The sequence below is a fragment of the Erithacus rubecula genome (genome assembly GCF_903797595.1).
Source record: "Erithacus rubecula genome assembly, chromosome: 11".
In the NCBI taxonomy this organism is placed as follows: Eukaryota; Metazoa; Chordata; class Aves; order Passeriformes; family Muscicapidae; genus Erithacus; species Erithacus rubecula.
The window spans coordinates 18,613,107-19,187,853 of record NC_136663.1 but is presented as its reverse complement, the minus strand read 5'-3'; the positions used below and the strand labels follow the sequence as shown (position 1 = coordinate 19,187,853).

Genomic DNA, 574,747 nt, shown 5'->3' with positions numbered 1-574,747 from the left:
ATTCCTAGTTGTCTTTTTTTCCTCCTTTTTCCTTTCAGTTTTTCCTTTTTCTCCTCCCTCCCTCTCCTTTCTCTGCTTTGCAGGTTTCCAGAAGACTGAGGCCCCGCGGCCCCCGGGAGCAAAGGACCTCCACGGTAACTATCCCTTAGCCCGAGCAGCGCTCAGCTCCCCAAGCCCTGCCCATTGGGGTGGCAGGGGGAGTGCCTTTTGTCACACCTGCCCAAGGCTCCCTGTCCCGGGAAGGCAACCAGGCACAGCTCACAGGACTGTCCGAGGTGCTGTGGGTCCTGCTCCTGCAGAGAGCTCTGCAGATAAAACCTGATAACAAAACCTGATAACCACACTGAAATAAAAAGACCATCCCCTTACCAAAAAGGCAAAAAGTAATTTTCAGAGCTGCAGAGAGTGGGAACCTTTAAATGTGTAAATCTGCTTTCTCTCTCTTTAGGTCATGTAAAATCTCTTTTCAGGGTAAATGCAGATAAACAAACCAGCCTATTAAGAAATAGGTGCTGTGTGTCTACATGCTGATTTTGGCAGACAGGTGCCTGCCCAGCACAGAGATGCGTCCATCCATTCCCCATAGGAGACAGCAGTGTCAGCTCATTCCAAGACTGTTAAAAAGAAATTCAGTTATCTGGTTAATTAGAGCAAGTTATTAACCCTTTGTTCACACTGAGTAGAACCAGGAGCTCAGAACCTGCAAAGATGCAGAGCGTAGGCACAGCAGGTTCAGTCCAACTGCTCCAGTGTTACATTCCTCATGGGCCTGAATGCCTGCACAATTGTGGCCCTTTACCATGCAAAACTTCTGGAGAAACCCAGCTCTTTATTGCTGGGGTTTTTTAAGAAGTCACGTGTTTTCTAAGGCTTGCACAGTCCATACAGTATCCCAGGATTTTCCATGCTGTAATGCAGTGCCAAAGTTGCAGGGCAGCTCACACTGGAGCACTGCACAAATCCTAGCAGTCTAGACAGGATGGCTCCTGCTCTCCATGCAGCTGGCAGGGCCCTCCTGCGGGTGCCCTCGTGTCCTCTGCTCCCTAAGCACCCGCTGATGGATGGCTCCATGGCCAGGCAGCACTCTGTCCCCTGTTCCACCATACTGCCAGGAAAAACACTCCCTCCCTTCCCAAAACAATGACAACTCCTTTCTTCCCAGTATATCCATGGGACAAATCCTCTTTGAAATCCATGCCAGTAGATTTGGAGAAATTTAAGAAGCTGGATGACTACGCATTAAAAGTAAGTCTTGCTTTTGCCTCTGTCCCCCTCCCAGCTCTCCTGCATTAACTTCCCATGAACCTGACTCCCAGCACCAGCACCAGCTTAGGCTGAGCTATGGGGCAATGGCATCAGAATCTCCCAAACAAGTGAAAAACCTTTTCCCCTTATCTATCAGCAAAGAAATCCCATTCTGGGAACTATAACCAAAAATACATGGACTTGCAGCACTGTAGCTCTGTTTTTAAGGAAGCTGGAGGCAGAGCAGTCTCTGGCAGGTGGGGTCTCACTGACTCCAGAAGAACAAGAGATGGGGAGGACAGGAAATCTAGCACAGGGTTTTCTTCACCATGACCTTGCAATGCTTTCTCCACACACAGGTGAATGTCAAGAACAGCGTGGAGGAGCTGGTCAAAGCCCTGCTGAAACAAGCCCGGACTGACCTGGAAAAGGTCCGAGCCATTTGGATGTGGATATGCCATCACATAGGTAGGCTGAGCTCTCCAGCTGAGGATTAGGCTGTCACTGTCACCCCTGTCCCACTGCCATGGCAGTTTACTCTGTATTTGTGGGTTATTTCCATGTGGGGAGTGGAATGAAGGCTTTCTGGAGGTTTTTATCCAGAAATACATCCAGAGGGTCTCTTGCCACCTCTGTTTCCCAGTCCTCTCCTCACACTGCCAGGCCCCACAAGGTTGGTATGTACATGACAAACCTGTAACTCCATTGGAGGTGTGAACAGACAAGTCCTACCATCCAAGAGCCAGAGCAAAAGCCAGGCTGCCCAACACCAGGGGCCTGCTTGTCACCTTCAGAGCCACCCAACAGCATCAGAGCCCACTTTTGAGGGGGTGAACACAGAGCAGGTGATGATCCAGATTTCAGAAGTAAACTGGTCCAGTGGAAGCTGTCCCTGGCCATGGCAGGCAGGTTGGAATTAGATGATCTTTAAGGTTCCTTGCCACTCAAACCATTCTAAGTTTGATCTCCATCCCCATGCCAAGTCCCCACAGCCTGATACAGCCCCTCCAGCACAGTCTGATGCTGGTTCCTTTGCTCTGGGAGGGTCCCAGTGTCACACAGGTACCACCAGAAACCATCCAGCTGCCTTGCCCAGCTCCATGTCCCACACTGGACCTGTAAGATTGCAGGTCCTGCCTGTACCTGCACCTTTTCAACTGCAACACTCAGGTTCCCCCGCCCTTTTCTACTCAGTCCCAAGGCCAGAGTTACACAATAACCAGGAGATGGAAAGAGGAGGCAGCACTTGTAGCCTCCCCCATCTGGCACATCAAAGGAGGCTTCTTGCCACAGTGCAGGCCAAGTGATGGAAAGGAAAAGAGCAGTTTGGGCAGCACTGGCCTCATCTTACTCCTACTGAGATCAGCAACAACAGGGTTAGCATGGTTAGGTCAGTCCCAAACTGCTTTAGTCTTGCCCTGAAATATGGAGAGTGTTGATTTCACTGCATGTGCTGAAGCCCAGGCTTTGACTCACCCAGCACTGGTTATTCTGTTTTTCCACTGTTAACCCATTTCTGCCCACACTACCTGGGCCAGGCTTGGTTGGAGTCCATCCATAATCCTCAACACTCAGGGGCTGTCTCTGGCCTTAGCAGCTGTGCTGGGGATCTCCTCACAAGATCTTTTACACCACCATGGCCCTGGTTATCATTCCTTCCTGTGAGACTGACCCCTATTTGCGCACACAGAAAAGAAACAGAGTTGGGAATTTAAATCTGCAGGCAAAAATGCAATGTATCTATCCTGGAACTGCACTGATAACATAAACTCCCTCCTTGGATGGATTTTAAGTGAGAGCAGTGCTCTCTGGGCATCTCTTCCCACTCTCTTCAATTCCAGCATGTGATGGGCTGCTATGTCCACGTAGCATCAGCACTAAAGGAAATCATTCTTTTAGCTGTCATTTGTGGCACAAATGGAAAGGCCCATGGAGCCAGCACCCCTCAGAGTGCCCTGTGGCTTTGCTGATGGTCAGTGCACAGCCAGGGTGGAGCAGCCAGCCTTTCCCAGTGCCAACACCATAGAGGCACCAGCCCAGCTCCTCAGATAGAACACAAGCAGTGGCAGCATTTCATCAAAGCACACACACAGCCTGCTGCTGCTTTTCTTCCTCTGCTGCAGCACCAAGGGGAGGGGGAACCAGCTGATGCAGCATTCCTGAGAGCTTTGTCAGAAAAATACATCTGTATTTTAAGAAAGAGGTTGTGGACAGGGCCAAGGTTGTTGGTATTGAATTAACCTTCCCAGACCAGTTGCACAAGCTCTGAAGGGTTTCTGCTGTGCTGCTGTTGTATACTCATTCCAACAAATCAAGATTTCCTGAGCTTCCAGGTATTGATATAAGCAGACTGGACAGGGCTTGGAGCAGCCTGGTCTAATGGAAGGTGTCCCTCCCCTGGCAGGGGATTGGAATGAGATTAGCTTTAATGCCCCCTCCAACCCAAACCATTCTACAATTCTGTGACTCACTTGCAACAAACCACTTCAAGTGTTTCCCAACAATCTGCTTGTCAAGTGTCTTTAACATAAATTGCTTGTAAAGAATGCAGAAGTCTCAGTGGTTTCTTTTGAGGTAACACCAATCCCACTCCTTCAAATGCAGCATGTTCTGGTTTATACAGGGAGCTCTTCAGACTGTAGATCTTCCACTTGAGGGCAATTCCTAAGGACACACTTTTTTTCCAAAAATCAGTTTTCCTCCCACTTGGATTCAGCTGCTGAACCCCAGCCAAGCTTAGAGCACAGGGGGATGCAGGACAGAGCTGTCCCTGTGCCAGCAGAGCCCAGGCCACCCTCCCCAGCACAGCCACACTCATTCCCCTCTGCTCCAGCAACCCGAGTGCTGCTCCTGCTGCCCATCAGTCCCATTGTCTCAGGCTGTTGGATGAACTTCTGCCTCTGTTCCTTCCCCAGAATACGACGTCGTGGGCTACCACAACAAAAGCCAGCTGTCCAGCAAGCCCAGAGATGTGTTTCAGATGGGCAAGAGCATTTGTGAGGGCTATGCCGAGCTCTTTGAACATATGTGCAGGTAAATTAAGTTCAGAAACATTCAATGCCAGGCAGAGATAACATTCTTTGTCATCTCTGTGCCTATCCTGTCTGCCTTTGCATTGACTGATGTGACTTTAAGCAGGACGTGGAACTTGAGCTTTCCAACCATGCTGTGGAAAAACAGCAAGTCCTAGAAAGGTCAATTTTGCTCTCTCCTCCACTCCCTCCCCCCCCTCCCCAGCATAATTTACTTGGTGCCATCTGCTGAGCTTCGCATTGCATTAACATAATGGCAGATGAAAACATGGAGATAATTTGATTAGAAGAAGTAGGATTTTCCTTGGGGTATCTGGATGTGAAGGTTAAAAGCATTGCAAGACTTGAACAAGGAGTGCTGTCTCCAACATGCTCCCTTGCAAGTGGTAGGCAGAGTCCCAGGAGGAACTTTTCCCTAAGCCCTCTGGAGATGCCCTGTCCCCTCCAGGAACACCCCAGGGACACTCCCTGGCACTTACCACTCTGTTCTGTTGAGGCCACTGCAACTCCCATTTTGTAGCTACCATTGGCATTTGATGACTAAAATCCTTTCTTCTCATGGACTTCACTGGGGATGAGTCACCTGAACTTCCCCACAGAGCAGGGCTTTACAGTCACAAAGCCCCTTCCTTGGTAGCAAACACAGGGATGCAGCCCCAGTCCCAGTTTCTAAGGAAAGGAGAACCACCCCCAAAATCCACAGTAAGGAAAACAATGAAGGTGCTTGGAGGTTTGGGGATCAGCCTTAAGCAGAAGGTTTGCCCAGAAGGAGAAAACTGGACCTTACAACTCTGGGACAGGAGATTGGAAGGGACTTCCTAAAATAATCCTCAAACAGTGGGCTTGTAAGATGGTCTTCCCAGGAAGAGGCTTCCATTCCATTGCAAAAATCAAAGACTAGTTATTAATAGCACATGTAAGTAACAATTGGCTTTCCACACCATCCAAAAGGATTAGAGGTTTTCAACATGGAACAGACAAAATCTACAGGGAAAAGGAGAGATTAAAAAAAAAAACCCAGCAGATTGTGCCAGATGCTGAAGTGGTAAATGCTTCCAGCCAGCAACATATCCCACAATAGACATTTGGTCCATTCCAACCCAAACCATTCTATGACATTGGATCTTGTTTTCTAAAGAGTAAAGAAATAGGATGTTGAAGTATGCATTTATAGCTGCATCCTATGGAACAGTTATTAGTAGTGAGAAGGGGGGAATTTGCATCTGTTCATTAAAAAGCATATGCTTAGTTCATTAAAAGCATTAATCTTTCCAAGGATATCTCTGACTATTTAAAGGCTCTGTTGATTTACTCGCAATTCCTCAGTTCCAGGCTGATTAGTCACTATGTGATTCAGGAAACCTCCCAGTCATCAAGACTATTATATTGTCAAATATTAGCAAAATGTTTAGCTCCTGTTGTGAAAAACTGTACTTAAAGACAACTCCCCTTTCTTGCACAGAGATCTCCTCATCCCTTCTCCCTGTGCTCTGTGCTGCTCTTACACTGAGTCTAACAGAAAGGCAGAGTGCTCATCCTATAGAAGGGCTTTTCAGAGCAGGTTTTTGGGGGGAAAGGTGTTTTAAAATGCCTTGTTTTTCTAGCTCCTGTGAGGGAACTTGAACAAACAAACCAATTTTCCAGACACCAGGAGTCACCCCAAAAGTCCTGCTGAAGGCAAGGGCTGACGTTGATTGAGTCCTACTTGTCCCAGTGCCAGAGGGAACAATTCCTGTTGCAGACACAACACTGTCACCTCTGACCACAGCTTTGGCAGCCACACTTCCTCCCATTAGCTGAGATTGCTGTCACAGAGGAAAGGTGGGCACAGATAGTGGGAAGCTGGCCATAAGGCATCACTTTCCAAACATCAGGTGTGATAGCAATGAATGCAAACACAGGTTCCTGACCAATATTTCAGCAGCACTTATCAAGAACTGGCTTCACAGCTGACAAGCAGACTTGAGGAGGTAGCATGGCTGAGTGAAGCTGTGCAAATTATGAATCCAATTTAGGGCAAATCTTGCAGCCTAGAATTTGGGAGACACTCACTCACCAGGGTTAGTGATGAAGGCACTACAATTATTTTCCCAGGAGAGGTTTCAGCAGCTCTAGGAGCAAAGTTGGCCTCAAAGGGGCTCTGACCAGTTAGCTTGCTGCTCCTTCTTCCTAACCAGTCTGTAAATATTCCAGATTTCACATCCTCTTGCTTTCCTGTTTCCTGCAGGCAGTAGCTTTCCTTCTTTTCAGGCACAGAGGCGTACACCTACCTACCACGAGCATAAACCATTCTGTCTCTTTCTGGAGAAGCCAGATTTACTCCTTTTTTAGATGAAATGATCAAAGTCAACCTAAAATCAAAGGGAAGAAGATGCCATTGAATTCCAGTGACGCCTGTAGTAAGAGACAATTTCCTACTGTTTTTGAGGCAGAAAAGCAACTCTGTGTTTAATCTCTTTGCTGCACCAAGCAAATGTTGCCAACTGTTTCTTAATTCAGTTCTTCCAGTCCATTTTGTATCTAGGTCATCTTCAACCTCACACTGCCAATTCAACCAATCCTGGAGATCTTCCCAATCTTCTCTCTGCCTGCTTAATTTATCTGTATGAAGTCATTGACGTGAGACACATGAGCACTCTTTTCACCAATACAGAATTGCTCCTTTACAGGATGTTTTAGCTTGGATTTTTGTCAGTCCATTACTAGACAGGCCAGTTTAAATGCTCTGGTCTTTATTTTGAGAACTTTGAACACATCCAAGCACAAACTCTTCTTCCTGCTTTGCCAACATTGACTGTAATTGAGAGCACTGTGAGAGCAGAACTTGTCCCTTAATGTTCCCTCTGAATATCCCAGCTAACAAGAATGTCTAGAGAAGCCTGGAAGGATTAGATGCCAATCCCCATGAAATTAGTGGGAATTTGGTACTTAGCTCCTTGAAACTCCTAGGATCAAATCTTCACTAAAGCTCCCTGGCCAGCTCCTAGTCTCAGTTACATCATGCAAATCCAAGCTCTCACCAGTCTTGTCAGTGGAGTTGTTCCAGATTTACTGCCCAGCTCCACATTAGAATTTCACTCACAGGGGTCTGTGGGCTGACAAGGGCTTTCCAGACCACCTGCAGCACCAGGTTTCTCCATAGCATTCCTTCCAGCCTGGCCTGTTTGTTCTGGATACTCATGGGACAGGCAGTGCCACTATCACTGCTCCATCCTCTCCTTTGCTGAAGTGCCCACCCCCTCTGGAAACCAGCACCCTCTCCCTGGAAAAGCAGCCCTCCCTACCAGCTCCACTGACTGCCAACTGCCAGCCAGTATCTGTTATCAGGCCTCGACTTCTTAACAACCATGCTAATTATCTTCCCCATAAATATCACTTTTCTCCTGAGCTAAACCCACATTATGCAGACAATCTAGCTCTGGAAGCCTGCACACTTTATTACTTAAGGTAGTTGTTCCATTTAACACACTTCTCAATGAGGAAGAAAAATGTCAATGCTGTCCTACACAAAAGACAACACTCCAAGTGAAGCAATTTTAGATTAATGGTGAAATAAGATGCCAATGTTAGAATCCATCAGCAGAGAGCTTATTAACACAGTGCTTATTTAAATCTTATTTACACATCCACGCAGGTATTCATCATGTTTTAGAAAGAGACTATTTAATCATTTCTACCCTGGGCAAGAACAAGCTCATTCTTTCAGGAAACTAAATCAGCATCCACAATCCCATGAGGTCTGAGATACCTTAGCTGGTGTCAAACACCAGGCCCACTGTCACGGGGAGAGAACAGCCTGTGCTTTTAATTTATAATTACATGGGCTAATTGTGGACAGCAGCAAAGGGATTCCACTGAGTAACAAGACAGAGAGCAATTAAGCACACTTTATCTTGCCATCCTCTAACAGTGCTGAATTGATGATGCATCAGGCAAAAAGACAGAGAATATGCAAAATTGGGAGAGAAAAGGCAGAGAAAAAAGCATCCAGCAGGATGCTGAGTCTCTGTGCAAAGACTACAAAAACAAACAGCCCCACCCATCACCTCAGGCATCATCACCTTTTCTCCTTCCCCAGAAGTACCTGACAGGTTTAAAACACAACTCTCCTGCTACAGCTTATAATTTCCTTTCAGTCTTGCAGGGATTCAGTGCAAGAAGCTTTCAGGACATGCCAAGGGGCACGGGTACAAGACAGGGCAGACCTTCACAGGGGACTCTGACCATGCCTGGAATGCTGTCTACCTTGAGGGAAGGTGGCACTTACTGGACAGCACCTGGGGGAGTGGTTCTGTGGATGATTCCTTCACCAAGTTCACCTACAGGTAAAGGATCCTCTCTATCTTAGTACATAAACCCTCCACAAAGGCAGAAGGAAAGCTGATGGGATTGGCAAACTGAACAGACACATTTGGTGCTACAGGAAGACCCAAAGCCATGAGCAAGGTACCAGGCTGCCTGTGCAAGGCATGGAGCATAGTCTGTAGAGAGGTAGTAGCCATGAGCAGCAAGTCACAAACTGCTAAAAGCCAGCTGGGTTTGTTGTCACATCTTCAGTTTAGGCAATAGCTTGTGGCACTCTAGTCACAGCTTTTGTGAATTGATTGCAGTCAACACCCAGTGCCTCCCTCTGTTTCTAGGAGCCTGTGGGTGCAAGGGAATAGTGCAAATACCCAGGGTTTATATCCCAAAGCTCAGCATTTGCCCTGGAAACAGAAGACCAAAGCTCAGGTTTCTTCTCTGCCTGGGGAATTTCAAACCCACGGATCTCAGTTTATCAGCAGCTCGAACCGCTCCAACATCCTCCTGCTGAAACCACCACCACCGTGTGGGGGAAGAATGCACTATTTGTAATTGCTCATTTTCCCTAATTTCTCCCTTCTCCAGGTACAATGAGTTTTACTTTCTGACTCACCCGGCCCTGTTCATTAACAATCACTTCCCAGATAACAGTAACTGGCAGCTTCTTAAGCCCACGCTGACGCTGAAGGAGTTTGAGAACAACATGCTGCACAACAGCAACTTCTACATGCTGGGGCTGCTGGCCACACACCCAGAGACTCCCATCATCCAAACAGGTAATGGAGAAGCCATGGAGCTCCTTCCCCCATGCATTCCACATCCAACACACACCACTGTGCACCTCTCCAGGCAGTACTGAGTAACATGAGTGAATCCAGCAGCTCTTTTAATGTAAAACCACTCAGGTACCACAACTGAACAAGGTCCACATTTAAGAACCCCTCCCTTGGATTTTCCAAGAGCTGCAGGAACTTAACTGGATGCCTAATTTGTGAATGCTAAGAATAGAGTTAAAACTTATGGCCATCAACATTTTAGGACGTAATGAAGACTTCAAGCTGTTTGGGAACAGGCCCACAAGAGGTAGATTAATCTCATATGTACATACTGGAGAGTTCCTGTACTTTGAAGCTCCTGGGAGCAGCTACTGGGCTGGCAATTTGGTCTAATCACTTCTAATTCAGCCCTTCATGATCACAGAATTACAGAATTCCATAATGGTTTGAGTTGGAAGGGACCTTAAAGGCCCTCTCGTTCCAAACCCCTACCATGGGCAGGGATACCCTCTACTAGACCAGGTTGCCCCAAACCCCATCCAATGTGGCCTGATGGTATTTTCAGTTATATTTCCCACAGGCTTTCACATTCTGTCAGACCACAGCTCCATGTCAGGGTGTATCAGAACAGGATAAATGCACATCTCCCAAGCAAAGGCCACTCTCATTCTTTCTGAGGAGCACTGGTCCAAGCAGACAGCTGACAAGCTGTGACCTGCCAGTTGCAGTTCTTGGCTGTACTTCTAGAGAAGCAGCAACTTATTGGGCCAGATTAGTCCTCCCAGAACGGGAGGTACATGAAAAACTGCACTGACACTCCTATGCAGCCTCTTTTCTTTTGCATTTCCCAGTAAATGGAAAAGCCTCTGTGTCCGTGGACTGCCGTTCCAGCATGTTATTCATGTTTAAGCTGAAGGGAGCAGAAGAGCAGGGTTTGATGACTTTGGAAAAGCACGGAATGAAGCTGGATATCTACCCACAGAAGACAGGGAGCCACAAGCTGGAGATCTTTGCCAAGCCCTCCAAGGCCGAGGCTTCGGATGACGTCTACAAGTGCGTGGTGGAGTACGTGGTGGAGTGCGAGTCGGTGGACAAGGCCATGCGCTTCCCCAAGGAGCTGCACCAGCCCGTGGGGCCCAGCTGGTTCTCGGAGCGCCAGGGCTTCCTGCGGCCCTCGCAGAGCCAGCCCGTGCTGCACACCAACGACGGCCGCTGCTCCTTCACCTTCACCCTGGGCAAGGACATCAGCGTGCTGACCTCGCTGCACGGCGACGGCGCCAGCCTGGCCGAGGACATGGGCCGGCGGCACGTGCTGCAGATCCGGCGCAGGAGCCAGATCGAGCTGAAGGTGCATCTCCCGCACGCGGGGAGCTTCGTCCTCAAAATCTACTCCAGGAAGAGGTCGGACCCTGGTAATTACGACTACGTCTTCAACTACCTCATCAGGTGCCTGAACACGGAGGTGAAGTGGCCGGCCTTCCCCCAGAGCTACAGCAAGTGGCTGCAGGACTACGAGATCCTGGAGCCGCTCTCGGGGCTGCTGCCGGCCAACCGCAACGTCCAGTTCAGACTCAAAATGCACGGCATTGCCAAGGTGCTGGTCCAGGCTGAGAACACCTACCCCCTCACCCAGAAGAAGGGTGTCTGGGAGGGAACCTGCAGCACCTCGGGGTGCAGAGAGGTGTTTGTGATGGTGCACGAGAACGCCAACCACAGCTTCTACTCGCAAGTCCTCAAATATGAAGTTGAGACCCAGTAACACCCACTCCTTGTTCTTTCACTCACCTGCATGAAACCAACCTCCCCGACGTGCCCCAAACCAGCACAGCTTTAGGAGATCGCTCATTCTCTCAATCAAATCTGTTCTTTCAACAAATGCAGGACAACACTTGCAGGCTTTTGCCAGACTGTGGGCTCAAAGATGGTCAAGGAAGCAGAAAATCCTGTTAAAAAAAGGAGCAGAAGTGGAAGACATGAGATAACACCCTCGCCTCCATTTCAGTAACACTGTCCAGACAAATACTTGGAAGAAGACAACTGACTGTCTGCAGGGCATTCTGTGCCAGCATGGATTGCTGGTCTCCAAGTCACGGACCATAAGGAAAGTCTTACGAGGGCTGCTCCAAGAATTCACCTAGTTATGGGGCAGGATGAAGAAAGTGCACTCTGGTTTTGAGCAACAAATCTGGACATGAGGAACTTCAGGATATTTAAATCAAATTGCAAAATACATCTGAGGAGAGAGAAAAGTTAGAAAGAAGATGCAACATGAAGTTTCCTTGTGCACTTCACTGTCTTACAGATATCAATAATACCGGAAAAGTACTTTTTACACTGACTCTTAAATACAATAAACACAATCATTTTTACCTTTTTATATTAGAGTACTGTAGACACTTTTTCTGCTGTAATTATGTCTGAAGCATATAGGTCTTTCCATAACCAAAATTACAGTAAAAATGAGAATAAAGTTCTCAGAAATCACTCCTTCCTCCTACCCGTCTATGCAATACTGCAGCTCTAACCTGACAGGGTTACGTGGGACAGCAGGCTGAGTGACATTATTATCATGTAACAAACCATTTGGTGCTGTACTCTTGGAAAATGCCTCCATGCACAAGGCAAAGGGGGCCTTCTACTGAATCTCACCACAACTGCACATCCTGAGATGGATCGACATTTTCAGAACCGATTCAGATGCCTGTGAGCATTAGCATGACCCAAGAGATATTATGTTTGAGTTTGAAATGAAAATAAACCTGTTATGTTTTTGCACTCTGTTTCATTGACCAAACAATATGAATTTTCTTTCCAAAGCTGCTGTATTTTCCACACAAAAGAGGTGGGTTATTCCTACATTCCCTCCTCAGTGACTGGGTGGTAGGAATTACTCACAGGCCTGCCCACCTGTAGCAGGCTCACTCCTACATTACTCCTCTGAGCCCAGCTCCCAGGGTTGAGTTCCTATTTCAGCAGGTGAAGTACCTGCAGCAGGATTCCAGGATCAGCACTCTCTGTGAGGATGCAGGCTGCTGCAGACAGGAGCTGCAAGCACAAACACAGCATGTAAACTAACAGGGCTTACTCCAGGGTAAGCTGGGAGCACAGCAAAGCTTCAGGGCCTTCTTGTACTTGGTGACAAGAGGTTCCATATGCAACATAAAAGTAGGTTTTAAGTCCTACCTGCAACAGCTCAGTGTCTTTGCCCTCAAAAACTGGTGGCAGCAGCTCCTCCCTGCAGGAACACTAACAAGCCATGGAGCCCAGCAGGCACCCGCTCCCCAGGCATCAACACAGACTGAGCAGAACAGATGCAAGGCAGACTCTGGATCTTTTGTTTGCCTAAGGACCTTGAAGGCTAAAGCAGGTATTGTCTGTCAGCACAGACAGCCCTGGTTTATTTTGGTGCCTGGCAGAAGGACTCTTTTCTCAGATCCCACTTTTCAGATCAAGGAGGACACACTGCAGCAGCTTTCATTTCACAAGTCAAGCTGATCCAGCCAAATACATCACTTCTTACAATGGCAGGATAAGGAAGCATCCCAGGGAGCTTAGTGACTAAAGAAAACTTCTTCCACCCAACAGGGTCAAGGATTCCAAAGTACAGGCACTCTTCATGGAGCCACACATTTGATGTTCACTTACACATACACAAATAGGCACAAGAACACAGACAGACACTTTGGTAAAGCCTCTCCACAGGTGACACTGCTGTGAACACTGTCCCTGCTCCTTGTCTCAAAGACTCATTTCCATAAGCCCTCTCTCTAAGCCCACATGCTCTATTTCTGTCTCAAGATGGCAGGGAGAACAAACACTTACCCCAAGAGAGTATAGAGGACAGTTTATGTACCATTGCCCCCTACTTAGCACAACCTTGGGGAGTATTCCCTGTTCCTGCAACCCAACTCTGCAAAATCCAGGCACCTGCAATTCCACACATCTACAGAGTCCCAGATTCTTTAACCCCTCAAAGTAAAGAGTGACCCCAAGCACTGTCACACCCACAGCAGAGCATCTGTAACACACTGAAGACAGATGAAGCCTGCACAGTTTCCCACTCTACAGATGTGCAAAAGGAAATGCTGGAAATAAAAGTTCCACACTTTTGTCTCAAATGGAAAACAAACATGGGCTGTGCCCTGCAAGTGTGCAAGAAATTTTTTAGTGCTATCAAAGACATACGTTCAAAGACCCAAACCCCCTCTCCAGCTTCATGAATTATAAATCTTCCAGGGCCAGGTGATTATTCCATGGGAGGTTTGACACTGTAAAGGCAGAGAATGCTGGAGAAACCCTGCAGCCACAGATAAAAGCACCTCAGAAAGTCTGCACTTGCTGTGACATCTCCCTCCAGGACAAACACGGCTCCTTCTCCTCCCCCTCATAAAAAATGCACATTCTTCAGCACAGCCAAGGTTCCAACAGCAGGAGAAAAGCTCTGGAACAGACTTCTCAGTTATCTCAAGGCATCTGCAATGAGAGAAGGTGGGAAAGACAGAGCACACACACACACACCAACACAGGGAAGGAACTCAGCAGTTCCCCTGCTGCAGATGCTACTTTCGATTACATTAGTTCAAATTTTCAGTCTAGTCCCTGAATGAAGCTGCTTATTACAGGTATTAGAAATTGATAAAACTGTAGGATTATAGCTGCTAATTAAACAAATGGATCATCTTCAGTCTTACTCTTCCCTTCTGCCAACATGAACTGCCAAATATCTCTGAAGGTATATGGAAGAGCACATCAGAAACAAGGCAAAATGTTTCCTGCACTTCTGAAAACACCAACAGCATGATGCAACACTCAGTAACTTAACAAATCTCCGGGAAATACAATACTACCTGTAAGGTATCATTTCAAAAATTAAATTGGTGGCCTCACTGAAGGCTGTGAGGGATCCCTAAGGGCACATCACACACTCAGTGCATCTATAGGATCATCTGCAAAGAGGAAACAGTTTGGTGTATTATGATGTTCTGATTTTATCAAAATGCCCCACGCCCAACAAGTCCTTACTTGAGATCTGGACAGACAGGGTGGATGCTCCAAAACACCCATGGGCAGCTCTGCAGAGGATCCAAGGCCAGTGCTGACTTTGTGCAGAACATGACCACAGTCCAGCCCCAACTGGGGCAGTTCAGCACCCCATTACAAAGGCTGCACAATGAGAATCCAGAATGGATTTGAAGGTTTTAACCTCCCGCAAAGAACTCCACAAGAAAGTCAAAATACAAGGACTTTTGGATTGGAACGTTTCTAAACTCTGGGATGCAGAGGTGCATGCCCAAGGGCAGCCCCAGTCTGCAGCCAGACATGCCCTTGGCTGAAATCACCTGTCTGACACAATGGTTGGGCTCTGCACATATGTGGTGCTTTTGAATTCCTGTTCCTTGACAGCATTGAGCTGCTCTAACACAAGGTGATGCTGATGAAAAGGAACAGGAAACTTATGGACATGGAATGTCCTCATCTCAAGGTTTGCCTATACAAAAGCTGTGAAGACTCAAGCACAGGAAAACTTCAGAGACCCCAACACAGAACAACTCCATAGGAAATAAGTCCTATTCGCTCATTAACAACTAAGTTCCCTCGAGGCAAGACTGAATATTTTCCCCAAAAGAGTTCACAGATTTGATTTGATGCTGCAGCTCCATTGGACTGTCCAGATTCAACCCAGGCTGGCACCAGCTCACATGGCAGCTGCAAAGATGTGTGGATAAACCTCACCTTCTTGTGGGCTCTCCTCCCATCCAGTGCCATTTCTCATTCCTGTTTCTCTTTTCCAAGAGCCATGACCACATCCAGAATTCAGCCACTCATTTCTCACCTATTCTGCAGGACTTTAAGCACCTTGTATAGCAAGTTAAAGACACCAGATACTACACAAATTGTAAAGGACAGAAGCTGCAAGAACCAGGAAATATTAAGAAATTCCACTAAAGGCAAATTAACTGGAAAAAGTGCAGATAGGCTAAAGAAAAGAGGAATTTTATTCCTTGTTCCTTGAAGAACATAGCTATGCTCTGATGGAGGTGTTGATCCAAGCTCCTTCTCATCAAGTTCCTGATGAGAAGATAAGCCACAAGAGTCACCTTGTGTATTTGTATGAACAAGAAAAGAGGTGTTTGCCATTCTGATTTATTTCAATGCTTTTACATGTATAAAATACTTTAAATAATTTATATAAAAACTAGCAAATGGTTTGCTTTTAAAAAACACCACAATCTTTATGAGTGAGCACATAACTCTTATGCAGGTCTTTGACCAATGGCAAGATGACTAAAATGTTTGTGGTGTAACATCCCACATCAGACCAAGCACGGAGACAGGAGCCCCTTTTCCTCAACTCCCATCCTGCTGATTCAGCTCCAAGTGGGACACGTGGCCTCTCACTGAAGCTCCAATCCCAAATGGATACAGGCACCTTCCCAGTCACAGTTTGGAATCATGTACAGAAACCAGCATTGCAATCCCACAAGAAACATCATTCCTGGAGCTCAAATCGTCTCACTATCTTGGCACTCTCTTTTCTCAGTTCCTCAATGTGAGCATTCAGGCACTCCAGGATGTGCTGGGATCTCACTTCTTCATCTTCCAGGTATCGTGCAGCAATGGATCCAACAGAAGCTGTAGGCAAGGGGCACTAAAGGGAAACAGAGGGATTATCAGGCATTCCTTCAATCCAAATTTGGCCAGAAACACCACTGATCTGCAAACCACACAACTGAACATGCACCTAGGGGCTCATTTCCATCTTGGTGAGCAGCCTAAGCACTCAGGTCTCACACCTGTTTCACAGGTCATGTCCTTCCCAACAGCCTCCAGCCAGCAATGATTGTTGAACCAAGCCAACACTGCCAAAAAATCACTTTTAAAGAAAATCAGGGCTAAAGAAGGTGGCTACACAATACCAAGGAGTTTGCCCTGGGTGTTAGTGCAACTCAAGGTTCACATCCTGCTCCTTGTGTCCATAAAAATCCCAGCGAGTGGGAGCACCTCAGAGTTTGGGTCCAGAGAAGGGAAGGCACTGTCAGACTGGTAATTATTTTACCAGATATTCCACATTGGGAATGTCTCTGCTTTCTTTCCTTCACCTTCTCTTCTTCCCCAAAGTAACTGGCTTCTGGTACAACCCCAGAGGCAAGCACAGGCCAAACTCCCACTGCAGCTCACAGAACAGCACTTCAGCCAGCAATGGTCAACAAACTACTCCAGATTCTTTCCTTTACAGTCAAGAACTATTCCTGCTCCTCACATCACTTACCCACAAGTTATTAACTTACAAAAACAACACTGTAAACCAGGCTTAATGTACAAGTTGATGAAGAGAAGCCTCGTGCACAGGGGCTGGCACGTGAAACATTAAGGTTACTAAGGGGCTGCTTTCCATTACAGACAAGTTGTCCCAGTGCCTTGGCAAGAGAAAATAGCTGGTTATTTCCAAATCCTGGAGTCCTGTGGTTTTCAGGTCTTATCAACAGTCAGGAACAAAGGGAAACAGAAAAGGCTACAACAAGCAAATCTCTCCCATCCCACTACAGCCTACTGATTAGAGTTCTCCTCTCTTAACATAAAGGAATTGATTTAAAGACACTGGAGCCTGACCATGAACAGGGAGACCAACCAACTCCAGGAGAAATATCTGCATTTCCTTAGAAACCTTATTTCTACCTCTCAGAATAAAAAGCAGCCCGTTCTCTTTTATTAAATATCAAACCCTAGAGCTTCTTAGACCCTGAAGTAGAACTGTTCAACTGTTCACTGTTGTTTAGGCCCAGTCTTGCAACCTGAAGAGTTTCCATTTGCAATATTGCAGTTCCCTAAGTTCCCAACACTGTTTTTTGGGTATGTGCACTAGCTAATTTAGTCTTGAAAAATCAAGACCTAGTAAGCTTCATCAAGATCTACAAACCTGACAAGCCTCCACTTATCTGTGCATTAGCCTTAGAGCCTCTTCTCTGAAATCCCACCAAAAAATAGTTAATGGTTTAATAGCTGTCACTACTACCAACACACAGAGGAGAAACTGCTCTGAACATTGCTGGGGCAACATGTCTGGAGCAAGGACCAGTGCTCAGCATTGTCCCCTCTCTAAACATGACAGGAAGAAGTGATTCAGTGCAAATTTTCTGAATCTTGGTCAAGTGCTTCAACAACTGAGCTGAGGTAGGACAGAGAAAGTGCTAACACTGCTCCCTATGAAAAAAGTACAATCAGCAACTGGGGAAAAGAGAGGCTCCCCTTGTGCAGTGAAGCAGGGATTTCAGGCTTTGTCATCAGCAAGCATAAGCAGCTTTAAGTTCAGTGTGCTGACTGCTGCAGTCCCTTTGAAAAGGGGTAAAACTCACCCTGTGCTTTACAGATGTGCAGCAACCAGTCACCCAGAGACTATGAAATACTGACATTCTCAGCACTCCACATCCACTCTGAGCCTCTACCACAGACCCAAGCCAAAAGCTGAAGCAGAATTCTGAGGGGACAGGAGCAGGTCCAGACCAGCATGGAGAGAACCATGAGCTCCTGGAATTTAGCAAGCACACAAACATAAAGCTCTTCCCCAAGGAGTTTTGAAGAGCCACCACATGGATCCCCCTGGCCAAGTCTTAACCATCCAGCAGTGGCTTTCCTTCCCTGCTTAACATTTGATTTATTTACAGGATCACACACAACATGCAGTTAGGTCATGCATTCAAAAGCCTGTCTCCTTTTGTCAGATGAGAACCCAGCTCTATTTTCAGCTGTTGAGCAGCAACTAGCCCCTGTATGACAGCTTACCAAAAATACAGATTCTCTGTGATGATTTGAGGCAGGCTGCTTAGATGCTTTATCTGCAAAATCTTTGTTTTCATCCACTGCATGGAGCACAGACTCTGCTCCCAGCCAGGCACATGACTTCTTGCAGTTCTTGGTGCTGCTCTGGGAGGGTGGGTCACCTGTCTCAGGGGTCACAGTTCCTGTTTCAGCAGCCTCACACCTCTGGGAGTCCCTGTGATGATGCTGAACAGTCCTGTCAGGCTGGAGATGTGTCCTCCCTGTGTGCTCATCCTGCTCATGCTGTGCTTCCTGAGCTGTCCTGGAAAGGAATTTTGAGCACGGAACTGAGTTGGTTTCTTAGCAGCTGAATTCCAGCAAAAACTCACACAGAGGCAACAATTAACATAGATGTTACTAACAGCCCTGGCAATCCAAACTTGTTTCCATAGCACTTCCAGACACACATCCAGTCTCTGTGGAATTCTCTCTCTCTTCTGCTACTGTAGACACCAAAACCCACAGCCTGTGCTGTAACAGAAAGGAGCACAGCTGCCTGGGCCACATCTAATCCTGCCACCAAAAACAGCACACACTGCTGCTCCAGAGGCAAAGGCAGACAAAAGACATACACTGCTGGCTTTGCAGAACACAAACCAGCTGGGACTCAAAGCTACTGCTTAAGGCACAAAGGCAGATTCCCAAGCAGTGCTTGTGCTCTCCCAGACACACGATGCACTGAGAGACACAGCATGCCATTAACACCTGCCATGACCCCACACATGCCCACACCTCCTGCTCTCCTTCCCCCTGAGGAAGAAGCACCCCTGGGGTCACTCACCTGTGCTGTGCATCCCTGGGCTCTTTGCCTTGTCCCTGCTGAGCTGTGCCCTCAGGTTCAGGTGGGCACCCCTGTGCAGTGACCCCCAGTTTTGCCCTGGTCTCTGCAAGGTCCTTTCTCAGCTGCTGGTTCTCAGATATTAATTTGTGGAGCTCAACAGCATAGTCCTCCCTGAGGGCTCTCAGGGTGCCATCATCCCCCTAACAAAGAAGGGCAGAAGTCAGAAGTTCTGGTTTGCAAGACACGGTCACATCCAGAGCAAAGGCCAGCAAGATTCCTTAAGGCATATCCCCTAATCCCATTTTGATTGTCAAAACCTTCAAGACTTTCCTAGAAGAAAATTAATTATATATATGCCTTATTGGGCCTTCATTCAGACTCAAGGTGCTGATCTGCCTGGGAAGGTCAGTCTCTCCCACCACTGGATTCCTTTAAAAAAAGGAGGACATGGATAGAACATAGGATAGTTCAGATGTACCTGCCTCTGGCCTTTCTGAAACTCTGAACAACCTGCTTCTTCTCATCTTCTTTTTACTGGGCCAGGTGGGTATAATTTCCACTGCTTCTACTCCTGTAGAAGCATCCCCACTTGCTTTTTGTCAATTCTAATACATTTAGATGCTTAAATCATTCTCATCACCTCTGTATCTAAGGTCTTTCCAAATGTGCTTTAGGACCACCAGGCCAAGATCCAGCTCCTGTGCCTTAGGGCTGTAGGGCTTTTTTTAAAGGAAGATTTCCTGCTTTGCACACTGCTATCACTTTTTTGGGAACTCACTCCAGCAAAAGCCACCAGGTACTTTTCAAGCAGAAAGTAATGGAAGATCTCAGGTTATTTCAGTTTCAAACCAACCCTCCAGAAAGCTGTGTTTTTAATCCATCTCACCAGCTACAAGATTCTGTTCAGCACTTTCCCAGGAACTTGGCACACTTGACAATCACCCCAAACTAACACTAAGAACTGAGTATTTCCTTCCTACAGATCTAACAGGATAAAAGCTCTGACATACTCTCCTGAGGCTGTCAGCTGTCTGAATCCAGCCCTTGCCCCCTGGGAAGCAACCATTCTGCTCAAGTTTAGACAGAACTTTCAAACCAGCCACTTCTTCTTTCACAAAATGAGTCAACTCATTATTTCTGCCAAGGCTGCATCTCTTCCATGCAGGCTCCTCTTCTCCCCTCTGCCTCAAGAGTTCTGGGGGTTTTGTTCAGCTGCAGGAGCCCATCACAGGGCCCTTTCCAAGAACCTGCCCCAACACATCCAGCCCATATTCCCAGTCTGCATCCCACTCATGGGCACAGGAGAGCCCTGCTGAATGGCTCTTCAGCAGGGCAGAACACATTCTCACCCCAAGAATTTCAAGGGCAGAGCAGTTACAGCTCTAGGACAGGGCAAAAGGATGACACAGGCTGAAAATCAAAGGTTTGAGGTAAACTGGCTTAAAAAGGAAGTGTAATGAAATGTACTAAAATACATGGGCTAAAGCCCACGGAGAAGACATGGAAATGATGGCTGCTTCTGCAGTTATCCTCACCACTCTCTGACTGAACAAATGCTTAATATTTCCTCTCAAACTGCATCTTTTGCTTGGGTTTTAAGCTCACTGAGCTCTATCCCCCATTTTGAGAGGCCTGGGCAAAGACTCTGACTATTCCCAGGCAGGAACACAAGGCTAGCCCCTTCCCAGCTCCTGGTCCTCAATGCATACCTTCAAATTACCATATTCTGTTTTTTCCAGAATCTCTGAGAGATGACGGTTTTCCATCCTCAAGGTTTCCAGCTGGACCAGAATTACCTGAGGAGACAGAGGCAAACAACAAGCTCATTAAAAAAAAAAAAAAACAAAAACCACCATGCATGCCCACAACATCCTCCAAGCATTTTCTACCCACAAACTCAAGTACTAAGCAAGGTTTGGGCTGCTAGTTGTACTAGGACCCTACAGAGAAAGCTACAAAGACAACCATGCACAGTTTTCAAAGATGTTATCCATCCTGGCCTAGTTAGCATGAGTGAGCCCAAAGAATTTTGTGGGGTTATAGGTTGCTGGTTTGAAAAGTTCACAGATACAGTGAACACCATCATTAGAAGACTCCTTCAGAAGGTCTCAGTTTTTGTACGGACACTAAAGAGAAAAGGAAACTACTAATGTAGCTAAAAACCAGGATGGTGTTCCAAGCCTTCAGATCCCTTAAACAGCTAGTGTGAGAGTCTTGTGCCTTTTTTACCCTGTGCTCCACTGCTTTCCTCTCTGCTCTTTCAATCTCTGCTCTCAGCTGCTGCTCCAGGTCTGAGGTGGAGCCGCTCGCTGATGCAATGGTGATGTCCCGCTGCTGCAGCTCCTGGGTCAGCCTGGAGATCTCCCTTCTCATCCCTTCTAGCTCACTGCTGTGCATTTGTTCAGCCTGAGAGAGTTGGTCTTTCAACTGGAGGAAGACATGTACACACCACCCACGAGCTTTAAAACATGTTTCAGCAAAAAAAGCCAAAGTATTGCACGTGGTAATGTGAAATCTCAGTCCAGGAAAAACAAAAAAGCTCTATGTAACAAACCCTCTGCACATGCTTGCACTTCCTGACTGAAAGCCATCTCATCCCAATCCTTTTCCACAGCACACACTGCCAACTGGAGAGAACCTGTATGCCATGAAGTACTTGAGAAGACCCACACTTTAAAAAAAAAAACAACAGCATCTTCAGCTCATCATTCAACCTCTGTAGGCAAAACCAGAGAGCCAAAGATTCCCATGACTGGGGAAGAACAGTAACTCTTGGAAAATAAAACCCTGCATATTGCCACTCTGCCTTCCTGAGGTATTTGAAGATACCATTTAAAGATGGTAACTTTAAATAGCTTGAGCTGGATTTTTCTTCCAGGAATTAATTTGCTCTAAGTCTTTTGAATCGATATTAGACTTGAATCAATGTTAGCTCGTAGCAACTAAAGCTTCCCATGGCAAACTTCCATCAGCCAGCAATGCACAGGGTAAAAATACATCTCTTTGTTTTCATTACTCTGTGTGATGACCACTAGTCCCTGCATTATGAGAGAATAATCATTCCCTATTTACTTTCCACATGACAGGCATGATTTTATTTTTAGTCCATTCAACCTCATTTATCTCTTTTCCAGTTTGCTAAGTCCTATTCCATTCAGCTGTTCCTTGTATAAAAACCACTCAATCCTTTTGGTCATCTTTTTCCATACCTTATGTTGGTTTATTCAATGCCTCTTGAGGTGGCAGGCCTGCACCACATACAATATACCAGTAGGCACACTGTGTATTTATTCAGTGGCACAACAGAACAACAGCAGCATAATTCCTTCCCCAGGACTCCATTCCATTAGTCAGAAATATTAACCACCCAAACACCTAGGATTTTTCTGAGAATTATAAGCATTTTAGAAAATTGAACCAGATGATCTCTGCCTACCCATGTAAATACTGTACACACGGTGATTTATCTCCATGTCACCTCAATGCCTCCCAAGTATATAAAACAGAAACAGCCTTCATAAATCTCTCCCTCCTCCCCAGCAGCCTGTGGGAGATTCATTTACTGTGTGGCTGTTTAGATGTGTAACCAAGCACACATCTCTGGCAAGATCTGCACCCCTGTATGTCCAGAATAAAGGATGAAAGATTTCCACACAAGTGAGGTTTTTCACTCAGGTTCAATGAGGCTTCCACTCTACCAGGCTCCAGTAAAGCTCTCACACTGATGTAGACCATTATGAAGAGCCAAGCTGTAGAGGGTTTGCCCCCTTGTGTGCTCAGAGCTCTGGGGTGAGCCCCTCGTGGCAGGTGAGCTGCTCCACTCCTCCCAGCCCCTGCCCTCATGTCCAGCTGTCAAGCCTGAAACACACTCCCTTATGCACACAGGCACCAGCACACATTTGAATCCTGCCTCAAGTGTGACAGGACATATTACAGCAAATTCCTTCTCTTCATCCTGTTGGGAGCCTGTATTAGGCTTCAGCTCAGGATTTCATACCTTAATTTCTTCGCATTTTTCTCCACAGTGTACAGAAGTACAGGAGATGCTCACAAAGCCAGGTTCAGACACCTGGACACAGGTGTCCTCTCCACCTCCCTCTGCCAGGTGTGCTCCTCACCTCCAGCAGATCCCTGCCTGCACAGCAGCTCTGCCTTGGCCCCACTGCTTGGCACGTGGCACACAGGGATCAGCTCACTCCACCAGTGCCATCCCACTCCCCAGGAACACAGGCATATTACCTTTTTAATCTCTGCCCTTGACTCAGTCTGGTCTTCTTCCAGGGACTGCAGCTCTTTGATATTCTCACCCAGCTTCTCACTCAGCTGCACACACCTGGCATTTGAAGACACCAGGCTGGGTGCCAAATGCAAAAGTATAGATTAGAATAACCCAAGGAGGAGGAAATGGTCAGAGAAACTTTGATCTTCCAGGCAGTCCTTTATGTCTGTTACAACAGAAACTGAACTCAGCCTACAAGCTCCTTACCAATCCTTTGGGTTTGTTTTCCAGAATCATTTTACAAGAGATCAAGAAGCTCATCTAACAGATAATAACTGTTTCTTGCTTGCTTCTTTACAAACTAAGATTACAAAATTTCTATGTAAACACAAGTCTGAAAACCACAGGCTTGGAGAGAAATCACAGAATCACAAAACGCTTTGGGCTGGGAGGGACCCTAAAGTTTAACTTATTCCACCCCTGCCATGAGCAGGGACACCTTCAACTACAGCAGGTCACCTCAACCCCCATCCATCTGGTTGTGAACACTGTATGGGGAATCCACAATCTCTCTGGACAGATTTGTTTATAATCCTCACTTCACAGGAAGGTCTGGATCTGGTTCTTACCACCTGCCTAACAAAGACTCCTGGGCCTGTTATGAGTGAAGGTGCTCAGCCTAAGCAAGCTGGAACACTGAACACCCACTGTGTGCAGCAAAAGGCAGCCAACCAATTACCAGAGCAGTCACTATTACACTGCAGAATGAATAGCACTTGATTTCTTTAGCCCTTTGATATTTAAAACAAGCCCACAAAAATCACTGGTTAACTTGATGAACACAATTAGGTGGTGTATTATTACCCAGGACTAATTGCACTTCCAGAAGGAGGGAGCAGTGGCCTACCTGTTCTCAAGACGAGTCACCTCCGACTGCAAGTGCTGCTCCTTCTTCTGGGCAACATCCAGCTGCAGCAGCACCTGCTGCAGCTCCAGCCCTGCAGAGGACAAGGACTTCCCTTGCAAGCGCTCCTCCAAGGCCCTGCAGAGAAACACCAGCTTTAATCTCAGCACACAAACAACATGTCTGAGCTCACTGGTACAGGGCACATAACTACTCTCTTCTTGGAATTCTCTGAAAAACACATAGCACTCAAAAGCAGGTGACTGCTGTGTGCAGTGTGAGTAAGCAAACAGCAGGTGGATGACAGCCCCTGCTCAAGTTAAGGCTGCTACATTTTATTTTAGTGTTGGCTTCCCTGCCAGAGACTGGTAGATCACCAACATCCAAACCTCATGACACAGCACCAGGACCCAACAGCCTCTGTACATTGCCAGGGCGGAAGGGGAAGACCAAGATGATTTTGCCACATATATAGTTACTCATCAGGCCCCAACAGTTAGAACTTATACCTAGGTTAATAAGCACGTTATCAAACCCTGAAAGGCCTCCATCAATTGTCTGAAAATGCCTGGGAGAAACACCCTCAAAAGCCCTGCAATGTCTCCAGAAACCCAGCTGAGGAACGTGGATTCCTTTCATGCTCTTCACTGATTATGTGCTAATTTCAAAAGCAATGCAAATTGAAAAATGCTGCAAGGAAGCATAGCACTTGTGAGAAACTGCAGTGCACTTTGTTAAATACAACCAATACAGATCCAGCTGCATGAAAATGCTGCTACTGTCCTCAGCAAGAACCTGGAACACAGATTTGGACTGAAGAGCCAAAAGTACCAGCAAGGCACAGATGCTACCTGATGACAAATTCTTTTGTGTGAAGAGTTTCGGTCATCCTAGCCAGCTCTTTCTGTAACTGTTCCTGGTGGAGCTTGGAGCTGCCAATGAAATCTTCCTGAGACTGTAAGGTGGCTCTCAGTTCCATCTTCTCATCCTGCAGCACCTGCACAGGAGGCAGAAGGAATGACTGCTGCAAAATGGAACCAAACCAGTTTGTTGCAATGTGATGAGAAGTTGATCCAATTTTTAGGACTCTTGGAAATACTGCAGAGCAGCACATAGCTACAAAGTCAATTTTGACCAATCAGGAACTTCACAAAGGTTCTAGAAGGATACAAACTCCAGGATGAAAAGCCTTCCCACTGCTTTAGACCCAGTTTCTTAAAAGTTCCTCCACTGACCTCTAACATTTTCTTGGACTGCATTAATTCTTCTTGAACTCTCTGCTGCTCCTCCAGCATGATGCGATTGTCCTCGCTCAGGTCCTCCACCCTGATGCTGAGCCTCTCCACCTCCAGCTCGTGGGCACAGATGGTGTCATTGGCCCTGTCCAGCCTGCTGCTCAAGTGCTGGATTTCCGAGCGGCTCGCCAGCTCCACCGAGTCCAGGACCTGCTTCCGATTGGCCAGCTGGGTCTGCCAACAGCAAGCATCTGCATTGAAGCTAGATTGCAAACACACTGAACTTGTACCAAAGCTAAATTCAACACAGCTACTGATGTCTTGGTGTAATGAGCCACATTCTCAGAGCAAGCAACAATACCTTCCAGCAAATTAGGGAGAGTATTGTTCCAGGGTTACATGATGGATAAAACTTGCAAAGGTAAACAGAATAAGTAAAAAACAAAATGAGAAAAGAAGGGACCCTTTGATTCCAAAAGCAGTTCAAAGAGAATCTGGAAAATGAGGATATCAAATCACTCCAGCTGCCCCAGTATGACTTGTCTAAGAACAAAGCCTCCTGCTATTTTTTGCTCATGAGCCCAAGGTTAGACCAGGACTAATGGCTGCAGGTAAGAAAGTTTGTAAACCAAACAGGGCAGAGATTACCCAGCCATTAATTCCACAGCAGGACAGAAAGCAGCTCTGGGTGCACAATTACAAAACCACAACCACCAAACAGCCCCAAAATAAACCAGGTGTAACAGCCAATTTGCTTTGCTCTCTGCAGTAAATACCTGCTTCCAGCAGCTTGGGGGAATCCATACTTTGAATGTTTCAGTGTTTTAACAGCAGACAAAAAAGTTACAAGGAATGTATGAGTAGCAGACAATACCTGCTCTATAATTTATAGGCACAGTACTTCATTTCATAGCATTTCTTTCTACACAGCTAGCTGATGAAATTTAACAAGCCAGCTCTCACATAAACTTCTAGGAACATCCACTTCATACAGTCCCTTTTGGTATACAATCTTTGAATTTTTAAAGGCTGAAACAAAATATTTGAGCAGTCCTATACTCCCAGTTTCAAAGAGTAGCAATGCCTGCCAGCTTCAGAATCACCACATGCCTTGATTTACACAAACTGTAAGAACTGCTCATTTGCAAGGCTATAGTATAGTTTTGATTACAGCCTTTTATTATTATTTAAATAGTCATGACATAAAAGGTAATCAAGAGGGCTGAGAGTTTAAAGCAGAGCCTTTCTTCACCCAAGAAGAGTATTAGACTGCCTGAATATTTATTTCTGCATCAAGAAAACATTTAAGCTGTCTCTTATTTCCAGCCACACAACACCCAGGCCAGCAAAGAATTCCAGGTTTTTAGGAAAGGCTGACTTTAAAGGCTGCAGGTGGTACAGAATGTGGTCTGTACTGGGAAAGAATTCCAGGCTTCCCTAAGCTGCTCTGGAAGAAATGAGGGGAAGCCAGATGAAAAGAGAGAAGGGGAAGTACTCCATGGATCTCAGCTTGACCTTGGGCTATAAAGACAACTAAGCCACATAAAATGTACAGAAACATCCAAGGCAAAAAAATTAGTGCTTCCATGCTGGGCTATTCAAAGCAACTGAGGATTCAGGCAGCCTGTTCACAGTACCTGTGCACTTCAGGCACCTATGCTGCTTTAGGAAAACCTCCCCAGCCTCCTGGTTTTCTGCTGCACACTAAGACAAGTTCCTCTGCGTCCCAGCCTGAGCTCCAAGGACACATCTGTTCCCAAACAATTGAGCTATCAACGACACACAGACAGCAGAGCAGCAAGACCTTCTGCTCAAGGACTCTGCATTTGTAGATCTCCTGGTGTCAGCCTCTCACAAAGCCCCTGTCAGAGGGGCCCCTTCAATCCTGTCATCACAGCCTCCCTCCTCGCAGGAGCTTCTACTCAAGAGCAACTCAGGAGCCCATTAAGTGTAAAGTCCCCAGCAAGAGCTTCTTATCAGTGTCTGCTGTGATTGTGTCTGTGTGACTTCACAGCTGTGCTCTAGGTCAATTCATCTCACTCTGCTGCAGCACCACTAACTCACTGAGCCATCAGCTTTGCAGAACAGCAGCCCCACTACTTTTTGTCTTTAAGAGACCTAAAAAAAGGGATGGGGGGGCTGAAAACTGCTGTTGCTTCAGTATTTTATGGAAGTCTCTGCTGTAGGGGAAGACTGTTTCCCAGCAGTACCCTCTGAGCTGGACCCACAAGGTACATATTTAGCTGCTGGCAGGTACACAGCTTTCAACTAGACAACATGATGTAACATATTTTAAAGTGTCATATGATGTGGTCTCTCTCCCAGGGAAATCTGCATCCTACTGTCTTCTCTGCTAACCAGAGGGGTGGCAGGGAGAGCTGCACAAGGTTTATCTAATCTCTGATGACAGACTCCAGATCTTTTTTCCATACAGCACTCGTACAAGCAAACCTTATTCCGCCAGAACATTAGAAGTCACTTCAATGGCAATATGAACTGGATAGGAGCCTGAGAGATTTCATCAGCCTCTCCCCCCACCTCCCTCCCACAAACAAAGCAGAAACTTTCAGCAATGTTAATGGTACCTGCACGAGCTCGGAGTGCTCTGCCAGAGCCCTGCGCTGCGCCTCCAGCGATGCCACCTGCTGCTGGTACTGCAGGCGCTGCTTCTCCCAGTCAAGCGATTTCTGACGGAACTCCTGCAGGGACAGCAGGGGGGCTTGGAGCAGCACATCCCCCTCCAGCTCACATCCATGTTTACCTTCTCTCCCCACCATATCCTTACACCTCTCCCCCAGCAGGGAAAGCATTAGCCAGTCACCTGATGCAGCAGCTCAGCAGTGCAGAGCCCTCACACACCGTGCTTGCCACATTCCTTCCCCTCCCGAGGTAAAGCTGCTCAAATATGTTAAGTGCCAACACATTCATGGCTGGTTTCATGGGTTTGCTGTCAGGGGTTTAACAATTCAGAGTGGCTTTAGCTTCCAAAACATGCTGCTATTGAAATCACCAAGATGACATGAATTAAATACAGAATTTGACTGCTAATCTCTGTTCCAGAAATTGGGCACTACATCAGTCAGATATGTGTTGTTACCACATCTTTCAGGAGGAGAAATCTGAGTGGGGTTGAGTTCAGCACAGCAGAAAGATTAGAAGATGAGACAGGGTTGAGAAGAAGTTTGACATGTAGCTCCCTCCTCCTCAAAGAAGCGAGAATACAACCTCCCCACACTGTAATTCATTCCATTCACATAATTAGTTACTCTTCCAGCACCTTCTTCCTATTATTTAGTCTAAGGGTAAGAACAGCATTAACGTTTATGCTGTGCAGTCACAGTCCCCAGCACATGAAACTGCCTTTATTGCACATATAGCTGAGAAGAGCTGCACCTGGAGAGTGGATGGGCAGTGCTCCTTACAACAGGAATCATAATCCACTTCCTAGTGGACTGTTCAGCCACCATGAAGCCCAGTAAGTCAGTTAATACATAGAAGCTGGTCAGCACTTGCTTTTTCCCCACATACCTCCAGCTTCCTGGTCAGTCGGCTCAATTCAAACTTATCCTCCTCTTGTCCCTTGTTAGCTTCTGTTCTGCTTCTTGTTTTTCTCTTTTGCAGCTTCTCATAGCTCCTCCTCAGCCGGGACAACTGCAGGGTACAGTGAAAGAGAGCTTTGCTCAAGGCCCCAAGGCAAGAATTACACAGCCCTTTGAAAGAAGACACACAAAGTGGTTCACACAAACAATGCCCTCATCAAGGCCACACAGCTCCCAAGTGAAGGCTTCCATTTGGATAATGAGTCTTTTATACTCAAAATACATGAGCACTGCAAAATACATGAGGTGTATGAGAGTAGCAAGATGCCACTGAAGTCATGACATCAGCAGCTTTAATTAAAGCTCTGTCTTACCATAATTAAAGCATGACTGAAATATTGATAAGGTGGAGATTTACATGCAGCTGTCAATGCAGCAAGAGCACAGCATTCTCTTCTTACAGGTGGTTCCCAGCCCCAGGAAGAGCCAGCAAGCCAGCAGTGCCTGTGGCTGATCTGCTCACCCACAGGAGCACACTCACCACACCACACACAGGTAATTCTTGTGTGATCAAAATACACTTGTACAGCTCAGGTGGGAACTGGAACTCTCCTGCTTAGTGGGAGAAGGAAGGTTTGAGAATTGCCATTACCCATAATAACAACACCACTTCATCTGTCATTTTCTGCTTAGATACACTGTATATTTCACAATGAGTGGAGAATGCCAACAGAAAATATCACTCCTACGCCTGCTGCTAGGATGCTGAAGTTGTATCAGAAGCAGAAATGAGGAAAAAACTCTTGACATTTAAATGACCCTCCGTGCAAATAATCATTTGCAACTTGCAGAGAATTTTTCATATTATGAGCTCCCCCTACTCAACTATTAAATAAAAGGTTTCCAAACAGCCACATGAATTTGAGAAGCTATCGCTGCCATTTTACTGATCGCCCATGGATAAACAGAAGGACCACGAGAAGAAAAAATATCTGATTCAAAACCTGATGCAGTCAGTACTTTGGTGTGTTCAGTGGGAAGAGACAGATGTTCAGGCTTAGAGTTAACACCAACATCTTTTGCCAAACATATCAGGAGATAAGAGGTTTATTCTTTCAACAGTCTCAGTAAGTTAGACACTGTACATGTAATTGCACTGGAAATGGTGGTAAACAGGGACAGAAATAATTTCCCCAAACACTACTAAGAACAGAAGACTGAGGAATATTTGAGCTCAATGTCATCAGCATTAATACTGTGCAGGTAAAATACCCACAAACTGCAATTCAGGCCACAACACACAGGCTATACTTCAGCCTTTGCAATTTAGGCTGATTTGCCAATGTAACTCTGCTTTGCAGCTTATCCACAATTCCATTGAGAACACCCAGCAAAAGAAGACTGTTACTCATATGGAATAGTGAGGTGTTTTTAAATGAGAAAAGATGCCTTCTGTCATCAGAGCAGAGGTTACCAATTTAATTTCACTTATGGTTTACAGTGAGTAGGAAGTAGGCCTAGCCCTCCAGAGAAAACAGGTCAGTGCTCTATGAGCTGCTCATGCCAGTTCACTCCCTGCTACTGGCAAGTGGAGACAGGCAAAGAGTTCAGGCATAAACCTGGAATGCTGTCATAACACCTGCAGGACAGGTATCCTCTTGCACTGAGCAAGAGGCTTTGAGATGAAAGCTTGGATATTATTGTCAAACAGCATTTTCTATGTACACTTGGTTTTTATCAAGAGTATTAGTACAAACACTCTCTGAGAGCACAAAATCTCTACTAAAGCCATCAGTGTTAACAGAGGCAAAAAAGATGACACAACATAAAACTGTTATTTCCTAATCTCACAAGTCGGGCCAATTACATTTCCACCCTTCTGGAATTTCAGAAATGCTGAAAGAACAAACTGCTGCTATCTGTACTCCAGAACCAGCACTGTGGTGACTGAGATGGGTGAATACAGGACATTCTTGCAGCAATCTTCTGCAGATGTCCAACATACGAAAACATTTCTACACCAACAGTTCTCTGTCTGTCACCAAGTTCCTCCAAATCCCAAAAAAAAGGCCAAGCGAGCCATAAAAATGTCATTTTATCTATCTTATCAAAAAGAGCTCAATGCTCTTTTTGGTAAGCACACAAACACTAACAAAGTGGGGAGTAATAAAACCACAGCACTGAAACAAAAACAATGACACAAAGTAATTGATCCATCATCAGCTGGGAACTAGAAACCAAACTTCTCCTTCTGCAACTCACTTCCTCCTGGAATTTCTTCAGCTGCTGTTCATACTCTCTAACAATGTCCTGCTTGGATTTTTCCACATCTTCAACCTGGCGACGCAACACGCCAACCTGAACAAAGGGATAAAAAGCAAATAAATACAACAGGAGGAGGCTTTATTGCCAGTAGGTACAAGGACATTTCAGCAGAGTCCCTCACTATGAAATAGATGGAGGCTGTGCCTAAATCTTTGCTAGGCTGGGGCCACAACTGTTTCTGTTGTAGCCTCCTGTTTTGAGCCAGTTCCTGTATTTCACTTTTGGGGACAAAGTTGATGTATTTGGTTTGTGCCAAAAACCTATTTCTATCCAGTATTTTCATCAAATTCTTCACAAATATGCATTATGATTTCAAACTATCTACCAAGATAAAAGCCAGCCATGTCATTATCTAACTATGCTCAGACATAGGAGATTGCTAATAGCAAGGAGAAAGAAAGAAATGGGGTTTTGAAGCACACAGAAAAGACTTCCCTGACACTGATTCAACTGCTCCTCTGACTCATTTTTCTCCCTTTTTTTCCCCCCCCTCACATCTTTTTCCCATCTACAACCTGAGCAGTCACAAGCCAACAAATTAAAATTAGAAGAAAACTCACAGAAAATTTGTATGACTAAACTAAAAGCATGAATATACTCCAGCAGTGAATTCAAACATACTTTACAGTTCAGTTTGAAATCCATGTTTGCTTCTGGTGATAAGAAACATTTCAAGTGTCTTGACAAAACATAATTGATGATAACAATAATCTATATGATAAAAATCATCATTCTCGCAAATTAAAATCCTGTGGCTCAACTAGATCTTTTGGTCCACATCCTGTACAAAAATTTCACTTTCTAATAATTTTCCACAAATATAGAATTTTTTTGCACTTCTCAGGCTTTTACTTAATTGACCACAAAATCAGAGCTCTGTGAAACAGCCCATGGAGAGTTTCCCAGCAATATCTGGGTGTAGCTCATGGTAGGAAATGGTTTCTTGGTGCAGTTTACACAGTAGGAAATGGGTTTTTTCTACCAATGCCTTCAGGTTGTCCATTACTGCTGTAGCCAGTACCAGTGTCTCTGGGTTCTCTCTAATAACTATAACAGCTCAATAAATGGACTTCCACCAATCCTAGGGGAGCAGATCACTTGATTTAGATTGAATTATGAACCAGACACCTTGTTTCAACATGTCCTTTAAAAATTCTATTCCTGATTTCCAGATTCTAACAGGTAAAACACACTGCTGACTCCAGCCAAAAAATAGTGTGCAACAAAGGTACCTCCTTTTGTTTTTCCTGCAGAGCTGCCTTGGTAGAGGAAAGTTCCTGCTCCCGGGCACTCAGACAAGCTTCCAAAGCCTGTGTCTGCCCTTCCCATTCGGATTTCTTGTGAGCCACCATGATGTCAATCTGCTTCATCAGCTCCTGCAGCTCCGCCTCACAGGAGGTCAAGAACCCGCCGCTGGAGGGGAGAGAGCCTGGAGTTACAAAGCAGGTCCCACCCAACACTCCAGTGTCCCACACCAGCAGAGGCAGCAGAACACACTGACTGGCACCAAGGCACTAACTCTGTACACACAGTGCTTTGAACTCTCTTCAAACCAGCTCGCACAGAAACAGAATCACAGAATCAGGTCAGGAAAGACCTCCAAGATCATCAAGTCCAACCTTCTACCTAATACCATCCATGGCTGCTAAACCACATCACTTCACACTTAGGCATTCAGCTTTTTGCCTTGGGTACTAGGCATTATGTAAGTAAACCAAAGTGTATTTAAATCATATTTTGTATCACCTTAACTGCTCTCCAGGCAGTGGCATTTTATAGCAGGTTTCAGTCACTAGAGGAATCTTACAGCCAAGCTATGAGCTCCTGAAAGCAGAAGTTTATCACAAATGCAGACAAACCCTGAAGCAGAGGGGGCTGGATGACAACATGATAATGAAGAATCAAACCCTCACAATCCATCGGGGAGCACAAGTTCCCTAGCGATGCCCAGATTTCTAATTTGGTGCAGTAATTATTGAAGCCAATTCAAGTAACTCCTCTAAAACTTCCCAGCTGCCAAGACAGGGACAATATTAAGGTTTGCCAGACACAGCCCTAGAGGGTGTCGAACTCCATAATGATCTCTACCCCTTTAATTTGCCTGTCAAAGGGAAGAACTGAAAAGAAATGGAAATCAATAGGTTAAGGGATGGAAATTTCTCTGTTCCCCCAGGGCATATGCACACTTCACTACTTGGCACTTTTTCTATAGGAAAAGAAATACTTCTTAAAGGAGCCAAAATCAGTCACATTTGAAGTTCACCCTGTCCTGTGAGTTAACCAAAAATTAGCAGCTATTATGCAGAGCAGGAACATTTCCTTCACAGCATCTGCTAATATGTAGCAAATTCTAAACTTGATTTCTGCAACCAGCTCTCTGAAGAAGATACAGTATCAAATAAATTTGTGTCACATTCTCAAGGATGACTAGGAAAATGGCACCGGTGACTTTTGCTTCACGGTTGTTTAACACATAAAACATTTTGTTCTGTTATTGTCACTACAGTCTCTCTCGGGGATTGAAAAGTCTAGAGACTCTCACCTCAGACAGAGCATTAAGGATTCCTCAGAGCTGTGTGGGACTCTGCAGTTTCAACACAAGCAGGAAATAATCAGATGTTTTCAGTGAAATCAGATAACAAAGTCACATCTCATTAACCTTGCAAGGCTGTTACAAAATAAATATTTATTCACAACTCTATTTACTGCTCCTGATGTTGGACAGTAAGAAGAGTTTCCAACAACAATCAGGGAAAAAAAAAAAAAAAAAAAAAAAAAAGAGGCCGAGGTTTTCAGGAAGACATAGAACTAAATTTCTGACAATTAATACTATAAGCAGGGATCAGTGCAAAGCCAGCTCCCCCTGTGACTTTGCTTTTGCAGCAGCTGAAGGCCAATGCACATTGATACCAGAGGATTTATTCTGAATAAGAGGCAAGGTTAGTACTTAAATCATTTGGAATGGCTGCAGTGTACAGTTGCATACGTACCTCCCCTGCCCATTTCTTTGCATTCCTTCCAGCAAAGCCTCCATCGCTGAATCCTGGTGGCTTCAGTACTAGGGAAGTACAGGAAAGCAGTGGTCACCCATGGCAATGCACAAACCAGGCTGTTTCTCCATCCAACTGCAGGACAAGCAGAAGCCCACAAAGCAAAGAAGTTAAAAAACATACAAGGAGCATTCAATTACATGTGAGAAAAACAATGGCACCTTCATGAACTTACAAGCCAAATAGAGGAAAACAGATTTTTCTATCAGAAAAATATACCCAATGCTATCATCCAGCACTACCAAATTGCAGTGATAACATCATGTGATCTAATAAATTCAGAGAGGAGCAATGAGAATCTGCCCTTGAACAACTCTGCATTTGTGTGAACCCAACACAGAGGGACTGGCAGATCTCCTGAGAGCACCAGACTGAACAGGAGTATTTGGGCTTCAGAGGGACCAGCCCAAGATCCACCTCTGACACGGAAGTTTATCACTTCAGAGAGAAAACACAAACAAGTAACACTAAGAATTCATCCATAAATTAAATATTTTCCAGGCCTCTATTACACACTATGTTAAGAGACCATGCAGTTTACCACCACACTCTTAACACACTGGTTGTTAATATGGTTGTGGGAATTTTAAGAAAACACAAACTCCTTAAAAATTCCTTTTAAATTATGCCTTAAATTATGAAAATAAGTTAAACAGCTTTACAGTAGCAGCACATTGCTTCAGTTAAAAATTACACCTTTTAAGTCACAAACATGTGCATAACCCAAAAAAATTCACATCTTAGTGAAAGCAAGAAGGGTTTACATTAAAGCCAAAAATGAGAAATAAAAAGTTGCCATGAAATCACAACCAGGAAACCAAAGTTTATTCCAATGTCTCCTTCATGAAACTGCAGCTAATACAAAATGGTTAAACTCATCCAGAGCTATTAGCATAAACTTATGTTTCCAAATCTGCACACTTTCCAAGTACTGAAGATGGATCCTTCAAACATCTTTCCTCAAAGATTAATATGGCATTATTAAGCAATCAGCAAAAAGAGAGCAGGTCACAGCAAGGCAAGACTTTCACAAAGTCTCAGGCTCAGCTTTGCTCCCTTTCCCAAAGAATCTTCTATTGTGCTCCTACAGCACTTTAAAACACAATTCTGAGATTAAAACCTGTCCTTAGCAGCTGAGTTTTAAACCACAGGCATAGAAAAAGTCGTATCCCTATTCTGACACTGTTTTGTCTGTCTTTGGTTCTGCTTGTGCTTAACAAAAGTCAATCAGTATGCAGAACAACTTTGTGGCTCTGCTGAGGGCAGGGTGCTGAGAAGAGCAGATGAGCAGATCCCCTGAGCTGCTGACAGCATTCCAGAGTCCTCCAGGTGGCAACAGCAGACATCAGACAGCAGCAGCTCTCCTCTTTCATTCTAATCACACCTGCACAGAATCAATTTGCAGTGGGCAGAGAGATGAGGAGACAGGCAGCATAGAATTCCAGAACAGTTTGGGTTGGAAGGGATCTTAAAGCCATGTCATGCCAAACCCCTGCCATAGGCAGGGGCACCTTTCACTATCCCAAGCTGCTCCAAGCCCTGTCCAATCTGGCCTTGGAACTCCCATGGAAGGGACAGCCACAGCTTCTCTGTGCCTCTGCCTTACCACCCTCACAGCCTGCCAGCTCTGCTTACTTTGCCAGCATACTCAGATTCTGGGGAAAAGTCCTAAAGTCACACACCTCTAGCCAGTTTAACACTACATAAGGTTTGGTGACTTAGCATTAAATTTTGGGCTCTCATGCTTGCAAGTTGCAACATGCAAGTTACAGGCACCTAAAGACCCCCAAGAAGAAACAATCTCCTCCATTGACTACAGCTGGAGCAAGGAGAACTGGATGGTCATTTCTGAAAGTGAAGAAAATTGAAGTATTTACAACAACATCAAAAAAAAAAGCCCAAAACAAGGTAACACATTTAAAAATAAACAAAGCCTAGCATCCCAGCTCAAGGCAGAATTGTAGTAGAGTCAAGTGGAGAGAAATTTACAATATGCAGAAGGACTTAAGAATAGTGCCCAGGAGAAAAGCCAGGGATTACTTTGTATTTAAGAATACGGAAAAATGCAATCTTAAAGTGTTGCTGGAAGCATGTTTACAATGAACCCCAAAGGAGCAAAAACCTCCCAAAAGCAGCAGCACAGGCGAGCAGGAATGGCACCTGCGGCAGGAACCCGGAGGGAACCACGCCTGGCCAGGGCAAGAACCCCAGAACCATTGAGCTTGGAAAAGTCCTCTGAGGCCACCAAGCCCAACCTGTGACCGCTCGCCACTTTGTCACCCAGCCCAGGGCACTGAGCGCCGCGTCCAGTCTTTCCTTAAACACCTGCAGGGATGGGGCCCCCACCACGGCCGCCCCTTCCAATATCCGATCACGCGTTCAGTGAAGGAATTCCTCCTGGTGCCCACCCCAAACCTGCCCTGCCGCAGCCCTGTGAGGTGCCCGGGGCCAGCGCTGCCGCTGCAGCCAGCGCAGCCGCCCTCCCTCGGCGGGCACTCGGTGCTCCCGCCGCGCTGCGGCTGCTCCCAGCCGGGGCCCCCGCTCGGAGGCCGAGCCCTCACAGTGTTTATTTACCCCGGGGCCGAACTCCGCTCCGAGCTGCCCGACACCCCGGCTCAGGCAGGCTGGCCGACCCGCCCTCCTGCCTTGTTGCCTGCCTTCCTTCCTTCCTTCCTTCCTTCCCGCTGCCTGCCCTCCTTCCTTCCTCCCTCCCTCCCCTCCTTTCCGCCTTCCCCAGCCCGGCGGCGGGTACGGCGCGGCCCCGCGGCGCATGCGCTGGGAGGGCGCCTGCGCAGTGCCGGCACGGAGATGGGCAGGGTAGGGCGGGCAGGGGACACGGGGGAACAGCGGGGGGACGGCGCGACACGGGGCGGTCACGGAGCGGTCACGGAGCGGTCACGGAGCCGTGCTGGCCGCGAGAGGGGCTGGGATGCGCTCAGGCCCGTGTCCATTGCCGCCCGCATCGCGGCTCCGGCAGCCGGCGGGTGCCAGGCCTGGCTTGGTTTTGGATGTGTCAGTTCTCTCATTGCCCCCGGGATCGAGCTGCCGCTGCTGCCCCGCTGGGTCACAGCGGGGTGAGGGCCTGAGGTGACCCTTCAAGGAGGGCAGAGTACAATGAAACACTCTGGAGTAATTACAGTAGCTGGGGATGAAAGATAGGTCTTGTTTTGCTTCTGTTTCACCGCTTTCCTGGACTTCAGGTTCGGACAGAATTCCGGGTGCCTTGAAGTCCTTTGTTGTGACTCTCCCAGACATGTGAAGGAGTGGGTGAGGCACGGCACCGCTCAGGGGCTGTAACTGGGCAGCTCTAGGTGCTCAAACTCACTCAAATCAGACTTCTGAAAGTCAGTAGATATAAACACATGTAAATATCATTAATAATAACCAGCTGGTTTTATATAGTCACCTCTGATGCATATCAATCTGCAATTCACTTTGACAGAGTTCTTTTCAGATGAAGTTGTTCTCCTGTGGTTATAATCCCTTTTTGAGTGGTTCTCCTTGTAAGTTTAAACTTCATATGGATTGCAGCAAAACTGGAGCAAGCCCATAGCCCAGCCTGCAGCTCCTTGGCTGGGGATGTTAAGCCAGCATCTGCTTTGTGTCACAGGTTTAGCTGCTCCCGCCCGCTGTGACGATGGACAGCGAGGTGCAGAGGGATGGCAGGATCCTGGATCTGATCGATGATGCGTGGAGGGAAGATAAACTGCCCTACGAGGATGTGGCCATCCCTCTGGTAGGTGAATTGCTACTTATCAAGCTGAGTTAAGGCTGCTGTGTTCATCACAGCCCCTTCCAAGAAAAGGCACAGTGTGTTGCTCATGGTGAGGCTAATTTGTGTAGAAGGCTCCTGGATCTGACTCCTTCCTTGCCCTATATGCCAGTCATTCCTGTGTGCATGAGGATAGGGGTGTTTCTGTCCCTTGTCCCCTGAATCTTCTCAGAACTGGAGTGTCCTTCCCATTGCACTGTCCTGGGTTTGGCATTAGGAGAAATAGAATCATTCTTTCTCTCTGCTTCCCTTTCTTGTCCATGGTGTTTGAGGAACTTTCCCAGTTGGTCTGGGGAGCAGAGAATCAGTCTCACACTGACATTTCCAGTCTTGGTTACTGTTTATTTCCACTTCCTGCGATGCCATTAAAAGAAGCTGAGGAGTTTTCATAGGTGTTTCAAAGCAGTCTTTTCCAGATACAGTGTTGCTGTTGGCAGTTCCAGGACAGTAGTGAAGGACTGGCAGGTGAAGCAGGACTCTTGCTGCTGTGCTGTGTCCAATTCATGGCACCTTTGCTTTCATCCAAAGTACAGCTGCAAGGCTGGAGAGGGGCGGCAGGGGAAAAGCTACTGCTGATCCCACAGAACACAGAGCTGAAGCTTTAGATCTCCCACAATGACACCTTTCTTTAGCTATTTTGAAACTTCCAGGGAAGTTAGAGGTAGCTGAGGATTTTCCCTTCCCTTTTTCTCTCTGGTACACAAGCTTTACCCCTGCTAGCACAGATAAAACAGCCACAGGGATTCTGGGGTGCTGGCTTCTTTCAAGGGAAAGACACTTCCAAATGTGTGACATGGCTCAAGCTTTAGCCCTGCCACCACTGGCTTTTCAGAGAGGGTGAGGAGCAGCTGCACAACTCAAAATCCATATGTACAGCACACATTTGCCTGCCAAGAACTGGGCTTGAGGGAAGCATCTTACAGAAGCGTGATTCTCAGCTAGAAGAGCCCAAACCCTCCTTTGCTTGGGATAACCTTTATTAGGCAAGATGAGTATCATAAACAGGCTCCTTCTTGACAATTGCCTTCACCCTGAATCCAAACACTACTGTTTCTTTCCTTGGAGCCATCTTGTGATGGCTTACAGTCACATACAGATGACAGCCTCAGAGAAGGAAGCCTCACCAACTAACAATAGAAAGAAAGGCCTGGCTGTGGATATAAAGATCCTCAGAGATGGGATTGGCTCTCATCACATAGAAAAACCAGCAGGAATTCACAGGGGACTTACTCAGGGACATTGCAGAGGAGCAACCAGAAAAGCTGTGAAAGTGGTATTTGAGCCTGTCCTGAGAATCTGCACCAGTGCTCACTCACTCAGGACATTTCTGGGAACTCAGATGAGTGCAAAACATTCACTGTTTTCAAAACTGAAACATTTTATTTAGCTCATGCTGGGATTTCCAGAGGTCTAGAAGTCAGAATTCTTGCCCAAATGGTATCTGGCAGAATAGCACACACTAAGTGTGATTACACCAATACAGCAAGGCAGAACAAAAAACAGAAGCAAGGAAAATGAAATCTCAGTTAAACTTTCCTCCCCTTACTGTGCTGTGAGCAGCTCTGTGGCACACCTGGCAGGGGGTTCTGGCTTCTGCTGATTGTGTTGATCCAGCACAGCTACACCTGAGTCCAGCACACAGACAATAAGGACTTCTCACCTGCCATAAGAAAGGAACATTTTACAGAGCCAGTTGTCTGCAGTATTTGTATTCTTGGCAACAGCAGAAGCAGCACATTGCAAACAAACAATAGAATAAATGCATTGTACTGTTATTTACTTACTTTGCATTTGCTGTATGTTCTCCCTCACTGTGTGTGCAGTCTGAGTGTATAGCAAGGCCCCAGGGTCCTGGAAAACAATTTACCTTTCAGATTAAGCACTATATTCAAATGAAAATAATACTGTTCATGACAGGGCTCAGCAATATTTTTAAGTGGATCAGTATGTATGATATTTATTGTTCAGATGCACCCTCTGGTCTCGTTTGTGGGTTTTTGTATCTATGCATACAAATCATAACAACCTGCTGCTTGCAGGAAGTGTGTTACATGTGGAATGCATTGTACCTGTGCTTTGTTCTCAGAATGAGCTCCCTGAACCAGAGCAAGACAACGGTGGCACCACTGAGTCTGTGAAAGAGCAAGAAATGAAGTGGACAGATTTGGCTCTCCAGTACCTCCATGAAAATGTTCCACCCACAGGAAACTAATGAATCAGTGGGGTTTCATACAGTGGATCCATGAATGCAACATAAAAATATTTTTCAGCTGACCATTGCTGTCATCAGCTGCCCTAAGGAAGAAACAACATTTCGGAAGCTTTCAGATTCCAACAGTGGTTCTGGTCACAATGAAGTGTTTAAAATGCTTCTTTATTGAATGTGAAATAGCAGAGGCTCTGACATCTCAGAGCCAAATGTTTCATGCTTATAAGATTATTTCATGTTTTCTGTTAAATTGTTCTTAAGTTGGTGCCAATTCTGATCTTAAATGTTTTCTACACATGATTAAAAAAGTTTTTACTGTCTCAAATTGCAATTGACCTCAAAGCTCACTGTGGGATTATTGTCTAGAGTTCAGTGTGCAAAACCCAGATAGCTGTGAGTTGTTGCCATCTTTTACAAGTGTGCAGCTGAGGCAGGATGTGTGAGGCAGGTGTGCAAGGTTGGTCAGCAGAATCAAGAGTGTGGAATAAGCTGTAAGCACTTGAATTCCTGCTCTCAGGATCTGATGATGGACAGCATTTCCAGTGCTGACATCCTGGGAATGTTTGCCAATGTGTACAGTGAACAGAGAGTCTAATTTATGCTGAAATGGTGGTTACTCAAAATCATGGTCTCTGAGGGATGGTTGAGAGTTCCAAGGAAGAACCTGCCAGTCCCAATGTAGGGCCTCTTGAAGTGAGAGCCACTCAGATGAGCAACCTCAGATGGGAAATGAAAACCCAAAAAAAGTGATGGGAAAAAGAAATGAGTAGGGATTAGCTTCAGGCAACAAATTGTTACCTCTTTTTGTATTGAGATGAAAGGCAAGGCCCTCTTGATTTACCTTATTTTATCTCTGATTCTCAGATGTCTTTTGCAACAGGTAAAATCCTTCTGTTCTTCATGTTTCACTGTTGGACCAATTCCGTCTCACTATTGGCAGAACTTCTTGCTAAGGAAAAATATTTTGACAGAGTTTAGGATTACTGGTAGAGGTGAGAAAGGATCTGGAAGGAAAACAATGTTTAAGTTATATTATTTTGCCAGTGCAGCAGAAAAAGCACTGTCCTGGAGCTTGCAGATCCACAGATGTTATTTGGTGTCTTCTTAGTGTTTGTAGTTTTCAAAATAACCAGTCCTAACTTTTGCCTGGGTGATTATCAAATGGGATCACAGCATGGCACACATTCAGTGAGACTCAGATTGCTGAGATGCTTGAAGCTCAAGGTGCTTGTGAAAGAATCATGCTAGGCACATGTTTTGCCTCAAGTGTGATCCATGCCTGCACCAGAGGAGCAGCACACACTTGTCTGAACAAAAAGGAGCTGCAGACAGCAGGAAGAGTTAAGGATTAATCTGAGAATTAGGAAAGTCAAAAAGCTTAATAAGTACAGCCTGGACCAAAGAATCAGCTATGCCACTGGGAGCTGTAATAGTTCAGCTCCTCATTGGATCATCACCAGGGAAAAGAAAGCAGAGCCTGGGCTTAATGAGGTATTTCTAATCCACCCCACATTCCTTTTCCCTGGCCTATGTTAGAAGAATTTGATAAGAAAACACCAGGCAAAATTAACACTCAACTTCTATCCAGCAGCCATCCCTGCTCCTTCCCCTTGTCATCCCTTTACAAACTCCCCACCACCCTCGTTTTCCCAATTTTGCCACTATACCTTTCAGCTCCTATTTCACACCTCCTTTCCTGCCCCTGACAGTTGTCTTTCCTTAGTGATCTCCTTCCTCTCATCCTGCAAGGAAAGAAAAACCTTACTTGAATTAGAGCTGAATTTGTGAGGTTCCAGCAGGTCCATGAAAAATGTGGGAATGCCAGTTATCCAGGTGTTACCCAGGACAGCAGTTGCTTGGTAGCCCAGTGGAGAGCCAGACACCTTGAAGTGGTACCTTCCCTTTGTCACAACACAGTGCTGTGGACCTGTCTCCTGGCTGAGGTGGTGACAGGATTTGGGCCATGGCACTCAGGAGAGAAGGAAGGACATGGCAGATATTAGGGATGATCATGAACTCTCCAAAGGCAGGGCCCTGTGAAACCAAGCACCAGCCCCACCCACATGCTTCTCAGGCTTGCAGTGACATCTACAATCTTCCTGACATTCTTTGCAAAAGACAAATAGACAGGCAATAATTTCCCTAGTTTCCACACGTGTTGAAATTGCCGCTTACAGGGTGATACCAACTATTTGTGTCTTTGATTAGTCATCTCCCAAGGCAAACTATATTTAAATTAAGGAAACCTGCTGGAATAGAAGGTGCCCCACCTTCTTAGGAAGAAGCTTCATTTGACTGGTCTTCATTTCTTGGCTGGTAACTTCCTCCTTTCACCACACCTACTGTTACTGGCAGAAAAAAAAGCAAGCAAACTGCTGTCAGAGCCAGCAGACACATGCCAGAGAAATTGTGGGATCCTTCAAATCTCTTACCCGTAGAAGTTCCATGTGGAAGTCCATATGCTGAGGCTGTGTGTTGTGTTCATCTACCTTTTGTATGGGGTGAAAACAGGTAAGAACTCAACCATTTGTCTTGAATGTTTTTTGCCAAATATAACACATTTTCTTTGCTTTACAGCAACATGAATGTACCTGCTCTCTGCATTTACAGTTACTGCACAGGGTTTCTCACTAGCATTATTTATTTTGGCAAAGCAAATTATACTGGTTACATGAATGTAGTCAATTCTAAGGGTTCCAAATGGAAAACCAGAACTATTTTTTATTATCTTTTCCTCCCTTTGCAAACATTTCTCTTATGTAAGTACTATCCATCGACACTGAAAATGTCATTCAAAATCTTCAGAGGATAATGATTTCTTCTCAGGGGTGTAATGTATGATAGAGGCAAAGGATGAATTACCATTTATGAACAATAAGCTCCATTTGATAGCCTCACAGCCCTACAAGAACAAACCTGTGTAACAATAAACAAATGTACTGCCTTGTGTTAGCATACACATGGGAGCAAAGCAAGTTACAGCTCTCTGCTTTGTAGGGAAAACAAACAGGGTTAAAAAAACCAGCGTTCTTATAAATACTAACTTGTGTCTCATCAGGTCCTCTGGAGTAATCTCAGGGTCTCCTTTTGCTTGGTTTGTTTAATACTCTGTAGGAAATGCAGTCAGAGAAGTGGGAAAAGAGAATGGTGTGAAAAGGCACCTATGGAATGCAGTGAGTTACTGAGGACCAGTTTAGAAGTGGAGAGTACACCCTCTGTGTGGAAAAGTGATGGAAATCTGCATCACTGATGCTCTTGAGATTCATGGTGTGGTAGTGAAGTGTGCTTAAAGGGGGAAAGATGTTGTTGATGGCTAAGACCAGTGTGATGACATACACTGTACAAAGCCCAGACAAGGTGGCAGGGGCTGGAGGGCCAGAGGTCCTGCAGACAGAGAAGCAGCAACACACTCACCTGAGCTCCATGCAGGTGCTCACTGGGTGAGCAGCTCTGTGTCCCAAGGACCACAGCTGGGACAGCCACACATCTGGCCAAGTGACCACTGACCCACTTAGGTAATCTGCTGGAACTTCCCTTTGAAAGAGGACAGGCTGGTAAAAACCTCAGCTGCTACTTTCTTCATGTAGACAGCTCGGTACCATAGCCCCAAAAAGGCACCATGGCAAACCCTGCCTGTCCATAGGATCAACAGCAAAGGAAAAGCCTCCAAACACCATCTCCTGGAAAGGAATGAGAGACACCAGGGGAATGCAGGCCTTAAGAGCACTGACTGCAGCCAGTATCAGGAGTCTGCCTGGGACTGTTCCACTCCCTGAAACACTCCCACCTGGGAGTATTTAACATATATACACACATATATATATTGTATGTATGTGAAACTTCAGAACCAAGTTAGTCTGAAGATGCCTCCACTGCTGCAGTAGCACTTTGGAGGCTGATCTCAGGCTCAAGACCAAACATCTCCAGCTCCCTGGCAGGTACATGGATTTAGCACATCTTTATGCTCCCTGCTACAGGTTCTGGGAGATCAGAGCATCTTTCCCAGCAAACCAGTGTTTACCTCCTCTTTTACATATCAGAAAACAGAGCAGAAGGAGAATTAGGACTGCAGAGGCAGTCTAGCAAGCTAAGGTAGGGCTGGAAATGAGTTACTGGGATGTTGGGTTAATGGCCATGTTCATTCCCCTTCACTGGAGGGGAGTGAGCTGTTGGACATGGGTTAAGTATAGTGCCAGGGGATAAGTTTCTACCTCATTTATTTGCTTGCAGAGTAAATCTCAGTAAGCCACTTGCCCCAGTCATCCTGGAGTTTCAGAGACACTTTCAGCCATTTGGGTAGGAGTCACAGTGCTTAGCAGAAGGAAGAGCAAAGCCAGAATAACTGGCCATCCTCATGTGTCAGTTTTTGAACACATGGTATATGAGGTTGGGATTGGCACCAGCTTGCCAGAAGAGAAGTTGGCAGTTTTTCTCCTTATTAGCACTGATTTGATTTTGTTAATCAAAACAGAACCAATCCAACAGACCTGGTGCAGATATAACAAGGTTCTTTATACAGTCCCTGTGTTAGGTATCAGCAAATGCTGACCAGCTCTTTGGAAGTACTTCTGCACCAGAAGGTTTGGGTTGTTCTGATGATAAACATAGTGCTCCTCTGGGCAAGCCTCAGCACAGTGCAGGAGATACAGAAACAAATTAAGCAATCAGTGCAATCTTGCACCATATAGAAGTAATTCTTGCCTGGCATTTCTGCCTGTATTGCTGCAGCTTCAGTGGCAGTAAAAATAATTAACAACACTATATAGTGCTATTATACAATAACTAAAACAATGCCTTGTTATTAGTAAAACATATAGTTGTATTTTTTTATGCTGCAGTAGCACCTAGAGGACAGTCACTGATTCTCATTGTGTAAGCTGGTGTGTATGAGCAAAATATGTTAATTTTTCTCTGCTAGTTACTTTGGGATCTCCACAAGACCAGCATCACAGAACTCTTGCTGCTGTTTCCCTGGAGCATCTTGGCACTGTAAGAATGAGATGAGAGCAGGCTGATCAGGAGGCAGCTACCCAGGTGACCTTTCCTCTTGGGAGCAGGGCCCAGAGTCACACTGCTCCTGGGAGCTGTGAGTGAAGCATTGCAGAGGCAGAACACCCTCCATTCAAAGGCTCCTGATTTCACTGGGCCTGGCTGAGGGCTCATTTCCCACCACTCCTCTCACACCATTCATATGTTGCCATAGGCTTTATATAGGAAGAACTCCATGGATTTCAGATGTCAAAATTTATTTCTGAATTTATGGTGGCAATTCAAAATATTCAGTTGGATTTAACTGCAACATCCTTTTAGCCTATTAACTTTTATTTCTGGAGCTCCTGGGGCTTCTACAAAGTAATTAGCAGAACTGTGGCAACTGAGTAGATTGTTTTATGTGCTAGGCATATAGCATTTCTATCACTCTTATGCTCCTGATTTCCTGAGGAGGAGAAAAGGGAAAGTTGCTCATAGAAACTGTGAGAGTTTCATCATTCAGAAATTAAAATGCATAGAGCATTGGAGATTTGCTAGAGCATAATTAACTTACAGCTGCAGGTTTTCTAAACCCTGCTACCTACTGCACAGTACTTTAAGCAACAAAAATCAGGAAGATTCCTCTAGGAACTGTAGCCTGAACAATTACTGCAGCCTTGGACATATGTGTGAGAGAAACACTCTCTCCACAAGGTTCTTCAATAAGATTACAAGGATTTGAGGGAAAGGACTGTGAGCCAGGAAAAGGCTACTAAACCTGGGAGGGCCTTCATAAGCAGTGTCTGTTTGAAGACAGTTATTCCATTCCCTGCCAGTGCCCTGTTGGAGATTGCATTGGGCTCTGAAGACTCAGCTGGTGCTCTGCTGGAAAAGCAAAGAACAGAGACAGGCTTTCCAATGGCAGAGGCCATCCCATTGAGCAGTATTTACATCAAATTCAGTTACACTTCAGCTGTGTATAAAGCACAATTACCATCTCACAGACTCAGGGGTGCCCCATTTTGCTGTCTGGAATTCCAGGCTGCATCTGTACACACAAATGAAGCACTGAGCTGACCCTCATCACGGTAATACTCTCTGCAGCTTGGCAGGCTGGAGGTACAACCCAACCCTCAGGTCACCTGTTTAGCTGAGAACCTGTCCAGAACATGTGAGTGTGTTCACAAATACAGCAACCATCTCACCTGTTGGTCTCTAATACCTTCCTCACACCAGTGAGCCTTTTGGACAGAGTCCCTGCCAACTCCCAGCTGCCACAGGAAGCAGGGCTGTGGTGTTTCAGGGAATGCTGCTCCAAAAAGGTGTGATTGCTCTCTTTGTTCCAGCACACCAAGAAAACCTAAGTTCCAAGGTACCTTCAGTCATAAGCATGATAGAGAGGAGAGGGAAAGAGAAGACAGGAGCAGCCCCTGTGCTCAGTCAATGCACAACACACTTTCCTGCCCTGTGCATGGCTGGCAGGTACAATAAGCTAAAGAAAACCCCTTAGTACCAAACTCCAATTGCCACTCTGCTCCTTTCAGATCCTCAGGAGACATGTCCTGCATTTACAGCCCTTGGCTTCTGGAATGCTTTGATAGGGACAGAGCTGAAAGTGAAGCTGCTGCTCTACACACAGCAGAACCCAACCTGTGCTGAGGAGCTCCACTCAACAGCCTCAGAGTACCTGGATGTGACCAAGAAAACAACTTTCATCATCCACGGGTACAGGTTCACAGGCTCTGCCCCTGTCTGGATCCCTGACCTGGTGCATCTCCTACTTTCTGTAGAGGACATGAATGTCATCGTTGTGGACTGGAACCAGGGGGCAACAACTCTCAACTACAGCTCTGCTTCCAGGAAGTGCAAAAGAGTTGCTGAGATTCTGAAGAAACTTATAGATGAAATGTTGGTAAGTTGGAGGCTCACGCTACAATACAGTCATTAAGGCACAGTATGTAAAGGGCACAAGGAAGTGCTTAAACCAGCAGGATGTCTGGGAATAGAAACTCCTAAAAAAGGAATACATTAATTTTTGGAAGTGCATGTATAGTGCAGTGCCAAATCCTACCCTTGGACTTAATGCAATGGTATTTTGGTGCAATATTCAGTTTACACTCTACATCTCTACATTTCTGGGTATAAAACTCTCCAGACGTGTTCCCATATATAGAAACTCTACTTCCACTTTCTGTACATCCAAAGGCAGTTTAAGGGTATCAGCTGTAGTTCACAGCTCCTTTAAGGTGTTGCACAGGCAATGATGATGCTGGATCCTTAGGACCATAATTTCTGCTAATGCCCACATGTGGGCAACTAGAATTTTCCTCCTGGGGCCCATCAGTGGTTCCTGTCCACACTTGTAGTCATTGTCCCAGGAAAATACAACCATTGCCTGAACTGTTCTCTCATCACAGCTCTCTGAGGTATAGGCCTCATAAGGGAATGCTGGCTGCTCTGTGGGACTGTCAAAGGGGAAATATCTACATTGAGTGGAACACTCTGGGAGATCTTCCTATTATTTTTTTTTTCTGAACACACATGACCATGAGTAATCTTAAATCTCAGATTGATGGAGCATCCCTTGACTCCATGCACATGATAGGAGTGAGCCTGGGAGCACACATCTCTGGCTTTGTGGGACAGATGTTTGATGGCAATCTGGGAAGAATCACAGGTAAGCCTTCCTGCAGCAGTCTCCCTGGCTCCAGGAAGGGCAGCCCGGAGGGATGGCACAGCCGTGGCTTTGTGCTGCAGGCCTGGACCCCGCGGGGCCCTGGTACCGGGGGACGGCGCCGAGCGAGAGGCTGGACCCCACGGACGCGCAGTTTGTGGATGTCATTCACTCCGACACCAACAGTACGTGGCACTGCAGCCCTGCCTTGCACGGAGCCCAGAGACTGCCTGGGAGCAGTCTGCCTGGGGAGGGGGCAGCTGGGCAGCAGGGCTGGATCCTGGTCCTTTGGCCCAGGAGCACAGCAGACTGCCTCACTGAGCCTCTGGGGCTCTGTGCTGCCCACGCTGTCCCCAGCACTCCCGCAGGTTTATATGCTGGTTTATTTGCATTTCAAAACATGCTGCTGACACAGCAGTTATAACCTGACCCAGTTACAAGGACTTAGGAAGCAGTGGAGGAGGTCCTGCAGCACAGTCCTGCCACAGCAGGACACACCAACATCCCACCAAGGGGTGAGGCTGCATCTGAGCACACAGCATTTCCAGAGTTGGTCCCACAGCTCAACGCCTTGCACAGCAGATCAGTTATCCCCACCCCGTGGTTCCCTGCATGATGCTTCCAGTCTCCATTCCACCTCCTAAGAGGTAAACCTTTCTCTAGGGCAAATCTGGACTCTCCCTCAGCCCTGCCCTTTTCCAGACCCACCAGCCAGGCCAGCAGTGTGATGCCAAGGCCCCCATGCTGCTACCATGGCCACCCTACCCCTACCACTCGGCTTTCCCACCTAATTGCTGCCTCTCTTCTCCCAGCCCTTCCAGCAAGTCAGATTTCAGCAGCACAGCAACAGCCAGGTTTCACATTCCTTTTACTCTCCTGCACACAAGTGACACAAACCCCCACATTTTGTACTTTTGTATGCACAGACTTATTTTAGGTACTTGATACCATTGTTAAAATGATCCAGCTGGGTCATAACTGCTTGGCCTGCTGCTAAACAGACGGATGACATTAGTATTCCTGTACAAGCAGGCATCTGAGAGCTAAACAATTACTATTTTTTTCCAGTTAGGTTGTGATATTTCCTTCCTGTGCATTTTACAATTTAATATTCCCTCCCTCAGCCCTGGTATTCCCTTTTGTTAGGACTGGGTTACGGAGAAGCTCTGGGCCACATCGACTTCTATCCCAACGGTGGGACCGACCAACCAGGCTGTCCACTGACAATATTTTCTGGTAATTAAATCCTGCCCTGAATTGCACAAAACCTGACAAAATGTTCCCAGTCAGAAAAAGAGGAGAAAGACAGAGAATCATCATCACATGAAATCCATATTCTGGGAAACCCATGGCAGCAACTTCTTCTCAGCACTGGCCTGACAGGGGTTTAGCTGGTGTGCACCAGGCAGAGATGAGAGTCAGGGTAACCTCTGTGTGCTTCTGTCACAGTGCAAATGGGTCTAATCCTCTGTGCAAGAAGTCATCAGGTAGATGTGTGCCTTTGTTTTGTGACTGTCCAGAAAATCTGTGAGATTTTTTTGTTTCTAATTACTTGTAACACACAAAAGCCCAAGAACTAGCAATGGCAAGGACCTGTTCAGAAAACAGGTTTGAGATGAGTGTGGAGCAGGCAGTTATGCCAAAGCAGAGGCACCTTCCTTGGCAGTGACAGACGGTACAGTCTGGAAGGGACAGCCCTAGTCTTGAACAAAAGAAAGCTTTTTTCCTTTCAGCCTGGCAGTAGAACTAGTTTGATGAAAGCTGGGTGAAGAAGATACCTTACAGAAGGAAATGCAGTACTGTGAACTCAACCTTTATCAGGCCCAAGAGAATTGAAACAGCAGAGCAGCCTGAGCCAAAAATCTCTGGGAAATGAGGCTACACTCATTTTGCTGCTCATGCTGTTGCATGAGCAACATTTTATTAGTTATGTCTTTCTAAAGCATTTTTTACATCAGAATGGAAGGTCATGTGCAAAGCTAAAAGCAATGTCCAGCTGTCAGGCCTGAGCTCAGAGAGGAGAAGAGAACACCAGAGACAGAACTTGATCCATAGTTGGATCCTCTGGAACTTCAGCAACTATACAAACGTTTTTCAAACCAAAAAGACAAGAAGAAAAGCAAAGCAGACACAGGCAGAGCTGAGTGCACTCAGAGGGAGAGGCTTCTGGCCTCTTACTGCTCTGCCACAGACCAGTGCTCGCCAGTGCAATTTGTTGGGTTCAGACTGGCCACTGACTGTCCACTGGTGTGTCCTGTGGGCATTAATCCTGTTTCCCTGAGGCATGAAGATTGCTAATGAAATATTTCTCCCCTGTACATGATTAAGGATTGCAGTATTTTAAATGTGACCACCAGAGGTCTGTTTTCCTGTTCCTGTCCTCCCTGGCACAGAGCTGCAATATCACCACATACCCGTGCAACTCGTACAGGAATTTCAGGAATGGCAAATGCACCAGCTGTGAACCCTTCTGGCCCATGCCATGCCCCATCCTAGGTAAGGATCCAGGGAATGTCAATCCATCCTGAATACTGAGCTGCCTGGCCTCACTGTAACTTGGAGGGTGATGTTTTACAGGAGGAATAACATAACATGGTGCTTTGCAAAAGCACCAAAGTTATTTCCACGGAGGTCTTTGAGGTCTCTCAGGCCTGCTCCTTGTGATATCACATCATGCAGTGATCTAGAACAGAAATCCACAGGTAAAGAATGCAGAACTAGAAAAGCCAAAACAAGACTTGGGATCTTTATACTAAAGTCAGAGAAACAGTGAATTTAAAGTCCCTCATTTGCAGAGTTTGAGGGACAGGGGCCTGTTCTTGCTAAAATAAGATTTAAAGGTAAATTCCCAGCACCACAATCCCCTCTGTGCTCTAAAAAGAATGGCAAATGGGTGAACAAAGTGAATTCTGGATTTGTCTGCCCCAGCCTGGGTGTGACAGCCCAACCTCAGGCTGGCAGCTCTGAAATGTTGGTGCTAAAACACCTGACACTTCAGGAAGGAACTGGCAAAGCCAAGGGGATGATTTTCATTCTGCACTGCAAAATGAAATCCTTCTTGACCATGGATAGCAGATGTAGAAAAAGATCAGCTTGAAAAAAGTGCTCAACAGTAACAGTAACCATGCACATTCAGTCCTAAGCCTTTAGAGTACAGGAGGATGTGTGTCACAGTGCTACTTGGCAGCTGGCACACAATGCACTATTTCTTAAATATTTGCTTCTTTTCAGCTATTTAATGGCTCATCTACCTGTGCAGTAACTCGGTTTCATTTTCAAACTGTCACCTGCAGGTTATTATGCCCATGAGTGGAAAAGCTATTTAACACAACAGAGCCATCCAGTGACAAGTATGTTTTTTGACACAGCGGACAAAGAGCCATTTTGCAGTAAGTGACTGAGATTTCTGAGATTATTTTTCTTGTGCATTGCCTCTGTCAGCAGCAGCCAAGCAGAGGTGGTTGTTTGCTGGTGATGTTATAGCCAGCATTTAAGAAACTCCAGTGGCTGCTGGATGGAATTGTGTCCATCTGTGGTTTGTCATGACTTTCCTTATCTGCCTGTCCAGTGCTGGGAAAGCCAACTTGCTTCCAGTTCTAGGAAATTGGTTGAGAACTTTCAAATTAAGCATAAAAGTTCCCAGATCATGTTTCAAAGTAACCATTCCTTTGTGAAAGTAAGAGGTGTGTGGGAATGGCAAGAGAGAAACACAGGCTGTACAGGTGCAAAAGCTGCTTTGGGGGAAAGTGAGAGGCACACGGAGAGGAAGAGAATCACTGGAAAAAAATGTTTCACTAAGCTGAAAGGTTTCATCTCATCCCTGTGATTACCAACATACCAGGGCATGGGCTGGAATTATGGCCTGAGCTCCAGTGCTGGTCAGCCAGTGACTTCAGACTCACAGATCAAAGAACAGACAATTCTGCTCCATGAGAGAGATGACAAATAACAGATACAAAAAACAGGAATGGAGGGGTTCAGAGGGGGACAGAACAAAGAAAAGACAATCTGGAAGAGAAGGGGGAAGGCAGGCAGTAAAAGGCAGTGTGCTGGGAACCATACAGAGAGGCCATCCTGCTTGGATATAAACCTTGCTGCAGTGCTCTCCTTACACCTCCTAGTGTTTCTGGTTGAAATCTCTGCAAAGGGAGATGGAGAGCAGGGAGGAGAGAGGGATTTTCAAGATAAACTGCAGGGGTTGTGTCCATCCTCTGCCCACAGCTTTGCTCCCAGACAGTGCACAGCCTGGACAGCAGTGAGCCCACAGGGTCTAACCCCACTCACTCTCTCCCCTCAGTCTATCACTACTTGGTGGATATTATCACATGGAACAAAGACACCAGGAGAGGCACCTTCAGCATCATGCTAGCTGATGAAGATGGGAGGAAAGCAGAATCAATAGCTAATCCGTAAGTCTTACTGGTCTGAGCATTTCTAAGTGTTAGTGCATCCCTTGGTACAACTGCATCTGGGGGAGGTGACACATCCTCCCCCAGTTTCTCTGCTGATACTTGCTAGTGCACATGACTATGGGATTTCCTGGCCCTGTGGAATGTCCCCAGCCTCTCCCAGCACACAGCCCTGACAGCCCAGCCTTTTGGTTTGGGCACTTCCCTGTCATCTGAAGGACTGGACAATCTTAGCCAGCAGCACAGCTGCCCATGGCTTCTGTAAAGCAGAAGGAAAAACATCTCCCCCTCTTTCCTTCCTCTTTCAGGGAGTGTTCTGTTCTAGTTTCCAGTGCCCAAGACAGCTGGGGATTAACCTGGGCCTGGATATGTCACATCCAAAATCAATTCATTTCACTCAGAGAAACAAATTAATGGTGTTTATGTGACATGCAAATTCCTGATTGATCTTAGCTACACTTCAGCCAAACAAACCTGCACAACTGGTTTTCCCAGGTTTCTCTAGGTGCATATTCCCTCAGACATATCTGGTATCTGCTTGCACTGCAGCAATCAGCATCACTCCCACAACAAGGCCAGTGCAGATTTCATGCATATCTCAAGGTGACTCAGTGTTCAGGCCTGCACAGACAGCAGGGTACAAATATCACTTGGGTCTAGTCTACTTGGGATCAAAGCAGAATCACAGTGAAAATTCTGGCTGGGGGACCAAATGGCATCCAATCTCTGTGTCCCCACTTCCACCTCAAAAACTAAGGGCAGGAGTGGCTGAGCAGGTTGACACCTGGACACCTGAATCCATACCCTGAATCCATACCCATTTCCTGTAAATCAGCAGCTCAGGCCTCCTCCTGCCCCAGCCCTGTTTCTAATATTACAGTGACTACATGAAACCCAGTGCTATTCCCTTGGTGACTGTCTGACACTCTCTTTTGTCTGCTTTACCTTTAGAGAGGCTGCCACCTTCCAGCAGTACAAACAAATCACTTTGCTCATTGGGTTTAACCAGGATCTTGAAAATGTGGAAAGAATTTCCTTGACGTTTTCTACAGGATCAGTCATTGGCCCAAAATTCAAACTCAGGATTCTCCAAATGAGGTTCCGCTCACTGACAAACCCAGAAAGGTGAGCAGATGTTTACAAACAAACCATTTCTCTTGGTGCAGAATGGACTGAAGTAAAGGAATTTCCCAGATTCCTGGCCTGGCTGAGTACGTGCAGAAGAATCAGATTTATTTTACATTTAGTAACTCTCATAGACATATCTTGGGAATAAACTCCTCTTTAATGGAATCCCACAGCCGAATACTCACTTGAACACAAAGGCTGTCTTATTGCACTAGGAACATGTCACATGTGATGTGACCCTGACATGGCCTGGCACCTTAACCTTTGGTCAAGAAAATGACCTTTGAGAAGCTGCCCAGGCCTGAATTCCAGGATGAAGGGAAATGTGGCTCTCTGGGAAGAACAGATGTTCAGCCCCAAACACACATTTTATATCCCAGTCAATTTGTATGGCTAGTGAAGCAGGGAGATTAATTTACCTCTGGAATTCCAGCAAGTGGGAGCTGCTGGCTGCTTTGGCCCAAAGCCTTGACTGGTACCCACAACATCAGGAGGTACCTCCAAGACATTGCTGATGAAATTTCCATAATCTCATTAACCTCTGTCTGCTCTGCTCTCCTACCCTTAAGCTTCCCAGCTCTGGAGGTTGGGAGCTCTGTCTGAGCTCAGCAAGCACAGAATCTCTTATGCTGACCTTATGTGCAAGGACACTGTGGACACCACAGCATGTTTTAAGTCTGGGTTAAAAAATAAGGCTGTAAGATCACAGGGTCAGGAAGGTGAAGCAAAAAGACATACAGAAATGCAGAGCATATTTCTTTGCATTTCATGAGGTCTGCTACCCTTATCCTAGCCTTGGAACAAGGAAAAGATTGTGTACATCTACTAAACAAAGTCCTGCAGCTCTCCCTTGCTGCCAGTCCCTGGCTCCTGCCCCACACCTCCACAGTCACTTCCAGTCCCAGGTACACATTTAGTTTTTTAAAAAGCAGACAAAATGCCCAATATTTAATCAGAGGACGTTGTCTCTCTCCGAGGAGGGGCTGCCACAGGTCATAAGCACAGTTCAGGACTTTCAACACATCAACTGATCAGTCATTGCCCCAAAGAGGGATGTCCTGCCCTCTCCCCTTCCCTGTTGCTCAACCCACTTCACAGGACTAATGCTCATATTTCCCCAGTGAAAGCCCAAGTATTCCCTCAGGATTTTTTTAACTGAACTAGCTCCAGACCAGATCTGTGTTTGAACCCAGGTCAGAGCAGTGGCAGAATTTCTCATCCAGGAGCAGAGAAGAGGCAGGAACAGGCAGGTGAGCTGGAAGGGCCACCTTGTTCAGTGGACACAGGTGTGGATGGGCTTAAAGGGAACCACAGACTCTGCAGGCAGTGCCTGTTTGTTTGCTGGATTTTACCTTCCTTTTTTCTACAAGCAAAAGAAAACATAGAACAGAATAGCAAAATGCTCAAGGTATCCCTGGCTTAAACCAACCTCACTTCAGGTGGACTTGGAGCCAGTTCTCTTGAGATGACGACTTATTTTATGTAGGCCTCCAGCAGATGGGGAGATGAATTAAAAAGCGCCGGTTTTTCACTTTTGGCCGTGTTTCCACACAGACCCCAGCTGTGCCGATATGACCTGGTCCTGACGGAGAACACCCAGAACACCTTCAAGCCCATCCCGTGCTGAGCAGGAGCCGAGTGCCGAGGAGGCTGTGCCCGGACGGGACAGAGACATTTCCCCGAGTGCGGGGACTCATCTGCAGGGCCCCGGGCGCCTTCTGTGGGGACGGAGCAGCGGGACCCGCTCTCCACGCACAGTGTATGAACGGGCTGGGGAGTGACAATAAAACCATGGCGGCACATGGCTTTAAAGCGTGGCTTTCAAAGCGGGGGGCAAAAACAAAGGTTTTGAACAGGGGTTTAAAGTGTGTCCACGGCTGAGCCAGCTTGGAGCCCTCACAAGCACCACGGCCTCAAACACCCCACAGCACACACGGCGCCACTGCCGCCATCACCGCCCTCACGGCGCCCCGCCCCTTGGCCGCCCCGCCCCGCGCCTGCGCACCGGCTCGGGGCGCTGAGGGCGGCAGCGCCGGGCCGGGCCGGGAGCGGCCGGTTCGCTCCGCTCGGGTCGGTCCGGCGGCGGTAGCGGCGGCCCCGAGCCGGAATGTGGCGGCGCCCGGCTGGGCTCCTGCTGGTCTTCGCGGCCGCTACGGCCGCGCTGTGGCTGCTGTCGGTGCGGCTGAGCGCGGGGCAGACGCGCAGGTGGGTGCGGGGGCCGGCGCTGCCCGCGCGTCCCTCCCTTCCCCCGGCGCTGCCCGTGTCTCTCCCCTCGCAGGGCGCTGCGGTTCCCGGCGGACCTGGAGGAGCTGCGGGATCTGGCCGAGGCGCTGCGGGACTACGAGCGGCAGCACCGGGGCGCGGCGCTGGCCCTGTTCTGCGGCGCCTACCTGTACAAGCAGAGTTTCGCCATCCCCGGCTCCAGCCTCCTGGTACGGGGAGGGCCGGGCGGGAGAGGGGCCGCGACTCACGGCTCGGGCAGCAGGAGCCACAGGGACCCGACTGGGCTCGCACTGGGCAATAGTAACCCTTAGTACCGGGACGGGACGGGGCTGAGCTGCAGGAGAGCAGCTCTGCTGGGAAGGATCGGGGAGTGTTGGTGCATAATGCGCCCTGAGCGCCAGGAAGGTCAGTGCTATCCTGGAATGCACCGGGAAGAGCATTGTCAGCAGCTCAGGGAGTGATCCTGCCCCTCTGCTCAGCCCTGGACACAGGAGTCCAGGTCTGGACTCCTCAGGAAAAGAGAGACGAGGAGGAGAGGGTTCAGCGGAGGCCACAAAGAGCTGCAGCTGGAGCATCACTGATGAGGAGAGACTGGGAGCTGGGCCTCCCAGTCGGGAAAATACAGAGAGGGGATCTCATTAATGCATGTAAGTATCTCCAAGGGGTGTCAGAGGATGGTGCCAGACTCTGTTCAGTGGTGCCCAGAAACAGGATAAGGGCAACACAAGAAGTTTCACCTCATTATGGGAAAGAACTTCCCATGGAGGGCAGCAAAGCACTGTGAACCAAGGAAGGCAGAATCTCCTTCTCTGGAGACATCCCAAACCCACCTGTTCCTGTGTCACCTGCTCTGGGTGACCCTGCCTTGGCAGGGTGTTTGGACTGGGCAATCTCCAGAGGTACTTTCCAACCCTAACAATTCTGTGGTTGTGTGAGACACTGTACCCCAGGCCTCACTCCATGTTGTCCCCACAGAATGTCCTGGCTGGAGCACTCTTTGGGCCATGGAAGGGGTTGGTGCTGTGCTCGGTGCTCACGTCTGTGGGAGCCACCCTCTGCTACCTGCTCTCTGCAGCTTTTGGCAAGCAGCTCATTGTCCACTTCTTCCCTGAGAAGGTGGCTCTGCTGCAAGGGAAGGTAAGAACTGGCAGGTGCTCACACCCACTATGGCCTTGGGCCAGGCTGCTCTTGGGGTGACAGTGAAAACCAGCATGTGCAGGGGATGCAGCAGGCTTGCTGAGGGCACAGTGTAGGAGCAGGCTGCTCTCTTGGAGCAAACCTTGTTGGGAAAGGGTCTGCTAGGAGAATCCTGGATCCTAAGGAAAAGCAGATATGAAATAAAGGAGTGTTTGGGCAGCCCCTGTGCTCCAAAACTGCCTCCATCCATCCCTTGCTGTGTTGTACGCTGGAGGTGGTTCTGCTCTTGACTTCTGGTCTTTTGTTCAGGTGAGATCCCATTTCCACCCCTTCTTTGAAGAGGGCTGGCTCACCATTAGGGTCCCATACACATATAATATTGCTCCTTTCCCTCAGTTCTGAACTGCTGTTAGACTTTAGCATGTTAGAAGAAAAATTCACTCCAATGTTGTGGCCATTTGAATGTTACTGCTGTTTGAGGAGCAGGAATGATGTGGAACTTTTCTTTTGGCAGGTAGAAGAGAACAGGAGCTGCTTATTTTTCTTCTTGTTGTTCCTGAGGCTGTTCCCCATGACACCAAACTGGTTTCTGAACCTCTCGGCTCCCATTTTAAACATTCCCATCTCCCAATTCTTTCTCTCCGTCCTCATTGGTAAGGCCTGGGGACACAGCCTGAGGGGACAGTGTGACACTGCTGCTCTTGGTATTACTGAGCCAGGCAGGGCAGAGCTGGGACTCTGACCCTTGGTCTGTTTCCTCTCTGCTGCCCTTGAGCATTCTGTAAACACGTGTCCCCAGTGCTGCAAATTTTGCTTTACACCTGCTTCTTTCTGGTACAAGCACAGACCCCTGTGTCTGTGTAATGGCTGTAAATTAAAACACTGGGTTCCACCTCAGCGTGAGGAAGAATTTTCCATGGAGGGTGGCAGAGCACTGGAACAGCTGCCCAGGGAGGGCAGGGAGTCTCCTCTGGAAACAATCCAAATTCCCCTGAACACATTCTTGTGTCACCTGCTCTGAGTAGCCCTGCCTTAGGCAAGGGGGGTTGGACTGGATGATCTCCAGAGGTCCTTCCAACCCTAACAATTCTCTGATTTCTGTGTCTAGCCTTGGGCATATTTGAGCTAATTTTCCCTAGGGGTTACTAACAGTTTTTTTCTGCTCTGATTCCTTCAGGCCTTACACCATATAATTTCATCTGTGTGCAGACAGGATCCATTCTGTCTCAAATCACCTCTCTGGATGCCATCTTCTCCTGGGACACACTGCTCAAGCTGCTGGCCATGGCTGTGGCAGCACTGATTCCAGGGACCCTCATCAAGAGATACAGCAAGAAACACCTGAAGCTGGATGGGGACAAGCAAGCTCAGACACTCAATGGCAGAAAGAGCTTGTGATGGCTTAGGTGCCCCAGTTTTGGGGTAAAAGCTGCAGGACTCTGTTCCCAGGGGTTATATTCTGCATGCTCTGTGTGACCAAGAACAGTGGCAATTTTTAATAGTCCTTCTCATCTCAGAGGAGGTGTCCGTTCTTATTTTAATGAATGTTTATCTGTGCATGTACCTGCACGGAGAGAGGGTACAGGGGCTTTGTGAACACTCAGTTAATGTGCCTGTTTCATTTAAATCAGTCTCCTGTGTGCCTGAGGCTGTGAAGAATAAAAGGAGGAGTATTGGCATCCTGTGAGGAAGGCAAACCAGCAGCCAGCTGTGGATCAGTGGCCAAGCACAACCCTGTGGGCAGTAGGCAGGCCCTGCTCCCTCCAACTCCAAACACATTTAACATTTTTGGCCTAAAATGATGAGCTATGTGCTCCTGTGCTCCAGTGCAGCTGTACAAGCACCAAGTTGAGAAAATAATGGTATTTCAGGGTGCAGCTGTAGAAGATTCTTCTTTGATTCCCATGTTAAACCAGCACCCCCTGCAGCAAAATGCTCAGGATTTGAGCTGCCTGAATCAGTCATGTCAGAAGATTTGAGATTGCTTCTCTGGTCTGCCCGTGGCTGCTACTCCACTTAAAGACTAAAGGGGAAAAGAATGGGAATGGATGTGCCTGACTGACAGAGATTTGTCCTTGAAAAACACCTTGACACCCAGACAATTGCTCCTGTGTAACTAGGAGGATTCCAAATAAAGAGATGGGCTCTGTCCCAGTTGTGGAGAACATAGGATCCCAGAATGGTTTGGGTTGGAAGGGATTCTAAAGCCCATCCTGTTTCACCTCCTGTGGGCAAGGACACATTCCACTCTCCCAAGTTACTCCAAGTCCTGTCCAGGCTGGCCTTGGACACTTCCAGGGATCCAGGGGCAGCCACAGCTTCTCTGAACAATTATGTGCCAGGGCCTTACCCCTTACCCCCTCCTCCCCTTGGGATGATACTCTGCTCTTGGGGTTTTGGTATTTGCTGTCCATGAGGAGATCCACTTGGAGGATAAAGTCACTTTCCTGGTATGGAAGGGGGCAGAGGGGAGACCCCAGGGCAAGGCTTCATGACATCATTCAAATTCCATGAGAACCCATTCCCAGATCACCAGACCAGCCTGCAGCATTGAAGTACACTGGCTTTTTATTCCATGCATTGTTTGCTTTGATAGTCATTCTTGTTTCCATCACTGTACACTGGTCAATACAAAAAAAAAAAATCAAGTTTGTCTCAGGAATCCACAGAGCAGGGAGGAGGGGATGAACACTACTGGACAGGGCCAAGATGAAATGGGTACTTAACACGACAGTGGGGAGGGCAACATTCAGCTCTGGGAGAAAATCTAGGCTAGTGTTCAGGAGCTGTCAGCAGCCACTAGAACTGGATCAGGGTACTTGGGATGCTGGAAGGGGAACCCACAGTTTACTCTGGCCCTGGAATGCAGTGTTACTACAGAGAGTAAGCAGGTTCACCAACACCTCTCAACCCCAGACCCTGCCAGGACAGGAAGTGCCAGGAACTGTAGTAGAGGTGCCCATACAGTGATGTGGGGCCTGTCTGTGCAATCCCAGGGAGGTGTCACCAAGGAAAATCCTACAGAACCCCCCCAGAACTGACAGCAGTCACCCCGGGACTGTGGGGGTTGAGCCAGCTCTGCCTACACACAGCGAGGCCATGGGAGGTGTGTGCAGGGGAGGCTGGGGTGACACCTCCAGGGGCGGGACAAGGGGCTGCCCCAGTGGCATTCCCAGAGGGATGCAGCGTCAGGGGCAGCGGGTGGGAGCAGCGGCACTGGACTGGAACAGTGCAATCACCCGGGGATGTAAGAATAGAGCTAAATGTGCAGCCTGGAGGGGGCAGCTCTGCTTGCCCTGGCTGCAGAACAGGCCAGTATGTCCCCAGGTAAGGATGGGAAGGGATCAGCACACACCCAAGACAGCTGGCCCAGAAGGGTCTCAAAATCCCAAACACCAAAGTTCCACAAGCCCAGTGGAGCTTCATCCCATGGTGGAGCCTATGCAGAGACCACAGGTACCCAAACCCCTCTAGAATCTGTTTGTCAGGAACTGGATCACTACAGGCTGGAGGCCCTGGGGCAGTGACAGGCCTGAGCTGCAGGCAGCTCTGCTTTGGGGCTGTTTGTAGGACTGCCCAAGGATACCAGTGCTACCCATGGGTCTCCAAGAGCCTGCCAGGTCTGAGCAGTCTCCCCAGGGGCACAGGACTTGGCATCCTCTGCTGGGGACACCCGATGGCAGTTCTCCACCTCTCTTTACACCACAGTGTGTTGTGTGCACTCCACTGCCAAATTCCCACACCTTGACCTCCAGCCCCCTCAGTAACCATCAGCACCAAACCCCCTCTCACACCACAACAGCAAAGCCATCTCTGGCTCTGCCAGCTCCTCCTGCTGCTGGCTGAGAGACAACAATGGGGAGGAGAAACAAACGGTGGGAAGAGAGAGGGAAGGAGTCAGGAAAGAGCTTCACTCCTCACAGGGTTCTGCCTCTGCCCAGAGTACGGTGAGCAGGTCACTCCCTCTCCAAGAGCCTGTTTGGTCCTGCCTGGGTCATCCACTACATGGACCCACTGCCCAGGACAACTGCCCTCTCCCTGATGTCCTTTTGGATGCTCTGGCCAGGGAATCTTGTCACAGTTACTTTATGATCAGTTCAAAAGCCCCTCACTCCCTGACCACCTTTCCCTTCCCACATTCCCACCAGTTCAGCGGCTGCCACCATCAGCAACATGAGCAAACTGCAGCTCTGCCCACAAGGAACCTGAGTGCAGCCATCCACCCCTCTCTGTTCTCTGCCCTGGAGTAACAGCATCCTGGAAATCACCAGAGGCAGCAACTCCTGACAGCCACTGAGCCCAGCTCTGCTCCCACCCCTCTGGCGAGCAGGGAGAAGGTAACATCACACACAGAGATTACAATTGTGCTAGCGGTGAAGCCAACCTTCTGATCTACAGAAATTATAATAAATAATAAAATAACGTCATAACTTAAGATCTGTCTGTAGTCCAGCTACAAAAATTTAAAAATATGGGATAATTTAACTCATACAATACTGCTCTCTGTATAAGTAAGACATTTTCCTTCACTTTGCCATGAGGCTATAAATTACCACAGTTAAGTTCAAACCAATATTTTAACATAAAATGTAAACAAACAAAGCAACAGAAGTACCTGTCCATGGTCCATTCCTGCCGTTCACCTCTGGCTGGCCATGCCAGCCAGCACACTGGGAAGGGCAGAGGGAGAGCTCTTGCAGGGGGACATCAACTAAGGAAGGGGGGGGAACGTGCTCTATCATTTTGTTCTCTTTCAATATTGTTTTAGAAGAGTAGTGTTTGAAGGGAAGGCACTATGAGTTCTATCAGAAAACAAATTTTTCTCATCTGCTAATGCCTCGGCCTGTCACATACCAGTACTATCCTCACTTGCACCTGCAGAGTTTCAGCTTGGAGGAGAAACAGAGGCCTCAGGGACACCCGAGACACAGCCATGACAAGATTTCCTGCACAAGGCCTGCCATGAAGGGCAGGCAGCTGCTAATGCTCCCAAGAATGTACAGTGAATAAGGAGGCAGAGCAGGGCTGATGCTCTTGGCCAGGCCAGTGATTCCCAGTCTTCCCCCTCAACACACAGCCCTCTGCTGGTTCTCAATGCTGCTGTAGGTGAGAGGCTGCTTCTCCCAGTCCAATCCAGGCATCTCCAGTGTCCTCCCCAGAAGTGCTCGGGCTCTGCGGAATGTGCTTTCCACGCTTTGCAAGTCCTTGCTTGGCCAACACTGAGCTGATTGATTTCTCTGACTGACTGAAATAGACAGGAGGTAAGAGGAGGAAGAAAACTGGGAAATGGCACACTGCATCTGAGGGAGGTTTCCCTGCTCAGCTGGAGGTTGACACTCCCAGAGTGAAGCAAGGACGGTGGTAAGAAGTGCTCTGATACCAATTTTCAAGAGGACGAGGTTAGATACATTTGCAGGATCTCACAACAAATGCTGATTAAAAAAAGAAACTAAAAATCCTTAAAATAAAACCCATCATTACATTCCTGGGGATGTATCGACTCAGAAGACCCTGGATGTTAGCACCTCAGTACCAGTTTTCTCCAGGAACATGTCCACCTTCTGATTAAAAATGACCCAGCTGGTTATACTGAAAACACTTTGTTCACAGGTGACCCTACAAGTCAGGTCTTTTTCTGCTTTTCCTCATTTGATAAGACTGAGTGGTTTAGTTTTCTTGATCTGTTCTCCAATCTTCAGGGCCACGAGGCCTGGTCCCCTGTGCAAGCAGCAAGAGAATCCCCCGTGTCTGTACACAAAGCTGTCCAGGCAGGACTCCCAGGATGTTTCTCCATAGTGTGCTTGCTTTCTGAACTATTTTTTTTTTTTTGCAACAAGTCTGTGTATCTATAAATACAATCCACTCTTTACAGTAAAAAGTGTTAAAATGTCAAAAAAATAAATATCCATGTTACAGTAACTAGATTATTCAATAAAATACATCCCTGCCATTCTTGATTGAAATGCTCAAAGAGAATTAATTTCATTTGGACATTTTCCAGAGATTCGGGTTATTGCAAATCACTCCTGGGGTGGGAAGGAGAAGCATCTTCTCTTCCTGTAAAGTGTGATGAAGGGGAATGAAGTGGAATCTCAGGGAAATCAAAATGCCAGTACCAGGAAGCTTTGGGGGAGATCTGTATTACCAAGTAGCAGAGCTGCAGGGCTTATTGGTCCTGACCGTGGCATCAGAACACTCCCCTTCAGAAGAGTCACAGTCTGATTCTCCAAACTGTGGTGGGTTCTGCAAGACAAAAGGAAAGGGGGAGATTAGAGCACCATTCCTGTACTGCACATCACCCACACATCCCAGTCTGTCACTGCAGCCAGGCAAAGGTCACCACCTGCAGAGGAGGAGAGTGGCACACATGGGAGAGGGCACAGCACGCAACTGCCCCACCAAAGGTCACTTGTCTCCCCTAAGAGAGGGGACAGCACAGAAATACCTGGTCAGAGCACTCCCAAACAGGGTTATGAGATCATGCAGCAAGCTCTGCCCTACCCCTCACAAACACTTGAAAGGGAGAGGAAGGATGAAAGTCATCCCGGCTTTGTCAGCAAGGCTGCCAAAGGATATGTCTGAGGCAGTTTATACCCACTCCATTTCATTATGTATTTTTATCCCACTTAATGCAACTGCAAATCTGATGGCCTCCCAAGATCACACTCATCTTGACCAGCACATTATGTTCAGGTCTGTTTGTGCTGCTTTCCCTCACCCACTCTTCTGCCAAGCAGGAGGAAGACTGGGTATTGCAGCAGTTGCTTTGCCATAGTACACCTACCACAGCATTTTCTAGGCAGTGTTCCAACTTTGTGGCCCTTGCATTCCTTTCCATAGCATTTATGTAGTTTTTTTCCACTGAGTGAAAGGACGAGGGGATAACCAACTCACCTCACAGCTGTGTTCATCTGCACAAAGTTTGCCCAGAGACATCTGAGTCTTGACCCTCCGCACAGCGCACTCTTTGTCCGAAAGCCCGTCCGACTGCGTGGAGATTTCAATGGGGATCTCTGGAGTCTGGGACAACATGTCCTCCAGCTTCTCAGCCAGCTCATCCTCCAGCTTGGTGGCCAGTTCATCTGGGCTGTTCGAGTGGTCGCTTGTGTTCCCCTCCTCTCCATCCGACACAGAAAAGTTCTCAGAGCTGAAGGTCGAGTAGGACTGGCAGCTACTGATGCAGCGGTGGGGTCTGCAAATAGGGAGGGAAGTTCAGTGTTCACCTTGGATGACAGTCACAGGGAACTTCCTGGGTGCTGTGTTCACTGCCCTGCTACACCAGGCCTTGTGGAGTGCCTTCCACATCCTGGAACTACAAAATTCTACCTCTTCTGAATTATTTCATTCAAGACCTACATCTTTAAATTCATCTGTTCTTGTTTGGTCCTGTCTGATATGTCCATATTAGCTGATCTGCCCTGGATCATATTTTTCTTTGACAGCACATTTCCCTAAAGGCAGGCAAGGCTGTACTGTGGAGTTCTGTTCAATACTTTTATGGATTACATGGATGAGGGTATTGAGTCTTTCATCATTAAATTTGCAGATGACACCAAGCTGTGAGCCTGAGTCAATCTGTTGGAAGGTAGGAGAGCTCTGCAGAGACCTGGAATGGCTGGATGAATGGACAGAGTCCAGTGGGATGAAGCTTGATAAGTGCAAGTGCTGAGTCCTGCATTTTGGCCACAATAACCCCTGCAATGCTACAGGCTGGGGACGGTGTGGCTGGATAGTGCCCAGGCAGAAAAAGGCCTGGGAGTACTGATGGACAGCACCTGGACATGAGCCAGCAGTGTGCCCTGGTGACTAACAAGGCCAATGGCCCCTGGTTTAGGCCAGGAATAGTGTGGCCAGCAGGAGCAGGGAGGTCATTCTTCCCCTGTACTCAGCACTGGTGAGGCCACACCTTGAGTGCTGTGTCCAGTTCTGGCCCCTCAATTTAGGGAGGACGTTGAGACAATAAAGTGCATCCAGAGGAGGCAACGAGGCTGGTGAGGAGCTTGGGATACAAACCCTGTGAGGAAGGACTGAGGGAGCTGGGGTTGTTCAGCCTGGAGAAAAGGAGACTCAGAGGTGCCCTTATCACTCTCTACAATTCCCTGAAAGGAGGCTTTGGTCAGGTGGGGGTTGGTCTCTTTCTCCAAACAGCAACTGACAGAACAAGAGGATACAGCCTTAAGCTGCACCAAGGGAAATTCAGGTTGGATATTAGGAAAAAGTTTTTTACTGAAAGAGTGATCAAGTACTGGAATTGTCTGCCTGGGGAGGTGGTGAAGTCACCATTCCTGGATGTGTTCAGAAAGAGATTGGATGTGGCACTCAGTGCCCTGGTTTAGGTGAGGTGTTAGGGCATGATCTTAAAGGTCTCTTCCAACCTAGTGATTCTGTGAGTTCAAGCTAACTCACCTGGGAAGACCTGCATGACCTGGCAGCCATCCTGAAAGCCAGGCAGGATTAAGGACCATCCACTCAAGAAATAAGCTCACAGTTACTTGACCATGGAAATGGCCTTGTGCCAGGATTCAATGCCCCTTATACCAGGGGGAAACACATCAGTTAAGGGAATATGCCAGGAGACCCACAACTGGGCATCACATGGAACAGGCAATTTGTCCTCCTAATCTTCCCAATAAGTAAACCACAGAGGAAACAACATCACACAGGAACTATATGAGTCACATAACACAGCCCAGCATTCTGCCTTCAACCCTAGGCAGGAAGGAATAATCTGGGAGAAGGATGAGAACAGGGTATGCAGACAGGGCCTGCTTTTTCCTGGCATCTCTTCCTGGCTTGTACCATTCAGCAAGTGGAAGCTCAAATCCAGATGACAATGCTAACAGTCACTGATGGATCCATACTCCAGAAATCCTGCACTTACAGATCTTCATGGTCTGATTTACACAGCACACCTTTACAATGAGCTCCACATCTGAAAATGTTCTGGATGGAAAAAGCACTTCCTTTTGTTCATTTTTTAAGCCCCATTTGCTTCACTGGCTGCCCCTAACATGAATGTGAAGAACCATTCCTTGTCTATTTTCTCCACATAAATTACAATTTCATGCACCTCCGGTGTTGCCTCTTCTCCTGCTAGAGAAACATTTCACATGGGTTTAATCTCTTCTTCTATGGAAACCATCCCTAACCAGTCTTGTCACACTTCTCAGTGCCTTTCCAAACTTTACTGTGCTCTCTGAGCTGGGGCAATGAAGGAGGCATTAGGATTTAAGCTTCAGGTGTGCTATGGATGCACACAACAGGAGATGATTTTATTTTCTTCTCTGCTCCTTTGAATCAAATCCAGTTTGCCTACTGGAGCACTCCTGTACTTCAAGCAGCCACTTTCATGAAACTACAGCACCAAGCCCATGATGTCTTTCCTAAGCACTGGACTGTAAATCCTCATGTTCCCCAGGCTTATGTAGAAACATTCCTCTAAGTCTTATTTTACAGGCAACACCATCAAATTTGTCTGCTGTTGTAACTTGGCTCTGTGATCTTATCTGAATTCAGCTACAAAGGTGCTGGGCTGGAGTCTTTCCCACTACAACAACAATTAATAAACAACACTGGGAGTAGCCCACAAAGGGTTCCCACATCCACTAAGTCTGATGCTGGTGAAACAGATGTGGCAGCTCATTTATAGAGGCAGAATAACATTATCAAATGTGATCGAGTTATGCTGCAAACAGCCTGCAGCAGGAAAAGTGGGCCAGAAAGAACATCTCAGGATGGGCTGGAACAGCGAGTGGACATGAGGGATCAGCTGAGGGTGGGACACACTGAATGGGATTCTGTTCTTTTGCCAGCACCTTCACCAGTTTCAGTGCTGGTGTGCAGCTGCTATGAGAGCTCTCAGTTTTGTCCCACCAAAAAGAGATTAGAGTGAATTCACCTTTTACCTTTGTCTACGAGGAAACTCCACTTCACTGTCAACTTCGCCTTCCTCCTCTTCTGATGACTCATCCCCACTCTGGCAGAAAACAAGGACAAAAAGGGCATCACCTCTGGGGAAGTGCAAGCACGTTTGACCTTTGGTCCTGCAGGACAAAGTCACTACTAAACAGTAAAAAAATCTACAGGCTGCAAGAATCTAGACCACAAAACAGCCTGTGTGTCAGGAACGCTGACTCAGACATTGTCCACCAGGAGGTTGTTCCAGGCAGCCTGAAGGCTGCTATTCCCAAATCTGGAGGGACTGACTGGGAAATGCACTGGAGTATTTTAGCAGATATGGAGTACAGAACGTTCCAGATGCTCACTGACGTAAATCAAGTAATTAGTATCACATGGAAACCCACATAAATTATGGAGCTGGTTTGGCACTCTTGGCTTTACCCTTTTCTGCCACAGCCCATCAATAGAGCAGGATGAAGGATGACACAGCCTTTGCCAATGGGTTTCACCAACTAGGAGGACTTGGCATTTATTTCATACTTCAGTATGAACACAGAACCTCTTATTCTTCTCCCCTCCAAATCTATCTCCACACAGTTTTTTTACAGCCTCCTTCTATCCTATCCAACCTGTCAGCTGCTCATTCAGATTAAGCCTTTATCTCATCCCATCTCCTTGTCTTACAAGGTCCTACTCCTGTCATGCTGGGGCCAAACCACACTCTTGGTCTGGTAATACTGCTATTTTCCTTGACTTTTCCAGGCAGGCACAGTTTTTCTGCTCTTTGAACTCAGACAGGTTCTTACCTCTCTCATCACCTGGATGGAAGCAGGAGGAACAAAGAGCTGCTTCTGTACAACAGTGCCATAACCTCCTTTTTACTCTTGCAAAATCTTCTCAAAATACAGGAGAACTATGACTTTGAGTGTAGGGGGACAATTTCTGGCTACAAAAGGGATGTCCTCAAGACCATGGCAAATGCTGAATCCTTGCCCCAAGACACAGCAGCACCACAGATCGTCAAAGAAACTCTAACGTGACAGTACAGAACAATTTAAAGAATGAGTTTTATGCAATTATCCCTTCCCTTGGAGAAAAGCTTGAAAGCATTTTGAGACTGTTTCAACATCAGAAATTCAGTGGAACAAGCTGCAACTCAAACCAATTGGCGAAACTGCAGGTAACGGAACCAGGCCCTACCAAAACCACATCTCCAGCGCTCTGTGCTCACCTTTTGGAGGGACCTGGCTTTGCAGGGCAGCCCTGAGGAAGCCAGGTGCTGGGGAGTGCCCAGGGCGGAGGCGGCCGTGCCCTGCTCCTCCAGCCTGTCCATGAAGTGCGCGCTGTCGTAGAGGGAGGCGGGGGACTGGGGGCGGCTCCCCCCCGGCTCAGCAGGCTGCGCCAGGCGCGCCTGCCCACTGTCCTCGTCCCTGCACTGCAGGCAGGGCTCGTAGGGATCGGCCGGGCAGCACTGCCAGCGCTCGGCCGGGCTGTCCCTGCCGTCCCAGCCGCGGCGGCAGTCGGCCTCCACGGCGGTGGAGATGAGGTCGGGGCTGGAGCCGGAGACGCGGCGCTGGGCGTGCTGGCTCAGGGGGCTGCGCAGCGCGGCCGCGGGCCCGAAGTAGCGCAGGTTGTTGGCGCAGGTGGCGATGTCCTGCCCGTGGGACAGCCGCGAGTGCTGCCCCGGCTGCGGCGCGCCGGGCGCCAGGGGAGCCGGGGGCGGCCCGGGCTGGGGGGTGTCCTCTTGCGCCGGCTGGTTTTTCAAGATCCCTGCAAATTCATTGTAGCTGCCTTTGCTGTTCCCCCGGCGGTGCCGGGGCTTGCTGCGGTACCGGCTTTTGCCACTCAGGGTTGACATCTTGGGACTTCCTGAGACTGGGGAGCCATTGGATGCTGCTTCTGTGCTGGGAATGCCCTCTGACTTCAGGAGATCTGGCCTGGGAGACAGGGAGAACTTGGTACATGTCAAGCAACAAACAAAGAAGTGACACCGGTCCAGAGCCAGGATGAAGAGGCAGCTGGAGCCAAAAGCACACTCATCTTCCTAAAATCTGCAGGCTGCCCTCACCTTCAGCTGCTTGACTCCTGCATTTTGGTCTCTGTGATTCTCTCCACTCAATGTCCTTTCCGTTCAGCCCATCCTGCTCTGCACTCCTATCTTGCTTTTTTTTTTCAAGAGCTGTCACATGCTCTCCTTTTCCGCTCTTATTTTGATGTTCTCTCCCAAAATAGCTCCCTCCCAGGACCTTGGGCTAGAGCATGGCTCTCACTCTGTGCCTGTACAATGGTGGTGATCAGGCTGCTCATCTAAGAGCCACGTGGGGATATTAATTCAGAAGTGATTTTTCACTGGTAATCAGGACTAACTCCTGGAAATCCCCAAAAAAGTAAAGACTAAGACAACTCCTCTAGAAAAAAAAAATATCCCTATCTAAAAGTCAAAAGAGAAATAACTGAAAGGACAGTATGAATTCCCAAACTTCAAATCCCAAATTAACTCCTCAGCAATGAATCCATCCTTCCTGAGGCCTGCCTGATTTCCACAATCCCTTGCCCTGCTTATTCCCATCCAAGTCAAGGATGATCTTGGACTGTTAGGAATTTGAGAAAACACAAGAGATACCTCCAGTCCAAGCACCATCATCTACTCAAAAATCCCATTAACAAATAATTCATTCAACCAATACATCCTGTGATTCTGTGGTTCCAGAGAGTTGTCCAGGTTGCAGGGATGGCAGCATTCATCCCTTTCACCTTAAGATAATTAAGCAATTATGGTTCTGAGGACCAGACCAGGCTCAAGTGTGGAACCCCTTTGTTTCACCCTGCATTTCATCAGGCTCAAAGGGAAGGAACTGCCCAGATCTACCACTGGCTCTGGCACAGGACTGGGTTGTTTCTTCTCACCGTTTGGTCTGGCTGCCTGGTTTATGAGAGACCCCTTTCCTCTTCATCAGCTTCTCCACTGTATTGGGGTGGATTATTGGTCTTACTGGGTGGCGTTTGTAAGTCCCAGGGTATTTCTTTTCCACTGCTTGTTCCCGCCTGAAACACCAGGGAAAAGAAAAACAAAAGAAAACCACATCAGTTGTCTCTCTCTCCACCTCCTGCTCCTGCTGGACAGGAACTGGCTCCACAGGGAACACACTGCATGCCTGATTGCTCTGCTGGGAAAGGACACAGACACTTCTAAATTCCTTCTGCAGACAGTAGGGACAGAGCCCTGGCACAGAGTCCAGGAGCAGCACTGCCATTCCCTTTACACTTGGGCCAAAGAATGCCAGCACCAAAGGTGCATTTCTCCAAGCCAGTAATCACTGACAGTGGTCTGCAGGAATTCACTCCAAAGGGACCTCTCCCTGCTCACCAGCAACTCCCTACCCTTTGTAGCTTGTCAGGGGACACTAAACCTGCAAGTGCCACTACCCAGTTTGGAAATGAAGAGCTGTTTGTGCCCTGCTGAGTGCAGACTGCTTCGAGCACCTCACCATCCCAGACACGTACTTGATGAGCTCCTTCTCCCGCACCTCCAGCTGCAGCATGATAGCACTGAGCTCCATGTACAGGTTGTTGGCTCGCTCCAGCTTCCTCTCGTAGTGCTCACGGATATCTAAAGCATGTCTGAAAGGCAGAAAAGGCTTTATTCCAGCCTCACTTCCATGGAGCAAGAGAACAGAATGAGGAAAAGTACAGGTGCTTAAGGAAAAGACCTTTTAAAAGTCAAATTTGCCAGCTGCCCTGCACTGAATCCCAGATACAGCTAATAGTGAATGATGATTGATTAAGAGCCTGACACAGCAATAAATCATGGTACAGTTTAGAAAGTGTTTAATAGCCTTGAAAGAGTGACAACACTTCTCCCTAGAAGAGCTGCAAATGCCTCACATACACCCAAGAGCCCTCTGGCCAAGCCCTGATCATTCTGTTTGCACAGAGAAGGGGCTAAATCAGCCTCTATAGAAACAGGAAAGAAGTCCTGTGTCTGTATTTCATTAACAGCAGGGTGTCCCCACAGCTCCAGTACAGCTGAAAGGTGTGGCCACCCAAAGCTCCCTGGGGACAGGGAACACTGAACAACCACTGCATCAAATTGCCTGGCCAAGGGCCCCTTTGGCTCCTCAGGTTTGACACACAGCTGCTCCTTAAGAGTTTTATGTTTCTCTATTGACTGCATTTGTAAATTTGTATCACAGGAAGAAACTTTCCCCTCTTCATATAAACCTTTTGCTTTCATTTTTAAATTAGTCTAATGTTCAAAATACATTTAAGTGGGCTGTTCATAGCTAACCTCAAGGTGGATATCCCACTGAGATGGATGCATTTGCTTCAGTGCTGTTACCACAAACACCAATTCTCAGGCAGAAATGTTCCCTTGGAAACACACAAGCCTTTGCCACCTTGTCTGGAGCAAACTGCTGAGACTGCCCAAGAGCACTGACAGCTCCCACTGCTTCTCTCCAGCTTCCTCTCCGCTGAGCAGTGCTCACAGCCTAGGCCCTGCCCATGGGAATTTGGGTTTCTGGGTTCACAAGGAATTTGGGCTGCCCAAATTCATACCACCAGGAATACTGGCTCCTGTCCTGTGAGGACAGCTGAGGGCTCATTTAGCTGGGAAGGGAAGGCTGGATGGGAAAAGCAAACAGCAAACACAAGACTGTGAACAGACCTCAGCTCTTCTCTCCGACGGCGAATCAATTCTTCATCCAGCCGGTGGATACAAGTTCCTTCACTTTTAATCTTCTCAAAATGTTTCTTCACTTCTTCTCTCCATTCAGCCTAGGAAAGCAATTTACTTTTAGCTATTTACAAGGAACTGGGATCTGTAGGTGCACCGCAGAAAAAGTCTTGGGCAATGTTCTTTGTGTTCTGCAGAAAATTACAGCTTTGGATTGCAAATGTATTTTTGTTAGCTGCATTATTTTGGGTAACAATACCACAGCACATTTAGTGCCAGCATTTTCAAATGCTATTTATGATTTTGTGCTACAAACAGAGAATTTAAAACACATCTGCATTTTATAAGAAATTTTTTTTCAATTCCTAGAGTTATTTTTGTCCTAAGAGAACATTTTCTTTACTTTTGGCAGTGAGAATAAGCAGAAAGGGCCATGGTTTTGGAAGTTCTACAATGAAGCCTGTCTAGAATGATACTCTATTTTCCCCTTGAAGCCCTTCTTCCTGCAGCAGAAATCTCAGCTTGGGAAAGTTTGGGGAAAAGATTTTCAAACACCCATCAGGTTGCTCCTCCCCAAGAACTGAACTGAAGTAATGGATCCAGGCTTTTTTTACTCAATGAACCCTCCAAAATCTGATCCTTGGAGCTAATTCCAGTACTCAAAGGCTATAGCCTTTCCCTAGTTTGGGATTTGAAGGATCCCCACCTGGGATTTGAAGTAGGTTTCCTGAGGAGTAGCCAGCACATCAGCAGAGGCGATGTCCAGGTGCATCAGCGTCTGCCGGAAGGACGGACGGTTCCGGGGCTTGCTCTGCCTGAAACGAAACAGAAACAGCCAGGGTGAGGTGAGGGATGGGCACTGCCAGCCTCTCCTGCTCTCCTGGGGTGAGGGATGGACACTGCCAGCCTCTCCTGCCCTTCTGAAAGGGTTTCACTAGATCCTATTGTGTGAACCAAGCACTGACAGGTTAGAGAAAAGGAGCTATTCTGGTTTTCTCTTTTGCTGAAAACAATTTAATTGTGCTAGAGGTGGCTTGTAATGACCCAATCTGAAGAAACAAGAGGTGCAAAATGTTTAAGACCAGAAAATGCAACTACAGAGTGAAAGATAGGAACAGTTTCAGTTTCTATCTTAACTTGCTTGTCAAGAAGAAACATACTTTGGTTTGTTGTCCCATCAATTTCCAAATTCTGTAATGGGAAGACTCAACCTAGTAGAAATGAAAATTTACATTCAGGATGCTTCTAAGCACTAAAGGTCTGTGTGTTGTCACACAGCACATGCCTGAATGCAATGCACTGAACAGCCCTAAAGATCACAGAAAAAAAACCACAAAAAAAGCATTTGGATTTTTGAGAAAAAGGACCAGCATTTGAGTTTCAGGATTGAATCCACCTTGCACAGGGCAAGAGCAGCTTCTTGAGCCTCCTCTCCCCTACCAACCACCTTCTTCCACTAGGTGGGGATACAAGTGTTTGTAGGTACTCTGTTGTACCGAGCTGCCACAGCCTGACTGCTGCAGCTCAGGGTGAGCATCTGGGAAAGATCCACACACACTCTGGCCTCTGGTCCCCTCTCTGCCATGGGGAGGATGGCTGCTGAAACCCATGGAGTGGGAAAATGTTGGAAGACCCTTTACATTCTGTCAAGGTGTAATTACAAAGACAAAGCATCAACGTGAAACCCGAGACAAAGAATTTCAATCTAATCCGGTACATGGAGGAAACTGAAAGCATTTTCCATATCAGAACCTGGAAAATTTGTGCTCTAAACAGAAAGTTTGTATTTCTCTTTGTCCAGTCCAGTTGTTTACAAGGGGTTTTCCAAGTGAAAAAATCAATTTACTTCACTCTGGATGTGGTCTCAAGGAATTTTACCCCTACTTTCCTTCCAGCTTCTTTTGTGTTCCACAGAGCCACCTTTTATCCCCTACTTGGCTACAGCAAAGCAATACCCTCTGCAAAGGCTCCTGAAGATGTGGCCTGCTGCCACATCCAGAATGCTAAAACCTATTGATCTCAGGACAAGTGTGAGAGTATCTAAGAGCCCTCTGCTCTGGGCTCCATATTCCCACCCTGACTTCCACAGGTTTTGCTGTGAGCCAGTCCTAGGTCTGTGTTGTGTGGGGTTCAGGCTCTTACCAGGTTTGCTTCATGAGGATTTTGAAGCCATCTGGGCAGGTGGAAGGGACAGGAAGGTGGAGGCTGTTACTGCCCACTCCCCAAATGATGGCTGAGGAGTCCACGTCCTTGTAGGGAATCTCTCCTGTGAGCAGCTCCCACAAAACCACCCCAAATGACCTGATAAAGAAATAAACCAGGATAAATTGAGTTCACACAGAGGCTGTTAAGAGAAAAACCTGGAGCTTGAAAAAAACAGTTTGTTGGGCAAAACAGGGAAATGGGGATGTCTGGTGTGAAACTGCAAGTAGATGCAACAGTGGTTTCTAGCACACCAGGTAACTCCTCTGCTCCAGCCCTGGGCTGAGCACAAAATCATACTGGTTTTCACACACCCTTTCCTGCTTCTTTGTGAAATTTTAAAGATCCTGAAAGAACATTTTCTGTACAGACTTGTGGGAGTCCAGGGTTTTTCCCTGGCTCCTTTGGGGGTGCAAAAACCCCCCTGGCAGACCCCTCAGAGACCCCTGAGTGCTGCCCAGGAGCTGCAGGGGCTGGATTTGGCTCCTTGGGAGAATCTGCCCACATTGAGAGAAGAGACACAGAAAATAATGATGAGTAGAGTGTAAATTAGAATGTTAGAACGTAGATAAATAGGTTTTCTTGAATGTTTATGATAAGGGACACGTGGCCAAGATGGAGAATTTGGGGGGTGGACACCTTTTCCTCCTTCTTCTCCATGTCATCCATGTTGGGTGACACGTTGGCCTCTTGGATTGGTTGGGGTCAGGGCTGGACCATTTAATAAAATTGTATTGTATTGGTAAAATTTTGTAAACATGTAATACATAGTACTAACTATATAAGCCCTGCCTTGACCAGGGAGATTCCACCATGGATGCCAGGCTGAGCAGACCGCTGCTGGCCAGGCAAAGTGTCCCAGAGATAAGAAACAATAAACTGTCCTTGGAAAAAGAGAAAACCGTCTCCAGCAATCTCTCTTCGGCGGCTTCGGGGAAAACCAGGTTTTGAACCACCTTCGTGTCCCTCTGGGGTGATCTCGGGGCAGAGGAGGAACCCCAGACTGGGACACAGACTAAGTCTTGCTCTCGTTAAATGAAAAGACTCCAAAGTCTACTCTCAGATGGACTTTGGACTGTTCATGCTGATAAGAACAGATGATTGACTACTGCCCAGACTGACAAGTGTCTTACAGAAAGACAACATAACAAAGTTTTTGTGGCTTTCTTACATTTCATTTAACTGGTTTTGTTTTCTTTTCCCTAACCAAAGGCTCCCTCTGCTGTTACCTGTAGTCCCAGGTAAAAGTTTCAAGATTTGAAATTCAGCACTACAACTATTGCAGCACAGAAATTAGGAAACAAATGCTACTTTTTAACTGTTGGTACCAAAAGCACATGAGGTCTCATCTGATATTCCTTTTGTTCTGAAGAAAGGGAGGATAAAAAAAAATTAATTAAGGTAACTCAGTAAGGAAAGAACCTCCTACAAGAACTGAGAGTTGTAGGTAAGAAAATTCACTTTGCTTCTTTTCCTTAGTGAAGTTACCAGAAATAACCAAAACCTTACTTTTTAACAGCAAACATTTGTTTTGTATACAATCATCACCTGATAAAACACCAAACCAGCCAATACAGAGATAAACAAAACGCTGCTGAGAACCACCACCACTGTTACTGCATGTCAACAACTGGGCTGTGATACAGGTGAGACACAACCATCTCCATTTCCCAGCCAGATGTGCCACCTTACTCCATGTCCATTCCTCTGTGGGAAGGTAACAAGGGTATTTCTGGCATATACCAATATCCAGTGTTTTTAGTAGGTACAGAAGAACTTCTAAGGGACAAACTACCAGGTCTGAACAACCATCAGTCAGGAAACAACCTCATGTGAAAAAAACTGCACTTTCAAAGCCCACTGGCTTTAAATCAGGTGTTAAAAAAAACAAAAACAGAGAAACATAATTACAAAGCATGTGTTAACAAACAAGCAGAATTTGAATATTCCTCGCCTCAAAATCCATTTTTTGTGGGCTGTAGGAAAGCAGGGATCCAGGAGCCTGGACAAATTACCAGGGAAAGCTCATCTGGTTTCATATATGTCATGACTAAGAACTGACAAAGGATTTCCAAGACTCCTGATAAGATTACAGATTTATTTTTCTGCATGCTGTTTGAGATGAGAGAGAGCAGACATATAAGCAGCTCAGCAACTGTTCTCATTTGTTGGCAGGATTCATGAACATCTATTTTATTCATCTTGAGGGAGGAATGGATGGCAAGGGAGAGTCTGAGCAATCACCACTGCTGTGAACTCCAGAGGAACTGGCACCAAAGAGTGACATCTCCAAGTCACTGAGGGAAGGAGCAAAGGTTTTATTGAACAGGATGTTCTGTGAAATATTCCTGAACATAAACCACTCTAAAGGACAGAAAGTCAAGGGTGGAAATCCAGCACCACTTGTCCTCACAATCCCAAGATTCAAAGGGAGGGTTCAGCAGACAAATGCTGGGTGTGTTCTCTTTCCAGAACAAGCCAAGCGTTCCTCCTGGAGGAGATGGCTGTGCTGTGACCTGGACATCCAAAATAAATACACAGGACACTGTGGGCACAAGAGCAGCTGCACACCACAGGTAAAACCACTTTCCCTGCAGGAAATCTTGCCCTTCAGGTCAAGCCCAAGCCCAAGCCCAAGCTAGAACTCCAGCAGCAGCTCCTGACTCCACTGCACCCTGGACTACCCGTGGCTTTGTCCAGCAGCTCCCTGCCCTGCCAGGGAAGGGACAGCATCTGAAGCTGAAAAACCACAGGAAGCAAAATCCCTCCTGGCGGTAGAGCAGGGAGAAGGGCATTTGTCCTTGCTGCTGACATTTAATATGCTGAAATAATGAGGCAGAAACAGAGATGCAGTTTCCCTGAGGGCTCTGAAACCTGTGGGGAGGCTTCCCAAAGAAACTCAAAGGCCAAGCCCTCTCAGGCATTTCTAATAGCACAGAGACTGAATGGTTCCTTGTGTTCCTTTGGACACAGAGCACATTCCACATCAACGGGAGCAGTTTCCAAAACTCTTACAGCCTATCCTGGCTTCCTCCCTCTTGGATCCAGGATTGGAGTCACTGCACTGTAATCCTGGGGCTGCCCATACAACAACCAGCCTGGTGTGCAGGCAGCACAAGGGGAGGGGAGCAGAACAGGGGTCTCCCCACAGCTCCAGCATGGCCCTGAAGAGGGCCAGAAGTGATGGAAAACCACCCTGGCTGTGGAGGCTGCTGAGGGGGCCCTAAGCACAGCACTGGGAGAAAGCTCTGGGCTGGTAACAACCCAGGGAAGAATTTCTGCAAGACACAGACTGTCTGCACTGAGCCTCAGCTGGAACCTGCAGGTCAGCACCAAGCCAGCACACCTATGTCACTTCCCTTTCCATCAGAGCCCACCAAAGCTCAGGACACCAGACAGGCAGAGAAAGGAACAGGCACCACAGAGCAAACCATGCTCAGGCACAGGATGAGGAAAGCACATGGATAGTGCTGGAAAGCAAGGGACTGAAGGGAAGGTGAAGGTGCTTGACCATGAGCAGGACTCACCAGATGTCCACCTTCTCAGAGACAGGCTCGTTCCGTATCACCTCCGGGGCCATCCACGCCACTGTCCCCGCAAAGGACATTTTGGTACTTTTATCACTGAGCTCTTTAGATGTACCAAAATCTGAAATCTTCACTGCATCTGTGTGTGTAACCAAAACACTGGAGAAGGAGAAAAAAAAAAGCAGCTGTCATAATTTTGTGATTTTTCTTGCACCACAACACCTATTGGAATAAATCCCTTCTTAATCAACAGAACCTGTTGATGAGGCCACACTGCTCACAAGTGCACTACAAAAGAAAAGATTTTTTATTTTCTGCAATAAAAGTTCTCACTCTCTTTTGGGTGGTTGTATTTTATGCCTTAAATGCATTTCTTAATGTTACAAGTCAAAAATCAATCTCAATAAAACTGCAAATTAACAAGTAACTGAGGATCCAGAGGCAACGCTGTGCCTTAAACTGTGCTGTAAATAATCTAAAAGCATTATCTTAATGGACTGTCACGGACTAAAGAAATAATAAACACCTAGGGAATAAGAATATAAAGAAGCCAGAACATTTTAATCAGAAAGCAACAGAGAAATAAGGAAGACACATACCAGAAAACCAGGGAAATAACAGGAGAATAAGAAGGAAAAATAAAAAGGCAGGAGGCATGAGAACATCTCACTTTCCAAAAAGACCAGATACTGTCAAATCATTAAATACTTCCTGACTGCTATTTACCATGGAAGATCATGGTAAAATTTCCACTCTTGCTAAGTGCCAACAAGTTACAATAGTTTCACTCTCATTAATTTTGAGTCAACATGGGGGAAACACAGTAGAGCCTTTTGACTAAATTTAAAACTATTTCTCAAGCAAAGATAGAAACAGCCCCAGCTGGGGGATATTTAGGCAACTGAGACTCACTTTGATAACCTGAAGAACCACAACTGGGGGATGTTTAACTCTGGTGACTTGAACCCAAACTAAGGGATGTTTAAGCAGCTGAGACTCACTTTGGTGACTTGAGGTCTCGGTGGATGATTTTGTGGAGGTGCAGGTAGTTCATGCCACTGGCAATCCCTGTGGACCAGTCCACCAGCAGCCGTGGGGTGACCTTCCTGCCGGCCCGCAGCACCTCGTAGAGCTGCCCGTGGGCACAGTACTCCATGATGATGCAGTAGCACGGGGCCTGGGTGCAAACCCCCCTGTCGAAGAGAACATGCAGTGAGGAGCAGCACACAGACAACTGGACAGGAAGGGGTGAGCACCACTTTGTCCCAGCTTAGCTCCTGGACCGTGAGACCTCGAGCTCTTGGCTGGACAAAGCTCCTGACAGGGGTCACAACCTACTTGAAGGCGATAATGTTGGGATGCTTGAGCTTCCGCAGGTGCTTGATGTCCGTCTCGTTCTGATCCCGCACTTTCTTGATGGCCACCTCCTCGGCGCGGAACTTGCCCAGGAACACGGCTCCCTGTGCCCCGCTGCCCAGCCACTGCAGCTCCGAGATCTCCTCGAACGGCACCTCCCACGTGTCTGGGCACGGAGAAAAACGGCGTCATGCTAAAGGTCAGCAGCATGAGAACTGCCAGAGCACACCAGGGCAGCCCCTGCCACCTCCTGCACCACAGGCCGGGCTCTTCTGCAGGGAGTAGGTGACATCTCCTGGCACAGCTGAGGCACACGCCACACGTGCTCAGCCCCAGCAACCCTTTCAGCCATCCCAGCCACCTCCAGCCTGCTCCTTCCCATCCTTCAGCTGCTTTTTCACCTCCCTGTTAATCAATTGTGTGAGCCACTCCAGCTTGCCAGGCAGCAAGTAACCATACCAGGGACTCTGCACTGGCAATTTTGGGAGGAGATCCTCTACCCCAACACTGAACAAAGTGCAAGGCTCCACTGAAAAGCATACATTATAAGAAACATTTAACATTCACAAGTGATATAAAAATATTGAAGGCCCTTTTCACCCTCTGAAATAAACAAAAATAGGAAATAGAAGTCAGAGGTGGCAGGCTGTAAAACACAGAGCAGCAACCACCAAGATAGCCAACACAAAGCATATCAACCACCAGCAGCAGGCACAGAAACAGGTCCTTCCCACATCAACATTGTGTATATCAATGTCAAACAGACAAAACAAACTTAAACAATCCACACACATTTGTAGGGATAATGCTGGAGTGGTCCAGTGGCACTGTATAAACTGCTTCAAGAGAGCTGTACCCATCAGAACAGAAAGCCCTGTTCCCTGCCAGTCATGTTGAAACTACCTTAAATCTCACAAACAGCAGGATAAAAGGCAGGCAATTGTTTATTTAATGTAATTCAATAAAAATCTAAATTTGAAGAATAAATTATTTAGCAGCAATCCCAACAAGTAACCCACTGATTTCTGAAATAAAAGGAAGTCACAGCTGTAGAGATCTCTGTTCCAGATGACTACAAAGGTGTGTCCTCATCTCATACAGACTGCAAGCCTTTGGGATGGTCCCAGGACTGCAGATGGGATTATGCCCAACTAGATACTGTTATCACTGAAGGGAAACCTGTGTATCCCAACTGTCTGGGAGCTGATCCCAGCTCAAAACTTTCCCTGGGATAATTCCTGCCACAAGCAGGCAGTGGCCATGGAAAAGCTCTTCCCCAGACCCCAGCACTCCTTCTGCTCACTGAACTAAGAACAAAAACACTGCTCATCCACAGCAGAAACTCCCTCTGCCTTGGCAGGGCAGAGTTCAACCCCCAGCACATGTTCCTTCCCAGACACAAGGCTATTTTCCATACTCATGGATTCACTCGCAGATCTGAAATTAAATTGGCATTTAAGTCTTTGGACATTTAAATAAAGAAAATAATTAGATAATTATAAAATTCATTCATTCATTCATTATTAAATCAAGAATATCTGTATTTCTATTTAATTCACATATTCATCACTTCTGAAAGGAGGTGGCAAATAGAGGTGATTTTTGTGCACGTTGATGAACAGTATTTTTATACTGGCAACATAGAAACTATTCTGTTGTACTGAAATAGCTTTTTCTTTCATGGAATCATGAATGGACTGGGGTGGAAGGATTCTTAAAGCCCATCCAGTCCTACCTCCCGCCAGGGCAGGGACACTTTCCACTATCCCAGGTTGCTCCAAGTCCTGTTCAGCCTGGCCTTGGACACTGCCACTGATCCAGGAGCAGCCACAGCTTCCCTGGGCAACCTGTGCCAGGGCCTCAGCACCCTCACAGATAAGAATTTATCCCCAGTATCCCATCTATCCCTGCCCTCTGACAGTGGGAAGCAATTCCCCACTGTCCAAAGTCTCTTTCCATCCTCACCTGTAGGATGTGTGTCTTTCCTGTACAGAACACAGAACATTCATTTCCATGAAGCATCAACAGCTTGTCAGCAATAATGGGCAATGGTATCACCTTGGAACCCTAGTTTGCTCTTAATGTTCCTATCAGGTAATATTACCTTTCTGTAATATTCCCTCTGCAATGGCAAAGCTGAGAGAGGCTGTAAACAAAGTAAGCTAAAGTCCATGTGTTTCTTTCTGCAAAGTCATATTGTGTTTATTTAGAACACAGATGCTCTCCCATTTACATCCTGATTGTCAGGGGCACAATTCAGGGAAGAGGTTTCAGTGTAGTGACAGTGAAATATCCCACATCTTTGGGAATATCAGGAAGAACAAAGAGCCAAACCATAGGTAACATTCAGTGCAGTAGTCATACTCTTCTGGGCCTTAAGAAACCAGTGGGATACTTCCCCTAAATAAATTAAAGTGTAATAGCAGCAGCAATTGCGCAAGAACTTGCGTTTCTGAGGTGATTAAGAACCATTTGAGTAGAATGATGAAAATCTATTTCCCATGGGGAAGAAACGCAGGAGCAGCCTGAGCCATTGAACCAATCTATTTGGAGGAAGTTTTTCCCAGCACTGGCTGCTCTCCAGCACTGGCAGTGTGACAAGAACAATCTCTGGTTTACACAGACCCCCTCAACACAAGCACCCTCCAACGGGCATCTTGCTCTTCAGGTACACACAAACACTCTCACAATGATGGTAAACACAACACTCGTGAAATGGAAGGTGAAAGCAGCTCCTGGAGACAGCTTCTTAATCTAAAGGAAATGGCTGGGAAGTCAAATGAGTCTCTAGGAAACACAAACAAGTTTTGCTTTAAAGTGTTGGAGTCCCCACAATCCCAATTAAATAACTGGTAGATGCAAATTAAAGAACCGAGTGTGTCTCCCTGAAAGCACTCACCAACAGCCTTTAGAAATCAGGGTAAACAACTGGAGAAACATAGGAGGGAGGGATTTTATGGGTCAAATGCCAAGTACTAAAACCTCAGATAATCAGGTGGCACTGAACAATACAAAAGCAAACATTCCCCACAGGAATGACTCCTCACCAAGCAGCAACTGGCACCCCTTGATCAACCAACACAGAGCCTGTGGCAGCTCCCAGCTGACCAACACTCTGCCCAGCCTGTGTTCTGCAGGGAAGAACAGCACACCCCTCTTGTTGACCATTCTGGTGTCAGGAAGGACACTCAAGAAGAAATTTCAACAGGAAGATAATGCAGAATAATGCAAAAACTGCTCTTATCTTTTCCCTTTTTCACCAAGTCACGAGCCAAAGCTCCACAGGCAATATGGGCTCAAGGACATGAAATCTATTTGTCTTTTATTACTTGCAACCACAACACCACCAGCACACCCCAAAGAATGAGCCTGCAGGACAGCCAAAGCAGGTGGGCAGGGATACCAGGGAGCAGCAAAAGTACCACGAAGCAGCTGCAGGCAACATAAAATGGTTTGGGTTGGAAGGGATCCTAAAGCCCATCCCCTTCCACCCCCTGCCACAGGCAGGGACATCTTCTGCTATCCCAAGCTGCTCCAAGTGCCATCCAGCCTGGCCTTGGACACCTCCAGGGATCCAGGGGCAGCCACAGCTTCTCTGGGCACCCTGTGCCTGGGCCTCAGCACCCTCACAGGGAAGGATTTCTTCATAATTTAATCTTAATTTCTCTTCTATTAGTTTAAAACCATTCCCCCTTGCCCTATAGCTACCTCCCCACATAAAAAGTCGCTCTCCCTCTTTTTTATAAGCTCTCTTTAAGTACTGGAAGGCCACATGGCTGCAGATCCAAACTAGACTCCTACCTCTGTTGTCAATTCAGCCCAACACAAAGGATTAACTCCAGGATGAGGCTTTAAGCAGTTGTCTCATAAAGAAGGGGGGAAAAATCATCTGCACAGATCCATGGCACCAGCTCAAAGCTGTAAAGCAGCTCCCAGGGAAATGAAAAGCCACCACAATCCTCTCCCTGCTGCTGAAAGAGCCCCAGACATTTCCTCAGCCACACAGCACTTGCACAAACACAATCCATGCATCCTCTGTGCTCTTGCTAAAAGACAGCAAAAATAAAAATAATCACATACATCAGTTACTGAACTGCTGGCTTGTATGTAGCTGATGAAATGCACACAAAGATGATTTTCTGGTGGCAAGAAGCAAGAATGAGATCATCTGGAAAAGAGAACATGAATATTCTCATAAAATCCTCAAGTTTCAGCACAGAAGCAGTCTGAAAAGGTTTATCCTTGGGTAACAGAAGTGTAGTACTGCCATCAGGGTAACAGATGTCATCAGAGCCAGACAACTGAGCAGCTCCAGGAGAAAAGATAATAATATCTTTTTTTAAATTTTCTTTTCACTCCCCTTTCTAACAGTGAAGACACTGAATATGCAGTTCAAGCACACAGGCCACATATAGCTAATCCAAATTAATCCTCAGCCTTACCACATCTGTAGCCCATTCAAATGTGCCCTTTTAGAAGGGCCTGATGCCAGCAGCAAACAGCAGAGTGCCCCTGGATGTGTGGCTCTGAACATGCTCCCAACACAGAGAACAGCAAGACACCCTGTGCACAGGAATGAGCTCTATGTGCACCCTCCATCCCCAGCACTGCACTCAGCTGCTCCTGTTCATTCCTTACTGCTTCCATCTTTTAGTCTGGTCACTTGTATACAAAAGCCAGTGTCCCCTGTGGGCCACCAAAGCACAGATTGTACAGTGGCCTTCATGCATCTGCTGGCCCAGTTATCTGGGAAATGGGATCTCTGTCTCACAGGGAGCTCTCCCAAAGCCACTGCTCCAAGGTGACAGGGACACACCAGGGACTGCTCGGAGCCAGCAGTGGGGACAGGTGTGGGACACGCAGAGAATTGCTGGGAGTGGCCACTACACTCTCCATCTGTGGCCTTTCCTTGGAAATTCTTAGCTTCACTTACAAACACTGAGCATCCAACCCAAAGCACTGTCACACAGACACTGCCCAATGCCTGCTCTGAATGTCATCCAACTGCTCAGAACCTCCTTTTCCTTCCCAAGGGAGACTCCCCACCCAGACAGGCCCTTCCAAAACTGGTCACCCTGTGTGCAATCACCCCAGTAGCCTTAATCCCCTAGGGAACTTTCTGTCACTGTTTTTATTTATAGTCCGAACCACATGTGACACACCAAATTTACAACATGCAAACAAAACAGAACCAACTGTGCCAGAGAATTTCAAACCAAGCAAACCCTTGCACATGGGGCTGAGTTCAGGAGGCACCTGGAGTGCAGAGGGGCATTTCCTGCTCACTTATGAACTGGAAATGACTGACTCTAGCAAGCTGATTTCAAGGCAAATTCATCCAACATGCTATTTAACAGCTCTGTCCCCTCATATTAGGAGCTGCTCCCCATCCCTCTGGGGTTTTGATTTGAACCACTCAGACAGCTTTCTGATCTCGTATCTTGTAATTTGTCAGTGGCAAAAAGCCATTTGATTACTACTGAGTGATGCTCAAAGGAGGCTTTGCCCCATGGTACTGCAGTGGCCAGGCTGTTCCCATTTTCCATAAGCCTCAACCATTTCAGCTCCTTAATTCTAATGACAGCTTGTTCTTTTCCCATCTGCCACCTCCCTCCCCCTGTGCTAGGGGAGAAATCAGACACCAACAGCAGAGCATACTCTGCTCTTTAACTTTCAGTACCCCCTAAAGATATATATAGAGATAGATACACAGATACATACGTAGTCAACTGGGACATCACTTATTCCAAAGCTACAGATTTTATATGTATTCATACTCACATACGCTTACACATTTATGCTTACACATCCAAATGGAAAAGGTATAAATATCAAAGAACGTATTTCTAGAAAGACAAGTAGTAAATGATATTTTAAAGAGGAAAATTACTCCTGAATAAAAAGAAACAAGAGTCTTTTTAAAAGAGAAGCAATACTACTGCTTTTTGGTGATCAACTGGGGACAGCCTTTACCTGGAGATTCTGAAGTGGAAGAGCCTATGCCAGTGTTTTCCATCTGGCATAAAAACCTCCAGGAATTAGCACAGGGATTGTACCAAGTACCTCAACACAATTCCTCGTGATCCCCACGCTCAGCTCAGAGTCAGGCCTTGTCACAGTGGTCCAAGCCACAGGCTGGACAGGCAGTCCGTTTTAGCACACATGACATCTGCTGGCTCTGTAGTGCAGGATTTATCCCGGAAACCCGTGACAGGGCTGGACAAGACAAAAAGGGCCACAAGGCAAGCCAGGGAAGAGCCCTGTGTTCCTGGCAGCGGGGCGGCTCCCTTACCTTGCTGCTGCAGTTTGTAGTCGGTGGAGTAGGCCTTGCCGATGATGTTCCACACGGGCCGCAGGCACCCGAAGAGCCCCTCCAGGAAGCCGCCGCTGCCGCTGCCCGTGCGGTTGAACTGCACCTTGACATCGTCGCCGGCCCCGTTGGTGTCGCCGTCCCCCGGGCTGCGCGTGCCCTGCGGCAGCCCCGGCTCGGGCTCGTCCTGCTCGCGCAGCTGCAGCACGCTGTTCTCAAAGTGGTCGCGGGCGTCCTCGCTGATGCTGGTCAGCACGGCCGCCGTGCCCGGGCTGCTGACGCCGTCCAGCAGCTCGGCCGGCAGCGCGCCCCGCTCCCGCACGTCCTCCAGCAGCTCCGGGGACGGCTGGCTGCCCGCGGGGAGCTCCTCGGGGAAGCCGCCCGGGGCTTTGTCCTCACAGAACGCTTTGCCGATGGAGCTGGGAGAGGAAGACAGGCTCAGGCGCTCCTGAGTGCTGGCCATGATGCCGTGAGTGTGCATCAAGGAGACGGCCCGAGGGGGTGCTCAGAGCATCTGTAGGACACAACTCACATGTGATGCGTGGGCCCAGTACCTGAAACGAGAGGAAAAAGAGCAACTTTCAATTTTTTATTTAAGTATTTTCACTACGTGCAGTTTCGCTGAGGTGAGCTGATAATTAACTAGACTTTCCAGACAGCCGCTGATACTTGGTAAATAATTACTGCCCTAAAAGAAACAAATAAATGGTTCCAACAGAAACTCCACTCAGGCAATACTCTCGGTAACCTACGGCAGGAATTGCCCAGTAAACAAATACCGCAACTTTAAACAAGCACCTAAAGGTCAAAATCGTGAAAGATTATTTGCAGAATTCCCATAGCATTATCAGACTAAAGCTGGCCCCAGCTATGCTCAGCTATGGTTTGAGTCCCACCACTGCTCCTGGCCTGGCATGGCCTACAAGCTCAGGATCTTTCTGCAAACCCTTGAGACAAGGCAATAGGCAAACAAAGCCTGGTGAATACAGGTACCTTGATTCCACCAAGGGATGGTTTGTGGCTGCTCCCTCAGAGCCCTATCTAGTTATGACCACCCTGGACCTTTAATTGACCCTCCATGTCCATTGTAGCAAGATATGCTCAATTCTCTAACCACGTCCATGTCACCCTCATAATCAAGTAAAACTCTGAGAGTTTCACAGAACAGCAGACCCTCCTTGCTGATCTCCCACCACTGCTCTCCATTCCTCCCCTGCATGAGCTTCTGGGAGGGTGCACATAAAACAAGAGCTGGGATCCCTTTTAAGAAGTGCCCCCATCTCTTGCTCCAAGCTCCACTGAGAGGTCATTTATCCACAGCCCATGGTGGTTTCACCTTCCCACAGAGCCAGGCTGATGGCTGGGTTTATGCTGCCAGAGCTGCCCACTGCAAACACAGTTTGGGCATGGCCCCTTCTGAAACAAGAGACTCTAATGCTGGGCCACAATAATTAAATTAATTCGGCCTGCAACATGGAACAAAGTCCAGTTTTAAATTCCACAGGAAGCTGAGAGTGGGGTAAAAAAAATGGCCTTAACAGAAAGTATTTTGTTAAAAAGTAAGATCAGTTATAGTGGGTGCAAATTTCCAGACTCTGCAAACAGCCATTGGGAGGGAGAAAGAGGTGGCCAGGTAGGACACAGCCAATGGCAAGGGAACAGCTCAGTGCCAAACTCCTCAGGATGAGGTCACTGCAGAGAGCAAAGCCCTGCAGCCCACAGGATGAAAAGCTCCTGCCCTGGGCTTCAGCCCCTCTCCAGCAGCAGACAGGAAAAGCCAGGAACCTGGATTACCTTCCTGTATCCTGCCTCATCACATGGGGTCTGCATTAAAGCTTTATTTAGGTTGTAAACTTTGTTCTTTAAAAGAAAGCAAAACAGCAATTGAGGCAGAGGTTGCAGCACAGCCCAAACTAGTACAGAAGCTGAATCAGACTTCATGAGAAGCTGGAGAGTTGGTTATTCCTGACCTGTTAATGACCAGCATTACAATGAGCAACTTACCAGTGTGGGAAGATGCAGTGTGACCTCACAGTACAGTTACTACTAGCAGCAGTTGTTATATTATCACAGATTCATTGATAAGACAATTATATATATTCATATCAATAATTTCCTTATTAGTTACTGAGATGAAAATGCTTCAGACCTGAACAGAATTTCAGAAAAACACCAGGCCAAGCCCAACTCAAAGTTGGAAAAAACAGAAAAACACCAACTAACAGCTGAAGTGTTCCTGGGCACAGCCCCTGCTCATTACCTAAAGTCAGGGAGTGACAAGTGATTACTTAAACAAGAGCAAAATGTGACCACTGTTCCTACAGAGAAATCTGCTATTAATTACACAGAATATTCAGCAATACAAATAAAACATCAACCAGGTGTTCTGCAAGACAGCTAAATGTAGAGGCTAGAATTTGAGGTAACAGTGACCCAAATATACCTCAAATTTAAGCCTTGTGAAGTACATTAAGGATTAAATCAGACTTGGAGGATAAAATAACTTTGCTGTTATGTGACTCTCAAGAGTACACTACTACAGTGTAAGGTTTTGCTTTCACATTTTTACAGTTTTCTGTCTCTGGAATGTTTCATTGTGGAGGTTTAAAAGGGAATGAACAGCTTTTCACTACAGAGCTCTCCCAAGAACAAAGCCCTAGATTCAGGGATATGAGGTCTGCTCTCCCAGATCAAATTGCCTTCTTCAACATTGAGATGTTTCAACTAAAAAAAGCCTTTAGGCACAGTGTCCTGCCACTTTACATGCCCCTAAAAGTATGTGCTTTATGGTGAGAGAAGACATAAAAGTTATGGAATTATTTGCAAACTGCCATGATACAGCCTTATTTAGGTCCTTACATAAGCAGCCTGATTTTCAGAGGTGTAGCAAACTCATTGTTTGGAGAGCATGAAACAGCAGCACTTTCTAAAAACTGTCTATCAAGCCAACTTGAAGCAAAGTGGTACAGAAACCCTGGGAAGGGGAGAAGGTGGTTTCTGCCACACCATATCAGTGCTGACTTGTTGGGGAACTGAATTTTTAAAATTCTCTTCTATTACAGTAAATTCCACAATGTGCAACCTCTTGCCTTAGCAAAATGTGATTTAATCCAATGAAATTAGGTTGGTTTATATCTTACCATCTCTTCAAACAAGGGAAGAAAAGCATTTTCCAAATTTGTCATGCCACCACTATTCTTTTAGTCAGAGTACCAAAACGCCAAGATTTTTCATGTTGCATTCTTCCCAATAAAAGAAAAGGCAAAGAAAAACATTTTCTTGAAAGTTTTAGGTTTCATTATATCCAGACTGTCCCTTAAGGACATGTAGTGACAGATGACAGCCTTCAGCTGAAGGAGGGCAGATTTAGTTTAGATATTAGGAAGAAATTGTTTCCTGTGAGGGCAGGGAGGCCCTGGCACAGGTTGACTATGGATTCTTGGCAGTGTCCAAGGTCATGCTGGACAGGACTTGGAGCAACCTGGAATTGTGGAAGGTGACCCTGCCCATGGCAGGGGGTAGAACTGGAAGATTTTTCAAGTCCCTTTGAACACAAAGCAGCCTGGGATCCCATGTCTGTGATCTGCATGTGCATCTTTATGCTTTTCCAGGGAAAGGCACAGCCAAGGGCTGTGCTATTCCTATCTGAGCAATGCTCCTGCTGCAGCAGCCTCCCAGTCAAAAGCTGGAAGCTCCATGTGTGGGAGGACTGTGCATATTTAAGAGATTTAGATTTCACAAAATGCTGCTGCACACACAGACTTGAAGGCAGACCCTTGGATTTGAACTGCTTTGATGAGTTCATGCACTCTGCACTAACAAATTTCTCTTCTGTCTGGAAGGAGATTCAAGGCTTGGTGCAATTTTGTACAATCACAGCTTCTCATAAATGACTCCATTTCCATGCAAAGTATTTTTTCCAGGCAAAATCCCACCACCCCCAGTCAAGAGGAGCATGAAATGCACGTCTTCTCAGAGGAGTGAGGCTGCACCTCAACATGTCAGACAGCCCATAATTCAGTTTGAAAAGTGAGAGTTCATCTGAATCACCAAGTGGGTCAATCAGCTACCAAAGCACACCCTCACCTTGCCTGATATTGTGTCTGTCCCTGGAAACAGCTATGCAGGAAGTGTCCTCAACTCCCCCAGAGCCACCAAAGCATGTGGCTGCCTATACAAATTCAATATTCATCAGTGTCAATGCAATGGTCAGGTGTGCAGCTGAGTTAACTCAATGCCTTGGCTAAACCATTTCTGAAGTTTCTCCTTTAAAGAACTGCACTAAAAATTGAGTAGCAAATCAGACACAGCATTCCAGACACAGCACACAAACCAAACCAAACAAAAAGTCAGTGTGCTGGAAAGGTGGTGTAAGCACAGAGGCCACCACTCAGTCTCCTGCCAGCCCAAGTCTCAGTAACACTAAGTTTGTTTCCTTGAATGCTATTTCCATCTTAGCCAGTGAAGCATAATCTCTGCTTGCACTTCCAACATGCAAAGGGAATAAAAGCAATTTTCTGATCCGTGTTCAGGGGCTGAAACAGAGCTGCTGGCAGAAATTATCCAGCTGGTACATGGAACTACCACAGACAGAGGAGATTCCTGCCCAGATCACTACTTACAACCAAGGCCTGTAGTCCCATTGCTTTTTCCTGGTACTCAGTGTGATCTCCTCCTGGCTGCAGTGGGAACAACAAAGCAACTACACATTTCCTCACTGATAACATGACTGGAATGTATTTATGTATCATCTCAACTAGTGACTGTGACAATGCTTTAAAAATGTTCTAAAATCTAACAAAATGACAAAAAGCATGTTTCTAAAGACATGTTCTGCCCCTTGTGACTCTCTCAGATTCTACAGGGAATTTTTACAATAGATTGATGCACACTCCTCTCCCATCCCTGTACAACTCCAGCACAGAAATGACTGAGAGCTGCTGAATTGGCAAGTCCCAGAGCTTTTGTTGCCATTTCTAACCTTTGGGGTTTGAACTATGTGATTTTATTACACAGAATTTCAACAGACTTTCTTCTCCTGGTCGCCTGATGAAGAAAATATTACATGAGTGGATCAGATACTCCTCTTTTGCCACACTTTTTACAATACTTGGAATATAGGCTTGTGTTTAGAATGATTGCTTTTCAAAAAAAAAAAAAAGTAAAAGCAGATTTATTCATAGAGAATGAGTTACACATCACCTCTTTGTTTTCAGGGGGTTGAATTTTTTTAAAGTTACATTACTACATTAATTAATTACATTATATTTTTATAAGTCACATTATCTGTTTTGTTAGGTTGTAAGAAAATAAACTACAATATAAAGCTCCCCCACATTAATTTGGTATAAGCCAGCCCAGGCTATGGGCAAACCTTTAAGCCAACTATGGAGTAGCCCAAGACAAAAGCTTGGGTGTTTTTAAGTCATCAATCTCCTTCTCAAGACACACTACTCCTTCCAGGAAGAACATTTCTTCCCACCTTACACCCACATGAATGCCCAGCCACAATCCAGCCTTATCTTTAAATATTACAACTTTATTGCCAAAAACATAATCAATTGCTGATAAAACAAGTGAGAATTCTTCATCTGAGATTTTCTGTAACTGCAATAGCTCTGTTTATATTTCTGCATACAAACATTTCTCTATAACAAACAGCACGTTTACCTGGGAGAGTGAAGTTTTGCCACACTGACTTTTCTGTGCTTTACACTGCTGCTTCAGGTTATCAGATAAACACTACAGAACTTCTGCACCTCCTGCAGAATCCTTTCTTGAACTCATACTTTTACTTCCTCTCTCCAATAAATATTTGGATGCCACCTCAATCTAAGATGCCTTTCTTTTGCAGACACCATGAGTGATGTGGCGGCAACTGCTTAGGGCTCACAACTATCATAATTTTAAAATGTTAATAGAATATTAACATAGCCACGGGGATTAAGCATGTCTGAGACCACAGACACTTAACTATGTTGTGTGTAGTCTGTGTATCACAACAAAACCCTGACTTCATGATGATTCAATTTAGCCTTTATTCAATATATTCCATCTAACTGAAAACAGAGACACATCATTTTTGGAAAAGCGATTTTAGTTGTGATATCCTTTTGTCTGTGGCTGTACCAGTGAGAAAGGGAACCCTGTCTAGCTCTGTGGCCTGAACCCTTTCTGACAATGACAAAAATAGCACCGTGTACCAGCCAAGAAATATCCATAATGGCAGAATTCTGGCTGTGTGCAGTGGCAGCTGCAGGTTTGCTTGGCACCTTGCACATCCCAAGCAAGCCTGGCTGAGGAGAAAGGAGTGGCACCTGGGCTGCAGCAATGGGATGGAGCCACAGAGGCTGGGGAGGATCATCCATGGCCCCTCCCTGCTGCAAAGCCAAGGGAAGGGTGTGCAGGCAGAGCTGCCCCCAGCAGTGGCACCAGCTGCCCTGCTCACAGCACACTGCTGTTCCTGTGCCACCGTGCCAAGGGATTTTTTTAACCAGAACACCTCAGCAAACACTGGGCTGTGGCAGGGAGTTTAGTAGCTTAACAATGTGTTGTAGAAGGTAACACCAGCTGCTCCTCACTTTGCATGCTTTTAGTTCCTTTCTTCCTTCTATCAGCCACTGCTCCAGTAACACCTGAACATTCCAGCTGTGATTTTAGAAATTATTCCATCCTCCACTCCAACATTTTTGGTCAAGTCTAACAACTCTCACTTGACCTTCTCACTCACCATATGATACTTGCTCTGAGTCTTTGATCACCTCCTTTCCATTTCTCTTGTCTCACCTTAGAGTTATACAATGTAGAATCACAGAACAGTTTAAGTTGAAAAACACTATTAAAACCTTAAAATTCATGGGCAGGGACACCTTCCACTAATCCAGATTGTTCCAAGCCCCACCCAACCTGGCCTTGAACACTTCCAGGAATGGGGCCGTTTCTCTGGGTAGTTGACGAAGTCAGACCATGGCCAGGATTCCCAAAAAGGACAGAATGCCACAGAAATGCACAAAGGCACAATGATCATTCTGGTTCTTCAGGATGCTAGGATTACTTCCATAGGTATCTTACAACCTAAGGTCTCATTCTTGAGCAGAAAAAGCTATGCCAGAGCCTAATTCTGGCTGGATGTTAAGACTGAATTGTGTTTAATTAACATTAAATTGAACTGGTATTTTATCACCCAAGTTCAGTGGAGCCTTCCAGTACTCCCAGCAGGTGGCCTCCATAGTTATTATCCTCAACACCTTCCCTTCTGCAGTCTTACAGCCTAAACAGAATATTTCTAAAATATCTGGATAAGGGAAGAAAAGGTGGGAAGACTATGAGTAGTGCCATCTCCAAAGCAGAGGAAAATGTTTCAACATTATCATTCTTTTACCCCTACTTTTATTTCATATCATTTAACCACTAATCTGTCTGCCAGCCTGGTGTCTCAGTCATTTAATAGCTGTTTAGCCTCTTTAAGAGTCTCTGGTAAGTATTCCTGCCAAAATCCCAACAGATTGTATCAACCAGATCCCCCTTCCTAGCATGCCCTTGTCTCCTAAAAATATATTTAATAGATTTCCAAGGCAGACTTCACCTTAAAAGAACTGGTGACTCCCATCCCCACATGCAATGTGTTCATCTGCCCTTGCTCTCAGCATAGGGATGAATTTCTACCTCCAACACCATGAGAAAAATGTTTCACTAGAACCTCCTTCATCAGCATAAGGTCACAAATTTGTGGGGGGTGGTGAATCAATGCTTGATTTGGAAAGAGAAATCAAGCATCCACTTCTTTTATTTTTTCAGAAGGAACAAAAAAAAAAAAAAGGGCAATAAAAATTCATCTTGGTGAAGAAGAGAGAGAAAGAGCCTGTCCAGCTTCCTGTGAGTGCAGGGGGACCTCTCCAGTGGCAGGGAGAGCACGTCCTGCTTCACCTGCAGCCCAGCCAAGCGCCGGCTGGCAAATAAGCACCTTACATAAGGGCGTATTTTCAGCACTACACACTGAAATGCTGCCTCTATCCTGCAGAAGGTATTTTTGGATCTGCTAAAATGCTACTGTGTTCTTCCAGGGCTTTGCATTCTTCTGCTCAGAAATTGCATAATCTGATGCCAAAGGAAATAAGTGGTGTTGCATAATGACTCGTATTGGCTGCAGGGAGCAGGGACTGCACGTTCCTGCTGGAGAGCAGCCCTGCTCCCAGCCCAGGTGCTTTGGGAGAAAGGGGAACCCAGCAGCCACCTGCCCCTGGGGAGCAGGGGAACAAGCCAAGCACCACACAGGCACTCCACAAAAATCAGTGTCACTAAGTGCCCCGTTTGCTGTGTGTTCCCCTCTCATGGCTGCTGCTTGCCATGAGCTACGTGCACACAGGGAACACCAGGAGCTCCACACAGCACCTCACCACTGAGGCCATTCAGCACAGGCCCATCAATACACTGGAAAACATTCAGCTGGGATAAAGACAGACTAAATGCTGATTAGCCTTTTGTACTACAGAATTACTACTGAAATCTGTCTCTGATTAAAATGCAGAAATGACCTTAAGTTACACTCTTCCCTTTCTCCGTAGCAGGAAACAACTTTTCAAAGCCAGTCACAGGTTTCAGGCTCTGTTTTTTTCTCTTCATCCTTCCCAGTTCTGAACTTTTACCTCATTGACAATCCTCATGTTATTATCAATCCATATTTTATTATATTCCTATATAATTACTATATGTTATGATATAGTAATTATTGCTATAAAACAACAATAGATTTAAGGATTCAAACTAAAATATTTTACAATGACAAACATGGAAAAATTTCCAGTTTAGCTCACAGAGGGCTTACAGCCCCACTGACATTGCCACATGAAGGCACTAAATGTTCCAGTCCTACCAATGGACAACATCTCAGAGATTGCCCCTCCTCCAGAACTGAAACACCCTATTTTCCTCCAAAGAGTAGCATTAAAATTAATTAATGCCTGAAAGATCTTTGAGGATGAAGATCAATATCACAGTGCTGCTTTCAGGAATCCAGTGAATGAATCAAAGTCTCACTTCAATTCACGTGAGGTGTCAGACTGGTCTCAGGTAAACTCGCTCACTCCCACGCTTGTTTTTATTTTTATAGTAGATATGAATTATTCAACATTTGCAAGGCACATTCGACATGTAAATGCTACTCACACAAACTTCCCAGCACTAAGAGCTTCTGTGCTTTACACCAAGTATTAAAGTAACTCAACAGCCCTCCATGAAAGTACAGTCCCTGGGGTAGGTGCAGTGCTGTGCCCCTGTCACCCCACACCAGGTCTATGCCTGGTGCACCTGCTGGGAAGGGGAAGGACACTGGAAATCCAGCTGGCAGATCTCAGATGGGAAATGCCAGCAGTACTAAGTTGTATTTAGCAAGCACCATACAGGAGCAAAGAGGATTACTCCTCAACAGAGGCAGCACAATGCCCCGCTCAGGAGGCTCTGGTAAGCCTGTATTAGTGACAGCACAGGGTTAGAGGTGTGAGCCTGCTCCACTATGGCTCTGTGTGCTGCTAACACACAAACACAGCCCTGGGGTGCATCCCAGAGGAATCCTGAGGCCTGGCATGGCTCCTGCAGAGATCAGCACTCAGCACACCCCAGCTGGGCCACTCTTGGGCTGCAGCTGATGGCTCAACACCTGAGGGTCTCCCCAGGCTCAGAAGGATGGTGAGGCTGGACTTCCTGTGAGAGTCACAGCTGTACAGCCACATTACTGATCCTGGTGTCCTCCAGATGGTGACAGAGATGGGGGACAGGAAAGGACAAGCATCCCTGGAATGAACAGGATGTCAGCACAGAGACCTCCATCCTACCATGCTGGAAAAGGTCCATCCTCTCATTCCTGCTAGGATTTTCTCCTTCCTTCTCTCACAGCACCCCAGTGCCATGTTACCAACAGCTCCAGAGGGAGCAGCACCAACAATCACAGCTTCACCAGAGGGTTATAAACCATAGACTTCACACAGACAAATCCACTCTTCCTCCTGGCCTACACCCAACTGTTGCCAAAGCTTTTGAGCCCCCTCCAACCACTAACTTCTCAGTTGAAGTCATAGTAAGGAGAGAGCACACACACTGAGTATTTATAGGGGTGGGAGTAGCTACACACAGAGCTGCTGCTTCTGGCCCAGCCACAGCTGCCAACTTGGTATTCAACCCTAAGTAGTCTGTGTTTTGGGTGAAATATTTACCCCCCACTCCCCAGGAGATGTGACTGATTTGCTGCAATGTCACACAACAGGAGCCTACAAAAGCCTAAGCCACTGCATGGGATGTATTTGCCAAGGAGGGATAAAAAAAACAAAGTCCCATAGCTGGACAGGGTTTGGTGAAATGCCAAACTCCTGAGAGCTTCAGAGGTAACATTTGCCTCAGTTGACTAATTTGGATTCAGTTATGCCTGAGAACTTACTGGAAGTTGTAGAAGCAGTGAACCTGCTGCTGCCTTCCTCCACTGGGATCTCAGGTCAGAGCTTGGCTAAAAGGCTCAATGCACCTTCCCCTGCCTGCACTGGCCCCAAGGACCAGAGCTGAAGGGCAACCAGCACTGCTTCAAAACACAAGCCATGCCAGATTTCTTTTATTTTTATATTTTAAAAGTTTTATTTAATAACTCTGCCACTTTGAGAAGCCCTATTCTTGAAATCCATTCCCCCCATCATGAATGCAGACAGACTGGAACAGGTACCAGGTGAGAACAATTCAAGCCTAATCAGCCACCCTCTAACATCTGCTATAAAAAAAGTCCTAAGAAAACAGGAAATACTTACAACTTTTCTTATCCTGCCACTGCTTAGAGCAGACTCATGTTTAAATAACTCCTAATTGTGAAAGGTCTTACCTAGGAAGAGATTTTTCAAATAAACCATTGCTCAATTTTCTGATCCACTGGAGATAAGCCACTTACCTAGTCTTTACAATAGGAGATGAAAAAGGGAAGTTAAAAATGCAACCAGAAAAGCCCCAAATATGATTAAACCCGAGTTCACCTATAGCTGGGGAACAGTGGGAGTCCCTACCATATATTCTGTGCTAGAAGTTACTTGCTCATTCCAGGCACAAGGGTCAAAATGAATGCCAGCTATAAATTTAACTGTCAGGCAGCAGGGGACAAAGACAAATCTGAATGACAGGACTGTTCTGGATCAAAGACTCAGACTGGAGGCCCCAAAGACAGGAAACAAAACTGGTGTTAGAGTAAAACAAACAAACAAACAAAACCCCCACTACATCAAAATCTGCATTTATTTGTGTTTCTCAGTGGAAAGCTGTCACAGACAGAGGGTTGAAAGGGCTGCCTCTCTCTAGAAACAAAACCTGTATACATTCAGGAGCATAACAAAAAAGGATAGTGACAAAAACTTTTAAACCTGTGACCACTCTACCTTCCCCATTCTAAGGTATCCCAAGGTGTCTGTGGCAACCCACACAGCAGGTACTGTGGAAAGTGCCCACGTTTCCCCACCAGGCTGACTGCATCTCTCTCCTTTCCAACATTTTCATATTTTCTCCCTCAAAATTATTGATCCAAATACATTCCTTCATCTTCTTCTACTGAACAGATTGCCTACTGCTAAAATCAGTATATCCAAACACATGGGCCTGATGTCATCTTTCTCCAGATCTACTTAAAATATCCCATTTTTCATTTACTTAAGGGAGGCATGTGGTTTGATATGATTAAGCTACTGCAGCACCTAAACCACCCCCCAAAACAAAAATAAAGAGCAGCTCTTCTTTTCATTGGGGGAAAACATGACATCATGCCCATTCAGGTAAGCAGGAATATGACAAATCTTGCCCCAGTGAACAGTATCATTAACTGCAAAGGTACTCCCAGCTCCCTCATTTATTAGGAAAATGAGGGGTGAAAATTGTGTTCAGCACATCAGAGACAACTCAAACTGCTATTTTCAATAACACAGGAGTAAAATCCTACTCAGCTGATTGAAAGGAAAGTGCACCTCCTTCATCTCAGAAATAAGATTAAATTATTTAACACTGTAACCCACAAGAGGAATTGTTGATTAGCCCACAAGGAAAAAAAAAAAATTACAATTCCCCAAAAAGCAAAAATTACAGCTCTGCCCCTTTACACTATCTAGTAATTCTTATGCCATTGCCTGTATATTTCATTTCTATCCATTCTCCATAGCCATTCCCTTCCCCTTTAAAAGGGGGGCACAAGAAGATAACGTGCAAAATTGCAAGTGAAAAATGTCCAGCACACCGACAGGCAAAGGCCAGGCCAGCTCTCGGATTCATATGCAGTGATGGATAAATTAAGGTTTCACGTTTCCTCTTCCCTTCCTCAGCATCATTTTTTCAGCCCTTTCCCATCACAAATGCAACATCCATCTGTCCTTCCGAAATAAATGGCGAAAGGGGAGCGCTGACCATGAAACACCACACACAAACACACACCCCTCACAGAAACACGTTTCTCCCCAAATACTCACAAGCATGAAGACTCCCTATGTGATGCTCCATTTTCTTCCTTTAAAAAGATGGAAGGCACCAAAAAGAAAAAATTAAAAAGGGGAAAGAAGAAAAAAAAAAAAAAAAAAAAAAAGGAAGTGTTGCAAAATAAAAGGAAATTCCACCCACACAATCCTGCAGCCTGCTGCAAAGAAGCACCGAGCGTGCTGACGTCACGGATTCATGAATGGATGGAAATCGGGCTGGACGGACGGACGGAGGGATGGATGGATGGATGGATGCAGGGATGGAGCGCGGCGGGGCCGCGCACCGCCAGCGGCGCCGCCAGTCCCCGCCCGCCCCGGGCACCGGAGCCCCCCGAGCGGCACCGGGCCGGGCACCGCCGCTCCCGGATCAAATAACACCATCTGCCACGGCAAAACGGCGCTCGGCAGGCAGAAAGGGAGCTCATCGCCGCCACGGCTTCTTGCGGGATTACAAACCCCGCGTAGTATTATTAAAATAGCTAAATATAAACATGCACCCGCAGGAAGGAGCGGGGAGGACAATAGGAGGCCTGTGTTTGATTAGCGATGCAAAAGCGGCAGTAAAATAAAAATAGGAGCATTAACAAAATCCCACATTCAGCTCCAGTCAAACGCTGCCGGCAGCGGGCGGACAAGCTCACAGTCTCAGGAAGGTCCAGGAACAAAGATCAGAACAGGCAGAGTTTCACACTCGGGGCTGCCTAAGGAATTGCAGGCACATCACCCACTTCCATTTCCAACCCAGTTCAACCCCAAGCCAATGGAATACACTTCACTGTGCAGGCAAAGACACCCAAATCTTTGGCAGAGTCCTGGTGACTGCCTGCAGGAGCAGCTGTGCTTCACTTGCATATGGACAGGGAAAATGGACAAGTTTTGCCTTCTTTTTGTGTCTTTGAAAAATGGGGGAAGGAATGGAGGGATGATCATGACAAGGAATGAAGGTCAAAGTTTGAAGAGTAACCTGGGCTGCAAGCTCTGCAATTTCACCTCTCAGCATTGACCAGAATTCATAAATTTGGCCTCAGACCCCTTCTGAACAATTTGCAGCCTCAAAATTATTAAGGGACAATTTCCATATTTTCACCACACCTTCTTCTAGCCAGTAGGAAGCAATTATGCCAAAACGGGGTGTCCCAAAACTTACTCTGGTGGGGAACATATGAAAAGAATGTCTGAGAGAATCCTACCTTTCCTTATGCAAAGTGGGCAACATCCCAAAATAAATCGGGACTGGATGTAACAACAATACAGATCTGAGCTGAAAAACCAAGGATTTTGTGCCTATTTGATGTCATGTGAGCAGCATCACTAATACCAGTTTTTACAAAGGGAGGGGAAGGTGTGGATTTTGAACTGTGGTTTCTGAATTGATACTGGCCAGGGAAAATGAAAAGAAATGCAAATTTCTTACAACCTACTTTCAAGATCAAATAAACCACAAATTCAGTTTTGCTTTAGAAATATCTCTTCTTTAAGAGCTAAAGGTCACCAAAGCACAGTATTTCTGCCCAGACAATGCCACTGCTGCTGCCTGAGCACTCCGAACCCAAGGGGAAGCAGGAGTGGAGGGATAGAGATATCTCTTCTCCAAAGGGATCACTTTGTGTCCCCATTTTAAATCCCAGCTGCACCTGCTTTGATTCTCTGCCTTGCCCTCCAGAGCCCAGCACTCAGCTTTATACCACCAAGAGATGGAAACAGCTTCCACATTTCCCTGGCATTTTCAAAACAGACAAAATAGTTAATTTACTCTCTTATCCTAAAGGGATCAATTCAGGAACTAGAAGGGGGAGCCCAGCAGCACATGCAAGAAGCAGAAGAAAAGGAGAAATATTGCTATAGAACAAGAAAAGTCAGAATAAAAATAAAAGGAAAATAATTTCCAGAAGTTTCCAAGGGTTAATTGCAGTGACATCTATGGGGAAAAAAAATACCCAGCAGAGAAAATAAGTGGGAACAAAACCCAGGAAGACTCCAGGAGAAGCAATGAGCTTGTGCATAGAATTTCAGATTTTCTTGTCCATAGTGCCTTGGTTCAGTATCCCAACACTTGATTTCATTTACGCCTCAACAGCTCAGGTTAAATTTTTTAAACACAAAGATCCTGAATTTAATACAAGGTAATATCTTAACTCATTGTGAAGCAAAAAACTAACCCACATTGCCCTAAAATTGATGGCTGCTACATGATTATGTTGTGTGGCAACCAGATAAGTATTTTTATAGTACACATTATACAGCTCCTTTGATCAGTAACTAAATTGATCAATACTAAGAAAGAGAAATTATTCTCCTCCCTCTCACTCAGAAAAAATCACTGGTAAAAGCAGGGAACTCAAGTATCAGATGCCAAATGCAATTTGGCTCAGTATTAACATGAAAATAGAGGAAAAAATTACTATATATTTACAAGGGTGTAAGATATTAAAAAAATCCAAAGCTCTTAAGGAACCACGAGAGTGCCAGTGAAAAGGCAGGCAGCAGGATTTCTGAAAGGAATTATGGGCAACCAAGTAACTAGACCAGTAGGAGAAATAACAGGCCAAATTGATGGCAATGGGTGCAAAAGGAAAGCTAAAAGTATTTTTAAAAACTAACTATTCACCATATCTGAAAAGTAATTAAGTATTTCCAAGCCAATTAATAACTAATAGGAATGTTATACAGCATCTGCTAGGCATAACATTTCTAGTTGGCACATCCTATTGATTTGAGCCCAGTCCTAAAATAATCATTTAACAAGTTCTCCAATCCTGTGACCTTCAGCTTTAATAAACTGGTGAACAACTAAAATTGCAGAAGACTGAGAGTACTAATATTATGCCAATATTCAAAAATAGCATACGTTGTTATTTGTAGGCCTTGGCAACTTGGGAAAAAACCCTAAGCCAACCTTTAGCAAGGAAGGATGGTTCTGCTGCCTTGGAGCAAAGGCTGAGTTATCCCAGGATCCTGCCTCTGACAGTGGCCCACAACAGCCACACAGGGAAGCACAAACCCAAAGCAGATCCTTAATGCTTCCTGTGGCATATTCCACTGACAACAGCAGAAAATTAGCAAAGAGATGGGAGTGACTCAAAGGTTAATTTCGTAATTACACAGCGCTAGGGCTGTTAATAAACCTACTCAGCACACACTCAGAGGTACAAGAGGGGCTGCTCTGTGAAAACTTCCCACCTGGATGAGTAAATAAGTGAAGGGAGACAGCAAATAATTCTCCAACGGGCAAACGTTTGGGTAAATATTTGCATAGATAAGGGTGAGAGGGGCATTTCATTGTCGAGTTCTAAACACCTGGGAAATCTCAAATCCACTCTTCCCAGCCCTAGACACACATCCCTCTTGTGAGTGTCCAGGAAGGAAGGAAGGAAGGAATCAGAATCATAGAATCAGATTCTCATTTGTGCTGTTATTATGTCTAGACCTGATCTGGTGCAACTCACCTTTCTCTTTTGTCAGGAGCAAACCTTCTATTTCACATCCTTCTAAACTATTTGCTATAGAGACTTATGACTAGACCCTATTTGGTACCCCACACATTCCAGAAATATCAGTTACAGGAGACTGGAATATTGTGAAGAAACTGAAAAAATGAACATGTAGCACAGTAGTATAGGCCAATTTATTTTATTCCTTTTCTTTTGGATTTTATATCTCTCTTACACACTCAACAGTACAAATAAAACACAATTTTAAATTAACTGTCTCAATGGTGCTTTACTAAGACCAGAAATGAAATGTATGTATTTACCATCTAGGATTTTATCCAGAATGTGCCCCAATCTGGGACTTTGAGAAGTTCTCCCTGCAGAGGCAAGTGAACAAAAGTGTAATTTGACAGGACCAGCATTGAGACCTGAGAAGCATGACCAGAGGAAAAGAGAAATGCAGCAAGTGAACAACAGCCTCCCCAGACTGACTGACAGTGGTGGTGGCCAGCTGAGCAGAAGCCATGAGAGAAACCCAGATCTATTTGTTCAGAGAAACAGGCACAAAATAATATTGCTCCCAGAGAACAGGCTGAAATCAAGCCTTCTATAATGATAATTAACTCTAATGGGGTTCCCAGCAGAAGAATTTTAAAAATAAATATTCATCATAGCAGCTACATGTGACACTTGTAAAGCCAGCTGAGCCACTGTCACTTCTCCTCTGCCAGGTAAGGAACCTGCAAAAAGCAATGAGACCTGACAATGAAGCCTCACCATTAGTGCCATATAGAAAGAAGTCCTATAATTTATGTTACTGCCACAAAAAGACATGCATAAATGGGAAGCTATTGCAGGGAGAGATTAATGAAACTGAAAAAGTGATTAAAAAATGCAGTCCAATTCCCCAAGGTCAAGTGTTGTTCAGAGAAAAAAAAAATCACCTGCATAAATATAGAAACAACTGCTGAGCAGCTGCACTGTAGATAAGGATTGGGGATGGAGAGGATCAAAGACTGAGCACAAATTATAAATATCCAGTTGTCACAAACAAGGCAACTTCTATCCATTGACAGGAACACAAATTCCTGATCCTCTTAGTTTTGATGAAGCCTTTGGAAAAGTCCACTTTTGGGAAAGGCCTGCTGGGAATGTGAGAAACCACCCCAGAATGACAAGCAAAGGCTGATAGGTCATCAGGTGAGCTCTCAGGGAGCTCAGGTGGTTCAGCCTGCACAGAAAGAAATGAGACACTAAGAATGAGATATGACATGTTTCTACTAAATACAGAAACCTTTGCAGGAGCCTTCTGCAAAGAAAGAAGTCATGCTCCACATCTACAGTGAGCAGGAACAGCAATGGACTCAAAGTACAAGAAGAAAAAATTACTGAGGCTGTGAGAAGAGCTTTTCTAAATGGTAAACAGTGAAGCACCAGCCTAAGGAACTTAAGTTGTTTCCTCTATTAGGAAGGAAACAAAAATCATTTCACAAAAACTGTCCAGTAGTAGGGACATTGCTTTGATGCAAAAGACCAAGGTTAATTTTTGGGACCTCTGAGGGATCTTCTGTGAAGATACTGAAGCACTGAAAGCTTTGCAGCAACAGCAGAAGCTGAAAAATGCCTTTTTTGCAGTGCAAGGTCTCACCAAATTAAATCTTTCTGTCCTTGCTACGGTTATACAACTCCTTCGAGGAGTAATATTCAGATTTTCTACCAAAAAAAACCTACAAAAACTGCTGAAAGCCCATTAAGATAGCAGAACTCAAGTCATGAGACTTTCAGAATAAGGCTCTATATTTAGTACCAACAGTTTTCTCTGTAGTACTGTGATAAAGTTCCTTCAAGAAGAGTGGATCAGCTCTATGTAAATATTCCCAAGGCAAACAAAACCTGCTCAGCATCTTCCTTCCAGACCTGTGTCACTCATGAAGCTTTCAGTTTGCTTCTGAGCTCTCTGCTTTTTTTTCTTCCCTCTCAAGAGACTTTTGCTCCCCCAGTGCTCACTGCAGACCCCAGAAGAGTCCTCTTCATCTGCTGAGGCATCACGATGCAGAATTACTCAGTTCATGAGTTGTGACAGCACTTTAAATAGTCACTGTCATGATGAGCAGAATACTGGAGTTTAGAACACTGAACTTGTCAGCAGTGGAGTTGGGTCCTTGTTTTCAAGCACAACATTGGACACTGCAGTATGGTGGAGAAAGCACCCCAAAGGGGTCACTGCACAGCACCCAAATATTTTCTGAATTAAATCACAGAACTGATCTTAAGGGACAAGCAAAAGTTAAACAGACTTCACTCAAGGGGCCCATCAAACTTCACCAATGTTCTAATACTCCAGCTCAAACCACCAGCTTTGTATTGCACAGGATCTGCCCATCCAGGGAAAAGCAGCACCACATCAGTAAATTCAAGTCATGGCTAAGAGAGGCTGACTGAGAGCCCTGTTCAAGAGCACATCAGCTGAAGCATTAACCCTGGGACCTTCCAGGGCTTCAGAGGAGTGTTTTATAACCTCCAGTCCTCTGTAAATGTCACAGTCCCCCTTAGGGCCAGACCTTCCATCCTCAAACCTCCTCTGCTCACCAGTATCATACTGAGCACTCCCATATAGAGTGCCTTGCCTATTAACCACAAAAAATCAGATAAATTAGAAGCAACAATGTTGATGAAGCAACTGATGGATTGTCACTGATGAAGCAAGGACAGGATGGTTCAAGTGACTAATTGCTTTCACTGAGATGGAACCAGGTTCAAATCAAGGGAGAATTCAATTCTTCAGCAAAATACTTCACCTTAATTATAGCTTGTAACAAGAGACAGCCAGAATCTAAATATATGGATGCTCTGCCTCTACAGCACCCACCACTCCTCACAGAATGGGTAAAAATTGACAGCTTTTATATTAAGAAACAAATCCCAAAATGTAGCTCCATCTCACATCTTCCTGCAATCCCACTCAGAGGTGGCTCAGGCACATCCTAAAATAATGTATCTGTAGCTTTCTCTGCATGAAGCATCTTTGTACAATAAAGATCACAGAAACGTAAAGAAAACAAATGTGTAGAACAAATGCATTTTCAGTATCCTCAAGTGAAACAACTACTTTTTCTTGCATTACATAGATATTCAGCCAGTAACTGAAGAAAACTCTAGATAATTTTATAGACAAGAATAAATGACTTTTCAAACAGCATCTACAAAGAAACAAACAACTAATTTTTACATATTCTTCTAAACTTAATTCCCAAAAGCTTACAGAGTTTTTACAGAATTAGCTCCTTGTCAGTTCTTCATACAGACAGATGTATGTGGTTTGCTAACATACAAGTTTTACCACTAATTTTTAATACATAAAATAGATGTAAAAATTGCATACATGACACAGAATCCAGAGATTATATATTCCTGGGAATAGCAGTATCCAAGACAAATCATGAATTTCTGCATTTCTGGAACTTTGCTGGTGTCTCTATTCCAGCTACAACAGCCTGGATTCCTCTGAGAATCTGCATTGTCCACCCAATAACCAAGGAAATACCATGTAAAAGTACTTATAACAATGGAAAATAATATGCCAAAGTTATCCACTCACAAAATTAACACACCTGAATTTTTAGATTCAAATGCTTTCAGACTCCAAGTTACATTGGAAAAACGTAAACAGCAAGATTAAATTCACCTCCTTCTATGCACCCACCCCTTTGGCACTTATCCCTTCCTGTTGCTTCCATGGGAGCTGGATCCCATCAGGTTCAGCAGGGAAATTGCTTTGGACACAACATGAAACAAGGTGAACTCAGCTCGTCTCTACCTTAGAAAGAGAAGTGAATTTAGAATTTAAGGACAACTGCAGGAGTGAGCATGTTATCATTTGGTATCTTTTTGAGTTTCTGACTAGTTATTCAAATATCAACCTCTTGTCTTCTCAAATATTGACTTCTGGTACCTGATCATTGTTCCAGATGCACTGGAAGCCCATGTCCTCTTGGCTCACTGCACATGTGCCTCCTCTTCAAGTCACAGAAATCAAGCTGTCCTCAGAAGCTGTACCATGGGTAGTGTTAAGGACAGTCCAGCACTGAATTCTTCTCTCTAGAAAGAACAAAAAACCTCAGAATCCTGCTGAAGTGCATTGAAAAAATGCTCCCAAGATCAACCCAACACATCTCCTCAGCACATCGTGATGTTACGTGGCACATTTGAAGGCAGCAGAGAACATCCAAAATTAAGTATGCACTTTTAAAAAGGAGCTGGGAGTAGAAAAATACCTCAACATATTTAGTACATCCTTTCTTAGCACAGGCACACACTCTATAATCCTTTTATGGTACAATTTTAATCTAAATAAAGCAAGCAGCTCCAGTAAAAGGGCTCAGAGCTTTCCACATTACCAAATTACATCAGGATTGGATTAGCCTGTAAAATAACCCACTTCAGGATAATCTATTAATGATACTTAATTTTATACTCAAACTCCAAGCTATTTGTTTTCCTAATTTTAAGCAAATTTTAGGAAAAGCATAACTTACTACATCCTCCTACATACATACAACTCAAAATATCATTATTCCTGTTACTACCAGGAACATGCAAGGAAAGACACAACAATACTGAGACTCCCAGTTCTGAGCTCACTCCCTCTTTTTTCTACCCCCCAGCCCCTCTTGCCTCCAAATTTAACAGGCTGCAAGGTTTAGTCCAGCTCATCATAAAATTAAAGATAAATCACCCTTGAAATTACAGAACTTTAATGCAAACACTAAACTACCTGGTCTTAAAGAGTTTCTCTCTACCCACACATATGGTTTTCCTCACATCCTTCAGCATCCTTCAGACACAACCAAGCCACTGCAACACTGAGGAAGAGGGTTAGAAATACCAGCAGCAGTGTCTTGCCAGAATTAAGAGACTTTAGACAAAAAAAAATCCATGTGGCACCACCTGCCTCACATTCCACACCACAATTCAGCTGCTCTAAAGGCCACCCCTTTGTTTGGGAAGTTAAACACATTCTTAATTTTTTTCTGAAGTAGAAGCAAGGGTCAATTACACTTGAGAAAAACATGAAGTTTTATCACCACTGTCATTTCATTTTATATCTCTCCTTATCTTTGCTGGTTTGCCACAAAAACAGGACAGGTAATTCCATATTCCCAATAAGGAAAAGCTTGTGAGGTCCAGGTTAGGCTACATTCAGAGGCTCTATCTGGGAACTGGAGGATGATGATATAACAATTTTCTTGCAGAGGGAAGTAGCAATTTGCAGCCTTTGTGGCTCTGTACCAGGCCCATATTAACTATCTTAATTACAGAACAATTTCCAAATAAAACCTAGAGTAAACATACATGTATCTTAACAGTATTATTAGACAAACTTTAGAGTTCATACTTTATGTATTAAAAATGTAAATAATTGCCCTTGTTCACAAGAAAATTACACAGTTCTACTCAATCAATGAAAAAAGCCTCAAAAGCCAGTAATTTTAATTTTTCACACTATTTTAAGACAGGAAACAGTACATGTAAACACAAGGTTTATTTTCTTGCTTAAGAAAACAAACCCTGTAAGCAATACTACAGATGAAACAGTAATAAGATTGAAAGAATCAAAACCACACAAAATAGGAAAAAATGCATTGGAATACCTTATCCTTTTAAAAACAAATCATATACATGTACAGGAGACAGCAGAGAAAATTGGAGAGGTGTTCATAAAAGACATGAGACACCAGATGTCCAAAGTTGGCCAAATGCCACTGGAATAAATTACTGCATTTCACATGAAAAAAAAAAGAAAATACAGCTTTTAAGGACAGGTTTGAAACCACCACTTGATAACTGGCAGCCAAGGTGGAATGGTCAGTGCCTAAATGGGAAGGGACTTGTGGGGCTGGAGGACTTTCAGCACCAGACCAGTTCAGCTCTTCCTGCAGTTCCATTTACCACCACCTTTTATAGACTCCAGTTGGCTTTTAACACTTGCTTCCCACATCCAACCTGGAAGATTTCATGCCTCTATAATCCAGTGCAGAAACCAGCATGGTGTGTGGCAGCTTCAAGCTCTTAAGAATGCATAAAAGCACTAACTGGGTAAAAACTGCCAATGTGAACAGGACAGACCCAAAAGCCAAAGGTGTGCAATACCAAAATCACCCCAGCTGGAAACAGGGGTACAAACACACTTGCTGATTGAATTCTCTTTTTCTTCTCTAACAAAATCATCATGGACCCAAAGAATTCTTTCAACCTAGTATTTCTCATCCTACCAAAATACCAGCAGAATTCCAAGTATTTGGATTCAAGTGCAAACCCCTGCAGATGGATTTTTGTTTAAGGAACTGAACAAACAAAACATTATTTGCTTTGAAATTCTTCTACTTGTGGTGAAAGCTGAGCTGTGCTGAAATCAATAAGACTGTTGGCATTGTTTTCAACTGAGCTGGAATTTCATTTCCTGTACCCCACTTTAGATCTGCTAAAAACCACTAGAACAGAGTTTTGACCTTTCACAACAACATCTACAGCTGAAAATAAAGTGTTTTGTGCAAAATAAATACTTACAGGGCAGGTTATGTAAACATCATGAAAGCAGCAGCTGGCTTCTTCAGAGAGAAAACTTTGCCCCCAGCCTGGCTGTTCTGGATTAATGATGTTCCTGTTCCATACCCAGGCTCTGAAGCCCTGGGAAGTCCCTATCCCAGCCCAGCAAGGTGGGAAGGTTTGTTATTTTAACTGTTGGCTGATAACAGCTTATCAGCAAGTTTTCAAAGGTTAAGCCCAATACACATGCATGGCAACAGTGCAAGGACAGGACAAGGGAAATGTTGAATTAGTGCTCCCTCTCCTCCTGCCCCTGCAGCAAGGGACAGAACTCTCTCATATCCCACCACCTGCAGCAATGCCAGCAAAGAAACTTCAAACAAAACTCCTGTTTGAACTGAAAACACGTGAGAACTCAACAAAAGTGCCTTCTTTCAAAGGAGGAGCTTGCTTTGCCTGCTGCATTCCCACTGGCTGCCACACAGGATGGAAAAGTAAACCAAAATCTTTAAGTTTGGTCCTTAAATACAAGGCAGTTTTATGACTGCTGCCAAATTTATCACTGACACCAAGCTCCATGACAACTCACTGGAAAACAAAAACAAAATAAAAATCTTCAATTTAGGGCATGCTATGATTTTTATTTCTATCCCAACCACGTTAGTGAACTGTAAAGGGCTGATGCAACCTTAAACCAGAGGAAAAAAAAGCCCAGTAACAGACTCATTACTAATTCATCCTGGCTGAAGCTGCATACCAGCAGCTGCTGCCTCTCTCAATTAACAGCAAATATTGAACAGTATTGTCATTTAACGGTGTTTACTGCCTGCTGCCCTGTCCACTGCCCCATTTTCAAATGCTCTGGCACAATTTAAAGCATCAACACTAACAAACAGAACTTAGTTTAACCCCTTATGTATCACAGCAGAAGTGTTTTACTCACTTCCTACATTCAGTAGGTGCTTGGCAGAAGCTGAAGCCCAAGGATGCAAGGTACCACCAATATGGGATTTATAATTCAGAGGCCCACAGGGTGCTTGGCTTCCACAGAGGGCTGAGCAGAAGTGTGAAAAATGATGGGAGTAACTTCAGCAGAGCAGCTCTTTAGGAATTATTGCCAAAAAGTTGAAACAAAAGAGGGAAAAAAAGGTGAAGACCATACATTCAGCCTCTACTGTTGAAAATTTAGAAAATAAAACCCCAAAACAAATGGGGTAAAAAAATAAAGATACAGCCACTCTTCAGGGAGAGCACATGAATGCTGTGATTCCTGATGACCCCATCTCTGCACAGGGGAGTCAAAAGAGCCCAAATTTGGACCTCCCTTCCCTCCACTGTGCCCACAGCTGCCTTTTGGCCAGGCTGGGTTTGGAGTAAACGACTATACAGTGTAGCCAGAGCAAGCAACTGGAAGTGCAGCACTTTCACACTGCCTTCACAGGCTCCTCTGTGCCCTACTTGCTCCATGGTGTCAAGTTTGCTGAAAGTTTGCTGTACAAGGGACTGTACAGATTCTACATTTCATTTCCACTGCTGTGTTCCCAGCACATCAGCAGGAGGGAGCATCTCCAGGCTCTCCTATCAGCTCACTGCCAGCTGGGACAGGGCTAGCACGTGGATAGCAAGGACCTGGAGAAGGGAGGGGATGCTGGGCCAGCCCAACTCAACTGCAAGGTGCACACTGGCAATTTAGATACTACAGAAAAAGCAGTTTCTGAACTGCATTTATTACAATAGAAGCTAGGATCATGTCATTCCAGTTGATCTTGAAATTGGGGCAATTCAGTTATTTCTGAGGTACCTGGACCTTTGTTTTATCCCTTCTGCAGAGGGAACAAAGCATGGGAGCCCCAAAGAGTGATGCTTTGAGGGCTTGTCAAATACATGAGGGAATGGCTTGGAAAACTGGGCAGGTGTATGTAGGCCCAGGCTGTGGCCAGGGCTGTCTGTGAAGATACTTCCCTGGAGTAGCACCTGGCTGCAAGTCTCCTCATTCTCTCAGGCCCCTCTGCCTGTGTCCTGTGCAACTCCAACAGCCAGCCTGGCTTGCTGGGAGGATTCCTTGTCTCTAGGTTCCCCCAGCACCTTTGTGCCCATGGGTCTGAGGTGCTCAGATACATCAGGTGATATGACTAATACCTCCACTGCTCATTGTTACCTTCCCTCTCCTTTCCTGAAGGGGAGTCAGCACCAAAGTGCTTGTTCTACTCGATCTATTTTAGGAGCGTGGGCTTTCAGCATCCATGCAGCACTGCTTTCAGCTAGAGAACTTAAATCAAAGAAGTAGACCATGCTCTGGCAGGGAAAATTGAGCACTAGGTCCTGTAAAAGTCTCTGGAAAGGCTCAGGAACAATACTGTTTTTTGCAGAAGTTATCTCCACTCCAGCGTGCCCAAGGAACAGAATTATTGCCCAGGTTTCATTCCAGGCCACAAAGCAGGGGCAGATGAGATCCAGGCCTTGGAAAGGATCCCACTGCTCTCCATGGAGACCAAGTCAGCCAGCACAGCTTGGAGCACCACCAGCCAATGTGCTGCAGCACTGGGTTATTCCCTGCTTCCAGGAGTGAGGAGCTCCTACCCAATCACAGCACCTTGGAACAGACCAGGGAACTGAAACAGGTACCAATAACCAAGGCACATCACTGCCCATCACACTGGGGGGGAACTTCAACTCACAGGGAATATAAAAGCATTGATTCTACCAACAGCTGCTTCCCACATGTCATGATCAAGGGAAAAAAGCAGACTGGATACATAAAGGAAAGATGGGGAGAGATAATTTGATTTCACTGTATTTCTTAGAGGAGTTGTGTCAAAATGCAAAGAGAAAAATCATCATAGTGTAGGAGGCTGAAAGATTTGAGATGGAGCAGTGAGGAGTCTCTGGCCCCATAAATGTTTAATTTGAGCAAAGCAGCAGTTAAGTAGTAAGCACAGTTCTGCTGCTGTTGCTGAACTGCACAGTCCTGCTTTGATTTCTGGATGACACACAGTGAGAATGTAAGAACAAAAATAAAATAGGAGAAAAGCACCAGGGAGATTTTCATACCTGACACTACAGACAGAGCTGCACAAGCCAGCAACACACTCAGCTCCTTCCTTCTCTCTGCTTGGGGCAGCAGTACGAGGGTGAGCAGCACACATGGGGCTCTGGAGTGTTCCCAATCCTCAATTTCACAGCTCTGCCAGCCCAGCTCAGTGCAGGGGATAGCAAGAGCTACTGCATCACACCTGAGGAAGCAGCCAGGGCTGCAGATCACTGACAAAAGGCACCATGCTGCCTGCTAAGAACACTGTGAAACTGAAGAACCACAGAAGGAAGATCCATGTGGAAACACAGAAGAAAATGAATCCCCAGAGCCCTAGGAGTAGAGAAAGGACCCACCTGGAAATGTTCCTCTTGCAAAACTGTCTGGCTTTCTCCCTGTGCTCCTTTCCTAACAAATAACATTTATCAGTAGGGATCATTCCTTCCCAATCACTTCCTTGAGTTATTCCCATCCCACTCAAAACAGTAAGCACAAATTGGTTAAATAAATCCTGATGAAAAAGTTGCTAATTAGTGTTTCTTCCTGCCTAAAATGCAAGAAGAGTCTGAAAAAGAAATTAATGCATTCCATGACCCCTGTAGGACCTCCAGCTCCATCTTCTTCCCTTTCCTGCTCTTTATTTCCCTTAGATTGCCACCCAACCACCATTATCTGCTTCTTTCCCCTTCACCATCAGAGAAAAGCCTATTTCCTTTCCCTATTTATATCTATCTCATCTCAAACATCACTCTTTTTCCTGCATTTATATCCACATGCTGAAATTCAGACAACTCTGCTGCCTCTACCAGCATATCTAGTCTTCCTCCCAGTCTGCAATCCTAAAGAGAAATGTGGTTTTACTAAAACCAAGCATAAAGGTTCAGTTAGACCCAGATTTCTTCCTCACTCCCAGCTGGAGAGCCTCATCCAGCTGCCACAATTCTAAGGTAGAGAATAGTGCACAACAAATGCTACTGAAATCTGCCCAGCCTCTGGAAAACCTCCACACAAGTGAAGGTCATCCATGAATACAAATTTTCTCTTTTAAAAGTACTGATTTAAAAATATATACACTACTATTTTTATATTTTGCAGTCTCCTCAAGGCTAGGAGTGTATCTGAGGAAGTGTCTGTGAAATGCAACTCCAACAAGTAGTTTTCTGCTTGTGAAAAAAATTAGGAGGAAACAGAAAACCACAGCAGAGCCCTGATTAACCCCCAAGGATACAGCTACTCATTGCAAGTACAGACACATCAGAAGTCTCTTTTTCATTGCATTAAGCTGCTGGGGAAAACCTTGCAATGCCAGGATAGCACCCTGGACTCCTCCACACACACCTAACACAGGAAGGTTTCACATCTAATAAAGCAGGACCTCAATTGTCACTGCTGGTTGCTCTGGATTTTCAGCTTCCCAAAAGCTGATGTCATACATTTCTCCTTGCAAAACAATGACCTTTGCAGGCCTCTGGAGAAAGAAGCCAAGTCCAATACTAAAGAGATGCAGATGACAATGAAAAATGCTGGTGTGCACTGCTACTCAAATGACAGAAAGCATTAAACACTTACACTGACACATTATGATATGATTCTACTGTAAATACAATCTCCTGTGACACAACCATGTCATTTTTTCTTCTGAGAAACTCACTCTGAACATACAAGATAGATGGCATGAGTAAGGGAAGCAGTCCCATCTCTTACCAAACACTGGCTGGTGACCTCACCCTCATATTGTACCAAGGCTGCAGAAGGGAGAACACTCCAAGGCAGCAGCTCTTGGACAGACTCACAGAACACCTCAAGAGACTCAGCCAGCCATGCTCTGTGACAGAGAGGTCCCTCCTTACCAGGACCAAGGTGACACAGTTACTCCCCAAACCAGGACCCTCTGCCTCAGAGGAACACACAGACACGTTAAATAGCTTGAGCCATAAAAAAAAAACAACATCAAAACCTTCTTCCAGCCATCACCAGAGCTGCATTTTACATCTTGCTTCTCACTGGACAGCCAGAAGGAAACCTCCCTCATCTCCAGCTGACAGCAGCAGTTCCATCCCTCCAGGACAGAACCAAATATTGGCTGGAAATATGTATTCCCACAACTGTCTGTAATTGCTGGCAGCAGGGGGGGGCAGGGGAATCTTTCTTGTGCCAAACAGCAGACAAAACAGACCAAAGAAAAAAGTAATGCCACATGCATATACTGGAATACCTGAACCTACACAGCATTGATGGGATCACTACATCTGTGTTTAGGCTGAAATGAAAACATCTTAAAACTTAGCTATACTAAACTAAACTACTGCTGCTTATAAGCAAAATGACTGAAAAGATGCTGTATCCTTTATGCTGTAGATCCAAGGTGAGGAAAGGCCACAAGGGTATGTGAGCAGACCCTCAGAGACTGACCACAGACCTGCAGGCCTGGGCATGGACAGTGGACCTAGCAGAGATTTTTCCTTGAGTATTACAACACTGACACAGTTCACCCCATAAATACAATCTCAGCTTGCTAGAAATGCATTTCTGACTGAGCACAGTAAAGAAAATACAATCAATGCTCTGGGTATGTGGTGTGTGTAGTTCAGCCACATCAATATAGACTGCAAGATATTTTTCTCCATTTTCTTCAACCAGAAAGTGTTCAGGAGTTCATTTAAGTTTTTCAAAAGAAATTCTTTATACAAGCTAATCAATAAACCACAGTTTGAGAAAAAAGAGATGACTATTATAATTCTACTGTGGATCAGTATTTTCTACTCCTACCAGAAGTCTGTGCAAGCTGGGTTGCAAACCTGAAGGCCAAAGCTACATGCTGACATAGATTTGTTGACTGATGCCAGAAAAACCAAGAAAATAATAAAAAGAGTACATAGAAAGAAGGCCAAAAGACAACTCAGTATGCCTTGTGAAGACTAGATAACAGTTTATGCAGGAGGAAATTTCTGGCTGGGATACAAATGTGAACTATTCCCTGAGAAACAGCCCAGTTCACCTGCTGAGAGCCTGCCAGCCATTCCATAGGAGCACAGGATGAATTTATAACCTGGTAATTCAAGGCTGAAGAGATGGAGAGCAGTAGCAGGTGGTCTTTGATATAAAGGTCTTTGCTATTGCAGCTTCAGTACCTTCTCTTGCTCCAGGCAATCACTTGATCTCACATGATTCCCAGAAAGACCAAATTCTACTTAAGAGGTTGCAACAAAGCTCAGGAAACATTTTCTCTCAAAAGACATCTTGGGAAACTGAAGCAATCAGAATGATGAGGCTTTTTGCTCCTGCCAAGTGCCCGAGGTAAAAAAGGTAATCAAAATAACTGCACAAAATAAGATTCTGACTGGAGATGGTCAGTGCCTAATACAGGGATGATATTTAAGGGTCGGATTTTGTGAATATAATCATCTGAGATGACAAGAAGAACAATTTCCTTTAGCACATGAGAGAAGCTTGCAGAGAAGAAAAGAACACTTAATGGTCCCTTCTGCCTCCCCTCTGGGTTTGCCTTTACTTTCCTCTGTAACAAACAGGTTGATCAAACTTCTTCCTTCCCACGTTCTCCATGGGGAGGGAGGCACTGCAGACACAGGCTCATTGCTCTCAGTAGTTTAAAAGCAAATGTGTTGTACAGATAATGAATCTCAGCCACACAGCAACATATGTATTTTAACTGAAAACCACAGAAACTAACCCTGATGTTGCAAAATATCGACCTGGGAGAGTGAGAGAAGGGATTGCATTTTTACCCAAGTGTGAGAACAGCTTCTCTTGCTCCAGACACATCCTCAGTTCAGAATGGGTAGAAGTATGTTCTCTAGGCCCTGCAGTATCTCCTGGAAGCCTGAACACACTGGTCCATCTTCTTGTGCTCACCCCAAAGACAGGCAAAAGGCAGGGCAGAACAATCAAATTAACTGCTCAGGAGTATTGCATTCAACACTCCCTTGGCCAAGGGAATAATGGAATGAAGTATGGAGAGTTCTCAAGCCAGACTGCTGATAGGAGAATAAAGATAAAGCACTATCAGAAATTAGTCCTGAAGATCAATCCTCAAGCACAATGCTGAGTTAGCTCCTTGCAAAGAAGAGCAGAGCAGAACATCTTCTCCTTTAGCAAGGAGCCCATTTCTTCTCACAGGTCACTTCCAGTCATTTGGACTAGAAGGCTATCAGCCAGAAAATATAATGGCTCCTGGGTGTGCTACTGGGCACACAGCCTTCACAGCTGCATGTGGGACTGTTGCCTAACACCACAACACCTTCTCTTTCCTCCCAGTTGTCTTGTTACACTCACACTTCCAAAAGAGACTGGAAATTCTTCCTGAGTAATTCCCAGCAAACCACCACAGGGTGCTGCAGAGAGAAGGGTAAAGATTCCTCTCACACAGTCCCTGTCAAGGTCCTGATCCTTCAATATGCTGCTCAGAAATGTTACTTCTACTGCAGTGTCAAAATCCAACATCTCAAGGCATGACAGGAGAGAAATACACCTTAGGAAAAGATGGGAAGGTACATTTAAAAAGTGTTTGATGCCACTCCTCCAAACTTTTAAGTATGAGCTAGATAGTGAAAGGGGTTTACTGGAGCCCCTGAGCTGCTATGCCCTCTCTGCTTCCAGCACCAGGGAAGCAAAGCCATGGGATGAATCAAACCCCTGCATGGCCAGGGGTTTGATGGGACTTAATTTGAGAGAAATTACTCAAAATGGCTCACACATCAGGATTGAAAGCAGAGAAAAAGCCTTTCCTGAGAAACATGCAGGTCAAAGAAAATTCCATATTCCTTTGACCTCCATGTCTTACTGCAAATGTTCATATAGTTTGGGTTTTGGTTTTTTTTTTAAAGCACCAGAAAGAATAAAAATCATTCCTAGTGCACTTACATACAACCTTAGTCTATTTTCACTGGTAACTGCTACTCACCCTTCTTCCATTCCAAATTCTGGTACTCTCCCCTCTCACCACCAAGACTGAGAGCTGACACGTCCCTCACCCTTTCTTCCCCTCTTGCTGAAACCTTATTTCCACCACTCTAATAGTTCTTGACTTAACTGGGACAAGGAAAATTATTCTGGGCTTCTCTGTCCTAACAGTTAGTCTATTCTGTATTAACCATCCAGAGCACTGCAAAATCACACTGAAGCCCCAGGCAACCATTCTAACGCTTCCTTAAATTCTTGCTTTAATCAAATTGCCCATTTTTACTGGACATATCTCTAGCCAGATATATATATTTATATATCTATATATTTATATGAACTTATTGTATAAAAATCCGTCAGTGTTAAGAAAATTCAGAAAAGCTCATTTAACAACATTCATTCCAAGAGCTCACAATAAGCTGAATTTCTCTTCAACCTTAAAACAGAACTATTCCTTATGCAAGATAAATTTTTGCCCATCCTTTTAAGCAAGATGCAAAAGCATTTTCCACACTTAAGGACAGAAACTTCAGTAAATATTACACACTGATGAAATGTATAATTGCATCTACTAGTTTAGGCATGGAACTGAAAGGCCTGGCTTTCAAAGGCTGGCTGCACAATGGCTCCCTTAGCCTGTTTTAATCTAAACTATCACTTTCAGCCACCCAAGCCAAAGGAAAGGAATTTTTAGGTGCACTCATCTCAAACTCTGACCTTTACTTTGCATCATCTGATGTCCAATATCAACACCATGGCAGCATTAATTTTTTTAAGGGATGCAGGTTTGTTTCTGCACAACCCCACTTTTCACAGCAACTTAATTACAAATTTGGTTTGGCTGATGGCAGCAGCAGTTTTGGAACAACACTATGTGCACCTCTGAAAGAATGAGCTCTTTTCAGAGTAAGGCTAAAGGCAAACTGCAGTGTCCTCCACCTTACTGCATTACAGAGCTGTGCCATTTCTGGCAGGGAAACAGCAAAGGGAAATTTTCTGTACTGTACTGTGAGAAAGCAAATCCCTTGCATTTTTCAGATGGCACTTCCCAAAACCTGCCAATCATTTTAACTGCAAGAGACAGCACACTACATAAATGTATTATGACTTTCTAGAGAAGTGCATCCACAAAAGCCTTTACTTGGAGACACTTAATCTGTTAGGAAACTCTTCTATCAGGAAAAAAAATCAGGGCTGGTTTCCATTTCCTGGAGTCTGTGCCTGAGACAATCAACCATAGTCTGAGTTCACCACCAAGTTACACTGTCCAGTTTCTCAGTGAACAACACTCTCCCAGCCATGAGCAAGGCATCAAGCACCAGCTCATTGTGCAGCCTCCACTCTGCCCATCCTGAGGCTGGAAACAGAGGGCTGGCTGCAGACTGGTATCAGCACAGGGCAGAACAAATAAAGATACCACTGTAATCACTTTGCAGATAAGGCAGCCAGTGCAAGCACAGCTGTCTAAGAAATACACAGCAGAGAAGTGGGAATACAAAGTGTAAGCAGGAGTTCTATTAGACCTGAAATTACCTGGACTGAGATAAACATCCAGTGCTACTGCTGCAACATTCTGTCAAGCAAACATGAAGTTTTCCCCTTCTCACCTTCCCTCTCAGGATAGAGCACAACCATTTAAGAGCACACAGCTCTGTTTCTCAAGTACAACAGAAAAGTACAAAATAGCAGCACACAGTCAGGTTTGGGGTGGTAAATTATGCACACTCTTTTCCCTCCTACCCTACAGCTGGAGACATTCTCCTTACAATGGAGAATGCAAGGACAAGGGGGAATGGTTTCCAACTAAAAGACAAGAGATTTAGGTCAGATATAATGAAGAAATCCTTTCCTGTGAGGGTGGGCAGGCCCTGGCACAGGTTGCCCAGAGAAGCTGTGGCTGTCCTTGGACTCTGGAAGTGTGCAAGGCCAGGCTGAACAAGGCTTGGAGCAACCGGAATAGTGGAACGTGCTCCTGGCCATAGCAGGGGCTGGAATTAGATGATTTTTAAAGTATCTTCCAAGCCAAACTATCCTGGAATTCTATGAAAACACCCTGTTTATTGTGAGCCACATCAGTACCAGTGGCAGGGCCCCTGATTTCAGCCAGCCCTGCTCAGACTCCAGCCAGGTGATGCTCTGGCAGTACCAGCAATGCCAGGAGAAAGGCAGGACAGAGCTCACCCAAAGTGTGTGGTACCCACTCAGAGCCACCACCTCAAACCCTGTCACAGGGCACTTCAAAGATGGACAAACCCTTGAAGGTGGATGCAATAGCAGCTGAGACTGCTTGCACTTGCCTTCATAGGCTGGGACTTTAATTGGAGCATACTAGAGTGCATTAATAACAATTTTAGACGAAAACAAACAACTTCATTTACTTTTACAAAGCCTTTGCCCTCATCTTCATTCACTACAAGTGTCAAAGAAAGGTCAAAATAGCTTAATTTTCTTCTGCACTGGACAAAAAGGCACAAAGAACAGAGGGTAAATTTAGCTTTCTTCATTTGCACTAGGGCTTAAGGAAGGAGAGAAGGAATTTATTATCATCAAATTGACCCCAGCATAAACTGGTTGCTTTTATCATGGCTGTGTAAACCAAAAAAGAGAAAACCAGAGAGTAGAGATTTAAAAAGATGCATCACCTCAAAGACAATGGTTAGAATTCAATGCTAAAAAAATTGTGGTAACAGACAGAACACAAAAAACTGAGCAGGTTTCCAAACACAGCTACTGCAAAATAGTAGCCAATGCAATGCTCAGGCACCAGAGAATGGAGACCAAGTCAAGTGGTAAATGAATTAAATAAAAGTAGATTGTGGTCCTTATCAGTAATGCTGAATTCTCCTTTACCTGGTAGCACTGAGCAAATATTATTTTAATAGAAATGTAATTCTACTTCAAGATGGCAAGTGCAATGTGTTTGAGAAACAATATAATCCTATTTGATAAGGGGACCTGCAGACAAGCAATGCTACCTGCCAAATTTACAGTTCATTTATTGCTGCACCTGTATCTACTAATCAGTACCCAAAAGTTACACGTGACCAGAATATATTCAAACTTTTTTTTTTTTTTTAATGCATCCACAGAATATTTAAGTGTAGGAAAAATATATCTTGAAAATAGAATTGTTTGACTCAGGCAGCTAGAAAAACCACCATGGGAATCTGAAATCTCCTTTTCCCTCCAACTGATTACCATTTTTTACAGCTTATTCCATTCACTAAATGTCTGCCTAAAGTGCTCTGCCAAGCAAAAATTATTTTCTTAACAGCAGATCTTAATAAAAGAAAGATGTGCAGTGGTTTTAGTTTTGACACTTTCTAACTAAACTGGGCTGCAGACAACACTTGGCACAGAAAGGTCCCACACCAGGAATTCCTGAAGTTTTGCTCATGGCAAGTTAATTCCAGTGCAGTGGGTGAACAGCTCACCCCAGGCTGATGCTGATGGTACACTGTGCCATTAAGGGGATCCATCAAGCCACAGTGATGATATTTCACATTCAGTTAAAGCAAAACAAATGGTTCCCAACACAGCAGCTGAAACATCCCAGAAAGGCCATGTGCATCCAGCAGCCAGGCTGTCAAACCCCTGCTGAACACTGGCTGTAAATTCAATGGGATGAATCTTATGGCTCTTCCTACAGGAAACTTGGGTGTGTCTCAGGCTGCTCACACTGCTTGGGCTCTCAACTACTGGGCCTGCAGTTTATAACATGGAACCCTCAGGATCCCCAGGAAAGAGAGAGAACCACACACCAGCTGGACTTCTTTAGGTGTCTTTGGAGCTGGGAGGGCCTCCCTTGGCAGAAGGGAATTAGCAAAGCCCTGAAGGAAGCAGCAGTAAAATAAAGATGCAAATAGAAGTTGATGCAGCTCTGCCTCACAGCTCTCACCTCCAATGGCCTGGGCGGATCCCCCAGACAGTCTCAGCCAGGCAGCACTGGAAATATTCCCTCTCCCAGAGAAAATAAGGATGGTAACTGATTCTGGCTGGGCAGCATCATCCAGTTTTTGCCCAAGGTTCAAACTGTCCATATTTTGTCAAGATGCATGTTAAATTGATGGCATATTTTTGTCCTAATGAGACAAGAATTTCATCCACAAGCACCAAGGCATTTTCAGATCCTGTAAGGCCATTAGTGATGACGTACTGGGGCAGACAGGCAAGGCAGAACCTACCAGGGACCTCCACACCTACTCAGGGTTTTACAGTTAGGACAGAAGCCTGATACAGTCAAATCTCCACATGAAAAACAGACAAATCCAAACTCCAGACAAATCCCAGTGGTTATCCAATATCAGAACATGTGCACACTGCAAGTCAGTCTTATGGTGCATGGGTGGGCCAGTGGATAACATGCCCTTGTCCCTTGCTAGTAGAGCTGCCCAGTGAGCACATACACTGGAAGCACCTTGTCCCTGTCCCCATGGAAGCTGCAAATCTCCTCCAGGAGATGCACTGTGTCATCACATGTCACCAGGGAGGTTGTGGCTTCCACCCCTCAGGAATTGTTCAAGGTCAGGCTGGATGGGGCCCTCAGCAACCTGACCTGAGTGGCAGGGGGTGGAACTGGATGAGCTTTAAGGTCCCTTCCGACATAACCCATTCCATAGTTCTAGGATTCTACAACCATTCCTGAGCCACCTCTGGCTGCAGCAGCTGCTGGAGAAGCACAGCTCACAGAGCTCCAGCCCTCCCTGCTGCAGCCCAGTAGGAACAGTCTGCTGAAGGCTCCAGTGACAGCTCTGAACACTGTGTGCTCCAGTGCTCCCATGGGATGCAGCTCCTTCCCATGCCCTGTCCTGCAGGAGGGATGCAGCAGGAGCAGGCACCATATCCAGCCCACAGGCCACTGGCAAGATGCCTCTAATCAAGAGCCAAGAACCAGAACTGTTTTACTGGAAATACCTCCCAGTATTTCCCAGCTACTGTTGAAAACCCCTCCTTGACCAAGGCTGGGACAGCTCCTGGCTCCAGTGCAGGTGCCTCTCCCCAGCTGCACACCGTGAGAAGTCCCTGTGCTGACAAAAGCTGCTGGGGCTGTGATAGCAGCAAAGAAAACAGCCAGTAAACAACACACAAGAAATAAGAACAAGTACTCAGAGCAGGAATACCAGCACAGCCTGATATTTACTTAATGACTCATCCAGAGGAGGATCTATCCCTTTAGGCTTATGGCCAGCATGGGAACAGGTAATAGGAGAGTGTATGAAATCACTGGAGCTCAGCTCCTCCTGACCTCTGGGAACAAAGAAGCCTTAGAACAGCAAAAAATATCCTCTTTTCACTCTCTCTTCACTCTGTTGCACAATCTTTCTTTACAGAGTAAAGTCATACTTTTTACAGACCGAAAAAGGAGAAACCAAAATGCAGAGAAAATATTTCTGCTCATCCACACAACAGCAAAATACAGACTACACCAGAAAAGGTATTACCCAGTGAGATTCCCTAGCTTTATGGGGTTTTTAGCTAAAGACAGACAATATCTGAAGAGGACACTTGGAAAACACAGACACTTAGGAAAGATAAAAGAGCTTTCAGAACTCAGTCACACCTTTGGCTTTGGAGCTTTCAGGTTTCCATCCTGTGCAGATCATACCAGACACCAAAGAGCACCAATGAACATGAACAGCAGTTTTCTCTCCAGCTACAAGACTTCTGTTCCTCAACAAGTAAATTCTGACACTGCATCCTGTTGTAGCTGTCAAGTCCCACATTCCTGAGAGGCATTCTGTGCCACCAAACATACAAGTGTTCAAGGAACTCACATGGCTAATGAGCTTCAAAACCATAAAAGCACATGAAGAGTTCACTCTAGGATGAACTTCTACTGGGATCCTTTCCTCACATGGAAAAGCATTTATGCACAAAAGGACTGTGACACCAGTGCTGAATATTTTCAAGCAATTTCTGTGCAGGCAGAATGACAACTGACAACCACCTATTCTTCACCATTTACACTCTACTACTGTCTTTGAGTTCAGAGCTGCTAGTTGGGTCATGTCAAAAAACAGAAAACAGAGTAATTAACAAAGTAGCTATCAGAATGGCAAATTTATTAGCCTGATTAAAAAAATATAATTAATGCTGCTAAGTGGGCAAACTTAGGCCTACATAGCTCATGGTTTCCTTTCATTTGCAATTTATTAAAGTGAGAGTAAAGTCAAAACCAAGATATTTTAAACCTTAACTGTCTCAGAAATGCTGGTTTTATTTCAATGTTGAGTGCAGGACTTATGTAACATTTCCCATTTTGATTTCTTTTATTAAAGGATTTTAAAACAAAACTGTTCAGTCACTGCCTACAGCCCTGAGGGGCTGAGTACAAAAATAACATAAAAGATATCACAAACTCTACAAAATACAACTCTGATTTAATTTCATTCAAGCATTATGTTCTTTACTTTGGGGAAATTACTTTATCATCTTTGATAGCAAGCACTCTTCTTCAGCTCTTCTGAACATTGAAAACATCATTTGAGGTACGACTGGAACAAAACCTGAAAATGCCTTATGTAATTTAATACACTTGCCAAACTAAACCAGAGTTTGTCTTACAAGCTTAACTTTCTCATTCTGCAAATAAAACACCTACATTTTCTCCATTCATCAGAAAATATCTGCATTCCCAATAGCTCATCTCTTTCACTAAGCACTCCAGCTTTTTCAAAGGCTTCTAAATCAATGGTAATTAATGAGTGGAAAATATTCCCTGCTCCCTGCCTATTTCTCCTGGTGATAAAATACACATTTTCCCAAGCAAGTTTCCATGGGTTGTGCCAGCCCAGAGAGGCAATCTCAGGCCAAGCTGGAATGAGGGTGAATCTGCCTTTGGTCAAGGCCCAAGACATCGGGCAGCTCATCTGTCACATACAAAACCTACTCACCTTCAGGACATGTAATTTTCCAGTAGGAAAGTGTGAAAAGGCTCATTTTGGAAGATGTAATGGTCCATCAGTTTTTGTCCTTAACTCTCTTTGCTCTTCCTCCCAAACTGGTGTTCTGGAGATATAAAAAGAACTTCAATTTAAAATATGGCTCAGATAAACACTAAATTTTTCCTTCTTTTTACCAGGCACACTGAAAGGTCACCTGAAACCCATCTGATGGTCCAGTCACTGAATTACTGCTGTCTTATCTCAAAGGAGGCTGTAAGGAATTATTTCCTCACCCTTGCCACCCTCACAGCTTACACATCTACCATCCACACTAGCATGCTGAGAATTCATCCTGAAGATTGGAAATGGGCAAGGGACTTATTCAAAGTAAGCATAAACACTGAAGTGTTCTGCTGAATTTTGCTACAGTTCCCTTGATGACAGATTACCTTCCTTCTCCTCACCAGAGACACTTGGGTCCAACTGTGCAGCATAACCAGGGCACTTCTTATCCTGCTTGGGACTATGAGGAGTTAGACATCTTTGCAAAATTAGGCTGAAAAGGCAAAGCAAAAGCACTGGGAGTGTAAATGAGCAAATGCCACGTTAGAAGCAATTTCCCTGGCAGACCCATTTCACAGCCAAAATAATTAGATCACTAGCAAGAAACATCCCAAGCAGATAAATGGTGTGTTACAAGATTAACCAAGGTCACTTCCCTTACATCTGGCTTTCTGAAAAGATGCCTCCCCAAAAAACTTAACCCTAGGGCTTCATTCAAATTAAAAATTCACTGTTGATGTACATCAATACAAACCAAATCAAAGTATTCCAGAGCCTGCCAAGTGCTGACTGCCCAAGGAGAGGCCACATGCCTTCTAAGTGAGAGAAATCTCCATTTGAGAGCCACCTAAACTCTGAGACTGCGGCTGCTGGGTGTTCAGAGATAACTGCCAACTCATTAAAATCCCACATTAGAAGTTTATTAAATATGCAAACATTAATGGAATTGGACTAGCAGCTACTTAGGCAGATAAAATTTCAACATGGCGCATCCCGCAGTTCCCGTTATCTATGTTGTGTCCTTTTGGAAGCATCTGTGAGAGAGTCACCAAGTTGCTCAAGGCATTCAGTGAAACCCTTCAACTCTTTCAGATAACTCATGTCACACTCTGAACATTCCCACTAGCCTAGAAAAGACTCCTGCTTCCCAATAATTACAACTCAGTATCTGCTGTCCATTTCCACTTTCACACTTCACTGTTGGAGATGCAAAGCATCCCCAAGTGTTTTTCCCCTTTGGGAATATGTGCAAGACAAGCCCCCCATCTCTTTGCAAGCTCACAGGTATAGAAGTTTTACACATAGCCCAAATTACAATCCTGTCAACTTGTTGCTGGAAGAACCACAAAAGGAAGAGCAGAGTGTCATACAGACAACAGGGATTAAAGAAAAGTGCTTAAAAAGCAGCTCACCTGAAATTCAGGTAACTCCACACATGCACGTGTGTGTAGAACTCTGCTTGGAGCTCCTTCTTTCAGTTCTCTCAAGCACAAGCATAAGTCCCCCCTGCAAACTCCATTCTCAGTATATTTTGCCCACAAAAATGCAGTTTCATCCGTGGGTTATTCTGCAAAGTCCCAGTGCCTGGTGAGTGTTTCAACAAACCTCCAAGTTTTTGCTGTAGAGTGACATCAGACTTGGAATCATTCTTCACTAATGCTATCAGCATAATCTGAGCTAGCCCTAGAGTAAGGAGGACAAGGTATATCTCTCATCACACACAGAATAAACAAGCTCCTAAAAGTCCTTAATGCACCTTCAGGTGACTGACAATAGCCTTGCTCTCTCAGCGGCTTCAAAGAATGTCTGGAAGTTTTAATCCTCTAACTACAGAAAAATAGGTGTGGTTTAGCACCACCTTCTTGGAGATGTGAGGTTTCAGCAAAAGGATGGAAATGAAATCTCAGGGAACAACCTTGGAACAAACATGACTTAGAGAGGAAGAAGGGAAATGAAGGAGCATGAAGTGACCTCCAAAGAAAACAGAGAGCTCATTGAGGACAAAGAGGCTGAGCAGGTTGTTTCCCACCACCTCTCCTGGTTCCACTGACAGTCTGGAGAAGCAAGAGCTGCTGTAATTGTCAACAACTTCCTGGAACCAGCCCAGAAGATGCAACACTGAAGTCTATGTTTCTTTCAGCCCTGCAACCATATGGGCCTCTCAAAATAGCAGGTTCAAGGATACCTTGGCCAAGAGGGAATCAGCAAAATCCCCCATCCATCACCTGATGCAACACCAGGCATCACATGTTGCAGAACCTTGAGCAGCCGCCAGTTTGAGGTCAGGCACACAATAGCTTCCCACTCCAAGAACCAGGAAGCCAGGGTTTAGCTTTTTTAAAGGAGAAATGAAGTATTTTGGAAATTAAGGCAAAGACAGACTTCAAGGTAATCTGCATTCTGGAAGGGGTCTTGACTAAATCTCACATGGATTCTGGGGACTGATCTTTGCTGCTTCAGTGTGTTCAGCAGCCAGCTCACGGCTGGCTCCAAGGTCAGCTATTTGCCAAAGCAAAGGAAAACCCATATAAACCTTTTACCTCTTAAGAACATCAGAATGACTGTTGCAGGTGGTACATTCGGGCCCTAGCCACGGTGAAAAATGACTGTGCAAACATTCCCTAAGGCTCTGAGCACTAGGAGGCTTCTGCACAGGTATGTGCTCTGTCAACTGCCCTCTGGTCAGTCCACAGAGCTCCCCAACTCGACTGCACTACACAGAGTACATCAATAGTTTGGATTATCTCTGCCCAGGGAGCTCCTGCCTGCTCTGCAGGAACGTGCAATGGAAGACTGAACACAAAAATAATACTTGTAGCTTACAGCCAGCACCCTTATTCTGCCCACCAGAGGCTTCTAGAGGAGCCTCTACCCACGAAAACACACTAAATTAGTTATCCAGCACCTGTATTTCCTCCCAATACTGACAGACAAGCACATTGAAACTTCAGAATACTGTGCCTTGGGGAATGCAAATAACCTATTAAAGGAGAGCTCTGTTTGTAAGGGAAGCAGGGAGGTCACAGCGCTCTGTGTCAGGTGTATGACACACTGACCTGTGCCCAGGGACACAAGAGTCCTCCCAGCAACCCTACAGCTAAAGCACCTGCTAAACATTCTTATTCCCAAAGTGCTGTCTCAATGCCATCAAGCAACATGGTGAACTTTAGTGTTCAGGTTGTAAGGAACACAGATAGAAAACAAATGATTCTATGAAAACTCAGTCATGCATCTGCCCCCTGCACCACCAGCATGAGAGCCCAGCATTCTGTTTCCTCCACCAACATGCAGGTGTCAGGCTGACCTGCAGCCAGCAGCAGCACTGGATACACAGCATCAGCAGGAAACTCCTCTTTGAGGGACACCTGAGCAGCCCAGACGCAGGGAAGGATAACATTGCAAGGAAATTTCATCCCCCTTAGCACTGAGCCATCCTGCCACAGACCAAAGGTCACAACTGTAGTGGCACCAGTTATGAGAGCGACAATGCAACCTCACAAGACAGGCTGGCACACTGATCCAGAGATATGGATGCTGGGACAATGCCCTTTATCCATGCAGGGCAAATCTGTTGAGCTAAGACAGGAGCAACCAAAACTCACAAGTCTCTGAAATGTGGACAAGGCGTTTCCTGGCAACAGTAACAAACCAATGGAGTAAAATGAATGTTTTCTCAGCACTTTGCTGAAGGGTAACCTCGCTAACGCCCTCCTGCAGGAGACAGGATCTTCTCTGACAGAACCACCAGCAGCAGCTGACCCAGCACAGTGACCAAGGCTGACACTGCTGCACTCCCCTCTGCTCGGCTCCAAGGTGGTCAGGAGCCCACCTTCTCCCCGAGGGAACTCCAAAAATAGCCTTTGCTCACTCGAGGGAATCCACTGAATAAACCACAGGCTGAGCCCTTTGCTCACAGCCCACACCACAGCAGCTCGCCTGCTCAGAGGTGGATGGAGGAGAAATGTAGGCCACACATGCAGAGAAAAAGAGACATCCAGAGCTCAGACATGCCAGAGATCCCATCGGCAGAGTCGGGAAGTGAATGCCCATTAAAACAGCCTGCAACTGCTGGGGTACAGCTCAACACAAGCCAGGCAGGCTAAGGGCAAAACACATCTCATCAAAAAGTCAAAAACTTGTGGGCTATTTTCCCCACTAAACTGCCTGATGAATCATTAAAGAATATCTTTGTGATGTAACTATTCAGACTTACACAAAGAAGCCTTGTAATTAGCTCTCACAGTAATCCTCTGGCCACCATCTGGAGCTCAGCCTAAACCTTGACCTCAGTCCCTCCAGACAGGCACACATCCGTGACACACACCTGACAGTGAGTCACACTGCTACACTGCATTCACTAAGAGCACAAAGTTGACAGGAATGCTAAAAACTCCAGCTGCTTTTTACTCTACAGGTTCTTCAGTTCACACCCATCACACTTAAGGAAATGGTTTCAAAAATATACATTTAAAAAGCAGGAGTCATCAACCCAATCCTGCATCTAAAATAAAATGTTTCTTCCATTTAAACCTCGGTTTATAAGTAAATAAAATTGACACAAGACATACCCAACCTTCTTCCAATTACACAGGAGAAAAATCTTCCTAGAACCAGATTCTGACAGAAAACAGACTTACCACAGATATAAAGTCACTTATTCCCCTCAGGTATAAATAGCTCAAAATATTTTACTATTAAAGGATGGCAAAATTATTTTACCTAAAGCACCATAGATGACTGGATGTTCTTTTCTTGCTAAAACCTTCTGATGACTTTGAAATTCCTCTTCCCCACAAGCAAATAAAGTCTAAGATGCCTCCCACCTCTTATAAAGCCTCTTAGCTAGAGAAAAACTAGTTTTCTTTAATACACAGCTCTATGTTCCTTACTGAACTCCCCACAGCAAAGCAGTCAACAACGATACATGCCACCAAGAACAAAATTTATCTTGTCAGTCCAAGAAGAATTCTATTTCCAATGAAGTTGAGCAAGCAGATTTTAGACTTTTGTTAAAAAAGCCCACAATGCAAGGAAAGATGGATGGAGCAGGCTGAAAGTGCTGAAACAGTTATTGCTTAGTTCATATCTGAGAGCAAATCTCTGCAAGAATGAGAAATGTTTATTTTTTCTAGGGATCACGTGTCTATAAAGCACAAAGAGCCTTCTGTAGTAGGAGCCATGGTCCCAGAGCAGAGACCTCCTACCAGCTGGGCTCCTGGCACACACAATTCCCTCCAGCTTGAGGGATGGTTAAATACAAATAACAGCAAGATTAGAACAGACCACCAGGCATGAGGCCAGGGAGACCCCAAATTCCACTCATTTCCCTACAGAGAGACAGAGTGGGGCTGTCGCCAGCACCAGGTACAGAAGTGGCTGTCTCCTGACATCATGCAGACTCCCAGCCCTGGATGTGGGGACACTGTGGGGGTTTCTGAGCCTCCTCTGGACCATTCCCCACAGCCAGATTGGCTTCAGTTGGGCAGGGGATGGTTTAAAGTGATTATTTTTGCCACACCACCTTTTCTCCTGGCTGCAGCTTCAGCAGGGATTGCCCAAGACCGAAGTTCCTACACGAGTCAATATTTAACTCGAGCTCTGCACTGCTGAGACCCACCTGGAATATTGGATATAGCTGCTTATTAAAGCTTATGCTGCCATTTCTAACAAAAAAATAATAACAGGCAAGTTATCTTCTTCATGACAACTTGTGAAGAAAAATTCTACAGGGACAGCAGTTAGAGCCAGCATAAGTAATTTTAATAAGGCAACTAAAGAAAAATGCTTCTAGGAAAGGAGATCTAAGCAATGGGATGTGAACACTGCAGAGGAGGTTCTGAGCAGGGGCAAGAGCCACATGGCAAAAAGCATGTAAAAGCAGACCACACCAAGGCCTGGAAATTCAGCATTTGTCCCAGAAGCAGTATTTTAACATTGCAATTAAGCCATTAATCTATGTCACAAAGGCTTATATAAAAGTCTTGCAGATTACAAGGAGAAGCATTTATTCTCCACTAATTATCACTACATATAGACTGCTGTACTAACACAGACACTTTAAAACAACACAATAAACAAAAGTGCTTTTTCCAGGTTAATTGTCTTAGTGAGGGTAAGAAAACTTTACATTTTTTTAAAAATTTCTCTGCATGCACCTGATAGTTTTTGCCAATAGTCTCACCTTTTATATTTTTGGATGGAGAACTTTCTGCTGAATATAATTCAGGCCAAAAGCAAGCAACTGAGAGTAATTCCTTCTTTCCTACATCTGTTTCAATTTTTTATCCACCTGTTCTCTGTGAATTCTTTATTTGTTGTTAGCACTCCCACCTTTCCATTAAGTAAAAACTGTTTTTATTCTCTAAACAAGAACATCTGTTGTAGCAATGATTGCCATGAAATTATGGGTGAAAAGCACTACAGACAGCATACTAAAAATGCCTCAGTTCTGTATTTCTAATCCTTCACAGTTTGGTCAGCACCCAAAAGGAAACTTTTTCAGGAAACAAAAACATTTCTGGGAAAGAGTGGAAAGAAGAGGCTGAGAATATTAGGAACATCTGGAAACAAGGAATAGTGTGTAGCATTCATCCCCAAAAAAAAAAATCCAAAACAAAACAACAAACACCACCAAAAAGCCAAACCACAAACACCAGGACTGTCCAGCAAAGTGTAGCCTTAGGGAAACACTTTCAGGAGCAGCTGAACTGATTTTGATCCCTGCCACTGCCTAGTGGGCAGGCTGCCTCTCCCTGGTGGATGCACAGACACAGACTCACAGCTCCATGGATCCAATTTCCAGACGCAGGTGGGTTTGGCACTTGAATCCCACCACACCACCACTTACACCTGCACTTGAGGAGCAAGGAAAACAGACAAGCAGAGGGATGGAAAAGAGGTGCACAGGGCTCCCCTTTCCAGCAGGAATAAAATACCAAACCCGTTCCTGAAATTCCATGCTTCCAGATCCACACAGTTACCACAATCAGATCACAACTCCACTCCATCTTAAAGTGAATGCAGAAAGTATTTACCTTTATTTTTCTGCTCTACCTTGAGAATGAGATCAGTGTATTAAGAGCAGCCTACCTTTGAAGCAGGTAAAACTTTTAAAGGTTAAAAAAATAATTGCAAGTGAAGTCACAACAAGATCTCAGCACTTTCCAGCAGCAAAATTCCCAATGAGAAAGGAGGCAGGTTCCTGTCTGTTTTATCTAAAGGTTTTATTATCATTGCACTACCCATGCAGGTGTTACTTATACCAAATCACTATTTAGCAAAAATGAGACACAATATGAAATTGTGCCTGGGGAAGTGTCCTTCCCTACAAGGAGAAAAGAGGAATCGTTTGGAATTAAAGGGATTCTAAAATTCACCCCATTCCACCCCCTGCCATGGGCAGGGACATTTTCCATTATCCCAGGCTGCTCCAAGCCCTGTTCAACCTGGCCTTGGACACCTCCAGGGATGGGGCAGCCACAGCTTCTCTGGGTAACTGTGCCAGGGCCCCATCACCCTCACAAGGAGGAATTCCTTCCCAAAATCCCATCAGTCCCTGCCCTTCGGCAGAGAGAAGCCATTCCCCTTGTGCTGGCACTACAGCTCCTGCCTTCCCTCATCAACTTAAGAGCTGCATTTCTCTGGGCTAAGCCACACTGCCCAATTGAAGCATCCACTAAACTTATCCCGTCCACTCTCCCAAACTCCTGCACACGAGAGAAGCATCAAAATTCCTACACTTTTTTTTTTTTTTTTTTTTTTTTTTTTTTTACTGGAGTGGGCACAAAACCAGTGGGGCCTGCGCTGGTCTTTGTTGTTGTCAACAGCCCCCGGACAGGATTAGGACAGACACCAGAGCTTAGCTCCGGCGGGATTTGCTCCAGGTTATCCGGAGACTGACTGGAACGCTTCCTGCTGCCCGGAGAGCAGCGATAACACCCTGGGACTGCTCACCTGCCTCACAGCAGGCACCGCCAGCCGCGGCCACGGCAGCGCCCCGACCGCTCTCTTCAATTGGAAATAGTCCCTTTTTATATCAAATATACACGCGTGAGAGCTCCGCGCCTGCACGCAGGGGCAAAGTTCCCTGAGCACCCCGAAAGCCGGGCACTGCATTCCCCGAGCATCCCGCATCCCTCAGCACCCCATTGCCCGAGCACCCCCGGTACTGCACACCGCGTTCCTGGGGCACATCATTCCCTCAGCACCCCGTCACTGGGGCACTGCGCTCCCTAAGCATCGCGCCGGCTGCGCCCCTCGTTCCCTGCGCACCCCGCACCACTGAGCCCCTCGTTCCCCGCGCAGCCCATACCCCCGAGCTCCCCGTTCCCTGTGCAGCCCGCGCCCCCAGCTCCCCGCTACCTGCGCGTCCCCAGCCGGCCCCGCCGCTCCGCCCCGCGCCGGGCCCGCAACGTCACCTCCGGGCGCGCGCCGGCTGCGGGCGGATTTTTAATGGAGGGCGGGGCTTGCGGGCAGAGGCGGGGCCTGTGGGGTGGGGGCGAGAGCTGGAGGGGTGTGGGCGCGGTCTGAGGGGTGTGGGCGGGGCCTGATGGAGCGCGGGCGGGTCACCGAGGCGTGGGAGGGGTCTTGGGGCATGGGCGGGGCGTTGAGGGGAGTTTGTGCACGTGGGCGCGGTTTAATACGGCGTGGGCGTGGTCTGATGTGTGGGCGAGGCCTGGGGCGGTGCGCGGGCGGGTGTTGGGCGGGAACGCGTGAGGCGGCCCCGGGCGGTGCCCGTGAGGGGCCGGGCACGGCGGGATCGGCCGAACCGCACATCTCAGGCGGTGCCCGTGAGGGGCCGAGCACAGCAGGACCTGCAGCATCTCTGGCCGTGCCCGTGAGGGGCCGGGCACAGCAGGACCTGCAGCATCTCTGGCCGTGCCCGTGAGGGGCGGGCACAACAGGGCCTGCAGCATCTCTGGCCGTGCCCGTGTGGGGCCGGGCACAACAGGACCTGCAGCATCTCTGGCCGTGCCCGTGAGGCGTCTCGAGCCGTCCTGAGATGCTTCCGACGAGCCCTGGGCCGGGCAGGATGTGTGCAGGAATCGCAGCCGGCCCGAGAATTGGGACTGCATCACCTGCGTGGGCCAGCACGGACAGACGAGCACCGGGCTCGTGGCTGAGTGCGATAAGGGCGGCCAAATCACAGCTCGGTATCTGCGGTTTGCCCTGTTTTCGAGTAAGTGGTGACAGCAGCCCCACTATTCTAATATGACCTGCCAGTTCTCTCAACACCAAGTTACGGCCTGGGGTGGCCAAACTAGATACTAAGATGCCAAGCTTTGACAGACACTTTTAACACTCTAGCTTTCTGCTGGATACAAAAGAGTTTCTTTAGTGCTACATCAACCAATCTGCAAGGGAGAACAGAAAACAATAGAGTGTAAGTATCTTTTTGTTCCCTTCATTGACAATGTTACCGTGTCCTTCGGGGAAATGTCCCTCTACAACCACTTGTCTCAGATTTATTATGAGCCTATGAACGTTTATGTCACATCTCAGCCTTCTGCAGCCATCACCTGCTGTTTTTCAGGCCGACTACCTGTGTTGCTGCTGTTGGATTGTTCCATGGGATGCCAGTGCAGCACAACAGCTCCTTGAACCACTTGTAATCCTGTGGGTGAGGACACTGTCACCTTGTTCTTTGTCCTGTAGTATTCTTGTTTGCTCCTAAGGACCCCCAAATTGATTTAGCGCTCAGGGAATGGGATCCTTGGAGCACTAATGAGTTTTTCTGAAGCTGCTCCAAATTTCCATTCATACTTCTGTTTTCTGCTTCTGTAGTGAGTTTTATAGTGGGATAGGGAAAAGAGCAAATTAAGAGGGCAAAGATGAGCACAAACATCCATTCACCACTAACAGGCATGACAGCAAGCATCCTGTGCTGGCTTTGCTCTTTTATGGATAAAGTTCTTCACAGCTTGTAGTGATTTTGTCCATTGCAAACCAGCACCTGTGATATAAATACACACACATACACAAAGGAAAAGCTAAGCAATACCGATCAGGCAGCACTAAGTGTTTATGTATATTCTCATTTTAAAGAATTCTGGACCAAGCTTTCAAATTTTATTTCTCCCCCAGTGGAAGTTGGAACAGCCACATCCCTGATTTGCACACTAAGCAAGGAAAGGTTTTGCTGCAGGTCACTGCTAGTCTAGAAACAGTTTCTCAGAGAAGCTGTGGCTGCCCCATCCCTGAAAATGTCCAAGGCCAGGCTGGATGGGGCTTGGAGCAACCTGGGATAGTGGAAGGTGTTCTTGCCCATGGCAGGAGGCTGGAATAAGTTGAGCTTTAAGGTCCCTTCCAGCTCAAAACATCCTGTGATTCTATAACTCCACAGCATTCCTGGTTTGTCATGTAACATCCCACAAGGAACGACTCTCCCTGCACAAGCAATACCACGGCTTGCCAGGAGGTGTTGCTTTGAAACCACATAAGTATCAAAGCTCAAAAGCCATGAGATAATCCTGTACTATTGAACATACTTTGTTCTGGCAGTGAAAAATCAAAGTCCTACCTCTGAAATGGCAAATTTTGTTTAAGATAATTTAGATCTTAAATGCCCAGCATAGTACAGAGTGAGATGAATGTGGAACAGACAAACCACTCAGTGGGAAATGCTCTAAGTTTGTACATTGCTAACATATGTGTCAGACCAGCTTTATGTGTGCAAAGTTGTCCATGGCTTTGTGTTTGCAGGGCTAAAATATACTTAAATACAAAGCAGCTTGATGCAGTGGGGAGTTTTAGAGGGGTAATCCTGGGTTTCCAGAAGTCAAGGAGCAGAGTAAAGCCTCAGTAAGACCAAAGTCCATGGCCAGGTAGGACAGGGCTTGGAATAACCTGATCTAATGGAAGGTGTCCCTGCCCATGGAATGAGATGAGCTCTAGGGTCCCTTTCAACCCAAACCAGTCTGAGATTCCATGCTAACAACTGTCATGCTCACAGGGCTGTGTCACTGCTCTCCAAACCTGCACACACATTTTAAACAAAAATGAGCTGTTTGTTTCTAAAGGCCAATGCAGAGTTGGATATGCAGCTGTTCTTCACCTGCATACTAGATTTTAAGTTATGAAATGCATTAAAAAGGGCAAAGCTAACTACACATTTAATTATGCCCAGCCTTACTTTACAGACAAAATAGGAAGCAGAGATTCCAAAACATTTTAAATCCCTTTTTACTACAGAAAAAACCTCCTCAAAGGATACCCAATTAGGACAAAAAGGTTTCTAACTAAGTCTTTATCACATCGAGCTGAAACAACCTTTGTTGCTGAAAGAAGCTGTGGTTCTTCAGCAGAAATTTAAACCCTGAAATAGGATGATATTCCATCCAGCCCTGAGGCACTGAACTCCAGCTCACTGAGCCTCTGGGAGGCTGGGTTTTGGAGACAGTTTGGAAAAGAAAGTTATCAGAGGACACCTCCTAAAGGTGTGATATCCAAAACAGACTTTGAAAGCAATTTTATGATCAAATGTTTACCACTATTGGCTTTTGCCACACATGAAGGGGCCAGACAAAGATTACGAAGGCTCAACAGCTCTTTTTACAACAGATAATTTTAAAGGGGGGGAAAAAATTTAAACCCATAGATGTAAAAGGCAAAGCAGAAAACAGTTGTTGGATTTGTCTGGCCCTTCATGCTGTCATGTCAACAGCAAGGTGTAATCCAGGCCTGAAGTTTAGACCAGTTGATGACAAGAACCAGTAGGTTTTCAGAATTCCTGCCTCTCTCAGCACTGTGGCTATGGGCTTTACCACAAATCTCCACTCAGATTGCACAATACAGCTGCTAAAACTGTGTTGCTCAAAGGTTGTTCCCACATAAATACTTTATTCCTCCAGATGGGACATTACTGCACTCACCTTTTCCAGTGTCTCTGGATGCAGAAATGGACAGAGTTGTCCAGCTGCCAAAAAAAAAAAAAAAAAGCATTTTCCAGGAATTTTTATTCTGTGTGAATAAGGTTAGAGCAAATCAAGGTGCTTATTCTGGAGTACCTTGCAGCATTGGTACACTGGAATAAAAATTAAGCTGTGGCTCCTATAAATAAAGCATTTGTTTTTAAAATTCAGTACTTCCTGAACAGGCTGATGATCCCAGGGGGTTGTAGGAGACTTGACACATTTGTGTTGCTCCAGCTTAGAAAGAAGCAGGAATCTTTCTTCTACCATAGCATTTTCTGAGGGGTTCAGAAGACAAAGCACAACATTCACATCCATTAAAATCTGTCCTTTGGTGAATACCCTCATTCCCACTTCCAGCACTGCAGTTTCTAAGGATTTGCTATTCCTGTCTCAGAAGTGTTTTTTCCAGAGCTGGGTGCTAGATGCATTTTCTGAGAATTATCCTCTAATGTGTGGTCAAAAGACCAGTCATCTGAGGGATCTGGACTAGTGAGATCTCTTTTCTTTTGGTAGGCCTAGGGCTAAAGAAAGTGCCATTTTGTCCTGTGGCTCCATAGCCCACAGCTGCTTTCCAGTGAAGCACAAACTGCCAGGCAGCCCCTGCACAGCTTTGGAACAGCAGGGCTGACACAGACCTGCACAAACTCTCAGGGAGCTGCACAAAAGCTACAGGAATAAACTGGATCATCTTGATAACAATTTTGCCAAGATGAAGGGCACTGACAGGCTCTGCAATCTGCACCCCTGCCAGCTCAGATGTAGCAAAGCTGCACAGCTTTGGGTCTGGTTGCTGTGAAAACAGCAACACTGGGAGAGAAAAACACAGCCAGAAGCATAACTGGGGCCTGTGCCATGAACTTATCTTTCCCCATTGGTTTGAGCTTAGACCTTTGCACTTGGCCATTGCACAACTTCCAAGGCTTAAAATTTCTCTGCTGTATACATTGAAATGTATTTCTTCTTCTCACTACCAAACTCCATTCATCTTGAAGGAAAAGGGGAAAAAAAGGCAAGCATAAGGCCTACAACCTTAAATACTACTTGAACTTTTCCATAACAATGTAGGTTTTTATCTTCTATGAGTTCTCTTTTCCTGAGCACTGCTTTCTTCTGTGCTTATTTGGACATAAAATAAGGCTGTTTTATCACAACTACAGCAGTTGTATTATAAAAGGACAAGTAGATCAGACCTGTAAATTATCAACATAAAGTACAACTTAGGGTGATCTTTGGTTTCATTCTGGTTAATAAAAATTCAACAGAGCAGCTAGCCCTCCAAGGCATCATTTACACCACTTTTATAAACTCCCAGAAAATGCTGTTTACAAGCAAATGGCAGAGTATTATCACTAGTTTGGGGGGGTCTTGTAACATTACATAATAAATACCAGAAGAACTGTAGAGATCCACCACAACATCTATGACAATAAAGGTTATATAAAAGCAGCAATGAAGGTTGCTTTGAGAGAAAGACCCTTCTGCACATGTAAACCAATTTCTAAAACTGTGTACATCAGTTCCAGACCAGGGAAGGAGCTGTAGCCATTCTGCCCAAGGACTGACTTTTAAAGGCCAAGAGACATAAAGAGGAGATTTAGAATTATAAATAATAATATATAGATAAGAATCTCCTCTGCCCCTTAAATAATATTTTAGGGGAACAGATACATGCTGTAACATTAGAAACTGTTCCTACCCCCCACCTCTCAGCTCTTTTTACAGTGGTATAACTGCACTGAGCTGAGGGGCTGGTGTGAAGTGATGCCCTAGGGGACCAGGTGGACAGATCTTGACTGGGAGTACAAAATAAATCCCAGTGTTGTCCCAGAATAGGTCCTTTCACCCAGTTTACAAGATGCCAATCCAACCCTGAGTCGAAGTATTTGATTTATTTACATTTCTGCAAAGAAAGAAGGCTGGGTGGCAAACGTACAAAGCCAGCACAACTATCAAAACTCTTCACTATTTATACATTTTAACAAATTAAGGTATTAATGTTCAATGGCTGCAAGTTACATCGTCCTCTTATTTAATAGTCTATCTTCTACTGATTAATTATTCTCTCGTTTCTCATGCTAATTAGCCCAGTCTTTCTGTTGTGTCAGTGGTTTCTTTGCTCAGTGGTCCGTGAGTTGTTGGTCATGATTCCCCTGCTGGAATTACCTTTTACCCATCAGAGCTGATTTCAGCACAATTGCTGAAATTATTTATCAATTTCTTCCTTATTTTGGCCTCTAAATTCTGCATTCAGTGTGCTCAGTGGCACATCACACGCATCCTTCCTCCCAAGCGCTGTCAACCTTCCCCCCGGGACTGAGATCACTGAAACCTGTGCAGCCCTAGACATTAGCAAGGCAATTCTAAGCTAAAAGGAAATTCTCTTTCCAGCACCTGGACATCACTTAGAACTTGTGAACTGCTGCCTCACGGGTGGAATCAACTTTCTCGTTGATTAGGCTTGAAAGTTACCAAGATCAAACATTAGTGAACATCCTTTCTTAGGAGAAACTTGCATACTCCGCATTTGTCAGCCCCGGCAGAGGCAGGCCGGGCCGGGTCCAGCCCCGCGGTGGGGGCGGGCTGCGGGCGGGGCTGCCCCGGGGACAGCGGGGACACGGGGACGCGGCAGGAGCGCTCGGCATGGCGCAGTACGCGAGGAGCTCGGCCGTGGCCGTCATCCGGCTCCGCAACCCGCCTGTCAACGCGCTCAGGTACCGCCGGCAGGGGCTGGGGGCCCCTCGGGGAGCGGGTGGGGATTCTCCGATCTCATTCCCTCTCTCCGTGCCCGAGTGCGGTTCCGCCCAGTGCCGGAGGGAGGGCGGCCCCAGGGAGCCTCAGCCGGGGCTTCTGCACCGCTCAGCACCCGCTGAGGCCCGGGCGGCTCTTTCAGAGGTAGCTTGGATCTCGCTTTGCAAACGTGCTGAACTTTGCCATAGTTTCTGCTCTTTCTTATAATTTCTAGCTGGAGGGTTTCACAGGAGAAGTTTCAGGCTCAGCAAACCATGATTTCTGTCATCTCCCCTGGAGGATATTTAAGAACTTTGCCTATTTCTCATCATCTGCCAGTCTTTAAACATCAAGACACTGCTTCAGCAGGACAGTACAGCAGCGTTAGCTCAGCCTGGAGTGCTTGGTACAAGTCCATCCTTACATTTCCTGGTTTGATTGGGTGCTCCACACACCACTCAGTGCTTGCCTGGCAAATCCCTGCACTATCCAAGTGTGCACACAGGGGAAAGGGCAAAGGGTTCTGTGGATATCAGGCATGGTTCAGCAAGCAGGGCTGGCACCAGGATTAAATCCAGCCAGGGCTATCAGAAAGCAGTTCATTTGGCCTTCAAAAACAAAGAACTGACCTCCAAATATTGGTCTTGGTCAAGAAAGGCCCTGTGCAATCTCAAACACTAGCCAGTGCAAAACAAACACCAATCTGTAGGAGCCTCTGAAATTTTAGTTTTTCATGTGTCTTGAAAAGGCTCTGCATGCTTTTGGTTGACATTAATTGTGGGGTTTAGTTCCTTTAGTCCTGAATAGTACATAAACCCTCTAAGCAGTTGCAGTTGTTCAGTAGCAGTGACCACAGTGTCTATTCAGTCTGTATGCACAAGCCAAAAAACTCACTGCAGTTATGTTTGACTTCTAAATGAGAAAGTTTGTTAAAAAGAAGCTCATAGAGACAAGGAAGAGCAGGAAAAGCAGACAAAACCTGATGCTTTTCTGTAGCAAACCTACATTGTAGCTGGCAGTGCTCACTCTTCTGTTGCAACTTGTTTAGAAGTGCAATATTTCACATGCTTAGGTAATTACCATGAGAAACTTGGGTTGACTTGATGAGTTTAGACAAACCAGCCGTGTAAGACTCCCAGAACTGTACAGGCTAAGAAATCCTTTGGACCTCCTGTGCCCAAGACCAGCCTAAGAAAACTTCCAGGCTGTGCTCACAATAAACAATCAATCCTTACCATGAAAAATACAGACCTAAAGAATCATGGAATCCCTGAGTCCGACCATCAACAGTAACAGATACTTACTCAAGGAATCTGAATTCCCCTCTTTTGAGAAGTCCTGGAGAAAATCCAAAGTCACCTCTGCCTTTGAACGGAACAGCACAACAACTTCTTCAGACAGATATCTGCCTTTACTGCCCTTTCCTCCTGGCCCTGCAGTACCCTCACAGCAAGATGCAGTTCTGATGCACCAAGGGTGACAGCAGTGAGTGTCCCTCAGCCCCACAGAGAAGAAGGAAGACCCTGACAGACTTCAGAGGGATTAAACTAAAATTTGAGATGTATGTGGTCTTTGGTGGTGTGCCAGGATAATATCTGTTTTAAGAGATCCATAATTCCCACACCCTTGCCATCGAGTAGGTATTAGCTGAGATTTGACTGCAGTAGGAAAGGCAAAGCACACTCTGGTCCCTGGGTGCTCCTCCTATTCTGCATATTTCTGTATTGGACCACAGGGAGCAGGTTTGTTAGTGCTGTTGGGAATGTTTGACTGCACAGGTGATAGCAGGCAGTGCAAGTTACAGACAGGACTCATGTCCTACAATCCTAAAAATCTCATTTCACAGTAAGCACAAACACTTTTTAAGACTGGTGAAGTTTTGCTGCTGTGCTCCAGCCTCCCCTACATCTCCCCATTATCCATTTCCCCCTCTTGGGCCACCACACTGGCCATCAGCACTTTAGAAGCCACTGGTGGGCAGGAATTTTTGTTCTCCTGTCTGACACCATTCTCTGCTGTGTACCTGTCGGGCATTACTTTTCTGAGAAATGTGTGCTGACTGAAGAGTCTGGCAGGAAATTTGGTTCCCACACAGAGTCCCCTTTAAGCTAATCATTCTTTCCACCAGCAAAGGTGGTATGTGCCAATTTTGATTTGTTTGGAGGGTTTTTTCCTGGCTTGCAGAAGTTCAGTATTCAGAGATCTGCATTTATGAGACCTTGGCATTAAGAAATGGGATTTAGATATGCAAAGAGCTGGGAGTTTGAGGGAACAGAAAGGCAAGGCTTGAAAAAGGAAGGACTGACTACCCCTTGTCAGCAGAGGCAGGCTGCAGGCATTGGGAATTAAAAGGAGTTTAAGCACTATTTCAACATTTGAGCTGACAAGGACAGAAAAGCTCCAGGGAGGATAGGAGAGGCCATGCAGCAGGGGAGCTTATGTGTGGGATTCTATGAAGTATGACAGCATAACAGGTTTGATTGGGAAAGGCACTCCCTGGCTGCCAAGATTGTCTTTCTGACCCTGATCACCATAAAAATCAGAAAATGTAAAGGAGGTGAGAGAAGCTGCAGTTTCAGACAGGTAGCAACAAGAGGAGGATGCAATTACCCATGGATCAGCACCTCATCAGGATGAGGTACAGAGAGAAAATTCTGGGATGAATAAGCATCTGCTCCCTAAAACAACTACTCTAGAATTCCACCCAAAAGATGCCATTCTGGCTCTGGCCTTAATTTATGTGCAGGACAGTTCAATCTGGATTAGCAACTTGTCACACAACAACATGTGACAGTAGCTATGATGCAGCTGGATCTGGCACTGTAGCAAGGGAAAGCAGAGCAGGTAACTCCAGCACACAAATCCTCATTTTCAAGTAGGGGATTAGGTAATACCCAGCAGTTAATTCAAAGAAAAACACTGCAGGAAGCTATTCAAAGGAAAAGAAGCCTGTGACAATGGGAGAGCCTGGATGGTTTTTGTTCAGATTTGGGTTTCCAGGTTTTTAAAGCATATTAGAAGCTGAGAAAAATACAAAGGGAAAGGACCAGACCAGCATGTTTTCCATAAACAACATTTCCCACTTTGGATTTGAGTCTCACTTCTTTAAACGTGACTAAGTAAATATTCAGGATTCTCTTATGGTTTGTTTTTTTTTAATGAAAGAAATTCACATTCACAAACTCCAGCTAAAATGTGAAAAAAATAAGGTAAATAGTAAAACCCTGTTATAAATTCAGCACATTATAGTCACTGCAATGAGTTCCATAACATAAAAAACCTGGTATGGTAACCTCTAAGACTATTCTCTTGCTTTGATGTGCACCTACTCTTTAACAGCACCTGTTTCAAGTTCCTGAAGCACTGAATCACCTTGGCAGAATCACTTTTCTTGCAGTCAAAATAGCACCCATGGTGGAACTGACTGCATGACATGGGAGGGAATGCAACCTTGGAAAGCATGGAGGGAATTTTTGCATTGTTACTGCTAAATGAATGACTGTGTCACCCTAATGAAATACTTAGCAAAATTACAGTGACTGTTTCTTTAATGCTTTAACAGTTTGAAGCTGGAATTCTCATGAGTATTTTTATACTATATATTGTCATATATTTTACTATGATGCTTTAATTGAAAATTACATCTTTTAGTGTCAGTTATAACATGTGAGTAACAAAGCATGCAGTCTGTGTGTTGGACTGTGAAAAATCTAAGGCAAACTTATCACTCCATCTAAGGAAAGAAATTAATTGCTAAAAGTCTGATTTTTTTCTTCCTTTTTATGCCACAAAAATTCCCATTGGGAAAAAAATTATATGGAAATCAAAGAGATATTTACACAAGTACCAGGTTAAAATATTCACTGCCATCAACAGTCCTGTTGGGTTAAGAAAGGCAAGGCAAGGATCAAACTGGGATTTTGTAGCAGCCTTGATGACTTGTTTTTATTTTGGTAGTAGTATGTTGTAAGTGCTGAGAGCTTGTGACTGATTTCCTCTACAGAACCCTGAACCTTTCCATTTGCTGCAGACAACCCTTTTAGATAGACATCTGCTGGTCACATGCCTGGAACAGACACAGAAATACTGATTGCCTCTTGTCTGTTCCTGATGGAATTGTGCCATTTGTCTGTACAATTCCTACAAATTAGTAACTTCACATTTGTTTGGATCATGGAACATGTTTTTTCTCCCTCTGTGCACCATGGTTTGTAGAGTGTAATGACATTTCCTAATGGCTTTCCCTGCAATCTCCCAGCCCCTGGGTGATTTTGGTATTGCTGTGGCCTGGCTCTTCACTGATGCACAAACAAAACTGAAAGAGCAGCAAGCATTGGGTACAGCCTGTGGGTGCTCATCAAATAGCAGCAACCACAGACATGCCAAGAGCAAGGAGATAAAACAATTTTTAACATATTAAAACACATTTAGTGTATAAAATCTGGAAAGGTTTTAATATTCTGCTATGTGGACTTACATACAGTGGAGACACCTTTCCTGACTCACCTCTTAGTTTTACTTTAGCACAGCCAAATTATTATCATTTTAAGTTTTGGCCTTCAGAACCATTACTAACATCAGACTCCAGAGCTGTCTTTGATGTCTGGATTGGGCAACTGGTACATAACTGACTGTTCTCTCTCCAAAAATAACACTTCTCCCAGTCTCTGGTTACCAGGTGTCAGGGCTCCCACTGACCCTTCTGTGTGGCATGGCCTTACAGGCAGCAGATGCTCTGGAGACCCTCCTAGACAGCTCTCCTCAGCCAACAGCCCTAAATATTAGACTTTGCCAATGGTTCATCTTTAATTTCAGATTTTGAAGGGGGAATATGCAGAGGTTGGCTAGTGTAGTAATTATGTTGAGATGAACATTGCTGGCACCAACATCAGTCTTTTATTAAAAACTTTTCATGGTTTCTCTCAGTGGACTTCTTTCAGACAATTATGACTCCACACAGCACTGACTCCCCTCCTTTCTGCAAGTTCCCTTCTTCCTTCTCCATGACTAGCTAACCCCAACCTGCCCTTTACCTGACTGCCTGATCCTGTCTGTCCCTCACACAGCATCTTCTTACCTTGTCTGTCCCTTGCAGGACCACATGGCCCTTCCTCCCCACAGCACAACCAGCAGACTCCATCCCAAACTGCAGCAGACTCCAGATCTCAAGCTCCAACCACAGTTTGTGGCCAGCTAGCTCACTCTTTTATAACAGCCACCCTCAATGGGCAGGCAAGGCTGTCTCCACTCCTCAGCAATCAGTGCAGCTGTAATTCATTGGGAAGGATTCTGCACTATCCTGCACTGTCCTCACACCTATCTTCCCACAGGCTGCCTTTTACAGAGAGCTCCTTGGGCTCACAGGTTTCCCTTCACAGACTATGGATTCCCACATAAATTCTGCAAGCATTGCTCTGTAAAAATGTCTGTAGATAAGAGTACAATGATGTGTTTTTCATCTACTTGATGACAAGCTTCCTTTTTAGGTGAAATGCCCTCTAATACGTAGAGCAACATGAGTATGCCTTAGGCCTTTTTATTAGTTCTGTGTAATTAACACTGCTCCTCTCCACTGGGCATCAGCAGAGCTCTGCTCCCTTTTCCTCAGCACCAAGCTCACAAGTGGAGCTGAGCTCAGGAGAAGGTCTAGGAGGGAAAGCTGGCTTATAAAGGGCTGGGCAAGTGGATGATACTTCTTGGATATTTGTCCAGCCTCCAACTGAACGTGGCTCACATTATCAGAGGCATCTCTACATATGCACACAGAATAGTCTCTCACAAACTATATCAGTATGTGTATATATCAGTACATTTTAGTATCTGAATTATGTATACATAAAATTTGTATTAATATTTCTATTACTAAAGTATTAATGCTTCTATTTTTACCTACTGTCGCTACTGTTACCACCTTCTAAAACAGACTAGGTTCTCCAAGTCCATCCATACAAACAAATGAATTAGCTTTAAAGAGGCAAATGCAAAGTAGACATACAGTTGGGTCAGACTTTTGAAATATCTGGTTTGAAAAAATAGTATTTATGCTTCTACAGATCCATTTTGAAATTCTTCATTAATTATTTTCTGGCTGCATTTGCTGGTGTCTGCAGAGCTACCTGTTCAGATGAGTCAAGACATGTTCTGTGTAGTGTTTCATGCCCAAATTCCCTTTGACAGGATCCCACACCAGTGTAAGTCTGGACCTATATGAAGATCTTCACAAGGTGAAAGCTTTATTAACATTAGCAGAACCTGTGTCAGGTGTTTGAAAGATAACTTTTTTTATCCCTAGAGCTCCTTTCAAAAAGTTCTTTTATTGTCAGCGGTTTAGCATTAATTACTTCTAAATTATGCTAAACTGTTTTCTTGAAAATCTGAATGTTTAATTCATAAAGACATCTTCAAAAGAACATTTCCCTGTGCTGCTTGTGGAAACAGCAGTGCCATAGCCTGAAGAGGAGTCTCCAGGCAGTGACTGACAGGTCAGCCTGTCGGGTTTGGGTGTTTGTCTTGGAGTAAGAGGAGACTAAGGACAGGATTCCCATGGAGAGGCTGTGGCAGCAGCCAGCCATGGGGACTGCCTGTTGGACATGGTGCTCATCTTCACTGGGCTGCTTGGTGTTCATAGACCTCTTGGAAGGGGGATGTAGTTGATGGCTACTCACTGAATCTCTATTTTATTGCAGTCTGGCAGTTCTCCAGGCTTTGGAGGATGGGCTGAAGAAAGCAGATGCAGATCCCTCAGTGAAAGCTGTTATGATTTGTGGTGAAAATGGGAAATTCAGTGCAGGTAAGACATCAAACGCAGGCTGAGCAAAAGATGAAACACTCTCCAGCCATCCTATCTCTGCCCCATAACACTGCTGACAGAAATCCTGATTTGGCTGGAAATGGCCAGAGGGGTCAGAGGGTGCTTTGTCTATTTTGCTGTGCCACAGCTGACATGGGCATATGATATGCTGGACCTTGAAATAGGCCAGAAGTAAACTGGTCTGTTCATTCTGAAGTTAGGGTCAGCTGCTCAACTCCATAATATCCCAGTGTTCCCCCAGTGTCCATAGCTTTGTTTGTGTAAAATCTCTGGATCATTTACTGGTCTAGTGTATGGAATGTACCAGTGGTGAATAACAGATCAGTTCAAGGAGCAAGAAAAGCTAGGGAATTTCTGTGGAGTTCAACATTGCTTGTTAGTAGTAACTTGCACTTAACTATTCCAGGCTCAATATTACACCAGGAATGTTTGCAAATTTTTGCAGTGACTGCACGATCCTTACAGTCACTCTGTATTTTTGTATTCAGCCTTCCTCGGAGCTCTGTGAACAGGATCAAAGATCCAGGGTTCCTTGAAGGTGGTCCCAAAAGGGGTTGATTCCTGTTAACCACTCTCCTGCCAGCAGCATGCTCTGCAAGGGCTTGGGCATCTGGGAGCAGCTGTGTCCAATGGCACAGAGGGAAGGATTGTTCAGTCACCGCCTCGCCTACTAATTCCTCCTAACCTCTTGGTGCTCCCTCAGGAGCTGACATCCGAGGATTTTCCTCTCCGAAGAGACATGGAATCGGCCTGGCCCCCATCGTGTCTCTCATCGAAAGCTGCGGGAAGCCGGTGGTGGCGGCCATCGAAGGCGTGGCTTTGGGAGGAGGCCTGGAGGTGGCGCTGGGCTGTCACTACCGCATTGCACACGTGAAGGTAACACACCCTGCGGGCCAGAGGGGCTGCCGAAGGCGCGGGCAGCCAGGTACACATGGCACGAGAAGAGGCTCAGGGTGCCTTTCCTGAGACCCTCTGCCCAGAGGAGAGTGGCTTTATAGCTATAGGATACAAGTCCGTGTGCTCATTCTTCACCTGCACCACCACCCTTGACGTCTTTCCTAAGTCTTACTAACTAACTAATTTCAAGTAATTTCTAAATATAGAGTAACTAGTAGGATAAGATGGCTGTATAGAAACTTCAGTAACCAAATGTTAATTTGCCCTAGGTCTCATTATCTATATTCTAATGCAGACAGCTGTATCATACTGACTCATGCAGCGTGACTTTCTCTTATTTATTTTTTTCCCCAGCCCTGTGAATTTTGCACTTCTTTCTGCTCATGGCCTAGTTTCTATAGATGGTTTAAACTTAGCTAGCATGGAGCATTTACAGTTAGATTCCTCATGAATTCTGGGTCCCCAAGGAGCACTTTGACCAAAAGACAGCTTGAAGAGTCTTCAGGAATGATCTGGTTTTTTCTTCAATCTTCTCCTTCAAGGTTCAGGAATGCTGAAACACCTTGAGCCAGTACCTGTCTCCTTGTACAGATTCCTCACAGACAGGGCCATTCTGTCACTTCTGCAGTGAGTCACTTTCTCTGTGGTAGTGTGGGTTGCTGTAATAGCATAAAGTGCTACACCACATCATCCTCTGTGCCACCTAAGGTGAGGGCCATGGAATCACAGAATCATTAAGGTTGGAAAAGACTTCCAGGATCACTAAGTCTGACCTTTGACCAGTTACCACCATGCTCACTAAACCACATCATGAACTGCCATGACTACTGGACTATAGGTAGTAACTCAAAGTCTCTTAAAAGCTCAATAGAAAATGTGCAAATTATTTTTTAAAGGCAACAAAATCTAGGTAATTTTTTTAAGAGAAGACCTTATACACTTTCTGCTGTCCCTGGCTTATCTGCCATGACTCTACCAGATGTCAAATGCACCAGGAGACATTTGAAGGAAGATTAGGGAAGAGTTCAGTGATGTTCAAAGATTAGGTGGGGCTCTGAGCAATCTGGTGTAGTAGAAGGTGTCTCTGTCCATGACAGGTAGTGAAACAAGATGGTTTTAAGGTTCCTTCCGACTCTTTACTAAACTTGCAAAAATTAGAGCAGGGAGATGAAAGTAAAGCCAGCATGGCCTCTGACAGTTGGTAACAGCTGCCTGAAAGCATTATTGACACGTGTCAATCTAGGGAATGCTGTTGGCCCTACAGCTGTCCCACAGTGCTGTACTAGCACAGAAATATTCTGAAAGGTCACATGTTTTTCTTGTGCCTTTGTACAGAAATCCTTCAAATGGTCAAGTGGGGTTTTTTTTTTTTTTTTCTTAAATATTTTATGTTGCAAAAAGCAAGGATGAAGTTTCTATGTAGAAATTCTGGGGCTTCCTAGAGAAGCAATGTGACCCACATCTGCTTGTCTTCCCTCTTTTTTGCTTATTTTGCAATTCCCACTCTTTCTGATCAGATTTTTTATTTTACTTCTTTTTAGGCTCGGATGGGTTTGCCAGAGGTCACCATAGGGTTGCTGCCAGGTGCTGAAGGCACTCAGCGACTCCCCAGACTGATTGGAGTACCAGCTGCTCTGGATATGATCACTACAGGTAAGTTCTATGGCTGTGTACAAGAACATGGCATCGAGTCATACCAGCTTGGTCTAAAAACCAGGAATCTTTTACCTGTGTAGCTGCTGGAATTGTAATTCTACTTGCCTCCACCCAGGAGGGGCTAATTAGCAGCTGCACAAGTCATTTGATCAGGTGGAAAAGAACAAAATTGCCCATCAGGCTCCACTGTAGTCACCTTATTTCTCTTTTTGTGGCAGGAAAACACATTCCAGCAACTGAAGCACTGAAGCTGGGCTTGGTTGATGAAATTGTGGAAGAAAACACCATTGAGGCAGCAATCCGTTTGGCAAACAAAGTGATTGGTGAGGAACAAATTGTAGCAGTTCCAGGAAATAATTGGTGATGTTTCAGGGCTGAAAAGAGTCAGAAAAAGCCCATCAGTTTGTTCCAATTTATATACTCCATTCTTGAGTTTTGGCATCCATATAAGACAGAATTAATTGCAGTATTTGTTTCCTGTTGTCTGAAGTGAAAAAAATCAAATGCTGGAAAGCTGCAGAAATTCAAGTGAGATCCAGAGAAGAGATATCCATCAAGTCCTCCTGCTTTTTAATTGTATAGCCAAACTCACCTGCTCCTCTGGGATGCTGCACTCTGCAGATTTTAGAGAATAAGTGCTCTATCCATATACAGTTCTGGATCCCAGCTGGCATTGCACACATTTTGGTTGCACAATCCATAATGGCTGAGCAAAAATAACTTTTTCCCTGTAGTGGAGGGTCTGGCACATCCTCTGCTCAATTTAATGAACCATGGTCTGCAAGTGACTCTGTCCCTAATCCTTTGGGTGCCATGTAAAAAAATGGCCTGTGCAGATGGGAGGGATGGGGAGAGATTTTTTTTTCCCCCATTTTAGAAATAACAGAATCAAATTCACTGGAGTTAACTTAGGAAGAGGAACATTCCTTGTGCAGCATGAGGAGCATTACCCTGAGAGAAAACAGGACATTTTTTCACTACTGACCTCCTTGTACCTTTGGAACCCCTGGATTTCATGTGGGGCTCTGTCACAATGAGGTGAATGCAGGAAAGCAAAAGACTCTTCCTGCTTTGATCACATGGTCTTTACAGGCAATGCTGTCCAAGCTGGGATGTTGGTTTTGCTCCTCCAGGTCTCTTCACTGCAGACAAGGCCTCTTCTCCATGCTAGATGCTGAGGCAGCCTAAGCTCTGTCCTAGATGACAGTGCACTGTGTTTTAAGATAATTCAAAGAATGGACTGTTCTTAAATATCAGTGTCTTGTACACTTGCCCACACCTTGAGATGTACCAGGCAGGCAGGAAGGTACTCTTTGGTTGGGTTTTCTATAACCCATCCTTCTATTCATCCTACATAGGTTAGGGCTTTGTTTTCTAGTGCAGAATCAATGACCTAAGCAGTTCTCTTTTCTCTTTCCTGTATGTCATCAGACTAAATATAATTCTTTCTCAAGAGATGGGTGATGCACTTCACTGCTGCTTCTAAGAAAAACAAAGGTACTTTGGTTCGCTGAGTTTGTCTGTTTTGAATGAGAATTCTGTTTCTCCATCTGTTGGGAGAGCAGTGAAATATTACCACTCTTCTAGGGAAATTAACCAACAAACAGTGCTCCCTGTGAGGTACCCTCTGGGCTCTGAATAATGCTTTGCACAAGATCTATGCCAGTACTGATGGCAGCAGCAACAGTGTGTCATAAAATGAGTAATGGATACATTGCTGGAACTGGCAAAGCAGGAAACATTCTGGATTTCAACAAATGCTATGGGCATTCGGGTGAAGTTTAGATATTTGCATGCTTGTTTCTTTCATGACAGACATTGTACAGTGTCTGACAGTTGTGAAAACCAGCTTGGCCTTAGAGGAGACCCTCAGGAAGGAAGCACTGACCACACTATTTCTCAGGGTAACTTGCTTTCTGGAATTTATGTCCACTACCAATACTGGCAAAATCCTGTTCTTTAGCTTTATCTTCTTTGGAAATTGTCTAGCTTCATCTTCTTTGGAAATTCTATCTACCAATATTTATTTTAATTTTTTTGAATTGTATAAGCATACAAGGACCTGACTGAATGTCCAGCAGATAGCCTGTCCCAGTCTTACTCATATTAGATTTTCACTCTGTTTATTGCTGATTTGAGCTACCCCAGCAAAAAATGAGTAATGTCATTGACGGTGTTTCACATCACACTATACACCAACTCCCACAGAACTTTGAAAATGCTTTCAGACTCTGTCCAACAGCTTTACTGGCATTTACAGTACCTGTTTTAACAGTGAAAACACTGGTGAGCTAGCTAATCTATTTCTTTCCTGCTTGAAAAATTTCTCATTAGACCCAGCAGAAGACCATGACAAGTTTTGATGCACCATTTACCCTCAGGTTATCTAATAATTTGAAAGATTGGTGCACCCAGGGCCTGCATGTTTCTTTTTTTGCTTTGGCCTTTGCCTAAAGTTAATAAATTTCCTGTCATACAAAGGCAAGGAAGCGCTTTCATTTTTCTCCATCAAGCACTAACAGGGCTGCAGAAGAGATTAGAGTCTTGTATAGCTGGTCTGGAGTTTGCTCACATTGAGTTCTGTTTTCAGTGAATATTTTTCAGATAATCTTACTAAAACCAGAGAGAATGTACCAAAAAAACTGCCATCACAAAATTCCACTGGCTTTGTGTGCATGCAGAATTTTGTTTCTAATGAGGTTTTTTAAAAACATGAAGCTACAACTGCTGACTTTTTACAGAGCAGTCTGGCTAAATAACTGGTTTTGTCACCACTGGAATTTCTGTAGGCTGTACTGTGAGATAACTCTCAAAGAATCAATTCAGAAATAATTTTCTTCTAAAGCTTTCTCAGTGCTGGAGCTGCAGTATCTCATGTCAAGAGATCAGTCTCAAATGACTGCCTTACTGTATCAGGGGTCCTTGATTACTGCTGTGATACACAGCTGACAGAGCTACTTTTATGGCACATTGGGAGAGCATTCTCATCCATACCTTTTTATGGATTGTTTCTAATGAAGAACACCTTCAAAAGATGCTCTGAAACAGTAAGTGGGTGTAGGAATACACAGAGGCAATTACTGATTCTGAGCTAGATTTTTCATTGAAAACCAGTATTTATATATTGCAGATAGGAAGCAAGAATAATTCTCTGACCTCTCCTGGCAAACTGGTTTCTCCAGGCTAAAGAAAATATCTTCACTTCTCAAGGCATTTTTTAAGTGGAATAGACAGGACCTAAATCCTTGGGGACAAGGAGAATGTCCTTTCATTAAATGTGCTTGATGCTCACTGCAGTAATCCAAAGCTGCATTTCAGGCTCTTCCCAGATGATGGCATCACAAAATTGACAAATGGCTGGATCTGCTGGTGGCATGCAGCAGTTTGCAGTTCATTCTGACCACTTTTTTTTTGGCGTACTCTGGTCTTCCTCAGCCAGAGGAGAAATTGTCTCCTGGCCTCCACACAGCAAACTTTGAAACTCTGTTTATACACCCCTTATTTTTCTGACCCCATCTGCTGATTGACCTCAAAGCAAAGCAGTGCCAATGCCTTACACCAGAGTCAAGGAAAACCAGAGCAATTTGGAGTAGCTCAAGTCCCCCAGGTACTAAGCTGTGTGGAAAGATGATGAGTTTCTGCCTGTAAGCTACTGGGAGTTGCTGTGGAGGAAGCAGATGTTCCTTCTGAGGCTCATCAAAGCCAGAGGCAGAACAGATGCAGCTGGTGGGTAATTGCATCCTTGAAATGGAGGCTGGAGGAAAGGCTTTCCTTTAGAGCTGCAAGGGCTTTCTGTGAGCCATCTCTGCCAAGATGCACAATATCAAGACATTTTAATCTCTCCCCAGGGCTCAAGGTTCTGGCTGACACCTTCATTAGACAGAGACCTAGCCAAGTGTCCCTTGGACACAAATAGAGTTTGTGAAAAGTCTGACATGGCCTGGAATTGTCTCTGGCAGCCCGAGAGGTAGAGGTAGGGCTCAGCTTTATTCCTCAAAAATTCACAAGTAATTCCCTGCATGAGGAAGAGCATTAGGTTGGCCCTGTCTCTTGCACATGCCATCTCATAGTGTCCCAAGGGTTTACAACTCTGGGAGGGCATTTCTTCCAATAACATAATATTTGACACTGCATGCATACATGGTGCATCTGCTGATAGAAATTTTACAGACTCCATCTAACCTTTGTGCCACCTGGACTACAAACCTGGTAAACAAAACAGGAGTCTGTGTTAGCTCCTGTGTGTGGATGATGCTTTTCTTGCAGCACTGATGTCTGACCCTGTTCATCATCTCTCTGCTGCTTTACTTTCAGAAATCAAGCTGCAGGTGTGCCACACTGATGTCTTCTTCCCAGATTTGGATTCTGATAATTCTTTCCTGATCATAAACATGTCCTTTATTCTTATTAGCATTGCAGAAGCTGAGATAATGCACAAAAGTGCTGTATAAAATGTATTTAGTTTACAGCTAAAATAAGAGTTTCATTACAGGACCTTGAGGTTTGATTTTTTTAGTCTGAGGAACTGTCTCCTGTTCCCCATCACTATTTGTGCTTACAGTACTATTTGCTGTCTGAAGACCAAGCTTAAAGGCTCCCATTCCTTTTTTACCAGCCCTTTCCACTGGATGTCATATGAAGTCCCTTGATCTGCCCTATCTTCCAGCCATCACATCAACTTTCTGGGACAAGCCTGAGCTTTCCTCTTGTGATGGAATATAACCCACTATTTAAGTCTTAAATAAGGAACTGCAGATAAAGGGCATTTTTGGGTTGAAAACTTAGACTTAGGGGAAAAAATTATTCCAAAATAAAGGAACATTATTCTGACTAAATCCTGCAATACTGACTGATACAACTGATATCCACCATCAATGTGAAAACATTTTTATGAGCTCTAATTACAAGGGAAGCTACTTACACAGTGAGTGTTCATCTTTTTGTGCTCACTAAGAGGCTTAATTAAAAATCTGAGCTCTGAAGACCTTTATTACAAGAAATCAGTATATTAACTCATTCTGGAAACTTTCTGTATTTCTATTTCTCCTAAGCATTGCTCAGTCTTGGAGGAAGAGCTAGAGTCAGGACATATTCCTCAGGCAACCGTGCCTGCAGTGCTGCCATTATTCCTGCTCTTTAGCATACCCTGTAGGATTTTCTGAGTGTTCTGCAGATGCATTGGCACTTCCCTAGCTCAGACAACAGGAAGATAAAGGGGAGTTGGATGCAGTATGCTGCCTTGGAAGGAAGTGTGCCCCCATGGCAGAGCTCATCTAAGAGGTCAGAGCAATGAGACCCTGTCCCCAGAGAGCTTCCCCATGAGGTTCTCAGCCCACCACCTGACTTTGGTGGCAGTCCTGGCTGCTTTTGGGAGCAGCACTAGCAATCCATGCAGTGCCATACTACAGTTAATGGTCTGGATATGGCTGTGATGACAGCAGGGTCTTTGTGAGAATCTTGAGGTATCAAGGGGATACATCCCCAATTGCTGATCTTCCTCCTCCCTGGTCTTTACTGAGCAAGCTGCCTTTAGAGCAGAGTAGCATCTGAGTATGGCCAGGTTATGAAGAGGACAGAAAATTTTGACTTATGAAATGTAACTAAGTTCTCCCAATTAAAATCCTGTCTAGGTATCACCATAGCAACCTCTGTCTGTAATGAACTTTACATATTTGTGTAGCAGCTTGATTCATCCCTTGCTGACATAAACATGAACTCTCCCTTGTTATTCATTTGCTGCCCAACTCGTGCTGAGTGAGATCTCTTTTTGGTTAGTTCCAAAATGGCTTGAGGGGCTCCTTCAGTCAGGGAAGAAGTCAGGGTGTATTTTCCTCTCTCTTGTCAAAGTCTGGGTCAGGCCTCTGGCTTTAATGCCTCTGGCTAGTGTCAACTGGGTCCTGAATACTAAAGAGTACTGGAGGAAAGCTTCATTACTGAAGCCTATAGAAAGATCCATATGAATGTGGCAGCTGGGACTGTAGAGGGAGAGAACTGGAAAGTCAAGCTGGAAAGAAGCTGAGAAAAGGAAGGAGAGAATTACTTCTTTGAAAATAAAGTCTTACTTTTTTTGAAGTGTGAGAAGGGACTTGAAAAATCATAATTGTCAGAGGAAGCAGAAATAAGGAGAAATGTCAGAAGCTTTAGTTGTAGACCCAGCTCACCGTGCCATGCAAGCCCTAATGCAGTGGGAGTTGAAGAAGAGGAGGCAGACTGCCTTCCCAGCCTGTGGAAAACGGTCTGGAAGTCTGGAAAGACTACATCTGAAAAGATCTGAATGCTCTGTTGTGTAACTCCATTTCTCTCCCCAGGTCAGCCGCTGGGACCCCGCAGGCTCAGCCTAAAGGCAGTTCCCAAAGTGCCCAACATGGAAGCGTTTCTGCAAGAAGCGGCTGTGAAGGTGAAGAAGCAGGCGCGGGGGTGCCTGGCGCCGGAGCTGTGCTTCCAGGCCGTGCGCGCCGCCACCGAGACGCCCTTTGCCGAGGGGGTGCGGCGGGAGCGGGAGCTGTTCCAGGTGCTGCTGAGCTCGGGGCAGGCCCGGGCGCTGCAGTACGCCTTCTTCGCAGAGAGAGCCGTGCACCGCTGGGCAACTCCCACAGGAGCCTCCTGGAGCAGCGCTGCCCCGCAGCCCGTGCGCAGCGCCGCTGTCATAGGTAAGGAGCGGGAGCGGCGGGGGCTGAGCGCAGCCACTCGCACCCGCTGATACCCCACACCCATTGGTGAAGCTCTCGCTGCACTGGGAAGCTCCAAATTCAACTCGCGTGCCGCTAGACTAGCACCTGATGTCCTCCTTCCTTTGGAAGAATAGCTTTCTCTCACTTCAGAGACAGCTTCGTGTGTGGACCATAAGCAGTCTGCTCCCTTTTAAACACCGAGACCTGGCTTTGCTTCCTGCTAGAAGCAGGCCTGTAGGAAATTCTCCTCCTCCTGGTCTAGTTCTGTACTGCAAGTGCATGTGCACAGAGTCACTCAGGGATATATTAATGCAAAAATGTTTTGACAGCTGTATTTTAAGAAGATTTCATCTCACTGGGATCCACTCCTGCCATTTTGTAGCCCAGCAAGATAATGCCTTCATTAATTTTTTATAAGAGCAATTTAAATAAAACCTTCAATGCACTGCTGAGATTTAAAAAAAAATATATCTTTCAGCTCTAGCTGTTGATAGTAGCACTCAAAAATGGTTAGACAAGTAATGGAGCACTTGGAAAACATCCATTCTGTTTCAAAGAAATCTCACCAGATCAACACTGGGGTTTTTTTCTAGGTGCTTCTCAGGGCTCTTAAGCTGTCTGACAACTCATTTTAGGCCATAGAGATTTTTTTGGAAGTTCTCTTCATTAGCTGTCATGCTGTATTTTTAATAGAAATGGGTTTTTAAACATCAGTCCACAAACCTGTGAGAAGGATCTGTGGCTGTTAAAACATTCAGGTAAAGAGACATTAATTATTACCACATTTATTCTATGATTTGAAGAGCACAGAAGTTTGGAGATGCACTTTTGTCAGCCCCAGACAGGTCAGTCCTGCAGTGTGTGCTTTGACAGGAGGGCTCATGTTGGAGTTTGGAAGAATGACCAGGTGACCAGGAGGGACATTCTCTGCTCTGTGCTGCTAAACCATGCCAGAACAACACACTTGCAAAGACCTAATCACAGTGACAGTTTTAGCCAGAAGGGCTGTTAGAGCTGAGCTGCCTATTTTGGGGCTGTAACTGAGCTAGAGGGAATTCTGAGGACAAATGCAACCTCTCTTTGAAAGTTTCTAGTAGAAACATAATCTCTACATTATTTCCATGCAGAATTGGCTGTGCTGCATATCTCTTACATTGGATTAAGTATTTGCCACTCTTCTCTGGACAGATTTCTGAATTAGCATCTGAAATTGCCTCAACCTCACCCCCAGGTTTCAATGTTTTCATAGCTGATTACAGGCAATGCCCAAGTTAACTCTTCCTTCTGCAGAGCAACTAAACTAAGTGCTTTGATACTTCTGCTGCAAAGCACAATCTGTCACCCTCTGGTCATTTGATTTACCCTGAACTTTTCCAAATTTTTCAACACTTCATAAAATGTGCAGAGCCAAAGTGGGAACAGCATTCCAGGAGTAATTACACCAAGGTCAGGTACTAAGATATTTCTTCCTTGCTCCTGCTTGGTATGCCCAGGATAACAAGCAACCTTGATATTAGCCATGTTCAACACATCCAGTTAATTATCTACTGGCAGGGAGCAGCAGCACCCCAGGGATGGGGAACCAATGGCAATAATAGGGGTAGAACCACAGAATCCTTGAGGCAAGAAAGCACCTCTGAATGTCACATTGTCCAACATCTCTACTCACATGGGGCCACATTGCTCAGGACCATGTCCAGACAACTTCTCCAAGCATGAAGACTCCACAATTTCTCTGGGCAACCTGTGCCAGTGCCCAGTCAGCTCCACATTGAAAAAAAATTGTTTACTTTTGTTCAGAGGGAACTCCCGTGTTCCAGATTGGGCCTATGACCTCTGATTTTATCACCAGAGGCCACTTGAGTCTGGCTCCATCTCCTTTACCATGTGCCCTTCTCTCAGGTGTTTATACACACATGGGTGAGATCTCCCAAGCCTTCTCTGTGCTGAAGTCACAGCTCACTCAGCCCTTCCTCATGAGACATGCTCCAGTCCCTGAATCATCTTATTTGCCCTTCACTGAACTCACTCCAGTCACTCTTGTACTGGAGCCCGGAAGTAGACCCAGCATTCCAGCTATTGATCTTACCAGTGCCACACAGAGGAGCAGGATCACCTCCCTCAAGCTTCCATCAAGACCCCTCCTGACATAGCTCCATAATACCATTGATCTTCTCTGCCACAAGGTTATTTCTGCTCAGAGTCAACCTGGTGTCCACCAGCACTCCCAGAGCCTTTTCTGGAGGCTGCTTTCCAGCAGTCAGCCTCCACTATGTACCACTCCTCCCCACATACAGGACTTTACACTTGCCCATTCCTGAAGATCCTGCCCACCCATTTCTCCCTCTGGATGGCAGCACAACCTACTGCTGCATCAACATTTGCAGTACCTGGGCAAGGCAGTCAGGGCAGGCCCACAGATTGTGGCCAGGACCTACTGGAAGTACAGGTGATCAAGCAAAGTTCCCAGGATGATACAGGTCCAAAGTAAAGGTGGGAAGCCAGTCTGCAGGCTGAGGTCTGGATCAATAGCAGCCATAGCTACAGTAAGCCACCAGAACTCCTCCAAGAAAGCTTAAGAAAGGAAAATGAGCCCAGGTCTAAGCTTAAATGGGGCTCGGAGGCAATGGGCAGTGCAGGTGGGTGGAGGGTCCAAGTGTGGCTGGTCAGGGACCTTAAATCCCATCAGTGCACTCAGGGCCTTGACACTCACCCAGACTCCAGCCCTTATTGAATCCTCTGCTCCATTACACAGTCCCTCTATCCCACCAGTAGAGCTTGCTTTGCTTCTGCCCTTGTTCATGTCATACTTCATTTCATGTGGCATATCTTACCTTGGAGGTTCTTGATCACCTCCTTCTAACCCTGAATCCCACACCAAAGTGGGATTTCTGCTTTCTATCTGCTCCTTTCTGAATCTTGTGCTTTTTTTTCCTTCTTCTGGAAGGCTTCCCTCCTATTTTGCCTTTTGATATAAGTGAAATTGTAAGTCCATTAGAGACAGGCAGAGAACATGCCAAGACAATTTTTTCTTTCAGGCTACTGTAACAAAAAGTCATTCTCCAGCCAGTACAATGCTCTACAGTGTTTTGTGGCTTCATGTTTTTGATCTGAAGTACATTCCTGCAGCACCACAAATCAAAATCTTAGGGGTGATTTTTGAGGGACTGACACCTTTTAATATAGTGCTCCTCATCCATGCAAGTATTGAGTCTACCTCGGTGACCCAGGGTCTCTCTATTTTTGCTGCAGAGAGGGCAGTCAGAGAAAGATGCTGCCTCAATTTAGGCTCCCCAGAAAACATGCAGAACCCACTTTCCCACAGACAGTGCTGTGCTGCTTCACACACTAAACCCATGTTGCATTATGCTGCTGCTTCCATCTCTTATTACTGCACGGTGAGAAGCAGCTGAGAAGATCATGTTGACTTTTTCATGTTGACTTCTTGTTTCTTTTGCTTTTGTTGTTCTGAACTCTTGGCTCCCACGTCTTTTCACTTTCTCTGGTTCCTCAACACCCAGAAAGAAGGTTCTTTTTTCTCTGTCCCTTGCAGCTGCATCTCCCCACAGTTCCCTGTTTCTCTGGAGTATTACATTATTTCTGCTTGAAACTGATACCCTGAAACAGAGAAAGCAGCAGCTCCAGCCTGCAGCAGCCCATCACTCCCCATTGCTTATTGTTGTTTTTATCAGGAAAACTGGAACAGTCCTTGCATAATTTTACCAATCTATAAAGGATTATTTCAATTGCCAGGCATTTAAACGTCCAAATATTCATTATAGTTCAGAGTGTTTTCCACTGATCAGTATTTCTGTAGTGTGTGACTGTACATGATCTGCCTTGTACGTATTTCAAGTTCTTTTGTTTTGAAATTTGTATTTTAAAGTAGTTCAATTAATTTTGTATGATTTTTCATGTTCTAAGTACCTCACGTGACAGATCAATAATTAACCATCATTATTCACTCAGCTTGCCCAGAAAATGGATTTGTCATACCCATATTTGGTCTGAAATTACATATATACAAGTGTGGTTTAATTATATGTCAAAACTTCATTTCATAATAAAAGACCAGGATGGCTGGGCACTGCTCTTACTTCTAAAGCAGATTTCCAGTCTTTTTAGGAAAGATGTGCCCTGGACATGAAAATAGTCCCCTGCATGGAACATGAGAATATAGGGTTTTTCCTGGTTTGGGGGAGGGAGAACACTATTGAGTAAGAAAATGGAACATACAGCAGAAATTCTGGAGCAGTTCCTCACCATGTTTCAGTTTGTGTGATCTGAGCTGAGCTGAGACATCTCCCTTCCTCTTTCCTCCACAGCCTTCTACACATGTAAAGCCTAATGATCCCTTGCCATTTTTTTCTGCTCTAACATATTCTTCCCCAAGATCACTTGGCTTTCTGAATTGCAAAAGAGGATCCTCAGAAATGTCTCTTTCACTGCTAGATAGCCAAAGGTCTTCTTAGTTTTATAGCCCAATTTTAGAAAATATTTCCAGGGGAATCATGCTGTGCAAGCTGTAATGTAACAAACCCCTTGGGGCTTTCATTACTGTCTCTGCCAGCTTCATTAAACATCATTTCATACAGGCCATTGCAGACTTCTGCAGGAAGTTGAGAGACAGCTTTTCTAGGTCAGAAACAAGCTTGGCAAGCTCATATCTTATCTATAAGCCTGTTCCCGTGGCCTAGAAAGTGTAGTACTACGAGCATGTGTGCCTGTCTCTCTGGGGATGGCTGAAACCTGCATGGAGTATTCATGATGAAAGCATCTGGGGGAATCACCTGGCACCACTGCAGAGCTTCCCTGGGAAAGAAGCTTGGGAAACATCTGCTCACAAAAAAAGGTCTCGATTTAGGAAAAGGCAGTGTGTTCACATGGCAAGAGAAGCACTGGACATGACACTGGAGCTGGGAGGATCAGGAGTGCATAAGACCCAGGATGTATGGACAATTTGGAAATTCTAGATAGAAACCCCAGACCTCCACAGTGGGAAGGAAGAGATTTCAAGAGGGAGTCGTGGAGCTGCAAACACTTCAGCTTGATGTCTAGAGACAGCCTGGCAGACGGAGCTGGGTTTGGGGGGTGAGTTACCCTCCTGCACTGCAGGAAGAAAGCACCTGTGTGACTCACCAAAGCCAGGGAATTCCTGTCCCTAATTGTACCTGCTCCCCCCTCAAAGGCTCTGGAGAATGAGCACAGTGGGAGCAGCTACTCATGTTCAGGTTTTTTCAGCCAGCAAACCACAGACACTGAATTACTAAGAGTTGATTCATGTTATTCTAGTTTATTTTCAAATTAGTTTTCAGCAGAACTTGATTATGAAATAGCAAATCAAATTTCCTAGAAAGGAACCTCAGCACTTGCTTGGGAGTGTAATGATGGTTTGTAAGCAGGCTGCCAGCTAGTGATGCCAGTAAAAACAATCTTCTGGTGGCTAAGCAGGGAATGTTTGAAAAGTCTGGTGTGCACAGAAGCTGAAGGTATACAGAACTAAACCAAGAGTGTGTAGCATGCAGGAAAAACATCCTACCTTGTCTGACCTTAGTTGCTGGAACTTGTTTAAATCATGACGTCATTTCAGCTCTTCTTTACAAAGCTGATTTAGACAAAAAATTTTAATCCCCTTGTTCCTGTTTATTTGTTTAGCTGACTTTCATTTGTAAACCTGAGATTAAAAAAATCATTTTTACAGAATTATAACAAACCCATACTTTGTCTGGTTGCTGCTTTTTTTAGGATATTAATAATCCTCCCATACAGAGGCTTCTCACTTTCAAAGCTGGTAAAATTGTGCTGACCTTCCCTTGCTAGTTTGTATTAATTTAGTCAGAAAAGCCTCCACTGTGGGAGAGCAGGATCAGTGGTGTGGGCTGTGTGTCACAGGAAAGTGCAGCTTCATTTAATGTCACAGAGGACAGAGCTGGTGCAAGGGATCAAGCCAGTAATCTCTACACTGGTATTCTTGGGGGTATGAGCTGGGGGTAGCACATTTATGGATCTTGGAGGGGAAAATTACAGTGTGGATGGATTCTCAGTTACAGGAATTCTGGGCAAGAGCTTTAACTGTGTGGTTGAACAAGGAAGACTGACTTTGAGAATCTCCAGCAGTTAGGAATTGCCTGTTTTGGAGGACTTGAAGAGCTACTGGTAGGCAGAGATACCTGACAGAAAGTGTAGGCAAAAGGCTTCTGAAGTGGCAGCATGATTTAAAAGGAGAGAGAAGATGTTGAAACCTAGATTAAGAACACTGCATTAGTTATATCCCATTTGACCAGGCACTGAGAGATACACAAGACCTTAGAGACAACATTTAGAGAAGATCAGCATCCAAGTCTTTACAGAAATAGCAGCTGATTTTTTTTTTTTTTTTCTTAATGCACATAACAGACATCTCACAGGAACAGGGAGGTACTCATACCCTCAGGGTGAAATCTTGCTTTGAACCTACCTGCAGAAGGTGGTAACAGGATTGCAGCTGTAACTCAGAGCTTCTCTCTTTGATTCCCAGGTTCTCACTCCTCAATGGTCCTGGTTTCCATAGGTATAAAACTTTGCAGAGATAAGACATGAATCACACAGCCTGTGCCCACTGGGTGAATCCCAGTGGCATTTTGTAAGCTTGTGAGGGTACTAACTTGTCTTTGTGCTACCTCTTTTCAAGCATTTAGGCTCACTGAAAGAGCTAATGCATCTTTTTCCTAGTCGTCAATATCTGTTTTCTGTGTGCGTGCAAAATTGTTTTCCAGAGGCCTCCACTTTTTATTCTGGAGATACAAGGAAATACTACTGTCAAGAGATTAATTTTCTATTCCTAGCCTTTGATTCCATCTTGTTTTTATCCTTAGGGCTGGGAACGATGGGCCGAGGCATCGTGACTTCTCTGGTTAAGGCCAACATACCTGTGGTGGCCCTGGAGCAGGACCTGGAGTATCTGAACAAGGGAAGAAAAGCTGTGATGCTCCTTTTGGAACGTGAGGCTATGAAAATGGAAGGGGGTGCCAAGTCCCTGGATTTCCATAACCCTGCACGTCTCCAGTTCACTGTGGACTTTGATCTGTTGCGTGATGTAGACCTAGTCATCGAGGCTGTGTTTGAGAACATGGCACTGAAGAAGGAAATATTCCACAAGCTGTCAAAGATCTGCAATCCGGGAGCCTTGCTGTGTACAAACACATCAGCCCTGAACATCGACGAAATAGCCTCTGCCACCAGCCGCCCACAGCAGGTCATCGGCACCCACTTCTTCTCCCCTGCCCACGTGATGAGGCTGCTGGAAATCATCTACGGCCGCCACACGTCCCCCACCGCCATCGCCACTGCCATGCAGCTGGCCAAAGCCCTGAAAAAAGTTGGAGTGGTGGTAGGGAATTGTTTTGGGTTTGTTGGGAATCGCATGATGTTTCCGTACGTAGAGCAAGCGGTTTTCCTTTTAGAGGAAGGAAGCAGGCCGGAAGCGGTAGATCAGGTTCTTGAAGATTTTGGGTTTAAGATAGGCCCTTTCCGCATGTCCGACCTCGCGGGGCTGGATGTGGGCTGGAGGTCGCGGCAGGGCCAGGGGCTGACGGGGCCGTCGCTGCCCGCGGGCACGGCGGCCCGGCATCGGCAGGGCCAGCGCTACAGCCCCCTGCCGGACCTGCTGTGCGAGCACGGCCGCTTCGGCCAGAAATCCGCCCGCGGCTGGTACCGCTACGAGAGCGCGGGGGGCCGGGCAGCCACGCCAGACCCATGGCTCCACAGCTTCCTGGCCCGCTACAGGGACACCCACGGCATCAAGACCCGCTGCATAGACAGGGAGGAAATCCTGGAGCGCTGCTTGTTTGCCCTCATCAACGAGGGCTTTGCCATCCTGGCTGAGGGAATAGCATCAGGCCCGGAGCACTTGGATGTCATTTATGTCAATGGCTACGGGTGGCCCAAGCACACGGGCGGCCCCATGTTCTATGCCTCCACCGTGGGGCTCCCCCGTGTGCTGGCTAAACTGCAGAAGTACTCCGAGGCCCACCCTGATGTGCCCAGGCTACGGCCCAGTGCCTTTCTGCAAAAGCTGGCGGCTCTGGGGAACCCCCCCCTCAAGGACTGGATGTCCTACACGAGCCGGCAGAGCCCCAAGCTGTGATTCCTCTGATGGAGGCTGATCCCTTGAAACCAATGCTTTAATTGCACTGCCTCTTCCAATAAAACACAAAGTGCTACAGGCCTGTAAACAAAGTCACAGGCCTTCAGAGACCTGTGCAGGGAATAATTTTGGCTGATGATTGATCTCAGTTCCCCAGCTGCTGCAGGTCACCTCTGCCTTCATCCATCCTTCTCTCTCAGCCCCAGCCTCACCCACTGCCTTCACACACTGCTGTGTAAAGGCCCATCTCATTTTGCACTGCCTGCAGATCATCATAGCTGTACTTCTCTTCCAGTCTGTCTTTGGGGAAGGCAGGGAGCAGCATTTATAGCCCACAATGCAAATCATGGCTGGAGCCAAGAAAATTACAATCACACTTCAACAAGACCTGCGGGATCTACCAAATCCTGTCTTCAACCTATTTCCCAGTTTGTTTCAGTTCTTTCCTGTGCAACCACCTCTCCTCAATTTACTGTCTCTTCTGCAGCCAGCCAGCCAGCTGGAACCTGCTCTCCTCCTGCTGCTGGGGGCAGATGGCACGAGGGTGCAGCAGCTTTCAGAGGTTAAGTCAAATGAAGTGGAGAGAGAGGGTCTGGACAGAGAGCAAGGGGCAGTCCCTTGCTGTCCCCTGGTGCTATCTCTCTCCCTGCTGCAGAGGAGGCTCTAATAAATGCCAGGAAAGCCACAAATGCATCAGCCTGACTAAACTGCCCTGTGGTGTTGGCTCATGACTGGCTTTCTGCATCCAGACTCCATCCTCTGTTGCCATTATCCCCACCTGGCTTTGTCCAAGCAGAAACATCTTCTGGCATCTCTTCAGTGTGGAAAAGTGTTGCCATCACTCCCCACATCTTGCTTGCCTGCAGCTACCAGGTCTTGAGGCTCAACAGGCTCTAATTGACCAGCTTGTAACACGGCCTGGCACTGGCCAGGTTTCCACATGATGAGAGGATGCTCTGGGAAGGGCACAGCACAAGAGCTGTGCAGGCAGGGACACTGCTTGCAGGCAGGCAGGGAGGTGGCAGATCTGTAGCAAAGGGCTGAGCAGAGTGAGAGGTAGCCAAACTAGCTCCAGACTTGATGCTTTGGGACAAAGTCTCCCATTTCACATTTCCAGTGTGGTGTGGGGATAGGCTGGTCTGTATTCCTTTCTCAGGGACACCAAATGTTTGTCTTTTGATTTTAATTTAATAAAACTACTTTGATTATCTAATGACAGATTATATGGTGTCACGTGAGATAGTGGGAAAAAAGCAAATGTGATTGGTTTTTGTTTTTTCCCCATCCCTTCTTTACATGGTGGAATTAGGTAATTTTCCTGTTCCTGGGGGAGTTTGTGTCTGAAAAGGCTGCATGCCTCTTGTCAAAATACATTTTATTTTGCCCTTTGTCTACTCCTGTCCACCAGTGGGTGAGGGAGCAAAACTGAGGGCAGAAAACCCATCAGGAGTTACAAGCCAACTCAAGTGCCTGGTTCCAGGGAGGACATTTCTCCAGGATTGGAGAAGGAGCCAGTCTAGACACTCATGTGCCACAGCTGAGAGCAATTCAACTTGGCTTAGAGGTGAAGCACTATTTCCACAAGAGCAGGCTCTGTGTGACATGTTACACAACAGCCCTGGCTGTGCTGGCTGCTCTGTCACCCCCAGGACAGCTCTGGACACCATGCCCTGCCCGGGCCAACCTCCCTTCTCCTGTGCCTCGTGCCCTGGTGTTCACCCGCCCTGGGGATCAGCTGGGAAAGGGCAGTTCCCTGGCAGGGGGAGGCTGCGGAGCAGAGGACGTGCCTTTCCTCTGGAGCAGCAATGTTATCTCAGGATAGCACCAACTCCTACCCTGGGGCTGAAATGCTTCTCGTCACCTGCAGCACCTGTGTGCTGGTGCCTTTGATGAGTCCGTTTCCCTCACCAGGAATTGCTGAGAACAGAGGTTATTCACAGCAGTAATGTCTCTCCTGACAGAAGTTCATTTGTCAATTCGCATCGACCAAAGCCGCGCAGCACGGATCGTTGTGTCTGCCTGACGGGGCCGCAGCAGCGCTGCCGCCGCGAGCTCCGTTCCCGGCTCCGGGAATGGGGGCAGTGCGTGGGAGCCCTGGCCTCGGGCCTGCCCCCTCCCGCGGGCAGAGCGAGCCAAAGGGCAGCCACAGCTCCTTGGCCCCCAGTCCTGCACGCAGCCCGATCCAAAGCCCTTGGTGCCTGCTGACAAGCAGCCCAAGCAGCAACCAGCAGCCTGTTCTGTGAGCTTCTTTGGTAAATTAACAGCCTTGCACAGTTCCCATCAGCTCAAATGTGCAGTGATGCCAGAAATACACCCATGAGTGAAATGTTTCTTCAATTAACAGGAGAGAACACAGCCCTGCACAGAGGAGAACTTGAAAACCACTTGGTACAGGATTAGTTTCCCCACCTGTCTTTTTAAACCAGTTAACCATTTTCACTCAGTAGGAAAATATCTGTTAAAAATGTTTTCCAGGTAAAACCATCCCTACAGGTGAGGAGTGTCCCCAGCTCTGCACACTTGCATGTCTGACTATTCCAAGCTGACATGAGCCAAGGTTATACTGTTCTCTGGCACGGTGAGGCTGTGGTGACACACAATGTGAGCTGGATCCAGTCCATCCTTAATCCTTGGGTCCTGCTTTTGCTTTCATGTGCTGTCTGGCTGCATGTCTGTGCTTTCTGCACAGCAGGGTGCTTGCTTTCATTCCGAGGAGATTCAGTGTCAGTGTTGGCCCTGCGAGCACCCGTGGCCTCTCTCATGCAGCTGCAGGATTGTTAGGTGTCTTTAATTAAGTCAGTGAACTCTGCCAGTGCAGCAGATGCTTCCATTAACTGCTCAGCCACAGGCATTGTGCAAACCAGCGCGAACGGGAGTGCACCAAAGGGGAGGCTTGCCTTAGCTTTGATCAGAGTGCCCTGCGGCACTGGCTCTTCAAAGGGAGGCAGAGAGCTCCCTGCCTTAGGCTGCTCAGAAGTGCTGTCCTGCAGCGCACGCCCAAATTGGATGGGGCTCTTAGGTCTCGCCAGGAACACCTACTCCTTTTCTGTAACCCTCATTTACCTTCTTTATTTCTTTTGAGCAGAAAGTGATCTGACGGCCCAGGCTGGTCTGAGAGCACTTGTGGAGGCGAGACAGTGCTGGAGAGGAAGGACTTTGTGCCAGCAGATAAGTGTCAGTTTTCCTTGAGCCAGGGTTCTCGTGGGAGTGGAGCTGCATCCTTTGTTTGCTGCTAGCGGGCTCAAGGGAGGAGGAGGACATCAGGACAGTGTCAAAGAAACACCTGGATTCACAACCAGTTTCTCTTCTGCTTGCAAACAGCTGAGCAAGGTCCTCAATGTTTTCAGATTTCAGTGGGATTTCAGCAAAACAAAGGCAGATAAGCCTCCAGGGGTGTCAGAATACTCTTTCCAGTGTAATAAACACTGGAGACATTTAAAATGTACAGGCCTGTGAAGGTCTCCCACTCCTGGTGTCCAGTGCCAAGGGAAGCTCAAAGCCCCTGCTCAGTTCAGCTGGGCGCCCATCTCCTTCCAGATAGGCTGAGTTTAATGGTGTAGCCATTCCAGATCCAAGGAGGTGAGGGCACAGCTGGGATACAGTCATGGGGCACTGAGATGCTGCAGGAGAGGACCATGGATGAGCAGGAAGGGCCAGCAGCACTGCAGAGACCAGGTCTGCACTGCAAGTCAGGGATCACAGTCAGAGGTGGTTCAAAGCCTCAGTGCAACTGTGTGCTCAGCAGTTATGACCCATATCCCTTGGTCTGACCCATAAAATGTAGAGATGATCACAGCCACACACCAGCAGCTTGACTGTTCTTAAGCCCTTATTGGCAAGAAGCAAATGCTTCTCTCAGCACACCTTCAGGAGGGTGTACAGGATGGGGACACCTCTGGGATCTATCCAAGGACAGACCCCATATGAACTGTCTGGGAATATTCTGAACACAGGAAACAGAACACAGAAAAATAGGTATGTTTTGACTGTTTCTGACATAGAGCTATTGGGTATTGTACGAAGATAAGGGAGTATGAAAATGACCATTTGATTTCTGTTCTAACAGAGAGCTGACTTCAACTCCCAGTGCGGAGCAGAGCAGCAATAAAACTGCAATTTTCTTTCGTACATAGCAGGAAAACAAGTCCACCACCATACTTAGGAAACAAATAATATGGCTGTGGCTCAAGATAAATCCAAACTTTAATTTTGGCCTTAAGGTATGATTGTTGGAAAATAACAATACACTTTCATATGTTTATTAGCCAAAATTATATCTACTGATTATCTTACAAAATGAAAGACAAAGTTTCTCAGTTTCTTTGTAATCACTGTGTGCTTAGAAAGAAATGGGTTTTTTTAATTAGATTAAGTAGCATGATGAAAAAAACCAACTAAATCCTGCCTGTGCTGCGGGCCACTTTGCAAGCAGCTCACTGTCCCGCTCCATTGGCTCTGTCACCACAGGGGTGATCTGTGTCCACCTGTTTCACAGACTAGGAGAGAGCTGCACGCGTGGGGAGCCCCAGGCCGCTCAGCATCGAGGCTGTTTGCCTGCTGCCCACGCTCTCCGGAGGCTGCTGTCCCGTGCCAGGGTGCCCGGATCCCATTTATCAAGGCCGGTGGTGTCTGGAGAGGAGCTCCACATGGCCAGGGGTGGGCTGGGGGGAGCCTGGCAGCCGGCCCGCAGCCCTGCCGGGAGCCGGGCTCGCTCGCCCGGGGCTGGTGGCCCGAGCGCTCCGGCCGCAAGCGCCGCGGGAAGCAGTAAAAGGTCACAGCGGCCACAGCTGCCGCCAGCGCCCTCGGGCACCGGCCCCGGCTCAGCCCGCCGCGCAGGGCTGTCCACCCAGCAGGGGGACACAGCCCCGGGGACACAGCCACGGGGACACAGCCAACGAGGGGCACGGCCGCCAGGGCACATCCCCATCGAGGGCACGGCCAGCTACGACCTATGAGGGACCACGGTCACCGCAGGGCAATGCCATCGTGGGGCACGGCCATTACGGGACAGAGCCATCGGAAGGTACGGCCATCGGGGGACAGCGCCCCCGGGCGCTGCAGCCTTCGGGAACCGCGGGCGGTGCTGCGGGACCGGGGCGGGACCGGGGCGGGACCGGGGCGGGAGCGGGGCGGGACCGGGGCGGGACCGGGGCGGGCGGCCGGGCCCTGCCCGCGGCGCTGCCCCCGCGGCGCTGGGCGGGCGGGCGGTCCCCGCTGCGGCTCGGCGCCTTCTCCTCCTCCTTCTCCTCCTCCTCGTCCTCAACCTCCTCCTCCTCCTTCTCCTCCTCCTCCTCCTCTGGCCGCTGCGGCGCGGGGGCTGCGGGCGGAGCGGCGGCGCCATGAGCGGGGCGGCGGCGGCGAAGAGCGAGAAGCTGGACGAGGCTCAGGCGCTCGCCCGCAGCTGCGCGGGCAGACCCGACTTCCAGCCCTGCGACGGGCTCTCGCTCTGCGCCACCCACAGCCACGGCCGCTGCTTCCGCCTGCACTGGTGCTGCCACCTGGGATGGTGCCACTGTGAGTGAGGGGGCGAGGGAGCGGGCGGGGGGCGCGATCCCGGCCGTCCCCAATGTCCTGTCATGAAGCGCGCTGCTTCACCGCCCGTCCCGTCCCGTCCCGTCCCGTCCCGTCCCGTCCCGTCCCGTCCCGTACCGTGCCGTGCCGTGCCGCCGCCGGGAGCAGCCCGCTCCCGGAGCTGTCCGTGCCCCAGTGGGACCCTCGCCTCGGGCGCTGCTCCCATAGGGCCGGCAACGGCGATGCCCAGAGAGTTCTCTCGGGGCCTGAAGTCCCAGTGCCCCTCGCCCCCGTGAGCTGGCCGGAGGGTGGGCTGTGCATTGGTTGTGCACCGCTGTCGTTCGCACCCGCCACTTCATTCTCGGTGCTAATGGTTTTCTTTTTACAGGCATAAACCCCTCAGAGCACAGAGGTAACTGCTTTAGGCTATATATAGCAGATAGCTTCAAAATCCAGTATTGAGCCAACTCTGGTGAAAAGGCGCCCAGCGACTTTAATATCAGTATTCAAGATCCTGATGTATCTAATCATGGAGGCTGAGATTGAACTGTGGATGTCCAAACATAGTTTGATGAATAATTAATCATGTAGAGCCTTGAAGAGCCGGCTTTCCCAGCAGTGTGTTGATGCGAGGTCAGGAAATGGTGATGGAGCCATGTACTTGGGTCATGTTGTGTTCTGGAGATCTTAAAGCTGGGATGGTCAAGGTTAACACTGGACCCTTATGTGAGGGTTACTTGGTAACATCCTCAATTCCTATTCTCCCTTTAAATCCATTGCCATCTCCTTGCAATTTAGTCACCCTCACGGATTCCCCTTCACATGCACTTTTTGCAAATTTTGTTTCACAGGGAAAAAGGGCTGCCCTAAGAGCCAGCTTTTGTTTGGATGAAAGCTTCTATATAAATTAAATATGCATTTCAGGAATTTTGCCTTGACTTGGATTCATTTGAACGCAGTTCAGGACAAAAGGTTTCCTTCTGTTTGTTCCCTGTGTAGTGTGTGGCACAACTGGCTGTGTGAGAAGATGCCACAGTCACCTGTTGCACAGGTACAGGGGATGTCTCACTGGTGTTTCATCAATAACACAAAGGCCCTCAAATTATGACCTAGATTCTTCCCAGCATTTTCCTGGTCTCAGTTATTTGTGGCCACCATCAAGACAAAAAGCTTATGAGTGCTCTGGAATACAGGGTCAGAGCTCAAAGTGGTGCTTATAAACTGCAGATGTTACCCAAAATCATCTGGGAATGGGATAGGGAAGTCAAATATGGAACTGGGAACACCTGGAGAAGTGATTGCAGAGAGGGATCTGGGCATTAGGATGGATCACAAACTGCTGTTTGTCAGCACTGGGAGGTCTGTGTGGCAGAAAAGCCAAACCCAGAACCCCAGCCTTCGCTTTGGGATGCATTACCAGGAGCATGGCAAGTGTGCAATTTAATTAGTCTCTTCAGCTCAGTGATGAGGAAACCAGGCTGATGGGCTGAGCTTTGTTTTGCACTTTGTAGAGCTGTAGGAGAATTGAGGAGGAGATCACAGAGATCAGCTTAGAAAAATATGCTTTACAAGGGGGTACAAAAGAAAAGGTTGTTTGGTCTGTAAAAGACAGAGGGAGATAGGAAGGAGGAAGGGATGATGAGCTTTGCAAAGTGTAAGGTAGCCTTGCAGAGAAGCTGTGTTCAAGTCCTCCTCTGGACAGACACAGCAGATAACCAGGTATCTCTTACCTGTGACAAGGAGAGTTTAGGTTTGGATATGAGAAAAATATAATAACTAGAAAGAGAAATGCAGCAGGGGAACAGAGTATTTGAGAAGGTGAGGAGTCATGGTCCTTCAGGGAAGGCTTAGACTGGTATCTCTTAGTCATTACATGGAGCTGCTTCCCTCTTGGAAAGACCACTGGAGATCCCATCTGACCCTTTGCTTCTTTGTGGCAACTATAAGATTTAAAAATAGTTACAGCATTTTCAAGAAGTACAGATTTCCTTCTCAATTCCTCCTTTATGGCTGAGGAAAAGTTAAGATATCTTTGCCTCATGAAACCAGGATTTTAAATGGAAGATTTTAAAGGAAGTCACACACTTCATTGCCTTGTTTAATCTTCTGAAAGCCATGGTGAAGCGTGCTCCCTTCTTGCTCCTCATTTCCTAATGCAAATTTCAGAGCTAAGGATCTCTTTGTATCCTGCTTCTGTGGAATGAGTTGAGTTGGACTTAAAAGGGGTAAGAATGAGGTCTATAATGGGAAATTGTATAGAGGTCAGAGATGTAATTAAACAGCATTGGGAGATACCTTGCATAAACGCACTGCTGTAATACTGACTTGGGATTCCTCAGAGGGTTCTTGAAAATGCTTTTTTGTGACTCTTAAGAGCTGTATTGGGGAACAAGAACAATTAAAAGGGCCATTGAAGTATTATTTTCCATCAGTGGCCAAGGTCCTGGAGCATGTCTACTCAGTTAAAGTGCACTTACACTGAGAAATTACAAAAACTCACCATGCCATGATGAGTAGATTGTCTCCTCATGTGTATTCAGGATCACATCTGCTTACTTCAGTGACAGGAGCAATTTAGCATTGCAGAGCCACTTGGCTATGGAAGGAATAATTGAGAAAGAACCCAGTCTGAATTCCCCAAAGCCATTGTGGTTGGCATGCTCAGAAGTGAGCAGCACTGTAGGCACTCTCTTTAGCTCAGATGTTTCTCTGTCCGTAAAATGGCAATAATAGCTGGCAGGGAGATCAGAGACTGCTTGGTGTATCCAAACAGCTCTGAGAGCCTCAGCTGCCCTGGGTGTCTGTAGGACTTGTGTGTCTAAGCCTGGGGTTTATTTTAGGTTCTTTTCAGTCTGTTTTGGGCTCTGTGGGGAGCAGATTTCCCGTGGTGTTTGTGTGCTGTGCTGCCGTGCGTGGGGAGCTCAGAAGCCAGGTGCAGCCTGTGTAAGAGGTGCATGAAAGTCGTGCGGGACGTGGGGAGGCTGGGAGGGAGGGGCTGCATGCCCCGGGCTCTGCCCAGGAGCGCAGGAACACTGGTCCCTGCTGCCATAGCTGTCCTCAGCCCTGCTCCCCTGGGTGCTGCCAGGAGGCTGTACCACTCCAGTCTCCACATGGGAGCAGGGTGAGGGCTCAGGCCTCAGAGTCCTTTCCTAGCAAGTAAGAAGGTGTTGGCCTAGGAGGTGTTTTTGATTTCAGCCTCTGTGTTTGTCCCACTACACGTTTCCCTTGCTCGCTCTGTGCCCTGCATGCTTTCCCTTTGCCAGGGTGGCAGGCCCCTGTTCACCTTCCTCCCCTCGCCTCTGACAGCCTTGTGAGGTTTTGTTTATTAGATGCAAGCTGAGAGCCTTAAATTACTCTGATCTACTTTTTCCAGAGCCAGAGAAAACATGCTAGAGGCAGGTCTGCAGCAAGGTGCCTGCCTCCCTTTCCTCACCTCGGGATTTCCACTGCAGCTGTGATTTGCACTGATGCTGGCTCTGAGGTGGTACCTGCTTATGTCAGAAAGGATCACATCCTCAGGGTTTCATCTGTCCTGACCTGACAGCAGGACTTTGACTGCATTTTGCTAATTCTTACTTACTAAGAATTAACTGTAAGAGAAGGCATCATGCTTGATATTATTAAGAGCATTCTGTTGTAACTGGGTTCATTTGTAATCTGAATATCTTGCATTCTGTTAAACACCCTGCAAACCCCTCGGTACATTATGCTGCAATTATCAATAATACATGATGAATCGTGGTTCCACAGCAGTTGCATCAATAGACAGTAATTGTGCCACCTTGTATTAGCCTTTCTATGCTTTTTTCCCCCCTGATTCAGCATCAAAAGAGCAGGCTTTTAGCTCTTTAAAGCTTCTTGCATATCTTATATTAAAAATTAAATGTAGCAAATAAATTTCAGTTTCACCACTTTTACAGGTTCAGCTATTTGGAACCTTTACAGAAAAACAAACCAAGCGTGGGGAAAGCTGAGATCTCTGTTGGGTGGCCAGGAAGGAAACACAGTTGCCAGGCTTAGGCAAGGAACAAGATCATGGTGGCAGGAAAGGTTTTGAAAAATACACCTACTCCCCCAGCCCTGCAGTTTGCTGGGTGGTGGATAGCACTTGCAGGTGTGCCTTGGATTAATCTCTCATTCCCTGGCATGCATCACAAATTATGGCACTGTTCAACTGGAGTTTGCAGCCAGACCTGGCAGGTTCTGCATGAGGTCAGGCAAGAGATCCAGGGAACTGTCATTTTTCAGCCAAGAGGAGAGAATGGGTTTGTGTTATGGGTGGCATGCCACAAAGGGCTTGTGTTTTCTGGGTGGCTTTGGGGAGGAGGGTTTCTCTAAATTGTGCCATGCTAGCAATATTCTGGGAATGGAGAACTAGAGTACATTTACATTTGTTGTTCACCTGAACAGGCAGCCCAGGGTTTCTCTTGGCTCTCAGAGCTCCATTGCTTCCTCCCAGTGTCTGAGGGCACCCAGCAGAGGCACAGTCCCTGTGCTTGGGGTCTCATCAGTCCCAACTGTGTGCTGGCCAGGGGAGGGCTTATCCCTTCTCCATTGCCCACAGCTGCAGCCAGGGAACGAGGCAAATCAGCAAAGTCACTGCACCTGGCTGTGCTCTGAGCCAATACTGCACCTCACATTCTTCTCTGCTTCAATCACCAGTGGTTTTCTTTTATAACATTTTAAAATGGAAATATTTGTTGTGAAAAGTTCTCTGTCAAGGCCATCCTCGATTAAACCTCTTCCAGGGAGAAGATGTGGTGTGTGTGCATGGCAGCTCCTGCCTGCTCTCTAGCAGGTACACACCTGGCTCAGGTGCAGGCATTTTCCCCTGCCACACAGTGATGTGTGCAGCATTTCAGTATTTCTGTGCACACCAGCAGCATTTCCACGATGTCTCTCCCCCTCTCCAGTGACAGAAGCCATCAGCAGGGGCTCTGACAATCTCCCAAGCCCATGTAATTATTCAGACCCCAGTCTGCCTGTGGGAACTGTGAGGAGGGAATCTTTGCTGTGACAGAGCTGGTAAGTGAGCTGAGATGGTAGGAGGAAGAATTCAGGTGCATCCTGAATAGGATAGGGCTTGAGGATCTAACTGCTGCTGCCTGCAGCCCTGTGTGTTAGAGGAGCAGCCACAGCCCTGGAGTCTTCTGCAGCACAGCATACACTGTACATCTCCAAAAGCCTTGCTCTCACTCCAGTGAGTTTTCCTTATGCTGGTTTTTGGTGGCTGCAAAACTCATTTCCACATCCAGGATGGAGCATGCAGGAAGGGCAGCAGTGCTCTGTGTCCCTGTCTGCAGATGGTGATGGGGACTGGAAGCAGCCAGCCTAGCAGTGCTAGTGGCAACTTGAATTTCCAGCAGTACTGCTCCACAGGGCAAAACTACATCATGATGACTGATTTGTTAGATAAACAGGGCAAGGGAGTTGTAAGAAGCTTCTCTGAAATTCTGAGTACTTGGAGGAGCTCATACATTTTTCTTCACAGAAAACTCTTGTCTAAAGCAGATGGAGCAGTGGAGCTAGGAGCTCTAAGACTGGGAATTCCCAGAAAACACAGCTCTCCTCTCTAGAGGGAGAATAACCACAAATCCTGGGACAAATAGGCATTTTTAATTTACTTCTGATCTAAAAAGGATTTGAACATTCATCCTGTTAAGTCCATGTATCTGCACAGAGTGTTTGTGCACGGAGCAAGGCATTATGCTGAGTACCAGGCAGGAGCTGCAGAAAGGTGGATGTTGCAGCTTGTAATGGGGAAAGACTTTTAATGAGGATTTGTTGCCTGTGGCTGTGCAAGATCTTCTCTTCACCTGTATTTTGAAGAACTATGATATTCCAGCTTCGTTTCACTAAGCTATAGACAACCAAGGAAAGAATGTCAGCTTAATATATTCTGAAGTGTTACTCTAAGGGAAAACACTGCCAGTTTTTATGGGTGCAGCATCCCTGACCTGGATGAGATTTTGGTCCTCAGGTTTTAGTTATAATCTGGAAATCACAGTATGAATGTACCATTGATAAGAGAACCCACATGTATCGATTCCTTGTACCCTATGGGAATGTCAGCACCTCAGCATTCATTTTGAATCCTTACTATAATGTTTAGAGACATGCATGTTCTGTTATTAACAAAGGACCAGATATCACTTACCAGAATTAGACCACAGGAAAATCTCTGAATTCAGTCTACTTGCTTAATGTGGCTCATAGGACTAACTCTTGTACAGCTCATGTGTGATGGAACAGGAATCACTGCCCTTCTTTTTCCAAGAAAAAGGGACCTGTGTACCAAAACATATCATGCCAGCCAAAAACTCATCATGCATGACTAAGAGGCTGTTTTGTAATCTGTCTGTCCACCTGAGAGGCATAATTCACAAAGAATGTTATCTGCTTGTCCCAAACTCAGTGATCTGCTGGTAAGAGCCCCTGAGAGTGGCAGATAACTGACACCCTTCCTCTGTGGCTGCATGAAGGGTTAAGTGCTGGTTTTGTGAAGCCTGAAAGGACAAGGCTGGGGATGTTTCCTACCAGAAGCAAGTACCTCTGAAGAAAAAGTTCATTAATCTTGTGTTTTGTCAGCTGGTGGGTTTGTCTGTGAATTCAGGGTGTGGTGAGCCCTGCACGGTGAGGGCTGGGCTTGTGCTCCTGCTCAGAGGGTTTCCTGCTGGTGAGAGGCTGCTGGCACTTTTGTCACTGCAGAGGAACAGCCTAAAGATAAAACCTGCTTGGAGCACAGTGCCTGTGGCGAGCGTGTGGCTTCCTTCCTGGACTCTGCAGGTGAGGGAATCTGCTTGCCAGCCTGGATCTGCAAGCCTGCTTAATGCCAGTGCCCACTGCAGAAGTGCCTGCTGTCACATCATCCTTCCTCCTGTGGCTCTTGATGGATATTTCATGGCTCTTAAATGGCCGCCTGTGGTCATGGCCTTACATTGTCCCATGAGACTGAGTCACAAGATTGTTGTCGCTGTGACTTCCATCCTGCAGGTCTGCAGAGCTGGCACTGCTCAGGTCTGCTGGAAGCAGGAAGAGGCCCCTCAGGTGCTTGGCACAGCACCTCCAATTTCCTGGCAGCACCTGTGTGCTCATCAGGAACACATTTTGTCACCGTTTGTGTCGCTGCAACCAGCAGGGCCGGGCTTGTAGAGCAGGGGCATCTTGGGGTGTTTTATGTAATGGCTCTCCATTTAACCAGTGCTGCTGTACACTTCATGACTCACTGCCAGCCTTGTAACTTATTTCTGCACACTGGTGAGGCTCTACTAGAAATTTGTGTTTTTATAAAAGACAAAAAGCAAAATGCTTTACTCACAAACAGTGTAGATGTTCCCAAACTCCCAAGAGCTGTGACAGTGTGGGCTTAGCTGCTGATGGATGGCACAAGCTTATACTAATGCAAAAACTGCTTGACAGTAGATTGGATTCCAGGTAGAGCATCTCTCTCTCTCTGCATATAAAATGACCCCGGTTTAATGTATTGTGGTTTTTCTTCCAGCACCTCCATGAATTTATCTGCCCACAAGATACAGAGTATGTTTTCATAATGACTTTGATTCTTCCACTAATCAATTTTTATGTAGTGACTGATCACAGAACTCAAGAAGTGCAGTTCGTGCAATTTGGAGGTGTTTTTGCCAATAGTTGAGTATATTCACATAGATGGAAATCAAAAACCTACTGGGAAAGTGAAAACTGATTGCTTGGCAACTGGGCCTTGTTTTTAACATAGCCATACTTTAATTTAGGGCATGTAACAGTTGGAATTTATATGTAACCTACGTTGTAAAACAATTTCAGCAAGAGGCATGCATTTGTATTCCTGTTCTCACTGCTGGCTGTGGAGCTCAAGAGCCCACACGTCTGCTCTGGAGGCTGCTTGTTTGGCTGTGTGCTTGCACCCAGCCCTGAAATGACTCCCTGCTGTGCCCAGCTCTGTTCCAGGCTCTCTGTCCCTCTCTGTGCCACACCTGATGCTGATGGACACCTGTAACTGCTGCAGGCAGGGTGCTGGGCTGTTCCAGGCTGCAGACTGCTGGTTGGATTTCAGTGCTTGTTCAAGCCTGAGCTCCACTCCAGGTGTTTGCACTCACTCCCTCCGCTGGTCCTTGGTGAAAGGTTGGGACAGCATCAGGTGTGCCAGGGTGGACTGACAGCTCTTGCTGCAGTTCAGCAGCATTACCCCACCTGTAGGCAGGGCAGGTGGAAGGACACATTCACCTTTTGCTTTGTTTTTCCTCCTTGGGCCACTAGATCTTGATCTGCTGGCACAGGAGCCATTCTCCAGCTGGTCCTGTGGGATCTTGACTCTCTGGATGTGAAGCTGAGGGTGATGCTCTCACCTCTGCCAGCACTGGCTCACCCTGCCACAGCAGAGAGCTGTTTGTGCTCCCAGCTGTGCTGTCCAGGTGCTCCAAGTCACGTGCCTGCGGTGGCTCTGTGTGACACAATGGCTTGATGTGATCTCCACCTGCTCCACCTCCAGTGGACCAGAACACCTCCTGCTCTTTCTCCCTCCTCTGGGCTTCTGTGTGTTGATGCAGAGCCTTGCTGGATCTCACACCCCTCCAAGGAGAGCATTGGTGCCCATGCTTGCACTCCTCAGCTCTGCATGGTGATGTGTTTTGGGCACAGGCAAGGAGAGCAGTCCTTTAAATTCCCCAGAAATGGCTTCTCTAGAGGCTTGTGATAGAAATAACTTGGCTTGAATGGTGTGTGAATGGAGATGTGTGAGGCACCAGGAACAGCTCTGGGACAAGGGTTCAAAGAGTGTGTTGGGAATAAGGACCCTGTTTCCAGCACTGAAGCTGAAGAACATGGTGGTGTCCATCCTGAAGGCTCCTGCTCCCACACAGCCACTGCACAGATGATGTGTCAGCAGGAGGTGCTGGGCTCTGGCCACAGGAACAGACCAGCACAGGTACAGCACATCCCATGGGCCACTGTTTCTCCTGTCAGCCACTGGGAAAACACTGTGGCCACAGAGATGTATCTATTCCAAGCTGTGAAACCCAACCTCCTGCCCCAGCTGTGCCCTGTGGGTGCACAGTGCAGGTCTTTGAGAGAACTTTTCCTCCAAGGAGCTGGTGAACTGTTGTGCTTATTTGAGAATTCCCAAGGAAGCGTTCCATCGTATGCAGAGGCTCAGGGTGCCCCCTGCAGCACATGCCACACACCTGGAAGACAACTAGATCTTGTGTCTCCAGTCCCTTTGATTTCTAGGCAATGCCATAGTTTTCTGGGTAGTTTGACATGTAATTGTGCTTGTGTTGCTTTGTTTCCCTATCAGTACACTGCCTGGCTGCATGGAAACCATGGGCTGCTAAAGCTTGAGCAGATGGTGCACAGGGATGGGGTTGTAGAATAAATATTTAGCACTAAGCCATTTTTTTGCTATTTTCTCTACTGAATTTTAAAAATATCTAGTGTAAATTGGGGGATAAAATTTCTCAGAGGAATTTGTAAGAAGTGGCTGTTCTGGCCTTTGGGGGTGGGTTTGGAAGGTATGTTGGAAGATGAATATCCTCCAACATAAGGATGAATATCCTTGGGTAGTGTTGCCCAGCTGCTGTGCTGGCAGAGGCTGTGCCACGCTTTCCATGCCTGTGCTTCCATGTTTTTGGAACCCAGCATGGACCTGGAGTGAGTAGCACCTGTGCTATGGGTGACATTCTCCAGGTATTGGAAGGAAAAATCTCCTCAAGAACACACACGAGGTGTGTGCTGCTACTCACTGCTTTGTTGGGTGTTGTTATTCTGTTCCCTTACAATGGTTAGTGAGCAAATACAGCCCCTTTAAGAAGCTTTATGGCTGCATCTCTCAAGCCTTCAGGGTTGCTTTTTCTATAAGTCCAGTAAATCCTTGTAAGCAACGAGAGTAAAGAACAGGGCTGATGGAGGAAGCTCCAGGGTCTGTTTGCATTTAAGTCTTACCTGCTCTTAAGCTTATGTGCACAGAAAATCCTCAAAGGCTTAGACAACTCACATCATGTACTGTCATGATCCTTTTTGTATATAAAGCAGATCAAGACAAAAGGACATTAAAATACAAATTTGATGAGGAAAAACTTCCTGAGTGTTTTTGCCCTTCCATGCTGGTTTCCTGTGAAAAGCGTTGAGTCAGGCACTGGCACAGCTGTCTGGGTGTACAGCAGGGAGGGAACACCTCTCCTCCACAGCAGAGAGCTGGCAGCTGTATGAATTGCTCCTAGGCAGCCACTGCCAAAACATTGCTGGGCTGGTTCTCCTCTGTGCTTGGATGGGGTCTGGGATGGATTCATTAGTGCTCTGATGGAGGTGCTGTGAGAAGGAGCTGTTTGCAGTGATACATTTCTGTTGGGGCAGAAGCTGCCAAGCCCTTCCTGCTGCACTTCCAGCCTGCTCAGGTCCTGGTGCGTGGCTACTTTCCCTGTTGTTCCTTTGCTGAGTTGATTTGTGCCCTTGGAGTCTCTTTTGTGATCCCTCATTGGGCCTTCTAGTTCTGCCAGAATTCCTGCAGGTATGCAGAACGTTCTGTTTGCATTCCCCACACTAGAAATTTGTTTGAGTAATCTCAGTGCTTTTTCAAAGTTCTTTGGACAAAGTGCAAGGCAGAAATATCACTTGCATTGAGGTGCTGCATATCTTTATCTAGGAAGCTTCTTCAAGGTGGACAATCATTTCAGTTATGCCTTCATTATAACCACCAATGACCCAGTTCAGCTCTACTTGAGCCTGAAAATCTGGCAGTGCCTCAGTGTCCTGAAATATTTTTCATTTCCTCTGGTGGTTCATTCCACATCTTTTGTTCACCATGCAGCCCATGAGGATTTGCAGGATATGACATGATGTCTATTCCATATATCACAAAGAAGTGCAGACTGGGTGAGTAATGGGGTTTTGCACATGTGCCACCTGTAAACATGCTCCAGGTTTCTCCTTCCATTTGTTCTCACCCCTCTGGAAAAGTTAGTATTGTGCTCTAAGTGTAGTTTGGAGGTGATAATTCTTGGTGAGTATTTGTGGGTAGGACAAGCTTTGTTTGCAAGGGCTCAATGTTCCAAGCTGTGCAGGTGACTGGAGAGAAGAGGAGGAATGCCAGAGCAGTCCTTTTCCCACTGTTCAGCTGGCAGGCTGGAAGGCCATGACCCCAGGTAGGTACTTAGCCCAATATCACACTTCCTGATGGATTTCTACTCTGCTGGGCACTTGGCAACATCTGGTGTGGTGGGCAGCTCCAGCAGGTTAAGGATGCTGAGTGCTCTCCATAAACCTTTCCAGGACATGCAGCAAGCTTGGCCTTAGTCTGTGAAGGAGGAAATTCTTCCTTGCCCCACGGTTCTGCTGTGCCAGTGGTGAATCCCTACCTGGTTCCTTCCTATGCCCTCCAATTGGGCTGGTGAACTTGTGCCATCCATTGCCCCGGGGGCCCTGGGAACCCAGGTGGGTGTGACAACCTTTGTCCTGCCCTGGGGCCACTGTGTAAACGCCAGCAGCAGGGCACCACTCCTGCTCAGAGCTGTCACTGCCTGCCAGGCAGCTTCTGTAGGCAGCAGAGTGCTGCCATCCACACTGTGCCTCCCCAACAGCCAGGCTGGGCTCCCCTGCCACACCCAGGAGATGTGGAACAAGTGCTCTCAGGAGAGTGCTTGGTTATTCTCCATCTCTTGCTGAGAGGAAAGCCAGTGCTCGAGAAGCTCATCCCCAAGGTTTCCACACACAGAACAGCTGTGCAGGGAGCTCTCCTTGGAATAATGCAGAAGCCCTCTGAGGCAGCACTGTCTCCTGTCACACATGCATTATGAATGCTTCCTTTGCCTTCACTCCTTCAGAGCTGTGTGGTATTTAATTAGAGGGCTTTTATGTTCTTCATAGTGGGACCAATTCCCCTCCCATGTGAGCTGAATTTTTTAGCAGGGTTGCAAGTGGCAATAGCAAAATCTGGCAGAGTTGGAGTGAGAATCCCATTGGACTTCACAAGGGAGGGATCACTGGTGCTGTTACACAGGTACATGTTCAGGCAGCACCAAGTCACCAGGATTTGGGGAGCAGCTCCCTGCTGGTGAACAGGACACATCCCTCCACACCATCACTGGGGTCCTGTGGCAGCCATGGACTGTGCCCTGGGGTCACAGCTCCAGCCCTTCTGGGGCATCCATCACAGCTAAAGGCACAGAAATTCCACTGGGATCAGAGCCAGTTCACCTTCAGCCCCCCTCTGCTTGGGACTTCCACAAGTGCTCAACCCACACAGGAGCAGTTCCTAAGCTGAGCCAGGTCACGTTCAATAGCTGCAAGTGGCAGGTCTTCCTTAACCTTGCTGATTTTTTGAGATAGATGAGCTGGCAGATGGGAGGCTGTAGAAATATTTGTTCCAGCAGCTGCAGGGGGAAGAATACATATGAAAAAAAGCTTTTATCTTTCAGTTAATAGATGTCTAAATGCCTTGCATACGAACAAATATCCATGGTATGTATTGCTGACTTAGACTCATAAGATCCACAGCTCTCTCTTACCATTTTCTGAAGTGCAGTGAAATTCATGGTGTTATTTATTAGGACTAAGTCCTCCTTTTGAGAGGGTAAAATTTGAGAATTTGTTATAAGAAACCTCCCTCCTGAAAGCTGGACTTTATTTTTTTCCAATATGTCAAGTGTGTTAATGAGTGGTAGAGGTAAACCAGAAGGCTGGGATGGAGAGAAGTGGAAAAGAATATTTTCCAGCTGCACCTCTGCTTATTTCATGGTTAAGTTATTTTGTATTAGCCACGGAAATTGCTGTCATTTTGTGTCTGTTTGGTGAGGATGCATGCAGACTGCCCAATTAGCAAAATATCAGAGAGAAATGACCTCGTGGCTTGTTTCTCAAGGCTTGATTTGAGTTTTTGGAAGCAGGAGGCTCTATAATACACTTCTAGTCAATCAGCCACATAGTTCTGGTTATTAGTGCCACAAACAAAAAATTTTCCAAGTTGCCTGAGTTTGCTGGAGATGTGCAGGTGATGCTAGAACTCCCTGCTCTGTTGGATCCTGCCTTAGCCTGCTGGCAGGCTCACTAGAGGCATGGAGCCAAGGCTTTGGGGAACAGCATCCATCCGATTTGGCAGTAGAAATCCTATTCCTGTGCACAGAGCAACAGGGAGATGAGCACTGCCCAGCACTCACTTCCTTGGACATAGTTAAATAGTTGTGTGTTGGCTGTAGCGTGTGCCAGGACCCTGAGGATTTGGTTTGTGTGCTGGCACAAGGGCCAGCAGAAGAAATGGAGAAACAATTGTCCCTTTCTTGTTGTGCACAGGCTGCTGTCACTTCAAGGGGTCACACAGAGGAGCAGTGTTGGTGGGGGATAATGCCCCAAGCACAGAGCAGCCTCAGGGGGACAAATGGTTAAGTGTAGCCTATAGACCTGTTTTGGGTCTCTCAATTCATCATGTGACCTGTCAGCCAGTGGCTGTCATGGACAACCAGACTTACCATGGCAGTCATTCTGGCAGAGCCTGATTTCACACAGTTGCTGTTTCCAGGAGAGGAGCAGGCTTTTGTTTCCCCTGAGCCCTTTTGCCACGGTGGTGGAAGTGCAGAGCCAGAATTGTGACACCTCTTCATTCACAGCAGCTCTTAAAGTGCACAAGAACTTCCCAAACTTCTGCAAATGCAGCAAATTTCTTTTGACAGGATTTGGAGTTTGATTTTTGCACACGCGTTTGACACGTGCAGTATTTTTCCTTCACACCTGCATAGGCAGTGCTGGGGAAGCGACCCAGGAAACAAGTTTGGATGCAGTGTCTTGTGTGGCATCTGTATTTGTGCAGAACTGTCATTTACAGGAGTGTTCATCAGCACAGCACAGAGTTCTTCAGTGACTTGGAATAAATAGGCAATAAGTTCTGAGCTAGTGTATTAGATGGGATGGAGCAAAATAGGTGTTTAAAGTACTGTTTTATCACAGACTGTTGCCTGCTGTTCAGAGTCAGCAAAAATATTGCTGTTGATTTCCATGGGTATTTGATCAGATTGAGATGAAGTATAGGAGAACCAGGGGACTTGTGCTTCTAGGGGCATTTCTAGTGAAAAAGCCTGGCAATCCTGCAAGCTGCAGGGCTGGGGGGCAACCTTATTTCTAATTTCTGCATTTACTTTTCATAGACTGCATCCTGGCTGATGTGTTTCTATGTTATGTAGGGTGAGGAGTGGTAACTGAGGCTGTGAGCACAGCGTTGTCCATGATTCAGTCTGACAGTCCCAGTTCTGAGCACCTGGTCATGTTTTGAAACAAGTTTAATCTGTTTAAAATTGCCTCTAAACCCAGCTAAGACTTAACAAATTTGTACCAGAATTCTAAATAAATGTAGGAATCAATTAACATAGAAAATTCTCATTGCTGTGTGTTGGCTGGTTCCTGCTTTTCCCTGGCAGAGCTTGTCCTTGGAACATGAGGGACATTTCAGCCCCTGTGGGGTGACACAGCCAGGCTCTCACATCCTGTGCTGAGGGAATGGCCACTCTTTGTTGCTGCCCTGGAATTAGTGCCAGCAGGGCAGTCCTGAGACACGCAGGAGCTGCTGTGTGCGGCTGCACTGGAGGAACAACCAGCTGAGCTCCCAGCAGCTCCTTGGCTGACCCAGCCACTGCTCTTCTTCTTTTCCCAAAAGGGGAAAAACAAACACCAAACAAGTCAAACTGAGGAGTCTTTGCTTTACCATTCCATGCCCATTCTGAAAGCTTCCTTGGCTTAAATACATTACTTTCTATTCCCAATGTCTCTCAGCCTTCTGCCAGTGCATGGGTCTGTTTTAAGCGGAAAAACAGAGTCCTGTTGTAGAGACACCTTTTTTCTTCATCCTGGTAAAATCTTCACTGGACCCTTCCTTGGACTCTTCAAATAGAGGTGGCACAGAATTGAGTTGAAGAATTGTTTTTCACCAGTATTTGGTTTTATTTTATCATTGGTTGTCAAAGGAGCCCAGAAGCACTCCAAATCTATGGATAAATAGAGCATAGTGGTTTCAGGCAAGGGCAGGCTGCACTTCAGTTTCCATGAGCTGAATTTATCAGACACTATATCCCAGCCAGCAGCACAGTAATCATCAGCTGTGGGGCTTTGCAAGGCAGTGGCATATTTAATGTTCACTAATTTCACAGAAGGCTTTCTGGGAAGCAGCAGATGGCAGGAAGCCGTGGGCTGCTGCTGTGGCTGTGAGGGTGAGGAGCTTCCTTGGGAAATTTTGTCCACAAGATTTGAGAAAGCTCTAAGGGACCCTATCGCTCTGAGACCACCAAGGATCTGTGCTGGAGGAGTGAGAGCTGTGCTCTACCTGTGGCTGCTGGATGCCAGCACTCATTCCTCTGAGTCACAGCAGGTTTAGGAGCTACACCGTGGTAAAGAGATGGCAAGTGGAGAGGATGGCTTTGTATTTCTGTCGTCCAGCCATAAGCAGACAGGAGAAAAGCTTGAGTTGTTGTCACTGAGCTTTCCCCATGGCTCTGTTAACAATTACCATTGCCCAGATCGTAGGGAGAAAACATTGGATGAGGTATTCGCGGGGAGTTGGTCAAAGCTATTCAGGCACTTCCCTCTGCAGCCAGCTCTGGCTGTGCTCTCCTCCCGTGGCACACGGGTGGGCTTTTCCCTCGTGGTGCCTGGAGCCTCTGCCACGCTCCAGAGCTCTTCCTGCGGTTCCGTGGCCTTTCTGCTGTGCTCGCTGTCCTGGGCCTCCGGGGGCTGGAAGTCGCAGCCGCCTTTGGCATGCCCCGTTTCCCTTCCAGCAGCACTGCGGGGTGGGAAAAGCCTGGCCGGTGCTCGAGGTTGCCGGTGACGAGGCGGAGCTGGCAGAGCACAGGCTGTGCGTGGGCCCGGAGCGCAGGCATCGCCGCACAGCTCTTCCCGGGGCTGCCGGGGATTCCCAGCCTCGGGGGGGATCTACTGCGGAGAGGCTTTCAGGGGGAGCGAGCCCTTCCCTGGGGCTTACAGCATCCTGATCTAATGGGTGCCCCTGCCCACAGCGGGGGGATTGGAACTCCGTGATCTTCAAGGTCCTTCCCGACGCGAGCCATTCTGCAATGCTCCAAAGGAATGGGGAATTCATGGGGACAGGCTGCATCTACCTCTGAGCTGGAAACACACCAGCACTGAGCCTTCCTTAATGCAGGAGCTTTCTGTCCCTCTGGAGAGCTCCAAGCACCCGCACAGCCCCTCCGTGCCTCGGTGCATTCGCTGCCTGTGCAAAGCACGACCTGCAGCGCGGGCAGCAGAACTTCCGACAGTCCCAGCACTCACAAGGCTTCTGGAAATATGTGCTTTCCCAGCGGATGAGCCCCTGGGGAGACATGAATCTTTCAGAGGCTTCATGCAAATAAAATGCAGCATTTTCCAGTCTTAGGCATAGCCTCAGGTTTCTCAGTTTTTCCTGACATAGTCCCAATTTTCTGCTCTCTTATTTATTTCTGTTAGTGAAGATGTTCGGTTCACACTTTGTTCTACTCAATAAAACCAACATAATCCTATTTTCTTACTACTTAACCAGATAATCAAGATGCTAAAAGCATTTCTATAGCTTGGAAATTCCCTTATTTTCTGCCTTAAAATTCTAATTGTAGTAATGGATGAACTTCTGGTTTATAATATGGAAAAACACGATTTAGTCCCCAGAAACAAAGGAAATGGAATCAGAAGCAAGGAGACTCACTGGAATAATAATATTATAATAAAATTTTGATCATTGTAGCAAAGATGTAAGCTAGAACTAATATGTTATTTTCAGTGGAGAGAAAAAAAGCCTCTGAGAACCTTGTCAGTTTTCTTTCTCCTGGAAGGTGGAGTGTCCTACAGCTGTCCTCAAGGCAGAGACAGGGAGGGGAGCAGCACTGGGGGTACAGGAGGCTGTGGTTACCTGCAGCATTAGGTGTCAGAGGATCCATACCTGGAGAGGCCACGAGAGAAGCAGCAGCTGCTGCCGGCAGGAAACTGTTGGTGGTGTCGGGCACGTCAAAATCATTGCTTCTGCTCGAACTCAAAGACAACAACCTTCAAACGCTGCTGCTCTTGTCCCCGCAGGTAAATACGTGTACCAGCCCATGACCCCCGTGGAGCAGCTCCCCAGCACCGAGATCCCCGTGCGCCCCCGGGAGCCCCCCAACACCATCCAGATCTCGGTGTCGCTCACCGAGCACTTCCTCAAGTTCGCTCCCGCGTTCCAGCCGCCGCTGCCGCCCGAGGCGCCGCAGTTCTGCACCATCGCCGACCTGTTCATCGACAACTACCGCGTCAAGTGCATCAACGGCAAGATGTGCTACGTGCAGCGCCAGCCGCCCGCCCCGCACAGGGCAAAGCCCGACGACGGCTCCGGCCGCAATGCCTTAATCACAAAGGAGAGCAATACACCAAAAACAGAGCACTGCTCGTCCCCCTCCAGCTCTGAGGACTCCGGCATCAACGCCGTGGGGGTTCACTACATGGAGTCGTGTGACGAGGACACGGAGGGGGTGGCCGAGCTGAGCTCAGAGGAAGATTACAGCCCGGATAGCAGCTGGGAGCCGGACGAATGCCCGCTCCTGTCGCCCTCGCAGTGCGAGATGGAAGTGATTGAGACTATAGAAACCACTGTGTGACCACACAAGTCGGCATTGGCTCAGTCCACTTCTTTCTCAGTAATGTTGCTTTTGTAGTATTTCTATTTTCTGTTTTTTCTGACAATCCCTTTTTTCCGGTGCACTTGATATTTCAGATTCCTGTCATGGGAGCGTGGTCACAGGACTTACATATGGTGAACTAGCAGCAGCCTGAGCAATTTTAACACGTTCTCAGCCTGATCAGCTCTCCCACATCTGCACGTAAGGTAGTGACAAATCTTAAGACTTTTCTAGCAGAAATAGGCCCTTTTGTTGGTCTGGGTTACCCCACACACAACTTCTCACATGAGGACGTGCCACTCGAGATGTTTCCACCTGTCGGGTTGTTGGCAGGGACCTCAGAGCATGGAGGTGCAGGCCTGGAGCAGCAAACTGAGGTGCCCTTAGAGTTTCTCAAACAGCTACACGAGGCTCCTCCCATCTCTCTGTCCTGGCGCCTCTTCCCTAGTGCTGGTGTGACCCTTCTCCAAGGCTGTCAGCACCACGCTTCCAGCAGGGTGAAATGGCAGGCTAGAGAATGCACAAAGTGCCTCCAACTTTTCTCCAGGCTATGCACCAAGCAGCTGCTGAGGGAGTCCAGGCTCTGAAATCTCCTGAGAAGGCAGGTCTTGCTCTGGAGGGGAATGAGTTACCTGGATCCAGCTAGTCCCTTTTCTCTGCCTGGATCTTGGGAAGGGGGTCTGGCTTTTGCAGGTGGGCAGGAGGGGGAGCAGGCAGAGGTGGGGCATGGCCATCTAACCAATACCACACTGGACTGGGGAGTACCAGGACAGGCGAAGGAAGCGACTACCTCCGAACACCTGCGCTCGGCTCCGCCTCTGCCTCCTCCTGGGCTCTTTGGTGCCAGACACTCAGGACCAAATGGCCTCAGGGTCTGCATTTGCCTGAAGATTAACAAAGTTTAAACAAAAAGAATTTTACCAGCCACACCACTGTGTCGGCAGAGCTTGGGGACAGCACAGAGATGCCCCTGGGAGGTGGCATGCGAGCTCAATACAGCCTGAGGTCATCCTAGTGGAGAGAGGAGGCTTTGGCTCCTGCTCTGTCACTCCCAGTCCAGGAGCAGGTTCAGAGCAGGAGTCCCTCACCCAGCTGGCAGTGGAGCTGTCTCACAGGAGGTTCAGTTTCAGCCCTGCTTGAAGGAAGCAAAAATGTCGCTCCAATTCCAGGCAGCTCCACAGAGCTGGAGCCAGTAACTCCTGTGTTCCTGCAGTGTTCCTGCCGTTCTTTGTGTAGTTGCTGTTTGCGTTTCAGAAGTCCCTGGTGAATCCAAGGCTGTATAAACGTGTACAGTTAGTGACTGATCCTAGATTATAGTCTGTGGTAGAGGATGGCTCATCTCTCACTGTATCCTGACAATGTATTCCCAATTTTATACACTTTGTAATCAGTATCTTTAGAAGACATTTAGGCAACAGTGTGTGTCTGTGCACATGCGCGTGTCTAGGAGTTTCCATGGGTGGATATAAAGTAATGCTGTACTTTTTAGACTAAGACTTTCAGACAAAAATAATAGGTTTTATAGTTTTGATGACTTACATAAAAACGTGCAATGCTTGTGAAATGAGGAACTTGGGCCATTGCATGAAGGGATACATTCTCACACGGCACCTGAAAATACTCTGTTTTTCTGAGGGCATTTAAACAAAGGCTGTAGTAAAACTAAATAGGATTAATTTCATTTTTAAGGGTGGGGTTGTCTTTCTTGGATAACTACAGTTTCTAACAATATTTTTGGTGTCTTTGGACCATTCAGACACATTCCATAGGTAGAAGGAACCATTATGTATAAACTTACATACAGCATTTATTCATATTTAACCTTTCAATTGTAACCTGAGTGGAGAGCTGAACTAGCTCACTCTCATGACAGGCCTCTGAGCTTTCCTCCCAGAAAGAGGGAGGCTCTTCCTGCCCTGGGAACGACTTCTCCTTTCCAGGCAGGATGGCTGGGCCTTTCCCAAGGACAGGGAGCTCCTCACCAGTTCTCCCTGGGCACCAAGGGCAGGGAAGGTGAGCAGGACCCCCCTGCCCAGCACAGCTCACCTTGTTTGCAGGCAAGCAGGAGCCACAGCCCTGCCTGGGCACTGGCTGGGAGCACGGTGACCTTGGGGGGTGCTGGTGGCAGAGACTCCACAGGGTCCTGGCCCTGTCAGAATCCATTCTTCCTTAACTGTAAGTAATTAGCAATACCCACAAGCTGTGAGTGTCTCCTACCCAGGATTTGTTCAGATGTCTTAAGCACAATAAGCTGCCTCTTCCTTCTGTTGTTCCTGGAAAATGTCAGGGGCGCTCCGGGGAGCGCTGGGGCTGCTGGAGAGCGCTGGGGCAGGGCCCAGCCGCGGGGATCTCCTGCTCCATCACACACCCGCCTCGGAACACGCCCACCAGAGCGGGGCTCCTTCCTTTGCACAAACGCGGCTCTGGCCGTGTTGTCGCAGCCATGCCCTGAGCTGGCTGCTCCCCTGCCAGGGAGAGGTGTGTGTATATTTCCTCTTGAATAAAATACTGAGCAACTGGCCTCCTGCTTGTCCTCACTGCCTGTGTGCTTTCCATGCTAGAGAGAAGCATTCCGGAACTTCCAGCAAAGGAAGGGCTGCTCACAGCTTCAGATGGCAGCCCCTGACACACCCACAGAGCCAGGCAGACAAAGGGAATAACCAGGGGGAGCATGCCAGGCCTTGGTAAGTGCTGGGGCTGCTGAGCAGCCTCATGGCCCAGCTCTGACTCCCCTGGAAAGAGCTGCCTCAGCTGATGTGTGGCCAAATTCAGCTCCCTGACCTCCTGTGCAGGTATGGTTGCAGGCAGGGCACATCCCATGGTAGTTCAGCTCATGGGCAGAAGGTGAGCACACAGAGCACCTTGGGCCCCAGAGGTACTGGCACTGCTCCTGCCCAGGTGATTCCTGGTGCTTCCATGTTCCTTGGAGGCAGCTGTGCTGCTCCATATTCCTGCCATTCCCTATGAGCTCTGTACATATCAGCCACAGGAGCTCTGTGTGCAGGGAGAGCAACAGCCACCTGGTGCTGTGCTCTGGGAACAGCTGGAACCCCAAGGGCACCCCAAAACACCCAAGTGCCAGGGCTGAAGTGAGCAGGGGGAAGACGAGTGTGCGTGACAGCACAGAAACCCCACCAACACTAGGCTGAGGTGCTGAGAGCAAAATGCTAAAGGTTCTGTGATCATCAGTGCCCATCACATCCACTCTCTATCCCCTTGCAGCCCCTAAGGGCCTGAGGCACCTTTTCTACACACACTCCTCCCACGCCCCACACAGGTACAATGAGATGAGAGGGGAGGCTTGAGCTTCACCCTCAGGCACAAGATATATCTTTCTCTTAGCAGCAGCCAACTCAGAAGTGCAGAAGTCACACAGGGAAGTTGAACCAAGGGCCTCTTTAATGGGTTGGTAGAACACAGCATGTGCAAGCCAGTTTGCTCACACAGGTGTCATTTCCTGCATTCTTAAGCCGCCTCCGGATTTACCCATTCTGTGCCCTCAGACCCTGTGGCTACTACCATGAGACAGCAGGGCCAGACCTTGCCAGAACAGCTGCTTTTAACAGAACACAGAACTCAGGTGTGGCCCCCAGCCACAGAACCAGCACAGCACAGGGACACTGGGCCTCTGGGCACAGGACAGGCTCCTCCAGCAGGCAGAGCTGATTTGGTTACTTGGAAAAGTTCCTGCTGCTGCCACAAGCCCCCAGGTCAGCACAGGCAGCTCTCCGTGTGCCTCAGCATGCTGGGGTTTGTCCCAGAGTTCCAGCTTCCAGCCCAGCTGCCCCACGACTGCCAAAGCAGAGCTGGGGCATCACCCAGCTACAACCCACCAGCACCCAGTGAGGGTCAGCACAGAGGGGTCTGGGAAGGGTGCTGTGGGGGAAAATCCTGTGTTTGGTGGGAAGGCTTCCCAGCAGCACATCCTGGGAGCAAGCAGGGCAGGAGTGCTACTCTTCAGCCAGCGGAGGGGGCGTCAGGTGCAGCTGGAAGTTCTCGTTCTGGAAGACGCTGCTGGTGGCCGGGTCCCCGTGGGAAACGCTGAGCGGCCCGTGCTTGTCACCGCGCGCCAGCTCCGTCAGGAGAGCCAGCTGCAAGGAAACGCCCTGCTCACCCCGGGAACACTCCTGCAGGGCACACAGAGCCCAGGGCCACTGTGCCCCTGCTGCAGAGAGAGAAGCCTTAACCCAGGTAAAGTCGAGGCCATGCATGCCATGGAGGGACCCTACGGAGCTCCGTGCAGGTCACTAGTCTTCAACTGAACAACACTACAGGGGTCTTTAGATTGCTTTGAAGTCACATAATTGAAAAACAAACACAGAAAGAACTGGAAGTGCCAACAGCCACAGCCAGAACAGGCAGGAGGCACAAGGAAAATGCCAGGGACAGAGGGAGCTGCGCTTTCCTTGGGACAGCAGGGGCATAGGAGGAGGTAATGTTCCAAATGACTGCAGTGTCTAGAGGGGAGCTGAGTCACAAATCACAAAGGATTGCCCCAGGGACACTTGTCAGGCCCAGCCCCAGAGCCAGAGGCATTCCCATGCCAGTGACTTCCCCAGCATTGCTGCCTTGCGCCAAGTGCCAGCACTAGACCAAACCCCAGAGAAAAGCAGAGCCCTCACTTGCCAGTGCCAGTGTCTGGCTTGGCAAGGTGAACAGTGCCCATCACCAGTTAACAGCAGAAGGAAAACAGGGGGTACGTACTCGGGACGTGCCTCGGTTGAGTCGGCAGAGCTGGTCAAAAGCTTGGATTTGCTGAGGATCCAACACAGACTCTGAACTCACCTGAGAAAGAAAAGGTTACAGAAACCACACAGAGAAGGCTGTCAGTTCCTACACACAGAAATTAATTCCTGGGTCGGGAGAAGGCAGTCCACAACTTGTTTGGGAAGTCTTTTCAGCCACCTTTCCCTTGGCATGAAGCCACTATGTGCACCCCAGGCTTGGGGAGAAAAAAAAAAAAAGTCCTGTTCTTGCCCAAAGGACAGTTACACCCCTGCATCCACAGTGAGTTATTGCCTGGGCTCTGTCCCTGATGGCACAGAGTGACAATACTGGGATACTCTGAGGAAGGAAAAAAGGCATGGGAAAACCTGCTCACAGCCAGCCGGGAAGAGAAGTAATGGGTTTCTGTGGCCATGCAGCCTCTCCAGGCTCCTTCCGAGGCGGCAGCAGCAGCTCCCCCAGCGCTGTCCCTCGTCCCGGCCCCGCCCAGTCTGACACCGCCCAGCCCGGAACACAGAGAGGAACAGGCTGTGTGTGCCTGCTACCCCACCTCAGCCAATGACCATTAACAACTGGCAGGATACTGCCATTGTATCCTACAATGCCATCATGAGGTCCCAGCTCCTGTCCTCGGAAAGTTGGGAAATGAGGGGTGGCAAACAAAGGGGGAGGCAATGTGAGTCTCACAACAGTGGCAGCCATGTCCCTGAGGCCATGGCCCTGCCCAGCTGTGGGGTACAAGGCCAAGTGTCCTCCAGCAGTGAGAGGCAGCTGCAGGTGAGGGCACAGGGAGGGCCCAGAGATGCACCAAGAGCACTAAGGCAGAGAGGGCTGCACACACTCCAACTGCTGTAAATGGCACCATTTACACGTCCCAGGGAGAGATGACAAAGCATCACAGATTCTTGTAGGTTTGTTCTATTTATCACACCACAGTGTTTCTATTTTGAATGTTTCTGTTCATATTGCAAAGCAAAAGCATCATCAAGAAACCCCAAAAGGAGCCAGGAGCACAGCCTCCCTCATGAGCAGCAGGCTGGCATCTGTTGTCTCTGGGGATCTATTTTTAAGGGAACATTCAAATAATTTTCTCCAAAATACATTTCCCAGGGGTTTCTAACCAAAAATGCTATAATCCTGCCAGTGGGTAGACTGAAGCTGCTTAATTTTAAGCTCTTTGGCAATGGAAATGCACTGAGCTTCCCATGGGTTTCCTGAAGCCTTGATAGTTCTGAGACCATCCCAAAAACCACACACCTCTTGCCTTTGGTCATTAGTCTGGGAAGAGAGGAATGTCCTGAGTGTGGACCACTTATGCTAGAAACATTTACCAAACTCTCTCCTCATCCAGGATGTTCTCTGTAGTGTAAATAACTATTTGCCAGTCAGGGAGCCAGATGTCCCTATTCCCTGCACACCTGGCATAGGCTTTGAGCCTGGGACAGGGATGGTCAGGGACACACAGCCAGCAGGTTGTACCAGTGCTTCCCAGGGACACACAGGTCATCCTCACTTGGAAAACACAAAAAGCAAGGAAAAAGTGCCCTCCACAGTTGCTGTGGCCACAAGCACTCAAGGACAAGGAAAATGTCATATAATTGGCCTCCCCTCTCCTGCTCTCTCCCTACCACGCGTACGTAACTATCAATCAGGCTGTTCCCAGGCTGATGAGCTGAAATATTGCAGGCAATTCTTTCTGTTGTCATGGAAACAACTGCTGTCAGGCCTTTTCCTTTTTCAGCCCTGTCACTAAAGGCATGTTTCCCTTCAGGAGCCACGGGAGGTTCCCGGGGTCCAGCAGCAGCACTCGGGTGTCAGTGGAAGGCACTGGGCTCACCCCACAGCACAGCCTCTGTCTGCAGGGCTGGCCAGCTCCCAGATGGACCCTTCAGCACCTCCAACCCATTTCCAGCCACATCCTCACACCCTCTGAGAAAGGCCTCAGACAAGACACAGAACCCCAGAGAGGCAATTTATCCCCTGAGGATGTCAGCCAGGAGGAAGGAAAAAAGGCTTTTTTCATTTTCCAGCTCTCCTAGATCCCACCACTAATGCTAATCTCTATTGCATGTTTTTCTTGCACATATTCCACCCCCTCTGGTAGTCACCACACAGCCTTCCCAAGCTTGCAATTATCTTTAATTTAACATCTACAAATTCCATCGTCAGCCAGTGCTTAAGCAAAGCAGATCTCAGCAGTTTGAGCAGAGGCACAGAGCCACACCAAAAGACCCATCCCAGAGCTGCCCTTCAGCCATTCCTTCCACACAAGGTATAGCTGCATCAGTTGGAGCTTCAGAGCACCACTGCCCCAGGGGCTGCTCCCTTAACACAGAGAGAAGCAGCAGAAGTCCTGGGGAAGGGTTTGGGATTCCTAGGAACAAAGACAACCTTCTCCACATTCCCATTTACAGAGCTGAGCCCACAGGCAGTGGAAACCAAGCCCACCCTTGGCCTTCCTCTCCTGCTTCACCATGGCTCATCAGCCTTACAAACAGGTACCCAAATTCAGGGCTTTAAGGAGAACACAGCCAATTAATGTTAAACTAAGTAAACCTGCCTCTTTTCTGTCAGGTAAGGCCCTGCTGTTCTCAGGGTGCTCCCAGGAACCTGAGAGCAAGCAAGCAAGGCTGTGACACTACAATGACAGTGACATTACAGAGCTGTTAAGGAACTTCAGGAAAACCTCAGGACACCCCTCTGAGAACAGCAGTGTTCTGCTGCTGCTGCCAAGCTCTGCAGAGCCCCTGGCGAGCGAGACTGGGACAGGCACAGCCCAGCCCATGGCTGCACAGGAACATCCTGGCAGGTGCTGGGCAAACCTGCCCTGGGACAGCCCCAGAGCCCCCAGCAGCTCCCCTGTGGCAGCACAGGCAGTGCCTGGCAGCAGGTGAGCCCTGCCTGCTCCCTGTCAGAGGCAGCCAGGATGCCAGGTCAGCCCCGAGTGCCCAGGGCACAGCAGCCTCCCAGCACAGCCCGTCTGTCACACAGCCTGGCCTCTCCCTCCTCAGAGCACCAGGGCAAAGGCACATGTCTCTTATTTCCAGCTGAACTTAGATGAACTAGAGGAGCAAACCTCCCACTCGGGGCCTGGCAGAGCACAGGTCTGTTAGAGCTCTGACAGAGTCACTGCTGCAGCCACGTGAGACTGCAGTGTCAGGAGAGGAGGGCACTGTCTGTGTCAGACAGGGGAGCACACAGGCACATCCCTGTACTCCCACTCATGCTCTGGGGAGCTGCTCCTGCCTACACCAGGTGCTGCTGGGATATTCCCTTGGACTTCTACTGATGCCTTCAGCCAAAGGAGCAGTAACACTGCTCAGAGTTAATGAGACAAACACAACCCCCACACATCCTCACTGGACACCATGGCCCAGCAGACAGGGTTCATTTGTAATCCAGCAGGCTCTGAGGGAAGCATGGCAGCACATGGATTAAATGTGAAAAATGATGCCCAATAGGCCTGTGCTTGGGCTGAGCTCAGCACCTGCACCTGAGAGTTCAGAGGCCTCATGCAGAGAATTCTTTTTCTAGAGATGAGCCAAGAGGCTGTTGAACAGACCCCACAGGGCCAAGCTGAGGAGGTGCAGTGTTCTCTCAAGGGCAGGAGTTGGGGAGAGAAAGGGAAGGCAATCACACTATGTCCCAAGTTGAAGGAATCCACAAGGATCATCAAATCCAACCCCTGATCCTGCACAGACACCCCAACAAGAGAGCATTGAACACTGAATGTTCCTAGAGCTCTGGCAGCCTTGGGCCTGTGCCCATTCCCCGTGGACCCTGTTCAGTGCCCCAGCACCCTCTGGGGAAGAACCTTTTCCTGATATCCAGCCTAACCCTGCCCTGACACAGCTCCAGCTGTTCCCTCAAGTCTTGTGTAAAAGATACACAGGAGAGGGAAGAAATCCTACTTGGTGTAAGGGTTTGTGACCTCTCCTGCCAGAGGCTCATCAGTAATGCAAACCCAAACCTTACAGAAAACCCATAGGAACACCTCTGTTTCCTGTCCCCTTCATTCCTCCTGACCCCTGGGAGCAGCCTGGCACTGCTGTGTATCCAGAAGGTTCAGAATGTGCCCAGCCCAGCTCTGGCCCCAGGAGCTCAGCTGGTCTGTGTCCAAGTCTCACACAGACCACACTACATTGCTCTCCTTGTGCCACAGCCTCGGGCTGCAAGGAAGTCATGGGAAATGCAGCTTCTGACTGACGGCATTGACCAGACACTGATGCACCCCTGAAAGGTGCTGTCCAGAACAGCTACTGCACCCTCAGCTTCAGCCAGCACCACTGGCACAGTCCCTCTCCTACCCTCCCATCAAGGGACCACAAACAGCCAAAGCCTTGGCTTGCCTTTATTTCGCTCCCCTCCTTCAGAGGAACATCAAAGGCAGGAGTCAACTGCACCCTGAGCCTTAGGCCAGTTGGTTATTTCTCAGCTTGGAAGCACAGAGGGAACAGCCATCCCCCCTCCAGCATCAGCAGGAGCCAGCCCAGCTCGAGGAACAGCTCCCCTGGCACATGTCCCTGCTTCCAGGCCCCTCTGTGAAGGCACAGCAACCTCCTGCCCTTCCCTGGTGCTGTGCTGGATCCTGATGGACACATCCTGGGCTGTGGGGGACCAGCTCAGCTCACAGAACCACTGCCAACAGGGACTGCTGCAGTTTATGGCAACATCCACAGGTGCTGCAGCCCAGCAGCTGCCACTGCATTTCAATGAGTCTGTTCTACACATCCTTCCAGACTGGAATGTTTTATTAAAAGGGAGGAAATGTTCATCAGACTGTAGGAACAGTTTCTTAGAAATTGAGATGTAAAGTCAAGCCGAGATTAACCACTGCAATTTTGCCATTTTTGCTCTTAACCCGGCCATGAGCCTTCCCCAGGTAATCCTGGTCTCACTGCTCCTGGCTCCAGGCAGTTTGGAATCAGCTGTCCCTGCCCACTGTCTGCAGCTCACAGACCCACAGAGCCAGACTTTGGATTGCAGGCAGTGGAAGGAGCATTCTGCAGGCTGCAGATTGCTCTGAAGGAAGGCCAGGGGACACAATTACAATTCACTCTGGTATTTCTCATAAAGCCCCCACAAAACAACAAAACTCACCCAACTCCTGCAGAATGAGAAGCTCAAGAAAAGAGTCAATTTTGATTATCCTGCTACAGGATAATTCTGATTTTCAAATCAGTCTTTTTCAATTTGTATTGTTTGCAGTTTTAGCTTTGGTGCCAGTCCTCCTCTACCAGGCTCACAACAACACCTGCACTCAGTATTTTTCTTACCAGATCACATCTGTTTCCATTACAAGCAATCAGAGATGTTCTGTGTCTCCAGTTCCTTCCTCACATGGATCTCCTGTGCACTGCTGAAGTAAAAGACTCCACCTCCAAAGCCAAAGGATGGGATGTTTGCTCAGTTAATTTCTACATGGGAACATTCTCCACAGAGGAGAGAATATCCATTCTTGTAACTGTGTAAACACTAATTATCTCTATGATAATATTAGGGGGATTGCACCTGGATATTTTCAAAGTTATAAACCCCTTGGAAGCTTTTTATATTGCTGGAGACAAGTTAATACTGGATGGTCACTGTTCCCCTGAAAACCCTAACATTGGCTCTGTCTCCTAATGAATGAAAGTCATGTAACATCTGTCAGGCTCTAAAGTAAGTTTTGGTGAAAAAACCCAGCCTAAACCTTCACTGTTGCCCAACAGAAAGCAAGTGATACAGAGGGATCTTTAAGGTCACATGAGGGATATGGTACCAGCCTCTCACACAGCAGAGCTGTTTCCAAGGCTCAGGAAGGCTGTCACAGGGAGGAACACAGGAAAACTGCAGGACAGAGCCCAAAGGTAGAGCCTGACAAACTAGATTAACTATGGATCAAGTCCATTGTCCGTCCTGGCGTGACTTGACAGGATTAAACTTGTGAATAAAACATATCTGCCATCTGGACAGCTCCAACAACAGCATGCTCAGAACCCCTCGGACACAGAATAACCAGAGCATGGCAGCTCAGGGGCTCATGGCAGGGCTTATGGCCCAGGAGCCAAGGCTCTCCCTGATCCCCAGCACACAGGCTGGCAGAATAAACAGAAAACATTTGCTCATTGAAAAGAGGCAAATGAGTTTTGGGAATCAGTGAGTGGGATACCCGGAGCTTTCCTGCAGGGACTCGGGCAGTGGCCCAGCTGCTGAGCGCTCACCGCCCCGCCTCCCTGAGCTCCACCCACCGCAACACACACACGGCTTTGCAACTGCATTAGAGACCCACCAGAAAAACAAGCTCCCATTTCTTTTAACTCTCATTTAGGGTATGCTCCAAGGTAGGGAGGGTAGGACAGATGATCATCCAGCCCCAGAGGATTACCCTTGGGAAGTCAGTGAGGCTCAGGGGTAACACAGAAAGCACAAACTTTTGGTAGCAGAATCAGAGGAATGAAAATCCCGTGCCCTTCTTTCTGCTCCCCTTGGCTGGGGCAGAGTCTGCCAAGCCCTCATCCCAGCCAGGTTCCACTGAAATCTGTGCTGTTACTGATCCCATAACGGGTCAGTGCTGGCTTGTGGAATCTCTCCACCTCCCCAGTTGCAGGGAATGGCCTCAGCATCACACCCAGAGCACAGGGCAGGGGAAGCACTGTCTGCTGGGCTGTCGTTTCACATGCACATCTCAGCCACGCTGCACAATTCAAACTGACAGCTTTTGCCTGGGCAGGGCAGAATTAGTGCTGTGAAATGCACTCCAGATGCTCAGTGGCATTTCTCAGTATGACTCTACTCCTAATTCAAGGCTTCCTAAGAAAATAAATACCTCAACTGAAGATCACCACATTAGATTTTGCCAAGAGAGGAACTAAGCTTTCAGGGTGTTCAAAGGGGCTACAGGGAAACACCCTCCCCACAGATGTCTGTGCAGAAGGGCCTGAAAGCTCCAGACCTGACACTGGGGAGGGCAGGGCTGGAAACACAATGCTGTTAGCAGGACCTCACTCAGGATTTCCTGCTCACAAACACCAGCTGTGGAGCCAGAGCAGCTTGTCCAGCTCAGAGCTCTGGGTCTGGCTGGGGCCAGCAGAGTCAAGAGAGGACACAGAGAAGCCCCATCTCACCCAGTTTGCATTCCCACTATTGCCCCAGCACAGAAAGTCTACTCTGTAATTTAGCCCACAGCAGGACAGAGGAATCACTACTTCCCAGGGTTAATTAACACTTCTGAGCAGTGACTGTTCAGCCAACAAATTTCCTGCAGGAGCTGGAGATTCTCCAGTTTATTGCCACGTCTAAATATACTCAGCTTTTTTAAGGCATGACTGTGCAACAGTTTGATCACATGCAAGTACAACAGTTAAATATTGTAATTGAGATATGTGAGGAATATCACAGACTTGGAGAGGATGTGGGACACAGGGAGGAGGAGCTGGGGCCTGAGCAGTGCTGGAGCTCTGCTGGGCCAGGCTGTGTGCATGGAGCAGGAAGCCATGACTTCCCTGCCAAGAGCACGTGATGGCAGCAGGGAAGCAGCAGCAGGACACCATCCTGCATGGGGATGGCCTGGGATGGACACTTCCCAGCTAGCACTAGATGATCCATGTAAGTCTTCTTCTCCATCCAGTCTCTCCATATCTCCCTTTAGGCCCTGAGTCCCAGCCAGCCTTTCATTTTCATCAGTTAAATAAAAGAAAACATCTTTTCCTCCTTACCCCAATCACTGTCATGGCATGTGGAGCATTTTCCCCTTCTTTATTTACAGGGTAAGTCAGACTGATGTCAAAGGGGAGCCACAGGGGCTCCCTGACTGACTGCCCAACAGAAACCAGGACCCAATCCTAACACAGTGGAATCAAGTGTCAGACACTTGAATGCTGACTGCAGTTTCAGTAGTTAATTCTGCCCTTAGTTTTTAAACTACACCCCAACCTGTCACCCCCATTGGGGCAGGAGTGTATAGGGTGAGATGTGGGACTGCTGAACTTTCCCAGCCTTACAATGCCCACATCCCACTGCAGCAGGACAGGACACACACACTGCTCAGCCTGGTTGGACCACACTCGATTTCCAAGCTCCTGGGAAAATCTTGCTGCTGTCACCAAATCAAAGACTAACACAGCCTGACTGTAGAGACTGCATGGTGCTCCACACAGGCCTACAAGACTGCCTTTCCCCACATCTCCCCCAAGCAGGAAGCCTCTCCTGTGAGTGCAGCAGCTGACTAAGGCCCTTAGCCGGGGGTTTTGATTGGGATGGGTTTGGCAGGAATTGGAATCATCTGCTAGAACAAAATTAAATACTACTATAAAAACATACTCCAAGACTGAGTTATTTGGGTTCCAGGAGTGCACATCTGTATGGTGACATGCACAAAGTACCCTGAGGCAGCTGGGAACAAACCCTCACCCAGGGGCCAGTGGAATGTAGAGCAGCAGAACTCAGCTGCCCACGTGCAACATCCCCTAAGAGAACCCAACCACCAGCCCAGGGAAAAGACATCTCCATGCATACTTGAGGCTGTACTTCAGTTTGAATTAAGGATGATGAAACTTTCAGTGCACAAATACTGACAATAAAAACAAATTAATTCTCTGTTCTCTCACCCAAATCCAGCTGCCTCAATCTTGGTTACACTCAAGCATCTTAAAAATACTGTGCAAGCACTTAGTGAGTCAAATCAACCCCAGACATTTTATCCAGAGCCAGATTATCTGCTAGGAAGGTGGAACACAGGCTTCACAATCCAGCAACAAGGAATGTACCAATTATAAATCTAATTTTTATATAAAACACACCTAAAAACAATTTGACAGGAATTGTCCACACAAGCATCTGCAAGCATCCAGCTAGCCCTCCCACCAGCTCCTAGACCTTCTGGATGAACAAATTTCCATGACTTCCAGAGTTGTACCCTGACCAAAATAAACTGGCATTCAGAAAAATGGCCAATTAGCTACTGAGAGTGTTTGACAGGTACTGATCAGAGTCTTGTCTGGAAGCACAAACAGAGAAGGAAGTGATGATGAAAGTTTACCTGACAAGAAACCACCTCACAAAACTTACCTGTGCCAGGGATGCTGCAGTCCCTTTTTTCAGTTCTGAGAAGTTCTCACTCAGCTTCCCTCCCTTGTTGCTCGAGTTGCATTTGTAGCACATCCACCTCATGAGGCCCTTGGTGACCACCCCACACTCCTTACTCAGCAGGCACAGTGAGTGGTACAAGTGGCCACAGCTGGGGAGAGAGGAAGGCAGTGCTGGGAGCAGGGCAGCACCTCCTGAGCTCTGCACCGTGGAGAGGAAGGGGCTGCCCAGTGGGAAAAGGCTGTATCTGGGAATCAGCACATGAGTAGTGTATCCTCACCCTCCTTTTGATTTCCAGACTCACAGAATCAACACTGGATGCCCATTTGCTGATAGAGCTACAGACTGTAACACCAAGGTGACAATGATTTCACCTTATTTTACAGACTCCTGGGCACAGACAGGACATGGGACATGCCAGGGCTGTGGCAGATCCTAGATGTACAAATACACAGATGAGCCCAGGGTGATGCAGTGCCAAAGCACACTGCTGGGAGAGGGGACAGCAAACTGACAGCCAGCTCCTGGAACTGGGAGGCAATTCCTCTGAGCCAGGCAGAGCTGGCAGCATGCAAAGCAGGCTCTGATGGGTGTGATTAGCCAGCTCTCTCACAGTGCAAGGCAGCAGGGAGATGTGTTCCAGGAATACAGATCATTACTCAGGCAAGCCAACCAGTAGATTTGTTTCCCCTTTTAAAACTATCAACATGATCACAGCTGCAACCCCATCTTTTAACTTTACCTGAAAACAATGATTTCATCAGCAGTTTCTTGCCTCCTTTTGTACTGCTGAAGACAGATGCAGCAGTAGTCCTGCTTTGGGGTAAGGCCTCTGGTGACAGAGGCTCTCAGGTTACACAGGGACCAGTGGAGATCGTGGTTTAAAAGGCTCGTGGTTGTCTCTAGAAGGGTCTGTGTGGAAGACAACACACAGAGCAAGTCAGTGTCACCTCCAGACTGCAGAAACTCCCTGCTGATCAACTCTTCAGAACAAACAGCATAGCAGCTCACTAAGAGCAGAAACAACCCAATAAAATCACTTCTCCTCCTATGCTTTCTATCCATTGACCACAAAACACTTATCCTTTCATCACCTTTCATCATCCATCATTCATGCTAATGGAGCAATTCCTCTGCACTCTCAAATAGACAAGTCCTTTATTGACTTTTGCCCAAGAGCATTAAGAGAGGCATGGCAGGCTCATTTTGTCATCTTCCACATCAAGCCTCCTTTTTTTTTCCCTCTATCAGGCAAGCTACTGCTTATATCCTCATTTTAAGAGAAATATGCTAATAAAAATCAAAGCTCAAATGCACTATGGCAATTAAAGCCTTTAAAATCACCCCTGAATTGCTAATCTGCTTGTCCTTCCCAATGGATGCTCATTTTCAAAGAACCCAAAGAACCACCCCGAGTTTCCAGCACCAAGTTTCCCCTCAGACACAGGGGCTCTGCTTCCTGATCCATCTGTGCAGAAGGCTTCACCAGAGGATTCCATCCAGACACACAGCCTGTCCCAGAGCTGCCAGGCAGGGACAGGAGCTGCCCAGACCTTCTACAAGAACCCAAACACAGATAAAGGCTCCTAGTGCTCAGCCTCCACAGCAAAACTATTTCCCATTGTGTTTCTGCATTGGCTGCTGGTGCCTGGGGCCTGCTCTGAGCAGCAGCTGGGATGGCACTGCCACATGAGGGGGGAGAGGGGCTTGGAGGAACACTGTGCATCCTGTTTAAGGGGAAAAGTGTTTCACAAAACTGCTGAAGTGCGAAGACTGCCTGGGATTTGGGACTGGACTGAGAAAAGCAGGACTGAGATTAAAAGGAAATCTCACCAGGTTACAAAGGAAGTGCAGCATTATCACTTGGAAGTGTAAAAACAGCCTAGTTTAAAAACCTGTTATTTAAAACTGCATATAAAGACCAAACATATCAGCTTTGTGCCTTTGAATCCCAAACTGCAGGATGAGCTGGAGAAAAAGCAGATGTTTATCCTTCTGGTACATTTAACACAGATCTGAGCTGCAGAGGTGTTCACCATGTACCTGTCAGTGCCTTCACTTGCAACCTGTGAGCAAACTAAACTCCCTTCCCCATCCCCCAATCACACAGAAGTCGCTCACATGTCCATTGACTTTGCCCTGCAGACAGAAATGGCAAATGAGAGAGAGAGCAGTAGGCCAGGCAGCTAAAATCCTGCTGCATGCAAGGGTGGGCAGAACAGAAATACAGGGAACTTACTTGTTCATAGTTAAAAGTGTCCAGCATTCCCAGGATAAGCCCTTGAATTTCTCCAAGTTTCCCTTTTCCATAAACTGGATCCTGTATGAAGAAATGCAAAGCTACAGTTGAATCATAGGATATGACCATTCTGATTCTTTTTAGGTCTTTTTTTCCTCTGGATTGGTACTGCAAATGGAAGCTATGATTGCAGAGTTAAAAATGTTGCACAGGGACAGCAGAATAATCCCACATACTGATGAGAAAAATCAGTAATTAGCAAAACTCAGTAGATAACAACATCAGTATAAATTAGTGTGCCTGGGTCAAAACTGGAAACTGCATTCAGGAGCTGCAGGAGCTGACTGGAGAGTACATTGAGGAATACTGAAGGGAACAGCAGGGCCAGCCAGCTCTCAGCCCCACCACTGCCCCATGCTCTTGCCCAGCCAGGGGTGCCTCATCCCAGGCAGAGGGCAACTAACCCAGAGAGTAGAAAAATGATGGGGACACAGTGGAAACAGGAACAGGAGTGTGATAAACAAGCTCTGGATAAGATGAATGAGAGAAGGAGTAGGAGCAAGGCTGATTCTATGCTGGGACTGGGCAAGAAGAACCAAGAGTGACAAAGCCACTCTAAAGCAGAATGGAAGCTATACTGCAAGACACCCTGAGGGATCACCAAAGCTACAGAAAGCAAGTCAAGGAACTCCTGAACAACAGCCCTCATGGGCAGTGTGACAGGCAGAAACACCAATGTTCACACCTAAATAAAAGCAGCCCTGAGTAACAGCACTGAGTCAAAAGCAGCTGTGGATTTGGAGCATGCTGGATGGAGCATGAAGAGCTGGATGTGCTGCACAGGCTCCTTTTCTGCTGGGTGAACAGCACAGCCTGAACACTCCAAGGTTCCCTTCTGCCTGCACCATTTAGCAGCACAGCACAGGAAAAGCATTTTACTGAGTCACTGCAGGGATTATGGAGGCAAAGGGACTTGCAGACAGCAGGAATGTGATCCAGGCACAGATCAGTTCTGTAGGCAGCCAGCAGCTCCTCTTCTAAAGCCCTCAAGACATGGCCAACAGGTCACTCACAAACTGTCCCAATCCCACAATTTCCATATAGCACCTCAAACTTCCTAAGCTGCAGGTGGAGATTTTCAAAGCCACTGGTTTCCTGTCTGGACACAGAATGGAAGAAGAGGAGATGTGAAGAAGAGAGAAGAAAAGACCCACCTGCAGCTTTGCAGAGGGAGAACACAAGTCTGAGGGCTTTCAGTTACTGTCTTTTCCTCAAGTCATGCTTGATGATCTCTAAAAATAATGGCAGCTGGGAAGGACATGAACTTTCTTCTTTACAGAGGAGGCCCATGGTCTGGCCAAGGCTTACCCTGAGCCTGGCAACCCGGTGCCAGCAGTGAGTCCATGGCCATTCCCTGCTGGAGCCATCAGATGGGATGGGCTGGAGCTGCCTCCTGTCTGCCTCCAGCATCACACCTACAGCTCCCAGGTCACCTCTCCATAAAGCTTCTAAATTGCAGCTTCAGACCCCACAAAATTTCCAGCCACAACAGCCTCATGGGATCAATCAGTTTTATGATGGACTATCTTTCATCAATTCCACCTTATAACGTTGGGTAGGATTTCAGGCATACTCCAGACATGGATGTGCCATCCTATGCAGTGGAACAGGCACTGCACCAACCAGGGACAGAACCCAGCACAAGAAGCCAGAGCCAAGCTGGCTGCCCAGGGCTGCCACCAACAACAGATGGGGAAGAGCTGGCAGGGATCCACACACAGCCCAGAGGTGCTCATGCAGCCCTTTCAGCCAGCTCAGTCTCTTCCATTTCCCATTTCTTCCTGGGTCCAGGAAATAGCACTTACTTTGCTACCAGTGCTAATAAATGCACTCTGCAAACATTCACTTCAGCTTCTCCCCTCTGCAAGGGGCCAGAGCAACCACTCCACACACAATTAATCCCAGTGCTGATCTCCTGGACTAGGAAATAAAAACAGCCAAAATCCTAAACAGGAGTGAAAAAAATATAAGATTTATGGAGCTTTCTGCTTCCACTCTGGAAATAGTTTTCAGAGAATCCTTCCTTCCCCTCTTTGAGGTCCCTTCAGGTAGCTTTTACATTCCTGGCTTCTCTAATTCTCTGTTATGTAGGAGGCATCAGCTGCATCTGCTTACAAAACATTCATGAAGGATTACAGCTTTGTAAGAGAATTAACACTCAACCTCTCAGCCCTCTTCAGAGAGCACTCACATCCTTAATAACATGGAATTTTTCTTAATACTCAAGAGGATTCCTCTAGTATGTCTCCTAATGCATTCAGTTCAGACTTCCCATTTAATAAGCAACTCCCCATCACTATAAAAGATGAGCAGGAGCAAATCTATCGATTATTATTTCACATGACTTTGGTTGACAATGCTGGCACAGGTGCCAGAAGCCTGCTTGTTCTCTGGGAAAGCTGCAGGTCTGGCCCCAGCCCTTGAAAGGTGCCCTTTGGTCAAACACTTTGGTTGCAAAGTTAACATTTGCATAAGGTATAATCTGTAAGCAGTTAAGCCCAGCAGAGAGAGAAAAACAGTCTGCTAAAACTGGAATACTTTAATTCCTTTTCAGAAAAGGCAAGATAATCTACCTCAGTTTACTGACATTATCCACCTTCCAACAAAACCCCCAGTGAATTCCCTGGGCAGCTGTGCCACCTCCCAGCCTGCAGCTCCAGCACATCTATGCTCCATCACAAGCCTTGAGCTCTACAGGAGAAGCATTTGAGGGCCCTGTCAGACAAGCACTACTTGTAATTCTGCATTTCACCAAAATATTTGGAGGGCTTGAGAAAGGCTGTATGCACTCCAGGGCCCAGAAAGGCTGGTTTCAAAATTTCCTCGTGGTCACAGTTAAGGTGGCACATTAACTGTTCTGCAGAGAGCTCAGAGTCAAGACAGAAGGGTTTGCAATTATGCACGGCTTCAAAGAGCAACCACACAGCTCTGCAAAAGAAACACCCAGCCAGGGCTAACAACACAGGATCTTCCTGTCTGGGAAAGCACCACCTGTGTCTGCCATGCTGCAATTCTTTCCTGCAGGGCACTTAAATGGCATTCCCAGATGACTGGAAGGCAAAAAATCCAAGACTCTGCTGCCTCGCTCTGAGGGAGGTTTCTTCCTGATCCCTAGCAGTGCCAGTGTTCAGAATTCCTGAACATTTGAGCTGGGCACTCATGACAAGGCCAAAGAGTTGGTGACTTGCTCATCACCATCCCAACACCAGCTTCCCAGCTGGATTCAATGCAATGTTCTCCCAATGGCCAAGCTGTGCATCCAAATAAACATCACAGAAACCTCCCACAGTCACCCTCTGCCAGCCCTGGCGCTAGAGTTTAACAAAACACAGCCACAAACACACAGACAACAGTGAGCTGGAGTAGGGCAGTGCCAGGAACCCAGGAATAAGGGTTGGTGTGAGGGCAATGAATGGAAAGAGTGAATGGAAATGTGGGGATTAAGGATAAGAGCACAGGGTTCAATGAAGGGTTTGTCTCATAACAAAGGACACTGTTCCCAGAGGAGGTGCCAAGCACTGAAGGCAGCAGACTGGTGAGACCCAGCACAGGCAAGCTCTCAGGAGAAGGGTCCATCTCCTAATGAGGAGGATAAAAAGTTGGGAGAGGCTTAAGTGAGCTTCAGAGGTGAAAATCTTCAGAGGTGAAAACAGCCAGCAATTTCTGCAGGACCCAGCTGAGCTGCTGGCATCTGTCAGAGGATCCCCAGGATGCAGTGAGGGGCTCACACCTTCTCTGCTACCCACAAATAATTCAGGACACATCACTCCACACACCTTGGGGGTTTGCAAATACATGGGTGTGAATGAAATCTATAAAAGAGTAAGAGTTAAGAAATCAAGTCAACCTAGAGATCATGTGTATCAACACCACCTCCTCTTCCATAGGGTCTTCTCTTGATCTTTATGATGCTATTTTTACTACACCTGTTTTTCAGCTACAAGCTATCAATTACCATTTTATGAACTTCTGATACTAATGCTCTTTACCTGGAATTCAGTCCTTTTCTCTGCATTTTAAGAAGTTGTCATTTTTTGCTCTAGTTGTTAAAAAAAGACTGCCTTTCCAAATCTCTCTTTAGTCAGACTGAATTTGTCAGGCTGACCAGGGAGGTGGAATGAGCAGGAGCAGCTCCCCCCTGCCTCCAAACCCAGTGACCAGAGCTGTGCATGCTGCTTTCAGTGATGCCTGACCCATTTATTTCCTTGGTAAAGCACTTCACCTGATGAAGCATCCCCTCAGCCTCCCCAGTACAGCCATCACACCAACCACTTCCCTCTACAATAGACAATGACAATTCACACCCCTGCTGCTTCCAGGACATCAGTGCCAGCCCCTGGAAAAGAGATTTTCTATTGCTGCTAAAAGAGTTCATCAGAACAGAAAAGAGTGAAATATGTTAAGACTGTCATCAACAAGACTCTCCCTTTATCCCAAAGGAGAACAGGATCTTCCTCCACACTGTCACACCTCCCAGCTGTGTTATCTGCACAGTGGTCACTGCTTTGACTCCCACCCCATCATGGCAGTTCTCAGCACAACCCAGGGAAGCCTCCCTTTCCTTGCAGCCTCCCACTCACCCACAGCTTCTCCATCCTTTCCTGCCTACATTAAACATCAAACAAAGCCCAACAGGAAATTATACCAAAACCTCAGCTAAAAGTAGACTAAAGAAGTTATTGAAGAGCCATTAGGTTTGCTTGACACTTCCTTTGACAGAACCACATTTCATTTGAACACACTTTTTATCCACTCTCTTGCAACATGCTATGCTATCTTAGGAGTTTGTTCAAAATCCAAGACTATGTGTAATACTAAGATCAAACCAAGAGGTTGCAAGAGGTGTGTGTTCACCCTGTGAAGCCTGCAAGCTCTTTTCCTCTCTCACCTGGAACAGAAACCCTGAATAGTTTCAACACTGACTCAGCCTTTCAATCATTCCACTCCACAACACAGAAAACTCTTCTGATTCCTTTTCTGCATTTCTCAAGGTTTGTTATTAAATCCCAGCATCAGCTTTCATCTGCTTTGCAATTAAACAAATTATAGTTGCCTGAGATCACTTAACCCAAGGTCCTGCTTAAAATCAGCTCTTCTGGAATTTTGCTGCTAACTGCATCTCTAAAATAACATTGCACCATCAATAATATTTTGGGCTCAATAATGATCTTTCTGCAAAGCCTATACCCTTTCCTGTAGTGTCTTCACAACTGTCCATCCCAGAGCCTTCATTAAAAGGCCTTCAACAAATTTAGTGCCAAGTTGTGGGAAATCCATTGTGGCTTTGTCCTTAAACCTGCCAAGTTTCAGTTCCACGTAACTGCAACCTTTGAGGCACTATTTTATTTGGTTTGCAGGAATTACTTCAATTACCTTCTCACAGGTCTGTGTGTTCCCATATGTCTCCCCACATAATTCTATCAGCTTTACACCTTATGTTTCACCAACAGAACTTTCACTGAAACACTGAACAATTAGCTGATCTGATCTCCAACAACTTGAGAATACCTTTTCCCAATAACCCAGTGGAACAGCCTTCTGAAACCTCCTTCTCCTCAGGAACTCACCTGGAGAATCCTCTGCAGGATTGAGGGAAGAGCAATAAATGCAGCCATGTTGTTCAGCACTTGCATTGTCAAACTCTTCAAAGCTGGAATGTCAAACATAACAGCCACAGCAGTTCATTAGGATTCCAGGAGTAAAGAGAGATCAGTCTTACAGATAAAGAGAGTTTTATTTCAGGTCATGTTTTCTCTCCTGCACTAAACACACAGCTTTTTGCAACACAAAGGGTGTTTACAAGGTTTTGATCCCACAATACCTCTGTATTCCCTTCCACACCCCCTGCATTTTCATTCACTTGGTAACACCACCATTCACTTCTCCCATTGCTACCAAATCCCAGTTTGGTTCCTTGTCTGTGTTACGGCCCACAGACTCCAAAACTTATTCCTAGATCCTCATTAGATCCTCAAAGACATTACTCAGAGAATCCCAGAACAGTTTGGGTTGGAAAGGACTTTAAAGCTCATCCAGTCCCACCCTCTGCCACAGGCACGGATACATTCCACTACCTCAGGTTGCACCAAGCCCCATCCAACCTGAACATAGACACTTCCAGGCATGAGCCAGCCACAGCTGCTCTGGGCACCCTGTGCCAGGGCCTCACCACCTAACAGGGAACAATTTTTTCCCAATATCCCATCTAACCCAACTCCCTCAGCCTTTCCTCACAACAGAGCTGCTCCATCCCTCTGGTCACCCTAGTACCTCCTCCAGGCTCACTCTAGCATCTCCAGGTCCTTTCTGTGCTGGGGACTGCCAAAACCAAAGCAGCTAAGCCCCTTTTTAGCTACTCTTATCTCTCCCACAAAGGGAGGCTGCTGTTCAAGGTGCGCTGCTGACTCAGAAGTGGAGTAGAGAATTTAGCTGGTGTATTCAGGTTCCATTGATTTTATACATGACAGACAGGTGCAGGCAGAGGTGCACAGAAGGCCTGGACATGTACAATTACAGTGTATTACATCAGGAGTTCCCCAAGTGCTGACTACAAACCACAGAGCCTCTGAACACATTGTGCACCTTGGCTCCTTCAGACACCATTCTCAATGCAACCAACTTATTAGCACAGCCTATGGGAGGCTTCCTCTTCCACACAGGACAAAATAAAGTAAGTGATAAAACCCTCTCCACTTAACAGCTGCACCCTACCAAACACTCGACTTGAGCTAAGGGAGCAGAATATTTAGGAATGGAATAAAAAAACTCTTTTTCTTCTATTCATTCATCAGACAAGAGACAGCACACAAGTTTTCCTCTTTGGAGTCACAAATGCCAAAGTACTCACATTCAGAATATGGATACTGTGATGAACCAGAGGATTTCTGTGGGGACATCATGGCCTCAAGCAGGGGAAACCAGAGGGCCTGGAATTATGGAACATGAGGAAAGAACCAGTAAGAACAGGGCAGTGCTAAAAATGAGCTGTGAGCAATGTCAGAGGCCACTGGCCAAGACTCACTTCCAAATTTTGATGACTGCTCTGGAATAGAGCTGAAAGCAACCTGAGAGCAAAGCATTTTACTGGAATTCTGACAATCATTTGTGTTTGCTTCATTCAGTCCCCAACTACTTCCCCATATGAGAGGCAAACTCTGCAGGTTAGAGATAGCTCACAGAGTGGGTAGAACAGTAAATGGATCCCAAATGGAAAGATACTTCTAAATTCTCTTCCTATCTGTTGTACGATGACACCATAGCAGGGAAGAAATGGAGCAGGTCACCTCTCACACTGGGCAGTGCTTGTGAAGAAATTAAGAGTTCTTGACTTATAGCCATGCCACCTCCTCAGACACAGGAACAACATTCTCTGTTCTGGGTTCAGATATTACATAAATTATGCAGAATCTTAGGACTAAAGATGCCTTTGTGTCACTGACACGGGCAAAATGGAAACCTCAGTCTGAGGAGATGGGCAAAGCCAGCTCCCTCTGCAAGAGCTCAAGGCAGCTGCATTGCCTCCCCCCTCAAGAGTTCAGGCTGATACTCAGTTCAGGGGCTGTGAACAGCTCTGCAGCCACACTGACAGCAGCAGCAGCTTTGTGCCACCAGAAGCTGGCTCAGAACTCACAGTGCCTGACTTCCATCTGGAGCTGGAAAGGGGGAAAGGCCATGGTTTAATCCCTTCCTCCCCCTGACCTGAGCTTTGCTTTGTGCTTCACCCTCATGAGGGAGGATTTCACTATTATGGCTCCAAACCCTGAAGCAGCACAGGGAGAACACAAGGAGAGGCACATGGTGACTGCTTGGACATACCAGTACCCAGAGGATGGGGAGAGCAAGAGCCAGATGAGGCAAAGCTCCAGGAGACACAGAGGCCTTGGTTGATTCTGGTGACACATTTTTGACTACCTTACCTCTCGTTGCTGCTGGTCTAAACTATGTGAGTTCCTCTGGCAAAGATCAATTGTTTTCATTAAAGTATCTTCAATATTTTCTAGCAAGGAGGGTTCAGCTGGGCCTAAGTGTCAGGGGGAGGAAAAGCAAATTATATTTATAAAAACTATTAGACAAGTTTACTCCCATTAGGTAAGTTAACTATCAATCCTTCTGCAAAATAAAATCATGCTATTCATCTAAAGTCTGCTCACTACTGTAAGCAACTACATTATAAAGACAAGTCCTGATTTCTGGCACTTTTCCTTAATAGCACAATAAATTGGGCAAGTAAAACATTTCATTTAATCAAATAAGGAACATCTTAGCTGTGGTTTGGGATACAATTAACAAGTATGGACACTGCATTTAATTAGGTGCCCATGAGTCCTTGGGCTAGTGAACAGTACATCTGTGCATACAATCACTTTCTGTGAGCAGAACATTCTTATTTATCTAACTGAGAAATTTGCTTTCAAAAAAGCTACTCCCAGCTGTCTCCCACCGCTGTTCCCATATAATGCCAGCTGAAGCTCAGTAATGAATTTTAATGGATTCTGACATGGGAAATATGTTTGGTAAGCCAGTGAGAGGACCAGCTCCAATGGGAAAAGCTGACAGGGCAGCTGACTACACATTCACAAACCATCCCTCATAGTGTTTGAGGTCTCTACACCAGACTAAGGGAGTGTCATCCAAATAACTACCATAGGAACAGTGTCACTACAATGCCTAGAAACCTGAAAATCTCATTATACCAGGCACTTGAAATTTTTGTGTTTATCTGTCTGTTTTTAATAGAAATTTGAATTTAACTCAGTAAGTCTTACTTTCATCATCTTGAGTAAGCATCAGCAACTTGCTCTGCAATCGCTGAAACAAAAGAGAGGAAACAGAACAGTCAGCTTGGGAATTGCTCCCAAGAATCCTGCTAGAAATGTTTGTCAAAGGTGTGGTTACACAGGCTCGCCCCCATTTTCCTCCCCAGCACGACTAACGTGGCATAAACATTCTTTCCAAATATGGAAAGGAAAGTAGGAGCTGAAAGATGGGTTTTGGCTAAGAAAACCCAATTTCAGTATCTATTATCTTCTAAACGTTTGAAGACTTGTCAGAAAAATATACTGATGTTCTGAATATGCAGACACCTCCATTTACTGGTACTTGACAGAAGGCAAACACTTCCATGGATTCTAGTAGGAAACAAATTGAGGAACAACGACAACATCCAATCTGAGCACAGGCCATGCCACAGTCATGATTTGGGAGTACTGTACCTCAAGCATAACCAAAAAGGCACCATGGATATCTCCCTTCTTCTCTAGTAAATATGAAGAAGCCTCATGGAGCTGATGTTTCTGGGTTATCTGAGTTGAAAGAAAAAAAAAAGGTAAATGTCTGTCTGAAGAAAGCTGCCAGTGTTTGTTTATCCACAAGACAATGCCAAGCAGATGGTCAGGGCTGGGAGTGCCTGTGCTCCCAGGCACCTTACCCAGGCTGAGCAGTTCTCCTGCATCTTCTCTTATTTCTCAGCTTGCACTATTGCTACCATCAGCACTCAAAAATTACTGGTACAATTTCCATACAGAGAAGGAACAGTTGCTCTCCCAGCACAAGGCAGATTTTGGCAGTGTTGCTTTCCAAAAACCCCAGGCCCATAATTTCATATACCCCCAACATGATTAATTATCAGCAACACAGCCACCCTCTACTCTGCAGCTTCTCAGCAGCTTCAGAGCACTAAGGGCCCTTCCTTATTAGCCCTGAGACCCAGCCCAGTGTTAGTCTGTCTATTAAATATATCCAACTGTGCTGCAGAAGCACAGTTTAGCAGCTCAGAGGGACAGAGTGCTAGAAACAGACTGGAAGAGCATCCAGGAACTAATCCAAGCCTAAGGTAAAATCCTTTAAAGCAGTTTAAAGGGGTAGGAGCTGATCTGAATGCATCCCATAACCCCTCCTACCTGGATGGTTTCCTCCAGTCTGCAGTATTCCAGAACTTTGAGTGTCTCCAAAACCTGGCCTGGGCTGTACTGACAGAGCAGCTCAATGAACTGCTCAGTGATACAGGGTGGGAGGTGAAGCAGATCTTGGTTAATTCCTTCTCTGGAATAAAACAGGACAGGAGACTAAAATCAAAACCTAGCCCAGAAATTTGGCCAGGAAGAAGAGTTTCTTACTCAGTTCTACATTGTCTTTTATCCTTAATACAGAAGTTGAATCTGGTTTTAAGAGGAAAATTATGCTCTTTCTACCAGTTACTAGTGCTGGAAGTCTTTCAGCAGCCATTTCATTTGTTCCACAACATATCCTCCTGATGTCTCCATACAAATTAAACTCTCAAAGACCCCTGTGAAGAAGAGACCAGCACAGATCCATCTACAGGAACTCCATGGCAAAGAGGCACAAAGAATTAGCCTCATTTCCTCAGTAAAACCTTATGGTTTGAGTGCTCTGTTCAGATCCTGTCTGTGTCCTACAGACCTGCTCTGCATGTGTTTGAGGAAATGTTTTGTTGCTTTTTGCTTATTGTTCCTGAAATTTTTCTTTGACTTCCTTTACCACATTTTAATGTTTCATCCCTTTGATCTACCTCACTGAGAAAGGAACTCAAACTTCTTTTAGAGAAACATCCTCATTTTCCAATCCCTGGGGCTCATTATTAAGCAAATGGCTCACATGCAGAAACAGAAGAGAGAACAGAATTGTGAGCAGTGCCCATATATCTTTGTCCCAACAGTTTCCTACTGATCTTGTTTTTAAAAAGGACAACATGAAGGAGGAAACTTCAGAGTGAGGAGGGAAAGGATGATGCTTTGCTGGAGTCAGATACAGCACTTGCAACCCTTAAATGAACAGCAGCTCTCTGCCACAGCACATTATGCTTCTCATGGCAGTTCTAGGACTGGTGCATCACACAGAGAAACAGTGGAAGGTTATCCTGGCTACGAAACAGGGGATTCTTCTGAAGCTCCTGCTAGGACAGGAAATGGATCAGGGTGTATATATTGAGTTTTATTACCTTTCTGAACACAAGTTCCTAAGCAGGAGAAGATCTGTTAGTGTGTAAACCCTACAGCCATGGGATGGAAAAGGTCTGATATCCAATATCCTCTATTTCCTGAGAGTTACAAAAGGCATGTTACCATCCAAGAAAGGCCAGGAGAATGCTGTGGCTTGAGCAAGCCAAGAGAGCAGCTTACTGTGATTACAATGATTAGAAATGCAGCGTGCCCAGAAACAAAAGCCTCACCCATATACTGATCACAGTGTGCAAAGTATGAGCACAACTCCACAAAACCTGTGCCCAAACTATTGTGTTCTGACAGTAAAGAATAGACCTTGAAGGACCAAATAAGAACTCCGAATTCTGCACTCATCATCCACTCCTCCCACAACAAATACCTTATAAACTCCCCCAGTGCCTGCAAGGGAGTGAGTGCTCTCCTCTATTTATGAGCAGACTAAAATAAAACACTCTCTATCTAAAATGATCTCTTGCCTGCCAGGATAGGAAAAATGGCAAGCCATGCACCTATAGAACAAGAGCAAACTCCAAGTCTGGAAATAACTCTGGCATCAAGTATCTGTAATTTCATGAGCAAGCTCACCCTACCCTCAGCCATTTATTTCATCAAGAAAAGCAGAGAATAGACAATGGAAAGAAAGCTGGGTTTTGATAATTTCCAAAACTAAATCAACAGTCCTGAGACTTGCAGGTCCTGCACAGCTACATGAGATGGTGTTTACTCTATTATAATCATATTGAATATCTCCCCTGCCATAGCCCTTGCAAAAAGCAAGAGAAGCACTGGTTTATCATACAACCTGGCACAAGGGAGATCTGCAAGTGTCACAGGCAGCTGGGCACAGAGGAGAGCCCTTGGGACAAACCCTCATGGTTAGTCCATTTTATAAACCCAGAATACTGTTGCTAAATAAGTTAATATTGTTGGTATAATACATAAACATATCTGTGGATAAACAGACAATGCTTCACTGTGTTGGGTTTTTTTAGAGGAAAAAACTCAAGAGTTTAAAATGGAAATGTAGCAAAGACTGTGATTAATGAGCTGAGCAATCCCTACTATATTCTCTGTTTCCTGGGGCTGCTTTATGCTACAAACATTCAGACATTTGGTTTTAATTTCCCCAGGCAATTCCTGTTAACCCTGTTTCCTTTCTCCCCCCTTCCACCTCCTTAAAAATAAATCTCTAGCTAAATTAAATGGGCCAAATTAATCCCTAATGCAATTCCACCAACTCGGATAGTTAGACCAGCATGATGAGTCTTGTCCCCATAAGATCAAGCAATCATTTGTATTTTAGACCTTAAAAAACTCATTTACTGCTCTATGAATCTTTATTTTGACAAGAATTTTTCTTGACAAAAGCATATAAACATTTAGATTGGATGAAGAGACTGATGTTGCAGAAGATCCTAATCACTATTTTATGTATAAATATACTACAAAGTGTAGGTGCATCTGCAGTCAGGTCTGCAGAGCAAGATTTCTCCTCCTTCCCCGCCTCTCCCAGAATAGAGTTCAGCTCCTTTCAACAGGTCTTAGAAGAAAACAACCTCACAGCACTAAGAATAGACCTCAGGATCTGAGTGTTATTAGAAAAAGCCATGTGGCCTAGAGCACCACATGGAACATCATCCTTAAGGGAAAAGCAGAGACCTGTGGGATGATCAGATGCAGAACATTGCTTCCCATTGCTGGTTTGAGCACATCATGTGCTGCCTGTGATCAGAAGGTAACTACAGGAGAAATGGGTCTATTTAGCTCTAATTATGGTAGAGTGAAATTAGATATGTTTATTGCTCAGAGATTATGGGAAACACTCTGTGCATAAGATTAGAATCCAGGTTAATTACTACCTTCACTGAGTGCAAGTGATACCACAGCATAAATAAAGTCCTACTTAACATCCAGCTGGGTTTCATTTCTGCTTATCTTTTGTTTTTTTTCTAATTAATCATTGATTAACTAAATAATCTGATTTCTTTCCTATAAAACCTAACCAAGATACATTTTGATTTTGTTTTGACCCCAGAGAAAACAAGAGGTATGGAAATGAACACCTTCCACACAAACATATCTCAGGAAATAACAAAATATATGTTTGGGGTTTTTGCTTTGGTTTGGTTGTTTGGATTGGTTTTTTTTCCTTAATTTACACGCTACCAAAATCCAAGAGGTGATTGATTAATTCCAGGCTCTGGCTTCCAAAGTATGCTTTTTATTTCACTTCAACAAAAACTGAAACATTGACACTTGGATTTAGATAATATTACCTTTTCCTACTCCTCCTCTTCATTAAGCAAAATTAATTTGTAACTAATTGACAAACCAAGATCTCCCCCTCAGTTGCATTAACAATTTCTTGAAAGCAACTGGAGTTGTGAATATATAAATGTCTTGTAGCATTTGATACTAATTTAACAGAAAGAACACTCAGTGCTTTCAGTGAAGAACTGAAAGAACAGCAGCAGATGGAGCAAGCAAGTGGTTAAAAAGAGGAACTTGCAGTGAAATATGGCAGCAGTTCTGAAACAAAATAGAAATTAAAAATGTCAGTTGACCAAAATGCTTTTCTGTTTATGTTAAACTCAGGCAGCACCTCAGTCAAGTAACCAAAGCAGTGGGTTGAGAAGAGAAGCTGCCATTGCTGAGAAGAGAAGTGGAGAAATGGGTGCTCCAGCCCCAGGGTGACCATTCCAGAGCCTGCTGAAGCATCTGGAGCACCAGTGTCCAAGCTCCCCCCACATGCCAGAGGCAGCAAATCCATGCACTGGAGCCCACAGCACTGCCCAGGCAGGGAGCTGGAGCTGGCAGGGACTCCCCTGAAGGATGCTCCCCACAATGCTTCTTTAGGGCTGGCCTTAGCTTGGGGCACCCTGAGGAGCACGCCACCTTTCCTAAGCCTGACTTTGGCCATAGACTAGCTATTGGTGCACTGTTTCAAAGAACTGATTTTAAGCCATGTTTTCAAGTTGTAGTTTGTAAAACAGTCCAATTTTCTCCATACCTCGGATCAAGGAGACTCCTCAGGAACTGGAAGAGCAAGAACTGATCCTGTACAACAGGAGGAGACAGTATTGTTATTTTAAATGATGTGCTGTAAAACACTGATCCTTGAACTATATCCACTGAAGAAAGCACAGCTCCCAGCTGCTGCCTGCTGAAGGACCTGCTTTAGGCATGTCTTGCACAAATACTCTGAGGATGTGTTTGCTGAGAACAGTTATGCTGGGGGGCTCCAAACCATTCTGAACCCCAACTAAAAGCTGCAACCAGCAGCTCTGAGGCTATACATTTTTATGGCCAAATAATTGAGATTCCTATCAGCAATTCCTATCAGTGAGTGGCTAGAGCCTATTTTTCTTCTGTTTCTGACACAGCAATAAGTCACCATAAGTCTTAGCAATCATTTCCTACAGGAATGACACCCCTACTGTACAGAAGCCCCAAACAAATGGAGTTTGACACTTCACCTGCAGGTTTGAGATGATGCTCTCGATCTGCTCACTGAAGTGAATGGCTGCCAGCTCAGCTGCTTTACCTGGGCTCAGCACCAGCAGCTCCTTTGGGGGGGAAACACAACCAAATTAATTTCTCTTGATTTCACAGGCAATATAATTATGCAGCATCACCAAGCCCACCCATACTGTAATTGCACCTTTGCCTAAATGCAAGTGTAAGATAATAAACAGCATTGCACAGAGATGTAAAAATGGAAGGTTAGTTGGTAAAAAGGGATTTTTGAAAGTTGATGTTTTTGCTACATATAAGGCCTTGAAGAAAACAAAACTCCTCAAATCAAGAAGCCATCTCAGTCCTAAGGAGAGGAAGTTATTTATCAAGTTTTCTGACAACTGCCTTTAGCCCTTTGCCAGCAAGAAATTCCCAGTGCCAACTGTGAGCCAGCAGGAAAGGGGAAACAATCAACCCTTGGGAATTTCTCAGTTCAATGAAAATAGTGTTGAACTGGCTTGACCTGAACCAAACTAGAGGTTTAAAAGCCAAGTTTTCTGTAACTGTTCACTGTAACTGATATCTGTCTAGCCATGAAAAAGCAATTTCTTTATTGCAATACAAGGAAACAAAAATTATTTAGATGCCTGTGGGTTTGTTTTCTGTCAAGCTGGAGCTAAAAGGCTTCATATCATACAAGTTTATATAACCTACAATGCAAGCTTTTTGCTTCTAACCCTTCCAAATTCATCCACTCTTCCAAATAAATGAAAAATAACTGCTGCAAAACAATACTGTGCACATGGTAACCCTCTCCAAAAGCCCCTGCTGAACCTAAAACGAGAAAACATTTCTTTACTGAACAAAAACAACTGTTACAGCAGTAAAGAAGGAAAATTTTCAGAAATGTACATCTGGAGAAAAACTCAAACTGAAGAAGTTCCTTAGCAGTACCATGGCCTCCAGACAAACATAGCAGCCACTGAATACAGCCAATGCCAGCAACAGACTGGAGCGAAGGGAACCAAGGAAGAGCCTGGCCATCCCATCAACTCTTCAGGAAGAGCTGTCACAGATGATGCCTTTAGTGATGTTTCCAAAGGAAAACCTGCCTACTCCATAAGAAGCTCTGCAGTGTTTGACCCCTCAGTTTCACTGCACAAGCTCAGCCCTTCATTGCATCCCCACGATACTCTTACCCTACAAACTCAGGAATCCAAAGCAGTGCAAAAGGACACAGAAAGGGTACACTGGGACTGCCTTCATCTGTTTCTCTGGACAAACCCTCCCTGGGAGTCTCCAGGACTGCTGAAGGTAGGACTGCCAGCCTGGAGGGAGCTGGCCCAATCTCCCTGTCTGCAACCAGGGCAACCTTCAGAGCCCATCCCCCAGCAAAACTTTTGGTGCTTGGGTTTCTATCCTCTCCCAGATCTGAACAATCTGCAAACATGGTACTGCTTAGGCAGCTCTTGAGGGAACAGTACTGACACAAGGCATGTGGGTATGAAGGTAGAAAAGAAACAGTACTGTGACTGAAGAAAACAGAGGGTTTTTTTTAAAAGACAAACATCAAGGAACAATGGCTGTGGGATGATGGGGAAAATGAAAAGTGGCATTGATCACAAAGCCCACTTTCTGCCATACAATCACCAGGAAATCCTCTCCAAACACTGCTACTTTTGCCTGAAGAGGCTGGTTTGCTGCATTCCTACCTCAGCAAATGACAGTTGTCCTAAGAGATGAAATCACAGCTTCATCACCCCAGTAAATTATTATTTACTGTTCCAAGTCTTCTGAATGCCTGAGAGCAGGATTAACACAATAGAAAAGGACAAAAGCCCACAGCAGCCACCAGGCTGCTAAGCCACATGGTTTACCAATTCTAGGAAATAAAAGATGCCAAAATGAATCAGGGAGCTGATCTTGGTGACAGCACCTAAGAAAGGTGACCCACAGAGCCCATCACCTGCCCAACAGCTCTCTGGGGGACCACAGAGGCAGGAGAAGAAGGAAGCAAACCAGGAAGCAGCACAGCAGACAGCAGCTTGCCCAACCTGGAACCCCAGTTGCTTTGATGAGGTTGCAGTGAGCCAGGTCTGCTCAATCCCAGCACAACCATCCCCACAGCTCTGCGAGCTCAGTGAGCCACACGTCAGACAGCTGAATTCACAGGGTTTCTTCGTGCATTGCCTTTTGAATCACTCTCCCTCTTGGTCCATTTTCTCATTAGTCATGCACTACTTGCAGATGCTGGTAGAAACTAAAAGTACTCTGGATGTGCCCATTAGCTTTTTGTCTGCCCCACAGGACACAGATTCTGTGGTCATTTTCTGCTAAGGAGTGTGGTCTGCAAGGCTTGTTTTACAGACAGGATTATTTTCCTGGCTTATCTCCAGAAAATCCTGTCAGAGACTGACAGTAACTTATAGGAACCAGAAATACTATAGAATCCCCACATCTGTGACTGGACAATCATTTCAGACATCTTTATTCCCTGAAGCCAAGGGAAACAGAGACTGAAGACATGGGGAAAATTATTAGCTAGAGAAGTTTAGCAGCAGTCTGTGTCTTACAGAGAAGTCATGACCCCATCGTCCAGCAGGTTAACAGTACCAGGGCACCAGGGCTGAATGCACTTAGCAGTGTGAGGAATCAGGATGAGGAGCTGGATCCCACAGCCTGTGAGGTCAGTGATGTCCATATCCTGCCTTGCTGCTGCTGCATGCTCGGGAGATGGAACACTTGCTAATGGATCCCCTCCTGCCCCACAGCACTCACTACCCATCACCCTGAGAGGGCTCCATTATCCAAAGAGCAGCACTTGAAAACAGGAAGCCAAGGAAGCCAGCCTGAACCCAAGAGGCACTTAGATGAACGTGTGAGAGCTCTAAGCTTACGTCAGGGCTGTCTCAACAGCTGTGACTCAGCACCGGACACTCGTGCTCATGGAAAAGCACCCAGCACATCCAAGAGCCATTAGCAGGAGCTGAGGGACCGTGGGTGCAGGATATATTGTACCTACCTCTATATGGTCCAAAGCTTTCTGCCACACCAGCTGCTTCTCCTCAGCACTGTAGCCAGGCATGGACAGGATGTTGTGGATGTAGTTGAAAACTTCTTCCTGTAAGGCACAAACCCATAAAGGCTGCAGTGTGTTCTGCAGCACCACTGACAGCACTGGCTTTTGGAAACAAGAGTGTTTCAAACAGCCTTGGGATGACCTCAGGGTCCTCTCCAAGCAGGTCAGGATGAGTTATCTGCAGGGAGGCTGTATGTCCCTAAAGAGTGAAGAACTGAAAGGAAAAGAGTGCCAAGAGGAACCTGATGCTAATGTGTTAAGCACTGAGGTCAAAGAGAATTGTTTGTCCCCTAACAGAAATGTCTCCCTCTTGCCCACAGGGAAAAAGGACAGGACATCACTTGAGCTAGGAGCACAAGCAGAGAGAACACTCTGCCAGAGGGTAGCTCAGTTTTCCCAGCACATTCCTGAGCTGCTCCTTGACAACAGCCTCTCCCCCAGGCCCTGCTGCACTGTCCCCAGCTCAGGTGTTTTCCTGTGCCATGGTATTCAACCACCTCACTACGAACCTCCTCTTCTGACTCCTTTAACCACACAACGTTCAGCACTGTGGATTTATAAGAACCTGACAAGGTCTCATTTGCCAGACTCTCATCCCAACTTCTGTCAGTGGTAGGGAAGGGAATACTTCAAAAACTGTGGCAGGTATGCAGGCCAAAGATAATGGCAGAGAGATAATAAGGGCAGAGACCCTGTGTCCAGGGGAAGAAATGTGAGAACCAATATCAGAACCAGAAACAAAGTACTGCAGTTAGCCACAGTCTGCAATAAATCCCACCTTGCACTCACGTTTGATGTACTAGCACTACATTTGAAAATAAAGGAAATCTCTGAAACTTAAAAAAAACCAAAACATCAGCTCCTCTCCACTAGACAAACAAACAGCTTTGACTACAACTAAGAAACTTCAACTGTTAAGGGCATTTTTAAGGTAATTATTCTAGAAGAGCAAGGCAGCTGTGCCTAGTCACTGTGGCCAGCAGGACAGGCTGTATGGCCACAGAGCAGAAAGGCCAGGAGGACCAGAGTTACTCACCTTCCTCAGGGGATCCCGCAGGTAACAGCCAATGATTTTGTCATAGCGAAGCTGCCTTTCATACATGAACTCACAAATCTGATAGCTGAAAGGAAGGGAAATTTCCCATGTCAGGAAAATCACTCAGCTGAGCCAGCACAACAGATAGGCAACATTTGGAAGTGGCTTACACTGGGGTTTTCAGCACACAGGCTGGATGGCTCCAGTGTGCCATTTGTACCAGCCTCAGGCCAACCTGCCCATTAACCTCCCTCTTCTGGGAAATTATCACACAGAAGAGAGAAAAGTGGAGTTACAAAGGGGAGAGGCAAGGGACAGAGGACAACAATTCTTAATTGAATCAGCTCTCACAGGTTCTGCTGTCAGAGATGATCTTCCTTGTTTCCACAACATTCTGCTCTAAGCTAGGTCAATCCACAACACTAACTTGAACAAATTCACTGAACGTTGACTCAACAATGTGTTATGACACAGCTTCCTACCCTCACATCTTAACAAACACCTTCAATATTTTGAGATTTTATATAAAATTAGATGTAACTGAGTCAAACCAAATGAAGTCTGATAATTACTATCACACTATAGCTCTTTAAGCTCTGACGGAAGTGGCTGAGCTGGGGGGCCTGGCTGTCAAATCCTCTGAAGCAAGGAGAAAAAATATGCTTATTGAATCTGAAAAATGTGGTTGAGTTACTCCTTTTAGGACACAGGAAAACAGGCATGGGGCACCCCCCCACTGCTCCTTTGCATATGGTGGATTCATTCATGTAACACCCAAACTCAGGGCCTGGATGAAGATGCCCTCCCTGGCTGGCTCTGCTCTGGCATGACAGACCCTTTCTGGAATCCTAAAGCATCTCAAGGAGATGCTGGAAATTTTAAGCCTTTCCAGACACTGTTTTTGTCTCTCCTACTCAATTCTAAAACTAGCACCATGGGGGTGGCTCCAGACCCCTTCAGGCTTTTAAATCCACCTGTGGGTCTCACCCCAACCAGGCATCTCCATCTGCCAGGGGATGTATCTCTGAACACAGCCTCAGTGCTGGGATAGGGAATGGCAAAATCCATCAAGTCCCACGGGATTTCTCCTGAAGGGTTTCCACAGCTCTACCCCTTCTTTACTTGAACAATGCTTTCTCTGAAAACACCCAGGAAAGAAAGTCTGGGACTAAATGTGAACATCTCAAATGAAGCATGATGTGAATGCACAGGGAAAATAACTCCAAACATCATTGCGAAGAAACAAGAAAAGTGAAGCCAAAAAAGAGCTGTGGAAGAGATTTAAAGGTATTTTTTATACATTGTGTCCAGCAACTCACAACTCAGCCTTCTCTGCCATTTGGATAAGGCGGCTCTCTTCAAACTGCACGATCCCTCCTGCTTGGAGCAGCTCTAAAAGGACCTGCAGAGATTGAACACCAGTTACAGGACAGTAACAGCAGCTGAACAGCCAGCACCACTGCAAGTACGCTGCTCCTGCTCCATTAAACATGGTAAGAACACAGGGCTGACTTGACTGATTTTTTAATTGGTTGTCCTTTAACTAGGAAGGTCATGAGCTTATGAGAATTTTCCTGCCTCTGTTCTTGCTCCTGCAGGCAATGCTGGGGTGGGACCCTTCCCTCCTGCTGCGCCCAACATTCGCATGCCCCTGTCTTTGGCATGTGACCCAAGGCCATACTCACTCCCAAGGCCAAATTCTGCTCCACAGCATTCCCTGGAAGGCTCTTACCTGCTGCCTCTCGGAATGCCGGGAGTCATCATCCGGGCTGCACAGGAACTCCAGCACCTGTGCCAGGGGCAGAGGTTGGTGTGAGCCAGGGCTGCCTGGCACAGCTGGGAGCACAAACTGACCAGCACACCCTGAGCACCAGCCATGGCAACAGCAAAGCACCACACAATGGGGCCATCTGAATGCACCTGGTCCTGGGACCAAACTGGGAATACTGGAATAGCAGAGAACTGCTGAACAACCCCTGAGAGGGAAACACAGGATCTAAACCCAAACTTTAGGGAACCCAGGGAATATAGAAGAACTCAGGGAACCCCATGTTTCTGCTTCAGACTACACACCAAACAGCCGGCATAACTACACTGATCCTCTCTCCTGGACTGTGCCATCTCATCAGGAAAACAGGAAATTATGCAATTCATAAAATTTAATATATGTGGAATGAAAGTGTTCAATCCAAATCTGTTTAGCCTCCACAGAGTTCTTCAGTCTCAAATTAGGACCAAGGATATATAGATTCTAATTCATTTTTATTAGTGTTCATGCATCCCTACTATCATTACAGCACAACTGCTGTAGCCAGTGAAGTCTCCTTCCTCCTCAGTACCAGGAATTTCTGGGACTTAAGCTGGGTTAAAGTCAACTCATACAAGCTTCGGGCATATATCGCTGCAAATGCCTTTTTCAAACAGCAGAGAAGGCAGTGGCCACCTGAACTAAAAATTACTAACTACATTTATGTGCTCTATAAGCTCACCAATGTAATTTTAGTTGACATCCCTTATCCCAACTGGCTTGGGTCGGAAGGGACCTTAAAGCCCATCTAGTTCCACCCCTCTGCCACAGGCAGGGATACCTTCCAGCAGACAGATTGCTCAGAGCTTCATCCAGCCTGGCCTTGAACACTTTCTAGGATGCAATGCTGTTTGTCCCACAGTTCCAGCCAAACTGAAACATAGTGTACTGTGCTTCCATGGTCTGTCCAACTCTGCTCCTGGATAACCACAGCAATGGCCCAGCAAGATGCCACCTGGTTATAAGGCACCAGTACCTCCAGACCTGCTTCAGTCTACAGCCCTGGCCACACTTTCTGCAGCAATGCAGCCTGCTTGGAATGTCACACACACTCAGGAATACTTGCCTGGTCAAACAGTGTCCTGTTGACAAACAAGGTGTTGTTGGGCTTGGCAAGCTGCCGGGCAAGGAAGGTAAAGAGACAGCCAACCTGTGATGGGGTGAAGTCAGAATTCTCCACCATGACCTGAGAAATGTTGGAGAGAAAAGGGAAAAATAAGCCCACAAGGGATTGATTCTGCAGCTGCCTTTGGGAAAGTAACTGGGAGAACAAGAAATTCCTGTGAGTCACCATGTCTCCTCCTACTCCAGAAACCTCCTGGTGTTAGTCCATCCTGAAGGTCAAACACAAGTCCCCTTCCCCAGCATTCAGCTGTGTCACCTGAAGACACAGGCAGTGAATGTGTCCTTGCTAAAGCACTTCTGTGCCAAAGCTGAAGAGGCTCCACCTCTCTGCCATAAACCCAAGGGAAGATTATTGCACATCACTTTTTTCAAGTGTGATGAGGCTCCAAACCCACATTCATCTCTGCCTCTGTAGCCTGTGTTGATCATGGGACATGGAGCAGCTTCTGAGCAGAAAAATGTTGTCACATTATTAAAAGTATAATTATTATAGGAAAAAACAATCCCAAACACCTCATTTCAAACCCCAGCACTCACCACTTTCACTGTGGCATGCAAAGAACTACTCTAATAGCTGACAAATGACTGCAGGTTTGGGGAAAAGCTTCTCACATTATATTAGTGTTAGTCTAATAATATTCAGAGAAACTTGTGGCTGTGCTGACTTGAAATTACAGAAAAAAGGAATATTAAAGTCATTACAAAAGGGATTAGAAACCCAAGAAGTGCTTTTCACCTGCCTGGTGTATAAAATACGAGTGTGATGTGTCCTGACTTGGTGTCTCCTGCTTCAAAAAAAAATCCTAAACTTTAAGTGAAATGCCCGTGTTTGGAGAGTCCTCTGTAAGAGCAGTGTGTTTGAGTTGGGAGGAAATCCATCACCTGGACAACTCTGTCAGTTAAGATCTAAGAATTGCTGTAGCAAAGCCTCACCATGGAGCAGCTCACAGTTTATAACTACATTCAGTTGGAGCTGGGGGAAGTCAATTAATTTCTTCAAGTGACCCAGAGTTCCAGACTCCCACAGGATGCTAATGGTTTTGTGACCCAAGTGAGGCAAGCAGGCCAGACACATTAGAGAATCAAGCAGAGCTCTGCTTGAGACACCAGCTAATATAATCATTCTTTCTGAGCTTTCATTTTCTGTCTAAAAAGGTTATTTCTTACAGAAGCCTAGTCAGAACAGCACTACCTGACACCATTTAAAAATTATTCACTATAATATCTGGAGTGCTTTATTAATTTTAGCTTTGTTTTTCACAAACTGGGTCCTTGTCAGTCTATGTAAAGGTGAACATACTGCACCCCCAGAATAGAGCAACTTCCCAGAGGCTGTAGGCCAGTCACACAGATGATACATTTGGCAAAGTTTTGATCAGCATTAGCAGAATGTCTACATTCACCAAGCTACTTTTTTTTTTTGCTAATGACAAACTTTAACTGAAAATTTCAAGAGTTTTTAACAGAACTGACAGTTTTCATACCACCACATTGTTTGCCTGAAGATGCAATACTGCACCTTTCTCAAGCCGCCTTCCTGCTGTTGGAGCCACGACAGGAACACAATCCCAGCAGCTTTGGAACACAGCTGCAGTGTGCCACCTCCTGCTAACAGCAGCTCAGGACACAAACCAGAGTGGCTGGGCCAACACAGGGCTAAAGTACCCCTCAGAGCCACAAAACCCCTCACAGTGGCATTGTCTCAGCCAACTGCAGCAGCACTGCTACCTGAGTCACTCACTGTGCCCTTCATGTGTCTCATGTATCAGTGATGACAGCGACAGGGAAATGCTACTTATGGTATGTTTATATATAAACAGCTTCCAAGTGGAGTCACTCATGATTAATGGTGACAGCTTGGAGGGGAAAGCAAACAGTGCTTGGCACCGAGAGCTTTTAATGGGAACATCCATTGTTTGGAACAGGGGCTGGGAATGACAAGTGATTTCCAGAGCACCAGGCTGATAACTGACATTCCTCTTCTCTCCTAAAGATAGGCCTGTCATCCTGGAAATGCTGCATCCCAAACATAGCATTTACAGGCACAGATTCAGCAGAAAAGCAGTGGCACCCTGCCAAGGACAGGATACCTGGGACCTTTTTACCTGCTTGGAAGGAATCAGGGAATAGATTCAATGAGAATGAAGAAGATCAAAATAAGCTTAATGGTGCAGAGATGAGAAATTTGACAAAGTACCACCCAGGTGAAATCACAGGCAAGGAGACCTCTCCGTCAGCATATTTAAAGTGCATGAATCATCACTTCTGAATATCCAAACAACAGCTTTGGCTGAAGTAAATCCATACTCGTGCCCAGCACCTTCTCAGAGGTGTCAGCCAGGGCAGGACTGGAAACACCTCCTCCAGATTACAGGCTGTACTGCAGAACATTGCATACAATCACTCAGATACAAACACCGCTCATTTTTAGGCACACTCACTTTCAGAAGAATGTCCACAATTCTCTGTTGATACTCCACAGCTTGCTTATCATTCTTAAAGTCTTCAAAAGTCTGCAAGAGACAAAACACTGACATCTTGAGCAGAATCCCTCAGAATAAAGCAGCAGCCACATCACAAAGCAGAAAATGTTGGTTTAAGTCCTTTCTCTGCATATCCCTAAGCAGCAGGTTCCAAGACATAACTTGCTCTTTTGTAGCTACCAAAATGGTTTTCACACATCCAGATAAAAGTAACAGGTCCAAATAGACATAGGAAATTCTTACTTTCTGAATTTCTAGAAAGACAGATTTCCATGCAGGAGCTAGAGATAGGTACTAGAACACTCTTTACAAATACATTATTCTTGTTTTATGTCTATTTTAAAGACAGTCTCTGTTGACAGAACTTTCACTATGTAATGTCACATTCATCACTTTGCATTTAAGGCCACAAAGGACTGTAGCGATTCCTTCTGATATCTTATAGAAAAAGCTCCAGAACTGTTCCTGCCCCAAGTCAGGAACTCTTGTTTTAGCTAAAGCATGGATTTATTGACAGGAAGCTCACTGCTGTGAGAACTGACACTGTATTTTCCTCTCAGAAAGCCAGGGTCTCTTACCAGAGCCAGCACATTGAGGAATTCCCGCGTGTCGAAGTGCAGCAGGGTCCGAACGTAGGGATACACCTCCTCATCCACAGACCCCTCAGCTGAGTGCAGCCGGATCAGGAACTCAAACACCTGCAAGGACAAGGCAAGCAAGGACAGCAGATTTCCTATGGATTTCAGATAACTGGGAGCACAAGTACGTGGGAAAGCAGCACCATTATCTGCTTTGTACTTAAGCTTTAAAGTCCTGTAAGAGTCCATCAGTTCTTATTTGAGTGCTTTCTGTGGCTTGCCAGCCCCTCCTTAGACTTGCCAACCAATTTAAGATCAATCAAAATCTATGATCAAACAAAAATAAAGGCTTATTTATACTTGAAGACAGAAGAGTGTGAAATTAAAGAACTCCCTCCTCTTCCTGGCAGCTTTCCTGGGAAGCTGTGCAACTCTTCCTTATCCAGGGCACAGCTCCTCTCCTTGTCAGCAGTTCACTTGGGAAGAGCCAGTCAATCTGCCCCCTCACTGTGAGGCACAAAGCTTTTGGCACTGCAAAGACTGAGGTGCCTTTCAACTCTTCCACTGACTTTGCAGTTCATGATTTTTGAGGGCATCTTCCAAAATAAACTCCCTTTACTGAGTCCCTGACAGAGGTGCCAAGACAGTCCCAGAGAACCAAGAGGGCAGGGCCAGCTGCAGGTGTCTCACCCAGGCTCACAGCTGAGCTGGCTGCCAGCAGGAAGGGAGCAGGTGGCTCCAGGTTGGAGCAGCACTCAGGAATACGTGTTGGGTACACACTGGGATCCCACGGACAACTGACAGCCCATGTGCTCTCCCAGGCACCCTCTAAAAGTGTCATGTTCCCTCATTTACTCATGCTCTGAGTAATTTTCTGTCAGCACAGTGGCAGTGAATCCAGCAGGAATTAGCAGCTTGCCTTTCAGATCCACACCTTCCCTGCTGGCCTCCTCGATCCCAATCTGGCAGCTAGGAATGCTTAAGAAAACAAACCAAACCCACCAGACAAAAATATGTTACTTAAGCCCAGCTCTCAGGAACACTACCAGGAACCACAGAAAGGAGAGGCTGAAGGCTCTTCCCAGGGCTGCTGCTGCTGACTGGACTCCTGCTTCCCCTCATCCTGAGCAGGGGACAACCCAACAACCTTGGGAGGGCAACAGCCAGTGCTTAGCCCAGCAAAGTGGAGTGGGCTGGTTTGCACAGCTGCTGCCAAAACAGGCAGCAGGAACCCAGAGCTAACACATACAGCTACAAGTTCTGGACTAGGAAACAAAATCCAAACACAGAAAAACCACAAAGAACAGCTGTTCCATTGTACTGCAAAGAGAAAGTGCAAAAGAAAAAGCACATCCTCTCATTGGAACCCTGAAACTGAAGTGAAATGCTACAAACACAACAAAAATATTTGTTGCAAAATCAGTCAGAAACTCAGGAAGAAGTTTTGTGAGCACAAAAAGTGATGATCAGGAACATCCTCTCTTTCAAGAAACTGTCAGATTAGTCCAAAGGAGTCAAAAGTCTTCAAGAAAGCTACAACTAAGAGCTACTTAGAGACATTTCTCCCCAGTGTCCATCCCATGCATTTGAAAATAGGGAAGACCCATATTTGATATGTTAAGTTTACAAAGAAGAAACAGTTACACACTTCTGGTAACTCTGTGATAAAGAATAAGGCAAAAAACCCAATCACTGAGAACTCTGTGTTCCCACATCCCAATTTACAAATGGAAGAAAAACATTATGTTTAAATGTTCAGACTGCAACAACTGTTTGATTTCATGTATTAAAAACTAAATTTGTAATTACAGCTCATATCACAAAGATACAGTCACCAGACTGATAATAGTTTTCCCTCAGAAGCCCATGAAATAAGACATATGCAGCTTCTTCTAAAAACCTCTTATGAGAAAGTTGCCTTCCAAGAGGTTTCTCACCTGATTTTTCACCAAAGGAACCAGATCTTCAGGAATATCACCCAATGGATATGCACGTCCTGCCAAGCAGCAGCTACAGAAAAGGAGGGCAAAGGCATTTTAATATACCTGACATTAAAGAGACTGAGAATTGCTCATTTTCTGACTTATTTTTCAGAATGCTCTTGACACAAGGCAAGCCAATTTATTTTGTAAATCATGAAAGCAAGAAGCATCCACAGCAGCACTGCTGTTAATACACACTGAGCCAAGACACTGCATGAATGTGCAGTCATCCACAGCAGGAAAGTAATGGGAAAACTGAGTATCTCTCACAGTATTTTCTATTTTAGGAAGCTGGAGTAATGCAGAAGCTAGCTTCACAATCTTGCATAGACTCCAGAAAGAGGAATTCACTAATGAATCCCTTCTGTGCAAGCTTCTGCAAATGACAGGGAACCCTGCAAGAAGCAGCTGAGCACAGCTATACCAAAAGACAGAATGTGGCCTGCTACAAAACATGAGCCCTTGGACAAGGAGATGTGTCTCACATGCAACAAAACCAGATTGTGAAACTAAAAATGTACATCAGCAGTAACTTAGACTCTAAGCCTCCAACCTGATCTCTCCTATTCATGCACACCATGTGCAACAGAAAGGAATTATAAATTTAAGTGAGTTGTAGTGAGCACCCACTGCTGTTTCACACAATCTCTCAGAACCTGAAACTCCCAATAAGGAAGTTTAAAATCTGGTGCCACCACTAGGCAATACCTCACACTTTCTGAAGCACCTTACCTTATATACACAAGCAGCTTGTTGCCCATCACCACCTGCTCATCTATAAAACAAAAATTATTTGTCACCTTTTCTTCACGACAAGAGACAGAGATGCAATTCTTCTCCCCCACACACAGAGCTTATCATACAAAGCTGAGCAGCTTTACACACACAGTAAATAGTACTGTTCTGTTCTCCAAGACCCTTATACTGGATATGTATTCCCATTTTGCATCACTTTGTTGGAAGTGAGTAGGGATATTCAAAATATCAAGTACCAAAACTAGAAACCTTAAAAGGGAAAGCACTCTGTACCTGTGAGAGACTTTCCAGCACTCAGTGGAGGAGCAATGACTTTGAACAGCTTCTGTAACAAGAAAAAAGGCAGTGCTCAAGCAGCTGGAAAAGCTCAAAGCAAAGAACCTGTGTGGTTTTAAAGCAGAGATCAGTGGGGTGTCTTCCCACAGAAACTCTTTATCACCATGTCTTCTAATTAAAAAGCACAAAGGACTCCAAACATGGCAAAAGACGCTTTTTACAACTGATTTTATGAAAAAAACAGCTTTCATTCCATCAGCTCTAACCCTAAGCACATGCAACACTAAAGCAAAGCAATATTCAGCAGTCCCAGAGGTCAGTCAGAGCATAACCCACCTGCCCCACAGCCTGTTCCTGTATATCCTGTCACTAAACAAACCTCCACCCATTTAACAGGATCACCAGAGCCTAGTTTGGGCATGTAGAATGAGAACTTATCTAAACACTTGCCTTTAGAAAGCAAAGTTATTTGTACTCATACAGTTATTGCTCAGTTTCCAGAAGTCCTTAAAATTAGGACCACCTAAAATGCCTCCTTCCTTAGAAAAATCAAATGAGACTACAGCTGCTAAAACTTAGGCAGGTGAAATTTTTTCCATTCCCATGGTCCCAGCTCTCTGTTTCAGCATTACTGAGAAAACACCAGCAGCTCCCATGGTGAAACACACTGGGGTCATAGAGCCATTGGCACATCCCCAGAAAAACCAGTAGAATCAACAGGGCCTTCAGAGAGAGCCCTTCCAGTGAGTCCTGTGCTTCCTGATGAGAGATCTCTTCCAAGTGCTCAGAACAAGGCCTGCCTCAAGCAAGGGCTGTTTCTGGCCTTTTGAATGAATTGTGTACATGCAGCCTCCTTAAACAATCACGTTCTTATCTTCTGCTGCTTTTCCTTTTTATTTTATTAACATGACTATATTTCCTGCCCTAACTCTGCAGAGGATTTCGGCCTCAGCAGGGAATTTGGGATTCTAAAGCACAGTAGTTACGAGTTACCTCTGTCCTCTATCGCATCCAGTCAAATAAACTGCACATATCACACATGATTTCCCCCTTGAAATGGAAATGAGCAAGAACACAGAATACAGAAAATAAAATAAGGCTTTGGGTTTGAAATGCTGTTTCTCAGGAAGATAGTGTGCTGAACCCCTCCTACAGGAGCACTTCTCCTACCTCCATGGGACTGATGAAGTCGTTCATCCCGCTGTTGTAGACGTAGATCATGGCATCGTACAGGCGGTTTTCCCAGCACAGGAGAACCACCTGCAAGGCAGCAAAGCACAGGGCAGCTACACAGCTGCTCCTAGCTCACAGGTTTCTCCCTCCCCAGGCCCTGTCCTTGCATTTCCATCACCCAAGAGTGCAACTTAAAGCAGAATGAGAATTTGCACTTTCAGAACCAGTCTCTGTGAAAACCCCAAGCCCCCCAAAGGAGTGTCCAACTTATTGCTCATGCAGCAAGCATAAAATCTAATTGTCTAAATTCTAACACTCATATGAGGCTAAAGAATAAATTTTTAAAACCTAGTTCTTCAAAAACCTTGCTTGCAGTAGTTTGGTTGAATTCACTGTTAGAGAATTATAACATCAAGTTTTCAGCTTCACCCTTGAAATGGAAAGCCATGCTACTAGAAAACAGGACTGCTGAGCAGGAATCCCTCCAGCTTTCTGTGCTCCTGCAGCCTTCAGTGTCAGGTAAAGTATCAAAATGGGAAAGACTGGCAATAATCCTGAAGCATTTTCCAACATGTTCAGCTGCTGGTGCATTAACCTATGCCAGGACAAAAGTTGGAGGAGCAAAACACAGCCACTGTGCAACTCTCAACTCACTGAATGTGACCCCAGGGACACAGGGAAACCCCACAAGCCATGCTATGCTTAGAAGCACAAGATGTTGTAACTGCTGATTTATTCAGAAGAGCTCAATATAGTATGTGACACAACCACTCACCTGCTGTATGTCTAAACTGGTGATATCCATATGCACAATGCAGGCTTCCAAGTTTTCCAACCTGTTCTTGTCTTGGAAGTGAAGCAGCAAGTCTTTCATCACTTGAGCTGTGATTCCCATCAGCTTATCACTCAAGATATATGGTTCCAAGCACTCCAGAAAGATGCCTTTGGCTACAGAGTTCTCACTCATCTTGTCATAAATCTGGTTAAATAATAGATCCCTAGGATGAAGGAAGAGCTTAGTTATCAAATAATTTTATTAAAATCTCCTTGCTTATCTACTTTCCAAGGGCTCCAAAATAAACTCCATTTTCTCTGTATTTCCCAGGCTTAGGAAGTGAATACCCTGTTCAGCTCCTGTACTGGGGCAAGTTACACAGCATAAATCAGCCATGGATGTCACAGCAAAAAAAAAATGCTGCCAGAAGGGAAGCAATAAGTATGACAGGAAAATCTATCAAGGCAGGTTCTTGGTTCAAAGCAACCTTTCTTCCTCAACACATCAATGCAAATTCAAGAAATGATTTTGTGTGAGTACTGAGTTCCTGATTTCAGTACTGGTTTTCAGGCACTCCTCTAAACTGGGATGTGACGTGTTCTGGAATGATGTGATGCAATTCCTCTGCACCACAGGGTGTCACAGGATACAGCACTGGGGGCTGCCCTGGGGGACAGGCCTGCAAGCCCAGACTTACATGCGCTGCAGCAGGAGACAGTAATCCACGATGACAGGCACCACATCCTGGGGAACAAACACAAAAAAGTTGTGGGGACTGGCTGGCAAAAACCTTGCCAAGCAGCACATCCTGCAAAGCATGAAATGCAGCCTGGCCAACACAGAGCAGAAACAATGAGGTATCTGACTCAGCTAGTAGCTGGCACAGTTACAGGTTTTCCATATGCTGATGCATATGGAAAAAAGCTCTGCTGACACTCCTGCAGAGCACAGAGAGCACATAGGTTCTGCTCTGCCACCCACTAAACCCAAGTCCTGATTTCATGAGTGCACACAACAGGTGAGAGTTGAGCTGAACCACATCAAGGTTTTTCAAAAACAGACAAGTAGTGTTTGCAGGAAAACCAAGTTGATTAAAAAATCCAAAAGATTCCTAACAAGAGTCCTCTGGAGCACCATACCTGAAAGTGCTGCTCCATGACCTGGATTTTTCCTTGGTCAGGACATTTCTTCAGAGTCCGATCAGTGTAATGGAGAAGGATTTCAACCATCTGAATTAAATAAGAAAACTCATTCAAATCCTATACTGAACTTCACTTGGTAGCACATTTCAGACTGGCTTGAGGGTTTGCAGCACTGTAAATTCTGATGTCCCATTTTGGGTATAAAGTGCTGTGGGTGGGAAGGAGCAGAGGGAAGAGGCTGCCAAAATATAGTGGTGTGGCAATGGCACAGTAGTGCCCAGAATACTGAAGACCTACACTAATCTTAACTGACCACAGAGCTGGGTAGCTAACCCAACAGCCAGTTTTCAGGCTAGTGAACACATCCTGAAGCACAAGGCTCATCTGGGCTATAACTTTACCCAAAGCTTAAGTATATTAGACAGCAAAACATAGCTACCTGCAAATATAATAATAAGAACACAGCACAGCTAAATAATTATTGCAATAAGTGTGTACTTTAAACACACCCCTCCCAGAAGCCAGTTCCTGTAACAATTGAACTGGACCAGTTGAAGAGTTTGTTCCATGTCCACATAAACACAGAGCACAGTTTCCATCCTGAGCATGTCACGTACTGATGGACACATGTAGGTAACTCCAGAGTTACACAAAAGGTTTCTCTCCACTGTGAGAGGAGCAGATGATAACGTCTCCTTTTGGATTGCTAATGCCACAGATTTTATCCCCACCTCTACCCAAATGGTATTTCCAAGTTTTTCATAAAATTCTGCTCCCAATTTTAGCAAGAGAGGAACAGGTACATATTTTAGAGTTATGGAGGACAGAAGCTGCTCCTTTCAGGAGCACAGCATTGCACCAGCACACATGAAAATCCAGCTGAGAAGAGCTCAGGGACTCACTCTGTCAGCAATGACTGCTTTCCTCTTGCTCGTGTCCCCAGTCAAGCCTAGAAAGAATGAGGGAATGGGGTGAAAAACAAAGCTTTTCTTATCTCAGCTACCAGTAGAAATAAAAAAACTCCCCAGCTCAGATGTCAACATAACTACCCTTGAAATGTACAGGTCAGGATATGTAAGTACACAATTTTGTGTTCTACTTTTAGCCTCCTCTTCTTCCAAAAGCTTTGTTCTCCTCACTTAAAGACTGTTCCAGCACAGGAATGGCAAGAACAGTTCCAAGTGCTGTTTAACACTGAGAGAACAACTAATGGAGAACTGTCAAAGACTGTACATGAGAGTAATTGCTGGAGGAGGTCTTGACGCAAAGAAGCTGAATAAAGTACACTAGAAGGGGAAAAGAACGTAAATGCCAACTCAGAAAGACAGTTTTTCATTATTCAAAGCATTACTATCTGCTTTATTGTGCTATATCCATGCATTGAAACAAAACATGTCCTCATACACCAGCAAATTTCACAGCAGGACTCTGTCCTGGGATTCTGCATCTCATCTGTCAAAGCCATTAGAAGTTATTTGTAAAAACCAATGTGTCCAGTACAAATCTGACATAAATCTGACAGTTTCTGGCATAATTAACATACTTCTCAAGCAATCTCCTTCATAGGAAACATGGTGCCAAAAGCCAGAGTGATTCTTTGAGCTCCTTGTACAGTCAGGGGAGAGGACTGGATCAAGGCATCTGCTTGGCAGAGCTGACAGAGAACCACACTGAAAGATACCTACAGGTCATGCCTGGCCTTCAGGAATATTTTAGCAGGTTGGATATTTAACATTTGGATCCACCTTCTTCATGGCAAAGTGACAACAGGATGGAGTCACAGATCAAGCCTGATTTTCATTTTAAATCAGCAAGTTGATAAAGGGACTATGGTTAAAGAAAGATCCAAAAAAATCCAACTATTCCATATAAAGGTTGTTTTTGCCAAACTCAAAGCAATACTCCTCTTACTCAATTCAATTCTTTTTTCTTCCCCTAAGAAAGTGATTCATGTATGTGCAAATATTTAAAACCATCCCTAGAGGTTTCAGTTAAAAGCAAACAAGCCCAAACTTACCTACAACAGCCTTTGCTTTACCTTCATAAAAGGACCAAGCAAGAGCCAGAGCATCTGTGAGACGTTCTTGTTTCAGAAGGTGGTCAACTCTCTAAAATAACAAGAAATACTGGACCTCAGAACTACAGAAAAGATTATTCCTTCCCCTTAAGACCAGCATTTCCCAGTAGTGGGTGATGGTTCCTGACAGCAAGGCAACAAGACATCTCAGAAGCTCTCACTACACTGCAGTAAAGGACAGGATCTCAAAAAGATTCTCTCAAATGAACATTTTCTGCTGGACTAAGAAATGTCAGGCCCCAGTACATCAAGTCCCTATGGCAGGACATTATAAGTCAGATGCTTGATGGATGGAGACCCCCCAGCATTATTGACTGACTGATAAACAAAGGATAAAAATTTTCCATTCCCCATCCTTGCCTCAGCACTTGGAGCACAACAGATTGCAATGAACACCTGCCATGCTTTCAGCAAAGTGTGTACTCATCCTACCTCCTATTTTCTCCTGAGCTCATGGTCAGCAAGGACTGAAGTAGATTACAAGCCACAAGCAATTTCTGCTTTAAGGAACAATAAACACCCAAGGTCGACCCACACACTGGCCTTGGCATGATAGGTCATTGTCAAAGAACTGTTTGAGAGAACAGAGATTGCAGGTCTCAGCCTGCATCCTGTCCTGCAGCAAGAACTAACTCTCAGCTTCACCCCAATCACTATGCACTCAACTTAAACTCTTGGTTAAGTCCCCTCTGATAAAGGGGCAACACAGCAAAATATCGTATAGTAATTTAGAAAGGGGCTGTCTCAGAGCACAAATTGTGTTTGACTTTTGAATTCCAGGAAAATCTGTATCTGGAATCATGGATCAGAATGAGATTCTTCATTACAGCTTACTAAACCAAATTCAGTGGTGAATGGCAGGTGACAAAACCAGCAGAGAGACGCTATCTTGGTAACTAAAAGCTCAACAGAGCTCAACTGTTCATATCCTGTTAAAGGTCCTGATACAATGTCACATGGAGGAGTTTACAACCACAGATGAGGACAACAGCCCTAAAGCAACCTAAGAGGAAAAATTGTGAAGGTCACTGCATAAAGGAGGAATATGAGATAGCAAAGAAAGGCTACCAGACCTCATTGGGAATCAGTCTAGAAGTTGATTCTTGATTCATTGAAACCTTCTACATATAGGCATCAGCTGAATTTACTACTAAAGTTTGCTGATGACCAATTAGCAGCACAAGCAACTTCCAGCAGAAATCAGTTTGGCTATGGAGCACCAGTGCATCTCCAGAGTGCCCAAGTAATAGCCAACATAATGTAGCCAAAGGAACAGAAAAATGAGATCCAAGGATGTATGAGAAATGACATCTAGGAGAGACTGGGTGACACAGTACATGGCACTTGTAAGACCTTACCCAGAGCAATAGCTGGCAAACTGTCTGCCCATGCCCAAGAATCTGAGCACACAGAACACACAAAGAACAGGGACTACAAATAAAGTAAGGAACAGGAAAGCAATCTCACAAGAGAGAGCTGAAAGAGCTCTGCTTAGCCTTGCAAAACAAAGCCAGAGAGAGAAATGCACACACTGAATAAACATACAGCAAAGTGGTGATGCAGAAAGAACAACAGCTATTTGATTCAAGTGAAAAGTACAACACAGGAACAGATCTAAACAGATCACTAAGAACTTCAGTGTGGGTATTGATGGAGTTCCAGCTGTCAGAGAAATTATGTTCCAAAAAAGTCTTCAATCAACAAGGACCTAAATTCCTATGAACTTTCTAGGTAGTCTTTGATGGATTTTGTGATGCAGCTCCTGCAGTAGCTGGAGACAAACTCCAGTGAAGCAGGTTGTCTTTCATTCCTGGATGCTTGTGTGGCAGACTGAAGGTTTGCATCACACACTTTTCCTAAGTCATGCATTGCACTAACAAAAGCTGACACAGAGCAAGGTATCATGTCTTGTTTGGAAGAACAGGATCTCCATCCAGCCTGGAAATTTATGCAAGAAGGAGTCCCAGTGTCCCCATGAAAATCAGTGTATCCACAGCACTGGCTCTGTGTAGCCACCAGGAATCCTGAACACAGTGCCCAGAAAACACTTCACAAATGCTCCCTCCCTCCTTTCAGCTAGATTTAAGCAATTCAAGCCTAAACTGTACAGTCTCCTTCTCAACCTACCTCTCTCCAGCTTCTCAGTGTCATGACATGAACAGACTAGGAAAGAAAAAAAAGAAACTAAAAGTTATTTACTGGCAGTTGCTCATTCAGCCTGTAGCCCCCCACAGACCCACCACAGCACACCAGCACAGATGACTAAATAAAGCAACCCTCAAGCAGTATAAATTGAAGCCCAGTTTTAGCTGCTGTCTTATTTTCTTCTGTTTATTCCCTAGCACATTTATAACAGAGACAGAGAAGCTTAGGATAGAGGAGATATCAGTAAAGTAAGGCTAAGTTTATCCTGGAGCAAAATGAATCAGGATATTGTGTGACTGTGACATTGTCTTACTCAGCCCATATCCTGGCTAAAACCAAATTATTGCACATTTGTTTCACCCCACAACATAAGTGCACAAAGAACCTTTCCCCAATATATATCTCCACAGAAGACAAACTACCCTTTTCTAGAAGAGCTACCATCAGTAGTGAACAGCCTGTATTTTTATTGAAAAATTCCCCCTCTTACCTTAGTTCCAAGGTAAAAGACCTGACCACCACAGCTGCTGATGGATTGGTAACAAGCTTTTTCTCCAACTAGTGCCTACAGGGGAAAAAAAAAAATAAAATCCCATGCAAGTAAAACTGATTTTTTTTTTTTTTTTATATTTCCAAATACACACTCCCTCATGCTTGTGAACTCAGCTTCAAGCGCTGCTGAGCTCTGGCTATCCAAAGACACAATCAAATAGGGCTCTGTCTCTACCCTCAGGTGCCAAAAGGTTATGGAGGCCCTTTCCTTAGCACCTGCTTCTTCTCACCTCTTCCTCAAGAGCAAATGTGTAGGGCACAGATGGGAAGACAACCACTGAAGTGAGAGTTGCTACAACAGCAGTTTGACTGCCAGTAACCAGTGCTCCAGCCTGTAGTGTATTAAGTAAAAAATCCTCTTAAAGAATAAAGCATATCAGCTTTTATCCTAGACAGAGCATTCCAAAGCTTAGTAAAGGACGAGCAGCTCCTACAACCTTCAATGCACAAAAGGAAACATGTTAGCTGCTCACATCACCACCATGTCTGACTTCTGAGATGCGCCCAGAAGACTTTTTTCCCTCCAGGCTTCCACTTAGGGCCTATGTTAAACACAGCTGCAAACACAAACAAGCCACCAGTGCCTACCAAGGCCTCGCTGACATTGCCTCCTGTGGCCAGAGACTTGAAGTGGCTGCTGTTGTAGACCAGCTGAACCTCAGAGATCTCGATGGTCTCCAGCTCCTCCTGAGTCTGCCGGTCTATGACGTGCAGCTTCTCCACACTGTCCAGCAGCACCGCTGTCCGCGAGTTGATCCACTGCAAAAGCACCAAATCCACATTTCAGCAATGCAAGGAAACAGCTCCTGGCCATAGCCCTGAGTACCCCTACTGGGAATTCTGGGAGAGCCAGTCACTTTGTTACTATACACGGCCACTTCACAACTGCACACATGCATAACTTCAAAGGCAGAGATAAGGAGGGTTCTTCTGGAGAGAAATTACATGGAATCTTCACAGAAAATAGCTGTAGACAAATGGCAAGCCACCAAAACTCTAATCCTCTTGGTACACTGTTTATGCTCCAGCACGCTTTCTATTCAGAGGTGTCAAAGACAAGACAGCTGCATCACCCATTCACAGGTGGTTACCACAGTGTGCTGGTTTTCCACAGAGTCCCAAGTATAAGGACATTTTCAGTTAGTTATCACCAGATGAGCACATACAGGAACACAGAACTAAGGGCTACTGAGACACATTTACAAGAAAATCAGTGCAAAAAAAAAAAAAATTAACCATTCTGTAGTATTGAGACTTACAGTAAAGTTGATGAGATCATAGTGCAGATGAAGCTGCCTCTGCTTTGTGACATGTATTGCACCACTATCATCCCTCTTGACCTAGAAGAGAAATCAAACAAGGTTGACTCAGACTCAAAGACTTCCTTCTGTTCAGTCTCTCAGTTCCCACAGGGCACCTCAGTGACTCCAGGATCCGAGCTCCCCCAAACAAGCCTCTCAGCAAGACAAGTTTAAACACACACCCTTTTCCTTCTCCCCAATTTTACCAGGAGAGATGAGAGACTATAAAGAGGATTCAATCCAGACAAAGGACTCATCTGAGTCCTTTAACAAAGCTTAAGGTCCAACATGATGGCAGAGTTAAGAAACAAACCTAGCATTCCAAAGCCAAAATGCCAGATTTTCAGAAGCCTAGGTTGGTATTGCTCTCATACTGAAATCAGCATGAAATTGTCTCCAAACAACCATATCTGCAGCAAAATTGCTGCAGATCTAAAGACAATGAGCACCATGCCCTCAAGTTACACCAACAGGACTGAAAGTTCTTTTCTTAGGGTTTTATACCCTTTTTTCCCAGACTCATGTTTTAAAGCAAAAACTAAGATGGTGTCTCAAATTCAATTTCACATGCTCTCCTTGAAAACAATCCACATACTTGTACCTCCAGTAGAAACAGTCTGTAAATCAGTACTTCTGGAACAGATAAATCTCATGCCTTCAGGCAAAGGCACCACTGCAGCTGAAGAGCTGTGACCCCCATGCTGGTTTTCCCAAGCCAGCAGGAAGCTGTAGCTGTTCTAAACATACTCAGCTGTTGTACTATCACTGCAATAAATGCTCAATCCCTGAATGTGTGGATGAGATGTGACCACCTGAAAGCAGCACAGAACAGCCCAGGCTCACCAGAAGGAAGTACACGACATCTCCTCGACAGAAGGCAAGCATGGGGTTCACTGAGTTCTGCACAGCCACGAAGTGCCATGCTAGCAGGGGGACACTCGAAGGGTCCATCTGTCACACAAAAAGCACAGCCAGTGGTTAAAGCACACCAGGCAGACCCTCAGCTCTAGGACATGTAGCTCATCAGTTGCTTCTCACTTCTGACTGTACCTGGTACAAACAGTGGCTGCAAAGGAAATTCCTGGCAAAGTGGGCACTCAGACAGAACACCACTGGTGTCTGAGCTGTTCAGGGTAGATCCAATCCCACATGGATACACAGACTACAACAAACTACATCTTGATATCCCCCTTATCTCCATTCTCCTCATACAACCTATCTGTTCCCAGCTGCTTTTCCAAGAGGAATTATATCATTGACCAGTGAAAGTGAATTACCAAGAGTTTAGAAGACTGTTTAATGCTCAAATTTATCTTGGTTCTTGCCCCTGTAATTAAGGGGTCTGTTGTATGATTCTAAAAGAAAACAGTGGCCCCAGTCCAAGGTGATTGTAGCCATAATCAGATCAACATCCCATCTGTAGGTGTATCCAGACTGCAGCAAAAAAGACAAGAAGCTGAGAGACTCCCTCCTGCTTATTTGAGAAAATGAGCATCTTCACAAAAGTACGGCTGGAAGCAGCCTTCTTACCTCCTCTTTGCCACAATCTCTACCCACAGCTTATCACTGCAATTCCACAGTGCTGTGGAAGGAAGTGGTACCAAACACCTATTCATCTCTTTATTTTCTCCCCTCTAAGAAAATGTTTGTAGCCATAACTCAAAAAGTTATGTTTGGTTTTATTACTCACACGGCCATAGGGAAAGGTCATCCACACTTTCAGAGATGGCTTCAGGCCGATAACCAGGATCTTCAAGGAAAGCAAGAAGGCAAAATAAAATGTCTGAGTATACAGCAGAGAACTTCTCCTTTGTGATCTCTCCTGCAGCAAGCAGCAAGTTACCTTAGTGAGGGAGGCCATGGCCAGCAGTGAATACTGGGTGAGAGGATGGTCTCTCAAATCAACCTTTGCATGTAATGGCTCAATACAGCAAACTTCCCCCTTGGAGCCACTGAAGAGACACCGAGACTCGCATGTCCTCACTCCCATAACCCTCCTGTAAAGAACAGAAATCAGCTTGGTGGCAGACCAACAACCCCAGGAGTGATTCTTCATAAACACTCCTCCTAAAATGTCCCTTGCACAGCTTCAGGGATCACTTCTGACATGTTATTGGAGGCAATTCCATAGAACTGCTAAGATACAGACAAGAATTCCTTAAGATCTTATGTGACAATAAGGTTTGGGAAATTCCTGGACATGATCAGATTGACTTCCTCCTTGTCCTTCTTCCTCTTGAAGAGGCCAAGAATAAAATGAGCAGCTACTGCAGAACAGCTCTCACTAATAAGCCAAGGGGAAAGAGAGGCAGCACTTTTGTGAGAACTACCAAGAGCCCACAAGGAGTGCCAAATTCTGGACAATACAGTGACACATTAACAACTAAAGCTATTCTTTGGCTATTGCACTGCCACGTGGCATCTTGCTTCAGCTAAGAAATTACACTGCAGTCCTAAATTACACCTTCAGCATTCAGGTAGTAGCTTTATTGGTTTCAATGGGGTTTTTTCTTCCTAGGTTTTAGAAACAATGGCCCAGAATTGGTTTCTTGTACTTTCTCTAGGTAGAGTCATTGTCTTACTTAAATGACAATTCAAACACGGAGCCTCCGCTGTCATTACAAATCGCAAGTGTGGGATCATCTGTAAACTGAGCAGAAAAGGAGATTAAAATGGCCTTAAGAAATAAAATACCAAAAAATGGATTATAAAAAACATGCTATGGTAGTACTAACAACACACAGAGTGTAAGCAATGCACCTACAGAAAGACACCTTTAACATACCAAGTTGAGACAATTACTATGATGTGCACAAAAAGCAAGGATTCATTTCCCCAGCAAGCCCTGTTGCCAGATTTTGGGACCAAAGCCCCAGTACTTTATGCTGCAGCTCAGAACTACAGCACACCAAAATCTGAGCTGCCTCGAGAAGGGCTCTCAACTTCAAGCCCATGGGTTGGGGCCAGAACAAGTGGATGGGCTGCAGTTACAGACACACCAAATCCGAAACATCCAGAACTTCTAATAATGCCAAATAATTCAGGCAATAAAGGATCACAGCTTTGGCTGAGGAACTTCTGGAGGTGTTTGAAATCCAGAATCTCTAAGCCCACAAACATCTGAGGCCATGCAAAACAAACCAAGGCACAAACTCAAATATCATTTTCTGTGTATGACAATAACACTATGCTGAACAAGAAGCCAGAGATGATTTCTCTATCAACCCAAAACATTCCCAACAAGCCATCTGAAAAATTGCTTACAGAAGCTACATTCCACAGTTCAGATTCTTTTAAGTTGAAAGTTGGCAAGTCATGTATTCAGGTCAAAACACTAAGTTTTAGAGAAATGTGTTCTAGCAACTAATTCTTCATACATTTTGGCATCAGAGAGATGAGTTATAACAGACAACAACTGTTGTTTGTTACAGTATAACACACAGCCCAAACTATTATGTGAGTATACTCATTTTCATTTTAAAATAGAATTTCTGCTCATTTTCCTCATCTCTGGATACCATTGCCATGGGTAGCTGCTCTTATCTAAAATCTAAAAGTACTGCACAAGGAAAGTCGCAACATTTGACTGAACACAAATGGGATAAAAGTAGTACATTTAATGTTTATTACCTTGATGTGCAAAATGGCTGTTCCTGGAGGGTGGGCATCTGTTATTGATCGCAGCAGCTTCCCACTGGCCAGATCCCACATGGTGATCTGCAAGCAGTACAAGTACACATTCACTGTCAAGGGGTTCTCCCTATCACCTCCTGCATTACAGTACAGCAACCAATTCCTACACTGACATTTTCACCCTGGGTTAGTAGAGGTTTTATATCAAAAAAAAAGTGACCTGAAATCTGTTCTTGTTTGTTTCTTCAAGCAGTTCACTTGTCTGCTTAGAGGTGACACCATGTGTTAGCTCAACTCTGAATCATGTCCTTTTGGCCAGCTCTCCCCACCTGCCCAATCTCCCTCAGCTCACAGCTATCTCTCTGATAAGAGCATTAAAGAGGGTAAGAGAATTTTGTTACCACCCAACAACTCCAATGCACTTCTCTCTCATAGAACCAGTGAACAGGTGAAAAACCCCTGCTAACACCCCTGAACATAACTCAATTATCTGCATGGCTACCATAAACATTTTCCCTCTTCTCCTGAGCTTGCTCAGTGTAACAGACAAGTAGGAGGACAGACCTTAGCTTGTACCCAATATTAAATTCAAGCAATTTCTCATCTAAGAAGCAGGAAGTCCCAAACTGCTCACTGAATAACTGAAGAGTATTAATTACTCACTGTATAACTGCCCAGAAGAAGTGAGATTACAATCAAAATAAAACTTTTTCAAGGGAAACAGTACTTTATGTGATCCTATAAATTATCAATCAATGCTTCTACACCAGATGTTTCAGAGCTGTTACTCCAAAATGTTTTATCTGAATGTCATTTAAAACTGGCTGCTGTGCTGCATGGATTAAGTATTTCCACATGGCCTGCAGCAGGTTGCCATTTAGTCCTACCACAGGCACAGGTGTGTGTCTTACCTACCATGAAGGTGAAAGGGGCAGAAGGAAATGAATGCAAAAAGAAAAAATACTTTTTTGTGCTTTTTTTGGAAAAGTACCTCTTTCTACTCCTCTAAATGTTACCAAGATAACATCTACCTATTTTGGTTTAGTCTTGTTACTTTTATTCGGGAACTACTTTCTCTCTTTTGGTTCTGAGAAGAGCATAAAACTACAGACTCAACTCCTTTTTCCTACATTCAAAAGCTATGTTATTTCTCTCACAAAAGTACAATATTAGCAAAAATTAATTTTGGGGTTACATATGAGATCCAAGAATTTCAAGTCATCACTGCAGTACAAAACAGCTTTAATTACCATGCACAGACCTCAGAGGGTGACCCAGAAAAACAAAACTGCTTGTCCCAGTGAGCCATTGCACATTTCAGTTTAACAGGAATTATGTCACAATAAATAGAACCCTTTGCTATATTCTGCATTACTCACTTCCTCCACAGAAACCTGATTCAGCAGGAATTGGCTGTCCAAGGAGCTCTGGGCACATCACGCTGTGTGTGCTGCTTCTGAGCACCGAACCAGCCAACACACAGCTACAGACTGAGGGGGCTTGGCTTGGAGCTGTTGGCACCTCCAGGTAACCTCTCAGGACAGAGCACCAGAGCAACTCATTTTGGGAATTACCTGTCCTTTTGCAAAGCCACAGAGCAGCCTGGAACAGTCATTGTTGATGCTGAGAGCAGAGATGGCCCCATACTGGGCCCCAACCGCGGTGCTGCCCAGACAGAGCCGGAGAGCCTGGTTCTGATCTGGAGCAGAACATTGGTAAAAAAATCAAAGGAAGAGCAATGGTTAAAACCAACATCATGAAATTATTTACACATACAATTCACCTGGGGTACATTAACAATTCACAGACTTACAGTTAAGTTCTTTTAAAAAGGGATTTACAAGATGAGAGCTCATGTTAGAACAGAAAGAGTAGGACATTGTCTTGCAAAGAAATACAAAAATTATTTTTAAAAGTACAAACCAGGAACAAGAAACATGGAAATGACGAGGTATTATATACTGAAAAGGAAACTATTAGAAAAAAATCAAAGCAGTATCTAGCTTCCCTTTTATTATTCTGCAACAGTGCTTAAGATGTAGCAACAAAGATGACAAAGTTATTTACCTTCTGAGCTTTGTATTTCTGCACTTGAACATCAACTACAAAACCTCAACAGAAGCTTTTAGTAAGTGCAATTTTATATCATAATTTTATTCTTACATTATAATTTTACTCCTTGGTTTTGCTGCTAAAGGCCGAAGGCTGGAAGGAAAAGGCACTTTTGTCTCCAAGCTGCACAGCTAAAATACCCAATGAGTTCTGGTGCACTCAGCTCATACTCTACAAAGGAACTCCCTCCCTGAGCCACAGGCTGCTGCAAAGGAGATGCCACTGCTTGCAGAGCCTCCACAGGGACTGCACTGCTGCAGGGCCAGGCCCTGTCCACTCCTGCACATCACAAACCATGGGCACCTCTGTCTGTGCCAAGTTCTTGGAGGCTTTCACCATGAGACTCACAAGAGCTTTACAAGATGCTGCTGTTCATGAGTTTGGATGAGAACCCTCTGCCTGAGTGCCCTCTGCACTGCTCTCTAAAGCCAAGAAAAATGCTCAGGGGCTGCATTTTCCACCTGTCTCCACTTTTGTCCTGGTTTTGAGCAAGGGACTGGAAAAAGATGCTTTGTGAGAGCTATTGGAATCAAGACTACAAGGATATGAAATACATCAGAAACACCACAATAACACTGTCTGCAGGATTCACCTAGAGCAAGGAAGGGAAAGGACTGGATCAAGGAAACAGCTGAGCACCAGAAACACCCTGGAAGATGCACCCAAGGCATGGAACATGTTTCTCCAAACTGCAGCACTGCTAGGAATGTGTTGGCTGTGACACAGCATGGATGGGATTCACCTTTCAAATCCCACCTGTATGAAGAAGCATGAGTGGAGTTCAGAAATAAACACCAGCAAGAGCAACAGCTGAACTCTGCATTACTCTAAAGCACTGCTCAGGGTGAAGAGAAAACTAGTAGCATTTTTGGCCATGCTATTAGGACACACCTTGGACATCACTGCAACAGGGATGTTCACAACACAGATCAGAACAGGACAAGGAAAAAAAAGATGAATCATGAAATATTTCCATGGAAGTTCAGAGAAAACAGAGCTACACTGGAAAACAAGTTTGACAGAGTGATATTCTCCAAATATGTCAAGATGCAAACAAATAACGCCTGTTCCACAGGCCTGGAAATGCAGTTCATTTACAAAAATACTACCTGCTAACCATAAAAATCTGTCTGAAAATAGGGGAATACCAGAGCTCCTTACATGAAAAGTGAATAACTTCTTCATCCAGGGAAGTACCTTCCACTTCAGACTAAGCCTGTCAGTGACTCAATCTGTTTCCTTTCAGGCATGAAAAAGGAGAATCTTCCACAGCCTTCTCTGAAAAGGTTTCACATCTTTATATGTATCCCCACAGGAAATTTCAAAAGCTATTTTCTCTTTCCCTCACCTGCAATGCCAATTCAATACAAACAAGACCCCTATTGTATCCCAAAATCAAGTGATTTGTATGACCAATCCAGTACTTGTTCTTGTTTTCAGACAGTCAAAAGATCACACACAATAAGAGCCATTAGATTAGATTTTTTTAAAAAAACCTCAACTTCTAATATGGATGAAATTGCTTCCAAGACAAAGCAAAATCAGAAAATCAATGAACTTCCACTAAGAAGATAGCAAAGCAATAAAACCAGACAAAAACAAAAAGCTGATCTGATGATTTTCCAGAATTGTATTGCCAGCTTGCAAGTAAGGCACATTTAGGATTAAATATAAAAAGCTTTTGCCAATTGCTTGAAACAAAGGTGGCTATCAATTGCCAAAAATGTTTTGAATTTTTCAATTTACATAAGGCAATTCATCTGAAAATTTTCTGGCAGTAACTGTGTTGCTCTCAGAATCTGAAGTCAAAACGAGACAGTGCTTAAATACAATTCTGCACATACAGAATAAAGACAAGTTTGTGAATGTGAAAGAACTAATTTTTCAAACCAAAGATATGAGCATAGCACTGCAGAAGTTGATACTGCTCAGATCATCAAGTTTTCATCAAGATCCTCTCCTTATGCCCTGATTTTCCTCTGTTTGAAAAACCTGTTGATCTTCTGTAGAATTACTGATACACTACTAATTTTATTAGCTAAAGGGCCAGGAAATGCTCTGGGTGGACAGTGATGTCATGAAAGAGCCTTGTCCTGTCCTGAAATAACACTTTTACAAACAGTTATGGACCTGCCCTAGGATGTTATAAAAACCACATTTACCTGCTGCTCTACTTTCCCTGCCTAGAGAATTTAGGAGTGTGCTGTGCACATGCACCCACTAAGCAGTTCCCAGCACCATCAGCCACCGAGTGGCTCCTGCAGGGCTGAGCTGCCCCTGAAATCCTGGCACAGGTAACATGCAACCTGGGCAGCACAGGGGCTGGTCATGCAGAGACATGCACACAGCAGTGGTACTGTACCTTTGCCTTTCAGTCCACACAGAAAGGGCCAAAACAGGAGAGAAAAAGCCAGAAATCAATATAAAAGGAAGGAGTGAATTTACACATCTAGTAAAAAAAAAAGTACAGATATTGACTGGTCTACAGAAATTTAGTCTTGGTTTAAATTTCAGAATAAACCCAAGCCAGATCTCCAATCCTCTCTTTGCACACAACAAAGCTCCTGGAGCCCAATCCTGCCAGGATTTCTCTCTTTATATAGATCTGAGAGCATTGGGGACAATGCCCAAGTTCTAGTTACAGAACTGAAGGAATTCAGCAGAGAATAAATGTCCAGGAAGCATCCTGAAACAAAAGTGGACACTGTACTTCCATTCCTCATCTCTTTTAAATTACACCACAGACTCATGTTGTAACTTCAGCTGTAAGGGAGCTGTGCATAGAGATCTCTGGCCCTGTTGCTTCAAGCAAGGTCAAAGAGACCAGCCATCTCAGGGACTTGCTGAATTTTGAATATCCCCCAAGCAGAGAGACTGCACAACCTGTCTCAACTTTTATCTAATGCTTCAACACACTCAGGATGAAAATCTTCACCAGAGCTCCCCTCAGTGCAGCTTGGTCCACTGTCCCTCACCCAGCACCTTTGGGAGGGCTCTGAGGCTCACTTCAATCCACTTTTCCTTCAGGGAGTAGAATTGTTTCAATACTGGATTAAGCAAATGGCATCAAATAGTTTAATGTCTAAAATACCCAGGAAGGTGAATCTTGCACTGTCACAGTCTTTCCCATCTCTCTGGAGTACCCTGTCCTATGTAACTTTTGGTCTCCAAGAACTTCAATCAGCCTCAATAAATACACTGAAATTTTTAAACTGGATAAGAACTGGGTGCTATATAGACAAAGGGCACAAAACTTGAATGTGACTGGGAACAGCTTAAGAGCTGTTCTGGCCCAACTGGTAAGATGGGCAAACAGAGGGACAAGCTCAGAAAACCTTGTAAGAAAGTTTGGTGGAAGGAGGAAGAACAGAATGACAGAATGAAGGGACCCAGAAGTGCCTGCCTGGTGCAGGGGAAGAGCAGGGAAGGACACACCCATGGCACAGGTCTGCAGGCAGCCAGGGGTCAGAAGCCTCACTTCCCAGGGAACACAACTTCCATAAAGCTGACACCTACTTGTATATAGGGCAGAAGATTATTACTGATGATGGTTGTATACAGGCTGTGGTCTCCTTCACATGAATAGAGAGTATTTTCTTGCAATCACAGAAGAGGCTCTTTAGACAATTCCCATGTGGCTAAACTTCTCAATATCAAAGTGCCAAACCCCAACAATGCAGAAGAAACATGAATAAGGATGACAAATATTACTTCTGCCTCAGTTCTTGATTGAAAGAAAAACACATTTAGCACAAACAACATCTTAGAAGAAACCCAGCCTGCAGTTAAAAATAAGGCTGGTGGCTTGTTCTGGCTTGTGTTTGCACTTGTTAAAGATCATTAAAATGCAAAAAAAACCTTCAAACTTTATTTTTAACTTACCAAATATCAGGGCTAACCCATGGGAAGTCCCCACTGCTATCAGATTTGATGCTGCCTGAAAGAGTCATACAGAAGATTGAAAACAGAAGAATCATCATTCACAAATCCACCACTTATCAAGCAAAGTTTGCCAAAAGGGGAAGATTTCAAAGGTTGTAACTTTTTCAATTTTGAACTGGCAAGCAGAATTCCTACATGAAGACAGACAGCTACTACACCTGAACAATTGTCACACAGATTATCTCAAGATCAGAGGGCTGCTTTTTCCTCCGCTGTTTGAAATTCAAATGCTCAGAGTGGTACCCACAGCAAAATTTAATCTCTCTAAAGTCAGTCTCATTCTCTTGGTGTAGCTGCTGAGTAATAAATACTTGGGATTTTATCCTAAATCAGCTGCTACTTCCACATCTGAGCTCTTCTAAAACCCTGGCCAGTGCTGGTCTCCTGAAGAGCAGTCCATAGCAAGCCAGAGACTCCAATTTCTTTCCATGGGGTGCTAAACAAATCCTGTTAAACATATCCTCCAAGATCCTACTGCACCTGCAAACCTGTACTCAATGAAATAAAACTTAATACAAATCACATAATGCTGTAGATGTATTCATCTTGTTCTACTTTTTATTTCTTAACAAGTCTAAGATTAGCAAAATTCAAATGCCTTACTGTGTGGATGTGTAAGTACAGGTTTTTATTCCATGTACTGATCAGTCACAGCATGTTTCAAACTTCATGCGCAGCCTTTTGCCTTAGAAGTGACTTTTTCCTTTTCTTACTTAAATAAAAACATTTTCTTATGGGCTGCTATCAGTACAGTGAAAGTGACTGAGCACATGTTTAGTTCCTTTGTAGAACATTAAAACTCACTTCACAAGGGTAAAACAAATATTGACTGTATTTCACCTCATTAAAATGTTTCTCTTCTCATTTTACTACAGGCAGTTTAATTTCTGACATATTTAGACATGATTAGCTTGCTTGACTTCAACAATTTCGATGCAAATTGCTAAGAAGGAGTATCCTTCACACAGCCTTTTAGTTAATAGTTCACACAGAGAGACAGATTTTGAATCCATCATTTGGAGCACTCCAGTTTGAATTTCTATTAAAAAATTGTTAGGAGTCAAAGCAATAACTGGCAAAGAAGAAACACTGAGGGAAATTCAGTGTGCTCAACAGAAGGGGACAAGTCAGGTGCTCAGCTAAGAAGCCCTGGTGATGATATAAAAAAGGGAAGGTGTGGGGCTTGCTCAGCAGAGGGGGAGCTGGGCAGGGAAGGAAGGCTGGACTCTGCCCTCAGAGAGCCTTCATGCTGCTCCTCTCACTCCTCACACTTGAAAAGTCAAGGAATATGCATTTATCAGCTGTCTTAAATTGCTGCTTTAATAAATTGGCACGAAAACTAAATATACAGTCCTTGAAAATTGTGAGAGTACTTACAATTGCAGTGGGCAAGCCAGCATCCACTTTGTCCTGGGGAAACAGGAGAACACATGAGTGAGAGACATAACTGCCAGACTGTGCATGTCTAATAATTAAAACAACTACAGCACACAGAAAAATCAACACCAGCTGCATTTTAATGGCCCCACCAGGGCAAAGAGAGCTGAGGAACCCATTGGGTAGGAATGCTCAGAATAGAGGAAGCAGAATATCCTGTAATTCCATGTGAAAGTTACTATGCTCTTCTCAAAGAGCTATATGCCTATTGCAGGTGTTGAGCAAACCCAGTTCCAGCATCTTTGAGCACACTTGCATGTCATATGAACATCTCCCACCAAGTTTCATGAACATCCAACAACACAAACCAGTGCTAAAAGTGACCCACCACACCACTGCTGCAGCAAGGCAGCTAAGCCCTGATTCACTGCTGCCTAGGGAGAACTGGTTAATAGTTTATGCTCCTTACATGTTGTTACACAGAACTAATAGTAAGGCCAGACAATCACACACACACACAACCCCACAAACACCAAAATAATTTCCATTTTTTTTTAGTGGAGGTGCCCAGAAGATGACACTTACTGCTGCAGACACTATTTGAGCAGAAATTCCTTTCAGGAGTGAGAGCCGTATCACTGATCCATGGAGTGAGAGAGAATCTGGGAGTTTTTTCTTCCTAAAGAATTCAGAAACAAACCAAAAAGCATTAGAGAAGAATAAAAGATTGGAACTTTGCCTATCCCACAGCTAAGCCAGCAGGTAAATTCTGCATACACCTGTAACTCATGCAGTTGCATTCTTCTTCTTCTTGGGGCCACAGAATGAGCTAAGACATGAGATAATCAGCAAAGCCTGCTCTGACCTGCTGTGCCTGCACACAGTTTGGTTTTAATTCATCTCCTGCAGTAAAAAAACATAGTTCTTCAAACAAATAGTCAGTTTCAAGCACATATCTGTAAGTCTTCGAATTCACTAATAAGTGCTGAAAGCAACACTTCAGCTCTTTCAGTGATGGTTTAAGCCTGTAAAGGTATCTCAAGAAAATGCACAGATGGAAAAGGCTCATTAGCAGAATACAGCCCCCTAGGGAAACTGGGTGTATGGTAAAGAACAGCCTTTGATAAATACACAGCTCACCTAGTATGAAAGCTTAAGTGCTTCTTTCATGGAGAAAATGTCATTAAAAACTAACTAGTGCAGGAGCAGTTATTTCAAAACAGCACTGGTAAACTCTAGCAGCCAGGACAGGGAAATTCCCCAGCAAAACTGCAATTTTGTTGCCAAGCTCACATCACCAGAGAGACAAATTCCCAAAACTACCAGAGAAACATTGGGTTCTTCTCTTTCCAGAGCTGCACAAGCAAGCAGCTCCCAAAGAGGTTCATCAAACACTTTGTTAGTAGCTGGTATTATGGCTAAGGACCCATAACCTGGGCAACCAGCCTTACCCAAAGGGACAGGAACACCTCCAGGTTTTTCTGCATACTCTGTACTGGAAGAAGTTTAAGCCACTCCAGATACCATTTCTCTCAGTTACAAAACTCTTATTTGAAAAAAGAAGGGACAGAGTCTGTACACCACTACATGCCGACAAACCATTAGACTTCAGAGTGTTTCTATCCTGTGCAACTGCTCATGGCACACAAGGCAGCCATGGGAGTGGCTCAGGCCACCAATTGAGTAATTAACAACACATCAGCAGTATTAGAGCTAATGATCACATCTTAGATGTCAACATTAGCAGCCCACTCACAGAGGTGACAGCAGTTGCCTTTTACAAATAACCACCAGCTGCTGGCAGACTAGGTCGGACACCCCTCTGAAACATTTTCTTTAGAGTCATCATGATTCAGTGATTAAAAGATTCCATTAAAGTTGGGAGAAATTTAAATAATCCACCTGCCATAAAATGCCATTATTGATCAAACAGGCCAACCCTCAGTGCACATCTCATCTTTGCCTACATGGTCCTGGAGGAATAACAGTGCTTTGTGAAAAAAGGAGGATTTGTTTCAAAGGGATGTAAGCAGTACCCCTTCACAAATGGTTTGACCTCCCAGGGCATGAGGTTGCAGTACCTTTTCAGGTGTGTCCTGTCCCCACTGTCAGAGCTGGCCACAGAAGAGGTGTCGTAGGAGTGTGTATCCGTGTTATCAATGTTCAAGAGAAAGGGATCCTCCAAAATGAAAGACTCTTCTTCATCATCAGTCTGGAGGGTGAGAATCAGAACAGCTTGCTATATGTTCAAAATGCACAACAGCATAACTGAAACATTAGCAAAGCAGCATCAATTCAGCAGGGAAATGAAGGAAAGGACAAAAAAGCCTCATATTTAAAAGCCAGAACTATTTATTACCTTACTGGGCTGATTCTGTGGAAGACCCAGTTTCCAGAACTCATAAAAATCACAGAAGTGTGCTGGAGAACAAGTCAACTACCCTTTCTTCCCCAAATATCCATGAAAACTTTAATTGACCTTTAACAGAGATGTTTCCAAGTCTCCAAATTGCCAAGAGAAGGCCTAAAATTATCATCTACTCCAGCACTTCACCAAGTAGCACTAAAAGCCCAGAAGTCCCTCCAGCTGCCATAGGAGTTGATTTTCTCAGCTCTTCTATTTGCAATCTCTCTCTCCTTTCAGTCTTAGCCTGGAATTTTTTATTACAGTTTTTCAAAAAGCCATTCTCCCTGATGTGCTGTAAAACCAGTGTGGCTCCTGTTGGTCTCCTAGCACAAAGCCAGAGGGACAAACACAACCCCCCAGCTGATGCCAAACATGCAGGGAGCAGAGCAGCTGCCCCTCATTTCACTTACACCTGGAGTCCTGTGCTCATTAAGTATCTCTTTCCAAACTGCAGCTGTTTGTCTTTTTGGCTCAGACAGGTTTGTGTCTGCCAAAATCCTTTTCAGAAGATGTTTTGCCAGTCGTTCCCATCCTACATTTACTGAGATACTGCAGTAAGGCTTTGTCTGCACTGAACTAGATTTTCTTCATTATTACATGCCAGGTTTAAGACTTGGAATCTACTCTGACATGGATGTCACTGCACATCCTTACAGTTTAAGATGCCCTGAGTAGTAGAAGTTTAGTAAATTTGGGTCATCAGTAGAAACAGGACCTACTCCTACTACTCCAATAGTTTCTAGACTGCCTCTGTTTGGGACACCTTATACCTATGTTCTTAAAGCAGGTTTTTAAAAGAACTGCAACCCTGCCAGGCTCCATTCCCCATCACACTAGCTTCCTAGCAATCCAGCCACTGATCCTCTAGTTTTGTTAAAAAGCTTGTTTTCTTGGAGTTTATCTTTACCTACATGCCCTTCTTTGCATTTCTGAGGATTGTGCACTCACACAGCTCCTGTAGAATACATTGAGTTGGATACAAGTGAGACAGATCTCCCCTGCCAGGTATCACAGGTAACATCAAATGTTGAGATCATTCACTGCTCCTGCCAGAGAGCTACATTTGTGAAAGGAACAACACAAATGAAGCTAGGAAGAATCTAGGTCTCATCTTGTCCCACAGCTTCAGAACTACTCTGAATACTCTGCAATTACTTCTAGCTAAAAAAAGCTTTTTGGCAACTTTGACCTTTAATGGGCTGTCTAGACTTCAGGTGACTCTCCAGATCTACAGATGAACGTGCTTGGACTTGATGAAAACCTCTTATGCTGCAGCTGTGGATATTTTAATCAGAAAAAAACCCCAAACCAATAAAATTCCATATCACACACTGTAGAGGAATTATTCCGCTGAGTATGCACTTGCTAGCTATCAGCAACAGGAAACCATGAAGCTCTACAGCTTTGTTTTCCAAGAAAAACACACTAAGAGTAGAGGAAGAGGAGCATGTGCTGCCTCACCTGACCTCTCCCCATCAGATGTTTCACTCACCTCATTTAGGATGCTCTCCAGCGTTGGAGGGGTATCAACTTGAGGAATGTCGAATTCTTTGTCATCAATCTGTACATAAGAAACCACAGCCTGAGTTTAGGTTGCCTACTCTGCCTTCCAAACCATAATTAAAGCCACATAAAAGGCAGCTGTGCACACACGCCTCTCAGGAAAGGCCGGCCAGAGCTCCGAGGGCAGGGTCACACACGGTTTCACCTGGTTGAGTGAGGAAACTATTTCCTTCTTGGAGGCCGAGACTTACTTCCAGAAACAGTCACATAATACTTTTGATGTTCTGAGAATAAACATGGTATTGCACTACAATGGGTTATGCAGCAATAGAGAAATTAAATGACTGACTCTGTACCTGCTACATCAGGCACACGCCACAGAGAACTTCGGGGGTCGTTGTGTTTTTTTTCCTATATATGGTGAAGCACGTGTAATTTACGTAAATGATAGTGACAGTGACCCATGTCACCACACTGGAACTGGCACGGATCAGCTTGGGACCCTCCCTCAGAGGTGCCTGTGTGAAGCACGCACCGACTCCCCCTCATGGGCGTGTTAAGGGAGCCGCCGACCCTCCCTCACGGGCGTCTGTGCGGGGCCGGACCCTCCCTCGCGTGTCTCAGGGACCCACCGCCCCTCTCTCGGCCCTGAGGAAGCGCCCGGGCAGGCGCAGCCCCCGCGGCCCGGCCGTGCCGCCTCCGCGGCTGTTCGGGACGCACCAGCTCGCTGCGAGAGTCCAGCTCACGTTCGAGCTCCGCCACGCTCAGCCGGTGCACGGGCGGCTCCGGGCACGGCTCGGGCTCCGCCGGCTCGGGGGCCGCGGCCATAGCCAGGCCGGCTCCGCCGGGACTCGAACCCGCGGGCACAGCCTCCTCCCCACGCAGCCGCAGCTCGGCGGGGCCGCCCCCGCGCCTGCCTTAAAGGGGCCGCGCGCCGCGGACGGGACACCAAGGGAACGGTACTGCCACACGGAAATCTTGTATTTATTGAAAAAACTCGCATCCGCTCCACGACTGCGGTTGTCATCCCGGACCCGATGGGTACGTCAGCCTCCGAGGGAAGAAAATGGACAGAATTAACAATAGGCGCAGAAAGGGGAGGCAGAAACCAACACCCCTTACGCCCCTCCATCCCATGGTGCTTCAGCTAAAGCCAGGAAGGTTTTGCTTCTATTCCCACATTCTGGAGCCTAAGATTTGGTGTGTACAGGGCCAGGATGCAGCGTTGTCCCAGCAAAGCCAAGAAAAAAAATGTCCCTTTTAGGAGAAGAGGCAAAAGCCTTTGGGAATTCATGGCTAATTTTAGGCACGGCAGAAGATGGTGTAAGCAGATGTGGAGCTCAAGCATCTGTGTTTTCTTTTAAAAACCACCTGGAAACAGAAAGCCATGTGGGGTCTCCAAGAGCCCTTACCAGGCCAGAAGGCAAAGGGGGTCAAATGGAAGATAAAACATATTAGAAGGATAAATACCCCCAGTTTCACAAAGCCAGACACCCAAACTACGCTGGGCTCTTGTCTGTGTTTCAGGGTGACTCTCCCCATGTGCCCAGGTGGAGGAATGGCCCCTCTGGTGTCCCAGCAGCAGCTGAATCCCTGCTGAAGGTTCCAGCTTTTAAAGATTCCAACTCAAGGCACAAATAACATCCTACACTGTGCCTTGCCTTACCTGTTAGTCCTTCCCATTGTTCCTCCTGAAGGGGAGCTGTGCTTCCCTGCTCTCCGGAGAAGGCTCTGTCTGACACCTGGCAGCAAGAGCACATGGATGAGCCAGAACATCCTGCACACACCCTCCAGGTGAGCTTGTGCCAGGCAGGGCCCCATGTTCCAGTTCCCTCTGAGAAGGAACTGCCCTCTTGGACCAGCTCTGCTCAGCAGGGATAGCAGAGGATCTGCCTGTCTAGGGTCACCTGCTGAGCTCTCAGTCAGTGGACAGCCAGAGCTGGGGGAAAAGCACTGCCAGGAACAGGCCAGCAATGTCAGCAGGGAGCTGCAGGCCAGCAATGTCAGCAGGTCACACACAGGTAAGACAGTTTTGCTCCTCAGAAATGTAATTACTTTAGACCACACACACAAAGCCAGTCCCTGTGGTAGTGGCTTAGGGGGTTGGCTGGGCAGGGGGAGGGGATTTTTGCAAGGAAGTGGCTCTGCTTTAGAGTTATGCTGGCCCTGGGGAGCTGAATCTCTCCTCTTGCATACACATATACAGGTGTTTGGAGCTTTAGTGACCCATTACCACCACAGGCTCTCTTCCACGAAAACCCTTCCTTTCCCCCTCCAGGTATTTCAGGATGGTCTTCTGCAGCAATGGTGCATTTGCTCCTCTTACAACATCCACTAATTCTCCTCCCTGGAAGGTGTGGAAAGCAAATCAGTCACCAAGTGCTCAGGTTGTGCTCTCTGGGCTCTGGAAATTCCCCACAGCAGCACATCACCCACACTATATGTACCAGGACCTCCTCCCCTCAGAGCTGCTCTGCTCCACTGCAAGAGGGAAACCTTGGAACAAACTTCTTTATGTCTCCTCATCAGTCTCAGGATGAAGGAATACAGCTTGTGAGATGAGTGAGATCCTGCAGAAGCAGCACACTCAGCCTGAAGACTCCACAGGGCAGCACACTGGCTGTATATTCTTATTAGAATATACATTTGATTACCAGCAGATACAGAGCAAATAAAATTGTCCCATCACACATTAAAGAAATAAAACATGCTCCCAAAAGGACCAATGTTCCCACCAGCAGGTCATGTTCATTGCTATGCAACCACTGGGAAAATATTTTCACTCACTGTATAAAAGAGAAAGACAGGCTCACATTGTCCTCTGTATTTTTCCAGAGCATCAATGGAATCAACTTCAGCCTAAAAGGAATGTAAAAAAAAAAAATAGGTGTTTCTAGAAAAGCATTTCTGCTCCAGAGGGATGCACACCCAAGTGCCTGGACTCAGAAATCCTCAGCTGGCTGGTACTCACCTCCCCCCACACACAGGAAAACACCTCTGGATTTTAGGGGAGAAAATGACACTAGTCAGAACCAGAGGCACAGCCAGCTCACAGCTCAGTTCCACTGCCTGAGAAGCAGGTATATGTCACCTGCAGGAGCTGGAGCAGTGCTCCTGTGGGACAGGGATATCTATTCCCAGCAGCTTGCTTGGGTGAGTCCCAGAAAAAAAGCCTGAAAAGTGAATTCAGGGCTCCTGCCCATGAGGACTGAGAGAAGCGCCAGGAGGAGCTGCAGTGGCAGCAGAGATGGGAGGGCTGAGCCAAGAGAAACCTCACTGCCTTTGGCTCTGTCCTCAGTCCAGAGCTGCCACCAGCCAGGAAAGGCACCAGAGCATACAGTCACCACATGGCTGGGGCAGGGAGGGACTTCAGTCCTCAGAAGGGCTCCAGTCCCAGACCCTGCCCAGGACAGGGCTGCTCTCAGTGGTACAGGAGGTTGCTCAAGGCTATGTCAGTTTTGAGCTTTCCCAAGAATCAGCTCTGCACAGCACTCTAGGATCTTGTCCCACCTGAATACTTTTCCCTTCTATCTACTTGGACCTTTCTCTGATGCAACTTATCCCATTATCTCTTGTCCTGTTGCTGTGTTTCCCTGACAGACATCAGTCTCTGCCTTCTCCATCCTCCCCCCACTGGACATCTGTCCCTTTTCCTCTCCAGGATGACCAAATCCAGCTCCTTCAGCCTCTCCCTGTACATCAGAGGCAATGTGTTAATGACTCTGTCTAATGTTACTTGCTTAAGTAGAAATCTAGAAAGCATAGAGCAGTTGAAGCCTGAAAAACCTTAATATAATTAATTCTTATAGATATACCCAAGCCCCTGTATGTGGCAGGTTCACTCCCAGCAGCTGCAGCTCCTGCACTGCTATGGTTTGGGCTAAATACTGGAAAGATAAGTGATTTCAGCCCTTGACTTCAGATGGTTTCACAGGACTGGGTATTTCAAGCAATGCCAAGTGAGATCTTACCACAGCAAAATGCAAGAGATCACTGCCAACTTCGTTCCTGATTTTTTTGAACAGATTCACTACTGGTTTGCATGGGCCACACCAGGCTTGAAACACATCAACAACTGCAAGCAGGAAAATGGGTCAGAATGAGATACAAATGGGTCAGTTGGGACACAGACCAATAGACCATATGCTAGAGGGGCTGGATTCAGCTCTGAACTGGAAACCCTTGCAAGGTTTGAAATGCTGCATCAGAGGACAGAATCACATTACAAAATAAGCTAAGAATGATGTGGAGGGGTCTTAAGTAGAAACATGGACATGGCTGTGACCTTGGAGGTAGCAGATTTCCCAGGGAAAACTACTGCACAGAGGCAGAACACACGAGGTTTTCCCAAGGACCTTGGGAGCCAGGGCTGTTCCTTGTGCTGGGGGCAGTCCTGTTCCAAGCAGTGGAGACTGGACTAGCACTGCTTGGATTGCATGACTGTCCCACATAAATGAAGAGGACTACAACCTCCTAATGGTCTCAACTCGGTTAGAATATTTTTATTCTTCTATTCAGGGTAAAGGGAATGGAGAGACTGACTAAACACCCCTAACACTAATAATTCCTAATAGTCCTGGTGTCCTTTCAACATAGAGCAAGAGCAATTCAGTGTGCTGACCAAACCCTTACCAATGAGTCCTTTGAGACACAGCACTTCTTCCCAAAGCTCCTGGCTAGTAATATTAATCTGTGTGGAAAATTGAAAAACACAGTAAAAACCACAGTAATTCATCAGGTACTACCCAATTGCTGCTAACATATTGACAGATCACTTCAGAGGGACATACTTGACTGAAGAGGCATTACCTGAGCACTCAGGAAACTCCTCTGACTGTTATTCTCTCACCTCTGACCAGCTGATTGAGATGTCTCTCAAGATCCAAGGAAAGGCAGAGGGAAAGGGCAGCAGCATCCAGCCAAGGGCAGGATCCTCTCATTCAGTGGCACTACTGGAACAGTGGCTGCCTGGGGATCCCAGACTCAGTTTGCAGAGAGTTGTTCTGGGGCTTGGCTGAGACCCCCAAACTGGGATCTCAGACCCACAGCCCCTTGTCAAGATCTCCATCTGCCTGCCCAGGGTTCCAGTTGAACCACACCTCATTCAGGCCCAGTCCTCACAGGGTTTATGAAACACCTGATTCTCCAGCAGCAGGTTCTTACCTTGCCTGGACACAAATTCTACTATTTGAGATGTTTCAGCCTTGACAGACCAACTAAACTAGGAAATACAAATTTTCTATGATGTGTGGGCACTAGAGGGTGGTCTGAACCCAGCATGTCCTTATCTGAAGTCCCAGCTGTTACCTAAAGACTTCAAAGCACAGTAAACAGAGAACACAAAATTCTAGGCTGGAAGGGGCCTGTGGAGTCCTTCACTTAATCTTCTGCACAAAATTCAGTGTTAGATCAGCTTGCTCAAAGACTTACCCTGTCAAGGATGCCCTAGACCATTCCATACACAGTACCACCCACTCTATTATCCCACACTCTCAATACTGTTCTTAAAAAGGATATAATCCTTAGCATCTTCCCCATCTGACAGGACTTGCCCTTCAGTATGTACTTAGAAAAAGAGAGTTAAAATAAAAAAGGCTTCTTGAGAAATGCAAGATCTGTTTTTGTTCATCCTGAACAATGAAGATTCCTAATTCCTTCCTTAGTGGGAATCATCAACCCCAACTACATTTAGACTGCAGTGAAAGACAGTAGTTTGCATCAAGGCCAGCAATTTCACAATAATTAACACCAATGGGGGCATTAAAGGGCTGCTAAAATCTCACAGCCAAGAATCCCAGGAGTGGAAACTCACTCTCCCAGGTGTTCAGAGCTGTGTCACTGGGGGTCACACCGGGCAGTTTCTCCAGGGCCTTGTCTCACTCAAGGAACAGGGAGCTGTTTAGACACCTCCATTTATTTGCCCGTTCAACACATGACCCCAAGCTTAATTTTCTCAGAGAACACCTGCAGAACTACAAAATTTACTTATTCCTAGTACTGGGACCACCCTTGGAGTGTTTCACAGAATGCTAATGAGTCTAAATGATTTACAACAGTATTTTGTGATAATGAATTTGGACACGAGTTCGACTGCTGGACTCAAACACTGCTGGCACTCTTCAAGGTGCTTTGCTGATTTGGATGTGCTGAGGCTGCTTCCACTTGACTTTTCTCTAAAAAAGCCAGATCACTTCTAGGACATCCCCTCATGTCCTACATCCCTCATGTTCTTTTTCATCTGCAGATGTAAAAAAATCCCAGTTTTACAGATGTAGACCCAGATTTCCTTTCACTGCCAAGGGGCACAGTCTTAGTTCAAATCATGTTCCCCATCCCACAGGAATACAGCAGGACAAGCAGCAACAGAAACTATTCCTACCTTAATAACGTGCCCCTCTTTCCTTTTTACATTGTTCACATTTCCAGTTCAAATAGTGAATAAACAAGATCATAGAGCCCATAATCCCTTTCATCATTTCTTTCTTGAGAAGACTGAACCCCTCTCAAAATTTGAAGCAGACCTGCAGAACCCATTTTCAGTTTTCAGTGTTTTTGTGTCATTAACTGCTCTTACAACCCCCTTCTCCCCATGCAGTAGTTATAAAAAGCATCACTAGGTCAGCTGTGCAGTGTAAACAGGAAAAACTCCTCTACACATCACTGTGAAATAGATTTTTCAGCCTTTGAGTCTTTCTTTTAACTCCTAACTTTTCTACCTTTACAGAAGTCTTCCTGAATACATGACCTAGTCAGAAACATCCAGTAACTCTTGCCATCCAGATGTGCCAACCCCAGTTCTCTACTCCTAAATATGTCCTCTGAGCTACTACCTCACAAAACAGGCATTTTGGTCTGTGACAGCAGCCAAACCTGTGCTAGGCCCCACCAGCCCCAAACACAACCTGCAGCCCTGCAGCCCCTCCCTGTGCACCCCAGATCCCTGACTGGGGACACGAGTGACCTGCCAGGTCCTCCCACGCTTCCCGCCTGCCTCCAGGAGCACCTTTTCCCCACAAGGACTCGCAGTGAGGCTCTGCCAGCAGACTGATACCCCAACACTGAACTCCATCCTTTGCCCTTACTGAGAGCTTACAAAGTCTGCCAAAGGCCTGGCTACTACTGACCTGCAGCACTACCTCCTTTTTCTTTGCAGCCATCCTTCTGCAGGAACAGGGTCCTTTGAGCAGCTGTCCCAGGCACAAAGCACTACAGAAGGATCCAAGTGCTGGCCAACCTGCACCACAGAGAGAGCTTTTTACCTGTCTCTGCTGCTGCAGCACCCCCAGCCTGGCCCCAGCTCTGCTCACACCTCCCCCGAGAGCCGAGCTGCTGCTGCGGGGCCTGAACGGCCGCTGCCTCCCGGGCCTTGTGCGGCAGCCGGCAGGAGCCCCAGGCTGCCATGGCAGCGCTGGCAGCGCCAGGGCAGCGTCAGCCCCGCCCAGCCCAGCCGCGCTCCCTCCCCGTGTCCCGTGATGGCTGCAGCCTGCAAGCTCCGCTCCATCTCCCCTGGGGCTCCTGCAGCAGCAGCTGCAGGTGGAGCCTTTCTCCCTCCTGTGCCTGCCTCACCTGCCTGGCACCCCCAGCCCAACACTCACCCTCCACTCCAGTCTTCCCACCTCTATCCTAAACTGGGGCTTCAAACCAAGGCATGGGATTCAGGCGTGACCTCAGAGCACTGAGCAAGGGTGTTCCTCTCCAAACAAGCTCCGTTTGGGGAGGTTTGTGGTTTTCTTTTCCTCTCTGCAGTGAGAGCAGTGCCAGTGCCCAGCAGCCCTGGCAATGCCTTAGGCAGGGCTGCTGCTCTTACCCCATCCCTTCCCACACCTGGGCACACCGGGCTGCAGAGGCACACCTTGCAGCTGCTCCTTGTCACACAGCACACGACTCTGCTGGCCTGGCCCTCCAGCTGCCCACTGGCCTCCTGGCTGAGGATTGTTTGGTACATCAATGCCCCCAGAATGTCTCTTTTTGTGGCAATCAACCTGCAGAAAAGCCCTGATTATTTTGACCACCACTGACAGTCTGCAAACTGATGACTCTTGTGCTCACATTTCAGGATGGCCAAAGCCCTTTTAAAGCCATTTTCTACTCTTGAAGAACCTAATCTTAGGCACCTCAATTATTTCTCTGCCTGCTGTGTCCCTGCTTCAGCAGTCTTGCTGAGGCATAGCATCCATAGCAATGGGTAAAGTCTGTAAAATTAAATTTTAAAAAGTATGTTTGCCTTTAGAATATCCTGGCACAAACTGCTTTACACACGTTACTTGGCTTCTTTCACTACCACAATGCAAATCTGTGACTGGAACTATTGTTTCACATATGTTTTATTTGATTTTCTGTGTGGGAAAGAGTCCAAATGTGGAATGAAGATGATGGGGAGAGCCAAGGGTACCACTGTCTGACAGCTGGTGTCCCAGATCCCCCATTCAACTATTCACTTTGTAGCATGTGTAATCTCTGAAAGAAGGACTCCCATCACTAGACCCATAAATAAAGAGAGGACATACTTATCAACATCCACCAGGATGGCTTTTCAGCAGAGATATGGCCCAAGGCCAGCAGAAATCCTGGTGATTCATATGATGTCCAGACAAACTTTGCTTTGGTTCTGTAAGCAACCCTGGAATTCACAAGCTGTTGCTACCTCATTAAGTTGGGAAAGCTCTGGGTGATCAGGAAAGTCTGTCCCACTGTGAATTTCAGGCTGTAGAGAAGCTGGCACAGAGAGTTCATATTTCTTCAGGAAGCTGAGAAAAATCTAGATGTTCTGGTAAAGTTCTTTTTATTTACAGTATTCTTCTTTTTGTACATACCTATAGCAACATCAAAAATTATTCACAAAGTTTAAGTGAATGTAAAAATGTTCTCATCCAACAGTTTGTCCTCTCTATACCTGTGGAAAACGTCAACTGTTCTCATGCAGCAACAAGATTGTCTGAGCATTGGTTTTCAGTTTTTCTGGCAGACTTTTAGGAAACCACCTCAAAATTTGTACAGAGATACTTTTACTCACCTTTTTTCTGAACACCTGTAGGCACCAAAGTTCTATAGAATCAAACTCAGATTTGCTTTAAGAAATGTAGTTGGGGAATGATGAAAAGAGATGCATAAGAACTCGAAGAGTGCAAATGGGGCAGGGAAGTGCCCACTGGACAGCTTTGCATTTACCATACTTGCCTCAGAACTTTTTTCTCAGTTCAAGCAAAAATATATTTGATTGCATTTTATAAACAAGACTTTGCTTCTGAGGTACTGAGATTTAACAAATTCTCACATATTTTTACTCTCCCTTTTGTTCAACCTCTAAAGTCCATCATGAAACATTTGCAGAAGGACGTTAAAAAACTGCCAGTCACTTACTGCAATGCCTGGGGAAAAAGTGTCAGGTGCTCACTTTTATTTGTCTTTTGAGAGTGGAAGAAGTTACATGAAATGCAGATATTCTCCTTTGCAACCAAGTGATAACAGTTATCTGATATACAGCACATTCAAATTCCAGGCCAAACTGTGGTCACATTTTCTGACACAAAGAGTTACCTTGGGAAAAAAAATAAGGCTGTCATCACAATTTGACCTTCTGATTAGAAACAAAAGATTTAGATAATTATCAAAATTGGTTAGCAAAGTTACAGACTTCTCTTCTTGCTGCAGCCTTCCTGAAGCTCAGTGTAAGAGAAGGATTTGGTTTAAGACATTGGCTGCAAATTCTAATGCCTGTTAGTTCTATGTAAATACAGTGTTTGGGGAGTCTGACTATGAATTCTGGTCTAAACTGAAACCAGAAAGGAGACTTGGGCAGAGGGTCAGAACCCTGAACTGCTTGAGGAGACTGGGAAGCCACGGGGCTCTGCCATTCCAGCCTGAGCTCACACAGTCCCCTTCACTTGCACTCATGTTTCCCCCTGCACAGTAGCAGGCACCATTTCAGGAACACACAGACACTCAGGGCTTCTGGATGCAGTCACACCCCACCAATTATCCAGCAATCTAAATCCATGCATGTGTGTATAGCTGCATATATACAGAAAATGTGTAGCAACATACTGAGCTACAAAACAAGACGGAACCCCCAGGTTTTCCATCCCTTTCCCCACTTAATGCACCCAGTTGATAATTTGTACAAATAATTTGGAAGTCACTTAGCTATTAGTGGAGATAAAGGATGCAAAACAAAAGCAATCCCTTAATCCTGCTTGCCAGCTCCTTCTAGTCTCTGGAAAGGTGTAACTTCTGCAACACACTGCTCTGCTGATATCAGTGATGAGCAAATCCTTCTCACCATGAATAAGACAATCCTTCAGCAATTAGCTGAGCAAGATCCTGGCTGGCAAAGCAAGAGCTTATTCCTGCTGATCTTGCAGCCACCTGCTCCTTTCTGAAAAGCATCAGTCATGCTAGCCCTGAAGTATGAGCTTGTTTTCCAAAAATGTAAAGAAAGCCAAACCCAATCCAGTTGGGCCATTCCATAGATTTGAGCATGTCATCAATGCCAGGTGACCTTGTACTGTGGCAAAGAACTCTTGGACCTGGTCAGTACAGAATGTGTTGCTTGGAATTTGAAGTCTATTGTCTCCCTCTATTTTTCTCTTTAAAAATGAAGTATAATGTAAGTTAAGCTGAAGTTCAGAAATGCATATATTTTACTTAAAAACATTCATCTGTTCAAAATTCAAAATAAACTTTATGGGATACAACAGTTTGGTTTTTTTTTTTAAATAACATTTCATTCAAACGGTATATAATTCATTGAAGTATTCGTACAGCAAACAATGGTTAACCCTTGAAAACCTGTAGAAAAAGATTTTCACACAAAAAAAAGGAAAACCAAAAGTGAGGTCTCACACCCACACACTCAGCCCGGCACACACTCGCACTCGAGCACCCACGCACCCACACAAGGCTGCAGCAAAAGCAGAGAATTGGAGGCCCAAAAGGAAAACAATGACTGATTGTTCTATCTGAGAGTCCAGGTAGCTCAGGAAAAAAAACCCAAAAAAACCAAAACAGCCCCCCCCCCGAGTCCTCTGAGTAAAGAAACTACCTCAAGAAAATTCTCAAGTGCACTGGAGACCTGATCATTCGAACTGTTTCTGCAAAGCAGCTCCCTGCACCTGAGAAAAATGCAGCCCAAGGTGACTTGTGCAAATATAAGGAGTCAGGAGTATCTCCTGCTATTCCTTAAGTAGACATGAGGGGTGTCCATAGATTCAATTAGTCTTTGATCATGCAAGGTACTGCTGGAGTGCTGTCTTCGCCCTGCAAGAAAGAACAACCCATTAATTACAGGAGTCTGGCTTCAGCAGCAGCAGCTTCATGGGCAGGCTCAGAGTGTGCCAGCAGAGAGGGAGAAAGGATGGCTGAGGAAAAGGCTCCCTCACTTTGGAAGGATCTGGCCCGTGGTACAGAAATGCTCAGAGTGGGTTTTAACTGTTAAAGAATCCACCTGGCATCCAAGGACCTGATCTAGCCAATGACACTGGATCCCAGCACAAATTGAGGCACTCCCAGCATGGTGGGGCTTGGGATGTGTGTTATACACCTCCCAAAACCCCTCAAGAGCAGTCACTGAAGAGCAACTGCTTTCTGTAATACAGGTGTACCATGAAAAGCAGCTCTTTGAGCTGAGAAATCAAGGAGTGTCAACTCAGAATATACCAAAGGCACATTAGTCCTGGCAGGAATACTGGCCCCACGAAAAACATACAGTGAGGTGAGAGGAAGGAAGGAGCCAGTTTAATAATGCAATTTATGTAACATTGTGCAACATTTTTGTTAAAACCAGAACACCTCCTAAAAGTCTGGGGTGACAGTTCCATCATCATGGGCTAATTCCGAGTTTCCTCCCTCCTGAAGTGAGACACTTCGCTCCTCCTTTGTTCCCCACAGCTCCCAACCTGCTACCATGACCTTAATAGACTTTTCCAGGACCTGATACAACTCATCAACACGGAAGAAGATTATTTATTTCTTTCTTGCCAGCTTCCTGCTGTGATCACAAGCCACAATAATAGCCCATGGAGGGGGTGGTGTGGCAGCAATGGGATATCAAAATGCTCTTGATGATCATTTTCAGTGCTAATACTCTGGGCACAGATTTTAAGATGAGAAGCCCTAACTTTACTCGAAGATATTTAAGAACACTGAAACATCTTTCATAAAACCAAAGATCAGATTTTCTCCTTTACTTTGTGGAAGAAATATGGGCTGTTGGCAACTGTAGGTGGGATAATTGCAAAAGGTTAACATAAAACCCCAGAAATTGTCAGTAACTGTTTTGGTTTTACATGTTTGGGAAACAGCCAGATGATCTGTGTGGATACTAACACAGGTAACAGCACAGCTGTGTGCAAAGTTACTGTTGGTCTTAATTAGTTCAAGATAATTTTAGATTAACACCTGTGGTGATCCTGTATTATGTTCATACTCACTTGTCACACAGATTTGGATCTGAGGACTGACTCAGTTTATGTAGAATATCTACAATTCCCATGTCTCGGAGTTTGTCTTGGCGCTCCTGTGAACCTGCAACAACAACAAATCCCAATTGTTGGGAGTGGCACCAGCCCAAGTGTCTGCAGGACAGCAAAGAGGGGTGGGAGCACAAGCCAGCTAAAGGAGGAGTCAGGAGCAATGTCCAGCTAGAGCACTCCCTCAGCTCTGCCTGCTTCCCCAGGGAGCTCCAGCTTCTATTGTTGTGCTCTGTGTGCACACATTTGGAACCAAGAACATCTTGAAGGCAAAAATCTTTACCTTAATGTATCCTGACTTCAGCTGGTTTATTCTCATCTCTGTGATTTCACAGCATTTGGATGCAGAGAACAGTCCCCTGGAGGTGCTTCTGAGCCTGACCCTACTCCTCTCATCATATTCTGAGCATCACCATCCTTCAGCCCCCCCCTGGTCACCTCCCACTCTCCCAGGCCATGACTTCTCACCAAAAGCATTGTCTATTGCTTCCAGTTCCACCCACAAGTACTTTAGCTGGTTTTGGCCCAAGCCACTCAAGCCATCCATACTGTGGAAAATTTCTTTGGCAAAAATCCCCTTCTAATCCATTTATTCTCTCCAGTGAACCTGTTCCTTCCAAAAATGAGTTTCCACAGCCCCTTTAAGATCTGGGAGCTCTTACAAGAATTCTTTCACTCCAATGGCTTTGAGACTTCACAGCAATGCTACAGGTGAAAACCTCCCACTGTGTCTCTCTAGCTCCTGTTTATTGTCACTGTGTCTTTGTGTCTCCCCAGAAATCTCTGCATCCTCCTCATTGTCTCCTGATCACTCCCACATATTCCATACTACACCTATAATGATATTTCCATTATTCTTTGGATCCCACTGCACTGTGCACTGCAAATATTGATTACTATGCAACAAAAGCTTTTTGATCAGAATAGTAACTTGTGCATTAATAAGGAGGGTTTCTTACCTTCCTCTTCATTCCATATGAGATTAGATATACAGAACATGGCAGCAAGCTGTAGTTTAGCATTTGAATGACTCTAAATATAGAAAAATAGAACTCAAATTTAGAAGAAGAAATTCAGAAATTCACAAGACTTTTTTATTTTGGCATTCATCATGTAATTAATAAGATAGCAAATCTGGGACTAATTCTTATCTACAACTTCTCTCAAAGATAGGGCCACAATATAAGGCACTAGAGTAGTGGTCAATCACTTCCTTCCAAATATTTACTGACATCTTCAAGATATGCCTTTTCCAAGTTCATGAAATGTTTTCTATGTAGATGACAATGACTGTAATGTTTTTATGGGAAATAACCCCTGGATTTTCCTTTCAGTCAGCTCCTCTGTACACCTCTGGCATACCCACTGGTTATGTGGAAATTAAATGCATGATAGCAAAATAAATCACAAAACAAAATCTTAAATCACTTTCCTCTTTTCATTCCTTCAAAAGACCAATACAAATCCTTTAAGAAAAATTCCCCCTACCATGTAGTATTTGATTTTTTGCAGGATGTCATCATTGGTCATAATCAGTTCTTTTGCTGTCGTGCCATCTGCTATATTGGCAAGGATACACAATGTCTGAAAGAGAGAAAAACTGGGAAGTTATTTGGCCCCAGATCATATCCCATGACAGCTTCCCTGACAGCTCTGAACTTGGGGCAAACAATTCCTTTAATTAGTTTTAATATCTTTAATCTGGAGTTTCCAGTTTGCTCACATCTAGGGCTAATGCCAAGGAGTTACCAGCTGTGGGGAGCAGCCCTGGCCAAAAACATTCATCATCATTTTAAAATTAAGAGCAGCACTCATTTATTAATTGCAAGGAAGACTATTTTAAGTCTCTTATGGAAATCTGCAACATATAGGAAGGAATAAATGCCCTGGAAAATAAAGCAGTCTGAGTGGCTGGGGAAAAAGGAAAAATAACCCCAACAATTTTCACCTCCTTCTTAAGTCCAGGAAAATGAGAGACAGAGGCCTTTCTGCTCATCTGGCAGAGGAGTAATTTGTTTTCAACAAGTCTAATCACAGTTGTCACCTGAGCAGCAGAGGTAACTTCAGCTACTTCTGCAGCAGGTTATTTCTTGCAGCAGGTTATTCAGCAGCCATCCCACAGGATGCCCTTGAAGTACCCTTACCCATGCTGGCACTACCTGCACAGAACTCTGGCACAGCCCCTTCCCTGTGTCCCAGGGGCACCAGCAGATGATCCACAAGCTCTTTCCCAAGAACTCTGGAAGAACTTGGTCATCTTTTCTGGACATGCTGGGAGGACACTGGAGCATGATCAGCACTTGTATGGTGCTGCACTAAGCTGCACTGCACTGTGTCAGCAGCTGCAGAGACTAATTACTTCAAAGCTGCTAATTATATACTGATGAGGCCAGCAGTGACAGAGACAAGCACTGTCCTGCTCCAAGCAGAGGTTCTGCTGTGCAGACAGGTACTACTGGATCTTGAAACAAGAGCCAGGTGCACCACAGAGACCGAGGAAGTGCTCAGTGGATACAGGCCCCAAATTCCAAGCCCATATTCAGCCCCAGCCCTTTCCCAGAGTAATTTCCCAGGTATGCTGGTTCTCCTGCAAAGTAATTTGGATAGGTGTGGCAAGGTAAATAACCTGTGGCAATAAAGGCCATTCCTGTCACCACAGCTTTATCAGCAAGACCTATTTAGAAAGACACATGTGGTTAGTTCTCAGCTGTTTCAGAGCCATGGTGTCACTAAATTTACTAGCAAGAATCTCTGGGGATTTTTTTTTGCTAATTTTGCACTTAAATAATCAAAGGAGGCCTGTTGGCCTTCAGCCTGCTCTTTCCTGAGTAGGGATTTAGACCAGCTCTACTCCTACACTCATTTCCCATGCTGTTTGCTACCCATATCCAAAGCCAAAGCAATCCTCTGCCATCTCCCACAGCTCCTTGCTGCCCCCATCCTTCCCTACCACACAACCCCATATGAGGAAGGAACAGGTTCTGTTCTCCCACTACATGTCTTGTCTGGCACAAGAGTTATCCAGCCAAATCCTGCCCACCTATCCTCTAATTGCTGCTTTAGCACCCCCACAGCAGCTGTCCCTGTACATTGGTTCCAGGATGCAACTCCCTGCTAGCCATCTCCTCCCTCCCTCTGCCTTTCCTCTTGCAGATTGCTTAAGTTTTCATTTGTCAGGCCAGGTCCCTCCCCACATTTTCCTGGGCTCCACCAGGATGCTCTTTCCCCTACTAGTGCTACTCTTCTACTCCTACTGATCCCTTCCTGCCAAGCAATGGCCCCAGTTTCATTCTTCTACTCTCACATCCTTCCTCTTTGCCAAACCTACATTTGCAATACCAATCTGAATTCAGTTCAAACAATTTTGTACCAATCCATTAGAAAGAAAAGCATTCTTGTAGGTACTCAAGTTACTAATTTGACAGATCTCAGTAAAACATTCACAGCACATCATAATCCCAAACAAAAATGACATGTTGTGAACAGTAAACATTCTTTGCTCTCTTACATTTTATTCTGCCAAGACAAAACAAAACAGAAAAGATACCTGCTCTTTGACTTCTATATTGTGCTCCCCTTCCAGAATGAGGGTCACTGCTTGCATGATTTGCTTCCCATGAGTGCTCATTATGTGGTCTATGTGCTGCCAAAGCAAGGATGAAATACATTTAGTGTAACTCCCCAGACAAGGAAGGGGCATTCCTGCTTGAATCACTCCAAGTGAGGAGCAACAACACTGCACACACAGCACTGCTCCCAGTTAGCTCTCCTAAACCAAGCATTTATGACAGCAGAAACACTTCAGAACATTCATCATGTGGAGCCTGCTTTTGTCTGAGAGCACTGTATGGGCATTGGTGGTGCTTTCCCTGTCACCTGGAGAGGAGACACTGCTATGCCAGTTGCCAGGCTGAGGACTGAGCCAGGCTCTAAATGTGAGGCTGCAGTTGGAAACAACCACTTCTCTTCTGATAACCAGGGGGTAATATCAGACAGGGGTAATATCAGAGAGGGGTGAGAATATTGATGTTTCTTCTCTGGTATTTGCTACTCTTGCAGGGACACTGTGGCCAGGTCCAATAGCCACATTTCCAAAGCCTCAGAGGGGTCAGAGAAATAAGCCAGATGCATTGGTTATTGTCTGGGAAAACTGCCCTAAGTTCACAGGGTCACAGCTCAAAGGTCACTTGATGACAGAATATAAACACCTACACTAGAATAAAAGAGAAAATGTTAAACAAGATCTACTAGATTAACTGATACCAAACCTCAGGAGTGGCAGCAAACAGGCACCAGAGATGACCAGCACACAGCACATTACAGAACAGAAGTATTTCAAATGCCAATGAAAAGAAAGACAGGTATCTTTAACATCTGAACCTTTCCATACACTGACTCAATGTGCAACCCTCAGTGTTGTTCTGGACAAGTTTCACAGAGAAACTGCTATGAAAATAATATTGCTGACAGTTAAATGCAATGGAATTGAACATTAAATGAAAGCATCTAGCTCTGATAGTAATTACAATGTTTCCATGGATGCAAAGGATTCTTTCAAATACTTTCTCATACTGATTTGTACATTTGCTTACAGATATTTGAATAAATCCAAGTGGTGTGAAAACAGGAAAATGTCTTGCACAGAAGCACTGCATTGGCTGCTGGTTTGATCAGCTTTCAGAAGGTCTGTTTGCAGCTCTACTTACTGGGCGAGTGGAGAGAAGATTCCTGAGCAGTCCCAAAGTTTTCATCAGAACATTTACATCGGAATCAGAAAGCAACTGAAACAACTGCTCTGTGCTCAGACCTCGCAGGATGTCTGACTTGATCTTCTGTTCCGCTTGAAATGCCATATTCTGAAACAGACACACTTTTTAAATGATTTTTTTTACCTGAAAACCTGAGCTTTCACTCTTTTAGTAGATCATTCCCTACAAGAATATATCCTTCCTAAATTAATCTTGCAAAAGGGCTGTAAGCAACACAGTGAATTCAATTTCCACATTGTCTTACAGCTGACCTGGTTATTACCTGTTTTATTTGCCCCCTGGCATACTACTGACACTATTTAACTGCTTCCCTGAATGATCTTGGCAACAAAATTAGTACCAGAACTGAAGAATTTATTTTACTTTAAGGACTAATGGATGAAGTGTTCCAGGCTGATGATGTTTTTCTTCTGCAGTTTGGTGGAACAACAAGCCAGATTTCAATTCTGTCATTTTTAATAACAACTGACAAGCTCTACAAGATCTGTTCACAAACTTTTTAAGAAGCACAGTCACAGGTGGTATTTCATTGGGGTCTCCTACTCACCATTAAAGCCCAAATGCCGTTCACTCGCAAGGCAAGATTTTCACTCTGGGTTAAACTACATAGAAGTTCTATGGCTCCTGATTCTAAAATAGGCTGAAAGAAGGAGGGAAAAGAGATCTTTACAACACTACTTAGACTAACTCCATGTATGAAAATACATAAAAATGGGTTTTCCCAGCAGCCTTCAGCTAGGGACTGCTCTCCAAAAACAATCTTCTTTTAGCAATCATATAATTTCAGGTAATTAAAGGAATATACATCACTGTTTAAAAAAGGTTTAGGACAATGAAAGCTACATGGCACTTTGCTTGACACTAAATCTTTGTCCAGTAATCAGACCAAGTGAAAACTTCAGCATAATTAAAAAAACTGTAGACTTCTTGATTGAACGACAAAACATTGTAGTATCATCTTTAAATGACAGGAAAAATATCAATGCATGCACTTTTTTTCCAAACTGATTAATGTAATGGAAGTGAAGCTTGGAACAACTGTTTTCCTACTAAACTGAATTCACTGGTTCATCCAATGAAAACAAGAATGTGTCAAGAGGCTGGATGCTGCAGGAGCAGGCTCCTGTCTGAGCAGCAGCAGGAACAGTTTTGCCCAGCTCACCTGGTCCCAGGTGCTCTGCACTGCAAGAACCTGCCAGGGATTTCTCCACAGTCCCAAGGGCTGCTCTACAGCCACAGCACTGGGAGACATTCCCAAATTGGAATGACTCAGCTCCTCACAGGGTACAACACAGCCACTTCAGCTTTGCTCATTTACTCAAGTGACTGCTGGATTTTCAAAATATTATGTAGAAGAAAAGGGTGATAAGTAAAGATCAGATGCCTTATGGAGGCTTTCAAATTTAGTACTTCTAAATATTCTTTCCCCTTACAAAATCAATATTTTCTTTTGGCAATGATATCTTTGACATGAACCACGAATCTGGAGAGAAAATCCAGTATTTCACTCCAATTTGAAGTGGAAACAATAAAAAAAACCCCAAAACCAAAACCAACCTCCCCAAAAAACACACCTCCCATAATGAAATAAATAAATAAATATTTACAACAAACTAAAAAACCCACAATACCCCAAACCAACAAAAAAAAACCAAAACAAAGCCAACAACAACAACAAAACAGACATTAAAAACTCCACAAAAAAACCCAAACCCTTGACCTGCATTCTGCTAAAAGATAAGCCCCATGGCTGGCCCCATGACCAGTGAACTGTGCTTGGCATTATTTCAGTTAATCTTCTGTCTTAGATATGATTAAAATCACCAAAAACAACTGATATTTTGGCAATCCAAAGTGCCCTGCAGGATGCCACATCCAGCACAGTCTTGCAAATATTTTCTCTAATTAAAAAGTATTTTAGACTTGGGGAATTGTTGCACTGTGTTGATCTGTGTGTATGATCTGTATGAAATACAGACTCTGCAGAACCAGATATCCTGTACTGTTCATTTGAGAACAATAAAAGCACAAGACTCAGCTATGCCAGCATTTTCAGTGTTACAGTAGCAGTAATTCCCTAAGACAATGGATCACATTGCAAATTATCAGTGTGGTTTCTTCTTGTTTATGATCTTTTTAGATGACAGTGTTTTACAAGTAAAAAAGAAAATGACAAAACTTCATGTCTACTTCTTTTCTTTAGAGACCAAATTAACTGTCACAGCACTGTAAGCAGCTGATATTTTTTGCTCCCAAGCTATCAGTGGCACGGGCTCTGTAACATTACAGCTCCTTAGCATGTCACAGACACTGGCTGCCAATTAACACACCTTTATGCTAATTGAACCATTGTGTAACCCCCCTTTAGTCCATCCCTTCTCCTTGCTGCTGGCTAAGACTCACCTCCTTGCTTGGAGAGAATTCCAGAAGAAGATTGCATAGCGTGGAAGATGCTACTACAAGAATTTCGTTTGGAGCATTCTGTAAAACCTGCAGTTACAGAGGGGAAAGAGAGGAATTCTGTTGGTAGGATAATGAAGAGCTCACTAAAATGGAATACCTGAAACTATGCTGTAGCTGGATATTCCAGACTTCAGGAGGTGCTTTGATGCTAGCAGTGCAGATCCAGACACATTACAGGACAAGCTGGAGTGATGCATTATTTCACAGAAGTCAGATGTGAGAGATTTCAGTCCAATTTAGTAGAAATCAGTGGGGACAAGCCCTTCTCTGCCAAGGACACATACAGAGGAAGCTCCAGGAAGAGCCTCTTAAACCCCTCTGTACCTGGTGCTAAGCACAACACAGCAGATTCCCTAAGGAGCATCCTCTCAGAGGAGCACAGCCTGAGACAAGTTATAGTCCTTTATCTCTGCCTGGATCTCCAGCAGCACCAAAACACCAAATCCTAAACCAAACATGTTCCTCCCTTGTTCCCTTCTGCCCACACCACCTTCTGTGCTCTGGCCATTTCACTTCTGAACAGTCCAGTCAAACTCACTTCAGGAGATTCCTATGGGTGTCAACACTGCCCAAGCCTTCAGGTGTGCTAGCAGACTTGGTCTGTTCTGCATTTTCAAAGTCTAAAATGTTGAAACTGAGAAACTGGTTTATTTATCTGCATTTATGACAGTGATATTACAGGATGAGAGATGACATATCTTACACACTTGAATCTCACTTAATCTTGTGGAAAATTGCACTATATGATAATGTGTCTTTTTAAAGGTCTTTCTGAGGTCTTTGGTTTCAGCTATAGAATCTGCAATGAGGTAGAGAATTATAGAAAAAATGCGAATCTGAACTGTCTTACAATTTAGAACCCTTGTCTTAAAAGGGTTCACAGACCAAGTCTGAACATGGCATCTAGTCTAAGTCTGAGATTCAGGGACATGTAGTGTTTGTAGTGTTCTGTGTAAACATTGAGCATAATTTAGCTTCACACACTGATGACACAAAAAAACCCCCAAAAAACAATAATGAAAAAAAGGAAACAAAAGACCACCCAAAAACCAAGCATGAATCACACACTTGCTGCTGTTGGCTTTTGTTGACTTATGACTCTCTTAGGAGAAGGCCATAGGATTTTGATTTCTAGGTAAACTGTATCATGACTCTAGAGCAAGGCATGCCAACTGAACAGAGACCCTGTGCTCCTTGAACAGACCAGAACACTCCAGGCACTGAGACCTGACTCTTCCTCACTTACCTTCATTAAAGGCTTCCATACAGCATGATCCTGAAAACTTGTCCTGAGCTGCTGGACAGAACGGGACAAACTGTGCAAACATCTGGAATGGAAGAGAAATCTTCCCTGTGAGACATGCACTCAGCTGTACACACCCTGCTGCTCCACGAGGATTACTGAGCTGGAAGGCAGGCCAGGAGAAGCCTGGGAGCAGCCAAGAGAAAACCCTGCAGCAGCCAGGGTAAGTGCCCCTCTCCCCCAGGAGGGCTCCCAAGAGCAGAAGGGAGCTCAGAGCAGCTCTGAGACAGTGAGCAGGAGTTCTCCCAGGTGCAGCACAGACTGACAGAGGCTGTGCACGGATGAGGACAGGCTCACCTGACTGCAGCCAAGCGCACCTTGATGCTGGACTCGGACAGCCCGTTAACGATACGGTCCATCATGTTCTCAGTCTCAATGATCTGGGCCAAAGAACTCAGGTCAGTGCACTGCTCAACACATCCATGGCTTGCTGGGCTTTTGGCTACAGCACTTTGAAAGTTACATATAAAAAGTGCAGCTAAAAACAGCACGCTGCTCCCTTGCCAGATTGTGGAAACTTTAGTGTATCTACAGACAATTCAGAAATAAAAAAATCTACATTCTATGTTTCACTATGGCTTGTAATCATCAAGGAACAAGAAGGTGATTTTTATATATTCATATCTATCTATCTATATATATACATACATACCTATACATGAATTACCCTTAATGTCATACTAAAACAAAAGTGAGCATGTGTGAGTGCACACAATATATACAAACTACAGATCAGAGACAGGCTGTAGAGCAGTGTGGATAGGAAATATCCAGTGAGTCATCTGCCATATTTAAACAAGGCCAGCACAGAAACTTAAGACCAGTATAAAAGGGAGTTAATACCCAGATGAATGATGGATTTTGCATAATAAATCAACTTTGGCATGTACACACCTACTGCTTATTAAAAGCTGTGTAAAAGAAGCATCCTCACTATTAACTAAAACAACAAAAGAGGAGTTCATGGGGTTGAATTCTGCAGCTCCTGAGTGGTCCCCACTGAGAAATCCTCCTGATGTTATCTTTCCACTCTGTGTTTTCCTGCCCCCTTCCTTCTGCTTTTCCCCTTTAACCAGCAAATAAACTCAGAAAACACTCCTGTCTCCTGCACTTGCTACATGACACTGCAAATCCATGATTAATTTAAAAAAAAAGCTCCTTTTAATCATTCATTTATTAAGTTGCCTCCACTTTCCACACATTAATTTTTAACTATCTGAGTGCTCCAAGCAACCAATCTCTTTGCTGTAATGTTTGAAACACCAACTGCTTTGTTATGACAGTGCAAGGCCCCTTGGTCATTTGAGAATCAGGATACAAATTCTGACCTTGTTTCCCAATATGAGCAGATTTCCCAGGGTTTAGTTTTTTTTAACATTTGTTACATAATAGAAAAATGAGAACAGAGGTATATTATCTCTCTCAGAACACAAGTTCCAGAAATTTCTCATATGCCACAACAATATTCCTTATGAGTAGACAAGTACCAAAAATGCTGAAAGACAACTCCTAGTGAAAGTATAGTTCATCACTGTGAAGATGCTTACATAACTAAACTTTCGTTGTACTCTGATTAATTTTTGTTCCAGTTCCACACAACCTGAGTTGATACTAATGGAGGAGCGAGGTCACGATGGGGAAAAGCACAGGGAGGGTGGGAATTGCTGCCTTGCAGCTGCTCTGGCTGAGCACCCAGCCCAGGCTCCCAGCTCACCTTTTTGCGGATGTCCTCGTCGTTGGCCCCCAGGGACGCGTAGAGCTTGAAGGCGGCCTGGCGCAGCTCGTGGGCGTGCTTCAGGTCATGGTCCAGCTGGGAAACACAGCACAGGCACCAGGCTCAGCCACCAAAGCAGCTGCACTGTCATATCCTGACCTCTTCTCAACTGCTGCTTACTCACTCTCTTTGTCTGCCACCCCAGGGCCAGCCAGAGGCACAAAGTGCTGCTCCCTGAGCTCGTGTCCACACTTACCAGCTAAATGCAATAACCAGAGTTAAGTTCTCTGTAACTCTCTGCTGAGTTACAGAGAAGACAACTTCATCTTCAATTTGAGGCCAAAAAAAGGTTAGGACTCTATTCAGGTAAAAGCTATTCTTATCTCCTAACAGAAACTTACAGGAACTAGCCAGAAGGAGAGAAAAAATTAGGAGAATCAAGGCAACTTTTATCAAGAGAACAGAACTGAAGCAAAAGCAGGAGCCCAAGCTCATCTCTAAATCTCAGGCCATGTTAAGGAGATGAGGTTGGATATCAGGGAAAGGTTCTTCCCCCAGAGGTGCTGGGCACTGCCCAGGCTCCCCAGGGCATGGGCACAGCCCCAAGGTTGCCAGAGCTCCAGGAGGGTTTGGAAAACACCCTCAGGGATGCACAGGGTGGGATTATTGGGGTGTCTGTGCAAGGCCAGGGGCTAGACTGGATGATCCTTGGGGTCCCTTCCAGCTCAGGATATTCTGTGATTTTATGACAATTAACGGGAGCACTAAAGGCATCATAAAATAATGGTGTTTGAGGTTGACCCTGCTTGAAACAACAGATTGGGGTTCTCAGATCTCCTTATGATCTCTTCTCTGAGAATAATTCTGTGACTGCCCTCAAAACTCTATACCAAAGTGTTCTGCAAAACAATGCAATCTTCAAAGTCTACACAAAATGCCAAGAAAATGACAGTATAAGGTAGTAAAGCACTGAAATAAAAGAAATGTCAAAAATTAAGCTCTATGAGTAATTCTCTCCAGTGCAGCTATATTGGAGAAGTATTATATAATTGTTATAAATATTTTAAACAGACAAGTTCTCTGTTTGGCAGATTCCTCACTCAGTCCTCATGTAGTTTTACCTTACAGGGTGCAATTCCAAGCACTCTGTCCAAAGCCAGCACCCTGGATTTCCAGCTGGCTGCTTTTACAGACTTGCTGCACACTCAGAGCACTGTCATAATATTTAGAATTGACCCACTCACTTTTGGAACCTGATCATATTTTTGATGCTACAGCCAACATCCATTACTCTTCAATAAGCTGCTAAATGTTTTTTATTCTGTTTTTTTATACTGTATTAAAAAAAATAAAAAAAAAGCTTTTTTGCTCTATTTTTATACTGCATTTTTTTATATTTCATTTGCATTTTTGCAGAGAATTCAAGAGGCTCTCTAGGCAGAATTAATCCCATTCTATAAAGGTCAGAGAAATGAACCTGTCTCTTGGGCCAGTTTCAGAAATAAAGCAAAGCTCTGTACTTTTTTGGGTACTTTCTAATAATCTCAGTAAGACTCCAAGGTACATCTGATCTCTGTTTATCCAAAGTGCAGATAACTCATAATATGAAGCAGTGCAGGACATCCATGTGTTTTTGTGCTTCAACACAACAGAACCATCTCTGAACTTCAGATTTTCTACAAACCTGACCTAAGAATTGAAAACTAATCTCTCTTCACATGGACTATTATCTCTTATGAAGCTGAAATGTCCTGGTTCCTGAAGGCAAGATGTTTAAACTTAGAGGATGGGAAGACCAGATATACACACTTTTGTGTGGTTCATGAAGTCTCCAAAAAGCACTGACTCCTACTTGGAGAGTAAAAACATCAAGAATCAAGTCCTGCTGGACTTCTGGTCACCTTTCAGCTGAGGATCTCAGGCATCAGGTTTAAAGAGAATTTAAAAAACCCATCCTGGTGTGGTTTTGGCCAGGTGTGAAGGCCGGGGCGGGTCAGGGAACGCACCCTCTTGATGTCGGCGATGGCGCTGACCGAGCTGGGGTACTTGAAGTAGTCGGCGAGCATGACGATGAGGTGGTCGGTGATGCTGGCCATCCTCTGCAGCTCCACGTCCGTCTCGATCAGGTAGGCCAGAGTCTCTGCCCCCTCCACCCGCTCCTCCAGCAGCCTGTCCTTACTGCACATCCGAACCAGGCACGGCAGAGTCTGCAGAGAGATAAAAAAGGAGTTTCTGCAGCAGTCACCTTGATAAAGAAACGCCGAAGAAATGGAACAACAGCAATGCTCTGCCTTGTTCTTTAAGTAAGAACTTTCACACACACACATTTTCACTGGGTTCAAAGACTGCACACACAGAGGAATTGCTCAGTCATTGCTAAGTGTACAATCAGCCACTTTCAAACAACTTCTCACAAAGCCAAAATGATAAAATGTTTAGAAGTGACCATGGACAAAGTTGGACAAAACTAAAAATAAATTAAAATAAAAAAATCCCCTAGAAAGTTGGTATTTTCACAGGCTTACTAAAAACCAGAACCAGAAGTACTCAAGCTGCCCTCAAGAAGTACTTGACCCCTCCTGCCCTTCTGTGATCCAGGATTAACTAAGGACAATGCAGTCAGAAATAACCTCTGGGTTCCCTTCCCACACACTGGCTGCCTGGAGCAGAGGGCAAGAGAAGAATACCCCTCAGCAGCATACTTGATGAAACAGAAAAGAAACTAACCTGGGATCCAGGTCCATTCTACCTTCCCTGACATCTCCCCTACCGTGGTTACACCCACACACAACAGTTTTGATACATGTTCTCTACTGAAACATAAAAACTATTCAAGTCTTTCTTTACCTGAAGTTCAATGAAAAGCACTTAACTCTGGAAAGGCCAATTCTCCAAGGGTTGAGACTCTGCTCTCTCAAGCCTTCCCAAATATGAAAATGGACAAGGAATAATACTGAGGTTTGTGCTTATGCAACACCATGAAGTGCAACAGAAAAACACTAGTAAATGTTGTTCAGAGTTATGTTTTGGGGACCTGAAATAACTACTACCCATTGATTGCTCAAAAGATTAAATAGATAAATATCTTAACTCCATTGCACAGGAAGTAGGACTTGCCTACATATTTTAGAAAGCCTAGATGCCACCTCAAAGATTATCAATGAGGTTGCAGCTAATCCAGTGAGCCAAAGCACCCCATTCTGCATACCTGGCCTTGAGGAGGCAGGGAAGATTGCACATAGGCTCTCAAAAAATTACATTCATGTGGAATGAGAAAGAAAAGAAGTGGAATTCCATGTGTAAATCACAAAGACAATGTACTACTTAATTCTTTCCAAGGTCAAATGGTCTGAAATAAGCTTTTTCTTGGAATTCAAGGGCTGGGCACTGTTAAGTCACTGCCTGCATGCACCCAAGAAACACAGATCTCATGTTTTTCAACACTAAGCAATCCCATCTGCTAAAAATTAAACACAAACAAGAATTCTGACATACACATTTTAACTGTTTATTGGACCTACAGGTCAGTACAGTGCAATTAACACACAGGAGCAGAGGACTGTGTAGGGGTGTCAGGTGAAAAGCCACAATGCACACCTGGCCAGCAGATAGAAGTCTGGAAATGGACTGTAAAGATGGAATATCTAATTTCCATGTTATGGGATGTACCTGGGGAATCTGGATAGTTTCATTATATGGATTCCAGAGAAATCATTTCCCTTCCCATCAAATCCATTATTTATCAGCCTCCGTGGCCCCTCTCAAATGATTTTATTTTTTCCCCCATGTTGCAGGCCAACTCACCACTCAAACTGAGCAATGAAAGAACCTTAAAACCATTTTGGAAACACATATCCCTGATTGGCCCCCAAGTGCAGACAGTTTGATAGCAAAGGATCAAAAATCCTAAATGCTAAAGGGCCCAGCACTTTAGTTCAGCAGAGGTCAGAGGATTTGTGGCTGGATTAACCACAGGGACACTTGCAAGTATGAGCTCCTGGAAGAGGAATCACTGGGATGGTTTGAACAAGGCAAAGGTTCTGTGCCTTCCTTCTCCCCTCACTCTTTTGTCTATTCTCAAGTACACATTTAATTCCACAGCCTCAAATGTGGATTTGTGCTGAAGCAGCTTCCATGAGGAAAAAAATGCTGCTGTTGCTGTGGGCTGGCCCAAGCAAATCCCTTTGCAAAGGTTTGAAAGCAAGTGTGGCTTTCCACAGGGCTCACATGACCCAGCACAGGCAGCTCCACAGGGCAGTGTCCAGCTCCCAACATCGACCTGCATTCCAGCAGGCCCTACTCCCTGTCCCACACACATCCTGACCAGGGAGCAGCACAACACAGGGAATTGTGAAGGGAAAGTATCTCCAAACAAGAAAGAGGTTTGCAGGAGACACAGGCTGAGAGAATGGAATTGTTGCCCCCAGCTTGCAGGTGCTGTAAGGAGAAAGGAGAGGATTGGAGTATCAATTTGGAACAAAGCTAAGGAGGAGGATCAGGGAGAAAGATGCAGTTTGGCTTCCTCCACTGTGCAGCACCAGGTGCCTGTGCAGAAGAGATGCCAATATGCACACTGGAATGAACTGTACATTGCACTTTCTTGCACAAAAAGACAGGGAGGGCAGGCCTTTCTCTCAGCCAACATGCAGATTTTTTATCTATCATTACCTGGAAACAAAGGAAAAGCAGGGAACTATTTATTTTAATTGAAAAAAAAAAAAGTCAGGAGAACTTGGTGCTTTGCAATCTTTAACAGATTTAGTGCTACCTTTCATATGAGAAAATAAAACCAGAATAGACCCACATGAGAAAATCTTTTGAACAGAGGACTGTTTAAGGAGCTGCTGTGGCTAGAACATAAAAAATTATTCTATATTTACAAGGTGGTTGAAGCAGGACACAGCTCACCTTCAGAACGATGCAGGGATCATCCGTCCGTATTGCTCCAGCTCTGCACATGGAAGTAAGGCTGCAACAACACAAGGCACAGTCACCTGCCATGGCTTTGATGCACTTCAGCTGCTGCAGAACACCTAATGAAACATCCTCCCCTTGATTTAAATACAGCAGAGCTTACTAGACTTGGGCACACAAACTCCATCAGGTGCACTTTGAGGCAGGTTTGCAATGCAGGAGACCTTGTTGGAGCACTGATCAATACACACAGCAGCCCCTAACGGTCACATCAGCCCCCTGAGCTCCAAACCCAAAAGGAACAACCTGCACTAAGATAAAGGTGCAACACACCCAGACATTCTTGTAAGTACCTGCCCCTGGGGTGTGCAGCCACCAGGAGGGAACCAGCACAGGAACACAGCCTGACAGCTCAAGCACAGACACTCAGGCTCTGCCCAGCCCAGGAGAGGTGGAATTGCTGTGCTGCCTGGCCACAGGCAGGGTTTCACACTGCAGGAACCAGCACATCCTCACTAACAATGAACCCAGCCAAGGCTCTGACACTGCACCAAGTCAGCACTTGTTCCTTATTAGACAGCAGCTCACAGTGGATATGACAGGCACAAGGTCTCACCAGCACACAGCATCAGACAAATGCCAAGTTCTTTGTTAATGCACTTGTAAAGAGCCCCAAACTAGAAATGCAAAATAGATCACCCACCAAGAAAGTGTTTTACTTTGAAGTGGTTTTGATTTTACCTGCTCTGCCACAAGGCAGTGGAACAGAGCTGGAGGGGAACTGCTGTGCACCAGTATCTCGTTTTAGCTTCTGAACTAACCATTGGAAACTAACCTTTTATCATGTTACAGTGGAGATTAAAAAATATAACTGCATTTCAGTAGAGGTAACTTAAAATTAACCTGTTTGGACCCTCAGTTGGGCAGGCTGAAGTTGTACACAGGGTCAATCAGAACTCTCAGCTGAGGAGCAGCAATATGCTCATATAACCATGGTGTGTTTCACCACATCCCTGAGCTCCTTCCAAGGGCCCAGAGTGAATTCTTTCACCTCCTCGAGGCAACAACACTGATCCTCATTAAAACTGATCCACAGCTAAAAATCCCACAATCAGAACTCTCTTACTATATTATTTTTCAGAAAGTAAGAGATAAGACTTGAATGTCAGTGCAGAGATCATCTGCTAAACTTTTACTGCCCAAGCCTTGCAGCTGACAACAGGAAACTCATTTTCACACCTTAACTATCAGGAGGAAAGCACCCATCCTGCAGCTGCCATTTAGTCTGGTGAGACCCTATTTGCCAGGCAAAATATCTCTATTTCAGCAATGAAAGAAAGTAATTTTTGACTTCAGGTAACATAGGCTTGGCTTAGCTGGAAGCAATGCTGGTAATTTTAGCAGGAAAGGTTACTACTCCATTTGTAGCTGCAGAGCACTCTCCCAAGCAGCATCCTGCTCTTCCCTCTGTCCCAACACTGCTGCTCAAGGGAAGGATCTTTGCTCCATTTCAAGCAAGAGTATAGAAATTTTTATTTCCTTGAGTCTTCCAAGTCTACTTCAATTGTTGAGGGGAAGATAAAGGGAACTTCTTAAAGTAGTCTTGTATGCCAGTCTGGATTCATATAGAAATTTTACAGGTTCAAAGGGAAAAAACTCTTCTAGATCTTGTATTCCAAGGACAAATCAGAGGAACTGCAGATTAACTGACTGAAGCTGGCAAGGTAGGAGTAAAAAATCTAATTTACAAGCAGAAAAAAATATGATCTGTGACAATTTCACCTACTACTCTCTTTAGGAAAATGGAAGAGAGAGTCTGACTTGGAAGCAATCAGGTAGGGGATGGACTAGAGAAGAAAAACCTGGAGTTTGCAAACTCCAGGACTCTGAAGGATGAGTGCCTGTGGACTAATTAGAAACCCAATCTGAAATTCAAGATACTGAATTCTTGTCTGCAATTTTCCTTTGCTGCTTTTCACCACATCACTTTCTTTCATGTTTTCAAAGAAAGCTGAGCCAAAGTACTGCAAACAGCCAAAGATGGGCTGTGTACCCATTCCTTCAACCAGCAATGAACATCTGGGGACCTGGGAGACCCAGGAATCTCCAGCCTGCATTTATGAGTTGTCAACTGATTTCTGTCTCAAGATTAGTAAAAAAAATTACTCTTAAGTATGTCATCCTCTATGTATTTTCTGACTTCTCAAAGAAACAGATATATCAATCAGAACTGAGACTGCTACAGTGCAACTAATTTAACTTGCCTTCCTCACTAAGAATTGCCTAACAAAACCAGTAAAACCAGACTGGGCCAAATTTGGCCTATTGTGGTTGGAAAGGAGGTTGGGAGGTCCCAAGACATACCTCCTACATGGAGTGGGATTAATCAAGAACCCTCCTCATACACATGGACATCACTGGAACTGCTTTCATGAATGAGTTAGGGCATCACAACCTGACAGCATGAGCAGATCCTACCTACCCAACCTGCTCCTCATACAGAATCAAGAGTACTGACACAATTGGCTGTGAAATTGTTTGGTGATCTCAGAGAACTCACTGCTCCTTGTCAAAAAAAGCCATCAAAAACTAAAATAATCAAACAATGCATCAGCAACCAAACTCCTGAGTGAAACTTCATTTTAGTAGTTTATAGCAATGGGTGATTTTATCTCTAACCCCCTGGAGTGATTTATTTCATTGCTATCAACATAAGAAAATGAAAAGGGTCCTAAAGGGTGTCAATCTCAGTTTACAGAGTGAGCATAATCAGGGTGCTGCTATTATGGAACTGGGTCACCTCTTGTAGAAAGTCATTATGAATATGAACACACAAATGTGCCCACACAAGCAGGAAAAGCTGAAGTACAAAATTAATTAATAACATTAATTCTGCTGCATGAGCACGTGAAGCCTGAAGAATAATCTATTTTATTTAAAACAGTTGGGTAGAGGGACTAACTCTGCTCTCCCATCATCTTGGTGTAGTCTCCAGCACAACACAGCCACCAAGGATGATAGTTCAGGACTGTGCTCTGCCTGTCCAAAGCAAAGCTTATAATATCCAAGATACGTGTGAAAACTCATATGGCTGAACACATTCCTCACAAAACTGCTGCCCACTTTTCCTACTTTTCCCTGTTTATGTCCAGCAAAGAGTGAAAGTTACTTTACAAAATGGGCTGAGAGCTACTTGTTCAAGGATTTAGATAATGGAAATAGTATATCTAATTATTCCCAAGATTTTATATCCCATGTTACTTTTTGGAAGAAGGGAGCAGTTGAACAGTAAGGATTAAACTCCCTGCTATTTCCCCAGTTCCTGAAGACAATTACCATTTGGCTGACGTGAGCTGCATTTCAATGGGCTTGTCCCTTTGTAACATCTTCACAAAAATCTGTGGTAACAATTCTCCATCAACAGACACTGCAAAGACAGAGAGCTCCAAGTCATTCTCATACAGCCAGGCAAAAAGTGAGTGTCAAACCAGCAGCAGGAGCAGCAGCACTGCACTCACCATTGACCAGAGTCATGGATACCTGGGGGTTTTCAAAGGCTAGAACTGAGAAGCATTTCAACGCCTGCATTCGGACCTGTGTAAAAACATAATAATATGAAATACCAACAGTGACTTCAAAGCAAAACTGGGCTATACTGCTGGATAGATTTGCAGAAAACAACGTTGTATAATCAACAAGGAATGGAGATGAAGATTAAAAGGCAGATGGAAACATCTAACTCATACCCTGACTTTTGTCAACTCCCTGCTGGAACTATCCTGTAGCGGATGTTGTAAACTCTGTGAAGAAAACCAGCAAGGCTGAAACTTGGGAACTAAACAGGAAATACTGGTCTTATCTGTAATGCCTCACAAAAGTGTAAAAAACAACAGAAGAACAGAAGTATTTGACAAAATAATACTTTTACTTTTCAGGACTCATAAGTACTTTAGTGAATCAGAAATAAGTACCCTTGAGGTTTTTATTTCAGAATCCTTTAAAGGTGGGCTTAATAAAATGTCTAAAGGGAACCATCCAATCTCCATTAGTTTGTAAAATATTCCAAACTTATCTTAAAACAAATACATACAATAGATTTTACTGTCATTACACAGCCTCAGGTACCATCTGGATGAAAGGGATGGACAAATTTCTTCATCTTGGTTCCTCCTTCTTCAGTCCAAAGTTTTGATTTAATCAATGTTTCATGGCTGCCTAGTTTCTGAAATCTTTATAACTTCTTTTTTGAGACAGGGAAGATCAACATTATCACCTTCCCATATCACAGAACCTAGATTAGTTCAGATATTAGTCTTTAACTTGCCCTTCTACAGCTGAACATATTTAAACTGTGTTTGTGTCTTCACAAGTAGGAGGACTGAGAAGGAGCTGACCCTCCTGGCCACCAAGTTACAGGCAGAGTGTGATGCTTGTCTCTGAGGGGTGCTTTCAGATGGTCCAGGATGGACTTCCAACACATACAGAGAAGGAAGCTGAGACTCAGGAATTCAGGGAGCACAACACACAGGCAGCTGGTGGCCTCCACACATTCCACAACCATCTACTTTTTACAGGTATGACTTCCTCTTTAGGACAGACCACATTTGCTCTTCTTCAGTTTAACTTCTTTTTCTCATTTATTGTTCAACAGATTAGACTCTTGGGTAGCCAAGTGCCAGTTCCTCTTTGGAGCAATGCTAGGCAGCCCTGTTTTTATTATTGCTGCTTTAACTTTACAGTACAATAGCTCTGGTTTTGATAAAATATGACAAGCAAAAGCAACTGTTATTCTACAAATATACATTCTACCTGTTTATAGCTTTGGTTCACAGGCACAGACATGGGTTTTGTAATCTCCATTTGAATTCCTTACATAAACACATGTTAAACAGAGTAGTTGTAATGTCTTACTTTGTTGGAGGTGGAGACCAACAGATGTGCAATGTTCTGAACAGCTCCATAGTTAAATAAGATTGTCTGGTGATCTGGACCCTTCAAAGGAAACATAACACAGGGTTTTTAAAACAACATCTAAGAGGTTTTCACTATCTGCAATTCACTGTTAAATATTTAAGATACATTTCCTAACATTTACTTTATAATTAGCTGGCATAACAATTTTATTTTTATTTTTACATAAACAACTCCAACTCATTTTTATAGCATTAGTCCTTTTTTGTTAATCATTTCCACTCCCTCCTTCAATATGCAATGGCATTAGTTCTCACAAATGAAGAAACATGGATAGAGAACTTCTGTTTCTACTCCTCCTACTGGAAACAACTGAAAGTTCCTGACTTTCTCTATAAATCACATAAAAGATTACCAGTCACTAATGTCTTCCTCTCTGTTAATATTAAGCATTTTCAACAATGCAAACTGCAGAAGAGAAAGGATATCTTCTAAAACTGGTTCCACACAGAGTGACAGTGCTTTGAGAGGAGATTCACATTTTCTTCCAATTTTTTATTATTTAAGTTTCAAGCATATTTGGCCATAAATCCAGCCAGCCATCACCTATTTATTGACTTCAAGATCTAAGTTGGCATTGGCTGACATGTCAGTATTTTTTCCAAAGAAGCCTTTGGAATGAAACACAAATACTAAATTTTGCAGGAGAAAGGCCTCAGAACCTCTGTAGCATGACAAGGCTTGATGAGGTTGAAAAAACAACATGAAATCTGAATACCTGCAGCTCTCAGCAGCCTCTTGCCAAAGCTGATCTCTGACCTGCAAACTTCTCTTTAAAAGTAGGTTCATAGCTCTGGTCATCTCTGCATGAAGCACGGCCTATGCACATTTAAATTCAGCTTATGGGATGCCATAGCATTTATAATCCCTCCATGCATTTCCTTGACTAATTTGCAAGGAAGTCTCTTCATTCCTTAATCTCCTGTTCAAACCCAGCTGAATTTATGGCATCTCTTATACCCTGCTAGACTTCAGTGACACATTATCTTCAAATGTGAGATACAGCTGAAATCAGATTCCCCTTGCAGTCAAAAGAGGATTTTTAGAGTTCTCTTTTACCTCTAAGAAAAAAGCATAAATTACTTTCAGATGTAACATATCTGGTGCTTTAAGAGATGCTTCAGCTGCTACTGCCACCAAGAGCTTTCTACCAAAAAATGCAATTAAAACAGCATGGTTGAAGGAGGAAAACCACTTACATTGGCACACAGAAGTGGCTGAGGCAATGAGTTAAAGCCGCAGCTATGCCAGTGTTGGAGCTGAAGAACAGATATTGAAATATGTGAAAAAAATGAGTGAGTTTAAAGTAAAAGAAATCATACTGCCCTAGATTTAATAATTCCCAAGTATTAGTGATTCCTCCATGGGATGCAGGTGGCAGATTCTGTGCAAGCAGGACAGATGCCTGTACAGAGGTGACACCTGGGTGTATCTGAGTTGCACAATTGGGAATATTTCATCTGTACATGCTGTGTTTGTACACACCAACCAGCACAACCAGGTAACTACTAACACATAAAGAGGGACAGCTGCAGATATAAAGGTGAAAAATTGAGAACATGATGAAGCATTTCCAAGCAGTTCAGGCCCCAGTTTAACAGCAAGGCTGCCTGGTTTTGTTCCACCTTAGGTGCACTGACAGAGTTCCACTCCTCTGACAGTGATCTTGTTCTCCAAATATGAGTGACTGACAGATTTGAGAAATAGACATCACTTCTTGCACAATTTTCCATCATAAAATGCCAATTTTTAAGGAAACATTAGGGTAGCACCATGTAACAACTCATTCCACAATGACAAGCAGGTACCTAAGTGCCTTAGACCCTTGAGGCAGGGATCCAGCAGCAGCACAAGGTGACCCAAGAGAAGAAGGCCTGGGGGAAGCTGCCTGGACTACAGGCTTTATCCTGGACCCTTCCCAGACATGTGACTGATTTTCAACTGGCAGTGAAATTATTACTTATGCAGACACATCATCACTTTCAAATGTAAGTTTCAGAAGTATTTTGTTAAATTATTCATACAACATGTGTTTCCAAACATATACCTTACCTCTCTAGTCTGACCATTAAAACAGTAAATTCTACCTGCTCACACCACTTGCTCTGAAAATAAATTAACTGAGATAGAGAGACTCTTAAAAAATTTTGACTTGTATTTTTACATCCCAGGTACACCAGCCTGATTTCAGTTTACTTATTTGCTTCTATGTTGATAGAATCCTGGCTCTGTATGTTAAGAACTGCATCTGCTCCCCTGTAAATCAACACTTTCCCTTGCTCAGGATGGCTCTTCTCCAGGGGCAATGCTCCTATGCCATTAATTTTACCTCTAAAGGTGCAGGGAGAAGCAACAAAAGAGAGCAGCAAAAGCAGAAACCAGCTGCAATATGCTAGGAACCCAAATGATGGATTTCCTAGCTCTAGAGAACTGGTTGAGCTTTTCCAGGGAAATGGGAGAAGGCAAAGCAGAAACCTGAGAAGCAACAAAAGATGCTGGAAAGACAGAGAAAGAAATGGCTATAGCAGATGTGAGCTGAGAACAGTGCAGGGACAAGGAGGGCAGGAGCTGCACTAAGTCACTATTAGTTCAATTAATACATCTACTGAAATGAGGAAAAAGAGCAATAAAAGCATCAATGCCTCATAGAATATATGCTAAGCCTTACCTAAATACCAAGATTTATTTATAGTAGCTTATTGTTTCAGGGGAAAAAGTAAGAAAGGTTCTCTCACTCAGGGCCTTTAGGAGGAAGATGGAGTGTTCATTTAAAACGCAGGGAATAGTGAAACATTCTATATATATATATATATATATTTATTTTTTAATTATAAGAATATACTTTGCCTATTCACTGAAGGGAGAAAATCCCCTGCAAATTTGCCTTCATTGTATTAGATGCATTTTGTTCTGTCAGAAAATACAATAATTGACATTATAAATCTGAAACCCCAAAACTAAACAAAATAGAAGGAAGGGGACATTTCGGATTTTTGCTGAACAGATGCATTTGCCTGGGCAAGACAATGAGTTCTTGATCAATTTAACATTTGTGATGATCTGTTTACTCAACCTCAAATATTTTTCTTTGTTATGCAGCTGTTTATTCAGCAAATGCAACCATTTCCTAACACTCATACCCATCACCCTGTTCTTTCTTGTGCAGCCTAGTTTCCCTCTGTTTACACAGCCAACAACTTCTTTCCAAAAACCTGATTTTTTCCAGACATGCACTGTAAAATTTGAGAGAAATTTCAGTTGTGGAGGAGGCACTGAAAACAGAATGGTGAGTTCAGAAGACCTCCCTCACTTGTGAAGTGACTGTACATTTGTGCTGTAAACATTTCAGGTATGTAAGCCCCCAGGAATTGCTGGAGCTGCAAGGAAATAACTCCTTTGGAAAAAGATGACGATAATGTTTTGTGTTTTCTCCCAGCCAACAGGGTTTATATTCCCAGAGCCAACCCCTGATTGTATAAACTGACTCTTCTACCATCCTGTAATTCCTCTTGGGTTATTTTTCTTGTAGGTCAATGTGGCCTGATTTTTCACCTGTTTGAGCTCCTCAGCCTCTTAAGGAGACTTTCAAGGGCCACTTAAACAGGAGGTGCCCCCCTGGTACATTCTGTTCCTAAAAATACCAACTTTTTTTCCACTATTAGGTATTTATGTGAAATTCCATGGTCCAGTGTAGGATTTTTGTCTACATGTTTTCTTTAAACAGTTCCCTATGTATTAGCAGCTGAGTTTTATCTTTATATCCCACTAAATGAACAGTTTTCAGTCCTCAGCTTCACTCAGCAGAAAAAATACAATGAGATGAGTGTACATAAATAACAGTTGAGGCAGAAGAACACAGATACTTAAGAAAGGAATAATTCACAGTTCCAGAGGACTCATTGTAAGTGATAAGGTAGAAAGACATTTTTCAAGGTAAATACTTACAAATTCATAAACTTAGGAACTTTCTCATTTGTTAGCACAAAATCTGTGATCTTTTAGTTTCAAACTGTTACTAAAAAGGAAAGATGCTGTAAAAAGCTCATTTCCTGCCCTGAATTATTTTGATACAGTTATTGTATAACTCACTGGTACAGTAACTCCCAAAAAACAGCAACAATAAAAACCAGTGCTGTGTGGAAACTTGGAGTGGGGGAAGGGAAAGACAAAACTATGTTTGGGGTGGGGTTGCTGCTGGTTTTACATCAGTTTTCTCATATCAACAGAATTGCATTACATAGCAGGAATGAACATGTATCTGGATGAACCTGTAATTGATAGAGCTCAGCTGAGAATAGCAATTCTTTTCCTCTCAATCAACAGCACCTCTTAGAGAACAGTCTCTGTTTGAAAGAGGTGAAAACAGCTGCACAACCTCTGCAGAGATGCTCACACTATCCTGACAGTTTCAGAGGAAAACTAGAAGTGTTCTAAGATTTATAGTGCTAAAAGTAAAGACTGACACTTGCCCACACTGTTGGTTTTGTTTAGCAGTCAAAGCCTGTAAAACCCCAATATTTACATTATTTTCTAGTACTGCAGAACAGCATATACTGACCCAAATAAATCTGCAGCAAATGCAGAGCAGTACCAGTTCAGTCATTACTGGCCCAAAATTGCTGTTACAAAAGGCAGCACACACACAGCTCTTACAGGCCAGAAACACAGGTTGCACAGAGAACATGAATTGTCTTTCTTACTTTGCAGCAGTGGGAGAAGATCTGACATATGTATTCTTGTGTGTATTGAGACCTACTGAGCAGTCCCATGAGGTGGGAGATAACTGAAGAATCCTGCAAACAAGTGAGAAAAGAAGAATGTTAACACTGGATTTCAGCATAGCTTCTTTGCAGTTTGTCATTTAAAGGAGCACTCCTGATTCTGCACTAACTGCTCTCCTTTGCACAGAAACTTTTATGGATACAGAGCAAGAGCATTAAAAGCAGGTCATTAAAAGCTGAAGGCATGAGTGACAATTCTGAGCCAAATCCCCATGGAAAAGAAATAAAAGGTCAGTGCAATTGGAATAAATAGGAATAACAGGAATAAAAGTTTTGTAATTTGTCTCCAGAATATCTGGGACAAAACCAATAAAAGAGTGAGGGGGAAAACATACCAAAATCAAACACTAGCCACTGACAGGGATTAGTCCAGAAGCTGCCTTAGTGTTGTCTTACCACTGGTGTGGCTGACTTAGCTCTTGCTCCAGCTGAATCCAAGGCAGCAGGGAGGGAACACAGTGCCAGCCTGGACAGGGCACAGTCCCCTGAACTGATTCAAGGGGAGTCATCATGTCCTTTGTCTTGCAAGCACACACTATAGACACTGTCAGTGTGTGTGACACTAGTGACAGAGAATCCCAAATAAATCAGCAGAAGAAAACCCTTCCACTCCAGTGGAGGGTTCCCTAAGCCAAGCCAGGGGGTTGGAATGAGATGATCCTTAAAGCTCCTTGCAATCCAAACCTTTCCATGATTCTGTGGAAAGTTCTTTTCTGCAAATACATCCAGTTGTTTACCTCTGTGGTGAGTTATAAAACTATAATGTTCTAAAGCTTTCAGTTACTTTTCCCAGCACGTTTTAGTGGCAGGAGTTATGGTGATATTAAAAGGAACAATGGCTATTTTAGTTTGGAAAGGGGTAAACTACATTGCTTCCATGAGATAAACAGAGCAAAGGGAATCCTTCCATGAGCAAAGGGAAGGATTGAATGAGCCTTGCTTTCCTAAGCACATGTGCTATATGTTGGCCCAAAAAATCTGTCAGACTCTGTTTTTCCTGCACAATGAGGAATTACAAACCTCTGATTTAGAGAGAGGGGAATTGAAATTAAGAGCAAAATCTTCCTGCAATTCAGCTCCTGTGACAAGCACCAGCCTGACTGTTCAGTGACTGTATCTTCAAACAGACACACTGGTTATGAGAATTTTTATTTCCCAATTACCACTGTGACCCCAACAATGTCATGGTACATATGATATAAGAGTTAATGAATCCTTGCAAACAAAACACTGACAGTCCCCTGAAATTCTGCCAATACACAAAAAAGTGCATTATTAGATATTCTGGACTATACATTTAAGACACAATTCTTTATGGATATCTTTTATACACCTTCTCATTATGTTCTATCACATCTGAAGTGTTGTGAGTATGAAAAGGTTAAAAACTCTTGGAAAGATCCAAGAGTGCTTCCTTAATGTGTTTGTAAGAAAACTGTTCATTCTACTCTACAATACTACTAAAATATCCAACTTGTAAAATAATTTTGGCATGTTGATCAGAGAAGAACCTAGAAAAAACAAAGGGATGTTTGGACATAACTGACTTGCAACTAAATGTGAACAGTGATTAGGTGCCAATGTGAGGCCACATAATTCCACTTTTATTCAGTATTGATACCTAAGTAAGAAAGGATCCTCCCAGCAACCCTAGTGAGATTGAGTCTACACTCATAAGCTACAGTTAAAACAATGAGATTGACAAATCCATTAAAATGTTGTCTGCTAACAAAGTAGTTCCAGGCAACCTAGGACAAATACCTCAATATCACATATATTGTAACAAAATTATTGTCCAAACAAACAGAACTCAGAGAGAATTAACAGTTACTTTTACCTGCTTGGATCCCAGTACCTAATTTCTTCATATTCCTTTTTAACACTACAAAAAAAAATTTGTGAAGAGCTATTCTTAAAACATTCATTTTTAATTGAGGGTTGCTATTCTTTTGCCCAAGTCAGAACTGAAATGCTTCTATCCATCCAAATAACTTGAATTCAAGCTCTAAAAGCTAGAATTGGTTCTTTTACAACTGTCATTTTTAGGAAGCAGTTTGGACTGGAGAACATTCAGCCTTGTTCCTGGCTCAGCCACCACAAACAGAAAGAAAGAAGGAATAAGGCATGAGAGGCTGACCCAGATTCCTCCCTTAGGAACTGTGGATTACTGAGCTGTGGTGGAGCACGTGTACACTTGGCAGTGCAGGTTCATTGCTCATTAAACACCTGGTTATTAATCAGTGTAACACACACTGATCTTCTCAGGTGCACCTCCTCCCCTTTACCAAGCCTGGCCAATACCTGGTGACATCAGCTTTTCCATCCCAAATCTGCCCAGGAAGCAGGAATGCCTTTCACTCATCATTTCTAGAGACTAAGACTTCTCAAACTGATTCCTCATTTCTCAACAGGACAGTCTCATCCTGCTGCAGGGCCTTCACTCTCCAAACTCCTGTAAGGACAGGACTCCCCAGGGAATGCACCTCCTCCTGCAAGGCCAACACAGCAGCCACAAACAGCAAGTTCCCACTGGAATTCTATCTCGTTCCATGAGGAAGAAAAATGGAATCACAACTGAGAACATCTGTCAGGAAATAGGCAGAATGCTTTAATGGGCTGGAAACATTTTCTACCACTGAATCCATTGTTTTATTTTCAATAAGTTAACAGGGTTTGAAGTAACAGGATCTCAGTCAAACTGGATTTGCCTTAGTGCTTCCATCTACTCAGCAATCCAAAACACACCCAGAGCTGGCTGGTTCACATGGAAATAATATCGGAATTTAAAGAAGTCTGAAGATATGTCTGCACCTCAATAGATATCTCCCCCTGGACTCCATGTCATTCCTCATTTCCAAGTGCAGTATGGTCACTAAACGAGTCTCAGCACCAAAGCCTGCACCCTGCCTATGCAGGAGGCCTCCATTAACAAGGATTCCTCTGGCACAGCAGGTCTAGATATAACTTGGTGTCACCCTACAAACCTCCCCTGAGAACTCAGTGTTCATCTGGATGGACGGATGGATGGAGCTGCACATTTTCTCAGTACAAACCCTAAGTTCCTATAGGAAACTGCCCAAACGTTTCCACCTCTGAAGAACTATTTTATCCTTGGAACTGAACAAAATTAATTATACAAAACTGTCAGCAGTTTATCCTTCAGGCTTCTGTCCATAAGGAAAGGAGTAGTTCTGACAGTTCTGCTGGGAGAAATATTCTGGTTATGGTGGGTCATGTGCACATGTTACAAACAGAAGGGAATGTTTTAAGCAGCTCTCTTTAAAGCACTTGTATATCCTGGATTTTAACTGAGAAGTCTTCTGAAACCTCTAGAATAACTGCAATACCCTTGGAGATGTTAAGCTAACTCCTAACACCTTGTCTTGGAAACAGTCCTGCCCAAGGTTTGAGAGAGAGCATCCTCTCTGCAGTCAAACCACAAAAAAATTCTGGGAATGTTTCCATGTTAGACACAACTCAAGATCCAACTGCTTAGAAGTTTTTTTCCAGAAGTACTGGGCAGGAATGAAAAGCCATTTACAAATTTGGTCTCCTAGCTTTAAAAACAGGACCTGAAAAGGGTAGAATTTGAGAAACCTGCAGCTATATAGAGAGGATGAGAGTCTCCTCAGAGCTGCTGGGACCAGAAACAAAGCGGGTGCAGGGTGGCTAAACGGGAACTTTGAATTCCTTCTGTTATTCCCAGTGTTGGAATGTCTACCATGAAGTGTTCATTAGGCCCATAATTACTTCTTTAATTGCAAAGCCAATGTCTCAACTGCTGCCTTGTGAAACACAGCTTGCAGCAGTGTGGGCTGGAGCTGCACCTTCCAAGAGATAAGAAAAGTATCTTTTCAAAGGATTTGTATTCAGCACTTTTCAAAGCATGGCTTTGGGTATTCCCACAAGAGAAGGACAAAAAAAGTAGGATTTCCAGAAATAGGACCTTAAGCATAATAATAAAATACTTTGAGGTGTCTAACTGGAATGGGAAATGGGAAAATGAGTTTTATAGGTGAACTAAGGGGCAAGGACCCCTCACCAGATGATCATTTCTGGTAGTTATGGTTAATTCCAGGACATCCCGTTTTCCTGAAGCAGTGGAGGAGCAGTTGATGTCATCATTATGCAGCCAAGAAATCAAAACATGAAACACCAAATTCAGTCTCTTGGGCATATTGTTCCCATGTTAGTGGTTACTTCTATGCTTATGGTGGTTCTTTCCCATTCTTACCCACACCTTTCCCAGTATCCATTCTCTACCCCTTCCTCTCCCTTCAAGACATGAATTATCTTCTCCAAATAGGAAGCAATTAAAACTCCCTATTGAGCATTGATCCTCAGGAAGAGATATGGATTGTTAATGGAGATAGTCATCTTAAACCCCTCTCTGGATGCTGAGAGCAGGAAGCAGATGCTTCTGCAGTTATCAGCTCTTACAGGCTGATTTGGGTGAATCTGGGAACATGAAGAGAAGCCAAAGTAAAACACAAAGAGGAAGCCCCTGGATCACTCTGAAGAGGTGCCTTCAGTGTTCACACATACAATAGGCATTGAGGTTTTCCATGCTGAACAATCACCAAACACGTGGAAAAAAAGGCAGTGAACAGTGGAGGACAAAGCTGGCTGATTGTCTACACACACTAAATGCAAGCTGACTTTCTGAGGTGGACTAACTGGCAGATGAAATTCAGAATAGGTGCATGGTAGGACTGATTCCATAGAAAACAAGTTTGCATACCTGTGTCTGGAATGAAAATGTAAAAATTGATTGGAAAAAGGAATAGAGAACAAAACAGACATTGCAGCAGTGCATAACAACAAAAACCATGAAGAAAATCTGTTGACTATTAACAGCTGAACTGTAGAGAAAGTATGACATGAGAGGCCAGCTGTGCCTTGCTCTGAAGCATCAAATCTTCCCCAGCAGGCAAAAGCTCCCCATGAGTGGGACCAGAGTGGTTTTCATTGTGGGCACCAGTCACCCTCAGAAGCTGGTGCTGCTCTGTGACCTCCCCCAGATTGAGGCAATGATCCAATTTTCTAAGCAGGAAGAGATTGCTGGTCCCCTACAGCTTTCATTCCATGACACACCTTATTCCTCACACTGGGACATGGGACGCAGCTAAACTCTCCCTGCCCTCCTTCCCAATAAGGGGCAGTGCCTGGGTTTGGGTAAACCCCTGAGACAGCTGTACCTTCAGAGAGGGCTCTGCCCAGTCACCTAACCAGGGCCAGCACCAGCAGCCCTGCTGGCACATGCCTCAGGAGAAACTCAGCATTACAGCAACTGCAGAGGCACCTTTTCTATCCTCCTGTCACTTAAATGCAAATCACACATATACCAGTTAGAAGCAGAGATATTTTAGAGGTGAAGCTCTTCCACTGAAAAGTACAAAAACTGAGCAAGCCCTCTCCCATCTGGGAAGGAAAGCCAGTGTTGGAAAAAACTTTAACTTTCCGGAAGTAACTGTTGCCAGTATTACAGATAACAGTACCTCTAAATAGCATTTAGAGACAGTTTTCCTTCTTAAGATTGCACACAAGTCTGAACATGCAGGAATTTTCTTTATTAGTGGGCTACCCTGGTGACCAGCTCATATCAAACCAGCCATAAATGCTAAGGGTGCCCAATACCTCAAAGGTAGGTGAGAAGTGCTAATGCTGGTGCTCAAACAAGGCCTTGTTACTACTCCACACAACAAGATTTTTCATTCCCACCTGCTCTATAGCCTTTAAAAAGACTTAATAATCTGCTTACAACTTACTGTGTACAGCAGATCCTCTGGAGTTACAGGGCTGATGAAAATGGTACGGAGACATCGCAGGCAAGCTTCAATAAACTTCAAATCTGGCGATAGCAATCCTATAAATACGGGCAAACCAACCATTCAGTCTCGTTATCTTTGTTTATTTTGGTACTTTAGGAACATTTACTAACACAGATCTATTAAGGGAGAAGTACCTTGCAATAAGGCTGGGATAATATGGCAGTCTAGGAGGGATTTGACATTGTTCTCTGTCCCCATGGCAAGGCTGCCCAGGACCACTGCACATTCTGTTCTCAGTTCCGTGCTTGAGCTCTCTTGCTGGAGTAAATACAGCAACCTGCAAACACAAGTATTTTTAGAGGAAAATTCATATGGAAGAGAAAAACTAAGTCTAAAAGAAAATAATCTGAATCCTACTATGTAAAGAGAATGAAAACCCTACTAGAAAGGTGAAGACTGAGCAAAAAAGTAGAGTAACAACCTTCTCACACTGTGTGCTCCTACACAACTTTTACTTGGTGTAGAAAAATATCCCACTGCTTTTTCTTAAAAAGGTACTGTCACAATACTGACATCCGAGATGGGGCTTTCAGGATAACAGGGAGATCCCAAATTCAGCCAACAGGCTGATGGGAAAGGGAACCTTAACATCTGATTACCACCGTGGGGATGGTTATCTTTGGCAGTGATTTTTTCTGGGTCACAACTGTGAAGTAACTCCATCACCAAGCACAAGCATGGGGAGGACCAAGAGTAATCTGAGTTTGGAACACTGAGGAATGATCACATACACAAAGACAGCCCAGGGAAGTTTAATGTGCAGAAGGGCAACTGTACTGGGGCTAAACAGGATCACTTCAAGCCTAAAGCACATCTTGCCAATGGTGTAGTTTGTAGATTCTTAATACAGTCTCAAGAAGCACTGACCCATGTTCCCAAGTGTCACATCCACATGGCTTCTAAGAAAGGTGGGGATTCCACCACCAATGCCCTGGGCAGCTGTGCCTGGGCTGGGAAAGCCTTTCCAGGAGGAATTTCCCAATATCCAACTTGAACCTTGCTGGCACAGCTTGAGGCCATTTCTCCTGTCCCTGTTCCCTGAAGCAGATCCTGACCTCCCCTGAGCAGGCCTGTCCTGTCAGGGAGTTGTGCAGAGCCAGAAGGTTCCCCCTGAGCCTCCTTTTCTCCAGGCTGAGCCCCTTTCCCAGCTCCCTCAGCCTCTCTTGATGCTCCAGCCCCTTCCCCAGCTCCATTCCTTTCCCTGGACACGCTCCAGCCCCTCAATATCATGTCCTAAAATGACTTTTTTCTCAAAAGGATTTTTTTAAAAATTCAAAAGCACATGAAATTCTGAAGGCTTTTCTCTTCTAAAGAAAGTAATTGCTATTTTCTTTCCCATTAACACTTCACACGTGGAACAAATATTACAGCTCTGCTTCTCCTAAAGAGCAAAAATTAAACATGCTGACTACAATCTAAAGTCTAACATGCTTAAAATAGAAAGTCTCACCTAAACTTTATAATTAGTGAAGATCAAAATTTAAGTTCCCATTTTACATACAATAAGTTTCTGAAATACTAATAATATCCTTTTCTACATCTTTAAAATAAGTCTGAGGTTCAGATCAGGTGTTCCAAGTGCTAGATATACATACTGTAATATTTTCTATTTCTGTCTTTAAAAGACAGAACTGACACCAAGTAACATTGAAAATTAAGTAGTTCCATGACAAACTATAAAATTACAAAAGTTTACAAGTGAGGATAATCCATATAGTCACTAAAGATAAAACAGTTAATTAATAAAGTACTGTTAAACATTAATGACAAAGATTCATATCCTTCTATTATCCATGGGAATCTCCTGGACTGGTTTGTTGTTCCCAGGCTCTAGCCTAGACAAATTCAGCAAAGATGTAATGCATTCCTCCTTTATATTAATATCATGAGGATAAAAAGGTAGAAAAATGGCATTTATATGCAGGGGACAGAAGGGAAGATTATAATCTGGATTTTGGAAACTTAAAAATATGATTAAGGTAGTTGTTCATAGTTCACATAGTTGACAGAACACTGTGTCCCTCCATAACCTGGATCCCTGACCTGCAGCCTTATCCTTAATCAGCCAGCCTTTGGATTCCAAACCAGCAGAAATACTAGCACAAGGCTCTGCTAGAGCCACCACAACACACTTTGGTGTGCTTCAGGGGAAAACAAAAGCACAGATAGACAGAAAGGGCATTGTAAACAACAAAAAGGTGCAAATGCTGTTGTTGACACTCTTCAGTCTGTGGTCCTGCAGTAAAGCTCATTACAACAAACAGGAAATGAAAAAGCTGATGGAAAGATCTCACAACATTTTCACAAGCATTTTCCAAGGTTTTAAAATGCAGTATTTGGATTTTTTTCAAACTTCTATAAGGCTTCTTCAGATATTTTCCACTTATGTTTGTATAAAATACAACTTCTGCCATTTGCTCCTGCCCTTCTAAGGGCAATTAAGTGATTAAGGCTTTTTTTTTCCCCCCTCAGATGTCAGGAATGATATCCAGGAAATCATATCCAAATGAGGAAGGATAGCAAATGCATCCAGAGAGACACTTCAATGGACTCCATGCCAAGAAACAGAAATAAGGTCAGCTGGAGGAATAATGCACACCTGGGAAAACCATGGATTATTTTAAAGTAGAAAATCTGCTGAACAAAAGGAAACCACAGTGGTCTAGCAAGGAAGAGACTCAGCTCAGATTTCCCTTTGCTTTGATGACTGAGACAGGTGTGATGCACCAGAGCTCCACACCATAACAGATGTGCATGATTTAGACCTCCCCAACCCAGTCTGAGCACCACCCTCACAGCTAAAATAAACAGAAATGCCCTTTTTCACACTCCATCCCATTTACAAGTTGTCACAAAAATCTCTCAAGCTCCTAAAACACCTGGCAAGGAGATGAAACTCAGCACTTCCTCAAACCCCACAGGCAGGCACGTGGAGAAAGAGCCTAGGATAGAAGTTTGAGTGCTGTGAAGTTTAAGACATCTTTCACTGAAATATGTTATTAAGAGCTTTAATTGAGTCATGATTATCTGGACACTTATTACCAGTCCCCTTGCAAAGGGGATGAATACACTCTTTGTGGAATTAGCACAATTCTTTTTATTCTACCTTTGAAGATGCTTCTATTCCAGTCCATTGCAAGAAGGCCCAAAAGCTCCACCCTGGGAAAGCCCTGTGATGAATATGAAACCCCTGCATATGAAGGCTGAGGTGAATTACCCCTGCTGGCTGACAGAACATGGAACAAAAAGTCAGAGGTGACCTCTGAACTTGCTGGAAGTCCCAGTGAGAATCAATCCCAAACTGGGAAAGGAATTAATGTACTAAGAATAGCCCAAACAAGACAGGACTACAAATTTCTATGCAAGCTGTTCTTTTTAGTACTAAAAAGCACTACTTTTCAGACATAACAGGAAGCAATCACTTTCCACAGAACTTCCCAAAGACACAACTAAGTATAATTTTAAAAGCATTCAGAATAATTTCTGTACAACAATATATTATGTCACAAATTAAATAGCTATAGATTCTTACACATGAGGACTCAAAAATGAGTGATTTTTATGACTATTAGTCACAGAAATTTATCCTGGAGTGAGATGCCAGTTTCCCTTCTGGAAGCAATGGTAATTCCAAATCTCTAGAGGCTGGATCCAAGGGACCTGGGCTAACTATACTCCCTTAAAAAGCACTACAAAGCAAAGATAACTTGTCCTGAAATATTTCACGTGGTGCAAATAGTTTTTTCAAAGAGCCAAGCTGAGCAGTATGCAGTGTATAAGTAGTTAAGTTGGCTGCACAGAAAGCTTTCCCTTTAGGAATAAACCAAGGAGTATCAGCTTGCAGCTCTAGTAATTTATCCTAATGCTTGGGCATCCTCACTAACATTAATATTCCAAGAGCTGTTCTATATACACCACATAACCTGCATTCAGTCATCTTGTTCATGTAACTAAATCCAACTTTGGAGAGTTTCAATATCTACTGAGCTGTAAGAGGACTGGATTTGAAGCTTCACATTTTTCATGACTACAATCAAGTTTTCCCTCACCTTCCTCTTTAATGATGTGTCTTTTGAAAACAGCCCTGGCTTCTCCCCATGGAGACCCATTTACAGGAGGAATATTTTCCCCAGCACTCCATGGATTCCTGTCCTGGTTCCTACCTGGTGCTCCCAGCTCCCTCGAGGTTCTCATACCCCCTTCTAGAGTGATGCAAAGCTACTGAGGAGGCTGCAGTCTCTCCTCCTGGTTACTAGATCAAAACACTCCATCCCAGTGCATCACATTCAGATCTCCAGTCTGGACTGAATTTATTCCAATATTTCCCCCTAAGACCATTCCATGATCCACTCAGAAAACACAAATACATCCTTTCTTTGCAGCCATCTGTACAAGAATAGGTGGGATCAACACACAGCCCCTGAAACCAGAAACAAATTTACACCAAGAACAGAGCTTTTTAACTTACACAGTGAATTACACTGGTTCAGTTTAAGACTATTTTTGAGATGACAAAAGTTTTTTGATTCACAAAAAGTGTGTTAATAGGTATTACACAAAGCAACATCTTCACCTACCCTTGCTTTAGCCATCTTACCACTTTGCTCAACACTCATGTCTTTTTCCTGTATTCACCATTTGACTGTTCATTCCATTTACTTTGATAAAACACATTCACACTTTATTCTAAGTCTTCCAGAAGTTCCTGTCTGAATTAGAATATCAATCAGCTTATGACCACCATCTGAACAACTACTGTTCATTTACACAAACCAATTCCAAAATGTTTTTATATGAGGATATCAAGTGACCTTATACCAAAAATCAAGCTGGTTTTATTTCCCATTCACCTGCAGTTTGAAATTCTCCATTGTATACAAAAAGATTACACTACAGTCTCACTGAGTTTGATATCACCAGGCAATATCCTGCATCAGCACACAAAAGAGGACATCAAGAATACATTTTTGAGTAATTCTGTACAGATTTGATTCTTCCAGCTCCTTAAGAACAAGTAACACGAGGTATCATAAAGCTACCTTCTACATGGTATTTTTAAATTTGAAACTTAAAAATCTAATAAAAATGCACAATAGAAAAGGTGGCATTAGAAGTACATCTTGTATTAACAGCTTTCTTTTTGCTATCAGAACAGGAACTTCATAGATATGAGGTTATATAGCTTCAAACAACAGCTATACAATTCTGCTGACTGCAACTGCTTGCCTTGACTCACCTGTACTCCTCAGCTGGGTTAGAAGAATACCTTGTTCCAGTTATATACATCATCCTTGTGGAGAGATTCCTCATTAAGAGAAGTCTAATTATGCAACCAGGTCCTGACTTGATGTCAAGAAAAGCAAAAAACAAACAACCACAGGAGAGCCTCTGCTGCCCATTTCTTTTACCACCCTAGAGCAAAGCAAACCTTGGAAAACACCAGCATGGCAGGTGAAGCAGACAGCAAACCACAGCACCTGCACACAGATCCCTACCCTGAGGTCTGCACAACAGAAAATCCCAATGCAAACTGCACAAAGAACAGAACAATGCATCAGGAAACAATTGCATCCTGACCTCTTAAGGACATCCAAGAAGTCTGGACTAAACACTCCCTAATGTGCATGACAGACCTCACAGTACTGTGTCCAAGTGCAGGGAGTTCCTGGAAGCAAGCAGGGAACACACCAGGGATGCTGCAGGTCCCAGAAGATGTGCAGAGCTGATAACAGCACAGTTACTAACACCCCCAGCAGGGGCCAGGCTCAGCCCCTGCAGGCACCAGGGCAATCAGGTGGGCACAGAGGAGCACTGGAGGCATGAGGAGCTCTGACAGATCCTCAGGCCTTGCTCGAGGCAGGATCAAACATGGAAACATGTGAAAGGGCTGTTCTGGTTGATTTCCCAGCTCTCACTGATGGAGATTCCTGGCACTGTCACCCCAGCAGCCCTTCAGCATTTCAAGGCACATTTCTCCAGTGCTGTAGGGCAAGTCCTGCTCTCCCCCTTCTCTGCTCATCTGTCTTGTTAACTCCACAGAACAAGACCAGCTTTTTGGGAGAGTTAGTTTTGTGTGATTACTGAGCTGAGGCAGGTCTTGGTGCAGTGAAACACAACACAAGAACTGGAGGTGGAACATGGTCAGAAGGACTGAGGGTGGCTCTGTGAGAAGACTCTGTGACACCAACCTGGCTTTTCACCTGCACCTTTACCTGCACTGCCAGGGGCAGAGCCACCTCAAGCATTTCCCTTCTCATCTTTTTCACCAGGTTACACAGTTATCAAAGCAGCAATCTTTTACTCTTTTGGCAAATTCTAAAAGAACACTGCCTGAAGGAATATGATGATGTTTAACAATAAATTGAAACATAAAATTTCATGTTGGTGTGTTTACAGCCCTAGAAACAATTTAAAATCCCAAAAAATTCTTACTAGTTTTCCCTTCCACAGGCAACCTAACAGTCTGCCATGCAGAACTCAAAATTCAGGTGATGGAATGGAAAAGACTCCTACAGCTGTTCCATGTGGCCTTCAAAATGTACTCCAAAGAAATTTTGAAAATTAAAAAACCTCAACAGTTAAACAGAATCACTAATAAATGACAGGGAAAGGTTAAAATTAACTACACAAAATTCTATGAAGTGCACCTATCTAGAGAAAGCTTTGGGAAGAAGTGCAGTATCACCTTAAAATGCCAAACAATTGGCTTTATATGATAGGGGAGCAATCAGCTGGAAGTTAGAAAATCATTTTCAGTAAGTGACAAGGATGATTTAGCAGTTTTGTTAAAGGCTCTGGGTGGTTGGGATTAAGACTTGATTTTAAAACTGTATTAATTTTGGAGCAAAGGAGTAACTGAAGCTCTTAATGAAGTGGATGAAACTTTAAATATTGATCTCTCAGCAATAACTAGATCAGCAATAACTTAATTCAGGTAAAGTATTTTTGTCAATGTCACACAGATCAGAGCTTCAACAGTAACTACAACAAACAGGAAGACAGAGCTGTGCTCTGCTCACTGGAATTTAGCATTGCCTTCCCCATGCTCCCCCACGTGAAAGAAGGAAATTATCCCAGGACTGAAAGGCCCTGCTGGTGCCTGGATGGCAAACCAGCAATGCTGCATCTCTCTGGGTACCAAGAGCTGCTGCACAGACTTGCAAAGTTGATTTATCAACAACTGCCTCGTGCTCATTTCACTGAAGGGTTTTCTTTTCCAATACCACCTCTGTGAGCCATTTACAGCTCAGAGGATTGAAAGCCAGCAGCACTACAGACTGCTACTAGATGAACAGCACTTAGTTCAGAAGTCCTGTAAGATGACTTAGAAAAGAACAATTTACATTTGAACTGATAATTCAATAGTTTCCCAGAGACTTAGGCTGTAAGAACTGACAGGAAGCATTAAATATTAAACTTAGACTCCAAAGAAGTGTCTGATGTGGTGATAGACACAAAAGCTGCAGGATTTGTTTTTATAAAACTGCTGAGTAAAGGGGCACACCAACAATTATTGTGGATTTCTTGGTCTCTGTTAGGACTAATATGGGGTAGAAGGAAAAAAAAAGCTGAAGGACAGTACAAGTAAGAAACTATTTAGCTTTAAGTTGGTCTGCCACTGAAAGAACTTGGCCTTAAAATAACTTTTCCCCTCTAAACTTTAAAAATTCTATTTTCTGGGACAGCTACTAAAAATCAAGAATTTCAAAAACTAACATTTCTGCAGTCCTGGCAGGGCCCAAGGCCAGCATTCCATGAGAATGGAAATTCTATAATTCTAGGAAGATATATAGAAAATTACTTCTTAGGAAACAAAATCCACACATAAGCTGGCTATTTCCATTCTGAATATCCAGGGCCACGTCTGTGCACACATTTGTACAATTTTAACACCTCCTAGTTTTAAATTCCAGACATGGCAATTCTGCAATCTTTCTTTAATCAACTTTGCTTTTCCTAGCACTCTCTTCAGTACAAGCAGTCCAGACGTGACCCATAGGTCAGACTGAATTTTAGAGGACCTCAAAAAAATTAATTTAAGGTATTGATACATTCCCCTTTCCAAAGATGACACTACTGAACAGCCAGCTCACAGACTAAGGAGGCCACTGGCCCAGAAATGACAGGGATCCACCATTCTTCCACAGCACTTGCTTCCTTTGTAGGGAGAGTTTCAAAGTACTTTGTATTTCTTTGCAATATTTTAAAATAATAAGGTTATTGCATATATTCCAGTAGTATTTGACCTAATTTCAAACAAAAGATACTTCCTAAACTTGTTTCTAAACTCCATATGCATCTAACATTTGAACATACTGCTTTGTTTTCCACTGAGTGACAGGTCTGAAGGGGTTCCTTGGGTCTAAGGAGCATTTTCTGAAAGCCTGATGGAGGAATATTTGGGGAAGGAGAGAGAAGCAAGAAATGAGTAAACAACAAGCTGAATCACAGGACAAAGCAGCAGCAGAATTCTAACAATTCCCATTAGAGAAGAGAATCAACTTCCCGTGGGAGCCTGCAACTGAACTCTGTGAAAAGAAAATTGTTCTTAGAGACTTAAAGCAAAGAATGCCAGGTTGGTTATTCCTTTCCTCACTGAGGGAGGGGCTTGGCTTTGCAGACTGGAATTCCAGGTCCCTGGGATCCACCAGCTTCACTAATTAGAAGGCACATTGAAAGATCCAATGGATTCCCTCCTCCATGGCAGAGAACAACCCAAGGAATTCTCCAATCCAAACAGTCTATCATCTTATGAAGTCTGTCTACAACACCTTGAGGAAAATGTAGAGCCTTCAGAAAGGCACTTGAGGTAGATGATATCAGGTTATAGCCAGGGAGGATCATCTTTTGTCACAATAACTCAATTTATTTCAGCTAGTCCTCCAGTTTGAAGAGTCTTTTCTGAAGTTCTCTGAAGAGTGTTCTGGTCATGGGAGAATAACTTGTCCTGAAGAGAGGACAAGTGTGATAGTTCACCTTATAACATTTGCCAGTCATGTCTCTGCAGTTGTAGATTAACTGTATCATTTACCTGGGCAGCCAGAAGGCATTAACAACAATGAAGAAAAAATAATTTTAAAATTTTCCTTACTGGGCACAGAACAAGCAGGAGCAAAAAGCAGGATAACTGAGGGAACAGAAATCCTACAAAACGTAAGAACAGGCAGACTCTAGATGTGGGAGGTGAAGATCTTCTGTAGCTTTTTAAATGGGAACCACAAGAATCAGCAGGACTTGCAAAAAACCCCTCAAGGCCTATTGCTGGTAGAAATTCCTCAAATTTCTCATCATCTTCAACAAATGCCTATTTCCTCTTTTTATTTCCTGTGAAATCTTCTCTTCACCTGTTTGTATGTGGTTGAAAGGGAAGACAATCCAGCTGGTTTTGTACAGGGGGTGCCCCACTGCTAATCCCTAGAGAATTTCAAGGGCCAGCCTTGGCACAACTCAGTCTGTCAGTGAGAAGATACTCTCTGCAAATAAAAAGCATTTTTGACAAGGCAGCAGCAGCTCTCAGGCAGAATAGTTTGGGGCCTGGTTGCCATTTAAGCAAAAAGATACAGGTGGGTGCCACACTGACAGCACAAGGACTGCAGTGCTCAAGGTTTTCATTCTCCATTGCTGCAAACTGAGGCTGAAAGGAAGCTGAAGAAGGGGATGAAATGAAAGCTGTAGTGAGCAGTCTAGGTGCTGAAGTTACCTGTTCAATTTGTACTAGTGGGATCAGAGTCCAGAAAATGTTAACATCAGCTGAAGCAGCAAGGTACAATAAAGTATGATCAATGTTTTTTAATCCTCTGAAGCAAGTGAAGCAGACAAGCAAATTATCTCAGATGTTTTTCAATATTTTAAATTAAATCTTTAACATAACCTTACCCATTTACAGTTAAGAACTCACCAGGTAATTGGCTGAAGAACAGGATTAAGATACAACCACTTCCATCCATCATTAATATCAATATCAAAAAAATATATTTTATTCCTGAGCTAATAAAGTTCAATTAAAAAACACCAAGACTACTTTAGAGAATTCTATGAAATTCTAAATGAAAAGCATTACTCAACAGCCTGTTCTGTAATACATGAGTTTAACAAATATTTCAAGTCTCTCTCAGTTATGTTAAAGAAAGTATTCAGTCAACTACAATCAAAGTTAAAAAAGTGCCAGTGATCGAAGGATCATTATTGCAGACCTGTTGTGAATCAGTGAAAAGGAGAGTAGCAAAGGACATACCTTGGAACTGCTCCCAAAACAATCAAGTTGGCTTTTTGTTTGTTGTTTCCAATTACAGCATTTTTCATATCTCTGTAAATCCAGAAAGAAAAACAAACCCTGGTAAATTATGCTGAGGTACTGAGGGCTTATCTATAGAATTTACTATTTCCATGAGGCTTATCAAGCAGTTTTCCACATGTCCATGCTGCAGCTACAAACTGGGCAGTGCTTCAGGGCACAGTTTCCTCAGCCCACAGGAAAATACCCCAGAGCCCTGGGATTCCTCTACATCCCAGCTCCTGCAAGTAAGCAAAAACCCAAACTATCTCACATGCACACCACACACCAGGAAGTCTTATTACTGAGAAAAACTAGATATACTGGTTCTTTGTGCCCATATAGTCACTAGACTTCTAAAACAATTTTAAAACCCCACTCTTGGCTGGGTAGTCAAATATTGGTAATTTAAAGTAATAACTGAATAGTCTACTGGGTACAGGAAAAGGCAAGCTAGGAGAAAGGAACAAGGAACCATCACCAGTCTCCAGAGACCAGGCCTTTCTCTCCTCTTCACCCCATGCTTCTTTTTATGCATTTCAGCAGGACAGCTAAACATCTATACATCAAAATCTCAAGAATAAAGTGGAAACCAGAGCATTCTCCTGCCTGAGAGACACTGCAAGGTTACACACATTATAGGCACTCATATTGTGGTACCAGAACTTGGGAAGCACTCTGGAAAGTGGACACTGATTGTACACACTAAGAATTCCTATGAAAACCTGTGATTTGCAACCTTGTTATGGTAAGTGCTACTGCATCCTAAAAACTATCACCACCTGCTCTTTTTTCTCTTCATATGAGCACATGGAGCATACATGATCATCCAGAGAATCCAAAGAAAGCAAGCTTGCAACTTAGAACTGGTTTCAGAAAATCAAGATGATTCATTTCTGGGAAGCTTCTATCTGTTGGGGCCTTTAAGATCAGAGAATAAAGAGGGATCAACTTCAGGTAATTCTTTATCAGCAAAAGAACAAAATTAGATTGATTATAGTGTTAGCAGCAAAACTGATAAGTTAATCACTATGCATTTATTTTATTCAAATAATTTGAGAGTGTTAGTGGCTGCTTTAAGTGAGCACATTTTCTTGCCTCTATATCTCTGTCAGCTGCTATCTGCAATTTTTAAGAAACACAGAGCAGCCCTGTCCTGTAAGATCTCTCCTGACTAGCAGGAACACTACACAGTCCTCTGATGTCCATTGAAAAAGCAGATTTCACTGCACCACGCAGCTATCCTGAGCACCCCAAGTATAACATCTCCCTCCATAAGAACTGTAAAAAACTTCTTAGGCAAGGCAGGCAACACCTTACTGGCACAAACAGGACCTTCATAAAGTTCAATTAGCAAAAGATAATTGCCTGTTCTCCCTGAATTTCTCCTCGTGCTCTCTCCTTGCATGCACAAGAGCACTCGAGGAATTCCAAGCCAGCTTCAAGTCTAGCTGTGATCTCAGAGCATCACTAAAAGCAGCTCAGCTGCAGTTCTGTGCACACCTGAATCCAGCAGAGCCAGAATCCCCCTGCCAAGGAGCCATCACTGAACAGCAACTGCCAGCCCAGCCCAGCACAGCTCCACTTAGCTCAGCATCAGAGGGAAATGCTGCACCTTCCCAAGCTCAGTAACTTGACACCACAAGGCAGGAGGTAGAGGAGAAAGAGCAAGGTCAGGAGACAGGCTAAGCTGGAAGCCCCTGGAAATGCCACAAATGGAGTTGAAGTCGTCACTAAAATCAGAAATAGTACTTCAGTGGTTTCTATGCTGAACCCTTCACATTAAAGGAAATTTTTAAAAGTTTGTGAAATACAAGAGTCAGTCCAAAACAGTGGCAGAAGCAACAGTCAGATGCCTTAGAGGAATAATGGGAACTGCACCAACAGATGTGTCAAGTTCAGGTACTGAAGTGCTCAGGCCACTCCAGGCCTTGTGAGGAGGCTGCCTCTCCCTGCTGCCCTGAGGCACCAGTCACCAGAAAAGCTGCACCACATCCAGTCTGCAAAGGTATCTCAGGGAGATAAAGGGGAGGCACTCACCAAGCACTCAGAAAATTAACAAACTGATTTTGGTGATGTTTTAATGCTCTGCTCAGGTGATTTTACACTGTATTTTGTGTTTAAAAAACCCAAATAAAACTGAAAACAACATTACCCAACTTTTGTAACTCTTGCTCCAATCCTTAACAAATTGTCTCTTAATCTTATAACCATTTAGTAAGTATTCCCTATTAGAATTTGATTTAGAGACCCTTTCACAAGTGGCAGAAGCATGGCCAAGTTCCCTACCACTCAAGTGAAGAGGGTTACTGAGGGCACAGTCCTGATCTGGAAATTACTTGAATGAATTTCTCCATCCCAGGTTCATAAAGTTCCTCAGAAAAGTTATGTCAGATAGGTAAGAAATACCAAAACCTGTCAGAGACAGGACTCAAAGGTCCCCAAGTCTGTGTGCATTATGGCACTCCCAAGTTCCCTGCCACGCTTCTCTTTTCCAAGCTGCCATCTACAGAAGTCACCCTATTCAATACCCAGGAATTTGTAGAAAGCAAGAACACCCTTAAAATGCCATATTTGAATGTTGCTTAATAGTACACTTTTTTTGTGCACTATGAAAAATAATAATGTAATTGCATACGATATTTTATAGAGATTTTCCTAGACTATGTCCTAGACTCCCAGGTCCTTGGTGAATCACGAACCTTGGAAAAACTGAGGGCAACTCCCTTATTTGAGAACATTACCTCCAACAAGTTTAAGCTTGACTGATTTCAGATCCAAGACATCATGAGATACATTCAAGGGAAAAAAGCAGAGAGATCACTATCTTGTACAAGAGGTAACAAAGAAACCTCATAAACTGAGTCCAAAACAACCCCCCACTTTATTTCCAAGTGTCAGGCACCCTGCTCCCATTTCCTCTGTGCAAAGGAGTCCTTGGCACCAGGAAAAAGGGAACAGCACTAACAATGCAGTTACAGGGAGATGAGAACTTCAGAAGAACAACACATCCATGGTGACTCCAGGCTAAGCTGTGACAGGACCACGATCCAGAGGGAGATCCAGCCTTTCCAATCCCTTTCCAAGCTCAGGATATGCCAGGCACCAGCACAGCTGGAGCAGCCTCCCAAGAAACACTCAAAGCTGGCACCTGCACCCAGAACACCTCAGCACTACTGAGCTTCTCAGCTCAGAACAGCAGCTCTGTGGAAAGGCAAAAGACAAACCTGAAGCTCCACAAAACACAGCCCATTGAGGTTGGCTAGGTTTCTGGTTTGGTTTTCTTTTATTATCCTGCATATTAAATCTTATCACTTGGATTCTAACTAAATTCCAAATCATTTAACAAAATAACCTGAACTGCAATCAATTTAATGCATAGATTTAAAATCTGATATTTATGCTGACATGTATTATAGTGCAATAAAGCAATTTAAATGAAAAAAAAAAAAAAACTGCAAGAAGGAATAACACAGGCTGTCAACAATAAAATACTGCAGAGACCCTGGCCAAGTGCTCAGGAATATTGCTTCCTGAAGTGCTAAACCAGCTTTTTCAATCTCTCATTTCTTCTTAAATAAAAATATCATTTCATCAGTTCAACCCTGTGACCACTCAGCTTTAAATTATGAAACAATCTAGAGACTGGAAAGGCAGCAAGAGTGATTTTCTTCCTACAAACTTGAGAAAAGCAGAAAAAATTATCAGGTGATTTTTATCAGTTCTAACAATGTTTTGGAACACTGCAACCCAAAAGCAATCAGTTCAATTAACTAGCTGTAAGTAAAGTGCAGTGCATGCTACTATACAAACAGAGCATGAGTGTTTAAAATACTTTAGGAGTACATTAAACTAAAGAAAAATCTAATTTCCATCCAAATACAGCTTGACAAGAGTTACAAGAGGAAATAATTTGCCAATTGTGTGTATGAAGTTCTGGTTTTATTCTGGTATTTAATGTGCAATTGCTTAAAGGAACCAGATACAGTGACTTCAGATAAGCAAGAAGTTATACTAAATATAACAGTTTGTGAGTAAAATATGGTCTTTCAGTTTCAATGATTACTAACCAATAAAAGCCAACATTACTAAATGTCTATACCCTGAGAAAATTAGTAGTCTATGAAAATTACTATTGCAGAAGGAAGCTGAGGCACTGACCTTCATCCTACACAGAAGTTACTGAAGTTCAACATGCTCATGAAGTCAGTTCTAAGTTTGGGACTCCTCCCACAGAATAAAACCCCAATGAAACAGAAGAGTGAGCTCAGGTCCCAGCTGAGAAAGAGACTTTCACAGCAACCCCAGTGAGCCCCCATACCTGCATCTCTCCTGCAGAAGAAATCCTGAGAAAGCAGCACAGATACAAGGACACCCAAGCAACAATTCGGCTCTAACTCCATTTTTAAATGTAGTAAATGAAGCACAAACAGAACAAGTCATGACATTCTGTTAGGAAGCCCTGGAGCTTTCCTACGTCACCTTCCACCAAAGCAACACAAAAGATCTTGAAATGAGCCAGAGTGACTGAGGAAGCAGCCACAGGAACTCCACAGAAGAGGAGGAAATAAACAGCCTGTGTGACATTTCCTCATCTTATGGCTTTTGAAAACAGCAGGGAGCCATATCTCAGGGGTTCCTAGACAGAGAAGGGTATCAAACATGAGCTGAACAATCACAGAAGGAAAAGCAGCCCTGGGCACCCTCAGCCAATGCTTTCACTTTCAGTATGAAACAGTTCCAAAAGATTCTGAGCCAGTAACACAGCCAGACGGAGCTCCCAACACAAAACACTGTCAGGGCTGGAGATTTATCTACCAGGGGCTGTCCAAAGTCACCAACAACAGAGTGACCCAAAGCAGCATTCTCAAAGATTTCAAAAACTCAAAATGCAACCTTCTGAAGAGCTGAAGTACTGACAGCTGATACAAGGACACAGCTCAGACAAAAATGAGGTGCCCCAACTGCAGGAGAGTTTCTAAGTTTCAGGATCATACAAGCAAATGGCACGTGCACTGGCTGGACTACAGTCAGAAGCTCACTGTGGAGGAGCTAAGTTTGGACAATTATGCTTCCTACAGCTTTTGTCTCCTCCTCCTCCCTTTCCTCCACTCTCCCAATTTTATAGACAGATGCAAAATAACCTCAGGAATTAGTGACCAGTTTTTGCATGTTACAACATGCCCATCGCTATTGTCACAGAATTGATTTCTGAGATGGACACTACTATGGCTTGAAGCTGTTTTATACTCCTTTAATAAACAGAGTGTTTGTACTAACATGACTCCTAGTCCAACCAAGTGAATATAATGTTACAAACTCCTGCCAACTCAAGCAAAACACAGAAGTCCTAAATCAGCTTATTTTTAAGGTTAATCATCAAGTTGGAAAGCAAAGTTTCAAGATTCCTAATCCCATTCAAAAAATATCAGTTGATACAAAGAAAAAGATAATTTTACAGGAAAGAATAAAGCAGCACAGCAAGACAGTGTTACTCAACTCCTTTGAATTTTAACACTTAGAAACTGTGACACAATCAAGATACAGTGCAAACTAAACAAACAACATTTAAACAAAAGCCCCTCAATTCAAGGTTGCTCTCAATTCTATAGTCTCAGTGCATCAAATCAAACTGCTGTAGAAAAACTGCACCTGGCTATAATTACAACACGGCAGAATAAAAGAATTTAACACATATAATGCTAAAAGTGGTTCTTTAATCCAGCTCCTCCATATCACAATGCCATTGAAAATGCTTGAACTCTTATCTCAAGTATCCTCTCTGGAGAGGCAACTTACCGTGTCATAAGTTTCCTGACAAAGAAAGTCTGCCAAACAGAAAGGGAAGTGTTTCAGTGACCCATACCTGCAGTTAGAGATGTTGATAGCTTACTCCTACCCTGAATTTATCCTGTTTTCCAGAGCTCCTCTTGCTGTGTATGACACACTGGAGAAACCTCTCATATCAAACCTCCACTTCCACACAGAGTTTACATCAGTCAATTCATGTGTTGCCCCTCTGATCAAACTTCACAGTGTCTTTGGCTCCTGTTTCAACTCAAGTTCCTTTTCAGTCTCTACCTGGACTGAACAAAAGAGAGATGCTGCTTTTCCCACCTCTTCCCAGCAGGTTTTATTGTCTCATCCTTTGCACTGAGCCCAGACATGGTGCTAGGAGTTGCATGAGATTAGTAATGGACAGACAATTTGCCTCACTCAGCCTTAAAAACAACGTAACCCAAATTTAAAGTGATTGAAGTTAGTGGTGGATGGGAGTTCAGCAAACTTTTATTTTGTAACCCGAATAAACTAAAAAAAAACCAACAAAACCACAGGAACCATAGCTAGAGAGAGTTCCATATTATCAGCATTTCAATTTCAGCATCAATCTCTGCTATTTAACCACACTAGGTCCCAATAGTAAAGAATTACCCCAACAGAGATGTGGGCAAAATAGCTGCAGCTCAGCAGAACTGTCACAAACCCTCACTCAGAAAACCTCTGCTCTTTGATGCCAGATCAGCAAAACACTTCTTTCACAACTGTCCCAAAACAGCCAAACCACATGAAAAGAGCAGCTCCACCACAGCTGCTTCACGTGAATGACCCAAAATATCAAATACATGTAACTGTGCTACCTTTTTTTTTAAATGCCTCTACCTTCCCCCAAGGATATTTCACTTCCCAGTATGGACTGCCTTCAGCATTTAGCAGTGCATCCCACATATTAGGCAAAAATTGAATTTCTACATTTTTACTGCTCTGTTCTCCATTCACCTTTATTGAAAGTTATTTTAGTCCACTGTCCCATTTTAAACCTACCACTCTTTCTCTACAGAATGTTGCCCACCACAAGTGATCCACATGGAGAAGTTTTCAGTTCCAATTAGGAAAGGAAAATACCTTATAATGGCCTTGCAGTATATGTTTGGCTGCTCTAGATGTGAGCCTGGAATATTGTTTGACACTGTCCACTGCACCTTAGGCCAGCAACCACTGAAGGATCTCCAAACCCTATCAATTTACCATAGCCACTACTCATTAGATTGTAATAATCTAAACTCTTTCTGTCATGAAGCATAACCTCTGATTTTTATCTCCAAATAGCTATCAGAGCTAAGAAGATGTACTGGCCTAGTCAAGATTCAATTCCCTTTTTCAAATGGGTATTACTAAGTTCTCATGAGAACAGAAATCCCCTAATATCTATATGCCCATAAACTCTTTCATTCTGGAGTATCTGGACATTCCAGATAATGTCTGTTTGAAACATATTTTAGCAAGTAATTCTATGAGCTAGCCTTCCTGCTACAATCCCCAAATAAAAGTATCTCAGCAATTGAACATTATCAGTTCAGCACCAGCAACACAGCATACATGCTAAAGTCAGCTGAATCATCTGGTACACAAATTAATTGGTAAACAGAGTTCTGTCCTTTGCATGTTACTAGAAAAAAGGAACCCTTTACAGGGCATTAGCATAAAAGTTCCATATTGTAAATGGAAAATTAGCTTCTTTTGGAAAGCTAATAAATTCAACTTTTTTAAAATACTGATTCCAGTCAGTGCAAACTGGCAGCTTGGAACCAAAAACTCCAACGCCAAATATGAAGAATCACAAACTCAGCACATTGCTGACCCTGTGGCACATATTCCTCAGGCCCAGCCTCCAAGTTCAGTCCTGACAACACCCCCACACCCCCAAAGGGCAGAACTATTTCCCCCCCAGCTGCTTGCACCCTCCCTTGCAGGCAGCCAGTGCCTTTGTGTAACAGATTCATAAGGGGAAGGTAAATCTGAACGGCCATGTAATGTCCAGCTGTGCTCAGCTTGGAGTCTGTTACTGAGTCCCACCTCAGGACTCCTGTGCCCAATGCTCACCCCACTCCCTCCAGCTCCATCAGCCAGTCTGACAGAGGCTGCTCCTCCTCCCTCATCTGACTCTGAGCCTCAAACCATCACAGCAACAGTATCACCACGCTGAGGGCAGTATCAACAGAGAAGATTTGGAGAAAAGTGGCTTCACAGCCTTCTCAAAGGTAGCAGTGAAACAGAGACAATTACCAGAGTAGTAACTGCAAGGCTTGAAATATTAAACACCCTTGTAAAGCTGAAGATTGCTGGCCAACTATCACCTGAAGTTTAGCCCACCTCTAAATATTACATCAGAAGTTGCAATACATAACTTACTTGTAAAAAAAAAAAAAATAAAAAACAAAAACAAACAAAAAAAAAAAAACCACAAAAAACAACAACAAAAAAAACCACAACAAAAAAACAACAAAAAAACCCAAAAGCCATTCTGCATATGCACTTTTTGCTGCATTATTAAAAAATGTAAAAGTGAGAGTACCTTTTCTCTGTGACAGGAACACACTTGCACTGAAGTGCACCTCCCCCTCTTCCCTCTGCACCATCCTTGCACCTGACTACAAAAACCACTGCACTGAAAGTCCCTCTTCACAGAGAACTAAATTGTCAGATGTTTAAGCCTCTCAGTTCTTTCTCTCCCTGCAAAATGCCTTCCTTCACAGCTCACCTCTTGAAAGAGAAAAACCAACAAGCAGAGCAGTGCTCCCACCACCACCTAAACCTGTCCCAATTTCTGTCAGATCTTGCAGCTTCCCAGCTCCAAGCCACAAAGAGCCCATCCTGCAGCTCACAAAGCACCAAGAAGGGACTCAGCAGGCTCCTCCCTCAACACAAGAATGACTCCACATAAAAACAACACTTCAAAAACTTACATCACTTGTTGCTAGCCAATAACACCTCCAAGTTTCATGCAAGATATGCATTTACTGCAGTGTACTGTCTAGGAAACAACAGAATTGACCAAAATTTACAGAGGCAAACTATGACAGGAACAACTCTCTAAGGACTGCTCTGTTTCCACGAGGCCAAGGGAATATGCACAAAACCAAAACAGCTCCTGCAGGAAACTGAGGTTTAGAAATGCCCACTGAGACTGAAAATCTCATGCAGCTGTTTGGGATGCAAAATGTGAAAACAAGTGCTGTTCATCACCTAGTGTTACAGAAAGTTTGTTTAGCAGACAAGAAGAACAAGAAGCAGAAGTAGCGTCTTCCCAACTGTCTGATGGGGGGGGGTAACTGCTGCTCCATTAGAACTGAGATGGGAATTTCCTCTCTTCCCACTTCATGAATTTGCCTCTCATATTTCACAGTTTTTGCTGTGGGCATGTGTGAACACTGCACTGATGATCCCTCCAACAGCCATAGCTGAGAGCACAGCACACTATTACACAGCCATCTAAATCTGTGCCTGGAACATTTATTAGACCCAAACTACAAAAATAAAATAGTTGGATGCAAAGCACACACTGTGTGAGGACCACGTGCCATTTCTATAGGATGTTTCTCTCATTGTGCTGAGAAGTAAAACACTGACACAAGGTTGGAAAACACTTGTCTACTAATTCCTGCTGGCCATAAAGGACAGCAACAGCAGTAGCACAGGAATTCTCACTGCACCACAAAGATGGTAATTTACCAGTCTTAAAGGATGACACCCTCTGCTGAGAAATAGCCTGATGAGAAACAGCTGGGACCTTGAGTAAGCCAGGCTTGTCAGAAAGGATGCTCCTTTAAAACCCAGCCTTGAGGTGGGATTACACAGTTCTCCATTCAATGACAGATTGCCACTTTGAAGGCACCAGGCTAAACATAAGCATGATAAAATGTCTCTCAAAGAAGACCCCGACCAGCAAATACAATAGAGGATGAAAGCAGGTATGTCTTGCACCTGAACAAAGGGGGCCTGAGCTTTATAGCAGGTGAAAAGCAAATTACAGTCTAAGGATCACAACCCAGAAATGCTTTTTAAAAAATAAATAAATACTGCAAAGCACAAGATGATGTTGCCAGAACAACCTTGGGACAAATGAAGCTCTCATAAAAGCACAGAAATTTACAGAGTCACTTTTCTCGTGTTCCTCTGCCAATAACAGCAAAATATTGAAGAGAACCTCTGGGAGACCACAGCATTTAATGCACTGCAGTATCTGTGTGAGGCAATGTAAGCACTGCCAACACAAGCTGCACTCGAGAGCTGCACACCTGACATGAGTGCTGACCTTGCAGAATGCACTCAGAGCACACTGGAGAAAACCCGAGCTGTACAACAGCAAGAGGAAAGGGTCACAGGAGCACCTAAGGAGACACACAGCAAATGTGTAAAGACCTCTCAAGCATAAGCATGGCCACAATGAAGAGTTCATGTTTACAGAAGGGAACTGCTGCATTAACCTTGCTCACCTACAAAGGCAGTAAGTACAAGGTAAACACTGCCACACAGATGTAGGTATGGACATGGGCCTTGAACACCTCACTGCACTACCAGGTATAGTAAAAAAAGGCAGTAGCTGTTCTCAACTTTTCAAACCTAGAACAAAAATTCAGGATTTAGTGGCAGGTACAGTTCTCCCCTTCCTAACCACTATCCATACCCAGATGAGCAGGACACAAATTACGTGAACAGAAGTTCTGCAGGAAGCTTGGCATTTTGAAATAAGATGAACAGACCACATGCAGCAGTACTGGACAACAAGGAAATTATTTCTGTTTTCCAATAAAAGGAAAATAAAAAAGGTTCTAACCAGGTAAAGTTTTATGGTCTGGACAAGGAAAACTCTGAATACCACCTCTAAAAATTCATGGGAAAGCAAGGAAAAAAAGAGATTTTAATCATTTAAATGCTTTCAGAATATGTAATTAAAGCGTTCTCAAGTTACAAGATGAAAACTGGACTGGCATGATTTTCAAGTTCAAGAAGCATTTAGTACATTTTACCTTTATCAAAGCTCATTCAGAAGTTGGGTTTCATTAAAATTACAAGGATGCAATGAAAAAAAGCCCCAAGCCCAAGTTATTCATTCAAGCATAAAAAAACAGGACTATCATAACTGAAGACAATCTGCAGAAACAAAGCCTCTTACAACAGCCCATTTTCTGATCCTTGATATTCATACAGTTCCATCAATCAAAATAAAAATCTAGGTCATCAGTATTTCTAGCCAGGATGTAGGGAAAAACCAGCATATCTTAGGAAACAAAGATTTTCTGCAAAGGATGCAGCATATCTGGTAAAGCTTCTGACAGTCACTTCTGGAAAAAACTTTAATCCTTTCCTACTCCACCCCAAATACTAGATCATTCTAACTTCAATACCTCTGCATACACCCTGAAATCAAAGAAAGACAAAGCAGTATTTTTTCTACCCAAATAGAAACCTGGCCTGACAGAAATTCTTATATATACACTACTCTAAATTCCATATTTTATATACATTTTTATATTCTTTCATGTTCTCATTCTACCTTTTATATCAATTTCTCTAAATTGGACTGTCAACACACCCACCCACCAATACTTCAAAAACAACACATCTGCCACAAGGGACTGGCTCAGAGTCAGAAAAGATACTCTCACAAATAAGATTTCAGCCAGAGCATCACAAATACAGCTTCACCATCCAAATCTGCCCTGTGAGAGAATCTGTGAAATGAATTAGTATTTTCTTGTCTTTAAATACAAGGGAAGGATCTCAGCATAGAATCCACTGATACCCATGGACAAGATGAAGAATGTCAGATGTCACCCAAGACAAAGATACTGCCTGAAACTCCTGTTTCTGGGAGATCAGTTATACTGCAAAAGATGAATAACATATCAAAAGATAGGGAAGGGATTACCAAGGGTTGTGGGCTCCAGTCCTTTGAAAAGGAAGGGAGAGCAGGGACGGAGCACCAGCCATGGCTTAGTGCATCTGCCAGGGAGAAAAGAGGGGCTCAGTCACCCCACTGGGACACTGGATGAGACACATCCTTCCCCAGGACCAGCCCACCTCCCTTATGAGGAGGGGACTACAAAGGCCAAGGGGTGGAAGCAAAACCAGATTCCTCTAGAGCAGTTAAGAACCTGTACATAGTTACAGCAGGGTATCAGAAGTTCTTATACAGGTAAGGGGGTATTCCAACCAAGAAAACTTCCAGGACTGTTTCACCTAGACTGGGCTCTTTATGTATTTTAAAGGGACACTGACATGTTGCCCCTGGACAATTGGAATAAGTGTTTTCATCTGCTACCAGGACACACCCCAGGTTGTGCTAAGCAACAGAACCAACACTCTTGGCTTTTTGATCCACTTATTCCTCTGATTTCTTCTGGAGTTTTACTAGATGACCACAGCCAGCAATCTACCGGTAAGCCCAAAAAGGTCTGGTTTCACCACCAGTCACTCCTTGGCAAGGTCTCATTTGCCATTTTGCAGAAAAAGTGATTTTAGTGGAAAGCTCACGACCCAAGGACAGCAAAGGAACAACCAGAGCTTTGCAGCAGTTTCACTCCTGCTCTTTGACTCACTCTCTCAGACATACCCTGACCGCTGGCATGAAACAGAAGTACTGAAATATAACTTGCATCCAAATTCAGTTCTGTGGAAGCATTCTCTTGCAGCTTGCAGTTCCCATGGGAAGACAGAAGCCAAGCACTAAAAAAGTCAAAGCCAACATGCAGGCATGGCAACAGGGGAAAGAGTAAGAGGCAGGTACACTGACTTGGCAGTGCAGTAAGAAAAGTCTCAACAGACCTGGAAGAGGAGCAAAACACGGCCAAAAGGCAGAAACACATCTGAAAAAATTTTCAGTGCTCACAGAATGTTTAACCTCATTTCTGGCAACAGGGAGGCTGTGTTATAAACCATATGCACTACAGAGTGAGAGTCTGTATCAATACTATCCTTATATCAATACTGACATATTTGTGTTAAGATTTGCCAACTAGATTTCTCAAAAACAAACCAGGAAGACCTTCCTGCCCTTGACCTATCACTCTAGTGGGACCAAGCACACCTGGCCTATGCACAACCAAGAGCCCAAGAGTGTTTCAATGACTTACATGACACCTTGCAGGACTTTCTGGGGATCGAGATCAAACAATCTATCGACATAGTGGCGGCTACTGGCTGTGACCTCCTGCAGAGAGAGAGCAAACAATTGCAATAGTTTATATCAGTTCATACAATGGCTTATGCAGCAGTGAGTCTACAAAACTTCCCAGGCAAGAGGCAGGGAACCCACAGAATTATATTTAAATGTGCAGTGTGTTACTGCTGGGCAACATCACACAAAGACAACCCTGTGTTCGAGTGTAATCTAGAGAAGATGAGGTGCTTAATGTAGATAACAACACAGTAAGTGTCAAAGCAAGTTAACAGAGAGCTATTTACAAACTGCAGTTATCAGCATTGCCTTGAATCACAATTTTATTATGTTTAATTACTATATAGAATAAAAATAAATTCCTGGAAGAAAAAGTTCCAAAGAGCAGTTAATGTTGCTCAAGAACCATACGCACAAACCAGTTCTCCAAAAGAAGGAAGCTCGTAAGCAGACATGTTTCTGTAACTTACTTTGTCACAACATACCTACATTTCAGAGTCTGTGCCACACACCTTCAATGGGACAGCTGCACAGTATTCCCCACTATATTCTCATAAGACAAAGCAATTTCTCTTCTCAGCAACAGGACCATGCTTGTAAGCTACACACTTATGCACCACTGATTTGTTATTCCTTTTGAGAAGATCCAAAGTTGGAGATTGTAAGCATTCCAAAATACAAGGGTGGGAAAGGGAAAGAGAATTTTCCCTCCAGGTTCTCACGAACACTTGCCAGGGTGTATTTCATTATCTCACTTTTTTTTTTTTTTTTTTTTTTCACCAGCTCTCTTTTCATTAAGCTTTACCCACTTTTTCCTTATGAGTTTTCCTTGAGAGAAGCTCTAACGGAATTGAAAACTCTTCCTTGCTTTAGCAAGTATCTGCTATGGGGCTGAATGTACTCCTGCTTCCCCACCCCAATGTCAAGAGACACCAGCAGCTTCTTGCCTTTGGTCTCACATCACAGAGAAGAATCATCTAGAGGCAGCAGGGCTCCTTTGTCTCCAGGAACACTATTAAATTATGCCACGTAAATCCTACAGATACACTTTCACCATGTAACCAAAGACAGTATTTCTGGTAACAGCGATAGACTTCTAGCTATTTGACCTATGTATTTACATATGAAACTCTTCTAGACTTCAAAGATCCCGTAGCTTTCTGTTTCTAAAATATCCTGGCTTCCACCGCATCAGCTACGAGGTCTGCGATATATAGAAGGGTATTCATATGAAGTCAGTCCCCCCAAAGAATTAAAAAAGAATAAAAAAGAATTTATCGACATAATCAGTTTCACGGATCTCTTAACCAGCACGAATTTTTCAGGGAAGAGAAGGAAAAGCGCCAACCCTCCGCTCTTGCGGCTGCACAGGGGCTGCACCCTTTGCATCGCTACTCCCAGCACCCGTGCGATGCAGCAAGACCGCTGCGCGCCCGGGGCCGTCCCTCGGGGAAGGGAAGGGAAGGCGGCTGTCAGAGCCTCCCGCAGCACGGCGGCTCCTCCCTGCCGCAGGAGCCGGGACACCGCGAGCAGAGAGCCCCGGTTCCGGCAGCGGCACAGCCCCGATCCCGGCTGCGGGCGCACCTGGAGCCCGTGCCCTGCCCCGCAGCCCCCGGGGAAGGGCAGCGCCGACAGCGGCAGCGCCCTCCGCGTGCCGAGCAGCAGCTGCCCCGGGCCGGCGAGCCCGAGCCGGGCCAGCAGCGAACGACACGTCCAGAGCGCCGGTGCCTCCGCAGCCGCGGAACGGGCTCGCCGGCTGCCTCGCAGGGGGAAAAGCAGCGCCGGGAGAAGTTGAGGCGCGGGGGAGAGAGTGAAGGAGCGCGGCTCCGCCGCCCGCACGCACCGCCCCCGCTCCCGGCGCAGCCCCAGGGCCGCTCCCGGCGCCGCCGGACAGCGGGGCCCTGCGGGGGCCAAGGTCAGGCAGGGCCCGGCCCGCGGCACTCACCGAGAGGACGCTCATGCGGAGCGGCGCCTCCAGCACACACGCCATCTTGGCGGAGCGCTCCGGCACCGGCGGCGCCTCAGGCCGGCGGGCGCGGGCTCATGGCGGGCGCGCGGCGGGCGGGGGCCGGGGGTAGCGGGGCGGGCCCAGCGAACCGGCCGGCGCCGAACCCCCGCTGCCGCCCCACCGCGCCTGCGCCGCCGCACGCCAGCCGCGTGCGGAACGGCAGCCGCTGTGCGCACGCGCGGGGCAGGGCGCGGCCTTCGCGGGCCGCCGAGAGTGACGGCCCGAGCCGAACACGAGCCGAGTGGAGATGGAAACCGAGTGGAGCCGAGCGGAGCGGAGACGAGTCCGAGCGAAGCTGGGCCGGAAACCGAGTGGAAACGAACCCAGACGAGCAGATCCGAAGCTAAGCCGAACAGACCCGAGCCGGAGGCTGCCGAGCCTTTGTCCGAGCCCGCCCTTTCCCCTCGGCCTCGCCGCACAGAAATGGTTTGGGCTCATTTGGTTTGTCATTGCTTTTGTTGCCAGCGTTGATTTGTTTGGTTTTGAATTTGTTTTTCACAGAAAATACCCTAAAGAGCCCAGGACTTCACTAAGATGTGCTACAGGTTCTATAAGATCTGCTATCTTTTTATTACCCCACTGTATTACACAGCCTGAGGCATGGGGACACTGACTACCCACCCTGAAGTCTGAACTAAACGGGAGGAGAATGATAAAACCACAAAATAACAGAATCGTCACAGCTCGGGTTCATACCTCTCAACCTATGCCCTTCCCAGGAAAGCAGAGGTTTGGCAGCTGCTAGAGACTGCACAGGATAACAGGAGCACAATAAACATACCTCAGGATGCAGTCACAAGGTGACTTTAATAGCTTTAATTTTAAAATATTCCATTATGAAACAAGGCTATACCTCTTTGCTGTTTTTCTCTGAGCAGAATGATGACATGCTGTGAAAATACCTGTGTGCTGGCCTGGCATGGAACAAGTGAACATTTTTCTCAAACACTACTAACAGCAAAAGCAATTTTAGGCTGAATACACGCACTGAAAAAAACTGCAATACAAGGGTTGTACAGAGAAACGTTTTCCAGAGGTCATCAAAATTTCAGAAGTTTTCAGAGAGTCTAAATCTTTTTAAAGAGGACTGGAGACTCTGGGTCTTAAAAGCCAATTTAAATTTGTCAGCATTCCCTAGTTTTCCATATTTTTTGAAGTATCTGGCCTTTACTGGAGAAGTTCAGTGCTTTTACTGAATCCTTCTTGCAGCAGAGAATCTTGCCGACAGGGAAAATCCATAATAGATGAAAGCAAGGTAGGGGAGGACACAGCAAACTGCAAAGAGGGTGTGAACAACTGCAAGAAAAGGCACTGCAACTCTAGAGGTCAGACATGATTCACACTCAGAAAACATTTATGTTCACTGTATTTACCAGCTGCACTCTGCTCAAGGGATGCCGAAATACTTCATAAAAAAGTCTTTAAAGGTTCAAAAAACAGTATTGTATCTTGTCCAAGTTTCCTGACTTCTAGAAACACATTTATCAGAAGGGAGGAGGCATGGGACAACACAGGATAGAAGAGTTTGTTTTTTTTTTACATAAGGAATCAGACTGAAAAGTCTATTACATGCAAGATACAGCTTCTATTCCAGTGCAGAGACCCTGAGAGCTCAATGCCATGCTCAGGTTCCTTGGAAGACTTTTCAAGTCCATAACAGAATTTATATTTAAAATCCTTTATTTCCATTATAGTGTTCAGACCATGAGGCATGACTAAGGTTTTACCACTGCAGACCCAGGACTCCTAAAGAGATTCATCTGCTTCAATGACTTACCTGACAGTTCACAGCCGTTTTTATATACCCTGAGTGTCACACCTGGGTTCCTCCCAATGTCTCCTCATACCTCAGCACAGCTCTTTCGTGGCTGTTCTGACTGATGAGGTGTTAATTGAACTGTTGAAAGCATTAATTATGTCCTTTTCTAGCCCTTGATTACTTAACATGTTTCGATTTTGCAGTGAACTGCTTAACAGGAGAGGAAGCAAGATGAACCCCAAACGATGGAAGTGATTTAAAGACAGAATTCCCCACCCTGATACACAACTCACACTCAGGGATGCATTTCACTCACTGCTCCCTGTCCAGTTCCCTGTTCCTGTCAGGATGCTTTCTCCTTCACACTGCCTGTGCCTTAGAGGAGGAAAACTACAGGAGCTACTTCTGCTCTTGGGGCAGCATGGCCATGAGGAATTCCATCTAAGAATTTAATCTGTCAGGGAGGCTAATGCTAATATGCTTGAAAACATTGTCATTTTCATGAATTTACTCACTTTTATCTCCATGGCCTTTTAGGCCAAATAAGTGCCATTTACTAATAATTCAGGGCAAAAAAAAAAAAAAAAAAAAAAAAAAAAAAAAAAGACAACTACCAAGAGGGTCTCTATTCTGGCAGCTCCTGTTCTCCCTCAGCTGATGATTACAAAGGTACTTTGGAAGATTCCAAATCCAGTCTTAAGAGTTCATCAAGTTACATCTACTGAAATGAGAAGTGAAAAGTGACGCTAATGATAATAGGAGGTGTTACTGCCTCAGGCAACTTCACACCTTCTGCCTTGTATGAATACAAAACACAGCCCTCATTAGTCAGAGTTGAGACAGTGGTGGTTTCTATGTTTAGGAAATTGTCCTTCCTAACTATTTCCATTTTAAGACATTGTTCTCAAGTTTCTTAAAACACGAAACGTTTAAAGAACAAAAACGAGTTTTTAAGAGCAGAGATGCACTCTTCCATGGTCCCCATAAAACCGTCATTCTCCAAATCAAGAGACTTGGTTTGCTAGCAGAACTGTAATTAAAAGCTAATCCTGGACAATACATATTGTTTTGTTTATGACCACAAAGTTTGTCTGTGGCATGACTATCACCAGGAACAAAAACCTTCACTCTTCTATTACTGTTTTGTTATCATGGGAATTCTATTTTCAAATTTCATTCATAGGCCTATTGCGTATGCTACTTTGTATTAACGGTTCAGTATAAAACAAGAGAAAAGCAATAAAATAAAATCATTCAGTCCTGTAAGTCAGACACCTTCTCGCTTGTACTCAGGCTACAGTTTAAGAGTCTTGTTAAACAAGCATGGTGCATCTCGTTCAGCTGAAGATATGAAGTATACACCATACACCAAGAACTGAAGGATATATGAGCTTTACATCCTTTGACAAAGTACTTTGTTGGAACAAGTCTCAGCTTCTTTCTTTGATGTCCATTCTGGATAAATCACCTTCCCTTTGAGAAGTACGCCCAGCCTCTGAGCTTAGGAATGTAACGTGACTAAGATCACGTGACATTAAAAGCACACGTAGTCCACTACAATTCTCACCACCTTCCCACAGAAAGGCAGAGAGAGAATATAGTCACACATCCTGTGAAGTATTAATCTGTTTTATCTTCATCCTCTGCAGCATAGATAGCTTGGTTCCTTCTCTTGATTTTTTTAACGCCACTGTTCCCGTTTTCATCAGCACCAATGCGCTTTAACGACCTCTCAGTGGGGCTCTTTTCCTCCACCTGCTTGCTCCCAGCAGACTTCTCCAGTTCCTCGTTGTTGGAGTCTGTGGCATCATCAGATGACACTGCCATGGAGTCTGGCATGATCCGGATGTCAGAGAAGCTGGTAGAGAACTCAGGAGGGTGATCAGGGGAGGGATCTACAGAACACGTACTCAAGTCTTCATCGCCACCTTCTTCATCCAGCATTATTTCATCTGGGTTAAAGGATGAGAGGCCAGAATTATCTGTATTGTATTCACTGGGTTCCTCTGCTGACCCAGTACTGTCCATGTCCTCTTCCTCCTCCTCTTCACATTCACCTCGTCCTGAGCCCTCTTCTTTAGCCTGCTGGATCCTGTCATTGATGTCAGTGAGGCCAAACTGGGCACAGAACTCAGTGGTCTGGGGATTGATGGTATGAACTGGCTCCATGTTTTTTTGAGGCTTGCTAGGATCATAACAAGCAGCTGTCAATGAGAAGTTGCAAGGAATTTTGAGGTCATGGTTCAGCTCTTCTAACACCTCTTTAATGGCTTCTTCTGTCACACTGTAATCCCACCTATAAAAAAGTGCATAAAGTTTAAACAACTGCAACGAGATAAAAGATACTGTCTATTCCCACCACAGAGTGCAGCCTTCAAAGATGGATTATAAATTCAGTTTACAACAGAAACTTTATTCCTCAAATGCATTTCCAGGAAGATTTTAATTTTCTTTTGGTCAGTACTGAGACACCCTTCTCCCCACCAAGGATTAGTGTAATATGTTAACCCACACCCATAACCCAGCCTGATTTTTGGCCTCATGGTATAGTTTCTGTCCCTCAAAAGCTGATATCTAAGCCGGCAAAACAAAACTAACTGCCCAGGTAGAGCAGTAATGAAATTGTATGATTTAGACTACATCTTTTGTCAAGGTCCCCTTTTAGCAAGTCCTACAGGCTTTACAGACTGCAGAACAGAAACACAACTCCAATATAACTTTACTTCCAGTCCAGAGAAACAAACAAACACACAAGCCACACTTTCATCTCTATTTTGCAGAGAACTTACTTAGCATGGAGGCCATTCTTTTCAGGCATATTCCAGGAGCTCTGGGTCACATTAATAAGACTATTGGTGGCCTTGAGAACTGCAATCCACTCAGCATCATACTCCAGCGAGTCGCCTGCATTGGGATCGTGCTCCACATCTATTATCTACTTACACACACACAGAAAACAGATGAAGTGAGTTACTTCACTTGATACCAGAGTCTGAATAAAGTGTCAAATGTTACTTTCACTGTACAGAGTTTTAATGAACTTTAAAGTACACTGAGCTAGTGGTCTCAACCAAACAAATCCTCTCATGCCAGCTTCCAATAAGGGGATAACAAAGGACAATCAGTAACTAAAAAAGCCATGTCTGAATTTCAGCTTAGAGCAATTAGAGCAATCTTACTACCAGCAACTAGATAGTGATGCAACTTAGAATTTGCCAGCTCCTAAATTCATGCTGCCTTCTGTTGGAGATTAGGACGTTTTCCTTTTTTTTTTTTTTTTTTTTTTTGAGTTTCTCTTAGGGAACTTTTCTCCCATTTGTTGCCTAAGAGACCAGAACAACAGATAATTAAGGGAAACAAAAGATGTGGCCAGGATGAGGGAGGGGTGCAGTTTGCTGCATCTCTCAGCTGGTGGGTTTTCTCTTGGGAAGTGCAGCATCTGCCAGATTTTGGCTGGGGTTGGCACTCGTTGCTTATCAGGATCAGAGGTGAGACAGTTGTGGTCCTGATGCTGGACCCGGGCTGCTGCTGCTGCTGCTGCTGCAGGGAGAATTCGCTGCCACCACAGAGTTCAGTCCTTCACTGCTTCCTCCTTACTGTGGGTGAGCCTCTGCTGTCAGAGCTGTCGTGGGACTGGGACTTTATTAACACCTGATCTCACTGGGAAGGACCCTCACCATCTACTCAGGTGCATCAGGGAAAACTCCTCCTCACTCCAAGGGAGCCTCTCCCAGCTGCCTTCAGGAGTCCAAAGCCACTGCACAGCCCTGGCCATTTTCTGCTGCTGCTTTGGGCTTTTTGCTACACTTTATTTAGCCTCAAACCCAATGCCAACCGGGACCCTGCTCCTTCTGCCTGTCTTCCACCTTCAAAGGTGGTTACTAGGGCAAATGGATCCCACCACAAATCCAAAGGACAGATAATGAACCACTTTCCCTTTGGGATGATCAATAAAAGTCACTTTATGACTAGGAAAACACCTGAGTGCATTTTTAAAACATGCTGTCAGCAGCTCACTCTCACAGCAAACTATTTTAGACTCATGCATTGAAGTCAGGTACTTGTTCTAAGATGGATGGAAATGGTAGAATTAAGGAAACACAGTGCCTATACAACACATTCTGCTTAGTTCAGGATAAAATCCTACAAAGACCATTCCACACACCTAGAATTCCTAGTTTCTCTAAAATTCCTCCACTTACCAGCACTAGTCTTCATCTTATATCTAAGAATAGCACTAACAATTCAAATAGATTAAATGCTTAAAGTGTAAACCTTTCTACACATGTTCATCACCTGCAGGAAGTCTCTGTGTGGCAGGCATTTATCCAGAGCCAGAAACTTGGTTGCTTTTGGTAACTCTTCTTTGGAATTTGTCTAGGAAGAAAATGGTGTTAAAACAATCATTAGCACTTAAGTAAAATTTGACCATTCTAAACAATCTGTATAGACAGGTTTAAAGGTATAATTTCTACAGAGAAGTAACTTTCTGAAATAGAAAATTAGCAGGGGCAAAGAGAATGACAGACTTCACTGGGAGTCTAACAGGAAGCAGGATTCAGATGATAGACAAAGCAAGAGCTACATTTCAGCACCAACCAAGGCAGCTGAGCACACCCAGCCATGGAGCAAAGAGAAAAACTGTAGCTTCATTTGAAACAGACTTGTTGAGCCTACAGGGTCTGAAGTTACATTTTTACAGATAGACGACTTGCAAAAATGAACAGCACTAGCACCACTTCAGGAATAACTGTTTCAACTACAGACTGGTTTTTGACTTAACCTCGGGCCACCAGACCTGCAAAGCTGTACTACAAGGATCCTCCCACCCTCAGGTAACCATCCTCTTCCCTTATCACCTCTTTTGAAGTTGTCCCCTTTTTCTCACCTATTTTGAAGTTGTCTGCTTCCCCAACAGAGCAGGAGAGAGTTTTTCTATACAGTTAAATCAACAAGTTTCAAGAACAATAACTTCAGCTATTTCATCCTATTCCTGAAGACGATTAGGGAGTTACACCCCTCATTTATAACATCTCTTTAATTTACATAAAATAATAGTCCTAACACCACTTAATCTTTCATGGTTTTAACTGAGTTTTAAGAACAAAAACCACTAAATTGCTTTTCTGGACATGACTACATGCACTAGAATTCTAAAGTGTGCCTGGGACATAGACATTCTTCGTTTTTTGTCCCCCTTTACCTCGTGTTGCATGAAAGCTGCAAATTTAACATGGAGATGTGCTGAGAACCAGTAGGTGGGTTTCAGGTGCTGCAGAAGCTCTGAAGCAGCAGGGCTTCCCAACGTGTTGCTCTCCACTTCTTGTCGGAAGAAGGATTTCATTTTAAGGAGCTGTTTCTTGTTTCCGTAGTGATAGATGCTCCTTGGCCAGTCATGTGACATAAATATATCAATGGGACGCTTCAGCTGTCAGGCCAAAAAGCACATGGTTTAAATACAAAATATTGACAACAAAGGAGTTTAGAAATTACCAGAGGCAGCCAGCTGTGCTTTATACTGCCTTATAAAAGAGTTCATATCATCACCACAAATCAGGCACTCAGAGGAAATCATAGCTAGAGAGCAGTACTCTACCCACAATCAAAGGCATCTTCTTCCTCATTAAATTTTTAAAAGCTTTGTTTTAAAGGGATAATGTCTAAGCACAATATTCCTCCTCAAAGGACACATCTCTAAGAGCTCTGATCAATGTGGTAAAGAATGTTATGCTTCAATATCCATCATACGTCATCAGAATAGCTTTAACTTCCTAATTCTAAATTAATGAAAAATACCCTTGTTTAAAATAGCAGGCTTTTCACTAACCTGTTTGAGTTTGAAGACTTCGATATTCCTCACATGGTAAGCACTTCTGATGGTCTGCTGGTTGTATGGTGGGCACTCAAAGTGGCCTGAAATTTGAAAACACGAAGAGTTGCCTGAATCACTAGTTCCCTCTTACACAGCAGCTCTTTGGGGTCACACAGGCATCTAGAATAACCTCAAATACAAGGCTGTCATTTTTCATGATTATTCAGAGTACTGCACTCTGAAACTACAGTTTAACAGGTTCAGCAGCAGCCTAAACATCCCTGTCACTGCCCACAGGCACCACAGGCTCCGGAAGCACCAGCATGTAACCTGACAAAACGTATGAGTATTCAGCTTTGCCTTGGGACAAAAAAGATTAATACCTACCATAACCTCCTACATGTTCTACAGAATTAACAGAAAAACTGCTTTTTTAGTTATTGCCAAAAGAGTCTCGTCTCTTGCCCCTCACACAATATTCAGGCATATAAAGTACCCCCTTGATGATAGGAAATTTAATTAGCATTTACAGGTATTAGACAAAATCAAGTATTCTGGAAAACTGGTTCGGAACTTTATAGCTTGAAAACCACTCGTAAAGCTTCTCGGAAGCTGTCTGTTAGTAAAGATAGCACAGTACAGTAACAATAAGGACCACTCCTTCAAGTGCTGAGATCAGAAAGAATAAGCCATCTCCTACTCACTGACATGGGGTATCATCTGTGACATGATTCTGTCACCCTTCCCAGGAAGAACTCTTCAACACACACCCACATAACCAGGAGGAACCTGATGTACTGATCCTAAGCCTCAGGGCAGGACAATATACTTATATAGTGTCACAGTTATAAACTGACTGCTTCCCTCAAGGAAAACAAGCAATGTTCCACTGCATGCTGAAAGGACACTGCCATGGAAAAAAATCAACAATGTTCCAACAACGCTCCAAAGGCGCCTTGCTTCCTGCTGTGGTCACCGGGCAGCTACAGAGTCATCTCAGAAAAATTCGTGTATCGAGCCAAGGGTGGTTTTCAGGCTAAGAGCCGTTTCGGGGCTGAGCACAGCCAGACCCTCACACCACGCCGCAGCCCCGGCTCTCCCCTCCTCTCCCCGCCAGTGCCGCTGGCCCGGTACCTTTTCGGTAGTCATGAGACTTGAAGATGCCCGAGATGCCGCCGATCCTCACGCCGCGGAACCGCACCACGCCCGCGTAACCTGCGGGACACGGGAGGGCGGTGACGGAGGGGCCGGGCAGGGGCTGTGGGGGAAATCGTCAGGGGACTGGAGCGAAGGGACCTTACCCAAGTAGTAGATATTGGGCGCGACCCAGCCGCCGTAGGGCAGCTCCTGCAGGTGGTTGGAAGCCTCGTGGTTGCCGCCGATGAACACGGTGAGCACCGGGGCTTTCTTCTCGCCCGAGTAGTACCTGCGGAGACACGGCAGCTGCTGAACCCGGCCAAGGCCGCGTGGGTCGGGCCGGGGGCCGGGGCGAGGCCGGACCGGCGGCGCTCACCGGTAGAAGGTCTGCATGTCCCGGTACTTGGCCGGCACGGCCATGCACCGCAGGTCCGCCTCGTTGCGCACGGCCTGGAAGTCCCCGCAGCAGAGCAGCAGGTCGGGCCGCACGTTGTGGCGCCGCTGCAGCAGCTCCAGCGTCTCGTACATCTTGTCCAGGGCGCCGTGGCAGCACCCGGCCACCGCCACCTTCATCGCCGCCGCCGGAATGAACGGGCGCCGCGCGCGCCTTTCGCGTCACCGCCGCGCGCGGTGTACGTCACCTCCTCGCGCTCCTCTGCGTCACCGCCGCGCCTGCGCCGTGTGGGGACGCGGCTCGTGGGGGTGGTCACGGGCCGCGGGGGCCTGGGCCCGCCCCTTCACCGCCGCTGCCCGCGGGCTGCGCAGAGCGCTGCTCTGAGGGACTCTGCCCGGTCATCTCCGGTGCTCCCCCCTGCCCTACCCGAGCAGGGATGTCCCTGACCGGTGACATCCGATGATCCCTTCCAGCCTTGCCCATTCTTCACAGAAAGGGCAGCCAGGCATTGGAATGGGCTGCCCGAGGAGGTGATGGAGTCACTGTCCCTGAGGTGTTCTGGAGCGAGCAGGAAGCGGAGCTGGGGAAGGGACACCAGTCTGACAGGAGCGGCTGAGGGACCTGGGGCGGGCTCAGCCTGGAGAAAAGGAGGTTCAGGGGGGCCCTTCTTGGTCTTCACAACTCCGTATTGACAGGAGGGGGAGGTCGGGCTCTGCTCCCAGGGAACAGGGACAGGACAGGAGGACATGGCCTCAAGCTGCACCAAGAAAGGTTTAGGTTGGGCATCAGGAGGAACTCCTTCATGTAAACGGTGATTAGGCACTAGAAAATGAGTTCCCCAGGGAGGTGGTGAAGTCCCCACCCTGGAGGTGTTTACGGAAAGACTGCACGTGACGGTCAGTGCCCTGGTGTGGTTGTCCAGGCGGGGATCGGCCACAGGGTGAGCTCCATGATCTCAGAGTCTTTTCCAGCCTTAGTAAATGACTCTGTGATTCGGTAGCTGGCCAGTGGGACCTTTCCTCTGGGCAGTAACACTGGCACAGCGATGAGCACCACGGTCTGTAACTGGTCAGGAAGGCTCGTCACACCCAGAGTGTAACCACACTGCGGGGCAGGAGCCCCTGCAGGGGTACTGGGACTGCACGAGGGACCTGCACAAGGAGGGCTGCACGAGGAGCGCTGTTCGGCTCCCCCGGCACCACAGCACCCGCCGGGCGCTGCCCGCACCTCCTCGGCCAGGCCTGTGGGGAGCAGCAGAAGCTCTACTGGTCTCTCACTGCGTGGCTCACAGACCACAAAGTGGTGGTGGAGTAGCGCGAGCAGTGCCTGTGCACACTTCCACCTGGCGTTTGAGCTGATAAAACACGGAGTCGGGACCACTTCAGCCTCAGGCAGGCGTGTTTTCAGCGTAGCCAAGCACTGGCTTCTGTAACTTTGTGGCACAGGGACAGACAGAGTGAGTGACATCACCATGGCAAGCGCCTAAGTATGAGGCGGGGTGAGCTCCCCTTTTCCTTGCGGACCGACGGGCTCCTCTCTGGAGAGCACTGATTTCCTGCTTTGGAAGGACAGTAGATTGGATTGCAGACTGGCCTTGTACTGTCACGTAGTAAGACTGCTCCAGAGTTTTTCCACTTCAAGATTGGTTTGGAGGTTTTTTTAGTCTTGGGGTTGAACAAAATTGCAAGGACATAGTTAAGCATTAATTGGTACTGCTTCCCCTGTAATCATGGAACCAAGGAGACATTCCTGTTCGCCCATGGTAGCAAGCATTACATAATGGCCTCTCTTTTGATACTAAGAAAATATGAGTGTTGTCTCCTACATTTCATAATTTCACAGTGTTGCATTACTCTGTGTATTTTGGGGTTCGTCCAAGTCCAGCTGAAGTGAAGGGGAAAATTCCTTTGGCTTCCAAACCCCACAAGTCTCCAAGGGGAAAGCACACACGGTAGTGCTTTGGGTGCACTTGGCTCTTTCTCTAACTTTGTTTAGACCTACCTGGAGTAGTGCAAGAACTCATAAGTCACTTTCCTCTCCTGGGAAAGCTTTCCAACTCTCTGGGGAAGAACAGCAACCTTTTGCATTTTCCATCTCTCAGACTTCCTGAAAGAAGGTGGTGAGAGATAGAAAAGGTCCATGAATCTCTGGAAGGTACCACCTTGCCCAGGGTGCACCATCTCAACGGGCTTCCTGATACACCTGCCCACCCAAATTTATCTCCAGCCAGGCAAGGTAAGCTGATACTTTAATTGTGTTTCCTGGGTTGGGTTCATTTCTTATACTCCATGTGCCACTTATCCCAAGTGAACTCGTGCACAACAGAGTCTATAAAGCTGGCTTCTTTTATGTCAGAGTATTTTAATATTTGTACATTACTCATGATGCATCTCCATATCTGTAATTAAATTCAGTGTTCACTGATCAAAACTGCTCTGACCTTTCCAGAGCACAAAGGGAATCAGCCATGCTGCTGTTTACCGGGTAAGTGGCAGCAAGTTAATGCTTAACTATGTTATTGTAATTTTGTTCAGTCCTTCAAGACTGTTTGAAAACCCATGTGACTGAGGCACAGCTCTCTTCCAGTGTATGATTGACCTATGTTTGGCCTTGGATTGGGTTTTGCAGTCAGAGTCTCTTGCCCCAGTTGTCTGTGCATGTGTCTCATGCCTAAATGTCCAGTCCTGCATCAAAGGACTGCATGCACATCCTGTCCTGCATGAATGGCCAGGGAACTGTGAGGCCAAGTAGGGAAAAGTCTCAACAAGCAAGCTCAGGTCAGTAGATTGCTTGGGTAGGAGATATTTTCTCTTTCAGATGTTGCCTGCCTGCTCTGACCAAAAAGCAATGTTTTTTTTCCTGAGCTGACTATGGTAGGTTAGTACCATGAAAGTAGTTTTTGTCTGCAGAGGAATGAAGAATAAAAGGCATCTGAAGGGGCTGTGGATGACAGAGGTGCTTCCCCCCATCTCTGAGAAGGAAGTGAGAAGAGCTTTTGAAGACTTTTCTGTCAGGTGCTTCCTAGTGCTTTTAGAGTACACTAACAGGTTTCTAGCATGATTTACACATTACTAAAATGAAGGAGAACAGCAAAAGGAAGGCACCTGTATTTGACTTTTGGGGAGGGATAGCATGGCTGAGAAGTGAGGTACAAGGAGAAGTGCTGGGAGACAGTGTTTGTGAAGGAGAGGGAGGTACACTGGAGTACAAAAGACAAATCTGATATGTTCCAGCTGAGATTTTGAGCTGCCTCTGTAAGCTGTGAGGGCATGTGAGGTGGCAGGATGGCATGCGTGTGCAACTGAAGGGAGGAGCTGCTGCTACCAGACAAGACTAAAGCTCCCTTAGGAAAAGACCCCACAAGGCTGGCCTGAATATCACATGGCTTACCTGCAGCTGTGTCCAGGTGTCTTTGGGCATCTCCTCCCCTAGATCATGCCTGATGATTGCAACATGATCTGCAGTGCAGCAAACAGCTGCCAACTCAGGGCCTGTTCCAGGCTGAGGCGCTGCAGCTGCCTCCCTGTTCCAGCTGCACCAACAGGGCTCTATCCCTCTTAATTTGTACCTTTTGCCAGAGGACGCTGCTTTGCCCGAGGGCACTACTGATGGTCTCCAGCCAGTGAGGGCTGGAAGCTGTCTGGAGGAAGAGATGAAGCAACCCTCAGTAAATTTCCAGACAACAACAGGTTGGCTGGGAGTGTTGATCTGCTCAAGGGCAGGAAGGCTCTGCAGAGAGACCTGGACAGACTCGATCAAAGGACAACAGCATGAGGTTCAGTAAGGTCAAATGCTACATCCCACACTTGGGTCACAGCAACCTCCTGCCGCTCCAGCCTCGGGCAGGGGTGGGCTTGAGAGCTCCTCGGCAGGAAGGGACTCTCAGATGCTGGTCAACAGCAGCTGGATATGAGCCAGCAGCATGGACAAGAAGGCCAGTGGCATCCTGGCCTGTATCAAGAGCATTTGTAGCCAATAGGACCAAGGAAGTAATTCCTCCCCTGTAAGCAGCATTGGTCAGGCTGCACTGCGTTCAGTTCTGAGCCCTTCACCTCTAAAAGGACATTGAGGGGCTGTAGCATATCCAGAGAAGGGCAACAATGCTCAGGACGGGGCTAGAAAATATGCCCCATGAGGAAGAGCTGAGGGAGCTGGATTTGTTTAGCTTTGAGAAGGCTCAGGGGGAAGGCTCCATCGCTCTGCACAACTGCCTGACAGGAGGCTGTAGTGAGGTGGGGCCGCTCTCTGCCGTGCCTGTAGTGAGACGACAGGAGGAAATGGCCCTAAGGCAAGACAGACGGGATTCAGATTAGCTATTAAAAAAATACTTTCACTGTTTGAGAGGCCAGGCATTGGAATAGATGATGGAGTCGTGGTTCGTGGAGGTGCAGAAGAGGCGTCTGGATGTGGCGCTGGCTGATGTTGTTTAGGGATTACAGTGGCAGTGTAGGCTGCACGGTCGGACTGGACGATCTTGGAGGTCTCTTCCAGCCTTGACGTTTGTGTGATTCTGTAAGGCCGTCGGTGGGCTCCTGAGGGAAAAACAAAACCCGCTGTCCGCGCTGGCGGGAGAGCCGCAGGCGGGGTGGAGGCGCGGAGCGGCCGTGAGGCGGCCCGGGGGCTCCGTGAGGCGGGGCCCGCCTCCGCCCCCCGCCCCGCAGGCGGCCCGCGGCGCTGGGCGGGCCCGGCCGTGCGGAAGGGGCGGCCGGGGCGGGCGGCGGAGCGCGCCCGGCGGCGGGAGCGGCGCTGGGCATGGGACGGGACGGGGCGCTGCCCCGGCGGGTACGTGCGGGCGGTGCGGCCCGGGGCCGGGCTCGCCGTGTCTGGGCAGTGGGTCTGTCCCGCGGGGCTCGGCGGCGGGGCCCGGGGCGGTGTCTGTGCATGAGGAGCCGGCGCGGGGGTCCCGGGGCGGGCGCTGACGCGGTCCTGGAGGGTCTGGCGGGGTGCGCTGAGGGCGGTGGGGACGGGCGATGCCCGCCCCGCAGGCGTTGAAGCCCTGGAGCTCCGTGGTGCTGGGGCCGGGGCTGTGAGCTGTCCCCGGAGAGTTGTCTCCAGGGGCTCAGGCGTAGCAGGTTCTGAGCACAGCGTGTTCCCCGCCAGGGCTGGCCGGAGGTATAGACTGTTGGCAGCTGAGGTTAACTCCGGTGACGGGTCCTCAGGCTGTTCTTTTTCTGTGACCGCTTGCCCCAGTACCCTGGGCAGCTAGCTGGACCTTCCATTATCTTCACTGCAGCTGTGAATGAATACGTGGTCGTGAAAGCAGGATTTAATTTTTTTACCCGATGTATTTCTTCATGAGCAAGAAATGGAACAGTTTTGGCTACAAGACTCCTTGGTTCGCGGGCAGATGAATTCGCGATTCGGTTGAGCATAAACTTGTAAAACTGAGTTTGAATAACGAGTGGAATGATTTATGAAGGAGGTGTTCCTGCCGGAGTAATTCTCTCTGCAGGTCATCAGACTGCGTTGGTCTCAAGTAATGTAAATATTTTTAAGCCTGGGACTAATTATATTACCTCTGTTTTTCCTGCTGAAGAAGGAAACCCTGGGAGGTGTGCTGCTCTATGCTCCCATCTTTCAGAAATGCAGGCTAGGGAAGGATTCCAAAGGCAGGTAGTCCCCCATGCTGTTTGCTGTTGAAGTGCTGCCTGCAAGGCAGGACACATTTTTCTTGGTGGTGGTCTCATGGCTTTAGCTCACATGATGTGATGCCTGATTCAGGAAATAACTCTTCCAAAAATTTACTTAAATATTTCTTTAAGTCACCTTCTCTCTTGATTATTTCTTATCAATCTCTCAAACTTGGCAGGTCTGCTCTCTCGGGTTGTGTAGGGGGAGGTTATTTTAGTGAGAACTTTGAGGAGATTGTCAGTACTGTTAGACTTTGTTATGTAAAATTATGTGTTTAATGTCTGCTGGATTCTGAGAAACTGAAGCATTAGACAGTGGTGGATTGTTTCAGTTTTTTCTTAGTATTTAAGTGTCTGGAAAGAGTAACACTGTGTATCAGTTGCAACTGATTTATATTTGCCTGAAAATGAAAGAGAAAAGTCGAAGTTCCCTGGTGGCATATGGCCAGTTTCCATTACCTAGATCTTTGGAACCACTGTCGTGTTATATTATTTTGTACTTGTAATTTGCACAGAGGTGCAATGTTAAAGGTAGCTGTGGGCAAAGTTCCTCAGATTACAGGTGACTGATGTGTGACTGCCAAACACTGCAGAGATTTTCTGGTAAAGCATCTATTTCATTTCCTTCAGCTGCAACCTGTGGAGCAGGTGATGAATAACGTGGCTCTGGCAATTCAGAAAGCTCTGTGGTGGAGCCCTGCGGTCTGACGCTCATTGCTGGTAGCCCTGGAGGTATAAATATGATCCTGCATGGTGGAATTTGTTTTCCCTTTTTTTCTTTTGATGGGTGGGGTGAGTGTTGGCTGGTGGTTTTTTGTTTTTAGTAAGGACCGTTCTCTATAGAGAACTTCTCTGGCCTTGAATTACACAGAAAACCTGACTTGAAGTGACTCTGAACTTGGCATGTCCTGGTGCAGGACAGAGGTTGCTTTGCCTTCGTTGTGCAAATGTTTTCCAATACTGATTTGACTTAAATCACTGCATGTCTTCACTGTCAACTAGGCTTTCTTCTGTTACATTGAACTTTTCTGAAGATTCAATTAGAGCTTAGATTCTGTGCTCCAATTCTGTCAGAAACGGGACAGCAAAGTAGAACTGTGGGAAGAGGGGAATTTTCTCATCCATAATTGATCTAGTTGAGTGCTGTCATAAAGAACTGTTTTCCTGTGTGTTATGGGACAAGATTCTTCCAGCAGAATTCACAGTTTTATTTCCTCTGCTGCTTATGTCCCTGGGTCTGGTTTGTGGAATTTCTGAGCTAGGACTGCCAGGGCAGTTGTGACTAAGCAGGTGCTTTGTTTTGACTATATGAAACACTCCCTAATGTCACATACTTTGGAAAATCAGGGCTTGTGCACCAGAAATGGATGTATTCTCCTTGCAGGGTAAAATGAGGATAATACTGGAAAATATTATCAATGTTAGTAATTAACAATGTTAACAATTAATCAGTGTTTGATTAGCATGCAAATACTATGCTGATGGAGAAATTAATAATACTGACTGCAGAATAGTGTATGGGCAGGAAGCAGGAGGCAATACCTGAGGTCATATATGATAAACACATGCTATTAAAAATTACTTCATTTTAATGAATATGCAGCTCCATGAATGTGAACATGGCTATCCACTTAAAGCAAGGGAATCTTTGCATTTTTTCTAAGTGTTTTGCTCTTCTTTTTAATCTGCTTCTATTTAAATACACAAGGAAAAGAGAGAATGAAAGTTCTCTTTGGTTTGTTGTTTTGTAAATCTCCCTGGGTTAATAAAGACACAGGAGAAATTATTTCCTCACTCTTATTGGGATGTCAGGCTAAAACCTTTAGTTTTCCTTGGGGGACAGAGGATGGGAGACAGAAAAGTTATGCTCCCTTAAATTGTGCATTGCTTTGAGCACACTGTTCTGTGCCTCTGGGGTGGCTTGTTGAAGGCACAGAAATCTGTAGCAGTGCCAGATTTGTCAAATGCCAGGACATGCTGCACCTTTTGGTGTAATTTTTTGCATTTCGACAGCTGCTGCTGTTCCCAGAGCAAGATGGAGGTTGGCAGGAATGGGCTTGTGGAAGGTATGGCTGGTGGGAATGACAGCTCTTGGCTCCTGGGACTGTGCCTCAGAGGAGAGGGGGGGAATGCCCACAGAGTCAGAGCTTTTCTATGTCACTGTGCTTGTTGCTGACCCATGGAATAGCTGTAGTACTCCAGCTGGGGCCAGATATGGGCTGGGAACTGAGGCTGCCCTGGAGAAATGGGCTGTCACCTTAGACAAAGAGAATTTTACCCCAGATTTTGAATGCCTGAGGCTTTAAGTGACTTGGGTGTGATACATGTAGGACTTGAAGAAGTTAGGTATGTCAGCAATGAGAAATTCATTGGCTCTGAATAGATGGGCAATACATGGAAACATTTTTTTTGTTTTAGTTGTTAATAAATTAAAAGTGTATTTATTCTGCAGACCACTAGCAGATGGCTACTTTGCTACAGAAGTTTAGCTTCCAAGTAAGTTTCCGAAAATGGTTTCAGAGAATCTGTAAATTGTAGTCTCAGTGTCAGCAAAAGTTAATGACCAAGGGAATGTTGTCTTGGACACAAATCTTCCTTTGTTATTTTAACACTTAAATAAAATCACTTTAATTTGTGTAAAGTGAATGGATACTCTTAATACTGAATTAACATTCCAGGGACAATAAATTTATCTTGCTAATATGAAATTATCTCTTTCCATATATGGTTATAAGCAGCCAGGAGACACATTACTTAATCAAGCAGACTTTCTGACCTCTGCCCTGAGCCTTGCTAATTATGTGCTTTTGAAGCTTGTTCACCTCCAGTGTTTTACTGGTTGGTCACCTTATTTTCTGTCAGTATGTCAGAGCTCAGGCATTAATTCTTCCTTTTCTTGTGCCTTGCTAAACTTGAGGGTGTTTGTGAATGCATTTGGGTCCTGCTAAGTGAGGAAGATTGGTGGTTCTACACAGACATGGGGCTGGAACAATAATTAGTTGGCAAAGTATTTATGTGTAACGGGTTGGCGTTATGTGGAAAAATCGCGTGAGCTTTTGCTCTCTTGCTGTCTCATCTAACTGGAAACCAGTCTCGTGGGGCACAAATTCCTGTCTGGTCAGTTTTAGTTCCAAGACTGCAAACGGAAAGTTGAAGAAAGGTATTTTAGAAAAGCTGAAAAGGGTGACATCTTTCCTGGTACTGTTAACTCTTCTCCTTCCCAGCTGACAGCCCCAGTGACAAGCTTTGCATGGCCCGTGCCCTGGTGCTCCCAAGCAGTTTCTGGTCTGCCTGTGTTCAGGGACTCTGTGCTGGTGTTTGTGAAGGGGATAGAGCCACTGGAGTATTAGATAACCCTGTCACTTAACCTGGAGCAGTTACACTGAATAATACTGCATTCACTAACTGCAAGTCAGTATTTTAAAACAATGGATTGTGGTCTACTGCCAGGTTTATTTTTTAAAATTGGTGCAGATTATTATTATTGATATTAGCCCAGATCTTTTTGAGTGGTGGGCTTCCCTTATGTTGCTGCTGTAAACGTGGAGAGGCTGTATTTAAGTCGGAGGATAATTTTTCTTTAGGGTAATCCTTCCAAAACAGATGTCAGTGTAAAAACTGAGTTCTCTGAAAGCAGAGTGACTGCAGAGCAGTGTTAGTGGTCCTGCCATGGACAGTGAGGCTCAAGGTCATGTCTGCTTGGAAGCCTTCATAAGTGTTCCCATTGCAGTGACCTCCATGGGTCACTGCAGGAATGCTGAAGTCCAGCTACAGTTGGTTAAGTTCGATGGTCTGGAGCTCTTGGACAAGAAGGCATGAGAGACAAACAACCAAATATTCTGCTGTGTCTGGGTTTTCAGAGAGAGATTAACAAAGGACTTTGTAAATGCTCCTTAAAGGAAATGAACTGCCATGGAGCAGCAGTGTAGCTTTCTCAGTAATTAATACCTGGTTAAAGCATAGGAAGGACTGTCAGCTTTTCTAGGGAAGAGTGATCACTCTTCACTCCCGGGGGAATCCGTGTTAAGGCCTGTTGAACCGAGTTATAAGTGGCCTGGAAGAGAGGCTGAGTAATGAAGTGACAGTATATGCTGAAAATCACAGAATTAGCGTAGCAGAAACAAAAGCTGGCTGGAGTTGCAGAAGGTTCTCACAGTACTTGGTTGTAGGTACTTGATACCAACAGATGTAGACTAATGTGCACAAGGGATAAACAACTCCCTGTGCCTGTGTAGTGATGAGCTCATGAGAATCTGTGCCATTCAAGAAAGAGATCTTTTAAGTAATGCAGATAAGGCTCTGTGAAACTTGCTCAGCAGCAGTCCAAAACAACAAAAAAAGGCAAATAGAAAATGACATGTCTAGGAAAAGAAGAGGGAGAAAATCAGAATGCCATAGTGTAAATCCATGGTGTTTTTGTGTAATAAATAACATACCCTCCCAAAGTTAGGGGCAGACATTCTCCCCTCTCCAAAGAACTGTAGTTAATATTACAGAAAAACACATGACTGAAGAGCTTTTGTGAAAAGAGTAACCAAATAAACTGGAATTTAGCCTGGAAAATACATGTTTGGAAGTAGGAAGGATAAGAGGAAGGATTATGACAGAAATCTGCAGCCATGGGAATATCCCTGTTTATTTTGCTACCCAGCATAGCAATAATTAAAGGGTGTCAAATGGCGCCCATGGTAAAAGGTGGTGACTTTTGACAGAGGAGGTATAAAAACATGGCCCCTTGGCTCCTCAGAACCTTTCTGGGTCTGTGGCATCCTTTGATGAGACATTTCCCAGGTTTGCTATGTGCATGGGCTTGTTTTACCCTGCTTCTTGTGGCACTGCCTACCTAGTTCTGTGCTGAGGAGCAGGTGAGCAGTCAGACCCTATCTGCCCTTTCCATGCTATTCATGACTTTGGAGATTATTATATTCCTCTGAAATAACCTCTCTTCTGACCTGAAGTGTCTGGTCCTGCTCTGTCATTCCTCACAGAAGAGCTGTTCAAGACCTCTGGATCATTATTGCTGCTCATCTCTGAAACCTTTTTCTGAGGCTACATGAAGATATTGGTCTCTAAAAGTGAACACTTTCCTCTGGAATAGAGTGTTCACTCACTAGATCTCTGAATGTTTTACAAAGGACAATAGTATCTTTATTTCCTCTTGGAAGACAAGTAGGAAGAAGGACAGAGTGAGTTAACCCAGGTGGTTATGAGAGCAGACACTTGAGAATGCATTATCTGAAAGCAGTGAGGCTGGAAAGGGGAAAACACTATATAGGATTTTTAAAAGGCAGCTCAAAAATTAATTTCTGTTTGTGATTCTCATCTTTCCTGAATACTCTGCCCAATTTATGTTCCTGTGTCTTAAAGTGTGTAATTGAACAAGAAAAGCTTATGAGAGAGGCAGTGGGAATGCTTAGAGGTGCAAAGTGGCTTGTGCACTAGGAGAACTGAGTAAGCTAAGAGAAGGGAAAGAGAAGGCAGAGGGATGATATGGAGTTCTGTAAATTTGGGAATGCTGTGGGCAGTTTGTGTCCAGGACAAGACACAAACTCAGGACAGATCTTGATATACTGAAGCTGGAGTGACAGGATTGGAAGGGGTCGTGGATGGTAGAATATCTCATCAAAAGATGCTCAGGATGCAAAAAAATTCTGTTGAATCCAGGGTTGCTCAAGCACATAGAATAGAAATCCTCCAAAGGTTGGTAAGTACGCACAGACCACATCCAGCTTCACAGTTCCCATGAACTGGGAACAGCTGGAGTCCAGGAGAATACCCCCAGGAATACCATATGTCTTTCTAATGCTGCTCCTTATCATTGGCATTTAACCACTGTTGGAGAGAGAAATGGTTTTTCCTATGTAATCCTGAAGGATGGGATTCATCTAATGTAACTCATCACGTCAAAACTAGATTATTAAACTCAGGGGGGTGATCTTTCTTTTTGAGGTGTCTCCCTGTTTGCATTGCCTATAGACAGCACCAAACACTTCATGGCTGTGTAGGTGAGATGAATCCCACCTCTGCCATGTTTTTATTAGAACAATAGCAAGTTACAGACAGAACTCAAAGATTTATAACAATGACTCTGAAGACATCTCAGATTCTCTGGCACTCTTGGAAAACACTAAGTGGTGATTTGATTATACTGTATTAGTACTTGTAGGTGAGGAAACTTGTCTTCCTGAAAGCTCTTCTAATTTAGCATAAGAAAGTGGGATAGCTGTTTGTGGAACCTGATGTTGAACATACTTCAATGGGAAATGATGGTCCTTTTTCTAGAATGTGTGTAATTAAATATTGAAGCACTTGAGAATATGAGGAAGTGTCCTCTAGTTCAGATAGAAGTACTTTCTTTGAGTAGGTCAGATCCTCTAACCATGGCAAGTTGGGATTTGTAGCCATCACAGTTTGCTGCAATTTATAAAACATTAAATAGCTCAGAGCTAAAACCTTTTAGAAATAAAGACTCTAAAGATTCTGGTTGCTGTGCCAGTGTCAGTGGTACAAGCCCCTGTAATCCTCAGACTGTATGGGTGCAGTTGTGAGTGGTTTCTTCTACTGTCCCTGAAACGTGTGCACGTGCATCAAAATTGTCACTCCTGAGGACTGAAAGGCTGCACTTCCCACCTAAGTCCTACATACAAAATAGTTCTGTTGCCATTAAGCACATCAAAATATTTTAAGCTGTAAATATATAAGAAATACAGGACAAATTAAATTCCAAATTTCTTCAGTATAGAGAAAAAAGCTGCTGTTTTTAGTCTCTGGTTCCTTTTTGAGAAGTAATAAGTTGTGCAAATGATGACGAATTGTGAATCAGTTCCTTTGTGATGGGATCCAAAATAATTTAACAAGTGTCCGATTGTAGAATTTCCACTTAATTCAGCTGAACTGGATTTGTTGCAAAAATTTCTTTGAAAAAAAATTACTTTGTTGTTTGCCTGCTTTTTTTATTCTATAATCCATATAGCTTGCTTCAAAATCTGCTTTGCTCAGTAAATTCTAAACAAAAACTAATAATTTCTAAATAAGAAGATTCAGTTAAATGCTGATTTTTGGTACCACAAGCCCTTCTAAGGGGGTAAGACCTGACACCTGATTACACAGGCATGGTGATACACCTGAAGCTGTACTGGTACTCTACAAATGAGAAACCTGTTGTTCTGTTTTCTTTTGCAAGAGTACCAAACTGGAGGTACTCTTCTACCTCACCTTCCACTAGAAACAAGCAGTTCTACAGTGGTGTTCAGGCCATGTCCTGGTGCAGGAGGGCTGGCTTACTCAATACTGTGTTATGGTGGTATCTAGCTCCTGTTGCTAGTGCTGCAGGTAAGAGTTCAAGAAGACTTTTGGTGAGTTAGAGACTTTCAGAGGTACTGGAGCCCTGTCCTGTAGCTTTCCAGACTTCAGTTTGCAAGTGCTGGCTGACAGTCCCAATCTGAACAGATTGTCATTGTTCAATTATTTAACTTCTGCAGAATCTTTGCATGAATAGAATTTCTTGCGTGTCATGTGGAATAACCTTTTATATAATTAGTATCTGCAATAATTTTTTCCTTTGGAAAGTAATTCATGTCATCTTGCAGAGATAGGACAGACATAAAGCATTATTCTGCAGTCACACAAGAAGCACTATTCATTCACAGTTTGTGTTGTGAAGCCAGTCCTGTATCCCCGGGGCTGGGTTGGTTTCATGGCAGTAGGCCTAATTACAGAATCTTTTTGCAGTATTTCTGAACTGGGGGCTGCTCTAGAGTCAAACTGGAATGAAGTTGCAGCCTGGAAAGAAAGTAGGGAAGTTTCTTAATCCATTTGGTCTTTTCATTCTACTCATAAATAGTAGGTTTTAGTCACCCACCAAGAGTCACAACTGAAGCTCAGCTTGAGGCCGTGTTCCCAGATGTGAAAACAGGGATACTCCTCTCTTGGGCTTTGTCCTGACGAGGTTTGCATGCTGGATCATGTTCAACAGATCACACTCAAATAAAGCTGCAAGCTGAGCATGTCTTACCTTGGGCAAGGCAGTGGGAAAGGAGAGAAATTTCTACTCTGCATCTGTAAGGATTTGTGCTGCTCCAGCCCTTGAATAACCTAAGCATGTTTCTGCAGACAGTGATAATAAAGCAATTAGTAAATAATTACTGGGAAGACATTAGTTAGCGTGGTAGGAAAAAGGATATTGGGGTTTTATATTGATTGTTTGATTACTTCCTCCTCTGATGCAGCAGTAAAAGGTGCTGACAGCAGAGGCAGGAGGCAGCAATCCTGTGTTGGCCTGGGCCAATTTGTGTTTGCATTGTGTTGGTTTGTAATAGTACCAGAGGAATACAGGTAAACTGGAAAAGTATTAGAGAGTGCAGTAATCATTGCATAAACACCTAAAATTGTTATTGGGCATGGCTGGCAATACAAGGTTGGGAAAAAAAAATGAGTCCTTTTAGGTTGGGAATATAGGAGACCTTTTCCTTGAAGGAATAACCTTACAGCTGCAGAAACTTTATTGCTTGAAGGTGGCTTAAAGCATTAGAGAAACTGGTTTAGTCACTGATGTGGTGGGAGGAAACTACCCTTGGAGGAGTGACAGAGGAGAAGGAGACAGTGAGTAATACATTATTACTCTAATTAAGAAATAATTTAATCAAGATGTAATTATTGCCCAAATTATGTGTAAACCCAAACTGTTCTTTGCTGCTAAAAGGAAGACCAGGTTCTTGCTGTGTGTGCCACAGAGGGAGGAAGGAGTCCTCAGGAAGTCTTATGCTTTTTGAGAAGCAATATTAATTCTTAATCAAACTTGCTGTCCTGAAGGCCTCTCCTTTTGCTAAATATTTTATAGCAGTCATTTCAGGAAATGCCAAAAGGCTTGTCTGAAGTTGATGGGGGCTCAAAAAAGGAAAAGCAGCAGACCTCTTACCCTGATGTGTTGAAGGGAGTCTGTGGATCAGTGGACTTTCTGGAGGCCTAGCATGAGTTTCCTGACAGAGCCCATGAAGGCACTGGGGAGCCAACAGCACTTTTTAAACTGTGGCTCTGATTTAGCAGAGGGTTTAGCACACATGACAGTGAAGCCTGAAAGGAGTGAGTGAGTGGAGGGTGTGAAGTGTGTTCCCTGGGTTTGTGAATGATGGTGTGGAAAGGGTTCTGCACACGCCCTTTCTCCACTGTCACCTTGACTCACTGCAGTGGCTGGGGCACAGCTGGTACCTGTGCTTGTCCTTGGGGAAGGGGCACAGCTGGTACCTGTGCTTGTCCCTGGGGAAGGGGCACAGCTGGTACCTGTGCTTGTCCCTGGGGAAGGGGCACAGCTGGTACCTGTGCTTGTCCCTGGGGAAGGGGCACACCTTGTACCACAGCTCATCTCCCTGGGGAAGGGGCACAGCTTGTACCACAGCTCATCTCCCTGGGGAAGGGGCACAGCTTGTACCACAGCTCATCCCCCTGGGAAGGGGCACAGCTTGTACCACAGCTCATCCCCTGGGGAAGGGGCACACCTTGTACCACAGCTCATCCCCTGGGGAAGGGGCACACCTTGTACCACAGCTCATCCCCTGGGGAAGGGGCACACCTTGTACCACAGCTCATCCCCTGGGGAAGGGGCACACCTTGTACCACAGCTCATCCCCTGGGAAGGGGCACAGCTTGTACCACAGCTCATCCCCTGGGGAAGGGGCACAGCTTGTACCACAGCTCATCCCCTGGGGAAGGGGCACAGCTTGTACCACAGCTCATCCCCTGGGGAAGGGGCACAGCTTGTACCACAGCTCATCCCCCTGGGAAGGGGCACACCTTGTACCACAGCTCATCCCCTGGGGAAGGGGCACAGCTTGTACCACAGCTCATCCCCTGGGGAAGGGGCACAGCTCATGCATCTGCTCATCCCTCAGGAGAGCCCTCCCTTGCCGGAGGGGCTTTAGGGCAGTGCCAGTGGGTGTGGAGGGGAGCAGGCCAGGACAGGAGGAGCTGAGGAGCTGCTTGGCCTGCAGCTGGGATGGGCAGGTGGCAGCCTGTTACAGAGCCCAGCATGGCAGCTAGCTCTTTGTACTGAATGCAATCTTTTCAATGCTTTATATAATCCAAAGAACAAAGTGGGAAGAGATCTTTACCTGTGCCACTCTACATAACTGCAATAAGCAGAAATGGAACATCACAAATTCTGTTGAATGCTCTTGAATCAGTGCTTCTCAATTTTAAATTAAAGCTTTAAAATATCTAAAATGGGAATGTTTAGACTTGTGCTCTCTGCAGTCGGTAATGACAACAGCACCAAATTTTAGGACACTTGCTTTGTGTGTGCTGTGTTTGTCCAGGCTTTGAGCTAAGTTGGTGAGATGGAACTGTGGGGAGGGCAGTGCTTTCATCAGGTGCAAGCCTGGCCTTTCACAGTGCTGGATATTTGCCTTTGAAGAAACCAAAATAAACTCGTGCTGTGGAGTGACTTAGCTGTGTGATGTAATAATGTTTTATTAAATAGATTTCTGTTTGTACAGGAATAGAGGGTGCTCAGAATTTCACTGGGGTGTTTTCATTTGATTGTTCATGTATTAAAGAAAGATGAGGTTATGTCTAAAATTCAAGACCCTTAAACCTGAGATTTGCTTTTTTTAATAACAAAGTTAAACAGCTTTTGAGGTTTTTTTCTGGTGCAGTTCTGACCATGATGATAGGAAATGCAGTTGGAAATTACTGGGCTAAGTGTAAAACACTCAATTCCTAGTTTTCATAGGCTTAACCTTTATACAAATGTTGCTATCCTCAATGTCTACAGCAGTGAACTTACTGTATTAAATATGCTGCTGTTTATGGGCTGTAAGAGAAACAGTTATTCCTCCTCAAAATATATTGCTGTGGTCCCAGAGACCTCGGTGAAAGGCTAATAGAAGCCAATGTGGCCTTTACTAAAGACTGTGCATTCTTAGAGGCATTCAGCTACTTTGCTGCAGGCTTTTTGCAGCTTTTTATAATCCAGAGAGCTTGGAAATCCTGAAAGTGCTTTTCTCTACTGCCCTTTGCCTTATCTTTAGAGCCTTGGAAAACAAAAGGCAGAAATTCACAGCAGGATCAGAATGTTTTGCTCTATTTGAATTAAAGGTAATGTTTTGCTTGGTCTTGGGAGAAAAAAAAAAAAGCAAGTCTGAAAAAAATTAATGAGTGGCTAAAATAGAGCTGTTAAAATGGCAGCACACAGACAGCCTGTGTATAAATATAGGCCAGCTCCTCAGCACTGCTCTTATATGGTAGATCTGAGTGAAAGAAGACTATCAGCCTACTCTGTTCTGTGCAGGCCTGTGTGCTGGTTGTTCTGTCTGTGCCAGATGTTTGGTAGTAGACAAGGCTGCATAATACATAGCATTCATAATGACTGTCACCTTTATTTCTATTGCAGGGACTTGTGTCACCAGTGTGAGAGGAATCTCCCAAGCACACTGTGGATTTTTTGTCTGTACGTGCTACTGGATTATCTACCTTTTACTGACCCACCCATAAAGAGAGAAAAAGGGTCAAACAGAAATTCTTGTCACTTCTGCCTAAGAACTGGCTGGATTTTATGGCCTCTGCTGCAGAAGCTACCTGGACCATTAGAAATGGAGCAGCTCATGCTGCTCCTCTGCTGAGCAAGGTTTTCTGCATGGAATATGAGCATCCAGGTGCCTTAAGTTAAACCGTATGTAAGTTGCACTGGTTGTTGTAACCGTGTTGCTGAAACCACTCCAGATGTCTCCAGGGCTTTCCAAGGCTCCTCACACAGTTCGGATGTTTCCAATTGAGATTTGTATGTTTTCATCCAATCTGGTGTGGCTGTGAAAAGTGTGCTTTTCCCTGTGAAGTTCATGGTGAGTTTTGCAGCCTCACTTCCCAGCGTGGTCTGTGCTATGGCAGCGACCTACAGGCTGATGGTGACTTCAGTGAACTGCTACAGCAGTGTGGTGGTAGAGCAGCACTCCCAGCACACTGTGCACTACTGCACAGGCTCCTGCCAGCTCCTCAAACAGGGACTCACCTGCATAGTTGCACACCACAGTGTCTGTGCAGAGCTCAGTGTCCAAGATGCCAACCTGGACCATAAAATTCCTGTTCCTGAAAATGGTCTTGCCTTGGCTGGAAATGAGGACTATCACCAAATGCTCCCAAATAATCCAAGAATCAAGAAGGGGTCTTCAGTGCAAGCCTCCAGCAGTTTAAAAGACATTACTGGTGAGGCAATAAACCTTGCCAGTGGTAAAATAAAGGAATTCTCCTTTGAAAAGCTCAAAAACTCTTCCAGTCATGTGGCTTACAGAAAAGGAAGGAAAGTTCGATCAGAATCTTTCAGCAGACGATCCTTTGATTTTGACTTGATTTATGGGCACTTTAACAATGATGAGAACTGCCCTCCATGTGGCTTTTTGCAGAGTCCCTCACCTGTGGAGAAATGGCAGGAGAGCAATGATGCTCCAGAAGTCACTGTGAATCCTGTGGTTCCCTTCTGCCCTCATTCCTTCCCTGAAGAAAACTTCATTACTCAGATTTTAGAAAAACACAAGCTAGATGGTTCTTCTGCTGGGGATATTAAGGTGTGCCTAGACATCTTGCTCAAGTGCTCAGAGGATCTGAAAAAGTGCACAGACATAATCAAACACTGCATCAAGAAGAAGTCTGCAGATGTCGTTGGTGGAGGGAACAGCAATGATCCCCTGGCTAATTCAGAGATGATATACATGAATCTGATGACAAGATTTTCTTCCTACCTGAAAAAGCTGCCCTTTGAGCTGAAGACAGCAGGGCAGAGGGAAGCAAGTGACTGGGCAGAGCTGATGAACTGTTTCCATGGCTTGCAGCAAATTCCCTTTCCCCTGGAGCAGCCACCCAGATATGAAGATATCATTCAGCTGCCATCCTCAAGTGCAGTTCCTCTCGTTCCACCAGGTCAGAGTGAGGTGACAAGCACCTCCCAGTCCATCCAGACAGGTACTGCGAGCTTCACCTCCAACTCCCTGCCCAGTGTCCCTCCAGAGAGCAGTGTGAGAGCTGTGAAAGATGCTCTACCTCAGTCACCAGCCCCGAGCCCCTGCGAGTGCACATCTGCCACCGAGGCGCTGTACATCGAGGAGGAGTCTGATGGGGACAGAGCAGCAGGGACAGAGAAGAAGGCAGAGCAGAAGGGAGGCTGGCAGGGGCTGGAGTGCAGCTACCAGCGAGCTGCTGGTTCAGATCTTCCTGCTGATGCTAAAGCAGAGCGGACCAGGGCAGGAAATGCTGCTGAGAAAACTGCTCCTTTAAAACCAGTGTCGGATCCTGGGTTGTGTGATGCCCAAGCTGCTGTCCCCAAAGGAGCCCAGACATGCAGTAGGGTGGACAAGGAGGAGATAGACAAACTGCTGCTGGACTTGGAGTGCTTCTCACAGAAAATGGAGAGTACTCTGAGGGAGCCCTCTTGGAAGGAGGGTGAACCTGCCTCGCTGCAGGTGTCTGGCAGGCAGGGTAGGCAGGCTCCACCTCTGGCTCTTGAACCCAGAAGTAAACCTACTGATCCTTCTTCTTTGTCAAAAATCATGGAAACCAATGGTCATAAAATGGAAGAGGATGACAAAGCCCTTTTACTGCGTATCCTGGGAAGCATTGAGGACTTTGCCCAGGAGCTGGTGGAATTCCAGACAGGCAAGGGAAGTTTGTCCAAGGAGAGGGAAGTGATGCAAATTCTCCAGGAAACTTTAGCAACTCCTTCACAGTCCCTGCTTGCAGGGCAAAAAAGCCATGTTGGGGCTGCCTCCAGAGACTCTGTTTCAGCTTCAATTCAGCAGGCCCCAGAAGTAATAAAGGTAAGAGAACCAAACATTTGATGGGATAGTGAGTAAAACAAACATGGGAAAATGTGGGAAGGGGTGTGAGGAATTATATCTAAGTAATGCATTGTGCTTTAAATGCTTCATTGTGGAATAATGTGTTCAACCTGGCAGAAATGTAGCCTTTATTTGAATACAAACAAAAAAAGGAAACTGAAACCCATGAGAAAATAAAATAGGTTCTGACATGGAGTTTCACTGTTGAGCTTGATCCTTTCCTGCTGGTGCTCCTGTAGACTGTTTTGCTTGTGGTTTAAATGAGTCCCTTATAATGGGGTGTAGTAATAATTACTTTAATAAGTATAAATAATTATCTTATTTCTGGGACTAAGTATTGGACTATCTCTCAGCAGTTCAGTGAAAAGTGATTCTTCCACCTGTCCCTTTCCCACCTCTGAGGAGCCTTCCTTGTTCTCCTCATCACTGGTTCCAGAGACCAATTCTCCATGGGACAAAGGACAGATTCTCAGATCATTTAGTTTTGCTTTCCCTGTTCCCAGTGCATGGAATCATGTGGAGTTTGCATTGCTTGTATCTCAGATGAGGAGTAGGTTTTCCCAGGAAAAAGAGTCTTGATGGGAGCCAGCTTTAGAGGGAAGCCAGGGCTGTCTGTTGAGAACTCAGTGCTTTTTGTTTGGTAATGGCTGCTAAATTTCAAGAAAACTTGTTTCCATACTTCCAAGTAGGCAGTAGCTGTAGAGAGGACTTCAATTTCCAAAATCCCCCTTCCACATAGGCACTGAAAAACTGCTCAGGTTGTAAGTGAACTTTCATGGCTTCTTCCAGTTGGAGCTTAATCTGCATATTTTCAAAACTGGCCACTGTTGTCCAAAATTTGATGCAGGTCTTAAAAAGGGTGCATGAGTTGTGCCTTACCCTACAGGATGCTGCTGAGATCCTTTTAGACCAGGCTGTCCAAGGGTTTTTGTTGTTGCTCTGGGCAACTTTGCTTACAGAAAATGATATTTTGATATTTCCAGCAAGGGAAAGAATCTTTTTCCTCAGAGAGTGTAGATTAAACAACTCCATAATTTCTAAACTAATCCCTTGTAATCTTGCCTTGTACATTATTTTACAAAATTTTCTGACTTGTGAGTTCAAACAAAATGCGTTTGATGAAGTGTGGCACTGGTTTTGTGGCAGATTTTATGTAGTGCTTGAAAATGGGATTCATTTATGCTGCCAAGTGGCTTCTTCTGAGTGTGATGCCTTGGCAGGTTGTGTTCCTCTGATCCCACCTAGCTGTGTGTTGGTTTGGCAGGTTGTGTTCCTCTGATCCCACCTAGCTGTGTGTTGGTTTGCTCAGCCTGTCTTCTATGGGCCTGTGCTCCACATCTACCAGAGCTCTGCTCTTCCATGCAGTCACACGACCCTTGCCTTGTGCAGATGCCCAGAAGCAAAGATCCTGGGGGAGAAGAGCTTTTGGGGAGGCAGCTGATCCCCTCAGCAGTGGGCTGCTGACTCTGCACTTGCCCTGAGGTTTGCTGTTATTTGTGGCACAGATGTGTCCCTTCCTAGGTGTAGCATCTAGGGAATGCATTCATATTCCTGGATCACTCTGGATGTAATTGAAGCTGCATGTGGATTTTCACTCAGTATTGCATGTGTGCCTCAATTATGTAAAGCATTTGTTGTATTTTCTTAAGGCTCATAAAACTGTTATCAAATAGCTGGGCACACATGCAGAAACCCCAAAGCTCTGAGTGATGAAAATGCAGCACACCTTTTGTTTGTGAAGGTTGTAACAGATTTACTATCCCTCAAATGATAAGCAATGAAAAAATAGGGAGAATCCTTCAGACCAGACTGTTCTCTGGCTCAACTGGCCTATCTCTGTTAAATCTGTGCTACCTTATATCAGCTACAGACTTCCTCTTTATCATAAAGCAAATTATGCCCCTCTACAGAGAACAATAGGATTACTTACCTCTTCATCTTCAAAATCCAAATATTTAGAAACTAGGAAATGAATACTCAAGAAGTCCATCAATTTTGCAGAGCACATAATAAGGGCATCACACTTCTTTTGGGCAGGCCAGGAAGCATTGCATACTTTTAGACTGTCCAACATTTCCCATTCTGAGATCCAGTTTTCCGTTGCTTATCTCTAAACCTCCTAACTATTTGTTTTGGGATTTCCTGTTCTCTGTGCCTGTCTTAAGCCTGATTTTTTTTGTATGTTGGTTTTGAAAAAAATAGTTCAGTGAGAACAGTGCAGTTGCCTTTTAGAAGTCAGCAAGCTCCCTAGTACTTACCTGTATTTTTGTCTGTGGTGAGGAGGGCTGTAAGGATCATGGATGGACCAGCAGGTTTGAGGGAATTGGGGGAAACTGGGACCAGTAAGCAATGAAGAAGGTGAAGATGAGGCTGTTGGGATGCTCTGAGCTGACCCACAGAAATGCTATGTGTTGGGGTGTGTTAGAAGGTAAAGACTGCTACCTTTGAGTAAAAAGTCCCTGAAGAAGTCAGTGGTGGGTGTTTTTGACCATAACCTCTCTGTGTCCTTGGTCTGCCACCTGTACAGGTTGGCTGATTTGACAAAGTAAATTCAGCTAATGCTTGGAGTGGTGCTCTAGTGAAAGAACCCTAGAAAAATCTGTAAGCAATGTGGTTCTATTTTCAGAACTGTGTGAGTGGTGCAAAGCCCTACTGCATGTTCCACTCATCTGCTGTATTTTAAGAGCTGTTGAATAAAGTTTATGAATAATTTTGGGAGCAGAGGTCAGGGCCAGGCTTTGATACAAAGAGACCCTTTTGTTTTGTGTCCAGATACTGTTGGGTATCTCCTCAAAAGGGTTACTTGTGTTGTAGTGAGCCAGAAACAATAGTTCTGCTTCCCATTTCTCTCTTCTCCATGCCTCTACTTCCTATTGTATGGTTCTGAAACCTACTGATTATGGTACTTGTATGCAAGTTAAACCTAACCAACATTTTTGTTTTCTGCCATCTTAGTAAGTGGAATAGCTCAGACTGAGGTCAGATGGATGATCCAACCATTTCTGGTCAGGGGCTGTAGATCTGGGAGCAGAGGGTTTATGGGGTTGATAAAAACACCTTTATAACCATGTTATATCTCAGGTGTGGAGCCTGTTCCCTGTTCCCTGTTCCCTGTGTTCCCTGTTTCCACACTTCCTCTGGGTGGGCTCTAGTTAGCATCTGTCTAATTCTGCCTCTCCTGAATGGCTGATGGGGTGGGTGTTCCTGGGACTATCAAAAGGTTCTTAACTCCCTGTGCCCTGAAACACCATCTCAGGGCCACACGCTTTGCATTTTTGTATCAAAATGTGTTCTGTGCTTAAATCAGGGAGCCCTAAGAAGGCTCTGAGCAGAATTAACTGTTTCTGAATCATAGAAAGTCAAGGTTAACCTTGCAACTTTGTCATTCTGCCCCCTCATACTTTTGTGCAGTTCTATGTTTTGCAAATGTAATGATATTTTTATCAAGGATCTTGTAATTAATTGTAAATTAATTGGGTGATTAATTGTAAAAACTTTGTTCTGAAATAATTGTATGTTCTCAAAATATATCTCAAATATAATGTAAAACTCTTTCTGGAAAATCAGCTTTCAGCTTACACATGTTAAAAATTGTTTTGATCAGATATTGATAATATCTGTCATTTAAGTTATACACACAGTCTGCACTGCTTTCAAACATCAATTATTCATTACTTCTCGACACAAATAATGAATAACTATGGGCTTATTTTTCTGTTGGTAATAGTTACTGAAATAAAAACAAGTATTAAGTGCATCTAAAGTATCTCAGAATGAAAGGCTACTAACAGAGGCAACCTGGCATCTCTCACCTTTAACTTGGATCACCTACAGCAAGGAGGGATTTCTGGGTTTGTGCAGTTGGTCTGGCTGTTGAGACCAGACTTTTCTGCTATGGGTTGTGTCCAGTTGACTTTGAAGCTGTTGAATCAAGATTCTTACTGTCAATTTCCCATAGTACTGTATGTTTATATCTGTATTTATACCCACTTTGTGTGTTTTGAGGATAGGAAGTAGCATGCTAGAAACTTGCTATTCCAAAACATTGGATCACGGACACAGTGAACTTTGCCTATGAATTATGTGTGTTTTTTCAGGTTATCAGTGAAAGCCTCCCTAACTTCTGAGATCCTTTGTGACTTGTTAATTTAAGCATGAAAAGTACTTGGCTGTGCTGGTTTTGTAAAGTAGGATCTAGTGGCTGCAGATTAGTGTGTCTCTTTAATGCATACGTCTGTCAAAGGTCTCTGTGGCTGGTCTGCATGTAGCTGGAGGTCAGAGAGGTTCCTTGGGCTTCATTTCCTCTGCAGGCTGTAAGCAGAACATGAAGTAATTTATCACTTGCCACAGATGATTTACAATAAATCACCTCCTGACATGCTGCTACATGAGATCTGCAGCACTCCCAGTACAGTGCAGCCTCATGGGCTCTTTAGGTATTGCCTTAATGTTTAGAAAAAAATTGTCAGAGTAAGAAAAACCAAATTTGTGTTGCATATGGATCTGTGTATCCTTTATTTGGTGGCAGTTCGACTTCAAACATTCCTGCCTGCCTTTTTCTTTCTGAAGGTTATTTTTTCATCCCCATCTTCTTTGTGCTACTCTGTTAGGCTTTGTATTCTTTTGAGCTTCGTGTTAACTTGGGGCTTTCTGCAAGAACCCAGGAAAAGACATCAGAGGCACATATCCTATAAAAACTTTCTGTTGTGAGGCTCACTGAGATCTGTGCACTTCAAATGCAATCCCTCGATGAGAGCAAGCCCCTACTAGCTCGAATTTGGGTGTTTTTCTGTGTTACTGAACTCCACATCCCAGCAGAGCAGCTCACGTTTTACAGTCAGCTGGGGGAAACACTCCACAGGACTCTTTTGTGTGGGAAGAATTGGATTTAGGCCCTTGTTCAGCACCATTCTCATGATAAAAGAGGGAGAACACACTTCTAACAAGCCTAGACAAAGTTAGAGCAAGATTTTGAAGTCTGCTTGCTCCAAGTTGTGCAGAGAAAAAGTAGGCTATTGTCCCTTGAGAATTGCTTTGCCTCATGAGAGTTATGGGGAATGTGAATAATAAGAATGATGCATTTTGATGTCTTTAGGAAACTGTTTTCTTAAGAGCTGCTTGGGAATGACTGAGCTTATTATCCAAGATCATCCTTATGTGCTTGCTTGGCATTAAAGGCACTACATGATTTGCTTTTTCCAGCAAGAAGGAAAAAATTATGTTTTTTGAAAATTACAGCCTTCAGTCAAGAGTGGGAAATAATGCTGCTCCTCTGCTTCATCACCTCAGCAGCAGGGACCTCAAACCACTGCCATCCCACAGGCAGGGCCCTTGGCTGAGCATGGTTTAACTCTAGCTGAGCCTGACTGACCCAGAGGTGCCCCTCAGGTCTCAGCACTGGAGCACACAAACTAGGAACTATTGAGGAAGATGGTATATTTAGCCACTTCTGCAGGGCATCTAATTTTAGAGCTCTTGGTAGTGGTGGTGGGTGCTTCCTTTCTCATGTCACCCCTGGCCTATTACAAGCCAAGGACAGATTGTCTGTCATGCAGCCAGCAGGGAAATAGATTCACTTGTAGATCATGTTTCTCAATTAAAGTATTACAAGAAGGCAGAAGATCCTGGTGGTACTGAAAGACACTTTGAATATTGGTTAAAATAGGAAGCTCTGGCTTCAGGAGTGAGATAAAATTGCTAGATGTTGTCCTTGTGAAGAGAGAGAAGATATAATATGTTGAAGCCATTTGTCCTTTTTTGCCTGTAAAAAATCAAAACCAAGAAAGCAACGTGTTGGTCTTGAAGTGGTCTCCTACAGAGTCCTGTGCCCCTTCTGGGAAGGTCAACATCTGCTTAGGAGCTGCCCAGGATGATGATCAAGGAGAGTTCTCTGCGGAGGGACCCAGACCTGGGAGGGGAGCTAGCTTTCCTTGCCAAGGGCTGTGACTTTGTTCTTCCATCTCGCTTCAAGAGGCGGCTCAAGGCCTTCCAGCAGGCCCAGGTTTGGATGCTTGGCATTTCTTTATCTCTTTTTCTTTGTATTTTTTTATTGGATCAGAGAATCAATCTGTGTCCCCTCTAGGCGTGTCTATTTGCAGAAAGTTATTTGCAGCTAGATACCAGCAGGTTTAAAAATAAACATTCCCGGCTTAGATTGCAGAGTTAAAATGTCTTTGTAAACAAGGGGGGAAATTAACAGCAAGGGTAGTGATTTAATAATGGGGAGAATATTGTAAGACTGAAGTATTTTCTGTGAGATTTTTTATGTGATTGCTCTGAATGTTTGTTGTTGCATGTTGAAAGAGCCACAGCGTTCTGCTGTCTGCTGTGAATCGTACAAATCTGTGCAGACCAGCCTACCTGGTTTGGCTTTTAATGATTTTTACCATCCCAAGGTGCTTCTTTGTGCTGTTTCCTACCCTCTCTGGGCTGAGGCTGAAGGAGATGATAGAATCATTTAGTCTGGAGAAGACCATGAAGATCACAGAGGTGTGGCCAAAGAAATGGAAATTGTATCACAGCTGTATGTTTTTGGTAAATGCCAGCAGCTGTACTCGCTCTCTGGAACAACTGACAAAAGATTGGTTGTGCTAGGACACCAAATGGACATGTAGTCACTCCGGATTTAGAGGGCTCACAATTTGCTGAAATCGGCCTATCTTGAGCTTTATCTATATTTAGATAATAGATGACCCATTGAGGAAGTTAAAAAGTTGGAATTAGGAGCAGTGCAGCTGTTTCCTAAGAAACAGCATTAAAATTGCTCCAAAACATACTGTTGCACATTTTTTCAGTCGTTCCGGTGACACGTTAAAGTACATCTCAGAGGTTAATCTCTGGAACGTGTGTTTTTCACTCCCTGGGGGAGAATTGGGTGAGGTAATAATGTGCAGTAATGGCTTGGGCGGGACCGAGCAGCTTGGAGAGACTGTCAGGAACCACAGCACAGCTAAATTCCCTCTCCTGAGTTGGTCTGATCATTAACAGGGGTAGGGAGGGATGAGACCTCCGGGTGGAACAGCTGGAAAAATGGACGAGGCTTTGGTCCACGAGCCCTCTGCCTGGTCTGAAGCAGGAACGCTTTCGCTGCTGAATGCCTTGGGAATGACTGCTCTGGGGCTGCGGCTTCAAGGCAAGTGAAACACTGCAGTGGGCACCCACAATGTTCAAAAAAGATGGTATTTTTCTTCTTTCGTTTCTACCTCCTCACCTACCTCGTTTCTACCTGTCACCCTTCTCTTGCCCTGGGCCTCACATGTCTTTCTGTGAGCTGGCTTAATTCATAACCCAGTAGAATATCATCAGCAACAAAGCCAAGGCTGTTTGCTGCCTTTCCAAGGGGGTGAAATCGGTTCCTAGAGTGTCAGTGGATCTCTGGAGGTGGAGGGCAGGGATGGGAGCTCTCTCACGTGGCAGCAGTGAGGTGTAGTTAAATGTTGTGCCTTGTGGGGCTGTACCTGGGGCTTGGGATGAGCTGAGAGTAGAGCTAAGTGGGCCCAGTAAGACAATAGAAATGCTGGCGGTGATAAGGTGGTGATAGGGAGCAGAGAGGTGAATGAGAGCTGCTTTGTAGGACACAGGGATGTTGGCCAGGAACTGAGGGAAGAGAAGGGTGTTGGTAAACTTCTATCTCAAGAGCTGGAAATTTCAGTTCTTGTGCTTATCCTTTTATTTATTTATGGAAGGATCAGAGAGCCTCCCATAGCACTGCTGGGAGGAAGAGAGGTCTCTAATCCAATATCTCAGTTATAGGAATACTATTTCTGACACTGGGTCACATCAGCACTGATTTTTTCCCAAGGATAGGGATTTGCCCAGCCCCTTTTGGCCACCTCTTACTGTACTTCTCTTCAGCCTAACCCTCCCAAGCTGCAGTTTGGTTCTATTGTCACTGTAACTGCACTTCCAAGAGCTGCAGGCTGTGTTTAGCCCATTCCTTGGCTTCCCCTTCCCCTACCTAGCCAGGGCCAGACCTAAGTGTATCCTGCTGCCTGATCCTGAGCCCAGCTTTCTGACTTGCCTACTTTACGTCTCTGGCTGGTCTCTTCCTTTCATTTTTTTGAAATGAAGGCCTAAAACTGGTCCCAGGAACCCAGATACAGCCTAGCTAGTGTCAGACAGAGATAACAACTTCCCATGTTTTCCTGACCTTACTCCTAAGGCCATCGTTTGCCTTATTTGTAACAGCCCTCGCTGCAGGCTCATGCTCAGCCCTGCTCACTGTCCCCTGCACCCAGCCCTTTCCTGCAGGGCTGTTGCTCAGCCAGGGGTTCCCAGCCTGAACTGGTGCTGAGGGCCATGCCCAAGTTCTATAGGCACACTCGTCAGTGGAGCTGTGTGAGGCCTCTGTTTGCAAAGCTCAACTGGATTAGGCCACGAGGAACTTGATCCAACCTTACAATTAGCACTGTATCTACTCCCACCTAAATCCTTCTGGGTTTCTGAGTTGCTTAGGAAGAGTTTGTTTTCATTTTTGTTTCATTATGATTGCACTTTGTTTCTGCTGGTGAATTTGTTTCCTAGAAGAAAATATTCTCTCCAGAAATGCATTTTCTCATAGCTCTGTGATGTTTGGAACCATGTGCAGATGAGCCTTTGTCCTTGCTGTCCTTAGAAATTGGTAAGAAAGAGGCAGCAGGAAGATTCATTGATGGGAAAGGGCTTCAGGGAAGGGAAGAAAGATAGTCTGGGGTGAGAGATGCAAACCAGTGCTGGAGAACTGATGAGCTTTGAGGATGGCTTGTGTCCAGGTACCATCAGACTTCAGGAAGACTGCAGCTATGAAAAATGAAAGGAGACATTAAGTCAGCATTGTGGACTGCGAGAACCCAGGCTGAGTCACTGTACCCTAAAAAGAAAATTACAGTATCCCATTTGGAAATAAAGCAAGAAACTGGTAAATGTATTATCTAGGACCCTGTTGGAGCCTGGGACCAGGAGGAAGGAACAGGAAGAATTTGGGCACTTGATGTGATACTGCTTTCTTCTATGGAGTTTTCTGCTGGGACTAGCACATCCCTGGGAGACAGGCTGGGATTGCAGAGCTGTAGTCTGTGCTTTGTTTGTGTAGCTACAATGAGGCTGTAGTTCTGTCTGGTTTATTTATAACACAGATGTCACTATTTTTGTCTGCCCGTAAATAATCTGTATGGCTGGCAAAAGGTGATATAGTGGATGGACAGATTTTAGTTAGGGGAAATTACAGAATGCTACAGAGTGGTATTTAAGAATGGCCTTTAATATCACCTTTCTCTTGAGAAAAAAAGAAAAAAAAAAGTTTTATCTGTTAGTTATTGTAACAAAGCTGAAAGATTTATTAGACTATTTGTAATTTCCTTTCTTAGTTGTCCTCTCTGAAAATGCACAATGTTGGAGTAGAGTGTTCTGCTAGGCAAACAGCATTTAAGGCTAATTTTTTGCAATAAGAAACTGTTTATTTCCAAGGAATTTCCACAGAATTTTCTATCATACCACTTTGTTAAATTTTTTTTCACAAAAGGTTGTAATTAACTTCTTCTTGTCCCCATAGTGGTTTACATCTGGTTATACCCATCCCAGAGTATTAATTTGTAAGGTTGTTCTAGGGAACAAAATCCTCAAGGACTAGTTGCTGCTTTTTTTTTCCTTTGTGTGATGAACAGCTCATTTCTAATATGAGAAGGAAGAAGACAAAGTTCAAAAATTGTATTTCTGTTCCTGAGGCAGAATATGAAAAGCAGCTATCCCTGAGCAATGCTTGCTCCCAGTTTGGCTTGGACTGAGCAGGAGTGAGTGAGTCTGACTGGGAAGGTCAGCTGAGAACCTGTGTCTGAACTGACTCCCTCCTTCAAAGCCCAGCAGAATTCCCTGTATTTCTCCTATAGGTGTCTGACCTTCTGGTTTGTGTGGTGGATATGGATCAGGAAATTAATACATCCTCTGTGGTTCTGACTTGTGTGAGCTGGTGTCCAGCATTGCTGGCTGTGGGAGCACCTGGAGGCAGAGGAGTTGCTTGGGTTTTTGGGAGGTGGAGACCTGGGCAGAGGGGGTGAGCTGTGTTCCAGCACGGTCAGCTCAGGCTGTGTGTAAAATGCAGAAGGGGAGGAAAATGGCCCAGTGCTGTTGTGCTCTACCTAGGGACTTCACTTTCCAAGAAAACAAAAATACAATTTTATCATTCCCTTGAGCTGTAAAGGACGGTGATGTATTGCTACAGTGAAGAGTCAGTGTCGTTTCAAAGAACATCTTGGTTTGTGGAACTTTTTGTTAGGTTAGAGTCACTTCTGTTCGTTTCTCCCAGTGCTGGCAGCCGAGAGTGCCTGCGTATCCTGAAGAGATTAGGGAGCAATAAACCTGTTTGTGAGAAGTGGCCTTCGAGCAAACTGATGTGAAGTCCTATTATAGAAGTCAAGTGGCTGCAGTTGGCACCTCGACATCTGTTCCAGCCTTGCATTGTTTGTATGAATATGGTGCTGTGAGAGACCGGCAGGGACTTCCCCTCTGCTGGGATCCAGAAAGGGAAAACTCCTGTGTGCTCCTGGGTCCTGGCTGAAGAAACCCCTGGCTGGGCAGGGCAGGCAGGGTGAGAGCAGAGGATAAAAGAAGTGGTGATTTGTGTGATCCCTGAGCTGGGGCCAGCTGCTCCCTCCCCACATACATTCACTTGGTCTGAGCTTTGCTTTTGATGCTCCACTGAGGAGCAGGCAGGGGAAGCCAGTAGAAGGGTTGTCTTTTATTTAACCCAGTGAACTGTGCTCCCAAAGTGAGTGCCCAGCTTTCCCCAGCTTAACCTCTGCCACAACCTCAGATCACACCTGCATTGTCCTACTGTGGGACAGATTGACCAGGGCTGATGCTCATCATCCTCCAGCCCTTGTGAGCCCCAGGAACTCCCTGAGCCTCAGAGCTGGCCCCCTCCGAGCTCCAGCATCACTCAGGAGCAGACACAAAGATGTGCAATGTCTGAGGAGGAACGATCAAGGAGGACAGGAAGGAGAGCAGGTGTTGGTGATCAGGCTGGCTCTCCAAAGGTTAATAGATGTCCAAACTTTGAGCACTGGTATTGATAGAAATACTGACGGCTGAAAATGATCTCCAGCTTTTCCTGTGTAGCAAGACAGAAGAGAAGACAACCTGAACAACCCCAAGCTCCAGGTTAATGTGTTCTGTACAGAGCAGTTAAGGACAAAAGTATGTTCTGGCTGGTGGCATGTGTGTGCTGGTGTTCTTGCTCCTGAAATGGGACCTCATTTGGGAGAAGAAAGAGGTCCTCCCATTTAACAAAGATCCACGGAGCAAAGGAGTGTGAAGAGGAGGAAAATCCTTCTCTCTCTTCTTTCATGGGTCTCTGATGAATGGGTTATAAAGAATTATTAACTGCAGATAAAAATAGTGCTTGAAGAAGCTTTTACAATTATTACTTCTTTACCTTATTGAAAGCAAATCTGTAGCTAGTTGGGAGATTCAGTATGTGTTAAGAAAAAGGCCCCAAGTTTATAGAAAATAATAAGGCAAAGTCAGTTCATCATATACATTCTTTTGCATTTAGTGGACTCGGACTTGGCTACTTTATCCTGAAACCATTTTGTTTTGAAACAGTTAGAATAAACAAACTGAAAGTCACAGCTGTATTTACTTGACTGTTGCCTTCTGAGCCTTATCACATATGTTGTTACATTAATAAAACTCTTGCATTGGAACCATTGTGCAGTGGAAAAGCCTGTTGCCTTTTCCCAAGAAGGAGTGTCTCCCTTGGGGGGCAGGGAATTCCTCATCCCTCCACATTCCAGCAGCTGATTTTGCAGCTTATACTGTAGTTGACAAAGTTTAAGAAATGTTCCCTCCCATGTCTGAACAATTCCCTGGTTTGGGGTCTCATTGTGTACTTAAATACGAATGCTGCCTGTGATGTAGAGATAGAGATGGAGCTACAGATCCATTGGAGAAGGGATCCAGTGGGGATCACCATATCAGCCATATGTTCCTTACAGCAGGAGAGGAGTGAGGAAAAGGCATCATCTGTCTAATGACACTCTGCTGGCTGCTCCTAATTCCTGATGGAAAAATTGATTTTCCAGTGCTTAGTACCTTTGACAAAATCAGGTCCTGGGACTGTTTAAGTTGGGCACAGAATAAAAGGCTTGCTGAAATTGAAAAGGAAGTCTTGAAAATCTTTTCTTAATTTATCTCTGAAACAGTGCTTTGGCAAAACTATGTTCCCAAGGAATAGAAAATGTCCTTGTTTGAATGTAAGCTTGCTCATACTTTAGGCAAGCCGTTTGTGTGGGTGGGTGCTCTGGTTCAGAGGGGAAATACTAAAAAGCAGATACTTTGTTGTTCATGGGGCAGAATGACAAGACCAAGACCAGCCTGAGAAGAAATAGCATTGTCCTTGTCTGTGGTATCACTGAATTGCAGAGTATGTTTTCCTGTGACTCAACAGGAAATTATGATCCATAGCTACATATGTGAAATGTCCAGAAATGGCATAAAAGCAGGTGTGACATATCCTAAATTTGCACTGGTTCATAATGCAGAATTTTTCTTGCCTATTTAAGATACAATTTTATCTGTGTGCCATAATTTAATTGTTGATGGGCTTCAATTTTCTCCTAATCACTGGAAGCACAAACTATTTTTTCCTCCATGTACCATGATGTTAAAGTGTGTTTGTTATTCATTGTGTTTTCAGGTTCAAAGTAAGCAAGAGAAGAAGGCAGGAACCTCATCCCCAGCCCCCCTGCAGCCTGTGGTTAGCACTTGCACTCCTCTGCCTGTGAATAAAGCCACCAGCAGTACCCCTGTGCCCATAAACATTCCACGTTTCTACTTCCCTAAAGGACTCCCGAATGTCTGCACTAACCATGAAGAAATCATTGCCAGGATTGAAGAGGCCTTTAAAGAGTTTGAAGATGAGAAAGCAAACATCTGTGAAATGGGGAAAATTGCTAAGGTAACCATTGATGGTCTTGGAGGTCTTTTCCAACCTTAATGATTCTGTAATTCTATTCTTTAAGTTTTTGAGAGAGATACTTAGTTTTAGTTTCAGTCTATCTCACAGCTGTTGTAGGGAGAAAAAGAACCATTATCCTTTTGATCTGAAATTTTTTGTTTAGATTTAGATCATGGTAAACACAAATGAGTACAGTTTGCTGATTGTCACATCAGATGTGTGTGTTTGTTCTTGCTTTGATTTATGAAGCAGTTCTCCAAGATTTCTCAGCAAATACAAATTTCATTTTTCTTTCTCTGTTCCTTCATATTTCTGCCCAAAACACTGAGAAACTCAGAGAAAGAAACTTGCCTGCCTCTGTGGCTTTAGGTAGTATCAGCTGCCCTTTTTTTGGCTTTTTGTAGCTGTTCTGCTGAGATCTTGTAGTATTGGAAATAATGGGCTGTTCTGGGTGGAAGGCAGTGCACTGAAAATTGCAGGATGGGATTCACTACACCTTTAGGCATTTACTCATTAATTGTAATTGGACTTGAGGTTCCCTTGCTGCCTGTGAGAGGTCATCCCATAGAAGAATGGCCCCTCCTCTTTTAGGGTGGATGGAGGACGTAGCTGGTATGAGTGTCCTTCTGGAAGGAGGTGCCTGTCTGTCCACTCCACTTCCTAGGGGATTGTGCTAAACAGTTCAGACAAAGCTTAAGAGCTTGAGTAGTCCAGATCCTTTTCCTAGCCTGAGGGGATGTGTTTCTCAGCCACTTGAAAAGGCACATGACAAAGTAGAAAGTTATGTGTGAATTCTCAACCTTGGCATGCAATAAAAATGGCACACAGGTGAGTCAGAAAGCCATTACCACTTTATTTCCCTTATGTAAAGTCTCAGTGGTGAATCTGGTGTGTAAACAAGTCCTCTTGGGACTGCTTTTGTATTCCTCCTTGCCCTGTTTTTTCCTTACAGATCTGTGGCTGCCCACTCTACTGGAAAGCACCTCTGTTCAATGCCTCAGGGGGAGAGAGGACAGGACGTGTCTCTGTGCACTCCTTTGTGTCCATGTGGAGAAAGTGAGTATAGCAAATACAAAACTCTTGTTCTACAAGAGATCAGCCTGCCATAAAAGTATTTTTCCCTTCTTTTCCACCAGACTTTTCAAATATTTTTTCTCTTCTTTAAGTTGCTTAAAAATCTCCATTAGCTTAAGTTTCTTTCCCCTCAAAACTCTCTTAACACCTGTTTCCACGTGACATCTACAAACTTGGAAGTAATTGTATAAGATAGTAAGATGTTTTGAGTTGGTCGATGTACAAAATATATTTACAAACTCCCCAGAAATACCAGCTATTCTGAGATAGCTGATAGCTGTCTATGGATTTGGGGTGTATTTGTGCCCAGCCTTATTGCTGTACACTGGTGCATTAAGCAAGTACCATTTGGGAATTAGGAGAGGAGGTATGTGTTAGTGTTACAGGACAGAAAGAGGAATGTGAAAATAAGCAATATCATACAACTGGAGCTTTAATAGTTACCACCTTCTCCAAGGTAGCTGTTGAATTCAGCTGTGGAGTTTGACAGTCCACACTGTGGAAATGGAGAACTCTGGATGGATGCATTGTGCTTGGAGTCAGCTCTGACATGGAGCAGACTTGTTCTCTTGCCTAATCTTTTTCCCTCCAGGGCAATTCAGGCTTTATTCTACTTTGTGAAACACCTGAACAGCATCTCCATCTCCTCTCTAGAGAGATTTCTAATTTTTTATTTAATGGTTGCTCTTCAGATTCTTGACGTAGCCTTTAACCCTGAATTCCCAAAGTATTTCCTGTGATGATGTTGTCAAAGCAGCCTCTGGCAAAATTACAAAAATGTTAGGGTTGACTGTGATCTCTAAGTTTGTCTTGACACAGACAATATATTTTCCTTCCTTAGGTTCCTCCAATTACTTCTAATTAATCCCTAATGTATGATACCACATTTTCACTTCTCTGATTTTCACATCCTTCAGATATTTGCAGACTGTGGTCATGTCCCTCTTCTGCATCCTTTTAACTACCCCATTTCCAAGCCAAGCTTTGTATGCTTCTCTCACTTAATTGCTCTTTTAGAAAGATATTATTTTTTATTCCCTCCTCTTCCCCTCTGACAGTTAAAAAATCTTTGCTGGAAAACAGAAAAACAGAAGAAATATAGTATTTCTGGTAAAGTTTGACTGCAGCTATGTGAACACAGGTGTGACTTTAAACCAAATACCTGTAGTTGCTGAAGCCTATTTTCAATTTTCTTAGTAGATGACTGACTTCTCAAAATGCTACATTCTCACTTCTTGTCAGGTCTATTGGAATTGCTCAATATAAAACGCTTCTGAATGTCAGATCTTTTTGTTTGTGGCTAAACCAGGGCTTTGGGATTCACCTTTATGTGCCAGATTTTTTTTAAGCTTTAAACATTAGCACCTCTTTCTGCAGCTGATTTAGAATGTGTCCGTTAATTGTCTGTTACCATGATAGGAACTTGCAGCCAACAAGATTGCTAAATCTGTTTCTGCTTGTTCAAAAGAACCCTTTTTTTGTAAAGTTTGCCTTTCCCAGAGTGGTGAGGCCAGAATTAGTGGGAAACAAGTTAGTGTGATCTCTGCTGGAGAACTACAGCCAGTTCAGTACTATGCTCATATACTTTCAGGAGAGGAAAGTGATAAATCATCACTCACAGTAAATAATTACAGTGTATTTTTATATTTTCACAGTTAATAAAGAAAACAATGTCGTTTTCTGAGTTTTCCTAATACTCTGTGAATAATGCAGTGTTTGATATATCCAAAGGTTGTGATTTGTTACCAGTGTTTGGTAAATGGCATGGAGTTCCTCTCTTCATGAGTTTCTCTGGAGTGAATCACGTAACAGTGATACCTTTGGCCAGTGCAGTATTTTGTGTGAGAAGAAGGCAGGCAAGAACTGTGTGTCAGATGTACACTGTCAACCAAAGGGGATTGAGTTTACACACTTCTCCAAATACTCAGTCTTACTAATGCCTTTATTAGGCTGTTCTCTATGGCTTTGGTGCACAGCTCCAGATGGGCCATAATTGACATGGAATGACCTTTTTCCTTCTGAGAAGTGATTTTTCTGGGTGAATATTCAGTAGTGGTTTGTCATTCTCCCAAATTGCAGTGTAGTGAAGAGTTACATTGGAGAGCACATCCTGTGACATCCCATTGGGCTGGTGCTATTCACTTGGAGTGAGCCTGCAGCATTGGCAAGAGCCAGGTTACTTACTCTGATTCCACAGGTGCTTAGTAAGAAACCTGCTTTACTGCAGCAGTGTTAACCTGCAAAAAATCCCTGCTGGGTGCCCTGGTGCAGCTGAAAGACCTTGAAGGAAGTGCAGGCAGTCTGAGGTCAGCATTTGCTTGGTTCCCAGCACAGGTGTGCTGTGCTCTAAGGCCTTTGTGAGCCTCCCAGGGCCCCCTGGGCTGGGAGCTGCAAAGGGCTGGGTGTAACTCCTCCCCTCTCCTGCAGAATCCTGCGGAGCTGCCACGACGATGCCTCCAGGTTCACTTCCCTCCTGGCAAAGCCTGGCTGTGACTGCCTTCAACAGGAGGACTTCATCCCTCTGCTCCAGGTACTGCCACATCTCTGCAGGGATGTGGGCACAGAGCTGCCTTTGCTTGGCATCTTCTTTATTTCCATGGCATTAAATGTTTACCAAGGACAAGCAGACCTGGGTGGGGTTCATTTTGGAGTGAAATAGAAACAAGCTTTTTAAGTACTTAAGTACCAAACCAGCTGCAAATTCTCCTAAAGGCCATGAGAACTGGTCTCTTGTCAGGATTCATATTTATCAGTGCCTGGTAACCAGGCTGGAATTTGCCCCATTTCTCTATGTAGATATTGGGAAAAATGTTTGTTGCTGTTGATAGTCAAGCACAACATAATAGCTTATTGAAAAAGTTGTAAAAGTTGCTTGGCATGACAGTTGTAATTGAATTTGTCTAGCCAGACTACCAGATACAGTTTCAGATGGAAATCTTGGCAAAATTTCTGCAGTTCCAGTTGTTCTGTATATGTCTCTAAACCTGCTAGTGCATAAATCTCACTGCTCATTTTTTTCCTAATATTCAGGCTAAATCTGCACATCCTCATTTCATGTCTCTTTCATTTTCATTAATTTTTAACAAAGTATAGTTGTTTTAATTATTTGTGGCCATTTAGTCAGGCTCTGGATAGCTTTAGGGCTTCTCTATGGTGTCTATAAATCACATCCATCTGTTCCTCTGATCAGCTGTTGTACTTTCTCTGATCTTTTCCACACATCCCTAGATTTCTGTGTTGCCCTCTGGGTAAAACCTCTGTAGAAATGCTGCTTTGGGGCAAGATTTTGTGTGTGTGCTGCTGTTTCTGTCTCTCAAACATACTGGGGCTGTGATGGGTAAATTTTCTCATGTGGCTCTTCATCTCTTCTCCACTGGGCATGCTGCCTTTCCTGGTGGATTGCAGCTCTGCTCTTTAGCTCCTGGTGCAATCCAAGGCATGCACAGTCCTGTCTGTCAGTCAGAGATCAGCAAAACTACCCTGATTTACACCACCATCTGAGACATCCTGTTATACTGCCCAAAATTTGGGCATATCACACCCCTGAGGGCACCATGGTGTGGAACAGACACAGCAGAACTTGGAACACCTTTAAAGGGTAGAGGAGTCAGACATGGAGAAATTACGCAGGCATTGATTCATATAGGATCAGAACTGATTCATTCAGGATCTGAGCAGTTTCTCCATGGATTTGATCATGCAGATTTGGCTTTGTGAGCTAATGTTTGACTTACAAAAAGCTGGTCTTGAGAAAGAGGTGTCTCCATAGGTAGTACAAGTGAATTTTGGAAAAGCACTAATCATATCTGTAAGCATTCTGAGGCTCACAGAGCTTTCATTGGACATAGGAGACTTGCTCAAGGAATGTTTCTGACACCTAGTTCTAACAAATGTTAATATCTTCAATAAGTGGAGGAGAACAAAAATCTTGGAGAGGAGATAGTTGCATGGTCAACTAATTAATTTTTGTCTCATTCAATGAAAATGAGTTTTCATCTACTCACTAACTCTCTTCCTTTGTTTTTCTGTCCTTAAGTAAATCAAACTGGCCCACCAGGTGCGTATTGCCCAGCAAATGCATTATATTACTGTAATAGAAGGTTCACTTGATAGAGTAAAAGATTTCAGTTTTATTGTTAATGCTGCAAATAGTTTCCAGAGTAAGCAAAAGTATTGGTTTGCAAACCCAGTAACTTCTAAGCATAAAAAGGAGAAGAAAATCTATTCCATTTCATTTCCTGTTACCTTGCAGGACGTGGTGGAAACGCATCCTGGCCTCACGTTCCTGAAGGATGCTCCGGAGTTCCATTCCCGCTATATTACAACGGTAGGCTGCCTCTTTGATCCCCTGTGATGCCACTGCCTCCCTCTGGGATCTGTCACTGTTCCTACCAGCACATCCTTCAGTTGTTTAAAAATATAGGTGTTTTTAATGTTACTGACCATGAGGTATTTTAACAACTGCTTCCAAAGGAAAAATAATCTGCTTGTGTGTGCAAGGGGTTATACCAAAGGTTAATAATGATTGTTTCTGGTCTTAAGCAAATCTATAAGAACATCTCTTTTGGCCTGATGAATGGAAAAGAAGTTCTTTGGTCTTTGGGAGCTGCTAAGTCATCCTGAATTGTGCTGGGCTGCTGAGACATGGAAGGCTGCCTGTTTGAATGTTTATGTCACAGAGGCTTGGAAAATCTGTGACTGTTCCTCAGTACAAAGCACTCTTTGCCCCCAGGGATCTGCTGTCCAACCTTCCTTTTGCCAGGATGCCTGTCCAGGCTCTCTGTCCCCGAGCTTTTTTGACTGAGTATATGGCTGGGGTTTGTTCAGTAGCTTTGTTCCAGCTCTGCAGTCAGCACTTAGTACTGGTACTTTACCTAACTGTTTTTTTAAGCCTTGAGTTTGACTCATATTGGGTGTGAATCTGGATAAAAGGTATAAATGTTAGGAAGTTTTATCTCTGCATCAGTAACAAATTCAAATAATGACAGACCTGGTGGGACCTGTATCTCAACAGGACTCTGGGCTTATAGTTTCTCCTGTTTGCTTGCCAGGGCCTGCCTGGGGCTGCACCACACACGGCAGCTGGGAGGCTCCTGGCACACACATGCTTGTTGCTTTCCTGTAAGGAGCAGATGGCACAAAGACACTTTTTCAGGGCAAACCCTGAACTGATAAAAATGTGTAATGAGAATCCATTCTAAATGTTTTAGATGCACTTGAACATAGCAGTGTATAATCAATATGTTTACTCCCTGTGGAGCAAGACAGCATAAACATTAAGCCAGAACAGGTATAGGAATGGCCAGGGAATTATGGTGGCACATGAATGGGTGAGTGTAGAAAGTGCCTGTGACACGTGTATCCTGATATTTGCTATTTCAAGAGCATGGAAGTGCATGGAAGACCTTAAACTGAAAGGTTTAGAGTCACACTAGTGTTTGTGACTGCAGTGTTTCTCTGGCTGCTGACAAAGGCAATTCTCTGCATCTGCCTTTATGGGTTCTTAAGTCACACACTGTTTCTGTATTTTTCAGGCAAGAAACAAATGTCTTTGTAGAGTATTCACTCACATGATCACCCTTGCTGCCCTTTTTGGACTCACCAGGGGCACTACACATTGTGGCTGAGCCCAGCTGGGTAAAGCTGAGCTTCCACCTCCAGATAACTAAAGTGCAGGCTGCTGCTGAAGGGCAGCACCTTTTCCTTCCTCTCTCCTTTTGCACCGCTTCCCTGGTGCCTGGGCTTGGTGCTGTCACAGAACCAGACTTCCATAAGAACAGGAAGCTCTTCAGTGCTTCTTGATCCTGCTTGTGTGTCCACTGTGCTTTCCTGCTGCAGTTGGATCCTTTGGGCATCCTTACTGGCAGTGCTGGGACAGAGATGGATTCCAAGGCTTGCTTCAAAGGCAGCAGGGAATGATGGTGCCTTGTAGCTGAGGAGAGGGCTGTGGGGCAGCACACCTGACAAAGATGAGCTGTCCTTCAGCTGTCAGGACAGCATTGCTCTGGGGGTCTGTGCCAACAGCAGAATCCCCCTGGGCTGGAGCAGGGCCAGCACCTGGGGAGGCAGGAGGCTGCTGGGCAGGCTGTGCCCATCTGGAGGGGCAGCACCCAGTCCCCTGCAGATAGCAGGAGTTCCTATTGCTCACCTCTCCTTTCACAGACAGTGAAAGACAGTGGCACATTTCCTCTTTAATGTTACAAAATCCACCAGGAGGCAATGGAGGAAACAGCTTTGTCCTTGGATTTTGAGACCACTTGGATCATTTTCATTGCTTCAAGGTAGAGTGCCTTATACCACCTTACAGAGACAGAATGCTGTATTTGCTGTCACACGAGAATTACAGTTCATGTTTGTGTTACAGACAAGGGCCATAAGGACTCATGGCTTTGTGATCATTGCTGGGTACAGCATCACTTGGCTGAAATCTCCTGGAGAGTGACCTCACAGTCTAGGATGGGTAAGATGTGAATGCACATTTCAGTTCTTATTGAAACCTCAGAACCTTTTAAAGGGTTGGACACAACAGGCTGGAATTGTATCTGTATCATATCTGTGTTATTTACCACTGTATTGCTAAACCAGTTATTTTTTTTTTTCAACAGAGACAAGTCTTGAAGCTGGTAAAGATGAAGCAGAACATCACAGAGTATCCTGTTGAATTTGTTGTAAAGCTTTAGTGTGACTTCTACCCAAGTGTTCAAACCAGGCTCAGAGTTGGAAGTGCATGTTGCACTTTGGAAAGCTGTGAGCTAAAAACAATTTAAAGATTAAAGCTTGTGGAAAAGTGCTTCAGCTTATACAGAAGGACCAATGCAAATGTGTAAGGGGGCAATGGCCACAGGGATTAATAAAGGTTCCTGTTTTGTCCAAAAATGGTATTGCTTTTGTTGTTCTGTGGGAAGACTGGGGAAAGGTCTGGAAGTCATCCCTGAATGGTTTGGGCCTGGAGGTCAATTACATGAGGATAATGGGCAAGTAGAAAGAGGCTCCTCTTTCCAAAAGCTGCTTAAGAATTTGTCTCCATGATCCTTGTGCTTTCTTCCAATTCAATGTGTTCTATGGGTCTATGGTTGTGTACTGAACTCAGAAAAATGAAGCCAGTTATGGCCTAAGTGACATTGTATGCTGCACATAATTTCAGGCTGGGTGATGATGCTCTAGGACATTTCCCAAATGCTTTTTTTGACAGCTTGGTGTTTATAACCTGGAAAAGAAAAAGAGAAGTACTGAGATTTTTTTTTTTGTAGTGAGATATATATACTATGTACTGTCCATGGAAACTGGGCCATTATTTGAATAATAAAGCCTTCATTGATGACTGGAATGGTAAGAGATATGAAAAGAGATGCCATTTTACCTCTGGCTTATTTTTACAGATAGGTGAAGAGGGAGCAGATGAAAAATCTTTATCAATGCGGTCTGGTAGACAAACAGTTTTTTATGAGTCACAAATGGGAATAGTTTTTTGTCTTTTACTACCCTGCAGGCAGAGAAGAAGAGGAATTACTGATATGGGGTCCTGTTTCTGATTCTTGAGGTTGCTATTTTTGAGTCCTTGGAATGGTGTGAACACCCTGTATTTTTAAGAGCTGCTACAAAGTTGTCAGGTGTGATAATGGGTGATGTGTGAGGTGAGACCACTCCAGTCTCTGAGCTCTTGTGCAAGCTGGAAGCAAAAGCCAAACAAAGTCCAGAAATAGAGACCAGAATGGCAGTGGCTGCCAAAGGCATGAAAGAAGAAACAAACATTGTGCTTAAGACCAGAAAGGATCATTGTGATTACCTAATCTGACCTCTTGTGCTACACAGGCCACAGAACATTGCTCAGTGATAGCTACTGTTATTATAGATCTGTTTTTTGGTCTGTTTTTAATTAAAATGGCACCTGACTTTGAAAGGATATCTACCTCTTAGGCCTGGAGTGATGAAGGGCTTGCAGTGTTACCAAAAGGTCATGTTCAGCCAAGTTGAATCTATCAATTCTGTTTCTTGTACATCAATTCTGTCTCTGTACATTTTAATTCTCACATAATTCTTGTTGCTCTCAGAGTTGTGTGTGCCATCATCAATTACTGTCTCACTGTGTGTTCCAAAGCAGACTGTTGGAAGCAATCTCATACTTGGTTCTGAATCTGTTCTTGACTAAGAACCAGCACTTGTTTGACTGAGTCCAAAGATGGCCCTTCAGTAGTGGTTGCCCACTTGAAACTAGATCTGGCTGAAAGTGAAACCCATCCCATTTATCTGTTAGGTGGATTAATCCCTGTAATGTCCACATGGTTCTCTGAAGTTAATTTTTGTGTTGGAATAGTGTACACTAAAGATTACCAAAATTTTGGGGTAATGTGCCAACATGTCAGAGACATCAAAGGTTTGTAGTAGGTAGTAGTCAACAAGATTTCAGTTCTGCTACTCAAATTAATTCTATTTCTCCTTTCTTATGCCAGTGGTATTTATTTCTTGTTGTTTGCCCTGTTAGGTTTATTCTTGCATGTCCTTGGTCCCACATTTGTGTTTGCCCCACTCTGTGATGATAGTTGACAGCTGAAAAAGAGCAGATTGGGAAGGGCTGTCTGCTTTTTGAGGAGCTTGGGAGTGAGCTCAGTCTCACACTCTGAGCTGTTTGTTTTTGGCTTCTGAGGGCTCTGTGCCTCTTCCCCCATTATTTTTGCTCACTTTCACAGAGGGAGATCTGGAAAAGAGGCAATAGAGGTTAACACCTGCCCAAAAGAATTGCAAACAGAACCTCTCCTGTTTACTTTTAGTAGAGGTACTGGGAGCACCAGTTCGTCATATATATGATTTATATATATATATATATATATAATTGTTATAGCTACAATGTAGGAACAGAAGAATCAGAAGTCCTTTTTTTTTTTTTTTTTTTTTTTTTTTTTTCTCCTCCCTCCCTAGAACCCTATTTCATTGGGGTTCTAGGCAAACTGTCCCCTTAAATGTGAAAAACTCAAAGTGATTCATCAGCACTTTGAACATATTCCCTGACATAAATAATACATCTGCAAGAGGTGAATTTAGAGCAGTATAAATGTTTTCAGACTGGAAAGGGATAATACTGTTTAAAAAGCAAATGTTGCTTTCAGACTGTGTAGTCAATTAAGGATTGTAGTATCTACAGAAAAAGATCCCAAAACAGTTTTTAAAAAGAGGTCTCCTTAGGATGAGTGACTAAACCAAGGTACTGCATTTAAATTCCCAAACTGCTGTGTTTCAGGAATTTATTTAAAGAGCACTGTTGGTATGTTGCAGGTTATACAGAGGATATTCTACACAGTCAATAGATCCTGGTCGGGGAAGATCACTCTAACAGAGCTGAGGAAAAGCAACTTCCTGCAAGTATGTGGGGTTTTGTGGGAACAGGATCCAGAGTGCAGCATTCCTTGTTCCTCTGCCTGGATGGTGAGGGAGCTGCCTGGGCTGCAGTGGGATGGGCCAGGTGCTCAGTGCCAGGAACCTGCTGGGGTTACTGGAGGAGCTGTGTCTGAGTTAAGTGAGAAGAGCAGGGGCAGGAGTGGCCCCAGGGCTCTGAGAGAAGGTCAGGGCATGACTGTGCTCCAGCTCTGAGGCCACATGGAGCAGCAGCATGGCTCCTGGTCCAGACAACAGGAAAGGCAGAAGGACACAGCATTGCACCCATGTGAAGTGACTCACAAGCAGCCAAGAAGAGCTGCAGGAGTGCCAGGGGTAGGAGAGCCAATTTCCTGCCTCCCAGGCAGCCCTCAGCCCACTGACAGCTGGTCAGGAACATCTCTGCAATTGCAGGACGAGGCACCTTGGGAGCTGATCTCCACAGGATAATCAGTGCAGCTTAGTTCTTGTTCCAGTGCCTGCAGTGTGTCCTTATGTCAGGATTTGGATCTCTGTCCTCTGTGTATTTTGCCCAAAAGAGCACCAGGTTAAAACTGTCTCAGGCTGCTCATGTCCAGCCCAACCTAAAGAGCCAGAAAATCTGGAGGCTGAAAGGTGAAGGACTGGCTAAAACAGTGAGCTTTCCCTCCTGTGTCCTGTTTGCCCTTCCAGGTGTAGTGTGCTGCCTTCCTCAAACCCCTCAAGTATGAATCATATTATTTCTCCTTTCAGGCATCATCTCCCCTACTCATCCCATCAGCTTGATGGAAAAATGAAGTCTCTTTTGAATTGGCTCATGCCAGTCCAAGCCCTGGGATCTCTGTTCCTCCCCAACCTCTGTTACAAATAAATCTTCTCAGATTATCCTGCATCTTTTTTCACTCATTTTCTCCTTTAAACATTCTTTCAAATTTTCTCCTTCCATATCCACTCTGCCTTTCATCTCCTGCAGCAGGAAGTTCAGCTCCTTGCTGCATGTCTAAATGGCATCTTTATTTGTGAGTGCTCCCTGACTGATTGTCATCTGTAAAGAGAGAGACAGAGTCTGGAGAGGCCAGAGAATGGATCAAAGGTGTCAGCAAGTCAGAATAGTGCAGGTCTGGCAGTGCCATCCTGTTATCCCTGCCAGAAACTTCACTGAATTTGGTAGATAGCAGGATGTGAGAGTTTGGTTTGGATTCAGTTGGACTCTTTGCATGTGGAGGTGGCTGGAAGTTGATATTGAAGTACCAGTGCCAACACATAGCACAGCATCTGTGTTTATGTTTATGGGTAGCAGGGGCACTGAGCCTGCTTGGGGACACCATTCCCTGGGATAGCTCAGGCTGTGTTTTGCCTGCTCCCTTGGGAAGAGGCTGTGAGGGTAGGGGAGGCCAGGCCTGCAGCTCGTTGGAGCATGATTTATTAGACAAGAAGGCTTCTGGTGTCCTGTGGCCTCAGCACCAAGAAGAAAAGTAGGGAGGAGACAATGCCCTTTGGTTTCTGGGAAAGACAGGGAGGTGTAAAGTGGGAATGAAACATGGATGTTAGCACTAAATGTTTCCTAGTAAGACATGTCAACAAAGGTTATGGTTGGAAATCTGTCTGAACCTCCCAGTTAACCCAGAATGATTCCTGCAACAACACAGGGAAGTCAGTGTGATTAGTTTGGGGTCCATCCCTCCTGTCTCAGTCCAGATGTGAGTCTGGAACAAGACTTGATTGTGCCCTTCAGGAGGCAGACAGGGCTGTGTGATGTGTAAAGACATACTTCAGTTCCTGTGGAAGACTGTGGACTTGCTACTGGAAGTGGCTCTAAGAGTCTCTGATGCAGGTCAGGATTGTTTCCCAGACTATGGATGCCAGCTGACACAGCAGTTTGTGTTCCTGTTTCTCTGCTTCACTTTTCACTAGAGCTGAAAAGGAGCAAAATTTTTTGACAGGAGTGGCAGAGATTATGTGCTAAGCAGGATGGGCAAGCCAGGTGCTCTCTAAGTGTCTGCTGAGGAAAACAGCAACCACATCTATTGGGGAAAGGCTGCATCTTTGGATTAGTTCCAGGGCTATGTTTACCCTGCTTCCTGAGAAACTGGAGCACTTCAGCTCCTGAGCTGCCTCTTCATCCTGGTTTAACTTCCCACTGTACTTGTACCCTTTCAGACTCTTGCTCTCTTGGAAGAAGAGGATGACATAAATCAGATCACAGACTACTTCTCCTACGAGCACTTTTATGTTATCTACTGCAAATTCTGGGAGTTGGATACTGACCATGACCTTTACATTAGCCAGAAGGACCTGGCTAGGTACAGTGATCAAGGTATGCTGCCTGCAAATGTGGTGGGGGGAGGGCATTGCTGTAAACAGAATGTTCCTACTGAAGAATAAATTCTGCCTTTAATTTGGTTAATTTGATGCCTCAGAAAAAGTTTTAATGTAGCCACCCATCTCTTAAATAAATGATTTAGAGAAGGAGTTGTACACGTGTAGACACAGAGAACTGCAGGACACTATTTCCTGCATGAGTAGCTACAGATGGAGCTTCTGTTCATATGTGGGTCACTGCCAGGAGGACAGGCTACAATAATGTCCTGAAACTTGTTTATTATTTACTGAGAGCTTTGCAGGAACTTGGAAGTAGGGACAAGAAGGATGAGCCAGTGTGAACTACAGAGATTGTTGAAGTTCAATCTAGTTATGCAGGAGAGAAATCCAGAGTGCAGTGAAGCTTAGGGGATTTCAGCTTGCAGATGGACTCTGGAGAGTATCTCTTCAGTTCAGCATAGAACTTCCTTTCCAGAAGTTAAGCAGATGCTATTTGTTTTCAAAGGTTCAAGGGCCACAGATAAATTAATGGAATACAAATCCACAAGGGGCTAAAATGCCTGTGTGTTCCAAGTGCAGGCCTTTATGGGGAGGCCATGGGGGTTCTGGGTGAATGTGGCAGTCACAGGACTCAAGAGAGTTGATCATAGGTTGGGTGGGTGAGGATGGAGGAGTGCCTCCCTTGGGGTGGGTGGTATGGGAGATTAGTCCCTGCTGGGAAGCTGCAGTATGGAATGCATTATTTGTTGCACAGGAGGCTTGAGAGCCCTGAGGTGCTGGGTAGCCAAGGATCAAGGGGAGAAGCCATGGGTGCAGTGCTCAACAGCCTGTCAGCTGTGCCAGGGCACCTAAGGGGTGGGGCAGGCTGGGTGTGCCTGGCTGCAGTGCCAGAACTGTGCCAGGACCGCAGGAGTGATGGAGAACATGTACAAGGAGTCCAGGTGGGGCTGGGGTGGTGAGGTCACTGTGCAAATCCTGCCCAGAACTGCTGCTTGGCTTGTGCTCTGCCATAACAATCTATCCCCCATATCTCCTGGCTGGCAGAGCCTCACCTTTATGCTGGTGTTTCATTGTCTTCTCTGCAGCGTGGTTGCCACAGCCTGTCATTTACTTAAAACTGTTTTCTAGAGATTTGATGTGTCATTTTTGTTTTGATAACTGAACATTTTTGCAGTACACACTGGGATAGTCTCCTTCTTCTATGTGACAAATCCTACTGCAGCAAAGTAGGAGTAACATGCCCATTCCCAAGGATCCAGTAACAGTTTTCCATGTTGGTGGGACAGTGTGGCGTTTGGAAGGATACAAAGGCAGACACACTGGGAGAATCATCTTGGGGTTTTAGAAAATGCTGCTAAACAGAGGGTGGTTAGACAAGCAAGTGTAGTTAGAGCCTTCTTTTAGCAATGGGAAAGGGCTTTGTGTGGATTCAGCAAGAACAACTGATTCCTGTAGTTCCTGTGGGCTATGGCTTCATTTTCTCCGTGTTTTCCTTCTTTCCAGCTTTGTCAAACAGGATCATTGAGCGGATATTCAGCGGTGCTGTGGTGAGGTGAGGAATAGCACACTGCTTTGGGGGAGAAGGAAAGAGAATTTCTGTCAGAAATACAAGTTACTCTCAGAAATGCCCCTGATCAGAGTGGTTTCCAACAGGGTGCTCCAGCTGGAGCTGCCTGAACATGGAGTGAGACTTCTGGGTATCTTAAGAAGACAAAATAAAATCCCAAAGGATGGGATAACTGGGCATAGCTGGAAGACATGGCAAAGGGATAGCTGGAGAGCACTGCTTTGAAGTCTTTGAAAAGGGTGTGCTGTGAGAGGGAAAGTGGCAAATTCGCTTCAGCTCTGCAGTGATAAAAGGCAGCAAATGCTGTGCCTGGTGCTGCAGGGTTTGGGGAGTGCAGGCTAAATAGGTGACAGTGCCTCATCCTCTCACTTGTGTGCTTGATGATGTCCTAAGTATTTAAGGGCCTGATGATTTTTAATTTTTTTTCTTTGCTATGTCTTCTAGAGGCACTGAAGTTCAAAAGGAAGGGCGCATGAGTTACGCGGATTTTGTGTGGCTCCTGATTTCAGAGGAAGACAAAAGGAGTGCTACAAGGTGAGACTGATCTCTGTGTCTTAGTAAAGTCATTGAGATGAGCAAATAAGATATGGAAACTTCTGTGACCTACCACTTCCTACAAGAGAGAGCAGTTTGGGGTCTGGAAGTTGTTAGGAAGAAAACATCTTACTGGTGATGGTTGGTCAAATCATTTGCCTTTCTTAGGGAAAAATTATATAGAAGCAGAGTTTTCTTGTCATTTTTTATGTCTTGGTAGTCACCAGTGCCTTTGATCACCTCATGCCATGAGGCACTGGCTCTGAGCACACACTCCTGAGGTGTGTAGCAGTTGGGGACATCCCTTCACAGGTGGAGTGGGTGTGTAAGGATGGTTTGTGGGGAAACTTCACTGTGGCACCTTGTAAAACCTGCCTGTGAGCTGGTTTGTGCAGCCAGGGGGAGACTGCTGTGCAGGGGTGATTCAGATGTGCATGTGAGTGTTAGTACAAGGAATCTTACACATAACAAGAGAAGAATCCAGAACTGCAGGCTTGGACCCTCCAGAGGGGAGGAGAGATGCAGAGTGCAGCTGCCTGAGAGCTCTGCCTTGCATATAAAGGAGCAAAAGAGTGCATGACACAGCTGCCTTGTCCCTCACCAGGGTCCCTGCAGTATCCTGGGCTCTGAGCTGGCTCTGTTTGGCCAACTCTTGCTGCTGGGTCAGACAGGGACTCCGTGCCCCATGTGAGCCCCCCTTGGGCTGCAGCACAGTGAACACTGAGTAGAGGTGAGACAAGTAATGAGTGTGACTGGGCTGCTCACAGCCACCTAGGAGACTAACAGGAGGTACTTGGAGTGTTGGCCCTGACCCTTCCCAATGGCTCTTGTGGTCCCTGGCCCTATGCCAGGCTGTGGCAGAAGAGCCCTGGGGGGTGGCTGGGGGAAGGTGCACTGCTGCAGTCTGTGCTGTGTGCATGTCCCAGTGCAGTGCTGCAGTGCCCCTGCTCTGTTCCCAGCATCGAGTACTGGTTCCGCTGCATGGACCTGGATGGGGACGGGGTGCTGTCCATGTACGAGCTGGAATATTTCTATGAGGAGCAGTGTGAGCGCATGGAGGTGATGGGCATAGAGCCACTGCCCTTCCAGGACCTGCTGTGCCAGATGCTGGACCTGGTTAAGCCAGAGAGGGAAGGTAAGTCCTATTCAGGCAGAGCTTTCACCCCTTGTTATTTGTGGGGGATTGAGAGGGTAAAGCCACTCTGGAACTCAACTACAGGCAGAGCCCTGTATGAGACTCCCAGGGCAGAAATTACTGCACCATGGTGTTGTGCATCAGGAGGTCTGAAATACTAAAACAAGAGAGCTCATGAATTAAATGCCTGGGACTGAAGCAACAATTCTCATGTGCTCCAGCTGTGGGATGTGCTGACAGTCTACCCTGTAAAACTGAACCATCCCCATTCACGTGCCTTCATATTTCACATGAATGTCAAAGGCCTCCAAATGTATGTGAGATTTAAGCTTAATAAGCACACCCATTTATTAAATAATGTTAAAATTTATTAAAAAATGTTAAATAATGTTGGGAAGGAATTTTGTGCTAGTGAAGCTTACTGGTGTTACAATTAAAATTTTTGTAAGAACTCAGTAACACAACCATGTGGTGTTTTTCTGTAGGAAGAGTAACTTTGCGAGACCTGAAGAGGTGCAGAATGGCTCATGTGTTCTTCAACACCTTCTTCAACTTAGAGAAATATCTGGACAATGAACAGAGGGATCCCTTTGCAGTGCAAAAGGTATAAATCACCTTTATTTCTAAGTAAGGAAATCTCACACTCTTCTTTGGAGTGTTCCTGGATGTAGGGAGAATCCATCTGAATAAAAGAACACTTTTCACAAGTACAGCTTATTGATTGTCTCCCAGAAGCCTCTTATCTGCTCAAAGTACAGAAAAGTGGAGGGGATGCCAAAACCAGGTCTGGTTCCTCACAGTTATTCCTACATAATCTCTGATAGAAACTTTGTTGTTCTGTGGTTCAAGGCTTAAATACATCCCAAAACAGAGCCACCCTTTTTGTTTGTTTGTTTAAGCTGGATTATCATTAAAGCAGTCAAGTGGGACCAGGGGGATAACTTATTATCCCCATCCTGTAGTAAATGGCAGAGGGCCAGGTATTTATAGAGGTGTTAACCTGTAATCCTCTCTAAAACTTGCCCTAACTTAGCAAACTGTAGAGTTCCTCAAAAGACCAGTTACAATTAACCTCTGATGGACAGATTTGAAACCAACAAGTTCTTCTGTCCTGTATGGAGTGCACAGACTGAGCTAGAGCACAGCAAATGTTTGTTGCATTTCTGAAGTGGAGCAGATGCCGTTTATTGGCATCTCAGATCACGTGCTGAGCTTTACAGACCCTGAAAGGTATTTTTTCCTTTATGTGCAGATGTAAAACACTCCAGGATAGTTGTGGCTTTCTCAGTTAAGGCAGTTCTTGCCTGGCTGTTTCCATGCAATCCTTCCCAGGCTGGAGGCTGACTGTGTGATCTCTTTAGGACACGGACGGCGACAGCCCCGAGCCCTCAGACTGGGACAGGTACGCGGCTGAGGAGTACGAGATCCTGGTGGCCGAGGAGTCTGGGAACGAGCAGCTCCAGGAGGGGTGAGCACGGGCCTGGCACTGCCCTGGGCACACAGGGCTGCCTCCAGCTGGGCTCTGGTGGGGCACGGGCTGCCACTGCCAGCACAGGGAGCGTGGTATTGGGATGAATTTTGGACTGGACTCTGGAGCACGAGGCCCAGGACAGCTGCTCCCTACAGCAGGAGTGGAGCAGTGTTGGGGGGCAGCCACTTGGATCAGCTGCACACATCAGTGAAGGGGAAAAAAAGGCAAAGCCCATTTCTTTTGGTCACTGTACAAAAACAGAGATTAAATTACTTTTGCTGGTTTTGGCCATGTATTGATAATGTCACACTGTCATAGATTAGAAGCTGTAGCTCTGTTATGTTTATTACACCTAGCAGAGACTTACTTTAGTTCAACTTTGTGTCTATTAGTCTGTGCTCTTCATAAGTTATACTTCAATATTTTCATTAATTTACTAAGTTTGTTGAGACTTCTTTTTAAACATTTGTTTTTTTTAGTACCTAAACTCATTTTTCAGCACTTTGTAAGATTCTGGACAAACACACCAGCTATCTTTAGCCAGTGAATTTAAGCAGAGCAGTTGTTCCACAACTTCTCTGTGAGCAAGGGTTCCCTGCAGATAAATGGAGACTCAGTCTAATCTTCCTTTAGATGTGTATCTGTGGTGGCATCTTCCTGAGAATATTTCTTTCAGCCACCCAAGGAATACTTACCCTGTGTTAATCCTGCGTGATTCAGGATTGCATCCAGTCTTAAGCAGTATTTATAGAGTCAGTAGAGTATTGAGAAGATTGTATCATTTTCAAAACTTTCCACACTGGAAATTGCTTGGGATAACAGTAACACCTACTAATTAGGCAGAGAGATTTGCAAAGCTATTGAGAGTTGTTCCCCTCACTGCCTGTGTGTCCAAACAGTAATAGGCTGCTCCCTCAGTCCTTTCTGTGTCCTTCACAATGGAAGATGAGGTAGGGCAGGATGGAAGATGAAATTGCTGCATCTCCTGCAGCTGCTTTGCAACACCTGTTCCTCAGCACAGAAAAGAAACAGGAGGCTGCCACTAAAGCTTTGTGCAGGACCATGAATTCCCAAAGTCACCAAAATCAGGGGAAGAGCAACAGGTGATGTCAGATTTTTGAAGTTAGTCTGAACCACTCTGTTGTCTTCCTGCAAAGAGCATGTCAGCAACCTGGCTGCTAGCTTTTGAGAGCCCCTGAAAAGCTTGGTAGTCATGGCAGCAGGATGAGATCTCATTTGTGGAGCATAGCAACAGACCACGAAGGAAAAAAGAAAGGAAAAAGAAAAACAAAGAGCTGGACGCCCAGACAAATTTGCCAGAAAGAGCCATTGAGTTTTTGCACATATATTATTTCTGCTGTGTTTTGAGGATGACAGAAACAGGGAGTGGGGACAGAACCAAGACAATTTCTGGTGAGCTCTAGGAGAGACTGGAAGACTTTTGGCTAAGTTAGCTGGCAAAACATGAAATGTGGTCTTTGTCTTATGAATACATTTGAAAACAACCATAATTCTGCAATCACAGATGCATTAGTAAGTGTGTCCCACTTCTGTGATTAGCCCTGTCCCTGCTTCTCTGGAAGGAAAGTTTCTAAAGCCAGTCAGTCTAAAGCTGGCTGAGGCATGCTCTGCTCCTGGAACAGGAATCTCATCAAGGCAGTGGATACTCCCAGGATGCTGGACTCCATTGAGAGCTGCAGTCACCAAAAATAAGAGGAAGGTCTTGTCATGCTCAAGACAACAATAAAGCATCATGTTTCACTGGAAGCCTCAGCTGATCTGAGCTCTTCTCAGCCTCACTCTGCTCTCTGACCTGTGTGGGTGTCCACAGAGAGAGGCTGTCCTGAGGAATGGACACTCACACTGCTCTCTGAAGGCAGCACCAACAGCTGGGTCTGGCCAGCAAAAGCCTTTGATGCAGATACAAGCCTTGGTTTTACAGCAAGCCAAGCCTTCCCTGCAGGACAGGGCAGCAGTAGGCACTGTTTTGTTCACTGTCCCAGAACCCAGCCTGAGCCAGCTGACAGACATGGAAACCACTGTTGCCTTCAGGGAAAGACATCTTTCTACATGGGAAGGAAAAGAAAGAGGAGGAGGATCTTTTATCAGCTGCTGGAGGGAAAATGTCCCCTGAGCAGCAGGAGGAGCCACGGCACAATGCACACATCCTGCTCAGAGTGGAGAGGGGGGACAGAGGCATAGGATCAGAGGATGTTGGTTTAGGCAGCTTAGACCATAGTTCTTGTCTCCCAGTTGTCTGATGGCTCTGCTGCTCCATTCCCAGAACCCAGCAGTATAAGGAAGGGAAAGGGGGAACAAGGACATCATTGAACCACCCAGAGCCAAAGCGTGTGTTTGCCAGAAGGAAGGACAAAGAATTCCCTGGATTAACTTCCCTCCTCTGAACAACCTAGAGTTGGCACAGTTGAGTCTTAAGGGATGGGTGTTTAACCTGCATGAGCCCATATTTGTTTTTATGGGACTGAAGTTCTGAAACTGGCATGAGAGAAGAGCAAGGATTGATTACCTTTAGTGCTAATCTGGTTCAAGAGCATCTCAGAGATGCTCCTTAGCTATAAAGGTGGAAAACATTTATTCCAAGATGGGAAAGGCAGGCACTGTTGAGCCTTAAGGAGCAAGCCAGTGCAGTAGAAAAGTAATTCACTGGGAAAGGACAGTGGGAAGTCCCTTTTTGAAGCAGACATGAGAGGGTTTATTGCAGAAGCAAAAGACACCTGAAGAAAAAGATTATAATAAAGCTCCAGCTGCTGGTGACTGTGCAATGCAGGGAAGAAGTCATGTTCCATTTGTAGGAGAGAAAGGGACAAGACTAACAGAAGGTGGTAGAATTGGAGGAAAAGGAGGTACAAATGGAACATTCTAAGAACAGCATTCAGATGGAAATACAAAATTTTCCTCAGCTGCATCACTTTAAACCAAGGAGAGATTAGAGAAGCTGAGGCACTGGAAACATTCCCAATCCATTCCTGGTGAGGGAGGCAGGGCAACACAGGCCCCACAGGCACCACTGAGGCAAGAAGGGTGCAAATTGCACATATCTTAGCAACCTTGGACATGAGGTGCTTTCCTTATGGAAGAAAGAGGACAGTGTTCTCCAGGAAGGCCTGGGCTAGTCTCCCCTGCACACAGGGAGCATCCTGCCTACAGCAGGACACACCCTGACACCCTCCCAAAGGTTTGCATATGGGTCAGCCAAGGAAAAAGCACCACAGGAAGACAATTCCTTCCTGGCATATCCATGCTGGGCTGTCAGAGGTGTTCACCTTTTTGCAGCCCAGTTTACTGCTGAGCACGAGAGCATTCCTGTGCTGGCCATTGGAGCACCTGCTCCAGCATTTCCTTTGTAAGCATCTTTGCTTTAGAACAAAAGCAAGAACTTTAATTTCTTAGAAGCCCTGCAGAACTAACCCATAGTGTGCTGTGACTGAAGGGAAACATCTTAAAACTATCATTTCTTGGGAATATGAATGGGCTGAGAGCCATGGAACTCAACCAGCCTGGGTAGTGCAGCTGGAGCTGGGAATTCCCACCAAACCTGCTTGGACCACAAATGCTCAGTCCTGGATATCAAACTGAAGGAGAGAGGAACATGAATGCATGGCCACAATTGTTCTTCTGTGTCTGTCAAAACACACCTCAGCCAGAAAATGCTTTGGACCAGATGTTTCTGAGCCAAGGCTCCTCTAGGGCCTAGGGCTGTGGTTGAATGACTTTATTTCTACACTGAACTATTGAGGCTCTGTGAGCTCTTGACAATTGTTACTGAAGCTGGATTCAAATTTTCTAATGCTGAACATCAGTGAGATTTTGTTCTGGAAGCCTCAGACGAGGCTGGATGGGAGCACAGATCCATGTCTGCTGTCACAGTACAGATTACTCCCACCCTCTTCCCCCTGCCTCAGCCATCTCCTCCTCAAGGTTCACCTCTCACATGCTACTGCATTTTAGCCAGCTGGCTTAGTAGCCACTGAAATAACTGCCCTGAAAACCAAAATACAGCTTTTAAAGACACACCTTTTGTCTTTGCAGATCATGTGAAGAGGACTATGACACAGAAGAAGTCTTACCTCCCCCTGAAACTGGAGACAAGTCAGACAAACTAGTTATCTCAGATCTCTGAGCATAGAGAAGTGGAAGACAGCCCATGTCTTTCAGACTGGATAGTATTCAGTCCAAGGCACTTAGGGGTTTTCCTTAAATCCGTCATTGGAACAATGTGCTTTATTTTGTACACTGAACTTGAGACCCCTTTTTGTCTTCCTGTGTAATTGCAATAAGGTAATTTCTATGAAAAGGCTTTTTACAATGTGTTATTGTGCACACTCACTGAAAATGGTGATTGTACCTTGTTTCATTTATATATAAATTCTGTTATGTCCCCAGATGTGCAATAAATGCCAGCATCTAATGATTACCTGTAACAGCTGCATGCAACATCCATAGTGGTCATTTCTCAGTGAATTCTGTCCTGTGCCATTCTGTCCCCTTGGCTTTATACCAGAAGTGACAAAAGCACTGCCAAGTTAACTTATATGTGTGTCTAGAAATCTTTTAAAACACAGGTGACTGTGAAGTTCTTTTTTTCCTTCCTGTCCTAGAAATGAAAGGAACGTGCCTGTGCATAGGGGGAGTGAAGTGCCTTTGTGCTTTGCCCCCAAGCTCTTACACTGCCTGCTGGGCTGTGTCACTGCTGTGGATCTGGGAGCAGTTTCAGCTCTATACCACGTCATGTTCTCTAGGAATTTGAGATGGAGCTACATGTCATAGTCCTGTGACCCCTCCTGTGCTGATTTGCCCTTGGCCAGAGCTTTGTCTGTGTAGATTTCTGCTTTGTAGAAGTGTTTTGCTGAGTATTTACAGCAAATACTGATATCTGCTGTTCAGCTACTGTGTTGAGACTGCTGCCTGGTGTGCACCAGTTCTGTCCATTCCTGTGTTCTCCTCTCCTCCTTTAACCTGTAGCCAAGAGACTAAGCTGAGATAATGAAGAAAAACACAACCCCTTCTTTTAAGTAGTAAAAGAAATTAGTCTGTATTATTGCCAAATTAATTTTTCTCCTTGGCTTAGGGAGAAAATGTTATAACTAATGAATTCTTGCTTTCCCCCTAGAATCACAAGTGGTATCTTTGCTCTCAGCACACACTGCTGCTACAGCTGTCTCTCCTGGCCAGCAGGAACTGTCTGTGGTTCAGCACAGGGGTGATCAGAACAAATTCTTAATTTTAGCCCTCGTATATGCACAAGCAGGTATATGCACACAGTGTGTCTGGCCTTACCTTCTCAGCTGGGGCAGGTCTGAGCCCCCCCATCTGTACCCAATCTGTAATGCTGGGTTGTTGTGTGTGCCCTGTATCTCCTGTTACCTCCCTGGGTGAGAGCTTCAAGCTGTGCCTCCTGCCAGAATTGCTGGGAGCTGCCTGCCCCTGTTCCCAGCAGAGCCCTGCTGCCCTCCCTGGAGGCAGAGCACACCCAGGGAAGGGGAGAACTCGTGTGTCCCCCGGGACAGGACAGGACTGCATCCCTGCCGTACCTCCAGGGGTCAGTATCCAAACGAGGAATGAGCTGATCTCTCCAGTGCAGCCTGGCCGTTTCCAGGAGCCTCTGAAGCCCAAGGCCTGCCTGCCACTGCCCAGGGGGATGTGCTGCTGCTCCCTGCGGTCAGAACTCTCCTGCCATCAAACTCGGAAGAGAGAAGGTTTCAGTTAAACTGACCAGATGCATACACACCCCCCAGGATCCTGGACTTGGTATTTGGGAAACTTCTGGATGCCTCCATTGTTAGCAAAGGCCCTGCCAGGTGACCTGCATCCCATAATAATAGATGAAGCAGGGAGCACTCTGACCAAGCCAAGCCCCTGGAATGCAGCAAGCACAGTGTGTCTGGATCCATCTCCATCGCTGCCATAACCTCGAAGGGAAAACCTTCCCTGGGGGTGATTCCAAAAGCCCAAGTGCAGAACCACCAAGGAACTGACTGCAGGAATGGGCACAGCATGGAGGTCCCACCGCTGCTGCTGTAACCAGCTCCAGCCACGTTCTTCTGAGAAGAACCTGGACACAGCACGAGTTCACCCTTCCCTCACTGCCATGGGCCAGAGGGGCTTTTCCATTTGATGTCCCTTTATATCTCTCCAAAGACTGAGATTCCTGAAAAGGAACAAGAAGAACCTGACCCCATTCTAGGCTGAAATGGAACCCTCATGGTCCTCCAGCAGCAGCAGTACTGCAATGTCTCATTTGCCAGTTCTGGAAAGCCTCAGTCACCCACCACTTCAGGGTGTCTCTTATCTGCCTTTTGCAGAGGGCCTTTAATTCAATGCATCTCTGGTTTCAGGTTCCCACCTCACACCACACCAGCCTGAACTTGTGCCTTGCTTTGCAGAAGTCAGAACCCAGAGTATGGGAAAACTCACCAACTGCCTTCCCAAGGTTTGCTTCAATAAATGGAGACAGGAAGCTGGTTAGTGCTCTGCTGAGCCCAAACCCAGCCCCTCTCTCCTACAGATATTCAAAACTGTTACAACAGAGTGAATCCAAACCCAGTCCATGCTTTCTGGTAAATCAACACAAGCAAACCTAAAAGAAAAAAATCTCCAAGTTACAGCAACTGTTTTGCATTCTACATGAATAGAAGGAGAAGCTGCAGAAGCCACTGGTGCTGTGGTGGCAGTGCAAAATCTGCAGTAATATTCCAGGAATGGAAATCCACTCTCTGTCCCTGAAGTACTTGAAAATAACTACAATTCAGCAGGCACAAGTGCATTAGTAGAGGAGGTGTTCTATAGCTCATTTGTGACTTAGCCCTGCCTCCAGCTGCTCTGGATGGAAGGTTTGTATCTCTGCAGGATTTAAGTGAGGTAAATTTGGGAACTCCTGTCCTACTTCTTTGCTTTTTTCTGGGATAGTCAAGGGTGCTTGTGTCTAGCCAGCAGAGCTGCTCAGTTGCAGTGAAGCAGCCCTGGAATCCCTGCCCAAAAGATTTGTAGGAGTCCCTTGGCTCTGGCTCTGTCTCCTCACTCCATGTCAGAGCCACTTCAGATGTTGCATCCCTGGAAGGACACATCCTGCATTTTTCAGTGTACATCCAGCTCACACCGAAGGCTTTTTCCTTACGAGTAGTCAGAAAAGTGAGTAAAATTCAGTTCTGCATGATAAAAATATGATTGTGCTTATTTGTTCTCTCTAGTCTGCTTTTGTCTAGAAAAAGAAGCCCTGTGTTCTTACAAACCTCTTGCTTTTTAGTGTTGTATCACAAATACTTTATCTCTGCAGTACTAAGATGGGAAGTATAGCTCAGTATTACTGTTGGAATGGTACTAGTTGGATTTGTTTTTCTTTCTTCTAAAATCTCAGTAGTACTTGCTGCATCCCAGTTTTTGGCAGTGAACCCTGGGCACTGCTCCAGCTCCCCTCCTGCCTCTGAGGGGCAAGTGCTGCACAACAGACATGGGCAGCAAAAAAGTGATTCCAAAGCCTTCCTGCTCTCCTGAACCAAGGATTTAATGAAGCTGACTCAAAACACTCTAACCAAGGTACTGGGCTTAGTTTCTGAAACAAAAGACCAATGCTAACTAAGTTCACTGAACTATCATTGTAGCAGTATGGATTTGGAGTCTCTAGATCAGTATCTTAGGTCTATGCAAACAAAACTGAACCTCAGTGACGAGCACGAGCTACTGTAAGAAAAACATGAACAGAGCTTCCCCTTGTGTGCTCATCTTCTCACTGTATCGCTGGGTGAGGGGCTTAGAAACAGAATATTTAATAATAATAATGGTTCTCAGATATTGTAAAAGTAGTTTTGGAGACATTTTGTAGTGGCATGGTTTGATCTTTGTATTTTTACTTTATATTTTCTTCTTTTTTGGCAAATAAAGGACTTTTGAATTTAAAAAGGAAAACCTGTCTCAGTGGTGGGGTAGTGTTACTACTCCATCTCTAGCTGCTGTGCCAAACTCTCATTCCCTGCTGTGGTGAGTTCACACCACTCAGGTACCTGCAAGCAAATGCCTTCCAAAGCCAAAATTCCAGGCTTTCTTCTTAAAAATACTGGGATAAACAATCTGACCACTTACCTCCCTCACATCCTTGTCCTCAATGTGGAGCACTGTCCCTGTGATGACTTACCAAAACACCAAACTCCCTCATTTTAACCTGTCCTGAAAAAAAAGAAAGAGATGTCTCCTGGATCTTTTGCAAGTGGAATGAACAAGAAGGAAAAAAAAAAAAAAAAAGAGAGGGAAAACCAGTAATGCCTTTTCTAATTTACCTATATGCAAATACTCTGCAGACTCAGTGTTACTCTTGTATTGTTTCACCCAGAGGTGCCTAAATCTGACTAAAGAACAGTCACCTTTTGATGAGTTTTTTAGGGTATCAAAAGCACTTCAATTTCTAAATTTAAATAGTTGAGACTAAAGACCTGTGATGTTCTTGGTAGTACTGGAAACAGCATCACCTACCTTTCACATGGGGTTTCCTCAACTGTGCCACACCCTTGGAATGATCCTTACAAAGGTGCTTGTTTGTATCCTTTCAGCTCTCCAATTTAGCAATCAAAAATTCTTTTCTAACTCACTTGTAAAGAATTTAAGAATAATTTGGGGAGGGAGTGCTTCTTGCATACAGTAAAAAAAAAGATGCTTCTGTGCTGGGTCACGCCAGAACCTCTGCACCATCCCTGTGCCACAGCTGTGGGATCTGTTCCTTGAAACTCCTGGAGTTTCAGCGAGGGAGCAGCTCCCTGCTGTGCCAGAAGTACCTGCCTTGGCAAACAGGCTTTTCGGGTTTATTTCCCTCTAACTCTGCAGGTTCCTCTGACACCACCAAGTGCTGGGGCCAGCAAGGGCAGCCCCAGGCTGTGCTGAAGGCACCAATGGGAGCCTCTGTGCAGGAGGGAGCTCTTCCCTGCCACCTCCGTTCCTGTTCCTGGGAACGCTTTCAGCTCCCATGCAAGGCAAGAACATCTGCAGGGAGAGGCTGCTGTGCCCCTGGCTCTGCACCGTGGTCAGACAAGCCAGGGAGCGAGAACAGCTCCTGCTGGGAGTGCTGCAAGGTAACACATCCAGGGGTTAATTTTTTGTCTCCCTGTCCCCTCTCCTCTGGGATTTAATCTCAGCCCCTGGTTTATCATAGAATCGCTAAGGTTAGAAAAGACCCCCATGATCACCAAATCCAGCCTTTGACAGAGCTCCACCCTACCCTCTAAGCCTGGCACCAATGGCCACATTGACTTGTGTGTTTGAACATTTTGAACATGTCCTAATGTGTGATACCTGGGAAGGGCCACATGGGTTTCTCTTCCTTGTTCAGATCTGGATGCTCAGAAGCACTGGATTTTTGTACCACTACAAGTGACCATAAACTGCTGCTTTTTCCTTTTGACTCTGTTCTACAAATTACAGGGTTTTAATAAAGTTTGGCAGTTAATCCCTGTCTTCAAGGGGATTGGGAAAAAAAACCTGGAGTTATCACACACTTCCTCTGTAAGAAATCCCCAAACAGCTCCCTCTGTGCTAGTGCTGAGAACAGCTCAGTGGATCCAGAGCCCTGCAGGAGGAACACTGGGAATTCCAGGCAGCCCAGCTGGGCCAGGCTGGAGCTCAAACCATCATTGAGCTGCATCCCCCTAGTGACTCTGCAGCTCCTTGGGATGGGCAGCAGGGACAGGCCCTCCTGGGCTGCACTGGACCCCATTCTCACCCTGGTCTCTGCCCAAGCCAAGGCAGGAAGGCCCCACACCAGGAAGCTGCTGTGGAAGGAATGCTTTCCCGACTGGAGCTGCTGGAATTCCTGTCAGCACCAAAACGATCCTTTCCATTGCTCAGCTCATGAACACCTAGCCAGGAGGGCAAGGAAACCAAACCAAGCCAACCCTAATTTAAACAATTAGAGAATTAATCATCAACACGCTAAGTAGTATTTAGACAGTGAGTTCAACATATGCCACACTGATGCCTTCAGCAGTTGCAAAATAGAATTAGAAAACTAACATTTATTAAATCAATTTGAATTTTAATATACATTTCAAGAATGTGGCAGCATAAAAGGAAATGTTTTTAGAAACAACCTGAATCTACCATTTGCAGTTTTACATTAACCATCACGTCTCTCCTGTTGACGCTCTGAAACACTCTTGACCTAAGTTCTCCAACTTTTGGTACCACATTGAATGCAGCAGTGAGATAGCAAAGATTCCAAATTCTCCCACACTTCTGGAGCAAAGGTATACTTTGTATTTAATTTAATGAAAGTCCTAAAAATGTACCATCAACAATCTTGGCAAAACTGAACAGCTCTGCAAAAGCATTCCGACACAACCCGTGCTGTGCAGCCACTCCCAGACTCCGGGTCGCTACTTCGCTTACACGTAGGACTAATAAACAGATTTACATTAGTAGGTCACGATCAAACCACCAAATTAGAGACTGGTAGGATCCCTCTGGGTCAACACAAAAATCACATACAAGTTTAACTAAATACATTTTAATAGGACATCGTTAAATTTCATGAGGGCTAAAAAACACAGATCTTAGGTACTTGGGTTGGCAAATAAAGACAAGAATACTAAGAAGCATTTTCCACCATTTACTCATTATCAAAAATATTTTTCAACTCTTCTTGCAAAACAAAAACAAAAAAGTACAGACTGGACACGTACATCACATTTTTCTTCCTATGGCTTTAACCCCCCACCCTGCCCACCCCACAAAAAAGACGGGGGGAGAAACAAACCAAAACCAACAAAAAGCTCTGACCACATTCACAGAAAATGACACCATGGTACACTACAAAACAAAAGGAGGTGCCATTTGTGTCCAAAGGGTTTTGCTCATTTCTCAGTGAGGAACCGTCATTGTACGTGCTTTGTGCCAAATCAAAGCACACCCAGCACTGGGCCGGAAAGCACCGCAGGGGCTCTGCCTGAGGAAAAGGGAAGATGGAAGCAGGAAAGGAACTAAAAAAATCCACACACTATTCAACATGCTGCTGAAACAGGAATGGCCTTTAAAATCAGATAATAATGTTTGTGTTCGAGTCAGCCCATGTTCGGGTTGTGCTCTATTATCCAAGAGGAGGATTTCTGCTTTCACAAAGCAATCTCAACTTTTCAGGGTTCCAACGAAGCCCTGAAGGCACAACAAGAGCATGTGTCTGCACTCTTCTTTAGGGATTGCGCTGAAATCAACCATTTTTTGCACAAAGCTGAATTCCTAAGAGGAATTCTTTCACTGTAACACTTTTCCAGATAAGCTCGACAACTTTGTGTTATTTTTCTATTTTCTAGCCCTTTGGCTCAGGTTGAAAAGCAATGACCTTCAAAAGCTGCTTTCAACATTTTAGCAAAAAATGAGATAGGTTCAGGGCGGAGTGAGTTATATATAGCTTATTCTGCTTAGCAAACACCCCAAAAATTTGACCTTTGATAGCCCTCTATCCTGTGCCCTGGCTGGGAGGTGCCTGTCTGTGGGGAACTCCCCTCCAGGGGAGGGGTCCTGGCTCTGTTACAAACCTGATCAAACAACTCCTCCAGTGCTGGTAAGTGCTGCATGGCCCTGACACTGATCAGCACCAGAGGGGGGAAAATCAGCCAAGGACTCCCTGTAACCCACAAAACCCCTTCTCTTCCCTAGAAGCAACAGCAGTAAAACAGCAGCAACTCTGGAAAGGGAGAGGATGGTGCTAATAGAACTTGAGCCTTTGTAGGGTACCAGTGATGTTCTCCCCCAGCCCAGCCCCTCAATGATTTGTCACACACAGGGGGCTGGCACAGAAGGGCAACTGAGCAGGGACATGACCTGTGAAGTGTCAGGAAGACAAACCCCAAGGATGATGTCATTACCAGGACGGGGTATCCAAGCTGGAGCTTGACCTTTGCATCCACCCGACCCTCCTGAGCCTTGCCTGCAGCCTGAGATGCCTTTTGGCCTGCCAGCTTGCTCAGTGTATTTATTAATCTTTTTTAACTATATGCTGTTCAGTAGAGGGCACAACCAATTCTCACAATCACCTACCCTTTCCGGAGTGTATCCCTCAGCTCAGTGCTGCCTTTCCCACAGGAATGTCAGGTCATTTCCTGCTCGTGGTGACTGTAACCCATCAAACAATTATTTTTCTACACCATCATCTAGCACAGTTGAGATGCACTATCTGGATGCTACGCTGAAGCTTTGACTGAGCACAAAGCATGAGCAAGTACAATGAGGTCAACATATTCCTTGTCAAAAGATCTTGTGATAAAATCATTTACATCAGCAATCGATCTCAAACTATGAGGTGCTGTAAGAACTAAAAACAGTTTTAGGGTAACTCCTCCATTATCTGCAACTATTTCCCAGACACTAATACACAGAACATAGCAATGAAAAACACTTGATACAAGTGATCTAAACGCAGGAGCTCCAGCAAGTTAAACAGAACCATAGCTGCCTTAAACCTGTAGCAGTTCCCCTACGGATGGCAGGGAAAAGAAAGAAAGGTTTAACAGTCATATCTCATGTCTATAGCTTCATCCAAACTTTTCTCATCGTGTGTACTGGCAGCTAAAAACGTCGTTACTGGTGACCCTGTCACATTGATTACACTGGTGCTTGTGCTGGCATTGCGCACGGCAATGCTTGTCACATTAATGCCCAAAGTAAGCCGAGTCTGCTCCAAGGCCTTTTCTGGCACTGCAAAGGCCTCCAGCTTCTTCTCCCCGTTAGCCATGTAGGAGTTTTGGCAGCCACGGCATATGCAGTCAAGGCAGGCTTTGCGGTTAGAGTAGCAAGGGCAGCGTTGGCCACGGCATGTAAGAACACTTGGATTTTGGGTGGCACGACCACATTTACACCCTTTCTTTTCTTGTGGCTTTTTATACACAGTTTTTGTTGGGCTTCCTGGCATAACATTACTGCTGGGAACTTTCTCCTTTGCCTTGTCTTTTGTTTTCAGCACCCCTGGTTTGGCTTTCGGGTGGGATTTCTTAGGGGCATGTTCTAAGTTCTTTTTCATGCTTTTGTTAGACAGGAGCACAGTTTTACTGATTTTGGGAGTAGTTCCTCCATTAGGAACAGTCGCAATAGGCTGCAAAGACATTTTATTTTCCTGTTTGACTGTCACGGGAGCCGACGCTCCCAGTGTTGGGCCGCAGATGATGCTGGAGATGGGCAGAGGCTGAACCTTCTCGCTGTCGCTTTCGGAGCGAGAGCGCTTCCTGTTCAGCTTCGCCACCTTGGGCGTGGCTGCCGTGCACGAGAGCCCGTGAGGAGAAGCATCTGTGGACATGAAAATGTTATGGCTGAGGGGAGGGGGGGAGAGCTGCAGGAAGGGGCCGTTGGCCATGTTTGCCTCCAAGCCGGGCTGCAGGTTGGAGTCGCACACCTCGCTGCTGGACACGGTCTCCAGGCTGCGCAGCACCTCCTCGACGCTGAGCAGCAGCGACCCGCCCGGCTTGATGTCCTCGCTGAAGCCGCAGATGTCGATGCCCGCGGGGCACAGGTCGCTGGTGGCCACCGTGTCACACACGGGCTGCAGGCCGCCGGGGATGTCCTCTGTCTTGATGTAATCCCCGGTGCTGCACACGTCGATGGCGCTGGCGTGCTCGGGAGAGGGGATGCCCACGCCCAGCTTCTCCACCGACAGCCCGTTGCAGGGGGGCAGCCCGTTGATGACGGAGCCCCGCAGGTCCAGGCTGGGGGTGCTCTCTGGCAGCGCCGTGAACCCCCCCGCCGTGTCCGTCGCCAGCTCCGAGGTGGAAGGGACTGGGGAATGCGTCAGACACAGGGCCAGGGCTGCATCCGAGGATTTCTCCGTCTCCTCGTGGAGCGGTGCCCCATCCTTGAGCAGAGCTAGCAGGTCTGCAGAGCAATCCACGGCCTGGATGATGTCCCGGGCCAGCGGCGTCTGCGTGATGTACTCGCACAGCTTCTTGTAGCAGTTCACCAGGATGCTCAGCTGCTTGTTCTCCTCAAACTGCTCGTAGTCCTTGCACCAGCTACACGAGGGCTTCATCATCATCTTCTTGCCTTTACACGTTTTGCAGACATAATGCTGACAATTGGAGTTGGTAGGAGCAATAGGGTCTTGTAGCAAATTTCCTATGGGAAAAACAGAGACGAAGATTACAATGGCAGGTTTCTGGGACACCACTGGATGAGTTTTTTGTACTATCAAAAAAAAGAAAACATCCCATCCAAACAACTGCCTGTACAAATTCTCACAGCTGCCAACTTGGTTTTAAAACATGAGATAAAATTAGAAGAAAACCATCACAGCATAACTTGCTTTGCACTGCAGCCTTTAGAAACATTCTCAACTACAATACTACTGATCACCTTCTACCCTTCAGTTTAGTCCATGGAAACTTAGAGAACACACAAGATTTCTATGAATTTACCAGAAGTGAAATAATAAACTCCCATGACAACTTACTGCAAAGATTTTAATGGAATTAGCAAAAACAAATGGGAAGAGAGCAGAGGGAAAACTCCGAAAGGAATGTAAAAAAGATGACATATCCACCCCTAAAGGGAAGAAGACACAACAGACTTTGTGTTATTCTTCATTTAGCATTTAGTGAAGCCATCAGAATAAAGAATTTTTTTTCAATATTTTACTGTTTAGAATAAAGAAATAATAAAAATCAGCTACTAACGGGATCCACACACCCCTGACAGCCAAGAAAGTTTCCAACCCCCAGCACTGACAGTCTGGAAGGTTTTGTCTGCAGATCCCCAAAATTGTAAAAAACGGGAAGAATTTTTGTGGTTTTCCTTAAGAACAACTCAAATATTACCTAAGGATAAAATATGAAAGAACAAGTGAAACTAAATTCTGTATAGAAACAATCCAACTAGTTCCTATATCCAGAAAGTGACAGTATTGCTTTGCTATTTCCAGGAAGCTCTAGGCCAGAAAGATATTCCATCTCCTAAATTAAATTGCAGAGTATCTGTAGTCATCCCCCAGCAACAGGCCTCCCTCCCCTCCCAGCAGCACATTCTCAGCTTTGATCAGACCTTTCTCCCATAAGGAGCCTCTGCTGGATGAGTTACAGTCATCAGGGAATTCCCACCCAGATTTTCCAAAGTGAAAACAATCTGGTGCAACAAGTGAATAAAATGAAACAACTTGGGAAGAGGAAGCAAAGTGCATAAATCAAATGAGACTGGGATAAAATCCCCAAAATATCAAAGATATTTTCTTTCATTGCTCGCTTCCGTGATCCCTCTTTGGGAAGGGGCTGCTCCAAGCCCTTCCACCTGAGCCATCATTTAGTGGCTTGATGTAAACTGGGTTTTTAGCAACAAATCACAGGAGTCAGTGCTCAGGTTGCCATTACATAGTATTTTTAATAAATGGAGTGAAATACAGTTGTGCAGCAAGCTGTGGCACAGAATGAGCCCTGCTGTAACAGTGTGACAAGACCTCACCAGGAGAAGACAGAGAACACTCATCACATCAAGCCGGGAAGGTGTAAAGCCACAGATGGGACTTGAAGTCACACAGTCCAACCAGCAGGAGGAAAATTACTGGGTTTTTGACCAAGTTCTCTTGAAATGACATGATATAAACAGACCACAGGCAGAGGTGGCCCCTGTGGTCCTAAGATGGGGCATGATTTTAGGAGAAAAATTCTCTGAAGAGAAAAAAGACAAAAGTCCCACCAGCTCCTTGAAGAAGTCCCATCCTTCAGCACAGAGTTCACCAATAAAGGTCCACCTGCCCTGGATCCTGAGTCCAATAAAACCAGCAGGAGCCATGCTCTGGCCAGTGCTGCCACTTCAGAACCTTGGAACTACAGTGCTCCCAGGGCCAAAAGCCACCAGTGTTAATTAATTCCCTATTAATTAATGACACAAAGCAGCTGGGTGCACTCCTCATCCACCAGTAGCCTCTCCTGGCTCCTTAGAACAATAAGGCAGAGTTATGATGCTTTACAGAACTAAAATACTTCAGAGATGGCACCAAATAAACAAGATACCACCTTAACTTTTAATTAAGATTTTTAAAAAGGCATCACCAACAGTGCATTTTATTTCTCCCAAAATAAATTTGGCTGGAACTCCTGAGTAAGTACAAATGCTAAAAGAGGATACAGGAAAATTTAAATTTCTGGAGGCTTTTGAGGGAAAAGCCAGACAGACTGACAAGACAAAACACTTCACATGCTCTCACTGACAGGAAGAACAGAGCAAGTTCTACTCCATGCCAAGCAACCTACACTGGAGAGACATTAGGAATTCCTGAGCTGTGGGAATATTTTCCATTTCAACTTATATCTCCCTGAATATCCATTCTTCAAAGTTTCTCTTTTGTGTGGATTCTGTGGCATTATCATTCTTCTCAGTCTTAGTACTGCCAAGTTTAAAAAAAACATCAACCATGAGATGCTAATTTCCCATAAAATTAAGTTTCAATACCTGTAATACTCAGGGAGGGGCACTAAGTCAGCAGCACTGTTCCACAAACAGCACCTGAGCTGTTTTGGAACCTCAGTTTTGCAAGGCCAAGATTTCACTTCTGCCCAGTGGCCATCAGTGCTGCCCCCCTCTCTAGAAATTTTAAAATTTCTATAGATGTCTAAAATATGAACATGGTGGGTCCTGAAGTTAATATTTTGCCATGCTTATAATTTAGTATTTCTCTAAGCTAAATGTAATTTTTCATTTTAATGTGCAGCCATTCACCTGCATTAGACCCTTCCACAATTATTCACTGCTGAGCTTCAGTTTTATAGCCCTGTGTAGTCTGGGCTTACTGAATCCTGCTCTGTCTTTTCTCACCCTCTTTTGTAAGGAGTTTATCAATGCACCAAAAGCAAAATTGCATTCTTACAAACCTCCAATACGAGACTTTCCTTGCACATCAGCTCTTAACTATCCTGATTTCAGAAAGGTTGTATTTATGACTAAATACATACATTAATACCAGCACTTAGAATTAATGGGGAGCATATACAGAGTAAAAACTTTTCATATGTTATTTACCAAACATTCTGGCCGATCTGGAAAGGCTGTCCTGGGAGCAGGAGGGAGGTCACTTAGACTACATGGAATACTTTCTGCTGTGGTCCTTAATGGGCATTATTTCATAGCTGCAGGGACAGAAGAAGCATCTACAAATTGTGTCTCTTGAGACCAAAGGGAGGAGAAGAACTGGGAAGCAAAACAACTGTTAGGTGTCTGTACCCAGCAAATATGCTCCTAATGGATGAAATTCACTGGGAAGAAAGGCTTGATCAGGTACCTGCAGCCATTCTCACCTATCCTCAGCAAAGGAATGGGCTAAAAACAAATATCTAATTTACGATCCTTGGAAATGCTAATGGAACATTAGTCACTGAAAATTATCTTGGCTTTTCCAAGAACCAGTCTTAAGAATAATTTCATTATTAAATCTTAATTTCATGAAATAAAATAGAAAAATATAAGTAAATTTTTTCTTACAAATACAAATGTATCCCCTGGGGTTCATCACCACCGTTTGCCAGGCAGATGCCTTTGATCTTGGCTGCACTGGGATCACCAGAAGCACTCAGCCAGCACTGGGGGCTGGCCAGCCCAGCCACACTGGCACCATGGCATCCATGGGACACAGGAGGAGAGGGCAGCAAGGGAACCTCACTCACCAATCCGTGCCCATCAAACAGCACCGTGAGCATGAGGTTATTTTTAAACCACGATTACAGAAACAGAAATGCTGAGTCTTTACCAAGCTCTGAGGAACAGGAAGCTCTGCCCATCTGAGGCACACACAAACTTCTACATGCCCGAAGTCCCACAACTGGAGCTTTGACAGCTGCACTGCTACACTTTTCATTTCGGGATTAAACATCATCTGACTGTTTCTACTAAAATAATTAGCAACAGTCAGAAAGCTCCAACAGCTTTCCACATCAAAGCTTCAGAGCTCAGGAGCTCCTGAAGGACAGGAGCTGTTTCTCATGGACTGTGACACCTCTGCACAGGGGTTTGTGCTCAGCGACCCCTCTACCTGCAGCTCCAGAGCTGCGGGAAGGAAAAGCCCTGCTCTCCCCACCACCTTCCCTGAACTGCTCCCTGCCACTCCACACAGCATCTCCTCACACATTAAATGATCAGCTGGAGCCCACTGAAGAATGAGCAGCAGCTCAACGAAGCTTTAAGGCAAAACAAAACAGAAAATACTCTCACAAAAGCAGCATTTCTCGAGTTGGATAAACCCCTAAAAGCACTATTTGCAAAACTATCTGACGACAGACAGGCAGGCATATGATGAGCAGCAAAAAGGTCTGTCAGCCATCTGCAGATGAATACAACAAATGTGTGGGATCTGTTTTAGAGGGGTGGGAGATCTGGGTACTTCCTAAAGAACAAGAAAACTGAACACATTCAGACTCATAGAGGTTAGTGCAAGGGCCAGCTGTCATGAACATGACAGCAGGGGAAGGTCTCACAGATCCCGAGCCCTAACACCCCCCACTTCCAGACCTACACTCGGGGTGGGCTGGACCATGTTGGATTTGATGCATTTCCCCAAAATTGCACCAAAGTCAGGTGCCAGATTCCCCAGACTGATGTCTGTCCTACCCCTGCCCTAGCAGTTGTCCCAGGCAGAAAAATGTTGGGCAGCTCCTCTGTCTGAAATCTGCTGGATCTGCTGTCACCCAGATACCCCACCCAGTGCCCAGCAGTTCCCAAAACACAGCCACACGTGTAGAGGCTGCACTCTTAGCTGGGACATGAACATCTTTGCAATGTTCCAGGGGCAAAGCTCTGAACCCACGGCTACAGAACACGGCATGCAGCTCAGGGCAGCTCACAACAACACTACAGACGTGTGATCCTTACATGGGCTTTGACACAAGGTTCTCTACAGAGAAATTGTTCAATTCAGACAAAAAGTAGAAACAAAATACGTTCCCCAAGACTCCCAGCACAGAACTCAGAAATAATAAGAGTTTCCCTGTGAACTATGGAATGATTTCTTCCTGCAAATACCACTCTGCCCTCAGGTCACCCCAACCACACCGCGAGAATTTGACTAAGACATCCACAAACACTTAAAAATTCCCTGTTGGGTGAAATGCAAATGTGAGGGACACCCAAAAAACCCCCCAAATCAACTACAAATACTTATTTCAAAAGTTTATCAGAGAAAACATTCTGCTGGCTACTGAATATTTCTGCACATCCCCCATGAACACAGAACTGTGAAAAAATTGCTAAAGACATTATTACCCTCATATAGAGACAGTTGTGACTAATGAATTAATGTTTGAGTAACTCTTTGAAAAAAAAACAAAAACTGCACTGTTTTTGCCTGTATGCCATGGGAACACAATTTAACCATGATCAGAAGACAGCCAGACTATTTTTCTTCATATCTGGAGAAGTACAGTCAACTTCTATAGCTAAAGTTCAAGGAAAAAAACTACAACAAATTGCATTTTAAGTGCAGAAGGGACTGCCTTGTTCCTTGAGTCCACCCCCCCCACAAAAAAAAACAACTTAGGACTTTTTACTAAGTCCTATTTCAAAGTTATAGTTCTGTTTGAAAGTCCTTGTGTTTACAAAATTCCTGACAGGGAAAATTCTAAATGTAGTTTTAACAAACTGGGTTTGTTACTAGGTGGTAAAATTCAAACTTTGAGGCTTTAAGAAGATGGATAAATTAATATTTTTCACCATGCAGTGTAAAATTTTCACCTAATGATGATTTCCAAAAGTCAAGATCGCTGTATTTTGAGAAGCTTCAAATAGCAAAGTTAACATTTCTCCTATGGGTATAAAATAATAACTTGTTTCTGAGCTGCAGAAACATTCTCAAGACTAAGAACTTACTTTGGAAGTTATAGATCAAGTTCATCACATTCCCCGAGCAAATAAAAAGTAATGAAACCCATTTTTCCACACCAAACAAAAATGCTTGAACATCAGAATCTCAGAGTGAAGTGTGTTCTCCAAGGCCGCGGTGTGAGAGGGAGCCAGCCGGGGGCAGTGACTGGGAGAGACACGGAATAAGAAATTCCATCATGAGGGATTTGGGGTAATGCCTCCAGGAGAGCAGGGAAATCTCTGCTCCCTGCAAAGCAGCTGCTCTCACGAACGGCTGAACTGCCATCACTTCTCAGTCATTGCCCAGCCCCAGGGAATGTTTTCTGCCCTTACTAAAGCTCCAATACAATATCCAGGAACTCAGTCCGTATTCAGACGTGTAAATCACCTAAGGTAGCAAAGCAAACGAAGGCAGGGGAACGTGTGCCGGAGTGCTCCGTGCCCACCGACCGGGACAGCTCAGCCATCCCAAGAAAAACGCCTCCTGGCAACACATTAACTCCTCTTTAAACACTCGGGAACACAATCGGTTTAATCAATATCCTCAGGCACCACCAAGCCCATCCATCACTCCCAGCTCCTCAAAGCAGGAAAACTCCTCTCCAATCCCAGCACTGCAACCCTCTCTGGAAGCCACTGTCAACCAGCTGCCGGCGAGGGGACCACAGCTACTTCTCTTCCTACTCAATTCTCTTCTAAGGCAGAGTATTTTTAGTTTAGAAACCAATTTAAATTCTACTGGCAGAACTTTCTGTTATCAAAACTTCTGCAGTACAATGCAGACAACCTTGACAAAGCAGTTCTCCCAGGAGTCACACACAGGGTTTGAAAACAGGAAAGGGAAACGAAGTTGAGTAGGGAGAATTTAAGAGGAAATCACCCAACACGTTCTTGAGTAAAAATGTGAGACTGGATATTTTATAGACAACTGCTCCCCAGACCAAGCACAAACAGAACACCTGCAGCAGAAGGTATTCGATAGGTACTTAATCCCCTAGTCCATGCTCCTTGAGGGTTGTTTCAGATATGCTTTATTTTTCACAAATTTAGAAGTGTTTTGGCAACCATTCATGACATTTTAAAGGGGAAAATAATGTACTTTTAAAACTACCAGTAGTTTTATTAACAGTATTTCTCATAACTGAAAACAGAGGAAAGAAGAAAATGTCAATGAAGAAAATTCCTAAAAAAACCCACAGCACCAGACCAATTTTCAAACATAAAAGGCAACTCTGATCTGGCAGCACAGATCATGAATCAGCTTTCATTCTCCTCAACCTAGGGAGAATGGACAAGGAAGAAGTTCTAAGCTAAACTTTTCCATCACAGAACTTAAAAAAACTTAAGTTTTTTCACTCTCAAACTCTTATCCAGGCTCAACTCAGCCACGGCTCACATCCCAAACAGAAACTCCAGCTATCATCCATATAACTTTTATTATAATGGGAATTTGTTTCTTCTCCCTTATTCCATGTCTGTGACAGGAAACTGAATTTTCCAGGAAGCTTCCACCCATCACTCAAGTATCTCCCCTTCTCTGAGGGAAGCCCAGTCCAACTGTCCAGGCCCAGCTCACACCATTTCCCAGTGACAGAGTGCAGCCCATGGCACTGAGCTCTGCCTGGGACCGGGAACCACACCCCAGGAGCTGCCGACCAGGAAAGGGCATTTTGGGACACAGAACAGAAGGAGAATTAGCTCAGAGAGAGGTGAGAAAGAGGAGGAGAAGCCTTCACATGGACAGAATGGCAAAAAGTAGAAAATTTTACACAACTGTATGCCACCAGCGATGGAGACATTTCAGATCTAGTGCTAAATATAATTGATTGTAGTAAGTAATTACATTATACACTCCATTCAACTTACTTTGGGAGTATAAAACTCTCAAAACAGGCTACTGCTTTTATACAAGAGAAGGAGGGAAATAACATCCTTACACTAATCTTTATATAGAAAAACAAAAGTCAACAGTTTTTATTTTATTTTTTTGGCAATCCATGCCTGGGAGTTGCTTCCACAATGCTACTGCACCACTGAGCCTTCAACCCTCTGGCTAAAATTACGGAGAGCTGCCTCAGAACACCGGATGGGGCTCTGTGAGGGACCAGGCAGTGCTGCCATGGGTTTCTTTGTTCCTCCCCCCACCCTGTAATCTCCCTAAAGCCACATGTTGTCTCACATCCCCTTACTGGGATTACAGGATGTTTAAGACAAGAACTGTATTCTCATCCTGTATTTCCCAGCACCAGCTGGGTTCCTGGCCAAGCATAAAACGCTGTCCTGCAGCCCTGCCAGCTTCCAAGAATTCTCTCAATCAGCAATAACAATCTTTCACATGCCTTTGAAATATCTTTCAGAGATTCCACTATGAAGTCTTCTATGGATAAAAAGCTAAGCTGATCTGACTGGCAATCATATCTCTTATAAGCATTTCAACTGAATTTCAGAGAAGGCTGTTAATGTTGAGAAGACCAATGATTTGCAGTTACCTGCACGGTATCTGAACCAGAGAACAGCACTGTTTATGCACATAGATGTTTATCCAAATAGAGAGCACCTCTAAAACATAGAAGTTTTTAGCATAAATTCTATTATGCTATTTTTAAATAAATGTGGTGTTCACACACAATTTTGTAATAATCACTTTATTCCAGAGGCCAAAACTTGTACTTCACATCCTCACAACAGACAAGGCACAGCCCTTCTGCCTAATGCACACTTGGGAGCAGTTATTTTCAAGATTTAAAAGCTCTAGGAAATATTGTCATATACATCCCTATAAAAGGATGATGTATTACCTACAGCACTGTCCAGGAAATTGTCACATGATCACACTTAAATCCTAGAAATACACACACGGCTGTTCCAGCTACAGAACTGAACCCTTATCACCCATCACGAGGCAAGAGGGAGACCTTGAATCCACCCAGAACTGATTCAGCTGACTTACACTGACATACTGTATTTACATTTTGGCTTTCTACTGTTGCAACTCCATGTGTGCCAATCTGAATCTGAAATCAGAGCTTTAATTAGAACTTCATCATTATGTGGGTCCAAAAACTTCTGCCACCCCCTGCTATGTGAGACTATGGGATCACAAGGAAATGAGCTGGCTTATGCCTCATGCTTTGGGAGCACAGTGGAAGCCCAGGAATGTTAGCTAATTTATATAGCTGGCACTCATTTCTCCTAAAAAAAATTCCCTAAAACTAAAGGGACAATCTTGATTATGGAACTAATACCTGCAGCATAACAAAGTGTTACAGAATACACTCGAGAGAGATTACACACTGAGAAAAAGCTGATGACATAAGGAGCACTAATTTGTAGAGTAACTTCCCAAGGGAATTCCTAGAAGTCCAGCACTTGAGACTTTAACCATTGATACTTCCTGAAGGATTTCTCCAAAAAAACCACAGCTTTTAAGCCTTTGCACTCAGCATTTTACAAAGATCAGTGCAAGGAAAGTACCAGACATTCCGAGTTCCATGTACATGGACCAAGAGCCAGGCACTTGGGTCTCATGGTCTAAACAGACAAAGAGGGCAGCAAGAAATGAGCATGGGAAAAGCTTTCAAGTGTTAAAACAAAAAACCCAACCCAAACCCACAGAGCACAGTTAGCTCAGCTGGTCAGAGCAGTGTGTGGAGAACACCAGGGTTCTGGGTTCACTCCCTGTAAGGGCCAGTCACTAATAGCTGGATTCCATGGCCCTTGTGGGTCTATTCCAACTCAGAATATTCTGGGATTCTGACAGTTTTGGGTGCTCATAGTGCTCACTGTCATCATCTCTCAATGCAGCCTTTACTTCTGTACTTAATCTTTTAAAACACCAAACCTAAAAAGGCTTTGATGATTGTACAGGGTTTAATGACCTGAAATATTCAGAAGGTGTAAAAGGTGTAACAGCTCTTAGCACTAAGAGAAAAGGAACACAAAAAACAAATGAGAAAATGATGGACTGGCCTTTACCAGTCTGACCCGCCGATCTGTGACACTGGGAACACCAGAGTGAGCAGTTCTGGGTGGGGCAGGCCCACTCCCCCAGGACACCTGAGCAACTGTTTTACTGCATGTGTGGAATTTACTGAGGCCTCTGGATACTGCCACTCCACAGACAGGAGTCCAGGAGGCACAGATAAGTCTGGTTAATCAGCTGTAAGCAAAACATTCAAAATAAACAGCAGCTACGGTTATCTGAAAACTGGACACAGTAGGAAAAAAAATATAGACCAAAGGAATAACCCTAATATTCAAAAGAAAATAGAGTCAAGAGAGAAAGCAGAACCATCAAGAGGCAATTTTTGAATAGGAACAGCCATGAAGGCGCAAGAAAATAGAAGAAAACAAACTAAACATGTGGTTTGCTCTATGAAACTGAGTGACAGAAAAGCAGAAAAGCCAAGCAGGAAAAGCTGAAGAAGAGGGGGAAAAAACTCAGGAATTTCGACAGGGACAAATTAAAGATAGACAATTTCAACAGCACAGAGTGTAAAACTAAGATTGCAAAAGGCCAAGAAGGAAAGCAGGCAAGGCAATGAGAACAAAGAACACATTTTAGAAGATCAGGCTTAAAGTGGAGAGGCCAGAGAGCAGAGCAATGCAAATATCTTATTTTTAAAAATCAGAATATTTGTATTATTTTTTGGCAAACGCAGAATGGTGACTGACCAAAAGCAGGAAGAATTTATGGGAAGAAATCACAGCTGGGGTTGGAATAAATCGGGCCTAAGGTGGTAAGAAACAAAAAGCAGAGATGCATCAACACTAACATCGGGATTCCATGAGGAAAAATCCTTAAGACAAATTGCTTCAGGAAATGACGATGCAGAGATCCTGGGAACGGGCTCCCTCTTTCCCAGTGCAAACAGATCTCTATTTTCAAAGACTTTAAGTGGGAGGAGCCAACAGCGAGGGGATAGGAAGCATCCAACGCTACTTTAGCCGTCTCGACAGTTAAATTCTGATCCCGTAAATTGATACAATATTTAACTTTCTAAACCCCAGTGATTCAATTCAAATTCAATGCAACACACACATCCGCATAGACAAACACAGCAAGCATAAAACCACTCTGTCAGGAAAATAAAAACACAAACAGGGCAAAACTTAAAACTACTAGGGGAAAAAAGGAGAAGTTAAAAAATTTACCAACCAAGAGGTCTAACAGGTCAGAGCCCCCTCCCGACAGTGACCAAGGCTTCAAAGGGAAGTTCAAGGAAACCTAACAGTTTATTCCAGAGCTTCCTCCCAGGAACGGACGCATGTCCCCACTCCACAAACACAGCAGAACGCAATTCCTGCCCAGTATTCCCCAGACTGTGAGACCGAAATTCCGGATACTGCCTTTGCCCACAGCACACTCTTTTTTGGGGGATGGGAATGGGGAAAGCCCAGCAGACTTCCAGCCCGTTTGCTTTTTATGGTAATTATTGTTACAGAACAATTATCTACTTGGCACAAAAAAAAAAAAAAAAAAAAAAAATCAATTATTGTTTCCATCAGCTCAAAATTCCTGGCTTTCAACCGGAATTACTTGTTGTTTACATTTCAAGGAGGGGGTAAAAAATTTACGAAGTTCCTCCCCCCTTCCTCTACAGTCTGTATATCATTTCGGGTATCTTTTTACCACACTCGCTCTTAGTCATCGCCTTTTTAAAGCGATTAACTCCACTACACCAAGGTATTTCAATAACCACTGACAACTGCCGTACCCATGATGAAGCAGTGACCATAATAAAGCGCTGCATTTTGAGGCAAACACTCTCTCCATGCCACCACCGCCTTCGCAGCGTGCGCGGCTGTTGAGACACAGCGGCTGCCGCCTCCCTGCCCTTGTGACCGGCCCTGCCCGCCGCTGCCCCGCGCCGGGGGCGGGTTTAGCCCGGGCTGTTCCCACTCCGCCGCTCCCGAGCGCCGAGCCGCCCCCCCCGGCGGGAGCGCCACCGGGGGCTGCGGGCCCGGCAAACTTTGCTGGGAGCTGCCCCGGGCCGGGCCGGGCGAGGCGAGGCCGAGCCAGTCCCGGTGCGGGCCCAGGGCCGTGCGGGAGCCCCGGGGAGGCTCATTGTGCAGGAACAAAAGAAAGATCCTCACCGCACACGCAGCAGGAGAGGGACTGCCTGAAGTAGGGCAGGAGCTTGTTAATCTCGGAAAAGGACTGGGGGTCCGCCGGGTCGTAGTTGAGCACCAGGCGGCTCGCGGACACGTAGAGAGCAGTGGCATTCACCGGGTTCATCGCCGCCGCTCGCTCGCCGCCGGCTGCGCGGTGCGAAGAAGGTCTGCGCGGGCCGCGGGGGCAGGTGGCCCCGGGGCGGGGGCCGGCCGGGTGTCACCTTGGTCCGGGGCCACCTGGAGCCGCGCGGCAGCGGCGGCGGCAGCGCGGAGGCCGCGGCGGCCCTGCCAGAGGGGGCCGCGCCGGCTCCTCCTCCGCCTCCCGCGGGGGAGGCCTCGCTCCGAGCGGCGGCTCGGCCCGGGCGGCAGCGGCGCTACTGCAGGTCCCTGCGGGCCATACCCGCCCCGCCGCGGGGCCCCTGCTGGCTGTCGGCGCCTCCCTCAGCGGCGGCCCGGCATGGCGGCGGCCGCAGGCAGGATCCGCGAACGGGCGCGCGGGGGGCGGCGGCGGCGGGGCCGCGCTGCCCGATGCGGCGGGAGGGCGGCGGAGGCACCCGGGGCTCACCGCGGCCGCATCACCGCGGCGGCGGCGCCGCCTCCTGCGCGGGGCCGGTGGGCGCGCGGGCAGGGCCGGGCGGGCCGCGCGCGCTCCGCGGTGGCGCCGTTAGATCCGGCCGTCACTGCGGGGCCATCGCCGCCGCCCGCGCCGCGCATGCGCGCCCGCAGCGGGGCGGGGGGGCGCCGGCGCCCTCTAGCGGCGCCCGAGCCGGCAGCGGGGGCCGCGCGCAGGAGGGGGAGGGGCGGGCGCGCGCGCCGCCTCAGCGCCCTCCGCGGGCCCAGCGCGCTCCCGGCGGCCAGGGCGGCACACGGCGGCACACGGCGGCACACGGCGGCTCGGCCCCGGGCTCGCACAGCGCCCCTCGCACACCGCCCCGCGCCCCATCGCCTCACGCACCGATCCGCGCACCCCCGCCCCGCCGTGTCTCGGCTTTGCCCCCTCACGGCGGCCGGGCGCGGACGCCGCGTCCCGCCCCTGTCATGGCGAGCGCCTCCGCTCGGGCTGAGGAAGCGGCCCCGCCTCTGCCCTCAGGCCGTGCTGGAAGCTGCGGCCAGGCCTGTCAGTACCTGGGGCTGCCGGCTGACACAGCGGCCCCTCCGCCGGCACGGAGCCAGTCCGGGGAGCTGTGGGGCCCGGCAGCTCTTGGGAGAGGTGGCGCGAGAGCTGCGGAGCGCACAAACTCCTCAGGACATCGCCAGCCTCCCACACTCGGCTCTGTGGACAGAAGTCTGTCATAAGCGTTCCTGCCGGAGACCCCACGTATAGCACAGCAGTGGATGCACAGGCTGAGGGCAGGTATGACCACGATATAAGCACAGGCGGGACCTTTATGGAGGAAACGTGTTTTATTTCCTATGTAAGCACCAAGGCCATTCCACAGACTTCCAGATCCTGTGTTGCAACACTGATAGCACCATCGGGCAGCTTTTCCCTGCTTCTGTGTTTGGCCTTTTGGGGAACTGCCTGACAGAGCTTCTCCTTTTTCCCTCTGTGTTGCCCATGTGACACTAATCAAGGACTTCCACCTGTACCTTTTAGTTCTTTGTTCACTTAGTGAATTCCCCCAACTTTCCAACCCAACACAAAATGAGTGTTCACACAAAATAAAGGAATTTGGGTCTTGACTCCAAATACTCATTTAGCACTTGTGGTCCTCATCAAGCAGCTCATTCCCCACCTGGCACTGTTCCCACATGGCCCAGGTACAGCCCATGTGGCTACATCTCCATGTTACCATGCAGATGTACAATGCCCTTCTGCCTCCCAGCAAACACTCAGCCACCTCTGAACTGTAACTCCTTGCACACATTGAATCCCCAACCTGAATTCACTCCAAGGCACAGCATCTTCATTCTCACCCTCACCCTGCTGTTACATTGCTTGTCAAATGCCCAATTCCTTCTTGAGATTATTGCCAGGAACACTTTCTGTGCTGAACCAAGCCAACAGACTGAAATAACATCCAAGAAAATTCTCACCAAGTCCACATTCTGATACACACCTCCCGGTATCACATCCTCTGCCAAACTCTGAACACACTGTGTCCTGAACACTCTCAATCCCTCCCAGCTCCCTCTCATGCTGCTCTGGCTCTTGGGTGTCAAGCAAGTTCCTTCCCTAACACACAGAGTTTTACCAGTCTTGTCTAGTTTCTGGGATAAACTCCTTTGAGGTATCATCCACAGGGATTCAGCAGTTGACAGCAGTATAGTTGCAGAGCCAAACCTCAATATTCCCATGCAGAGCATTAACCTGCACTATTCTGGCACTCACTGATGGAGCTAAAGGAGTACCTCTGGATTCCCCTTGGAATCTGGATTCCACCTTCCAATCCTGCAAGACAGATAATATAAACTCTCTAGAACTACAAAGAATTATTACTGTTGAAAATGATGGTAATAGTGGAATATGAAACTGCAAGAGTAGCAAGACTGGCTAGGTTATACCTTTTAGACCAGGGGAAGGCCATAGTGCTTTTTTTCCCCCATTATTGCTGGCTAATCTGCTGAATTTCACACTTTTTTTCTATCCAGACCCTTTGAGTTCATTTCTAATAGTGCAGTCCAAGCATCAGATACAACTTTTCTTGCCTCTGTTGATAATTTCTTCCAGTCTGTCTTCATCACTATCCTGCAGGAGGAGTCCTGCTGTCCCAAGAGGGTGGGTTAGAGCCTCAGCTGTTTGTGACCACTGGGACAAATGGGGTGGTGACAGTAACTGTGAGGGGTTGAGTCCCCCCAAGCTCTGCAGCCTCCCTGCCCCAGGGGCTGGCTCAGCCCTGATGTGCTGAGCTGTGTGACCCCATCAGGCTGCTGAGAAACAGCCGAGTGGGGAGAAGTTCCACTGAGCCTTCTCTGCTATGCCTTGGGAGCTTGTTTTAAGCCAGCTGAGAGCTGGCCTCTTCCTGATCCCTGACCCTGTGTCTGCCCTTGGACCTGCTCCCTGCTGCAGATGGCTGCTGCTCAGGGGCTCACCCTTCTTGCTGCTGTGGCCCTGCTCTCCTCTCCTCACTCAGGTACCATGGGACCCTTACTTTTGTTGATACCACTGCCTTGCTCACCTTTTCCCCTGTAGCAGCTGCCTTTGCTACTCCCTCATGCTAACAGCCTTGTGGGACCAGTCTCCCTCCTTGGCCAGTGGTAGGTGCTTATCTTTGAACAAGCACTGAAACACTCAATAAACCATTGAGTAAATCCTCTTGTTGTTTCACTGGAAAATAAGGGTGGGATAAGAATGTTATTTCATTTTCCAATTCCTATCAGTGTTTCACTGGTGGCTGTGTTTGGGAAAAACTAGACTCCCTGTTCAGATTAGGTACTGCCTACTAACTCTGCTGAACACAGATACCTGTGTTAGTGGTCTAGGTCTTTGGGTGATAGTTTTTGATTCTTTCCTGCAGCACTTGAACAGAATAAGCATTTAGATCTCAGTGAATAGTTCTTTGTAAATGTATAATGAAGAACATGAGACGTTGAAGTAGTTCCCTATATTAAATTCCTTCTGCTGTGGAAGAGATGCATCCTAAAGTGTCTGATTCCTACAGTACAGCAACTTTAAGGGAAAAGTAACTTTTCAACTGAGTAGAAAAAAATGCAGGTCAACACACAGACTGCCTCTGAAAGCTAGGATGTGAATGAAACGGTGGTGTTTTGTTGTTGTTTTGTTAGGGAGTTTGTTTTTTCCCTCAGCCTGCTGCCAATGGCAAGCTTGTTTCTAATTGCTTGGTTAACTAGATGTGGGCTTCCTTCTATGTCACTGCATTTGAGTATCATGAAGAGTGGCAGGGTAGGACCAGAGGGATTGTAACAGTTCAACAGCACAGTGTTTCTGGGCTGATGCTATTCATGAGCTAACAAAACACATCAAACATCAACAAACACATAATCACAGTAACTGCAGAATAAAGGAACAAGAAACATCCCCCCACACCTTCTAAGAAAGACACAGGCTGACTTTTGCCAGAAAGCAGAGGAGCTCGGGATGGCTGTCATAGCTCTGCAAAGCCTGTGGCCCTTTGTTAAGTGATCCATGGCTACCTGCACACCCTTGTTACCATCCCAACGAGACACAGCTGCAGACATTGCTCCTACATTACAAGCTGCACCAATTCACTTGTTTGTGCCTTTTTATTGTCCTTTTAGTTTTGTAACTCCCAAATATTCCAACCATGACATGCCTTTGGAATTCTGGTAAAGCAGAGCATACTTGTACTCCCAGTCCATTGATTTTGCCCTTCTTTTATATTCATGAACAAACCATAGACTTTCATTCAAGTTCACGTCCACATGTGATGAAGCCAATTTCTGCTTTTTTATTTGAGTCTGTTTTTTGTAAGCGGCTTTTTTTTTTTTCCCAAGAAAATGAAACAAAACAAAAAAGGCATCTCCATTGTTAATCTTGAGATCTGGAATAGTGCAGTACAATTTGTATCTTTACTAGTAGGAGGAATTCCTTGTTCTAAGCCAGAACATTTCTTATCTGTTGCTGAACATTGGAATACTCAATGCTGTACAGTTTTATAGCAGTGCCTGTTAGATCCGCCAGTTCTTTGTAACTGTGTGTAGGGTTTTGTTTGTTTGGTGTACACCACTTCACCACTTTCAGAAACACCCAGCAAATAAACAAGAATCTGTTTGTGGTTTGGATTCACAAGGACTGTGAAGGAATATTCCCTAACAATTCTAAGGTCCTTGGGATCTTATACAAACCCCACCCACTGTTATTGTTGTTAAATGGTTTGCTATTGTTCTCCATAAGCTAGTCACCCACAATTCCTTTACTTCATTTGGGTGATATATTTGATGGGAATTTTCATAGGATGAATTTGTAGGGCATCTCCTCCAGTATTTTATCAGCTTGTTCAGCACAGCTTTCTCTTTCACTTCTCCCAGCCCTTCCCCAGTGTGAACCAGGCTAGTGGGTGTAGCTGCAATAACTTTTCTCCAGCTGCGTGAGCATGTCTGGCCTAATAATTGTTCTATTTGAATCAGCATCAAGTACATGCATTTTGCATATTAAATCCTTGGTAATCAAATTCCTCCCCTTGTTATTGAATTGTATAAGCAGAAGTCAAGAGGTACATCTGTGTAACTCTGAAGTTCTGTCAGGTGAGATCAAATCCCTCTTTTCCAGTTATTTTTGCCTTACAGTTGTACTTACATGAGCCATATGAGTGAACTTTATATTGCAGCTAATGAAAAAAGTTAGTTTAGCTTACCTTTCAAGTGTCACAACACAGATTCCTAGTATGCATGTCAGAAGCATAGAAGAAGGAGGGCATTGATAGAGCTCACAGCAGTCCACCTCCCTCACTGAAGCTGCTAATGTTTTTCTGATGTTGCTAAACAAAGAAATTGAAGTTCTTCTCTGGATATAGAGCTGTAAATCCAAAGACAGCTGTTGCTTGTTTAGGCTGGGGGTTCTTGTTGGTTCCTATATGCCAGGAGGATCCTGTGCCCTCTGTCAGTCCAGGTGAAGTACTGCTCTACTGCTGTAGCTCTTACACCTGTTTGCCAGCTCAGGTTTGGGAGGGGCATGTGAGCAAGTTTTTCATTTGCATGAATTAATTGGAATAATTGAGCTGGCTGTTGACTTTTGCTTCCAGGAGCATTGTGCTCTTCCCTACTGCCCAATGAGCTGGGAGGTTGAGAAGTACTACAGTACACAGGGAGCCCATCTTGTGGAAAAAAAAAAAAAAATTAGCTTGGTGGTTTGTTTTACTATTATTACTTAAGCAGGGATATTCTGGTCTTTTTCTTTTGGCGCTTACTCATAAGTGGGCCAGAAGAGCTGCTGGAAAACACTGGCTTTACTTTTTTCTATAACTGCCTTGTTCTCAATCCAGGCAAATAAGTATTACTGTGGCTTCTTAGATCCATATATCCTCTGTGCAGCTCTTTTTTGACCAGAGCATTTCTGGTGTCCTGTACTGAGTGGTCTTATGCCTGATGACAGGCAGATGGTTAATCCCCTTGGTCCTTTTCCTTATTCTGGAGCTGTAAGACTACAACTACATCTTTCAATAGGTCTTTTGTAGTGACCTCCTGACAAATACTTTATCTTCACTTGGAGGCCTTTTTGTCAGGCTTTTTTGAGAGTCAGTACAGACTGATTTTTTTCACTGTATCAAACAAAGAATATTAAATTCTCCTTTTAGCAATGCAATGCAAGTATTTGATAGATTATTCAAATATTTAATTCACAGAATATTTTATTGAGAGAATCTCATATTGTACAGCATGTCTGATGTAATCACAGCAGTCACTTCTGGCCTTAGTATCTATAAATCCAGTTTTGGAGGAGATCTTCTCCTTTTGTGAATGCCCATCTCATCTCTGATGTGGGTTGTGAGTCTGGTCAAAACCTGTGTGTCCGGGAGTGTGGGGATTTTGTCAGAACAGGACTCTCACTTTGGAACAGCCCAGAGCAAGTAGAGATGATCTAGGATTAGCACTAAATAGTTGAGCTGATTCTGAGCCAAACTGCTAATGCAGAAATACTTGTTCAACTCTGCATGTACTCCAGTTTAATTTGTGTTTAGGGAGAATCCTACCGTACATACAACAAGAATGTGCCTCTTGCACACCTGAATTACCTCTCTGACTTAAACAAATCAGCTGGCTCTGATGACCTTGGGTGGTTCCCCACAGGAATACAAATTTATGATGAAACTTGGGTTTTATTCCCTACTTCTGTTTACCAAAATCAAACACAAATTACTATTTGACTGATTATGGAAAAATTGATTATCAGGAGACTGTCTTCCAGCTCTTTGGTTTAAAGTCCTCTTGTAACTGGATTTGGCCTCAAAATACCTGCTGTTCTTCCACTGATTTGCATTGTGGGGGCTTCTTGAGAAACTGCCTGGAGAATTTTCAGTTTCTGATGCATCCTTGTGACAATCTCCAGCTTGACAATTCTAACAATATTGGACTGTAAGAATGGCTGTCAGAGCTGAGTCCAGTATCCTGCTTCCAAAGCCAGGCAGTGACAAATACATAGGGAACAGGAATAATATTGTTAGCATATAGTGATATTTTCCTAGCGTAGTCTTCCAGCAATTTGGGTCTTGGGAACCTACCCAAAGACCAGCAGCTGCTCTCATTTTATATTCTTAGGGAGATTCTTCCTCCTTTAGTATGTCCGGGACCTTTTGACTCTCTGGCCACCACTGAAAATGGAGCTCGTGTTTTTTCAGGGGTAATGTGAGCTTGTTTCTTTTGTGGACAGATGTGTATTCTTGAGATTTTGTTTTCCCCAGAGCACCTTAACATCTACTTGAATGATATTTCTCTCTGAGCTCTGTGAGGTGAATTCCTTTTAATCTAATGACAACTTAGTTTCAAAAGCTCCTAATCAGGGACATTCTCAAAGGCCTCTGGAAATCCGAGTTACTGTATGAACAGGATCTCCCTTTTATGTGTTGACTTTGCTAAATAAAGGCACTAGATGTGCAAGGCAGGAATCTCTGTAGAAAATCTCTGCCAACTGCTCCCCAGTGTGTCCTCTGTATGGGTTTTCTAATACCGGATTTTTTGGGTTGGGTTGGTGGGCTTTTTGGAATTTTGCCTTATCTAGTGTGCTTCCTTCTTGAAGTATTTAAAGAAGAATTTACTGGTTTTCATACTTCCAGCAAGTTGCTCCTCAAACTATTTTTTGGCATCTTCACCCTGTTTTTTAACATATAACCTGCAACTCTTGACAATTCTGTCTCCCCCTCTACTCTTCTATTGGGTAGAATTTCAACTATCCAAAGAATGCCCTTTTGCCTCTGCTGGCTCCCCTCACCATGCCAGCCTTGTCATCCAGGATAGGGGCTTTTTGAAACCACTTTGTAACCAGAATGCAGATTCCCAACCTCTCTTGCATGTGACCCATGTTCTGAATACTGGTTATTTTAATTTCTGAAGTTGCAGAGCTGTTCTTTTGAGTGTGTTTTTAATGAAGAAGCTTTTGCAGGGAGCCTGAGTGATGCTGAACCCACCTGAGGGGGATAGTGGAGGCTTTTGCTTCAAATATCTGTGGTCTGATTTCTGTCTGGGCTGTTTTGTGACCAGGAAAAGCTTCCTGAGTGGGGAGGGTGAAATGCCTGTCTGGCTGCTGCCGAGGAGCAGCTATCTGACAGATAGGTCAGGAATGCAGCTGGAATCCTGCAGCTACTCTGGCTGGGGGCTGAAACAGCCTCCTGCTCAGCAGTGTGTGGGCTGAGGTACTCGGTGCCTTTCTTATCCTGGTCTTCACTGCCAAGATCTCCCCAAGCCTTTGTGCTTGCTGGCAGGGCTCAAGGCTCCTGTAGTGGGGGTGATTGAGTCAGCAGCTACTGAGAAAATTTGACACATTCTGGGGGACTAAACAGGATGACCCAGGTGGGTGGAGAGGATTGGCAAGTGTTGCAGTGATGCCACAGTTATCTTTGAAAGGTCATGGACATAAGGGAGATCCCTAATGGCTGGGGAAAGGCTGGGTTACTACATCTACAGAAAGCCTGGGACTGTAAGACCCTTCGATTTGGTCTGGGAGGAAAGCCATGGCGCAAGTGTTCTTGGATGTCTTAGGTGGTCACATGGAGAAGGTGATTGGGAATAGCCAGCACAGATTATCCAGGAATAAATCGTGTGACCAACCTCAGTGCCTTCCTTCTGGTGACAAAGTGAAGGGTTCTGTGGAAGAGGTAAGTATGTCAGGGGTCTTACCCTTGGCAAGGAGAAGGATGACATGATCTCTTGCTGTACAGCTGTGTCCAGGCACTTGTCCCAAGAGGAATGCTGGGAGACTGGGCTTTATCTTTGTTAGCCTGAAGCGGACACTGGGACATCCCTAGCAGCTGCTTTCTGGTACTGGAAAGCCTGTGGCTGTCATCTCACTCACCCCTCCTGGCTGAAGGGCATAGAGGACAAGAGGCAGATGTCCTAAACTGAAACAGGGTAGGTTGCTACTGTGTAGAACGGGTGGGGGCGAATCAGTTCCCCAGGAGCCAGTCTGGCACTGGAACTGGGAAAGGTGTGCCAGCCTCTGTCCTTGCAGACTTTTAAGATCCAGCTGACAAAAGCCCTAAGAAAACTAGTATGAATTCAGTGCTGAGTCTGTTCTGAGTAGGAGGCTGGACTGAAGCCTGAGAGCCTTTTCAAAATGAATTATTGTACGACAGCTTGTACATGCAATGTAATCCAAGAATTTCCATTCTTGGAGGTTCCTCAGACCATGCTCGTGCATTTCATGTGTGGTATGTGGGCACTTAGGGAAATATTCAGCTCGCCCTACGTGGAACTGGCCGGTGGTTGGTTGGTGGTCGGTGTCGGAGTGGCCGACAGGGGTAACAAACGATCTGCTGCACAGATGGCTGCGCCTGCACGCTGGAGAACTGCCTGGGAGGCGATGACATCAGATCTCTGGATTGCGGATACACTGCAGCTCGGGCACTCGCTGTGTGCGCTGCGTATTCCCCGCGCATCCTGACCCACTCCCTTCGTAAGAGGTCTCGATTTGCCTCATCCGTCCCAAAGCGTGCCATGACAAGAGCCGCAGTGCCTCTTCATAGGAGGCAGGGAATCGGTGCCGGTGTGTCACAAGGACTGTTTTCCTAACAAATACTTTCTGGCATTTGGAACAAAGAGGGGACAGCTAATCTTACGACCTGACACCACTGCTTGTCTTCCCCACTTCTGAAGCGCCACAAATCTTTCCGCCACACAGGATAGGGGGAAAAGCTGATGTATTTTCCTGCTGGTCTCTGCGCACAGACAACAGCGATGAACAACATCGCGGCCATGGAGGGCTGGGCTCGGGCAGCGGCCTGCGCCGGGCCCGGTGCTTGCAGCGGCCCTGGCCGAGCCTCCAGGATCCGTGTACCCCCCGGAGCCGTGTGCCCCGCAGCGCCCTGCCGTAACCGGGGCGGCGGAGCGGGGCCGGGGCGGGGCGGGCGCGCAGGCGCAGCGGCGGGACATGGCGGCCGTGCGGGTGCTGCGGCGGGCGGTGCGCCTGTGCCGGGGCCGCGCCGCCTCGGGGGCCCGGCCGCCCCCCGTGCCCCAGCGCATCGAGGAGAAGCGCCGCGCCGCGCTGCTCGGCGGCGGCCAGGCCCGCATCGACGCCCAGCACAAGCGGGTGAGCCCAGCACAACTAAGCCCCGTGCCGCTGCCGCCGGGCGTACGCTCGCCGGGGAGGGCAGGCCCTGCACGGCGGGGCTCCGCTCGGCTCTGGGGACTCGCAGCTTCGCATGGCACCTGCAGACGCCCCTTTGCGTTTGCCCCTTTCCTCAAGCAGCGCTAAAGACTGCATTGCCTGTTACTCTGGGTAGAAAAAAGAACAACTGCTTTAGTAATTCCTTTACCTCAGAGTGGTCACCGAGATTGACTGTAATATGTATGAAAAGTAGTGTAGACAAAAGTTGCAACTTCTGCCTGTAAGTGTGATGGTAAGTCAGTCCTAGGTTGCTTAACACTTCTGAGCAACAGCTTCATCTTCACACTGCTGTTGCAAATTTAGGCTGATCTCTGAGATGAGAGCAAAGAATTAGAATAGGAGAAGACAGGTGGGAGGGATGGCAACAGGTGGGTTTTAGTCTCCTGCTTCTGTCATTCAGAATGTAGGCAGTGCTGATGGGAGTGACTGCAGAAGTTTCCTGCTTCTGTTTATTGCTTCTTGCTGGGCTGCCTTTTCAGTGTGGTGCAAGGTCCTGGTGGTACCACGGGGGCTTGTAGGCATTAGGAGGTGGGAATGGCGATTCCCATGAGGGCTCCCTCAGTGATCAGTCTGCCCAGCAGCAGTGCTTCTCCCCAGTTACACAACCCCTGAGGAGAGTTCAGTCTCACTGAGTTACTTTCAGGACACTGACACACCAATATACAAGCACTTCTGCATGTCTAGGGCCTGGAACAGCCTATGTTTTATATAAACTAAAACTATGGCTTACCTTAAGCTTTCCTGCATTTCTGCTTTTCATGAGATTTTTGGCCTACTGGACAGATGTTTTGTAGAAGCTGAGCTGTGTTATAATGTCACGTTGATGTGGGTCACATCATCTCCTAAAGGAGACAACCCAGGTGCCCTGCCCTTTGCAGACTGATGCTTGCCATGGTTGGAAATAACATTTGTTTGGTAGGTTAAGATATAAAGAACTTTGCAGTCATTTTATACTACATAACACTGAGCAAGGGATGTGTATATGTGATCAATTGATTCTGTTCTTGGCCCTTACCCTACTTTTACCCCTAAAAGTGTCCAGCAGGAAAAAGAACAGAAGGATTTTGACATAAGATCCCTGCAGGCTGTCATGCTTCCTCTTCCCTCTTATTTACTGCAGTTAAATTATATTTGAGTGTGGTGAATTGAACCCTGAGCTGTTGGGAATGAGTGGTCTAGCTGTGGAAGGGTTCCCTGGTTAAGAAGAGAAAAAAGGCCTTAATAGCAGTATTTAAGTGTGTAGGCAAAAATAGCTGTAATGCATTTATATCCTGTTGAAAAGTCTCTGAGATTGTTTCCTTTCTCCTGTGGTAGTGCTGCTCCAACAATCAGCCTTCTTTTCAGAGTCTGGCTTGCATTATGTTTGTTTTTGATGAGGGTAATCACTACACAGGCTGTTTCCAGCTTTGGGTACCTGCAGTTGCTTAATGGACCCAGTATAGCAAATCAAGTGAGGTTTTGCTTGATTAAACTGCATCTCCTGGGGGTCAGCAAGCAGCCAGACCCACCTGATGACTGTTAATTGTTGCTTCCTCTGTTTCAGGGAAAGCTGACAGCAAGGGAAAGAATTCTGCTGCTATTGGACCCTGACACTTTTGATGAATATGACATGTTTGTGGAACACAGATGTACTGACTTTGGGATGGACTCTAGTAAGAATAAGGTAGTTTTATTTCATATAACTCTTGTTTCAGCATCCTCTGCTGTGCAGCCATCCTGCTGGTTGAAAATGTGCTCTTCTGTTCATGTGATTTCTATTGCTTGCTTTCTTTTTATGTATAATTTTGTTTTGTAAATTTTCTCTAATTACACTCAGTTTCCATTTAACAGCTTACAGAGTTTTCTATTGTCTAAACTTGGTACCTTTTTTGTAAGTTCATCTGTTTGGATCAAATACCTTCCTGTATTGTCTTAGATTTGCATTTTAAACAGTAGAGGAGGCTGCAGAGCTTTGCTTGTTGGTGCAATTTTGTCAATCAGATCAGGTACAAGGAACAAATCAGGGTAGATACTTCTGCTTCCTACAGCTAGGATTAGAGTTATTGGATGAGACAACTCAGATCCATCTTTATACTTGCCAAACTACAGTCATAAAATCCTTTAGGACCTTACAATCCAATCTGGATGTTTGGAAGTCCCAGCATTTGTACTGCTCTGTTAGCCAGTTGCACCCTGCTTGCTGAGGCACTTTTCTGGCCATGTATCCTAAACCAACATGGTACAGGGAGTTCCACAAACACAGGGAATGTCTGTGGCTCCCCAAAGTCTCACACCATGATGTTGATGCCTGATAGTGTGCTACCTGGGAAAAGTGTTCTGTTGTGGTTTGGTAGAAGGGACCAGTGAGCTGCTGGGATGTCCGTGGCTGGTGCTGATGTTCCTGTTAACTGTGAATCTTCCTGCAGCCAAAGGCTGTTTGCTGTGGGTTGTGGTGTTGGGTGAAGAGCTCTGCGTGTGCCCTGTGCTGCACACAGTGATTACAACTTCTGTTAGTGCAGTCCTTAAACCACTTCATTGGGTTTCAGTCCTTCAGATTGCAGGATTGCAGCCTGTGGATGAGGGAGGGGGCAGCAGGGTTCCATCAGGGGCGCTGGGAACTGCAAAGATGAAGGATTTGTTTGTGTCTGTCTGGAGGCTGATGGCACTTGGTGCTGTGAAGGATGTTGTGTTAGACCTCCTCACCTTTCAGAATAGCAGAGCAATCATCTTTTTTCCTCTATTTTTTTTTAACTCTGTTTCCCAGAAAACTCAAATAACTGCTATGTTGCCTCTCATTGAGTTTCTCCATGCTGCATCCCACACTGTTGATAACAAATTGCTGTTTCTGATAATAGGAGCAGCAGCAGAGTCCTTAGTTCATAAGAGGGTTAATTTTTTCCCTTGTGATTCAGAATTCACCCTTCAGTGAGCTGATTGTGTTTACAGTGCACAGTTTCACAGCAGATGATCTAACTGTGGCCACTGAGGTAGAGTATTAGTTTAGCATTGAATTTTTAAGTGTCCCTGGAACTTTATGAGGATAAGGTAGGACTTGTGCTCACATCCAGTCTGCTCTGTGGGCTGCTGGGGCTTTTGGGAGTCACCTGCACGTGGCAGTGGCTAAAGTACAAATCTGTGCTGCTGCTCTGTGTGCCAGGGGCTGAGAGCAGTGCTGTGTGTGCAGCCTGAGTAAAGGCACCAGAAGGTCACAGGTGTGACCTTCCTCACAACAAACCACCTGGGCATAAATGGCCCTTAGAGTGGGCCCTGCTTCACACCCTTCTCTTTTTTTCTTTCCTTTTTTCTTTCTTTTTAAATACTAAACAACAAAAAGTACTCAGTGTCTGAAATTCCCTTTTTTACTGACAGCCTAGTAAGGTTCCTTTCCTACTGTTGTCTTGAAAGACTTCTGTATATTTTCTTCACTAGAAATTAATATAATATAGATGAAGCACATTTTAAGACTCACAGGCTCCATTTCCTTGGCCAGTTCTTTCTTCCCTTATTTGCAGGGTGAAAAATGGGACTTGTCAAGTTCAAGTATTTGAGGTGGCTGTAGTTATATTTTTGGACCTATCCAGGTTTGTTTTTTATCCTGTATCAACACCTCAGAGGTTTGTGCACTATGTTTATTCTTTCAAAAACATCAGCTAGTCCTGATAAAACGTACATCCTATCTCTGAGGACATGATTTGCCTTAACTCCAGATGTGCTGAATACAAAGGGAAACTGCTAAGTTCACTGATCTTTACTCCAATACATAATGAATATGAGCTATTACCTCTAGTTTTCCTTTTCACAGCTGGGCAAAATCTTTGTGGAGCCCTCACTGCAAACAGAGAAGAGGAGACCTCCTAGGAAATCAGTCTTTGCTTTGTCTTAGTAGGAGTTTGTGGAAATTGTAGTGGACATGATTGTTGCTTTGTTTTTTTCCTATCTTTCATTTTCATTAATTTGTTTTTATTTATTTACTGTTTTTATTGCAGTATCCTGGTGACAGTGTGGTGACTGGCCGTGGACGGATTAATGGGAGACTAGCTTATGTTTTCAGTCAGGTAAAGTTTTACTTGTTTTTAAATAATGTGAACTTATTCTTTGAAATAAGTTCATGATAGTTCACTGTGGCCATGTAGCAATGTACCTGTAGGAGGGAGCAGGGCACCCTCAGAGAAGAAGAAGCAAAAAAGCTTGTGATAGCATATAAATAGGTAAAATATACTTTTTATGTTAAATATGCATTTTTTAATATTAAAATAAAAGTTTTTCAGAGGAAACATCTTAGGCAATGACTTATCTTGGTCACTCACTGTGTAAGAAAGGCTTTTTTTCAGATCATGAGTAAGTGCTGCTTTGTTTTGGTCCACAAAGTAGCCTTTGTTCCGTTTGCTCCCATGGCCAAAGTGACTGTGGCTGTGTCACCTTGGAGCAAGGCATACACTCTGCCTTTTTTGTCTTGGATGTGTTCTCCTTTCAAGGAGAGACACTGTTACATGGGCCTGAACAGGTGGAGAGGAGCCAAGCACAAACCTTCATTTTAGAACACAAGTAGAGGGCAGTTTTTGTATTAGTAGAATTTAAGAGTGCCCCTTCATTATACACCCCTCCCTTTTTATATTTAAAGACCTTTTTCCCTCCAAATTAAGCTGCCTCCTGAGATGCCCAGCCTTTTTGCTTCAACTGTTAGTCATAGCCATGCTGTCTCCATCCACACAGTTCTTGGGGCTTCTTTGGCAGTAAGTCTCAGTGGGAATGCAGCAGAGAAACTCCCCAGGAGCTGTCTGGGCTCTCTTTGTGCCAGCAGGTGTCAATATCCTCTTTTTCTGGATCAGTCCCAGGGCCTGTTATAAATCTGTCTGCTTAGGCCTTTTGGCTGACATAGTCTCTACTGTACCCTGGAAGAATAATAACTCTTGGACATAACTCATGAGTCTAGAATGGTGACATGTGTCCAGATTTGTATTTCCTCCTTGTAAGGGAGGCTTGTGTTGAGCTGGGATGATCTGCAGGCTGCACTGAGGGAGTCAGTTGTTTTGAAACAGCATAGCAAATACAGAGCACTGTAGGATTATATTATTTACTGGTAATAATTGACAACATTTTATTGAAATTATTTTTTCCCTAATCTGAAAATTTGCTTCACCTTCAGGATTTTACTGTCTTTGGAGGCAGTTTGTCTGGAGCTCATGCTCAGAAGATCTGCAAGGTAATGTGGCACAGGAGAAAACAAAAAAAAAATTGTCAGCATCCTTTTTTCAGTCTGTTATGATAATGACTTAGAAGAAAATGTTTGGTGACTGACTTTAGTGGGCTCTGGCATGTGCCATGCCTGAGAGTGGTGTCTCTGGAAACTTTTTGAGTGTGAGTGAGCTTTTCCAGGTAATACACACTTTGTTACATTAAGTTATGTCTTCTACTCTACTTCAAAGGATGAGAGACTTGCCAAGTACAAATATAAATTCACTACTCATTGTCCACTAGAGAAATGAGGAATTAATTTGGAGAAACTTTTTCCTCTTAACAGTGTGCTGTGAAAGTGTGTAATATTGAAAAAAAAAAAAAAAAAAGCAAATATAACAAGTAAACAGCCTGAAGCTAAACAGTTTTGCAACTTGAAGGTCATCTTGACCCTGAAAGTTTCTCTTATCAGACACTTGTGGCTATTTATTCCTGTTTGTCTGCTTGTCTTGCTAGAAAAGTTTTTGAATCCCAGGACTGGGGAGACAAGAGCTCTTTCATGCATGAGTTTTGAGTGGTGTGAACTGGAAATCTTCCTGAATTTTCTTGCCATAGAATCAGAAACAAAATTTTTAGTGCTCAAGGTCTTTTATGCTGTGGGAATAACTATTCTTTGGCATAGGCTCCTCAGGAGTTGTGTGAGAAGGAAGCATGCCAGAGATTCTAGCAATAAGACAAGCCGAGATTAAAGGGATTGTTCAGACTATCCAACAGAAAACATGAAGACTTTGAGCTCGATAACAACTATTTGCTTTTACCAGGTCTTGATATTGGGAAGGACTTGAATTACTCTTTCACACTGGAGCTTTGTGGTGTCTGTACTGGTGGCACTGGAATGATTGGGTGTTTTCTGGTGGGTTTTCTTTCATCTCTTCTGTCTAAAGCAGCAGGGTCTGATCACAACTAGAAAAAATGAGTCTCCTTCCAGGTTGGTGCTGTTCTTAGTGGGCTCCAAAGCTAGAAGGCCCTGGGGGCATCAGTTGCTTTGGGGCTCAGTCTTTTATGTGTGTTTAGGAAGAATTTGGAAGAGCCTTGGAAAAGAAAGTCTATATATAGTCATGTCAGTGAATTCGAGGACTGCACAGAGGTATTTACTATCAGTCCTGTTCAGGCTGGAGTTTTGGGTCTCCTGAGATACCACTGACCTGAGTGGCACCAAGTGAGGTTTCTGTGTTTCTGGGCAATATAAATTCCACTCTGAAAGTGGATTAGAAATCACTTAGCAAGTTAAAGATTGTCTGAAATAATTTTATAACAATGATTGAAAGGGCAGGGAAAAGCAACTTCAGAATCAAAATGGGGATTAACTGATGTTCTGCAAACATTATTTAAGAGCTAAAGCTGATCTTGATGTTAAAACAGATCTTAACATAATGTGCCAGTGCTTTAGTGTTATGAAAATGGTAAACATTTTACTGGAATTCAATAATCAGGAATATTTTGTGCGAGGAATGTAAGGAATTCAGTCCTCCTACTAAGACTCTGTTGTAGTATTGTGTATGATCTTGAAGCAAGTAACCAAAATGATCAGAGCCCTAGAAGACAGGATGTGGGACTGAATTGATGGTGCTTAGCCTAGAAACATGAAGAGGAATATGAAGACTGAAGGGAAATTTAAGGTACTTGAATGTTTACAAAAGTACAGGCCCAGAATAGCTAATTGCTCTCCCTCACTGCTGTGTTCCAAGATAGATGTAATGTTTAAATTTCTGGAGGAAAGATTTAATTTACTCTTCCCAAAGAAATTCTAAGAAGGGTAATCAAGCATTAGAATATACAGCTTAAAGAGGTTCCACAGCCACCCCTGCAACAAACTTTGAAGAGCAGATGGGATATACCTGAGAGGATGTTTGAGGTGCAGTTGATGCCCCTTATGAACAGGGAGAAATTGTCCCTCTCCTGTGACCGTGTCACTTCCTGCATTATCCAAATCCAGTGCTGAATGTGGACATACACAGCTGGGAAGGAGTTTGGCTTAGCTGGGTCAATACTGAGGAGTTTATGTTCATCACTAGATCATGGATCAAGCTGCCATGGTTGGAGCACCTGTGATTGGGCTGAATGACTCTGGAGGAGCCCGTATCCAGGAGGGAGTGGAGTCCTTAGCAGGCTATGCAGACATATTTTTGGTGAGTAGGCTGCTGGATGGGCAAGGAGCTTGGCATCCACAAAGGTGGGCAAAACATGCAAGTGGGTGTTTGTAAGTGAATGTTAAGGTTATCATTCTGTTTCAGCCAATGGATAAAACAGTCTGATAAACTCAGACCTTGGTTCTTTTCTCGGCTTTGGGCAAATGTACCCATGTCTTAAACAGAGGTGATGCTGAGCACTGTAAAGCTCTGTGATCCAATGTGTAGTAAGAATGAAAGAACAGGCAATTTGCTTAATTGGAAGAAAACCCCAAGCAACTACTTAACTTCTTGGTTTACACCAATTTTTTCAATTGTCTGTGTTGGGATGTAATTTCTCTGAGCATTTATCAATTTGAAACAGGTGGGTACACCATAGTTCAGTGGTTTTTTTGGTTGTGATGTTCTATCAGCTTCCCTATGTCTCTTTGGAAATACAGTTATATTATCAATTTCACACAGCAGTTAGTTTCAATGGGGTTTGTAAAAGGTGAAGGATTTCCACTGGAGAAAGAGGGACTTAAATTAAGCACTGTGCACTGAAATGAAACTTGGAAAGCTCCTATCAGAAGCAGTGAAGTGCCTGTTCTGTCAAGATGGGGGTTAGGAAGCAAAATAAGAGTTTCAAGGTGGCAGGGAAAGCAGGCATGCAAGCCAGAGAGGTTTCTATTCAAAGAAATGTGTTTCAGTTCAGTGCTAACCTTACTGGCTGGAGATGTCCAGTGTTGATTGCACTGGTGAAAGTTTTCTCTTTCTAGAGGATTTTTGTGGTTAATGCAAGAATTTTTCCCCTAGGCACACTGCTGCTCATTTTTTCCTAGAAATGACATTTCCTTTGTATGCTAAAATACTTTGCATCCAATTGTGTGCATAGAACACTATCCTTTCAGCATGAAAGCAGATGGGATGTCAGGTCAGTCAGATGCTGACAGGTTTTGAGGTGGTGCAGTCTGGGAGGAACAGTTACAGAAGTCATTGTGATGCAGTTGTGCAATAAACAATGTAAGTGGATTTTTGGGCAGCACACCATCCATGTTGGATGGCAGCCATTCACCTTTGTGTAAAACTCAAGCTGGTGCAGAAACCTGATTTTAAAAGAATCTCTCCTCAAGTTGGTCAGTAAGCTTACTGCTACCTCTGAGCACAGTGTACCTACACATTCAAATGTCAGGGACACCCACTCCTCCTAACTCCAGGCTCAGTGCAGTTTTTGCCCTAGCAGCATCTGTTGAGGTGGCTCAGGCTATCTGCAAAGACTGTATCTTGGCAGTGATTGCATAGTGTAGGGAATCAACTGTACAGGAACAGAAAGAAGAAAACCAGAAATAACAAACTCATTTTGGTTCAGTTTGCATCAAGAGATTCTCTCCAGATATTTGTCTGCCAGTAGATAAAACAGTCCTGTTTGTGATGGTGAATTCTTGCAGAATCTAGGCACAGATTTAAAGACACGTCTTTGGTAAAAACAGAATTTTTTTCCTATTTCAGAGAAATGTTTTGTGTTCTGGTGTCATTCCCCAAATCTCTCTCATCATGGGTCCATGTGCTGGTGGAGCCGTGTATTCTCCTGCCTTAACTGATTTCACATTCATGGTGAAGGTAAGGGTGTGTCCTGAGCTGCTGCTGTGACACTGATGCAATGCAGCCTTTTGAATAAATTTGTCCCTCTCTTCTTATTTTGGGGGAAGTCTCTAGAGGCTGTGGCTGTTCCTTAGGTGCTCTTGCAGCTTGGCTCTGGCACTCACTGTTTCTGCTTTTTCCCTTTCCCCAGGACACATCCTACCTGTTCATCACTGGGCCTGACGTGGTGAAGTCTGTCACCAATGAAGATGTCACGCAGGAGCAGCTTGGGGGTGCAAAGACACACACTGCAGTGTCTGGTGAGAGCTGGGAGCTTTACTGAACATACTAATTGTGCTCAAAGTAAATGAGAGTCCTTCTGGCTAAACAGCCCATTAGCCAATGCAGATGAGTCTAAGGGACAAAGCTCTGCCTAAGCAAAAGATCTGACTCTGTTCAAGGTCTCCTGCAGCTCCTGTTTAGTAACAGAACACAAAGGATGGCAAGTGGGAATGTGGGAGAGTTCTGAGTTTTGGAACAGAAAGTAGCAAACTCACAAAAGATGCTAGAAATGGGAAGACTGTCAGGGGGCAGGGCTTAGCAAAGTTAACCCTGGGATGGGTTTTGTTTGTTGTCCAGACATTTGCATGGGTTGCAAGATTCTCAACAGTCCCTTGTTTGCTTACTGATGTGATTGATTGAACTGCTTAACTATAAACCCTTTGGTAGTGTGAGCTGAAGCACTCTTCCCTTGTTTCCCCTCTGCGAAATTGTCTGTGAGTCATGAATCTTCTCAAGACTCAAATGATTGTGGGATCTCAAATGCTGTGTGAACTGCGCTGATGATGAACCAAAACCACACACACAGATGCTGCCCAGATCCAGCCCTTTTAGAAAGAGCACTTGTAGTCCAACACATGGGTACAGCACAGTAACCTGAACAGAGTTCCAGAAGGCTGGAGCCATCTGATAAACCACTTCAGATTATTTTAAATATGAGGTCAACAATCCAGACCTGTTCTGGAGGACGTTGGTACAGCACATGTTTTCTAGTTATTTTTAACTGGTCAGATTTGGTGGCATAAGGCTCCTTATTGTTAATAGCTCAAGTTTAAAGAGTCTTGCTGTTGCTTGTTTCTGTCTTTATTGGTATATATTTGGAAAGAAAAGCTTGTACAATGATTTCCCTCCCTGTGTCTGTGCAGGAGTTGCACACAGAGCCTTTGAGAACGACATCGATGCTCTGCTGAACCTGCGAGAGTTCTTTAATTATTTACCCCTGAGCAACCGGGATCCAGCTCCAGTCTGCGAGTGCCATGATCAGAGGTAAGGGGAGCCTGGCTGAGCTGGGAGCTCTGAGCATTTCATTTCATGGCTTCTCTGGCTTACAGGGCACAGACATGGGTGTTGTGTGCCTGGAGTCTTGGCAGATAATTCTGCATTCTGGGATGTGAATATGGGAAATGTTCTGATATGTGTATGTTCACTGTTAGGTTTAATTCTGTTTTCTGAAAGGGCTGTTGCCCATCTCTGTGCAGAATGTGGGGAAAAGCAATCTCTGTCCAGGTGGGCTGCCCAGGCCCTTGGAACAAGTAAGAGAGGTAGGAAGTAGCACAGTGAGTGGCAGTGGGGAGAACTTGCCCTGTTCTGTCAGCTGTGTCTGTTGGATGAGTTCTGCTCATAAGGGTTAGAGATGGGCAGGCAGCAAGGAGACAGAAAGCTTTGTGTGTTATTTGTGTTTGTCTCAGGCTCATTTTGGAGTTGGCAACATAATACAGAAAGGACTTGAGCCATGTCAAGAGGGGAAAAGTGGCAACTGTCTGGACTTTTATCAGGGAATTTTTCCAGGAGCTGAGAGACAGCCAGAGACAGCATGGGACACTGAGCAGAGAGAGCCTTGCTAGGACTGGAAGGCAGAGAATGTCAGTGGAGTAAAAGCATTTTGACCCAAGCTCCAGTTGTACTCAAGTTCAGCCCTTTCCCTAGGGAACCCTCAAGAGGCTGTTGCACTCCCCTGCATGGGAGTGGTGCCTGAATATGTTCCTTTCAGCTCCTTACATGTGTGTCATGTGTCTTGGGGCTCCTCATTGCGATGATTTTAACATGTGAATCTGGAAGGGTATTTTCTCATCATCCCTCACCGTGCTTTTCAGTGTCTGTGTAACTGTTTGGGGAGGTGCTTTTGGATTGATTTTACAAATCACTGTGCTGGTCCCCGAGATGCATTTTTTACTTTAAAAAAATAAATTTGCCATTTTCTTTTAGAGAATGGCCAGACAGGTCAATTAATTACCAGTCCTAAATTTTTCTGAGGTAGGTGTTGATCTTTAGGAGTTCATTAAACTGTGCTGGTCTGGTTCTGTCCTGTTCTTGACTGCTCTGGTTTGATAGTGACAAAACCAAAGCAAATCTGTTGTATTACTTGCTGAGTTGGGTGATTGTTTGAGGTTATTGTGATCTTTGTAAGTATTCAACAAGTTGTACTGGGATAATTGCTCTCTACAGACTTGATTTTGGTATTTTAATTTCACCATAAAAGCAGCAGTCCATTTTTCAACTCAACATACTTTATAACAGGCAGTTTATTTGTGAGAAGTGTCAGGTTGTAGCTACTAAGGTGTAAGAGATTTGTCTCACTTAAGAAAAAACGAACTAATTTTTACAAGGCATGAGATATAATAAATGCAATTTGTACTAAGAACTTCAATTTAGTAGCCTTTATATGTGTGACTATTGGTTAAATTTGTCTGGTTTTATAGCAGCATCTCCAATAGTTCTCCCATTTGTAGTCCTAATGCACATATTGGTATTACTTCATCTGGACATACTGACATCTTAATAGATTCTTTTTGCTTGCGATTGATGTGTTTGATCCTTACACCTGCTCCAGTCCCAGTCCATTCCTCTAGAGTAATTGCTTTCTTATTGCATTGTTTTCACACCAAAAAATTGCCACAAATTATGCAAATCAAATGTAACCTACCTGTGCTTTCATTGTGAAGTCCTGGAGCTGTTGGGGGGTGGTTTGGTTGGTTTTTTGCTTTAGTTAGCTAAGTTCTTTTTGGTGTTGAAAAATGCCAGCCTTGGCTGCTGAAGCTTGTGTTGGAGAGTGTTTGCTGTCAGTGGCCTGAGTTCCAAGGATTTACAAGTTTCCTGCAGTACCCAGTTGTTCCTGGTGAGATGTCCCCTGCCTTTGGGAGATGTCTGATGCATTTGCTGTACAGCATGGTGGGATTTTACCTCTCTCTGTGTTTCTACAAACTTCAGGGGGAGGTTATTGCCAGCTCTTGGTAACTAAGCACAGTTTCACTTCTGCATTGAATGAAACCCAGTGTCCATTCGGTGCGAGTGTCTCCAGCTGTCACAGGCTTTAACAATGAGCAGCAGTTCTGTCCCACTAAGTGGCATCTGTAAGAAACACCTCTTAAGCCCAATGAGTGCAGCAGCAAGCCCCAGATGTGCTCTGTCTGTAGATGTTTGAAGGAGATTTTCAAATGTGGTATCCTGGATAATGTCTTCATTTGGTTGATGCTATTTTAATGCTGTTAAAATTTTCTTCAGCGCTGTGAATTTATGGAAGCAATAATTTCATTTTTCTACTTGTGTACTTTGGGGTAGCAAAGGTTGCAGGACAGAGCTTGGAGCACATCTGTATCTACTTTATGGACAAGAAAATTTGGAATTGTGTTTATCTTGGGGTTTAGTATATTAAAACAAGTTTGACTTCAGATTAAGGTTCCATTATATCATTTTATGCAAGTGTTTGTATGCAATATTTGTATGTGTATGGAAAAAGCACTTGAAGTGTTGCTGTCAGCTTTGTTCTATAAATAGCTGTGTCTCTTTCCTTCCCTGCTTGGGGCTGTGCCTCCTTCATCCCCAGTGTCTGAGGGAGCACAGCCATGGGGTTGTACTTCTAACTTCTGTCTGTTTTTGTCAAACCACGTATCATTTTTTTCAGTTTTAAATTGTTTGTCTAGAGTCTTGTGTTGTCTTATTCAAAATGTTCTAAATCATGGCATTGTTAAAATATTAATTCAGTAAGAACTCCATAGAAACACCATTAGTAACAAACACAGATCAGTATTTTTATGGAATAGCACAAATATAATACTCCCTGAAACCACCTCAGTGGTGACTCATAAAAATTGACACCTCTGCACTGAATCCTCAGACCTAGTGGGTGCCACTGCTGATTGGGTCCCTAATGAGGGTAATGTGATCAAAGCTGGGGAACTGATCCTGGCACTGCTGATGGCTAGGCAGGGTCTCTGTTACAGGAAAACTCCACGTGAAAATGTGTCACTCTAAGTGGAGAAAGAGGAGTCTTTAAACACAGCCAGTGGAGGGAAGACACAGAGTGTGGTTATGTTTCCCCCGTGTGTTTTCCCCACTCTCTGCTTGTTTGAGGATGGAGAAATGAGCATGGAAAGGTTTCCTCCAGCTCAGTGTGTTCAAAGCCCCGGGTGGCAGCGTGGGCAGGGCAGGGGGAGTGTGCTGTTCCTGAGATGCTGTTGTGTGACAGGGAGCTGCCCCGGGAAAAGGGCTCTGCCTGGCCGGCTGTAGGGAGCGGGCTCTGCTGCCGCCGTTCCTGACTGCTGAGCGGTGCTGCCGCCACCCCCGTGTCCCCTGCAGCCTCTCGGCCGTGTCCCGCGAGCCGGCAGTGCCCCCTGCAGCCCGGCCGGGCCCTGCTGCTCAGGGCTTCCCAGGCACAGGTGCCTTGGAACAGGGGTCTCCTTCAGGAGGAGGCTGCTCAGGCTGCCCGAGATGGAGAACCCATTCCTTTCCCCATATCTGAGGAGGTTTCTGAAGTTTCTGAGAAGTGAAAATGTTTACCCGAGATTTTTGTCTTGGTGTTCATTTGGGCTTTAAATGTTGTTGCTCACACTTCTTGCTCTCCACAGTGACCGTCTGGTTCCAGAGCTGGACACCATTGTCCCAAGTGAGTCAACCAAAGCCTATGATATGCTGGACATCATACACTCTGTAAGTCTGACAGTGTTCAGATTAAACATGCATGTATTACATTCTGGGTCTAAATAATTGACAGAAACCAGTAGCATGGCTGAAGATATATTACTTATTTATTTCAGTCTTTACAAGTGACTGTTTCTGCCTGTGGAGAATCCCAAGATTTGTTTTCAGCATGCATCTCATGCTGTATACACAACTATACAGATGAAAGATGCTGCAATTCAGTTCTTTTTGGGGTCAGAACCCCCTTGAGTTCTGTTGCTTGGCCCCTCCCTGCACCTTGGTGTATCTGTCTTGGATTTTAGCACTTCTGTATAAAAGTAGTAAAGTACCCATATTGCAGAGATTTACCCTTCCCTGTTTATGCTAAGAGTTATGTACATGTGCAGTATAAGAAAATAGATGTCTATTTTTCTGAAAATACACAATTTGCAACTGGCTGCTTTTAGACACATTTTAGTGGCGAAAACAAGCTCAGGGTATTTTTAATCCCTGGATTCTTCCACGGTGAATTGCAGCACTATGTGTAATGAAAATTAAAAGGTGTCATGTAATAAAAAATCATTAGCTGAATTAGGAAAAAAAAACCCAAGCCCTCCCACGGATTTTGGGAAGTATTAAGGAAAGAAATAACACCACTTTTATAGTGCTTACATTCCTCACAACTTACAGACTGAGGCTAATGAAATGACTGGCACACTGCAGTGTGTATGGGAACAGCTGCCATAACCAGATGGAACCAGCGAATTCTGCTGGAAGCCCAGGCAGCCATGTGTAGGTGTCGCTACTGCTCCATGGATAATTCTGATCTCCTGCAATGTGTGAGTTCTGATTGTGGCTCATGCACCAGGGTTGGCCCCTGGCAGGGCACACACAGCTCCAGCCCGAGAGAAGTGCAGAGTGAGTGCTTCCAGGTGGATGCTGGCTGGGCACTCTATTCCCTGGAGCACACCCAGCACTGACCCTGGGGCAGCAGGGCTGTGCTGGCAGCTCCAAGAAAGGGCTCTGAGTTTGCCAAGAGAGATTACATCAAATGTGTCACTGGGAGCTTCTGAGTTCCTGGAAGTACTGTTTTGTCACTGGAAATTGGTCTGTAAGTGCTGCTAATTAAGATGTGAAAAAGATGTTCTTAACGTGTGATTTGCATTTTGCTGTAAGCCAGGACAAAGGCTCCCTTCAGTCATAAAGGTGTTCCCTGATGGAACGCTTAGTTGGCAGTTTTGGTAGTTTTTGTAGGACTAGTTAGTTCTTGCAATGAAGGCTGCAAAGACTAAAAGATTTTCCTCCATCTGTTTCCTTCAAAACTGTGCTAGTTCTGAACTGTTTTAAAAGTTGCAATATTAAGGCAACGGAGTTGTGTTTGCCTGTGTATTTATGCACCTCTGTGGCCTCATACGGGCTCTGCCTGCCCCTCCCCTTTGCAGATTGTGGATGAGAGGGAATTCTTCGAGATCATGCCGACCTATGCCAGGAACATCGTGGTTGGATTTGCCAGGATGAATGGACGGACCGTTGGGATTGTGGGCAACCAGCCCAAAGTAGCTTCAGGTTAGAGTCCAGTGTGAGACTCTTAACAGTGCCTTGCCTCTCTTTCTCTGCATGCTGTGTAAGGCCAGAGCTGTTGTGTTGTGTGCTCCTCCACTCATTCTGTGTCTTTTCCATCACTTGCTTTTGTCTTGAACCTCACTGTAATGCAGCTGTGAGCTGTGAAACGAACTGCAAACCATTTCTTTAGTGGCTCAACAAGGTGATCTTGCTCCCAGGTAATTAAATCAGTGCTGCATCCTGCATCCAGCCCAAGAGGATCAGCAGCTGCGTACAGCGTGGGGATGAAGGGGGGAGAAGAGCACCACTCATTTGGCAGCAGCATGCTATTAACTGGGTTAAACATGGCATGGAAACTGTACACTTATGGCAGTAAAATCCCTAAAACTCATCTGTAGGGTGAGGGGAGTTTATTTCACTGTAGCTGAAGAGTGTAAAGCCTTCAGATGCACAACTGTGGAGCTCTTCACCTCACATGGTTTAGATCTGAAGGTACAATGTGCAGCTCTAGCTAAGATGACCTTGGTTAACTGTCCAAGGATTTTGCCTTCTCTCCTTACTCAGTAATTTCTGAAGTGACCTTCCCCAATTGGAACGTTCTGTTTACTCCTTGTTTTTAAATCTTGTATCTATTTGTTTGGGAAAATCAGATGACCCAATATGGTGTTTTACTTGTTTCATCTCTACAAGATACGACCATCTAGATATTAGACAGAAGGTTTTAATATAAATTTACTCTTCATTTAATATTTTAAATTTTAACAGCTCTTTTTAATGTTTCATATAGAGGCTTTGATATAAAATGTGTTTTAATATAGTTGTGCATAATATAATTCTAAATGACACTGAAACAGAACAGAAACACTTTGCACTCTGTCTACCAGAACTGCTGATCTTTCTCAAACTATTATTGGTTTAATGTTTGAGTCTTTTTAATGGAGAACTCTAACCTTCATGACCAATATGACTGATCTGAAAAACACTAATGAAGAGAAAGTGACAGAAAAAATATTTTAAATTATGTGTATGTAATTAAACTGTTATGTTTTGGGATAGAAAGTCTTTAACACACAGGGATCAGAAAAATGAAATGAGCTTTTCAATGTAGCCTGTTCTGTGATCTTAGTTCTAAACCAGAAAAACCTTTCATGGCAGATAATCTCCACATTATCTACTGTTAAGCTTTAACTTTAAGAAGACAACACAACTAAAATAGTGTGATTTTTGAGTTGCCTTGAATTACTGCAGTACTGGAGTTGCTAACACCTTTTTCTGTGTTCTTAACCTCAGGATGCTTAGACATAAATTCTTCTGTGAAAGGAGCCCGCTTCGTTCGGTTTTGTGATGCCTTCAACATCCCCCTGATCACCTTTGTGGATGTCCCTGGGTTTCTGCCAGGTATGCCTTACCCTTTAGAGTTCAGCATGGTGAATGGTGGTGTTGGTGTTAAAAACTCATTTTCAGAACTTGGAAAATAATTTTGCTGCAGTAGACTTAAATAAACCAGGTTTTAAAATCCCACTCTTTGGGACAGAATCTCTGTATTCTAACTACAGTAGTCATCACAGAAAAATAATGAAATGTAGAAAAAATTGTAGGAAAATGAACTAGTGCCTAACTAACGAGTGTGTTCAGGAGTTACCTGAGGAGAGAGAGACATTACACAGTCAGGTAATATTGCAGTCTCCAGCAGCCTGGTAGAGACACTGGGATGGCCAGTTTGCCAGGGCCGGGCTTGGGGATACCATGCTCTGGAAAGCTCTGTGCTACTGCTAAAAGCTGTGACTGTGACCTGTGCAAGGAAGAAATCTGCATTCCCTGGAGGTGCTGCCCTTGTTGTAAGTGGAGTGAAGTTACACTGATTGCTGTATTATACTGAGGCTCCACATCCCAGTAAATGCTGTGCTGTGTTTTTAGATGTTGCTTGATGTCTTGCTGGGCAGGGTGGCGACAGGAGGAGGCTCTGCACAGGCTGTGCTTGGTCAGGGGAGGCAGTCCAGTGCTGTCCCCCAGCCCTTGGGACAGGATGAGGGCAGAGCTGGCACAGCAGGCTCTGGGCAGGGAGCAGTGGCAGCTGGGGCCACTTGAGGACATTCCACCCACATCTGCTGCAGTCCCTCAGCTGATCCTGGCACATGTTGCTTTTCAGGCTCTGCTGCAGCAGGAGAACCTTGTCCACCTGCTGCCCAGAGGGGGTGTTACAGCCCTGCCACTCAGACCTAGGGCTAAACTTAGAGTAGGGCCTCAATGTGGTAGAGTAGCCAAGCTGCTTTCTGTGTGGCCTAGAAAAGGGGGCTTGGAAGGTGAGGTTTCTGCAGAAGTGACTCTAGGCTGTTTCCTACTGCTGGTCACATCTGGAGTTTTGAAAATGCTCTAACCGTATTTTGTTTCCAGGAAGGTCCCATCTGCTGAGCTTTGCTTCAGTTTGTATGACTTTCTGTAAAAACAGCTGCTGCTCTAATTTTTGAGTTTCTCAGTATCCTGCAGAGAACACTGCCTGGCTTGTTCTTCTCCAGGGTATTAAAGTGGTGGTGGTGGTGGCCAGGTTTGCTGCTGGTAACAGATGATGGGGTTGTGTGAATTCCCTGGAGTGAAGCAAATCCTTGTCCTTTGCAGGCACGGCTCAGGAGTATGGTGGGATTATACGTCATGGTGCCAAGTTGCTGTTTGCCTTTGCAGAGGCAACTGTGCCTAAGATCACTGTCATCACTAGAAAGGTAAGCTGGCAAATTCCATGAAGGTCTTCCAGAGTTCCTCTTTCCACTAGTGGCAGTTTTAGTTAAACCAAGCTTTGTCTGTCTGTACCAGTGGTGCTTTCTATAATTGTTGCATCTTGTCCCATTTGATAACACCTCTTTGTATAACGTTACAAGGGGCCACTTCTATTCCTAGACCATTACCTCAGCTCCTTCCTTCCTCTTGTCTCTGCACCCTCTGGAACTTTCAGTTTCTGCTCCCTGCTTTCTGTCTGGAATGCCTTCACTCAAGTAGTTGTGCGATGTCACCCAGCCTGTCTCACTAAGGACATGCCATGTGTTTGCAGCAATTCTGCTTTCTCCCATCTTGCCTCCTGAGCCTCCCTCTGCAAACCCAGTGCTGGCTGCATCTGTCTTCTGCTGTGTCTGCAGGTTGAACACTCATGTGGCTTCTTTCCCTCCCCAGACTTCTGCTATGCTCTACCTCATCTTCCTTTCTCCATAAGGTACCTGATACCCTGCTGCCAGAAGCTCTGGGGCTGGCACCTTAGAGCCTTAGCCCTCCCCCTACTGCTTTGCCCCTCCTGCTCATTTTTCTGGCAAAACTCAAAAAGAACTTTCTGTTCCTTTGCCTTCTCTTTTTAGAGTATTTCCATGCAGTACTTGTCAATCCTGCAGCCTTGCGGCACTGTTTAGTCCCCTGATAGTGACTGCACTGCAGTTTGCTCTGCAGTCCTGCAGTATCTGTTCATCACTGCTGTCTGGAGCATTTCCAGTTCCAGAGTGGAGCACTGCAGAGCCTGAGTGCTGCATTCCCTGGCTAGGAAATTCCAGAAGCCCACTACCTGGTGGGTTTGTGTGCATGTGCAGGGTGCAGGTCGACGCCTGCTGGTCTGGATACACACTGACCCACCCCTGCCTGCCTTGCAGAATGGGCTTGTTACACCAGCAGCCCCCTTCCTTGCTCTTTTGGGGCTCTGATTGAAGTGGTGTCTATTCCTAGGAGATTGCTGCCACAAAGTGGAGATGCTTATGCTCTCCTTCAGGTAAAATCCAGCCCCAGCTGCTTGTCTCTGGACTAGAAGAAGCTGTAGGAGCAATGCAGGCTGTTGCTGCTGCAAGGCCACTCCTGGAGTGGATGCCCTGGTTTGTGTTACAGGCCTATGGGGGTGCCTACGACGTGATGAGCTCCAAGCACTTACGAGGAGACGTGAATTACGCCTGGCCCACAGCTGAGGTGGCTGTGATGGGAGCCAAGGTGAGGCCAGCCCCTTCTCACTGTGGTGCAGCAGTGCCCTTCCAGTACCATGGGCTGTCCTGGTGCTGCAGGCAGGGGAGATGCTCCCAAGCCCTCACCTGGAGGCTGTGAGGTGGGCAAGGGCTAGCAGGGCAGAAGGCTGAGGGACTGTCACTGACCTGAGCCCTTCTGTTCCCAGGGTGCTGTTCAGATCATCTTCAGAGGAAAGGAAGCAAATGCAGAGGAGGAGTATGTGGATAAGTTTGCAAACCCCTTCCCTGCTGCCATGAGAGGTATGGTTGTCTCCCACACTGTCCCACTTGGCTTGCCATTGTATGGAGATAAAGTTGTGCTGTTGAGTAAATCTTTTGCCAACAAGTAAGTTACTCGTGTCTGAGTTAGAAAAGCAATACTTAACCACAGCCTGTGCATACTTGGACACAAGACACATCTTCAGCTGCAAAGAGCCTGGTGAAAAGTGGAGACTGCTCTGCAAAGTGCATTTTTCAGTGTGTAGATAGTAGAAAGTGTCTCAAAATTCAGCCTTTTCCTTTATAGCACAGGTGCTTTGACAATCTCTTATACAGTCCTAGATGCAAATCAGTGGCCTGAAGAATAGGGCCCAGTTCAGTTATGTTCTCCAGAACTCTCAGGAGCAGGTTCTTCCACTGGTTTTTACTTCCAGTTTTGGAGCAGTAATTGTGCTCTAAAAGGCAAGTTATATTAATAATTTAAATACTGACTCAGGAATGTTTCCTTCTCAGGCTATTTTAACTTGTGAACTTAGTTATTCCGACCATTGCTTTGATTTTGCTAACTTATGGGTTAGCCTAGATACAGAAGGCTGGGATGCAAACACTTCATGGTTGAGGTTTTTATTTGTTTTAATTTTTTGCAGGGTTTGTTGATGACATCATCCAGCCTTCGACCACTCGCACACGCATCTGCCACGACCTCGATGTACTGGCCAGTAAATCCCAGTCCAGTCCTTGGAAGAAACATGCCAACATCCCACTGTGAGGGTGAGCAGGGGCTGCCCATGCTGGGAGACATCCTGAACATGAGTTCTGGTTAACTCTGGTTAATGGAGGTCTGCTTGGCAATAGAAATAGTTTTTTTCATTTTGATTTTGCCAATAATCATCAATAAATCACAGTATATATTTAAATTGGGGGTCTGACCAGCTCACCCTTTCTTGGTGGTTAATACTCAACACACCCTGCCCTACCTGCTGCAGGTGAGCTGTTACTAATTGCTGAAGGTCAAGCATTCCCTCCCTCATTCCACAGGCCCTCGAGGTGGCTCAGGCAGGGCTGGGCCACCTCCCACTGCTGGGAAGTTGGTCCCCTGTGGATTTCAAGGGTATTCCATTGGCCAGAGACTGGAATCTGACTCCACTTCCTGCACCACTGACTCTGAGAGGAAAATTGTGAGCTCAGGCCCTGCTGATCCTGGACTCAGTTGTTAGTTAGTTGTTAGTCTGGCCTGTGGCAGCTTTTCCCTGCTGGTTGCAGCATCTGGGTCTCAGAGCCCCAGGATGGAGGTGGGTGGCATGGGGGGGCACAGACAGCCTCCTAAGGACAGCAGACAGAAAAGGGCAGTTTTGGTGGCACATGCAAACCCTCCAGCAGAGGCTGGAATAGAGACCTCCAGAGGCTCCTTCCACCTTCCTTTCTCTGGGATTATTTGCTAGCCTGGCCAGGAATCACTGCAGGAGGTTTTGCTCTGATCAGCCCTGGGCCTGTGGTCACCTGCTCAGTAGAAGCTGCAGCTGCCCTCCAGCCCCAAGGCAGTGAGAACAGCCACTGTCACATTCAGTGCTGCTGCACCAGCTGCCAGGCACAGGAGGGGCTGCAGTAACCTGACTGCTCTGAGGAACTCACCTGTGTTGTGTGACAGAGCCTCCCCAGCTGCACTGCAGCTGCTGCTGCTCACTCCCCAGCATGAGCCTGAAGAAGGAGAGAGGTAGAACAGCTGTGTCCCAGGTAGCTTCTCTTCCAAGGAAAGTGCAGTGGAGCTTGGAGCCTCTACCTGGGGAAGGGAAAGCAACAGCTAAACATCACCTAAAAGCACAATATAAAAGGAGCATTTCAAGTAGGAGTCCCAGCTCCCCAGGTTTTTGGATGCATGGGAGGCAGCACTTCAGGTTGCAGACACACTGACTGTGCTGGCTGCAGCACATTCAGGGGAGCTGCATGATCCTACATGTCTGTGCCTCAGCAGGAAAAGGCTCTTGGTGCTGTCCCAGGGAACAGAGCTGGCTGCAGCAACAGGGGAAGGTAAATGGAAATGTTACTGTGTTGGGTGTCATGGCCGTGGTGGGAGCTCTTAATTAACTATAAGCAATTGTAAGGGTTTATAATGCCCAAGAAGACTTTCCAAAGGTAAAGCTGGTTTAGAGGCAGAAGCTGTGATAGGTGAAGGGATACATACACAGCTTCTTCAGCCTGCCCAGAGTTGGAAGGAGACACTCCATGAGAAACCCACTTAACACAAAGAGAAAAGTACAGCTTTGTTAGTTGTTTCCTAACCTCAGTATTGCTACAGACTGTCCTCTCTCCCGTCTCTCGCCAGCACAAGAACTGGGCTTTTAGATTCTCTCCATTTCCAAACAGGCACTTGCTTTACCAGGACATGCTGGAAAAAAAGCTGCTCTGGCCAGGTTTCTGAGAATTTCCTTGAAGTCCAGTCACCTAAAAAAACAAGAGGTACAAAATAAAATCCCTTCAAGAAAGCATAGCCCTTGAACTTAGCAGCAAGGCAAGTTACTTACTGTGTTCCTCAGTGCTGCAGGAGTTGCTGTAACTTACAAGCAGTTGGAGACTGAGCTTTCAGGCTCTGTCTTGGGAGTAGTTGAGACTTTGAATCATCCCTGTGCCTCAGCTGCTGCATTTTGCTCCTCTTCCTGACTCCAGTGATTTTTTGCCTTAGGAAGGAGGCCAGGTGATAAACCAGTCAGTTTTCTTTAGCCCTACAGAAACCATTCATGGGTTGTACAAAAATAGCACCTTGCTCCCTGAGACACTGGAGTAACAAGGATATTTTGTTGCAGGAATATGTGAAACTTCATTTAGCCCAGCTGGCTGTTAAAGCTTTCAAGCCTTTCCCCTGGCAGTTTCTTCTAACAGCCTTCAGGTCACTTCAGACGTACAGGGCAGAAGAGAGAAATTCTTCTCAAACCTTGTGGCAGCTCAAGAAATTGTAAGTTTTAGCAGTGCAGCTCTTGCATCTGGTGTGGGGCCTTCTGAGATTTACAGCAATGTCACATTAACCACCCCTCTACCCCCCACAAGCAAACCTCACACCATGGTGGAGGAGAGAAAGAAGCCCAGACAGGGTTTCCATCACTCTTGGGGTGGATTGGGTAAGGGAAGTGGGGCACAGGTCGGGTTGTGAAGCCTGGACTACATGAAAACTACCTGACAATTTTGCCTCTAATAACTCCTTGAATTCCTGCTGCTAAATGGGATGACAAAATGTGATGGTGCAAACAAGCACTTTAAAGAAAACTATAGTGAAGAGGGTGCTCATCATACTCATGATTTTGAATAGTTTATTAAATGAAAGGTGAAGCATCAGTTTTAAATTGTACAAAAGGAAAAAAAACCTCATATTGTAAATGTACAATTTACAGAATTACTAGCAAAACCAATCAAGGAGACACTCATAATACAAAAACCTATTGACTGCAAACTGAACTGGAGACCCATTGCAGGTACCATGATAATAAATGTTTGTTATACAGTATTCTACAATGTTAAATTAGGAATCAGTTTTCCACACAGAGGACTGTGAAGCACAAGGTTTGTCTGAGACTCTGACTCAAACTGGGCAACATCTGTGGTGCCACCATGCTCACAGAGTGATCCTGGGACAGGTCCTGCAGCCATTCCTGCCCCCAGGCTGTGGGGGTGCACAGAGGGAGGTAACAGGGTTTATAAAGTTCCAGCTACTTCTTGGGATCAATACATCCCCAACCCACACTAAGGAATGGCTGAATTACCTGGTCAAACATTTTTGGCAACCGTGTCTGAGAACTGCACGTGTTGTGAGAGCCAAGCTCAGCTGGGTGAGGTGCTGGGCTGGGTGAATTTGGGCTCTTTCCCTGCCCGTGCTGGGCACTGGGGGGTTGGGCTGGTGTTCAGTAAGTTTGAAACAGAAAAAATTGATTATGCTGCAGTTGCTAAAACTAAAGCACCTCTGAAACTGCTGTGCTCCAAGTGGGTCAGTCTGCTTTGTATCTCAACTGCTACTGAGTGCAGAAAGATGAACAGTTTGGGGCCAATTGTTGGAGATCTGGAGCTGTGGAGGGCCAGCACTGCTGGTGCCAGGCCAGGCTGGGTAAGGAGCAGCTACTACATTGAGTCATAAAATTGAAGCATAATGAAGTTCCAAATTATTGAAGACATCAAAAAAAAAAAAATCTTATACAATGAATTAGCTGAGAATGTTTTGGGGGTTTTTTTGGAATTTTTTTTTTCATGTTTTTAGCTTTTTTGAAAAATCATATTTTTTTCCAAAGAATTACTCTCAATATGCACAGTTAACACTGAAAATGTAGCTGTATTCCATTGTAAGCTTAAGAACTTCACCATCTAAGCACAAATTTCTATGCAGCACATACAGTACTTCTAACTGGCAAAATTAATTTACAAAAATAGCGGAAAAGGGTATTTACGGCATGGAAAGTAGACTCTGTTTTATGGTACAGTTAAAATTACTTTTAGTATGCTAAAGTGATCCTTTCCCCCACCCTTCAACTATTTTTTTTAATAGGAAAGTTGCTGTTTATGTACCTTGTGTTGGCAGGCTTGAAGTAGGTAGTAAAAACAGCAAAGTGATTACTTGAGAACCATTTGTGTGTTTTACTGAGAATACTTTATTTGCTGGTATAAGTTGCTAAAAATGCACAGAGCAAGTACCAATAGAAAATTTACTGTTTTTGTGTCCCCATGTGCTATATAAAATGAATGTTACACAGCATCTGTTGGAAAAGTGGCTTCATGGACATCTCTTACTTTATGTCCCATTATAAATAAAAATAAATCTTCTCAAGAGTATAAAATCTGGGTTTATCATATCAGAATCTGAAATTTTTTGGCAGAGATGCACGTCATTAGAATTCTAACCTCTTCTCTGAGAGTGTTTTTCTCCATGCCTATGAGAGGACATAAGCGTACCATAATGTTGATCAAATCCAGTGTGTTCCAAAACACTTTTCCGTAGCCAGAACGACCTGCTTACAGCAGCCTTGCTAGTCAGTGGCTGATAGGCATAGGTTTAATAAAAATGGCTAGCTTTGAAAACATAAAAAGGCAAATGTTAAAACTGTTTTAAATTGTACAGCAGAAAAATAAAGTTAAAAAGTTCTGTTTTCACTCAATGTTGTTTTCAGAAAACATATGTAGAACAGTGTTTATTTTGACAGCTGTCTTAACAATTTAAAACTTCCTCCTCATCCAGAAAAAAAAAAAAAATCCGTATTAGGACAGTCAAGAACAGGGATACAAATGATTTTTTAGGTCAGCCCTTCTGAGGTGAGTGGGTTGGCCAACATTCCCGTGTGTCATTAAGAAGCTCCTCTTCTCTCCGTCACTACACCAAGGGGTTGACCTCAATCATTTGGTTAAAAATCAAACCGTATCACATCAAAAATGTGGTTTTCATACAAGCTATCACAGTATATAGGCCTCTAGCTCTAAACAATAGAGTTCCAAGTTTGTAAAAGGTCTTCACCAGACTTCAGAACATGGGCATGCCAAATCCCTGGAAAAGGGGGAAAAGACAGTGGTTACATGGGGTGGGACAAGAGCAGCGCTCAAAGCAAGCAGCGCGAGCCAGGCCTTACTGAATCGTCCTCGATGATCGCCGCCGAGTCAAAGAAGTCCGGCCGCAGCTCCGCGCGCTCGCGCCGGTTCCGCGACGGCGGCTGCAACACACGGGGGTTGGAACAGCACGGGGCACAGGGAGCCCTGCTGGCCACAGGGCCACCTGTGCCTGCCCCCACCTCCCCTCCCACCCCACAGAACCCCTGGGGCACAGGTGGGCCCCCACACGGGACAGCGCTCCCTCAGCTCTTTGGTATTGAAAGAATGGGGTAAAAGCTGATGGATTCTAACTCTGTGCTCATAGTTAAGGACTTGCCCAGAGTTCTTGCCAACTTAAGGATGTTTCTGTATTGTAGGCCAGAGTGCACAGAAACTCCCTCTTAAATGTCCTTATGCTTTAAGTTCATAGTGGAACTTGAGCTCTGATGTGGTCAAAAATGGGTACTGAACAAAAAGGGTACTGAAGATATTGAAGTATTTCTTAAAGCCTTGGTGGTGTCTTTCCCCAGGAGCACAAGAGTAAATGTGAGCCTCACTAGCTTGATCAATTCCTTCCTTTCCTTGCCTTGGATGTTACTTGGTAATCAAGAGTGCTGGCAATAACCTCAGTATGCAGCAGCCTTTCCCAAGACACTTAGCTCAGGCTAATATAAACCTAGGGCTTGTTGTTTGGATGGGAAAAGAGAAACAGAAAGGCATAAACATGGTGAGGTGTATAAAGCAAACTACTTCTTCATCCCACTTTACAGGGGAGCAGTCATTCCAGAGGGGAGGCAAGGTTGTAAGTGCTGCAAGGAACTTTTTCCAGCAGTCAGTGCAGTTCTGGAAAGGACTGAGGCTGCCACTGATGATGGGACCTGTTTGGGAGCAATTCCTGTTTAAGGAACTCCCACCCACACACCAGTGCCCTGCTCCCTCCTGCTGTGCCAGCAGGACTCTGGCTGTGACTTACTGAGACCTTGAGTAAGGATCCACGTCCTCAAAACCAAACTGACCAGGAAAGGGCAAGAGGGATTGTGCCAGCCTGACACATTGTGGCTCCATGAAGAGCCATGTCAGCACAACCTGTAACTCAGAACCTGATCCTTGTGGGCTGCCAAGTCCCAGGTGTGTGATGGGCTGCTGCCTGCAGCTGCCCAAGGACACAATCCTGGAGAAGGAGCACTAAGCAATGCTCCTTGTGTTGGGGAACAAACCCACTGGGCTTGAGCCTGCAGCTGGAGGCTCTAGGTGCTCACATCATTTCCACTCTAACATTCAGACAACCAGAGGCTAGGCTCAAAATTTGGAAAATTTTTGTTTACACTTCTAAAATTCCTTTTAAATTAACTTTCAACTGTTTTAAATTTGCCATTGATAAGATTTACTGACCAGATCAATGACCATTGTGTCCTCAAATTCCTCATTCATGTCCTCTAGCTGGCCTCGTGAGGACATCATTACATCTTCAAAGATGGGCTCAGCGTCATCTTCCATTAGACCTCGTCTGATGAAATAAAGAGAGAGTCATTTCCAGGCAGAAAAATTTCCAGCCCTGATCTTTGTCATTAAAAAGAATGCTCAAATGCTATCATTTAATGCCTTCACTCAAACCCTGATGCTGAGGGTGAAGCCAACAGGTTCTTTGGAGGAAAACCCCCTCCCCCAAGCCCAGGCCCAAAACAAAGCAGCAAGTCCCAGTGACAGCACCATGACCAGTAATTAAAGTTGTCCCCAGCAAGAAGAGGGCAGTAACTCCTCCTGTGTTTGCCTGCCCTTTTACCAAGGAGGAGTGACACTGCCAGCATCACTGGTAAAGCCTGGGGACTCCAGCAGTGCCTTCAAGCCCAGTTCCAAAGGCTGTGAAGATTCCAGCCCCATGCTGAAGGACTTGGTGGGATCAGCACAGAGCATGTGGTGCCCCAGTGTTCACCACATATGTTCCCTTCATTATTGCACAGGGGGAACCTTGACAAAAAAAGGATGGAGAGCACAGACACAGGAACAGGCTTGTGGGCAGAGCTTATAGGAAATTACACAGCACACAAATCATGGAACCCCTGTGACATGGAAACAGCTGAAGGCTGGGACAGAGGAACGGGGAATTGCACCTTGTGACTGGGCCTGGTGTCTGGCCATGGTCAGAGAATGGCAGTGCTGGGCTGGATCCATCCCACCACTACAAACTGTCCCTCTGCCTTCACCACAAGAGTGAAATAACAGAGAAATGACTGGCAACAGCAGGAAAGGTAACATTTAAATCACTGTGGTGTCCTGTACATGGTTCTGCTGAGGGCAGCAGGCTGTGAGCACTTACACTGCGTGCCTTACGCCACTCCTGCCTTTCATGTAGTTCATTCCTGTCCTGTCCTTTCGATTGAGATCCTCCAGCTTCTGCTGGCCCAGCCACGAGATCTGCATCTGGGGACTGCACACAGGGAATAAGTTAGGACCAACAGCAGTAATAGTTCTGAGCTGCCTATTTTGGGGCAGTTTCTATCTCCAAGTTCTGTGTCTGGCCATGCTTCAGATTAGGATAATTAAATCATTGTACACATCTTCTGGATTCCCTTCCCCAGTCTGTCTCCTCTCACTGTGTGTGCACAAAAAAAATCAATTAACAGTTGCAATAAAAGCAGGTATGGAAACACTGACATTGCTCCTTCATTAGGGGCAGGCACCTGAAGCGAGAGCACCTATAAAGTTTGTTATTATTAAATAGTACTTCACTGTGTCAGATGAAGCAAAGTATGAGCAAGAATGGAACCAAATTAGTAACTGATAAAAATGTCACACAACATGAAAAACAAATGTTTTTTACACAAATACCCTGATCAACTTATGGGCCAGTATCTCATCCATGTGTAAGTACCTTCCAGGCTGCACTGCTGATGCCACCAACCAGCAATCCAATGTGGTGGTGCACAAGGAAACTGCAGCAAACTGTGCAGCTCTTCTGGAGCAGCACCAGGTTTTACTGTACCCTTGTACCCTAATAAGACTAACAGGATAAACTCGCATAACCCATGGGAAAACAGCCTAGAACCAAACCTGAACATGATTAACCTGTCAGTTCAAGCAGCTCTGTAGTTGTGGCAAATGTTAGCTCTCCTAAGCTGACCTGGAAGAAATGTGACAGGCAAGCAGGGCTGAGTGGGAAGGATTCCCATTCCCACAATGGGAACTCCCATGTGGAATCCTATTCTTGCAAAGGAGCGGAGAGGAAAGAGGAGCTCTCTGCCCTGGCTCACAGTTCTGTGCTCACAGCACAGCCTGAGACAAAGGAAAAGGGGGCTCAGGTGCTGGGCAAGAGCCTGCTCAGCTCCCCCAGGAACATGGAAAGGTCTCGCAGAATTCAAGGCTGGCTGCTTATCAGGCTTGAGAGGAAACCAGAGCACTGGGAAGCTATCCCACTTCCAGAGTAATGGAATGGCCACAAAGAGACACAGCTGGGCCAGGGTGAGACAGGGCCAGAGAGAGACACATAGGAAGTTATAAGTTTAGTCTGGTTTTACTGCAGAGTAGAAAATTCTTCAGAAGAAACTGAAAGCCTCAACATCTTCCTCATCACCTGGAAGTTATGGCCACCCCTGGAGAGGCAGGAGATGGGACGTAAATCCTTGACCTCACAAAGGTGAGCAGGACCCATGAGAACAGCCCTTCCTAGCTGTGGGACCAAGGAAGAAAGATGCTCTGGGCAGATGTGACCTGGGCTGTGCTGCTGTGTCAGGGTCACCAGCCCGTGACCCACAACCCGCCATGCTCACCTGCTGCATGCTGGCAGCACCTGCTGGCAACATCCACAGCCACACAACCACTGACAGAAAATAACCAATGTTTTCCCTCTAAATGAAGGTGATGAAATGGGAGCAAAGGGACAACATCAATATATAATTTAGGGCAATTACCCCAAATCAGGAATTACTAGCTCAGCAGCTGGAAATTTAGAAAAAAAACCAATCAGGGTATCTGGAGAACTTTAACTCAGATATGACGCAGGGGGAAGGAAAAGATACTATCTACAGGTCTTCCAAATAAACAGTTCCATCCAGCCTGGGACACAAGCACTGAGAGGATTTAACCAGAAGTGCATGAGATAGTTTTAACACAAGGAATTTCTACTATTACTTTATTACAACATATTTTTCTGGGACCTGAAGATAATCCAAACATTGCTGTGCTGTAGTCAAGGCATTTCCAGGTGGCTTTGCAAATCAACACTCTGGCATCTCTAGTGCCACAGGCTAAGAATATCACTATAAACCACAAGCAATTCCTTTGCCTAGCTGACTGCATTTGATGCTGAAATTCCAACACTTACTTGTGTAAAAAGTCCTGTTCAGATCCCTGCTCCGACTCGTGCTCCTGGATCTGCTCTCCCATTTGTCTGGTGTTCTCTCTCAGGACAGTAGAGGTGAGCTGAGGTGTCTGCAGTGTCCCTGGAGTATGGATGTTCTCATTCCTGTTCAGCCAGGAGCCTTCCAGGCTCTCATCTAGAGAGAGAACACTGAAATCACTGCTAATTTCTGACCACATGCAGGGCAGCATTCAAACAAGTGTGCACTAAGGGATCACCTGGATAAATGCTTGGAACGGTAAGATTTTCAGTTCTAATTTTAGATTCTGTTCTTTTAAGTATTACTACCCTCTATTCCCAGCAACAATTTAAAAGGAACACACACAAACCCCATTGCAAACAAAGTCATACTGCAGCACAGCCTCAACTGCTGGATGTCTCTAACACAAACCACCAAGGTAATTCCCAATTCCTAAATTTATAACTGGAGATTGGTAATCTCGTGTGTCTACAGCAACCAAGATACAGTTAAACATTAAGACAAGGTGGAGCACAAACCCCATAATCTGGTCAGTCCAGATCTTTAGAATTGTCAGAACCACTGGAGTGGAATAGGGAGGGAACACTTTACTCAGTGATAAAAATGAGATAAAGATGACTGAAGGTCTAGCTGGGATCCTGTGCTTATATTGGGAAGGAGCAAAGCAGAGAGGAGGGAAGAGGGAGATCTTGAGAATGGGTTAGAGCAGGAAGCATGCAGCCAGAGATGTAGAAAAGACTTTAGTTGCTGGAATGAAAGACAAGAGATGACAACAGAGATGACAACAAAGATGACAAAATAACAGAAAAGTAGATGGGGATCTCCTTGGATCTGTTCATTCTTCCACTGCTTTTTCCTACCCTTTAGGCATAAATGTTGTCTAAAAAGCTGCCTATTTATTCTTAAATTTACCTTAGAATCATTTTTATGTTAGGGATTAATTTTATAAACCTATTGATTTCCTTAAGGCTACATGTCACAGGGCACGTTTCCTCTCAGAAGCAACAGGGAATGTTCTCTAAGCCAGTCTGTGCTGGATTTAGGTGAGAAAGGAACCAAAGAGGACTGGATATGCTTCTCTGATGCCCCAGTAAGTTATGCAACGACTTTTCTCCTGTTCTAGATCCTTTAGAGTGGAAATTAAAGAAACAAAAAAACTGAGATTCTCAAATGGAAAATGTTGGAAATCAATTCTCCTTTATACTGATCACTGAAAGAGGATGTCACAAAAGAGTATGAGGTAAGCAAAGCCTAAAAACTGCATCTTAAGCCTGAGATTTGCCTTACTGGGAGGCAAAGATGCTACTATACCTCCCAGGATAAAAACAATCCATATATATAGATATATATAGATATGTAAAATACAGTAGAATAGAATGAAAATGGCAACAAAAGGAAAGAAGAAAACCTCAGTAGCTGAATTCTGTGAAAATCCTGGTATCCTGAAAGAAGAAAAACAGTGTCTGAAGAAAGGAGACAGTATTTTAGTATTTAGTACCTACACTGGAGGCTGGCTGTGAGAAACAAAAGGACTTGGTGCAGGGACTGCTCAACACGAGCTGCAGTGGAGAATGGACCAGGCTGTATGGGCCTTTTGAGAAATATTTTGGGAAATTGCTGTATATTCAGGCCTATGGACACTAGATTCCTTACTGAGGGGTTACTGTCAGACACCGACCTTGGAAAAACCCCTGAAGTTTAAGATCCCACTTATATCTACTGTATAGTGGAACAGCAAATTAGTATTCACAAAATCACTACATCACACAGATTGACCAGGAACAGATGCAGCCTTGTAAGGAATTTGCTATCACAACCAGATTCCTGATGAACACATCTGAGGTCCCAGAAAGAGTAAATGCAGACAACATTAGATATCAGTACTATTTTAAACAAAAATGGTGTATTTTTAGTGTTCCCCAAAGACCCTGCAACAACAGAGATCTGTTACCAGAATTTCTGCTTGGAATCTGCTCCAAATTATTGAGAATTAACAACTCCCCAGAGGGAACCACAGGCAGAAACCCAGCAGTCCAGAAGTGAGAAAGAGCAGGTAATTTCACAAACACCTCTCCCACCAGCAGAAACAGCTTGGAACCATTCTGATTGCTAATTTTGGTCAAGACAAAAAAGAACAGGGGGCTGTGGTGGTATTTCTCCTAAAGACACACCAGGCCTGACAGAACCTGCAGAACAGATGCCTTGGTTCTGGCCACATCCAGAATGTATCACATATTTATGCATGAACTGGCAAACCCTGTGCCAGGGTGAAATGAAATGAAATGAAATGCCAAAGCCCTGTGGCCTCTCTAACCTTCCACTCTCTTTTTGTGCAGGGGGGGTCGGCCCTTCTTGTTCCTGACAGAGGAGGCCTTGCTGCTGCTGCTGCCGCTGTTCACCGACATCCTGTCGTCCTCGCCGCCCGTCACCAGCGAGTTCCGGTACGAGATCAGCGGCAGCCAAACGTCCTCTCTTCTCTCCATCATCTGCTCCGTCAGGAACTTCTCCAAGTAGGTGTGCCTGGAAAGGAAAGACAGGGGCTACAGAGGTGCAGCAATCTCTCCACAGACACCTGGGTATGGCCACTGTGTAGCAGCCAGGCTGAATCAGAGCCACTGCTGCAAGGATGCAGGATGTCCTTCGGCATCCTGGAACAAGAGACATGGGTTAGTCAAATGCAGGGTTTTATTTTTCCATAAAAAATTGGAAGTCCTTGTCCACTGCCATAAGAAACCCAGTGCACATGTATTAATTGAAAGGAGGAACCAATAGCTGCCTCCTGGTTTGGAGGGCATAGAAACTGTTTTCTTTTTCCATTGATTATTTAATTATGGAATTAGAAGTAATCTCTACAATGAACATGCACATCTACATAAATGTGATTCTAATGAGTTTCAGGCTGCAGGGCCAAACATTCAGAAGTTTGCTAAGAGAACTCAGGTACTTCAGCATCACTTCCTGCACTCCTCAGTCACAATTTCCTTTAATACCACCTTGCCAGGTTGCCAGCAGTGGGAGTCAATGCCACACATTCCACATGAAAGGCAATGGTTTTCTCTGTTAGCTCATGGCAGCTCAGAGTTGTTAAACAGCCCAGCTCCAGAACAGGCCCAGCAGCCACACCACTCATGTGAGAGTAATAATCACATCAGTTTTTTGGTTCAATGAATGATTCAATGAATTGTGTAACTTTGTTCAAGAAACAGCAGATTCCTGTCTACTGTTTTATTGAATATTGTCAATGCTTCCTTCCTTCCCTTTTTTCATGTGTATATTAACTCCCAAACCTGGCAGTAATGGGAAATTCTTTGTGTATTCTCTGTTTTATGGGACCCAACTGTGCCACTTGAGTGTTTCAGGCTTTAGAGAATCTACCTGCAGAAGAGTCATGGAAAGTAAGCAGTTTTCTGCTTCCAGTTTGTATTTATAGAACCAGACTGCATATTTATGGCCAAATTGTGAAGGAGGAAAATGACACCACTTGGGAGTTCTTTGCTGCCTGGATGCCAAACTTGAGACATCTTCTGCTGAGCATTTTGGGGGAGCTTCACACAAGCAGTTCTTATTCAACTCTGAATTTCCAGAAGTGAAAACCATGCTGAGGATCTGCCTCACCTGACACCCACTAGTCAGTGTCCAGTCTAAGCCAACTGTGTCTTTGAGAGAAATAAATGGGAATAAGTGCCTCCAAGGACAATCTCCTCTATTCTGTCCTACATGAGTCCCTCAGGATTTCCCTCCCTATATCTACCTTAATGGGTTTGTAACAGTGTTAGTACAAATTTTTTTCTTCAGCTGAATGAGTCTGGCACCTTACATGAACAGTTTTATGTGAAATCCATAGATTTGAATAAATCTATAAATGGTTATCACCAGTTCTGGAGGTTACTTATGAAATGAGTAGCCAGATTAACAGGCTAGGAAAACAGAATTAAATCAGTGCTGCTGCTTCACTCCCAAACTGGAAGATTCTCCCTTCTCTAGCTCCAGAGAAAAAAGGCAGCAGGCCAGCAGAAGGAAGCAGAAGTCCTGTGGAACAGCAGTGTGTGCTGAACCCTGCCAGGAAGGGTGTTCTGGAGCAACAGCTGGACACCTGCAGACTCTCGGGTGGACGATTTGGAGGTTGGGGCAGGGAAGCCAAGCTGGAGAACCTGGGCAGCCAGGCAGCCTCGTGTTCCTGGGACTGTGAGAGCTCCAGAGCACTTCTGGCTGCAGACAAGAGTCCATTGCTGAGTTTGGATAGGGCCTCCGGGCAGGGAAGGAGGGACATGATCCTGAACATGGGATTTCTCCAGCAGATGGTGGTCATGGACCTTCCTGCACAGTCTCTGTGGCAGGGGAGAGGTCCCTATGGATTGGAGGAGCTCCAGAAAAGGGCAAACCCAGCATCCCAGTCCTGTCCTGTCAGTGGAGCACTCTGGGCAGGAGTAAAGCCACCTCCACAGAATCCTTACATGTCAGCAAGTTGTGCTGACCTTCTTATGGTCACCACAGCCCGTGGGGTCTGGGACAGGGCTGAACTCATCCCAACACAGCAGTCTGGCACAGATCAGACAAATCAGGCCCTAAAGGACTTAATTCTTTTCATGATATCAGATTCAGCTGAGGTCAATAGCCCAGGTATAGATATTCCACCACAGCAATCCTAGTAGTCCTGCAGGAGCAGTCACTGGTTGTGTATATGGGCAGTGGGGGGAACCTTTGAGAAAGAATCCAAATGGCAACATGGAAGGTGAAGGAACAAAATGTCCCAAAAACCTGAATTTCACTCAAGGGCTCAGGTTAATAGAAGCTGTCAAGGACAGCATAATGTAGCTTTAAATGTCAACTGGAAACTTGTGGAAGGGATGACTCTACTGAAAGGCTGACCTTCACTGAATTCAACAGGAAACAGGCCAGTGGCACTTAGACCACCATGCAGGAGAGTCTATAGTTCAGCTAGGAAGACAAGCCACAGAATTCTGTTATCCTTAAGTCCTGTCCTGAAGAACAGGATAGAGGCTGACAAGATTCCAGGATGTAACAATGAAGAGCAGATGCACAAATGAAGTGCCAAGGCAGCCTAACTGGATCATCCCATTCCCTAGCTTGTTTAACTATTTGTCCTACAGTGTTTGCTGAATTGAGAAATTATTGATACAATAAAAAAGTGAAATTGGTTCAAGTATGTGCACATTAATAATTATATAAAGTTATTTCTTACTGCACAGATAAAGCTGGAATGTTCATAGTTGTTAACGCTAACAGAAAAGTCCTTTAAAAGAAATGACTTCACATAAAAACATCTGTCAAACCTTTGCTGCAAGGTCTGACAAGAAAGAGTCAGTTGAGGTCATTCCAGTTGATCTTTCTGACTAATACTCAGGGTGGTCACAGAATTGACTGGAAAGACACCTATAACCATAAATCAGCAGATCTGGCAACTGCACTTTTAAACTATTTATTCAGTGAATTCAGTTCCACCCTGGGCACATAGTGCTTGGCTTATGTGTGACTGGAGTCCTCTTCCAATATATTAAAAGAACCAACAAATACAGGTTTACAATTTATGTAACTATATGACAGAAACAGCTGTTCCTGCAGTGGTGACAGCCTGTAAATTCCCTGCACTGCTAATGTTTAATTTCTTCTCTTCTAGCCTAAAAAGGACTTCTTATATTCAATACCCCATTAGAAATTTTAAACAACATTAGTTTGAGAAGTGTTAAACTCACCTCATTACTGGGTCTGATTTGTCTTCTCCCATTTATTTTTATTATTTTAAAACATGAAAGGATGAGTAAGCATGTACATGAAGTGCCCCAAGGGGACTTTCTGCAGCACTGGTTAGATTGTAGAAACCTCAAAGGAGAGAGTTAAAACCAACACTGCAGGCATTAACAGAGTCCAGGAAAGAAAACAGAGCATTACTTACACAGTCTTTTTGTCTTGTCGCAGGAGCTTAGAAGAAAATTCACTAAGCACCTCCAGAAAAGCAAGGTTAGGAGGTGGATAGTCTTGTCCTTTCTGATTCTGGTATTTGAAGGCAAACTCTATGCCATCTCTACAGTACAGAAATACAAACATGTTCAGACATTTGCAACAAAAACAACAACAAAAAAACCAAAACAAAAGACAAAGAAAAACCCAAAAAAACCCCAAACAAAAAACCCCAAAAACCAAACAAGTTGCCCCAAATCTGAGCTGTGATGGAATTGTTTGTATCCTCAGATCCCATCACAAGGTAATCCCCCATTACTAGCAAACAGCTGCTTTTGGACAAAGGAGAATGCAGAGTTCCCTGTGGATTTGTGAGGCCCCCCTCAGATAAGCACATGGCCAGTCCCTGTAAGAGGCTCCTTGTTCACCAGGGACCAGGGCAGGTACAGCCCAAGGGCAGGAGCTCCATGGAATGTGTCACATCAAAGAGGAGCCAACCTCTACAGCCAGAGCAGAGAACTGAGGGACACAGTCAGTTCTGCTGTCATCTGTGACTATATCTACATACATGTAGAACTTACCAATTAAACTAGAAAAACCCCCATAATTATTCCATGGCCTGTTGAGTTTATGTACCGTCAGAAAGGGAATGCTGAACAAGAGTTTTAATCTGAAGTAGTATAAAAATCTAGTTTATTTACCACCACTCACTTGTGTAGTGTGGCCACAGCCTCTCTTGTCTTGATCTGATCCAAGCCAAAAGTGAGGGCAAACCGCCGGGCCAGCTCCTTAATGCCACTTACGTGGGCAGATGTCCTGTCCAGGTTGGGACCTTGCTCCTGAACAAGCTCATTGAACAGCTGCAGAGAGAGTTCAGAGGTTGACATCTGTGAGCTGGGAAACACTTTTATTGAGAAAGATTTGGGTTCTAAACCTGCTCCATCCAAGAATGGCCTTTGCAATGACTTTTTGCACTGAGAGATAATAGAGTCCCTTGTCACTTACCAGAATTTCTTCTGTCCCTCTGCTGTTTGCCACCTGCCCCCCATCTTGTACTTGTGTGGAGTTATTTTGGTGGAATTCTGCACCCACCTTGCCTGAATTCTATCTATCCTTCTCCCAACTCATCAAGAAGGTGCTGCATTACCCATCAGATCAGGTGGTGCTTTGAATTTGGGGTCAAAACTGCAACTCCTCCACTGTAGCCTCAGTGCCTGTTTGCTTTTCCAGCCAGTCCCAGCTCTCCTGGCACTGCCATTTACACACCATTTCTCTCACTGGGTGCTGAGAGTATCCTGGCAGACAGTACCAGTGACAATATTAAATCAGGCTGCATTACTGTGACTGCTTCTCTCATCTCCATAAGCTCTGTTATCATGTAATTAATGACAGAAGCTTAATTTGACAGGATTCCTCCCTGACAAATGCACACTGGCTGCTACCTAGCATGAGGCACTTGCAAAGAGCTCCTCTCATTGCTTTTTTCACTGAGTTTTGTCAGCCTGACTGATCTGTGGCACCTGCTTCCTCTTCTCCAAATTTTACAGACAGAGGCTGTTTGACACTCCGTGATTCTTCTGGAAGTACATCTGTTTTTCTCAGGCTTGCACAGATCCCTCTCAGCTTCCTGAGTGCTACAGGAAATACCTTAGGAAGGAATTCTGGGGGGTCCAGCTCATTTTAGAGCATCTAATTAGTAGAAGTAATTTCTCTGTGCAATGGTACTTCAAGGCCTAAGTGGTATTTAGTGCACTTTGTGCTGTTGCCTGACAGTTCTCATCATCAGGCAGTAATTTATGGTTGATGTAAAGCAAATTTTTCCAGGAAAAAACATGTCTAATAGTATTGGAAGACTTAATTAGCTTGAAATTTGAAAAATCCATCTGTATTTAGACAAAGTATAAGGAAGATGCATTACTTCAGCAAATGCTAAGAAGAAAAAGCCATCCTAATTCTTCTTATTGACTCGGGATCTATAAACAAATACCATGAATCAGCTTGGACCAAACTGCTCCAAGGCTCTTCTCTCCCTCCCTTCCATTTTTATTTGCCCAAACTTTGCCAGTGTGAGCCTATGGAGACAAAGATTACTGAGACAAAGGAGCAGTGACATCCTGAACTGGGGAGCTGGAAAATGAAGAAAATGTCCTAAGGAAGTGCAGCATTTCAGCTTCCCTGTAAAGTGCACCAGAGGAAATCCTGGCCAGGCCTTTTTGCCGTGAGACATTTCTAACAAAAAAAATCAATGCTCTTACCTGTTGCAAACTGAGAATGAGCGTCTTTGCACACTGGATTTTATCAATTTGCCTGGTTTTGCTCAGGGTTTCCTTAATGATATCTCCATAATCATTGTAGTACTAAGAAAAAAGGTGAAAAACAAAACAAAACAAAACAAAACAACCTTTAAATCAAATCTCTTATACAATTTCTTACAGTTTTCCCAAGAGAAAGATTACTTGTAATTCTTGATTTGAACAGGCAGCAATTTCTCAAATCCAGTTTTTGGTGTGAGTGGGGGGCAATGTTTCAGTGATAAGGTAGGAACTTCTGTATTTATTATGTTTTGTAACAAACATGTTGAAAACCAAACAAAAGAGCATTTCCTGCCCCACACTAAACACTTGATGAGGTGACTCATGGCTACCAATTCCAAGCAAGAACATGGCATTGATCCAACACTCCCTTAAGAAGCAGGTGTGAACAGACACCAGCACAGAGGTGTGTGCTCCTTGTACACTGAGGGGAAAGGAATTCACTAAAGCCAGAAAGTGGAGTAAGGAATGAGTCAACATAGAGTGCTGTTTATCTTAATGGAATGGTTGCTGAAAGCCATGGCCTATGGTGCTGCCCATCTGGGTAGAAAAGCTGTATTATCATTACAAATTCTAAGCTGAGAATATATTTTTTCCCAACAGTATTCTTTCAGCCCCATTGATATTTCTGCATTTGCAGTCACTTATTTTCATTCCCTTTGAAATATTGTTTTTGCCTTCTTTTAAATTTCTCTCCCTCTCTCCCAGTTTTAAGAGAAGGAGGGGCATGGGGAAAAGCCCATCCTAGATCACCTGGATGGTGACAGCTTCAGTTTCAAACTCCCACTCTGGCAAACAATCCCTAAGCAAGACTAACCCTATCTGATGGCTACAGTGGTATCCTGGGAATTTTGTTGTGCCATGTGCTTGATGAACAGGAGGGGAATTTCAACTCAAACCCTTTATGTTTCAACATCTCAAACAGTGTCTAGGATAAAGAACCTGCTCTGTCCTCCAGCTCTTCCCCCTGGATTGTCACCTCTGTGAAGGGCAATCCCCTGCAGGGACAGGTGGGACAGGATCTGAGGGATCATCAGCAGACTGCTGATGTGCCTGTTCTTGCAGGTAAACTCCCATGCACTGGGGCAGCAGGAGCTAAGGTCCTCCTGACCTTCACTGGGCCTAAAACCTCCGTGAAAGCAGCAAAAGTTGAGAAGATATTCTGTTACCCACTTACAGCACAACCACACAGAGATTTCCTGCTGTCCTGTTTAAACCAAATTCCTAACACACATGGCAAGCACCAAGCCTGGGAGACTGACAGTGGAACATGACATGGAACAGGTAACTTATTGGGGATTCTAGAGCTGAATCTGAGGAGCAGGGGGAGAATCTCTCTGCAGAGTGGAGTCACTGGAAATACTCAGCACCTCAGGATCAGCTTTTAGTGCTGCCTTAAATAAAGCACATGTGCTACAAAGAGGGTGAGGTCAGTGCTTGCTGCTGCTCAGTGCCAGGTGTCATGTAGAAAGGAAAAAGTACTACACAGGATCAAATGAAGCTGAAAAAGCTTTCAGTAGTGTTTGGCTGTAACTACAGTGCTGGCAGGGATGGCAGGAGAAGCCCTGACACTGCAGCCTGGGCTCAGTCAGGACAGGAAGATGCATGGCCTGTACCTTCATATAGTGTTTGAAGATATCTGCTGCTGCATGCATGTCCACAATGTCATAAATTATCAGCTTGCTAAAGGCAGCCAGAAGGTTTCTTCTCTTATGCAAAGCTTCTATTTTGTTGGCTTCATCTTCTTCATCTCCCTCTGAAAGCATCATCAACAACAGAATGTTTGTAAATAACTATTAAGCTCTAAAACAATGTTATCAAAGGGGAGCTTTTAGAAAAAAAAAAATAAATTCTTGAACATGAAGCAAGAAGGATTGTTGGAGAAGAAACAGTCTTGAGTCCTGCCTACTTCAAAACTTCCAGGGAAATTTAGGAACATGAGAACCACTGATCAAGGCTGCTCTCCATAGTCCTGAGGAGATTCTGAATATAATCCTGATGGAACTGAGTTGTTTATTTCCTACACCCTGTGAAAGGCCAGGGTCAACACTTGCTGAATGCTCTTGCTTACCTTCTCAAATGCAGGACATTCAGAAAGGCTCCATTAACATGACTAAGCCATAAATATTTAACAAAAGAAAAATCAGAAGCATCAGTACTTTTGCATGCCTTGAATTTTCAGATGTGAAATCAACAGCTCTGAACAACAAGAAGTAAAATCCAGTTGTAAGAAGCATTAACATTGAGTGGCAACGCCATAAGTTTTAAGTGCCTGTGCAAGACTTCACTTTGTGAATGAAAAATAAACTACACAGAAAAAAATTTGAATATAGCTGCTATATAATAAAAGCATATTCTACAACTTAGATAAGAAACTTCAGAGCAGAGACCTTCCAAAAATAAAGCAGAAATACTTCTGAAAACATCTGAACAAACTGATCAGAAAATTCTACTTTCTCCTTTTCTTTCTGTGTCTGTTATGAAAAAAAAAGCTAAACATACCCATGCTCTGATTTTCATCATCTTGGTCAATAAACACATGATCCATCACAAAACTGAGAAGTTCTGACTGGAGGCCTGAGTCTGGATTGAACACCAAAGGCTGGAGCCCTTCTCGACCTCCTGTCATCAGCTGGTGACTAAAAATCATCAGGAGATCACAGAGCAGCATGAAAGCCTGAAAAGCAAGAGAGAATGAATGCAGTGAAAAGTCAAGTAAGGAAAACATAAATTACCATTGACCTATTTCCAGATATCCCCTGCTATTATTAAACAGCTTCTTAAACTGTTCTCAGGTGTAGTTGTTTATGTGCTGTGAAAAGTATTCCATAATGGTTTCCTCTAATATTGGAATGCTGTGCCTTTGGTTCCTAGGCCAGGAACTGTGGTTATTACCTTCTTCATGTCCCAGATGACCAATATTAAGCTTCCATTACTTCTCTACAAAAAGAACTCTAAATCTACCTCTGATCCAAGGCATGCAGCCAAATTTGTAGTAAAGAGAACACACCTCTTTTGATAACAGTCAAAAAAATCAAACAAGTAAAAACATGAACATTGAGAGAAATTCATGCTGAGTCACTGTCAGACCCCAAAAACACAGACAAACAGAAAAGAAGGCAGCTGTCATTACCTTCCATTCTTGCAAGGGCTCATTTCTGTATAAGAGTGACACTTTTTGCCACAAATGGCTTTTGCTGGGTTCTCACAGTCAGCTGTCTGCATTTGATCACATTCAGCACCTTTCAGAGGCCTTTTTATTAATAGCTTCTCTATTTTTAACCTCAGGCTCTGAAAACTTTACAAATTTCCAAAATAAAATCTGTAAATGCTAAACCTCCTAGTGGCTCCCTTATTTCTGGGAGTATGTTATAAAATCTGAATGAGCTACACCAGGCAAGAACAGATGCAAATCATTGTGAATTATGTTCTGTTGAGACCTTAGGAACAGATGTTGCTATTTGGGACTTTTCTCCCCTTGATCCCAAAGGCTGTGATTCATTCCACTGATGATCTCACCTGCTCTAAACTCCCTTGATACTCAATAGAACTGAAGCTCTTCCTAATGCAGATCTCTAAGAGAGAGCAGATGAGTAATGCACTGCTGAGTTCTGTCCAATATAAAGGCAGCAGTAGGCTCAGTCACAGGATATTTATTTCCCTCAAACAACTCATGGAAAAGTTGAAATGTTTCAGTCTTGTTTCCCTACATACTTCATACATTTTTCCTTCCTTTGATATGGACATCAACTTTGTCTGGAAGGAATGTCTGGAGTAAGGATGGTAGGGAGACAATACAATTTGCACATAATTGTTTAAAAAAATCCAGTAAAACAAAAGGAATAAGTAGCAGTCCTGCACTCACAGAAATATACTTTTTAAGGAAGAAAACAAGAGTAAATAATAGAAGAATTGGCTGGAAGGGGTCCCTGGAGTCTCCAGTCCAGCCTACTCTGCCCAGGACACTTGTTCTCACTGGGCCTGCCTAGGTGTGGGTTTGTCTGGCTAAGGCTGGAAAACTTCCCCACAACTGGGAACTGCAAAGGAGCTTCTAAAGAAAGCTTAAATGATCAATGAAAAAAGCCATTGTGGCCACTGTTAAGGAGGGATCAAATCCATGTTAATACACCTTGGAACAATCCCACTGCAGGAAGGGGAAGGATGTTAGGTCCAGCTTGAGCTGCAAGGGAGGTATTTGCATGGAGCTAGAAGATATTTTCACATTATACAATATTAATATAATATGCCAAGAGTAACTACTCTGAGCATTAAAAAAAATTTGCTAAAGTAAAATCTGCTGGAAGCCAATGACACACAAGTCTTTTAGAAATACATAAACTACTGACATCTGTGAGCATTTAATGTTTATATTTAGCAACCTAAAGAACAGAGAGTAAATGCCAAGCAGAGCTACCTTTCAAAGAAATAAAAGCATAATTTAAGAAGTATTATCTTTTAAATACCACAGGCAAAAAACACACACCAGTTATTAGTTATACTCTGCAAAATCTGGGGAGGTCTGATAGAAATGCCATTTGTAGAGAAATAAAATGTCATTGACATAAATCAGTGTATATTCACATAACCTCAGCTAACAAACCAGCTACCGTGTCCTGCAGAGACAGACAATTATTTCAATGAACCCTTTGATTCAATGAAAAAAAATCCAAAAAGATTCAGCCCATTTGGGGTCTCTGTCACCCTCCAAAAGTTCCTATTTCCATCTTTTAATCTAGTGTCTGCAGGAAGAGTCTTTCATCTGAGGTGACTGAGTTGGATGTCTGAAGCCATGAGGGCTGGAAATGAGCCTGAGTATCCATGTAATCCTTCCTTACTGTTAATCAAAAGTTCATTTGTCATGAGCTGTGCTTTGGAAATTCTGTCAATACAGCTGCTCTTCTGGGCTGTTTGTTCAGGTTTAGTTAGACAGGAGCACAGATGATTTTACTTGGAGTTTGATGTAGTGTTGTCCTGAGTTTTACTACAATTTACCTCTCACACTTTTCTAAGAGCATGACAGACATTTCCTTTACCTGTTCTTTAACTGGAGTGTTGACATTTGATAGACACTGCTGGCAGACAGCCAGGAAGGATTTCACAGTTTTCCTCAATACCAACAAGTCATCCTGGAATAAACATTAAAAAATAAAGTATATGAAAATTAGTAAGAGGTTTCTTGGTGGAAGCAAAATAAAGAAACGGTGATGATTTCATACATTCAACAAAAAGCTGTGAAAGAAATAAGCTATTCAAAAAGAACACACACAGAAACAGTCCCTTGGTTTTACAGTGATGATGAACCAATCACTGAGAAGAAAATAAGAACCCCAAATGAAATTAAATAAGATGAATTCACATCAGGATGGCTGGCCCATCCTCTGCAGACCTTCCCCCAGGATAGTCCTCTCAGCTTCCACGTGAAGAGAGAATGTCCAGCAGAACAACCTTCAAGCAAATGTGAAGAACCTACAAATTGCACATGCAATGTTTTCCTTGCTGAAATGTTTCACTGATGCTGGCTGTTCAGCCCACGTGTCTCAGTTCTAGTTTTAGCTTTTCTTATGTTTCCTGCCATGAGCTCTTGTTGTTCTGTGTTTACTGCAGAGCCTTTTTGTGCTCCATATGTTCTCCCTGTGCTGGTTCATAGCACAGGACAGGACTGCCAATGTGCCCAAGCACCTCTAGTGTTCCCAAAGCTCTGAACTCCTCATCACTTCCAAAGGAGTGAGGGGGATTTGCTGCTATGGACACTGAAGGCCTGTGCACCCCCCCACCTTCCTATTCCTGGTCAGGTTTTCTCTGATGATGCAGCCATGGTGCCACTGCATTACACTGCCATTACCTGCTCTGCTCTATTCTAATCCACAATTTGCCATTAATTACCCCTCTTTTTTCCTGGATATAAGCCTTCCATTTGGCAGCATTAAGATGCTTCTATTTAAAAATTTTAAATTGTGTTTTGTTCACCAATTGATCTGTATCACCCCCATTTTCAGGGCCTTCCAAGATTACTGATAAAAATGTTCATTTTTTTAGGAGAGAATAGATCTCTCCCAGAATGCATCAGAAACTATTCCACCTTGCAAGGATAGCTCACCTACAATTTTTCTTTAATACATGGATCAGTTTTAAGCTGTTGAATATGAATTACATTAAACCTAAACATGCACCTGAAATGCAATGTGGTATTAATGTCTTAGAGACACTGAGGTTTCAACTGGTTTTCTTCTCAGTCAAAAATGCCATCTTTTTAACAAGAAATTGATGTGTTTCTTCCAATTTTAGCTGTCAGTCCTTCAGCCTTGTACCAACTGTTACATCTCACTCCAAGATTCTACCTAGGACTGATGCCAGACCTACCAGCTCACTGTTACATTATCACCTGATTTACCCCTTTAAGCACTGGGATTACAGTCACTTTCATGCTTTCTACTTTCTGTCACAATTACCTTCCATTGAGATGTTCATGAATTCAACAGAGAAATAAAACCCATGAAAAAACCTACATACAGGTCAAAAAGGAAATGATTGTGTCTCTCATTTTTCTTTCTGTCAAACTAACAGGCAGGTACACAGCATTTATTACTCTCTCTCCTGACAGCATAGCATGACGAAGATTCATATTGAAAAGTTACAGACAGCAGGAGAAAGCCCCACTGAACAGTGCAATGGAACCATCTGGAACTCTTCTGATCTTGGAGAAATCTCCAGACTACTGAAGAGTGGGGATTTTTTCAACAGAGAAAATGGGAAGAAAAAAAAAAATTCAATTTCCAAGTCTTTGAGTGTTCTGGGGTGCACAGCCCACGCTCTTGAGGTGTGAGTACCTGATCTGCCTTCAGCAGAAAAGCTGATATGAAACCATTTTATCATCCTGTTGGCTGTTACACAAAACCATGGGGTCACAGCTCTGCAATTTAACTGCTCAATAGCATGAACAAGAACAAGCTGCTGAGAGCAGACTGGAGTCTGTGCCACCACCCAAACCCAAACCAGGGTGCTCAAAAGACCCATGTCTACAGCTCCTCCAGTACTTTCTAGCTTTAAATTAAACCTTGTTTTTTCCACTGAAATAATTTTAAAATGCTGTGCTTTTGCTACGTTCATCTCCCAAACCCCATCCTCTCCCCCCTATGTGCTCACTGCTTTTCCTCTAAAGTACTTATCATTTGCAGTATTAACTTCAACTTCCAGTGTTGAAGAACTCTCAGCTTTCAACCTGACTGTACAAAATGGTCCTTTTGCACCTTGTGACTTGTTTCTTTCCTTCAGCTTTTTGTGCCTTCTGTCATCATGCTCATATAAATATGAAAATCACCAAGTCACCACAGTGTTCTTTAAATCCCTTTTTAAATCTCCTCTCCTAAGTCCTCTGCCCTCTAATATACTCTAATAGCCATGCATTTGGTTACTCCGGCTGCTGCTTACTCACCAGCTAGCTGACCTCTGTGTTGCCTCTCAATGTTTGCTCTAGTCATGCTTTATTTTTACTGTTCTAAGTTTTAGGACTCTATTTTACTGCAAGTATTTCCTTCTCAGTACATACATATACAGTGCACAGTACAATGTCCTGGGTACCTGGGACACAGCTGAAGAAATCCAGGTGGAAACAAGTGTGTGTTCTAATCCCCAATCCTCCTGCCTCAGGACTACTTGCTCCCCCAGACTGACAGATCAGAGAACTCCAGGGGAGAAATTGCCAGTTTGCTTTGGAAACACCCTCAAATCCCTTTCCACTTGTGGAGTTTTCCTCCAGGCTACAACAGGCTGCTCCCACAAGCTATGGAGGATAAGTTTTCTCCCCCCAGTAGAGTGCTGGTTACCTCAAAGAACCCCAGTTTGCACAAACAGCCCACACAGCCTCCACTGGACAGAGAGAGACCAAAAGTTAAACATCATACTGTGGATATTTCAAGGCTTACACATATCATCCTTACCTGCAGCCTTGCTTTCAGTAATCAATTTTTCCTTTCTGTTTTTGACACCAAGATGACTCCACAGGACACCCTTCTTTCCACAGGCTAGCTTGAAGAAGTGTTTCAAAATAACTCTGCCCCAAATCTCTGTTGTATTTAACTGGTGAAATCTTTGTTATTGGGCAGAGGATTGGACTTTCTCAAAAACTGAAATAATCAATAATTATCACTCTTCTGCTAAAATATCTTTGATACATTTTTATGCTGATAAAAATGCATCAAAGACACTCCCTCAGGCTCTATTTACAAATGATACTGAACAGTGAGGGGCAACCTGCAGAGTACCCCCTGCTAACAGCCTGGAGAAGGAAGAGCTCTTTGTATCTTGCGGAGGGGGCTTCAGTAACCTATGACCAGCAAGTTTGGAATTTGTAGGAGTTCATTAACATTATAGAAGTGTCCAATATTCTGTAGAGCTGATAGTTATCTTGGTGATGTGTTGCACTGGCTGTAGGTCAATTATATGCTGTTAAAAAAATCAATTAGCTGACTTGATCCTAATTAGATTTAAACCACAAGAGTTGAGCTTTTCCCTGCCACACACATGACGGCTCCAATCCAAAACACCTGGATCAGGTAGGGAGCCATGATCCAGAACATGCCCAAGAACTGTAATATGAGGTATCCCTCATACAGCAATTAAGGTGCCCTGGCCATAATTCCCAGGACAGTTCCCAAACAAGGGCAGTTCTCTCAGGACAGAGTTGTGTTTTTGAAGAGCCATCTGAACACCAGACAAAAAATAACTTCATTCCAAAACAACTCTGCTCCCAGTGTATGCCTATGGTTGTAAAGTATGACTCCACCACAGAATCAATACAAAATTCAAAAATTGCCAACCAATTCTGAACTGTAGTCAAAGAATTGACTCTGAAGGAAACCTTCCCCGAATTCCCCATCCCACCTGCTGACTCCCTGCAATAAAAGGTATTATCACCTGAGGGATGCAAAGCTCATGTGAACAACAAATGTGAAACTTGCCAAGATGCTTGTACTTGTTTCCATCTTTTATTCTTGTACTTACAACTCCAAAATATTCATATACTTTATCCTGTGCTTTGACTACCTCACTGGGACCTCATGAGGTGAAACAAAGCAGCTACTACTGCCAGCATGAAGTCACACAAATGACCCAGCTGGCAGCAAATGAACATTTCTTACAAATCAATCTCTCCATTGCTGATCTCTCAGCCTGGTTCAAGGGAAAGCTAAAAAATCATCCTTGATATCCGAGCCTGGGAACAAAAATCCTCAAATCTATGTGATACAGAAAAACAAAGACTTAAGATTAGTTTTATGACATATTACAAATTCTCTCCATTTTCATATTTTATCTTCCTTCTTTCCCCACTAATTCTCCTCTTAATTTTCTTACTATCTCTCCTTTCCCTGCTTTCATCCCTCCTCTATAGGTACCTTTTCCTTCCCTGTCAAGAGTTTACATGATTTATATCTAAACAGAAATCAAGCAATTGCTTTCAGCTTATCCTTTGCTTTGTAATCTTCTGCTTTTATCTCAAACCTGAAAAAGCTTGTGAGTCCAAAAGCCTCTCTACTTTGTGCAGCTATATCCATTGGTCTACTCAAGATGCCATGTGAGGCTACACACCATCACCCCTCTCTGTCCTGAGATCATTACAGATACATCAAAGTAGCCCTAGAAACCTGCATGGATCTACATATTGAACTGCTGTGCCAGAAATGATCCTGTAAAAGCCTGAATACTTCAGAAATACCCATGAAATACATTGCTTTTCATCCCAAGATGCTTGTGTTAATGCCTTTGTCTACCTACACCTTATGAGTGATGCCCTTTAATGTCTATCAATTTCCAAACCTAAATAATGACTTATAAACCAGCCATGGATGAATCATCCCTACAGATGAAATGCCAGATACAGTGCAGATCAGATCTATTTTCACAGTAAACAAACTAGAGTGGAAAGCTTGATAGCAAAATGCTCCAGCCTCAGCAGGTCTGTGGTTGTCTCTTCACCTTCAGCTGAGGCTGCTGGCACTCTGCAGAGCTGCAGGGCACAAATGCAGGGCTTCTCTGCAACTGAGTATGCACAAAACTCATTAATTTGTAGAGGCTGGGGTAGAAACTCAAACAACAAATTGACAAGAGTTCTTTAGGTGACAGTAATTATGATTTTCATGGGGCAAAGACAAACTTACTTTTATTTGTCATGGCCATTCTGGAGTGATCCTTCATAGTTCTTTCCCTTTCCACTCCTATGAACTACATAATGTTGTAACTATGCTATGAATCACAACAGGATTAGAAATACAGGAGAGATCAAAGCTATTCTGCAATCACTTCATAAAACAACACCTCATACAAATGCATCCTATTTTGAAAAAGTTGGCAAAACCATATAGTTGCACTAAACTTGTCTATAAGAAAATCTCAGCTACTGAAATAAAGGTTTTTTTCTCTTTCAGTTGAACTGGGCCATCATGGTCATGTTGTAATAGCAGCCACATGAATGCCTGGGCACCAAAATGTAAAGTTTATAGCTCCAGGCAGAGAGAGGCTGTATGTTAATCCCCAGCTGGAGGTTATGGATAAGTACATTTCTTTTGCTGTAATTGAGACACAAGAAAAGATGAAGTTTTTTTTCCAGCAATGCTGATAGCTATTCCTGCACCACCTGTGCTATACAGCAGCAATTTATTGTACTTTGTTCAAAAAAGTGTAGAAATGCAGTGATGGGTGATGAGCATTTTCCAAACGCTCGTTTATGTCTGGGATTTGCCCCAGGGCAAGGCAGGGACAAGCCCAGCAGGCAGGAGGACAGGATCCTCAGGAGTGAGTGAGAAGCCCAGCACCAGCCAGCACTCCAGAGCAGGTGGGGAAGACTGAATGAAGGTGTTGCAGACAGGGCCCAGGTGCTGAGAACTCAGTTCCACAGGAAACCAGCAGCCCAAGTCTCCTCCCCAGGGAGGGCTGCAGTGAGAGTAGTGCAAGCACCCGTGTTCCTGTGCTGAGAGTGCAGCAATGCACAGTCTCCTGCATCTCCTCTCAGCAACTCAGCCTCTCCTGTCACAGGGACATTCCTCCCTGAGGAGAACAGTGCTGCCAGCAGAGGACTTGACATGCTTTCCTGTGACCACATTCAAAGCAAATGGGATGGTTTCAGTTTTCTGAGTTCCAAGATGCAGTATTGAACACTACCACCATGCTAATGAGAAAGAGGCTGAGAGGGGGGAAATGGGAACAAAAGCTAGAATAAAAAATTACAATGATTTCTTTTTTTGTCAATGTTAGTATTCAAAACAACTCAGAGAATTTACTTTGCATTTTCATCACTTTTTAATGCATAAAATGCTTATTTGAGTAGCACTTCAGTATAACATCTTTTCCTTTCTGATGCTAATGGGGAAATACAATTATTACTTCAGTTTTCATACAATTTTAATTTGACATATTACTTTTGAAAAAACTCTGAAAAACAGGATGCTGGGCTCTGAGAAAAGAGCTAAGGAAAGGTCCTGGAAAAGTCACATGTCACCTTGTCCTAACTGCATCCTACTTTGTATGCACTTATTTTTTATTAGCAATCATTATTACCAGCACCCTGGCATTGCTACTGCAACATAAAGGGTGTAATTACAGAATAAGCAAGGTAACTACACATCAAGATTAAGCTATCTGTGGCCTACAGATCAACAGTATTGCTCACAACTGTTCATGTCAACACTCCTTATCAGCCATGCAAACTGTAGTACTCACAATAAAGTGTGTTAATTATCCTCAGCAATAAAAATATAATAATCAGCTTCTATAAAATCCTGATAAAGACTATTTGCATTGCTTAGACATATTGCATGATGTTAAATAGATCCTGAAACATGGAACAATATGAGTATGAACAATCCATGTGTTATAAATGACAACAAATTATAGCAAGAATGGAAGTTACAAAAAAATCAGGCATAACACCTTTCTAGATAAATTGTGCTCTGCCAGTAAAATCTGTATGATCAAATGGCCACTTACTTTGGAAGGGGAGCCCTCAGTGATTTTCACCAGCTGCCAGAGAATAGAGTAGTGGGAACACTGCAGTGCCTGGACAACAATCTGTAACACAAGAGCACACAGAATCTCAGCACGCTGCTAACAGCAGGCACAGCAGGAAGTATAAGGAAAATCTATCATGCATTTTGAGGTGAAAAGACAGGAGCAGCCCTTAGCTCTTTTTATTTTCAAAAGAATCACGTTTTTCCTTGATGGTTTGCTGCAATAAAAAATCAGCCTACTAGAGATGAAAAAATACTGTGTAAATGCTGGGGAACACCAGAAAACTTTGCACTGAGGTGCAGCAAGAGGGGATGCCACATCGTGACAGAAGTACAACCCGACATCTACATCTCTCAGGTCAAAAGCATGTTTAAATATCTCTAAACCTGGCTTCACTATTAAACAGCCTGGAAATCTGTTCCACTGTCAAATGAACATGCAGCCCAACTGCTAAAAAAGGAGAGAAAATACAACTTGTCCCATGGAGAAGACCAGGGTCATATCCATGGTGCCCAGAAAAGTAACGATGGTGTCTCTAGAACAGTTCAAATCCAGATTAGATGCTACAAGTGCCAAACTCCTCATGGTGGCCTGCAGGAAAAAATACTGAGCAGAGTTAAGATTTCAGGGCCCTTCCCCTAAAATCTTATGGAGGCATTTGGAGAGCCACACACACTGTCAGACCCAGAAACTGAGAATTGCTGGAAGCTGCATGGACAGGTTCTACCGGCCAGCAATCTCCCTCCATTTAGCACAACTCCAGCATGAAGCAGCAACTGCAGATAAGACTGTGTAACAATGTGTGACAATGCCTCCTCTCAGGGTCCTTTCTACAAAATTCTTATTCAGAATTTCATGAGAATTTATTTTTTCTAAATGAAGCAGAGTTAGAATTAACAACTGGCTTCTAACCAATCAAAACTTAAAATGTGCTTAAATGCTGGAGTAGGAATTCTGCAGTTTAAACAGGAATCATGGGAGAATATAAGATGGTTCCTGTGCTCATCCATAAGAAACAAAAACTGAACTCTGAGGGAACAAAGTTCAAGATGTGTTTACTAAAAGAACACCTCTAGGATGTTCTAGTTTCCTGGTTTTCACAAGCTTTCATCTTACCTTCAATGCACAGTAACCATTTGGGATAATTCTAATTGCAGCCAAGGCTTTGGGGTTTCAGGAATGTTGGGTTTCAGTAAACTTCAGGATTGATGCACTGCTTTTCAGACTCAGGAACATTAGCTATTCTCAAGTTTAAAGATGAGAAAGGTGAGGGAAGGAGTTAAAAAATCACAAAATTCAAGGTTTTCCACCTCTTAGACATAACATCTCTTGACTCCACTATAAATTTAACGCCAAACTCTGTTTTTCCTACATCACTAAAGTGCACTGAACTTTTGAATTTCTGTACAAGCAGACTCTTTAGAACCATGGACACCCAAGTGATGCAGTGCAGGTGTTGTTCAGGGTACCTGTTCTGGCATAGCTCCGTGTTCAATTCCAGTTCTCAGCAATCTGTAGCAGTTACTGAACAGATCCCATTTGGTGAGATCATGAGCACTGAAACAAGAGGAAATAAAGAGGGATTAATTGTGTTCCTCAGAACCCCCAGCCTTGAGAGCTTTGGTGGTTTCTACAGCTGACCAAGCAGCTGCACAGCAGCTCACTCTAGGCTAAAAGTACAACTCAGGCTTTCTGATAATCCAGGAAAAATGTTTTACTACACAGGATTTTTTTAGGGAGGAGATAAACTCTCACCATACTATACACGTATAAAAGCCACATAAGTGCAGCCTCTGCTTCTGTGTCTAAGTTATCTTTCCTCTTTTGGAAACATTGACAGAACTCCAGAAAACCCTTACCTGGCACTGCAGTAGAAAATACAGCCAAACTCTATCAATATCTATCTTGTATATTTTTCTACTGTTTCATTACCACTAGATATTAAATATCCTGAATATCTGAAGTGAGATGATATGGTATCACATGGAAATGATATAGAGATGGTGGCCACCATTCCACTCACTGTTCCACATTTCAACCTGATTTCATCAGTGAGAGGAATGAAAATGGCATTAGGAACAAATACTCTACAGCCTTACAGACCTCAACACTGCATGAAACAGATTTTTAATAGAGAAATGAGAAATACAGGGAAACTAAAAAACATCAGGTTGCCTGAAAGACAAAAATACTCTCTCAGCAAGTGAATTTAAAACATTTTTTCTGCAGTGGAAATAAACTGAGATAATTTGAAACAGTTTGTAATACACCTATAAAGGAGCAAGCCAGCTCAGAATAATTAGAAACTTGCTGATTGAAATACTCACCTGGGAGAGGGGATACTGAGACTGAATTGGGAGTCTCAATTGGATGCAGCAGCCTCTTGCATCTGACTCATCCCAGCACCCAGATCACCCAGCCAAGCTCACTCCTCCCACCACTGTGCCTGCCCTGGGTTAAACCATTAACTGCCCTGCTCAGCCAGAAGGAATAACTCTGTACTTCCTAAAGACAGAGGGTGAACTCAGGACTGGGAATACCCAGGTCCTGTTGGAAGCCCTGCCATGAAACACCTCCCGTGCTGGAGCGTGTTAGCCCTGGAAAATGTCACTGGCAAGAGCTTCACAGAAAACACAACCATCAGAGTGCACTGTGCACTCCAGGGCTGTGCCATTAAAGCCAAGGTGCACCTTAACTTCCACTTCCAATCCATGAATAGAAGAATAGGAATACTTAAATAAAATGCTGGAACTAAAAATGCAAAAAGTAAAAATATTTCATAGACTTAGATGGTCTTTGAGGTACTAAAATAAAATGTTTCCTAGGTAAATTAGAGGCTGCCAGAGAGCTGCCTCTGACTGGTGATATTAAGCCCAGAGATGCTGCTTCCATAAATCACAGTGTTGCCAGCAAGGCAGAATGTTACTTTCTTAATTACAGCACTGTAATTAAAGCAGTAAAGTCTCCTTAGTGTGCAGAGGCAGATACTCACACAGATTATCCTACAGAGAATATGAAAGGAAAAACTGCCTCATTCCTGCCTTTCAGTTCAGAAATTCCTGGTCAGGGAGCTGCCACAGGGGCCATGTCCCCACAGCTGGGGACACTCAGCTGCTTGCCCTCAGCCTGGCCTTACAGCTGAGCTCAGGAAGGGATCTCCAGCTTCCAGAGCTGAAAAACTCTAACTATGTACAAGTTATACATACATATTCAGTTGAAAGTTTCTTAAAGCAGAGCCAACCACTTTGCAGTTAGGCATATTCTGGTACCTCTTTATCGCTTTTGAGCTACTTAACCATCAAAACCATAGTTATAAAGGCATCTTAGACACCACACAATTCTTAACAGAGGTTCAGATTGACAGAGAGGCTCCCAAGAAGAAAATTCACACTACACAGAATTTTCCCTTAGTTCCTTTCCTGTCAGACTCCTCATGGATCACAGAAAATAAGTCCTAGTATTTCCTCCAGGGTTTCTTTTAATTCTTATGGACAGCCTTGTCTGCTGGGGCACATTTGAATGGCAACAGAAAATAGAGATTGCAGAACCATTTCAGACAGTGATCAGGACTCAGGATAAGTGAAGTCTAAGCACAGTGAGAGAAATGAAATCACAAAGTTGTAAGAAAAAACAAGTTGTATAAAAGAGCTGGCAGAAGGAAGGTCCTTTCTCACACTGTGATATGGAAGAAATAATTTGTGTCTCTCTGCCACCTGCATGTGAAGCTTTCTCTCATGTGGACCAGAAGCAAATGCTTCCTGCAGCTAGAGGGAAGTTGAGGCTCTTTGTGCTGTGCTCCAGAATTCATAGTTCCAGTGAAGTTCTCCAGGTTGCTCTGCACTTGCTGAGGAAGCCCACAGGTCTGAGAGCAACAGGAACCTGAAGAGCTGGTTCATGCCTGGTGAGGGAGATTCTGTGCAATCCACACAGGGAAATTTGGCCAACAATTCAACTGCAGGAAGAAAATGCATCTTCCAGGCTCTCACCATAAACTATTAATTATTATTGTTGCTACTACTAATTAATTCTATAATTTTGAGAAGAAATAGCTTCAAGACATTGAGAAACAGCTTCCTGCAGGCTCTCCTAAGCTGAGGCCCAAAGCACAGGTTTGTAGCAGAGAAGTGTCACTTGTACCCCAATTGTGCCATGCAGGGGAACAGGACCTGTAGTAACTTACTCATGGGTATAAGAGCACTGGGTGCAGGGAAGGGGTGCCACTTGCAAATCTCACCTGCAAAGATCATGGCACAAACTGAGCAAGGACCCATATCAACCCAAACAGTTCTACTGGCAAACACTGCCAGCCATTCCTCCATCTCCACTTCAGATTTCAGGCCGTGTGTTTTCTCACTTCCCCACACCTGACCCTGCTGATACTCGCTGAAAGGATAAAATTAACATCACAAATTTGTGAGGGAAGACACCACCTACTTGTGAAAAGATGTCAACCTCTTCAGTGTGGAGAGCACATTGTATATGTCATCATCATCAGCTTCTTCTCCCTGCAAAGGAAAGGCAATCCATGAGGAGAGCCTAGCAATTCAGCCCAGGACATCACTGCACAGGCAGGAGTAGCTTCTAAGGGACTTATACTGATATCAAAACTGTCTCCAAATTTTCCGGTGACTTTTATGTAGATGCCATAATATTTAAGTAATCACTGCACAGCACTAAAAAATAAGCATGATTGTTTGACAATATTCATCATTATCACAGTGTTAATATCCAAACCCGTATCCTCCAGCAGTAGAAATCATTCCCAAGATCAAAATCTGAGTTCTATCTTATTTTACAAAAAGGACTGAATCACCAGAATCTCTAGCTGATGGCATGCTACAACACAATTTTAGAATTTTCTGCAAACTAAATAGCAAATTCCCTTAGTGAATCAAGTGAAAATAAGGTATTTCCAAGCCTAATTTTTCCAGCATTTTTCTAAAGTAAGAAACCCACTTGCAACATTTCTTCTCCATTTCATTTTGATAATTTATTTTCCATCTAAAAACATAACAATTAAAACATCTTGCTGCCTTCAGATGTAATTATCAATGTTTCTCTCATTATCAGCCCAGTGAGAAACCATAGAGCAGTGGGATACTTGCTTGGGTATCAGTATGCAAATTTTTAAATTTAAAATGTCCTTTAAATGATGAAATATACTTACTAAAATTAATTATTAAAATAAACATCACACTAAAAGAGTACCAAAAGGTCATAATTTCAAATCCTCACTACTGCTGTTCCCTTTTTTTGTCTTCTCCTACTTTTTGTCTTGGTTCTGTCTCCAGATCTGTGTTCCATGTCTGACCTATGTACTTGGTTTTCCTTAGAGATCTAAGTCTCTTGATTCACTGCTCAGATGCTTTCACACACAGAATTTCTCTGAAAGCCTGAGCCCTGCACTCCTGGAGTGAACACAGAGGCATTGCTCGCCTCTCTGTGCTCCCTGTGGTGTAAAGGAATGGGCCCACAGAGGAGCCCAGTGTCCCTGGCCCACAGCCCCTCAGGAGCTCAGTCCTTGCTCTGCCAGCAGACCCAGGGCATCCTTGAGGGCTTTCTGCACTGGAGCACAAAGGGAAGCCATTGACAAAGAGACGTGAAAAAAAAATAGTGGGAATAAGCAGGTACTGGCTTCCTGATTCAGCAGTCATAGAGCAGTTCTAAAGAAAAAAAAATTAAGGAAAACTGCAGGAAGAATCTTTCTCTTTCCTAGTCCACTGCTCCTGAGAAAACTCTTTGGAAGGCACTTCTAAATCCCAACACCTCAGTGTTCTCCTCTGAATCCCCTTGGGTAAGAGGGTAAGGTGCCCTTGCTGGGCATTCATCATGTGTGCACAGCTCAGGAGGATCTGAAGCTGGACTCGTGTGGCAGTCCAGCCTTGGTTCTTTCTGCTGCACAAGTCAAGTTCTGGTGCTGTTGGCCAGAGGTGAGGAACTCCAAAAACCCAGGCTAAGGCATAATGTGGCATTAGCTGGAAGGATTCCCTTGGCTCACACAGGTAAGCAGAAATGGAGCACAAATGTTGGACTGTTTTTCCAGGTTCTGATCAGAAACTTATGAGAAAGGACACCAAAAATGGCAGACAAGTAGAGAACAAGCTCCATGTATTTTACAAAAGAATGCACAGTGATGCCTCATCTCCTCTGCATTGCAGAAGGTTTCCTGCATCATGCACATTTCTGCAGCTATACAAACATTTTATTTACTCTGCAATGTGACAAGGCATATATACAGTGTGCCTGTATGTGGCACGTTATGTAAAAATAGGAAAAAAAGCATATTTCCTTTAATATGCCATTCTAAACCAGAGACTTAGCTTAACTTTCTCTAAATGTACATCAAAAATTAAATGTATCTGCCACAGTGCAGTGCATGACTACAAGCAAAGAAAAAAGGTCTGTGCAGCTCTCATGTTATGTTTAAAAGGCATGAAAATTACAACAAATTAAGTAGTACTACACAAAGTTAAATTGCTGCAAAGAAGGAAAAATTTTGGTTTCTATTCTTATTTAACATCTTCCACCTTATGCATTTTGAAGAATAAATTCTTACAAGTAAATCACAGGTACCTCTAGGTTTCAGACCTATATCTTTCACTCTTTCCAGGGCTCTTTTGTTATGCCATTATACATATTTTCTTAAATTCTCTCTTCCATTCAAAACTTAATCCAATCTTGATTTTTGCTGCCTGTATATACATTTGGGACTACTGGAATCACTACAAACATTAATGTAAATACAACTTCCTCTGCATTTTTCATCATCTTTCACTCATTCATCCACTTAATTCCTTATGGGGACTGTTTTAATACTCAACTAAATTTCAGAAGCAGGATTGTCCCATAGTCTTGTTTTACACCATCTATGATTTGAAGTCTTAATGGCTAATGTAAGGGACCTTCCACAGGGAGAAGTAGCTCTAATTAATTATGAAATAGCTGCTGCACTACATCTTCAGATGGATAATTTCATGGCTTGCTATGAACATTTTTCTGTAGCCTATCCTAGCACATTTTAGGCAGTTAACTTTAACAATTTTAAGAAAACAAACCTCTTGCAGTAGATCCTCGACCGAATGGTTAAATCGATCCACAAATTCATCAATAAGTTGGCTGTGGGCTATGTCAACTCTGTTCTGGATGGTGTATTCCTCACTGCAGAGGATGCTGTAGGTTTTGCTGCAGGCTTCCAGGACATCTGATTCCACATGCTTTTCCACAACAAATTTAATCTGCTTCAGTAAGGCATCCAGATGCTGCAGAGCAGAAAAGAACTTCAGCTTTCCCTTCAATGGGACAATGACACTGAGCAAAGCCACTGCCAGAATACCCGACCAAGGCTGCACTGCTCATGTGCCAAACAAAGGCCCAGCACTGGGGCTGAACAGTCACCCTGAGAGCAACCACACTTCCTGCCCAAGGCATGATACCTTTTCCATTCTGCCTGTGCTGTAGATTTCCAGGTCAAAGTACTGAGGGATTTGCAGGAGGTTTGCAACCTTCTCAGCATCAGCGGAATACTGGAACATCATGGCAACAAAACAAACAAAAGGGAAGTAAAAATAAACTCCTGCATTACAGAATGAGAAAGTTTAAATAAAGTTGTAAATCCCAGTGAAAGATTTATTTTGTTGAAAACTGTACCTTTGATAGCAGCATGGGAAGTGCAATAATGAAATGCTCAGTCAATTTGTTTCTGTCATCTATCTGAGTTTTTCTTTCTTTTGCTGTCAAGACCTGGAAGATCAAACATAACTACAGTGAATACATTTTCTTCATATAGCATTCATCAACTTTTCTAACCATTATATTACAAACAAAAACCCATGCAAGTGTATTTTTAATAAATGAAAACAGGAGGAAATAAAAAACTCAAAACACATTTGGGCTGAAGAGTGATTAAGTGGGAGGACTGTGTGTCCTAAGAAGCTGTGATTGAAAAGGAAAATACCATATCACCCAGCATGACATTGTCTCCACACATCAACATCTTTTTAGGATTGAAATTCAAATATAACCCAAGTGAGTGGAAGTTTTGTTATTGCTTCCAACTGTACTCAACTCTGGCTTTCACATGTTAAACCAAGCATTAATATAACACTTCAGGGCAAACTGAAGTATAATCAAGAAAACCAAAACCAAACCACACTGTAACAATGATTTTCATTAGCAGATTCATGGCCTCCTCTCTAAACTGGAATGGAATTCTCAGTGAGAACATATATCCAAGTTCACAGCGAGGCACTGAAGCAGTAATGCTGTCAGAACAAAACCCCCTTTAAGAGTGACCAGAGAGACAATAATCAAACCAGCATGCTTCATTGAAGCCTAGATCTGGCTTCCTGGCTTCAGGAAAGAAAAGAATACTTTTGAAAACAAATAATGATAATAAAATACTCAAGTTATGATTCACATATAGCCAATCAGACACATTCAGCCTAGTCGCAGTCCCACCCCTCCTGCTCAAAGCAGAGCCAGCCTAGAGGTCACACTGTGAGGATCAGGGCTTTGTCCAGCCAGGTCTCAAAAACAACCAAGCAAGGAAAGGGCACCATTACATGTTCCAGTGCTTAAATACCCTCATGATGAAGATCCTAGTAACTTCTCAGCAAATTTTATGTCCATATTAGCAGCACATTTGTTTTTATGGAAGACAGTCAGAGGTAGTCTGCTCTGCTCCCACACTTCCCACTCTAATCTAGTTTTAACATTAGGGGCTGATGATGTGGGTACATTACAAATATGAGGCAGGGATTATAATTAAAAGAACAACCAAAATTATAATAAAAAATACTTTTATGCTGAAAACTTATATCACTTAACTTGGCAATGCAAACCCCAAAAATCAAACAAAGAGAAAACCAAATGTCCAGACACAGAATTTCTAGTATTTTTCTTGGAAGCGATCTGTTGAACCAGCAAACACCAATTGAAAACTCCCCCACAGGAGTATCCCAATGTAGTGTTGCAAGTATCCCCCATGCTCTGGGAGAGCTGCAGCCCCACTCACCCTCTTGCCAGTGCCCCTGCCCACGGGGGGATGTGCCTCAGCAGCCTGTCTGATGGTGCACACCATGAGCTCGATCAGAGCGCTCTCCTGCCGATCCGACATCGCTGCGGGGACAACAGGGCGTCACTGGGGGCAAGGCAGCACAACGGGGACAGCAGGGGAGCACACAGCACCACAGAACACCACACACAAGGGACTTTGTCACGTTTAGAGAGGCTTTCCTGCCTCCTCTTTGATTGGCCATTCATCTCAAAATGGACAGGGCAGAAGTGAAAGAAGCCCAGAGAAATGTAGGCTGGAGAAAAGGATCAGTGAAGGGGAACATAAGGAAGATCTACAAAATAAGGGAGAGTCACAGAGGACAGAGAGTGACAGACAACATAAAGTCACTGTCACATCCTTGTAAATTCTCTGCTCTTTGGCAAATGCTCCTGCTCACATTTGGAGGATCACACGAGGCTAATCAGAAACAAGGAAGCAAAGCTGCCTAATCTCCAAAGGAAATGACCCTGTAAATACCCCCACTACAGCAGGTGCATATCAAAAGGCCAGCTTTTGAAGCACTACATGATGAGCACACCTTGCCAGGAACATTGATTTCTCGAACATCTAAGCTCTGTGAAAGTCTCTGAAGCAGGAGAATCCTGAGGAATTATAAAGGATCTTGGATGATATTCATTAACCCCAGGGACACTTTGCCCCCAAGCCTCCCTGGCTATTTTGTGCACCTAGGTCTATTATTACGAAAAGGAAATCTGAAATTAATGGTGAAAGAATCCCCTCTTTTCTCTTGAGAACTCATTGTGTTCACATTGCCTGGAAAAGCCCCATATTTAACTACCTGAAGTACTTGTTTATTCAAAATTGTATTCGCTATTTAATTTATTGAAATAGTTATTTAAACATTCAGACAAATCAAGTCTTACTATTTAATATTAGGGAACCACAGTACAGCAGACTTGACAAAAAATGTTCCAGAGTACAAATAAAAGAAAAAATAGAGTACAAATTGCTGCTTTTGAAGAAAGGTACATTAAAAATAGATTAACCAAAAATCTTCAAATATGCTTTCCACAACATAAAAAGATGTTTCACAATGGGTGGCAGAGGTATTTAAGGAATAATTAACAATACTGTCACAATCAAGGAAGCACAGGGTTAAGCCAATACCTTCTTCTCCTTGGACTGGCTCCTCCAAGAGCAATTCTGTCATACATTCCCAGTCTTTCAGCAATTCTTGAGAGCTCTCCCACAAGCTGTCCACTAAATAGGCTGCATGCTCATGCAACTAGAAAATCCAAAGCAACCATCAGTACAGCTCTTGGTGTAAGCACCAGTTCTTCAACTTTCACAATCATGTGGCCACAGAGAGTGTCCTGAGCATGTATTTTATGTTAGTTGGAAAAAAACATCCAGTTTGAAACTAATTCAGAAAGGTTTTCTCCTAACTGTGACAGTGTAATAGGGTTATGTTTCAACAGAAATGAAATAAAACCAAACTGAGCTTCTTTTGCACAAAGCTGCTTTTGTCTGTGAAAAATCTTTCCCAGAGTTTAGACCCAGAAGCTGTAAACTTACCTTCCCTCACTTTCTCAATTGCATTGCAAAAAGGAGATATGGTGAAGCATAAGAGTTGTAATGTATTTGTTTTGAACTAGCAATTGTTTTTCATACATGCTGCTATGTGCTCAGAAAAAAGGAGCAAAACCCCGGTTGATTTCAGGGGGCAGACATTTAACACTAACTTCAACCACAAAAAAGTTTTTATGTGAATTAATGTAACTGTTGTAAAGTGATAAAAATAATCCCTAGGCTTCAACCGCCACCAACAAGTAAGAAGCACAACATGCAGTTTGTGCTTTCCAGGGACAGATTTCTTAGCTGGAAAACATCTCCAAGTGCAGAGAAGGAGGTGTCAGTACATTTCCCTCCTCTGCTCCTGACAGCTGTGGGCAAAATGTCACAGAGTTACTGCTGCTGGGCAAGGTTCACTCCCTTGAATGCACCCCCAGGCTGCAGTGTTAACTCATCCCAATTCTCTCAGTCTTTACTAAAATTGGAGTCAGGATATTCTATTTGGTTCCTAACAACTCTCTCAAAAACAGCAACAGCAAAAACGGGCCCTGAGAGAGAAGTGACCTTCAGGGAGCAGCATGGGAGGCACTTTGCTGATCTTGACTTTGGGAGTAGAGCAGTTTCTTTTCTCCTCAGAAGGACAGACAAGGTCAGAGCTCAGTAACTCCAATCACACACACTCACACCTATGGTCTCTGCACTGTAAAAACAATGAACTTTACAACCTAAGTTTTAAAGAAGCTGGAACTAAAAATCCATTCAGGTGGCAGACAGAAGGCTCACACAGGTAGTGACATTTCATCCAGATTAATCTGTAGGTTTATGAGGTGTTTCTAAAAAGCAAGAACACAGTACCAAAATTTTGTCCCTCCTCAGCAACTCTATCTTTTCGTTCTCACAGTCGAGTCTCTTGTTCAAGGCTTCATAACAATTAAAATAACCAATTGTAATATATTTACTTTTGCTTTTTACCTAAAATATACTACCCTCCCTCCTCGAGAGAAACAGTTATGTCATTCCTTTCTTTCAGTCTCCTTATTATGAAATCAAATGTATAATTTTGAACCTTCCCTCTCTATCTTAAGAACATCCTGTACCTGAGAGTATCTTCTCAAATTTTCCTCCCTCCACTGCAATTCTCCATCTCTATTATTACTACATGTGCCATACAATTTCCCATAGATACTGTCTCTGTAAGTCATGGGCACAATCCTATCCTGGATGTGTTCATCAAACACTTCATGTCACCACATCTTATTTTCCTCATCCTCCAGTGCTTCCAAGATGCAACTGCAAAAAGCCCTGAAAGACCTCATGTCATCTTCTGTCACAGCTGACTCTGCTCTGAGCTAAGGACCCTCAGGTCCTTCGCACTCTCCGTTCACCTATGATTCTAATCAGAATTGGAGATATGCAATTTTCATTCTGTCCTGATTCAAATTATTTTACTCCACAAAGAAGAACTCCAGAGGTATTCTCCTTGCATGGTTATGTAAGCAAAGAACATCTATATTTGTGTACAGCAATTTATTTTTATATTTATATTTATATTTTATATTTATATTTTTATATTTATATTTTACAATTTATATTTGTGTACAGCAATGCACCCTGGCAGCCACCACAGCACCAGCAATGCAGTGTGAGTACAGTGGGGACATGCACAAGTTGAATTAACCATCAATATTTTCAGATCAATTTCCTTAATTAACAAGGAAATGGAGGGGCAGGGAAAAAGGCTTATATTATTTCTGAAAATATAAAAAAAAAAAAAGAAAAAATAAAAAGAAAGACAATTTATTACTGTATGTTGATAAATCACTAGTTAAGTTCAGGTTTTATTAAACATTTAAAGGTTAAAAAGGACTTTTTTACCTCACTTTCAAGAAAGAAAAGAACCAACATTCTAATAAGGTTTCCATTTGGGCTATTTCTCCCCCTCCTCTTTGCTAGAGCCTCTTCAGCTTGAGGATCATGTCTGCTGAACAGCCTGAAAATAAGCAGAAGGAGATCATGGCTATCACAACAATTCTCATTTCTGCAAGAATATAATGAGCATTCATTTTTGATACAGTAAATTTGTTCATAAAACAGTGCAAATATCTCAAGCTAGTTATTTCAAGGGAAAGAGGGCACAACCTCTGCCTGTGTGAAGAGATGAATTTATCTTCAGTCTTCGAGTACACAAGGCTGGAAGAATTTCACATAGGAAAAAGTTCTCCAAAACCCACTTATATTGAAGGGTTTGCACAGTTTTAAGTATTTGCATCACTCATACAGTTTTGCATTTATCACTTATCCAGTCTTACAGTAGAGGCAGCACCTCCTGCACTAGTGGAAGAGCTGAGGTTGTATCACTGTGGCTGGAGCATTGTACAAACCAACCTGACATCCATCAAACAGCCAACCTCAGGTACCAGGAGCAGCAGCAAAGATAAAACCAGCTCCTCCTCATTATTTGGGGTTTTACAGGTAAGTGACACACTCTGCACTGAGTTCCCTGATGCATGGCCCATCCCAAACTCCTCTCAATGCCCAAATTTTCCAAGAGACCTCAGATGTGCCAGTATTACTGTTACAGCAATAACTGTTTTACTTTGAGAAGTTTGAAAGCTGTTCCTGGCTTTTACAGTGAAATCACAAAGCAGATTAACACACGAAATACAGAATTCTGATTTCACTGCTGTAATTCACTAAAGAGAAGGACAAATTACACACAAATGCTGTATTTCAGTTAAAAACATTACCTCATCCCCCCTTATCCCTTAACAGCTAAGCAATAAGCACTTCTGCAGGTGCTGAGATACCTTAACAGCCTGCACCTCAGGGTTGAGCAAATGATCCTCTGTATTTGCTGATCCTTTATATCCTCTCTACTATTTGCTTTCCTTTGCAAAGCACAGAGAGCATGTCTGATGATTATCACAGATAAAGTGATAGTGAAATGTATTAAATTAGGTGAGATAAATCACACTTCAAGTGCCCGAAATAGATTCTAACTTATTTAACTGGAGATTTTCTTTGCAGAAACCAAGACAACATTAGCTAAGAATGGGACAAATCTTGTCTCCATGCTGTTAGCCTTGAGACATGTTTACAGAACACAGCTTAGTACCTTGTAAAAGAAGTCAGAAATGAAGTTCTGTCTTTATCCTAGGTGCATTAAGGTGCAGGTATGTCCTTATTTACCTTGGAGGCATTTTTCAAAAGTATTTTGTCACACATTGATTAATAAAGAAATTTTAGTGTATATTTTTAATGATAACCTAACCCTTTCCAATGTGTTGGTAATGGAGATCTGCACATGCATTCCTTAAAACAGATAGTGCTTGATCACAAAGCTGGAATTCCAAAAATCCACCAATGAAAGTTTACAATTACAACATGGACTTATAAATCCTTAATAAAACACAGACAATTAGAGCACTGGCAAAGAAAAACAGATATTTCTGTGTATTTTTTCCTACCTGTATCTTGGCATGAAAAAATTAGATAACTTGGGTTCTAATATAAATCTTCTATACATGTAACAAAAAACTCTAGTGTCATAAACCATGAGGGGAAAAAAATCAAATTCCTGCTGAAAGATTTTTAACTGCAGATAATAAAAAGGTTAACTCCTATGATGTGGTAATGCCCTGGTCACAGTTACTGAGCTGGTGTGACTCACATCCATGGAAAAGCTGGCTCATATCCTTTGGCACAGTGAGGACAAGAGAGATGTAATCATAATGCAGTGTATTTTCAGGGGAAACCAACTTAAAAGTTTGGGCAGCCTTTGTATATTTAACCCTCGAGGAGTTAGGAAATGTTACCTGAATTGCAGAGCAAGAAAAATGTATATTCAGTTTCTTCAAGTACTCAGCTCTTGTTTAAACAAGAGAATAAAGTCTCTAGTTTAAATTAAATACCTGATTTGCTGAATTGGGATATTTTACTCCACTTCTTTGCTTTTTGATGTTACCTCTCTAGGAAGCACTCACAAATCTGTTCTTATTCCAGGGCAAGTGATGACTTACTTTTTGTGGAGGAATTCCCCAGCTGCTACTGCCACAGGCCGGTGTGCTGAGTAGACCAGGTGATAAACATTCTCACAGTCTTCATTGGACAGAGCCTCCTCACTCCCACTGAAAGAGTCACCATAACACCTGAACTGCAGCAGAGTAGTAGTTCACTTCCATCCCCTCACCCCCCACAGCTCATCTGGGACAGCTACAAGGTTTGTTCACTTCCCACAAAATTCTGCATGACTGAACAAGGACTTCAAGGATCTTTGGTTCAACCTCAAAATACAGAGGTATTTAAAGAGCCTGTAAAACTGGAAGTTTTTCTGATTTCCTTCTCCCAGTTGTATCAATATAGAGATGAAATAATATTATGAAAATATCAGAATCACTGCATACAAACCCTTCCCTGCTTATTCCTTAGACCATCACACAAACTTCAATGCACATATTGCAAGATGCAAGTTGCCACTCACTCATCAAACATCATAAACTAAAATCCAAGAATCACAGAATCCTTTAGGTTGGGAAAGATCCCCATGCTCATTGAGTGGAACCATTAACCCAGGCCCTCTGTGCTCACCACTAATCCACGTCCCCAAGCACTGCACCCACTTTTGAACACTTCCCTGGGCAGCCCGTCCCAGAATGTTAGCAAAAATTATATAAAAAAACCACCACTGACACAATCAGGATGTTACCTTCATCCTTGTTTAGTTGGCATCCATCAGAACCATTTATGTATCAGGACTCTAAATCATTTTGTCATACTAGACATAATTTTAATTGGTCATTCCCCATCAGGATTGCTCCAGACACCTTTTTGGAGTTTCTACCTGCTAGGATATTGCCCTGTGCTCTTCAAGACTCTTCTAGTGCTAAATGCATTTAGCATTGCCTGTGCTTTCAAGAGGCAACCAAAAAAAAAGCAGGAACAGACAAAAAAAAAAAAAAAAAAAAGTGCACTGGTAATTCAACCTTAAAACTTACTGTGGAAAACTTACATGGAAAAGCCTGGAAGCAGATGTCCTACCACTGGCTCTTTACAGCTATGTCAGGAAATCAGTCAACTCTCCCTGCACATGATCTGTATTACTGCTGGAGTTATTCTAGCAAGCATAACCCACAGACACTCATTTTGGGAGGACAGTTGTTCTGCCCTTGGGAAAAGGTAGAAATGCCCTTTGGCATTCTTCCACACAATGGATGCACTAATGGCTCCAAAACATCCACACATTTTTCCATTTTTCCTCCTATATTTCCATGAAATGAAGTATCTTTAGTTTCATGTCCACGTTTTATGTTCAGTTCATACTAAGTGTAAAGTAACACATTCACTTCAATACACAAGCAAAGCACTCCAGTCACTCAGATGTTACTGGTTTAGGTGATTTTCCAAGGGGATGGAGGGGTTTGGAGCAGCACTCACTGGAGGATGAGCGTGACCAATCGAATGGCCTCCACAGCGACATCGTACTCCTTGTCCAGGGTCATGGACACAATGCGGTCCTGCAAGGCAGCTCTAGGTCAGTCACAGGGCACAGCACAGCCAGAGATTACAAAATAAAGACTAGGGGAGAAGGATGATCCAACAGCATGCTGACAATGAGAGTCCCTCAATATTACCCAACCTTTTAATGCAACCCTAAGCAGTGTGTTATATGCACAGTGGAACCACAGGAACAAGTGCTTCAACAGTCCTTATCCTTGTGTGTTTGCCAGAAAGGGAGGGAGAAGACTTGGGAGTTATAGCACTCTTCTGGGTTGGATTAATTTAACAGGACCTTGCTGAAAAGTGACATACTTGGGTTGGACAACAGCAGAAAAACTGCCCCACTTCATTCCCCAAAATCAAATTATTTCATAGGAAGGAACGCTGCATATATGGAAATGTTGTGAAGAAAAAGCACACTTGAATTCATGCATCTGCAGATTGCCTGTAAAGTTGTGACCTTCTTCCCCTCTACATCTTAAGGTTTGAAGCAGATCAAGAATTACACTACAGAGCTTCCCCAGGAAAGTGGGGAATTCCATGGTTTGATTTCATGTTCTCCCATACTCGTTCTAGTGGAGACAAGCACGTCATTCCCCAATCTATTAAGGACCATGTAGCTATGAGTAGTCTGGTAAGGATTTCTTTCTCCTTAGGTTCAATTTGCTTACTGGCAAAAATAGCTGTGATTGGTATATGTTGTCCTTCCTAGCTGGGGAGAATTTCCATCCAGCCATAAAAATGCAATATGTCTCAGTGCTCTTTGCTTGACTGAGCAAGTTACTGAAGAGAAATCAGGCCATCTGAAAATAAGACTTGATTTTGCTGGCTTAACCTGCTTCAGGAAGGACTACGTACTCTATGACATTTTGGGATATGAAAAAATAGAAATCAGGGACTGGAAAAGAAACAAGGGAAGTGTAAGGCATCAACAGTGACAGTCACCAGAACAAACCAAGGGCAAAGTAAAGGTTTTCACCTTTCTTCTTCACTATTCCATGCATTTAAGGGCTGAAGTGGAAAATCAAGCAACCAATGGTTTTTTTGATACAGAAATTACAGATCAGCACTTAAAAAATGCATTGTGGCTGTCTCAGCTGTTACTTCCCAACAAAATCAACAGACCCAACAGGTCTGCAGAGACACTTTTCGTCACTGTGACTGAAGGAGCCTCTATCAATCACTAGTAAGTTCCTGGGGAATCTGATACATTTCATGTAGATCTCAACAGTTTTAAAGACTGTGAGAAGTCCATTAAAAGACCCAAAGAAACAACATTCCACAAAGGGCTCTCTCTTATGAACAACACAAAAAAACTGCTGTCAACTTTTTCAAAGGTCCTGGCTAAGGAACAGCAGTAACAGCACCAAGAGAAAGAACAGCCAGAGACACTGATCTTAAATATTTCAGTGGAATTTCATGCATTTCCTCAGTTTATCTTACACCCAGGATACGTCAGGGAGGGGAAGTAGCTGCACATGAGTGAGCACACAGGTGTAAAACTCCTGCATCTCTGAAAAAAGACTGTCCACAGAGCAGGAGGTACCCTCTGAATCTGGAATCCTTTGGGACTTTGAAACCAACCTGTGGGAGTCCAGAGTATTCCTCTGGCTTCCCTGGGAGCCTCAAAACCCCCCTAGCGGGGTCCCCAAAGACCCTCAAATGAGACCCAAGTGTCTCAGGAGCTGGATTTAGCTCCTTGGAACAATTTACCAACATTGAGAGAAGAAATGCAAGCTGCAAAAATAAATAGAGTGTAAATTAGATTGCTAGAATGCAGAATAAGTAGATGTCTAGAATGTTTATATTAAGGGGCTCGTGGTTAAGATGGAGGATTTGGGCCTGGTATGCTTCTTTCTCCTTCTTCACTCCATCCATGTTGGAGTGCCACCTTGGCATCCTTTGATTGAATGGGGACAAAGCTAGACATTGCCATAAGAATGTGGTGTACTGGAAATTAATTGTAAACATCTAGCACATAATTCAGAGTATAAAAGATAAGTCCTGCCTCTGCCAGGCAGATTCTGCCCTGGACATCTGGCTGAACAGACCACTGTTTGCTGGGCAAAGAATTCCTGAGATAAGAAACAATAAACAATCCTGAAACCTCTGAGAACAGCCTAATGCAGTCTCTCATTGGTGGCTGTTGGGAAAAACATAAATTCCAGACCACCTTCATGTCCTTCTGAGGTGATCTCAAGCATAAAGAGACACCCCGGGCAGTGACACCAACCCATGTGCAAGGTTTCCTCATCCTTGAAGACTGTTCTCTCAATTTTCCCCAAAAAGATCATGTTTAAGCTGAAATACTAATTCTCAGTGTTTCTGAAGATCAGTTTTCCACTCTATATTAGGCTGTGAACAAGGAGCCAATCTCTTCAGCTCCCAGCCTGTGGAGACGGCACAAGCTGAGGGATGAGGGACTCTGGCACTGACTGCAGAGGAGTTAATTCATTACTTTTCCATATGGGGTCAGTTAATGTCTGTATCAGACACGACTTCTTGATGGAAAACAGAAGTCTTCTCTTTGATGGACAAATTTTTGTTTTGATGGACTAAGCTTATTTTCCAGCACATCACCTAGTCTTAGAAACACAAATGCTGGAAAGAACAGGCATTTGTCTTTGAAAAAGGGACATGATCACATCCTTGTCACAGCTGTCTGGAAGGAGGTGAAATATTAACACCCCAGCACAAGGCACTCTGGATCAAATTAATTTCTTCTTTCAACAGCTAGAGGACCTCTAGAGAGATTTCTCTCAGTTTGAATGGATTGAACTGAACACCAGCTGAACTGTGCAGGTCGATTAAATTCTGATAAAGAAATATAAATAAGCAGTCATGGAACTGAAAATGGCAGTTAGGTCAATTATTTTTCAAAGAGGTGGTGGTAGAGTCTGTGGCAGCAAGACATTTAGCTGATGTATCAGAGATTCAAAAAGCATTAATTTGGAACTTTGCTCCATCCTGGTGCCAAAGGCCATATCCCTGACAGCACAGCTGTAAATCCAAGTGAAGGCATTTCGACCATGTCAGCTTTTTGTTCTCTTGATGTGGCAGAAACTGAGCATGATTAATCATTATGTTAAACAAATCTGTTCTTTAGGCTCACAGAGATTTTGAGCATACCTTTTCCTCTTATTTATTTCATAATGATACAGGTTTCTGCAATAAAACCAGCTTTTATGGGACAGAAGAAAGATTAATTCCTAACAAGGCTCCCTTCCCTCTGAGCCTCTTTGAGAGATATGAAAATTCCTTGTGCCATCCCAAGCCAAGCAGCAATGCACAGGCTAACCCAGCTTCCTTTAAGAGAATTGTCTGTGCTGTGAAAAGCAGGATGTATTTGGAGTTCATGTCCCTGTAGTTTTCTGGAGTGAGTAACTATTGCCCAAAGTATCTCCAACAGTCCTGAAAGTTTTGCAGGTGCATAGGAGACGTTCAGCCTCAAAGCAGTCTTTTCCCTTACCAATTATGGGATCCTGACAAAGCAGCATCCAGCACATCTTCTAGTAAAAAGAAGTACATAAAAGCTCATGAGGGCTTTAGTGGCCAACTTAAAAATAAATGGAATTACAGAAGCAGCAAATATAAACAAATCTGAATCTGCACAGAGGGAACAGGAAAATCAGCAGAGTTGGAGGGTCCATTTTTCTGATTGTCCTGTGAGGATAAAGCAAATCAGACTTATGGAGACATTAGAGAAGAAGTTTGAGGTCTGAATCTGGTTGCCAGGTTCTCTGCTATGAGAGGAAATTTTGTCTTTACTGCAACAGTCCCAGAAACTGGCTTTATAAAATTAGAAAAATGCAGGCCCTTAAGTGGTCTCACAAAATGATCCAGTTTTATCTCCTACTTCAGTAAACTATAGTTAGTTCATTTCTGCCAGATATTTATTTAATTTGCCCTTTAAAATTGTTATCTTAAATGAAGGAGACTATTATTAAAGAGTCTGCTCTATAATAGAATTATCATTTTAGAAAAACACCTTCCTTAATATCTAGACTTTACTGCAGGTTAAGCATCTTTTTTTCTGCATCTCAAGTGAATGTGGTAAAAGTCTGATTATCATGTTTTTATAAATTGTTTACATACAAGGAAAATAGGACAAATTTCCTTTTTTTTTCTTTGCTTTCTAAATCAAACTGGAGGAGTTAATTGTGAAATGGCAGACAAAACCAGTGAAGCAACATGAAATCCACAGGGAGAAGTTTAAGTCTTGTGCACAGTATTTATAAATATTTAAATCTCCACTTTTCTAAATATAATTTTTTATTAGCATTATAATAATGATTTAAATTAAACCAGTAAGCTTTTTTCTTTTCTAAACAAATTTTTTCATCAGCATTCTAATAAAGATTTAAATGAGAGAAATGAGTTTTTCCTTGGGGGAAGCCTTTCCCACAGCAGTGTGTTCTGCAGAACACAAAAGCCATGGGGAGAGGCAGCAGCTGACATAGTGGTAATGCCTGACCAGTCTCCTCACCAGGCATCCAAATTAGAGCAGGGACAGTGTTTCCAAACCCATCTCTCCAGATTGTTCACTTGTACAATGAAGCAATCAGCCACATTCTTATCCAGATATTAAGGAAAAAGTCTGTGCTAATAAAAACCCCATTAAATATGCCCCCAGCACTTCTCTCCTGAAGGGCCAATCCAACTCAAGTGGTTTGGAATCACAATGTGATCCTGTTCTGCAGCAAGTCCAGTTCACTGTGCGAGGACTGTGATCTTCCAAGTGACTCTCCCTCTGAACACAAGCACATATTGAGCTAAAAAAAGCTGTGTAACAAATAATCTTTCATTATAGGCTGCCACTTTCAGCTGTATTTTAGATTGTGTATGTATACATCCTTTAAATTCAACACATCTAAAATTAAATAAGTACAGGCAGATTGAATAAGGACAATAATAAGCTATAAATAATACATACAGACAAATATTCATCCTAGTTAAGTCTGAAAAATCTCCCAAGATAAACCCTGAGAAATGGATTTGGCGTAATTTCAGCATTCAGTAACACAGTTTTAGTAGTGCAGTTACAAGCCTTGTCACAAACTAATGAGTTTATTCTTAACAGATGTGACTCAAAGACCACAACAGGATGATGACACTTTTGCTTTCTGTCCTCCTTCCAAAAACTGTATTTCCTCTTACCTTGAATCTGTTAGTGAACAGCTCCAGTTTGGGAAACAACTCTCTGTTGGTATATAGACTCTGAAGAGCTTTCAAACACTTCAACCTCACTTCACCTTGCTAAATAAAAAACACTGAGATTAGCTGTCAAATACTTCAACCAAATGCACATTAATATTAAAAAACATAATTCTGTAATTTGCTTAATGTACATTTAAAATTTTATGCAAATGACCAAAGCCTATTTGCCATTTAGTTAAGAACCAAAACCCACATGCAGTCACCTACAATGTTATATTTCTTCCTATTTGCATACAGAAAGAATTAATGTGCCATCACTTATATGTATATCAGTGCTTCTCTTTCAAGTGACTCCACAGAAAGATAAAGAATGCAGCAAGTAAATCCGAAATAAAGATGCAGGATGTCCAGGTGGTTGGTGCAGGCAGTGTGGCTGTCTTCAGGAAGGAGCCCACGGGCACCTCAGGACTGACAGCTCATGTTCACAATCAGCACACAGGGGCTCAAAATCACTGGGCATGGACTCAGCAGCTCAACTAGCTCCAAGGGCAGGGACATATAGTACACACATTGTATTTGTTATCCCCAAATGTTTTACTTTCCATCTCACAACAGGACAGCACAAGCTGAAGGATGCAAAAGGTGTGAGAGATCCTCCAGTGGGGAGCAGGTTGCTGCCACAGGAGCAACACATCTGAGCCACAGTCTGAGGAGCCCGTGGGAACAAGGGTGGCTTGTGTCCCTGTGGCTGAGCTGTGCTGGTAGCAGCAGCTCATCCCCAACTGCTCTTCAGCTGGGGATTGCTTTGGTATGGTGGGCTGCAGCAGGAAATGTGGATGTCACAGAATAGGGCCTGTGGATCAAGGCTTGTGTCCTACAGGAACACTGCTGATGTTGAGAGGAACTGGCTCCTTTGTGCTACAGATGGACAACTCAACTGCACCATCCTGGCGAACTACGGATTCTTGTTGAAAAATATTTGTGGACAGCTAAAAGGTTATAAACACAAATCTACTCAAATATGATCTGTAGAGTTCACTGCAGTGTCAATTTACTTTTATGAAAGTGAAGACAGTACCAAATCTAAGGCCTTAATCTGCTAAGAACTGAAATGAACAATTTAACTTCATAAATAAAACTCCATACCCAGAGGGCTTCATTTCTGAAACTGTCTATTCCAGAATCCAGTCTGTACTTAAAAAGTGCTCACAATACAAACTGAAAGAACATTCATGTAACTGACATAAAACCAGAAGCTATAAATCCGAATTTTAAAGTTTCTTTCTTCCTTCACACCTATTTCAAAATTTGAAATGGAAGATAAAAGCAGCACAGAAGTTGGATTTTCAGAAGAACTTCCACAGAGAACAACTGTTCTTGAGAAAACATCTCTTTATATCCATGAGGAGTCTCTGAGCAATCATGCTTCTTCTAGGGTACCTTTTCAACTACCACTGCAGAGAAAGTCAATGAGGATGTAAGGTATGTTTAAAGGGATCTAAAACAAGATCTTTCAAGGTACTGAGAAGAACTTTCTTGAAGAAAAATTACATGGATATGATCAACTTCTAAAAAAGCCCAAAGAAATGCTGCCTAACATCCTTTTTTATCAGCACCTGTGTGGCAGTAAATGGTGTCCTCCTCTGTTGTGTGGTGCATAATGCCCAGGATGTCTGGAGTCATTACCACTCACAGGATAAGAGCTTACTCAGCTTACTGAGCCCCAAAGGATAAGGACCAAGTTAATTCTGGCTTGTATAAACACTGAAAGGCACGGTAAGGCAGCAGCTTTAGTTTACAGCTGCATTGGAGCCTGTCCCACCTGTGAGCCAACAGCCACGTGTAAAACTCACCCACAACAGGACCCAAGACCAGTGCAGAACAGGCTCAGATTGTTTGGGCCCATAGAGCCCAAAGCCCTTGGAGACTTCCCCAAACTCCATGGACTGATGGCCCCAGAGCTCAGCCCAGGCCCTGTACTGGGCTCTCTGCTGGCTTAAGCCAGCAAATGGGACCAGGCAGGAACCACACCCTGAGCACAGATTCCTTGTATGGCTCCTTGCATGCCCTGTCAGAAGAGTGCAGCCAGGCCCTAACCAAAGTGTCCTGGACCAGATCTGAGAAGAAGGAACTGCAGGAGCAGGTGAGGCAGGGAGAAAGACAGGTTATGTTATACCTGGTCCCTCTGGCTGGGAGCAGGACCAGGAGACACAGAGGCAAACCCTGGAAATGACTGCCCCTCTGGCAGAAGAATGATGAAAGAGGAGTCTCTCTGAGGCTGTTTTTTAAACTGTTGGTCAAGAATAGAATTCACCTCTTTGGAGAGGGAAGAGCTCCTGCACATGAGCTTGCAAATCCTGATAAGAAGGTTTTAAAAAAAGTGAATGAAGATGAGTGGCAGGAATGCCATGGGAAGCCTAAAGGGCAGTGAGCTGGACAGGAAACAAAGAAAGGCAAGGATGAAGGTGTGTGTGGATGCACTCCAGTCCAGACAGGAGGAGCAGCAATGTCCCATAGACCTTCAACATGCCACACACGAGATGGTTTTTCATAACTGTGAGAATCATCCAGCTCACAGGAGCTTTGAATACCCCAGACACCTTCTAGCAAGGAAGTAATTGGATGGGAATGCTCAAGTTGGGGTTATGCTTAAGAAACTTATGCCAGTGTAAAAGTCGCAAATAGGGATGGACAGAAAGGCCAGCAAGAGACTTAGTAAACAAAGAGATAAACTTATTTAACTAATTAATTCATTAATGAATTAGGAGGTAAAGCAGAAGAGGAACATCTGTTCCAGAGGACCCTGAGCTCATCCTTTCCACAGAATCACACAATAAGCACAATAAAGAAGGAAAAAGCATTTTTTTTATGTATTAGGAATTGGTTTTAAGAACCATGACTGTCCAGGTGATCTAGAGACAATTATGGTTTCAAAACAGTTCCATGCATCAATGAAGTAGGTGAAAATTAAGACTGAACAGTCTAATTTAACATTTTATTTTCAAGACGGTTTATAAATGCAATTATATCATTGTTTATACACTTTAAATTTATGCTTACAGATACATGGGAATAAAAAAAATGCTTAAAAGCAGAGAAAGGCAAAACTTGAAAGCCACATTCAAATGAGGATCTATAAAAAGCAAAAATCCCTATAGACATATTTGAAATCTGGGAGACATGATGAACATACAAAATATAAGGATATTCCAAGTTCGAGAACTAAACTTCTGTATTCTACCTCTGAAAGACAACATTGGAACTACTACAAAGAAGTGTAAGAACGGTTCTTCCCTGTAGTTTAATTTGTATGTCTTCTGAAGTAGAATATGAAACTGCTCAGGAATCTCCTGCACAGCTGTCTCCTTTTTGCAGAAGCAAACTTCCAGAGAAGTTAATGATTTTGAGGTGACTGCTGTTCATGTGAAGTGGAAATAAGTTATGGCTATTGCCTCAGCCTTCGTTTTTTAAAATACCAATTATAGCAAAAATCATCTCCTGATCAAAGCAAAACAAAATCAAGAAACTTGGGTACCAGCTGGCAGTTTTTTCAGACAGTGCCAATGAAAACCATGCTGTTCAGGGATCTTGTACTTCTGGAAGTTTTGCATTTGCAGTTGGCTCTTACTCCATCTTTTTCCAATATAATCTTCCTGTTGCACATCCACTTTCCTTTCTGTGCCTCCCAAAACATCTCTTTCTCTCCTTTGTCTCCCATTCATCCTTTGACATCTGTCCCAGACTCTTACCCATTCTGCCTACAGTCTGTCTCACTCTGTAGATGACACATCCACAATATCAATAAAACTCCACTACCTACCTGGTGGACTGGGACATTAAACACATTAATGATTTAAAGACTTAGAACCCCAAGGCATTTCTGTGGCCTGCAACAAAATAATCTTACAATGTAGAGGCAGGATAGCAGTCTGATAGAATTCTGCTGTGTCTGGTCCAAATGGTCCAGTTTTTTACCCTAACACTGTAATTCAAAATTTCTCTGATATGAAAGAACTCGTTAATTTTATAAAAGCTAATGTATAAATATGTGTTAAGGGTGCAGGCAGACGACTAGACCCTGGCCTGAGGTTAAACTAACTGAAGAGGATGTGAGAAAATGCTGCACGTGACATGAGAAATTGCTGATGTGACAGATGAGAGTGTGAGATTCCACAGATTGGTAAAGGGAGTGATGCGAGAAATGGATGGACTTCAAAGGACACTAGGAAGGTGCTGAGAGCTGTGAAGTGCAACTCCACTATATTCCAGAGGTGCTGCTTTGTGGAAATGTTCTACAAGATTTAGAATGTGCTCCCAAAAATCCACTGTAATTATTCAAAGAATTTATTTAAATTAGAAGTCCTAGTAAAACAGAGCCCTCCGCACACCTTAAATCCTGATACTCCAATCTGAGCTGACCTCCCCACTGGTTTGCTAACTTGGACAATGATGTATTTATTCTCCTGGAGCATGTCAGTTTGTGAGGCACAGCAATGTCACCAACAAGGGACAAAGAGCAGCAGCTCTGTCCCTCCAGGCACTGCCATAGCCATGTTTCCATGTCCAGCATTCACTGAGACACAGTGCAGTGGCTCTGGGGCAGACAGTGGTCATGGCTGATGGGAGCAGTAAGCAGGATCTTCCTCCTGAACAAATTTTGTTCAGCAAGATCTAATGTAAAAGTTTGGGGAAAATTTGTAAAGGAAAAGTTTGAGAACTACAGGTTTGGAAAGAAATCCCATGTCTAGTGGATACTCTTAACAAGTGAACTACTCATCCAAATAAAGATGCAGATTCCTGGCAGCTGTAATTAAAAGAACCAGCAGCAGCAGCTGACTTTTATCTTTAGTGAAAGCCAACATCTGCATAACTCATGTTGTTCAGAATTCAGCAAAGAGTGACTGAGTCAGAGCCTAAATATTAAGATGATGTTTGAAGTTACTGAAAAAAGTAATATGAATCAGCTGTTAACTATCAGATATGCAAGTAATCCAAATGAACTTGCAGACTTACAATTTCTTTCCAGCAGTGCTCCTGGAAAATGAGAATAGTCTGAGGAAGCTGGAATTTGATAAACATTTCAACAGCACTGTAAGTCTCCTTTGTATTCCTTGGATAGTGTTAGCAAGTGAGTTAAGAGAAAAACAAGTGATTCCAGTGGTTTTGGTGGGAGTGGGAGCACAGCCAGTCCCACTGCTGCCTGGTGTACAAAGGCCCCCAGGCAGAAGTGCAGAGTCTTCTGTCAGCACCCGGAATGGGCTCCTCTTGTAGCAGGAACTGGGTGGATACCATCAGTACTAAGAACTGTGCTGAGCCAGAAAAGCACCTCTTTTCCTTCCATCTGGTGTTTCAACAATTTTCTGAAGAAAAAGCTAAAGAGAACCTTGAAAAGATTCTTCAAATAAGGGAGAGTGAACTGATGAGAACTCCACTGGTTGTGGAATCGATGGTGTCTACTGAGGACCCAAAGATCTTCCTTTTTCCTCTAACCTTTGGGCAATGTAAATGGAGGACACAGAAATCCCTTTTCCATTCTGCTTCAGACACAGAGGCTCTAAGGGGTGTTCTGAGGAGACTTCTTTCTCTTGTAATCAACAGAAAAGCCCCATGGAAGGATTTCTATCAGGATACTTCATCAGAGACTGAATATATGAAAAGCACACAGACCAAGCAGACTGGGAATATTGCCTCCTAGTTTAAGGCAATACCTGGAAGTGACCTGATTGAAAGATACCAGGTGAGGAAGCAGAACAATCTCTTTTTAAGCCATGGATGATGCTTTGCTGGGCAGCACAGCAGCAGCTGCCTGCAGTGCACTCTGCTGTGTGTGGGAATACACAATACTCACCCTGTCATGTAGTGTCCAACCAACGTATTTTAAATAACTATCATTCAGGAAGGCATCACTGTACATTTTCATCCAGACGCCAATTTCTTCAATACAGACAGCTCTAATCTCAGCAATAGCATCACTAATATGAAAAAAGAAAAGAACAAGGATTAGCCAGATTACAAGCACATATACTTCTCATTCCCCTTGTCATAGCAATAATATTTTGCTTGTACTTGTCATGAATCTCACATGAGACCGGTCACTGTTTTTACTGCCATCTCACTGATTTTCTGTTCCTCTGCATCCTTGAACTCACTGATCTAATAATTTCAGTGTTTATATATGCTCCTACATTACCTCTATGTAAAGCAATTCTCACCCTAGTTTCTTTCTTAGTCTATTACTCCATCTTTAACCTCTCTTTTCAAAGAGAATTATGAACCCAAACTACAAACCTCTTCTGGGCAATCATTACTGAAACGGTATCACTGACATTTGCTTTGCAGCCCTGTCTCCAGCTTGAGGTGGGAGAAGCTATTTGGTTTAGCCAAAGGCACCTGCCAGAGGAGCACAATGGAATTTGCTACAGAAAGAGTTCTCATTTCATACCCACCATGATCACCCCTAGAATAAAACCTATGAAAATTTTGCTTTTCAGCATTGGTTTCTTCCCATTTTCTTGCTTTTATCCTACATTCTGACTGTAGCAAGTCATGGAAGAAGCAAAGACTTATCTCAGGCAGACTTACCAGCTGCTTAGTGAGGAGGGGTGGCAGGAAACTGGGGAGGTCACCTAAGGAAACTAGGATGGAAATGCTTCCATCTGATTGGCACTCTCCTGCCTGCCTGACATGGAGCAGGCATCTTTACTAATCATGAAACAAGGGGAAAAGGGATGGGGGCCATCTGTCCCTTCAGTAATTCCATCTCTGGGACATCTGTTATCATGAGAAATCACTTGTGCCACTCCAGCTGGCACTGCCTCACAGTTCCAAATCTCAGCTCTAATACAAGAAGAATACAAAAAGTCACTGCACAGAAGAAAGGAATGTCTGGTGCTTTGCAAACACTGGAACTTGCTTGTAATTGAGACTCTTGTTTTGTATGGTTTTGGAAAAGAAATAAACCTCAACTTAATTCTAAACCAGACCAACAGAGCACCAAAATGAAATTTAATTCATGAGAAGAAAAATTCCAAGCTTCAAGCATGAGAATAATGGCGAAAATGAGAAACTGCATTTTCCTAAAAGTCATCAGTTTTACAGAATAGAAATAAAATGCACCCACTCTTCTGGTCAAGACACTGCACAGGTTGATAGCCTTAACCCAGTGCAGCAAACCCTTGTATGGTGACTATGTACCTCCCTCCTGCAGGCTGGCCCAGCTGCTTCAGTGCCTTTGTCTTGCCCCTGACCTTCCACCCCTGAGCTCAAACCCATGGCTCCCACAGGGACCATGAGCCAAGCCCAGCAACACACACCTGGGGGGACTTCTCCAGGCAGGTCTTGGCCTTTGAATTCAACTCATAGGGAGGAAACTGTACTGCTGTAACAGCAGAAAAGCATAAACAGCATTTAATGCAGTAACATGAGGGGGACACCTGTGTGAATGCTGCCAACCCACTGCCATTGTCTCTCTTTGCCTACAAGAAACATTAATTTTAACAACTTCCCAGCAGCATCAGTGAATCTGGTCTGTCAACTTCCTGAAGGCTCTGTAACCTCAGAATCAAGGTCAGGGGCAATCCACAATGGAGATGAGCTGCATTAGGATCAGGGCAGGGCATCAAACAAGCTTCTCCTACCAGGGATTTCTCAAACAGGTTTATGTAGTGTAAGGACCAGTGTGCTAAATATCACACTCAAGGGTAAAAAACTGCATTCCTTATAGGAAAGGCAGCCATAATGAAGACAAGTTTTAGTTAAAACTATGACTATAGTCACACACACAGACACACACACACATATACATATGTATGTGTGTGTGTGTTTAATTGTACATTGCTTCACACTGAACTAGATTAGCAATTCTCTTAAATGGAGTTACTTTTAAACTATTTTAAAAGCAAAATATAGGTGGAAGAATGCAAGATTTACTGAAAAACCTAAAAGACTAATAAATATAAATCAAGAAAAAAGGGGGAGCCACATCTGCAGCAATACAAAGTAGCAAGGAAGGCATTCTTACTAGGGGATGACAGCCTGAGTCCTCACATCCAAGTAGGTTATTTCACCACCTTACAAATTTACTGACTGTAAAGGATTTTGGAAGGATTTAATAGCAATCCCAAAAAGGACCTAAATGTCAACAAGTATTTAATCATGCAGCACAGCCAGCCAAAAAGCAGGAAAAATCCTGTTTTCTCTAATAGTGCATTCAAGCTTCCCTTAGCAGACAGTGATAAACTGCTTCTTGATTCAAAAGCCTTCTCAGGGATTCCTCAGCACTACAAGCACTCACTCCAAGCTGCTAATTAAAAAGTTAAAAAAAAAAAGAAAGAAAGAAGAAAGCTATTCAACTAATTAAGAGATTTACGGTAATAAGAATTTAACATCTCCAGTATAATTGAGAATGAGACAGAATCACGGATAAGGCAGGTGAGACCAGCAAACAGACTAAAGCTGCTGGAGAAGCAGGGGAACTTGTGAGACACTACTTCCCACTCCACATCAATTTCCAGGTAACTATCACCAATCAAAATCACTTGTTTTCCTGCAGGAATCACTAACACAGACTCCATGCCCATACAACGCTGTATCAAACACAAGACAGCCAAAAAAAATCTTTGCATCTTTGCTATGAAGTAGTAATTGTTTGTCATTACACTGCAATTCTTTTATTCTAATTTTTGTGCAGGTAAATATATTTTAGCTTCTAATTGTTTAGCTTTCTGAGAATACACATTATTTCTGGATGACACAAGAACATATAAATACTAATTATACCTACACTGGAACTGTTTTTGGAATAATGAATGCATTATTAATTATCACAATTATGAATTAGTGATGTAAGCTTGTACTACTTGCCAAATGCTTCTAGAAAGAAACAGAATCTAGTCCACCACAGAGAAGAAAACTAATATGGCATCTACAGATCTTACACATGAAATATATTTTACTCTCTTTCCAGCACAAACTGCAAAGCAAGGTATACAAGGGGAGAATATTCACAACATTCACAGCCTAAGATCCTGTTCCTGCATTCTCCACAATGCAACTACTGAAAATATTTGACAGAAGGAGTTCAGGTAAGATGTAATAATAATGGGAACTGGACAAAAATCTCTTTTCCTACTTCTTTTTTTTCCTATTACTCTCATCCCTGGAGCTGAATTAGGACCCCATAAAAGAAGAAAGGCAAGAAAAACAAGAGTTCAGAGCCAACTTCCAAAAGTTCTGGTGAATGCTCACTGCATATCCCACTCAGGGGAGGGGCTGGCACACAGCACTCCCATTCCTAAATGCTACTGCATACAGTGCCTATTTAAGTATCCATTCCAATAAACTGTTACTAGGCTGATCATCCAATGCTCCTGCCAGACCAAGGAATTGATTGTTTGAAGGCATGATGTGGATTCTGAGACGTATCTCTGACCCCAGTGTTTCTCAGAGTTCTTGTCCCAAAACCTTTGCTTGTTTGAAGTATGAGGCACAGCTCTGCAGGGAAGGGAACAATGTGTGCTTTTGAACTTCATAGAAAGGTCAAACTCACTCAAATTAAATGATGTAAATTTTCCCCTTCTCCTTCCTTTATGCCTGTGACACTAGTAATTTCTAAATGTTTTTTCAAACGTACCTAAAGCCATGATGCATTCCCTTGTCACCTGAGAGGTATATTTTGCCTCCTTAGGATAACACATTTAGGGTGCAGGGAGAGGGATTTTTCCTCTGGTTTGGTTTAGGTTTTACTTCCCTGTGCTGACTGGTTTGTGCTTCCTCACCAAACTGCCATCCAATAACCCATTCTCTCTTTTCGCCATGTCTTGTTTCCAACAGTGGAATTCCCATAACTTCTCACCACAATCCTATTTACTCTGTAGCAGGCAAAGGAACACCGCAGAAGGAGACAGAAACATCTTCTCCATAAAAATGGCAATGCCATCTAGACTTGACAAGGTTTATTTTATTTGCCAGTACTGACAAAACATTACCTCAGGACAGACTCATGCCCTGCATAAATTCTCAAACCCACTGTGTCAATCAGTGTGAGGATCCCTATTCTGGTCTGCCATAAACTAAAACTGCAACAGTTCTGTTTTTCTTGATGGTCACACCTGGAGGAAAATGTCTTTAGGCACTCAAAACAAAAAAGATACTATGAAGTAGGACCGAAATCTGAGATCCTACCCTCTAAGAGGGGAATGTGTCTGGACATACATGCTGTCTTAGGCAGGGAAAGAGCCAAACCTCAGATAACAGTTCAGAGGGATGAACATTTTTTAAATACTCATTACTTCTGAGCAGTGATGAGGCAATTATCTCAGATTCAGTCATCTCTGATAAGAGATACAACTGAAATGAAGAAATAGCCCTTCCCTCCTTTTTTTTTTATACACATGTCCTTTGCAAGCAATTTTCAGTTTTTGACTTCAGTCCAAAACAAAACAAAAAATGTTTAAAACCCCTTTATAAGGTTTTTTTAAAAAAGGATAAAAAACCACTGGACAACCAATTACATCATAAAGCTACAGAAACTTAATGACAACAAATAACTGAGGAAGGAGAAAAGGCAACATGCAGTGAGGTGGGTATATTTCCTACATGCTTATTAAGAATATCTCAGTTTTTGACCAAATCTGCTGTTCACACCAGACTAACATTATACCTAGAAAACTGTTTAGCTATTTTCCAAATATATTTATTTTTCTTGATGAGAGAAGTGAGCACTGAAATCTTCCAGGAAATTGGAAGCCAATCTACAGAAAGAAGATTGCAACACTTGTTGGAAGACACATTCTGAATGAAACCATTTCAGGGGTTTTGTTTAGGTCAAGGACTTGTTAGTTAAGCTACAAAGGTCACTAAGCATGAATCATTGTGGCTGAGTTTGAATCATACTGAAGGATGGGACTTATTCTCTGGGAATAATTAAATAACATTTTTCCAAATCATCACCACTTGTGCATAGTCTAAGGCCTAAGTGAAATTTATAAATAATTGGCACTACTTGACAGAAGTAAGGTTCAAGAAATTAAGAAGTTACAAAAGTAGGTAATAGTTCAAAATCCTTTAAATGTTATCGTCCCTGGGCTTTGTTGTCAGTTAGTTGGGTTTCACACAGCTTTACGTGTCCAGCTGTGAGTGCAAGAGTCTCACTCTGTGCTCTCTGTGATGCACCATTACTCACAGTTTGGTGTATCTTGTAAGAGACCCTTTAGGGCTCCCCAGAAGGTCAGGGATGGCTGTGCTCACACAAGTTGCTCTGGGGGCAGGGTGGGAACAGGTTCCTCCTGACCCCTCTGAACAGTGGCACAAGTGGTGCCACCACCTGCCTTATTTCAGTCAATTCCCCACTGGTCTAACAGGTCCACTACGGGCACCTTTTTCCAGGGCATGGATAAAGTTTATTTATTTGGCCTCTCCTTTTTTACAGCAACATCAGCAAAATTAGGTCTTTACTAGTGGTGGCAGGAGGCATGAAAAGAAACTTTTCTACAAAAGGAGGATTTCAAAAGAAAAAGCACTGGAATGCAGACCACTAAAAGGCTGAGTCTTTTTCCAGCCCCATGAAAGAGCATGAACTACTAAGAGGATATTTTAAAGCAATGTTTTGTTTGATATAATACATTAAGTTCTGAAGGGATAAAAATAGAAACACTCTTAGAATTTAATTCCTTCAGCTTTTTTACCTATGCCATGAAAGCTGCTCTCCTAACAAAATAGTGTGAGTGCTTCAGTGATCTAGTACACTCATTTACCACCTGCTGGCTCTACATACCCATCCTCCCTCTGCCAAGCAGCTCAAGGCTTCCTGACCACAAACCATGAACTTCTTTCCATGCTCAGGTATTGAGGAGACACTGTCCAACCCCAGTGTGCTGCTCACACTCACACATCTGTCGGCACAAGCACCTCACTGGTTTCCTGCATGCTTTTCTCCAAATTACCATCATCTCTCCATCCAACTGAACTATGGGTTCCTCTTTGCCTTCTAGCCCTCTTCTCATACACCCTTTTTTCCTGCCATTTTCCTAAAAGATTCCATAAATTAGAAACCTCTAAGACAGAATTGAAAGCTGAAAGGTTAATTGCATAGTTCAGTACCCTTGAATTTCATCTTTTGATTTCAGGAAGTCAATTAACATTTACAGAGCTGGTTAAAAGGTGATGCAGATGCTCTGAGGCATCTTGTGATGCACAACAACCCCAAATCTATTTTAAAAGACTACTGCTCTCTGGTAAATCATATTCCAAATTTTCTCTTTACACCCAAGACATATAAAATGAAATGCACGCTGGAGGACAACTGCTGTCCTGTGATATGCAATAATTATTTGGTTATTCTTAAAATAAGTCATTTTTGTGCTCCCAACATGGACAACTTTTCAAAATGCAAAGATTCAAAGACCATGTCTCCTACAACCCTTTAAAGCTGTCTATTGATCAAAAGAAAATTGTATGGATGGCTCCACTGTGTAATTAACAGAGGTTACAATTTGTATATTCTTCCATAACTTCAAGTGTTTTTGACAGTGATCTTGCAGCACCTAGAATATTACATCAGAAGAAAATCAACCCAGAAACTGCCCTTGACTTTCCTTATGACCACACTTTGTTAGCAGAGCCTACTGGAACATGCATTTTCTTACCGGTATCTATGAACAAATATACCCTTAAAAATAGAGTTCATCATATTTTCGATTTCATCTTGGTTTTCTTGTAGCTGTGAAAAACAAAACACAAAATAAATAAAAGATCATTGCTTATTATAATTTGGTATTCTACAATTCCCTATTGAGAAACCTTTAAGACCTTAGAAGAGCACTTGAGTAAATTCACCATTTCTGCTTTTCCAGCACATACCTATATTGTATGCATATACATACAAATATTTACATTTATATATGCAATGTCTTAATGGAAGAAAATTAATATTCACTTCAAATATCAATTTAGTCTCTCAAACTAGTTCTTTGAAGTAATCATCAACTTTTGGTACTGAAAATGAGACAAGTAGAGACAATGTGTGCCATAATTTCAGCAGTGCTGTGTTCACAGGGAAACAGAGCTGAGTGAATGACAGCTGCAGAAACAAAGCTGGTTACAAATTAGTTTCGAAAAAATTAATGTTCTATTTAAGGAAAGGAGCTGAAGATGTTGTCAATCCTAAGTAAAAGACTGTCAGTTGCTTGAACTTCAGCACCCACAAAAACTGGGTTTCAGAAGCAGGAAGACTTCCAGGACCAGAGCACTACTAACATCCAGGCCTTAGCCTGCAAGAAACCAAACCCAACTCCAAATTAAAAGGTGTTATGAGCATGCTTTTATAAATAAGAGTGTTTTCTTGAAAGACTTGTCTCTTCCTGGGTAATATGAACACATTTTGCAAGTACTATGGGAAGCTTACCTTGTGTCAATTAATATGTTAACACAACTTGGAATTAATTACAGTATTCTTATACTGTCAGATATTGAACTAAACTAAGTATAACTTAATTACACCTAAATGAAGCTTTGTTAATAAGATGACACCAATTTTATCCAATCAGCTTTTGGAGCAGCCATTGTTCTTCCATCAAAGTGTTCATTACAGTCCAAGCACAGCACCACAGTGTGGGAATGTAAATTAGTCCACATTCTCACAGTAGGAAAACCACAACACAGCCTCCCTAGTAGAGTGTACATATGCATAAAATAATTAAACCTGTATAATTATGGATGTATATATTTAACAGATAAAAGGTTTTAAAACCAGAGGCAAAATTGGGATCAGCTGGTTTGACCTCCTGCATGGCATGAGCTCTGAAACACTTTTACCTAAGGGCTTCTATTTTTCATCCAAATATTTCTACTGCATCTTCCAGGTACAAGCTGAAGTAGCTTCAGAACTGAGGAGTAAAGCCTCCCTGTTCACTAAAGTGTCTCTCCATTTTGCATTTGGAGAAACCAAGGCATTGAGGGCTCTTGACCAAACTGTCAAAAAACTGCCAAAGAAACTAATTTCATAGTAAAAGGGATTATGTACAAAGAGAAGAGCTGGGTCCACACCAGTTCTGCATACATGAACCAAGCATATTTAGACATTGCCTCTGGGGAAAACACTATTTGCAGCAGCAGCTCAACCCAAATATGCACTGACTAAATGCTTGTTTGAGAATTCATAAGCCAAAGGGGTCTGTGAGTTCCTAATCAATCTCAGCTGGATGACTCCACAGGCTACAGGCAGGGAAACAACCACAGCAACATGGGGGTAGAGACAGCCTAGCACAGGCTGGGCAGTAAATGAGGATGAGAATGAACCAAGAAGCCACAGAAGGCTTTCTGAGAAACTACAAGGGCCCTGGAAGAGAAAACTCACAGAGCACTCAGGGAATGATTTCTTGGTATAAAACCACATCATAGAAAACAGGTAGGAGAGGATGGACTTTCTGAGCCATGAGAAAGTTGAGATTCTGAAAAAAGTGTCCTTTGACATCTCTTCGAGTGCAAAGTGAAGCAGGACAGTAGAGACTGAAGCAGCACAGATGAAGGGACAGCATGGATGGCTTCTTCCCTCTTCTTCTGCACAGAATTCACAGTGCACTATAAACATGGTAAATTATCATCTGGTACAGGTATCCATGTGCTGGGCCACAGCTGGTGTGGAAGCAGAATCAGAGATTCAGATCCATGTGAGATCCCTTGTACCTCTGTGTACCAACCTTTAAAGGATACAATTCTCAAATGCATTTTAGATTCAGTAATTAATTTTCTCTGAAACTCTAATTGCATTTTACACTTTCAAGTTTTTTAAACCATGCACTTGAATCTGAGGGTTAATTTCAAGCATCTTGAGAGAGCATCTGTGTCCTGGGACTCCTGCTCTTACCAATGCAAAAATGATTTAACACTTCCCCTCTTAAAGAGAGGTAAAAAATGAGGGAAACATTTTCTTGTTCACTCTGCAAGCAGTTTTGAAAGCTTAAAAAAACATGTATGTCAAGCACAAAATTTGAATTACTACTGGCAGATACTAAAAAGACAGCTTTCTCTACTTTGTGGCATATTGCTAAATAAATCATCCACTTGAGGTGAAAATCTCACAGATAAGACAGAGCTCCATGCATGGCTCCCCACCAGGCCTGCAAATGATGGCATGAGAATGAAACACTTCAGAAGTGCTCTACCTCCTCTGCTTCAGACTAACCTGGCACACTCACTTGGTGAACTCTCCCTCTATCAGCTCATGAAGACCAACACATGCACATGTTTGGTGCTCAGGAGGGGTTGTTAGGATGGCACTTCATCCAAGAATCAACTGAGAAAGTGCCAGCACAGAATGCCACTGTCAATTCAGTGTATTTAAACAGTAGCAATATACATGTATATTACATCAGGAATTCTTACACAGAGCATTAAGCCATCTAATCCTCACAGATCTCTTCTGCCCAGGTGCCCCTGGTGTGCTTGACCCCATGGACATGCTCGACCTGGCTATTCCCAGGCAATGCTTTGCTCAGCTGTCAAAGCAGTGAAATGTGAGCCCCTGAACACACAGAGACAAAGGTAAGGACTAAGAAAAGTTCCTTCTCCCGTCAAGGCTCCCCAGCCCTGTGCAGCCTGGGCATCCTTGCTACAGCTCCCCAGAGAGAGGATGTCCTGCAGCTCTGAAAGAACAGCTGGGGGAATGGGCACAGAGAGTCCCCAGCCACAGAGCCACCAACCCAAGGAAATCAGTGCAATCAGTGCCTTTGCCCTGTGAAAAATTCTAAGCAACAATCAACAAATGTGGAATACAAACTCTGTTCCAGCTATTTTGCTTTTCAAAATACTTTAGAACTCACATTCAATTTAATATTTAATTAAAAATACTTCTCTAAGTTTGGTCAGGTGAGATTGTTCTTCCATTATATTTTAATGCATGCTTTTTAAGAATTATGAAAACCAAATTAAGTTGTGCTACAGATCATAGGGGTAAAATAAAAATGGGTAATTTTAATTATCCCCAGACAAAGATTACAAAGTCAAACAATTCTGAATCAAAATTACATTTAAAGGAATTCAATGTGCACACAGGCAAAGCACCCAAACATCCTTAATTGCCATAGAGTAAAACAGTGGTGGAGAAAATCCAAAACTAATATATTTAAAATCATAAATTTAAATCCAAACCATACAAACTTTGATTTTTCAATTTCTTTTATGAGTTTTACTTGGCATCTTTTTACACATTATGGTTGTTTGGGTGTATGTGTATTAATTTTCTACTTGTCATCTTTAAATTTAAATACACCTCTAAAACTGAAATTTCCTGTGATATAATACTTTATTTAGGGTTGATTATAGCAATCTTCTAATGGTTTTTCTCACCTAATGCCAGACTGGTACTTACTAAAGGCAACTTTAATGTCTCCCTAGCTCCTTCTCCCTGAGAACAGGTGTTATAGCCTCAACTCCAGTGTTTCCTGAAAGCAGCTAAAAAAGAAATACTAATGAGACAATGTGGAATAACTGTAGTGATTAAGAGGAAAACAGGGCAGTGCAGGGAGGGAATGTGTGATCCTCATGTCAGAATATTTCTGCATCATCAGAACGTGACTGCTTACAGTTTGAGACTCTTCCTACCTGCTCATAGGTAGAAGTCTAAGAATTCTCCTTTGAGTGCAGAACAGCATCACAAACTCAACTGAATGTGGCAGTACAGGATTTAAGTAGTGTGCTTGAGATCACACAAACACCACTGCAGAGCTAAGCTCTTTCTCACTGTGGTACTCAAGTCACAAACCACCCTGGGCTTTCTGTTGGAGGGAATGCACATGAACCAGGAAAAAAAAAAAAATCGTCTTTCCACTTGCCTCTTTTCTTTTCTGAAGCAGCAGCTCCAATCTTTCATTAGCTCTTTTGCCAATCATTTTGTTTCTCTCAGCTTCATACTGCCTCTGTGTATTGTCCTGATGAATGCTCAGGTTTAAGGCAACATTCACAAGAGCAGTCATAAGCTTCATAGCTGCAAAGGTACAAGACAGATTATGACTCTTTACCTGTAGTCAGAGCTCAGAAAATACCTCCTCAGCAAATCCATACTCACAGCAAAAAGTGTCTGACCCTGGCACAGCCATCTGGAAAGGCACTTCCACCCAGGCAATACCTGGGTCATTGACCCATGGTCTGAAAGCAAAGTCTATACCCCACAGTGAGCTGCAGGCAGTGCTCCTTGCTGTCTTCTCCAGACAAGCTCTGGGGACACCAGGGAGCCAGCAGTGAGGCTGCAGCATCAGGGCACCATGAAGGCAGCTGCTGGGGAGTTACAGCCATTTCTGCACAGAGAAGTGCCAGAGAGGTGACTCCATACTAAGGGTGACCTTAGCCAAAGGCTGCTGAGGATGGCTCAGGTCACAAGGGACCACAGCACAGCTTCTCTGAATGCAGATCTGACACTGCTCTAAAGTCAGCTGTACAGCCACATAAAATTAAATTTTTATTAGCACACATGCTGGATATTATATTGTACGTGTCTGCTTTTCAGTACTAAAATTAATTTTTACAAAAAACATTATTAAGATTCTTTCCCAAGTTCTGTGTAGTTACATATTACAACACATTTTACAATATTGAAAAAGCAGCAAAATAATGCAACAAACTATCACATTCTCTCTGCATGCTCATCTAAATATGCAGTATTACTTCAAGGTAGAAAAGCAAACATGTAAGTGGAGAAGAGAGGCTACTTGGGTTGATTTACACTGCTATACATTGATAACCTACAGGTTCTTCCTACAGTGAATCATCTTTCATTCCAACTGACTAGCATACAGGAAAACTGAAAACAAAGACCTACAAACACTCCTTTAAGAAGAAATGCCAGTCTACATGTAGATTTTCAAAAACTTTATCAAGACTGAGCTCCATGACATCATGCTGAGCTCTTCTCTTTGGGGCTGCAACACTACTAAATGTACTAAAAACAGCTTGAAGGAAATTTGTAGAATCAAAGCCAAGCCTCAAGCTTGTTACAACAAACAAACAAACAAATAAATAAATGGCATGTACTATCACTGGCAAATGCCAAGATCTTTGGCAGCTCCCATTCATGATGCAATGTAAGATAAATGTGTCATTAATGCAAGAAGTGAGCACTGGCTGAAATAGCTGCAGTCATTTGTGATGAACCTCAGCTTTAGCTTCAGCTCATTCTTGCTGAAAGTTTCTAGCTACAGAATCCAATCCAAACAATGGAAACTCTTTCTTCTACAGAGCTCGTGTCTTGGGAAATGACTGTAGTAAGTGCTTCTGTTTCTTGTCTTTTAATCAAGTCCCTCATACTTTCCAAACACCTGCCCCATGCAGGGATGGACCAACCAACTCCATGGATCAGAGTGCACACCTCACTCCATGAACTCTTCCCTATGAACCAATCAACTACAGTCTGAGCAAACAGCAAATCAAAACCACCCAGTGCTGCAGACAGCATCAGATGGAAGGGAATACAGTTTAAATAACAGGCATAGATTTCCAGCAGATTATCTAGGCTCAAACAGTGCTCACCTTGGAATACTGAATTTGAAGAGGAAACTCCAAACCTGGAAGCTTAAGCCTGTATAACTCACAGTTTTACCATCTCATTGCTAAGTAAGGTGAAGAACACAAGGGAATGCACTTCCAAAGCAGTTCAGCCACTGTGAGTTGAAGGGTTTGGGTTTCAGTTTTAAAATCAAAATCCACTCAAATCTGGAGTTGTTTTATCACTATCGTTGGAAATCTGCCTCTTGCTTGGATTCATAACAAGAGATGAAATTTTAAATAAATTCTGATTGTATTGGTTTAGCTGGGTATCAGTACACTTGAAACTGAAAAAATGTGTATGAGGCTATGGTAGAATGACTAAATACTAATAAATACTGGCCATACAAACATTCAGATTATGACAAATGTCTGCTGTAAGAGTTTCAAATATCTGGCATGATCTATGAACCTTGCAATAAGATGCATTTCTTACCACCTGACATGACCAGCTGTAGACACCTACACCCAAGCCAGCCACCCTGGTAGCGCTTTGTAACTGAGAAAAATAGCTCCTTGTGGAGAGCAATTCATCCCTCTTAGAAGACACATCTCTTACAGGTGTGATGAAATACATAAGGAAAGCCCACTTCTAGCTAATAATACACCCATGGCTTTCCTTAGGTGAAGCAGCTGCACTGCAGGCAGAAGACAGGGAGCCCTGCAAGCATGGCCCAGTTATCCCAATCCTTATTAGAGTTAAGGCACAGATTATTTTTTCTGGTGAATGGAAACTCTTTGATAATACAATTGTCCTGATACTTCCTTAGAATAAATTTATACTCTAAAATATAAAATTACTCCAACATTCTGTACAACAAGTGAACAATTAATAACAAAATACAAGACATAAGCATGCCACTTCTGATTCTCAGGATTCACCGGAGGCCCTGGGAATAACAGGAATCCCTAAGTGCCTCAGCACACTACTTTCCAAATACAAAAGGAATATTGTAAGTCTAGTTGTACCATATGTGGTACTTGGATTTGATGAAGCTTTGCACAGTTCTAATGTCAGTCAGGGTGTCCACCTCAATGCAAATGACAAGTACTTCTCGCAGGGGATAAGCAGTGCAGCTCACTCACCAGCCAGGGTGCTGGTGTGCCGGAAGGCGCGGACCTGCGAGTCGGAGAGGCCGGTGAGCAGCGAGATCACCGTGTCCATCATGTACTCGTCGTAGATGATGCTGTACTGGCACTGCCGGATCAGCACCCCGATGAACTCGCAGAAGTTGGAGCGGAACTTCTTCCACTGAGGCCCAGGCATGGTCAGGGGATAATCACCACTGTCCTGCAGAACAACAGAAGAAAAAGATCAAGTATTAAATTGTTTAATATTGGTGTAGCCATTGTGGTCTATGGTTCTAAACTAAATATCATCTTGTTCCTTCAAGAATAACAAATAAAACAACATATCACTCTTCGGCTCACTGGCACAAAACCACTTTTGTAAAGACATCATTGTAACCTGCTTTCCACTTGCAGTATTGGCTCTGTATAGTCAAAATAAGTATCAAGACTCAATTGTTTTCCTTGTATCCTCAGCCAGGAAGTGGGAGCAAAGGATGAGACAGGAATATTTCAAAGTATTTAAGGTCGAAGCCTAAAGAAAGGCTTGTGTGATTGACAGTTCTTGCCATTTTCCATCCTCATTTCAACTCCAAGTTAATATTCTAATCAGCTGACTGCCCCTCCTCCCAAACTTTGCTTTGCTCAAGCTTACAGTTGAGTATGGTTTACTCAAGCTTACAGTTTCCTTATCGAAAAGCAAACATTGCCCTGTTTTATCTTGTAAATGCAGACCTTATCTATGGGTAAAACTTGCCTTCTGATAGCAGTAATGGAAATTTTATTACAGCTTCATATACTTCATCTTAAAAAAATTATTACAAGATTGGACTAGGTACTTTCATTTAATGCCTCCCCAGGTCTGCTATTACTACATTTACTGTATATACTGCACTACAGGAACACTGTGCCCCTACAATCAGAAAATGCTTTTTCCCCCTCAGTGAAAAGGCCTAAGTATACCTTTCCTGACCACTTGATTTGTAAGCCAATTCCAGAGTATCCAAAACATCAAGGCAGGAATGTTCCATCCTGAATGTCTCAGGATAAGAAGTCAGTAGTACCAAAGTTACATCAATTTCTACACATTTTTTCTGTGCTTTTGTGAGGAACAAATACTTTCCTCCTCAGGACTTATCACCCAGACTGAAACATGCAAAGGCAGCAATGTCAGCACAGAGGAGATGCAATCAAATACCCTGAACCTAAACTTCTTAAACAACATTCCCCTATAGAAAACCCTTTAGCCATTACATTTAACCTAATCACACTCATTTCAACCACACCAAAATAACCTGATGGATCTCTACATGTACATGAACTTTGGTACATAACATATGCTTTCTTGTGCATATGCAGTCTTTTGGAATAGATCCTTATAATCTGAAGTGATGTGTCTAACTACTCATCTCTGTATGGTGCATTTTTAACCTGCAAGTACATATCAGACAACTCTTTTGAAAAGCCTGTGAAGACTGTACCATGAACACCTCATCTGGCTGAAATGGAAAGAATAAACTTACAATGGATCCTTTATTCTTGAACACCAAAAAAAAAAGTGATACATCAGTGAGACTGACATAATACTTCATGGCCCAGTGATTAGAAAATTCAAAGTAAACCAAGTCTTTGTTCACCTGCCAACTCTAGCACAAGAATTATGAGGGAATTCACCCACAAAACACCTATACTCCCAAGCAGCCAAACAGTGCAGCCAATGGATGTCCATGGAATTCCCTGTCCCAAAGTGAACTTTGTGAACAACATTATGTCCACGGTTTAAATCCTGCACAAGAATTTTTCCACTCGTAAGGAGGAAAATCAATACTTCAATCCCTGCCATAAATGCAAAATTCAGGCTGGCAGCCAGGTGATTCCTGCAGCACTCATGGAACAATGGGACAGTTTGGGATTTCTGGGGTACTGGGGGAGCTATTACAGGTGAAATGCCAACAGTTTATTCCAGATTTCAAAATACTCACTGGGTTGCAGCCTAGAATTAACAATTTTATGTTTTTATAGTAAGCCCCATAAATTCTCTCATAAATCCATTCAAACATTAAAGCAGAAGCTAGAACTGACATTTTTTAGAACTACAGTAGTTCTGAAAAGTTTTAGGTAATGGACAAAGAAAGACTATGTACCAGCAACTGTAACTCTGAGAGATGCTGTTCTCAAGTACATTCATATGAAGAGTTTTTTCCTCCTCTGAGAAAAAACTTTGACAGCTTTTAAAAAGGTGTTTTTTGAAAAATACTTTCTTCATCAGCTATGGGACAATCACTCCTTTGGCTGTAGTCAGGCATTTACTGAAACATTTTGTTGTTCAAGGGTTTGGCAAAGAAGGAAATTGTGTATAAGTACATCCTGAAAAAGAGCATTTATTGTATTTATTGTTTTCCTGCTGAACTTTCTGAATCACACTCTTGGCATTTCATTTAGAACTGGTCAGAGACACTGCTGTCCTACAGAAACTCCTGCTCCAACTTTAGTTTTCCTCACTAAACAAAACAAACACTCAGAATATTCGGTTTTTTATACACCAAAAATCAAAGAAAACACAGTTCAAAAATCTCAAAGCTGAAAAGCATTCACCATTAGGAACATGTTTATTTTAACAAAAGATACCCAGTCTGAATTGTAATTAACTTGTTTCAAACAAAATGCTCAGATCTTTTGAAAGAGTATTTCTTTCTGTATCACTGTACCAAAACGGTAATTTTCATGTCAAGCTCCTATTTGGTTTAAATTGCCATTTAAAATGCACAAAACATGAATTTGCACAGACAACACAGAGCAGAATGCTGTAGTGCTGTCTCATGAATCTGATGTGTCAGGAATCTGGAGCTCTTTGTTGTATGATGGCACTCCCAAGAGCTGAAGTTCAGCACCCAGAATCCACCACCACTCTCAGAGGGATGAGAGCTCTCCAGTTCCTCTTCCCACCTGCTCTGATGAATTTCTCTCTGCCCTGTTACTCCACATCCAACAGCTTAAGTCACTGCTTTGCTTGCCAGTGCAGTTTCCCATACTGAGAAATTATTTATCCACTGGCCCATTGCAACTTTAATTTAAACCAGAAGTATATGGTAATATATTTCATAATGCTTTAAACAACTATTTGTATACTCTACCTCATCAAATTCTTCTGTCATTTTCCTTATGATTTCTGCATTTTGCATGTTCCTGAACATTTCAATTCTTACTGTACCTGTAATGTAATGAAAGAACAAAAGAAATTAACATAACATGGTTTTGCTACACCAAAATATCAGTGTTTTTCTGCTGCTAAACAAACAGTTCCATGATATACATAAGAGTATGAAGAGTGCAAAAGTAACAGGAATAGTGTGAAAAAGGCTGTCTCTTAAAGAAGTAGGGAAAGAAAACTCATCTGTTCTGTAATGTACTTTCAAATGAGGAATTAGTATAATTTTCCATCCTCTCACTCTTTGCAGCCAAGCCAAGTGTGATAAAGCAGTGATAGCCATGGAGGACTTGTGTCACATGTGCAGCTGCCCCAGGCTTTCAATTTTGTGTGCAAAATCCAATGAGCACCATCTTTCAGTTCCACGGCCACTCCTGGTGGTTCTGCACTTTCCATGCTGAATGTCCTGGATGACAGAGACCCATGTTTTCTATGCACCCACTGGGAGTTTTCACACTGGGATTTTTCAGGACCAGCATGGTTTATTGACTCAGGTATGTTTTCCAAACCCAAAGGCTCCGAAGGGCTCAGACAAGATGTGAGCCAGCTCAGAACCAGAAGCAGCAACTGTATCTCTGTTATTCTTTGATGTAGATTTCCCACTCCCCCTTGTTACCTGAACACTGCAGTTGATAGAATTAATTTTTCATTGTAAATCAAACAAAGCTACCAAAATTGAAAATAGAACAACACAATAGCTATAAACAAAGATTCTTGTGTCTAAATCAAAAATCAATCATTATACAAATTAAATATTCTGACATATTGCCATGCAACTAGACACTATCTAAACATCTAACCATATAACACAGGGCAACATAAAAATATTTTTTTTGCTACTGCTGCATGATCTTCTCTTCATCACTTTACAATCTTCTTTTGTTAATGGAGGAAATTCAGAAAAATTAAGCAAACTGCAGAGCTACAAAATCCATCCCAACATCATTAATGTTACAAAGAGTCTCTCAGTTTTGCAAAAAGTTCAACTGGATTAATGATCCACTGCATGGCTTCAGAAATTCAGACCATAATAGAAGCACCTTAACAGCTAACAGTATTGTCACTCTACAAAGAATAAACAAAGATAACTTAAACATACTAAATATTATGCAAATATTTTAATTCTGGTATTTTATTCCTTTAAAAAAGAGCATCAGAAATATATGCATTTCAAAACATGCAAGCACAGTTAGAGCACACCAAGTCTCTCTATGTTAGTTTTATAAAGCAAATGAGATATTGATTTCTTGAATTGCCTTTGCTTCTTCATGAAATAATATTTGTTATCTATTTCATACTGGATAATACTGTCAGCCTCAGTTCTGACAATGGCAATTTAAATTTGTGCATATTAATTTCCATATCATTAACAATTACTAATGCGATGTATCAACATAAAACCAGGAACCCAAGAGGATGTCACCATGTGACAATGTCTTTTCTCAGTTTGGAAATCATCTGTACATGCAGATACATTTTAATCTTTCCCCCAATCCTGAAAGTTTGTTTTGGCTAAATGAAGCAGATTCCCAGGATGTCTCAGAACAGTGGACAGGTACTATTGCAAATGCCCTCTGCTGCAGGAATGCCCCTTTCTCTCACAGCATGCTGGTGTCTGCTGCTCTTCCCACTGGCAGCTTACCCCTCAGTCAGAGTAATCTACTGACCTTTGCTATTTTACTGGTTCATAGCCCTGATTCTAATTTTATTCTTATCTATTTATGGCGTTTTTTAATAAACTGTCATAGCCTTGTTTCCCTGCAGTCATAGCCAGCCTTGTTTACCTTGCATGAGAACTGAGCACCATCGCTCCCTGGGCACTCAGAGGGTGTCACTGATCCTATGCAGAGGTGTCAGAGGTCAGGCTGGGGAGATGCTCCAACACCTTCCAATAAACAATGGTGCCATTTTTTGGGACCAGAAGGGAGGATGTGCACACAATGAGACACACTTCTGCCATCTCCCAGGGTGGGCAAGAGCTCCACTGCCATGGGAGTGTCAGCAAGTGCTTGGAGTGGAGAACAGCACTTACTCACTGTCCTGCCCCATTCTTTCCCCCACTTTTCAGGACCTAGTTAAAAGAAGTCATGGAAAGCACAAGGAGTGTTTCTGCTTATCTGGCAGTAGGCAGTGGCTCTGGCCTGACTGCTTTTTCTTCCACCACCTCTCCACCACCCAACCACAGCACAGCTCCATTTGTTTTTCTGGCAAACTCATTTAACACTGTAAGTATGCTATGAAGGCTTTGTTCAGATTTTATGGTGTGACCACAACATTTCAGCATTGCAATGGTCTGTTGACCATTATTCAAACTCATAATTTTTATGATTAGTAAAAAGCAAAACTTTCCCATTTTCAGGTGAATCCTTAAAATGTAACAAATTGCCTATAAAATACAATTGAAGGAGTGGCATGCAATCCATCTTTACTTTACTCAAGGTCGCTTCATGTCCTTTTCTAAGCCGAGCTTTACCTTTGCCATGAAGCTCTCATTCCATACTTAGTGAAGAGAATTGAAATTGCCTTAATCCATTAAAAATTGAGAAGCCTATTTTACTTCAGGACTAAGTTCTCAGTTCAAACCTATTCATATACATTGTGTTTTAAAAGGCCTTCTCACCGACATGTAAGTTTATTTCCTTAATGACCAAATTCCAGTTTAACTTTCAGCTGAAAGAGGTATCCATATAATTTGTGAATAATCACAGCACCCAACATGGCCTTTAAGAGTGAAATGAAAAAATCCACACAGAGAACAAAATTTCAATGAGAGAAGTGAAGAGAAGAGAGACTAAAGGGGCCTTTACAGAACTGGATTAATACACCTTAAAAAACCTTAAACTGAATACAAAACCAGGTATGGTCTTTCTGGGTGATATAACATACCATGGACTCAGTGGCTTGAAAACATGTATTTAGGGTGAAAAGAATAACCAGTTTTATTAGTAAGCCCTGTAAAAGCAAAGCAACAATAAAGACCTCCAAGAGTTTTACAGGATGCTTAAGCCCTCGAGTCTGGGCAACAACCAGCCTTTACTACCAAGAGTTAAAGAGAGTTATCCTTGGGATGTGGGTGGTCCCATGACTGCCTTTCCTGCTGCAAACAGGAGGTACTGGCACTGACCACTGTGGGCAGTCAGGGAACACCATCACAACAAGTGCCACACTCCAATGGCTTCCTGCACACGGCAGCTCAGGGATTTCTACAGGAAAAATTGGATGACAGAAACACAGCTCTAGCAGCCCACAGTCATTTACTCTTGAAATCTAAGCTGCTGATGGTAAAATTATATACCATGGAGGATACTGCCTATACTATATGGTCAGTTTTCATCTCTAGGACTTTTATTCACCAAAGCTACAGGGACAATTTCATTCCTTCTCTTTTGGACCACCTGTCCACACTGAGTAAACTGCAAGAAAAGTAGTGGGAAAACTGCAGCTCAAGACTGAGGTGAACGGATATGAAATAAGCCCACAGTCTCCTGCCAAATGAGGATTAATTGTGGGACCTTAAATTCCTGGCAACTGATCAGTCTGATGTCTCAAACAAACTAGAAAAACAGGAGGAAGATTTATAGAGGCATTGAGAAGTAGACACAAGGAGATTTGCCCAGGAAAGTACAAGAAAAACAGAGTGTGCTCTTTTGTATCAGCTCAAAGTCAATACTGGGGACCACAGCACCAGAACCTAACTAATACTGCCAAGAGAGGGCAAGTTTAATAAAACATTTGTGAGGATGGATGGTGATTACAGAACTGCTGGGTGGGCAGTATTTATCTCCCTTGATATCATTCAATATACATCCCTATGCCTTTTACCCCACTTACAATTTAGATCACAGTCCTTAAGGGCAGTTTTCAATCATCTGAGAAGTGGTACTGACAAATTCCATGTGACATGATAAAGACTAAAGTCAAACCATCAGGAGCACATGATTTCTCAGTGCTCAGCCTGGGCCAGGGTACTCTACTGTAGTACTTCCACTAACTGTTTCCAGAAGAGAGCTGCCTGAATCTAAAAAATTACTCAGGCCAGTAGAAAAGTTCATTTTCTGTAGCCTGCTCACAATCATGCAAGAACACTGAAGTAGCTCTTACCTCACTGGAATCAATAGATGTTAATCATTAATTTAAATAGATGCAGTACTGGGGTAATTGAAGCATATCCAAACAGATGCTGAGACTCCTAAATCCCACCAGGGCTCCTGACTTTCTACTGATTTCTGCCCCAGAAAACTGAAACTCTTTGCTTAGACCAGAGGTCAAGATTTGAGAAAGATGTCAGTCTAAATATTTAGCTGAATTTCTGCACATATAGGAATAGAAGACTCTTTTATTGATTTATTCCCCAATTCTTCCTGCTGCATGGACTCTACACTGCCCAACTTCTGCTGCCAGTGAAGCAATATTCAAAAGACAGAGGCTTCCTATAAGGCACACAGCCAATTCATCCTTAGAGCAGCTTTTGCCAGTGAACTCTTACTGAATGTATCAGCAAGAATCTCAGTGGAAAAATAAGTACAGTCTTGAGCAATTAAAACCTTATAAGGGAATCACAGATAACTGTTAAAAAGAATTCTAATGGCTCACCTAAGTCTATCCTCCTACAACAAAACTAAAAATATGTTTGAATGTGTTCTGTGAAATCCCTTTGCAATGTGAAGACTTTATACACAATACAGCCATGAAAAGTCCACTCTCTTGCTGCAGTCCAATTCTCTGACTGACCTTCTGCTTATCCACTCTGCTACATACTGGAAGAGAATTTTATTACTCTTCATTTTTTACATATGTGATGAATTGCTCTGATTTTTATCATCATGCTCCTACAATTCTTGTATCTTTACCTTTAGTAATTTGCTTTTTCAAATTCCATGATGCTTTTCAGACCACTGCATAGCACATGAGTGAAACAAGTAATTCATTCTTTAATTCCTTTTCCTTCTTTGTTTTAGGTTACATTTGTCTCAAACAGAAATCTTGGAGCAGAACTCTTATTTTTTTGCCTTAGTAGTGTTTCCCACACATAAATTTTACATCTATTTTTCTATTTTTCAGATCTTGATTTTGCTAAAAACACTTCCATGTAATTTTTTGGAATTGAATGAAGAGTAGGAAAGTCATTACAGAGCATTGCCACCTTTACTGCAAGGTGCTGTTGAAGCTGGGAAAATCTGAAAGGAAATCTTGACTGTGGAATGAGGAAACTTTGTTAGTGTCCTTTCACTGTCCTTATGGCTCTTTAGTGCTCTCTGCTCCCAGTGCCTGACTGCCACCTACAGACCCCACTCTGTGCCCAAGATGGCATGTACATCCAACAGGAACTGCCACTGGGAGAGAATAGAACATCCTAAGGGACCACAACTAAAGCATGTCACATTTTACCTCCTTCATTACACCAGGCCCAGAAATGTGTTACTATTCTGGTTTATATAACTTAGATATAAGGAAGGAAACACTTTCTTCCTATTGTCATTTAGAAATTACCTTAATTGTTTCAGCTATCCTTTCACACCAGATTTAGCCTAGAAGAAGACATCTTGTCCAGTATGGAAATCTCAGTAAAATCTCAGAGTTTACAAAAAAAATTTAGCTTAAGGGACCAGGTCTAGAGAGTGTGAGTTTACAAAAGCCAGGCCCTGCTTGACCAAGCTGACCTCCTTCTATGATCTGTGGATGAGGGAAAGAGCATGGAGTGTCTAGCTGGACTTCAGTAGAGCCTCTGATCATTTCCCACAGCCTTCTCCTAGAGATACAAGCTGTTCATGGCTTGGATGGGCAGAGCTTTCACAGGGTAAAAAACCAGCTGGATGGTGGGCCCAGAGAGCAGTGGAGAATGGAGCCCTGGTGGTGGTCAGTCACAAGTGGTGTCCCCAGGGCCAGTGCTTGTGTCAGTCCTGTTTAGTATCTTCAGCCACAATATAGATGAGGGGATCAAGGGTACCTTCAGCAAGAAGGTGAAGGGAACACCTGACTCTGCCTAAAGGGAGGTGGTAGTCACTTCTCCCAAGTAACAAGCTAAAAGACGAGGAAATTACCTCAAGCTGCACTAGAGGAGGGTTAGGTTGGATATTAGGGACAATTTCCTCACCAGAAGGGTTCTCCAGCCCTGGCACAGGCTGACATGGCAGTGGTGGAGCCCCCATCACTGCAGGGATTTGAAAGCCATGTGGATGTGGCACGTGAGGACATGGGATAGTGATGGCCTTAGCCGTGCTGGGGAAGCGTTGAACTCAGTAGTGTCAAAGGCCTTTTCCGATCTAAACGATTCCATGAGTCTGTGCTTAAAACAATCAATAATGTTAATACTGTCAATATCTATAGGCTATATAAATGCTTTGAAAGAAAGGATAAAAATGGAGCAGATAGTTTGCTGGTCACACAATTATTTAGAACAGCCAGTCTGACAGCTGCCAGCTAACATTGCCAAAGGATGTCATAAGCAGAAATTGGTAAAATGCTCTTCAGCAAGAAAGCATGCTCAGTTCCCAGACTGCTAGTAGAAAAAGAAATAGCCTACATAATTTAGTGCATCACAAACAGTACACTTCATGTGCTTAAGTCTTAAAATTTTGATAAAGGAAACTCCCTTGCTCTGGGTTTAAGGCAGATAAGGCTGGTTTGCAATGGCTCTATAGCATTTGCACTTGCCAAGTGTAAACTGCTTTGCATCCTCATAGAGATGATTTACATGAAGCCACATAATCACTAGTCAAACCTACTGAACACTAAACTTACTGAATTACTCTGTAGGATAGATCTTTTCACGCTTTGATAACTTGAAGTAGCAATTATCATAGAGCACAAACCTTTTTGCCAGGTAACTTTGAACAGCAGTCAGTGAGATGAACATGAGTGAAAGCTGAGGAGCCTTTGCTGCCCCACAGGCAGCAGTTTGTTCCTGGCAATGTCATACAGCTTTTGCTCTTGGAAGACTGCAGCTCTGCAGTTGCCTCAGGTCACCCTGGCTGAATGAGGAGTCTGTGGTCACAGAGGACACTCACACTTGAGGAGAGAGGTAAAAGCACACATCCAAGAAATGCTCTGCTGAAAGTTCCCAGCTGTTCCCCCAGGGCTGGTTCCAAGGTTCATTTATGTGAGCATTGCTCATGCTGTGCTTTCTGCACATGTGCTGTAAGCAGACATTCATTAAGAAGGCTCCTGGTGGATGCAATGAAACAAATTAATCTTGGGATTCCTGTGCTCAGCAATCAGCATCGGGTGCTATGCAGAATGCAAGCACAAGTCAGCACCACATGAATCTCACATTTGGGAGTAGTTCAGAGTTTACCTGAGTTGTACAGTGTTAAGGCACACTGTGACTGTTGGATTTAACAGCTGATAGTGGATCTATCATCTTTCGTACTTTCCATCTCCACAGAACTCTGCATCAATGCAACCTGCAGTTTAGTTCCACAATCCTTCAGAAGGTACCTCATTCTATTTCTAAAACTGCTACTTGATAATTTTATTTGATAAACCCTGATCTTTTTGCACTGCATGAAAAACTATTCTTCTATGTGCCATTCTTTTCCACATTGCTTGGGTTTTTCTCTCTAAATTTGAGTATCCTTTAGGAAGTGGGATGGTCATAACTACATCCAATATTCAAAGTGCAGGTCAAATACAAGTTTGAGAGATTTTTGGTGTCTAATATATGTACACATAAATTTGCCCTTTATTTCTAGTTCTTAATTTTGCCTCTATGAACACTGCTAAGCACAGAGGTTGTATTTTCAGATTATTCACAATGACAGCAGGCTCCAAGAGCAGAATGTGCGTAACTACAGCTTATCAGCTCAAGTGTGGAAGCAGCCCTTGGCTGCCTGCTGTTGGAAGTGACTCAAATCCAGCAATATAAACATAGGTAGTGGGGAGGCTGAGCTCCAAGTTAAGAGTAAGATACAACAATGTAAATATTTGCACTAAGTCCATTTAGGTCCATCTCCTCTTTCTGAGTGCCTTTATCACATGCTGTTTTCACATCTGCTCTCCCTCACTCACTGACCCTGTGAACAGGCCCCCACCAAAACTTCCCTCTGAAATGAGGGGCCCAGTGTGAGCACAAGTTCTTCCCTCCTCACAGAGGAACCAGTCTGTGTGCACAAACACCTGATCTGAGGGGACAAAGACAGCAGTGCCAGACACTTCTCAGTGGGCTCAGGTGATAGGACAAGAGCCTGGCAACCCAAACATGAGCACGTTCCTGTTGTGTAAGCATTTCTGTAGCCACCAATGGAGACAAAACAGTATTGCCATTGTTAATAACAGACATCCTACCTGTGCCATGTACCTGGGGCACAGCCCCAATCCTGGGCTCTTGGGGGAGTTTTCCACTGGCCACAAGTACCTGCTGAGTGAGCTATGGCTCAGCACCACGTGCCTTTTGTTATAACTAAAGCTCAGGTGTGGGACAGTGTAATAACAATGCAGTGCCAAACCTCAATAGCAATGGCACACCAAAGAGGCTACTGAGCTCCAGGTTTCCAGAGCCAGTCCTTACTTTTCAGTGTTCAACAGCACCATTCAGAGAGCCACAAGGCCAGGGCTGATTGGTATTCTCCCATATTCTTTACTTGATGGAAAAAAGCCAACACATTAAACAGCAGTAAAACAAACGCTTTGTAAGCACTGCAGAACTACTGTAGAAAGGTGAAGAACTTTATATGTTAATTTGAGGAAAGCTGGTGTCCCCTAAAGAGTGAGACTGGAGATGCAGAAACATCATGGAAATGACTTATATCTAAAACATTTGATTTCCCTCTTTAAGTGAAAGTCATCATCTACATGCAACATTTCTATCCTTTTTTTATTAACCTGAAAGAAGGAAATAAGACTTGGGTGCACTTCTGTCTGTAACTGTGCTGCTTAATTCTAACCTTTTTGTTTAACCAAACCTGACTGGTCTTGGATATGAAGTGTCCCAATGAATTTTACAAAGGCAGGTCCTTGAACAGAAGCCAACAAGGTCATTGGGGAACAGTGTGAACCATGACCCCAATCTCTGTTAATCTCAGCCTCTCATTGAGCTGGAGACAGGGACACACACTGAGAATGCTACGGCTTCTTCAAGAACAGCTTCACCTGCAGCACAACTACCTCCTGCCTAGCAGTGTGTGTCCCCATCTTTTTTGGAGTTACACAGCATCCACGCTATTGTCTCTTACCCTGCATTTCATGAGCACATTCACATGCTTTTGTATAATTCAGGAAAGTTGAACAGAGATACATTAGAAATCCCTCTTCATTCCTTCTGCTTCTCATGAAGTCACTTATGCAGAATATATTAAAGGCCAAAGCATTTACTGACAATGACCTGTGAAGACAATGAAAAAATTAGCTGAACTGGCACAAAGCAATGCCTTTATCTTTCTCTCTCCTCATTTAAAAGTAAGAGGATGAGAGGAATTCTCCTTTTTCACGTAATTATTTCTTCCTGCTTTTCTATGAAAACAACTCATTTTCTCTTAGCTCTTAGCCCATTCCAAAGCCCCTTTTCACCCTATGACTCTCTGAACACGAACATGCATAGAACTAGTTTCTGTGAGGAAACACAAAGAATTCAAGAAATCACATGCAAAACCCCCTTAGCTTTGTGCTTAGAAATTAAAGGAGAAATGAAGAAGCGCTAAACTTCAGATGTTATGTGTAACCTTGACTTAGTTTCTGTGTCAGCTTTGGTGAGTCACCAACCTCTGAAGGCTGTCTGCTGTTCTGTGTGGCTTCATTAGCACAGACACCAAAAGGATCTGGGAAGAGAACAGGAGCTGTGGAAGTGACATTATTGTCTCTCTGACATGTGCAGCTCTGCTGCAGCCCATGAACCTGGGAAGAAGTGTGGGAAGAGGGGGTTTTTACAAGGGTTGATAAGGATGCTGCAGATTGCTTTTGCTTTTATTTGTGAGGTTCCTGTAGGAGCCTGGACAATTTAAACTATCACCAAGATGGTCCCTAGCTGCATATCCCCCATTTTTCAGGTATTCCCCTAGCAGTCTCATGGATGAATGTAGACAAAAGCAGCACATAAACAATTGTAACTCCAGGTACTCTGAGCGTGACACTATTCTTTGGGTATGTAAAACCCTAAATATAAGAACAAAGGGCAATGCAGGAAAAGGCTCCTCCTTACCAGAGAACATAAGGAAGAGGGCTTAGGCTCCAGTCCTGCTTTTTCCTTATCATGAATATGTATCTACCAGAAAAAATCAAGGACTTCAAGTTTCCATTCCATGAACTTTAAGAAGTCTAAATACTTTGGGCTTAGTCTTTAAGCAATTTGAGGAGGAGTAGGAAACCAGTGACAGCAATGGCTTAAGCATGGCACAAGTTATCTGAAAAAACCTCCACTGTGGTAGTGGCACAGATTGTCTATCTGCTGCCTCAAAAGCTTATGATATCAATGACTCTGTTCCTGAATTGGCCATTTCTGGAGCAGAGACAGGATCTTTACTTAAAAGGGATTTACAAAGACAACTAAAAGAAACCCTGTTGATAAAACACCCCCAAGGAAAACTTTAATTTTCAAATTTTTGATTCAAACTTGGCTACTGTCGAAAAATAAGAGGAAGCATCACATCAAAACCGAAGTTAAAACAACACAAGGAATAGTTGCTCAACATGTTTTGGCACGGGTAAGAGAATGAGAGAGCATATATTAGAGCCAAAATCCATAAAAGTCTGGATATGCTTCTAAAAATACAATGCAAGAGGGAACTGTCACCTCAGAATTGAGAGAAGATAAACTGCTGGAACACATACAGATCACAGCAAGTGTTGACAGGACAAATATAAATGGAAATGTGGAAATAGGAGCAGAAAACTAGGAAAGCTCTACATACAATGTGTTTCTCAGCAGTCTGTGTTTAAGATTTACTAAGGATTATTTGAGAGCAAAATATAAAAAAGATTTACCTGTATAAACTCATTTATACTAGAAACCCCAAACTTTATACAAGTAATAAAATAGCAGGCCCTGCAAAGAGTGCTGAAAGACAAACAGTAATAAATGGCAGATGAAATACAAGAGGGAATGAAAAGTCTGAGTATATTAATTAACATAAAGATAGTGGACTCAAGGGGGAAAATTAATCAAGTGCTGCTAAGGAAAAAGGAAAGAAGAAAAACACACAGAGGAGCACTGCAAGTAAAGCATGTTTAATCAGAAAAATGCCTTAAATAATTCCTCTTATATTGCTTTGGATCCTCTACCTTACAAATTTAACTACCAGAATTAGTTGAAATGGTGTATTTTTTGCAAATTAAAAATGGCTGTGTAAACACACCATGTATTATCATATAATTCCTGGTAGATACACAAATTCAAGACACAGAATAAAGCAGCCAGTTGACTCACAGAATGGTTTGAATTGAAGGGACGCTAAAGCTCATTTCATTCTAAGCCTCTGCCATGGACAGGAACACCTTCCATCAGACCAGGCTAATCAACCCTGTAACTCCTCTGGTTGTGTCTTACAGATTGGTGGAAAAAATATTTAAAGTGGGAAAATAGAGTAATGCTGTAAAACAAAATATTCTAACACAACCTTTGTCAAGTGTTTTATTTTGTAAAGGGCATTTAATTTTCTCACTATTTTGTAACAAACAGTATTTTTTTCTCCCAGCTTTCAGCACTTTCAGCAAATTTTCCTTTTAGGACTTTTCAGTGCTCCCTCTCCCTCACTCTAAGGCTTCACTGGAAGCCTTAATATGATGGTGCCTTTCCTGTAAATACTCACATTTTTAAGTTTAACCAGAAGGCTGAATTTTCTATACAGTTTTTTTGGGCAAAGCTACATTCTCATTCCTGTCAACATAGATTCTTACCTATTAATTGTTTTCTTGTCCTTCCCCTATGAAATTGTCTTTGAAGCTCACAGCATAAAACACCAAGCGATGTTACACTATGGATCACCTGCTTGATGAAAATATTCAAAAATGGAGTTATGCTATCATTCCTGGCCCTCTTCAGTGGGATATTCTGGATTCATCATTCTGCAGTAGCTTAAAGCACCCCCAAGTGTGTTCATCAGGTGAAAAGAGAAAACTGCTATTTTGGCTGTTGAAGCAAAGCAAAACCACTGGGATGTGCACCTGCCCACCTGCCTCTCTTTTCTCCTACTTCCTAAGCATCTCTGTGGAGATAGGTCCTCAAAAGAACACAGTCCTTTCTTGCAGTTTTCAGAATCCATAATTTCTTCCTTTGCCCTTATAGTTTGCTGCATTTAAAGGCACAAGTTTACCTTTCCATTCTTCCTTCCACTGTTACAGATGTTTGTTTTTCCTTCTTCTCCTTGCATTTTCCCTACAAATGAGACTTCATAAATATAAGTAATTTTAATAGGTCTCTAGGGAGATCTTGTAGCACCTTCCAATGCAAAAAAGAGCTCTAAGAGAGCTGGAGAGGGACTTTGGACAAAGGCCTGGAGTGACAGGACAATGAAGAATAGCTTCCCACTGCCAAAGGACATGGATTGATGGCAAGGAATTCCACCCTGTGAGGGAGGTGAGGCCCTGGCACAGGGTGTCCAGAGAAGCTGTGGCTGCCCCATCTCTGCAAGTGTTCAAGGCCAGGTTGGATGGGGCTTAGAGCAAGCTGGGATGGTGGAAGGTGTCCCTGCCCATGACAGGTGGTGGAATAATAGGAGCTTTAAGGTCGCTTCCAACCCAAACCATGCTGGGATTCTGTGACATTTAATACTTGGTTGCTGTTATTACAGGCTGAAAAGAGTAAGAAAGAAATGCAGGGAAGACTGCCCACTTTCACAATCCCTGCCACCTTAAACAGTTTGCATGAGATCAAAGTCTTCAACTCCCTAAGAGTTAAATGCACTTTTCATCACAGTATGATGTGTCTCCCTGTTCCCAGTCAGAAGGAACTGAAGCTTTGCTCAGCACAGGCAGAAGGGAGCACTTTCCAGGCTGAGGACTGCCCTCCTTCCCCAAAAGCAGCCTGCTCTTCCCAAGGAAGTAGCCAGCTCAGAGCTCTATACACAGCACATAATTGAAGAATAATCCCGCTGTTAGAGGCTACCATGGAAACCAGAGGGGAAAAAAGGGCTGAATATTAAAATTTGAGAGTGAGAATATCCATCACTGCTATTAGACATAACAGTTTGTAAATGCTTCTATTAATGGGTCTGGGCTGGAACTTCTCCTGTTTGCCACTTTCTCCTGTAAGTATTACAAGTGGAGCTGAACACAATACAGAAAAAATAATCAAAAATCTTTACAGCTCAAATGTGCTCACACACTACAAGGAGAAAAAAAAAATGAAGTATCTGTTTGACGCAAGGGCAAGCAACTCCAAATGCAAACATCAGAAATTAAACTCCAATCCATGGGTTTAGTCAAAAGTTGACAACAAATACATTCAAGAGTGAAACATCAGCATAAGCTGTTTCTTTATTCTTAATAAAAGTTTTTATTCTTTCAGAATAAACATATGACACCAATAAGGCAAATTTCTGCATCTCTGCATCATCAACAAACCTTCACTACTTGTGGGGTTCCAGCCCCACAAGCCTGGCATCCTCAGGTGAAAAATGGGAGGGGGGGGAATCTAAAAGGAAAAAAATTACATTAATAAACAAATCTTGAGAAGAAAGAGTAGCTCAGCCTGGCTTTTTGCACCATTGTCACTAAGATTAAATCCTTTGTAAGTCAGATAAAAAAAAAATCATGGCAGTTGAATCACCGTCCTTTGTTTATCAGGCCTTAAGATTCAATCTGGTATTGAAATACCCACATGAGGTACCAGGAATTGACTGACATACGTTTTCTCCTCTATTTTCTCCTCTATTTTGAGGGAAAAGTTTACATCTTCTGGAAGCAAGTTCCATCGTGATTGATTTAAAAGACAATTTAACCTGTTGCAATGGTTGGAAAATTACATATCAAAGTGCTGCCAACTCTAACTCAGCCTTCTCACTATTCTGAGCAAAAAGATACTCCATCACTGGCCACTTATTCAATTCACCAAATTATAAAACAAGATAGGAAAACAAATTGATCCCTTTCCTCTGTACCTGAAAAGAATGTGGTCTGCTGGGATTCTACTAATGGTGCCATCCCAGGATGAAATTATGGTACCTAGACAGGTGTAACAGCTGAATGGATTTTCTTCTCTTTAAATGCAAATATGCAATTTATGTGACTCTCTAATTTGAATTGCTGGATGAAAAACTGACTGTGACCCAGTGGCTTGTGCTCAGAGCCCACAGAACCCCTATCCTGGCTCATCCCACATCATGGAAAGAAAAAATCTCTTCTTAAGTCCAGCTCTAATAGTGAGAAAGTACTTCTGTGGAATTAGACTCACCTGATGTCTTACACTTTGCATTTATTCAGTCTTCTCCACCATAAGAAAAAAACCTAGCAGCTTACAAGGCAGGCTGTGAGAACACAGGAATATCAGCAATACTTTGTTAACCTTAAAAGATGTTGTATTCTTGAAATACATCTGCCTCCTCTCCATCAATGAAAAAAATGTCACTTTGAATGGTTAATTAAAGTGACTTGAACAACACAAGCTGAAAATCAAAGTGGGGGTCAAAGAAGGTTTGAACCAACAGTACAGAAAATTGTCATTATTTATGTCACCATAAGCTGAAATTCCACTACATCTATACCTATGTGACTAAATATATATAGTTTGTATTCACTGTCATAAGTTGCTGAAAGTATTTCTAGGCCCTTTTTCCTAAGTCACAAGAACTTGTAAGTTATCCAGAACATTTACTTCAATAATGATTAAGTAAACAAAACAAAGAGTAGAGATTGTGGTAAATCTGACAATCTACATTAAAGGTTTTCCAAAAAAAGGATGTAATGACTTTAATAACTTTGGAAGCCAATTCCCACATGGGATGATGCTTATTAAAGGCCAGTGACTGCTCCTGAGGGAAAGGGCTCCCATCAGCCCAAGGTGCTTTAAGCTTCACCCCTTCACATCCAGGGCCAGTGCTGCAGGTAGAGGGCCAACACCAGTAGTTCAAAGCTGAAATTTAAGCTACTGGCATTACCAGAAAGAAATGCAAAACTCTATACCTGTGTCTGAGCTCGTGACAGTCACCCAAGTACTGGGCTTAGCTGTGCTGCTGGCCAGGGAACTACTGGCTGCTCCTGCAGCGTCCAGGAACACTTTTGTACAACATCCCTTCCAGGCACCCAAAAACATTCCACCACACTTCCTCCTCCATGTAAATAAAGAAAATACAAGGTCAAAGCTATTGATACCATTCTGTCCTGGAATGATTGACTCTGGCAGTGCCAGAAAACGCTGAAACTTCCAATAAAAATGACATGAACAATTGTAAGGCTCAGCTGGTCATGGTTCAGGTTAAAGGTAATCTGATCAGACTGATAGAAATAAACAAGTAGGCAGTGGTGGAATGTGAGCAGGACTGTATCTGCTTCAGAGTCCACTTCTTCCATTTAGGAAGAATTAGGATGGCTCTTCTTTAAAACACAAGCTTTTTTGTTTTCCCCCTATATCCAACTGCTACTGCCTGCAGATTAACATATTATTGGATTTGGTTTAACCACTTTCTTTGTGCCAGTGAATACCACTTTCTCATTAGGATACAGACCCTTTCATATCAGCCTCATCTCCTTCTCTTCAGAAATAATTACTGCAGTGCACTTAATCAAATAAGTCTATGGCTTCATTAATGGAAAGGAGAGAGAACTGTAATTACAGTGTTTGCTGAGAGAAATATCACTTCTTCCAATTTAATTCCTAACCTTGGTCTGCAAAAAGTCTGACTAAACCTTGGGCAGAATTTGCATCTTTGGAAAGGCCAGAGACTTTTCCAATTTGTAATACAATCAGAGAAGATCTAAGATCTAGTGGTATTTGGTTGCTTTTTTATAATTAGTTCTTGTCTTCTCAGGAAGCACCTGTCATCTACAGTAAATCCAGCAATGTATCTCACACACAGCCAGAAAACTCATACACTGAAATAATTTGTTCACAAGTCTGAGAATACTGCAAAAATAAATCAGACTAAGGCTTTTACTTCTCTGCTTAGTACAGAGGGTGTTCCTCCTGTAATAAATTTGTGTAATAGAGACAAAAAACATAAATATAGAGGAAATGGCACAGATATGGCTAGTAAAGCACCAACTATTCAGGATTATTAACACCAAGAGATATTTACTGCTCTTCTCTTGAAAAGCTGTAGCATTAAAAGCATGGTCTAACTGAGAGACTCCTCAAGTTTTACCTCTGTAGTCATATGAGTAGAGCTATTTTCCAGATCAATATGCATGTAATTAAATTAATATAGTGGAAAACAGGCAATAGTATTTGAACTCCTTGCAATTTTTCTCCAATGAGCAGTGCCAAAAATAATTTTACAAGCTCTGAGTTTACTTAGTAGTGCACAGGGGCAGAACACAGTCTTTGTTCCAAGCTTACAAGGAGTGCTTTCATTTTCAGCAGAGATTTGAATTTATTATACAGAACTAGCAGTGCAGAATTCATTTCAAAGCTAATTTGTCTTTCCCTACATTATAGATTTGCTCTAAAATATTCTAGTACCATGACTTCTGCCAATTAATTCAATAAATTTATTATAAATTATTTGAAAGTTTGTATTAATTCATACCCATAAATTAGTTTATAGCCAATTTTAAGCCAGCTGCCTTTTTGGCCTGCTGTTGTATGTGAAATACAAATAGTTTTATATATTCAAGAAGCAATTAATAAAGAAAAATATGGTTGGTTTAAATTACTGTTGCTCCTGTTACCAATTCATAGAGGGAAACCTTGGACTGCAGTCACAACTCAGCACAACAGGTATTTCATTCAGATTTTCAAACTACAAACCAGTGTGCCCTTCCTTCATGTCTCCTGCACTCAAAGTCAATTCCTATGGCTTTTTCCTACTCATTTCTGAAAGTAGCAGGATACATCTTTTGGGAAGGAGATGCCATTAGTACACAAGTGGCTATAAAACATATTGCACTACTTCAACACTTTTTTACACTTTCAGATAGGATTTTTTTTTTAATTTTTCAACCCTTCTCATCCCCAGAAATCAGTAAAATGCAGAGTTTAAAAGAATTCAAAAAGAAGTTGTAATTACTTTCCTTATAGCCAAATAATCTTTGAAGAGCTAAAGAAGAGGATAAAGAAATGTAAGGAAGAAAGTACATGAGATGACAAGAACAAATACATTCAGCAGCAAATAGGAAGAAATAGTAAAAACCTTTTTGATTTAAAACTAAACACACAACAAAACCAAAGCTTTAATTTCCAGAATGTCAACAGATATTAACCATTTGTAATTATTCACAAAAAATTGATTTTGATGTAGCCATATAAATTGCCAAATGTCTGATATGAACTTTTTAACCTTACCTATATTCCTTTGAAGAACTAATGAAGCATTTAACGCATGCCTGGTAATCTGATTTACCTTCCACCCAAGCCATTTTCATCTTATTTTCAGTTTAAACTTTATAAGCTTTCACTTCAAGACAAACACACTGTAAAAATTACCTCAAGGCTCAGAAAGAAGAAGTACAAAGATCAGCTCTTGTTTATCTACACCACACATGAAATTAAGATTAAGCCATTTCCATCTTAGTCTTATCTTCCCATTTTTCAATGTGGTTACTGGCATGTTTGTAACTGCTTTATAGTTATAGGGATGTATTTACTTCTTTATACTATGCATACAAAATATTTCAGAAATCCTTGACATTGCTATGACTTAAATACTACACAAGTAAGTAACAATTTCTCAAAATGTATATTAGCTCTTACTTTGCAACATTCTCCCCTGTATTTAGACACGGAAAAGGGAATTTGCTGAAGAAACTGTGAGAAAGAAGATTTTATACACTTAATAAAAATACAAGCTGCAATGCAATGAATTGTAGTATTTTCTAATTTGGTCACAATACAGAATATTTATGATACCAACTTCTTAATAATAACTGAATGACTGAAGAGGTAAAGATTTTTAACACATGTCAAAGTCAGAAACATTTCTCACTCTCTGCAGTTCCTTGCTAAAGGCCCATATGCAGGGAATTAGATTTACCAAAGTCTTCTTTGTGTTCCATAACATCCACCTGTACAGAACAATGATTCCATCTATCACAAAACAAAATCATGAACAACTCATTTTTTTTAGACCATTTCTCTAATTGCCATGTTACATCCTCTATTAAAATATTATTAATCAGAGTAAATAATACTATTTCGTGGCAAATTTGCTTTCTGGAATTCTTTCCAACAGCAAAAAAAGCCTGCTTGTTCACTGATTTTGCCAGACCATATTTATGGCCACTCTTTGCTGCTTTTTCTGGTTTTAGCCTTCAATTTCCTTTGGCAAAGCGGAAATCTTATTTTGCCCTTACTTAAGCTCATATAACATCAAAAAAAAAACCCCAAAATGAGCAAGCTAACTCAGAACTCCTGCACTTATTGGCTCAGTTTGAGCCATTCAAGGAGAATTTGAGAGAGGATCTAGAACAAGTGAGAACAACCAGGCACCCAAAGACGAAGTTGGAAGAGAGTGTGGAACCCCAAGTGCTGGATTCACAGTAAAAGTTCCACAAAAGAGTCTGGCTTTAAGCCCTGAGGAAAGACCCATAGACAGATCTCTGCTTACTCACAACTGAGAAAAACCCAGCCTTAAGCAGCAACAGCAATTCAGGCCAACACATGACAGTTGGAATATCTGCTCATCTATGACCACTTCTAAAAACCTGCTTAAAATGTACAGGTTTCTGGCTTATCCATCAGAAAACAAATAAGAGTGAAGTAGGTGGATGGGAGAAAAGGAATGGGAATAATTTCACTGTACACTTGAAAGCAGTCAAGTAGTTTCCTCTTCAATTACATGACACCCTTTTCCCCTGGAAAAGAAAGCTTCTTTTCTCTGTGGACTCAGTGGCTGGTTTTCCTTCACAGCTCAAGAGGCTGTTTCAACCACTAATTGCTTCTGGTTAGGAAAAAAAAAATTATTCTACAAGCATGGCTCTCTGCCTTTAAAATGTAGAAAGGTCAAAGTGCTCAAGGAGTTTCTGTTTGTTTCCTATCAATAACAGAAGGCATGAGCTGACAGCCATGCAGATACCCCAGTCAGCTCTAAATCCAGGGAGCTCCAGAAATGGAAACAGCCTGGTTGTCATAGCAGCAGAGCAGGATACCTGAGCTAATTACTCAGTCTGAGAGGCAGAGTTAATTAGCCCTGATGCAGCATCACACTGACACAGTTATAATCCTTCTGGGACCTCACATACATATTGCTGATTAGACATTTCAGTTTGCTTGCAACCAGCTCAGAGAGCCCAGCACTCAATGCTGTGCTTTACATAAATATTCAAAAGAAGAGAAAAAAGGGGGAAAAGCAAAAATATGTTCTTACAAAGAAGAAAGCAGTGGAAAAGAGCCCACAAAAACCCCCAGAAAACTCTGAACATTGATCAACAACACTTCTGAAAGGGAGGAGGGTGCCTGAATCCACAATACTGCAGATCAAAGCACAACAACGGAGATGGAAATTTCAGTAGTGTGGATACACCTCCATCCCCAGTCCAGTGGCACTTCATTGAAAAAAGGGCTTTATCATTACAACAAGCTAATGTCAAGAAGTTCTCTGTTACCTAATAATGAAAACACTGAAATTTTGCTCCTGACTTAGAAATAAGAAAGTAAATACAATACCACCTGCTTTGCAGATTGTAAATACCATGGAAAAATAAACATCTACTACCAACAGACGGACCTGGTTTATTTTCAAGGACAACAAACAGCACTTTTTGCTGTTTTTCTACAAAGTAGTAGTATTTTATCACTTACCTTTTCACCTTTCTAAGGTACTATCTGATACAAGATCCTCCCTCTAAGGAAGCAGCAACATATTTTAAACGGGTCAGAAATGAAAAGTGAATGCACCAGTCCTTGTTAACCATTTTTCTGCCACAGAAATTCAACATAACATGATGGAAAAGATCACACAGACAAGCTGTGAAAGGCAGGGACTTTTTTGTATTCTCAAAGGAAAAAACAAGCAAGATAAATTCTTTACATAACCATTTCACTTCTTTGTAATCAAAACTTGCAAAGGCAACATATGTACAGATTGAGCAGGCAAATTAGAGGAAAGATGACATGGCAAGTGACCAACTCCCATGCAAATCTGCTTATTGAACTGAGATGTTTTGACAGTTCAATACAAGAAACTTCCCATTTACACCAAATAGCACTGTAAAACACATAAATATTACTGGAGTCACATTAAAACCTAATCTTCTATGTTTTTAATGGATATACATTAAATAGATACTCAGAAGAGTTGACAAAGGACAGACATGCTTGAATATTTGGTGCATATTTATTGAATTTTAAACTGCACAGATCTTTTACATTCACCTGCAAAAGCCCCTAATTTACAATTGTTAGTATTAGCAATTCACTTAATACTCACGCTTACTCATATTTACAAGAGATCACTTCTCATTTCAGCAACACCTACAAGCAAAGCTGGAAGATGCCAAGAGGGTCATTCAAGCATCTGTGCTGCCCAAGAAAATGGGATAAATACATAAAAATCAATGTTTCTCTAAACAGAAGGGTATTTTTTCAGGGTCAATATTGTTGCTAAATAAAACAGTTTGGTGCCTCAGTTTCTAATTAAAGCAAATAAATGGACACACGCTCTTCCACCTGCTCAAAACTTCTGAAAGACACATCAAGCTAAATGTACTTTACATATATTTTGATATCTAGTGATTCTAAGCACTATTGAAACGGTAGATTTATAAACCTAGCATCACAATTTCCCGAGAAACTTTGTCCCAAGTTAGCCATCCTCCTCCCTTCAGTTAATGATCACAGACTTAGATATATTATCAGTCAGCATTTAGATCCAGCTTTGGGAAAGGAAGCCAGAGAATCCAAGACAATGTTAGTGGAGCAAACTGAAAAGAAGACAATTAAGGAAGATAAAACAGTTGTTGAGATTCACAAGAGGTGGTTATTTATCAGAAACAGAAATAAGCAAGAATGTCAATTAAGTCTCTAAAGGGAAATAAAGAAGCCATAATACATGATCTTCCCATGAAAAAGAATCTTGGTCATCTTCACAAAATAGAGAACAGCCCCCTGTTTCTCATTTCCATTAAGGACAGCTTGGTATGTACTTTACCCTAAGTGGACTACCATTAAAATCCATTCTCTTCTGATAAGCTCTATTTATTCTCGAAAACAAGCATATTACTGGAAACTGGAAAGAATTTCACTGTTTGCCAGGATTTCAACCCTGTTCTACAGCTGTTACTACAGCCACTGCAAAAATTCCAGCACAGAAATAAATCTCCCAAACACACTACAGATTTGGGGATAAGGAATTTTTTCTTCCTTTCTCCTACCATTGCTGTTTGGGACCAGAAGGTACTGAAAGAAGCTCAGCAGAGATAGCCCTGGGATACAGAGCATAGCAGTGAAAATGAAAGTCACTACTCAAAGAAAAGCCAAATCAGCCAATGACATCAGGCACTCGCAGCACTGCTGCCTCCCAGCCAGTAACAGAAAGCTTTTCTGGGAAGCACTTGCTCCAGCAGCATATGGCTGACAGTGGGCAATCAGCCTGCATCACTCACCAACAAGTGGTTTAAAAAATAGGAATCTTATCAGAGTGCTGCTTTCTCTAATGAGGAGAAAGAAAGGAAGAATAAATTAGAGAGCAGCAGAGGAATGAAGATATTTATGACATGCCTTCACTAAAAGCTTGCATCAAGAAGAATATAAACATATGGCTAAGGATACCTTTGGTTTAATGCTACCCAAATTCTTACAAATAAACTTGTCAGGTTGCTTTTTTTTTTTCATATACACCTTCAGGAGACAGTAAAAAAAGAAAAAGCACACAGAATACAACTACTTCCACAGTAGTACTTCCTACTGCCAAACAACTGAAAAATATTTCAGGGGTTCCATGTGAGCAGTGTAGACATTGACACAGGCTGGTAACCTAAGCCCTAACCTTCAGCCCTTTCACAGAATGCTCCCAGAGCTTCAGTCTTTCCTGTCATCCACAAAATAAGTTTATTTCCTTCAGCTATGAAAAAGGGCTTGCTGAAACTGCTGATGGTTCCTATTTCTTTTCTCTGATGCTTTTAGCTACTCCAGACATCCTCTTATACTTAAGAAGGAAGAAAAGAGACTCCTATCCAGATCATTTGATGCCTAAAGTTGTATTCCCACATCAGATACAAAATGAAGAAAAAGAATTCCTGAACTGTGGGTTGTTTTCAACTCTATTCAAAGTAAACTCCAGGAAGCATCAGAAAACAGCAAATAGTTTGGTTCAGAGCACTACAGAGCGAGTGGAACTCTGTCTCTTTTCAAGGCTGAGTTAACTGAAAAAAGACAACACATGAAAAATTCATTAGAAGGCACAGTGTGGCAACAGAATGCTAGAATGGCTGACTGCTGCACGTCTGGTAATGGAGGCTGCTTAAGTAGGGTATAAAAGGAAGGGCACTTGCTGCTGATGTGATAAAATATCACAGAGGAACAAATGGAGCTTCATCCACAGGAAATCTTTCTTGCCAATTGAAGTGAACCGAAGTCTGACTCCTTCCTCTTCAGTTAAAAAAAAAAAAATCCTAAAAAAAAAAGAAAAAATATCAAATTTAAGGTGCAGTTACCTACAAATTTTTGCAATTAAAACATTGGGAAGAAACAGAAAGGGGAAATAAAGATATGCCTACCTGGAGTACCAGATCTTTTGTCTCCTGCTGATGATGAGTAGAGTGTCTCTGTGAGGATTTGTACACTTTAGCATGATGACCAGGAAGTGAGAAAGAGAATGGGTAGCCCTTGACAAACAAGCTTTAAATCAAATCATTCTGGAATGCAGACAATATTTCTATACAAACCATGCACAGAAGGAACACCAATCCAAGTGTCTTCCCCATCTTTACCAGCATTTGCATGAACACGTTTGTTGGTTAGATTTATTCTATACAACTTGTTTCCCATGTTCTGTACCTCGACATCCTGAACACTGGATAAAGAAGTTGATTAAATCCAGAAGTGCTATGTCCCTGTCTTGTTTATATGATTCAATCCAGTCGTCCACCACAGACTGTCAAGAAAAAAAGAATAACTTATCAGAGACTCTTAAAAAGTGTTTTATTAAAGGCAAATTACTTATTCTTTTCAGAATATAATTTTATAATTGAGCATTTATTTTGCATAATTATACATATGTACAAATTTAGAAACCTATGCACCTTCTCTCAAGGTGGAGACAGAACAAATATTGTTAGAGAATAGAACTGTATGTACCATTTTCTGGTATTATATTGTATAAGCACAACTTCAAATTGAAATTACTTTATTTCCTCAAAACTACTTGGAATATTTTTCCAGTTTTAAAATTGTGTTGAAAAAGCCCCCACACTGTTGCTCCATTCAGAATGACCAACATATAATCCCAGAAAACCGATGAGTAGAAATACTTTGGGATAAATACCGATTTTATGTTGCATAGTGAATATCTCAGTATTTATAAAGGCCAAAGCAGTACATCAGTCACTCAGGAACACTGTAAATAGTTCAGGAAAATAAAATATAATGAGGAATACATAGTAAATAAAACAATATACAGAATTTGGACTTTGGGTGTTTGTAAGCTACCTGGATCACAGGGTAGGAAACTCTGTCAGTTTTTAACTGCTCTCAGAACTACAGTTAACCAGGAGATATTTTTATAATCTTTGACATTCCAAGTTCCTCAGCTACATAAACAGTGGAGGTAAAGAACTGTGTATATTTAATGTAATCAGATATTATATTTTACTTATTTTATAAGGGAAAAGACAAGCATTTCTGTTCCACACATGCAACGGCAATCATCAGGAAAAGCTTGATTATGTTATCAGAGCACACCTTACAAACAGATTAGTTTATTCTGGACAATTAAGGTCTGCAACGAATTTCTATAAAATTAAGTATAAAAGAAATCTCACACACATATAAACACACCACCATGCCCACACAACTGGCTTCTACCATGCTGAAAAGGAATCAATAGGAAAGAAAAAAAAATCCAAACAATTTGTTCTCTTAGAAAAATCTGCTTTTTTCCTAATTAATAGCTGTAAGAAGGGATCTTGAAAAAAACCCCTCTGCAGTTTCCAGTTTATCCAAGTGCAAACTCCCAAGATTACCAGCGGGCCAATGGCAGGTGTGTGAGGAAAAGGATGCAGCAAACCAGTTGTGTATGTACCAGAGACATACAGAACTCTGAACTGAGCCAAGGCACTCCACGTTTAACACACATCACTACACTCACCCTTGAGCCACGAGCAGACTAGCAGTACTATCATGTTATCCAACAACCAGCATGAATATCTAAACATCCAATTTGCCAGGAAACTCAGTTTTCAAAGGTTTGCCTCCCAACACACACACATAAACATGTACACACCCTGCCACCAAGTAGGAGAAGCAATCTTAAAAAGGAATCCATCTGCTACTTAGAAGAAATTAGAAAGCAAGTGTTGGCCTCTAATTAAGCTTCACACGAGTTGAGGAAGCAGCAGCACAAAACCAGTTATCTAGAATGTTATGTCACTGTTATTTCATCATGGATTCAGATCTGTTCCTGGAAGTATCAATCATTTCAATCAATCAGCAAAATTCTCCAGGGCACATAAACCAAATGTAGCCAAATGTAAAAAGTACTTACTACACCAAATATTGACAGAGCATAATGACCAGGCTGTTGGTGTACTACCAATTTACAAGATTTGTTTGAACAGCTCTATTACTGTAGATATCAGAACAACATGCAATTGCCAGAGCTATTTTTTACACTAAAGAAAATAGCAGCTGTGCTGGGTCAGATGACAGGTTCACCTGCCCAACAGAGCTTATACATGTAGGGAAAAGCATAAGGGCAAGAATACATTGATATTTCTGAGTTACTGTCCCAGACTCTTAGGACTGCAGCAAATTTCTTCTCTCATGGATGTGTCTGTCTAAATGAGCTTTACATCTACATCATCTTGTAGCAATGTGCAAGGGTTAATTATTCACTGCAAAATAAAAGAATAATTGTGTTTTAAACCTGCCAATTGTTAGATCCATTTGATGTGACCCAACTCTTATGAAACAAGAAAAAACAAATCCCAAGCTTCTGTTTGCACTTTCCATGCTTCCATCTGGTCAACTCTTTCCAGGAAGAATAATCCTACTCTGCATCATGTGGCTTTCCCAGAAACAATTCTGTATCTTTATCCTTGCCCACTCTTGTCACACATCTCTTGAGAGTTTCTGAAGTCTACTATATTCTTCTTTGAGCCTTGGAAATCTCAGCTGCTTTCCCTGAGTGTTAATAACTAGTTTCTCAGCATCTGTTCATTATCCACAGCCAAGTTTCACAGAAAACACTCCCCGTGGAAGTAAGGCTGGCCCAAGAAATTCCCTCCCACATTCACTTACTCCTGTTTGTTGCTATAACACACTGCCCCTGCAGCCATACCACTGCAGCTTCTCATGGACTGTGCTATAAACACTGCCAATGAACCCTTCTGGAATTAAAAAAAAGGGGGAGCCAAGGGAAGAAATGTGAAGGAGTACCTTTACATTTTGCTTCTGTTTCTGTTATACAATTATTTAAATGATTTTTGTAGCACTATTTCAAACTGCAGCATCAGTGCAGCTCCTCTCACTTCTCTTTTTTGTCTCTCATGCAAAAAGAATTGTGTGGGACATGCTGTGTCCTTGAGCACTGGGGGCCCACTCTGTCCTACCAGTGTGGCACTTGCACTTTCAACCTGGAACCATCCTGCAATTTACAGAAAAATAAAGGTAAGTGGCTCATGTCCAGACTTGGGGACTAGACTTGAGGCAATGCACAGCCTTCAGTGGCAGCAGTAGATAAGAAAACCAGAAAAATCAGAGTAAAGGTTCTCAGAGGAATAGCAGGCACAGACTGTCTTGACCTCCCAGAGAACTGACAAAGCTGTAAGTAAAATCTGAATTTGTGGGTAGGGTTCATTTGATCTAAGCTGGCATGCACAAGCTCCTCAGTGTCTTGGCACTCACCACTGTGTGTGACAGACACACAGTGTTCAGGGAGCTGTCAGTGCAACTCCTTGCTCTGAACAGGTACTTGTGGAGAGCTGAGAGAGCTCCTGCTGCACAAGGCTTGTGTTTACCTCAAGAGAGCCCCACTGACAAGTCATATACAGGCACCTGACCTGTCAGCATCAGCACAGAGCCACACCAACTGCATTCACTAAGCCCTAAAATCAGTGTCCCAAATAACACCCACAGAGCCACACACTCAGCCCCTCATGCACACTTGGCATGCTGGCTGCCTAATTCAGTTAGAGATTACAGTTTAAGGCAACAGGAGATAATGAAGCCAGACTACATATGCTACAACAGTTGGAACTTAATCAAACTGTTGACTTTTGATGTAACAGAAAAGAGCTATAAAAACTGAAAACACTAGATAAATAAATAAAAAATTACACACATCAGACTAAAAAGAGAGACAAGTATCAACTGAACTGAGAAAAAACAGTAGTAATCCAAATACCAGGAAAAGATATTGAATACAAGCAAAAAAGGAATCAAACCACAGGCAACAGTGTAGCAAATGGTGCAACATGCAAACCTTGCCAGAAATGGAATTATTTTGCATAAATATGCAAAGAGAGAAGGACTCCTATTAAAAACAAGGATTTCTAACCAACAAGCCCCAGTTCCAGCAAACTATATTTATATACATAATCCAAGAGCAAACTCGGGAAAATGACCAACATTTGATCACCTTGCCCAGAGACTCCTGTTCTTGCCCCTCCCTGTCACCTGTCCCAAGCACAGATCATTAACACCCTGAAAGCACATGTGGTGACAGGAAGGAAGGACCAGGTGGCCCTTTCAAAAATGAGGTAGCTAAAAGAATGATCCATCCCCCAGAATTCATTCCCACAAGTCTCCCTGCCTACTTCCACAAAACATTAGAAAAGAAGGCAGCAATAGATTGCATGAGCTGCTCCAGTGGTACCCATCTGCTTCCAGATGTTTTTACCTTCAGATGCAGTGGGGAGCATGGATTTACCACATGGGAAAGTGCACTTAGATGCACTTAGACGTGCACGAAACACATGATAAATTCAGCATTCTGGGGAGGCACAGGACCTACAGGACACATGCTGCAGCCTGCCCAGGGACAGCACATCCATGCTTTTGGGATTCACCAACTTCAAGGCACAAACACAAGGAAAAGGCTTCCTTGGCAACAAGCTCAGTTACACAGATAAAACCTCCATATTACTCCAGTAACACCAACAGCCCTCTTCCAGTCCTTTCTGTCAGGACACACCTAGACACACAGGCACACACACATATGTATATACAGCCACATACATGCACCACATCTCTGGGCCAGTCAACAAATCCATACAGGTACATTACAAAAATAAGACTCAAACTTTTTTTTTATTATAAAATTGCTTCTATTCTTATGATAATGGAGTAAAAAAATCAAGGTTTCCTGCAAATGGCAGATGAGGTATGGTACAAACAAAGATATTCCAAAGTCTGCAAGAGTTTTCTAGAGAATCTCACAGAAATGAATTCTGATGAGTCTGTTTTAAGAACTAGCACAGAGCACAATTTGAAGAATATGCCAGGTAAGCAACCCTACAGAAATAAGAAGCCTAAATTAAGTCAAGCAAGTAGCAGAATAGACCCATAGTCTAAATAAATAACTACAAATTGATCAACTTGAAGAAATACTGACCTTCACATCTCAAAGTCTGCTAAAAGATATACAAAAGCACTTTATGGTACTGAAGAGGAACAGTAGCTTGGGGTTGCCAGTAAAAGCAAGTCAGATGCAATGAATGAAATAATGATGCTAGTGATCTTATTACCTCCTCTAGGCTTTGCAGCTATTGATCAATTACATATTTCTTCAGTGCAAGAGAATTTAGGAGCATTAATGCTGGAGGATCCAGAGGGACTGACTGCAAAGGACACCTTGCCAGCTTGTGTAAATTAGCACCGTCCCACTAAATATTAATGAAAGTTGATTTTTAAAAAAGAGCTATTTCACAATTTCAATTAAGTAACAATCTGGCAACAATACTACAAACAAAAGGGAAAACAAATGACACCATATACAAAGTGCATGTAAAAATGGAAGATCTGAGTCAACTGTAAACCAAGGTGAATCAAGTATAAAGAATAAATAATCCCTTTTCATACAACTGATTATGGACATGCTTCATTTACAGGGAATACGAAAGAAAAAAATTACTCTACAATGATGTGTTTTCATCAAGGTAGCAAAAAATCCAAAAAATCAAAGCTTACACTAACTTCTGCCAAAAAACCAACGTCAAGCAAATGAATTTAAAACTGATTAAAAAAGGAATGCGCAGTGAAACTAAATGTTTCAATAACCTGTACAAAGAGCAACTCAAATAGAAAAGCAAACAATCTACTTTAACAGATAGTGAGAAGAACTTAGTACATTAAAAATAAGGACCCAGGGAAAAAAAGGCAAGTAGTGAGAGACTTAAAACACTCTGCATAAAAAATTTTAAGTGAATCTGTTCAGGCTGGTTTTTTTTAAAAAATAATATAAGCCTTTTAAGGATAAATTTTGTGAAAACTGAAGAAATTACACAGATGTCTACTGGGGAGAAGGTAGTTCCTAATGTGTGAAAGTACATGCAATTTAGATTGGGCAGTACATTCCAGGATGAGTGGAATACATTTCAAATTGCAGGCAGTAAGTCTAATATATACCCAGTGAAAACCTAAACAAGGATAATAAAAATGAACTGCAACTTGAGGACATGCACTTTATTCTTTTTCTCTAAGGATCATAATTTTAAATTATGGAAGAGTTCATACTTTGCTAACACCTGTCATGTGCTTCCTGATAAGCCAAAATTATTTTCTTTAAAAAAAAAAAAACTTTCACTTTAGATAACAGTAAGCAAAGATGAGAAAATTCATTTTCTGCAGTTCTACCTATGCAACTTTTTATTTTCTGAAGCATAGAGAGGAAAGGAACACAATCCTAGAAGTATTTCTTCCCAATAAAACTAAGGGATTTATATTCTCCATACAGGATTATCTGTTTGACATTTTGTGTAAATACATATTTCTATGCAGTAAACTGGGTATTAAATATCATTATACAGGGAAATCAATGCAACATGTCACACTGAATCATTTAGGAGAAAAAACACTCCCAAAAGAAAAAAAAAAAATTCTCTTAGGAAAATCTTAGAATGGTAAAGTTTAACTGGCATTACACTAAGTGCATAAAAAGTACTGGGAAAATTCTGCTTTCAGATAGACTAAAATCACAGAACTCCCAAGGCTGGGAACTCCTGCCCAGCAGATCCACACTACTCAGTGCAGCACTTCCTCACCTGAGTGCTCAAAAAGGTGGGTGCACCATACAAAGCTCTCACCAAGATTTTCCAAGGCAGTACAGAACTTTTGCAGATGCTTGTCTCTCACAGCTGACATCACACCATTTCCAAGGGGCTGTGTCTGTTTAAACTGAGCCAATTACTAGCATCAATGATGTTACAAAGCATCAAAACTGTCATAAAACATGGAATACCAGAATGAAAAGATACTTAGTGCAGTGCTGAAACAAAATGGAGTTATTCCAATAAGAGACCCACCAATTTATTAAAACATGTGATTTGTATTCCCTTGCTAGCACAGTTTGTAAAGGGTTCACAGATCACCCCAGACACTTCAAAAAACATTAACAATCTAGAGATGCAGAAGACTTCTCTGCCTTCAAGTATAATGAGTATTTTCAGGTACAAATGCCTTCACACACTGCACTTCTGTTCACATTAACAGCAGAATTCATTTGGTATTAAGGGATACTCCTCTAATTAATTAATGCTTCATTTGGTGGCTAAATTGTTCCCAGTGTAACAACTATAAAAATGTGTACCTAGTTTTGATTTTTTTCTTTTAATTCAGTACCATACAATTGAAAACAAAGCAAGATTAGGCTACATAAGAAATTTGCCTAATAAAAATGAAAATACAAGTTTAAATATTAATAATAGATGCAGTCATTTTGCCCAGAAAACTTTAGAGACTGCATACTGAAACTTCTAAGGAGTTTCTGACACAATCTGGGGAAACCCTAAATTATTATCCATCCTTCAAGATGGAGGATACAGCAGTTAAAATACAATAAAGGACAACTAAACTAGAACATGTCTTTAACACAAAAAGCATAGGAAGTACTCAAACTATGTCTGTATATTTTCAATCTTCAAAGACCTTTGCTTTGAAAAATAGCTGAGGAATCACAGAGATGTGACCTGGCAAAAAAATACTTCTAGAGGGAGCAAAGAAATTCAGAGAAGAGAGAGCCATTAAGGCCACTGAGAACAGACAACACAGTGGCTCTGAGCTGCAAATACACAGAGGTAGGGAGAATACCTAAAATTTGGTTTTGCCACCTTATTGCCTTTCTTAGCTGCTACTGTCAGAGACAGGCTCTTGGATTATTGGTGCAATCCAGTTACAGCTACCCTGATATTCTTAATCTCAAGGATCTATGTAAAAACATGCAATTCCTCCTGTATAAGGTAGATATGGTCACACAGTCACTGTAACTAGGAGTAAGTGTGATCTACTGCCAGAGATGGCCTTCTCAAGGCAGGGTAAGCAGTGCTACAAATGCAGCCTTACTTGGACACGGAGAAAACCTCAAAGGACACAAATCTCCACGTGCCAAGATGTGCAGGTAAGAACAGTGAGGAACCCTGTGCATCCTTGATTTCTGGAAAGACAAGGAAGAACTGGTGGCACAACAAAAAATTCCATTACAACACACTAACTTGGATACTTATCTTAAAATCATTGTTGGCACATACTGGAGCCATATTTATTCTGAACAATGTCTAATCAACACCAAGATCACCTTTTATTGGCTGAGCATAAGCAGAGGCAGCAACTTCTAAAAGTTTTTTTTACCCTCAAAGTCAGCCTCTACTCTGTAATGAACTGCTAACACCAATTAGAGGTGACTGGTGATGCACAGAATATTACAGTCATCAAGGCACAGATCAGTTAATGTTTTGGTACTGAACACCTCCTAGAATTACTGATGATCCATTCTCTCTGATGTTCTGGGGAAACAAAACCCCTTTGCAGACAAGAAAGCAGAACACTTCTATGCTTGGTTTGATCACCAGTAGTACAAACTTCATTACAGATAACTGGTCATAACTAACTCATGAGAAATTTGCAGTCTGAGTCCTAAACAAAATCTGATCTCATCTCAGAACTAAAGTTCTTTAGTTTCTTGTCATCTTTACAGCAGGGTCAGAGACCAATACAGTAGATTTTAGCTACCAGTCAGTCTCTGCCTGGGTGGCTTAGCTGGAAGAGCAGAGGCTCATCCAAGCCTTCATTCCCACCAGTGGGCAGCTGAGCACATGAGAAATGCTGATAGAGACCGTTCTGCCTATGGCAGTTCCAAGTAGGGAAATACACAGGATATAGTTGTCATTATAAAATGATATAAATAAAAACTAAATATATGGAAGAGATAAATTACAAAAAGCAGAAGAGTATCATGTTTGACTAAGAAAACAAAAACCACTACAGAAGTTCTATGAATAGTTTTAATGGAGTAACACTTGAAAATGTACCTGCAGAAAGCATGAGCAGAAGGTCACATCACACTTCATACAAAGCGAGCTGCTGACAGAACAACTTTTGAAGCACTAACTGTACAAAAGGATACAGAGCAAATGAAAAATACTGACAACCATCTGATACCAACTTAATATGGGCATCAAATAGATTTACAGAGCTCAACCAAGACACTAGCAGCACCCTGTGTCTTACACAAAGATTTTATGCAAAGAACACTCCTAGAGTTATGTATACTTGAAATACAGAAACTTAAACTGATTTTATTTCCCTGGAAGAAACAACCAGCAGCAAGCCTGAAGAGAAGTAATAAAAGAATCCTGCTGTGAGAACCAAAATAGAGAAGCTTAGAAGAAGTGAAAATTGAATTCAGCAACAGACTTTTATGAATTGGCATCACAAAGCCGGAAAAATCTAACGATTAAAAAAAATTCTTAGAGCAAACAGCAGGGGCAGACAGATCAGAAATGAAAGCACATAATTTCCATGCAATCTCTGAATATATTAATTGAATTTTCCTGGCTTTTCATTGAAAGAAGAATATTTAGGAGCACTAGAAAAAAAAAGGTATGTTCATATTACAGGGAAAGAATTAAATATTGAGAAATAATATGTTTGGCGAAGTACAAATATATGGCACTTGCTTGGAAACTTTAATATTGACAATATTGCTAAAATTGAACAAAAAAACCTGCATTAAAACTATGAAAAACAAAAATGCCAAGTATTCCTAATTGTTACATCAAAATCCCTAAGCTATTATGGAAAAATACAAGGATAAAGGTACTAATAGATTTGGTAGACAGAACCTTGGTTTCACCTGAGATGACTGTCCAAAAGTGCAAGTTAAAAAATATTAAAACACATTTTAAGTGCATTGTCTTTCCTACTATAGGGTTTCTTTAATTCCTTAGAATATTTTTACCAACAGTAAATTTTTCAAAGGTGCCCAAGTGATGCAGACTCCTGAAATTAGGCCTCAAGTCGTTTATGCCTGTTTGCACCCCAGGCCTTCAAACACTCTTGCTTACTCCTTTAGTATTTGTGTATAATCTCTCCCCTGCTTAGGTGGTGCTGAGTACTTTTTTCCTACCTGCAGGCTGGGCAGGTGTTAAGCATGTGTGAGTCTATGCACATGTGATTTGTGGATACAGGTATGTATATGTGAATATACAGACACACATCCTCTACACATGCATACACAAATTCTCCACTTCTCAAAACAATTTCTTTGTATCTGAATTCTGAAGGTTTCTTAATACAAACATGCAGACAGTTTTTTTTAAATTTAATCTGCAGCAGACTTGTGTCAGCAGCTGTTTTGAAATAGATAAAATGTATCAAAGTGAATTCCACATACAAATACAGTCATCAAACATCAAAGCAGTCGTCCATTCCTTTCCATTTGGCTTCTGCAAATATCAGTAACTCTAAGTCAACTATACTACATCAAGTATATTGTATGTTCTGTACCACAGTAAAACCAGAAAATAGACTCCAGATGTTTCCTCAATTCCTGCCAAAAACAAAATTTGAAAAAGTGCTGAAAACCAAACAAAGTTGGAAGCTCTGCAGCAGGAAAAAAAAAAAGCATAAGGAGTCTGTAGCTTTATAAGGAGTAAATTTGTTCTGTCTTCACCTACTAGATAAGAAGGGTCAATCCTAAATAAGTACAAGCACAGAAACTATGAAGAACAAAAATTCTCATCTCCTTCCTGTGTATTACTTTTTTAAAACTACATCTCAGACTTTCAACAGATTTGAGACAAAAAATTTTCAACAACTTCCACTCATTTGCAAGTTTTGATTCCTCTGGGACTTAAAAGAGGCTTAGCTTTTAGCTACACTAAAAGTAATAGTGAGAATGGGACTTAAGACCTAATTTTTCTGATTTGTACTTTTCTCATGTTAGTCAGCATCAAAACTAACTGATATTGCCTAAGTCCTGTGTTGTTGAAATGCAAAGTAAATGCTTAAACAATCCTTCAGAGCAGGAATGACTGTTGGCTTTGGACTGCATGGGCTGAGAGAGTTTTGAGTCCATTGTTACTCCTTTAAGTATCAAAGCCAAGAGCCGCAGCGCAGCAGCTTACTAAAACAATACAACACTGTGAAAACCGATCCTCTGTGCAGGGACTTCAGGTGCAACTCACCTGGCCCCACACATCCTGTAAAGACCTCTGATCTGATACCAAATGTAAGAGGGTAAGAAACATTTCTAGAGGCAACTAGGATGAGATTATTTATTTTACAATCAAAAATTTGCCTTCAGGACGTGTCAGTATTTTCCCTCAAGACTTACTGGAAGTCTAGGCAAATAGTTTAGCCTTCACCTGATGTCCTGATGGGGAATGCAAGTTCCAGTGCAAAGGGCTCCAAACTGCTCATGTGAGCAAGTATTCTTGAAAAAACAAGTGAACAAAAAGGGCTTGGATTCATTATTATTTTCATATACTTTTGCTCATATAAAGCTTGCTACAGGATAAACTTTAATGAACTGCTTAATATCAACATTTATTTTTAACTTAGAAGTAATGAACAAAATAATGGAATTTGAAACACGTGACTTTCTGCCAGGTCTCTTGTTCTTCAGCAGGATACATGACAGCCCTCAATCAGAACCCTCCTGTACTTTATCATACACAGTCTGCTGGACCAAAGCAGTCATGAGAAAATACTATTGATTACAAAAGCACAGCTTAGACTGGACTCCAGTCAGGATACACTGAATTGTGAGGAGGAACACAAGTAGACATTTTACCTGCATAGCACTCTTTCCCAGCTTAACCACCTCAAACAAAGTGACAGGGTCCCCTTCTCCATTCTGCTGGGGGTGGCCATTGGCTCTCCCACGACTCGCTCCTCGAGCTCCAGGGTCGGAACGTCCCTTGTCCGCTGGAGACTTCCTGGGTTTCTTAGTGGCAGACTGGGCAAAGAAAACCAGCAGAGGGAAAGTTTATTATAGCTACATCTGAAATTACCCAGTGTTTCTTTATAAACAATCCACAAACATTACTTGGTTACACATTTATACACAGAAAGATCACGGGAGGAGCCAGGCTGGAAGGCGTCTCCAGAGGTTAAAGCAGGGTCAGCTAGGAAAAATCAACCAGATCGCTCAGGACATTATCCAGTCAGGTACATATGATTTTATTTATCAGTAGTTGTTGAGAGACTATTTAAAAGCCACTGCCATGCCAAGGTAAGTAGGCCACCCCAAGACAGTGGTGAACCCTCAGTGCTGGAGTAATAGTTCATGTTGATCCCCATGAGTCTTACATAACACAGGCATTGAGAATAACTGGTGATTTTAACTAATGATCTTCCTAAGACAGTAAGTTATTAAAAATACATTTGCCACATTAACATTCATTTTTTGTATTTTCATTTTCATACAACTTTTATAAGAAACTGTCTACATAGTCAGCTCTTCAACTCAAATCACCAAATGTGTACAGATTTAGTAGATCACTATAACAGACTCTTGCTTCAAAATTTTATAAGTTAAAATATTTTACCTTCTAGTCTAAATCATTTAACACAAATTTTCTCTATGTCCTTCAAGGTTTTAATCAGGTGGTATAGACACTGCTTGTCAAGACTCACCTACTGAACATTTGCTCTGAATTTAAGTCACTTGTGAAACAGAAACAAAAAAAATTCTGGGGAAAATAACATCAGATTTCTTACTTCTGTATTCTGCTCTTTCTCCCTACTGTGAGGCAAAAGCAAAATCTGCTGTTTTCCACAGAACAATGAAGCTATTGTGAGGAATTATGTTAAAGAAAACAATACATAAGCAACAGAAAGATTAAATTTTGGGCAATATCCTCACGGCACCATTTACTCAAGTATATTGTCAGGTGAGTTTCTATTACTGCTTTTAGTAAAGAACACAAAGTATACATTTTCAGTTGCATATTAGTGCACACACATAGAGAATTTTACTGCAGACGAAAGGGATCTCATTTCTAGCATAAAGCTGGTAGAAGACAGCCCTGCAAGCCCAGCTTGCCCATTGCTTTAAAAGGGATCACTGCCTTAAAAGGGTGGGGCCAGAGGGCTGAAGCAAAGGGCAAGGCAGACAGCAACAAGCTCTTGCAAATATTCAATTAAGTATTTGCACAGAAATGCAAGCTGGAAAGCTTAAAATAATGGTACAATCTCTGTGAAGTTTTTTTGGCTAACATTTGCACTTAGGATAAAAAGAGTATCTCCCTCAATGAATTTTTAAGTCTGTGCAAAGCTGCCTGTAGCAGCAAGAATATTATCAACATATGAAATGTTCAAGTTCTACTGAGCTCAAAATAGACATGTGATCACTATTGATTAAAATGGGAAAGAATTAGAGTAAATTGACTCTTTTGAGAGATATAATCCATGCACTTATTCCATCTGGAAGATAGTAAGCACTTCACCTAGCTACAAGGACTCCTAAATGAAAGCTTGAATGCAAACTGATGCCCTCCACAGAAACTAATGCAAGCCCCCTCCACACTCAGTTTTTCTCAATGTGTAACTGAAAGAGAGGCATTAAACACTTCAAGGATGAGGGGAAAGGAAATAAGAGATGCATGTGCAATGCACATATCCAAAGCCTCCTTGTTAATGAAAGCAGTGAGAAAAGCCACCTGTTTGAGTACTTGAGCATGAGACAGACACAGGCTCAAAAGCAGGCATATAAATTCCCTTTGTCAGGTATCCTGGGAAAAGCGAGGTGCTTTAACCAAGGCTGCTAATCTGAATTGGAAGGGTGAGATCACCTCTGAGCCTCAGAGAGGTACAGAAATAACTGACAGATGTACTTCTGACAAATTACTGGGGAAAGCCCGATTCTTCAAGTCCAAGTAAATATCTCAATATCCTGGCCCTGAATTAACACCAGATATACTTCTGAGACTACTTGAATAAAATTTCTCTCTGTAGCTTTTCTTTTGAAAATGAGAACAGCTCTCAGAGTGGAGAAAAATCTTTCATCTAACAAAAGCCATTGTGTATCCAAGCTGGGGTAGCAAAATCCAGATGCAGGATCTGTATTGAATCCTGCCTCAAGTAGACAAGATGCTCCACTTGAGACTGAAGAAAATCCAAAATGTGAACTATCTGAGCTAGGCAAGGATTAACATAGTCTTCAGGTGGAAAGGCACTATGCCAAAGGGCATCCACCCCTCAGCACTTCCACCCAGCAGGCATCTGGCAGGAAGCCCAAGCTCAATCTCACTCCTGAGTGTGAATATGAAATAAAGTCATATATAGGTCCACCAGCAACTGTCTGTTGCTCCAAAGTTTTGCAAGCACAAAGCATATGGCACTCTCTTAGTCATTAACACAGAATATTACAATGCAGTTGTCAAACATTATTTGCACATAATGTTTCTGAATTTACAGCAAGAAACTTTGCAGACCATGTTGACAGATTTGAGCTTCATACAGGCTCCTGCCTCTGAGCACAAAGTTCAGTAGGAGATCCTACTTCAAAGAGACCAAACAGCCCCTGAGATAATCTCCTCAGGGAATTTGGTGGTTCCTCAACATTGGACATTTCAGATTCAGCTGGACAGGTTGCTAGGGCATCTTTTCTAGACTGTGCCTTTGTCAGACAAGGTTGAACCAAATGACCCATGAGGTTCCATTCAACCGGGTATTCTATGATTCTATCCTAGGATGGAGGCATCCTCCACCACCACTGGAGCAAGTTAAAGGAAAGGCAGGACTGATACATCTGTAGACTCAAAGAAGACTCACTTATGACACAGAGCATCTGTGGCATATCTCCACAGGCAGGGTGCTCTTGCAAGTGGAGGTCCAAAAGCTACAAATCTAAAAATTATGTTTGGCTTCAAGGATGCCAGGCATAGGTAACCGTGCATCCCAGAAAAGAGACACATGCACTTGCAGGAAAGGGTAATCCTTCTTAAAAACAAGAACAACAAACCCCTACCCCCCCCCAAACCCCCCCCCCAAAAAAAAAACCAAAAAACCCTCCAAAAAACCAAAAAGGTACTCTAACAGCCCTGCTCAAGGATGAGTGTGGCTCCAGTAACCCTGTCAGACTATCACTGACAGATGCAAAATGAGATGTTTCAGAAGATCAGGTAAATTTGTAGCAGGTGTGCTCCCATGGATCCAACAAATGCTCATCAAGACACAAGGAAAAACAGAACCTCTGGGTCCTAACAGGAGCAAAAATTGTGATTATTACACATAATTTTACAGCTTTCGGCCCTGAAGTGGGGGAATTAGGACTGCCAAAGGGAGGGATAAAGCAGCATGACAAGGTAAGAATGCTTGAGGCTTTTAATCACACACCTAGAAAGGTGCTTCATGGAGCTGGGTGGCTACAGCAGTTGCATCTGTGATTTCACTCCAAAATCCAGGACAGCTGGGCTGGTGTGGTATCAAAATGGACTGAGGTGCCAAATGAAAATAGAAATTACTGAAGATTTTTCAAATTTGTGACAACGAAACTGAGGGTTTATATATACCAGCATTAGGAAATTCAGAAGTTCCAGAATATGCCACAGAAGCAACAAGCAAAAATGGGCATACTGATTGCCACATATCTTACCTGTTGCTTTAAGGCTTAAAGGAAAGCAAGCAAGTAACAAAATACTCACCTCGGCTGCAATTAAGCTAAAATGTTGACAGTTCAGGATTTTCTAACGAATTAGCTACACAATACTTTTCCTTTCATGTCTTTAAAATTAAGGTGAGGAAAACAAAGTGACCCACATTTGTAAAATCAAGTACTACAATGAAAATTAATTCACATACTACCCCAAAAAAAAGTGAAAATGGCTTGACATTTTCCATTAATTTTCCACAAGTTTATGTGATGCATTTCATGAAAAAATAAAAGCAGTAAAAATCCTAGAGTCACACCACCTGAAAACAATGACCTGTATGTGCATTCACACCATGAGTCATTTAGAGGAACAGATAGCCCATTTTCCAGGGAAAGTGGAAGAAACTTTTTAACCTCCACTTGAGTAAGACTGAAGGACTTGTCTCTCCAAGGCACTAGCCCCTCAAGAGGCCCTGTGTTATAAGCTCGTGTTAAGTAGAAGAATGGCAATGCTTGGGGTCCTCGTGAATTAATCCTCTTACAAAAAGACTATGACACATTTCATACCATCATTGTGGTTATCTAGACAGAAGGTTCTTGGATTCCAACAGTCCTGTGGACTGTTTTACTCATAGAAACAAACAAGATGCTCCCTGTGAAAAGTCTCATCCTACAAATAAAGACAGGTGCAGGTCCCCTAACACCCAGTGCATCCAGAGCTGCTTCAGCTGCAGCACTTGCAGTTTAGGACAAAAATAGCAGAGGCAGTGGTGGGAATGGTGCTGCTATTTTTCACCCTTATTTAAAAATCTATCAAGAGCTCTATCAAGGGAGTATGTTATAAATGCTTGAATAATTTCAATTTTTGTAGTTGAGGCATTTATTACCAAAAAATACTATTTCCACAGAAAAATGAAGAATAGATTAGATTGCCAAAATACAAGAACCATCCCATCAAAAGCTTAAAAGGAAAACTTCTAATGCTACAGGTAATCGGACAGAAAAGTCTTCACAAAGATGCTATAGATGCATTGCATTTCTACTGAACAACAGACTCCCTTCAGTTCTAAGGGACAGACCTAAATCATCAGGCAGGCAAGCTGAAACAGGACACTGATGTAAATCACACCAACCACAAACCTCCACTGCCATGAAAAGAAATTCTTCTAAGAGGATTCCTCCCTGTTATTAATCAGGACACGTATGACTTGGAACTAGAAGCAAAACTCAATCCCCTGCTGTATCTACACTGCAAGATTAAATAAGGCCAGGAATCTGCTGCAAAGTTAAAATTTCCCATATGAATGCAAAGATAAGGCATTGTGGTCTGTCTGCTCCATACCAAAAACTACAAAAGAGCCTGAAAGCTAAATTGTACAGACTTTGCTGGGGACAAAAGTAATAGAAGTGCCTTGTTTCCTCTTGCTTTAAGTGGAGAAAGATATGCTGTGGCTCTGAGTATGGGATGAGAGAGAAACCAGCAGAGATCTCCAAATTGCCACCTCTGGAAAAGACAAACTGATGTTCCTCCCTGTCCCTTGAATTAAAGATTAAATCTGTCTACTACTTCAAATCTGAAATACAGCCAGGGATCTCTCTCACTGCCTCAACCTCCAGCAGCTGAGGTCTAAGCCAAGCTATTCTGAGCTCCTGGGAAGGTAAGGCCAGGTATTTTAAAATAAAGCATGCCAACAATGCTGAACAGAGTGCTGATCCAGAAGAGGAGACAGAAAAGGATGAGTAAATAACTGATCTGAGCCTGAGCTCACTGATGTGAACACTACACTGCATCATAAGCCCATGGGCTTTCAAATCCGCTGTGCAGAACAGGAGAGCACGTCCATACCCATGTATTTCAATAATGCAGCAGAGAGGGCATTTCAGCCAATATTACTCAGACACTGTTAGAAGTCATTCATTAAATAGAGCCCAGAACTGATTAAATATACACCCAGACAGTATCCTCACACACAGTATCACAACCATGTGCACCACAATACTCTGCTGGCTGGACAGACTCAGCTCTTGGCCAATCCCCCATCTGCTCTACAAGATTCAGTCTTGGAAGGGGACATGGCCAACAGGCAGCCCCAGCCACTAGAGCAGGACATGGCACGGCCCCTGCAAAACTCACAGCAAGGCTGGGGAATTGGGACAGTCGGGTTAGATTCTGAAAGCTGTTCTGCAAGAACAATGCACTTCATCTATTTGCAAATTGACTGTCTCGCCTACTCAGTCAGGTGCTCATTAGAACAGTGTATGGAAGTGAGGGGCTACTTGAAAAGCTGTGTTTTAGAATGGAATGACTTGGATTGAAAGGAAATCTTAAAGATCAACTAGTTCTAAGTTTTTTTAGAAAATGAAGGTTTCCAAATGGGCACCTTCTGCTTACAAAGATCTCAAATCTGCAAAGAATATATTTCTTTGGAAAACAATCTGGAAAATCTTCTTGTAGTAGTGTATATTTCTGATAAAAGGTCAAGTCCATTCTGTGACACTCAGCAGAAAATTGTTTAAAATACATACATATATTTAATTGAATAAATTCTACGCAGCTCTGTAATAGGATCACGCAGCACAAAGTAAAGTCCCTTTCCAAAAGAGGTCAGTATGCTTATGGCAGATGTGCCATGGTAGCTGTGATGGCCTGAGGAGATCAGAAAATCAGCATTTGCAGGAAGAGATGAAATCTTATTAGACCATAATATTTTAGTTAGAAAAAAATCTCAGCCACAGAAATCAGAATAGCCTTTGGGCTACCATTCTTCATGTCTATAACAGAGATGAAAATCATCTAAACTAAATCTCAGTTATCTCAGAATAACATTTCTTAATTGACTAAAACTTTTAATCTGTTTCACATCTGACAGTAAAAGTAGGTGGTACCTGTGAAGGAAACAAAACCCACAGTAGTGAAGAGCTGGGGGGGAAATGTCAGAGCTGCACCTCCTGTACAAACCAGGTAATTCACCTGAGGGAAGTGGCTGGGTTAGCAACGTGGTTTACTAAAGCAATACAATTACCAAGTCCCTGGCTTTTAACATCAAATAATGCTGTAAATTCAATTGTCTAGATTAGCCTCTCCAAGCTTTTTGCATTTCTCCTCTAGACACTAGGCACTGAGTGGCTTTTTACTTTTGGGTTTGTTTTTTTTTTCTGGTAGTAGAACCAAGGGAGAAATTTATCATGAAGTAAAATGGAATAGACAGGCACCTAAGAGGGGCTGTGCAGTCTCCAGCCTTGGTAGTTTTCAAAATCAAACTGGAAAAGCTATGATCAATGTGGTCTGATCCCAAAGCTGACCCACTCTGGCTAGGAGGTTGCAAGAGATCTGCTAAGTCCCATTGCATAAACGACCATATTGTTTTTCCTCTCTGAAACTCTTCCAGTCCTAATATATGCCTTCCTGAGAGTTTGGGATGGAGCTATAAAGGGAAAGACAAAGTAGAACTGAGGAAATTCTTCCAAATTTTGACAAACTACAGTTTTATAAACGACACTGTATTTGCTTCATTCTCTATTTTCTTCCTCTAAGTTTTAAGACTTGATTTGGGTTTTTTGACTCCTCTTAAGCATTAAAATGAGCTTCCACAGAATTCACCCTGATAACTCCAAGGTCTTGCTCCTTAGCAGCAGCAGTCAGCTCACAGGCCATCACTTTGTGAATGAAGCAATGGTTGCCTCCTCTGGCTTGTTCATCACTTGACAATCACAGACACCTAATGAGCCTGGAGCTGTTCTAAGCAAAATGAGCAATTCCTCCCTGAGAAACCTGATAGCAGGACCAGCAGAGTGCTTCAGCAAATGTTCCCATAGGAGCTACTAATAAACTGAAGCAGAGGAATGAGAAATGCTTTTTGTAACATTCACCTTTCCCTTCCAGTGAGCGTGTGCTGGGTACAAAATATCCCTACTGTTGCTGTAATTTGAATTCCTATATAGTGACAACATTCTGGGTTAGCAATCAGGTTGCACCAGCCTGCTTTTTTTTTATTAGAGCTACAAAACCCCACAGATTTGCTAATGAAATACTCGTAAGATAATTTTTCATTTTTTCCTTTGCTTACAAGCTATGTAAACAGATAGGCTGTTCTCTTTAAACACTTCCTTAAGGCTTGCTCTGAAGAGGCTTCATGTTCATGAGCAAATCCATTTATCTGATGAAGAATATATGCATCATAGAAAAGTGTTCAAAAGCTTTCAAAAACAACGACAACATGCCCAGGAAAGATCAGGATTTAAAATGCTGGCACCCTGAGTAAATTCAGAGACTGCGATGCAAATTGAAAACCAACAGTAAAGAGGAATTTGCTCCAGCTTGGCCAGCATGCCTGAGACCAACACATGGATCTGTCCATTCTTACAGCCTCATCAAGCCCGTGGGTGGAGATAAGCCTTAGGATCAAAGCCCTCAGGGTTAAAAAAAACAAACATATCCATCTACTAGTGCTACATAGATACATAGCACATTCATATTGCAAGTTTATTCATACAGCAACACTAAGGGGTGAACCAAATACAATAACAAACACACAGAAGTTCCCACCAAGTCTTATTCCACATTGTGTACTTCAAGTGATACAGCCATGGGAAGGAACTAAACTGATCATCTTCAAGAACCAAGATGAAGCACAACATGACACACAGAACTTTCTCTTTATTTTTCACTGAATTGGCTATTTTATAAAATAAATGAAAATAAAAGCCTCCCTAATACCCCATGTAAGAGAGAACTGTTTCTGTATGTTCCTGCTTATAGGTCAGCAGAGACAAAGCCGTATCACCTACTGCACTCTGCCAGACAATATGTTGAAACTCCCAGACTATAAGTAAAATGCAGTGTATGTCAATCACATAACTTTTAAATGTGTGTTTAATAGATGTTCTTAGGAAACTAGTAATTACCATGCTGCAATTCTTCCACTCACATTAAAAGATCATCAGTAACAAAAGGATGGCTCAAATGTAATTTGCCACTTAAAGTCCATTTCAACTTCCAAGAAGAAAGTGGTTGTACTTACTGAGGTTATTGTCATATCTGGAAGAACATTGTAATGACAATAATAACAAAACTCTATTGTTCAAGAAAGCTGCTAATAAAAGAAAAATTAATAGCTATTATAAGAACATTTTAATGTCCTTTTTTAAACACTCCAAACATTGTTTGCACATCAATTTGATAAATATTTCATACTAGAAGTCTTCATAAAGTCTGACATAGGACTCATTAAAAGCCTATTTATGGGACTGCAAGACGATCAGATGAAAAAGAGACTGACATCAATTATAAATAGATGCATAACAAAACCAAAATAAATTACACATACTGGAGGCCTGCCGGGACGGCCCCTTTTCCTTTTTCCTTTGACTTCTGCTTCTTCAAGCTCACTGCCAGCATCTGAATGTGCAGTAGTTTCATTTGTAGAATCCCTAGGGGAGGAAAACATTAAATTCAAATTATTTGAAATCAACAAGTAACTGACCAATTACATACTTAGTCCTGAGCCAGAAAACAAATAAACAATAAAAAAGTCAGCATTAAAAGGTTTTCCTTATTTATTCTGCATACCAAGGAACTGGGCACTGTTAGCCCTGGCAAAAGCCTTCCCTTTTCATTGGCTGCAATGTCATTTTATTGACCGGAATTCTTTCAATTCATTTTCATTTGAAAACACCTTACACTTCAAAACTGGCTATATTAACCAGCACATGCTCAGTTCATAATCCCACAATGTATTCACTACCAAGAACTTCCTTTTACTCTTTGTAGCTGCTTTCAAGGCCCCAAGAGCAATGTGGAGCCCAATCCAGCTGTCTCATTGTTAGCACAGTTACACAAGGTTTGACACAGCTTCCATCACGCTCCCAGTCACACCCCAAGACAAGGGGCTTGGGCAGCTATTAATAAAGAGGATTCATGCTGACTGTGAGCCCCAAAACCTTTGATCCAGAGACATTTGTAATTTTTGCAGTTAGAAAAATATTTTCACTTGTACAAAGGAAAAGCTTTGACAGTGCTCAACTCCGGTTAGCAGAGAAGCCCAAACAATAATTTCTCATTTGTTGCCATTTCAGATTTAAATCATGATAAGGGAAAAAAAATAAATCCCCCAATTTTCACCACCCCTCCCAGCCAGAGGTACAGGTACTTTTCTGCCTTACAAATAGACATGGCTGCTTGAAGAAACTCTGACTGTAATTGATCTTTTGAGGCATTAGATCTCACCTAAGAGCAGCTCACATGCAAAACCGTATCTGTTATTGATGGGCTTTATTTTTACTGTGCAAGATCACCAGTGCACCAGATCTCTATAAGTTTTTACTTACAACTCATAATGTCCTAGATTACCCAAGGATGGGTCAAGTGAAGTTGTAACCATAGACTTCTTTAAAACCGAAATAATTTCCTTGAAGTGAATGGAGTTCAGTTGCTGTACAACTTGTGCAAAGGGAAGGTGAAAACCAGACATATTCCATATTTTATAGAGCCTCAGACATCAATGGCAGCAACAGTGATCTGCTCTAGAGAAAATGAGAATCTCCAGCAAGCCAAGATCTACACAGGTCTTCTACCATGTGTGGGGGTTATTTTCTATTTTGCTCTATAGATCAGGAATACTTCACAAATTTGTTGTATCACCAAGAAATCCAGTTAATAATGCAGAAAGATATCATTATATCAGAAGTGGGAAGGTTCTCATACTCCTCTTTAATGAAATTACTGATGAATTTCTAATATTAAGACATTATTTTCTAACCTTCTCCTATTCACAAGCACAAAGACACCAAGGGGACCACAGGATCTTCCACAAAAGCCAAAATGCAAAAGAACATATATGAGTCTCTTTCACTGAAAGTAACTTCAGTGGATTACTTCTAACTACTCTATACATCCCAGAAAATCATGCAACTGAGATGAAGAACCACAATTCAAGTGCATTTGAGTTCACAAATTACATGCTTGTAATGCAGTACCTCTACAAAATATTGAAAGTACAGCTTTGATGTGATATAATTAAAAGGTAGCTTTTTCAACTCATTAAATATGATATTTAAAAACCTAGTAATCAAGCCATGTATTTGGAAAAACACCAAAAATTGCCAAAAACGTAAAATCAAATAAAGGATACCCCAAACAGAGTTCAAAATTGTTTGGTTAAGATTAGGGCCAAAGCAGAGAAAAGTAGTGCAGCAAATCCAGCTGAAAACATGCTTATGAAGATGGATGTATCCAGCCTTCACTCCAATACCTCATCACACTGCAAGTCAATTTGACAAAAATGCACATTGGCTCACAATGGCAATTTTAACAGATTTTGAGTACAGGAAGTAAGGAACCTCAGAAAAATATTTGCTCCCTTCTGTTGCTGGAGAGAAATTAAAGTCATTCTCTACTGCTCTCTCTAAAAAACAAAATAAAAACAAATCAAAAACAAACCAAAACCAAACCAAACCAAACCAACCAAAAAAAAAAAAAAACAAAAAACCAAACAAACCCAAAGCTTTTCTCTCTAGTCTGCTCAGATCCTTATTGGAAAAGTTTCAGGCGTGGTGTATCTATCTAAACAATACCCCCATTCCTGGGGAAACACTGTGCTTTGCTAGCTTATAAACTTCCACCCCTAGGATCCATCAGGATAAAAATTTCTCTCTATTAAAAACAGATTCAGCAATCCTCCTAGGCAAACAGTTCAAACACTACCCTTGAAACACCAGAGCTATATAAATAAATTAAACTCTACTACTACTTCACATGCATGTACTCCACAGAGAATTTGACTTTCCTATACAGCCTCAGTCCAGTCTAGCAAAACCTCCAGATAAATTTGTCTATTTAGTTCTGGATATTTCAAATCTTTCCTAATACTGCATATGGAAGGAACATTTAAGTTACTAACCACCTTCTATTCCTTGCCTTGAATAGGCTGTTGCTTAAACCTGATTCTCTTAATATTCTTCTGGTAAAACTTCTCTGATTTGCTGGAAGCCTCTTTGGCTATTTCCCTTTTTGGGAAAAGCTCAATAAATTAGTACTAAGGGTGAGATTCATCTAATCTAATCTAAATCAGAGATATATGCAATGCAGAAAATCTTAATATACAAGATACCTCACACAAAGGTCAGTGTCCAAAACTGGTCAGACAGTTTAAGTCTTACAAATTTTGTTTTCACTCCACTGATGATAAGTGATCAAGACAAACAGCTTGAATATAAATGTTTCAAATTAAACAAAATAAATCTCACCCTAACAACATGTGAGTAAGAAAGGAAATCTCTTTCCAGTAAAGAATATATGTCCAGAGCAAGGGGAAAACATCAAAAGCTAGGCTCCCTTCAATCCTCACGTTATTTGGAGTAGGGAGACTGGATCAAGGACAACCTCCAGTCTTTTGCTGGTTTCATACTAAATTAAACATCATTTCAAGCAGCAAGGAATTCTGTTTTGAATCATCCAAGTCCTGCACAAAAAGGCCCTTCCAGTGTGGCTGTGAGCCCTTTCAGTTTGGGAGGTGGTGCCTCTTGTTTCTGTTGCAGCCCTGCAGTTGCTCTGGGTACACACACGTGGCCTCTTCTCTTATTCCTGAACTGAGAGCAGCAGTACAGCATCTCCTGCCTGCCTGCAGTTCTGTCAGTTTGTAACACTCAGGGAGAGAAGCAGCTGGCCAGAATCCATCTCCCTCATTCCCTACACATCTCACAGAGCTGCTAAGAAGTAATTTATCTGGTGGCAGTTATCCACATCTTAATAGACCAGAATTATCCTATCCTCATTCCACGTGTGTGTGACTAGGCACCTGAGGGGGAAACTCTGGCTTAGTCATAATTTCATACTGCAATTTGAAAACTGTTGTGAGGGAAGATAATCTGGGCCTAAGGAAACCTGCCTCATCTAAGGGAGGTGGAAGTGCCTAAAGCTAAACCTTTCCTCTCTTAGATTGCTTTGAAATGACAGGGACTTGAGAGAATTTGACAGCGGTGGGGGGGACCTACAAGACTGGGGTGAGCAGAGCAAAGGAGACAAGTGATAACCTTTTTCGGGGCTCTGGTATACTCTGCCTTGTTTTATGTAACATATCCCTTGAAAAATATACCATAGCAAAAACCTGTGTTTATCTATCAGGTTTTGTAAAAAAAAAAGAAACCAAAACACTTCTATAAGCTTTATCGCTGTTGCTGAGGGGCTTGACATTCTGGCAGAGATAAATCCAGTAATTGCTATCACCAGATTCAGCCTTGTGAAAAAAAAAAAAAGCATTCATGAAGAAAAATGGCTAAATGCACAAGCTCATGAATCATGGATGAATCAGTTCATGGTTGATCTTCAAATTCTAAGGAGCAAACATGAGTCATGACATTGAGAGAAGATTCATAACTGTCCATCACACAGATCGAATACACCAGATGTTTTCTCCAAACATCTGAAACATCAATAAGTGAAATATTGTTTTCACTGTGTTCTGAAGCCACTTCTATGAATCTAGAAAGGGTAAAGATTCTCCTTTCATGTTCCCTCAACAAAGAATTTGGGAGGGAATAGATGACACGGTCCTAAGCAGCGTATATGAACATATCAAATGGGCTTTAGGATTGTTTGTTTAAAGAGAGTAGCCAAAACGATTACAAAAACATTACAAAAAAGAAGTAGAAATGAAACATAGGAATAGGAGATTATAATAATCCTTCAAATAATTAATTTAAGAAAACGTGGGGTTTCTGTGTGGAACTGGACTGTGTCTTCCCCAGTCTGTGAATGTGTGAAGCTAATACCTCCTAGCCAAAAATTATTTCAGGTTTCCTCACCCTTAGCCAGCGCTCTTCCTGATGAAAGCCTGACTGGGACCTTTTGAATTAGAATTTATCACTTTCTTTGATACTTCATCCACACTAGCCCATGTTCTGAGCTCTCAGGAGAGTTCCAGAACCTTTATGTGCACACCATGCTGCATTCTTTGTAAAATGAAAGACCTCCTCTTGTTTATAAACAATGAAAACTAGATGGTATGGTTGAGGATGACATCTCACCAACACTTTGCAGAACAGCATTAAATTACTCCAAACTTTACCAGAAAATATAACATTAATGTTTTCTTTCTCTCTTCGATTTGCTTAATATCAGTAGCTCTGACTATATAATGTGCCAGTATATTTTAAAGTCCCACAGGTTTTTCAGCTGGTGTGTAGAGTTACCAAATTCATTAATATGTACTTTTTAACCTTAAATTCTCTGATATTCTATTCACTTTTTAAGTCCATCTGGGCTCTTGAAGTGGGAATGCAAATATCCCTTTCCCACCACTACCATAACAGATTCTCCTAGCTTTTTGTTCTTGGCATATTTCACAAAGATTCCCTCACTTCTTGAATGTGGCAAGTCCAGGAAATACAAACCAAGAAAATGTTCTTCCACAACTAATCCTTAAGCTAACAAGAACCCCCTCAGGCTGACACTCCCACTCAGTGCTGCCCATCAAGGTCATTCTCAGCTTTAGCCTGTACTCATCCACATTCAAGTTTTTTTTAAGGTGTTTTAAAAATACAAGAGAAAATGGTAATGCAAAGTATGCTATTATTAAGGTCAAACAAATTTCTTTTCAATTGTCCAACCATTCAGTATCTTAAATAACGAGACTTGAAATCTTAGCGTGGAACACCACTCAACCCTGATAAACTGAGGCTCCTTCACACCCTGAGGTTAAAAAAAAAATTAGAAAACATTTCAAGCAAAAATAAATTAACATTAGATAGTTACCAAATGTATGTGGCACAGGTGCCTGGCACTGGCAGGAGGGTGATCACAGAGGGAGCTCTGTGAGGGGATGAAGGGCCCTGTGAGGGGATGAAGGGCCCTGTGAGGGGATGAAGGGCTCTGTGAGGGGATGAAGGGCCCTGTGAGGGGATGAAGGGCCCTGTGAGGGGATGAAGGGCCCTGTGAGGGGATGAAGGGCTCTGTGAGGGGATGAAGGGCCCTGTGAGGGGATGAAGGGCCCTGTGAGGGGATGAAGGGCCCTGTGAGGGGATGAAGGGCTCTGTGAGGGGATGAAGGGCCCTGTGAAGGGATGAAGGGCCCTGTGAGGGGATGAAGGGCCCTGTGAGGGGATGAAGGGCTATGTGAGGGGATGAAGGGCCCTGTGAAGGGATGAAGGGCCCTGTGAAGGGATGAAGGGCTCTGTGAGGGGATGAAGGGCCCTGTGAGGGGGATGAAGGGCCCTGTGAGGGGGATGAAGGGCCCTGTGAGGGGATGAAGGGCTCTGTGAGGGGATGAAGAGCCCTGTGAAGGGATGAAGGGCTCTGTGAGGGGGATGAAGGGAATCCTGTGAGGGGATGAAGGGCTCTGCGAGGGGGGATGAAGAGCCCTGTGAGAGGATGAAGTGCCCTGTGAGGGGCATGAAGGGCCCTGTGAAGGGATGAAGGGCTCTGTGAGGGGCATGAAGGGAATCCTGTGAGGGGATGAAGGGCTCTGTGAGGGGCATGAAGGGCTCTGTGAGAGGGGATGAAGGGCCCTGTGAGGGGATGAAGGGCCCTGTGAGGGGATGAAGGGCCCTGAGAGGGGATGAAGGGCTCTGTGAGGGGATGAAGGGCTCTGTGAGGGGGGATGAAGGGCCCTGTGAGGGGATGAAGGGCTCTGTGAGGGGGATGAAGGGCTCTGTGAGGGGATGAAGGGCTCTGTGAGGGGATGAAGGGCTCTGTGAGGGGGATGAAGGGCTCTGTGAGAGGGATGAAGGGCTCTGTGAGGGGATGAAGGGCCCTGTGAGGGGATGAAGGGCTCTGTGAGGGGGATGAAGGGCTCTGTGAGAGGGATGAAGGGCCCTGTGAGGGGATGAAGGGCTCTGTGAGGGGATGAAGGGCCCTGTGAGGGGATGAAGGGCTCTGTGAGGGGATGAAGGGCCCTGTGAGGGGATGAAGGGCTCTGTGAGGGGATGAAGGGCTCTGTGAGGGGGGATGAAGGGCCCTGTGAGGGGATGAAGGGCCCTGTGAGGGGATGAAGGGCCATGTGAGGGGGATGAAGGGCCCTGTGAGGGGGATGAAGGGCCCTGTGAGGGGATGAAGGGCCCTGTGAGGGGATGAAGGGCCCTGTGAGGGGGATGAAGGGCCCTGTGAGGGGGGATGAAGAGAATCTTGTGAGGGGGATGAAGGGAATCCTGTGAGGGGGATGAAGGGAATCCTGTGAGGGGGATGAAGGGCCCTGTGAGGAGATGAAGGGCCCTGTGAGGGGATGAAGGGCTCTGTGAGAGGGATGAAGGGCCCTGTGAGGGGATGAAGGGCTCTGTGAGGGGATGAAGGGCCCTGTGAGGGGATGAAGGGCCCTGTGAGGGGATGAAGGGCCCTGTGAGGGGATGAAGGGCTCTGTGAGGGGGGATGAAGGGCCCTGTGAGGGGATGAAGGGCCCTGTGAGGGGATGAAGGGCCCTGTGAGGGGGATGAAGGGCTCTGTGAGGGGGATGAAGGGCCCTGTGAGGGGATGAAGGGCCCTGTGAGGGGATGAAGGGCCCTGTGAGGGGGATGAAGGGCCCTGTGAGGGGGGATGAAGGGCTCTGTGAGGGGGGATGAAGAGAATCTTGTGAGGGGGATGAAGGGAATCCTGTGAGGGGGATGAAGGGAATCCTGTGAGGGGGATGAAGGGAATCCTGTGAGGGGGATGAAGGGCCCTGTGAGGAGATGAAGGGCCCTGTGAGGGGATGAAGGGCTCTGTGAGGGGGATGAAGGGCCCTGTGAAGGGATGAAGGGCCCTGTGAAGGGATGAAGGGCCCTGTGAGGGGGATGAAGGGCCCTGTGAAGGGATGAAGGGCCCTGTGAGGGGATGAAGGGCTCTGTGAGGGAATGAAGGGCTCTGTGAGGGGATGAAGGGCTCTGTGAGGGGCATGAAGGGCCCTGTGAGGGGATGAAGGGCTCTGTGAGGGGATGAAGGGCCCTGTGAGGGGGGATGAAGGGCTCTGTGAGGGGGATGAAGGGCTCTGTGAGGGGCATGAAGGGCCCTGTGAGGGGATGAAGGGCTCTGTGAGGGGATGAAGGGCTCTGTGAGGGGATGAAGGGCTCTGTGAGGGGCATGAAGGGCCCTGTGAGGGGATGAAGGGCTCTGTGAGGGAATGAAGGGCTCTGTGAGGGGATGAAGGGCTCTGTGAGGGGCATGAAGGGCCCTGTGAGGGGATGAAGGGCTCTGTGAGGGGATGAAGGGCTCTGTGAGGGGATGAAGGGCTCTGTGAGGGGCATGAAGGGCCCTGTGAGGGGATGAAGGGCCCTGTGAGGGGCATGAAGGGCCCTGTGAGGGGAGTCCGTGCTGGAGTGGGCTGGGCACCCACACTGGGGGCATGAGAGGATGGGGGTGGAATGAAAGTTTGAAGGTGAACTGAGGTTAGGACAGGGGTAGAGGGAACACCTGGTGGTATTTTATTTATCTCTTACCCTCACCCAAATCCCTTTTAATTAGCAATAAATTAATTTTCTGCAAACCAAGTCCTTTGGTCTGTTTTGATTTCCCTGTCATTACTTCACCCCATGAGCTTCTTGACTCTGTGATCTCTCCCTGCCCTGTGAAGAGAGGAGCAGGTTCCAGTCTCTAAAATTCCTTCTTAACTCTACTCCATTTACTCCCCAGCTCCTCCTATTACAGACTTCCACTCTGTTCTTCCCAGTAGCTCACTTATCCCAGCAGAGCCATGTTCCCATGTGCATTAGCCACTCCTCTTTCCCAGCAGAACCAAAACATGCTACTTGCTATCTTCAACTGCAGAAGGCTTTTTGCACAATAAATTTGGCTCATTGTAAGAAAGTTCATAACTGGAATATACAATAAGGTGTGAGAAAGTACACAACTGGAATATGCAATATGGTCCTTTTTGACCAAAACCAATACATACTACTCAAATCTCACAACATTCAGAAGCATAAAAGTAGGAAAGACCTTGTTTTGTTTTGCAAAGTTACATCTCGATACACAGAAAGAAAGATTTTTTAGATTAAGTGTTCTGCAGGTTTTTTTACACAGTTTTTCAGCACATGAACACACAGAGGCCTGGAACAGTCACACTAACATACACTTCTTTCAAGCTTGTGCTTTATCCTCACAATCACTTCTCTGTTTACTTCAACCTTTTTAAAAGCCAAGATTTCAAATATAAGAGAAGCATATACTCACTGTAATACTGGCAAATCTGAAGTAATCATTTTTGCAGCACTCTTGGAAGTAAGAGCTACATAGAACTTCTTCTCAGAGTTATTATAAGACAACTACTTGGAAACCTCTTTCATGAAAAGAATCTCAAAGTCCAGTCTGCAAGAGAGAGAAAAAAAATTTTTAGATTATGACTCCAAAATAGTAATACACTGAATAAAACATGCTGTCAAGAAAAAAGGTCAATTTTCAAGTAGCATCACTATTAAACCACAAGAAATTTAGAATGGATGACCCCAAAACCTGCATTCAGTTTTTACATATCTGTTTAGGTAACTTTGTGCAACTAAATAAAAATTTAAAAATAAATCTTCTGCATTACCTCCTGTACTTATCACATATATGTGTGTTTAAATGACACTACACCTATTCATTCAGACCCTCTAGCTTACAGCTTTGTGTGACTGAACTTCACAGAATAGTCAGAAGCTGTGCAAGGGTCTAACTGCAGCAGAAGGTATTTTAACTTAATGAAACTGAAGTTGTATGTTTAAATAATAAAGTACTCTGCATCTGTGGTGACACTACACCCACTAGTAACATTTCTCTACCCAAAAGACTAACCAAGGAGTTGACTAATGGCAGCAGATGTGACTTTACCATTAAATAATGGCACAATGTGACAGATTCAATAATCTTCACTGTAATAAAACACAGAACTGCCACCCTAGTCTTCCAGAAAATGCAAATTCTGGAGAAACTAAGTAGATTTGTTCCATATTCCCTTTTTACAGGTCCTAGAGTAATATGAAGAGCTGCATGGAGCACTGCAGTTCAGCAATGGCAAGGTACATCAAGGACTCAACTATGTGTTTTTAAAATATGGGATGTGTTCAAACTCTTTTATTTAAATACTTAATTTCCTCTCGATGGGCTTTTTACTCTTGTGCTCTAATAGCTTTGTACAAGGCAGGAGGAAAATCCAGCCAGGCAGAGGCAATGAAACCTGCACCAAATGGAGGATCTAAATGAAAGTGCACCTTCTAAACAAACCAGTACAGCAAAGTATAATTTCCATCCTACTACACACACATCAGTGTTCATTTACCAAAATGTACAGAAGAGATTTTTTTGCCTCTTCATATTACAATTCCAATTAGACTCACAGTTGCATACAACTAGTTCTTCCAGTACTTACTACTTTGTGCTACCAACAGTTTTGCTTACAGTGCCTTATCATGAAATTTACATTTTTTATACCATATAATTAGCAAGCCATTTAGTTGCAAAACACATGTTAAAAAACAAAAAGTTTGTTTGGAGCTAAACCAACCACCCCAGTATTAATGGTTTAAATACACCAGACTGGTGGTAAAAGCTCTCCAGTTTCACTATGAGACAGAAGTTAATCTGAGTTCTCCTTGACAAAAAAATGTCATATATGCTATTTGTGCTATTTCCATAAGCATTTCTTCATTAGAGACACTGCTCATTACTGTGTTTCAAAGGATGTGATTTCTCCTAACAGGGTAATGACATGTCCAGTCAACAACACAAAGCAACCATTTCAGACACTGATAATAATTTATCATAAACAAACACAGCATTAGATTGAATTAAGTTCTGAGTTGACTTCCTAGATGAAAAAATAAAGGCAATGGTCAGATCTGAAATGGAGAAGTTCACTACAACTGGAACAAGACTGAAGAAAAAAGGATTTTTTTGTACTCCACAAGTATGCACACACACACATGCTTATGCTAGATGGACCTCAAAGGAAACCAATCCATCTTAGGTCTTCAGATTTTCTAATTCTAGCAGCATTCAATACAATCTTACTTTCCAGAAAAGCTTTCTAAAGAAGTTCAAAAAAATTGTGCCCCGTGTGAGATCTCTTCCACAGACATTTAAGGCATCCTGCACAACTGCTATGTGGGATTTCTTTTTTTAATTTTCCTTTTTAACCTCATCACCATTCCCAACTGTTGGCTGTGCTAGTAATCAGCAGCATTCAGCTGCTCTAGGGAAGTGCTCTCACACACAAGGAAAAGGATACTTGCTCAGAGATAGCTTATTTCAAAAGCAACATCCTGATTTAGAAGTATGAAGTGAAGGGTATAAAGAGCCAGAAGCAGAAGAGAGGAGCAAGGCAGTGCTAAGGGCAGAAAACCAGACACCAGGCAACTGCAAAGGCCTGTGCTGTTTTCTCCTCATCCTTATGCTAATCAGGAAACTGCAAAACATGGCTGGAAGAAACCACCCTCTGTGGTAAATTCAGCCTGGACCATCAGAAGACAACAAAATTACCCCTCTATACAAGAGTAACACAGTCAGTGTGTGACAAAATACAGGAACTGTTTGACAGACATGGAAAATTCATTGATCCTTACAGACTATACAAATACGAATCTTCATGTTTTTCTGGTTTTAATGAAAGAAATACCTGTTTCTGAAAGATGATGTTCTATAACCAGGAAAAACAAACTCTCCCTCTTTCTCTCCTTCCGCCTCACAACAAAGTCATTGACAAAAAAAATCCTGAAAACTTGAGACCCATAAGCATTTTGTCACCTGTCCTGGAGAACAAAACAGGGGAAGGAATATTTCATACTTCAGCATTTGGGGTTATTTAAACTATAATAAACACAATACAATCCTTTAACATGCAGTCCACTGCTTATATTTTTTTATTTTAGGAAAAAAAGTCTGATGTTTTCATTCAATCTCAATTATGACAACCTTTGTACCTTTCCAGCTTTTTGAACCTGCACCTGCAACACCATTTTAAGATGACATAAATTTATGCTGGTCCAGTTAAATTACCTATAGAGGAATATAAAGCAGGCAGTAGAAGACACCATTTAGTTCAAATATACAATGGAAACAAGTAAATGTTTCCCTTTTTTGCCTGTTTTCCAAGCATGCACAATAATCAGGGCAGACATAATGACCATCATATAAAGCTGCCTTTGTAAAAAACGTATTTTCTAGTAGATTGTTTGGTTTATTATAGTGTTTCTTCAATAACGATCTCATAATGAGCTCAGTTTTAAAAAGACTCTGGGATTTTACAACAATGAATCCAATACATGCATTCCATCAATATTTCCTGTAGTTTTTACTAACACAAAGCTGCCCACATTTTTTGCAGTCCTTAGGCTGTTTGCTTCTCCAGTGCTGAAGAAATCCACCCATTCTAGCCAAAAACTAAACAAATTAAAAGACTGAGAACATCCTGACAGAGTCTTTCCAAATAACAAAACTAAATCAAGTTAAATGAACTCTATTATGGACTAGGTACCTACATCTTATAAAGTTGAACCCAAACTTAAATAACAAAGGAAATCAATTACTTAATCTAGCAGTTACTACATTATTAATTCCATTGCCTAGAAGACACCCAAAACAAAAGATAACATGGATTAGGCTGATTTCTAATACCAATTCCTTTCCTTGTTGACCAAGTCACTTTATCCCTTCTAAGTGCAAAATATATTAAAACAAATGAACTTCACACAAATGAAGGAATATCTTCTATAATTAACTGGTAATGCCTTTACCCCCTTCCTTCATTTCCCATTTCTAATGACACTGCTCTCTCCCTCATTGCTCCCTGCTGGAGTACATGATGGTGTGTCATGCTCCTCCACAGCACCAGAAAACAAGACATGGAAAACTCTAGTTTTTCAGAGTTTAGAGACAAGATTTTGCCCTTGATATTTTGCCCAAAACTTGCATCCACTAGGAAAAGGCGTCAGCACAAACAACAATCCTGCACTGTACACCCAGACAGAACTTCTATTAATCAGGTGACAGAGAAGGGAGGATCAGATGCAAGGAGATCAGTTCTGGTCTTCACTGCTTTATCCAATGTCTTGGGTACAGCACAGAAATCCTTCCTACCCAGCTACCCATCTGCAAAGTGAAAATAGTATCTAGAGATTGCAAATGTGAATTCTAAATCCTGCAGAAATAGAAAAATAATCATCAGGAACTAACCTTGTAAAAAATTTACCAAATGCTATGATGTGTTCTGCATCACTCAGGAATTTTTGTATGCTCTGGATTAAATATTCCTCTAAGCATAAGCTTTATTTCTGCTACAGGTTTGGAACTTGAAACATATTAGTTCATGTCGACCCTACAGCCACTTGACTGAAAGCCAAATTAGATCACCACTCCCAACTCTAATTTTGAAAGCACACAGCATTATTTAAGGCCAAACAAGGCATAATGCTCATTCAGCCCATCTTTAAAATAATTTCATTGAAGTTCTGTGCACAATACGTATTTCACTCTATCACATTCTAATAAGTACTTCAGCCAAAATTGAAAGCCCAAGTGATAGAAAGATTATCACTGAGCACTAGTGAGTTCCTCACTACCTATGGTGCATAGCAAGCTCTCTGTGTGGTATGCAGCATTCCTAATCCAGTCAAACCATGACAGGAGGAAATATCAGCATCAACTAGGCTAGCACAGCATGGCAATGCTTCACTTCCTACACCCATCAAAATCATCCTGGATATATTATTAGTAGCACCCCACATCCCTCTCCAGTGTGCATCTGCTGTTCTTGTTAGCCATTCCAGTACAACCTGCAGTTCCCAGCCTGCAAAGGTATGTCAATGTCAAAACCCAAAATCCTGGCAGAGCTGTTTGACACACCAGATGTTTGTGCTGTGGTTCAGAGGGACCTGGGCAGACTGGAGCCATATCTATGGGATCAAGAACTATCTCATGACAACCTCTAGGTGTCCATTTAAATTGTCTTCAATTGCAGTTGTCCCCTCAGTTGCACCAACATGCAGAACTGACTCTACAGGCAAAACAGCTGTTGCTGCTTCCTCTCACCAACTGCTTTTAGCCTAGACAAGTCCTGCCCAGTCAGCCAGAAAAATCATCTGAAGTGTCACATCATAGTGTGTGATATTATTCTGTGCTCTCTAACATTCCAAATGCAAGACCTCACACTGAAAGGCTACACAAATCACTTCTTCCAGAGCTGGGAATAAAACCCCTACGTGACAAAAACATGCAAGGCATACTACCACATTTCTATACTTAGTTTTCCACCTCTAAAAATATGTGAACTGTCAAAACCAATTCATTTTTCTGTATCTTCTGCTACCATTTCCAGAAGGTAGCAGCTAATTCCTGTAGTGTGCAGGTCTGTGCCAAGGCACCAAGATCACACAGCAAAGCTGATACAATCCTTTAAGCATGGCTATAATAATATAATTAATTTAAATGTCACACATCACTCAGACAATTGTTTGATCTCCAGTGTTTAGTCCAATAGCTTCTAAATACATTATCATATACTGCTTTCTTCTAATGCCTAGGATGGCTGACACTAAAAATTCAATATAAAATACAAAAACATAAAATACTGATCAATGCTTTATGAAAACAATTGCCTGCAGATCTGCCTTGCTCAAGAACAGAAATGTTATAATTTCAATTTGTAATTATAATTTTTCTTAAATAACCATAAATGTGATGGACTGAGCATATGAAAACAAGCTTGCTTTCCCTTTGTTATTCTTACAGACTCTTCAGACATAGCTGCTGCTTCCTCTGTGGACACTCTGTGAGACACTTGACCTGATTTTCTGCAGCACTGAGCACTCATAACTGTGACTGAGATCACCGGGGGCTACGGGCACTCCGTCACTCATAGGGCAAATAATCATGGGCTGACTGCACAAGACTAAGAGTTAAGGCACTGGTGCTAATGTTAGTCCAATATCTGGATGATTAAGGTCTGAATTAATGACTTGCTCCTTCCCATCTGTCCATTAGGATAATATCAGCTACCCACCAGTCTCATGCCTACCTGCTCTGAACATAAAATACACAAAACAGGAAGGGCTCTACAAAGTTAATTCCACAGTCCTCAAGTTATAAGAATCAATAAATGTTTCAACCTGTTTCTCTGCACTTGTATTTCCACAACTTTATCTTGAGAAGATAAACTCAACTGTCTTTTTAAGATGATGCAAGAGCATTGAGAGCCATTAAAAAAGCCCATGGAACAAGTTTTGAGAGAGATTTTGCTTTCTGTAGAAACTGCAGTTGAGTCATTCTCCAAACAAAAGACTGAGCAATCAATAAAAACTCGCAAAAGACTGAATAATGAAAGGGACAGTATAAGTGAGAGCTCTCAAGACAATTAAAGTTATTGAGTAATTAAACACTTCCCCCCAAAATGACCATCCTGCTCAGCTGATGCTTACTCAGCTCACTAAAATGACCTAAAGCTTCTGGAGGCTGATTTTAGTGGGCCAAGCCAGTTGCCAGGAGTCTCTTAACACACCTGTGCACAGGAAAGCAACAGGAGAGTACAGCTGGACACAGGCCAGACTGAAAGGGGATGACTTCTTTTCCCATGGGTAAAACATGCTGCAAAGGCAATGGAGAGGGAGAATAAAGAGTCTTTCTCAGTGGGAACACACAAGCAATGGGTTTTAGTGCAGAAAGAAAAACTCAGGTAAGACACATACGAACCAGGTAAGGACTAGTGAAGCTCTCCAATAAGTTGCTCAATCAAATGGGAATTACCCACTGCTGAATATTCTTGTTTTTCCCAAGTAGATGGATCATGTTTGTCAGGTGCAACAGGCAAAGTCTGTGGTGCAAGCTTATTCTGAGGAGTTTGAAACAGCTGGGAAAAACCAGACAAGACTTTTGGGACACAACCTGCTTTGGGTCTGAAAACATGGCACAGTCAGATCTGTGCCTGCTGGAGGGAAAGGCTGGGGACTAGGCCAACTCTCCACACCCTTTCTTACCCCCATCTCTTTAAAGCTTCTGGGACTTTCATCTTCAATCAAACCCACATGTGACAACAATTAAAACTAAATCCAATTATGAAATTCACACTCAAGCTCTGCAGTGAGTGCTCATTCCTAGAAAATAGTCCACATCTAGAGGAAGGCAGGAATCCCTAGCAGAGACAGGCATATAGAGGGCCACAGAGGCTGTAGATATTCGTCTCCATGCAGCACAAAGCACAGCAGGCCAGGAACTCACACTGTCTGCAGGCACACTAGAAGCACTGTTAATAGATTTTTATGCTACCTCAGAAAAGTGTTTACTCATCTGTAATTTTCCTCAGCAGTGGACATCTGGTGTTCTATTATTCATTGCATCTGGAAAATTGCCAACAATAAAACCAATTTTCACAAAAAGGAAGCAAAGCCTGACATGCAGAATGCTGGAATAAAGGGAAAAACTCTCAGAATAGTTCAGGTTTTTGTTCTCTTTGTCTTTTCTTTTCTCCTCATATAGGGGGCTCTCAGTAGAAAAGCCGAAAGGAACTGCAGAACATTTTTTTCCAGATCATAAAAGAAAACAAGCATTTTGAAGTCACATATAAATTTAAAACTTTGGGAAATGACTGATTCTGGTACTCATTTGAACTAATGGGGGAAGTGCACAAAGGCTGGAAGAAAATAAGGTCACTAAAATACTAACTCAGCTGTTAAGAAAAAGGATATTTAATGGTTAATATAAAGACTTGTATGTATCAAGTAGAAGAAAATGTAGGACCACTCTAACGTGTAATATGCCACCGATTTGCTGACAGGCATCTTTAATACTCTCCTCAAAAGAACACAAACACAATAGTTTTTCAAAGGAAAGAGGTGGGATGAGGACTTTGTCAAAGCATTCCCACCACTGAGAACTGATCCTCCAGGAAGTCAAAATCTCAGACTCTGAGCTTGGAGGAGCAGCTCCATCAATTCCATCACTGCCAGACTCGTAAAGATCCACAGCCTTGCAAAGATATCCCAATCCAAGACCCTGAAACAGCAGATTTCTGGGCATTATCTCAGAGTGACTGAGGCACTGAAAGCCTCTCAGTATTCACATGTACTCCAGAGATAAGCCTTACAAAGTTTTAGGCTAAAAGTTTTTCAATCCTATCAGTTCAGGAACTGGAAGATCCTGGTGTACCAAGTTTTTCCAAGTCCAGGGAATTCAGCAGTGCTCCAATGACAAAACCCCATGGATTCCCCTACTACTGCCTAACAACAGGTTGGAGGCTCAGCTTAACCCTCAGCCTGGTACAGCTAATTGGCATCTGTTCCACTGCACATCCTTATTCACTCAAATACCATCTTTTTGTGGATATTTCAAAATTATTAAATACTTCATGTTTCAAACTGCTCAGAAGTGATGCTGCATTTAAAAAAGGGATTAGCAAATATCCAGTAAGTATTTTATAAGGAGCATAATGCTATCTCCCTGCAGTGAGGCAGTCAAAATATTCTTGCTTTCAATAACCATTTTTACTAGCTTTAAGTGGACAGGGGTTCCACTGATGATTTTCATTTAAGCAGGAATAAATTTCAACAGGAAATATAAGAAAGCTGTTTTTCTTCCACTGTTAATTACTTTTAGCCCCAAGTAACTCTGGAAATTTATTTTTTTTAAATCCCATTTGCTTTAGCATAAAGAAGACTTCTCAAAAGAGGTCATGGTAGCACAGATTTTTTGACTCCGGATTCTTGACATTCTGTGGGACTATTGACAGAATATATGGATGTACCACAGAGAAGGAGTAATTTCCATATCCTTCCCATATCCACTAGGCAGAGAATCTAAATTATAAACATCTCAAAAGTTTCTCCTAAAAAAGAGTTTCTAAAACTGAATAAGAGCCAAAAAAAAGGAGCAGAGGTAGGACTGTAAAAGATTAGGTTATAAAAAAAAAAAGATAATTATATATATAGATATAAAAATTACAGAATCAACCTCTATTTCCCAACCCAAACAACTTCTTGACAAAATTCAACCTCATATCAAACCAGACACCCTCCACCTACATCTTGTACCACAACAATCCCTCTTCTGAACTAATCTACAACTTGCAGCCTTTCAGGGAAAAAATCACCCTAAATCCCAGCATGTCCCCAGACACCAAAGAAAAAGCTGTGAGTAATCCCAAATCCTGTCAATAGCAAAATAAGCAGACAGCTCTAACTTGGTATTTCTTCATTAGAATTTGCTTCAAATTCTCCTCCCAGTAAATAAATCAACAGTATTCTCCTCTACCAGGAATTTTCTTACGTGTTCCCCCCAAAAAGGAGAGGCTGTGCAGGTCCTTAATCCAAGGAGACCAGATGGAAAAAAAACCCCATCAGAACACATTAGAGTATTCCCCTCTTCACCACTCAGTGAGCTGGTTACAAGACAAACTACACTGCATCTATAAACTACACAATTTAAATCTTCCCTCCATCAAACTCACTACCACAAACTCACTATGTCAGATCACCAGTTTCCCATTGACCATATTTTGCCTTAAGAACTTAAAAGAACAGTAACTCCAGAGTCCTGCTAAATATGTTACTGCATGTTAGCACATGTTGCTAAATAACCCAAATCCATCCTAACCTGACATTGCCCCCAATCTAAAGACAGTGGACAAGACCCATAAATAGACTGAAATCCTCGTGGGCTTACTTCAACAAGGTACAACCAAGCCTAGTCTTCTTCTGAAACATTCAGATGATGTGTATATTTCCTCTGTAAACTCACACACCTTCATAGCCATCCAATGTGTGACACCAAACAAACACCTCTATCAGGCCCTTCCCAAAGCCTACAGTGAGACTGGTTTCCTGTCCACCAGGCCAACACCTCCTGTCATGAAGCCAAAATGTGAAACTCAAACAGGCCATAAAGTGGAGGCAGTGCCCCAAGAGCCTGGGTGTGTGCTGTGAGCACTGCACCTGCACTGAGCCAAGGGAACCTTCCCAAAGACTCCCTCACACTAAAACCTACCAACACTGCTGGACAAAGCTCTCTCACAGTACGTCCTCCATTAGTACACATGGCACAGCTTTTGACCTGCAGCAGAACTACAGTCAAATCCTTCATTACAAAAGCATACATTAAAACATTTCTTTTCATTTGTGTTAAAACAACCCAAACACCACAACAGTTGTGAGGAAAAGCATGTTTTTTCAATGGACACACACAGTGGAGCTAGAAATAAAAAAACTTGCAAGCACGTTTCCCAGGTGACCTCACACTGCAACCAAAATTCAAACCCAAATCCACAGGCTAACACAATTCCCCAAAGCCCATTGCTTCCCCAACACTACACAGGTGAGCAGGAAGAGGACAAGCAGCAAACAAGGAAATGATGATTTGCCAGAACACTTCCCAGAACAAAACCATTCCACTCCTAAGTTCTCACTCCTTATCCGAAACACTTAGGACGGTACATAGCTGGAAAACAAAAGTTCACATTAATTTTAAATAATAAATTCATAAGGGAAAGTGGCTTTGTACCACATTAGTTTCCTCTGTGCCCAACTTATCTCTCTGCCCCACAGGCAATACCTCCCCACACTTTAGCAGAGCTCACAGCAATAAATTGCTTTCTACCTGTACTGAGCTTGAGGATTGTGGTTTTATTTCAGTCTAAAGCAGCGTGATCCAGGAGCTTTCCTGCTCTTTCACAGCAATGTCAACTGACCTAAAAAATACAGTACCTGTACCTACAAGCCTTTCCTGATTGAGATTGAAACATGAGGGGAAAAAAAAGAATCCAAGGACTCAAAAAATAAGTTAAAATAGGGATGGCTACCCACCAACATTTCCTAATGATCTCCATAACACAGAAATCACAAGAAATAATAAGAAATAGGAACTAAGTTATTATCAAGGACCATATACAACTGCCAACAGTTCTGTAATTGGCCAAAAAGCAAATATCAGTAGGGAAAAGACAAATTAGCACCTGGGAAAAGGATTTATTTTAGCTCAGTAAATAATCCTGAAAGAAAGCTTTCATCATTCAGAAACTAATTTTGATTAGTCAAAAACCCTAGGAAGACTAGCTAGGGGAGACAAAACTGCTTGCTCTTTGCTATTTAAAAATGTCCTTCATAACACAATACACCTATTAAAAGGGAAACTTCCTTGAGGAAAAATATTTTAAAAAACCCCTCAATATCTTTTCCATTGCTTTTTCATTGTTCCAGGTACAAGAATGATGAGTGTACAGATGATCAAACTGTGTAGAACCAGTTGAGAGGCCAGTTCCAAACTGGACAAACTGATAAACCAAAAAAGCCTTATCAGAAATACAAAGAGGAAAGGCAAGAACACAGAAACCAGTACATGACCTGCACAAGAAGCTAATTCACCTTCCTTTCTTAAGGACTTCACATCCAACCAGGCAGTTTGCCCTCCATCTCCTGACAATTTCTGGCTGTGCTGCCAAACACCCACAGGCCTAGCAGAAGGACAGGTATCTCAAAAGGGTTTTTTTGAGAGGAGTCACTGGCTGAGCCCAGTGCTCTGACACAGGCAGAGGGGGGACCAGGATCTGCAGAGCTGCTTTTGTCCTGTTTATCAGACACACTTCTGTCCTGCTCTCAGACACACAGCTCAGAGCCCACGTGCCCTGCCCAGCCCAGCCAGGGAAGGTGCTGAGGTGATGCTTGTAGAGCACAAGGACACAGGTGAACTGTGGATTTACTGCAGTGCAGCACTGAGCAGGATCACCAAAATGTGCTTTGCTAACTGCACTGATCACACTACAGCTGATTTCCCACCATCTTCCTCACTACCCTTTGAGTGTTTTCCCTCCTGACTCAATACAAATACTTTACTTTGAAGGCATGGTGACAACTCAATCTTCAAAGCTATCACTAATTTACTTGAATACTCCAAATTGCAAACACTGATGATTTCCTTTATAACTGTACCATGCATTGCTTACAGAAATACAAGAACACCTCTCTTTATTTCTGAAGAGTTATTTGACAAGCAGATGACAAAAACTGGAATTAGTGTGACAGTGTCTAAGCAAGCATCGTTCATTTTTGTGCTCCCAACTTTAAAGCATAGCCAAAAATATTTTCTCGCAGTAACACTGACAGCAGTTCTTCCCCCTAGACAAGGAAGAATATTTTGATCTGGGAAATATTTACTCTAACAGCTGATTGGACTAAAGCAGCAGTTTTCAGCCTAATGAAATAGCTTAGCTAAAGTTTAGCCAAAATTGACCACTTAGAAAGAGACAGAAGCAAGATGTTGCCTCCCTTGGAAAGGCTGCCATCAGATGAAGGCTGCTCCATGATATTGGTAATAAAGCTATGAAGAATTTCAGTATGAACTGCCAACAGCAACCCAAACCTGTACCCGCCCATAGGAAATAAATAAGGTACCAAACCTCTTCCCCACCTGATCCCCAAAAGTAGCTAAACTTGACTGTGAATGGAGGAAAGAATCCAAGGATTAATCAGCAGTAGAAATGCAGAGTAGCTGCAGTGAGCTATCTTACAGACAGCAGGCTAACAGATGAAATCAAAAGCCAAACCCCAACATCTCTGAGGGATCCAAGAATGGGGAAAAATGGGATCCTGAGGCTACTCTGATACAACCAAAACTTGCTTAGAAATGTGCTGGGGATTTAGAGGTATCTGCCTGGTTTGTGCCTGTGCAAGGTCAAAGCTCCATTCAGGACAGAGTAGTGAAGTTAAGGTCAGTGTTCAGAGCACAGTGTTCAACATCTGGAATTTAAGAATTGCTACTCACAGAATTCTCTGCTAAGCTACAGTGATGGTCTCCAACAGTACCAACCTTCTGCTTATACATACACAGCCTTACAAATCTCTTCCCTGGGAACAACAGACTAAGAAAAAAAGAAAAATTAACAGGTAAGAAAAGAAAACCTCGTGCCTAGAAGAGAAGAGAATTGTCTTCTGCCAGCAAAAACTGGAAATAGAAAAAGCACAGTTTTCTCAGCAAGACTGGTAAGACTGAGTGAAACTTAACAGAAGCTTTGGAAAAGAGAAGCTGAGGCTCTCCAGTGAGGAGGGAAATTCCAGCAGCTGATCCACACAAGAGGATATTTTTCCCTGTAGGACTCCTTGGCTTTTGTTTTTGCAGAGAAGAGAACAGACCACACAGCTTTAAATGTCAAAGAATTTGCAAATACATTCTTCTGTGCTTCAGAAAGACAGGAAGAGGATTTTCAGTATCTTACACCATTACATAAAATGAAAATACATCCAGTAACTGATATTTGAAACTGTCAGGCTGTAAGAGCAAGAGTGAGAATATTTTGAAACATTTCCTTAAACAGATTCTCAACTCCCATGAGATTCTCAAAAGCAAATTCTAGCTAAAAATTGTAACCCCAGGAGTTAACTAAGGAACATTTCCTCTAGGAACAATCCTTCACAAAATACAAGGGAGACACAAGTTTTTGTTTTTCTTGTACCTGGTCCTATCTCCATTT

At 44.2% G+C, this 574,747-nt stretch overlaps 16 protein-coding genes and 2 long non-coding RNA genes across 37 annotated transcripts in view; 9 read left to right on the top strand and 9 right to left on the bottom strand.

Annotated features, from left to right (window-relative positions):
• The window catches only part of KY (kyphoscoliosis peptidase), a 17,785-nt gene extending 5,635 nt beyond the window's left edge, over positions 1 to 12,150 (top strand). Inside the window, exons 6-12 of the mRNA XM_079315365.1 lie at positions 84 to 134; positions 1,163 to 1,245; positions 1,605 to 1,713; positions 4,161 to 4,278; positions 8,414 to 8,602; positions 9,165 to 9,355; positions 10,207 to 12,150. Coding sequence (XP_079171491.1) covers positions 84 to 134; positions 1,163 to 1,245; positions 1,605 to 1,713; positions 4,161 to 4,278; positions 8,414 to 8,602; positions 9,165 to 9,355; positions 10,207 to 11,114 — 1,649 coding nt within the window. The 3' untranslated portion in view covers positions 11,115 to 12,150. The remainder of the gene's footprint in view (positions 1 to 83; positions 135 to 1,162; positions 1,246 to 1,604; positions 1,714 to 4,160; positions 4,279 to 8,413; positions 8,603 to 9,164; positions 9,356 to 10,206) is intronic.
• A 3,333-nt stretch (positions 12,151 to 15,483) lies between these two features.
• Positions 15,484 to 36,994, bottom strand: CEP63 (centrosomal protein 63). Of its 5 annotated transcripts, none has more exons than XM_079315356.1 (15): positions 36,440 to 36,994; positions 34,166 to 34,300; positions 32,408 to 32,588; positions 31,113 to 31,208; positions 28,840 to 28,962; positions 27,897 to 28,010; positions 25,312 to 25,545; positions 24,928 to 25,073; positions 24,080 to 24,214; positions 23,193 to 23,307; positions 21,183 to 21,380; positions 20,663 to 20,749; positions 18,954 to 19,153; positions 18,137 to 18,434; positions 15,484 to 16,004 (listed from the first exon to the last, which is right to left on the bottom strand). In XM_079315356.1, the coding sequence occupies exons 2-15, from the start codon at positions 34,207 to 34,209 to the stop codon at positions 15,846 to 15,848; spliced, it is 2,130 nt and encodes a 709-aa protein (XP_079171482.1). In that variant the 5' UTR covers positions 34,210 to 34,300; positions 36,440 to 36,994; the 3' UTR covers positions 15,484 to 15,845. The 5 variants fall into 5 exon arrangements, with proteins under 5 accessions (XP_079171482.1, XP_079171485.1, XP_079171484.1 ...); XM_079315359.1 differs by having other exon boundaries at positions 36,729 to 36,993; XM_079315358.1 differs by having other exon boundaries at positions 36,506 to 36,990.
• Positions 36,916 to 40,531, top strand: ANAPC13 (anaphase promoting complex subunit 13). The gene is made up of 3 exons (XM_079315398.1): positions 36,916 to 37,042; positions 37,836 to 37,961; positions 40,084 to 40,531. The coding sequence occupies exons 2-3, from the start codon at positions 37,863 to 37,865 to the stop codon at positions 40,207 to 40,209; spliced, it is 225 nt and encodes a 74-aa protein (XP_079171524.1). The 5' UTR covers positions 36,916 to 37,042; positions 37,836 to 37,862; the 3' UTR covers positions 40,210 to 40,531.
• Positions 39,356 to 41,157, bottom strand: LOC306806552. The gene is made up of 2 exons (XR_013775495.1): positions 41,048 to 41,157; positions 39,356 to 39,848 (listed from the first exon to the last, which is right to left on the bottom strand). It is a non-coding gene; the product is annotated as an uncharacterized lncRNA (long non-coding RNA).
• A 1,508-nt stretch (positions 41,158 to 42,665) lies between these two features.
• LIPH (lipase H) lies at positions 42,666 to 55,081 on the top strand (the record flags this gene model as incomplete). The annotated part of the gene is made up of 10 exons (XM_079315304.1): positions 42,666 to 42,717; positions 46,722 to 47,089; positions 47,746 to 47,854; positions 47,935 to 48,036; positions 48,998 to 49,087; positions 50,180 to 50,347; positions 51,145 to 51,240; positions 52,149 to 52,260; positions 53,212 to 53,385; positions 54,943 to 55,081. 10 exons carry the CDS (start codon positions 42,666 to 42,668, stop codon positions 55,013 to 55,015), a joined length of 1,344 nt encoding a protein of 447 aa, XP_079171430.1. The 3' UTR covers positions 55,016 to 55,081.
• Positions 55,082 to 55,384: 303 nt separating this feature from the next.
• On the top strand, positions 55,385 to 58,427 carry TMEM41A (transmembrane protein 41A). 2 transcript variants are annotated; one of them, XM_079315096.1, is made up of 5 exons: positions 55,385 to 55,593; positions 55,667 to 55,820; positions 56,587 to 56,748; positions 57,263 to 57,401; positions 57,958 to 58,427. In XM_079315096.1, the coding sequence occupies exons 1-5, from the start codon at positions 55,496 to 55,498 to the stop codon at positions 58,152 to 58,154; spliced, it is 750 nt and encodes a 249-aa protein (XP_079171222.1). In that variant the 5' UTR covers positions 55,385 to 55,495; the 3' UTR covers positions 58,155 to 58,427. The 2 variants fall into 2 exon arrangements, with proteins under 2 accessions (XP_079171222.1, XP_079171221.1); XM_079315095.1 differs by having other exon boundaries at positions 57,926 to 58,427.
• An 871-nt stretch (positions 58,428 to 59,298) lies between these two features.
• Positions 59,299 to 130,496, bottom strand: MAP3K13 (mitogen-activated protein kinase kinase kinase 13). 3 transcript variants are annotated; one of them, XM_079315093.1, is made up of 17 exons: positions 130,387 to 130,496; positions 122,022 to 122,136; positions 104,584 to 104,729; positions 84,701 to 85,272; positions 78,391 to 78,574; positions 78,054 to 78,245; positions 77,053 to 77,211; positions 73,466 to 73,624; positions 72,030 to 72,138; positions 71,315 to 71,424; positions 70,153 to 70,269; positions 69,556 to 69,693; positions 67,880 to 68,585; positions 66,654 to 66,724; positions 63,643 to 63,940; positions 62,894 to 62,991; positions 59,299 to 62,805 (listed from the first exon to the last, which is right to left on the bottom strand). In XM_079315093.1, the coding sequence occupies exons 4-17, from the start codon at positions 85,197 to 85,199 to the stop codon at positions 62,769 to 62,771; spliced, it is 2,877 nt and encodes a 958-aa protein (XP_079171219.1). In that variant the 5' UTR covers positions 85,200 to 85,272; positions 104,584 to 104,729; positions 122,022 to 122,136; positions 130,387 to 130,496; the 3' UTR covers positions 59,299 to 62,768. The 3 variants fall into 3 exon arrangements, with proteins under 3 accessions (XP_079171219.1, XP_079171218.1, XP_079171220.1); XM_079315092.1 differs by lacking the exon at positions 130,387 to 130,496 and adding an exon at positions 122,462 to 122,575; XM_079315094.1 differs by lacking the exons at positions 104,584 to 104,729; positions 122,022 to 122,136; positions 130,387 to 130,496 and adding an exon at positions 99,614 to 99,635.
• A 6,070-nt stretch (positions 130,497 to 136,566) lies between these two features.
• Positions 136,567 to 162,087, top strand: EHHADH (enoyl-CoA hydratase and 3-hydroxyacyl CoA dehydrogenase). The gene is made up of 7 exons (XM_079315087.1): positions 136,567 to 136,698; positions 143,401 to 143,504; positions 144,229 to 144,401; positions 145,964 to 146,075; positions 146,297 to 146,401; positions 152,387 to 152,728; positions 159,604 to 162,087. The coding sequence occupies exons 1-7, from the start codon at positions 136,628 to 136,630 to the stop codon at positions 160,872 to 160,874; spliced, it is 2,178 nt and encodes a 725-aa protein (XP_079171213.1). The 5' UTR covers positions 136,567 to 136,627; the 3' UTR covers positions 160,875 to 162,087.
• Positions 162,088 to 166,032: 3,945 nt separating this feature from the next.
• Positions 166,033 to 186,515, top strand: LOC306806387 (UPF0524 protein C3orf70). The gene is made up of 2 exons (XM_079315088.1): positions 166,033 to 166,388; positions 183,420 to 186,515. Exons 1-2 carry the CDS (start codon positions 166,214 to 166,216, stop codon positions 183,971 to 183,973), a joined length of 729 nt encoding a protein of 242 aa, XP_079171214.1. The 5' UTR covers positions 166,033 to 166,213; the 3' UTR covers positions 183,974 to 186,515.
• Positions 186,516 to 187,375: 860 nt separating this feature from the next.
• On the bottom strand, positions 187,376 to 252,665 carry VPS8 (VPS8 subunit of CORVET complex). 2 transcript variants are annotated; one of them, XM_079314807.1, is made up of 45 exons: positions 252,483 to 252,665; positions 251,752 to 251,820; positions 249,934 to 250,064; positions 248,438 to 248,531; positions 247,853 to 247,885; positions 246,416 to 246,470; positions 241,996 to 242,120; positions 240,419 to 240,505; positions 239,371 to 239,438; positions 238,632 to 238,785; positions 238,479 to 238,538; positions 237,632 to 237,739; positions 236,747 to 236,827; positions 236,076 to 236,246; positions 235,426 to 235,500; positions 234,918 to 234,953; positions 232,731 to 232,821; positions 231,616 to 231,662; positions 230,711 to 230,800; positions 230,269 to 230,315; positions 229,572 to 229,794; positions 228,794 to 228,883; positions 227,621 to 227,672; positions 227,324 to 227,366; positions 226,547 to 226,619; positions 224,610 to 224,729; positions 223,990 to 224,061; positions 221,490 to 221,609; positions 220,349 to 220,405; positions 219,936 to 220,018; positions 218,617 to 218,701; positions 217,524 to 217,622; positions 214,522 to 214,611; positions 214,056 to 214,102; positions 209,984 to 210,125; positions 209,297 to 209,386; positions 208,850 to 208,892; positions 208,001 to 208,104; positions 206,932 to 207,010; positions 205,652 to 205,734; positions 200,025 to 200,105; positions 198,528 to 198,697; positions 197,768 to 197,936; positions 188,699 to 188,779; positions 187,376 to 188,085 (listed from the first exon to the last, which is right to left on the bottom strand). In XM_079314807.1, exons 1-45 carry the CDS (start codon positions 252,588 to 252,590, stop codon positions 187,945 to 187,947), a joined length of 4,167 nt encoding a protein of 1,388 aa, XP_079170933.1. In that variant the 5' UTR covers positions 252,591 to 252,665; the 3' UTR covers positions 187,376 to 187,944. The 2 variants fall into 2 exon arrangements, with proteins under 2 accessions (XP_079170933.1, XP_079170934.1); XM_079314808.1 differs by having other exon boundaries at positions 232,752 to 232,821.
• A 59-nt stretch (positions 252,666 to 252,724) lies between these two features.
• NME9 (NME/NM23 family member 9) lies at positions 252,725 to 259,034 on the bottom strand. 3 transcript variants are annotated; one of them, XM_079314810.1, is made up of 8 exons: positions 258,887 to 259,034; positions 256,612 to 256,730; positions 256,395 to 256,452; positions 255,734 to 255,837; positions 254,550 to 254,621; positions 253,996 to 254,109; positions 253,429 to 253,504; positions 252,725 to 252,813 (listed from the first exon to the last, which is right to left on the bottom strand). In XM_079314810.1, the coding sequence occupies exons 2-8, from the start codon at positions 256,675 to 256,677 to the stop codon at positions 252,809 to 252,811; spliced, it is 495 nt and encodes a 164-aa protein (XP_079170936.1). In that variant the 5' UTR covers positions 256,678 to 256,730; positions 258,887 to 259,034; the 3' UTR covers positions 252,725 to 252,808. The 3 variants fall into 3 exon arrangements, with proteins under 3 accessions (XP_079170936.1, XP_079170937.1, XP_079170935.1); XM_079314811.1 differs by lacking the exon at positions 253,996 to 254,109; XM_079314809.1 differs by lacking the exons at positions 252,725 to 252,813; positions 256,612 to 256,730 and adding an exon at positions 252,969 to 253,358.
• A 3,345-nt stretch (positions 259,035 to 262,379) lies between these two features.
• On the bottom strand, positions 262,380 to 320,345 carry ARMC8 (armadillo repeat containing 8). Of its 5 annotated transcripts, XM_079315347.1 has the most exons (23): positions 320,152 to 320,345; positions 318,163 to 318,239; positions 305,210 to 305,281; positions 295,110 to 295,252; positions 294,913 to 295,010; positions 289,064 to 289,156; positions 285,563 to 285,622; positions 284,304 to 284,384; positions 282,911 to 282,986; positions 282,729 to 282,819; positions 279,387 to 279,447; positions 276,485 to 276,685; positions 274,479 to 274,574; positions 273,062 to 273,144; positions 272,708 to 272,789; positions 271,402 to 271,488; positions 269,546 to 269,638; positions 268,936 to 269,085; positions 267,777 to 267,872; positions 265,718 to 265,813; positions 265,189 to 265,261; positions 264,191 to 264,284; positions 262,380 to 263,018 (listed from the first exon to the last, which is right to left on the bottom strand). In XM_079315347.1, the coding sequence occupies exons 1-23, from the start codon at positions 320,194 to 320,196 to the stop codon at positions 262,985 to 262,987; spliced, it is 2,082 nt and encodes a 693-aa protein (XP_079171473.1). In that variant the 5' UTR covers positions 320,197 to 320,345; the 3' UTR covers positions 262,380 to 262,984. The 5 variants fall into 5 exon arrangements, with proteins under 5 accessions (XP_079171473.1, XP_079171474.1, XP_079171475.1 ...); XM_079315348.1 differs by lacking the exon at positions 285,563 to 285,622; XM_079315349.1 differs by lacking the exon at positions 305,210 to 305,281.
• Positions 320,346 to 321,550: 1,205 nt separating this feature from the next.
• Positions 321,551 to 329,598, bottom strand: DBR1 (debranching RNA lariats 1). The gene is made up of 8 exons (XM_079315352.1): positions 329,299 to 329,598; positions 329,087 to 329,211; positions 328,920 to 329,000; positions 327,801 to 327,886; positions 327,177 to 327,401; positions 326,270 to 326,350; positions 324,763 to 324,908; positions 321,551 to 324,269 (listed from the first exon to the last, which is right to left on the bottom strand). The coding sequence occupies exons 1-8, from the start codon at positions 329,493 to 329,495 to the stop codon at positions 323,594 to 323,596; spliced, it is 1,617 nt and encodes a 538-aa protein (XP_079171478.1). The 5' UTR covers positions 329,496 to 329,598; the 3' UTR covers positions 321,551 to 323,593.
• A 1,641-nt stretch (positions 329,599 to 331,239) lies between these two features.
• Positions 331,240 to 387,071, top strand: PPP2R3A (protein phosphatase 2 regulatory subunit B''alpha). 5 transcript variants are annotated; one of them, XM_079314958.1, is made up of 15 exons: positions 334,000 to 334,098; positions 335,577 to 335,678; positions 346,333 to 348,745; positions 361,437 to 361,697; positions 362,650 to 362,753; positions 365,199 to 365,301; positions 367,024 to 367,098; positions 372,042 to 372,128; positions 374,280 to 374,436; positions 375,945 to 375,993; positions 376,453 to 376,542; positions 377,502 to 377,677; positions 378,163 to 378,281; positions 379,039 to 379,145; positions 383,199 to 387,071. In XM_079314958.1, the coding sequence occupies exons 3-15, from the start codon at positions 346,778 to 346,780 to the stop codon at positions 383,287 to 383,289; spliced, it is 3,387 nt and encodes a 1,128-aa protein (XP_079171084.1). In that variant the 5' UTR covers positions 334,000 to 334,098; positions 335,577 to 335,678; positions 346,333 to 346,777; the 3' UTR covers positions 383,290 to 387,071. The 5 variants fall into 5 exon arrangements, with proteins under 5 accessions (XP_079171086.1, XP_079171085.1, XP_079171083.1 ...); XM_079314960.1 differs by lacking the exons at positions 334,000 to 334,098; positions 335,577 to 335,678 and adding an exon at positions 331,240 to 331,551; XM_079314959.1 differs by lacking the exons at positions 334,000 to 334,098; positions 335,577 to 335,678 and adding an exon at positions 331,960 to 332,093.
• Positions 367,116 to 369,647, top strand: LOC306806343. The gene is made up of 3 exons (XR_013775451.1): positions 367,116 to 369,052; positions 369,136 to 369,231; positions 369,377 to 369,647. It is a non-coding gene; the product is annotated as an uncharacterized lncRNA (long non-coding RNA).
• A 2,061-nt stretch (positions 387,072 to 389,132) lies between the features above and the next one.
• Positions 389,133 to 405,817, bottom strand: MSL2 (MSL complex subunit 2). The gene is made up of 2 exons (XM_079314981.1): positions 405,066 to 405,817; positions 389,133 to 393,248 (listed from the first exon to the last, which is right to left on the bottom strand). The coding sequence occupies exons 1-2, from the start codon at positions 405,205 to 405,207 to the stop codon at positions 391,651 to 391,653; spliced, it is 1,740 nt and encodes a 579-aa protein (XP_079171107.1). The 5' UTR covers positions 405,208 to 405,817; the 3' UTR covers positions 389,133 to 391,650.
• A 9,230-nt stretch (positions 405,818 to 415,047) lies between these two features.
• Positions 415,048 to 440,050, top strand: PCCB (propionyl-CoA carboxylase subunit beta). 2 transcript variants are annotated; one of them, XM_079314983.1, is made up of 16 exons: positions 415,048 to 415,242; positions 416,864 to 416,983; positions 419,286 to 419,354; positions 420,446 to 420,502; positions 422,550 to 422,663; positions 424,152 to 424,262; positions 424,435 to 424,543; positions 425,429 to 425,549; positions 429,128 to 429,209; positions 430,622 to 430,745; positions 432,033 to 432,140; positions 433,359 to 433,459; positions 434,598 to 434,696; positions 434,875 to 434,968; positions 435,574 to 435,697; positions 437,728 to 440,050. In XM_079314983.1, exons 1-15 carry the CDS (start codon positions 415,084 to 415,086, stop codon positions 435,693 to 435,695), a joined length of 1,590 nt encoding a protein of 529 aa, XP_079171109.1. In that variant the 5' UTR covers positions 415,048 to 415,083; the 3' UTR covers positions 435,696 to 435,697; positions 437,728 to 440,050. The 2 variants fall into 2 exon arrangements, with proteins under 2 accessions (XP_079171109.1, XP_079171108.1); XM_079314982.1 differs by lacking the exon at positions 437,728 to 440,050 and having other exon boundaries at positions 435,574 to 435,843.
• The window catches only part of STAG1 (STAG1 cohesin complex component), a 159,743-nt gene continuing 23,206 nt past the window's right edge, over positions 438,211 to 574,747 (bottom strand). The window contains exons 2-34 of the mRNA XM_079314939.1: positions 561,502 to 561,636; positions 552,696 to 552,798; positions 543,565 to 543,729; positions 532,116 to 532,212; positions 509,028 to 509,104; positions 505,912 to 506,116; positions 503,121 to 503,272; positions 498,936 to 499,009; positions 492,140 to 492,263; positions 486,292 to 486,390; positions 481,072 to 481,151; positions 479,658 to 479,765; positions 477,514 to 477,628; positions 475,234 to 475,351; positions 474,064 to 474,167; positions 472,698 to 472,790; positions 472,484 to 472,573; positions 472,106 to 472,309; positions 469,485 to 469,555; positions 466,520 to 466,607; positions 465,030 to 465,110; positions 458,084 to 458,176; positions 455,553 to 455,727; positions 454,667 to 454,806; positions 452,994 to 453,095; positions 451,450 to 451,598; positions 450,734 to 450,862; positions 447,134 to 447,339; positions 444,804 to 444,975; positions 442,800 to 442,910; positions 441,875 to 441,989; positions 440,524 to 440,604; positions 438,211 to 440,441 (exon numbers count right to left, since the gene is read on the bottom strand). Coding sequence (XP_079171065.1) covers positions 440,418 to 440,441; positions 440,524 to 440,604; positions 441,875 to 441,989; positions 442,800 to 442,910; positions 444,804 to 444,975; positions 447,134 to 447,339; positions 450,734 to 450,862; positions 451,450 to 451,598; positions 452,994 to 453,095; positions 454,667 to 454,806; positions 455,553 to 455,727; positions 458,084 to 458,176; positions 465,030 to 465,110; positions 466,520 to 466,607; positions 469,485 to 469,555; positions 472,106 to 472,309; positions 472,484 to 472,573; positions 472,698 to 472,790; positions 474,064 to 474,167; positions 475,234 to 475,351; positions 477,514 to 477,628; positions 479,658 to 479,765; positions 481,072 to 481,151; positions 486,292 to 486,390; positions 492,140 to 492,263; positions 498,936 to 499,009; positions 503,121 to 503,272; positions 505,912 to 506,116; positions 509,028 to 509,104; positions 532,116 to 532,212; positions 543,565 to 543,729; positions 552,696 to 552,798; positions 561,502 to 561,530 — 3,774 coding nt within the window. The 5' untranslated portion in view covers positions 561,531 to 561,636 and the 3' untranslated portion in view covers positions 438,211 to 440,417. The remainder of the gene's footprint in view (positions 440,442 to 440,523; positions 440,605 to 441,874; positions 441,990 to 442,799; positions 442,911 to 444,803; positions 444,976 to 447,133; positions 447,340 to 450,733; positions 450,863 to 451,449; positions 451,599 to 452,993; positions 453,096 to 454,666; positions 454,807 to 455,552; positions 455,728 to 458,083; positions 458,177 to 465,029; positions 465,111 to 466,519; positions 466,608 to 469,484; positions 469,556 to 472,105; positions 472,310 to 472,483; positions 472,574 to 472,697; positions 472,791 to 474,063; positions 474,168 to 475,233; positions 475,352 to 477,513; positions 477,629 to 479,657; positions 479,766 to 481,071; positions 481,152 to 486,291; positions 486,391 to 492,139; positions 492,264 to 498,935; positions 499,010 to 503,120; positions 503,273 to 505,911; positions 506,117 to 509,027; positions 509,105 to 532,115; positions 532,213 to 543,564; positions 543,730 to 552,695; positions 552,799 to 561,501; positions 561,637 to 574,747) is intronic.

Bases quoted from the DNA above. Each gene is read 5' to 3' on its own strand.
- CEP63 (XM_079315356.1), bottom strand. From the start codon at position 34,209: ATGGAGGCTTTGCTGGAAGGAATGCAAAGAAATGGGCAGGGGAG. The intron at 25,546-27,896 runs GTACCATTAACA...TGCTGTTGGCAG, and splicing joins AGCACTCCGAGCTCGTGCAG to ACCCAGCTGGCCAATCGGAA. The intron at 20,750-21,182 runs GTAAAAAAGGCA...CTGTCTCCTCAG, and splicing joins GGAAAGCAGTGGAGCACAGG to GTAATTCTGGTCCAGCTGGA.
- MAP3K13 (XM_079315093.1), bottom strand. From the start codon at position 85,199: ATGCACACTCACGGCATCATGGCCAGCACTCAGGAGCGCCTGAGCCTG. The intron at 78,246-78,390 runs GTAGGTTGTGAC...TCTCTTCGACAG, and splicing joins CCCAACATTATCGCCTTCAA to GGGGGTTTGCACCCAGGCCC. The intron at 70,270-71,314 runs GTCTGTTCACAG...TCTGCCTTTCAG, and splicing joins CGTCGGAGAGAAGAGCTGAG to ACATGCTTTAGATATCCGTG.
- MSL2 (XM_079314981.1), bottom strand. From the start codon at position 405,207: ATGAACCCGGTGAATGCCACTGCTCTCTACGTGTCCGCGAGCCGCCTG. The intron at 393,249-405,065 runs GTGAGGATCTTT...TTTTTCCCATAG, and splicing joins CCTCTCCTGCTGCGTGTGCG to GAAATTTGCTACAAGACCCT.
- PPP2R3A (XM_079314960.1), top strand. From the start codon at position 346,778: ATGGTGAGTTTTGCAGCCTCACTTCCCAGCGTGGTCTGTGCTATGGCA. The intron at 374,437-375,944 runs GTATGCTGCCTG...CCTTCTTTCCAG, and splicing joins GGCTAGGTACAGTGATCAAG to CTTTGTCAAACAGGATCATT. The intron at 379,146-383,198 runs GTGAGCACGGGC...TTGTCTTTGCAG, and splicing joins AACGAGCAGCTCCAGGAGGG to ATCATGTGAAGAGGACTATG.
- DBR1 (XM_079315352.1), bottom strand. From the start codon at position 329,495: ATGAAGGTGGCGGTGGCCGGGTGCTGCCACGGCGCCCTGGACAAGATG. The intron at 329,212-329,298 runs GTGAGCGCCGCC...GTGTCTCCGCAG, and splicing joins GACATGCAGACCTTCTACCG to GTACTACTCGGGCGAGAAGA. The intron at 324,909-326,269 runs GTGATGAACATG...GTGTGTAAGTAG, and splicing joins CACACAGAGACTTCCTGCAG to ATAATAGATGTGGAGCACGA.
- ANAPC13 (XM_079315398.1), top strand. From the start codon at position 37,863: ATGGACAGCGAGGTGCAGAGGGATGGCAGGATCCTGGATCTGATCGAT. The intron at 37,962-40,083 runs GTAGGTGAATTG...CTTTGTTCTCAG, and splicing joins AGGATGTGGCCATCCCTCTG to AATGAGCTCCCTGAACCAGA.
- TMEM41A (XM_079315095.1), top strand. From the start codon at position 55,496: ATGTGGCGGCGCCCGGCTGGGCTCCTGCTGGTCTTCGCGGCCGCTACG. The intron at 55,594-55,666 runs GTGGGTGCGGGG...CTCCCCTCGCAG, and splicing joins AGCGCGGGGCAGACGCGCAG to GGCGCTGCGGTTCCCGGCGG. The intron at 55,821-56,586 runs GTACGGGGAGGG...TTGTCCCCACAG, and splicing joins TCCCCGGCTCCAGCCTCCTG to AATGTCCTGGCTGGAGCACT.
- ARMC8 (XM_079315347.1), bottom strand. From the start codon at position 320,196: ATGGCGTGTGTGCTGGAGGCGCCGCTCCGCATGAGCGTCCTCTCG. The intron at 295,253-305,209 runs GTATGTCCTTTG...TTGTGTTTGCAG, and splicing joins GTTTTGGGAGCAGTTCCAAG to GTTGCTGTATTTACTCCAGC. The intron at 295,011-295,109 runs GTACTTCTCCCT...CCGTATTTATAG, and splicing joins TATCCCAGCCTTATTGCAAG to GATTGCTATCGCCAGATTTG.
- EHHADH (XM_079315087.1), top strand. From the start codon at position 136,628: ATGGCGCAGTACGCGAGGAGCTCGGCCGTGGCCGTCATCCGGCTCCGC. The intron at 144,402-145,963 runs GTAACACACCCT...ACTTCTTTTTAG, and splicing joins ACCGCATTGCACACGTGAAG to GCTCGGATGGGTTTGCCAGA. The intron at 152,729-159,603 runs GTAAGGAGCGGG...TTTTATCCTTAG, and splicing joins GCGCAGCGCCGCTGTCATAG to GGCTGGGAACGATGGGCCGA.
- LOC306806387 (XM_079315088.1), top strand. From the start codon at position 166,214: ATGAGCGGGGCGGCGGCGGCGAAGAGCGAGAAGCTGGACGAGGCTCAG. The intron at 166,389-183,419 runs GTGAGTGAGGGG...TTGTCCCCGCAG, and splicing joins CCACCTGGGATGGTGCCACT to GTAAATACGTGTACCAGCCC.
- NME9 (XM_079314809.1), bottom strand. From the start codon at position 258,919: ATGGCTGCAAAGAAAAAGGAGGTAGTGCTGCAG. The intron at 254,622-255,733 runs GTAAGATCTCAC...CATTCCTTTTAG, and splicing joins ATCTCTTGCATTTTGCTGTG to GCTGAAGTTGATTCCATTGA. The intron at 253,359-253,428 runs GTAAGGCAAGGC...TGGAACCTTCAG, and splicing joins ACAATGGGAAGGACTAACAG to CAGGGATTCAGCTGCTGCTG.
- PCCB (XM_079314983.1), top strand. From the start codon at position 415,084: ATGGCGGCCGTGCGGGTGCTGCGGCGGGCGGTGCGCCTGTGCCGGGGC. The intron at 422,664-424,151 runs GTGAGTAGGCTG...TTCCTATTTCAG, and splicing joins GCTATGCAGACATATTTTTG to AGAAATGTTTTGTGTTCTGG. The intron at 434,697-434,874 runs GTGAGGCCAGCC...TTCTGTTCCCAG, and splicing joins TGGCTGTGATGGGAGCCAAG to GGTGCTGTTCAGATCATCTT.
- VPS8 (XM_079314807.1), bottom strand. From the start codon at position 252,590: ATGGCCGCGGCCCCCGAGCCGGCGGAGCCCGAGCCGTGCCCGGAGCCG. The intron at 205,735-206,931 runs GTGAGTACTTTG...TTGACATTCCAG, and splicing joins ACAGTATCCATATTCTGAAT to CTTTGAAGAGTTTGACAATG. The intron at 200,106-205,651 runs GTGAGTTCCTGA...TTCTTCATACAG, and splicing joins TCCTGCAGAGGATTCTCCAG to GATCCAGTTTATGGAAAAGG.